This window comes from Ochotona princeps, chromosome X (genome assembly GCF_030435755.1).
Source record: "Ochotona princeps isolate mOchPri1 chromosome X, mOchPri1.hap1, whole genome shotgun sequence".
In the NCBI taxonomy this organism is placed as follows: Eukaryota; Metazoa; Chordata; class Mammalia; order Lagomorpha; family Ochotonidae; genus Ochotona; species Ochotona princeps.
In genome coordinates, this window is record NC_080865.1 from 13716522 (window position 1) to 14293237 (window position 576716).

A 576716-nucleotide genomic window follows, 5' to 3' on the forward strand; every position below is an offset into this window, starting at 1 on the left:
TCCTTGTCCCAACTGCTCCACTTCCCATCTAGCTCCCTCCTTGTGACCTGGGAAAGCAGTGGGATGGGATAACCCAAAGTCTCAGGACTCTGCACATGTGTGGGAAACCCGGAGGAGACTCCTGGCTCTTGGCTTCAAATTGGCTGAGCTCCAACTGTTGCAGCCATTTAGATGGAAGATCTTTCTCTCTATCTCTCCTTCTCACTGTAAATCTGACTTTCCAATAAAAAACAAATCTTAAAGAAAAAGAAGTGAAAGTTCTATTGACTATCTTATCTAAGAAGCCAGTGTTGCATATTTTGAGAAGCAGAATGAGTACTTTGGTCACTCTCAGTAACTCCTTAACCTCTGAAAGTGATAAAGAATATCTTGGTGAGGAATTACTTTGTGGCTTTAGGATGTACAAAGATATGGGCAGCATTCATTTATGCTTTGAGGATCTATGAGGCAAGAACTTCTCAGAGTTCCTTACTCCAAAGAGGGCAACCTTGGACAAGGAGTTGCTGTTGCTGCCATTAGCCAAGCAAAGAGATAAATTATTGCCAATGACAATAGTTTATAATGATACACTATTATTGTATAATAATACACTATTAGTATATAAAGATGTATAATACACTATTAGTGTGCAAACATTAGTGTATTGTAATACACTGTTAGTGTATAAACATGCAAATGTGGATAATTGCTGGCCAGGGCATTCATTATTAAGTTTAACCAGCTGTGCTGAGATAACATCCTTGGTCAGTTACCATCAAGCTAAGAGATGAAAAGCAGCAGTTTCCTTTATTTGCAATAATGCAAATACCAGGCATAATGTGTATCCAAGCCCATTATTATTATTTATTCAAACAATCCCAAGGGGCTTCCCAGGTAACCAATTGGGTCTTGAAGATGGATGACTTCCTGTAGCATCATGGCATCTGGTAATCAATGCAGACAGATGAAGTGACTATCTCCTGCAGATGGAACATACCAGAAAACTCAGATTTGGTTCCACCTAGTAGCAAAGAGGCTTCAGTTTTCATGCCAAGCTTTCAGGAAACAGCACCTGAAAGCCTGGCATGAAAACCAAAGCCTCTTTGCTACTCCATGACCCAAGGCATAATAGGGACATGGGTATGGAAAGTCAAAGGCTCAGGGCATGACAGTCTCCATCCTCAGGAGGCCACTTGCAGTGCAAGCTGCACTTTTCCTTCCAATAGCATATGTCATAATGTCACCAGAGTCATCAACAGTTTGTGACCATCGTGAGTGGTACAAAGACTCCAGGACTCTAGGAGGCCTAACAAGGAGTTGCCAAAACCTCTCCAGTGAAGGAATGGGAGAAAGGCAAAAGTAGGAGTTCCTAATGCATTACAAATTAGACAGATTCTGCATCTTTGGGGTAAGATGATCCAATTCAAGGTGAGCCAATCTGTGAAGCAGCCATACACATAGGCTTAGGGAAAATGTGTAAACCAGGAATGTTTTGCCTGTAGAACCCAAAAAGGCCTAAAATTGTTGGGCTTGTTTTACATTTGCAGGTGCTGATGGAGTCATTGGTCCAGACAACATCAGGCATTTACCTGAGCTGGTAGAACCTAGGACTTTGTGTGAAACAATGGCCTATGTCCTTTTTGTAAAGTCCTCTGTGTTTATATGTCCTCAATAAATGCCTTGACTGCTTCTTCCTAGAGCAAGATGTTATTAGTTTGATGTCATGTCCATGATTGTAGACAAAGTTAGGTGTGGTTCAAGTCTTGCCTGTGAGGTTATATGTGACAACAGAGCTGTTGACATGATCCCATGAGTAGCCTGGTAAAAGTAATTTGTGTCCCCTTAGAGGTGAAGGTAAACTGTGGCTGACAGGCTAGCTGAACTAGGCATTGACCAAGACATAAGGAGCAAAATCTATGACTTCAAAGTATTTATCAATTGCTAATTGGATGGAATAAGTCAAACCTCTTTCTCTCTCTCTCTCTCTCTCTCTCTCTCTCTCTCTCTCTCTCTCTCCACCTACTCCTTTCTTTCACTTCTTTTCTCCATTCCTCCCTCTCATTCTCTTCTTTCCTCCCCCCCTCCTTCTCTCCCTCCCACTGCTTCTCTTCCATTGAAATAAATAAGCCTTTTGAAAGAGACTACCTTCAGGCATTGTGTGTACGGTATCTATGAAACACAAAAGAATTTCACATTTCAACTTTGAGCCTATTGCCAAGATACCTTGCTATGTATATGCCAATATTCCAAAATCTGGGGGAAAAAGTCCAAATCTGAAACATGCCTGGTTCCAAACATTTTTATATAAGGGATATTTGACCTGATTTAGCTATGGGGACCTCAGTGGATGTGCTGCAACAATCCAGTCTGAGGTGCCATGCATTCCTTCCAGGTTTAAGAACAAGCTAAATCAAATCGCTAAATGGAGAAGTAGTGGAGATAATGAGCCCTTTTCCAAAACACAACAAATTTCAATCCTTGAAATTCTTCAATACTGGAAAGCCATGCTTCAGTTAACATTAAACGCCCAGACCAAGTTCACCTTTATCTTTACATTTTGTTTTGTTTACTGTTGTTATTTTGCCCAGCTTCAAAAATAGAAACTAAGCAAAGTCCTATTTATTTCCACATCTGTCTGTTTGTATCCTTACTTCACCCTTGGAAACATTCTGAAACCTGGACTGCAACAGGATGGCCTCTGAATCCATCCATCAGCTGTGTGACCACTTGTTTTCTGTTTCATGATGTCTTTGTGTTTGGTGGTACTTCTAATTCCATGAGAAACTCACCATCTAAGTTATTTGTTGCTTCTGAGTTTGCAGTGGCCTTGGAAACTCAACTGAGCAGGATTTATACGAAGGTGAGGAGAAAGGGAGGGGGGATTTTCCTTACTGGCATGACTAGTGTAACTTTCCTACGGAGGAGCCAGGGAGCTAATGACTTGCTTTCTGTGCTTCTTTCCTGTTACAGAATTTATTTATTGCCATATGGTTGCAAGGTATTGCCACTAATGAAGCCTTGGGCCCTGAGTAATGCCAGCCTAAACTTTTCAGCCTGTTGGGGCTTCCAACTCTTGCAGCTGGGATCCACAGCAACTTGCACATGAAGAAAACCATGGACACAAGAAAGAAGGAAAAACACTGTAAAAGGCAGCCACGAAGACTCAGATTGTGTAAAGGTATTGCTGACAAGAGTTTGGTACATTTCTGCTTAATGTTTTCCTCTCATAGTGCTAGTTTGCATAATTCAGAATATGGCAGTTAATTTTGAATAATGCTGGCTGCTTATCATTTTGTTTAAAAAATCAGATTAAATACTGTCCCTGGACCCATACAATTAGGATGTATTTCTGGATGCATCTACCATGTTATTTAGTGTTCAAACCATTTGGGTCACATGATCACTCAATCTGCGTGTTTTGACATTGGCTCTGGTTGCCAAGCTCCATTTCTCAGAAAAGTCATTTCCATATTCCATATTTGCTGCTACAAAATATGAGCTCTGTGAAGTTTGATTGCAGAAGCACCTATTACTTGCTAAGCAGCAAAATTCATGCAGAATCAATTTCTTCAAGGTGCATCGCATTAGTTAGGAGACGCCCCTCTTTCATGTGAGAATGCACAGCAACGGAGAACACTGAGATTGGATCCTGCCTCCACCACCTCCCAGTTTAGCAGCTGTTTGACCTTCGGCAACAGAGCTCTGAGTCTCAATGTTTCTGCTGTAGAAAGCAAGGATGCTGACAGTCCCCACCTCAAAAGGTTGCATTGAAGAGCCAGGGAGGAAATGGGTGGGTGTTCTTTGTTTCCAAGAGGTTTCTTCACCCTTCTCCCCATTCAAGGTCAGAGTAAGCTTTAAGTTTCTGGCATGGAGCAGGGGTAGAGAGAGGGGTTGGGCTGAGAGCTGAAACCAGTCTAAGTTTGCTGGCTTCACTTTACAGAAGCCTAATCCCCCAGGAGCTAGAAGGACAGAGAACTGAGGACAAAAACTAAAATTCCATTTGGCATTCTGGAATGCAGAACAAAGGTTTGGAGCGAGGATAGCAAAGATGTCAGGACCCAGACAAGAGTAAGCTACTTCTGGGCAGAGGTGAGAGAAGGGGGAAGAGCAAGGACAGCAGACAGTCTGGAAGTATGGACTCCAAATCCTGCTTGCCAGCAGGAAAAGCCACTAGCAATGGTCCAGGATCTCGCCTGTAGAATTAAGGGTTTACCATTCGGAGAAATCACATGACTTGTCCTAAACTATCCTGCCAAAACCACGATGCATTGCTGTCTGCTTAAACAAGAGAATGATTTTATTCCAGATTGATTTAATCATCATGAGAATTTATTAGCATTGTGCTCATTCAGTACTGAGCAACTCTAGCCAGAGATGTCTTCTAGTTCTTTCAAAATCGGTAGGGCCATTTATCTCCTTGTTCCAGTGTGGTGGCACTTCAGACTAATCTTCCTTCTGCAGTGCTTGCATCCACATATGAGCACCAGTTCATGTCCCAGCTGCTCCACTTCTGATCCATCTCCCTGATTATTGCCTAGGACAATAGTGGGGGATGGCTTAAGTCCTTGGGTCCTCGCACCCCCATGAGAGACCCAGAAAGAAACTACAAGCTTCTGGCTTTATATGGGCTCAACTCCTGTCATTGCAGCCATTTGTGAAGTGAGTCAGCAGATGGAAGACCTTTCTCTATGTGCCTCTCCTTCTCTCTATAAATTTCTCTTGCAAATATAACTAAATAAATCTTTACATATAAAAATATTTATTTATTTGAAAGGCAGAGTGTGTGCGTGTGTGTGTGTGTGTGTGTGAGAGAGAGAGAGAGAGAGAGAGATCCATTCACTTGTTCATCCCCCAGATGGCCATTAAGAGTCAGAAGGCTGATACTCGGCTCTGGGTCTCCCACGTGAGTGGCAGAGGCTCAAATACTCAGACATCCTCTATCCTCCCAGGTGTATTAGGAAGCAGCTGGATCAAAAAAGAAGCTGCTGAGACTGAAATTCTCATTCTGATACAGAATGCCAGCATCTTTAGAAGTGGCTCAATCCACTGCACCCCAACATAGGTCCTAATTTTTTTTCAGGGCTGTTTACAAAGAACAATATTGATGGGAGCAGGTAGGAGAAGAAAAAAAAAGTTACAGGGTTCTTATGTAGCAGGCAGAGCCCAAAATATTTATTGTCTGACTCTTTATGACTTTGGGGTGCCCACTAGGAAGTGGTTGAATAATGGTATTTATGTGAAATCACAAACTAGGGCTGAATGTTCAAGACTCCATGCACATTCATTCCTCTTATAGCAGAAATACTGGATAATCAATCATCACAGAAACAAAGAATTTGTGGAGAAGTGAAAATATTTGGGAAAAGTGTTTGCGGTTAATCACCGATCTATCCCCTCCATTGCAGAAACATAAGTCAATGGTTCTACATGAGGGTAAGGAAGGGGTGTTGGGTAGAGAGACACAAAGAGTAATGATCCAAAGAGATCAATGGGTTGCAAATGTTGGCAAATCAAAGAAGATTCAAGAGAAGCACTTTTGTAGAGGGCCTTGCTAACAGGCACACATGTTGACTAAACAGATCCTAGTTGTTAAAGCCTACCATTTTAATTTGACTGAAAAAAATCCAAAAGTGAAAGACATTTGCATTTTTCTTGGAGGGCTATTATGATAGTGAGACTCTGTCTTTCCATCAAGGGCAAACACAATGAAGAATTTTACTTGTATTACACAGGTAGTGGCTGGCACTGTGATGCAGCAAGTTTATGCTGCCATTTTTAATACTAGCATCTCATATCAGAGTGCCATTTTGAGTCCCAGGTTTTCTGCCTCTGACTCAGCTCCCTGCTAATGCAGCTGTGAACACAGTGAAAGATGACCCAAGGAGTCAGGCTCCTGCTACTCATGTGAGAGAATAAGACGGAGTTTCTGACTCCTGATACCTGGTCTCAGCCTCTGTCTCCCTCTGTCACTCTGCTTTTCAAATGAATAAATAAAATAAATCTTTAAAGATACATTGCAGGTGCTGAACTGAGAGAAGGAAGTTATTAAAAAATAATGAATGCAGACAGACAGTAAAGAACAGAAGTCTCCATTGAGGCAGGTAGATTCAGTGTTGCTTAGGTTCAAGATTGAATGTATCAAATGAGTAAAGTACATAAGGAGGTAATTATCATTGGAAAACACATGTGAAAATCCTATCCTTCCCAAAGTGCACAAATACAATTTAAAGTAATCTCAAGGTATCATTCTATGCTTCTATGAAATTGCAAGATTTCTTTTTTTTACATTATTATGATTATTAATATTATTATTATCATTTTATGTTACAGTTCCATAGGCTCCTGGCATTTCCCTTATCCCCTCCCCAATTCCCTCCCCCCAACCTAGTTCCTCCATATCATTACTAAAATATAGTTCTTCATATACAGTCATATGTCCATCATTGTGGGCATGGACAATGGCAGAGAGTCCAGCATCCTATTGTCAAGATATAGTGATATAGAGGAACTAGGTGCAGGGGGGAGGGAATTGGGGAGGGGATAAGGGAAATACCAGGAGCCTATGGAACTGTATCATAAAATGATAATAATAATAAAAAATGTTAAAAAAAAGAAATGCATACTGAAGTAGTGTTTCTCATCAGATAGGATGGAGATTAGAATCAGATTGGACTTGATTTTAGAAAAGTTAAGAATACAAATTCATATATGTTGTCTGCAGTTTGTGAACTGAAAGTTAAATGGACAGAGCTGGGAAGGGAGGAGGAGAAGTTAATTACTAAAATTTAGTTTGATAGTTCAGTTCTATAGTGTTTTTTTGCCGCTGGGATAAATTGATACAGAGATTGAGAAGCTGACCTGAATACAGTTGTTCTTCTTTTGTGAAGAGAGTTATTGCTGCTAAGTGACAGAGACTCAACCTGTGTGGGGGCATTCGTGTGTCCTGGCAGCTTGTTCTATATGACAAGTACAGCAATTACCCATGAAACAGCCCCTTGAAAATCGAACTCTTGATGGCTGTGTTACAAACTCTGAAGTGAACAGGGCTTAGTCCTCAGCTCTTAAAAGCAGTCTTCCTACTCAGCCACTGGCAAATGCACAGAGCAAGCGCCAAGCAAGTCTAGTTGTCTTCACAGAAGACAACATATGACCACGGAGTTTATGCTGAACTTTGGCAGAGACAGGAAAGTTACAACTATAAATGAAAATTGTCCGGAGTCACGAAATGTGCTTAACAACGCAATTTCATCTTTTGTTTCTGATCTCTCAAACACTTATAGATAGTCCTAATCAATATATGAGTTCTTTGATTTAGCCTCTTTCTCTAAGTGCTGATTAGACGACAACGTTGAGGTAGAGGACTATGGAGATTGAAACAGCCAGAAACTGTTTATGGAGAACGTAATACTTCAGTTCAAGAATGAAAGAAATGGAGGAGTGCAACTTCTGACATGATGATTGAAGGAATTTCACGGGCCCATTCCTCAGTCTAACTGAGGACAATTATTTTTAGAACAATCATTTAATGTCTCTGACATGGCCCTATGGGCACACAGCAAGTGAAATATTTAATCAAGAAAATCTACCGAAACTCAGTAAGGGCCATAAGAGTCCATGCTATATGAACCAAAGCTGTGCTGTCTCTCCCATCCTACAATCAAGAGAGATGGAAACTGCAGCCTAGGCTGGCACAGTAAAAAATACAGGACCCCTTCTTTTTGTACTCTCTGAGCTACAATTCCAGCAGGAGCACAACAGCAATGCACATGTTACTCCTATCTAGCCACTGTTGAACTTGAATTCCAGGTGACTGAGGAAGTGATACACATTCTACTTTCTCCTTTCCAACACCCAATAACAGAATAGAGGCTTCACCTTGGACTCAATGCTACAGAGAATATTAGAAACACAACTGTCCTTGCCATAGCTCCTGCGAAGAGGTTTCCACACCAAAACAGACAGGTCTAGGGAACTGAGACTTCTTCCTCAACTCTATCCACTAAGCAATCAGCTCCTAAAGCAGAGTTCTCACTAAGAGAATTCATCTGAGGAGAGATGCGGGTCATAGAAAAGAGTTCCAATTCCCATACTAAAGGAACTGACTTTGGTCCATACAGAGAATGGATAAATTCAGGCCTAGGGGCACTCTCAAACAGTAGAAGTTATACTGAAAGCTGATTGGAAAGGGACTGCCAGATTCTTTGAAGATACAGGCTAAATTGTAGGCCAAATAGCTTGCTAGAGAAAAGCATAAAAACAGTTGAGCAGAGCTCTCCCTGGGTCAGAACAACTCTAAGACACTGACCTCATTAACTACCCCATTAGAGGAATCTAAATTTGATTGGATTAGTCAGGACATCATTGAAAACAATAGAACATTTAGCTGGTAATTAGAGAAGCCTAAGAGTTGAGTATGGTCAGGGAAAAAGAGGAAAAAAAAAGCCTTTCCAAAGCCATTGCCATTCAGGAACGACACATGGGGCTGTGGATGATTTGGAATAGGCAGGCAGCTAGCATGGGATCTGCTGAGCTGGAGCCACCACTCCCTGCCTCCTGCTCCATGTAACTGCTTGTCAACCAAACTCTCCTTTCCCAGGATGCTTTTGCATCCTAAGGAGGGAAGATGCCAGAATGTTCAGTTTCACATGCAATTTCATGGAGCTACATTAAACTCCAAGGTGGTTTTATTCCTGTAAAAGTCTCTCTCTCTCTCTCTCTCTCTCTCTCTCTCTCTCTCTCTCTCTCTCTCTCTCTCTCTCTCGGAGACCACAACTGGAGGAGGTCCTGGGGTGCTCTCTGTGTCTCTCTCCTTTTGGCTTTTGGGTCCACTTCCCACTCATGAATGATGGATGTCTCTCTGGATGTTACAACTCATGCTCACATGCATCTGTGTGTTTGCTTTTTGTTTTTTGCTTTTTGTTTTTTGTTTTTTGCTGCTTGTTTTTTACCTGATATATGTCAGTACCTAAAATCTCAAATTTGAACCTGGATAAAAATTAAACCCCACTCCCCCCACTTCCTGGACATTCACAAGACAGAGCCCACTGAAAGGTGGGAGTGGGGAGGCAAATGGATTTTACTGAAATATCTGATTGATCATTACACAAACAACCAGATAACAATATTAAGCTTTGGAGTAAGCGAAGAGAGAAATGATATCCATGTTATTACAATACATTGCCTAAAATGTCTAGTATGCCAAAAAGCAACCACAACAAAGCTAGAGTGGCTCTACTAATACTTGACGAACAAAGATTTTAACACAAAAGATGTTACTAGAGAGGATGAGAGCATTCTATAATGATAACAATGTCAAACCGGCAGGAATATCCAAGAAGTGTAAACATATATGCACTTAACAACACAATACCAAAATACATGAAGCAACAATGAACAGAAATGAAAAGAGACAAGAAGTATGTTACTATAATGGAAAGAACAACTACTCAGAAGATCAATGCAAGTAGAAGACTTGATCAACACTATAAATCAATCAGAATCTAAAAGATAGCTATTGAAACAAAATTATTTACACTTTGAAAAGGGATATCTATTAAACACTCCACCCAACAAGAACAGAACACACAGTGAAATGCATACAGAACATTCTCAAGTAAAGATCACTTGTTAGGCAATAAAACAGAAATCCAAAAATCAACAAGCACAGAAAGAAAGCATATCCTTCAAACACAATGGAACAAAATTATAAATAAATAATAGAACATTTTGAAAATTCACAAATGCATGACAGTTAAACTTCATGCTCCTAAAATAATCAACGAAGCAAATAAATCAAAAGATAAAATTAAATTATTTCGTAATAAATATAAGTGAAGATGGAATAGATATGCAGCTAAAGCAGCACTGATACAGAATTTTTAACAGTTTTATTATTATTATCATCTTATGATACAGTTCGATAGTCCCTGGAATTTCCCTTACTTATATCTCCCTTCTCTATATTATTACTATAGTATAGTTCTTCCTAAACAGTCATATGTCCATCACTGTGGGCATGGACAATGGCAGAGAGTCCAGCATCCTATTGTCAAGATATATTTAACAGTTTCATTGGGAGCCCATCAATGATCTGGAAGTACAGATGAATATTGCCTTGTATCCTCACATCTGGATACAATAGTTTCAATTACACAATTACTATACATCCCCTTAAATGAAAGGCCACAAAACAAAATAAACAGCAGGAAGAAAAAAATAGATTAAAAACACCATGAAGTTAAATAACATGCTATTGAATGACTAATGTGTCACTGAAGAAATGAAAAAGAAAATCAAGAACCTTCTTGAAGATTTATGCTACTGTATGATCTATGAGTCAGTGAAGAATTTAATGAGAAAAAGTGTTTTGAAGAGACGAAATTAAATTTAAAAAATCAAAATCCATGAGATATAATTTCTGCTTATCTTTGTTGGTGAGATATGCCTTCTGTAGGCAAAAAAAAAATATATTGGTTTTGTGTTTTTAATCCAGTCTACTAATCTATGATGTTTGACTGATGAGTTTAAGCCATTTACATTCAGGATTGATATGAATGAATGGTAATTTTGTCCTGTCATTTTAGGAATGGGTTGGTCATTGGTTTAGTCTTCTGTTGTCATTTTACTGGGATGTTCTTCACACTTGCCTTTGATTTTGGTGGGTGTTATTGTTCTTCTCTGTCAAGAGAACATCTTGAAGTATCATTTGTAGTGCAGGTTTGGAAGAGGCATATTCTTTTAACTTTTCTTTACTGTGGAAGAGTTTTATTTCATTTTCAAACACAAAGGAAAGCTTTGCTGGATATGTTATCCTGGGCCGGCGATTTCTTTTCTTTTAGAATCTGGAATATGTCACTCCATTCTATTCTGGCCTGTAGAGTTTCCTGTGAGAGGTCTCCTGTGAGTCTGATTGCCGTTCCTCTATATGTCAATTGATTTTTTTTTCATGTGCACATTTAAGGATCTTTTCCTTATGTTCAATTGAAGAAACCTTGATTACCATTGTGCCATGGTGAAGATCACTTTTGGTCAAGCGTGTTGGGAGTTCTGTGCCCCTCCTGGATCTTGTTTCCCAATTCTTTCTCTAGATTAGGGAAATTTTCCTTTATTATTTCATTAAATACATTTGGAAACTCAGTTTCTCTTTCTGCACCTTCTGGGACTCCCATAACTCTTATGTTTGGCCTTTTAATAGTGTCTTTCAATTATTGAATACTTTTTTTAACTTGACCCAGCTCTGCCTCCAGCTTTTTGTTTGTTTCTTCCTGGTGACAGAAAATATCTTTCTTTTCTTTTTTTTTAATTTTTTTTATTATTTATTATTTTTAATTCTTAATTACATTGTATTATGTGACACAGTTTCATAGGTACTTGGGTTCTCCCCACCCCTCCCCAAACCCTCCCACCATGGTGGATTCCTCCACCTTGTTGCATAACCACAGCTCAAGTTCAGTTGAGATTCCCCCATTGCAAGCGTATACCAAACATAGAGTCCAGCATCTTATTGTCCAGTCAAGTTCAACGGCTTCTTAGGTATACCCTCTGGTCTGAAGACAGAGCCAGCAGAGTATCATCCCAGTCAATTGAAAGCTCCAACATAACAGGAAATATCTTTCAATTCTGATATTCTTTCTTCTGCTTGCTTCATTCTATTTTGGAGACTCTTCAATGATACTTTTAATTTGCTCCACTGCATTCTTCACTTCTGATTTATCAACTTTCATTTGATTTATTTCCTGTGTGACATGTTCCTTAAACTCCTTGAACTCCTGTTTTACGTGTTTCACGTTGCTGATAAGAAGCTTTATAATAAGTGTTTTGAATTCTGTATCCCCAATTTCTCGATGTCTTCCTCAGTTAACTCTGAGGTTGGCAAAGGGTTTTGCTCCTTTGCAAGGGAGTGTTCAGTAATATTCATTGTGCCTTTGTCTCTTCTTTTGCTCTTGGTCATTGTACTTCTGGTTATCAGATTCTTCTCCTTGGGGCAGGTTTCTAAGCTGTGTCACCCACAGGTCTACAATTCAATCTTGCTTATTTTGGTTGCTATATGGCTCTTTGTTTGTAGTCACTTGTGCCACTCTCTCTGGCAAGTTTCAGGTGCGGGTTCTTATGTTAGACTTGCACCATAGTCTCCGCAGCCCCAGCTCCTGGCTCACCACTGTCCACCTGCTGTGATATCATACTGAGGCTGCACCATTTTCTGTGCAAGCTTTCTCCCACTTTCGGTTGGAGCAAATCTCAGTATTAGGGAGACATCTGGTGTCCTATATAGCTAGGTTGTTGGTGGTGCTAATCTTGCCAGAACCTGTTGACTTTTAGGTCTGAGGGCCGTATGTACCTATTTTGACCTGTATGATGCTATAGTCAGTATTATTTTCAATGTGGGACCAGGGCAATGCATTGAGTTTAGTGAGTTCTCACCGAGGTCAGCACAGCTCAATATTGTCCCTGCAGTCTTAAAGTTTTTCCACACTGTAAGAAATGGCACCTGATGTGCCACTACTAGAGTTCTTGATCTGCTGGCCATCAGATCTGACCTATCTTGGATGGAATCTATAGGATGCCACATTGATGCTGTTCACTGAGCCAGAAATGAGTTCACTCCCAGATCAGTGCATGCACAGTACTGTCCATAGCCCTTGTCTCCTTAAACAAAATGGCACCTAATTTGGCTCTAGAGGGTGGACTGGGCTGTGAAATCCACCTTGTTCCTGTACCACTCGTCTGGGACCTGCTATTCTGTCTCTGCTCCTGGTCAAATCAAACAGACCAGCAGGATGGGCAATTCTTTGTCTGGGTTCACCTCCCAAGCTCCCTGTGAAAATACCTTCCCACCTTGTTGCTGCTGGAGCTCCGGCTACCAGTGCAGTTTAGATCATAGCTTGCTGAATGCTGCTGGGGTATCAGTCACTGCAACACCACAAAGTTGTGTCCTCTGCTTTCCTGTGTCTGTCAGTCCTCAGGTGCCCCCTCTGCTGTCGTTCTGTCCTCTCCTATTTCCCGGAATGTGCCTTCTCTGCTTCACACTGGCTAATGTTTCTCCATCTATTTCAGGAATTTTTAAAATATAAATGTTACATCACAGAAAATTTTTACAGAAACAGAAAGATATTGTTAAAAATCAAAATCCTAAGGGACCCAAATAGTCAAAATAATATTGTGGACTTACTGAAACACTATAATAATAAAAAAAATCACTGCCCTAACACAATAATAAAAATATAGACCAATTGAATAGAACAGAGTCTTAAATAATCCTCATATGTGTGGTCAATGAATTTTTAATAAAGGTGTCAAGACCATTTGATGAGAAAACAACACCATTCCCCCCAAATGATGTTCAAGAAAACTGTGTATCCACATGCCAACAGATTCTGACCCTTAATTTAAGAAATATAGAAAAATTGATCCAAGATGGATCAAGTCCTACATACATACAGCTATGATTATAAAACTGAAAATAGTTCATTGTACCTGGAACAAAGGGTGTGCCTGTAACAGGGAACTGAAAGGAGGTAAGAAGGAGCCAAATCTAAATAATTTGACCTTGACTTTACTAATTTGAGGAAATTTAAAAATTTCAGATGAATTGGAGTGATAAATCATTTGAACTTCAAAATTCATGAAGAATTTATAAAAGCAATGAAGAGGGTGAACTAGATGGAACCAAAAAAAAAAAAAAAAAAACACAGGAAGGTGCTGGGTATCATTGAGATGAGTATGGCAAGCCTGGTCAATCGCAGTGGTAAACGAAGTAGTGGAGAGAGATAATGAGTAAACATGAAGGAGAGCTTCCAACACTTGTAGCCCAATGGATATTTGACATAAAGAAAAGAGAATGATCAAGAACTCATTCACCCATGCCAAACATATTGTTTCAAAATGATTCCCAGGCTTAAGGTGGATTTCCCAGGAGCAGTTGAGGATTCATGTGTTAATGATTTCATAAGAATTTGCTCTCCAGCAAAGCTGGGAAAGGGAGTGAGGGGAGCAAGCCAGGGCTGGGAGGAAGCCAAGGAAGGGGATAATGTCAGGCAAAGCCCCCTAGAGAGTAGCTGCCCTCAGATCCCACAGACGAACTCTGGCACATGAGTGAAACCACAGAGTTTCCCAGACCTAAGATGACAGGACTGGGCTTTGCTGCTCCTAGGTGGAATTCCCACAGGAGAAGCTTTCTAAATGTGTCTTAACTCACTGCCTATTTGCCTTCCTGTTTTCAATTTATTGAAAGACACTCCCACCTTGTTATATGATTTCCTCTCACCTCCATTCCAAACATCTCCTTGATAGTACTCATTATTACTCTTTAAAGTTTTTCTGCCCTGTCCCTCTAGTCAGCTCAGGTATATACACTCACGCTTCTAACAGACATTGATGGAGAGCTTGCAATGTGCCAGTCACTAAATTAGGAGCTAGGTGTGTAAAAGAAAGCAGAGACAAATAAGGCTCAACCCTTACCTGGCTCTAGCCACTAATGATACCATGTTAAAAGAAACAAATAATCTTACTTAAACAGATAAACTGAGGCCCTTATTTGCTGAAACTCTTAGACCAATTCTCATAACCTCTCTAAACTTCAATTTTCTTAGGTGGTAAAACTGGCAATACTAATGCTTCCCAGTAATACCCATCTTCAAAGGTTTCTATAGAGATGAAAAATAATGTGTGTAAAATAACCAGCACAGTGTCTGGTTCATTAAAAGTACCCAGAAAAAAGTTTTGCTCAGTGTAAGAATTATGGAAAAGGGGGCCCAGTGCAATGGTTCAATGACTCACCTTGCAAAGTGCTGGGATCCCACATGGGCACTGGTTTCTGTCCTGGCTGCTTTACTTCCCATCCAGCTTTCTACTTAATGGCTTGGGAAAGCAGTAGAGGATGCCCCAAAGCATTGGGAGACCTAGAAGAAGTTCATGGCTCCTAGCTTTGGATCATCTCAGCTTTGGCTGATGTGGCCATTTTGGGAGTGAACCAGTGGATGGAAGATTCTCTCTCTCTCTCTCTCTGTATCTCTGTATCTCTCCTTATCTCTGTAAATCTGATCTACCTTTCCACTGAAAATGAATAAATCTTTTAAAAAGAATTCTGGAAAAGAGAGGGAAATGAATTCTCTGTTTTCTTTCAAATAGAATAAAGCAGCTATAGTATAATGGACAGAAAAATCAAAATTAGAAGACCAGGGTTTGTGTTCAACTCCTGTGCTGATCAGTGTCCTTGAACTTATAAACCCACTCTCCTCAATTAAGTATATTTTTCTTGGACAGTTTAGATATTTCCCAACAATCCATTCCTTTTCTAGTGGGAAAAGCAGTCCTACTGTATGAGCCTTAGAGGAAACAACCACAAAGCCGCAAAACCCAATCCTGGCAAGTGGAACACTGGCACATGACTCAGGTTCAGCCAATCAGAAGTTTCCATTGAGCCAGAGATTTGAGGACTCTAGTACAATAGTGGAGAGAGTGGTTCCAGAAGAGATAGTCTAAGATGCATTAGCTCAGAACTTCTAGGATTCTCTATTCTGAAGTTGAAGAAATGTGTGTTTCACAAGGTTTGGGAAGAAATTAAATGTGAAAAAAAATATCATAGGGCCTACAGCATAATAGATGCTTAATAAATGCTTCCTGTGTCTATTTAGAAAGCTTTCCAAAGTTTCTCCAGAAAGCTGAGAATTTCTCCGCTGGCTCACACCTAAACACAGGATTGGCAAGGACTGTTTTGCCAGCTCCCAATGCAATTGTATACTTCTAATCCCACTTACGCATTCTTCCTTACTTACAACTCCAAGTTCAAAGTACACTTCGTTCTGATATGCAGAATTCTGCTCATTATCTCTAATACTCATATTTGTACACTCTCTTGCTTGCTAGTTAAAAAGTAACTACTTTATCTGGTGCCTTCTGAGAGGCAACATCAGAAGTTTCAGAAAGTAGTTTCTGACACTCACATTTACGGTCTGGGTGAAAGAGAGAAAACTCACAGCTGGTTCATCTCAACAGCTACAATAAAACCGATGGCTATGTGCCAGGTATGATTTATATAAGAAAATCTTAACTTAAAATGGAAAATTATGTCACAAAATTTGCTTCATATGAACATTTACTAGGATGTATTTGCCAGCCCTCCTCATTGGCATTACAGCGTTTCTTTTTGAGAAATTTCTTTCACTCTTGGTAGTCCCTAACAGCACCACCACATTGGTGGCCCTCCAAGGATGCAATGCCATATTTTCGTGCCCTTCAGTCTGATTCTTTTATACCTCTTCTTCACTACCTAAAACACAGCGTTCCTATCTCCAACGTGTCCCTGTTCCCATCCCAAAACCATTCTTCTCTGATTTTCTTCTTTTCATTCAAGAAGCCCTCAGTCTACCCAGTCGACAGTATTATTTGTATCCCTTTTTCCTTCTTCTAAAATGCGTTCTTTGCCTGGACGTTCATATTCATCCCCTTGCCCTTTTCCATTCCCATCATGGGTGGGACTCAAATGTTGCTTTATAAATTTTTCAACTACAACAATAGCTTTCTAGCTGGGCTTTATCTTCTCTCCCTTCTTCCCTGGTTATATACTACCCTCCTTACTAATCTTACTTGACTGGACTTGGCCTATGTAAGCCCACAAACATTAATTGCAAACTTAATTGTGCATACCACTATTCTACATGTTCTCAGAGATCCAATAATTAAATAATATTGTCCTTGTTTAGAGGGAGAAATTGTTTTGAAAATTATTTTTATATTTAACAACTACTTTGAGAGATGAACACAACACATAGCATACCAAATACTATCCAAATTCACATAGACACATACATGGATTTGGTGCAAATTTAAGGCCCCATCCTTTGCAACAAATCCTTGGTAGTGATGGGAATTGTGACAAAGGGAGCTAATTAAAGGGCATGAAGAGAATAAGAATCATCTTAGGAAAGATCTTGCAGTGGGACATGTAAGGGAGAATTTCAAAGATCTGGGGAATGACAAGTTAGGATGATTAAATAAGAGCAAGAGAAGACTGAAAGATATGCCAGGAAGAATAGGTAGGAACCACAATGCAATGGGTTTTGAAAGCCAAACTGAGAAATTTGTAGTTCACTGCCCCTATATCATCAAAGAGGTTTCAAATACTGTACTTCATTTTAAGGATGTTGAAGATATTTAATCAGGGAAGTGAGAGAGTCACTATTGTTAATCTGGCAATGATCAAGGATAAAAGCAAAGCAAAGCAACTAGAAAAATACCCAAGAGTTTGGAAAAAGAGCATAGAATAAATGTTGAGTATAGCTGGCATTGTAGCACAGAGGGTTAAGCCTCTGTCTGCATTGCCAGAATCCCATATCAGAGTGCAAGATCGTGTTCCAGCTGCTCTACTTCTGATCCAGCTCTCTGTTAATGCACTTAGGAAGGCAGTAAAAGATGGTCCTTGTGCTTCACTCCCTAACATCCACAAGAGGGACCCAGAGAGAGCTCTTGGCTTCTGGCAGATTAACCTATTTGTAGTCATTCAAGGAGTGAACCAGCAGATGGAAGATCTCCCCAGGCCACATCTCTTTCTCTGTAACTCTGCCTTTCAAATAAATTAAGTAAATCTTTAAAGAAGAATAAAAAAGAAACTTCCAGTTTCTTTTAGCAAAGGACTTGAGTGGGAACATCAAGTCGAGTGGTTAGACAGAGTGAACATACACTATGCAAACAGGAACCAACGCACGGATGGGTAGTTGACAGAATCGATGTGGAGGGTCACTGTCCAAACATTTTCCCAGCACAGAATTTACTTTGGAGAGGTTAGATATCAGTTCTGTTACTTTGTGCCTTGAAGACAAAAAAAATAAAACTTTGTCAAATATTACTTTTTAATACATGCATTTCTAGAATTCCTTTCAACCTAACAACTGAATATTAAGCAAGAGAACTTACCTATTATGAAAATAGTAGGTTCTGTGAGACTGCCAAGTCAAAATGGATTCAGGATGAAGTCAAGTGAGTGTTGAAAAGGCAGCTTACAGAAGTAATATCCACATTATCAGGAGAAATACTCCGACACTCCAAGAGGAGTGCAGAGGTCATTCTGGCAGAATGAAATGATGCCTACAAAAAGATTGGCTGCATAGACTGAAGAATTTGGCTACATGCCTAGAAAGCAATGCTACCGAATATTTAAAACTAGAAAGCCTAGAAATATCTAGTGAATTGACTTGCTAGAGGTAAAAGCAACCAAGTGTCAGCAGCTAGACAAGCTCTCTGGCATTAGGAGCCCTACACTGATAAGGTTAGAAAGATCTTTTCAGATGTCCTCATATAATTGTTTGCTTCTTTCCTGCACTGTTCTCCTCATTGTCTTTTACATTCTGTATATGACCTCTTGCCTCAACTTTGTTTATTTTAACCCTGATGGGTCTTTGTATTTATCAGGAAATGCCCTCAATTTTGCTTTTTACAGAGTGTAATTCTGCCTTCTAGCTGGTAGGCACTAAACACTAGGAAATGACTTCATAGCAACACTCTCAACTACTAGTTACCGTGGAATGTGCGTAAGCTGCTGCCTCCATGGGTGCTAATTGTAACATGTCAATGAAAGGACCCGGTTCCTTGGGCTGGCAGGCTGTGCCTCCTGCTGCTGCCAAGTGCTGTAATGCTCAATAGGGACATAATTTTTGACATTGACAGTTTAGCATTTAGTCATTTTCCTCACTAGAGGACTCAGGAAGTTATAAAATAAGGAAAATATGCAGAATGTATTTAAGATGTATACTTCCCATAAGAGGCAAAATGGTGAGGTAGGTAGTACACCAGATGGGAACACAGGATGAATCAAAAAGCCTGTGTTTGAAGAACAGTAAGTAGTCTATTTTGGATGAAACTCTTGAAAAAGGTAGGAAAATATGGGAGGACGAGGCCCAAAATTCAGAGAGGAATGCATCCTTTGTTGCATTTTGAGGGTTTGAATATCAGGGAGAGGATTTGGCAGACAATTGAGACTCAGAAATTTTGAGCAATTAACTGATATAATTAGAGCTGCTTAATTCATTATTAATATGTAAGCTAGATTTAATTAAGAAGATGGAGAAGGCCAGCAAACAAGCTAGAAGAATTTCATAAAGACAACTAACTGAGCGTTAAAACTACCCCCTTCCGTGGTGTAGAATTATTTCAAGACGAGTGGACGTAGGAAGGTCCAAGTTCATGGACTCCTGTCTTCACCTCATGGCCATTGGCAGAGTGAACCAGCAGACAGATTATTTTCTTTGCATTATGCCCTCTCTCTCTCAGTTAATCCTGCCTTTCAAACAAATAAAACAAATCATGTTTTCAGTCTTTCTTCTCACTTTTCTTTTCTTTTCAAGGATTTATTTGTTTTTATTGTAAAGGCAGATCAGATTTACAGAGAGAAGGAGAGACAGAAAATTCTTCAATCTGCTGGTTCATTCCCCAATTGGCCACAAAGACCAGAGCTGAACTGATCCGAAGCCAGGAGCCAGGAGCTTCTTCCAGGTCTCCCATGTGGGTCCAGGGTCCCAAGGTTTTGGCCATCCTCAACTGATTTTGCAGGCCACAAGCAGGGAACTAGACGGGAAGTGGAGCACCTGGGACATGAACAGGTGTCCATATGGGATCCTGACACATGCAAAGCAAGGACCCAGCCACTGAGCCATCTCACTGGGCCCCTCACCTTTCATCTTACCACCTTGTCCCATAGAGAATCCAGTGAAATACTATGCCTCAGTCATTAAAACTCTTACAGAATACTGATTTTTAGCCCATTTATGGTGAGATAGGGAATCAATTGGATGGTTCAATGGCATAAGGACACGTCTCACACCAAGCATCTTCTTCATATACTTCAACTGCAAACATCTAGCGATTCAATGACTTATACACACACACACATTTTCATTGGCTAAACATCAGTGTACCCACATTAACTTCTGGAGAAACTACACGCCTTATGGCTCCACAGATGAGAAGTTCCAAACTGACCACGTACTACGTTATTGGTAGGATGATTTGGATAAGACCAGGTAGGAAGACTTGATGGGTCATGCCCTCAAGATTCTCAAACTTCAAACCAAATTCTGCTCTCCCAAAGGTTCCTGGGATACCTGACAGAGTCATGGGAAGCAGGGGCTAAAAGATGGGTAAACAAAATCAGGGCCAAGTTAGGTGAAATCTTTGTGAGAAGCAAAGCGATGCACAAAAACTAACAGAACTAAGGGAGGAAGGGGTATTCTTAGAACCACGTTAATTGCTGATGTCTGTTCATCTTCTGGGTCCACTATGCAGTATCCAAGCAATAAATTCTCCTTTTCCTTGACATGACTTGTGGGAATGAGCTTGAAAGACAAAATGGCGCAACACTTGAGCAAGCTGGTAGAAAAAGTTCCCATACTTTTAAGTCTTCAATACCGACGTTGTTTTACATTTTCTCCTGATATTTATCACTACACTTTCAACCTTAGTTGGCCTATGTATATTTCATGTTCATTGTTCTTTTTTTTTAGCTTAACACTATTTGTGCACATATTTTCAAGTAGCTACATACTCACATCACTTTTTTCCATTTCTGTTTAACACTCATGAGTTCACATATCTAATTTGACATATTTGGGTAGTTTTCCATGGTTCACTGTTACAAGTAAGCAGTGCTATAAACAACATTACATAAATTGCTTGTTGTTGCTGTTGTTTGATATAATTTAGCCAGGATTTCTTCGGAATGCAGGATATCCAGGTTAGAAGATACGGTGTTTTCATTCTTGCATCCTAGTGCCAAATTATTCTTTTTTAAAGATTTATTTATTTTTATTACAAAATTAGATATACAGAGAGGAGGAGAGACAGAGAGGAAGATCTTCTGACCGATGATTCACTCCCCAAGTGACCACCACGGCCGGTGCTGCACCAATCCGAAGCCGGGAACCAGGAACCTCTTCCGGGTCTCCCATGCGGGTGCAGGGTCCCAAAGCTTTGGGCCATCCTCGACTGCCTTCCCAGGCCACAAGCAGAGAGCTGGATGGAAAGCAGGGTCTCCGGGATTAGAACCGGCGACCATATGGGATCCCGGCGCATACAAGGCGAGGACTTTAGCCGCTAGGCCACGCCGCCGGGCCCGCCAAATTATTCTTTATGAAGACTCACAGCTTGCTGAAAATATAAATAGCCAAGCAAATTAAATTTTTGCACTTAATGTGAATGGAGACACCTGTAAATTTATCCTAAACAAAGCTGCAGTACACACAATTACTTACATAAAAAATGGTCACCTTATTACTGTTTATACCACTGAACACATAAAAATAAACATATTGAGATCCTGGAGCATATCTAAGCAACCTGTGATATATCTATAAATATAGTATATATGTGGACATGTTGTTCCCGTGAAAACATTTTCAAGTATTACTGAGGGATGTTAGAAATGTTTGTAATACAAAGGCAAGTGAAAAACACATTACCAAACTCTGTTTGCAATATAATTCCAATTGTGCAAGCAGAAAAAAATGTTTCTATGCAAATATCTAAATACAAGGATACTTTATGTAAATATACTACCTTTTTATTTAAAAGACAGATATACAGAGAAAGAGAGAGTCATTCATGGGTTCACTCCCCAGATGCCCCCAACAGGATCCTGAAACTCAGTCCTCACAAGCAAGACCCACATACTTAAGCCAATACCCACTACTTCTCAGGGCAAGCATTAGCCAGAAGCTGGAGTGAAAAATAGAGTTAGGACCTAAATCGAAGCCCTCCAATATGTAATACAGTCATCCAAAGCATCAGATTAACTGCTGTGTGGCGTGCCATAATGTTACCAACAACTATCTCTCATTGTAACGCACTTGTTAACATGTGGGCATTTTATAATCAGAAAAAGAAAAACAACAAAAGCTATTTCAACAAGTAAAGAATTCTGGGCACAAGATGATACAAAGCAGGAGTGAACTTCAAATAGTTAAGTAGGCTGATGATCAGTCACAAACCAATGTAAACATCCCTGTTAACGTGAGTTTGAAGAGGAAAGCCCCAGTCCAAACTCCTTCACCAATAAAGTGAAACAACACATTTTTATAGTTAAAAGGTTGACCTTGTCATTTGCCCTGAGATGGGATGAAGCATACATCTGGTCTTTGTTCCCTGTTCCTGGCACAAAACTTCAAAAACCCTTGGAAATCTCTGATAGAGCTTTCTTTCGTTATTAATAATAAGCCCCTTTCATTCATACTTTCAGTTCATGATACTGACATGATTTATGGTGAGACCCTTAAATAGTCTCAAGGTGGAGGTAGAAGGGGGCTTATGGTTAGAATGACAGTGCACATGGTGAGGATTGGAACTTTCAGCTCCAGTACTTGACCTTGAGAGAAGGAACAAGTTGGAGACAAGGTTCACTCATATGGTCCATGATTTAGTTAGTTTTCCTGTGTAATGAAGCCACACTGAAAATGAACTGAGGTTCAGGTTCAAATGGTCTGGTGACTACTACAATGTTTTTTGGCAGGTGGCCTTCGCAGGCCAAGCAATGTAGCTCTGTGGCTAAATCCTCGCCTTGTACACACCAGGAACACATATGGGTGCTGATTCATGTCCTGGCTGTTCCACTTCCCATCCAGCTCCCTGCTTGTGGCCTGGGAAAGCAGTAGAGGATGGCCCAAAGTCTTGGGACCCTGCACCTGCATTGGAAAACCTGGAAGAAGCTCCTGGCTCCTGACTTCGGATTGGCTCAGCTCCAGCTGGTGTGGCCATTTGGAGGGTGAACCAGCAGATGGAAGATCTTTCTCTGTCTCTCCTTCTCTCTGTAAATTTGATCTGCCTTTCCAATAAAAATAAATAAATCTTTTTTAAAAAGAAAAAAGAAAGGTGGCCTTCTATCTTGAGATGGGCCATCCTCTCCTGGGTCTCAGAATCTTCTATACTTATCCAACAAAGAGGGAAGGAATGTGGGACACTATACGTGAGAAGTAGTTGTGATATACTTACTTCTACTCACATGCCATTGCCTAGAATTTAGAGCATTTCTTACTAGAGAGAATCTTAGGAAAGGCACTCTAACTGGGTTTAAGGAGTAAGCCAGCAGTCTCTATCACATAGATGTAAAATAATTTTCTTATTCCTGAAAATATTAATCACAGAATCCAGATTTTAAGCTGATTAATTGCACTAGTCAGGAAAGACAATTATGATGAGTTAAGTTTCTCATAGCCATATATCTTTTGCTAACTTAGAATGGGGCAGAATCACATAAAAAAAAAGCAAAGATGGACTAGACTCAGTCTTGTGCTGGGGAACCCTAAAGTCCCATGGAGAACCTTACAAAGTAGTGGAATTTTACATTTAGCTTTCTTACTTTGAAACTCCATATAATCACTATAAGCAAAAAGCCCTTTGCAAGTAGGGGTACAGTTTCAAAGTGGAGATGCTAGGGCTGGCAGTGTGCTGCAATGTGGTAAGCAGCCACCTGCAAAGCCATCATCCCATGTGGGCACTGGCTGAAGTCCTGGCTGCTCCACTTCTGATCTAGCTCCTTGCTAATGGCCTAAAAAAGTAGTGAAACATGGCCCAACTGTTAGGGCCCCTGCTATTAATGTGGGAGATCCTGAAGATGTCTACCACAACTTCAGTTGTTGCAATGGATGAAAGTCTGTGTGTGTGTGTGTGTGTGTGTGTGCGTGTCCTCTCTTTGCAACTCTGACTTTCAAATAAATGAAGTTTCTTTGTTTAAAGTGGAAATGCTTTAATACTGTGTAAATAGTGCGTTAACATGAGCATATTATGCAAAGAAGCTGTTGGACAATATTGTTGCATGAAAAGACAAATGTTCCGGCATAATTTGAGAGAAATCTATTTTAATTAATGTAGAGAAACCCACGAAATAAGAATCAGAAAAGTATGGCCAACCTAAGGAAGGAAGGAAGGGGGAAAAGTCACTTTTTTAAGCCAACTAATTTTGTAGCATTCAGAACAGGCAGTTCTCATCTCAGGCGCTGGTTGTGTTTTAAAAATCATGTTGGAAGTCAATTATTTGGAACTCTGAGTGCATTTTCCTTTAGAAGAAATGTCACAGAAAGGTTGTTTAGATTTCCAAGTAAAACCAGAACAGTCTGTTTAACCCGTAATGTACCTGAAACATTGTACGAAGGGCACCATTTTACACACACACACAGATTTCCAACTCTGAAGACTGCTTCCAGCATCCTAACAAAGATCACAGCAAGTGAGGTGGGGGAGATGTTGTCAGATGATGGCGGCCAAAGCAGCAATGCATGCCTTGCCCTATCAGCATAGAGCCTGGGAGTTTTCACGACAGGGGGAGGTCGTGAGGGATAAATGATTCTGAACTTCAGCAGCTAATTAACACCCAGAGAGCTTCAAGTCTTACTGAAAACTTACAAGACTGGAATTCACATTCTCATACAGCCCATATCAGCTCTGCATTCACGCGGTCCCCAAACTCCTTGTTCTTTCCCCCTGGTTTTCTGTGCTTATCGAAGTTACCTGCACAGCATCCTCAGTAGTAAGACATACTGTAAGCAGTATGACATAGTAAGTAAGTAGTAAGACATACTGGAGCGCCAGTGAAAGAAGACCTGGAAAACCTTAGACTTACACAGGTGGAGTGTGCAGATGAAGAACTTAATACCTACCTGGATCCATTTGCTCAGTGAAAATGTAGGTGCATTTCAGCTGTTGAAAGCAAAGGGAAAGAGAAGGCGAGGTGGATTGATGATCAGCTCAAAGCAGAGGCTGTTAGTACCTATTACCTATGATGGTGTCCCCAAGGTTGTAGCATTTCTTTTTCAGCAATGGTTAGCGGATTGTGTGCCCAAGTGAAAAATCCTGGAATATTTCAAAAGATGTCTATAACTAAAGGTACTTCTTGGAAAATCATTTCCCAGAATGTCCAAACTAAAGAGAAAAGGGTGGTTATAGACCAGAAAGGGGAAGAAAGATGACGTGCGTAGAAAGGTTTTCCCTCACAAGTGAAACCTTTTTGATTGGAAGCTTTTTAAATCTTACAGCAGTCCCAGCTGACTGGCATTTCTTGAGGGAAAACTATTAAGCAAATATGATCAAAGGTTTCCTTGGGAACATTTTTCTCGGAAAACAGGAATGTAACACAAGAATTATAATGAGGAAATAATGGATTATTCAAGAACTCTAGATACAAATTGCAATCAGAAGACTCACGTGTGAAAAATACAATTGTGAATCATTAACTGTCAATGTCGTATTTTTCTTTCAATTTTATATGGTCTTTTATCCACATGAAAGAGTAAATAAAATGCTTAATTTATAAAGCATAGGGCTATGATATACATCAATGAAATCATTGCATCTACTTAAGTACCCTATCCTTCCACTTCCCTAATAGATGCACTTATTGTCGCACATATTGTCCTGAGTTTCTGTTCATCATTCTTTTCATTTTTAAAAAGGTTTAGTTGTTTGTTTGTTTGAAAGTCAGAGGGAGCAAGAAAGAGAGGGAGAGAGAGAGAGATTGTCCATCTGCTGGTTCACTCCCGAAATGACCACAACAGCCAGAGCTAGCCCAGGTTGAAGGCAGGAGCCAAGAACTTCATCCATGTCTTCCATGTGGGTGCAGCGGCCCAAGCACTTGGCTGTCTTCCACTACTTTCCCAGGCACTTTAGCAGAGAGCTGGATTGGAAGCAGAGCAGCTGGGACTCAAACTGGTACCCCTATGATGTCACCAATGTCACAAGCAGCAGCTTGACCAACCACACCACAGCACTGGCCTCATTGTTCTTTTTTGAGAGTTTTATCGAGTATGTATATGCACCTGAGCCTTATGTTACTGAAACCCATTGTTCTCAGTACTAAAAATATATATATAATTTTTATACCCTTGTCTATACCTACAATGATATGACACACTTAAAACAGCAGAATGTTAAACTTACAACTGTTACTAAACGACTATACTAGTGTAATAATATGGAGGGAGGAATGATGGGAGGGGAAGTGAGGAGGAAGGAGAAGGGGGGGAATCCGTACACCTACTGTATTATGAAAAATAACAGTGAAAAAATATGTATTATTTCAAATCAACTTTTGGAAGTTGCTTTTTCATTAATACTTCATTTATATTTCCAAGAGTAATCCATATCATTGCTTAGACATATAGTTCATTTATTTCCATGGTTGCATAGTATTCCATTATATATATGCATTTTATACACACACACAGCACGTTAGCCTCTCTTCTGTGAATGAACATTTTATGGTTTTGCACTTTGATTGTCAGTTGGTTCATGCGTATATATCACCAACAGCACATAAACAAAGATGTTATTTTGGATATTTACATAAACATACTGCTACCCTATTGGGCAAACAAAATGTCTGATATTATAATACAAATGGCAACCTTTCTGGAGAATGTACAAAATGTGTGTTCCCATTAATCCTGTCCTCTCCAGTTCTTGGTATTATCACATTGCAACATTATTGCAAAAAATAGTGGGTCTAAAACTTTAGGTCATATTAAAATAGAACAACAAAAGTGATTTCAGAAACATTGTGCTAAGTAAAATAAATCAAATGCAAAAGGCTAAGTTGTATTTGATTCCATCAACATGAAACTCCAGAACTGTCAAAAACATAGTGATAGGAGAGAGATCTGTGATCGCCTGGGGCCAGGAGGGGAGCAACTGCGCAAAGGCATGTGGGTATTTTTTTTTTTAAAGATTTATTCATTTTATTACAGCCAGATATACACAGAGGAGGAGAGACAGAGAGGAGGATCTTCCATTCGATGATTCACTCCCCAAGTGAGCCGCAACGGCCGGTGCGCCGATCCGATGCCGGGAACCTGGAACCTCCTCCAGGTCTCCCACGCGGGTGCAGTGTCCCAATGCATTGGGCCGTCCTCAACTGCTTTCCCAGGCCACAAGCAGGGAGCTGGATGGGAAGTGGAGCTGCTGGGATTAGAACCGGCGGCCATATGGGATCCCGGGGCTTTCAAGGCAAGGACTTTAGCCGCTAGGCCAAGCTGCCGGGCCCGGCATGTGGGTATTTTTGAGGATGCTGGAACTCCTCTGTATCTTGATTTTGGTAGATGCCACATGAATGTCTGCAATTATCAAAATCCTTCACACTGTTCACTTAGAATGAGTGAATTCTATTTATGCAAATTATACCTCAGTAAGCTTTAAAAACAGAAGTTTAAAAATCATCTCATTTGGTCCCAGTTTGTTTCCTGGTACTAATAAGAGTGATCACCGCGGATCTGACTGGGCCTGGAGCAGGTCCTTTTCATCCAGTGATTTTGTTTGTTTGTTTGTTTGTTTGTTTGTTTTCCTCTCGATGCTGCTACATCAACTGCTAATGCCTCACAGCTTCACTCTCCTCTGAAGAAAGGCTTTTGGCCATTGGAAGGCACTGCACCCAGAAAAGCCCCGGGGGGCAGCAGACAGCCAGTGACTGGCTAACACAAAGGCCAACCCCTACTCTTCAAGGAGAACAAATCTGTGATGCCATCTCACTGGAGCGAATGAAAGCATCTCTCTGTTGAGCTTCCTCTTTCCTCGATCCCGCTTCTCGCAGGTCCTTACAGTCTTCTTTAGAGCCCTCTCCTCTATCTCAGGCTTATACAAAACTCATATGAAGACAGTTACTGTCCAGTGTGTGTGTGTGTGTGTGTGTGTGTGTGTATATATATATATATATATATATATATATATATATATATATATATACACACACTAATTAGGGACAGCATTGTGGCACAGCAGATTAACACACTGCCTATGGGCCCAGCGCAGTGGACTAGTGGCTAAAGTCCTCGCCTTGCACCTGCTGGGATCCCATATAGACACTGGTTTGTATCCCAGCTGCTCTACTCCCCATCCAGCTCCCTGTTTGTGGCCTGGGAAAGCAGTCAAAGATGGCCCAAAGCCTTGGGACCCTGCACCCATGTGGGAGACCTGCAGGAAGCTCCTGGCTCCTGGCTTCGGATTGGCACAGCACCAGCCGTTGCGGTCACTTGGGGAGTGAATCATTGGATGGAAGATCTTCCTCTCTGTCTCTCCTCCTCTCTGTATATCTGACTTTGCAATAAAAATGAATAAATCTTAAAAAAAAAAAAAGATACTGCCTGCGATATCAGCATGCCATATAAGCACTGATGTGAGTCCTGGCTGCTTCACTTCTGATGCACTCCCTATTAATGGCCTGGGAAAGCAATGGAGAATGGCTCACATTTCTTAGCACGTGCACCCACATGGGAGACCTGAAAGAAGCTCCTGAATCCTGGCTTCGGAGTAACCCAGCTCCAGCCGTTGCAACCATTTGGGTAGTGAATCAGTGGTTGCAAGAGTCTCAGAGTCTCTCTCTCTCTCTATCTCTCTCTCTATCTCTCTTTCTCTCTGTCACTCTATGTTTTAAAGAAATAAATGGGTGGGGTGTTTTCTACTGTTAACTACCGTCTTTGCCCATTTCCCTAATAAGTGGCTATCTTATTGGCTTTAGGAGTCCTTCATATATTTTAGATGATAAATTTTTGTCAGTTTTAGGTTACAAATATTTTCCCCAATCCATAGTTTTTCATTTGCTTTTTTTTAAGATATACATAGAGAGGAGGATATATATATATATATATATAGAGAGAGAGAGAGAGAGAAGAGAGAGGAGTAGGAGAGACAGAGAGAAGTATCTTCCGTCTGATGATTCACTCTCCAAGTGACCACGACGGCTATTGCTGTGCCGGTCTGAGGCCAGGAGTCAGATCTCTTCCGGGTCTCCCACGCGGGTGCAGGGTCCCAAGGCATTGGGCCGTCCTCGACTGCTTTCCCAGGCCACAGGCAGGGAGCTGGATGCGAAGTGGAGCTGCCGGGATTAGAACCGGTGCCCATATGGGATCCTGGTGTGTTCAAGGCGAGGACTTTAGCTGCTACTCCACAGCATCAGGCCCTCTTTTGCTTTTAAGCTGTCATTGGATACACAAAAATGCATAATTTTAAGACAGTTGTATCAATTATGTTCCTGTATTTGGAACTTTTTGTCGTGTTTAAGAGATCCTTCTATGCCATTAGATCTGAAGTGTATTCTTTAGCATCTCTTGTCAAAAAAAATGTGTTTTGATTTTTGTATTTCCCTAATTTACGTATCTGTAACTGAATTCTGTGTATGTCGTGAGGTAGGGCTGCAATTTCACTTTTTTTTTTCTTTCTGAGGATTTTTGCTTTGTTTTTTGAGAGCTTTTATTCAACTTCAGTTTTTCATGTATTCGTATATATATATATGTCTAAGGCTTTCTGCAAACATTCAGTTATGAGATTGGTCTCTAATTCTTTATTGTTGTAATATCCTTGTCCAATTTTAAACGTATAGAATAACTTGGAGTATTTATATTCATTTTCTTAAGACCTCATCAGTCTTTGTATGAAATAAAGAAGGGAGCATTTAGTCTTGCGGCCAAGGTGCCCATGTCTCATGCAGGAATACCTGGATTTGATTTCTAACTCTGCCTCCTGACTCCAGGTTCCTTCTAGTTCAGAGGCAACACTGATAGGTCCAGTGCCTGGGTCTCTGCATGGCCTGAGACACTGACTGCATTCACGGTCCCTGCTGCCAGCCCTGGGACAGCTCCTGGCATTGCAAACATTTGAGGGAGTGAACTATTATATGGAGCTTCTTTTGTCTCTTCCTGTGTCTTAAATACATTGCTTTTTAAAATTATATTTATTTTTGTTTGAAAAGCAGAGTTACACAGAGAAAGAAAGAAAAACAGAGATATTCAATCTGTGGTTCACTCCCCAAGTGGCTACAACAGAGTTGGGCCTACCCAAAGTCAATCAGGAGCTTCCTCATTCCCGAATGCAGGTGCAGGGGCCCAAGCACTTGAGCCATCTCCCACTACTTTCTCAGGTGCATTAGCAGGGAGCTGGATGGGTGCAGGAATTGCTAGGATATGAATCCAAATAGGATGCCAACACTGCAGGGGACAGTTTAGCTTACTATGCCCCAGAAAAATTACATTCTTAAAAAACTTTGTAAGGCATTGCAACGATTTTGTTAGTTTTTTTTTTAAAGAAAATAAAACCTCAGCTGTAAAATCATGTAGACACTTTTTATGGAAAAAATGTTTAACCAATTTCTTGAGTAATTATGCAACAATTAAGAGTTTCTTTTTGAAATACTTTAGACGAGTTATGTTTTTCTGGCAATTTTTCCACTTTGCATTTTTAAACTGATTGGAAACAGTGTTTATAAAATCCTTATAATATTTTATTAATGCTTTTGTCTCTACTGTACCCACAGTTGTATATACTTTTTCATTTTGAAGACTTATGCCGAGTCCAACCCCTAGCTTACCTTCTCTTCTAGTATTTTCTGCGAACTAAGATTGTCTTCAGTAATTACCTACTGTACTTTTAATCTACTTTTTCATTTATAATATTGTCATTTTTCTAGCTGCTCAGTTGGTTATTTTGCTCATTGATTTAAAACCCTTCTCTTTCCTAAAATAAATATTTCAAGGCTATAGTACTTCCTCTAAATACTCATTTTACTCGCTTTTCTATATCCTCAAATGATATATTATTATTGACTTGAAGTATTTTTTTATTTCCATTAAGGATTCTACTTTGGTTCATTTGGAAGAGTTTTTGGTAAATTCTAAATATATTAGAATTTTTTAAATTTACAATATTGACTTTTAGGTCAATGCCATTACAGTAAGCAAATGCGGTCTATGTGGTATCAATTTGATATGTGTTAAAACTTGCTTTATAGGCCAACTTCTATGGATATTTCACATGACATAGGGAAATATTGAGTGTGGAATTCTCTAAGTGCCTAATAGATAAAGATTATTAACAATTTGTTCAAAACTGTCTTATATTTATTTGTTTATGTACATGGAGACATGTATATTGAAATCTTTCACTCTGATGGTAATTTTTTTCCTGTTATCCTACCAATTATTCACATTATACTCACATATTTTGAAATTACGTGCATACAAGCTCAGGATTTTTATATCTTCCTTAACAATTTTGTTATCAGTTGTTTAGGTCATTCATTCATATAAATGAACATTTTTCTGTATATTCCTCACATCTATATTTCTATGTGATTTATATTCACTTCACTTCTTTTTTCTCTTTTAATGCTTTTCAGATTGATTGAGTCTGTTCCATTGAATTTTTATTCCATTTTAACTTTCCACTGGTGTGGAATTTATGCACCTTATATTTTATTCTTCTAGTACTTGCCCTTGAATTTTTAGAATTACCATTTAACATGCAAAGTGTAATGATACATACTTCTTGAACACTTTAATGTTGATTATCCCCTTTCTGGATTAGGTACTGTTCTGCACTTTATTCTTTCTATTGTTTATGATCATGTTTGTTCACTATACCTCTTTATTTTCATACTGCCCTTATGGTGTGTGTGTGTGTGTGTGTGTATATATATATATATATATATATATATATATATATATATATATTTCTAATGTATGAAAAACATAATTTAGAATTTCTTTCAATGCAAGTACCTTAAAGGTGGACTTTCTTTGATTTTCTTTATTGAAAATGACTTTACTCTTGGTTTTGAAAGGTAAGCTTCTGGCAACACATGTATAAGTTGACAAAATATTTTTCTTTAATAGTTTGAAGATATTATTCTGCTACTTTTGATTTCCAATGTTGCTGTTGGAAGTCCACTGTAATTTTAATAGCATTCAATTTACCTTGTTCAGAGTGTGTCATACTACCTGTGTTTGTGAATACATATTTTTAATCAGGTCTGGAAAAGTCATGTGTGTCAGCCCTTCAGTGTTTTTTTTTCCTTCTTCTTTCCTGTTCTCTACTTTTATTACTCAAAAATAGATGCTTACAAGACTGCTTGCTCAATTTATTTTTTTGTTTTCTTTGTATTTGCCATCTCCTTTTCTTTCTATATCTCAGTCACAAAAGCTCTCTTAAGTTTTCTAACATGCACTTTAATCTATCACTAAGATTTTTATTTCAACAATCATTTCTAATTGGTATAATTCATTCCTCATTTTTTTTCTGGTCACTCTTGATAGTATCTTCTTGAATGCTCAGATTTATTATTGTGTACTTCATTCCTTTACATATTTCATATTCATTTATTCTGTGTTCAATGCCTGATCATTCTAATATTTGCATCCTTCAAAGTTTCAAATACGGTGTTGTTTATGCTGACTTTGGCTCACTCTGAATTTCCTCAACCTAGGTTTCCTAATCTTTGATTGTAAGCTCATTGCTTCAGCTTACTCAATGGGGATTTTGAGAGCAAAATTTGAGATTTTCTCTAGCTAGCATTTGTGTCTGTTGCTTTCAGGAGCCAAGTGATTGCTTCAGTGTAGGGCAGTATCTCTAAGTAATCTTCCTTAAGTTTTCATTGCCCTAAAATGACACTAGTTACTATAAACAGCAAATATAAACTTAAATATTTATATAAAACATAAGTATGCAAATACAAATATAAAATATAACTGTTACAGCTGCAATGCCACCACTATAAACTATTATGGCATCTGTGACCCTCACAATGATGCCCAGGACTTGCCACTCTAAGCTCTGTTTCATGGTATATTAGTAGTGATCCCCAAAATACCCCCTTACCCTCAGTAATGCCAACAATGTCTCAAAACAATGGTGTTCTATGAAGAATAGTTACTCTGAAGCAACAGGACACATCAAAGCTATTATTTAGCCACAATGTCAGAAATGGAAATCAGTCAAGGAATCTTTTTTGAAATACTTTTATTTCCTGCACATCAACAAATTTAATCCATCTAATCTTTATTTATTGCATACTGCATGCAAAGCAATGAACTATACACCAGAGACAGAAAAACTAGATTATTTATGGGTAAACTACTCTATTAATACCCCTCACTAAAAAGAATTTTCCATTGATTTTACATATTTTAAAGTTATTAACCTATTTGAAAACTTATTAACAGTGAAACTCATGTCTAGAATCAAAAACTTTGTCTTTACTGAATTTATTCCTTCTCCATTTTTCCAGTTTCTGCTCATGCTTTTTGTTTCTTTACAAAGAAAGAAACTCTCAAAAGAGAATGGACTCCTTCTCCTTGCATTCACACATCAAATTAGCCTCTTTAAATTTCTCATTAATTCTCTTCTATCAGCATTTCTTCCACATAACATTTTTTTCTCTACTAATATGATTTTAGCACTACAGTGAAAATAACCTAAAATGAGTTCCTTTTTAAAACGGAACAAGGCTTGTTTCTATTTTCAGTTTTAGAAGCACACAGTCCAGTTCCTTTGGCCCTAATGGCTTAGGTATCTTGTAAGGATTGTTAAGGAACCACGTGGTGATCCAGGAAGCCAAGAGGGAGGCAAGGCCCAACTCTGTGCAACCTTCTCCTGAGAACTACTTTCCAACAATACACCCCTAATAAGAACCTCCTGCTAGACCCACCCAGAGGCCACCATAATTGAAGCATCCATCAACCATTAGCATTAATTCACTATTAATGTAAGATTTGAGGGTTAAACATCTGCATAGTTGAGGATCTAATTCCTGTTCAAACCATAGTACTTTCCATTCTCCTAAACTCTTTATGAAACACAACTGAATTCTTTTTTAAAAAATGGATTTATTTATTTTTATTGGAAAGGCAGATCAGATTTACAAAGAAAAGGAGAGACAGAGAGGAATATCTTCCATCCTCTGGTTGACTCCACAATTGGCCACAACAGCCAGAGCTGCACCAATCCAAAAGCAGGAGCTTCTTCTGGGACTCCCACATGGGTACAGGGTCCCAAGTCCCTGGGTTGTACTCTACTGCTTTCCCAGACCATAAGTAGGGACATGGATGGAAGTGGAGCAGGCGGGAAACAAACAGGTGCCCATATGGGAGGATTTAGCCATTGAGTCATCGCGCCAGGCCCAACAACTGAATTTTTGAATCAAATTCTTCCGCTTCTCCCCTTCTTTCTTTTTCTAGTAAACACTCTGGTTGCTTCCAGATCAGTTTTTAGGCACAGTTCCAACCAGGTCATTCATATCCATAAAATTCCTTGATGTATTCTAATTGCCTGGCTCATTATTTTTCAATCTTTAGTCATGTATGGATATCTTTTTAAATGAGGAAAAAAGCTAAATGTTATCAGTGTTTTAGTTAATTACAAACACAGGAATAGCATAACTTCTTACATTTATGTTACATGGTGTGGGCGGCAAACAGGGGCTCCACTCAAGGGAACATGGAGGATGCAGAGTAAGTTGGCCAGGGCAGGGCCAACAGATTTCTGGGGCCAGAAGATGACAAGTAGTAGACTTGAGGCTTTGTGCCAGGTACAGCCTAGCACATACACAGTAATTACTGCCATTTGGGGAGTGAATTAGCTAAATGTAAGATCTCTCTGTACCTCTCTATAACCTTTCAAATAAATAAATACACCACCTTTCAAATAAATAAATACATCTTCAAAAAAAAAAGAAAAAATGGACAGAAACATCCTAGTTCAAAGAAAGGCGTGTATCTCTGAAGTGTGAGGAATCAGGAAATGAAAACCAACCTGTTGTGGTGCAGCTCCTTATGGTTCCTGTAGTGGGTTATTTGAGGTCATCTGTGCATGCTTAACTCAAAAGAAAAGTGGAGTTGCCATGGTGGCTCAAAAGGCTAAACCTCCATCTGCAATGCCAGGATCCCATATGGGTGCCAGCTCTAGTCCTAGCCGCTCCACCTCTGATCCAGCTCCCTGATTATAGACTGGGAAAGCAGTAGATAATACCTAAACTGCTTGTGCCCCTGCCACCCATATGGGAGACCTGGAGGAAGATCCTGGCTCCTGGTGTCAGATTGACTTAGCTCTGGCCGTTGCTGCCATTTGGGGAGAAAACCAACAGATCAGGGATCTTTCCCTATGTCTCTTCTTCTCTGTGTAAATCCACCTTTCAAATAAAAATAAATAAATCTGTAGAAAGAAAGAAGAAAGAGAGAGAATGGAAGGGAAAGGAAAGGAAGGAAAGAGATGGGAGGGGAGTGGAGTGGAGGGGAGAGAAGGAGAGAAGGGAAGGACATTTTATGCCTCCTGCAATACTGTAGCCCCACTTGACTATTCTGGAGTTCCCAGCTGATCCAGAAAATTTCATCCAAATTCATATGGAAAAAAAATTTTCAGAGATCATTGGTGCAACTATGGAAACTCCGAAAATGAAATGAGAATCATTTCATGTCAGTGGTCCAGAACAGATTTAGGCATAGATGTCTAATCTCATCTCAAACCTTATTCCAGTCTCCTTGTGCATACTGTATTTTAAATTCTTCCTAGGATGAACAAACTGAAATATATGAAGACATACCTCCTCGGTTGCTCTTTTAGGAACTCATGATGTATTTGGCATCACTTGCTGGTACATCAAGAGAAAGAGATAAATTCGAAAGTCAAACTCAAAATCAAGTTTTAATTAATCTGTACTCCAATCAAATTATCAGAGGAAATTCCATAAACAATGCTGGAAACTGTTATCTAATTTAGAACACTCCACTCATACCTGTATTTGTAAAAATAAATAAATTCAGCTTTAAAAAGTAAATAAAAATGTGTTATACAACCATAAACTAACTTTACATATCAAATAAAACAAAAATTACCAAACCAATAAAAGTTAAATTAACAATACTAATTTCATGTTATAAGCAATAATTAGCTTAAACTTAATTGCCATCATAAACTTAAGCATGGGCCCGAATGCTGTGGCATAGGCTTCGCGTCAGCAGTGGTAGTCACTGTTGCTTTTGGCACACTTTTGCTAAAATGCACCTGTAATGACTAAATCATCCCACATCTTTACTCAAACGTCTGGAGCATCTTCGTTGTACACCAATGATGTCATTTGGCTTTCACTGGAGCAAAGAAATCAGGATCCCATCTTTTTCCAGTAGCCTCTAATTGCCTGGAGAGTGCTAATAAGATGGCCTTGTGGTGCTATTTGGTGTCATCTAATCACTGAGCCATCATGGATTCAGAAATGATAACTGTTTTGAGTTTAGAAATTAATGTTCAGATTATGCTGAACATATAATGGCCAATGAAATGCATAACTTCTGAATGAAAGTGTTAAAGCATACAGCATGGCTTTCCATGGTCTTTTTTTCTCCTGTCCTGCCAACCAGCAATGTTCCAGACAAATGCTGCTCTAAAAGATTGGGTTGAAAAGCAGAACGGACCTTGGCTGCACCCACCTTGGAAACCTGAAAGAGGCTCTTGGCTCCAGATCATCCCAGGTCTGGCCATTCTGGCCATTTGGGGAGTAAACCAGCAAATGGAAGATCTTTTTCATTTGTCTCTTATTCTCTCTGTATATCTGCTTTTCCAATAAAAATAAATAAATCTTAAAAAAAAAAACTAAGCAGAGTCTCAAATGACCCAGAAAGTGAATGATTATATGGAGTAGAAACAATTCTTTGTAGTCATCAAAAATTATCTCAGAGTAAAGACATAAATTCTGCAGATCACTCCTATAGACTGCATTTCAAGAAATACTGGGGAAAACAAAATCATCTCACACTTCAATGTCTTAAAATCCTTGTGGGCCCGGCGAGGTAGCCTAGCAGCTAAAGTCCTCACCTTGCACAGGCCAGGATCCCAAATGGGCTCCATTTCTAAACCTAGCAGCTCCACTTCCCATCCAGCTCCCTGCTTGTGGCCTGGGAAAGCAGTCGAGGATGGCCCAAAGCCTTGGGACCCTGCACCCGAGTGGGAGATCTGGAAGAAGTTCCTGGCTCCTGGCTTCAGATTGGCTCAGCTCTGGCCATTGTGGCCACTTGGGGAGTGAATCAACGGACAGAAGATCTTTCTCTCTGTATATCTGACTTTTCAATAAAAATAAATAAATCTTTTTTAAAAAATTGGGATGACTTACTGCAATCAACATTTCTCAGACTCTATCATCGCTCCCCTAAATAAACCCATAACTTTCTTACCATTGAACTTTTGCTCATGGATCTGCCTCTTCCTAGACAATCCTTCTCTCGCCCCTCATCTCACACCCCTCTGCGTACCTAAAGGATCACTCAGTGTAATAACTACTGAATTGTATATCTCTGTAATGATACAGATTACATTTTATTTTTTTCTATTTTAATTTTTTCTATGTATCTTATTCTCCCTCTCAGTTTGTCCCTAGGAGCTAGAGCGAGTCTTCTACATCCTTATACTCCTTGCAGTACTTACAACAATGTGTTGCTTACACTAAATGCTCAATAAACAGTTGTTTAATAAATGAGGTTATTCAATCTTTATTAATATGAGTTTGATAGCAACAACATTAAAGCTGGTGACATGACAAATCTAGGCCATGCGACTTTCTTTGTAAAGCAGCTGCAAACACTGCTGTCCTCTAATGACTGATTATGTTTTTGAACAGTTGTAAAACATTCGTTATGGAAAACACCACAGAGGCAGAACTAATTTATCTGGTACTATGTTAAAATTCTACACGGCATGAGGCAAAAGAGGAATTATTCTAGAAGCTCATGCTTATGAATGATTTAATTAGCCCTGTCTACCTATAGAACAAAATTCATTTAGAGATGAATGCTACTGGAAAAGTTTCTCAAATATAAACTTTCTTCAAACCGCAGACGCACTTATTAAATTTCACAACGAGATGCAAAAATAATGCAAAACACTCCTCTTAAGCATCGGGATAATTTTCCATTGGCCACCTTTGGGAGGCAGGAGTGGTACAGAGAAGCTAGCCAAGACAAAACCAGGAGACAGCCGAGACCTGAGAGGCCACAGCCTTTACCCCTTTGCCGTTCTTGTAATGCTCCAATGTTCCAGATTGCCTTAGAGTTCATATCTCTCTACACTCCAATTTCTGGCTGACTCGACCTTGGTTATTGGTCCACTTGTTTAATACCCTGCCTCCCATATACTTGCAAAGAGGGAATTTCAACTGAACTTGAACTATGGTTATGCAACAAGGTGGAGGAACCCACCATGGGGGGAGGGTGGGGGGAGAATCCCAGATTCTATGTAATTACAACACAATGTAATTAATGAATAAATTTATTTAAAAAAATAAAATAAAATATACAGAAAAATAAAATACCCTGCCTTGGGAAAAAACCTGGACTGGAGTTTCAGCCTTGCACCATGTCTCTTGAGACACCTGCCCCAGGCCAGTTGACACCGTGTTATTGCTCAGTGCTCACCCCCATGTTCACAGCAGTCTACTATGAGGCTTCCGCAGGTTGACAATTGAGGTAGAAAACTACTCTCTAGAGAAGAATGGGGCATAACATGAGGACATAGAAAGGGACATGTGACTAAGGGCAAACAGACATCATGAGTAAAAGTGGAGAAAATATTGTCACATTTAAGAAGCCATTGTACATTCAGATGAAGAGGGTATAGACAGAGGTTGAGGAGTGATTAAACACAAAGTTCCAGAATATCTTGATTGTATCGTAATGTCTTAACAAGGACATTATGATCCGAGGAGGGATCAAATGGCAGTTCGGGATGCAAATTGGGATGGGATTACAGCTATGTGAATGGGAAGCAATGAAGAGAATTGGAACAGCAACAGTGGAAATAGAGAAATGAACAGATCTGAGAAATTGATGAAGAGTTAATTGAAGATTTAATCACTGTGGAGTGGAAGTTTGGAGAAGATATCCGATTAAATACAAGTTGAACAGTCTGGTGGAGTAGAGTAAGAATGCTAAAAAGGCATGCATCTCCCACGTGGGTGCAGGATCCCAAGGCCTTGGGCTGTCCTCTACCACTTTCCTCAGCCACAAGCAGGGACCTGGATGGGAAGTGGAGCAGCCGGGACATGAACCAACGTCCATATGGAATCCTGGCACATACAAGGCAAGGACTTAAGCCACTAGGCTACCGCTCCAGGCCCAACATTAGCCCTTCTTATACTACAGTCTGAAGAACAGAAAATGTTAATCTGCCAAACTCAATCAAAGCCACTTCTGGAGCTTAGACGTAATCAGCTGTCCCCAACACACATGGCCTATAGAGAAAGGGTGCAGTTAGGAAGGAAAAATGGGTAACACACCTTATGTAAATGTTCTCCTACCTGACTATTCAAAGTCTACCTATTCTTTAGGATGTGACTCAAATGCTGCCACATTTTCCTAAAGATTTATTTTGTTTATGTGAAAGGCAGAGTGACAGAGAGGCAGGAAGAGACAGAGAGAGACAGATTTTCCATTTGTTGGTTCCCTCCCCAAAGGGCCACAACAGACAGGTCCAGGCTGGGCGAGGCCAAAGCCAGAAGCCAGGAACTCCATGCAGTTCTCCAGTGGGGGAGGTATGGGCCCAAAAACTTGGATCATCTTCCCCTACTTACCCCCAAGATTAGTGCAGCAGCCAGGACTGAAACGGGCATTCTGATATGAAATGCTGGCTTTGTAAACAGTGGCATAACACTTCCAGATACCAAATACTATCACTTTTAAGAAGTGCTCCAAGTGGGCCCGGCGGCGTAGCCTAGCGGCTAAAGTCCTCGCCTTGAACGCCCCGGGATCCCATATGGGCGCCGGTTCTAATCCCGGCAGCTCCACTTCCCATCCAGCTCCCTGCTTGTGGCCTGGGAAAAGCAGTCGAGGATGGCCCAATGCATTGGGACCCTGCACCCACGTGGGAGACCCGGAAGAGGTTCCTGGTCCAGGCTTGGGATCGGCGCGCACCGGCCGTTGCAGCTCACTTGGGGAGTGAAACATCGGATGGAAGATCTTCTTCTCTGTCTCTCCTCCTCTCTGTATATCCGGCTTTCCAATAATAATAATAAATCTTTAAAAGAAAAAAATAAAGAAGTGCTCCAAGTTTCCACACGCATTCTTCAACTGGCTCTTAGATGATCCACCAGGGACCTTCAAATACCTCATTGAATATGTGTATCATGAAAAAGAAAAATGCACAGATTTAAGAACACTTGCACCAAAATAAACCATTTCTAATTCCATTTTTTCCACAAACATTTTGATGTATAGTCATTTGACTACATATATTCTATCTCCTACTAGGTTATGAATCCCTTAAAACTGAAAGCTGTGCTTTCTTGATCTTTCATTTATTCATTCAACAAATATTTGACTGATTGAATAAACAAATGAATGAATCTCTCTCTGCTCCCCAGTGCCTGATATATAACATTATCCTTCCTCAGCAAATTTTCCCAGAGGTATTAAAAAGCTCTACTTTATCAGCCTTAAAGAAGAAGGAAATCCTGCCGTTTGTGCAACATGGGTGAACCTGGAGAATGTTATGCTAAGTGAAATAAGCCAGACACAGAAAGACAAATACTGCCTGATCTCACTTGCACTTGGAATTCTTCAAAGTCAAATGCATAGAAACAGAGAGTAGAAGGCTAGTCACCGGGGGCTAGAGCTAAATAGTGCTGTACTGCATACTCGAAATTTTCTCCGAGTAGATCTTAAGTACTCTTACCACACACACAAAATAGTTACTGTATGAATTGACACACACAATCTGTATTTGTCTATCACACTTCAATAAAACTGGAAAAAATGTAAAGGGGCTACTTTTCATGACTCTTACTATCACCTCTTCAGAAGGCTAAGAACAAAAAAATAAAAAGCCAAAATAAAGACTAGAATGAGTAACACAAGTTCAGAAGCAGCTTAGACTCAATTAGTCTTACTCGTTCACACTTTTTTTCCCCATTTTTCTTAATGTGGTTGCTTTGAGCTGCTGACAAAAATCTCAAGGGTTTCAAGATTTGTACAGCCCAATTTGAGGTAAACAGTTTTTCTTTACTCTGTCAAATCCCTTCTCTATAAATATGTTAAATATATTCACCTTATTTTCCTTCCCATCAACGTAAGTGTAAGTAAAATAATCTACAAAATAATGGTCTGCAATAGTTTGCCAAAATGTGGCACATATTTGAAACACTGTCAGAATGGAATGTTTAAGTAATTAAAATTATTTCACGACTAATTAACAACAGTTTAAAACCCCATAAAGCATTCCAACTTAAGCATTTCTATTCATACTCCATCTGCCAAATATTAAGTAGAACAGTACAAAAATAGTAGAAGGGAAGCCATTTCCAATTATGCTCTCATTTTTTACTTATTTAGGGCAATAACTTAACTCAAATTACTTCTCTTGATTAATAGCATTTAATATATAAAAATGACTATAAACACCCATTATGAATGCAGAAAAAAATACAGATTATTTTATTTTTTTAAAAAAAAAAATCACAAAATGGAGCCATCCTGACTTTTAGTTTGTCTAAACAAAGGCTGATACTGCTTAGAGAAAACATCTGTCTGAATTAAGTCAGAAAATTCCCAAGAACATACTTATCGACTTCTAAGCATGACTTCAGAACAGACCCACCCATACATGTGTCTTGCAGTACAGATGGAATGATGAAATTTCCCAGTCCCTCCTGGCACTCATTTCAATGTCTGGCTGTCCAGATACAATCTTGTTCCAACAAATGACTATTCCAAAAATAAAAAAAAAGAATATGCAATTCAAGCCATTCTCTTATTGGTAGAAGCAACAATTGAATTCTATTCTTCACACTTTAATTCATGCTGTGCTAACGCTGCTCTCTTCTAGAATTTGAAGACCTTCACTCACTCAAAAACATTCACTGGGCTCCTGTCCTGCACAGCCACCATGTTATGTGCTGCAGAGCTAAAAAGATGAGCAAGATGCATATATCTTTTCAGAGCTAAAGCATCTTGGCAGGAAAGATGCCCTGCACATACGAATAACTAAAAGCCATGGAAGGAAATCGCACAAGAAAAGAGCACTAATTTCTAACCAGTGGCATCATAGCACATTGAACAAACAGTGTCATCTATTTCTGCGAGACAGAGGCAGGATTTCTGGGGGGAGTTGTCTCTGACACAGAATTTTAAATCAGTCAGGATTCCAAGGAACACTGGCATGAGAGGCACTACTTAGACATCAGAACATGGTTTTCTATGCATCGATACCTTTTGACCTAGTTTTCTGGGAGTGTTTCCTAAATTCAGATATGAGAAGATGGATGGAGGGGATTCTGGAAAGACTTGTGGAAACATGTATCCCTACTGCCCTGTGTCTTACAACACCCAATCTTAATGCCTTTTAGCTCTCCTACACAGGCACAGTCACAGGCCCCAAGGGCAGGCAGGGTCTGAAAAGTATGAGGAAAGTCCCTGACCAAACACCTTGGAGCTGGAAGGAAGGAGCTGACACTCCAGCATTTTGCTTAGCCAGGAAAGTTTTGCGGCAAGAAATTCTGGGAGGGAGAACTAGAACGGTTTCCGGAGATAGGTTTGCGCAGTGAAAACCACAGCAAATTGTGCAGAAAGAAACTCTGGGAAAGCTGAGCTGAAGGTGAGGCCCCCCTGTAAACCTTCAGTCTGAAAAATAGGAAACAGTGTGCCTTTCGTCCTGGTACCTCTACAGGGCAGGCAATTGGCCAGAGAGGAACTGAAATATTGAAGCTAAATGACACGGGTAATGGCATGGGGAAACAGAATACTTAATGATGAGCAAAAAGTTTAAAAAAAAAAAAAAAACGGACCTTCTGGGATCAACAAACACGGCTTTTTTACGTTTTAAATTTTAAAAAAAATCAATGAGCATCATGTTGGGTAAAATAAGCCAGGTACAGAAAGATAAATACTGCATGCTTTCCATTGTATGTGGAAGTTAAAATTTAAGAAAAAAAAATCTCAATCTGAAACCAGAATGTTATCAGAGGCTGGGAGGGGTGGTAAGCATAAAAGGAGTGTAGATAAAATTAAATAGGGAAAGCTTGGCAGGTTTTGTTAAGTGTGAGAGTGTGAGACATATACTGGGATGTTGACAGAAGAAATGAGGTGAAGGGTATATGAGAATTCTTCATATTATACCTAACAACCTTTGTTTTATCCATTTAAAATTGTTCAGAAATAAAATGTTAATAAATACATTTTTAAAAGAAAGAGACCCATATTTCTGGCATGGAAAATGAAAAAAGAAAAATATTACAAAACACAAAGTAAGGGACATCAGCTTCTAGTCCTAAAAGTGTAACCTGTCTTGTGATAATCTTCCTGCCAAGATTCATTATAAGAGCTAGTTGAATACATAAAGTATCTGAAAGGATTGGTGACCAATAAGGCAAACAAGACTCTAAAGGTCAAATTTTGTGAGCAGAGAGGTGTACTGAGGTGAACACATTGGCCTGTGACTTTTCCTTTAGGGTATCTGCTAATTAACTGACCCTGAGAGTAGATGCCCAGCAGAAATCAGTGGCCAGAGGCTTATAGAAATCCCTCCAGGTTGCAGACCAGAGCGTGTGGTGTTGCCAAGAAGATCAGAACTCAAATGAGGAAGAGCAAAGTAAACCAAAAGTCTTGGAGCCATCTTACCTTGACACGTTTTCTGGTTCCTGAGCTGTGTACACACTCAAGGTGAGAGTCCCAGAAATCCTGAAGAAAACATCTGGGAGGAGGCAAAAGAGCTAATGAAATATTTCAACAGTTTAACAAAGCCAAAGAATTGGAGAACGAAGTTCAGGCTCAACAAAGCGGCATGTCCCTTAACATACATGACATTTTATAATAGCATTCCAGAAGAGGAAAACCCGTAAAAATAAGGATGATATAATATTAGTAAGAAAAAAAAATGAAAATAGACCAACCATGACAAAGACTAGACCTACCATCAACTGGAACAATATGATCTCCTAGTGCTGTGTTTACCTGCCAGGGGAAATTTGACAGCAGTTGAAGTATCCACAATTTTCATGTACAATGTCATGCCTTCAATTAAAATATCTTTCAATGCACTTTTTTCCAACACTGATATATTTGAAAGGCAGAATCACAGAGGGGAAGAAAGAGCAGTGCTGTGGGGGGTGGGAAAGGCAAGGAAAAGAGAGAGAGAAGTACAGAAGAATAACCTATCCGCTGGTTCACTATCCAAATGGCCGTAGTAACAGTCGGGAATGGACCAGACTGGAACCAAGAGCCAGGAACATCCAGGTCTCCCACGGGGGTGGCAGGAATTCAAGTCCTTCAGCCATCACCCACTGCTTTGCAGGCACGGTAGCAGGAGCTGGATCAGAAGCAGAGGAGCCAGCACCCCAAACTGGGATGTGGGTGTCTGCAGCAGTGGCATAAAGCACCATACCACAAGGCCATCCCTAAAAAAGAATTTCTTAACATTTCAAAAAAAAAAAAACCCACATGAATAAATGCCTGAAAATAAAGAGAAAAACTAGGTTAAAATGAGGATTCAAATAAATAAGCGATTCAATGTTAGTGTTATTGAAACCTAAAATTAACTCTGAGCTACACATTTAAGGAAGCAAGGACAAGGGGGGAGGGTATGGGGAGGGGTTGGGGGAATCCCAGAGCCTATGACACTGTGTCACAAAATGAAATGTAATTAATTTAAACAAATAAATTTAAAAATGTATAAAAAGAAAGAAAGCAAAGAACAAAGAATTTTTTCCAGCAAACTGAGATGAGATTAGAGACAGAGAAGGAAGGGGGAGAGAAAAGTCTAGAAACAGAAAAGTACATTCAATAAAACTAAGAATTCAGTAGATATTATGAAATCTTGTCATTTGTAGTAACATAAGTAGAGCTGGTGGACACGGTGTGAAGTGAAATAAGTCAAACACCGAAAGACAAATAGTACATTTTGTTGTTCATAAATGGAACCTAAAATTCTGATTTCATGGAATCATAGAGTAGAACAGTGATCACTAGAGGTGAACAGAAGGGCGAGGGGGGGGGCACAGAAGAGGGTTGGAAAATGGGTACCAAAACGCAACTACACAGGAGACATAGATTCGAATACTCCACAGGACAGTAGGGGAACTACATCTCACAGTAATCTGTTATATGTTGTGAATAGTTGGAAGACAAGAATTCAAAGATTGCCCAAAGAAGTTATCAACATTTTAAGCATATGGAACTTGATCTTAATCTAAAAGGCCAAGATGTGATAAAATGAAAGAATTTTAGATGTGTAATTGAGTCCCAGTAAGAGAGAGAAAATGAAAAGCATGACTGAGGAAATACTAGCCAAAGGTTCTCAATGTGGTACAGCAGGGTAAACCACTTCTTAAGGATGCCCACATCCTACATCAAAATGGCAGTTCAAGTCCCCACTACTCCATGCTTCTGATCCAGTTTCCTGCAAATACACCTGGGAAGGCAGTAGATGATGGCCCAAGGATTTGGGTCCCTGCCACCCATATGAAGTATCTAGATGAAGTTTCAGGATCTTGGCTGCAGCCTAGGGCAACCCTGTTTGCTGTGGACATTTGAGGAGTAACCAGCAAATGAAGACTCTGTCTCTCCCCCCTCTCTTCCTTTCTCCTCTCTCCCTCCCTCCATCTCTGCAACTGTGCCTTTGAATAAATTAATTAAAAAGGAAATACCAAGATTTTTGAATACATACGCAAAATATTATCAATTCAAGAATCTCTATGGACTCCTAGTAGAATAAATACAAAGGAATGTTATAATAAGACTCTCTCAACACAAAGAAAGGACATTAAAACCTTCCAGAAAAGGGGGTAAAGTCACAATACAACCAAAATAGCAATAACACCAATAACTGTCCTTTCAAAAGAAATCTTGGAAGCCAGCAGATAATGGAATGACATCTTTAAAGTGCTTACAAAAGAAGCAGCAACACAGAATTCTACACTCTGCAAAGCTATTTCGGAAAATAAGACAAAATAAAGGTTCTAGCAAATAAAAATGAGAAAGTTCAAGCAAAAGCCCACCAAAACAAATTCTAAAGGATCATTCCGATATCTTCAGATAGAAGAATGATTCCAGATGGAAGCAGAAAACTGCAAAAAGCAATGAAGAACATTTGGGAGAACAAATATGTGACCAACTATGACTGTGCTTCGTTTAACATTCAAACAATATTTTACTATTCTTTGCAAAGGCTTAATATGGATGAAGAACTAAATATTGACATCAGCAACATAAAAATACAGAAAAGAATAAAATGAGGTAATGAGTTATAAAATTCTTTTATTCATTATTTTATGATACAGTTCCATAGGCTCTGGGATTTCCCTATAAAATTCTTACACAGCTTTAAAATTCTTACACTGTTCAAGAAATAAAAGTGACAGGGACTGTGGAGCAGCAAGTTAAGCTGCCACTTTGAACACCAACATCCTGGGATCAAGTCCCGCCTCCACTTCCAATCCAACTTCTGCTAACGCACATGGGAAGCATCAGATGATGCATGTAGTACTCGGGTCCCTCTCACCCATGTGGAAGATTCAGAGTTCCTGCCCCCAGCGCCGGCCTGGCCCAGCCCCGGCTCTTAAGACATCTGGGGAGTAAAGGAGCAGACGAAAGATGTCACTCTGCCTTTTGAATAAATGAATATTTTACAAAAGAAAGGATAAAAGCATTTCTTTAAGGTTGGCTATAACATGTCAGTTATGCTTGTTCTAATCTATTCTGTGGACACTAAAATAGAATTGTGCAATAGTTTAATGGAAGATATGTAGTTCATATATGATTTTGTAATTTGATAGTTTCTAGTATACTTACAGGCATGGGCCACTCTCAGATTTAACTGAGCATTTTTTTTATGCCAAAAAGGGAACTGGGGGAGGGGAAATTCTTGAGCATATAGAACTGTATCATAAAATAAATAAATAAATTTTTTTAAAAAAAAGAAACTTGATCATCTTTAGCTGTCACTTCATCTCCCCATCCTGCCCAACTCCATCCTAATATTAATGTCATGTCTGTTTGATTTGCCTATCCTTGGTATACCATGTAACTGGAATTAGTTAATATGTGACAATCAGTGCTAGTTTATTTCACTTCGCATAGTAGTTTCAAGTTTCACTCAGTTGTAGAATTGTCAGTTCTCAATTCCTTATGACGAGCAAATAATATTCTATCTTATGGATATTTACTTGGTTTTTACATATTCTTCAGTTGATAGAAATCTGGGTGATTTCTACTTTTTGGCTATTATAGATAGTGCTGCTATAAACATGCATGAGAAAGCTTTCATTCTCTGTGAATATATGGCTAGGAGCATGAGTGCCAGATCATAGGTTAACTGTGCTTAGCTACGAAAGCATTTACAGTCTGTTTTCCAAAACTGGCTGTACCATATTTCATTCTCACAAGCAGTGTATAAGGATTTCAAATTCTTTATATCCTAACCAACATTTGTTCCTGCCTTACTTTTTGACTGCAGTCATCCTGGTGGGTATGCTTTGGCATCTCACTGTGGTTTGCTTTGATTTTCCCTGAAGAAGACAGTGATTTTGAATTTCTCTTCATCTGCCTGTTGGACATTTATGTATCTTCTCTAGAAAAATATCTATTCATATCTCTTACTTCTTTTAAATTATGTCATTTATCTTTTTGTTTTTATTGAGTTGCAGGAATTCTTTGTATATTCTAGAAGCAGATCACTTATCAAATCCAAAAGTTGTCGGTTTTCGCCATTCTGTGAAATATCTATTCCCTGTCTTGATTGTGACACTTGAAGCATACTCATAAAAGGTTTTAACCCAATAAAATCCAACTTACCTGTTTCTTTGGTTTCTGGTGCAGATTTTCCCTTTTAAGTTGTGGGTTTTTGTTAAGATTTACTTATTTGAAAAACAATGTTACAGACAGAGAAGAAGAGACAGAGAGAACGAGTTTCCATCCAACTGGTTCACTCTCCAAATGCCTGCAATGGCTAGGCTAGGCCACAGAAGCCAGGAGCCAGGAGCTTCATTCCCCGTTGATGCTGAAGCCAAGAGCTTTGAGCTCCATCTGAGTCTCCCACACAGGTTACAATACTTGGGCCATCTTCCTATATGGGCAGCGGTTCGTGTCCCAGCTGCTTCATCTCCCTTCCAGCTCCCTGTTTGTAGTCTGGGAAAGCAGTCGAGGAAGGCCCAAGGCCTTGGGACTCTGTACCTGCATGGGAGACCTGGAAGAAGCTCCCGGCTCCTGACTTCGAATCAGTTAGCTGCAACCGTTGCAGCTACTTGGGGAGTGAACCAGCAGACAGAGTATCTTTCTCTCTGTCTCTCCTCTCTGACTTTCCAATAAAAATAAATAAATCTTTAAAAAATCCTATTCCTTCCTTCACTGAAGTCTCTGATGTTCTTCCTCCAGGATGCAGGCTTGAATATGATCACAGTCACCCCTGGGATAACTGATCTCCCAGGGCTTTCTTTAGCAGTTGGCATTTCTGACCACACCGGGTTTTTAAGTTCCACTAATTGCAATTCCAGCTCCTTTGCAGGAACAATTTCTAAGGTCAGTGTTTGAGATCTATTCTAATCTCACAATGTCTGCCCAGTTGTCATTCTTATTTGACAAACAGAGAGGGTCATAGCATACCTTCTATCTCCAATGAATCTATCTTTTACTTTCTTCCATAGTTTTTAAAAATTATTTGAATGTTTGGCAAAGTAAAATAAAGCAACAAAACTATTTTTTGTGGTTAAAACAATAAACAAAAACAGGGAGTTGAAGAAAGGGGATTGATAAAGAAGCTAAAGCAGAATTAGAAACCAGGCAGTTCATTATGCTAGAGACATGGTGGGAAAATCTCTAGGTCTTTGATTGAAAACAGTTACCATGGTGTCAGTCAAGTACTCCCAGATAATCTCTAATTTATTGTTTCTTAAATTACCCTCACGTATATTTGAACCACCAGTGATTCAAAATCCACTTATCAATGAGTCGCACAGGTCCCTTTGAGAAATCAGGTGGAGAACTCGGCAACAGAGTTTATGAAAACTCCTTTGCTTTGTCAACTTTCCTGTAATTCTGCTTGGTGCAGACTAGTGTAACTGTTTCCTTAGATTTGTTTATTCAAGATGACATCATGGTTCATTATGCCCAGGTCCCATTATCCAATCCATCAGCTTCTTTCTACTCTTTGTGTCACTCAGAACAACTCTGCCTCAGCCACCACCCACCCAGGCTATAAAACAGGTTTCAGGTTTTCACAATGAATCATATCTTTGAGATGTTAACAAGAACCTCCTTTTCCCAGACTGACATGTCTTTCCTTGAAGGTGACACCTTTCATTTTCCACCCACACACCACCCATAAAAGTTCTTTTAAAATCTTTGGCAAACAGGAATGTGCTCTCACTTTTTTTGTTTGTTTTGCCCAATAACAGTACCTATTTTCTCTTTGCTAATGACTATTTCCAAGCTTCTTCTGAGTCACAAAAGTCATGTCACATTAATTGCTTCTGAGTTCTATCCACCTCTTTCATTATTATTTCACCAAGGCCAAAAACCTTGAAATCATACTTAAAGCCTCATTTTCACATCCCCAGCCCATTGCATAAGTATTTGTGGTTCTACTTTGCTCAACATAATTGGGAGCTAGGAAAATTCAAGTGAAGGTCACACTTTCTATCCACTAGAACAAGGCAGGGCCCAGAATGGTAGCCTAGTGGATAAAGTTTTCACCTTGCATCAGCCAAGATGCCATATGGGTGCCAGTTCGTATCCCGGCTGCTCCACTTCCTATCCAGCTCACTGCTTGTGGCCTGGGAAAAACAGCAGAGGATGGTCCAAAGCCTTGGGACCCTGCAACCACGTGGGAAACCCAAAAGAAGTTCCTGGCTCCTGGTTTCAGATCAGCTCAGCTCTGGATATTGCAGCCACTTAGCAAGTGAACCAGCAAATAGAAGATCTTTCTGTCTCTCATCTCCGTAGATCTGCCTTTCCAATAAAAATAGAAAATAGAAAAAAAAAGTAGAAAATAGAAAAAATTAAAATAGAAGAAAAGAATGGCCAAGGCAAAAAAATGATAAAATGAGATGCTGAAGATGTTACACAACAGCTGGAACACAAATCACACATCTACTGTGGAGAATGGCTTTGTGGCTTCTGATGAAGTCCAACATGGACTTGGCACTTAGCTCAGTCATATTTCCCGGTATCGACTGAACGGAAATGAAAACTTACATCCATACAAAACCTGAAAACAAATGTTTATAGCAGCTTTATTCATAATCACCAAAAACTGGACGTAATCCAAATGCTCTCCAGTTGGTGTATGGAGAAACAGACTGTGGTACATCCACACAATGGAATTCTAATCAGCAGTAAAAAGAAATGAATGACCTATTGATTCATGCATATCATGGATGAATGTCAAAGGCATTTTACTTAGTGAAAGAAGCCACACACAAAAAAGGGTGCAAGTGGGCTTGGCAGCGTGGCCTAGTGGCTAAGGTCCTCGCCTTGATCCCATATGGCTGCTGGTTCTAATCCCGGCAGCTCCACTTCCTCTCTGTCTCTCCTCCTCTCAGTATATCTGACTTTGTAATAAAAATGGAATAAATCTTTTTAAAAAAAGGCTACAAGTTCCCAGTTTTTATTTACATGAAATTATGGGAAAAAACATACTTTAGGGACAGAAAGCAGGTCGGTAGTTTACAGTGGTTGGTATTAGAGAGATGTCGTGACTGCCAAAAGACATCTAGAGGACATATTTAGAATAATAGAACTATTCTATGTAATGATTATAGTGATAGATATATAAATAGATGAATTTGTCGAAAGTCCCTCTATTCAAGCCTCCATCGGCTCCTCCCTGGACTCCTGGAGTGTTCTGCTTTCTCTCTGGCTTCCACTCTTGCTTGCTAAGTACAGTGCACTTAGTAGTCACTATGATACTTTCAGATCTGTCCTGTCATGTCCTACCCACACTGAACAGGCTTCAGGTAAAACCCAATGTTTTTATGGTCCATAGAGCTCTACGTGGTCTGGTCTCTGGCAATCTTTCTGACCTCATAACCTAGTACTCTGGTGCTATTCTCTCTCACTATATTCCAGTTGTACTGGTCTCCTTGCCTGTCGTCCTCTCACTGGAAAATTCTTCAGATACCTACCTTTCTTCCTTGGTTAAAGCTCATGATGGCTTTTCATAGTCTTTTGGATAAAATTTCAACTCCTTAACATGGCATAAGATCCTTCATGATACTCATCTTTTCATGTGTATCTACTTACTTCAAGTTTGGAAAGTCAGCCTTAAGCATCACCTGCAGGTGAAACAGATGATCCCCTCACCCTGACCACGTGCCATGCAAATGCGCTCCATCTGGGAAAATGCTTCAATCAAGCTTTCCAGGTTATTCTCAGGCATGTGGAAATTGGAGAAGCCCTGGCCCAGCATACATCACATGGATTCCACGTTATGAAGTGTGTCTCTCCTGACTGGATTGAAACACCCTCAAGATTTTCAATCTATCCCCACAACCTCATTCAATGTCTGTCAATAAGGTCTCAATAAATGTCACATGAAAGAACAATTTAAGTGGATGTGTCCTCATGCTTCCTTTCTCTCTACTTTCATGTTCCTGACAAAACAGAATCCTCGGTATTGACAACCAGAACCGTAACAGCACTGGAATGTAGTCGGGTCTATGACACACTCGTCCTATGTTGTTGAAACTAGACTGAACTGCAAGACTTAGCCCCTGAAATCTAATTTTTTAAAATTTTTTCTTATTTTTAAATTACATGAAAGGAGTAGATTCCACATTTTTCAACATACAGATTTAGAAACATAGAGGTTCCCTCCCCATCCTCCTTCCCTATATCCCCCCTGTAATTATTTTTAAATGTGAGTTTGAAGCCTGTATTCATTAAGCATGCAAACAGTGCATAGCACTACAGATTGCTATAGATTTTTCACCTCAAATTATTGAAAAAAGTCACTATCTTTATTTGAAGAAAGCTATCCCTTAAATGTGGAATATTTGTTATATTTTTTATTTTTTGGTTTTTGTTTTTTTAAAAATTGACTCATTTTTTTTTAATTTATTCATTCCATGACTCATGACTGCTGCTTGTGATTGAAGTTCACTATTTTAGGACACAGTAATTGAAGCAAAATCTTCACCAACATTAGTTTTCTACTGAATTTAATTGAAGCGAAGAATTTTAATCTGTGAAGTCCTTGATCTTCCCAGGTGTTTGCTATAAGCCAACCTATCAGTACTATCACAATTGTTCTTCCTGTTGGGGCTGAGGGACTGCTGAGCAAGGCCCTTGGCAATAGGGGTGGGGCACAAGATATTTGTTCGAAGTCATATCATCAATGCCAAAAACTGTCTTGAGATTTCATTTCCATCATCTAAAAACATGATCTCAGTGGTTTCAGCCACCAGCCCTAGCTCCAATATTCTCCAGCAGTTTTACTGGAACTAGAAGAAACGGAAGGCAACAGGCAGAGAAAGGAATAACAGGAAAGAAATGACTTTCTAACTGCAAGGAAGATGAGGAAACATATAGAGAAGGGAGAGGGTTGTCCAGACATTTTGCTTGGAGGAATGTGCTCATGCATACATCAGCCTGAATATTATGTGGGTGTGGCCCAAGGAAAACAAAAAGATATTTAACTGATGGTGACTCACTCCCACGAAGTGTAGACTAATCAAGCTCCCACCCACTTATTTCTTCTCTTAAGGCAAGATAGCTAGGGTCATCTGTACTGTGACTTGGAAGTTTCTTTCTGTAAAACCCAAACTAATGCAAAAACTTAAAAGAGTCTCTAATGGGCTCAGCGCGATAGCCTAGTGGCTAATGTCCTCACTTTGAACGTGCCAGAATCCCATATGGGCACTGGTTCTTATCCCAGCAGCCCTACTTCCTATCCAGCTCCCTGCCTGTGGCCTGGGAAAGCAGTCAAGGACGGTCCAAAGCATTGGGACCCCGTACCCACGTGGGAAACCCAGAAGAGGCTCCTGGCTCCTGGCTTCGGATTGGCTAAGCTCCAGCCATTACAGCAGCTTGGACAATGAACCATCAGAGGAAAGACTTTCCTCTGTCTCTCCTCCTCTCTGTATATCCGCCTTTCCAATAAAAATAAATAAGTCTTAAAAAAAAAAAAGAGTCTCTAACATCTCTAAAGCTGGTATATTATGTATTCATGGATCTTCCATTCCCCAGTGCACTCAATATAACTCCCCGGATAGATTATCTGAGTGAACATCAGGAATACGCAGTCACTGTGGCTCAGAAAAGGAACAAGTTAGTCGTATACCAATGCAATCTGATAGCTTCCATCTTGCATCCCCTTTACATGAGCTTGAGTAGGAGGGTGTGGAGCTTGACTAAAAACTGGCATTGTTTATTGTATTAAAATTTTTGTGTTTTAAATTTTCTGTTGATAAGATGTTGTGCCTAAGGGCTGTCACTTATCCCCTTAAACCCATTCTCCTTGACTTCCACAGTGTATAATGTACCCACAGTACATTGCCTGGCCTCCTTTGCAGCTAGATGTAATAAGAGATCTGGTTCTACACAATTTGTGAATGGAAGTACTATGCTCTATTTTCAACTTGTGCCCTTAGGGAACAGAAGTCTGCCCTCTCCTTGCACTTAATTTCATTCTTATTTACTAGAATGTTGATAGGACAATAGAAGCTGAAGCAAACATTTTGCACACAAATCAGAAGCAAAGAATGTAAAGGTAGAGGAGAACTAACAAGAGAGAAGGCACCAAATCCATGATGACTGTGGATCCAATGCCACAGTGGTCTGCAAAGATTTTTGTAATAAGAAGAAATTAATTTTCATCTTGTTTATGTCACTGTGAGCTTGTGTGTCTCTGTTAAAACAGTTGAACCAGTATCCTAACTGGTACAAATACTTGATATTCACAAGGTCACCAAAATCCACAGATACTCAAGTCCCTTTTATAAAGTAATATTATAGTTCTGTATAGTCCATACAAAACCTCCTATATGTTTTAACTAATCTCTAAATTCCTTATAATGTTAAATTCAATGCAATAGCTATGTAAATAGTAAGCAGACTGTATTGTTTAGGAAGTAATACAGAAAAAGTCCGCATATTCAATACAGAGAAAATCTTTAAAAAATAATTTTCATTCACAGTTGGGTGAATCCATGGATGGGTAACCCATGATTTGGAGCACTCTAGTTTCTCTTTGTTTTCTTTTTTTTTTTTTTTAAGATTTATTTATTTTTATTACAAAGTCAGATATACTGAGAGGAGGAGAGACAGAGAGGAAGTGGAGCTGCCGGGATTAGAACTAGCGGCCATATGGGATCAAGGCGAGGACCTTAGCCACTAGGCCACGCTGCCGAGCCCTCTCTTTGTTTTCTAAGTAAAATCAGCCTTGTGACATACTAAAGTAATAGAATTTGAGATTAGACCCAAGCATGCTCAGAATGAGAGCAAACATGAAAAACAAGCTACTGTGTTAGATGGATGGGCCAAACCCAGGTGTAGAGGCAGGACCAGATTACCCTGAAGAAAACAAAGTAGCTCCCAGCAGTCTATGTGAGCAGGTATATGGGAAGACTTCCTTAAAGAAGCTGAGAGAAGTGGGAGTCGAGCCTTCACTGACTTGACAGGAGCAAAAAGAACACTCCTAGGCTCTACAGCATGATGGGGTTGAAATATAGCATCAGGCTTTCAGTAGTTTATCTCTGTTCATCTCTTTCTTCTTTGAAGATTTGCTTATGTTTACTAGAAAAGCAGATCAGATTTATGGAGAGAAGGAGAAACAGTGAAAAAGATCTTCCATCCTGTTTCACTCCCAAAATGGCGTCAATGGGCAGAACTGAACCAATCTGCAGCCAGGAGCCAGGAGCTTCTTTTGGATCTCCCATTTAGGTTCGGGGTCCCAGGGCTTTGTGCCACCCTTCACTGCTTTCCCAGGCCATAAGCAGGGAGCTGGATGGGAAGTGGAGCAACCGTCATGAACCAGTGCCCATATGGGATCCTGGCAGATATAAGGTGAGGATTTAGCCACTGAGCCATCACGCTGGGTCCATCTGATCATTTCTTCTTTACTGTAGGACCAATTGTATTTCCTTGACTCCTACCTGTATTCTCTTTCAAACAAAAAAAAGGGCTAATTTTAACATTAAAGTGAATAATAATAATAATAAATGATAACACAGAACTTTTATCAAAAATAAAGGAAAGAAAAAAAAATATTTTCCTCTTTTTTTCCCCAGAAGAATGTTAGCTAGTAAATGCAGGGGGAAAAAAGGATAAAAATGAGAACACTATCATCTTACCACTACCATTGTAGTAACTGACTCAAGCCTTGGGGACAGGTTGTGGGAGAGCAGTATACACACGCAGCCTTGGCTTCTTCAGCACACATCACTTTATATGCGCAACAGAGCATAAGGTCTAAAGAAGAAATCTGCTGAACACTACCTTAGCCAACTTCAACTTAGTGCAATGAATGATGGGAAATCTGAGACACCATGCCTCTCAGTGTGACGTGCTGAGCATGACACACTAGCAACTCCATGCCAAAAAGTGTATGCACTGAATCTAAGCATAAACAAGCAATCAGATAAATGTAGATTGTAGGATATTTCACAAGACTTGTCTGACTCCTCAAGAATGTTGTTGTCGTAACCGCCCCACCCTTCGCTGCCATCCCCATTGGCCAGGCCTCAGAAAATAGTTAAAATGGTTGTTTTAGATTTAAAAAAATGCAACGTGTGATCTTTGAAAGCATACTATATTTTAAAAAGAGAAGAAAACAACTGTTAAAGGTCATTACTGGGGATATTTTCAATGTGGACTTCAAATTAGATCGTATTATCTTAAAGATATTAATTTCTTCAGTATAATCACAATATTGTAATTATGCATGCATGTTATGGTTCTCTTAGGAACCACACCCTGACGTATTTAGAAGTAAAGCATCATTGTATCTGTCTGCTATTTACTTCCAAATGGTTTAGGGGAAATTATATGTAAAAAGAGAAAAGGAGAAAGAGAGTCGATCATGTCTAATTGATGATACTAGAGAGACAATATATGGGTTCTGTTATAGTTTTCCAACTTTTAAAAGATATGAAAATTTTCCCAAAAGACAAGATGATGGATAATTTTCCCAATGATCCAGATGCATGTTAATTCCACATTTCTCTCCATAAACAAATTATTTAGGTAAAAACAACGTGCTTTTGAATAAATGTTCTCAATTTTTAACCATTCCCCAAAAGATATTGTTTTTACATGAAATCCAAATATTATCAAATATATATTGGATATACTATATATAGGGCATACAGCATTACATATATAGCATTATGTACCATATATATAATCAATATCTATCATTATATACCCTATATATAATCACTTATTTTATTTTGTATGTTATTTATCTTATATAACATGTATTCTTATCAAAGATTCCACTGCTATTTGATTTTTTTAAGTCAGATTTACAGAGAGAAGGAGAGACAGAGAGAAAGATCTTCCATCTGCTGGTTCACTCCCAAAGTGAATGCAACGGCCAGAGCTGACCTGACCTGAAGCCAGGAGCCAGGAGCTTCTTCCAGGTCTCCCATTCAGGTGCAGGGTCCCAAGGCTTTGGGCCATCCTCGACTGCTTTCCCAGGCCACAAGCAGGGAGCTGGAAGGGAAGTGGAGCTGCCGGGATATGAACCTGCACGCATATGGGATCTTGGTGGTTGCAAGGTTAGGACTTCAGCCACTAGGCTATGAACCGGGCCCCCACTGCTATTTAACAACAAAATAAAGGTATTAAATTTTTATTCTGATTCTAATTTAATCTGATAGATTCCAAAAATTTGAGCAAAAGCTTGGCTTAACTTTTAGGAGTGTAGGTATCATTTTGTCTCCAGCTTTTAAAACCTGGCAGTCAAAAGTATTCAAAAACCGTTTGGGGAAGAAATGATTTCTCAAAGGCCTGGCAATTTCACTTAATAGTCTCCCAAATGAACTGGCTTGGGAGTTCCAAATTTACTTTTTCCTTTCACTTTTTTTTAGTATATTAGAGGGTACATCTTGCCCTCCCAAGACTTAAGCTAATTGAAAAATGAGGTCACAGGAAACGGGTGGAAATAAATACTATGCCAGTACCGTTACTGTTAGAGCTGACTTAAGAAATTCTTTGAAACAAGAGCAACTTAATAGACCACCATGAAATCCCGAATGTTTTAAGGGTTGTTTAAATTATTGTCATTATTTTCTAGGTTTCTTGCATTGTGCTCAAGGGCATGGCATAATTCTCTCTTTTGAAATACATTTAAAGGTTCTGTGCAGCTTAGTAATACCAAGTTTTTTAAAATTATGGGGTTCCTAATTCAGAAGAGAATCTTTCCTGTAAGTTATGATGTTTGATATATTTTTATTAGTTATTTTATTATGTTATTTAAATTTCATACATCTTTGTGTTTTATCTGATATCAGTGATATCAAAGCTATTTATGTGAGTTTGTCAATAGTTTCTGACAATTTTTACTTTATATTTTTTAAAGTCCATGATTTATTTTTACTTGAAAGTCAAGATTACAGAAAGGGAGAGACAGATCTTCCATCCACTGGTTCACTCCCCAAATGGCCACAATGGCCAGAGGTAAGTCCAGAACCAGTGCCCATATAACATGCTGGCACCACAAGTGGAGGATTAGTCTGATGCACTACTGTGCCAGTCCCCAATTTCTGCTATATGGTATTGACACTAAATAAATCTGTATATAAAGGTCATAATTGTTAGATCTCTGCTCTTCATAACACTTTTGGCCTTGAACTCTTCCTTGTCTAAAATTAATAAAGCTGTCTGTTTTATTTGTACTTGTAAACAAAGATAACTTCTTTCCCATCTTTCTCATTTTTAAGATTTAATGTTTTTATGTATTTGAAGCAATATATAGGTGTATCTTATGCTATAATCTGATCACATATTATTTCTATATTAAGAAGTTTTAACAATTTATGTTATAGCTAATGTTTTATGGCTTTTAAGACATTTTCTCATTTTCTTGTTTTTCCTTTTTAGTCAAATATAATCTATGCATTGTTTGTGCTCATCTTATTTGGTCATTTAGAAAACATAAACATTTATATTAGGCAGAATATTTGAATTTGAAAGAATTATCTTTAAACTAGCACTCTAGTTTTCTAAGTAAAAATTATGTTTTGATATCTTGTCTCAAACTTCTCCCCACTTATCTTACCATTTCCCAATTCTTATTATATGTTGTTAATTACAGAATTTTAATAAGTTACATATATTGTGTGTATATATATACATATATATATATGATAAGCCTTCATAACCCAAATAGTGAATGTTTATACCAGTGGAATACATTTTTCAAGTCATTGCTTTTTAATAAGTACCATGGATAACATATTTTCCACGTCCTTTAACAAGAAAACTATCTGAACCCAATATTTTTATTTTCAAGCATTTCAGTCATTGCTCTGTACTTTCAGAATTTACTCTAGCTGAAAACTCCAGAGTTGGCTTGCTTTTTATCCTTCGTTTTTAAGTAAACTAATGAAATATCTAGATATTTATAATATAGGCTTAATTCCTTACAATTCACAATATATTTAACTAGATGTTTCTTTTTATTTTTTTTTTAACATCAAAGAATCGGGACTCTCAATCTACATAATCAGATCACTTGCCACTGATGAGCATTTTATCCATTTATGTCTGAGTATTGCTTGTGTGCTAATCATACTGGTGTGTTTTTCTACAGTTTTCTACAATTTTTAGGTTTTATAGTTGTTCCCTTTGTCACACGCTTTCACCTTTTTCTATGCATTCCCTATATTCTGGGAAAAATTATGCTCATTCTCTGCATTATTAATTTAAAATTTTAGTTTAAATCCTGATCTTTTCTGTCCCCAAAGGGGATTTTTCTTTTATTTTGCCATTGCGCTATTCTCTAAGTTGGTTTTTAAGCTTTTTTTCTTTCTTATGACAATCCTCCTTGTATTCTCCTACAGTTTCTTTCTACAACGAGTTTCGCTAAAGGATCTGCTCCTCTTTCATAGAAGTCACAGTTTGACAAAATAATTTTTTACCGATTTTAATATTATGTCATTTTCACAGGTGCATTCTTCTCTGGAGACTTCAGGGTGATGCTTTCTTGTCTTAAAGTACATTTTTTCACAGTTCTCTGTGTAACAGCTTTTCTGTCTGATCATCCTGACATTGAACACAAGTTCTTACCAAAGACAGCCTTTGATTGTTCTCCTTTTTCCCCTTCCTGTCGCTCAGTTCCCCTTTTCAAAGTTCAATTGCATTGATGTTCATTGTGCTCCATCCAGTTTTCAATGCCCATAAGATATTTTTACCCTGGATATCTCTGTTGTGTTAGGTTGAAACCTTCTTCTATCCCTGAACTGCTTGAAGTCCATAAAGAACATGGAAAACTATAATCAACTGCAATGAGATATTAAGCCCCTCAACTCCCCCAGTTTCCTTGCCAATAGTTTTCTGAAAGATTTTTGGTCTTTACTAAATAACAGAAGCATAACACTAACAGAAAAGGACCTAAGTGAGAAAGAACGCTCTGTCTCATAAAAGCTCCCCACTTGTCATGTTTTCTAGTAGGCCCATTCTGATTATGCACTGAAGACAGTGTGAAATGACCTCCGTTCTCACCTTGGCAGATTTTTTTTCTGTAATTGACAGAAAAGTACCAGTAGATCACAAATTCTATTTTTCAGACAAGAATATCACCCTTATGTTAAGCAAAATTAGGCAGAGTGGACAAATTACAAAATATTAGGTTTGATTTCCTTGACTGCAAGCCTTCATCTTTTGCTACGTTCATGCTCATTTTACTGACAAATTGAGAATTGTAACATCAGAGACCACCAGTCAGATACCACTTTAAGATAAGAAATCACACCTTGATTTTGATGTATCTCCTCCTAGAAACCACTTTCCAATCTGTCAAAAAAGTAGACTCAAACCTGACCAGGTAATCATGTGACATACTTTCACTGTGTTTAGCTTGAGATGACACTGTAACTTGTTTCCAAAAAAGTTACTTCACCCTTCAAAAAATGAATGACAGCACAAATAGACTGGAAAGCTCAGATCACAAACTCACAAAGAGAAAGTTCCAAAGGTTTTTTGAGTCACAACTGTATTGATAAAAATTAGTTTAAAAAAATCCCCTTGAAACTACTTTGAAGAGAACAGTTCTCATTTGTATGCTGAGGTCTTGTTACGTTGTTAAAATTCAATCATATCACTTTATAGCCATACCTCTAGCATAAGGTGTTTCTCACTCAGATACTGTCTCATTAACTACCATTAATCAAGCACACATGTTGATATTGTTAGTCCTAATCTCTACTTGCCTTTGAATAGAAATCTTTTCTGAATTGGGTCATTGTCTACGGTTGGTGTGGCAGTTATGAAACTCTCCACTTTCAACCCCAAAGCCAAACTTTCTCACACTTCACTTGGTGATACTGGAAATCTACAAACCACAGTTCTGCTTTCTAGCTCTTCCCTGTTAGGCTCTATCCATAGGGAAAGCCTGAGGCAATGAGAAACTAGGGGAAGCCTGGGACAGATCCCCCCTTATGGGCCACAGAAAAGAACAAACCTTGGTTTCAGATGTCCGGCCTCCAGCGCTGCACACAGCACCTTTCTCCTGCTGAGCCACTCAACACTCTAGTATTAGATCTGTGATACTTTATTACAGCCACTCTAGGAAAATGAATACAAATACCTAGTTAGCAATTTTATGCCTAGTTAACAATTTTTGTATTAAATTCTCCGTTAAAATATCCGACAGGATTTTATTCTCTTAACAGGACTCCAACTGATGAGCTTGGGTTCTCCATAGGAGCAAAACTTGAAAAAAAGCACAGGAATGCAACTCGTTTATTTGGGAGTATTTTAATTTGGTGCTGATCACAAGAACCTGTAGGAGAGACAAGGAAGCAGAGGAAGGCAATGCAGAATGAATTAATGAAGCTACTTGTCTTAACAATTAGGGTTTAACCCTTACTGGGGACTACTGGATGACCCTTTAGGATACAGTTGTCCCAATCAAGGGTTATGCAGCTGAAGCATGTATCCACTAACTCCTGTCCTTCATTTCTTGAAGGATAGTGTTGGAAACAATAACGCCTCAGCACTTCCAGTCTCACTTGTGCAAAGACTAAGCAAGCACCTGTGGCTGGCGAAAATCCCAAGGCAGAGTATTGTTCGTGTATGGCAAGAAGCTGTGGGCATGCATAAGAACGGTGAGAGCAAGAATATGTGTGGGCAGCAACAACGAAGCACTAAGTATCAAGTCTCCAATGTCCAGTTATTCAAAACCCAAAGATGCCTTAAGAAGCACAGGTGATTATGAAATACAGGCACTGTTTATTTTGCTGAGGAATTATAGCAGAGCAGAAGTGCTATTACCCTTGCAAACCAAGAGTATCAGAAGAGCTGAACAATATAAGACAATAAAGTGCCCTTGCACTTGCTTCTGAATTTGTCTAATGCGTGAAGGATATTATGAAGATATATTTAAACTATTTTGTTTACAGTCCTCATCCTGCAGCCTCTTTTCAATGACTTGAAGGAACCACAGAATGTAAGGACTAAAGGAGATCTCAAAGATCTGCCAGCTTGCGAATTAAAAAAAAAAGAAAAGAAAAGAAATGAAGACTCAGAAACCTTTGTACCAGCAAAATCTTCCAATGTGAAAAGAGCTTATGAAACTGTGTCACATAATAAAATGTAATTAATGAATTAAAAATAATAAATAAATTTAAGGAAAAAAAAAGAAAAGAGCTGCTTGTGGGATGACGCTGACAGACACTAGTGAGGAACAGGAGTTGGGAGAATCTTTTGTTGGGTGCCACCTCCCTCACCCCACTGGCACTCTAGAGGGGAGGTCCTAGAACGCCTCATCTTCATATAATCCAATCTAACAAACAGCAGCCTATCCCAATTTTCTCAGCCTCATGTGAAAAAATTTCCATTTTCCTCCTCCACAGTCTGCAACATACTATTCAGATTATCTGACATTGACTTTGCCTTTCTTTTCAAACTTTTCATAATTGAAATCATACTAATTCAAAATAGCTTATCAGGCACTTACTTGAATGTTACCACTGGCAACAAAAGTCACAAACCAAATTAATTAGATTAAAATTAAAAGGGTTGATGCTCATTCACACTTAAAACTCTTTCAAAGCACTCTACATAATGGATTAGCTCTCCTCTCTCTCCTCCCCTCTCTTTAGCTGGCAAAAACAGCTAAGTGAAGAGGTGAACTGAAGAGTGTTTAGTTAAAGGAACTGGGAAGTGCAGACATAAAGATGAGTAAGTCATTGTCGAAGAAGGAATGTTTACATTGTATTGTGGATATTGTATGTATGGTGTGAATACTAATCAATGTACTGTATCAGAATGTAAGAGAAAAAGGATTTTAAAAGGCCAAATTGTTTAATCTGGCAGAAATGAGCAGTAAAGAATAAAAGTTGATGTATCGCTGCTTTCACCAAAAAGTCTTTTCCAAATAGTGCTCTTAAAGGATATGCTTCCTGCTGCACATTCCAGAGGATTCTAAAAAATATAAGTAAAACTGCCTGGTGTGATAACCACTAATTAAAAAAGAAAAAAGGGGCCCAGTGCAGTAGCCTAGCAGCTAAAATCCTCGCCTTGAACACACTGGGATCCCATGTGGGCACCGATTCTAATCCCCGTGGCCCTGCTTCCCATCCAGCTTCCTGCCTGTGGCCTGGGAAAGCAGACCAGGATGGCCCAAAGCCTTGGGACCCTGCACCGGTGTGGGAGACCTGGAAGAAGTTCCTGGTTTCAGCTCTGGTCATTGGAACCATTTAGTGAGTGAATCAGCAAACGGTAGATCTTCCTTTCTGTCTCTCCTCTTCTGTGTATATCTGACTTCCCAATTAAAAATAAATCTTAAAAAAAAAAAAAGAAAAAGAAAAAAGAAAGGAGAGAGAGTGGGCCTTTGGTTTAGTTGTTTAGAATATGTCCACTGTCAGAATGCCGGTGTTTAAATCGCAGCTCTGGCTCTTGACTTCAGGTTCAAACAGTTGTTTTCCTGCATCCATGTGGGAGAAGACCTGGATACAGTTTCCAACACAGAAATTCAACTTTGACCCCAGTGCAGACATATAGGGAGTTAATCATTGAGTGGAAGCTTGCTCTCCCCACCCCACCCGTGTGTGTGTGCGCGCGCCTCTCCAACTGAAAAAAAAAAAAAGGAGGAAGAAATCTTGCCTATTGTGATGTTCTTTTTGAGAAATCTTTTGTTAAACCTCAGGTTCTCCTGGTTTAACCTGCATCTAAGCTGATTGTTTCGTATTGAAGTTGCGTTTGAGGAATACTAAGGCTCGTGGCTATGAGAGCATTTTTGCTGGCTGTTCTCAGAATGGATTGGTTCTGGACACAATTCTTCAGTCTCATAATTTTTCCAGTTTTGTATTTCTTGAATAGTCATAATTTAGCTTATTTGTATAGGCTTGCAACAAGGCATCAGTAGTCATTTTCATTATTTAACAGGTTTTCATCAGAATTCAACATGTTGGTACATATTTTTCTTTGGCACTTCCATATGCAGGACTGTACTTGAGCCAAGTCACAATTTTTGCGGACTGGTCAACTCTTCTTGGGGCCATCTTTGCTGCAGTAAACTGAAACTTTAATACTTTCGAGAATTATAGGGCTGCTTCTCATAGTGCTGAGCGTGTTGCTAGGCAGTCCGCTCCCAAGCTCTCCGTCTCAAACGGGAGGGTTCTGTCCTAACGACTCCGCTCCACTGAGAGAGGATCGCGCTTCTCTCCTGCTCTGATGCTCCCATGCACGTGTCGTGACTCACGAGGATGGCCATTTCCCTCAAGCAAGAGACTCTGGAATGATCTTTGCCTAGTCACTTCCCTGACTCCCTCTGGCTGTTGTTAAATTCTATTTCTTCTCCTCTCTCTCTTTTTTTTAAACATGTGTTCAAGTTACCTATTTGTAACAAAACATCTTGTGATGGTTCATTTTGTGTGTCAGCTTGACTGGACCACAGGGCTCTGATGTAGTTGCTCAGCCATTATCCCTAGGTGTGCCTGCGAGGGAAGAGATTTTCATCTGGACCAGTGGCCTGAGAAGAGCAGCTGCTCCTTCCTCAGGCAGGTGGCCGCCCCAGGCCAGCGAGGGCCTGGAGCAGGCACAGAGGTCCAGGAAGGTGGGATGGGCGCTCCACCTGTCAGCCTGCCAGAGGGTACATGGGTCTTCTGCCACCCTCGCCGCTCTAGGCTGTCAGAGTGTTGGGCCCTGGCTGGCATCTGCACCTTCAGCTTTCTGCTCTCGGGACCCTGGACTGCCTCACCCTACTCCTGAGTCTCCAGGAGCACAGGGCATCTTGAGGGAATGCTTCAGCCTCCATAACAATGTGTGCCCAAACTCTGTAATAACTCTATTGAACCTTCTCTTGTTGGCTCTACTTTTCTCGAGAACCTAACATGTAATGCTCACAGATTCTGTGATTTAGCAATGAATGTGGCTAGGGGCCAGCAATGACATGTTTATGTGCTGCAACTGGGAGTGAGGGACACAGATTCAGATTAAGCTGGAGATGACTCAAAGCACTTGAGGCTGGAATTATTTGGAGGTGTCTCCATTCATTTTGCACCTGCTTTGGGATGATCCCAGGGCTGGCCTTGGTTGAGATCCCCGACTAGAGCACCAGCTCTTAGCAAAGAGGCCCAGAGAATTTAAGTTCTCTCTGCAGAGTCACACAGCTGTGAAGTACCAGAGCTAGAATTTGAATCTGAATCTCTGGCTCCAACACTTAAACACTCTGTACTGAATCGAACATTTTCTGCCGTGACAGTAACTCACATTTTCTCACACATACTAAAACTGTCACATTTTATGAATGTGTTATAACCCTGATGAATGGCAACACCTGCATTATTAGGATACATGTAATTTGGAGATGAATTAGAAAATTTTGTAACATGTTTGGAAAATATTTTAGCTTTTCTGCTTTTCTAAGAATAGCAATGATGCTATTCTCAGAATATCAACAATGCTTAGACAATTCAGTATTTTCTTCTAGGAGGAGCTTAAGGTATTTTTCCTAAAATTATACAGAAAAAGAGAATAAATTGGGTTAAAAACTACTGACACTGGGACATATACTGGAAGGTAATTTTTGCAATTTTTTTATATAATTGGTATAAACCTATTTTTGTCTTTTTTGCTGTTGTTGTTCTTTTTCCCAAAGGGGGTTGTACTAAAGGAAATTTGTTCAAATGCAATGTAACACTTTGAGATAGAAGACACTATCATATTTTTCGCTTTCTATAAGTAAGCTTGTACAATTTGGGTCTTTCCTCTCTCCATAACATAAAAAAGATTAAAATAGGAGCAATATTGTTAATATAGTGCTTTTGTGTTTATCAATGCAACATTTCTATGTTACCTAATTGATGATAATAGCAACCTCAGTATTTCACCTGTAACAGATGTTTCAAATTGGGTTCATGGACATACCTGAGTAGTGAAAACATCATCCTAGCCCTGTCTTCCAAACCAAGTCCTATGGTCTTTCAGAGAAAGCAAAATCGCCAATGTCCCCTGACAGTCTGACAGTCAAAAATTCTTAGAGCCAAGCTAATTAACTTCTGATTAATCTAAGGTTTTTATTATTCCATGTGTATTTTCTCATCTTGGCTAATATTGCTCCTATGTCCCTTGGTAAGAACAATATAATTACATCAAAACTTGTTGGAATTTGGAGCCCTAGAAATCAATAACTTTTACATTTTCTTCATTTAGAAAATAGCTTAAGTATGAAAGTTGACATTGGTTGAGTGCTTACCATCGGCAAGGCACTATTCCAAAGGTATTTATATGTATTGGCTCATGTAAGTTTCCAACTCATATGAGAATCCTCTGAACCACATAACATTATAATGCCCATTTTCACAGAAGATGAAAACTGAGTCACAAAGAGGTTTGTTATCTCCCCTATGGTCTCATATGATAGATTGCATTATTTGCTTTCCATTTTTCCATATTTCTGCATCTCACTCTAGATGAGATGTATATTCCCCTGCTACATTGACATATGTTTTGGTCAAAGGAATACTAGTTGGCGTAACACAAGTAGAAGTGTTTCAATGTGCCTGTATCATTTGGCTCACTTTCTTGACATCTGCCACTTGCTAAGAACATACCCTGAGCAACTTCTCCAGAATGAGACGAGAAAAGAACAGACCTGAATCCAACCTGAGCTGAACCCAACAGACTAGCCTGGGAGCAAGAAAAAAAGGAAGACTTGACAGTTACTTGTTATACAGCACCATTTCAGCAAAATTAAGACTAATAAACACAGCTGAGATGAGACACAACCAGAATTCAAAATGCAGAGTCCATACCTGATTGGAACTACTTCAAATCAATTTGAGCCACTGCTCTGAAAATATTCAGCTCACAACTCTTTGACCTGGAATGCTGCCTACACTCTAAGTACTGCACCTTGAGAGCATGTCTAGTACATATAGGGGCTGATAGGACTACACACAGAAACAGCAACCTAAAGCAAACAGCCTTGTACTTTATTTAGACTTGCTCTAACTCCACTAAAAATAATTCATAGGTTTTGTTCTTGAGGGCCACATAACCCAATTCACTATGTTCTGTAAACTAACTTGGACAAAACAATGTATAGCCAATATCTTTCCTTGGATTTACTAATGGCTTTATTTTCCTTTTGTAATGGAATCATAAACTTGGGTGAACCATTCCATTTTTATGGTGCTACACCAAGGGCATGGGATGTTTTGTAAGGAGTCTTTCAAAAAAATTTTTTTCCTCCACTAATACCTGCAACAATGCTATTAGTTGTATTTGACTCCACTTGGCAACTATGAAGTTCCATCCCTGTCTCTGCCCACGAGTCTCTGACTTGGTTTGTCTGTTAATGACCAAGTTTGATGATGCCTTTATTCCCAGATAGTGTCCCTGCCACACCTGAATGCCTGGCTCAAGTTTCTCTGAGATGATCAGGAACACAAATCTATTCATTCTTTCAGTAAATATTTATTGAATACTTACAGGATGAGGTAGTGTGCTAGACAGGCACTGAAATGTTCATTCCTGTGTCTTCTACAGCATCAAGCAGGTGACAAAGAGGATTCAGAATTGACATGTGGGTACAGTGGCCTAGTACATTTTCCTTCATCTTCCCTTCACATCTTTTCTTATGAATCTTAGTATTGCATTCCCTCCACGTATTCTTCAGTCTTTCAGCTTTATAAGGCCTCTAGTCACCCACGCCCTTTTCTCTTCAGTTCCACACACTTGAGTCTCTTCCAAACACAGGTCTTCCCCTCTCTTCAAAAAGTGATAACATTTGCTCATTTTACACACTAAACAAACTTACCTTAACTCCAGTTCAGGAACTGAGCATTCAGAGGCAGGTAGTACATCTGATGCCTGTAGATAAGATATCATGGTTGGTGGGAATTAGATTGCTGTTGAGTGTTTCAGAACATACATGGTGGTGTTTTTGGCAGACGCAGGCTTCAATAGCCCCTTTGAGCTGCAATTCTCTCATTTGAAAAACAAATATGAGCATGTACATATGTGAATATACACACAGCAAAAACAGCGTGAATACCCTACAGCAAAAGACTGATTCAAGAAACCAAGGCATATACAAACTTCAGAATTCTACAGTCATTCGTACAATTAGACACATTTATATGAATTCATATGAAAAGACCGTTGTAGGGTGTGACTGATAGCAATAATGCGAACTGGTTCATGCCTGACTTTGGTAATAAGAGAAAACACACACGTGTGCCCGGCGTGGTAGCCTAATGGAAAAATCCTCACCTTGTTATGCACCAGGATCTCATATGCACAATGGTTCTAATCCCACAGCCTCGCTTCCCATCCAGCTCCCTGCTTGTAACCTGGGAAAGCAGTCGAGGACGACCCAAAGCCTTGAGACCCTGCACCTGTATGGGAAGCCCAGAAGAGCCTCTGGGCTCTTGGCTTCAGATATGTGCAGCTCTGGCTATTGCAACCACTTGGGGAGTGAATCAACTCTGTCCTCCTCTCTGTATATCTAAATTTCAAATAAAAAAATAAATCTTAAAAAATAATACATTACTATTACTTATTTTAGTCAGGCCCTTGCTAAATGCTCTTTGTGTATTGTCGTATTAATCTTCATTATAACTATACAAGTTAGGCACTATTATTTCTCTCCACATCATAGGTGAAGAAACAAGATGTACAAAGTCACTTCTAAGACCAAGAAGTGTTAGCAAATTTATTTGGACTCTAGGAAGCCCTCCCCAACTTTCCATGGGATATAATTTTCCCGTAGAGAAAATGCAATTAGAAAAATAACAAAGCGAGATAAAAGCTATAGAGAATCAAGATGGCTGACTCGGGTAAGGACACGTTTGAACAGATGGAGAAATATTAGCCAGAGTGAACCAGCGAGGGCACATTCCAGGAAATAAGAGAGGACAGAACAACAGCAGAGGGGTACCTGGAGACTGACAGACACAGGAAAGCAGCGAAAACAATAGCGTGGTGTTGCAGTGACTGATACTACAACAGCATTCAGCAAATGGTAATCTGAACTCCACAGGCAGCCGGAGCTCCACCAGCAACCAGGTGGGAAGGGACATTTACCAGGAGCTCCAGGGGTAAACCTAGATAAAGAACTGCTTGTCCTGCTGGTCTGTTTGATTTGACCAGGAGAAGAAACAGAGCAGCAGGACCCAGACAGGCAGTGCAGGAACAGGGTGGAGTTCACATCCCAGTGGTCTTCTAGAGCCAAATTAGGTGCCATTTTGTTTAAGGAGGCAAGGGCTATGGGGCAGGACTGTACACACACTGAGCTGGGAGTGAACTCATTTCTGGCTCATTGAACTGCAACAACATAGCATCCGACAGGTTCCACCCAAGACATGTCTGGGTAGCCCTCAGATCTGAAGGACAGCAGATCAAGAACTCTAGTAGTGGCACATCAGGTGCCATTTCTTACAGTGTGGAAAAAAATTTAAGACAGCAGAGGACAAAACTGTGAGTGAGCTGTGTATGTGCTGAGCTTGGCGAGAACTCACAGAGCTCAGTGCATCGCACTGGTCCCACAGGAAAATAATACCAACTATTGCATCATACGGGTCAAAATAAGTCCATGTAGCCTTCAGACCTAATGGACAACAGCTTCTGGCAAGATCAGCACCACCAACAACCCAGCTATTCAGGATACCTGGTGTCTCTCTAATCCTGGAACCTACTCCAACCAGAAGTGGGAGAAAGGTTGTACAGAGAACAGTGCAGCCTTAGCGTGGTATCATAGGAGGTAGAGACTGGTGAGCCAGGAGCTGGGGCTATGGAGACAATGGTGGAAATCTAATATAAGAACCAAGACCTGGAACTTACTGGTGGGAGCGGCACAAGTGACTGCAAACAAAGAGCTGTGTACCAACTTCAATAAGTAAAATTGAATCGTAGACCTGTGGGTGGCACAGCTTAAAAAACCTGCCCCAAGGAGAAGAATCTGATAACCAGAAGTACAATGACCAAGAGCAAAAGAAGAGACAGAGGCACAACAAATATTACTGAAGACACCCTTGTAAAGGAGCAAAACCCTTTGCCAATCTCAGAGTTAACTGAGGAAGACATTGAGAAAATGGGGGATACAGAATTCAAAACACTTCTTATAAAACTTCTTGTCAACAATGAGAAGCACATAAAGCAGGCATTCAAGGAATTTAAGGAACATGTCACACAGGAAATAAATCAAATGAAAGTTGATAAATCAGAAGTGAAGAATGCAGTGGAGCAAATTAAAAGTATCATTGAAGAGTCTCCAAAATAGACTGAAGCAAGCAAAAGAAAGAATATCAGAATTGAAAGATATTTCCTGTCACCAGGAAGAAACAAACAAAAAGCTGGAGGCAGAGCTGGGTCAAGCTGAAAAAAAAAAAGTATTCAAGAATTGAAAGACACTATTAAAAGGCCAAATATAAGAGTTATGGGAGTCTCAGAAGGTGCAGAAAGAGAAACTGGGTTTCCAAATGTATTTAATGAAATAATAAAGGAAAATTTCCCTAATCTAGAGAAAGAATTGGGAAATAAGATCCAGGAGGGGCACAGAACTCCCAACACGCTTGACCAAAAGCGATCTTCACCATGGCACAATGGTAATCAAGGTTTCTTCAATTGAACATAAGGAAAAGATCCTTAAATGTGCACATGAAAAAAAAATCAATTGACATATAGAGGAACGGCAATCAGACTCACAGGAGACCTCTCACAGGAAACTCTACAGGCCAGAATAGAATGGAGTGACATATTCCAGATTCTAAAAGAAAAGAAATTGCCAGCCCAGGATAACATATCCAGCAAAGCTTTCCTTTGTGTTTGAAAATGAAATAAAATTCTTCCACAGTAAAGAAAAGTTAAAAGAATTTGCCTCTTCCAAACCTGCACTACAAATGATACTTCAAGATGTTCTCTTGACAAAGAAAAGGAATAGCGCTCACCAAAACCAAAGGCAAGTGTGAAGAACAACCCAGTAAAATAACAACAGAAGCCTGAATCAATGAACAACCTGTTGCTGAAATAACAGAACCAAATTATCACCTATTTATATTAACCCTGAATGTAAATGGCTTAAACTCATCAATCAAACATCATAGATTAGTAGACTAGATTAAAAAACAAAACCCATCTATTTGTTGCCTACAGGAGGCACATTTCACCAACAACGATCAGCGGAAATTGTATCTAGTGGATTTTGATTTTTTTTTTTTGTTAGTTTCATCTCTTCAAAACACTTTCTTCTGATTAAATCATTCAATGACTCATAGATCATGCAGTGGCATAATTTTCTTCAAGAAGATTCTTGATTTTCTTTTTCATTTCTCAGCAACACATTAGTCATTCAGTAGCATGTCATTTAACTTCATGGTGTTGTTAATTTTTTTTTTCTTCCTGCTGTTTATTTTGTTTTGCGGCTTTTCATTTAAGGGAGTGTATAGTAACTGCGTAATGGAGACTATCATATCTAGCAGCATGTTATTTAACTTCATGGCATTGTAAATTTGTATTTTTCTTCCTGTTGCTGATTTTGTATTGTGGCTTTTCATTTAAGGGGATGTACAGTAACTGTGTAATGGAGACTGTCATATCCAGATGTGAGGATACAATGCAGTATGCATCTCTACTTCCAAACAAAGATGGACTTACAATGAAACTGTTTACTACATCTTGACAATAGGATGCTGGACTCTCTGCCATTGTCCATGCCCACAATGATGGACATATGACTGTGTATGAAGAACTACGCTATAGTTATAAGGGAACTCAGTGAGGGAGGGAGGGAATTGGGTAGGGAATAAGGGAAATTTCAGGGCTGATGCAACTGTATCATAAAATGATAATAATAAAAAATTAGTAAAAATGGAAAAATAACAAAGCACCATTCCTGTTTTTTCCCTGCTTCTAGGCTTTTAGTTCCTTTAGAACTGTGGTTTTCTCTTGTGTAAAACTTGTACTGCTGGGCCCAGCATGATAGCGTAGTGGTTAAAGTCCTTGCTTTGCAGGCGCCAGGATCCCATATAGGCACTGGTTCTAATCCCGGCAGCCCTGCTTCCCATCCAGCTCCCTGCCTGTGGCCTGGGGGAGCAGTCGAGGATGGCCCAAAGCTTTTGGACCCTGCACCCGTGTGGGAGACATGAAAGAAGCTCCTGGATTTGGATTGGCTCAGCTCCAGCCTTTGTAGCCACTTCGGGAGTGAGCCATCGGATGGAAGATCTCTGTCTCTCCTCCTCTCTGTATATCCACCTTTCCAATAAAAATAAATAAATCTTTAAAAAAAAATCTTGTACTGCTGGTGGTAAGAAAGTTAATTCCAGGGATGGCTTTTGGCAGCCCTCACACCTACCATTAAGTAACATTAACTCACACTTTGAGTGCGTTATTCCCTGTTCAATTCTTTTTAATCCTCTGATTATATCATCACTAAAGTTTCAACTAAGTGTGCTAGTCCTTAATATTCTCTAACACTTGAGAGTACTTACAAAAACCCACATAAATCCAACCTCAGGCTCTGAGGAGCAAGTACTTCCAGTTAGAATCCAACAATATTATGCTGTTTCCATTGGTTTTGTCTCTATGATAACCTAAAGCAAGAAGAAACATAGGGTATTCATTTATTGTGGTGACAAAATGTTTCCTCTTTTAAGAAACTGTGAGTATGTTTAAGTAACAGGGCATATGACGTGGATATAACAAAAGTCAAAACTTTCCTGATTAAAATAAGAAAGACGGGTTGTGACAAACAATAACACAAATGCCCCACAAATAACCATGGAACTGGAGATATCTGTCTACACACACACTTTGTCAGCCAGTTGATGCCAATAAGATAACATGAATAATATTTACCTTGTATAAATTAGAACAGTAAAATGTAAATAATTGTTACTGCTACTAAGAGATAGCTAAGATCATAAAACCTGGGGTTTATTTAGCACTTAATATGAGAAAGGCACTAGCATACATGTTTTACTAGTCATCCAGTACAGTCTGTATCAGCAACCCTAAATAAATAAATGGTTACATGTTTCATATTTTACATATATTGACTGATGGCAACATTAAAAGTATCATTACCTCTCATTTTACATAAGAGGAAGCTGAATTACGGAGATAGGTACAAACACGTAGATTATAGTAAGTCTCACTCCAGACTCCATACTGTTAAGACACTATGCTTACACTACCTTTTGATAGCACAGTTATTTGCACATTAATGCAAATTCTTATTCTTCTAATTGCTTTCTGGGACTCAAGAAACTGAATCCCAACTTTGAGTTGACACGACAATTATTATCTCACCACCCAGATTCTCTCTTTAGAAAACTTGGGTTATTTTCCATCATAAAAGTGACAAGCTTACTATGTCCAGTGTTACATCATTGTCATCCTCTGTCCCAGCTGATTGGATCAGGAGTTTACTCCTAACCCGATTTGAGCCAGTCAGGTAGTTTCTCTTGGTAAATGAAATACTATGAAGTCCAACTCAGAAATCAGGACACTGAGAAACTGAATATTTGATAGAAAATCAACTCAAGACAAGGAAGGAGACAAAGCCACACATGAACTGAAATTCTGGAAGTGTGAAAAAACCATGCCAGGCAGTATCAAACAACCTTGCTAAGAAAAGAAATTGTGCAGTGGTTCATGAGAGTTGGTAAGACCTCTTTTGTGTCTGACAATCCCAGTCTCCATGCCTGTCTGGTTCTTATCCTTGAATACCCATTCATTTAATTGTACCATTTAATGTGCCAATAAATCTTGCTTTACTTCAAGGTAGTTTGAACAAAATTTAATCTCTTGTTATCATGCTTAAATAGGAGTGAAGCTGCATACAGTAGCTCCTATGAAATTATTGGAATCTGACCATGATGATTAGATCAGTCATTAAAAATGCCTCCAATCCTAGCCTGGGAAAATGGTAGCCAATGTATTAAGGGCAAAGCAACTGCTTAAGCCATAATCAGCAGTCACATGGGTTTCTGGATGAATGCCTTTGAGGAGGAGTTGGTAGCCAAATGTAATGATATCTGAGTGAGTAAGTTACATTTGGTAGCTTACATAAAGAGCATTAAGAAGGAGACAAATTCCTCCCCAACATGACCCATTTAGAGGAAGATAAGGAACAGCAAGGCACAGGCAGTTTTCATGAGCTCTTCCTCTGTTTGCGACAGTCATCCCAAGGCAATACTAAAATTTCCCTGAGGTCTGAAATGTCTGCAACGAGAACTTAATATCACTTTCCTGAGAAATGCTTTGGAAAGTTGTTAGCAGGCCTGACAGTCATAAATAAATCATCCTGCAGAAATTATTTAAATTACACATCATTGGTAATGATTATTCAGGTGTAATGAGTTTAATTGATTATAAGAGAATTTTTTAAAAGATGATGTAATAACTGCTGGTCGGTTGTTTGAAGTGTGCATTGGTGGGGATGATTTAAAATTGTAAAACCTTTGACTTGCATTTGTTGTAAGAGATATTTTAAAATGTATCAACAAGGGTGATGCTCTCCCTGAGCGTTGGATCTCCCTACCTGTCACTTAAAAGACAAGGCTTTGGTTAATGCACAAAAGCTCCTATTGGTGACACAGTTATCTCAAGCAAATTTATAAAGCCCAGTTAGGTTTGTCTCCTCAACCAAAAAGGGTAATTAAAAAGAGAAAAGAAAATCTTCCTATCAACCACTTCATCAACTGAAGTCAGGCCTACAAACTCCATTACACAAGTTTTGTTACTTCCTTATGACAGACCAACTTGGAGATCAAACGGTAGACAAAACAACCTTTAAGTGAATAAATGTGGCAGTTGTAGAGGTATGCTGTTCAGATCATCCTCCCAGAAAGAATTGGCTCTTCAGCTGCAAGGAGTTCAGTCAGCTGACAGCACCCAGCTGCAGGGCTATCAGTATCCATCTCAGCTTTGGAGTTGGTGCCAAGATCTTCTAAGGCAGCTCCAGCCCATGACTCATCATGACAGACAGACTAGTGACTGGTCAACTGTGCACAAAGAGGGATTCTAATGGCAATTTTTGCTCCAGAGCTCATGATTGAGTTGATCTTTTTCTAGATCTGCAAAGCACCTGGCTTTGCCCAGGACCTCACTGGGATAATGTGATTTCACCGCTGGCTTCTGCCATCCTCAAACCAAGACCAGTACTGTTTTCATGAGGGCTTACCGGGTTGGAAAAGAATGCATAGCAAAGGCTCACAAAACCTTCTGCTACTGATTTTAAGCTAAAACTGACCCAGTGTAGTAGAGACTCTAATCCACTGGGATCCAGAGGAGGAGAGAGTCATGAGTCAAGCTGGATACAGCTGATTAAACAGCACTGACTTCTATGCTATGCTCTGATCCTTTTGTTACAATTAAGGCTCTAATTGGAAAAGAGTCAAATCTTACTCGTTGAGATGGTAATGTCATAGAAGAGCCAAAAGAATTTGAATCTTTGAATCCTGAGACTCTTCCAAAACCCTGATCCTCCCAGCTGGACAAAGGTGATAATTCTTCCAAATCTACGTCCAATGCTGAGATGCAGCCAGACTGGTTGTAAGAACTGGTGAAACTCCTTCTAGGTGTTAAGGACCAAGCTGGGCCCTGTAGACATGATAAAGGAGAAAAAAAATCCTGCCCTCGAGGAGCATTTAATCTAATGGCAAAAGGGAGAAGGAAATAGATAATAAGTAGGTCTAATATGTAATTATTCAAATTTTATTAATGCTATAGGAAAAAATCAAGCACAGAAAGAGGGTAAAGATAACTTTGGGAATGAGGCTGCTATTTTAAATAGAGTGTCAGGGAAGGCCTCACTGATATGGTATCCTTTGAGTAGCAGGTAAGGAAATTAGCCATGCACATGTAGAGAGGAAAGCATTCTAGACACAGAGAGTAGACTTTGCAAAGACCTGAAGATTGGAACGTGATCATGTGTTTGAGAAACATAGTGAGGCCAAATGTGGATGGAGAGTTGTGTATAATAGAGAGAATGGTAGAACATGGCATCAGAGAGGTAGCTACAGTCATGTAGGACCTTGCAGGTTAGTCTGAGGATTCTGACTTTGATAAGAGTGGAGAATCTCACTGGGTTTTGATCAGAGGAATAAATTGATCAGGTTTATTTTGCTGTGTTAGCTTGGACTGTTTTGAGGATGATGGGCTCTTGAGGAGCTTGAGTAGAAGAAGAAAGGCCTGGAAGAGGATACTGGAATAGTTCAGCAAAGAAATGCTACAATGATAATGTTTTAGAACAAATGGGTATTAGTGGAGATGAAAAGTCATTGAATTCTGGATACATTTTGAAGGTAGAAACCATAGGATGTGCTGGTTAGTTGCATGTGAGTGGTATGTAGGAAAGGAATTAAGGGTGTTTCCAGGCTTTTGGCCAGAGTACTTCGAAAAAACAGTTATTTAGTGAAACGACGGACATTAGAGGAGGAGCAGCTTTAGTAGGAAGATCAGAAACTCTATTAGGGACCTGCTAACTGTGAGATATTGGATACCTAAGAGGACATATCAAGGAAGCAAATGCTTTGTAGAAAATTATCAGGATATGAATCAACCCAGCAAGCAGTCTAGCCAAGTAATTGCTAAGCTTCAGTTTCAAGGATGTTAAACCTCAACAGAAAAATACTGTTTTAATGATGCATCCTTCTACAGAAAACCTTCCCCAGCTCTGTTCCTCCAAACCCGGACTTCCTCCAGTGTTCCATATCTCAATCAGTGGCAATACCATCAGAAGTCACTGTCTTCTCCCTAAATGCCCACACCTCCTAACTGTGCCACACAGCATGTGAATAACTAGCAAATTCCATTTATTCTTCCTCCTGTATATTTTTTAATGCACCTACTTTTACATAATCACTGTTATCTGTCTCATCCCAGTACTGCCATATTCACCTGGGCTCTGTACCAGCCTAGCGTATGGCCTTATATGTCCTCCTACCTCCATTCCATCATTTCTGATTGTATCGAGTGAAGAAAAGTCAACATACAAGTTTACACAGGAGGTCCTAGACTCCCACTCCATGTTGGGCTTAAAATCTGGGCAAAGGAGAAAGCTAGAAACTCAGATAATTGTGTGGAAATCCAAGAACATCAGGAGTGGTTTTGGATATTGACAAATAATGATAATTGACATAGTTTCATATTGGATAGTGACAAATTACAGTCCTGAAATTGGCAGAAAGATTTAATAAACAGGATAAAGCATACAGGAGAGAGATGGTATACATTCTGTACTTCAGTTAGATCATTTTCTTGATTTAAATATGAGTTTGATTCCCCTCTCTCTGCAGCAATGTTGTATTTCTTCACACACCTGTGCCATGGTGTGAAATGTCTGCTAGCCTCAATAAGCCATAACCCTTCCATTACCCTTTTCTCTGCCTGGATACCCTCCCTTACCCCAAGTGGGCTATTATTTGTCCTTCAGAGCTCAGCATCAATGGTCCTGCCTCAAAGAACTCTTCACTGATCCAAGATTCAGTGAGCTCTCTTGTAATCATTTCTAACAATCCTTTATGGCACTTTTACCAAAACTGTAATTATAGAATCCATGATTTAAGTTACCCTTTAATGTCTCTCTTGTCAAGAATGTAAGCAACTCCGCAGGGACTACATCTGTCTTGTTCAATTGCTGTATCCCAAGGGTTATGGCATAGTACCCAATATACAAGGAAACTTCAAAGAGTTCATGGAAACTTTTGAATTAAAATATATTTATTTTGGTGTAAAAGATCTGAAACCATCAGATTACTAGAGGAAAACACTGTAAAATCAATCAGTCTAGGCAAAAAAAAAAATTATTGTATAATACCCCAGAAACATGAGCAATAAAAGTAAAAATAGACAAATGAGATTATATCATGCTAATAAACTTGTGCACAGCAGAAAGCAATTAACAAAGAAACAACCAACAGAATGGGAAAAACATTTGAAAACTATGCATCTGATATAGAATTAATATCCAGAATAAAGGAGGAGCTAAAAAATACTCAACAGCAATAAAACATACAATCCAGTTAAGAAACAGGCAAAGGATATGAACAGACATTTTTCAAAGAATGAAATACAAGTGGCCACAGACAGAGAAAAATGTTCACCAGTCATCAGGGAAATGCAAATAAAAACTGCAATGAAGTATCTCCTCACTCCAGGTACAATGGCTATCGTTCAAAAACCCAAAATTAATACATGCTGCAGATGTTGTAGAGAAAAAAAGTGCCCTAATACACTGTTTATGGGAATGAAAATTGATTCTAACCATTATGAAAAACAGCCTGGAGATTCCTCAGAAAACAAAATCTATCATATTATCCAGCTATTCCACTCGTGAGAATATATCTAAAGGAAATGAAATAAGAATATAAAAGAGATACTTATACTCCCACGCTTACAGCAGCTCAATTCACAAAAGCAAAGATATGGAATCAAGCTAGAGGTTCATGAACTGATGATTGAATAAAGAAAACGTGGCATATGTACATGATGGAACACTATTCAGCTATTTTGTTGCAAATGGATGAAGCTAGAGATCAATATGCTGCGGGAAATAAGCCAGACCCAGAAAAACAAATAGCACACTTTCTCTTATTTATAGAAAATAATATAGAGCATAAAAATTGTGTGACTGTCATAAAATTTGGTATTTAGCTATAAACTCTTACACTGAATCACACCATATAATGGCAAGGTACTCTTCTTTCCCTGTGTTATTGTCACTATTGTAAATCTCTCATCTTGTGATATTAATATGTATGATTTTAAGAAAAAATGGTGTATATGTGCACAAGTATGTTTGCATTTGAAATTAATGTGGCAAAATCCTTAAAAATTATAAAAGAGGGGCCGGCACAGTGGCCTAGAGCCTAAAGTCCTCACTTGAAAGCATTGGGATCCCATATAGGTGCCAGTTCATATTCTGGCTAGTCCATTTCCCATTCCCTGCCTGTGGCCTGGGAAAGCAGTTGAAGACGGCCCAAAGCATTGGCACCCTGCACCCATGTGGGAAGAAGCTCCTGGCTCCTGGCTTTGGATTGGCTCAGCTCCCACCGTTGCAAGCCACCTGGGGAGTGAGCCAGTGGACAGAAGATCTTTCTCTCTGCCTCTCCTCTGTGTATATTTGTCTTTCCAGTAAAAATAAATCAATCTTTAAAGAAAACTTATAAAATAATGGAAAGTTATACTTTGCCAAAATTTAAAAAAATTAATTTATCATAGCTTTTTAAAAGATTTATTTACATGACTGAACAGCAGAGTTACAGAGAAAGAGAGATCTTTCATCTGTTGTTTCACTCCCTAAATGGCTACAATGGCTAACGGCAGGGCCAGGCTGAAGCCAGTAGCCTAAAACTCCATCCAAGTCTCCACAGAGGTATTAAGGGCCCGTTTGGATCACCTGCTGCTGCTTTCTCAGGGAACTGGATTGGCAGCAAAGCAGCTGGAATTCAAAATGGATATGCTAACATCACAGGTGGCAGTTTAACTTGATGCACAACAATGTTGGCCCCAAGAATAGCCTTTTTTCCAAACATATATATTCCATGACATTTTTGAGAGCTTCTGCTGTAGTAGCTGCTCCATAGCCATAAATTAAGTGAATAAATGACTAGGGATATTTTGCAGAACTAATCTGAAATTTTCCCTTTGTCTTCTAGTTCCACCTTCAATCAGATAACCAGCTCTGTGCCTCAGAGGAAGTAAGCAGCAAGACAGAAAATTTAAAAAAAAAAAAAGTCTGCAAATCTTCCTGGTTTTCATTTTCCAAAAACCTAAGTCTTAAGCAAAAAATTGGTAGATCTGTATAGAGTTTCTTAAAGAAACATGTAGGAAAAAGGAGAGGGATTAGAAGAGAGCTGGGCCACAACGCCCATGGAGAGGGAGAAACAGCAAGAAGGGGCATGGGAGTCACTTGTCAGGGTCAAACCTCAGTCTCCGTGTGGATCAGTCACAGGGGACCAGATGGCTGTTGCCACACATGCAATACCTTGACTGGGTAAGCCGCCAGCCATAGGGAACAGACTTTAGGGAAGGGATAGCCAAAAGTGACTGAAGTGACATTTCAGAAAAATTCCAAGATCATTTCTTATACCCACTGGTTTGTGCACTGTAACTCACTATTGCTACATGCTTGCTTTATTAAGGATGTATTTACATACAGTTTAGCTTTCACGAAACATGTATATTTTTCTCACCTAAGTACAAAGTTGGCCAAACCTTATACTATATAATCACTCCTGTTATCTGTGATAAGCTTGTGATATAGAAAAAAAAAATCCGTATTGCATTCTGCACTGTCCCTTTTCAGAGGAAAACATTAATTCAGAGAGGTCAAACGAATGGACAGAGGTCATTGTTCAGATTCATGATCACATATCTTCATGTGGTACCATGATGCTTCTGTTAATCAAAATGTTAATTTATAAAGCTGTCCAATTCCTGGTCACAACAGACAATGATGAGTTTTCCATATTCTGGATCGATTTTGTATTTTTCTAAGTCCAATAACAATTTTCAAATATTCTTTACAAAACTGATGCCACATTATTTGTTACATTTTTTTCATGTGTTGGTACAATTGAACATTCTTTTTCTCTCACAGCTGAGACCCTGAGATACACTCTGTTGAAGTTACCTGCTGTTGTTTGTGATTCTGGAGATGAGGCTGCCAGCTGGAGAGAGGGGTGGCAGTTTGAGTGAAATTCTCCTATTTGCTATCTCCAAAGTGAGGCCTGCAATTACTTCTCTCCATTTGAAATTTTGTACCAGTGGGGCTACTCAAATTGTACATCATGGTCCTAAGGCAATTTGATGGATCCCCAAATTCTAAGACTTGTTTGACAATAATAACTACATAAAACCTCCCAGCATCTTAGCAGTCTTATTAACCCTGTTATAAAAGGGAGCTCACTTCATGTCATTCTCAGGGCCTAAAACCCATTTTCGTTGTTACCCTGTTCTGTTTAATGCTACTGGGAGGATAACTGCATGCGGCCCTTCACCTTTAAATTGTAGATTGCTAAAAACTGTGTATATTGTGATTGCAACAGCATTCCAGAGGTATTTGTCAAAAGTAAAAACATTAGCACCCACTTCATTCTCAAAAACATCTTCGCATAGACAAAAGGAGACACACTAAATAGGAATGGTTTTACAGATGAAAGCTTTGCTCAGCAACTATGTGAACAGTACAGTAAAAATAGTATGATCAAGGATCTGCTTTGTCTGTTTTTCCATTTTTGTCCCCCAAAGCGGGCATGTGGTTTATAATGAAAACCAGTTTCCCTGAGAGTATCACTGTGAAGGCGAAAGCATGACGGTGGGAAGCAGGGAACCCTGGGTCAGGAGAACAGCCATGAGGGCTGGCGTCCCGGTTTTGTTGCTGGCTTCTCAGCAAATCGTTAACCTCTGTATGTATAAGAGTCTTACTCGTGAAATGAAGACACCACCACCTGTTCTTAATCAAGTGTAAATGCATGTTCAGAGGATTAACTGCACAATCCCCTAAACTCCAATGGGGAAAGTGAGGTATGTAGGCAACAGGCAAAATCTGTTGCCTAGATGCTAATAGACCATTATAGGAGCATATCGAATTGACACTTTCATCCTTGCGTTTAGCAAACTTAAATCAGCAAACACAATTTTTAAAATAGTTAATAGCCTTGGGATACAAAAAATAATACACACAGAAGTCACTGCCATATTTGATGCCTTTACACACAAGTATAAAGTTAGACTCCTAATCCGTCAAGGAATCCAGGAGTAGAAGTGGCTTCCAGAAATTGGCTCTTCCCATTTCTTGAACCGTGTGTAAGAGTACCTCAAAATGCTCATGGAAAAACGAAATAAAGAGGTAAGTTTTTGATGGAAAAAGAATTAAAAGGATTTTGAAATCCATGTATAAAGTGGACCTGCAAACAATTTATTAGAAATGAATATTATGGAAAAACATACATGTGTTTGAAAATTCACAACAAAGATAAACCTATCTTTGAATTCCATTTCCTACAAGCTTTTTGAAGTATCTTCATATGAGAGATAGCTATTACCCAAGGAAAAACCCTTTTCAAGCTATTCAGATGACTTGGTACTGGAGTCGACATTGTGATACAGTGGGTTAAACCACTGCCGATGATGCCAGCATCTCATGTGAGTGATGCTTTGAGCCGTGCCTGCTCCACTTTCAATCCAGCTCCCTGCCAATGTACTTGGTAAGGCAGTGGGCCCTGCCACTCAAGTGGGAGACCTGGAAGAAGCTCCTGGCTCCAGGCTTCAGATTGGCCCAGCTCCAGCTCTCTCTCTCTGTAAAACTGTTTTCAAATAGATACCTTCCAATGTCTCAGAGCATAAGAATGCATGCTATCATGTGGAACTAGGACACAAAGTTGTAAATGCATCAAGCAAATAGTGCATGCTAAAAATCACAGTTTTTAAAAGTAAGCAAATGTGTTTTATTATATTCTTTTCATTAAATATATTTTACAAAGATTTATATATTTACTTGAAAGGCATAGTGAGGAAAAGAGAGAATCTTTGTTCCTCTGGTTCACTTCCCAAATGGGAGTTGAGGGTTGGGCCAGGTCACAGCCAGAAGCCTGGAATTCCATCCAGGTCTCCCACATGGATGGCAACACATGGATCATAGCTTAACTTGCTATAACACAATCCCATTTCCTCAAGTATATTTCTAATAAATAATCATTGATTAAGACTTTTTAAGAAAACAGATTAAAGCAGTAGTTTCATCAGTTAAGAGTCTAAGGCAGCACATTTAACGCACTTGACTCTCAGATAATTATTACTATATAATGGCTGGTCTTATATCCCTCATAAACTTTCAAATTAAGCTTCTATATGCTCTCTTGATTCATAATTTTTTCTTACGGATACTACTGACACCAAATTAAAGTCTAGTTAACTAATGGGTTTTTTTAAAAAGATTTATTTATTTTTATTGGAAAGTCAGATATACACAGAGGAGGAGAGACAGAGAGGAAGATCTTCGTCCAATGATCCAATGGCCGGAGCTGCACCAATCCGAGGCCAGGAGCCAGGAAATTTTTCCAGGTCTCCCACATGGGTGCAGGGTTCCAAGGCTTTGGGGCCATCCTAGACTGCTTTCCCAGGCCACAAGCAGGGAGCTGGATGGAAGATGGGACTGCCAGGGTTAGAACCGATGCCCATATGGGATCCTGGCACATTCAAGGCAAGGACTTTAGCTGTTAGGCTACCACGACGGGCCCTAAACATAATTATTTTTAAGAAAAGAAAATATATTTCCTTAGCAGCAAGTTTTGGGCATTTAGTGAATGCAAGGCTCTAAATGTATAAAAGGAGTGAATGTTAAGGTTGTTTGTACATTCTTCTGCTTTAAAAAATTAGTTCCTAGAAGGAAGATAACACAAATTAAATTATGCTAGCTTTGTGTTAAAAACACAGCAAATACTATCACATAGACAGAATTTATGCACTTTATTAGTTTTCTAGCATTATGTCATGAATTACTGCAAACTCAATGGCTTAAAATGACATATATTCAGTAACTTGCAATGTGGCAAATTAATCTGGGCACAGCATGCCTGGACTCCTCTGCTCAGTGTCACCTCACCAGGATAATAGTGTAGTGTCACCTGGGGCTACATGTCTCACCTGGAGCTCAGGGTGATGACACACTAGTTGTTGACAGGGCAAGTTGTTGGCCTTGCACTTGTAGGACACAGATCTCCTTTTTCCTGCTACGCATTGTCTGGAGACATCCCATAGACTTCACAGAAAGCAGCTTCATGGACGGTTTACATGGAGTCAGTCCAAGTCTCACTCTGTTCCTCCCCTCTTTGACCAGCCAGAGAGAATCCTTAGCTTCTACAGGGTTTCCTGGTTTAGGTCAACTCCACTGAGGGAGACTCGCTCTTTCTTTAAGCTAACTGTAACATACAATATAAATTACTTAGAGGTTCAATAGCCCATCATGGAAAATATATATCATAAAAATCTAGTCATGGAGTTCGATTTTTTGCACCAAAATAAAATTATTTTTTTAATTCCATGAATTTTTGAAGTACGTTTATTCAGCCAAGATTTTAGCCAAATCTTTTGATTCCAATATCCTTTGCTTCTTTTGTTAAATTATTACTCAGAATGAGAACAAGGAGGGAAGTATTGCAGTGCAACAGGTTAAGCTGCCTTCTGTGATATCAACATTCCATACAGGAGAGCCAGCTTGAGTCACACTCTACTTCCAATCTAGCTCCTGACTTGGAACTCAGCGTGAGGTGGCTCAAATAGGTAGATCCTTGCCACTCACAAGACGTGGATGGAGTTCCTGGCTCCCGGCTGCAGTCTAACCTAGCTTTGTTGCCATTTGGCAGAATGTGTCAACAGACAGACTATCTCTTTCTTTCTATCACTCTGCTTTTCAAATAAATAAAATGAATCTTAAGAAACAAGAGTAAGAACAAAATACCCTGTGTGCTGCATGGCAAAAAGGGTAGAGTTATTCATTAACACACCTAGACGTGCAGATAAGCAGAAAGCAGGCAAAAGCACACTCCTTGGTTCAAACATGGTGGTGTCTGGAAGAGAATACAGCACCAACAGATGGTGAGAACTCTAGGGAGTACAATTGGACTATATTTATCAGAAGCATATGACCTTTAACCAAGGAATTCTACTTGTTAGAATGTATCCCACAGATACAAGGAGACTTCCAAAAGTTTGTAGAAAAGGAAATAAGAATCTGAATTTGTTTTAGTGTAATTTTTCAAAATCCATGAGTAGCTTTGGCATAATGTGCATTTTCCACATATTGTGGGGAAAAAATGATTTGCACCAAAATAAGCTCATCCTTGTAATTCCATTTTCTGTGACCTTTTTCAACTACCTTTATATGTTTGTTCCTAGAAAAATGAAACGCATAGAGTTATACTGTTCAGCAGGATTTGTAAAGTGAAAGAATGGACATGTTCTAATTTTATTCATCAGTGAAGGGTTGTTTAAATAAATCATGATAAAGCATTGCAATAGAATGCTATAAATTCCTTTAAAATGAGGGGCTCTTTAGTACATCAAAATAGATTTCAAATGTCAAGTGGGAAAAAGAAGATGCAGATTGCCATATATGTAAAACTAAGGGAAAGAAACTTGCAGGTGAATATACTTGTGTGTATATGTATACACATATATTTATTTATTTATTCATACTCACATGGTTCAAAAGGCTTACATGAATACAAATAGTGAAAAGTTTTTGTTTTTTCTTATCATCAGCCACCCAGTTCACCAGTCTCTGCTGTGTTTCCAAAGATATTCTATGCACATGAAATTTAACAAATACATTCATGTATTGTATATACATTTACATAATCATGGTTCCCAAAAATTCATAAAGAATATTCATTCTCTTTTCTCCCCATCTTTGCCTGAACTTTTGGGTACCTTATGTCTTTATGCTTTTAACTAGAACTTAAAGAAAGTAACCATCCTGGGGTTTTCTCAAGTGACTATTAAACCTCGGAAGGTGAATGTGGTATAGAGGTTGTCTCTGACTTGATGGCAGAACACGCGACAGAAAAGGAATTTAGGTATAAGTCATCATGCCCCACATAGTGTCTATCTAGTGACAAGAAAACTAAATTTTTCCTAAAACTTTCAGCACAAAGGTTTTCAGAGCTCAGGGCTGGCAGACTGCATCCGCATTAAAGGCTTCCAGGATTTACACACAGACAGTTCTGTGGATCTCGGTCTCTTTGATCCCTTCTTCTCCAAGGCAGCCTGGTGGTATTTAACGCTACAGGGGGAGGGCCAGGTGAGGACGGAAACTGCAAGCATAAATAAAGTAGCAGGCCCCGCAGGTCAGATAAGATGCTCCTCATTCCTCCTGTTTGCTCTGTTCTTAAAGGTATCTTGCTTCCTTTCTGAACCAAGGAACAGATTTAACTGTGTTTGGATTATGCCCTCTGTGCCTAGGCTGAAACCAGAAAGTACCTACTATGGAAAACCCCTCAGTTGAGAATGCCATGCTGTCTTCACAGCACTGCCTTTCTATTTTTGCTCATTAACTCAACCATTTAGTAAAGCCTGATGGGTAGTTTTAGCTCTTATTAGGTGAGTGATCTGTTCTAAAACACCCTCCCCCAACACTACTGTGAGAAGTTCTTTATTTTAGCCTATTTTTCAGGTGGAAATTAAAAATTTCCCTGTAGGTGCTATGACAACAGTGGTTCAGGTCTGTGTTTGCCCCTAAGAGTGCATACATCTTTTCCGCCCACACTGTTTAGAAGAACTCAATTTCTGAAATTTGCCCTCTCTTTTTGGCCCTTCCTCTACCTTACAACCCCAGAAGAGAGTAAATTTAAGTAATTAAAATTGGAAAAGAAAATTTCTAATTTGCATTCTCTCTTTCAAATGAAATTATTTTACCATAGAACATGCCACTGCACTGTATCTAAAGGTCATGACATATAAAGGAACCTAGAAAGTTTTGTTGGAACAAATTAACTCAATGTATTGTAGCCTTACAGTTCACAGGAGTATAGTAGCTTTATGGAATTCCATGTTTAATCAATCCACTGCAGACAAAGAACCTTTTCAGTTTGGTCACTGACTGTTTACTTGATGGGTTTAAGCTTGGGGAATTCAAATGAACCCGAAATATTTGCACTCACATTGCTTGAGCAGAATAGGTGGAGAGAGTGGAAAGGAGGAAGAGAGGAAGGGAGAAAAAAAGAGAGAAAGCAGTCAGGTAGAGATACAAGACTGTAAAGATTTAAAAGTGGAGGCCATGTGTACTAACTGTTGTATATTTTAAAGTTGCGGAGGACAAAGGGCAAATGCATCTGTCACATCCAGAAGACCAGAGGGAGAAAGCGCAACATTCAAATGAGAGCGACAATCTCTACACTTAAGAGAAAGATTATTGTTGAGCTCTGGAAGAATAAATAGCCTTGTGAATATTTCGAGAAGCGTCCTTTAATCATTTGAGATTAAAATTTCCATTGCTGATTACAAAACTTTCTGAATTCAGGAGATTCTCTAAAAGTAGGCTCTTCGGAGTTCACTCTTTTTCAATTGTTTCCTGGATTATAAATTGCAGAGACTATGAAAATTCCATATAAGGGTAAACATTAATTACAGGACACTACATCAAAGTGTAGCTTCGGCATAGGTCTTACGTTTGAATTCGGAAACAGATCCTGAGCAAAAGACTGGAAGTTGAGTATTTCTTATCTGAGATGCTTAGGATTAGAAATACTCTGAAACAGATTTCGGCATTTTATTATTATTATTATTTTGGAATACTTGCAAGGGGGATGATATCCAAGTCTAAACATGAAATACATTTATGTTTCATATACACATTTCACACATAGCCTGGAGGCAATTTTATGCAATATTTTAAAGTAATTTTTGTGCATGAAAAAAAGTTTCAAGATACAGAATTTTCCACTAGTGTCATCTATGCTCAAAATTTCAATATTTTGGAGCATTTCAGATTTGGAGTTTGGGGGTTCGCGCTGCTAAAATTAGGGATTTGAAAGGTAAGTGAAACACCCATTGGTACAAGTGGTGAATTGAGACAAGAAAGGGCCAACAAAACTGCCTGTCATCACTCCGGGCAATTAGAATTCTGGGCAAACTTCACTGGGGAATCGTAGGAGCCAATGGAGCACATACATTTAGTATTCCACACAAGAGGCTAGGAAGCTGGGTTATTTGCACACCAACTCTTCTCATTTATTGCCTGTTTGATACTTCAGGGGAACATAAATTTCCCTGTATTTCCAGTCTACTTGGATGGATTGCTACAAGGTGGTAAAGATGACCATATTTAGGCAGGTCACCAATAATAAGCTGCCATCCTTTCTCATTGTACACTACTGCTTTCCACTGAAGTGTCATGAGTTGACTCTATGATGATACTTTAAAAAGCTCGTAGAAATGGAACATTTTAATGTTACCTTATTTGAGGCAGATAAATAAAAATATAAGCTATTTTGAGTTAGAAAATTGAAATCTATGCCAAAGAAGAATATTTTAAAAGTCCATGGAATGTCTACATTACGAAAAAACTGTACATTGGTTTCCAAAATGTTTTGTTTGGTAAAATCAACTTATTCATACACTCAATTTTCTATGAACTTTTTGAAGTAATCTTCTACTTTCAAATCCCCAAGAATGCAATTATTGGTCTCTAATTCTCAGCCCATGGTCAACGTTGCCACAGAGAGCTCCTAAAACAATGCTTTTAGAGTGGTTGACCAAATCAATAAGTAGTTTATGCCATCTATGATCACTATGGTTTCAATTGAAAAGAAGCAAGAGCTCATCGCACGATTTTGAAATGCTTCCAAATGTACTCTCCTCTCAAAATAGCATCTAAAGTGCTGAGCAGTATGGCCAAGGGTGTGAAGAAATAGCAATGTACACATTCTTAGTACGAGTGCAAACAGAAGCAAATCTCCTGAGGCCAATTTGTCAATATTTATCAAAATTGAAAATGTACGTGTTTTTGGACACAATGAGTGCAATAGTAGGAATTTATCTTGCGGACATACTTACATGAGGATACAGCAGTATAAATATAAGATCTCCATTACAGTATTCTGTTATAGTGAAAAACTGGACTATAATTATCCATCAACAGCACAAGGGATAACCAAATCATAGTAAATCCACACAATAAAATAGATGTGCATGCCTTGCAAGTGTTCAGAAGAATGAAAAAAAGTCATTTGCACTAATGGATTAAAAAAAACTCAAGATATGTATATATAAATGTATCTTGATAATAGATGTTGATCTATATATGTATCTTGAGTTTTTTAATCTATTATTGCATATATATATATGCAATATATATATATATATCTCAAATGCAAAACAATGTGTTCAGTAGGATCCCATTTATGTATACAAAGGGAAGGTCAAATATACCCGATATAAGGTGTGCTTATATTTGAAGATAAAGTGCCTACAGATCAAACCATTGAGTTTCCAAATCTATGAGACAACATACAGTCTTTTTATTCAATCTAACTCTTATCCACCAATCAAACTGACGTTTTGACAATTTTGTGTTATGTACAGAAATACTTCAAAAAACATCATGAGAAAATGGAATTAAAGGATAAGTTAATTTTTTGTGCAAAAATGTTTGAAAATCATGTATAGTTTTTTCATCGTAAGTATTGTATATGAACTTTTTGAAGATACCTCATATTTCTCACCCTTACCAAAATTCCATAGACTTAGTGGTCACACTTTATGTGATAGTGGTTGTCAGTTCCCTATTCATATCCTATGCCCATTCCATAGTTTATCTCTAAGAATTCCAATACAGGTCTTGTATCCTTCATTTTTTCCTTGAGGATATCCTCTGGGTGTAAGAACACTTTTGAACTATATGAAATATAAGCTGGAAAAGCCCGGGAATGCTCTTCTTCCAATGGGTGACAGGGATTGATGGATAAATTGACACCTCCCTTGGTTCTCAAGATTGCTTTTAAGGCATGTTCTACATAGTCCCTCAGAATGTACATGATGCACCCCAGTTACCCACAGCAGTAACCTGTTCCTCATCACACCTTTCATTGCTCTCTTTCCCTTCTCTCACTTTCCCAACCTCCTTTATGCACTTCCTGCAAAATGCTTCCCCAGTAAATACTTGCATCTAAATTCTTGCCTTACAGCCTGTCACTAATGAAATGTTTATTTCATTATGTACTTAATCCACAGAAGCATGATTTAATAGGTTAAGAACATGGGACTTTTAAGGCTATTTATCTATTTGAAAAGCAGAGAAAGAAGGGGAGAGAGAGAGAGAGACCCAAATGGTTGCAACATCCAGGGCTAGGCCAGGCTGAAGCCAGGACCAAAGAGCTTTATCAGGAATATCACATAGTAACAGCGGCCCAAGCACTTGAGCCATCTTCTACTGCTATCCCAGGCGCATTAGCAAGGAGGTATATAGGAAAAATTTCAGGGACTTGACCAGGCATTCATCTGGGATGTCAGCATCACAGGTAGTGGCTTAATCTACTATACCACAATGACAGCCCACAAACAGAAACCCTAAATAACTAGGTTAACAATATGTTACCACATTACATAGTTATAAGGTTAAAGTAAAAGAAATTTCTATAAGCTAAAAAGGGTCAAACATCAGCAATTTCACAAGGTTGAACTTAATATTAAACATTAGAGATGGAATTTGAATCCAGATTAGAACATAGTTTCAGGGTTCAAAAATGAGTACAAGATATGTAGTTCAGGTTTGAATCAAATGTGCTTCAATGGGTAACAAAGGTCTGTTGTATGCATTTTTCACATTAGTTGTAAGATGGGGTTTGTCTTGACTCAGACCTGGGGTCAAATCCTGCCTCTGATTAGTGTGCATGTTCCCTAATCTCTCAAGAGCCCAATTTTGTCACAGATACCATATTGCTCTCTGGGGAATTTCCTATGAAAATCATATGAGATACTATATACCAAAGTGTCTAGCACATAGTGCCCAATAGCTGGTTAGCTGTCACAGACAACCTCTATTCCAAGAAGCTTAAGAAAAGGACTCAGGCCTGGCATGGTAGACTACTGGCTCAAGTCCTCGCCCTGCATGCACCAGGATCCCATATGGGAGCCGGTTCGAGTCCCAGTGGCCCCGCTACCCATCCAGCTCCCTGCTTGTGGCCTGGGAAAGCAGTAGAGGACGGCCCAAAGCCTTGGGACCCTGCATCCGCGTGGGAGACCCAGAAGAAGCTTCTGACTTCAAATTGGCTCAGCTCTGGTCTTTGTGGTCATTTGGGGAATGAACCAGTGGAGGGAAGATCTTCCTCTCTGTCTCTCCTCTCTATGTATCTGACCTTCCAATAAAATAAATAACTTCTTTTTAAAAAAAAAAAAAAGAAGAAGAAAGGGACTCATATTGGACCAAGAAGACTAACCAATGAGCATAGGTAAGCTAAACTTGGGTGACTGGAAGCTGGAACTGTGGATATCCTCATTCACATCACTCTCGCTCCTGTCTGTTTTAGTCTTCAAATGTTCATGGATAGACAGTGTAAGACAGTCCAAATGGTTGGATCCCCGCTGTCCATGTAGTAGACAAGGATGGAATTCCTGGCTCTGGCTTCAATTTGACACAGATCTGATGGTTGTGGCCATTTGGGGAATGAACTATCTGAAAGAAGATTTCTCCCTCTTTCTCTCCCTGCATTTCACATAAATTAAAAAAAAAAAAAGAAATTCCCTCTCAGTCTCAATTTTTAAAATCCCTGGGAAAGTGTTTGACTCAAACTGAACGCATGCCTGTGACCAAAGAAAAGTTGACAGGCCTGCTCATTCATCCTCTAACTGGGATGGGAAGAGAAACATCAAAGAAAGAATTGTTGGGCCCGGCAAGGTGGACTAGCAGCTAAAGTCCTCTCCTTGAATGTGCCAGGATCCCATATGGGCGACGGTTCTAATCCCAGCACCCCCACTTCCCATCCAGCTCCCTGCTTAAGATTTACTCATGGTGTTGTACAATTCTGTAGGCTTTGCTGCGTGCATAATGTCATATATCCACCAGGACATAATCATACAGAACAGTTTTCCTGCTTTCAACACGACCTGTGCCTCCAGCTATACATGCTTCCCTTCCCTCCCTCCAGCCTCAAAAACACTGTCTTTTTACTGCTTCTATCCCTTTAATTGAAACATAGCTTTGAGTAAACACTTGCAAAAGATTTGAAAATGGTAACATTTAGTTTTGTCAAAATTTACATCCTTTGAAAGGAAAACATGGATATTATTTTTGCAAACCGATAAAGTTGCTTTTTGGAACAGACAAGTTCTACCTCAGATCCTTTTTTTATTCTTACAGATTTAATCTTACCCCAATTTGTCTCTTCTCACCCTTCTGCACTCAAACATCCTTCTCCCCTGGGTTCTGGCTTCTTTTGAGCTGCAACATTCATTGAGTTTCGATTAATTTACTGCCAATAATTAATGGTCAAAGTCATTGTACTTAGCATGATGTTAGATTATCAGCTCCTTTTTGTGTGGCTTTAGTGAAACACATATCCAGAAAGGGTGGCTGGGGGAATGCTGCTTGACACTTGCTTCGTTTTATTGTGATTTTTCTTTCAATTTTCTTCCTGATCCTAATTGCAGCAGGAGTGGATTTAGCAACTAAAATGTCATTCACAGCCTCTTGACATTGCTAACAACTTGTTGACTTTTTCTCTTCTTGCTTCTTGTTTCTCTCTTCTCCTCACTGCTTCATTCAATCTTCCCCAATCTGATTTCTCCTCTAACGTATCTTGTTTAAAGGCAAACAAACACAAATGTATTATAAGGAAAACCCATAACTCAGAACCCAAGCTACATTCTTCACATTAAAGAGCCCTTTGAGGATTGCCTCCATTTCTACTAACAATAAACATTTTCCCAAGGCTTAAACAAAGATACTGTTGTAACAGTAGATAAAGAAACTGGAAAAGTCCAATACCATATTAAAGTGCTGATGTTATCATGTTAAAAAATTACACAGATAACACATAAAGATTATATTGGCTGAATAATTTCTTTAAACATATTTCAGTACTACTTTATTACATTTTTCTTTATTGGTTGTGTGTTTAACAACATCAACAAGCTTTACAATGATTTTCATCATATGATTCCCTGTGACAGAGAGAAAATATGCTGTACCTTTTTAAGTCCAGAGTAAACTACTCTGTTCAATCAGCATTTATTGGGTGTGTACAGAGGCTAGTGATATACTGAAAGTTACAAACACAGAGGCAATATGACAAGGAACTCAGAGTTGTTATAGGCTGGATTCTCTAAAAGGGAATGAAGAAATGGAATTTAGCACATGGAGGTATTAGGGATTGATATTTGTGAAAGGAATATGGCAAGAGTGAGAATGAGCCCAAAGAGAAGTTGAACTGCAACCCAAGTCTGATAGTTTCCCCAACCCAGCAGGGAGCTCTGGAGCAAGAATTGTCCCACACCTGGTTAAACTGGTTGGGACTGGACTCCACTAAGCTTGGACATTCCTTGTTTGTGGGCTGCCAGGGAAAAAGAAGGCGGGTCTCTGCAGAATATGGCCTGGGATAAAGTACATCTCTCCAGGTTGGAGAGAAAAGTCTTTCTTTGTAGGAGGATCTAAGCAGTTCATCTCTGTGTCTACAACAGCCTGGTGAAGAGAACATACCCAGATACGATTCTATCATAATGTGGGAAAATCTATGATAGATGTATGTTCAGGTAACTATGGAAACATAGAGCAGTGACTGGAGCAGGGAGGGAACCAAAGAAGGAATTCGAAAAGAGGTGAACCCTCAACTGAAGAGAAGCTGAGGGTAAAGAACTGGGGGGAGATTTGCATCCTCAGAGCCTCAGGCCTTTTTTGTATGAGGCTCTCCAAGTGTTGGCTTTGTTTGGTACCATTTTGGATTGAGATTTTAAAGAATTAAAGTATTTGCCTTTCACAGCAGGATTAAATAAGCTACCCAAAGTCATTCAAACACAGCAAGAAGCTTCAGTAGTCTTGGGAGCTCATATTTGCCACTAATTCAAGGGACAGAAATTCTCTAAGAGTTCATTAAAATATTTCTATTGGCTGTTGGTAGCCTGAGTAGGTCAAGTGATTGTAGAAACAACAGAGATTGAGTCTAGTCATTTATGTCTGTATTAGCTTCCAGAACTAAAGGGAGCTGGAAAGGATACAGAGAAGATCCATAAGCATGCTGAAAATTTTTTTAATAATGTAAGAAATAATTAGAACAATGAAAACTTGAAAATGAGCTGGATGTTCTCCATGCATCCCCAAGAAGCTTGTAAAACTTGAGCGCTCAATTCACCTCCTTGGAGCTTAGTAGGGAGGTCACAGAGGGAATGGACATATTAGGGTCAAGGTTACCATTACCTCTCCCAATCCAGCACTCAGAAAACATTTGTTCAAATGCTAGTAAACAGAACACACACACACACACACACACACACACACAGATATTTTTTTAAAAGACTTATGGAAACAGAAGACAGGAAAACTAAGAAGAAGAAAAAAGGAATGCTAAAGTGCAACCCGTATACATCACTATCCTATAACTATTTGGTCACTCCTGTTATTGGTATTTCGCACCTTTGTAAAGTCAGAATTCCTGTGACGATTAATGCTCTAGTTAAACCTTGAACAGTAAGACAAAGATTCTAAAATGTACATGAGGGAAATGCCAAAATATCTTCAGAACATGAACATTATTCATGTAACCTCATAGCCTATGACATCTTTTTGGTTGATAATAAAAATACAGCTGCTATGACTGTAATACTTTGTATCGAAAGTAACAATTTCCCTGATCATCCATCCTAATTTAACTTCTTAACTTGATTTTTCTACCTGTTCATTTCTCTTCATAGATAACTACCACCTACCTCAGTGAAGGTACCAAAAGGAAATACATGATAAACACAAGTAGGGAGAATTATGGGGGGGGGGGGAGTGGAATTGTATACAAAGGGGTAAAGGCAGAGATACTCCAACCAAATAGAAAATACAGAAACTCTTAGCAATAAGAGCATAGCGGTCACCACCCCTGGGCCTGGAGGGTTTGAAGTAGAAGCTGCAGGAACCTAGAAAGAGTCATAGATAGAAGGTAGAAGTAAAGGAACTTGGAAAATAAATACACTAACCTCATTCTCCCCCAAATATCTAGTTTCCTACATGGTCCCCACATGGCCAAAGTCAACCAAAAGCCAGAGGGCATGGAATCCTGTTTCTGTTTCTGTAGTTCATAAACTTCAGCTTCTCAGGGCCCTGAAAAGAAATGAAGACCATCTAACACACTACCACCACACAATTCATCATCAGCTTTTATTACTTGCAAACTTTAATGATTTCTCACCATCCATTTTTGATCCCCTTGGATATATTCTCTATTCCAGCAGAAGTGATCTCTTTAACATGCCAATCTGATCATGACAATTCCCTCTTTAAAACTCATCAGTGGCTTCCCAGAAAGATCACAATCCTTACTGTGTCCCTAAGCTTACCTTGGGTCATTCTCCTCATGCACCTTTGCTTCTGCCACCATAGGCCTTCCTTCAGTTCCTACAATACATCTTGTGTCTTCATGGTGATGAAAGATACCATTCTGAATATCAGAATCTCAAATGTTGAAATCCCCAAACATCAAAATCCCCAAAGTCTAAAACGTCAAAAATCACAATCCCAAGAGACTAAATTCTCAAATGATGAAGTCTTGACAGCCAAAATCCTAAAAAAAAAAAATCTGAATTCCCATTAAAAAAGATTATATAGGTGAATAAAAAGCTGAAATCTGGGGAAAAGATTGGCCACACAATGTGGTGATGGTGAACACATTGATTTAAAATGCAGCGTTTGTCTATATTGGCATTCCTTCCAGCTAATGAAATTCCAGGAGCTTTTAATTAATTAAAGCCACATTTGCTTGAAGAAGCCAGTGAAGTTACTGTCTGGTTTGAAATAATTATGTAACACAGTAGAATTAGAAGACACTTAAGAAAAGCAGTGTTGCTATTACATCATCAATATTGCTTCTGCCAAATTTGAGGCCTATGTATGAATATATGCAGAACAGGATTCCTGCATGCCCGAAACAGCACAGAAGCATGGCACAGAACATGGGGAAATTTAATAGACAATGTTCATATTAATGTAAATGGGATTATAGAATAATTTCCAAAACAGCAAAGCCATGCAGAAAATGAATGCAAACATGTTCTCCCAGGAGAGCCATGCCCTGGTCATTGCTATGCCAGGTCTCAGAATGAAATAATGTTTGGAAAACTTGACCATCTTGCATGGACTACATATGTGCCCATAACCTATCCCTGGCAATACTGAATTTTATTTTTAGTTGTCTGTTTACTTTTTCATTTTTTCCCAATATTTTAAATTATCAGCATTTTTTTTACAATTTATTATGTATTTCATCTTTGTGTCCTTGTAATACTGGAGGCCTATATTGGGGAAAGACATGTAGACAGTTCTAATTCATTTTACGCATTTTTAAAGCCAATTTGATTTCATTGAATCCCAGTATTAAAATTTTTGATTTTGTATGTAAACAGTGAATAAGTAAAAATGCTCAAAGTTCCTCCATAAATGAAGAGCTAGCCATTGTGTAGGTCAGCTTTTGGGAAAGATAAAATTTTGTGTGTGACTTTGAATGACTGTATGTACAGCAGTGACACGTTGCAGTTTTTGATCAAAATCATAGCTTGAAAAAAGGACAGTTTATTCCCCCAAACAGTGCCAGAAAACTGGATGCTCACATGTAGAAAATTGGAACTTGGTCCTTCCCTTGACAACCTTGTGCCCCTGACAAGACTCAACTGGAGGAATAGGCATTTTGTTTAACCAGACAACTGAAACATAAACATCCCACATTGAAGTGTTTGGAGTTCATGTTGGCTCTAGCTTCTGCTTCCAGCTGCCTACTAATGGGCACCCCCTGGGGGAGCAGCTCAAGTATCTGGAGTCTTACTGCCCGTATAGAAGACATGGATTGCATTCTTGGTTCCTGGCTTCAACCCAGACCCATTCTTACAATTGTGGCATTTTTAGAAGAGAAACCAACAGATGAGCATCATCTGTCTGCCTATCTCACTCTCGGTCTCTGCTTCCCACATAAACAACATTTTTTAAATGTTCAAATACCAACTGAAAATGGGTTGAAGGTTTAAATGTGAGCCATGACGTTGAAACTAGTAGAAGAAAACACAGGAAATACTTCAAGACATTGGCAGTGATTTGGGGGACAAGATGTCAAAACTCAGGCACCAAAAGCAAAAATAGGCAAATAGGATTAGATCAAACTGAGATGGTTCTAACACAGAACAGGAAACAATTAACAAAGTGAAAAGACAGTGAATTGAATGGGATAAACATGTGAAAACCATTCATCTGACAGAGTTAATATCAAGAATTGTAAGGAGCAAAAAAAAAAAAATACTCAGCAACAAAAAAAACAAAGAAGTCAGTCATGAAATAGACAAAAGATCTGAATAGACATTTCTTGTCCAAAAAACCTATGTAGTTCAATGCTGAGTTTCAGATGATCACAGTTATAAAGCTGAATATACATAGCTACCAACCAGCGAGAAGTGTTTATGTGCTTTGCTTTCTGACTTATTTCCTTATGAATGTGGTTTGTCTGCTTCTGTTAAGCCTGCCTAACTGTTGTAAGCATACCCAAATTCTGATGCTTACAGAAAAATTTACTAGTATTGCCTATTTCATTGTGTAGAGTGACCTAAGAAGTATTCTGGCAGATTTTAGTTGTTTCTCATATAAATATCCTTCTTTAAAATCTAAATAAATGTCTTTCAAATAATTTTAAGATTATTTTTCCGGAATTATACTTTTTGTAGTTCTTATCTTTTAGACTGCAGGAATCTTTTCTTGCCTATCGGGATTTCAACATTTGAGGACTTTATCTTTCAACCCCTGGAGCCTTTGTGCATACTTGTTTTGCTGCCTGAACATTCCAGCCCCAACTCAACCCTTGACCTAGTCCGTGCCTCCTTTGGGGCAGCCTTACCTGATCTCCTGCTCTCACAATCCCAGTCTACATAACCTAATTCAAGTTCCCATTTTACACACAATCGTTTCTTCCCTTCTAGCACATGTCTTAATGTATAAATCTGAATCCATTTCATGGGATCTTTGGATGAAGTTTTCTTCCTGTGTCTTTCTTCCCAATGTGTCTCTTCTGTGCTAATCATTGTGTCAGGCACTTAGTAGGCCCTAAAAGAAAGAATGAAAGGCTAATATTAGCAAATCGCATCGACATTAAGTTCAACTCTTTGAACCCAAGGAAATGTTTAGGTAGATAAGGAAAGCAAAATTAGCTTTCAAACCCGGTTACACAGGAATCTGCTAAAGAAAGCAATTTTGTCCTTGCCAAAATGTGTTCTGTCTCTTCATTCCTGAGAGTGATGCTGCCCTCCATCATTCTCCTGCAACCATGTTCTCTAGCACAGCCTCAGCGCCTGGCCTCCCAGAGGAGGCAGGACCTCCCACAAGTGTCTGCTAAGTTACTGTAAAACTGCCTCCCCATTCTAGTCATAAAGGATGACTTAACTGGGAGTCTTTCACCTCCCTCCTCAGTATTTGTCCTGCTTCTGGGTCACAAAGAATAAGAATTCATGACTTGGGCCCAGCAGCATGGCCTAGCAGGTAAAGTCCTTGCCTTGAACACGCAAGGATCCCATATGGGTGCCAGTTCTAATCCTGGCAGCTCCACTTCCCATCCAGCTCCCTGCTTGTGGCCTGGGAAAGCAGTCGAGGATGGCCCAATGCTTTGGAACCCTGCACGCATGTGGGACACCTGGAGGACGTTCCTGGCTCCTGGATCCGGATCGGCACAGCACCGGCTGTTGCACTCACTTGGAGGGTGAATCATTGGACGGCAGATCTTCCTCTCTATATATCCTCCTCTCTGTATATCTGACTTTCCAATAAAAATAAATAACTCTTCAAAAAAAAAAGAATTCATGAGTTAAAAGTTCAGCTTCTAAGCCAGCTGCAATGTGAAATTCTCTTAGTCAAAAGTCTGACCTAAGCGAGACCAAAATCCTAGGTAGTGTGTTTTTGTGTATGATGATATGTAGTGACTTTTAATGGTGGGTTTTATGAATTTCAATAACACAGGGGTTGAAAAAAATCACCCTTCATGTCTTAGAAGGCTAAATGCTGAGCACTCTAGCCGACTGTTCTACAAGCCTACTACTAATTCACTTAATTGAAGTACTCACAAAGCAATGAGAATCTTTCTATTTGTCTCGAGAGCCACAAGTTACTATTTCAAGTGGTCTATGTGGCCTTTTATGTGATAAATCTACCCAAATTACATTCCTTGTCTTCTTAAAACATTCATTCCAGATCATTGTGGAGTCTGGCATTCTTTTTAATGTTTGGTACATTGCTTTCAGAACAAGTAATTGTAAGAAAAATAGCTCACAGGGTAAGAGTAGTTTGTTTTTCTTCTGCCTGAAAAGCATCACATTAGATTGAAAAACTGCATTTTCAAAATACTCATAATCGTTTCCCATCCTTTTTATATTCTCAAGCCATGGCCCTAAAGAATTTCTAGAGATTTGGGCTTTCTGGGAATGACACTATAATCTGCTTGTGAAATCAAATGTGAGCTGTAGCTACCATTTCCATTTTACTCTGGTACTTTTAAGCTTATGATGGGATGGTGGGGCCATGTTCCATCACTGAAACAAAGTTCAGCTCCTGTTTGTCTCACTTAAGCCTGTAACACTTTTGCCCATCCCAACTCCATTCTTGTGACACACTGCACCATCCCTGGATACCTGAGTGTGCTTCTTTAACCCAGAGTTCAGTCCTCACAATAGCATCAGATTTGATCTGCTCAACAATTCCATGTGAGTGGCTTTACTGAACAATGTGGTGGCTTTGCTCAGAAGTACCAAAGCACCTCTGATGGATCGTAACCCCATCCAGCCTCCATGATCATCCAGCCAGCACATCTGTTACTATTTATCTCCTTTCCCTAGACAAAATGTTCCCTAGCTCACCTCCACCAGCTCCTTTATTTAAGCAAATTTAACTGGAACCCAGGGATATAACGAAAGGCTCTGTCTTACGAGTCTTCCCCTAGATTGTCATTCTGCCCTGCCAACTAGCTATTAAGGCAGATTGTACTAAAACATTCTTGGCTCCACCTCCATGTGGGTTTAAGGTGTTGTCTTTGGTGCAGAATGAAAGCCTTTGGAATAAAAACGGAGGAAACCAAACTGCTATCCTGATTCCACACTTAGATGCACTTCTCATTGGCAGGGGTGAGGAGAGGGACTGACATACTTACATGTGACAGGCCCATTTTCAGCAACCTTGACACCCACTAGTACCCACACTCCACTCTAAATTTGGTGTTCTATGGTTTCATCAGCTGCAGAGATCAAACCTAAGAGGTAGTTTTGCTCATTAGTTTGAAGACCTAGTAATTTGAGTAACAGTTTTTGACATGAATTTTAGGCTTAGGAAATGTGTTCATAGTCAGTTTCCTTCCATTATTAACTGTGTCACCTTGGGAAGCAAGTGGTTTGGCCTCCCTAAAACTCTATGAAAGGACCACAAAAAAAGCTCTCATAGAGGTAGTTAGAAGATTAAAGGAGGCAAATGTTTTCATCATACACTTAAAATTATTTTATACTGGGCCTGGCATGATAGCGTAGTGGTTAAAGTCCTCGCCTTGCATGCGCCGGGATCCCATATGGGCGCCGATTCTAATCCTGGCAGCCCCGCTTCCCATCCAGCTCCCTGCTTGTGTCCTGGGAAAGCAGTTGAGAACTGCCCAAAGCCTTGGGACCCTGCACCTGCGTGGGAGACCCAGAAGAGCTCGTGGCTCCTGGCTTCGGATTGGCTCAGCTCCAGCCGTTGCAGCCAGTTGTGGAGTGAACCATCGGACAGAAGATCTTCCTCTCTGTCTCTCCTCCTCTGTATATCCACCTTTCCAATAAAAATAAATAAATCTTTAAAAAATATTTTATACTTTAATTATAATAATTCCATAATGATGTAAATTTTTGCTGATGGTATGATGGAGCTTTCAATTGACTGGGATAATACTCTGCTAGCTCTGTCTTCAGACCAGAGAGGGTATACCTAAGAAGACGTTGAACTTGACTGGACAATAAGATGCTGGACTCTATGTTTGGTGTATGCTTGCAATGGGGGAATCTCAACTGAACTTGAGCTGTGGTTATGCAACAAGGTGGAGGAATCCACCATGGTGGGAGGGTTTGGGGAGGGGTGGGGAGAACCCAAGTATCTATGTAACTGTGTCACATAACACAATGTAATTAATGAAGTTAAACAATAAAAAAAATAATAATAATACATATAGAACATAAATATTACCATCTTAACCATTCTTAAGGGTATAGTTTAGTGGTATGATGTAGTCACATTGTTGTACAACCGATCACAGAACTTTTCATCTTGCAAAACTCTACACCCATGAAATAACTTTCCTTCTCCATGCACCTGTCAACTACAACTTTAGTTTCTACGAATATGACTATTCTAAATCATTCATGAAAGTTGAATTATACACCAAAATATACCTTTTATGACTGACTTATTCCACTTAACATAATATACTCAAGATCCATTCATGTTACAGTAAATATTAAAGAACCCCTTAGTAATATTCCATATGTGGGCATAACACATTCTGCCAATTACTAATTTCCCAAAGGACAATTGAGTGGTTTACACTTTTTAGCTACAACAATGTTGCTATGATAAGGGCTTACACATATTTCTTTTGTTTGTTTATCATTATTTTCCATGATACAGTTTTATAAATATAGGGATTCCCCTTCCACTTCCCCTCCTCCGTTTCCATTCTCCACCTTCAACTGTTTCCCCCATAACAACTATCTCTTTTGGATCCTGTTTTCAATTACTTGTCTGTTTCAGTGGCAGGAAAGGGACGGAAGCAAGATCTCTATCCATTCATTCACTCTCTAAATTTCGACAATGACTGGGCTAGGGTTGGAACCAGGAGCCAGGGACCCAAAGTCTCCCACACGAATTACAGGACTCAATACTGCCTCCCAGAATCTAAATTAGGAAGTTGGAGTCAGGAGTTGGAGCTGAGTATCAAACCCTACTAAGCTACGTGCCCATCCCCCCACTTCTTTTAGATATATACTCACATGGTATTGTTCAATCATTGGTAATGCCATCTGTAATTTTTTTTCAGGAATGCACAATACTGTCTTAACAGAAGATGCAAGTCTACATTCTCATCAGCAGTACTCAAGGGTTCCAATTTTCTGCATTTTTACAAACTTTCTTCCCTCCATTCCTTTCTTTTCTTCCTCCCTAAATCTCTCACTCTTTCCTTCCTTTCTTCCTTCCATCCATTGTTGTTTTCTTCTTCCCTCTCTCCTTCTCTCTATCCACCCCTTTCATTCTTCCATCTGTTTTATTCTTTCTTGCAAGAGCCACATAAATGGTTTCTCATCATGGTTTTTATTTGCATTTCCCAAATGATAAGTGATATTGAGCCTCTTTTGCAATATTTTTGTTCATTTGGGCCTGGCGGTGTGGCCTAGCGGCTAAAGTCCTCGCCTTGAAAGCCCCGGGATCCCATATGGCCGCTGGTTCTAATCCCGGCAGCTCCACTTCCCATCCAGCTCCCTGCTTGTGGCCTGGGAAAGCAGTTGAGGACGGCCCAATGCTTTGGGACCCTGCACCTGTGTGGGAGACCCGGAAGAGGTTCCAGGTTCCCGGCTTCGGATCGGCGCGCACCGGCCCGTTGCGGCTCACTTGGGGAGTGAATCATCGGACGGAAGATCTTCCTCTCTGTCTCTCCTCCTCTGTGTATATCTGGCTGTAATAAAATGAATAAATCTTTAAAAAATATTTTTGTTCATTTGTACCTATTCTATTTTTTGAAAGATTTATTTATTTATATTGGAAAGTCAGATTTACAGAGAGGAGAGATGGAGAGAAAGATCCTCCACCTGCTGGTTCACTTCCCAAGTGGCTCTAATGGCCAGAGCTGAACCAATCCAAAGCCACGAGCCAGGAGCCAGGAGCTTCTTCCAGTCTCCCACTCAGATGCAGGGTCCCAAGGCCTTGGACTATCCTCTGCTGCATTCCCGGGCCACAAGCAGAGAGCTGGAAGGGAAGTAGAGTAGCCGGGACATGAACCAGTGCCCATTATGAGATCCTGGCACATGCAAGGCAAGGATTTAGCCATTAGGCTTTCACACGGGTCCTGTACATATTCTTTGAAGAACACATTTGTTCAAGTCCATTGTATAATTTTAATTGTGTTATTTCAGTTTTGTTGTTGTTGAGTTGTGAGAGTTATTTGCATATTCTGCCTATTAATCACCTAGATGTGTGTTTTTCCAATATTTTCTCCCATTCCATAGATTGTGTTTTCACTCCACTGATAATGAGTTTTGATACATAGAAGCTTTAAATGTTGGTGCACACAAATAACCTATCTTTGCTTTCTTTCTGTGCTTTAAGCATACCCAAGCAATGTCTGACAAAGTCAATATCATGAAATCTTTCCATGTTTTCTTCTAAAATTTGTATGGCTTATGTCTGATATTTAGATCTTAGATCCGTTTGAGTTAATTTTTGAATATGATAAAAGGTAAAGATCCAGTTATAATCTTTTGCATGCGAAGATACAGTTGTCTAAATGCCATTTTGTTGAAATGACTACTCTTTTCCTAGTTGAATGACATTAGGAGTCGTGTCAAAATAATTATGTTTATTTCTATGATTGTTTGATTTATGGCTTCCTCACTCACAAACTTGAAGCTTCAGGAGGATAAGAATCATATTTTCACTCAATGCCTAGTACACATTAAAGGCTCAATAAAGCTACATTAAATGAGCAAATGAATGCTTGACAAGCACTTAGCACAGCACTTAGCACTAAATAAAACTTCAATAAGCAGAAATTTTTATGGTTATTGCTGTTGTTATTCAACTCTTTGTACTCTTTGCCTAGGGCATAGTTTCTTAATCTGAAAGAAAAAGTGAAAATAAGATGTACTGTCTTAGAGAAACACAAGAAAACTAATGACAGAGTGCATGGTGATTCAGTCTGAGATGTGGCAGACTTGGTTAAATCACTTGGCCTAATTTTAAATGTGTGTGACCCTTGATTTGTTATTCAACCTCTCTCCCCAAGTCTGTTTCCTCATTTGTAAAATGAGGGTGCTAATATCAACTTCATAAAGTTGCACTACGGATTAAATGAGATATGTGGGACGTCTCTGCAGAATGTGTGTCGGTTATTATAAGCTCTTCCATTATATTTTAATACAACATTACAATCTTTATTTTTCCCTGAGTTTGGTTTTGTTGTCGTCATTTAAAAGGTTGCTTTCTTGGTTATTGTCTCCACTTACAAGACAATTTAGAAGCAATAACAAGGGTAAATACGCTTGAATGGGAAATATTTGATTAGGACACTTAAGGCGAAGTATCACTGAAGAGTTCCTATCAGACCTGAAAATTGCTACCGTTGTTTTTTGTTTTGTTTTGTTTTTTCATGCCAAAATGAAAAACATCATATTAGTGAAGATCTGGACATTATAGAACATCTTTGCAAGTAAAGAATTTTCTTTTTTAAAATTCGTTTATTTTTTATTGGAAAAGCAGATCTATAGAGAGAACACAGAGAGATCATCCGTCCATTGATTCACTCCCCAAGCAGCCACAACGGCTGGAGCTTTGATGATCCAAAGCCAGGAGCCTGGAGTCTCGTCTGGTCTCCCATGTGGGTGCAGGTCCCAGAGCTTTGGGCCGTCCTCTGCTGCTTTCCCAGGCCACCAGCAGTAAACTGGATGGGAAGTGGAGCAGCCAGGACATGAACTAGCATCCACATGGGCTCTCAGTTCTTTCAAGGTAAGGATTTAGCCACCCAGTCATCACCCCGGGCCCCAATAAAGATTTTTTTTTTTCAGTGAGAGACTCCACTTTTTAAAAGAAAATCTAGCGTGATAGCATGGTAAATGCTTTTTAGGGAGTTTCATAGATTTGTGTCACCAGAATCGTCACTTCCCCTCCCAGAAAGGATCTGCTTTCTGCAAGCCCCAGGAGGACAATGACAAACCTTCCTGTGTATTTTGTGCTGGTGACTTATTAGTGACTTAATCTTTTCCACAGAGCACTTAGCATAGTAAATTGCACTCCTTTATATTGGGGCTTTGGTGACATATATGACCCCTAACAATTTTGTCAAACTCAAGCTCTATACATGTCACCAATTATACATATTGTAGATGAGGGCACATTTTTACTATGATAGTTTAATGGAATCCCGGAAAGACTGCATCAGGAAACACAGGCAAAAGAAATTAAGGTGGAGATTTAATTTCCTATGTTTACTTTTAAAATTTCTCATAGTTAAGACAGAAGGAAAAATTCCACTGCTGTGTGAGATTTTAATTTGCTTTTCCACACAAAAAATAGTTTAACAATTTTCAATTAGAAGAAATACATCCAATGCCTTACTTTTTTAACTTTTAAAAATTAATTTTTATTGAATTTGAAAGAGAAAGAGGGAGGGGGAAGGAGGTGGGAGAGAGAGAAAGAGAGAAGGGGCGAAACAGAAATACAGGCAGAGTTCTTCCATCCACCAGTTTACTCCCCAAATGTCCACAACTGAGGTGGTGCCATGTCAAAGCCAGGAGTTCAGGGATCAATACAGATCTCCCATGTGGACAGCAAAGACCCAAGTACATAAGTCATCACCTGCTGTAGGAAGCTGGATCCTAGATCAGAAACAGAGGGGACAGTGAAACCCATGCACTGCCATATGAGATGTGGCCATTCCTAACCAGTGCACCAAATACAAGCCCCTGTTCTCAATGCCTTCTTTTTTTTTTTTTAATCTGTCCATGCACCCTGGCTTCTTTTCATCTCTGATGTTGCTGAATCTCTCCTCCTCTCTGAAAATCTTGCTCTTTCTGAGTGTAGCATTTGCCTCCATGAATTCATCACTTAGCTATTTCTGTTAGCTCTCTGTTCTCTGTATAGTAGTGATTCTTTAAACAAATACATGAAGCATTTATAGATGTTTCTGGATCACTCTCCCAGTGATCCCATCATAAATCTAAAATGTCAGTGGAAAATGGATGGGATACCTCCAACCCATTGCACATCCCATGTAGGACACAGGCATCTTAACTGGTGGGTTACGCCTAGGCCAAACACTCACCCTAACAAATGCCTTTAGAATTGTAAGGAGGGACTCTGAACCTTGGACTCAGCGCCACCTGAAATGTCTGCTAACCCAGTGCTGCCTTAAATCCCGTAGGTCTTGATCCTCTTGAATACTTGGTCACTAAGCACTACCATAAACTTCCTAGATCTCAACCCCCTTAAGGACCACTTGCCTAATTAAGCTTAGAGACCTTCAGGTGTAAACTGTGTGCTCCACCAATCACCTGAGGCATTTATCCCTGGTGTCTACTAGCTGCATTTGCCAATCCTTGACCTGGCATTCCCCACACCCACCTCCAGGCTATAAATTTGCCTTTTCCCTTTGTTCTCTCTCTCTTTCTTCCTGCGTCCTCAGCTCCTCTCTGCTCTTTCTCTCTCTGCTCTCAACTTCTCCTGCTCCATGCTAACTCCCTCTCTTAAAAAATGGCCTCTCATGTGGCTTGCTTGCTGTGTCCTGCATCTTGGGCTTGCAGAAAAAAGCTAACATGAATACCTATTTCACTTTAGGCATTGTCCTAGATGCCGAGAATTCTCTTTCTTGGATGTATGTTGGGGTTCCCCATGATGAGCAGGACAGAACAAGCCGTTGGATGCAAGAACTCGATGTGAAAAAGTGGAGCAGTGGGTTGCTATAGTATCTGAAGGAGAGAAAAAAATATTTATTATGCTAAGTACACTACAGAAAAGGGTAAGTGATTAATAAGTCACCAGCATAAAATACAAGCCTAATAGCAGGGGAAGGTTTGTCATTATCTCCCTTGAGGTTTGCATGAGGCAGCTCTATGAAGAAATGAAAGCTGAAACAGTGGTATCTGTTTTGGGCACAGCGCAGTAGCCTAGCGGCTAAATCCTTGCTTTGCATGTGCCAGGATCCAATATGGGCACAAGTTTGTGTCCTGGTTGTTCCACTCCCCTTCCAGCTCCCTGCTTGTAGCCTAGAAAAGTAGTAGAGGATAGCCCAAACCTTGGGATTCTGCACCTGTGTAGGGGACCTGAAAGAAGCTCCTGGTTCCTGGTACACATCAGCTCAGCTCCAGCTGTTGCGGCCACTTGGGGATTGAACCAGCAGACAGAAGATCTTTCTCTGTCTTTCCTTCTCTCAGTACATCTGCCTTTCCAATAAAAATTTTAAAAAAAAGAATTTTCAGCAGCAGCATCTGTTTTGCTACCTAAGAGGACACCTAGAGGTGGGGGCTACCTTGTGGCACCTAAGTATAAAGCCAGTATCACAGAATGCAGAGACTGGGACTGCGTGGGTCTTCGTGACATCATCCAAGTGCTGGCTCAAGCCTCATCTGAAGCTAGCGCACATCTCAATTTTGTCATCTTGCAAGCCAATAGTTTATCCACATCGTTTTTAGTTTGAGTTTTCTGTAACTTGGCATGAAAAGAATTCAGAGTGATGCAGTCCCAATGGCATACAGTAGAATGTTGCAATCTCAGGCGATGTTTTGTGAAGGGCAACTTAATCCTGTCCCACAGGGGAGCTCCGGAGAGCAAGTGACCTCTCTGAGTTGTCTTTTCTTCTCCAGGCAAGGGAGCTGGGCTTTCACATTCCTGCACGACCTGTAGCTGGCTGATGACTAACAGTCAGGTGGGAGCAGACCTAAAGTCTCAGTATGGAGAAAATGATTCCAACAGCTTCTGGGAAAGTCCTCTGAAGTCACAGACATGAGCTTTTGAAGTGAAATGGTACTGAACCTGGCTTGGGGCACACAGAGGGGGAAAAGGGGAGGATTGGAATGGAACACTCTAGTTTAAAGAATTTCACGTTTATGACAGGAGTGGCTGCATTTTAAAAAGTAATTAAGGGAGAGGACAGTATGCAGCAAGCACAAAAGAATGACCCAAGAACAGAATTCCCTTCATGTGTGGGGTTTGGGTGGCGGATGTCCCTCAGTACACATGTTAGGACTTTAATAACGATGAAACCTGCCGTCCTTTAGCGGCTGGGCTCTTTGATGCATGTGCTCCTGCCTATTTTTCCAGCTCCCTCTGGTGTCTTTTTCTTCTGTTCTGTGATCCAAGCTAACCTGTGTCTCCAGAAGAGTGTATTCTTGCTCACGTCTAAGACATCACACTTTTCCATCTACTTACAGCTAAATAGCCTCTCGCTGGGTTAATTTAATTTTATTTTTTAAAAAGATTTATTCATTTTATTATAGTCAGATATACACAGAGGAGGAGAGACAGAGAGGAAGCTCTTCCATCCGATGATTCACTCCCCAAGTGAGCCGCAACGGGCCGGTGCGCGCCGATCGAAGCTGGGAACCAGGAACCTCTTCCGGGTCTCCCACGCGGGTGCAGGGTCCCAATGCATTGGGCCGTCCTCAACTGCTTTCCCAGGCCACAAGCAGGGAGCTGGATGGGAAGTGGAGCTGCCAGGATTAGAACCGGCGCCCATATGGGATCCAGGGGCTTTCAAGGCGAGGACTTCAGCCGCTAGGCCCCGCCGCCAGGCCCTGGGTTAATTTTAGTGCTTTCTTCAGCTTTGTCTCAACATTTCCTCAGTTGGGCCTTTCCTGACCCATAGATCCCCACGACATTTGCGCTCCAGGCTTCCCAAATGCTAATCACCATCACTCTGGGTAATTACTTGCCTGACCCTTGTTTTCTTTTAGAAGGAACCACAGAGAGGTCAGGAACAGTACCTTATTTGTACTTACAGACCTGGCTAACACAGACATTCACTGAATAAAAATAAAATAAATAATTTGGAACATGATATTAGGATATAAGTTCAATAATACCAGGATACTTCAAGAATTTCACAGGAAAATGGAATTCAAAGATACCTTTATTTAGGTGCAAACATTATTTTGAAATCCATGCATAGTTTTTCCATAATTTATTTCTCATGAAATTTTTATGAAAAATATTTTTGCATCCAAATAAACATATCTCTGAATTTTCTATTTCCATGAACTCTGTATTTCATGAACTTCCGAAATACCCTTGTATACATAGCTTTTTCTGGAGAGACAATGATGTCTTTTATTTGAGCTTAGAACATCCTGTTTATACCATGAGACAGTAACTTTATTTATGCCAGTGGAGAGCAGTGTCATTCTTAATTTTATTCATTAATTCAGTAATCATTTACATACTAAAAGAATCAGGCTACAGAGTGAGGCTGAACTCAAATTGCCTAAATTAGCCCTGTGCCACACTGACCTCTGAGTGACTTTCCTGCTAATATTTCTCTGCAGAGTGTATTTTTCCCTTCTCTGTGTCTGTCAATGCTGCAACTGTGTGGAAGTCCTACAACTTCAGAGTGTCCAATGTGATTTTGAGGAAGCCCAACACCTCAAAGTCATCGAGGATTTGTACTGACAATTGGGAATCAAATTTGTGTGCCCCCAGCTGCGTCTCCATGGGCTTTTTTTTTTTTTAGATGTTTCGAAATTTCGTAAAAGCTTTTCATGTGTTTCCTAGAGTTAAACCTACATCATGACGAAGCTCGAGAGTTAACTGCTTTGACAGTAGATTTTTGTTAGTGTAATTAACTTGTTTGAGAGAAGCCACTTAGAAGGGAAGAAGGCTTATTTCAGATTACAGATTGAAGGTTCACAGTCCAACACCGGGGTACCTCCGTTGATGCAGGAATCTCTTTAGGACAGGAATGGTAGGGAGAGTGATCGCATGGTGAGCCAAGAAGCAGAGAGGCAGCACACTCCTCCATCTCACAGTGTCTCTTAACAAGGCATCATGATTTGATCATGCCCCTCCACCCTAGCAACCTGGTCCAATCCAGCCACTCCCCAAAAGATGGCTTCCTTTACTATCACAGGATCTAGCCTCCACCTTTCATTGATCAACCACACACAGACACTAACAAAACACTTTGGGGCTTCAATGTCTACATGAGTTTGGGGAGCCAGGTCCTGTTCAAACCATGATACTGCTGCTTGACCGCTGAAGCCCATTCCCTAGCTTCTTCTGCCTTGCCCACCTTAGCAGAGGAAGTAGGAAAAATTAAACACCATTGTCCCCAGCTCCCCTTGCAGGCTATGGTTGCTATGTGACTCCACACAGGTTAGTGAGATAGGAAAACCACATTTGCTCTCTGCATTGTTTCGATTAAGGTATGGGAAAAGGGAAAAAGTTCTCAACCTGTCCTGCTGCCCTCCTGCTTCCTGCCTTTGATGTTTGAGATCTTAGCAGCCCCCTTGTGATGATAAGGCAACAAGTGTGAAGCTGAGATGTTTACATGTGAAGGACTGTAGAATGAAAAGAATGAACCTAGATTATATTCACAACTCTTTGAATAGCTGATCTAATGCTAGCAACACCCAATCTCCACACTCGTTCCATGAAAGATCTTGTGTCATTTGTTTATACTCTTGAATATTCAGTTTTCAATATCTGAACAAAATCTGACCATGTCATGCTTAATATTTCCTTTGTGAAAACTACAATAACAACATCATTGACAACTGACCATTTATAGTGGCATTCATTTGCTGGAAAAGTATTGGATTTTTGGGAAAAAACCCAGAGAGGAATTATCTTCTTTTAAAATGATTAGTTATTATTAGGCCGTGTGGGGTGGGGGAGAAAGAGAGAGAGCCCTCCCCCATATGCTGATTCATACCTCAAATATTTTCAATGGCCAGGGCTGAATGAAGCTGAGAGTGGGGAATCCATCCAGGCCTCCCAAGTGGGAGAAGGGAACCTATGTATTTGAGACAGCTTTTTCCAGATCTGCATTAGGAGGCAGCTTGACTCAAGAACCAGAGCTAGGTATCGAGTTCAGGTACTACAATATGGGACACAGGTATCTTAACCACTAGGCCAAATGCTTGCTCTAAGTTTGATTATTTTAGGCCTGGAAGCAGTGAGGTGACTCCAGCAGCCAGCAAACAAGGTCCAAGGTCGGAGAAATGTGCATTGCAGAAAATTTCTGTATTACTCCATCCTGTAAGTAGGGAGGCTCAAGCTCAAATTAGAGGAGGAAAGTCACAAGTTCCATGCGGATTCAAAGACCCTGAAGCATTCCAGACATGTGATCTGGGAATGCCAAGAGCTGATTAAATTACTGCAACCACCGTGGCAAGAGGGGGCTACATTTATTGATGTAATGAATTAGGGCTCACCTCTCCAGTTGAAGTGATTCTAATCACATCTCAAATCCAGAGCTATGAGCCAATAATGGAGGGGTGGGCGTATGGTTATTAGCAGAACCTCTACCACATCCCGCACATCTGGAAATGAAGGAGTTAGGCTAGCTGACCTCTAAGGCTCTTTCCAGAAACCAGCTGTGATTTAATGATCAGAGATCATTCCTATGTTTACAGATGCTGTCTCCCTCTACACCTGCTCTTTCACTTTGTAACCATGTTTTTCTAGCTCTGAGCATGGGTCCTTATGAAAGGTAGCAAATGCTGGATTGAAGTCTCCAAATGTTGGCATAACTCAGACTTGAGCCGGGAGCAAGTGAAGCTGACAAGCTGACTTCTGAGGGTAGCTGTGCACTCCTGGGCAGAATGGAGTGACACCTGATTCAGTAGGTGAAAGGTGAACAGGTTGCCTGGAGTCCGGGGAATGACTGGGAACTGCTTTACTCTCAGAGCAGTGGGGTGTTCACCCGCTTGGAAGCTCCTTTCTTGGGAGAAGGCACAAGCTCTTTCGGAAAGAAGGAAAACCTCGTGCGATTTTATCTTTCTTCTGATCTGCACGTATCAAAACAGATTTAGTACCCCAAATCTTTAGCAGACAAACATCTCAGACTCTTGAGGCAGTGGTCAAGGCTTAGCACGGAATATCTCTGAGCAGAAAATAGGCTGCGAGTTTCCACTCCATCCGCTGCACCCTGCCAAATACTTTCTAATTACCGTACGGAGGATTTTACCAGATGATTTCTGGAAGCGAACTTATGAACTAATTGGACACTTCTGCTGTGCGGAGGAACAAAGACTTTTTTTTTTATTGGTCTTCAACTAAGGCATATACCTGTCTGATGGCGTTGACTCATTCCGCACATGCTCAGTTGAACAGTAATTTTCATATTGAATGCAATCTAGCACAGCGGCAACACCCAGAACCTCACTCCCTGGCTGATCCTGTAGTTGCATTTTCATCCCGAGAAGTCTAACATTTCTAGGGAGTATGGACAGCAGAATAGGTGCCGGGAACTTCGGCTTCCCATAACATCAAGGGGCTGAAAAGTCTTGACGTGTCCCTGCTTTCGGTGACCTCTCTGTACCTTGTCTCTGGCGGCGGTAGGTGCTGGATAGTTTGCAGGAGAACGCGGGAGAGGCTGTCTCTGTACACGACCGTTTGTCTTTGCACACCTTCCTAGACAGTTTTTGGTGGGATCCTATGCTTGGACGACCCCCACCGCTGCCGCCCCCAAGCCTTATCTTCGTTAAAGAATGACAAGGGTGGACCTACAAGCTTCCCGCTGCCAAACAGGGTCTGGAGTGACACCCTCTCTCCACCTTGTCTTCCCATTCATTAGCACCCTTTCCCTGCCTTTTTCTCCCCCAAGCTAAAACTGGGAAAGGCTTCCAGGGATTACAAAAGAAGGAGGCGGGGCGGGGGTAGTGTGGAGAGCAGCGGTCGGAGTTCTCCGTATCTCGTCGGAGAACGTGCGTGCCACTGTGCACCTTTTGTCCCTGGTCCCGCTCGCGGCTTGCTCACGGCCGGGCGCGGAGATAACGACCCAGAGCAGCCCCGCCTGGGTAGCCGCAACCCGCGCACCTCGCTCGCCAGCCCCCCCAACCCCCCGCCACCCCGCGCCCTCTAGCTTCGGAGCGGCCGACCGTTCCCCGTGACGTGGCCGCCGCCGCCGCCGCGCGCATGCGCGCTGCCGTCCGCTGCGCTCCCTCGGCCGCCGCCTCCCTCCGGGGTGGAGTGGGCGGGGCCTGAGGCTGGGGCGGCCGCGCGGGCCGGGAGCGGGGAGGAGGGCGTGTCTGCGCGAGGCGGGTGCGCGGAGCTCGCGAGCCGGTCGGCTGGCCAGGCAGAAGGGGAGGAGCCGAAGGCGGCGGCCGAGGCTCCCCGTCCGCCCAGAGCGCTCGGCCCGCGAGGCCCCCACCCACTCTCGGGCGGGCGGGCGGCGGCGGCGGGAGGAGGAGAAGGAGGAGGGAGCGTCTCTGCCGCCGCCTCCTGGTCCCCAGCGCCGATCCGCCGCCGCCACCTCCCTCCGCGGCAATTCTCCCCTCCATGGTCCTGCTGCGGCCCCCCCTGTAGTCCGAGCTGCCCCGCGCCGCGCCGGAGCCGCTCTCGGGCAGAGGGAGCGGTCGCGGCCTCGCGGCCCGCGCGGGGCTGACGAGTGGAGAGCGCGGCAGCGCGCGTTCCCCCGAGGATCCGGACGCCGGGCACCGCGGCCCGAGCAGCTCGAGGAGCAGCGGGCGGGCGGGCGGCGCCGGGCCCGGGCCGCCCTCGTTCCCGCGCCCCGGCCCCGCCGCCCGCGCCGGGGCGGTCGCCCGCAGAGGAAGGCGCTGCAGTCTCTTCTGGCCTCGCCGCCCCGTTCGAGCTTCCTCAGCACCGAGGAGCTCGCGGGTCCTGAGGGGGAGGAGGACAAGCCCGGGCTGGGCACTGAGCTCTTAGGCGCTCCCCACTCCCCGTTTTCGGAGCCCTCCACGCTGCGGCCGCTGCCCCCCTCCGGACCATGGCCGACGACGACGTGCTGTTCGAGGACGTGTACGAGCTGTGCGAGGTGATCGGCAAGTGAGTCTCCACGCGAGGGAGCGGGAGTGTGGAAAAATGCATTTCAATGATGCCCGGGTCCTCCCGCACCCGCTCCCGGCCTGCCCCCCTGCCCTGCCTCCCTTCTGCCTTCTGCCTCCCTCGTCCTCCTCACCCTAGAGTATTTATAGACCTGTACCTGGATCGCCTGCCAAGCGGTGGTCTAGGGGGTTCTCGGCGAGCCGAGCCGAGGCCGGCCACCCCGTAAGGCGTAGGGCCGGCTGCCTGCATTTTATCTGACGGTTGCACAGGGACGTGGCAGAAATGATTTTATAGTTGCTTCCTGGAGACAGTTGGGGTTATTGTTACCTTGCTAGTACCGTAGACCATTTGCGAAAAGAGCAGTTTGCATTTCCTTTGCTCGCGTGCAGGGAGAAAGCGAGAGCGTCCAGGATTTTTAATTGTGGGGTGTGTGTCTATTGTGCAGGATATTAGATGCCTTTGTGTTCACCCTATGCCCGGATTGGAGGGGGTCATTTCAGACGGGGTGCATTCCGTTTCAGCAAAATCTTCACCGGGTGTAGACGACCGTGGAAAGAGTTGGGGGACACTCGAATTTTAATGCCTCGTTATGCAATAACTGTTCAATCAGTGCTCGAGGCTCCCCTCGACTGTTGTTGGGCTGGTGGTTAGCGTGGTCGAGCCGTCTGCTTTGAGTCACCGGGCTGGTCTAGAATATAGAACTGACAGTCCAAATGCTCATCCTTTCATCTGTGTCGTATAATTACACTAGGGAGAAGCGGGGAATCAGATTAATCACAGTGCTGATTGAGAATTAAATCTGCAGTTCCTCATCTAATTGTCCATTCCCTAAATCTGTTTTGAATAGTTTCCTTTTCATTCTTGTCAAACAATATTCCAAGTGCACAATCCTGCTAATTTGCTTGTGAAGGAAATGCTGGCGAGCTGAAGTTGATTTTCTAGCTCAGAAGCTATTCTGTGGCTTTCGAAGTTGAGGGGATAAGATTTAAGAGCAGTTTTCGTTCATTTAATAAGCGTTGCCTGATAGCGAACACTGGAACATTTCCCCCCTTTATTTTATTTATTTATTTTTTTTGCAAGCGGTGCTTTGTTGTCTATTTTAAGGTCTGCAGTTGGGAAATGAAACCGAGACCTTAGAGCAGTTGGTTCTGTCTCTTTTAAGTTGTCTGCAGTACTCAATTTCAATTTGTTTGAGTGCTGATAACTCTTTCTTCCCCCCTCCTTCCATCTTGAAGTGTTATGATGTTGCTTCACAGGGTGAAATTGTGCCTAGAGCTTGCTACACACTTTACTCAGGCCCAGTTGATAGGAGACATGTTACTCCTTGCCCCTATTGTTATACCACCAGCCTGTCTGTCAGCAGGAGGATTTCCAAACGTGTCTGGTAAAGTGATTGTGGAAGTGCTCTTAAGAGCAGCGCTGTCCAAAAAATACACAATGAGAGCCACATATGCAATTAAAAATTTTTCTAGTAGCCACTTTAAACAAATTTAAAAACAAATGTGTGATTCATTTTGATCAATTATTTTCTTTAACCCAGTAGATATCAAACTGTTAAAATTTCAGCATGTAATCAATATAAAGACCTTCCATGAGGTATTTTACATCCTTTATTTTTACACGGAATCTTTGAAGCCTAATGTGCATTTTACACTAACAGCATGTCTCAGTTCTCCTGTGGAGCTAAATTTTCATCAGGATTACTTGATCTGTATTTAGGTTTAATGAAATTTGCATGTGTGAAAGTGGATTCACAAACCCAGGTTCTTGCAAACATAGGTGAAAGTTTTCCAGTAACTGAATCCTGTCTCTCTTTGTAAATTTAAATTTATGATTAATGAAAATTGAATACAATTCAGAATTCACTTACTTAGATCGGCCACAGTGCAAGTGCTCAGTAGCCACATGTAAATAGCACAATTCTGGAGAGAAAATATATATCAAGAATTCCCTTAGTTTCTTCATTCTGAGGAGCACTCACTCAGCAAAGGTAAATTAGGTGTTTCCCAGAAACCCCCAAATGAGACTGTGTGTGGGTGAGTGATGTATTTTGTGTGTTAGTTTGTAGCTGATGTAAATGAACCAGCAAAGTCATAATTAGAAAATGTGAAATTAAAATGTTAATTATATTGTGTTGATGGAAAATAGTCATCGCTGAATCAGTTTTGGTAACTGGTTCTGATTCCTTATGGTTTGGGAAGGTGACAGTGTGATCTCTGAATATTGGTCAGAAGTGATGAGCAGCACATTAACAGTGTTCTGCTGACTTACAATTGATCAAGCATTTTCAGGCAGAATTGACTCCATCTCTTCTGATGTTTAAGAATGGCCTTAGCAGTTGGAGCAGGCTCATTTGGAGGTAACAGGTACTATTAGGCTACTTTTACTGTGAACTGAGAAATCTCATTCCTATCCTACAAAATCTGACTTGGTCAGTGCCGTTTATAAAATGCCATTTCATGAAATAATGAGTCCAAGACAGCTTTGGTGTTAAAGAATGTAATGATATTGTTCCTCACCCTGTGTAAAGGTTGAAGGCTTCTCTGGTAAATGGTCTCAGTATATATTGATCTGGAAATTGAAATTCGCTTGAGATTTTCTTGCAGGGACCTTGACAGCACACATTTTAACTTGGAATTTGTTCAGTCTGGATCGCAACAGAAAAGCCTTGAAGATGTGTATTTGTGTTCTGAAGAGAAACCAGAGTATTGAAGATGTGTACTTGCAATGAAAACCTTTTTGTTGATTTTTAGCTAAGCTCAATGCTATTTTATTATTATTTTTTATTAGATTAGTATCGCAAGTCATTTTTCAGCACTGGGTCTTAACAGGTTTAAATTTTCGCTAAGCTATTTTAAAATAGATTTCGCTTTTCAAGACTAATTGATTACCCACTCATCTGCTCCACACTAGGCCTTACTTGGTGGCATATGTGGAAGTTCTCATTGAATCTAGACTCATTATTGTGAATTTTTTCTTGGGTTGAAAAGGACGTCATAAAGAATTGATGAGTGTTTAAAGTATTAGATCATTATTGGGTATACGTTTTCTTCCCAAGGGCTGTGGCCTTTACTCCTGTGCAGACCAGCTTTGTGGGACTCTTGTAGTTGATTTGTAAATTGGGAGGATGCCATTTCCTTCAGGTTTTTCTGTTTCTTATTTTTCAGTTTCTCACACACACACACACACACACACACACACACACACAATTTAAAATCCATTGAATGCCATTGTTTCCATAACATTTTTTCATGTAGAATCTTTCAGAGGACTGAAACCAATCTCCCTTAATGATGCTTTATACTCTTCAAACTTTGTTTAGCAAGTGTAACAATTACTGCAAAGGAAAGGTATTATGCAAATACAGGGTAAGGACTCGTTTTTTTTGGTCAGGATTATTTATAATATCTTTTGCAGATTTATACTTTTATAGGTAAGTGTACAATCAAAAGTAATACAGTAAGGAAATTTTAAGACAGTTCATCTAAATTAAAACCTAGAAAAATGCTTGTTTCCTTGTACTGCAGTTTGTGTGAGTGGCAAAATGCACACTGTTTTCACCTGGAGTAGGTCAATGTTTGCCCTGGTTGTTAGGGTATTTAGTAACTTGGAACTTCTGACTTTCCTGCTCTGGTAGACCCTCTACTACAATGGGAATGCTGCAGCTTGACCCTTGCTCACCAGGATGACAAGCACGTTGGTGAGGCATGCTGTGTTTGCTTACGCCTCCTGAGTACTCACAGTGTTTAATTCCAGTTACTTATTTATGGGTCTCTGTACCCAGCTAATAGGGAGCTTCTTGAGGGCAGGGAATGGGTCTCATCTTTCTCCACCACGTACCCTGCTACCTGCAATGTGGGAGTCACTTAATTGGCTGTGGAATGAATTGAGTCATTTTAATAAGATCTCATTAAAAGGCAACGAGTGTGTTTATCGGCCTCAGAGCATTTGTCACCATAGGCTACGTGAGTTTAATGTAGTGGTTCTCCACCTGGCTACATGTTAAAATCCCCAAGGGAGCTTTGAAGAAAGATCAGTACAGGTGCTCTATGTCAGAGCAGTGAAAGCAGAAACTCTGGGAGTGGGTTAGTGTTGCTGAACATATATATGTTTTAAAGCTAAGTGACTCTTATGTGCATCTATGATTGAGAGTTAATGGGCTTAAAATTTAGATTATGTATTTGGGGGTTAGCTTTTTTGGGAGGCTTATGTGTTTTTTTGTTTGTTTTTTTTTACAAAGTAGGATAAGCTTTTTCTTTGGTGGGGGGAAGGTAATGGACTAAAGCTAATGAAGCTAATGGACTAAAACCAGGATTTTACCTTCTGTGCACTTTAGCCCTGTGGAAGATTTTAGTTTTAGCCTGTATTTGGCTTTGATTTCTTGGGCTTTTAAGATTCACATTGATTTACGACATTCATCTCATGCTAACATGATGATTGTCTGATGTTTGGAACAATACAGAACAAGCATTGCCTCAATAGAAGTTGATGGCTTTCCGCTGTAGTGATTTAATTTAATATTAAGCTATCACCCCTGGGCCTGGTGCGATGGCTCAGTGGCTGAATCCACACCTTGCCAGTGTCAGGATCTGATATGGGTGTTGGTTTTTGTCCCTGAAGCTCCACTTCCCTTCCAGCTCCCTGCTTGTGGCCTGGGAAAGCAATTGAGGATGGCCCAAAGCCTTGGGACCCTGCACGCATGTGGGAGACCTGGAAAAAGCTCCTGGCTCCTGGCTTTAGATTAGATCCTCATCTCTGGTCGTTGCGGCCACTTGATGAGTGAACCTGTATCTCTCTCCTTTTTTCTGTAAATCTGCCTTTCGAATAAAAATAAACCTTAAAAAAATCAGTATGTATGGATTGTGCTTGTACATATACTCTATTAAAGAAGAATTGTTAAGTTGCTTGTAGGCCTTATATTAAGTTCTTGTAATTCCAAGAATGCCATTTCCCAGAAAATTGAGTCTGATGCACCCTTTATGTTAAATATTAGATTAATAATATGTAAATATATGTAATTTGACAGAGAAAAAGCTGCACTCACCTGTATTAATTACTGTGGCTTTCACTTGTATTCATTGAGTCAGTTATTTGGGTTTCTATTGCCATACTGGGAATGTTACATGATGTTGGAAAGTCTTACCTGGAAATTAGAGCTGTACATTTTAGATAAACTGGTTTTTAGTGTTAGGAAAGGACTGAAAGAGCCGAGATTTTTCCAGAGCTGAATAGATGCATCATGAAAAGGATCGCAGTGACAGCCATTTCACAAGGTAAAGGAATGCACTTTGCTGGTAGCCTGGGAAGAATCCAGGTGGTGGGGACTAGGCTGCATTTCCACAGAGGAAAACACCTTTTCACCAGAACAATGTGGATTCCTACAGATGGCAGACATCGTTGGGCGTAGGGAAGCAATGCTGATTCCTGATGATGGAGTTCCATTGTGGGACCACTTGATAGGGATATGAGTTAACTCCATTGCTGTTCAGTACATGTACCACCTTCTCCAAGTCTTTGTGTCTGCTTGTAATCCATTGCCTTAGGACATGTCATTTACAGGTTGTTCTTGTAAATACTTTCTGTGGACTCCCTTAACATCCATGACTATAAGATACTTCTATACACCCTCTCTCCATTTTTTTTTTCTTGTATGCACGATAATTTCACCTGATGAGCTGTTTCACCAATATCCCTTAAATTATGTTCCTGCATATTTCCTTTAAGTTGAAATTTTTTCCCTTTCCAATTTTAGCTCCTGTTGATAAATAAACAAGTATACCTTACTTTTTGAAATTGTTCTTCAATTACTGCATTTTTGTAAATGTTTTTACATTTTAAATGTGGTAAGGGCACTTTTTAGAGCAACTTTGAACATTTCAATGTTTGAAAAAACTTTCATAACTTAATACCTTCTTCATAAAGAGAATTGACATTTATCTTTCTAATGTTAGACATTTTACATGCTTTATTTCATCTTTTGTACCCACCTTACAGAGAATGCTGTGATCCAGAGGGGGTGGTGAGTAATTTGCCTAAAATCACATACAAGTCTAACTGGTTCTAGAGTCTGTTCATTTCAGGTTACATTCTGCTTTGATTCAAATTGTAAAAAAGCTGCATTGGATTCCCTTAAAAATAAGACATGTCTTAATTTTCAGAGTTTGTTTACTGTAAATTTTAGTTGTTTGACTTTCTAATTAAACTTACTGCTGCTTAAGTAAAAGTTATATATACAATTCATTCTTTCAGAGATAAAATTTTTGGGTCTTTAGTGAAGGAAGTCTCAATGCTTGTGACCAAACTAATTGATAAAGCTTTGTATTTTTAAAAATATTCATTTATCTTTACTTGAAAGGCAGATTTACAGAGAGAGGGTAAAACAGAAAGATCTTCCATCTGCTGATTCACTCCCCCAATGGCTGCAACAGCTGGAGCTGAACTCATCCAAAGCCAGGAGCCAGGAGTGTCTTCTAGGTCTCTCACATAGGTGCAGAATCCCAAGGCCTTGGGCTGTCATTTATTGCTTTCTTAGGCCACAAGCAGGGAGCTGGATCAGAAGAGCAGCAGCAAAGATATGAACGGGCATTCATATAGGATGCTGGTGCTTAAAGGTAGAGGATTAGCCTGTTGAGCCATGGAGCCAGCCATAATCTTTGTATGCTTTAGCAATGGAAATATGGAAATCTTGGACATTTACTCAAAATATAATTTGTTGTTTAACTTTCGCTACCTCTTTGGCTCTCCTTCTAATTCTCCTGACCCAGTAGACAGAATAGTTGGTTAATTTTCCACACATGCCAAACCAGAAGTAATGAGTTTGCAGAGATAGGTATTTGTAGGTGGTGGATTTGGTATGGTTTCCATGGATTAATTATTCCTACATCTTGTAATAAGAATACCAGAATTATCTCTAAAAACTACTCCCACAGCTGCTGAGTCTTGTCATCTTGGTTGCCCTTTAGCACTGCACACCTAAATAATTCCAAGACTGAATTACTGTTGCAGACAGAGCAGGTACTTGACTCCAGCCAACAAGCCAATGGAATGTATTGTTTCCACATTTTTAAAATTTTTGTAGTGGTAACTGATAGGACAGACTCTAGAATCACCATTCATGGCTCTGGGTTTATGCTACAGGGTTCAAGAAGATGTAGAACCTGTTCTCCTTTCTATTCTGGGACCACTGTGCTATTACTGGTTGTAGATCTCAAGCAAGTATAATGAGAGTCTCTCTTTGATTTACCATGGGGAAGATTTTAATTTGGAAAGTGGCTTGACTTGAAGTCAATGTGTATTTTCGATTTTGAGATGTAAGAATTTTCTTTATATTAACTTTATAAAGTGAAGTATAAAAGTAATGATGTGTATAGTAAATTGAAAAATCTGTGAATATACTTGAACATACTTTTAAAAAGTATTTAGAAAAATGGAATTAAAAGCTAATTATATTTTTGTCCTAGTTTTTACAATCTATGCATATAAATGTTTTTTAAAAGTCTCATAGAAAAAATGAATGCTAAAATAGTGCATGGATTTCAAAATTTTTTGTACCAAAAATAAGCTTGTTTGCTAATTCCATGTTTTCTGAAACTTTTGCAGTTCCTTCATAGATAGTACAAAGGCAAATGGTAACTCTCCAGTCTCCTAACATTTATGCCCCATCTTCCAAAGGTACCTTTTTCAGTTTTTTAAACGTATTTCTGGAACTTTTTTGCTTAAAAAATTAAATGGGAGAATGCTTAGAATATTGGAGTATTCATTCTCTGTGAAAAATCACGAATCTATTGATACTTCCATATCAATCAGCGTGTCTGTCTCTGCTTTTTAACTGCTGTCTAGTATTCACGATTTGCAGCAACACTTTTGAGTGCAAGCCATTTCCAGTTGCGTATTGTTGGAAATACCAGGGTAGAACTGGAATAAAAAGTATGGAATGACTGAAGGTTTGGGAGTCATCAGTGTGGAAGTGAAACTGTTATTCAATGAGTTCTTAGGGGTTAACTGAGTTGGATAACTGAAATATAATTCATGGAAGAATTAGGATGAATGGATAACATGGAAGTTTCAAAATAGGGAAGACCAATAATTATGAAATGCCAATACACTGAGTGAGGACTAAGAAAAGGTGTGATGATGACAGGTGGTAATTGAAGGCATCTATCACAGTGAATATAATGCTTAGTATTCAGTTCATGATGTAACTGAAAAGCGAGGTACTGGCTTCATTTTGGCAGATGTCGGTCATTTTATAAATCTGTCTCAGAATGAACGTGTTTAGGATTGCAAAGTAGATTTCTTCTCCATTACAGTTACATTTTGCAGATCCTGAAGGATAATTTTCAGTTGAAATAATTTGGTTTCCTAAGATCAGATACTTTTCATTCCCTACCTTGTGGTTGAGTGTCAATTACATGGGAGCTTTACTTGATGTGACAAAGTGAATTTTAGATACTTTAAATTTACTTTAATTTTTTTAATGTTTGCCAAACCATTGTTTCGGTAAATCCCTCTCCATTGGGGAAGTTAATTTCTTCTTGTTTTTCTGCAGAATGGATGGGTGTATTATCCCCTTTTCTAGTCCTACTGCCTCTACACTCTATAACTAAGTCGGTTGATTGCCTTTTTTGAGTCATCCACATCTGTTGATAATAAAACACTTTTACTTTATAGCACTTAAGCTACTTTTTTTTTTGGATGTCAATACACATTTCTCAGCTTGTGTTCTTTTATTGGCATGTTGTTTACTCTGGTTTCCTGAAAGTTTTTGTTTTCTTTTAATATATTTTTTTCCTTTTTTGGGGGGGGCTTTGTAACGGTTGGTTTGAATGTTTGGATTCTCAACAGGAATGACCATTGTAATTGTTTTTTCTCTCTCTCTCTCTCTTTCTCTCTCTCTCTCTCTCTCTCTCTCTCTCTCTCTTTTTGGTGTTCCTTAAAAGATATCCAAAATATGTGTTCAGTATGTATATCAGGCTTTTGACCCTGAGTATAAAGTGTCTAGCTATAGTTAAATGTGGAATGGAAATATTATTATTTAACCAGATGCAGATTTTATTATTAAATGAGAGGTCTCCAGTCCCACTGTGGTAATGGTGTATGGATTACTATTTTATTCCTGCCACCTTACAGACTAAAAATTGTTTTTTTAGAAAACATTGTAGGGCCCAGTATGGTAGCCTAGTGGCTAAAGTCCTCGCCTTGCATGTGCCAGGATTCGATATGAGCACCTGTTCTAATCCCAGCTGTTCTGCTTCTCTTCCAGCGCCTTGCTTGTGTCTTGGGACGACAGTAGAGGATAGCCAAAGCCTTGAGACCCTGAACCTGTGTGGGAGATCTTGAAGAAGCTCCTGGCCTGTGGCTTTGGATCAGCTCAGCTCTGGCCATTGTGGCCATTTGGGGAGTGAACCAGTGGAAGGAAGATCTTTCTGTCTCTCCTTCTCTCTGTAGATCTGACTTTCCAATAAAAATAGATGTATTTTTAAAAATTGTAGATTTTTTTTTACCTTTCTACATATATGATCCTAAACATACGAATCGCCATTGCTTTGTGACTCATCAGGCAAACCTCTAAGACCTTATCTGATAACCTTTGGGAACAGTGTAGCCATTGTCTCCTTATTTATACAAGAAATGTTAGGTGCCTCACAAGCTAATCCTGTGGGTGGGTGAGTGATTACAAAGTGCAGCATACTATTGTATTTTTATTTCTAGACTATCTCCAAGATAACTCAAACTAGTTTGAGTTACATATGTAAGTTCCAGCAATTTCCAAATGTACACTTTCCCAGTGCTAAACACAGCCTCAGTTCCATCAGTAGCATATAATAAAAATTTTTAAAAAAAGATTTATTTATTTTTATTGGAAAGTCAGGTATAAAGAAAGGAGGAGAGACAGAGAGGAAGATCTTCTGTCTGTTGATTCACTCCACAAGCGGCCACAATGGTTGGGACTGAGCCAATCTGAAGGTAAGAGCCAAGAGCCTCTTCTGGGTCTCCCATGTGGGTGCAGGACCCCAAGGCATTGGGCTGTCCTCGACTATTTTCCCAGGCCACAAGCAGGGAGCTGGATGGGAAGCGGGGCCGCCGGGATTAGAACCGGTACCCATTTGGGATCCCAGCGAATGCAAGGTGAGGACTTTAGTCACTAGGCTACTGTGCTGGGCCCTAGGCTTAATATCTTAACCTAGTTTTTGTTACAGCAGTATAATGTCATATTAAATTTGAGATTATCTTTTTAAGAAATCATTTTTATCTCTAATTTAGTTACTTGTGATATAATTAGATGACTTGTAAAGTGAAAAACACAAAACACTATTTTCAGTGAGGATTTTCTTATATTCATTTTATATAAACTTAAAAATTTTTACTGGCCTATTCAGATCACAGGTTAGAGTGAGAATAGTATCGTTATTGCACATTATGGTCAATGTGTATAGTATTTTGGTGTCTGCACCCAACATATCATGGGTTATGCTTTTCTATTTATTTTTGAAACATTTGCCTCTTGTGGTTGTGAAAGTGGTTTGTGTAAATACCTATTCAAATGCAAACACTTTCATTGTCATTACAGAAAGAGCCTGGAAATCTGGAGAGCTCTCATCCTAGGCTTGCTGCTCTACTTTTTGGATTATCTAAGTTAATATTTTGCTCTTTGATGAGTGTTTCTGTTATATTGCTGCGTCACCACACTTCCATAATCTGTCACCTGCTTGCACTAATGGTTGAGTGGGCTTTAAATTGCCCTTTGATTCAAGTTCAGAAATCTTGGTTAGACTTGCCTGGATGGTTTCAGCATTAGACCTACAAATATGAATATGGACAGATAGATCTTACTAGAATAGTTTTCCCAAGGAAGACACAATTGTAGACAGTCCTAAAGAGATTGGTTTCATTTGGATTTGAAAAATGCAAATTAAGACTTGATAGGCAAAGTTAGTGCTTGAAGAAAAAAATCTGAAGTAATCTAAATGTCATCACCATTTAGTTTATTTCCTTCAGTTTCTTCATCTTGTAAAGGAAGAATGGTAATAGCTATGTTATCTGCCTTATGGGATTCTTGTGGACATAAAATGGCAACTCTGAAAAAAATTCTTACATTGCCTTATATACGTATATGTGTTTCAGCTTTTTTGAAATGAAGCTTTTCGAATTAGAGATTGATTTTGCAAGCATCATTTACCTTTGTCTTTAAACCTAATTTTCAATCTGATTGTATTTTTGGGGTTGGTTTATTGACTGTACTAGCCAAGCTTTTTGTTACCGTACTGAACTATCTGACACAGGCTGCTAAGAAAAGAAAGGAGGGTTTTTAGTTCATGATTGGGTGGTGCCTTGATTTGGCCTTGATGAGGGCAGTGGATAGCAATGGTGGAATGTACATGAAGGATCACCTGGTGCACTAGGGTGTAGGGAGAGCTGCTGGGCCCCTGATTCAGATTTTTATAACCAACCTTCTGAGGACAATATCTTTTAAGCACACAACCCCAGTGACCTCAGTACTTGCCCACTATGGCCACCTCCCAAGCATCATAAGTTTCTACCCTCTTAGTACTATTAACGTAGGACTTGAAAATCGTGCATTAGTTCAGGAGCCAAATCCTATTCAACCCTTGGCATAGATGTTAATACTTCTCGAATCTATTTGACTTAAGAGCATGTTGGGTTAAATGTTGAAGAAAGAGATTGAGGGGAAATTGTGTTTATTTTCCTGATGAGGCAATGCTAAAATATACACTGAAGTCAGAATGATGAACGAAATTCCAAGCATTTGTGTTTTCCCCTGCTTCTCTTTAAATTATTTGATTTTGATTGAGTTTTCAAGTTTGGAACTTGACTATGAGTGACAAAGGCTTTAGCCAATGGGAGGCAAACTTTGACAGTTACTTAAAACGTTGAGCATCCTCTTGAGTCATAAGCAACAGCTGGGAAGTTGATAAAGATGCCGATCCCTGGGCTCTGGCGCAGCTGCACAGCATCAGAAGCTCTGGTGATAGGCTCCGCTATCTCTGTTTTCACAGGCCCTGGAATGGATTTCTGAAGCTCACTGAGGTTTGAGAAGTGCCAACTTGGAACTCTAGATCCAGGATCAGTACATTTTAGCCATAGGCCAAATTGGCCAGCTGCCTGTTTTTCTGCAGAGTTTTTTTTTTTCAGAATACAGCCATGCTCGTTTCTTCCAGGATGGCTAAGGCTGCTTTCCTTCTGCAGAGCAGAGCTCAATAGTTGCGACTGAGATGGTAGAGCCCACAAAGCCTCACTATTTATGATCTGACTTTTTACACAAAAGCCTGCTGATCCCTGCTTGACATCAGCCTTGGTGCTTTTTTTTTCTTGCCCCTAATTCTCCACTGTGAGCAGCTGAAATCATCATGTGAACACTTCTGTTTGCTTTTACACCAAGCCATCCTATTTCTACAAGCCCATTTCTCTCTCTGATTCCAAAGTATTAATTCAGTGACGAGAGCCTTGTGAGTGAAAATAATATACTATGGTGCCCTTTACTTTTCTGTTTGGTAATGGTAGAAGCCTGTTTAACAATCCTGTGACCTTTCCGCACTGATGCTGAGCCAGGATGTCCTCGATCTTCCTGTACTTTAGTGTAATCTAATGTAATCACCTATTATAATCTTCATTTTTTCTTCACAAGTCTCACTGCCTTTTTTTTTTCTATTCATTAATTACAGTGTATTACATGACACAATTTCATAGGTACTGGGATTCTCCCCCCTTCACCCCAAACCCCGCTCCCATGGTGAGTCCCCCCACCTTGATGCATAACCACAGCCCAAGTTCTGCCGAGATCTCACTGCCTTTTTACTCCCTCAAAAGAAAGTCCAACTTGTGACTGAAGTTGAGGAATGGATGTGAGCTGTAAGTTGTCTAATTGTTGTCTTCATCTTGAAATACAATAGTCATTTGTATTTTATTTTACTAGGATACTTGCGTGTATGAGACTACTTCTGCAAGTGTGTAGAGGAATAGAATTAAAAGATAAGCTAATCTGGTCTAAAAACATTTGAAATCCATGTGTAGTTTTTTTTTCACAGTATACATTTTACATGAACCTTTTGAAGTAACCTTACAGATACTACCAGTGTTGTGGGCAACTTTAGAATATTTCTTAGGAGTTTTCTTTAGCTTTCCCATCTCCAGCCAAGGATTGCTGTTTTTATCTGTCATTGTAATGTCATGTTGCACTATTGGTTTTTCCTTTGTCCTTTTCTTTTGTTAAAGTAATTGGTAGTTGGCTTCATATAAAATACAGCAACTAAATTTTGCCATTGTTCTTATTAATACAGTCTTTCTACTCATATCACTGAAGCAAATGTAGTAGCTTTTGAAAAAAAGGCTTTCTGATAGTCTCCACTGGCTGTAGTAACAAGATCAGGTAAAAATGTTGATCCTATAGTTACATTTTTCTATAAATATTTTCTTAGCTAAACGATACTCAGATGTATTACTGGTTTTTTGTTTTGTTTTGCTCCATGATTTCTTTCAGTTAATCTGAGTTGAATGTTTGGGTTAATATTAGGTAAAACACGGAAGATAGTCTGTGAGTTTGAGACTGGACATGATTTTTTTCCTTTCATTCAAGCTTTCCTATTAATTCATACCTTTTTCCCAGCATGCTCATTCCAGAGATGAGGTACAAAGAGAGAATTGAGCAGAGACCAGTTCCTTTCTATAGAATCTGAGCTTTATTGTTTTCTGCAATATGGTGTGACATGAAATATTTTAAAAAATTGCTATTTCTAGCAGTGGACAACACATGAACTCTTTTTTTTAAAAAAAAAAAAGATTTTTATTATTATTGGAAAGCCAGATATACAGAGAGGAGGAGAGACAGAGAGGAAGATCTTCCATCCGATGTTTCACTCCCCAAGTGAGCCACAACGGGCCGGTGCGTGCCGATCGAAGCCGGGAACCAGGAACCTCCTCCGGGTCTCCCACGTGGGTGCAGGGTCCCAAAGCCTTGGGCTGTCCTCGACTGCTTTCCCAGGCCACAAGCAGGGAGCTGGATGGGAAGTGGAGCTGCCGGGATCAGAACCGGCGCCCATATGGGATCCCGGGGCTTTCAAGGCGAGGACTTTAGCCCCTAGGCCATGCGGCCAGGCCCCACACATGAACTCTCTTAAAGAAAGTGATGTCATTGTCCTATCCATCACAATAACCACCTGCAGAAATGACATGAACAACCTCATCATTTCTTTTACCCTCATGAAACAGGGATTGGGGTAGGTGATGGTGAAAGCCCGGTAAGCCATACTGCGTTCAAGGCAAGAGACACAGTCTAATGATTCTTGTGCTGTTCTTCCCCCAAACTCCTTGTATATGAGTCTGGGACAACCCTACAGAGTTGGAGACACATTTTAATAATTCCCTTGGTTCGTTGGCCATGCTTGGTAACTAGGTGCTACTTCTGAAGTAGCAACTGCTGTAGACAAGTTTTGCCAAATGTGTGATTTTTGAGCCATTTTAAAGACTGTAATATTCATACTCAAAATTCTCTAGGCAGAGAGTATCATTTAAGGGTGCTTATGTTTCAGTATCAGGTCAGGTTCATTATGAAATAGACCCTGCACTATTGCCACTGTGTGGTATAAAACTATTGGATCGTCTGTTCTTTTAAAATCATATTACTTCTTTTATGTGTATTTTAAACTTAATTAGGTGAAGATTTTGACTGTTATAGTCATTGTAATACCTCTGCCATCTAGGGTAGTATTTAGTACATAGTTGATTTTCAATATATAATTATTTAATCAATTCAAAAAAGAGGAAGAAGTAGGCAAACACATTGCAAAAGAAAGTTCTGGCTCATAAGGCGCACAGTCAGGAGTTCATATTTTCCTTTAGTGCTAATACATGTTGCTGCTTGGAAATCATCTAATTCTTACATTAACTCTTTGAGAGAGGTTAGGAGACAGTAGAATTATATAGTATCTGCTGAGCATACTGATGAATCCTAAATAATACTTAGATTCCATAATTGAAATCTTTGGGGTCATTGTTACAATTAAATCAGATGCAGTATGTAAAGTCGAAATGGAATTTTTATACTGAGTAAATTAATAATCACAGACTTACTGTATCAGTCTAAGACTTCATTCATTTGTGAAATGGAGATAGTGAGATCTGTCGGATAGGATTGTTGCGAAGAAGAAATGGGACTGTGAATTTGGAACATAGTACATGGAATCTTGCAAATGCTGGACATGTTTGAGTCGTCTTCAACATCAATAGTAATGTTTGAAAGTTTCCTGAGTTTCTTTGGGCTAAGCTCCTCTTCCTTCCAAGTGTTGCAGTGATTGCCTTTTCCTGCCTCCTTGCTGACTTACTCACGGTTCCATTTGAGGCATGTCAACAGTGAGTTACGGAGCTGGACTTGATCTTCAGTCACCTAGCCAGTTCTAGTCAGTTTTGAGCAAAAAGAGGGGCCAGATTTTAGCAGCTGGCTAATATGTTAACCACCTGCCAGATGTGGCTATTTCAAGTTAATTAAAATTAATTAAAATTTAAAATTCTTTGGATAGGCATTTCTTCAAAGATTTACAAATAGCCAAAACACGGGAAAAGGTATTCATCATCAAGTCACTATGGAATTGTAAATTGAAACCACAATTATGTACCATTTAGGATGGCTAGAATGATTATTTATTTAAAATTTAGAGTCAGGGAGATTGATCTTCCATCTGCTGGTTTACTCCACAAATGGCTGCAAAAGTCGTGGTTGGACCTGGCCAAAGCTATGAGCCAGGAGCTTCTTTCAGGTCTATCACATGAATACAAGGACCCAAGCATTTGGGCCGTCTTCAGCTGCTTCCGGGTGCATTAGCACAAAGCTGGGTCAGAAGTGGAACAGGGACTTGAACTGGTGCCCATGTGGTATGCTGGCCTAGCAGATGGCAGCTTTACTTGCTATGCCACAACAGTGGCTCCAGCTAGAATAACAAAGAATAAAAAAGATGGAAAAATAGTAAGTGTTGCCTAAGATGTAGGGGAATTGGTTCTCTCATACATTGCTGGTTATAAAGTAAAATGCTGCAGTTACTGTGGAAAACATGCTGGCAATTCCTTAGACATTTAAATATAAACTTTCTTTTTAAAGGAGATTTATTTATTTTCATTGCATAGTCAGATATATAGAGAGGAGGAGAGAGAGAGAGGAAGATCTTCTATCTGCTGATTCATTCCCCAAGTGACTGCAATGACTGGAGCTGAGCCGACCTGAAGCCAGTAGCCAGGAGCTTCTTCCGGGTCTCCTACACGGATGTAGGATCCCAAGGTTTTGGGCCATCCTCGACTGCTTTCCCAGGTCACAAGCAGGGAGCTGGAAGGGAAGTTGGGCTGCCAGGATGAGAATCGGCTCCCATACAGGATTCCAGTGTGTGCAAAGCGAGGACTTTAGCTGCTAGGCTACCATGCCGGGCCCTAAATATAAGCTTTCTGTGTGATTTTATAGCAGTTTCATTCCTAGATTTATACTCAGTGATGGAGAACATACATTTGCACAAAAATTTACGCATGGATATTCATGGCAGCCATTATCCATAAAAGCTAAGATGTGGAAACAGCACAAATGTCTGTCAGTAGATGAATGGATAAGTACATGTGATAGTTGTACACAGAGGAATATTACTCAGGCATCAAATGGATGAACTACAGATGCATACTGCAGTATGGATTAACTTTGAGAACATCATGTTAAGTGAAAGAAGATGCAAAAGAAGACCTATTGTGTCATTTTAAAAATGGGTCAATGTATAGTGACAGAAACTAGATTGGTGGTTATCAGGGACAGGGGAAGTGGAGTAGATTGGGAGTGACTACTTAAGGATTTGCGTTTTTTTTTTTTTTTTTTGAAGTTACAAAAAAATTTTCTGGAGTTAGAGTTTGCTGAATGAGCCATCACTTTGTGAATATGTTAAAAGCTACTGGATTGGATTCTTTAAAGAAGAGTGAAGTTTATGGAATGTGAATTATATCTGAATAAATGATTTTCTTAAAACTTCAGTGCCTTAGTCACATTATAGCCTGTTAGTAACTGTATGTGGATAGTGCACCATGATAGAAAATGGAGATTTAGAACTTTTCCATATTTATATCATCACAGGAAGTTCTGTTATGCAATAGCAATCTACAGGTACTGGGGTTCTGTCTGGGACCAACACACACACACTCTCTCTCACTCATTCACTCACAGACACGGACCACAGTCAAAAAACTCCAGAGAGGATGAAAGACAGATTATGCTCTGGTGGAAATGTTACTTTTGTATAGTTTTATTCTTTTTTGCATTCTGATTGGTATACTAGGAGATCCAAAACTATTTTCACTTCAGTCTCAAAACAAATGCAATGCATGTGGTAGGTCCCATTAATACTTAATGTTTTGGGCCCTGCATGATAGCCTAGCAGCTAAAGTCCTCACCTTGAACATGCCAGGATCCCAAATGGGCGCTGGTTCTAATCCCAGCAGCCCTATTTCCCATCCAGCTCCTTGCTTGTGGCCTGGAAAAGCAGTCAAGGACGGCCCAAAGCATTGGGGTACTGAACCCATGTGGGAGACCTGGAAGAAGTTCCTGGATCCTGGCTTTGGATCGGCACAACACCGGCTGTTGCGCTCACTTGGGGAGTGAATTATCGGACGAAAGAGCTTCTTCTCTGTCTCTCCTCCTCTCTGTCTGACTTTCCAATAAAAATAAATAAATCTTTAAAAATTACTTAATGTTTTATAAGTAAATTTAGGATTTATTGAGTTTTAAGAGATCTGCATAGCCAGTGAGGGCAGAGCCAAGTGTTTAACCTCGCTATGTTATGGAAAAAGCACTTCGCCTTTATGTTATATAGTATCTCCCTGGATTTGGCATTTGGTTTTCTTGTCATGTATCCTTGACTCCTGCTTTGTTGCTGGTCCAGTGGAGCTGGTTAAAGCACCATAAATGCAGAATTCTTTTTGTGCTTTTTCAGCCTTCTTCCAGTATTAGGGTGTAAATGTTCATATACTTACCTGACCAGATTAACTGAAAGCATAGTGGAAGCATATTTTTGTAAATTTGGTTTATAGTCTTAATAGGCTTTTTTTAAAACCTCTTTTTCTGTAGTTAATTTCTAAATATTCCTAAGGTTAAATGATATTTACCCACTAAGGAGATGATTATGTTATATCCGGTTTGCAGGCTGTTGTCTCAAGTTGACTTTGTTCCAGGCCCATTCCAGCAGATCCAGGTTTCAGACTGACTCTTGAGCACTGAAACCCAAATTTCAGGTTGACCCCGTGGACCCAAGATTCACATTGATTCCGGTGAACACATACTGCACTCCTGATCCTATCAGCTCAGCCAACAGGTCCATCTTAGTGGACTGCAGTTCCAGGATGGCTTCCGTGATCTCACTCCAGCCTTGTAGTGCATTAACCCCAGACCTGCCCCAGTAGATCCAGGCTCTGGACCAGCCTGTCTGAAAACTACAGCAGGAATCCAACTGAAAATTTCTGGATGAGTTCATTGGTGCATGGCACTCCCTGCTGAAGCCAGTCTGTAAAATTTGCAGGAGGATACTGCTTCTTCAAATGTGCATATAGCGATACAAGGCAACAATGATGGAACAGCAGGGGAGCATGACACCACAAAGAAGCAGAATGAAGCACAGTAACCAGTTTTAAAAGTTAGGTATCTATGAAGAATTCAAAATAATTGTCTTATAGTTCAATGAGCTACAGGAGAACATAGACAGCTGAACAAAATTAGAGGTTTAATGAATATATGTAACATTCTTTCCTCCCCCAAAAAAGAAATAAGCTTTTTTGATCTGAAGAACAGAGTGAGTATACTGAAAAATCTCTGTACAGAAAAATCTCAATGGAAGATTCAATGAAGTAGAACCAGTAAGCTTAATCACAGATCATTTGAAATTACCCAGTTATAGGATCAAACAATAAAAAGGGGGGCAGAGATTTGACCTAGAAACTATGATACCACTCATGTCTGCATCTCATGTTGGAGTACCTGGATTTCAGGCTGCAATGATTTCCTAATTCTTGCCAATGTGCAGTCTGGGAGGCAGCAGGTGAGGGCCCATGTCGTTGGGTTTCTCTCACCCACATGGGAAAAGATGTTGAGTTTCTGACTCTTGACTTCAGCCTGATACTGCCCCAGCATTTGGGGAATTAGCCAGCAAATGGGAACGCTCTGTCTCAGCAGCTCATAATAAATAAGTAAATAATTAAGTTAATTAATCAAATTAAAAAGAGTGAATGTAGCTTGCAATAATTATGGGGCATTATCAAGCAGAATAATGTGTGCATTATGAGATTTTTAGAAGAAACAAAAAGGAAGAAAATACTGACTGGAAGGAATGCTATGAAACATACCAAGTCTGAAGAGATAAATGAATGTTCAGATCTCTGTAGTCCAAAGAACCCTGGAAAAGAGATCTTTATTGATACAATTTAATCAAATTATTGAGGATAATTTTGACAGAACTGAGAGAGCAGCAACTTGTTACCTGCAAGAGAAACCCCATAGCATAGGGCTGTAAAGATAGTACAGTCACAGAAGATTTCTTAGCAGAAACCTCACACACCAGGAGAGAAGAGGATGCCACTTTAAAGGGCCAAAGAAGAAAAAATCAGAAGCTAAAATTCTTGATGAAAATAGATGTAAAAATCCTCGGCATTCTACTATCAATCAAAGTGAAACCAACAGCTTATTAAAGGGATCATACATGCTTGTGTCAACCTCAAAAGAGGCTAGATCTCCAAAACTTATTCAGGAATGACAGGAGATTGCAACCTAGGATATGACCTGTGTAGTGAAGCATGGATGTAATCAAGGATGCGAAAGATACAAATGGGGAAGGTTATATTCATTGTTGAAATAATTTACCCTTGGCCTTAAGAATCAGTAACAAGGATAGTGTGAGTTCAAGACTGAATAGTTTTTTAGTAAGTTCTCATTGAAGTTGTTTGGTGTAAGATTATGATTTTGCTAGAATCTCTAATGCTATTTCTCATCGTTTGATGCAATATGCATAAAAACCGATCCCCTCACTCCACCTTCATGGCCCTCAGTTTTGCCATTTGACATAAGTAACCCTAGTTTGATTCTGAATAATCTCATACTTGGTACAACAGATGTGATGTCTGAAGGGACTCTTTGTGGTTGGTTTTTTCCTGATTGTGAAGCATGTTAGTTAGTACATGGAAAGCTCAAAATGTTACTCTGACCTGGACAAAGTACATTCACCTCTCTGGTCTTTAGTTTTATTGGAACAACAAATGGATTAATTCCTGACTTTTTTAAATTATGGAGATTAAAAGTTAGTAATCCCACCATATGCTACCTATATTTTGCTGTATTATCTTACAGATTTTCTGTTCTTTAGATTGTATAACCTATATAGATCTAATATGAGGTTTGCTGATTTCTTACATAAATTTAAACTTGTTTTTTTTACTTTTCCTATTTTTAATTTTTTTCCTTTTTTTAAAAAATGCATTGTTCACATAGTTGAGAGGGATGCACACCCATGTGGGTTTCCAGTTAGGCTGGGGAGGGTTGAGGCAAGGAAGAAGGTGGATAAGACAGATGTCAATTTTTTTTTTTGCTGTGCTTGCAAGAAGCAAAGGGAAGAAGGCCACTCCTTGCTGAAAAATTATATCAATATCCAGGAATGGGGGACAGTCATTTGATGATGCCTTAGAGACCAAGAGTGTTCCAGGGTTGTTACTTGAGTGATTTTGTTAGTTTGGAAACATTGTCAGCTTTGTTGCCATTGTCAGCTTTGTTGCACCAGGGTTGAGAAAATCTTTCAAATATCTATTGGTTGACCAAATCCACCTCAGTGCATCCCCAGGCCCAGGAACATGTTGCAAAGCTTGGCCAGGAGAATGATCCAACCTATTCCACTTTCCATCCTCTGACGAGGCAGTCGACATTCTCTGCTGGCCTAGATGAGTTGGCTGTCATGTCCCTGTGTGCATCTGCACAGGCATCAGCAACTGAAGAGGCCAAGTTCTGAAACATGCACTCCAAGATTGAACCATATATCTTGTGATTTTTCCCTGTGGCCAGGGTTTGAGTCCAGCAGTCTAGTTGAGGTGTCTCCCAAGAAATATTGGCTGGGTTGGTCTCAGCCTAGACTCTTTGTGTGCGCCAGCTGGGGGAGGCCAGGATCAGATTCAGTCCATAACCTGCAGCAGCCAGTGCACATACTGGTGGATGCAGCTGCTTGGTCAGTTCTGCCCCCAATCCCATCTCTCATGTGAACTGATGGGTGCTACAGCCTAACCCAGCACAGCCTGCCATAGGCGTGGTCTTAACACGACATCAGGTGCCATGGCCTTGTTGGAGAAATCCCAATAACCCCCAAAAGGCCTGACCCAACCCTAGTTTTGTGTGTGCCAGTGAGTGCTGCGGGCCAGTATGAGATGGCCTGCCCCCAGTCTCAGCATTTGCCAGCAGGTGCTGCTGCCTAACTCAATCTGTTCCTACCCCAGTCCTAGGTCATGCCAGTGGGTGTAACATTCTAGCCCAGTCCGGCTCATCCCTAGACCTAGCTCTCATATAAACTTGTGGGTATTGTAATCCAGCCTGGCTTGTTGCCAGACCCAGCTCACACCTAGGTTGATGGGGGCTACAGCCAAACCTAGCTTGATCTGTCCTACTCCCAGTGCTGGCTCTTGTGCTCACCAGTGGGAACTCGTGCTCACCAGTGGGAACTCAAGCTCCCCAAGTTCCGCTACCAGGTCCACTCACAGCCCTGGGTCTTGCATGTGCTGGCAGGTGATGTGGTCTTGCCTGACAAGATTAGCCCCCCAGTCCTGGTGCTCACCAGCAAGTACCACAGCCTAGTCTGACTGGCTGTACCCATTCTGGCTCTCACTGGTGTGTTATATCCTAGCCCAGCCTGGCTTACCCTCTGAACTAGCTCTCACATGAACTGGTAGGTGTTGTGGCCTAGCTCAGGCTGAACCATACCCATTCTGGCTCTTGCAAGTACTGGTGAGTGCTGGAGCCTAGCCCAGTCTGACCTGTCCCAAACCACATGCACACTGAAGGGTGCTGCAGCTTTGCCTATCCCAGTGCACCCACAGTCCCACTACTTGCTCACCATTAGAGTTCACCTTGCAGGCCCATTTATATAGTCCCCAATCCTGCACTTGCTGCTGAGTGCTTCTACCTGCCTAACATGGCCCACCTGCATTCTCAGCTCTTGCTGGTGGGGGTTGCAGCCTAGCACAGCCAGGCATTTCCCACACTCTGTCCTGGCTGTCATGTATGCCAGTGGGTAATGTGGCCTGGCTCAGCCTGACCTGCTCCCCAACCTGGCCTATCCAAATGCTGAGGAGTGCTGCAGCCTTGCCTGACCTGGCCCTCCCTCAAGCTTGACTCTTGTGCTTCCCAGTGTCAGCTGCAGGGTAGCAAGGTAGTTCCACAAATTCCAGTTCCCCTACCAAGGTCCGCATCTGCTTACTTTAGAAAAAAAAGTAGAATAGGCACCTGTTTTGGCACACTGAAATAGTTAACCCAGATTTGACATTAATCAGGTCCAGAATACCTGCCTGCTATTCTCTGCTTTTCACCCAACAGTGTAACACTTGCCTAGGTACAAACCAACTGAGGTTGTTTCCTGCAGCTGGGGAATTTAAACTTGTTGAATCCTTTTAGTGAACTTTTCATTTCAGTTATTGTACTTTTAAGTTCAGTTTCTATTTGGTTCTTTTTTAAATATATAATTTTCTTTATTGCTGTTCTCTATCTGATGAGTCAATGTTACCACACTTTCCACTGATTATTTACAACTGTTTCTTTCAAGTGCTTTGAACATATCTAGAAAGTTAAAGTGTTTGTCTTCCAAGACCAACATCTGGGCACTGATAGGGACAGTTTATTTTAGCTGCTTCTTATGTTTAGGTCATCTTTTCTTATTTCTTTGCACATCTCATGTTTTTTGTTATTCACATGAAAGCTGAGTGTATTAATTTTGGATCCTGATCCCCCTTTCAAGAGCTGGTTGTTTAATTGTTTTTTCTTTTGTTTTTATGTTGTTTGGTTAATGACTTACTTGGACTAATTTTTTTAAAATTAATTAATTAATTATTATTATTTTTTTACAATCTTGACATAATTAGGGTAAAAAGGTTCAAGCACTTCAGGAAGATGGGCAAAACAATTAGTTCCGTATTGTTTCCTTAATATATCTGATGTAAAAGGGGATTTTAAGGGAGATGCCTCACCCAGTCTCCCACCCACCCCAGGTCCGAGATGTGGGGCATGCTCCGAGGGTCTTGCTCAAGTGGTTTTGATAGTTCAGCAGTTCTGAATTGCTGCGCTGGACTAATTTTGCAGTCTGTATTTCCTGTAGTGTGTGGCTGCTGAAGTCTGCTAAGGTATTTATTTATTTATTTATTTATTTATTCTTTAATTCTTGATTTTGTTTTAAAGTATGGCTTGCTAGACGTTTCCCCTGGGTTAGTAATGCTTGATGGTTGGTGGCAATGGACTAGTTTTCCTTAAGTAATTTGAGCTAGTAAGAGTTCAGTCATTTCTTGTAGGGAGTCTCTGTGTGGAAATTGGTATACATTTGAAGTTTGGACAACTGCTTTGTCTTTCACTTTGCACTTGTGTAAGACCTTAGTCAGCTAGGAGTAGTAGGGTAATGGGACCCTTTTCAGTTTGTCTTGAGCACACTCTGAGTCATGCACATATATACAACTTTGTAGAACCCCCCAGAATGTATCAGAGCTTGAAGCTTTCTGTGACTGTCTCGTTTCTCAGATTTAACTTTTACTTTTTTGCTTACTGTCTTGGTTATCTTAACCAGTATTACAGGCTCAAGCAGATTTGATGTTGAATTGTTTACTAATAATTGTATTGTTTCCAACATTGCTCCTGGCCATGGAGCTTTCTCTTGAACTCCAAATTAATTCCGCTCCCTTGATTGGCAGCTTCCACATTGGCTTCTGCAAAGCTGTAGAATTGTGGTTGGAGGGGATAGAAGCAGCCCTGAGTTAAAATGTTGTGGAACTTGGGCATGGCGTGGTAGCCTAATGGCTGAAGTCCTTGCTTTGCATGTGCCAGAATCCCATATTTGTGCTGTTTCGTGTCCTAGTGGCCCCACTTCTCATCCAGCTCCCAGCTTGTGGCCTGGGAAAGCAGCAGCCTAAAAGGCCTAAAGCCTTGGGACCCTGCACCCAGATGGGAGACCTGGAGACTCCTGGCTCCTGGCTTCTGATTGGCACAGCTCTGGCCATTGTGGCCACTTGGGGAGTGAATCAGCAAACAGAAGATCTTCCTCTCAGTCTCTTCTCTCTGTATATCTGACTTTCCAATAAAAATAAATATTTTTTTTTGTAATTGTGGAACTTGCTGCTCTCACCTAGCTAGTATCAGTAACTGAGGTCATTACTCTACCATTGCATGAATATTGTCCTCCTCCTTAGGTTCTCAGTGTATTTCTATAGCCATTTATAACTTTATAGATTTTTAATTATAGCCATTTATAGTTTGATAGATTTTTAATTAAGTGTAAGTATTCCTTCATGTCTTTGATAATCCTTTTTAAATAACTTCAGCTTGCTGTATATCATCTTATCATTTGGATGTCTCCTAATTTATTTGGTAATTCCCCTATTGTTGGAGTTAAGATAATTATTTGTATAATTTGTATGCTTTTCCCAACAGGCTGTATACTCGGTGAAGTTTAGGATTGTTTTGTTTACTACTTTGTCCTTAGTGCCTGACATAATAATTTTTGCTAAATAAAGTTTTTCCCCAGTTTCTAACATATTGTAAATAATACTTCAAGATATATCTTACTGGCAAAGCTTTATTCAGATTTCAGATTATTTCCTCATAAAGAAATTTTAAAATGGGATTACTTGGTCAAGTAGTGTAAACATTTTTATTTTTTTTATTTTTTTAAAGCGTATATTTTTATTGCATTTCCTTTTTTAAAAAAAATTAATTACATTGCATTATGTGATACATTTTTTTATGCACTGGGATTCCCCCCGCCCCTCCCCAAACCCTCCCCCCACGGAGGATTGCTCCACCTTGTTGCATTTCCATAGTTCAAATTCAGTTGAGTGTCAACATTTTTAAACCTCTTGATACAGATTGCCATTTTGATTTCTAGAGAAGTCCTACTAAAATATTTTATTTCCATAGCAGACAATGTTCCTATCTGGTGCATTGTGCGTTTTACAATATAGCGTAAGTTTTCTTACCTTGTAGGCAAAAAAAAGTTACCTCTTTGAACTATTTTGTTCTTTTTTTATTAACCAGGGAAAGTACTTATTTTCTTCACACTTCTCTTTTGTGTACCTTTTATAAATAGGCAATTTGCTTTTTCCTCCATTTTTCTCTTACTTGCTTAGTGTTGCTCTTGCTAACTTACCTAAAGTATATATGAAGGATATTAATCTCTTACTATCATTAGTATATTTTCTAATTTTCTCATCTTATTCCTGAGAAGTTTGGATTTGTGAAAACTCGCAACAATGCAAAAGAATCCTCTTGGGTATGATGTGATCTCATAGCTAAAAATGGATGGGTTTCCAAAACTCTTGAACAATTAAACTCTGTGTGTTATTTAAGCATTGTATTCAACATTTTCACTTGATGCTTTAAACTATATACACATTTAATGGCCCATCCTTTGATATTAAGCCATCGTTTACTTTGAATAAATTTGATGAGACATCTGCTACATAGTCTCTAATATATAATCCGAAGTGCATAGTCAATAATTTCCAGTTTTGATGTCTTTAAAGTGGAGCTATAACTTACTGTAAGCTGATTGCAGAACTCTTTCAGTTATTTTATAGATCCCATCTTCCTCCACCAATTCGTATTCAGTTTGATCACTCACATTTATTTAAGCCTCACTTCTGATCATTATGATAATATTTTTCATGCGAGTGTTTCTTTAGAAGATATCTATTGCTTTTGGTGTAACATTGCTTTTTCCTGGGCCATAGCATTAGATCAGTTAGTGAAATATTGTGTATTATACTGCTGAATACTATGAACAACCTTTAAGAATTGTATGAAACATGGGATTAATATTTAATAGAAGTTACTATGAAGCAAATGTTGCTGGTGGAAAACTTTATTCAGTGGTGTTTATGTTAGTTTTTTTGTCTTAAAATGTTCTTATCCTTAAATGGACAATTGTATAAATTTTACTTTCAAAATATTGTTTGGTATTCATAGATTCTATTTCATCTTCTCAAGATTTATTTGTATTATAAGTCACTTCAGAGTGATGCCAGGTTTGCACCATGACAAAGAATAACGTGGGAGGTGATTCTGTTTTTGTTTTTATTTTAGCTCAAGGGCTTTCTTTTAAAATTTTCTTCTCTTGCACAGAAAAGTACTAATTCCAAGTCCCCTTTTCATTCTCCTGATTTTAGATTATTGGGTGGATTTTGTTAGAGAGCATGAGTGAATGACATGAAGCCAGCATCCCCAAATTTATGAGACAATTTGAAGATACCTGTGGCTGCTGTGAAGTCTGAAACTTCAGATAATTTATCTTTAGAAGACGTCAGGATCTTCTTTTCTCTTATTTTCTTCATCCCCTAACAGAAGGACAAATGAAATGGAGAAAGAAGATATCAGAGATTGTAAAATCTGTGAATTAGAGAAATATTTACATTTTGCAGAATATGTTCTGCTTTGCATGGTTTTTTTTTTTTTTTTGTTAGAATGAGATCTCTTTACCTGGAATCAGTTGAGGAAAAATAGTGTCTTTTTTGATGATATCATAAAATATGATTGTGTTATTGGTGACTCAAAGTCGTTAGAAAACGAACACCACTTTGTATGGGTCTGTAAAAGAGTGTTGTTTAAACTTTTGTTTCAATGTTTGCTGAGCCTGCTATGCCTGGTACATTGAAATAAATTCAAATATTTTAATGAAAAGAATAAAAAGGCCTAACTTCTTTCCAAGCATGCTATATTGCTTACTGCATCTTTTGAATCCAAGCTGATTCTTGAACTTTATAAATTAGCATTTCACTATATGCCTGAACGTATCTAGAATATATACATGTTTTTATCTTAGAAATGTAGAGCTGTATCATATTCAGTTTTATTTGCTTAGGTGTTAAACAGTTAAATATTTGAGTGTTTGGTTTGGAATCTGGCATTTGTACAAATAGACAGAAAGACACTGACTGAGCTGGAAGAAAATAAATGCCTCCTGGTTAGAAACCTGAGTTGGAGGGAGCCAGAAAAACTTATGAGAACTTGGTTTGGATTACACCTGTGACGAAGAACTTGTCTTCTGATTTCTCTTCTGTGTAACTCATCTCGAAACTCATGCAGTATTTCTTTGTTAAGTTTTGCTACAGCTTTCAATATTTGACCACTTTTCTCAGTAGTGTTTTCTTTTAGTTTGGTGAAATCTAATACAATTTATTAGAGAGTTGTATATACATAAGTCTGAATAGGACAATATATGATATATTTTAAACCTGTTTGTGCTTGTGTGATGCTGAATCAGCTCAGATTGTGGCCCTTGTGGATAGTCATTGAAGGGGAGAAATGTGTAACAGAGCTACTAGCATGTCTCTCAATGGTGGGTTTATGAGCATCATGTCAAAGGTTTCTTACAGCATATCTATTATGTAGAGTGGCTTTTAGAAAGTTACTAAGACTTTTCTGTCCAGGTAAGCCAAGAAGGAAGATGGATTAGACAACATGTTATATCTAGTGATTTTCTGTCTGGCAGGTAGCTACTTTTCTGAAGGAAGCTCTTTTCACATAGCCAGGTTTTTTTTTTATTATTATTCAAGATTTTTTTTTTATTGCAAAGTCAGATATACAGAAAGGAGAAGAGACAGGAAGATCTTCCATCCAATGATTCACTCCCCAAGTGGCCACAATGGCTGGTGCTGCGCCAATCCAAAGCCAGGAGCCAGGAACTTGTTCCAGGTCTCCCTCGCGGGTGCAGGGTCCCAAAGCATTGGGCCGTCTTCAACTGCTTTTCCAGGTCACAAGCAAGGAGCTGGATGGGAAGTGGAGTTGTCGGGATTAGAACCGGCGCTCATATGTGATCCTGGTGCGTTCAAGGCGAGGACTTTAGCTGCTAGGCAACTGTGCTGGGTCCTCACATAGCCAGGTTTTAACTTGAAATTTCCTAACTCTGCTTGCTTATGTGTATTTATTTATTTTTACTTTGTGATCCTTTAGCATTTAGATTTATCTGTTGTGCTACCTGTATATATGCCTTTTACTTTCTGCAGTTGGGATTTTTGCTGCATTTATTTATTTAGTGTGGAAAGTGTCCCAAAAGTGATCTGTTTAGGCTTGACCTTAAAAGTATTTTTGTGAGTTGTTCTACATTGTCACAGTTCTTCTTAAAAAAGTCTTTTTCAACTTGTATTTCTAGACTTTCCAAGCCATTCTATAGTATTGAACAATAAATCAAAGTAAGTTTTGATGAATATAGTAGACTTCAGCTGGAAACATGTATGATAGAACTCTTGTTTTAATGACCACCAATAAGGACATGTTAATTGAATGTTTTTTTTCTAGTACCAAAACCTCTTGAAGCCCTGAAACTTCAAATAAAACTTCTTGGATCACTTTATTTCTTGCCTTTAGGTCAGAAGTTCTCTGCTATTCCCCATTGTAATAGCGACAGATCATTATGTTTAGTAGGCAATCTATGTGGTAGGTTATTTTTACATTGTTGTAACTCCAGAGTGTAGAGCTAGAGAGATGGCTCCTGTTTTCTTAAGGAAACATTCGTATGTGTGATAAACTAAGAAGACTACTGTTTCTTGTTTCTATTTGAAACATTATTCCAGTTGGCTAAAAGCTGAATTCTTATGTGAATTCAGGTGTTATTTCTGCTTGGTAAAAAGCAGTGGAGATAACTGGAAGACACCCATGATAATTTTGTGCTCCCTCCACTCCAATTCATTTTTTCTTTGGCATAAAATCATAAAAATGAACTATCAGTAGAGTTCTCTATACCTCCTCAAATGATGATAAAACCTTGTTTTTAAAATGAATTTTAGGTGTTGAGTATTCCTACTAATGGATAACAAATTATTAATGCTAGTTTTAAATAATAGAATGTATATTATATATTTACTAGTGATTTGTGTTCATGGAAATTTAAAGTTCAGCTTTTTTTGCTCATTTTCTTTATGGTCTTCACATCAACTGTATGAGGTAAGTAGGTTTTCCTATCTTTTCCAAATGAAGAAACAGATTTTGATAAAATTTGAATGGGCAAAGTTGTAGAATTGGAGCATATATTTGAATTACTTAATATGAATAGAAACCTAGTTATTTCCTTTCCCTCTTTCCAACCACTCATAATTTTTATATATTCAGGTTACAAAGTAGCTTCTGAGACTCTAGTCATCCAATTTGTGTTTAAGGCATTTTGGAAGACTGGGATGAGCAAAATGGGCCCTGCCAGCTGAGTAAGACCTCTTTAAATAACTTTGTCATAAAACCACACCCTATGAGCTCGGCAGCATGGCCTAGTGGCTAAGGTCCTCGCCTTGATCCCATATGGCTGCTGGTTCTAATCCCGGCAGCTCCACTTCCTCTCTGTCTCTCCTCCTCTCAGTATATCTGACTTTGTAATAAAAATAAAATAAATCTTTTAAAAAAAAAAACCACACCCTATGAAGTTGACTTTTATATCATTGGCTAAGGTATGTCATACTACTGCTTCATCTAACAAAGCTAGGAAATTTTGCTTGGACATACCAGGACCATACAACATTTGGATTCTGATCACAAGGAGAAAAGATATAATGAATATTGCATAGATAATTAACAATTGCCACAGTACACCACTTTAATAAGCAATCCTTATTCATTCATTGTCCCTTGCAAAGAACATGCCCACCCTTCCTATTTGAAAAAAAAAGATCTGTTTATTTTTACTGGAAAGGCAGAATTACAGAAAGAAGGAGAGATAGATCTTCCATTGCTTGTTTAGTCTCCAATGGGCACAGTGGCAGGAGCTGAGTGGATCTGAAGCCAGGAGTCAGGAGCTTCCTCCTGGTCTCCCATGCAGGTGCTGGGTCCCAAGGTTTTGGGCCATCCTCAACTGCTTTCCCAGGCCACAAGCAGGGAGCTGGATGGGAAGTGGTGCCGCTGGGATTAGAACTGGTGCCCATATGGGATCCTGGCCTGTTCAAGGCGAGGACTTCAGCTGCTAGGCCACTGTGCTGGGCCCAACTCCTTTCTTAATAAAAATGTTTCAAATGTATTATCTAGTTACTGTATCCAGTTTTTGAGGCCTCAGTTTCTTGGTGATATATATAGTCCTCTTCATTAGGTCTAGGCATGACTTTTTTGATTTATTATCCTACAAATATCTCCCTCCATTGTTTACAAGACATAAAAATAACCATAATAAAGGTTCTCCTTCCCAAAAGGAGAGAATAGAAGTATAGTAGTTACCAAATCCTACTGTGCAGGAAAAGTAGACTCCCTGCCCTGGCGTCATGGGTGGCCTATCTGACAGCCCTTAGTTAGGTTCTTCAGGGGACTTCACTGTCCCTGGGAAATAAATTGTTGAGGAGGACCCAGCATTCTTGGAGACGCCTGTGATTAATCAGAAATGACAGTGGAGGGGGTGCAGCATGACAGCTATGGGCTCTGAATCATGGCCCAGATGCCCCACTTCCCATCCAGCTCCCTGCTTATGACCTGGGAAAGCAATGGAGAATGACCTAAAGCCTTAGGACCCTGCAAACATGTGGAAGAAGCTCCCGGCCCTGACTTTGGATCTAATCAGATCTGGCCATTGGGGCAATGTGGGGAGTGAACCAGTGGATGGAGGATCTTTTTGTTTCTCCTTCTATCACTAAATCTGCTTTAAAAAAAAAAAAGAAATGATAATGGGAACTGTTTTGCCATTGATTGGGAAACCAAAATAAAATGACGGTAATTCCCTGTGTCACGTCATTGCCAAAGGCAGGGTCGCTGTGGTTACTCTGGATTCAGCAGAAATCAGATGGTGTGACTAATGTAAGGGAATTTCCTTTGTCCAAGAATAGATTTAAGACTGTTCTCTGGTGCTTCTTTGTTGTCCATCCTTCATTCATGGTTCCATCTGGCCTCTCATTGGAGAGCATGGTTTTCTTGAAAAATCCATTTTTTTTTTACAGCTAATATACTGTGAAAGTGTGGGGCTTTGAATTCTTTTAGAGATGTAATATTTGCTGACTGCTGTGGGATAGTTTTGGGTTTCCATGACCATAGTGTTTCCAAAAGAACCATACAAACTTTTAATCTTGTTTTTAGGAAGCTCCAAAGGGGAGAAGCCACCGTCTAGACATAGTTTCTTAGCCTGAAGATTCTTCTGTTTACTGTCCTCTCCTCTCTGCCCTTTTCTTTTAGGTTTTAGATTAATAGGCAGCTGCCTTGAGGTAGGCAGTCCTCTTTATCTGATTTTTGCTGGCTGATTTTCTTCCTTGTCCTGAAGAGAAGTCTTAAAACAGCTTGAGGCTGTGGACTACTCTGCTAAAACAGTTACCTCTCTGAGTTACTGCTTACAATTATCCAAGTTTGAGGGTAAAGAGGCTGTTGATATTTGCAGCCCTCACAAGCTTTGTAATTATGACTCTCAGTTTAGGCTGACTGCAGGCATAAAATAGTTTGCTCTATTTGGTCTTTCATAGTAATGAACTCAAAAGCTGTAAGAGGAAACCAGTGGATATCCATATCCTCAAATTTTCCTGTGTTTCCAAAACTACAGCCTCATTTGGCATATATTACCATTGCTTTTATGATCAGCTAACAAGATTAACTAATTTGAAAAGTCATACATTGATTAGAGACTGAAGTGTTCATTCTTTTTTTATTATTATTATTAATTACCTTGCATTATGTGACACAGTTTCATAGGCTCTGGGATTCCCCCAACCCCTCCCAAGCCCTCCCCCCCATGGTGGATTCCTCCACCTTGTTGCATAACCACAGTTCAAGTTCAGTTGAGCTTCTTTCATTGCAAGCATATACCAAGCATAGAGTCCAGCATCTTATTGTCCAGATAAATTCAACAATTTCTTGGGGAGACCTTCTCTGGTCTGAAAGCAGAGCTGGCAGAATATTGTCTCGATCAATTAGAAGCCCCAGCACAACATCAACAACAATTTACAACATTATGGAATTAATTGACATGGTATTGAGTAATCAACATGTTAAAACAATGCAAGTTCTTAACCACATCCTGTGACAACTTCATTGACCCTTCAATTTTTGTTTGTACACAGAACCGGCTTCTATACACTTTAAAGTGGCTATAGGGTACTATTCAGCTGTCTCGTGTCTGTTTTCATTTTAGTATTTAGCAGTTTATTGTGTTGACGCATAATTTTGCTGAACTTGGTAGATTTTAGGATAGTCTAAACTGACTTATAAATCTAACAAGGCCTTTGTCAACAGTTGAGGTGCAGAACAGTTTTAGGAGGAATGTGCAGAGAAATCTTCAATACCCTAGTGAGGAGTAACTAATCTTTGTGTCCTATCTAGTAAGGTATATGTGGATCCACGCTGATCATTTCCTGTTTGGTTCTAAGCTTTCCCTGTGTTCGTTCTTAAAACTAATTTTCCTGAAAACTTTTGCTTTTCCATTTTTTTTCAACTGCTTAAGCTTGAATGTAGTTTAACCATGTCTACGAAGGATTCAAATGTTGTAAACTTGGTCCTTAGGGTAGTGATGCTGGAAGGTGACAGACTGTTAAGAGATAGAACCTAATGGAGATCTTTTGGTCACCAGAGGCACTGCTCTGGAAGGGATTAAGGTGATTCTCATGGGTCTCTTGAACTGCTGTTTGCTAGAGTTAGTTGTTATGAAAGCCAGGGCCTGGGCCTGAGTTGCTGTTTGGTTTTCTGTCTGGCTATGTGATCCTAAATACTCACATGCACTCCCTTCATTTTGATGCCACCCACAATGAGGTGGTGCAGTTTAGGGTCCTTCACCAGAGCTGGTGCTGTGCTATTTGGACCTTCAGCTTCCAAATCAGTGCACTAAATAGACCTGTGCTTCTTTTTAAGTACCCAGCCTCATGCATTTTTTACAGTAATGAAAAACAGACTAATACACCAAGAGTTGATGGGCAGCTTGGGGTGCATTCACTGTTTAGACTCATAAATTGGGAGAAATTAGGACTTGGGGAGTAATTTTGGGAAGTACAGGAACATTTGGAAAAGGCAAGGAAAACTATGAGAGAAGAAATACATGTGCATAATTGTCAAAAAGGGAATTAATCAGTAATGGATGAATGAATGGTCTAGGAAAAAAATGGTCAGTGCAGTTCCTATGTGGTCCTATTAAAATAGAACAAATGATGATGCCAGCCACTTTCTGATTTCTGCCAGCAGGTGATGTACTTTGCCTGTGGTCATGATTTGCATCTGCAGTGAGGTGAACCTACAATGAGTAGTTTATATTCTCCAGTGATAGGATTTGTTGGATGATATGTACCTTTTTTTCTCGTGTAAATGAAAAATAAATACTTTTACAGCTATCCATATATTATTAAATTTACCTTTATGCAGTTTTAATCAATATCACTCAAGTTTAGTAAGATGTAGACTTCATAAATTCTGTCTGTGGCAATATCCTAGCATGAAAATTGACCTCAAAAGGCAAATTTCAGTAGGGATTCTTATGTGCTGTGCAGTAATATAACTTCTATCTTACTAGCTTTCTGTAATTAAGTTTCTACAAAGTTTTCACTTTGCGTTTTTTTTTAATTTTGAAAAATGAATGTGTCAGAGAGATCAGTACCTGCCCGTAATTTGGAGCATTTGCTATAATTTTAAGTTTTTTCAATCAATATGAGATGCAAAGGAAATAAATAATTGAATACCAATTGTCAGCAGTTATATCTGACATGAAGGACTTAAAAATAGCTAACAATAATTCTTAAATAGAGAGTTACTTATTTGAAAGGCAGAGTAACAGAGAGAGATCCAGAAGAGGTCTTCTATCTACTGGTTCATTCCCTAAATGATTGTGAAGTTTAGGGCTGGGCCGGGCCAAAGCCAGGAGCCAGGAACTCTAACCTTGTCTCTGACATTTGGGACAGAGTCCAAGCAGTTGGGCCATCTTCTGCTGCTTTCCCCTGGCACATCAGCAGGAAACAAGATCAGAATTGGAGCAACTGGAATTTGAACTTTTGCACAATATGGGATGCTGGCAATATAAGCCTTGGCTTAACTCAGTGTACCACAGTGCTGTCTCTTGAATAATACTTTTTTTGAAGTTGAGTGCTTATTAAATAACAGATACAATGTAAACATTTTACACTTGATTCATGGTATGCTCACAACAATTTGAAGGAAGGTAGTGTTATCCTTTATAGATAGATATAAGCTGAGGCTCAGATGTATAAACCACTTGCCAGGATTATCAGTATCTATAGAAGTAAAGCTGAGAGTCTAAGGAAGTTTGACTCTATAATGTATGAACCATTGCATAGTCTCTTCATTGGGAGCTCAACTTAATAGGCAAGGTAAACATGAAAATAATAAATGGAATTATTTCATATTAGCTTGGTCATTCATTATGTATATGAAAAATTAAATTGCCTATTTGGTTTTTTTTAAGATTTATTTATTTTTATTACAAAATCAGATATATAGAGAGGAGGAGAGCCAGAGAGGAAGATCTTCCGTCCGATGATTCACTCCCCAAGTGACCACCACGGCTGGTGCTGTGCCAATCCGATGCCGGGAACCAGGAACTTCTTCCGGGTCTCCCACATGGGTGCAGAGTCCCAAAGCTTTGGGCCATCCTCGACTGCTTTCGCAGGCCACAAGCAGGGAGCTGGATGGGAAGTGAAGCTGCCAGGATTAGAACCGGTGCCCATATGGGATCCTATTGCATTCAAGGCAAGGACTTTAGCCACTAGGCCAGTGTGCCAGGCCCAAATTGCATATTTGAAGCATGGTAAGTCAGAAGACTAATTTTCAAGTAGCCATCCTAGATGGCTTGTCAAGTAACTCAAAAATCATGTGGTACTGTGGGGAACATTCATTCCAGACAATTTATTGAGCTGTTGCTATGTTCCAGATTCTTTTGGCCTTGGGGATAAAGCTGTGAATAAATGACTCTGCCCTTTCTGTCATAGAACTGGCAATCTCTAGAGGGAGACAGATGTTAAATAATTCTACAAACATCTTCTTTAAAATTCAGTGGTACTGAATGCTGTGAAGCAGAGCTAGAGAGGTGCTATGACAGATTGTAAAGAGAGATCTGAACCTACTTCAAGAGCGAGAATTACAGGATAGCTACCTGCTGAGTAGGGATAGTTTTCAAACACCACAACAGACTTTAATGTTTTATCAGTGAGTTTTGTGATTCTTGATCATTGTTCTTTCTGCTAACATGCTGTGGTCCTGTGCTTTGTGTACACCAAGAGGAGAGAGAGAGCTTCAATTGGTCTGAGGGGAATTAAAAACAATTTTTATGTACTTAAATGTTACAGAATTAGTAAAATAGAATTGGACAAGGGGAGGCATGTTCCAGCAGAGGAAACAGTTTGTACGGTGGCAATGAGAGCCTAATATTTTGAGGGAGAGAGAGAACTCTCCTGTTTGCTGATTCCCTCTCCAAATGGCCACAGTGGCTGGGGGTGGGCCAAGCTAAACCAGGAGTCAGGAATACAGCCCAAGTCTCTCCCAAGGATGACAGCTAACCACTTGAGCCATCACCATTGGCTTCCAGAGTCTGTGCTGACACAAAGCTGGAGTCAAACCCAGGACTTCTTGTGTTGGACATAGACTTTTTTTTAAAAGTTTTTTTTTTTTTGAAAGGTAGATTTTTACAGAGAAGAGGAGAGACAGAGAGGCATCTTCCATCTGCTGGTTCACTGCCTAAATAGAGGCAATAGCCAGGGCTGAGCCGATTCAAAGCCAGGAGCCAGGAGCCAGGAGCCTCTACCTGGTCTCCCACATGGGTGCAGGTTCCCAAGGAGTTGGGCCATCCTCTACTGCTGACCCAGGAAATAAGCAAAGGGCTGAATGGGAAGTGGAGTATCTGGGAAACAAACTGGCATAACATGGGATCCTGGTGCTTGTAAGGTGAGAATTTAACCATTGAGAGCCATTGCGCTGAGCCCAGTACATAGACATCTTAAGTGCTGGAACAAGTGCCTACACTTGGAAAAGAATTTTTAAAAACATGCCCTGCTATCTAGTGCATGACTGACCAAAAGTTTGGGAGTAATTACAGCTAATGCACTACAGTTTGCCATTTTAGGTTACTACAAATAGAAGGAACACTTCAAATTATGTCAGATATATGTAATTATATTTTATATCAAATTCCACAAATTCAGTACTTGACAGAAGTTAACAAAAGTTAACAAAATGGTGTTTTGATTGTTTAGTGTAGGCTCAGACAACCTTGCTGCCATAGGTTAGCAGGAAACCTATACAATCACTTCAGGTTGCCACAAAAATCTATATAATCACTTCGACAGAAAGACTGTTCCCCTGGCTCCTGGCTTCAGATTGGCTCAGTTCCGGCTGTTAACAGCTGTTTTGGGAGTGAATCATCGGACGGAAGATTTTCTTCTGTCTCTCCTCCTGTCTGTATATCTGACTTTCCAACAAAAATAAATAAATTTTTAAAAATGAAGAACAGCATGGAGTGAAAAACAATTGCTTTGAGGTCTAGAGTGCCTGTGTGTCTGTGTCTGTTCTCTCTCTCTCTCTCTCTCTCTCTCTCTCTCTCTCTCTGTGCTGGGGGGGGGGCGGTTAATTCTCTCCTTTGTGTGTGATTTTTTTTTTTTTTTTAGGATTTATTTATTTCTATTTGAAAGGCAGATTTAGAGAGAGTAGGAGATACAGAGAGAAAGACCTTCATCTGCTTGTTCATTCCCCAGATATCTACACAGCCAGAACTGAGCCAATCTGGAACCAGGAGCCTCTTTTAGGTCTCCAAAATGGGTACAACGTCTCAAGGTTTTGGACCATCCGCTGCTTTTGCAGGCCACATGCAGGGGGTTGGATGGAAAGTGCAACAGCTGGGACATAAGCTAGCACCCATATGGGATGCTGGTGCTAGGAGATGGAGGATTAGCCGGTTGAAATATGTGTGGCACCAGGCCCTATCTCCTGTTTTTCATGTACCTGAAATTTTCAATTGCAAAATGAAAGATTAGATCAGGTAACATCTGGTGTCATCTATACATCTGACACTTAATATATTGTTAACTGTGGCTTACTTTAGGAAAACCATGTCATGTAGAAAAGCCAGAATTTATAAATATTTTTAGTTATTAAAAAAATTAGTTCGCTTTACAAAAAACATCCTTCATTATGGAGAAATCACTGTGGGGTCTTTTTCTGCATAAATTCTGTTATAATTCACAATGTTTAAAAAAATAATATGGGGACTGTGTGATGGCTCAGTTGGCTAATCTTCTACCTTCAAGTGTGGGCACCTCCAATATGGGCACTGGTTTTTGTCCAGGCTATTCTACTTCCAATCAAGCTCTGCACGTAGCCTGGGAAAGCAGTCAAAGACGGTCCAAAGCTTTGGGACCCTGCATGCACGTGGAAGTTCAGGAAGAGCCTCCTGACTCCCGACTCTTAACTTCAGATTGGTTAATCTCTGGCCATTGCAGCCATTTGAGAAATCAGCCAGCAGATAAAAGATCTTTCTCCATCTCTCCTCCTCTTTGTAATTCTGGCTTTCCAATAAAAATAAATCTAAAAAATTCATTAAAAATTCATGTAAATGTAACTATTTTCAGAAACCTAGCATGATTCTAAGGAGGTTTTATGCTATTTGATAATAATTAGTTCTAATAGTGAAAAAGTTGGTCCTTTATGATTCAAGAATCATACTTATTTCACTTAAAACAAGTGGTAGTTAATTTTGAAAGTATTATTTTTTTTAAAAGAGATTTACAGGTTCGGGCCTTGGGTTTGGGGGCAAGTGCCGCTCCTCACAGTGTGGCGGCTGTGGGGGGTGCCCCTGCCGGGTCGGACCCAATGCTGGGGGCTCATACCAAAGACACTGCCGCAAGGCAGTGAACAAGTCCTCGGCCTCACCCAGGACCCAAGAGAGCTCTTTCCTCAGGGTAAGTGTGCCATGAAGGAACTTGGGAACTGGGTTAAAATTCCTAGCTCCACCCAGCTGCTAATATCTTGCTGCTAGGTGAGTTTGGGAGGGGTTCGGGCCTTGGGTTTGGGGGCAAGTGACGCTCCTCACAGTGTGGCGGCTGTGGGGGGTGCCCCTGCTGGGTCGAACCCAATGCTGGGGGCTCACACCAAAGACACTGCCGCAAGGCAGTGAACGAGTCCTCGGCCTCGCCAGTGCACCATGTGGTGCCAGGCTTTGCCTGCTGGCCGCCTGGCGGCCTACTCTGGGGTTTTTAAAGATATGTTTGCTGGCTGGGGACACCCATGACTAAGTCCAATTTTAGTGTAGGTAAGTAGTGAATCTTGGGTGATTCCCAGTGACAGAGTCATGGAAGTTTTAGGCATGCGTGGGGACTGAGACCTGGTGGTTTGGAGGGAAGTACCTAGGAGACAATTACGGTTAGTCAGATACACCAACCCAATTCGGAATACAGAAATGGCCTGTTTGCCTAGAACATCACTGATCGTCACACACCAGCCCACACCAAGACTATGGATGGGGGCCTCTTTGGCAGTGATGGGTACCATTACCCAACTATTTGGTGGAGTGGTCACATTTGGCAGGGTCAAGACTGTATCCAGCATGCGAGAGAACTTGGTCTGGGGGTAGACTCTATGGGGTTGTGTGGGCCCAACCCTGTGGAAATACAAGTTCCCCTAGTTGGACACCCTAACAGGGTTGAGGTTCCCACCAAGGGGCGTGTGTGCTGGAATGGGGGTTGCGTTCTATCTAGGAAACAGTTGCAGTCACCCGAGGCACTAGTGTGGGCTGGGATTGGATGCACCAGGCCAGTTGAGACCCCAACACCATCTGGTGTCATGGAGAACCAGGGTAGATGTGGGACTGACTAGGCTGGGTCTCAACCCCCTACTGAGCCATGTGTGAGCTCTATGTGGGTATGGACGAGCCATGGCTGGGCTGAAACATCCAACAACAAGAACCAGAATGGGGTGAAAGCCAGCCAGGAAAAGCCACTGTTCCTGCTAGGACAGGAGGTGAACTGAGCAGGGTTGGCTCAAGGACCCCGTGGTATGCACAAAATCTGGCATTGGGAGGGGTTCTGATGGAGGAGCCTGGCAACTCCTCTGGCAGGACACAGTCCCTGCAGGTAAGCGCAAGAAGCATGATAGGAAACAGCCCAGAATAGGCCATGGGAAGTTTCCCACTGGCACACATTTGGCATGGGTCAGGGGCAGACCAGGCTGAATCAGTTCATGTCATCCACTGGCAAATCCGAACACCAGAACAGAGTGTGGGTTCAGCCAGGTTTGGTTGCGACAAAACAAGTACACATTATGGAATGCCAGGGTGAGGTTGCCTGTACTGGATTTGACTGCAGCACCCAACCAGCACACGTGAGATCCAGGAAGGGAGGGACAGAGCTGGCAGGGGGATTAAGGGGCTGGTCCCCTCGCCGGACAGCTACTCCCACTGGAGAGCGTGGGCTGGGATGAGGACAGACCAGACTAAGCAAGGCTGCAACACCTGTGCGGTGCATGTGGACTAGATCAGGGAAAAGCCAGGCTGGGCTGATTATTCTTGTGGGTGCAAGCATAAATTAGAGCGGGTGAGGGATGTTTGGGCTTGGCCACAGCATCAGCTGGCAGAAGCTGGCACTGGGGACTAATTCTGTCGAGTCAAATCACAGAACTCCTAAAGAATGCATAAACCGGGACTGAGAGAGACCTGGGAGGGAAAAAGTGGGTTCCCCCTTCCTGGGTCACTAGTCCCACGGGAGGGCATGGAAACTAGGACGGGGGCTGGGGTGGCTAGACAGAGAGGCACTCAACAATATCCGTGAGGGCTGGATGGTTGAGTTGGTAAGATGGAACTAAGCTTTAATACCCATTGACAAGTATGAGAGCCAAATGGGATGGGGGCAGACTGGTCTACTGCTACACATACTGGCAAACCAGGGTAGGGGGTGGGCCTGGTGGGGGTTATTGTGGGTTGCCCCGACTAGGCTGCAGCTCCCATTGGTTGATATAAGGGCCGAGTATGTGCTGGGCAGAAACAGACTGGACTGCAACACCCATTGGTTCCAGTGGAAATCAGTACTGAAAACAACCAACCCAGCAATTGCAACCACCAGCTGATCGGGGTGATGGACTGTGCCGGGCCCTGTGCTTGCTAGAACATACAAGAATCTGGTCTGGGAATACCTCAAGGTTTCTTTGGAGATCTCCCCAATCGAACTGCTGGACTCAGAACTCTAACCAGGAAAGGACAGAAGACAGAACAGGTCAATCATTCATCTCAGCTATATGTTGGCAGCGAAATATGGGGCAAACGGAGACTTTATGATGGACCATATCAATCAGTGGACGACCTCATCGAGCGCAACTGGCAGGGATTCATAACTGGAGAACTATTAAAACCACTTGAGCAAATATCTCAGAGCATGCCCCACATCCGGGACTTGGGGTGGGTGGGAAACCGGGTGGGGCTTTTCCCTCAATATCCCCCTTTACCTCAGATACATGATGGAAACAATATGGACATAATAGTATTACCCACTTCCCTATACCCCCTGAACCTTTTTTTTTTTTTAACCGCAATTAACTATGTAAAGATTGTCAACAACAATACAATAAAATAAATTAAAAAAAAAAAGATTTACAGAAAGAAGTAGAGACAGAGAGTAAGATCTTCCATCTGCTGGTCTGCTCCCCAAATGGCTGCAGTGGCCGGAGCTGAGCTTATCCAAAGCCAGGAGCCAGGAGCTTCTCCCATGTGGGTGCAGGGTCCCAAGGCTTTGGACCATCCTCTTTCTGCTTTTCCAGGTCATAACCAGGGAGTTAGATGCGAAGTGGAGCAGCTGGGACATGAGTTGGCATCCATATACATGCTGGTGCTTACTGATGAAGGATTAGCCTATTGAGCCATTGCCTTGGCCCCTCCCTAAAAACATATTTAATGTCTCATGAAAATAAAATGCATTCTGCTATATGTTTTTGTTCCTTCCCCATTAAACTTCTTATTTTATTAATAGTTATAGTTGAGAGGCATGCATGCTTGTGTGGGTATCCGTTTAGGTGGGGAGGGTCAAAATACATACCAAGGTGGGTGGGGCAAACATTTCTATTTTTTTTTCTTCCTGTGTCCACAGAGGAGGAAGGGGAGGGGCCCACTCTTGCTGTGAAACTGCATCAGGACCTGGGGATGGGGGTTAGTCATTTGATGACACCTGAGAAACTTTGATTTGAAGAGTGCTATGAGGATGTTACTGGAGTGTTTTTGATAGTTCAGAGATATCATTCTCTTCATTGCTGCTGCCTTTACCAACCTACATTACCCACAGCCCTGGCTCTCATGCTTTACAATGGGAGCTGCAGCCTAGCAGAGTAGTGCCCACAGTTTCCCTACTAGGCCCACTCCCAGCTCCAGATTCCACACCCGCCCCAGGGTACTGTATTCCAACTGGCACTTACTGGCAGGTGCTGTGGCCTAGCCCCACTGACCAGCTTCCAGATTGGTTTGTCCAAATCTTAGCTGTCAGGCCTACCAGTGGGAGCACCAGCCCAACAAGGGAGTCACTTAAGTTCCCCTACGAGGCCTGCTTCCACTTCTGGGTCCTGCTCGTGCCAGTGTCCTCTGCAGCCCAGTGTGAGATGGCCTTTCCCCGATCTTGGCATGCACCGGTAGGTGCTGCTGCCTGGCTCAGCCCGGCCTGCCCCTAGTCACAGCTTTGCCTCTGGGCGTAGGAGCATAGGTATGAGACAACCTGGACAGATGCCTACAGCTGGGTTGTGCTAAGCTTTTCAAAATTTAGAGTGAATTATTTGTAACATGAAATTTGCCATATTCACCATTTTTATGTGTGCGATTAAGCAGCTGTAATTCACAGTATTGTAAAATAATCTTCGCTGTGAACTGTTGTGCTCTATTACCTACCTTGGTATTATGGGAGAAGGGAAAAACTGATGGTGTAGAGTGGTTATATAATTTCTTCAGATTATTCTAGCAGTTTGGATCTGTATTAAACAAATCCATTGTAGTTATACCTAATTTAGCAGTATTCAGTTCAGCATGTATGTTATTGAATAGCTGCTTTTGTTCTGCACAGATGGTCCAGTATCACGGGTCCTTGAGGTAATGAGTTATTTAAAGCAAAACAGAGGTGTAAATATATCTAATATTTACTGTCACACTTTCTTCCTCAGAGCTTTGATCTATCTAGTGGTCTCAAGTTTTTTTCCATAGGTTTCTCTCTTACTTTTAGTATCTGTTGGGAAACTGGGGATGGAATCTGATCATGTTTTCTCCACTTCTGAAAATGCTGTCGTCTCATGAGAATTCTCTTTGGCTCTTGATTATTAATCTTAAATCTTGGGTAAATGAAGTTACTCTCCCCTACAAAAATAGATTGGAGGTCAGTCTAATTTCCCTATTTGAGGAAAGCCTTAGAGAGTTGGAACTAATAGTAATAAATTTAGAACTGAAACACATAAATTCTGATCTCTGCTCAGAGAAAGTGATTGTCCTATTGTGGAATAGACAGGCTCAGAAGAAAAACCCATGAATACCTCTAGTGCCTCATGGTATTTCTGGAAGTTAGAATTTGATTATGCGTCAGAATTTAAAACTACATCAGAATGGATGTATTTGTCCAGTTCTAACGCTCTCCATTAAAAAATGAGGTAATTTTGCATAGTGACTAGCTGAAATGTATACATAACCAGCCATTTGCAAAATTAGTGTTGGACACCCTTATCTTGAATTTCCCCAATACCACATATATGAGAATGTACTTCTGTGTGTACTTCTAGTGGTTTACTTGCCTAAAAGATACTTGGTAGAGTTTTCACAGCTACTTTGTTATTTTGTCCAAGTTTTTCCCACACATGCTGGAGAGACCTGGATTGAGTTCCTGGCTCTTGCTTTTGGCTATGGCCGTTGCAGGTATTTGGGGATTGAACTGGCAGATTAGGGAGCATGTGATCTGTCTCTGTCTCTGTTTCAGTTCCTTTGTGTGTGTGTATGTGTACATCTGTGCACATACATGTACCTCTTAAATAAGTATAGGAAATAAATAAAGAAATTTAAGGATTTTCTTCCGCTGATTCACTCCCAAATGCTTTCAAGAGCCAGGGCAGGGTCAAATTGAATCCAGGAGCCAGAAGCTCCATGTATGTTTCTTATGTTCGTGGCAGGAGTTCAAGTACTTGAGCCTTACCACTGCTCCTCAGTTGTATCAGCAGGGAGCTCTACTGGAAGCAGAGCAACTGATATTTCCACACGGGATGGTAGTGTCACAAAGAATGCCTTACATGCTCTTCCACAAAGCCTGGCCCTAAACAAAATTTTTTAAAAGCTGAAAATAGACATAGAAATGCTACCTGCAATTGGTAGGCAGTACCAGTTATATAACAAACAATTGGCACTTAGTGAGCACTCACTATCTGTATTGTCTTAGTCTGTCTTACGCTACTATATCAGAGTATTATAGCCTTAGTACTTTATAATAAGCAAATATATGACTCATGGTTCTAGAGACTGGCTAGTCATTGAGGTGATTCATCTGGAAAGGACTTCTTACTGTATCATAACGTGAAAGAAGGCATCAGTGGCAAGAGAAGATACACGTGAGAAAAGCAGATTGTGCTATAGCAAGTCCCTGTAACCTACTTCCACGACAATGGCATCATCCATTTCTGCAGGCAGAGCCCTCATGATCAAATCACTTCTTACAAGCCTTCCCTCTCAACACTTTTGTGTTGGGAATTAAGTTTCCAAACCACAACACCTAATAATATACTACTATATACTACTAATACAGTACTAGTTACTGATAATGTTATCCTTCTTAATGTGATGTTGTTGGAAGACTGAGGTAAAGGAAACGTGTCAATGGGTAGTCCTGTTACACCTCTGAGAAGTCTAACACTTTAGACTTATGGAAGTTTTTGACTACTTGGATGTAAATACCAGTATTTTTTTTTTTTGAGAGAGAGCATTTCCCAGCCCTGATGGTTCTTAAGTATAAAATTTTATTAATTATGGATTCCACCATTGTGCGTTTTCTTTTGTAGTGAAATTTCAGTATATTAATTTCCTTTTTCTTAAGATTTATTTATTTTTATTGCAGAAGCAGATTTACAGAGAGAAGGAGGGACACAGAGAAAGATCTTCTATCTGCTGGTTCACTCCACAAATTGTCACAACAGCTGGAGCTGAACTGATCCAAAGCTGGGAACCAGGAGCTTCTTCCAGATCTCCCATGCAGGTGGCAAATCCCAAGGCTTTGGGCTTTAAACAAAGCCTAGAGACCTGTGTTGTGGAGCAGTAGAGTAAGCCACCATCTGTGATTCCAGCATTCCATATAGACCAGTTCAAGTCCCAGCTGCCCCACTTCCAGTTCAGCTCCCTGCTAATGCACGTGGAAAAGCAGTGGAAGATGACCCAAGTGCTTGGGCCCCTACCACCCATGTGGAAAACCCAGATGGAGTTCCCTAGCTCCTGGCTTTAGTGTGGCCTTAAGCTGGCCTTTGCAGCCATTTGAGGAGATCCAGTAGATGAAAGGTCTTATTTATAACTGTCTTTTAAATAAATCAATAAATCTTTTTGAAAAGACTTAATTACACCTTCATAATTATTACATCTCATTTAAAATGTGTCTGTGTTTCCCTTCTGTTCTCTTGACCAAGATCCCCTTACTTGGATAGTATGATTAACACAATTTCTTCGAAACATCCTAGTAATTTGCAGTCAGAGAGCAGAAGCGGCGGCACACTGATGTAATTGAGGACTGGGATGATGACATGACGTAGAGTAAATGAAGATGTTCTGAATGCGTAAAGTTCTCCAGAAACTTAGTCATGAAGAGAAAATCTGACTAAAAAAATTCATGAAAGCTTACATAAGAACTAGAAAGTATTAGTCTGGTAGTTTTCAGATATTGATCGTCTCTGATTAGTTCCCTTTGGGTAAAGATATAAATACAGAATTTTGCTTTTTGAAGAATACACTGTTGAAACCATTATCTTAATGAGCAGTGACTTTTTGGTTTAGTGTAGAAATCTCTTCAGGATTTTAGATAAAGCAGTAAACACTTATTTGCTGTAATGACTTTAACATTTTGTACTGTGGTTGATAGTTTAATTTACTTAATGGTTTGTTAAGATTGTGAAGCATTAAACATTGTACACTTGCGCCAGGTACTAATCTTGATAAGTATCTGTTGCCAGTCATGCTTGTCTCTGTTCTGCAAAAAGAAATATGTCAAGGCTAGAGAATCTTGAACAGTGGTTGAAATAATAACCCTTTTGCTAATTCGACACAGCCTTACAATTGTCTTTTTTATTTTTCATTTTATTTGAAAGAGAGACAGAAATGTCTTCCATCTGGTGATTCACTAGAAATGCCCATAGTAGCTGGGACTGGGCCAGGCCAAAGCTCTGAGAGCCAGGAACTACTTCCCAGCATGTACAGTAGTAGAAAGCTGGGTTCTGGGCTCCTGGCTTCAGCCTGGCCCACACCTGGCTGCTGCAGCCATCTCGAAAATAAATCTACTGATGGAAGATCTCTTTTTCTCTCGGTCACTCTGCCTTTCAAAGAAATGAAATACATCTTAAAATAAAATCATAGAAATCTGGAATCAGAAGTGGATTTGAGAATCAAACCAGCCATTCTAAAATGGACTTAAGGCAACACAAGTAATGTCTTAACCATGACCCTGAATGCCTGCTCCATATTTTCCAAAAACTCCAATACACATTATCTACCACAGTGAAAGTTAAAGCTAAGTGGTAATTTCAAAAAAGAATGATTAGTCAATAATGTGTTACCTATGAGTGAATTTTTTTAGCATAATGTGATTTCCTTAACTGGTATTGAATTTACTTAATCTGTCTAAGCAATGAAAGCAGCAGATAAATAGTACTTAGATTATTTGTATTACTGATCAGCTCAGTATTTGTAGGGAATCAGTATAAAATAAGTTTAGAAAAAAGTCTACTCTGTTACGTGAAAGTAATAAGCTACAATATCAATACGGATTGCAACTTGGTAGTTGAACACTATGTAAGTACCAGGATTTTTCTACAACTGGAATGCTAATGGCTTTTATGATCTGTTACTAGAAAGAATTGTGATCTATAGTCTTTTTAGCTGAAAAACTCTGTTACTTCCTACTTTCAGTGTTATTTACTAATATTAATCCCACCTAAATAAAATAGGGTTGCGCAGCAGAACACATTTTTTCTCCTCTGTTGTAACCAGCTCTGTAAAAAAGATGTTTGAGAAAAATCTAATTGCTTACAGTCCTGGAATAAATTGCACAACAGATACACTACTTTAAAGTCTTGGTTCCTGGCATGCATTTTTCTGAAGTATTACTTAAGTATTAGCTTTTTGTTTGGAGCACTTAATGTTAAGTAGTATAAATGTATCTTTCTAGGCAGCATAATTGGATTCTCATTTTTTTTTTTTTTTTTTTGAGGAAGAAAGCAAGATCAGCAGTAACTGCATTTTCTTTTCAGGCTGTTCTTGAGTAGAGTCAGAGTTAGGTCAAGGTCAAACTGCTCATTTCATCTTTCTTCCTACTAAATGTGAGGGTAATTGTAAAACGGCTAAATATTTGGGATAAAAAGCTTTCAAAAACTGTTACATTTTAGATGTTATCCACATGGCATCAGTTTAGCCCTGTTATTTATTACTTCTGGCAAAACGACTTTTCTGTAGCTTTTTATTTATTTTATTCTTTAGCCATGAAGTGACTGATCGTATCAGGACATATAAAGAATATGTAGACAGTTCCTGGCATCAGCTGTTGTGTCAGACATATTATGTAAAACTAGTTCTAGGTTAGTCCCATGTGATGATCTGAACTGTCAAGGTCATCCAAATTAAGGTATGTCTGAGGAATGAGGAAATATGACAAGTAACTATAATGTGATATCCTGGATAGAATCCTGGAATAGTAAAAGGACAATTAGGTAAAAAACCAGGAAATAGGGCCCAGCGTGCTGGCCTAGTAGCTAAAGTCCTTGCCTTGTATGTGCCAGGATCCCATATGGATGCTGGTTCTAATCCATCAGTCCTACTTTCCATCTAGCTCCCTGCTTATAGCCTGGGAAGGCAGTCGAGGACATCCCAGAGCCTTGGGACCCTGCACGCATGTGGGAGACCTGGAGGAAGTTCTTGGATCCTGGCTTTGGATCGGCACAGCACCAGCCGTTGCAGTCACTTGGGGAGTGAATCATTGGATGGAAGATCTTCCTCTCTGTCTCTCCTCCTATCTGTATATCTGACATTCCAATAAAAATGAAATAAATCTTAAAAAACAAAACAGGAAATCTGAACAAGGGATGGACTTTACTTAATACTGATTTATCAGTAGTCTTTTTTTTATGACTGTGTGCTTAAGTAAGAATATCTCTCAAGTTCACAATATTTTGGAAGGCAACAATGCTCCTGTAGACTTTTGTGGTGCCATTATTTGAGTCTGTTCTATTTATTTTCTTCTTAAAGATTTATTTATCTTTATTTGAAAGGTAGACTTAGAAGAGAGACAGAGATCTTCCAACCAAATGGCTACAATGGCAGGAGCTGAGCTGATCTGAAACCAGAAGCAAGGAGCCTAGAGCCTGGATCCTTCTCCAGGTCTCCCACGTGGGTGCAGGGTCTGAAGGACCTGAGCCATTCTCCATTGCTTGCCCAGGCTAAAAGCAGGGATCTGGATCGGAAGTGGAACATCTGGGACTCAAACCAGCACCCATATGGATTGCTGGTGCCATGGCATCAGCCTCTGTTTTGATTTTGAGATTACCTTCCATGTCTGGCAATGATGCTGTTTCCCAATAGTAGCTGCTGTGTTAACTTAAAAATTTAAACTTGTTTAAGACAGTCAGCTAAATGGAGATTTCTTGATGGAAGTGATCCAGATGGTGAGAGGAATTTGATGTCAGAGTCTCCATTGCTGACTTGAAAAGGAAGGGGCTGCATGGCAAGGATTGTAGGTGTGCTCTAGGAGCCGTGAGGGACTCTTGGTAATCGCCAGCAAGAGAATGGATTATTAGTCCCACGGTTGCCACCCACCTGAATGAAGTTAGAAACCATCTTCTGCTGAGTTTTTGTGCCCAGTTCTGCTACCACCATGCTTTCTGCCTAGTGAGACACTAAACAAGAAACATAGCTGAGCTGTCTAAACTCCCCACCCACGGAAATGTGAGGTGATAAATACCTTCTTTTCAAGCCGCTAAATTTGATGCAATTTGTTAGTTCAATGTTAGAAAACTTAACTTCATTCTTACTAACCTTTCCTCACACTACGGGAGACTACTGTGTCCTCTGTCCCTGACATCACTACTATCTGCAAGGAGAACGAGTGTGTTTTGGGAGAACCAAGTAGTTTTGTTACAGCCTGATTGTAGGTCTTGAAGATGTTCCTGATTTAGTACATTATACCTTGCCAGAATAAGCTATCACCTATGAGTCTCATGACTCCACTGTGCCTGGAGAATTTGGTTCAGCTTTCCTTTATAGTAGCCTTGAAATGTTCATTATGTGGGGAACATCTCTCCAAAAACAGACATGCAGCCGAAGAGAAAGGGAGTGACACCGAACAGCACATTATTGCCTACAGATTAAGAGAAAGTAACATTCCTTAGATGTGCTAGGATGATAAAACAAATAACCATTACAAACTAAAGCGAAGGCCAAGGAAGACCAAAAGATGCCAGGTGTAGCTGTTGAAAGCTTTCTACTCTGTGGGCTGCCAACCTTGCAGTACTCTGTGTATCTCTTTTTGTTCGGTTTTGGTAGTTAATCCTTGATCACAAAATGTCCTCTGTGAATCCTCAGCCAGCCAAATGCTTGTTGAGTGTCTGTAATATGTCTAAGAGCATCTACTGACCATTTATGTAACCTTTATCTCTTTAACTTCATTTTTCTTTATCCTTGGCAACAGTGGCTGGCACAAGACAGAGTATTGATAGTGGAAAGCTCACAGAGCTGAAGGGCAGACGGATTTCATGTTAAAATTCTAGCTCTGCAGTGAGCACCAGGAATAATAGTGTGTTTCTTCTAGGGCTGTGAACAAAATTGTATGAGACTTTTTGCAGAGCACTTAGTGCAGAGGTTGGCATTCCAGTGAATGGTAGCTCTGCTGGTGTTGTCACCATTAGGGCAAGTCGTGGGTGAGAGAATGCTTTTGGAGGCTCTCAAGGAAATGGAGGGGTGAGAAATGTAGGAAGCATTCAATATATTGAAAATAACAAGCAGCACCAAGGCAAGCAGCAGAGCTGTGGTTGGGACCATGTGCCTTCCAGTCAACCACAGAGTGTGAAGTCCTTGAGCAAAGGCTACCTTCTTAGTGAGGTTTCTCACACACTTCAATGTTTACTATGAAAATCTTTCCCAAACCTATTTTAGTATTTCTAATTCTTCTACTTTATTCCATTTTCCTTTAAAGTTATCCTGTTCATATACTTTATTGTGTTTATTGTGCGTATGTCGTTATGCTGCTGGCACACAGTAGTGTAATATATTTGGATTTTAAACTTCCCATCTTAGTATGCACTTTGCTTTCCTGCCTGTTCTGTCTCACTTTTTAGTTTCTCCATTCTCAGTGATTGTGTTCTCATCATTGCATTCCTTCTCCCACTTAGTTTGGAATTTAGGTAGTGTGTTTCAATTTTTTGAGGAGTTACCCTTCAGAAAACAGTGTGTGTTATGCACTTATCAAAAGTGTAATGTTAATAAATCTCATCACTTAGTTTTCTCAGCCTGTACAGTGAGGGCATTTTAACTTTATCCTTTTCTGACTTAGATATTAATTTTTTACTATATATTTCAGTTCTTACTGTCTATTTTTGTTTACTTGAGAGGTAGAGAGAGAGAGAGAGGAATGAGTGAGTTGAAGGAGGAGGGAGAAAGAGATCAGTCCCATCCAGTGATAAATTCCGCAAATGTCTACAACAGGCAAAGTTAAGCTGGCACCTAATCCAGGAGCCAGGACTCACTGCAAGTTTGTCACATGGGTGGCAGGAACCCAGTGACTTGAGCCATCACTGTTGTGTTCCAGGCTCTGCATTAACAAGAAGCTGGAGTCAGGAACTGGAGATTGAACCTAGGCACTCTGATGTGGGACATGTGTTATCCTAACTGCTAGGCTAAAATGCCTATGCTTTGATTCTTTGTGTGTTCAAAACATTATTATAATCACTTTATGCAGTTGATGTTTAGATTTATGCACATGTTTTTATCATATTGTACTCTTCATTGTTTGCTGCTTTTCTGACCTTCTGTCTCACTGAACTATCCTTTGAGATTTGTTTGGGGGTAGGTATGCTGTGACAAATTCTTTGAGTATGTCTTTGTTTCCATAATTTAAGAATATTTTCTCTGGGTATAGAATTGTTTGAATGGCACTTTATGTCAGTTAAGTATATCATTCAGTTGTCTTCTGAAATCTGTCACTTGTCAAATTGTCTCTGCTTTCAAAATAGTCTGTTCTTTTTTAGCTCTGGTTATTTTAAGGATCTTTGTCTTTATTTTGTATGATGTGTCTAGGTGTGAATTTCTTTTTATTAATAACTTGTAAGATAGTTGATTCTTCCAGAAAGCACGTGAGCTGTGTGTATGTGCACGTGCATGCTGGGTGCACATCAGATTCTCTTGTTCTGTGGTGGGAAGGTTGGTCTAGGTGTCCTGTTTGCCTGTGATTTGAAGAAGAGTTATCTGTGCTTCTGCTTGGTAGGTAGTGAGGTGAGACATTTCTGGTTTGAGAGAGATGATATTTTTTAGAGAACTAGTAAAGAAGTACTTGTCTGCTACCAGATCACCCCCCTCTGTTGTGCATATGTGTCAGGTACAGCTCCTTAGGCCTTCTGTTTTCTGTATGCCACGTAACTCTAAAGCAGCTGTCTCCACTTCATAGTTCAAGTAAGGTACACCCTGAGAGATTGAAGAAGGGCTGTCATGCTGTAGCAAATAGTGGGCATCTCCAGTGTTCAGTCCCAGGTCTTGTGAATTCTCAAACCCTTCCTGTACTAATTTTGTGACAGCTTTGATTCAGAGGACAATGTTAGTCTATTGAGGGTTAAGTTGCCTTTAGATTGCATTTTCTCAAGAGGACTTTTTCATAATTAAGAGATGTTTGCATCTGGAGTATTCGTATTTCAAAGTTGCTTGGCCATACCAAAGTGCACTGTGAAATACTAATGTGCAGGGATTCTTGGCTAGTAGAATAAATCTTTTTTTTCTATTGTCACTCAATGGAGGTGCCTAAAAGTTACGTTAAAACAATTTTTGTTTTTATATGATACCAACCTGTGTGTTTTGTATCTATGCTAGATATTCTCCATGCTCCATTTCGGAATTTTTTAAACTACTGATTAAACAAAGCATTCCGTTAAAGGGTAAGACATAGTACATGTGTGTTGGTTTTTAATGAATTAATGAGTAGTCATTACCTAAAATGTTTCCAGTTTTATGATTTCATCTAATGTCTATGTACTATATACTATCTAATGTCTATGATTTAAGCTTATGCACAGTGTTGAATTCAACATTAATTAAGAACCATGAAATTTTTCCTAAATTGAGTTTGTCTTCCTATAATTTCACAAGAAAATGATCATGTAGATAATATAAGTAATTTATTCTCAGTTATGTCTTCTAGTGATAGACTGTTCTAGCGATCAGGACTCACAGTTAGTCTTGCCCAATAACACAAAGTCAATAGTTTTTAGCTAACTATTGAAACATACAAATGAAACATTTGAATTAATTCTGAGCTAGTCATTTTCACAAGCCTTTAGATTGAAATTTGTCCTGAATTTTAGGAGCTATGTTTGGTTCTCTGCCATTATAAAATACTGCTTTGCAAAATGCTTCAAGTTTAGAAGACCTGATTTAAATCATTGAAGTTTTGAAAAACAGATGTTGGTATATGTTAAAAGTAAAAGTATCTACCTTTTGAATCTTAATTGTGGTAACACTATAAGGATTTTTATTTGGCAGTCAACATCCCTAAAGAGTATAATTTATTTTTAAAGAAGTATTTAAAAGTTAACATGATTTTGCAACTTTTGTTTAGCTTTTGGTAGTTGGCATCAATCAATTAACCTTTTTTATTTCTCATAAATGAACATCTCTCCTAAAAGAGCTGTACTTTTAGATCGACAGAAATCACTGCAAAATTGTTAAGTGTACATCCTGAAATCTACCTATTTGTCCATCCAAAAGTGTTTATTAACTTTCCAATATAATATCAGGCACAGTTTTACACATTAGATGAGTAGCAGAAAATTTCTTCCCAGAACTAGTTTAATTAATCAGTACATCTTCATTAGCAGTTGATCTTGGTTTATGTTATATATGACCTTATTTATGAAGAATATCATAGCCCCCAACTTTCTTCACTCTTGGTGTAATATATAAAACAGTATTGTAAGCTTGTTATTAAACAGTCTGCCATGACTAAAACGTGGTGAGTAGCCTAGTGGGCTGTAGCGTCTTAGACTCAGGAAACCTGGGAGGGAGAGTGGAAGCGTACGTGTATGCGCGTATATCCCCACGCGCTGCTGGAGATGGCAGAAGAAACAGTCCAGCATGCTTTGGTTCCTTTGGTATTCCCTATGCCCCAAAAGATTGACAAATATTGATTACCTATTTGGGACCCTAAAATTCTTTGTGTAAAGAAACACAATTATTTATTTGAGAGGCAGAGTGATAGAAAAGATGGGGAGATTTTATGTCTGCTGGTTCATTCCCAAGATGACCGCAGTAGCCAGAGCTGAGTTAGACTGAAGCAAGGAAATTCACCTGGGTCTCCCATGTGAATTACAGGAGTCCAAATACTTGGGTCATCATTCTCTGTTTTTCCAAGAGCATACGCGTGAAGCTCAGTCAGAAGTGGAGTACCCAGGGCTTGCTTGAATTCACACTCTGATTTCGGATGTGGATGACCCAAATGGAGGCTTAACCCACTGTGCCATAATATTTGTCTGAAGGCCCTTTTAGGGGAGTGATGGAGCCAGGAGTAACGGAAAACTACATGATGGATCTGATGGGTTAATGACTCCTGGTTTTCACTGGATATGTCACTCATAGAAGAACTATAGCTTGCCCCCTAAATTTAAATATAATATACTCCTAATGTTAGCTTCAAATGGACTTCCTTTTAAAGAATGTCACAATCCTTCATGTTCCCTCCCCTGTAGAAGCAGCTAAGCTGCCTTGGGAGTTATCCAACAGTAGTAGAAGGAATCTGGAAATTGGAAAGAAGAAAGCAGAGCCTCTAGGAACCTCCGCAGTTGAGTGATGACAATGATAGTGAATTGGCTGGATTTTCTTTTAATCGCTGATTGTTCCTGGACGGAATGCCAAAAAGGCCTGCCATCCAGAATTACCATTAGGCACAGGAAAAAAAAAAAGACCTGCTTTCTCTGGCAGAAGGATCAGAAAGGAGAAGCCTAACAGAGACCTTCTCAGAGCATTCATTCTCCAAGGCTCAGCATTGGCTCAGTCTGATCTGCCTACAGCAGGAGCAGCAGAGCTCGGCCGTCCCAGAAATTGCTGTACAAACCCGTCCCCAGCAGGAGGTTTGATCTGCCACCAACAGCCAATTTCTGACCATTTCAGTCCAGGTGGCATAACTCAAGCCCCATAGTAGTGGCCAAAGTGAAGAATAAGCTCTGCCCTCCTCTGTCCCTCACTGGCCTAAGTAGGCAGCAGAGGGTTTGGGTAGCAGTTGGTCATCAAAGCCATGTGTCTCCCTGCTCTCTACCCGATGACAAAGGGACACCAGGGCATAGTGGCTTCTGATGCTTCTCCTTCAGAGTTGCCCAGTGATAGCATGTGGCCCTGAGAAATACCTCCCCACCCCACCCCTTCACCCCCGCAGCAAGGATTGATTGAGAATCCCAACAGCCCCAGAAGGAAGAACATCCAGATAGCATTATGAGGACATAGAAAACTAAACTGCCCCTGAAACTAAGACCAACAAAAGTAGCCTAGAACCTCTATGTTAAAACTAAGTAAGATAACTACCTGCTAAACTAGAAGATTGTCTGGGTCTTTAAACCAAACAGAAAAATATAAGTAGTAGAAGAAGAAAAAGAAAAGAAAGAAGAACTTTAAAGGCAAAGCATGCAAAGGAAACAACCATTTACACCCAATTACTTCAGTGCAGGGGGCCTCGAGGTTAACATGCCTGCCCATATCCCAGTGGGTTTAATTCCTGATCCCAGCTTTGACTCCAGCTTCCTGATAATGCAGACTCATAGAGGCAGTGATGGATGGCTCAATTGGGTCCCTGCCACTTCTGTTAAAGACCCGCTGTCTTTTGACTTCAGTCCAGCCCACATACACACACATCACGCCCTCATCTCTTTTTCTCCCCTTTCCCTCAATCCTTTCCTCTCCCTCCCTCCCTTCCTCTGCACCCCTTTGTCTCTCAAATAAATAAGTAAAAGTTATGAAAAATATAATGGAAGGATCCCGTGATCAAGAGTCTTCTGGCAAGAGCCAAAATACCCAGGGTACAATTGAAAGCCACAATTTGAATAAGAAAAGACTTTCAACTGATGCCTAAATTGAGTTGAATTAGATACAGGAATTATCTGATGAGGATTTTAATTTAGCTGTCATGAAATTGTTCCAACAATCAGTTGCAAATTTTCTTGAAACAAGCTAAAAGATGGACAACCTTGACATTTCCTAATAATTTAGAATTGGAATATAAAAGAAAGAAAAGGGTCATGAACGGCACCATAATTTTTGGGTATATATTGGAATGAATACAAAGTTCCTTCAGTTGCGATAGACAAAGAGGAGATAAGTAAACTCAGGAGTTCACTCCCAGATGTTTTCAAACATGTGATGGCCCTGGCCCTCTCATCCTCTTTGCTTCATTATGCACCTCATTGGTGAGAAGCAAATCATTATATGAGTGTTGAAAAGTTAGTCCATGTTTAGCAAACTGGTTACTGACTAACATTACTAACCAGTGTACTCTGTGACATGCACAGGCTTTCTTGCCCATCTGAGGATTCCCCAAGGGCTTTAATATTTTATTTGAATATCTTGCCTAACAGTTATTTCCACTTAACTTTTTATTTTCAGATTTTTCTTCCTAAAGCTGTTATCTTCCAGATCACCTATTTTTTTAGACCTAAAACTGATGACTGAAATTCTGATAGAAATGTATGTTGTACTGCCCTGCACTGAAGTAAATAATTGCGTGTAAATGGTTGTTTCCTTTGCATGCTTTGCCTTTAAGTTCTTCTTTCTTTTCTTTTTCTTCTTCTACTACTAATATTTTTCTGTTTGGTTTAAAGACCAAGACAAGCTGAATATACTGCTTGTACTAGCAATTATACAAAAATAAGTTGCTTTTGGGAGTATTAATGAATAAGCATTTTAATTGCATGGTTAAATCTTTTCTGTTCTTTACTAAGCAAACAATCGGATTACTCCCTCATAAGAATTTAATCAACAATTTATGTGCCATGTTTGGGTGGGAGAATATTTGTTACAGAAAAAAGTTATTTAGGATCTGATTCTTCTGACTTCATAATCTGCATTATATGTTATTATGACTATTACAATTCGTATCATCATGTCCAAAGTGATTGCAAAGGAACACTGCTGATTAATAAGTGCTCCCTTGGCAGGAAGTATAGGGCAGGTGCTTGTTTCTTAAACACAAAGCCACATTGCTAACATGTTTATGCATATAGGGTAAGAGGAAGGTAAGTATTTTATTAAGGTGTTCCTCAGAGTGATGTGACTAAAACTTTGATTTTTTTTAAGATTTATTTCTTTTTATTGGAAAGGCATATGTTACAGAGAGTGAAGGAGAGAGAGCAGTCTTCATCCACTGGCTTATTCCCCAAACATACACAACAGCCGAAGCTGAGCTGATGTGAAACTAGGAGCCAGAAGCTTCTTTTGGGCCTTCCACATAGGTGCAGAGGCCCAAGGTCCCTGGCCTTCCCTGCTGCTTTCCTAGGCCAAAAGCAGAAAATTGGATAGGAAATGAAGCAATCTGGACACAACCCAGTGCTGGCACTGCAAGTAGAAGATTAGCTTGCTATGCCACTGTGCCAGCCCATGAAAGCTTTCATGTTTTTAAGAACTCCACAAGAAGCCAATTTGGGAAAGCTGGTTTTAAAGTGTTAACTAATCACATTTTCGTTTCCTTCAATCTTTTACATTTTCCCAACACAACTAAAGTTAACAGAGGGAGGGGTATTGACTGGCTTTTAGATTTTGTTCCCTGACATACTGAATTTTATGTACATAATTTAATCTTATTTGATTAAAAAGTGGGTTTAGCTGGTCACAGAAATATTTAAAATATGGTTTTGAATAGGAAGAGATCAGCACTATTCCATAGAAGTATCATTGTAGGCGGGGGTGGAGGGAGGCTGTTAATGAAGAGAGCGGTTTCTGAGCCAAATATTAACCTATCCTAACCTTAGATGAAGAGTTGTGATTAATGGCTTGCAACTATAATATTATAAGATAAAGTAGCATTTGGAAAATAGTCTGTGTTGTGGCATTATTAATAGAACATATCCCTTTAAAATATGATTTGCAGTATAATTTCATACTTCCAGACTTTCATAATTATAGTTTTGGTTCATGAAGACTGGATTATGCACAGAGAATTTGACAGTTGCAATAAGGGTAATACTAAGTAATTAAGTTCATGTACACTAGAAGAAAAGGAGAAGAAGGGCCAGATGCAATGGCTCAGCAGCTAAATCTTTGCCTTGCATGCACCAGGATCCCACATGGGGGCCAGTTTTTGTCCCACAGGCTCCACTTCTCATCCAGCTCCCTGCTTGTGGCCTGGGAAAACAGTAGAGGACAGCCCCAAAGCCTTGGGACCCTGCACCCACATGGGAGATCCAGAAGAAGCTCCTGGCTTCAGATCAGCTCAGCTCTGGCCATTTTGTCAGCTACTTGGGGAGTGAAACAGTGGATGAAAAGTCTTTCTGTATCTTCTCTGTAAGTCTGGCTCTCCAATAGAAATAAATAAATTGTTTTGAAAAAAGAAGAGAAAGTTAGGAGCACGTTTCAAACAAGATTTTTCTGTACTCAGTAGTTTCTTTGATCTGAGTTTTGAACTATAGGCCCACATTTAGAAAATAATAACAGTGAGGATGGGAGGGAATGAACAGGATGGAAGGAGAAATTCCTGAGCCTATAGAACTGTATCATGAAAAATAAAAATTAAAAAAAAAATAATAGCAAAATGTGAATGTATAGCTCTTAATTTAGAAATCAAAATGATGCTTTTCTTGAACCAGCTTTAAAGCTAGTAGGGGAAAACCCTGTGTATGTATGTAGGGCAGGCCCTGATAGCATTTGGTGTTTGTGTTTATATTTCTGCAAGATTTTGTGCACCATAAATTTGCCTTATTCATTTGTTCTTTATTTCTTTCTGTGCTTCTTAGAGTTTTTCTGTAGATGTGTTCCCAGCAATCCATTGAGGGAGGGATTGGAGATTATGTAGATTTTACGGAGCTCTATCTTCTGTACCCTTAAGTGCTTTCATTCACAGCAATTGGTTTTTTTTAAGATTTATTTATTTTTATTGCAAAGTCAGATATACAGAGAGGAGAAGAGACAGAGAGGAAGATCTTCCATAGCTGATTCACGCCCCAGGTGATTGCAGTGGCCAGTGCTGCACCGATCCAAGGCTAGGAGCCAGGATCCTGGAACCTCCTCCGGGACTCCCACATGACTGCAGGGTCCCAAGGCTTTGGGCCATCCTCCACTGCTTTCCCAGGCCAGAAGCAGGAAGCTAGATGGGAAGTGGGGCCTCTTGGATTAGAACCAGTGCCCTTATGGGATCCTGGCACATGTAAGGTGAGGACTCCAGGCCCAACAAAAATCGTTTTTAAATGAACTAAAAAGAATTCAAAAGGTAACTTTTTATCATATGAGAGTGGGAATAAGAAGGCCGAGCATCCTCTTGGAATTCATCTGGTAACGTGTTACAGGTGAACTTTTTTTTCTACTTAATGCATGTCTCTAAATAACTGCCAAAGCACCAGAGATTTAATTTTAAGGTTGCAAATAAATTTTTCCAAGTAGGTAAATTCACAAATATGGAATCTGCAGTGCCAGTCAAATGTGTATCAGCTGAGTCTGTTGATGGTGTGTAAGAATGGGTTCTTGGTCTTTGCTTCCTTACCCTTTTTGAAATGGTTTGTTCTTACTCTGTTTTCCTACAAATCTCATGATGCATTTATACAGTTCATTATAAATGTAATTAGAACTTCAAGGCCTGTGATATTGACACCCCAAATGGCTACAACAGTTGGCTGGTCCACACTGAAGCCAGGTGCCAGGAATCCCATCTCATCTCCGACAGGGGTAGTAGGGGCCCAAGCTTTTGGCCAAATGGACTCGAGTCCTCTGCTTCCCAGGGAGCTTCTTAAGGAGCTGGGAGCTGGACTGAAAGCAGAGTAGCTTGGAGTGGAGCTCAGACTGGCATTCAGATGGGATGCCAGAATCATCACCAGTGGCAGCTTACTTGCTGGGCCACAGTACCAGCCCTTCCCCCCGTTTATTAATGGTTTCCTAAGAAATGATCTGTTTTTGCTTGTAAAACTCTTAGGGGTTAGAATTTTGTTTTAAAGATGTCATCCCAAAGATTGAATGTAACAACTTAAAATATTATAACTTTATTTCAAGTAGAGAAAATATTACAGCTAATGATTTGAACTTTATTATGTTTGCGGTACAAACTTTATAAAAGTCAAAAAGTACAGAAATGAAAGCATTTTGATACTGTGAGTAGCAAAATATTAGCACCTTCCTTCAGCCATTAGAAACACGTTAAAAAATCTAGGAAATTTATGTGTGGGGGGTGTGTAAGATTATGTGTGTGTATCTTTAAAGAATGGCAACAATAAAAGGAAAACCCATGAACCTGTCATGAAGAGAGAAATACAAGTATACTATGAGGGAAATTTAAGAAGTGTGTGGAGGGCCCGGTGAAGTAGCCTAGTGGCTAAAGTCTTCAGTTTGCACACACTGGGATTCAATGTGAGCACTGGTTCTAATCCCAGTAACCCTGCTTCCCATCCAGCTCCCTGCTTGTGGCCTGGAAAAGCAGTGGAGGACAGCTCAAAGCCTTGGGACCCTGCAGCCATGTGGGAGACCTGGAGGAGGCTCCAGGATCCTGGCTTCAGATTGGTACAGCTCTGGCTATTGTGGCCACTTGGGGAGTGAGTCAGTGGATGGAAGATCTTCCTCTCTGTCTCTCCTCCTCTCTCTATATACATCTGACTTAAGAAAAAGTGTGTGGAATATTGGAATTAAAATATAAAGTGGAGGTGCTGGTGCTGTGGCGTAGCATGTTAATTCTCTTCCTGGGACACTGGCTCCCCTATGGGCATAAGTGTGAGTCCCAGCTGCCCCACTTCCAATCCAGCTCAAGTCCTGGGGTCCCTGCACGCATGTGGGAAATGTAGAAGAAGCTCCTACCTTTGGAAAAGTCCAACTCTGCCCATTGGAGCCTTTTGAGGAGTGATCCAATGGATGGATCTCTCTCTCTCTCCTTTTCTCTGTAATTCTGCTTTTTAAATGAAAATAAATATATCTTAAAATGAAGTTGGGGCAGGCATTTGGCGCAGTGGTTAATATGTCGCTTTTGGTGCCTGCATCCTATATCACAGTCCCTGGTTTGAGTCCCAGCTACTCTGCTCCTAGTCCAGGTTCCTGCCAAGCTCCATCCTGAGAGGCAGCAATGATGGCGGAAGTACATGAGTGCCTGCAGAAGATCCGGCTTATTCCCAGCTGCTGGCTTCAGCCGGCCCAGTCCTGGCCGCTGCGGACATTTCGCAGATGAAGATCTCTCAAGCCCTCTCTGCCTTTCAAAAGTACATAATGCAAGCTGTTCATGAACTTTTTGAAGTCCCATAGGTATTTCTAGTGCCTTCAAAAGTCCTTCCCCAAATTACAAACCTCATCTTTCTCAGACTGCTATTCTAGTTTTAATGTTACTCTTTCTGTCAGGTCTTACTTTTATAGCATTCTCTCATATGTGTGTATCCCTAAATATTGTAATATTTAACCTTTAAAAACTGAATGGCAAACATGACTTAGCTGTTAAAAGAAATGGTAGTATTGCTGCTTATAAACCTTTCAGAAGAGAAGCCAAAGAGGATCTTGGTTGCAGGTTTGCATCAGGCACTGACAATGTTTAAGAGGCCTGTTTTGGGAACTCTGTTGGCAAGGTCATGGTAAATCCAGGACTTAGGCCTTTTCCCAGGCAGGCCATCAGAGCATCACTGCAAGGTAGGGCTGGCTACTGAGCATCCAGCAGGAGTGTGGTGAGGGACATGGGTTGCCCTGCATGTCTGGCTCTTCAGCTCTCAGGAATTGGAAAAGCAGAAGCTTCTATGAATGAAATAAGAGTCCTCTGCAGCTCCAGCAGTACAGAAGAGTAGGACTCTGATCAGCTCATGGCTAGGAAAAGCAAGCCAGGAGAATATGGATCCAATTTTGCTAGCCTTTGGTGGTGTTTTTTTTCTTCCGGGTTGCAAATGCTATCAATGGCCGTGGGAATCTACAGGTCTGGATCTGAATTGATGGTTTTCTGGCTGTTGGCCTATGCTTAGCCCTCCTTACACTTCTGGGGACTTTCTTTTTTTTAAGATTTATTTTGTTTTTATTGCCAAGGCAAATTTACAGAGGGAAGAAGAGAAAAGAATCTTTCATCTGCTGTTTCACTCCCCAAATGGCCATAGTGGCTGGAACTGAGCCAATCTGAAGCTTAGAGCCAGGAGCTTCTTGCTAGTCTCCCACATGGGTGCAGGGTCCCACAGCCTTGGACCATCCTGCTCTGCTTTCCCAGGCCACAAACAGAGAGAGGGATGGAAAGCGGAGCAGCTGGAACACAAACTGGCATCCATATGGGATCCCGGTGCCTAGAAGGGGAAGATTACCCAATTGAACCATCACTCTGGGCCCCTGGGGATTTTATTCACTTGTCTTTGCATTGAATATTGGTCTGCTCTTTTGTTTTAACAACACATCCTACAATTATTTCCTTAAAAATTGTACATGCTGGATGATTGTTGTTTTTCTATGTCTGTTGTCTTTATGATCAATTGGCTGGTTGGATATAGAATTCAAGGTTATAAATTGTTGTGCTTCGTGATTATGAAGGTGTTGCAATATTCTTGCTTGTGGTGTTGCTGTCAAGAGATCTCAGTGCATTCTTCTGCAGATGCCTGTGTATTTATTTTTTAAAAAACTTTCATTTTCTGAAAGTTTTTTAGTTTCACAGTTGTAATATCTGAGGTTACTAATGATCATTTGAAGTGTTCTTGTGTATTGTGTCACCTTTAGCTTGCTCTGTTTTTTTTTTCCTTTTTTTCTTTTTTTGCTCTGTCTTAACATGGCAGGCTTTTTTCCAGATGTCTTAGGAGCCTTGAGTGTTTGAGTGTTTGCAATGAGCAGTGGTTCTTAACAAGGGGCAATTATGTCCTTAGGGATAATTTTGGTAAAGTCTGGTGTCAAAGCTTGGGTTCGTGGTGCTGCTGGCATCTTAGTTGGTGCATCCTGTAGTGCACAGGACACTCCTGTACAGCCCGTTATCCTACTGGAAATGATAATAGTGCTGAGATTGGAAACCATGTGGTAGAGGGACTGAGAGCTGATTGAGAGAGCTGTGATCTGAAAGTGCCAGTGGAACTTGTTGACTTGGTTTTGCTGGAGGAGGATGTACTTGAGTGATTTGGAGACCCTGTTTGTGATTATCTTTAGATCTTCTGGACTAGTCCGATATTCATTATATAAAAAAAAAAAAAAAAAAAAAAAACAGAAAGGAAGGAAGGAAGGAAAGAAAGAAAAAACCCGGAATTTTCATCTCCTGCCTTTAGGGTCAAGGCCTGTTTTCCAACACGCCTCCTGTTAGGAGAAAAGAGATTAGGGCTGTCTGCATCCTGTGTGCATGTGACCACATCGTCCTGTTGTTTTCTGTGTAATCCCCAGTTTAGGGGCCTTGTTTGTATAGCACTGAGAGCCCAATTTTACCACATCCAGAGAATGCCTATATTTGGATGAGGGAGGTGCCCTCACCTGTGCTGTGTAGCTGCTCTAACCCATTTCATACAAACCTTGTTGTTCCAACCCCATGTCCTTTTACTTCTTGTTCCACAGCTACCCTGGTGCCACCAGTTGATGAGCTTTTGTGGATTCTGTAGTTACTTTCTAATTGTATCTCAATTTCCCTGAAGTCTACTGTATCAATTAATATCACTCCCTCTGATTTCTTGCCTCTCACTGTTGTTCTTACTGAAGCCACTTCACTTGTTTCCCTGTGTTTATTTTTATTTAAACCTTGTGTATCTTTCTAGTGGGGATCTGGGTGGGAAATAAGTTAGATGCATAGTGATCAATCTATCCTATATCCTGCAAGCCAATAATTTATGATTAAATTTGATTTAATCTGCATTTGGAATCTGACTTGCTTATTTCCAAGACTTAACCTTTCTTCACATAAATGAAACCTAGAAATTATTCTTTGTCTGCCATAGGGACGGAGTTGTATTCGTTTTAGAACCTTTCGAGATGTGATGATTTTTATTCACTTGCAGCATATTCTGGTTTAATTGACCTTTTGCTTAAAAACATAGACTTCTGTAAGCAGCCATCTGCCCCAAGTAAAACCTTATGTTACAATCCCAATCAATATTTAGTGTTTATAAAAAGTTGGTAAAGAACATACATTTAACCAAATCTAAAATCCTGTCAGTTAATATTACTTTTTATTTAGTGTTCTGGCCTTAGCAGAGATATGAGAAAGATATTTATGATGATAGCATAGAAGTGTATCAATATTTCCTCCCATATAAATACTCAAGGATTCACTTAACATAGATTTTGAAAGATCTATTTATTTTTAGAATTGTATTTATTTTTCATTTTATTTGAAAGGCAAAGAGCCAAGAAATCTTCCATCTGCTGGTTAATTCTCCAAATGCCAGCAATAGCTAGGGTGGGCCAAGCTGAAGCCCAGAACTAGGAACTCATTTTGGGTCTTCCATGTGAGTGACAGGCACCTAAGTACCTGAGTCATTACCTGCTATGTACCAGGATGTGGGTTAACAGGAAACTGAATGGGACCTAATGGCTAGTATTTGAGCCAGCCATTCTGATGTGGGTTGTGGGTGTCCCAAAAATAAAAAGGGTATGGGCCAGAATGAAACCTAGGCTTCCTGAAATTTACTGTTCCCTAAATTCTCATTCAAGTATAATTAGTAAGTATGATATGTTAGGTGTGTTTACACATACCTTCTCGCTTCTTTCCTTTTATAAGATGTGAAATGAATCCAGATTTTCTACCAAGTTTCTAGTTGATGAATTAAATCACAAAGAAAACCTTAAAATTTGACTTGATATCTTTATAGGATATTGAATTTAGATCATCTTTATTAATTGTATGGATATTGTTAATGGACCCTCCTTAAAAATGGTTTGTCTGTGACCTGTCTTCAAGTCCCCAAGAGGTGATAGATTTCCTTTGCCACATATCATAAAATTTCCTTAAAGCACTGAGAATTTTGGTTTTACTTTTATTCACAGATCCTAAAAGTGTTTCTGTGATTTTGGCTTGGTGTTCCATTTTCCCTTCTTTCTCCCTAATTCACTTCATTTTGCTGTTACTAAAAGGATGGGAGGGAGAGCTATGCTTTCTTCCTCACCTTTGTGCAAGCAGGAAAAAAGCAAAGAATTGATTCAATTGACCCTGAACAATTCCATGTACAATTTTCAGAAAGTTTTCAAAGAAGTAGTAGTGAATTAAAGCACATCACAAAATGCATACGTAAAAAGAGTCCCAAGGGTTTATATGTGTGGACAAAAACCAATTACCTTAAGCATTTCCTGAAACACTAGCTATTGCCAGATAGATAATCACATGCAACACATCCAGGTTGAGAGTCCTACTTTACTTTTTATGTTGTCTTCTTACAAAGGAATTTCTTTGAACAGTTTTGAGTAATTACTGAAAGGTCTTCTTTCTTTTGAATTCCGAAAGGCACACTACTCTGCTTTCTTTTTCTTCCATGTTAGCTTTGTTAGGTTTCTTGAAGAGAGATTTGAAGCTGCAGTATAATTGATATCCTCATGAAGGCATTCACATGGTCTTGGAGAAATGTTTGAGTTGGGGTTGGAGTAAATTCGTGTGTTGTCTAATTGAAAGTAGGCAGGCTTTACTTTAAGGCGGACAGTATTGCAATCATTCTACTGTAAGTGAAGAACTTCACTCTGTGCTGATTGAGTGATTCTATCCAGGTGTATTTCACCACCCGAAGAGTGTGGCTTTTTTTTCCCTCAAGAAAGGGAGAAATGTACACATGTATACATACATGAGTGTGTGTATTCAATAACTGAAACCATCTTAGCTGGGAAGAAGGGGATGGAGAAAATGGTAAAGGGAGATTAGTTCATTGATGCCAGAGCATCCTTAGATGTAACATGTTCTAGTTTTCCGCAACAAAGAAGGGTGACCGTAGTTCAGTAGGAACTTCATGTATCATATGAAGAATTAAAAGAGCTCAAAGGCTCCAAGTGCAGATCACCATGATTTGATCAGTATGTGCTATATAAATATTATGGATTAATTTTTTAAATGTATGAAGCCAACCCTTGTAGAATGTGATAAAAAAAACTATTTCAGAATGCATTCTAGCCTTCAAATAAATTACAATAACATATTGTTATGGCATTTTACATTAGTAGTTGATTCAAATACAAAAATCTGTCTTTGGACTATCTTAATTGAGATAAATTATTTGACAAGTATTAAATCACATGGACCATGTGTGTGTATTGCCTGGGCCCAGACATTCCCATCTAGTCATCTCAGCTTATCCAACTGCAGGACTGGTAATGATAGTCACCAGTTTGGATTGGCTTGAGGATTAGGTTAGCAAATAGTTGGACCAGTAACTTCGCTGGTAGAAATAGTTTCCTTTCCTGTAGCAATTGAAAAAATTCCAACTGGACATTTTAGGAGGGTCAAGGATTTCCCTTTGATTTCACATGAGATTGGAGACCAGATTATGAAAAACTTTCTCTGTGAAGTGCCTGTGCAAGTCTTTTGCCCGTGTTTCATCGCAATAAGTTTTTTTCTTATTTTTATTTGTAAAATATTTATGTAGTTTGATTCTAAATAGATACATATTATTCAAATTCTTTGTTTTAAACAAGGACATAGTATGAAATTTTCGTTTTCAGAACATTGCTGTAAGAATTAATCCAGCAATCCTGGTAGTGGTATGGAAAGTAGACAACTTCAAGAAATATTTGAGATAACTTCCTTAGGACTTACTAGTGAAGATTAGATAAGTGGTGGTCAAGACAAGAGGAAGATATCCAGAGTGACTTCAGTTTTTGGTTCAAAAGAATGAAGTTCTATCCACTGCCATGTCTATAGTCTTTACTTATTTTGTATAGTATGTTTACAATATGTATCCACTTTTATAATGATTTCTTGGTTTGGATGTAAGAATTCTATTCAGAGTTTCAAAAAATGATTTTGAATTGCTAAGTTAATTGCTTGGCTTCTGTGTTTCTGATTTAATGATATTTTAAAATATTTACCTCATGAATTATAGAAAAGTATAGTAAAAATTACATTATTTAAACTTTATTTTGAAAGCTGTATTCCATCAGGAATCTAAGATAGAATGGCTATAATAGATAAAGAAACACAATATGATCTTGATGGGAAATAGGAACTTAAGAAAAATGAATGAATTAAAATTGACTTTTCATTTTTTTAGGGGTCCCTTCAGTGTTGTACGACGATGTATCAACAGAGAAACTGGGCAACAATTTGCTGTAAAAATTGTTGATGTAGCCAAGTTCACATCAAGTCCAGGGTTAAGTACAGAAGGTAAGAGATGGATTTCAAGTAAGTTATTTGATGTCTGGCTTTATTTCACCTCCCAAATCCATTTATCAACCTAACCTTCATCTGGGGGTGGGAAAGTGGAGGGGGTGATGTAGAGGGAAGAGGGTGGAGACAGTATGAACTCTTACAGTTAGTCAGAGTTCTAGAACCTAGTATTTCAAAAAGTAAATCCTAGAGTTGTAATGTCAATTAGGTTTTTCTTTGACTAGGCAAAAGCTGAAATATGGACCTAGTAGTTTTTGGGGTTTGGTTTTGAGTTCTATGGTGAATGGGACATGGAATGGGAAGGGAAGAGGGAAATAATGGCAAGGTGAGAGTTTCAGATTGATTCAGAAGGATTTAAGATCCCATCAAGTGAATAACTTACTATGTTTAGAATTATAATCTGCTGTAACTAAGTCATATAGGATGTATGTGTGAAATTTTAAAAGATCTGTACTGTTACAACATTTAAGAGTTTGTGACTATTTTAAAATTTATGTGAGTGAAGTATATTTTTTCTTTTGATTATTGCTTATAACTCTAGCCTATTTTCTTTCTAGACTTTGGTCTTTTTACTATTTATCTGTTGAAATCTTTATTTATTTTAGTACCACCTTTAAATCCTTGAGTGTAGTCTAAATTACAAATTGGTATCTCAAAAATAAATAGAATATCAAGTTTTAACAATTTTTGTTTCAAGATGTTAATATGAAGAATATAGACTTTAATTTTAGACCTCTCCACAGTCCAAGAAAAAACAAATAGTCCTTTCCGTTTTAATCCCAGGAACAATGCAGTTGATGGTTTAGATTGAAATACGTAAGACTTTACTTTTATTCTCTCTGGTTCTCTTATTTTACTGAAGAGTCCCATATATTTTGAGCTCCAGATTAATCTGACCCTGCGGATATTTTTGCACAATTGTTAGTTTTTTAAAAAAAACCTTATTTATTTATTTATTTATCGATCTATTTATTTAATTTTTTTGATTTATTTATTTTTCCCCAGAGGTTTTAACATTCTGTTAGGTAGGCAGTGATATCAACAAATGACAAGTAGAAAATAGTAGTAATCACAAAGAACAACAACAGCAAAACCCCAGAAAACAAAAAAATCAGAAAAACCTACTGTTCCTCAGGAGCATAAACGAAGGCTATACACAGTAGTCATGTTTCAGAATTTCACTCTCACTCCGATAGATTACACTTTTTGTACTGTGTATATCATGGATTAGTGAAAACATTGTGATCCTTTGGCATATTATTATCCATGTAATGATAGTGGAAGATTCTTAGAAGTTGCTACTTCTAAGACTCATTAACTGATTTGTTTTTAGCGCTTGAATTGTTAAATCTTTTTAAAATATATATAGTTTTTTCCTTTGATACAGATTTACTTGCATAGAGGATCATCTCCCCCCAATTCTGCCCCCCTTCCTCCCTTCCTAGCCTTCTTATTATATGTCCCCAATTTGCTACAATGGCATTGTCATTAATTTCACTGATACAGACTTAATTTTCTAATGTTTATAAATGTGTTTTGAAACCACAAATGTAGGGAAAGGGTAAAGTGTAATTAATAACAGTTGTGAGAATTCTATTATTTGAGAGTAAGCATACATGTTAAATACATCTCTTATTTCCCAGTATGATTATCTCCCTAGTGGAGTTTTTAGTTTTGTGTCTCTGTGTGTGTACCCTGAGTGTTGTCACATATCAGAAAACATGACATTTGTCTTTTTGGGACTGGCTTGTTTCACTAAGCACAGTGGTTTTCAGCTGAATCAGGTCCATTTTGTTGCAAACAGTAAGATTTCGTTTTTTATGGTGGATTAGTATTCTTCAAAGTAACTATATTTTTTATCCATTTGTCTGTTGATGGGTATCTGGGTTGTTTCCATGTCTTTGCCATTATGAATTGTGCTGCTATAAATATAAGGTTGCAGGTACCTCTCTGTTACACAGATTTCATTTCATCTGGATATATTCCCAGTAGTGTGATGACTTGGTCATGTGGTAGATTTATTCTCAGATGTTTGAGGAATCTGTGCTGACTTCCATAGTGATTGTACCAGCTTACATTCCCACCCACCATGGATTAGGATGCTTTTCCCCCCAAATCACTGGCAATTGTTGTTTGTCGATTTCTGTATGTAGGCCATTCTCACCACAGTTAGGTAGAATCTCATTGTAGTTTTTAATTTGAATTTCTTTAATTGCTAGAGAACCTGTGCATTTTTTCATGTATGTGTTAGCCCTTTGAACTTCATCATTTGAAATATATCAATTAAATCTCGTAACGGTATTAGAGATTTTATATTTTATGATTTAATATTCTGAAATGAACTATAATTGCTTTTGAATATAAATTATTTTTAAAACTTAGCAACATTCACAACTTCCTTTTAAGTAGACTTTACAGCTAAATTAAGTTTCCTTAAACTTTTAACTGCCTTTAATTTTGTTTTGTATTTGAATTTTCCTGTACGTAAGTTATCTAATAAACAAAAATCTTCCTGTGGAGATAATTTTACATAAACCTTTCATTAAACATCGAAATGTGTTGAGCCTTTATTGGCGCTAAATGTTCCAATACTGCTTATAAACTTAGTAAGACTCCAATTTACAATTACAAGCCCTAATTAGTTACTCAATTAACTATGTTAAATTGGAGTAATATAGACCAAATTCCCTTGAGAATTGTTACAAATAATTTTTGAAAATCCAAACAATAAGATATTCGTATCTTATTTCTTGACTGTAAATGATTATTACCAGGTGTTTGATTTATGTTATGTTATCTAATTCTAAGTCTCTGCAAGCTAAACATATTTTGGGGAAAGATAATTACCTGCTGATTTGCCTGTAGTTATTGACAGGTTTTTTTTCTCAGGAAGATCTCAGGAGCTGTAGACCCAGAATATGAAGCCAAACCCTCTGTTCATTGTCACCTAGTCAGGGAATCAAACTCCAGAGTTAAGAAAGTGAGAGCTTGTCATACAGTTGGTATCCCTGTTTGAAGTCTTATCTTTACTTAATGTATGGGAGCCTTTCACTGAAGTTGTAACTTTGACTATATAAATCCCTTTAAGTCCTGTTCTGCAAAAAAGGCCTGTCTGTTCCGTTGAGCCTTCATACTCGTAAATCTTTTTGAATCTGATAAATTCCCATATTCTTTTTATATGCATCCAGTATGGTGCAGCCATGGCCTATAGACATTAAATTGCATCTAGTTGAACTTTGAATACTACTCATGATTTCATGTGATTCTGACCAAAGTTCAGTGTTATTCGAGTAAAAATATGCGATTGACTCTTAAAATTTATAGCACATAGTTTTCTCCTCTCAGCAAAATGACTCATTAAGGTTAACCAGAAACAGAATAAAAAATTCATCTCCATCACCTCCACCATTTTCTTGTTTGGTAGTGAAGTTTGCATACTTTGTATTTCTCATATGCACACTTCTGTATTCTGTTTTTAAAATATTTGTTTTTATTTGAAAGGCAGATTTTACAGAGAGAGGAGAAACAAAGGCAGAGAAAGAGAAACATCCATCCACTGGTTCACTTCCCAAATGACCACAATGGCTAGAGCTGAGACAATCTGAAGGCAGAAGCCAGGAGCTTCTTCCAGGTCTCCCATGTGGGTGCAGGGTCCCGAGGATGTGGACCGGCCCCCACTGCTTTCCCAGGCTCTAAGCAGGGAGCTGGATTGGAAATTGAGCAGCCGGTACTAGAACAGGTACCCAGATGGGATGGTGATGCCGCAGGTGGAGGATTAGCCTGTATACCACAGCACTGGCCCCTCACTCATACTGCTTTATGTTGGCTAGGACAGATTTTATTACAAGATGTGTAGCATTTGTAAATAGTAAATAGTTTTTAACTTTCAGGGTAAGAGCATCCAGTAATCTCTTGAAACTATAAGCAAGATTACTTAAAAATTTTTATGGAAATTTGAGTTAAGAGATACGTTTATATTGGTGCAGAAAGTTTTTTTAATCCATAGATAGTTTTTTTCATAGTACACATTTTCTAGACACTTTGAAGACTTTTTGCATATGTTCATTTTCCTGGAGATTCCACAGCTTTTATAAGATTCCTGAAATGACTCAGCATCTCTTCTTCTACACGTATGAAAAAGTGAAATTGATGCTTTTGGATACGAAATTTTTTAAATTAAAGCTGAATAAATTTGTATTAGGATACTATTTTTGATTGGAGGATATTTTTTCATACTTATATACGAGTAGCTTCCATTAATGAAATTCCTAGATTTTTATCTTGAGACCTTTTAATTAATACATGTTGTGTTTCTTACTCTACTGAGCCACTAATTAAAATAGACATTGTGCTTTAAAAATAGGTATCAAAATTAATTCAAATTATTATCAGGAAATTAAAAGAAAGTAAGATGAATAGAACTAGAAAACCGAATTGTCAGAGTTCTGAATTATTTCTTTTGTCTAACTTTTTTTTTTTTTAAAAAATTCATTTATCTGAGAGGTAGGGAAATTGAGGGCACTCTGATATGTTGGGTCACTACCTCAAACGCCCACAATTGCTGGAGCTGGGTCAGATTGAAGCCAGGAGCTGGGAATTCAATCTAGATATCCACGTGGATGGCGAAAGTCCAGTTATTTCAGTCTTCCCACTGCCTACCTTGAGCTGCTTTAGTAGGCAACTGGAATTGGGGACTAAAAGCAGAGCTCAACCCCAGGCATTCAAATGGGATGCAGGCATCTGAACAAGCAACTGCTAAAGCAAATGCCTTTCCCCCGAGTTTTTGATAGAACTCATTTCTTTATCACTTCATTGTAAATGTCTACAAATGACAGTTTTTATTTTAGAATATGATTAGTTTTATTCTAGAAACAATATGGATTAGATTCCAGTTTGCTAAAGCTCCAAAAATATCTTCCTCTGAAAGTGCCAGAATAGCATGTAATACCAGCAAAATTAGAAGATGAAGGATTTTTTTTTTCAGTATTCTTAACTCTATAAAAAGGAGAAATCCAGGGAAAATTCCACAATCAACCTTTTCAGAACTCTGGAAACTGTTAATTCCTACAGCCATCCAGGAAGAAAGTGGCTGATTCTTGGTAAGAAGAGTGAGCTTCAGATTTGGCCCATACCTTTCCCCTGTGTGGCTCCCTCAGGAACCTTGAAAACAGACAGTTCACAATCCTGCTGAAAACCAGCATCTTAGCAGCCATGAGAGGAGGCAAAACAGGGAGGGACTTCTTCAAAACCTTCTTCTCAGCGTATTGTTATTTTTTGGAATTTGTCTGGTAGTTCTCTGGAAGAGTTCCCTGTAGTTTCCTTGCAAGGCTGTTGTTACTTGGTCAGTGTAAAAACAAACAAAGCACACAACAACAACAACAACATCTTTGACTGCAGCAGCATATCTTGAAAATTTTAGATTGAAAAGTTTAGAATTTTAGAAGTTCACTGCTGCCTGAGGTGTAAGGTAATAGTTTGGGCAAACCCAAAACTAAGCAAAAGCTTAAAATAAAACTGATGAGTGAAATGTCTATGGAAAAATCTAAAACATCTTTCTAGGCATCAGGAAAATCAGGATTGTGTGACATGCTCTGGAGAGATTTAAGAAGGCCTTCAAGATTCAGCTGTGGCTCACAGCCTGTGTGAGAAAAGCAGACATGTCAACTCCCTGACTGAGCGTGAAAGGTGTGCCTCATACTTAGGCAAAGCCCTTGAGCAAAGACTTAAAACCAAGCAGTGGCCATACACAACAAATGCAGACTGCAGAATTTGTTCCCCCCATACAAAAGCCACTGCACAAAGAACAATAATAAATAGCAACAACACACCCTGGAGAAAGATGTTCTGATTTTTAGAATACATATTAATATATTATTTAAAACATACAGTTTTCTATAAATTTTTATAAGGAATGCAAATAAATAAGAAAATATAGCTCATGCACAAAGGAAGAAGGCAATAAATAGAAACTATCCCTGATAAAACCTGTATGGTCGACTTCCTGAAACAGTTAAGCTAGTATTTTAAATATGCTTGAAGAAACAAAGGAAGCTTTATATGAAAAACTGAAAAGTGTGATAACAATCTTACCAAATAGAAAACATCAATAATGACATTGAAAATAAAAATGATGGAACAACGTATGAATTCTGTAAATGAATCATACACTAATAAAATTTAAAAAGCCATAGATGAACCCCCAATGCAACTGTTAAATACATCTTGGCAATAGGATGCTTGACTCTGCCATTGCCCTGACACTGGTACCTACAGTGTCAGGATATGCTTAAGGCAGAATGATGGCCTTATGACTGTTCTTGAAGGATGCTGATGGCACAAGGTAGAGGATTAGCTTGCTACACCACCGTGCTGGTCCATTCAGTACTCAACTTTTAATATACTTTCAGGTACTATGAGAGAACAATTGGAAATCACAGTTCAAAACACAATCCTACTTGTAATTGCCTTAAAAAAAGGAAAAGCTTAAATATGAATCCTGCAGAAACATTATATCACTCTTGCATGGTAAAACCCACAAACTCTGATTACAGAAATTAGAATTCTAAAGAAAGGATAAATATACTCTGTGTATGGATTAGGAGACTCAACATAGTAAAGATATCATTTCTCCTTAAATTTATCTCTAGGATTGACCCAGTTTCAGTTAAAATTCTAGGAAGATTTTCTTGTAGATATAGAAAGCTTACCCTAAAATATTTCTGGAAAGGAAAAAGAACAAGAATAGCTCAAGTGATTTTGAAATCTATAATAATGTGGGAAGAGATTAATACAGCATGATAGTGGCCAAGGGATAGACACATATAGATAAGATTGTTCATACAGGTTCATCTGGTTGATTTTTGACAAAGGTTGAAGCTCATTTCACTGAAAAAAGGATAATGTTTTCCAGCAAGTGGTAGTTGAGCTATTGGGCATCCTTAGACCCAAACTGAACTTCAACCTAAACCCCATGTCCTGTACTATAATTTATTCAAAATAGATTATAGATTTAAATATATAGCATAAAACCACATAATGTTTGAAAGAAAATCATTGGGTTCTAGAGGAAAATGAAGAATTTTTAGACATGACACCAAATGCACAGTTCGTAGATGACAAAAGAGAGTTACTCAACAGTGAAAAAGCAAAGTATCCAGTTGGACAGTGGGTAAAAAGTGTAAACATCGCTCCTCCCCATGAAGGAGAATGCAAATTAAGCAAGTACATGAGAATGGATTCAACATCATTATTCATTAAGAAAATTAAAACCGCAATGGTAATATTGTGTACGGAAGAGTTACCATACACAGTGATGAATACCATATTCTGGAATGATACAGAGATGTTTCATTCATTGCTGGTGGAAATATGAAGTGTGTGGTTACCCTGGAAAATAATTTGATAGTTTCTTTAAAATGCTAAACATAAACCTGTCATAAAACCCAGTAATTGTGATTTCAGAGAAATGAGACGTTATGTTCACATCAAGACCTCTAATCAAATTTTTACAAATTTTCATAATAGTTCGAATTTGGAAGCCTTATCTTTTCATGAGCCTTATCTTTTCATGTTTTCTATGAGCTCATTTATTTAACTTTCAAAGTCATAAAATAACAAAACTAGAGAAAAAAATCTGATTGTCAGGTGTGTGGCACTTCAGAGTTTGAGTGAGCATAGCAAGATGAATTGAATGTGACTATAAAGGGTTTAGTGTATGGGTCTTCGTGGGGAAATTTGGGGGCACAAACAGTCCTGTATCTAATTTGGTGATAACTGCATGAATTTCTACATGGTAATGAAACGGAAAAGCACAACACACACTTAAACATACACGCCTTTAATACTGGTGGAAGCAAAGTAAGGCCTTTGCTTGAACCGATGTCAGTTTCCTGGCTTTGATTTTGTACTGCAGTTACATGAAGTATTGCCATTAGGGGAAAATTGGGTTAAGGGTACACAAAGCTTCTTTGTACTGTTTTTAAAACGTTCTGCTCATTTACAGTTATTTTAAAATTAAATTATTTTAGGAAATTTTCTTGAGATTTGTGTGCTCCTCCATTAAAAAAATAGACCATAAATATCTTGAAGTATATGTAAAACAAACCAAAAATAGAAAAAAGAAAAGAAAAAGAAAGCCCCTAAAAAAACGAAAATGCTTCAACTACAGGTTTCAGTTTCCAAATAATCCAAATTGTTCTGCATAGGCAAACCCTGATTGATGTAACTGATACCATCATCAAACACTGGCAGTTGCTTTCCTCAGGAAACATGAATATTTAATAGATTTAATTTACATGGGGAATTTATGTTCTCTTTGTGGAATAATTGCTGGTCTAGCTAATAAATCTCTGTCTCTTCCTTTTGCATACAGAAAACATTTGCCAGAAATTTTTATTTGCAGTTGTGTTTTCATCCTCTATGCCCTGTAATTGACATGGTTAGAAGTCATCTAGTAAATTTCAAGCTCTTAAGGCTTATCTTTTTAATTTTGCAATAGATATACCATAGAATGTGGCTGCTGAAAAATGTAATCATCTATTTTAAGTTATGATGACAGATTTAGTATCTTAAATTATGATTTATAAGTTCCATATTTGAAGTGAAAAGACCTATTTTTTCAAACATTAATAAATTGCCCTTTATGCACCATGTCATATCCATTTGAAATCAATTCCATTTTATTTTTGGGTTATCAGGATAATTTTTGAGCATTGGTGTTTATCATAATTTTTTGAGATTTATTAATTTATTTGAAAGATAGAGTAAGAGAGAGAGAAGGGGGGAGAGAGAGAGATATCTTTTCACTCTGCAAATGACCAGAACCACAAGGTCTCATATGATTGGCAGGGGCTCAATCACTTACGTCATCATCCACTGCTTTCTCAAGCACATTAGTAGGGAGCTGGATTGGAAGCAGAGCAGCCAAGACTGGAACTGACAGTCCACTCTGATGTGAAACCCCATATCTTAAGCAGTGGCTTAACTCCCTGTAACACTGCAGCAACACCCATTTACCATAATTCTTAACAATGATGCAATCCCTAAACTAGACTAATATTTTTAAACTATTTTCCTTAGTAGTGATTCTGTACAAAAATTAAAACATCGGAAGTTTGAGCAAAACTGTTGGAGACTAGCCTCCAGCTAGTGGAATAACTCTCAATGAAACACCTCCTTTTCACAGTTTCTGATTGTAGTACTCAATTACTTTAGGACTTGCTAATAATAGATTTTGAAGCAGATTTTTCCCATTATGGTTTTTTGGTTTTATTTTTAGGCAAACATTCTGTGTGTAGAAAGTTGTGTATTTCTGTAGATTATAGACACATTTTCGGTGCTGTTCTAGCAAACAGTCTTGATGGTGCATCTTTCACTGTTTTGCTAATGATGGGATGAAGTAAAATATTGAATCTTTTCAGTGGAAAGAACCAACTTTAAATCAAATACAACTGTCTTGATGATTAAATTTTTTTATAAGCATGGCACACATTTCTGCATAACTAAAATTGTGCACAAAGTTTGCCAACCTGAAGTTTATCACCTTGTTGATTACATCCTGCCACCCTGGGAGAAACTGCTGAGGAATCTCTAGAGCTGATGCAATTTATAATGACATCCTTGAGATCCATTAGATGCATAAAGAACACCCAGATTTATTTCATTTTTATCTATTTTCTTTTTTTGCCTTTCAGAACAAATAGAGTATGGTTAGTGCAGATACCTGCTTCTAAAAGCCTGTGACTGCTAAAGTGACTCAATCTTATTATGGATATAAACATGCTTGGTATTACATTTAATATATTGTCCATATCTGTAATGCAACATTTTATTCATAAATGCCTCTTAATCTGGCTTTTTCATCTCTTCTAACTTAGGTATCTTTAAATGAAGAGGCTGTCATGTTTATATATTTGAACTCTCAAAGTTTTTGGCTTCTATAGTCAGTTTCATCTTAATATCATCTTAATGTCACATTCAGGAAATGCAACAGTATAAAAAATATGAGAATGAGAGAGTCTGCTCATTTTTTATCCTCAGGTAAAGCAGGTTAGCATTTTCCACTGTATGTGGGAATTGTGTTTGTTTTTCAAGCTGCTTTTTTGTTTTCTTATATAAATAGTTACCTCTCTTTCATATTTGTATTTTGTTAGGCTTTACGTTATAGGATTTAGAGAATTCCTCTAGAATCCATAAAAATAGATAATAGTGGACATTTGTGTGTTTTGATAGATACATAACCCTTCATTATATAGGTGACAGTATACCATACAAAATTTTATATGGTAGGTATGAGAAGAATTTGCTAGTATAGTTGAACAAGCAGATGAGGTTCAGTTTTGGGGCACATTGAATTGTTGTTGCCATTTTCCTATGTATGGAAATGGGTTTTATTATTATGGTGGTTTTTCTGTAAGAAATCTGTGTTACACAATTAATGCGTGTCATAAAAAAACAGCTTCTAACTTAGTAAGGGGGAAATTTATTCAAAATATTTTTCCTTTCTATAGTTAACTACAAAGAGAGAAAGGGACTATTGCAATAAGGAGTAGGGGTCTACTTTAATAGAAAAAACTAAGATATATGAGCATTTGAAAGGTTAGGCCAAAAATGATTTTTTCTTGTATGGGGAAGAATAAACAAGAACCGAAAGAAAAGAGGAAAAGAGAGAAATGTAAGCAAGGTTTGGTTAGTGAGCATTTTGTTTTGATTTATCAGTGGAGACAAGGCAGTTTGATGATTCATGAGGCAAAGAATAGGAATTTGGAGGGTCTGTGACTGGCCTTATCATAAGTATTGGAGGAGCCATGGTGAGTCTTAACTAGCTCGTGTGTGGAAGGTCTGTCTTTGCAGTGAGCTGTTTTCCAGAGCACACAGAATGGAAGGATCTTTTAACACTTTTCCAGGCTCAGAGGATTGAGGTAAAATTCAACATCTATTTATGAGAACTTTGAAGTACTTTGTATGTTCACTGTTATTTCATTCCTGGTTTACACATGAATATTACTATGCCTATGTCTCTTCTGAAAAGAGTAGCTTTTTAATGTTAGTAAATTTTTAGGTAGACGGATGGCCCTCTGTATTCATGGATTCCACATCCCTGGAGTCAGTTAGCTACAGATCAATTTTTTAAATTGTGTCTGTACTAAATATGTGCATTCTTTTCCCCCCTTGCCATTATTCTCTAAATGATACCGTTTAATAGCTCTTCATGTAGCAAATACGTTCTGTTAGGTATTATCAGTAACCTAGAGATGATTCAAAGTACTGAATACCTTTAAATTCTGTGGTTAGTGCTCTGAAGGGAACACAAAGAAATCCAGGAGGCAGTCCACGGCTTGAAATTTAAAACATATTTGAGATAGTATGAGAGTTGTAGATTTCAAGTGGTAAGCTGTGTTATCTGCCAAGAAATAGAAGCTGGATTTATGTTGCTGGTGAAAAGAAAGGGGAAGGGAAGAGAACTAACATTTGAGTTTTCATTTTGTAACAAGTGCTCTCCAGACTGGGTACAAGTGCTCCTGAGTGCTCACGACGACTTCTGCACAATACTCTGCACGGATGCGTTTCCAGAACCAATTTCCAAATTCTTAACTTCTATTTTTCCTTTCTATAGTTGGTTTAAAAAAAAGCCTTAAGAAAATGCTTGTAATGGATACACAACTTCTCTTTTCTCATAGCCCCTTTGATAGTTTGTTCTTTCACTTTTCAATAGAGCTTCTTCCTACTCATCCAGAATCTTATTGTGGTATAAAGTATGTTACAATATGTGCAGAAACCTCCAGGATGCCAAACAAAGGGAAAGTTTGAAAACTGGTGTCACTGTTTTAAAAAGTAACTCTCAAACACTAACTAACACATATTGAATTTTTCAAGTTTAATTGATGCTTTGCTTTGCTTTCCACAAAGTTAATGGAACACTATATCAAATTGTTAGCTGATCACTAAAAGTAATTTTTCCATTAAATCGTCATACAGTTCATAGCATATAATTCAAAAAGAGATGACCCTAACAAGACGTTCAGGGTTTATTGTAAATATAAGTTTATTGAGCTATAATATGCATGCCATAAAATTTATCCCTTTAAATTATACAATTTTAGTGGCTTTCAGAATTCGTTATTCAGAGTTGTCCATCTGTCATCACTGTCTAGTTCTAGAAGATTTTTTCCCCCAAAAGAAACTTTATTCCTTTTCACATGTACCCATTACTTACACCCTCCCCAACTTCTGGCAACCACTGACCTACTTTCTGACTCTGGGTTTGCCTATTTTGGACATCTCATCTTAATGAAATTACATAATATGTGATCTTTGTGTCTGATGTCTTTAACTTAACATGTATTCTCCTTGTCTCTGAATATGACATTAAATGTGGATACATCCGATTTTGTATATGCATTTAGTTGATAAACGTTTGTGTTTTATCAATTTTTAGCTGATATACATAATGTTACAATGAACATTAATGCATAGTTGATCCTCATTATTCACAAATTCTATCTACAAATTTACTCACAAATTTTTTTTGTGACCTCTGAAGTAATACTCATGGTATTTTGTGGTCACTCACACACATGAGTAATGTGACAAAAAAAAATCATTCAACATGCACTTTCAAAAGAAAGGGGCATTTTCCCTTTTGGTTTTGGCTATCATAATGTAAATGAGTACCCTTCTTAAGGTCTATTTAGTGCTGCATTTTTGTGCTTTTGACAGTTTAAAATGGCCCCAAAGCGCAGTGCTGGATTCAGCAGTGCTGTCTAGTGTTCCTGAGTCTAAGAAGGCCATGATGCACCTTGCAAGGAAAATATTTGTTAGATAAGCTTTATTCAGGCATGAATTGGGGGCTTGTTGGCATCAGCTCAATATTATTCTGTCAACAGTATGTGACATAAAGTATCCCTGAACAAACATACATAGAATATGGCAATGTATCGATCAGTTGACAAAAATGTTGTGACTGGTAATTCACAGGGACATAATTATTTTTCCCTAAGGGGCAAGTGGTTCAGGACTTATTCGTTCAGTATCCTTGTTGTATTTATAAAACATAATTGCAGCAAATAGTGGAAATGAATTATGTATGCTTTTGTGTGACCATGTATTTTCATTTCTCCTGGTTACACACCTGTTAGAATTGCTAAGTCATAGAGTAACAACTGCCTGTTTTTGTGAACAATGTTCCTCTGTGTTTACATCTGTAGCAATAAAAATTGGGATAGAATTTGTGCTGAACTCTTATTTATTGTACTAGGTGCAAGGAAATGAGAGGCTTGCTGCAGAAATGCAGGAATTGCCCTGGCTTCAATGCCTATAGCACATGGGAAGTATTATCTTTTGTGACACCTTTATAAACATAGCTTCCAAGGAACTCTGAAGAGATATGTCCAAGTATAAAAAATCAGCACATTCAAGAAAACCCAAAGCTGTTCATTTATAATTTTTCTAGAGTGGATTCCTTTCTTTGTTCATTATACTAGCTTTCCATGATCTGCCTCACTTTCTTATTGCCTAGTTCCTTTGTGGTCAGTTTATCAGGTTTACTCAAGAGGGTTTAAGCCTTACATGGAAAGTTGATGAGCCTGCAAGTGGGTTAAAGCCAAGTGTTTTTTTTTAAGCTGATATTTTTATACATGAACTGTTGATTTGTAATATGTCAGTGGTAGCATGAATAATTGACTATAAAGGATTTTAGCAGTGCACAAAAAAGAGAGCAGTAACTATAGGGAAAAGTGAATTTGTATTTTTTACTTGTTTAAAAAAAGATTTAGGGCCCGGCGGCATGGCCTAGCGGCTAAAGTCCTCACCTTGAAAGCCCCGGGATCCCATGTGGGCGCCGGTTCTAATCCCGGCAGCTCCACTTCCCATCCAGCTCCCTGCTTGTGGCCTGGGAAAGCAGTCGAGGACGGCCCAATGCATTGGGACCCTGCAGCCATGTGGGAGACCCGGAAGAGGTTCCTGGTTCCTGGCATCGGATTGGCGCGCACCGGCCCGTTGCGGCTCACTTGGGGAGTGAATCATTGGATGGAAGTTCTTCCTCTCTGTCTCTCCTCCTCTGTGTATATCTGGCTGTAATAAAATGAATAAATCTTTTAAAAAAAGATTTATTTATTTTTATTTGCAAGAAACATTTACAGAGAGAAGGAGACAGAGCGATAGAGATAGAGAAAGATATTGACATTTTCCATTCACTGATTCACTCCCCCAAATATCTGCAATGGCTGGAGCTGAGGCAGTCTGAAGTTGAGAGCCAGGAGCTTCTTCCAGGCCTCTCATATGGTTGCAGGGTCCCAGTTGCTTGAGTTATTTTCCACTGCTTTCTCAGGCCATAAGCCAGGAGCTGGATCAGAAGTGGAGCAGCTGAGACATGAACTGGTACCTACTTGGGCGAAATGAGTAAGCATGTTCTCAAGTGCTGCCATGTACTGATAATATACTATTTAAACTCCAGACTTAATGTTAGCTATTGTTTATTTCCTTATATATTATGAGAAATTCTACAAAAATTCAATATCTACATTTTGCAGTTGAGCATATTGAGTATTAAAACTTTTTGAAAACTTAATGAATCATGCACAGTAATAGTACTAGGTGAATCTGAGTTGGTCTGTCCTTTGAATTCCAAAATCCATTTTACCCCCCAAATTTGAGCTGCTGGTCTGCATGCATTTTATCCCAGTGCTCAACTACTGTTTTTTTGTTTGTTTTGGTTTTTTTAAGATTCATATTCATTTGAAAGGCTGAGTGACATTGGTGAGGGAAAGTGGTAGGGGAGCAAGGTGGGAGATGGAGAAACAGGTCTCCATGTGGTGGTTCACTGTTCAAATGGCCATGATGGCCAAGGATGGGCCAGACTGAAACCAAGAACCATGAGCTTCATCAGGACTCCTATGTGAATGGCAGGGACCAAATACTCAAAGCAGTATCTTCTGCCTTCTCAGGCACATTAGCAGGGAGCTGACCAGCACTCAGATGTGAGATGTCCATGTTGTAGGCTTGATTCACTGTTTCATAATTCTAGCCCCTTAGCTAGTCTGGACATTATATACCCCCATACTTTCAATCAGAAAAGTGGTGCATGTGTATGAAGTGAAGCAAGAATTTTGTTTTTCTGGCTGTTTGTTTTTAACAGCTTCGACCATTTGTGCCTGGCATAAAATAGGTAAAGAACTATGTATACATTTTGTGCATTTATGCGAGATTCCAGGAAGGTTGCAGTTAAGAATAAAGGAAAGTTTCTGTCTTTTCGCAAAGACTATATCTATACTAGGTAAATAAGTGATGTTAAACTTTCCTGGCAAGGACTCCGAAGTTGAACTATAAAAACACGTGGTTTTCGTATTAGATTTGTATACCCCTTCTTATCTGACTAACACACTAGTTCGTCCAACCACTTCGTTGTGCAAACTTGTTCTGCAACTTGCTCTACTGAGGTCACATAATTTGCTATAGTAGTAGGCCATGTTTCTCAAACTATGAGAAAGAAGTCAAGTTTAGGTATCTTTAAAGCAAATTCTGGAGAAATCCCACAAACAAGATCAGGAAGTCTCAGGAAGGGGCAACAGATTGGAGAGAGATTTCAGGAAAAGTACCCAAATGATGAGCAAATGCTACACAGTTTTAGTCATCAGAGAGGTACAAAATAAAGGCACAATTTGCTATCACTATATTTCTAAGAAAATGGCTAGAGGATGAGAATGACAGACAGTTGCAAGTGTCAGTGAAAATCTAGAGCTGTTTGGCCACATTCTACATTGAGAATATCCACCAGAGCTTACCTAGTATTTCCATCCGTAGGCATACCCAACTGAAGTGCCTTAACATATTTCCATCAAAAAATTGTATTCAAGACTGCTTGTAGCAGAATTCCTAGCAGAATTTAGTAGTCCTAAATTAGAAATAATTGAAATATCCAGTGGCAATAGAGTATCATAAATTATTGGGGATGGTGCCATGGTATAGCAAATTAAGCCTCTGCCTGCAACACCCACACTCCCACATGGGTGCCTATTCCACTTCCAATCAGCTACATACTTATGGCCTGGGAAACCTGAAAGAAGTTCTGCTTTTGGCTTCCTACTAGCCCAGCTCCAGTTGTTGTGACCATTTGGAGTGTAAACTAATGAATGTAAGATCTCTCTTCTTCCTGTCTCCTTCCCTCTCTGTAACTCTGACTTTTTAATAAAAATAAAAAACAAATAAATAAATTGTCATATATTCTTACAATAGAACACTACAAAGAATGAGACTGGGTGAACTTTTGTTACACATAAAATAGGGATGATTTTTCTGAGTGTAATGATAATTAAAAGAAGCCAAGCATAAAAAAAAATTCTATTTTCTCTAAAACACAAAAACAATAGGACTAAACCATGATGTTTGCAGTGAAGATGATGGTTACTATGGGGGAACAAGGTGGCAGTGGGTAGGAAGGGGTACAGCAGAGGCTACTGAGTTCCTGCTCCTTGGCGTTGGTTGTATAAGTGAATTCATTGAAGCATCATTCGTCTGGACACTTACAGTTCTGCCAGCGAACACTTGTAGGCATTACTGTCCAAAGGGAGAGAGCATGGAGCAGTTTCATTTTGTCAGGCCACGAGACCTTGGGTAAAGACATGTCTAGACTATTTAGATACTTGGATTTTGTATATTGGGTATTTGATTTGTCAGTTCACAAAAGCATTCCTTCTTGAGAAGAGGGGCATCTCATTAAATGCCAGTTCTGGGATGCTAAGTACTGAGATGGGTAAAAATAGGAAAGAAACAGTGGTATTATATAAAACTAGTAACATTTAAGACACAAAATACTCATCCCCAATAGTAAAAATTAAGGAACAAGAATGACACAAGACACAGGTGAATCTGTTTTGTTATCCTTATTAATAATGTAGAAAATTAATGACAGAAGGCATTTGGTTCAAAATGAGGCAATATGTATCTTTTTACAAAAGATATATTTACTTATTTGAAAGGTAGAGAGAGGGGGAGCAATCCTCCATCCGCTGACCTATTTCCCAGACGGTCACAGTAGTTGAAGTTGGACCAGTCTGAAGTCAGGAACTAGGAACTTCTGGGTTTCCCATATGTGTGCAGAGGCCCAAGCACTTGGGTCATCTGCTGCTGCCTTCCCAGGCGCATTAGTATGGAGCTGGATCACAAGTGAAACAGCTGGGATTTGAGGAGGCAGCTTTAACCACTGTACCACAGCACTGGCAATGTGAATCTTAAGATAAAACATAGGAGTGCTACTTCTGAAATATTTGGTAAAAATTTTTACTAGTCTGTTTGATTGTCTGGCCTCATCGGTGGTATTTGCTTTGGCACTCTCAAATTTCCTCCCTATCAGAGTGGTAGATTTTACCTGTTTTGTTTACTCCTTAGAAATAACTGCCAGGGGATTTTAAGACTACTACTTGAGGAATGATTGCCAAATGACTCATGTTTTAGTGCATAAAGTCAGTAAGCAGCACTGGTTTTCTGAGACTTTGCCAATTTGTCTCCACTACATGTATGTATTTGTTTTTACCTTTAATACATGAATGAAAATATTACAAAGTTTCTCCCATATTCCCTCCTTAATTATTAATTCATTCACTGGTTTTCCACTGACCTTTGGAAACGAACCTTTTTATGTTTTTAATAGGGTCATCTTGTTTAAGTCATTGGACAGTACCTGTCTCTTGCATGAGACTAAGTGAAGAACATTGCTATCCTGTTGAGTTCTCACTAAGTCCAAAGAAAGCTTGAGATTGTCAAGTATTAAGGGAATAAGTCAAAGGCTTAGCGAATTTTCTTACACATCCATCAATGTAGGGGAAGCATGGTAAGAGTTGAAGACACATACCATATATTCCATATCTCCCCTCCATTGTGTGACCTTCATTCCATAAACCCCTGCTTTTCTAGCCATCAAATGAGAAGGGGTAAGCCTCCACTCAGAGAGCTGGGGTAAAGATGCTCGTGTCTGGCAGGCACCTCTGCTTAGCGCTTGGTACGCTGTAGGTGGCCAGTAATTTCCCTCTGCTGTGACTCATTCTTTGGTAATTCTGGAGCTATGTTCATCTTGCCTACCTCAATCCCTTCTCAGCAATTTCCTGGAGTTTATTTTAATTATTTCGTCTTCCTCTTACTCTTCCTCCCTGCCACCAAAATGAAGCTGCTGGAAGGTAGTTTTTCTAGGCTATATTAAGACATGACTGTTTATCTTCCAACACTGTTACAGAAAACAAACTTCAAACAATTTTTAAATAGAAAGTTAAACAGGCTCATGGGAGTTACTGTATTTTTTCAAGTTCTAACACCAAGCTGGCTAATAAAATTCTTAAGATTATTGGGCCTGGCATGATAGCCTAGCGGCTAAAGTCCTCACCTTGAAAGCGCCAGGATCCCATATGGGCGCCGGTTCTAATCCCGACAGCTCCACTTCCCATCCAGCTCCCTGCTTGTGGCCTGGGAAAGCAGTCGAGGACGGCCCAAAGCCTTGGGACCCTGCGTCCGCGTGGAAGACCCGGGAGAGGTTCCAGGCTCCTGGCTTCAGATTGGCTCAACACTGGCAGTTGTGGTCACTTGGCGAGTGAATTAGCAGACAGAAGATCTTCCTCTCTGTCTCTCCTTCTCTCTGTATATCTGCCTTTCCAATAAAAATAAATAAATCTTAAAAAAAAGATTATTAACTGAGGTATCCAACTAAATGTCCTTCAATTTACATTTTGCATGGTAGCTACTTTCTTTTGGGGTTTTCTGTTAATGAGAGTACATTCATGACATAATATTTTCAAAAACTTATTTGCCTAAATATACTACTAACATTTCAGTGAGAAAGAATTAATAATAGTTTTACCAATGTAAATTTAAAATGATAGAAATTATTCATGAGGTCGTATTATATAATAATAATTGCTAAAGGTAAGCCAAGAATAATTAAATGCAATTTGATAATTACTAAGCTGCATTCTATTGGTTAGAGAAGTCACAGAGCACCCTCTCTATTGAAGGTGAAGAGAAGTAGCTGTCACCTCTGGATGAGAGAGATGACAAAAAAATCTCTAGCCATCTGCTACACGAAGTAATTTTTTTAAAAAAAGATTTATTTATTTTTATTGAAAATGCAGATATACGGAGAGGAGGAGAGACAGAGAGAAAGATCTTCCGTCCGATGATTCACTCCCCAAGCGGCTGCAACAGCCGGAGCTGAGCCAATCCAAAGCCAGAAGCCAGGAACCTCTTCCGGGTCTTCCATGCAGGTGCAGGGTCCCAAGGCCTTGGGTTGTCTTTGACTGCTTTCCCAGGCCACAAGCAGGGAGCTGGATGGGAAGTGTTGCTGCCGGAATTAGAAGCAGCACTCATATGGGATCCTGGCGCTTTCAAGATGAGGACTTTAGCTGCTAGGCTACGCACTGGGCTCTACACCAAGTAATTTTAAAACTTCAATTTTATTTCCTTACTGTTTGAATAAGGTTTATTAGTTGGTGCTGTGGAATTCCAAAACAGTACTGAAATTCTACCACAGGATCAAATGCCCTTATTAAGTAGCAATTCAGGATTCATACTACAGCAATGCGTAATTAGTTGGTGTGAATAGAAGACTCAAATAAGGACATGTGTTCTACAGTTAGAAAAAGACGATTTAAAATCCTGTCTGGCACTGTTTATTAAAACTGAATTTTAATCTTTTTTGTAATCAAAAGATAGGGAAATTATTTTGGGTGAGCAGTTTTTAATAATATGGCCTTAGCATTCGTCTCATAAGAGTAATATTGTAGGGAAATGCTCAGCGCTTACCTTGTGGGTGTAAAGTGCTTTTCATTTCAGTAGGAGGTGTAGGTGTATAGAGCATTCTGGAAGAAGAGAGCAGTTAGCCAGTGTCCACGTAAAGGCTCAGGAGGCCTGGGCTGCAACATAAAATTCTCATGTAAGAAAAAAAAATCCTTGGAGCTAAGCATAGAACTATTTAATTCCATCACAATAGGCAGATATAGATGGGCAAAGTGAAAAATTAAAGAAATAAGGCCTGCTTACTAGTGCTGCTTTCATAACGCATTTTAAAATGTCGCCTTCTACAGAGAACAACAAGGAAAGCTTAGAATCAGACAGGAAACGGCCAGCGGGGATGCACTTATAACTCACTGGGTGAGACACAAAGATTAGTCACTCCTCACTGGGGTATTCAAGATTTCTCTGCACACCCCTCCTAAAACTTCACCTAAACTGTTGACATATATCCTGTTAGAATGATAGAGTTAGACTACCCGAAAAACAGCCAGGTTCAGCAAAATCATGCTTCAATGCTATAAACTGCCAAATACTAAAATTAAAATAGACATGAGACAGCTGAATAGTAATCTATAGCCATTTTAAGGTGTATAGGACCCGTTGTATATAAACTAATAATTGAAATGTCAATGTAGAAGTCACAGGATGTGGTTCAGAACTTACATTCTTTTTTTTTTTTTCTTTTTCTCTTTTAACATATTGGTTACTCAATACCATGTCAATTAATTCCATGGCGTTATAAATTGTTACTGATGTAATGTCGGGGCTTTTAATTGATCGGGATGATACTCTGCTGGCTCTGCCTTCAGACCAGAGATGGTCTCCCCAAGAAACCTTTGAACTTATCTGGACAATAAGATGCTGGACTTTATGCTTGGTAGATGCTTGCAATGAAAGAATCTCAACTGAACTTGAACTGTGGTAATGCAACAAGATGGTGGAATCCACCATGGGGGAGGGGGTTGGGGAGGAAGGGGGAGAATCCCAGAGCCTATGAAACTGTGTCACATAATACAATGTAATTAATAAAAATAAAAATTTAAAGTAAAAAAAAATGTCGCCTTCTGTGCCCTAGTGGTAACCTAGTGGCTGAAGTACTCACCTTGCATGCACTGGGATCCCATATGAGCACCAGTTCATGTCCCGGCAGCCCTGATTCCCATCCAGATCCTTGCTTGTGGCCTGGGAAAGCAGTCAAGGATGGCTCAAAGCCTTGGGACCCTGCACCCACGTGGGAGACCCGGAAGAGCTCCTGGCTCCTGGCAGCTGTTGCAGCGGATGGAAGATCTTTCTCTCCTTCTTTCTGTAAATCTGCCTTTCTAATAAAAATAAATAAATCTTAAAAAGATTCCTCTTTGATTTTAGATGTGACTAGTTTAATTTCTATAGTTCAGGGCAGTCAAAGAATTTACTGGATATCTATAGAGAATATTTTTTGAAGATTTATTACTTTTTATTGGAAAATCAGAAATTACCCAGAAAAGGAAAGACAGAAAGATCTTCCCATTTTCTTGTTTATTCCCCAGATGGCCACAATGGCCAGCGCTGAGCTGATGAAGGGCCAGGAGCTTCTTCTGGGTCTCCCACGTGGGTGCAGGGTCCCAAGGCTTTGGGTCGTCCGTGACTGCTTTCCCAGGAGTGGAGCTGCCGGGACATGAATCTTGCCCATAAGAGATCCCAGTGCTTGCAAGGGAAGGGTTAGCCAATTGAGCCATCACATTTGGCCCCAAGAGAGAGTATTATAACTTTAAACTAGTCTCATCAAAGTCCTTTTACAACCCAAGAATAGCAGTTTGGGTTGCAATTTTTTCTAGATAGCAATAGTTTTATCAGTGGGTCCACTGAGGTTATAGAAATGAAACAATTTAATTTGAACAGGCAACATTTAATTTCATATTACTTCAAGGAACTTGTAATGAAGGACTGGCTAAAAAGAACTAGAGAAATCTGACAGCTACAGGAACAGCCACTACCCCAAGGACTAGAATCAAAGAAGAAATTTGACTTCCCACCTTGTAGGGCTGAGGTGGGCACCTTGTTGGAGAGAGTATGGCCTTGGCTCATGGGATGAGAGAGATTTTGTGCGGCACCATGCTGGTAGGATGTGTTGGAGATCTGTCCTCTGGAGTCTGAGAGAAGCAGTGCTGACAGACAGGCCTGACCTCCACAGACACTGCACACTGACCAGGGGATTCTGCCACCAGAGGGTTTTCTGAAAGAAGCCGCCTGTGAAAAGGTGTCGCTTGTTGCTGGGCACTGTGAATCGACTGTGTGAACTACACGAGCCTGATGAGGAAAGCTCTGTGACCAGGAGGGCAAACCCCCCCTTCTCCAGTGCCACTCTAGTGCCATCTTACAAAGCTTATTATTGTATTAGCTGGAAAATGTTTGCAGTGCAGTCCAGCTCCAATAGTGCAGAGTAGCTGGTAAAGGGTGGATTTGCAGCTGAGAGACAATAAATTGATTTCTGGCATGTATATATGATCAGGAGTATAATTTTAGATTTTATTTTTTTATTGGAAAATTAGCTCTACAGAGAGGAGAGACAGAGACAGATAATCTCTTTCTGCTGGTTCACTCCCCCAAGTGGCTGCAATGGCTGCAACTGAGCCAGTCTGAAGCGAGGGGCCAGGAGCTTCTTCCAGGTCTCCCACACGGGTGCAGGGTCCCAAGGCTTTGAGCCATCCTCCACTGCTTTCCCAGGCCACAAGAAGGGAGCTGGAAGGGAAGTAGAGCAGCTGGGATACGAACCGGTGCCCATATGGGATCCCGGCGAATGCAAGGCGAGGACTTTTTGCCACTAGGCTACTGTGCTGGGCCCAGGAGTATAGTTTTGAAGACATACTGTAATATTGTATGAAGTAGCCCCATCCATAAAACTTTGCATTGTTTTTGTTTTATTTTGTTTTCTTTTTCCTCCATTTGTTATTTCCCTTAAATGATTAGTAAGTAAATAACATAGCTTATCAAAAATGATTCTTCGAATTTATCTTTATGTTAAGCAAAATTAAGTGTTTTTTTTTGTTAAAGATTTTAATTGAAAGGCAGAGTTACAGAGCAAGGAGGAAAGACAGAGAATCTTCCATTTGCTGTTTCATTCTCCAAATGGCTGCAGTGGGCAGGGCTGGGCCAGCGTGAAGCCAGAAGTTTCTTCCAGGTCTCCCACATGGGTGCAGGGACCCAGGTACTGGTGCTTTCTCAGGCTATGGGCAGGGAGCTCGATTGGAAGTGGAGCATCTAGGACAGAAATGGCACCCATATGGGATGCCGGTATTGCAGGTAGATGCTTAGCCTACACAATGCCAGCCCCCCAAGTTAAGTTTTTATAATCAAATTATACCTGAAAAATGATCTCCTACAATAAAGTAAGGATTTTATTTGGAGTATTGGATTAGTCCACCTTACATATTAGGGATCATCAAAAAGTTCATGGGACTGTATATAACAAAAAGTTATGCTTATATTTCAAGATTTTTTGTACCAAAATAGATTTAATTTATTTCTTTCATGAATTTTTGGAAGTACTTTTATATTTTTCTTATGGTGCTAGGATTTTACATATTACTTAAATTGAGTGTATAAAATAATGTTGAATGTCTGAATGAATTTTGGTAAAATAAAACAGAGTAACAATATGTTAAAATAATGGCTAATATAGTGATTCTCTGAAAATAAAGTAAATTTTAGGGCCAACGTTGTAGCACAGCAGGTAAAGCCACTACCTGGGACACTGGGATCCCATATCAGTGCTGGTCCCTGTCCCATCTATTCCACTTAGATCCAGCTCCCTGCTAGTGGCCTGAGAAATGCAGCAGAGGATGGACCAGGTACTTGGACCCCTGGCTCCTGACTTCATCCTGGACCAGCTCTGGCCATTCCAGCCTTTGTTGGAAGCAAGCCAGCAGATGGAAGATTGACCTACCTATCTCTCTCTCTCTATCAATCTCTCTCTCCTTTCTCTTCTCCTTTCTCTTCTCCTTTCTCTTCTCCTTCTCCTCTCCTCTCCTCTCCTCTCTTCTAATCACCTTCCCTCCTCTTCTCTTCTACTTCTTCCTCCCTCGATGTTTCTTAACTCTCACTTTCAAATTAAGAGTTTTAGAAAAGAAAATGAATTTTAAAAGAATAGTGTGAGTAAAGGATGTGATCAGATGGATCTTCTTAGTAGTGTGCATTATATAAATGCTAGCCAACACATTGTAATGTTACCCTGCAGTTACAAGAACTAATTTTATGATTTGACATTTTTAATACTATCAGTCGCATCTTTCTTTCTCTTTCCATTTTCAGTGATCAAAGCCTCAGTCAGGCCCTCATCTTCTCATTATAAAACTACTGAAAACTCTTCTTATGGGATGATCTCCAGTCCCACCCCACCTCTGATTTATTCTGCTAACTACTGCCATTTTTTTTATCTTTGTTAATTACTGCTTTCATCATTTTTTCCGATCTTAGTGACATATAATTAACAGTGGCTCTCCCTGTTGCCTTAGGATTGAATTGAAATTTAGACATTTGATTTTCCAGTGGTTGTTATTTAGACCCATGGTGCAAGGCCAGTCCTTTTACTTCCCAGTACGAGACATTTGCTGGATTTTACAGACCTTTATTAACTTCCTACTGTATGTCAAATATGCAGAAGACAAAAAATGAAGCTACCCTCAAGAAGTTCACAGTGTAGTTATGGAAGGAATGCTATTGCTGTCATTATGTTATGGCTACAGTGTGTGGAGGGCTGAATGATGCTCCTCTGTCCCCAGAATCTTGTCCTAACCCTAGAATCTATGAAAATGTTAAGTTATATGGCAGTAGGACCATGTGATTAAATCAAAGGTCTGCTGCTATGAGGTAACAAGTAGTTGTGATTAGATTAAGGGTTTTGGGATGGGGAGCATATCCTGGATTATCCTGGTAAATTGCAAGGGTCTTTACAAAAGGGAAGTAGAGGGATTTTTGCATGCAGGGGAACACAATATGATAAAAGAAGCAGAGACTGAGATGATATGGCCACAAACCACTGAGTATCAGCAGGCTCTGGTATCTAGAACAGTCAAGGGACAAATTTTGCCCTGGAGTCTCCAGAAATAACAGTCCTGCCACCACGTTGATTTTTAGCCCTTTGAGACTCATTGCAGACTTTGGACTTTTTTTTTTATTAATTACGTTGCATTATGTGACACAGATTCATAGGCTCTGGGATTTCCCCATCCCTTCCCCGTGACCTCAAATTAAGTCAAAATTCTTTCATTGCAATCATATACCAAGCATTGAATCCAGCATCTTATTGTCCAGATAAATTCAGCAGTTTCCTAGGGAGACGACCTCTGCAGAGTTTGGACTTTTACAAACTTTGAGAAAATAGTTTTCTATTGTTTGAAGCCACAAGGTCTAAGGTAGTTTGTTAGAGCAACAATCAGGTCACACATAGTAAAATAAATATAGAAATGTAAGCATTTCCACTATAGTACAAAGAAGTGACAAGTTCTGTTGTAATGAGACAAGGAATTCACAAATGGACTCCGTGAGGGTAGGGCAAGACAGTGTGTGCAGAGGCAGGGAGCAGCGAATGATTAGCATGATGTTTTAGGAAAGTGCGGGTAGTTTGGATTTATTCAAGCTGAACATCTGAGGAGACTGAAAGAGTCCATCAGTAAGGTTATGAATGCCTTGTGTGCAAGGCTGCAAAGTTTGAACTTCGTTCTCCAGACACTGAGGAGCTGTTAGTGGCTTTCAAGCAAAAGAATCACACAAATTTGTATTTTAGGTAGTCCAATCAGGAAGTATTGTGCAGGAGGCTGCATAAAAAGGGAGAACCAGCTGGGAAATTGCAGTGGTCCGCACAAGAAATTGGTACCTGAATGAAAGCTTTGGCAGCATCTCTGAGTGATGAGAGGGACTAAAAGATGACATTAACGAGAGTCCATCCCTAGGACTTGGTGAAATAGGACTTAAGAAAAAATTTTAGGAAATGCTCACATTTCTTGTTGATGTAACTACTTAATGATACTGTCGATTTTATTCAAATAGGCACTATCAAAGGGTATGGATGGGTAAGGGATAATATATGAGTTTTAAACATGTCACACATGAAGAGCTGTTGAAGTGAATACATGTTGCCCAGATATTTTAGTCTTAAACTTAGGACCAAGGTTTGAGCAAAAGATAGCAAGATTTGGAAAATCTTTACCCTGTGGGTTAAGCGGAGGAAACCCTGGGAATACACAAGATTGCTTAAAGGAAAAACCTAAAGGGGTCACAATGAAAAGGCAGATGGTGAAGGTCAGGATCAAGAGGAATGCAGAAAGAATGAACAGACAGGAACAAGAAGAGGAAGGGAGAAGTGGGAGAATTATCAGAGGATGCTGTTGGAGAAGCTAGGACAGAAAAGATGTTCTGTGGTGTCAGTTGCTATGAAGGAGGGCATCATTGTCTGAGGAATTGGGCACAATGGGAACCTTGTTCAGAGCAGTTTCCATGTTGCAGTGAGGACAGATCCAGACTGTAGTATACTAAAGAAGGGCTGGAGAGTGATGGAGAGGGGACAGGAAGTGTGGACTAGTTCTCAAGAGGCTGGAATGGAAAGAGGGAGGAGAGAGGAATAGTCCCAGGTGGAGGGCATGTGGAAGAAGAGTGCAGTTTTAAATCGGGTAGGAGTTAGTATCTTTCTAGATGCTGCAGAGAAAGAGCTGGTAGGAAGGAGAATGATATACTGAATAAATGAGATGTTTGAGAGGCAGTGGGTAGGGGATGGGCTCTTCTTCCACTGAGATCAAAGGAAAGATGGTATAGATTAGAGTGGGCCTGCAGGCTGAAGAATGAACGAGAGGAAGTCCCTCAGGTGGTGGCCTGATTTTCTCTGGTAAAGTGGGAAGCAGAGCCACCCACTGAGAGTAGGTAGTAAGGAGATAAGTGAGCTTGTAATAGCACCTTAGAGGAATGGAAGGGAGTGAGGAGGAGAAATTGCTAGGCTGCCTCAAGGGCCTAACTGAGGCCAGATGGGAGGAGTTTGTAGCAGCACTCATCAACATGCGGCTATGATTTCCCACAGCAGCATTAATTAGCCTACAGCTTAGGAGAGGAAAATTGCATGGGTGAATTGTACCAGAGTGGGAGGCATGACATATAGCAGACATGATGGAAAAAGGAATTGAGAGAAAAGCAATAGCAAGAACAAGAGACTCATGGGACTGGCTAGACAAGGAAGATCTGAAAGGTGTGGTAAAATATTCGAGTTGGTCAGTCTAGTCAACAGTCCCAGTAGCTGTTGTGACATTGCTGAAAGAGGAGCTACAGTGCTGTAAGAACAAGGGAGTTGATTTCAGCAAGACTAGTTCATATAATGGTTCTGCCATTAATTTGGTTTGATCTTGAAAGAGTTACTTCTAAGTGAGCTTGAATTTTTATACATAGTAAATGTTCAACAAGCATTTAAAATAAAGTAATATTTCAAGAAATTGAAAGATGCAGAATTATATTAGAATGTCATACTGGCATAAAGAAAAAATTAAGGTCATCTGTAATTTTCACATAGGACTGTAATAGCTAGTTTTCATCGTAACTTTCACTGCTTCCCAGTGTTGATTTTCCAGGGACTATGGCTTCATAACAAATTACTCCAGAACTTAATGACATAAAACAGCTATTTAATGTGTTGACAAGTTTGAGGCTCAACAGTTTCAATAGGACTCAACAGCAATAGATATTTCTCTTTCCGTGGTATCTGGGGCATGAACTGGGAAGATAAAAGTACTAGGGACTTAAACCATCTGAAAGCTCGATAACTTCCATCCAGGAACCGATACTGGCTGTTGATAAGAGATCTTATTTGAGACCCTTAGCCATACTTATATGGTCTCTCCATTCAAAGTCTTTCTCATAGCATCGAGTAGCTGAGTTCTAAAAGTGAATATTGTGAAAGACGTTTTTTTCTCAGCCTAATGGTTTTAAGATTCATCCCCATATCTGGTTGTATATGAATACTTGGTTCATTTATTGGAGAATAATGTTCTTTTTGTTGTATAAAGCAACCATTTTCATGTTGAAAATATGAGCTATTTCCAGTTTGAGGTTATGAGTAAAGTTGCTTTGGATGCTTACATACAAATCTTTTAAATTGATAGATATTTTCATTTCTCTTATATAAATATAAAGAGTGCTGTTACTAGGTTATTAAATAATTGCCAAACTTTTCTCTCTAGTGCTTGTACTATTTTGTTACTACCCCTAATGTTTGAGTTACAATTAGAGCTTTTCTATATCCTTTTGTATGATACCATCATCTGCTGAGTATGTCACAGTAATTCTTATAGGTTTAATTTGAAATGCTTTGATGACTATAAAGATGTTGTGCTTATTGGCCATTTATATAACATTATTGAAGGACCTATTCAGACCTTACATATTTGAGGTGTGTATTCTTTGTCAAGCTATAGGAATTATTTAAATGTTCTAAATATATTTTCTTTATCAAATACACATGCTGCAAGTATTTTCTCCCAGCCTCACATTTTCCGTTGAAAATGCTTAATGGAAGTATTGGATTTTGAAGTCCAGTTTATCTTCGTATTCCTTTCACATAGCTCATGGTTCCAGTGTCTTAAAAAACTTCGCTTATACCAAATTTGTGAAGATGTTCTTCATGATTTTCTTTTGAAATTATCACTTTCATAATTTCCATGAAGTTTGTGATCCACTTTGTCTTAAGAGTTGTTTATATTGAGTGAGGTAAGGGTTCAAACTCATGGACACCTTTATGAAAATAATGTGTTGGTTTATGCCTTCACTTTCTATCCTGAATCCATATATATGTCTAGATTATTAAGTCTTAACATCAGCACAACATCTTCCGTTCCATTCTGAATTCCTCTTGTCTGGTTTTCTTGACTTATTGCACCGGCTTAAACACTACTCCAGTTTAGTGGTGAGTAGAGGTCATTAGAGCAAATGTTGCGTTGTTATTCCTTAATCTTAGAAGAAATAACATTTGACCATTTTCCATTAAATTTTTAGTTTGGCTGTGAGTTGTCTGTGAGTTGAAGAAATTTCTTTCTGTTCCTACTTTGCTTAGAGTTTTTTTCTTTTTAATCATAAATGGATGTTGGATTTTTGTCATTTTACACTTACTGAGATAATCATAGATTTTTCCTCTTTGCTTTATTAACATGAGCCATATTGACTGATTTTGTAGTTTCTTCATGTATTCCTGGAAAGTACATATTGGTCTACAGATTTTTTTCTGTTTTTAAACGTTATTTTAAAGATAGAGTTATACAAAAAGAGGGAGAACCAGAGAGTGAGAGATTTGCCATCTGATGGTTCACCCCCATTCCCCCCCACGAGTCGACCACAGTGGCTGGCAAATAGGCCAAGCTGAAGCCAGGCACCAGGAACTCTGCCGAGGTATCCTACATTGGTGCAGGGACCCAAGGCTAGGGTCATCTGCTGCTGCTTTTCCAGTTACATTATCAGGGGGCTGGATTGGAAGTGGAACAGCTGGAACTCAAACCATTCCCTTACAGGATTCTAGCATTGCATGAGGCAGCTAAACTCATTGTACCTCAACACCAGCCCTGGTTTCGTAACAAGATAGTACTGGCCACATAGAGTGAGCTGAAAGGTTTTCCTTCCTTTTCAATTTTTTTGGAAAGATTTCTGTATCATTGGTGTTATTTCTAAAATATGTCTTTGGTAGAATTCATTAGTAAAGGCATTTGAGTTTTAGAATTTTTCTTTGAGGGATGGTTTTTAACTAAAAATTCTATGTTTTGCAATATAGGTTTACTCACTTTACTCCTTCTTAAAGTGATTGGCATTTTGTTTTTCATGAAATTTGTCCTTTAAGTAAGTAAATTTATTGGCATGAAGTTGTCTGTAACAGTATCTTTGTTATACTGTAAAACTTTTAGTGATGTCGTATCTCTTTGTCCTTAATATTATTAGTTAATATCTTTTTTTTCTAATTAGTCTGGCTGGACGTTTATTAGTCTCACTGATCTATTTCAAGAACCAATCTTGTTTCACTCATTTTTGTTGTTTTAGTTTTTCTGTCTTATTTATTTCCACTTTGATCTTTAGATTGTCCTGTCATGAACTATTTTGGTTTAATCTTCTCATGTTTTTCTAGTTTTGAAAGGTTGAATTGTAGATTTATTCTTTTTTCTGTCATGGGTATTTAGTGCCATAAATTTTTTGCCAAGTTCTGATTTAATAAAATTCTAGTTTTTACTCAGTTAAGAATACTTTATAGTTTCCTTTCAGATTTCTACTTTGACCCATGAGTTGCTTAGTATGCAGTATTTGATTTCGTTTTCAAATATTTAAGCACAAATATTGTACTCTGAATTAATTTCATTGCTGTAAGTGAATATCCTTTGTATGGCTTGAGTTCTTTTAAATTTATTGAGGCTTTCGGCAAATTTTTTTATTTGAAATGCAGAGAGACAGAGCTCCCATTTGTTGGTGCCTTCCCCAAATGCCCAAAATAGTTGGGACTGGCTGGGCCAGGCTCAGGCAGAAGCCTGGAACTCAATCCAGATATATCATGTGCCCAAGTGCTTGAACACTTATCAGTGCTTCCCAGGGAACTGGGACTTGCACACAGGCTCTCCAGTATGGGATACAGGCATCCCAAGCAATGTCTGAGCCACTAGACGGAAAGCCTGCCCCCAGACATTTTAAAAGGTCCAGAGTCTGAACTATATTGGTAAATGTTCTATGTAAAATTGAATAGAATATTTTAAAAATTGATTAGAACATATAATCTGCCCTTATGTGTAGTATCATATAAATATCAGTTATTTCAAGTTAGTTCATAACATCATTCTACTATTCTGTATCTTGATTTTTTGATTGCTGATTTGATCAATTGTAAGTGTGGATTTTCTTCTGCATACACTTCTGTTACTTTTTGAGCTTTTTATGTGTTTTGAAGCTCTTGTTTTAGGTGAATATAAATTTACTGATGATATGCCCTCTGGATGAATTGACTATCATCAATAATTAGGTGACCTTTTTTATCTTAGTTTTTACCTTTATGCGGTATATCCCTTTTTATTTACTAGTTTTAAGCATTTTATTGATACTGTGACTTCATGCTTTTTTTCCTGTTTTAATCTGCTTGAGATCCTTCTGGTTTCTTGGGTTTATAGTTTATATTATATTTGAGAAATACTTAGGCATTATCTTAAAAAATAATAATACTTTATTTTTCATGATACAGTTGCTTAGGTTCAGGGAACTCCCCTTCCACCCTCTCACTCCCTCTTCCCCCCACTGTTTTCCCCTATATTGTAGCAACAGTTTAGTCCCTCAGCAATAGTTACAAGTCCATCATTCTGTTGTTTAAGTGTATCCTGACATTGTAGGTATAGAGAATGATTTAAAGTCCATCATTCTATTGTCAGGATATGTTAACAGTTTCATTGGGAGTCCATCATTTATTCAGAAGTAGAGACACACATACTGCAAGTTCTTTCTGGTATGTCTGGTTACACCTCTATCAGATATCTCCTTGCTGTCTTTCCTAAGCCTTATATATAGCATTTCAGGGTATACATGCAGAAATTATTATTAATTGATTAGATCTCTGTGCAGATCTTTGAGCTTTTCCTGTGCCTAGATCTCTTCTCTCTGGCCTGAACATTGCATCTCTCTCATGCTGTCTGAACTGTGATCTCTGTCTTGTCAACTCAGTGATGCTGCCATGCTCTGCCTTGTCTGCTCCCCGTGTGCTGGAGACTGCAAATGGCTTCCAGGAAGAAGCCAGGCTATCATTAGACTCTCACTCTGTTTATTTCCCTTCCCATAGGAATCACAGTGCTTTACTGCCTATTGCCTCAATGTCTGACAATGTTTGTTGCATACATTTTGTTCAGTTTTCTAATTCAATAACATTCTATTCCAATTAAATTTTCATCATTAGAAGTGGAAGTCCTTATTATGATTTTTTTTATTATTTTTAATTCATTAATTACATTGTATTATGTGACACAGTTACATAGGTACTTGGGTTCTCCCACCCCTCCCCAAACCCTCCCACCATGGTGGATTCCTCCACCTTGTTGCATAACCACAGCTCGAGTTCAGTTGAGATTCCCCCATTGCAAGCATATACCAAACATAGAGTCCAGCATCTTATTGTCCAGTCAAGTTCAACGGCTTCTTAGGTATACCCTCTCTAGTCTGAAGACAGAGCCAGCAGAGTATCATCCCAGTCAATTAAAAGCTCGAACGTACCATCAGCAAGGTGATTTCATTGAGCCTCATTTCTAATGACTTCACTATCAAATAGAGCCAAACTATGACAGAATTTGGTCAAATATAATGACAGTGCTTAATTTATTTACATCGATGTTCTGGTTGACAGATTTTTGCTGTATTTCCAGTGTGGTTAGGTACATAAATTTGTGAGGTTGAAATAGAGGTTTTCAGTGGTGCAGTTTAATAATACAAAAAATATGCTAACAATAGCTGATATTTATTTAGCCTTTTAGTGGTGTGAGATGGTTTGACATCTCTTCAGTTCTCATCACAGTCCTATTATGACAGGGCCATGGTGTGCCTATTCTTGTGGTGAAGGAACTGAAGCTTAAAGGAGGTGGAGTGAGTTGTTCAAGCTCACAATACAAATTGTAGAATTCAGATTCAAATTTGTGTTGTTGAACTCCTACAACTTCTTGTTCATCAGCATCATACCGTGCTGCCTTTGACATGGATGTGCAGCTGTCTCAACTGAGGGACTGGATTCAGAACTGGGTGTCTGGGCTGCAGTACGGTTGTGGCTCATTTCCAGGTTTTATAGAGCAGTCTTTCTTGAGTCACAGTTTCACTGCTTTTCTTTCGCCCAAATGGTCAAATCAGGTATATTTTAAAGCAATATTTGTTGGAAAGCTCTGATAGCATCTGCTTTTTATCTGCACTTGATTGGAAATCTCAAAAGGCTCAGTTGGGAGCCTTCTCATTGGTCATCATGTTTATTGTGTCTCTGCATTTAGACAGTTTTTTTTTTAGGAGTGTTAAAGTACTATGAGCACAGAATTACATTACTGGCAAAGTGGTAGCTAGATTTACAAAAGCAAAAATCTCAGTGATTTTCTAAACCTGAAATTACTTCAGAATGGAAAAGGGTTTTAAAATAAAAATTTACTTAAACTTTTCTACTTGAGATCTAGCTGTCAACTTGCTAAATATTATGACTATTTGTTTTACTTTGCTTTCTATTTTTAGGGTTTTAAAGTCTTTGTTTTAATCTTTTATAATTTGGTAAAAAATGCATGTTTTCAAAGGCAAATTATAAAGCAGGGTAGTGCCAGAGCTGTGTATTCTCTATCCTTGTTCTTTCCTCATTGTTTTTTCTTTAAAATTCTAAGTGCTACGTAACACACACTCATGTATACACACATTTCCCTGTTTGGGGGACAAAAGATGGCACATTCCACATACTGTTCTGTATCTTGCTTTCTCACTAAGTGATACTTATTCTTTTTTTTTTTTTAAAGATTTTATTATTATTGGAAAGCCGGATATACAGAGAGGAGGAGAGACAGAGAGGAAGATCTTCCATCCGATGTTTCACTCCCCAAGTGAGCCGCAACGGGCCGGTGCGCGCCAATCCAAAGCCGGGAACCAGGAACCTCTTCCGGGTCTCCCACGCGGCTGCAGGATCCCAAAGCTTTGGGCCGTCCTCGATTGCTTTCCCAGGCCACAAGCAGGGAGCTGGATGGGAAGTGGAGCTGCCGGGATTAGAACCAGCACCCATATGGGATTTATGGGATTCCGGGGCTTTCAAGGCGAGGACTTTAGCCGCTAGGCCACGCTGCCGGGCCCGTTACTTATTCTTAAGTTCACTCCATAGCATATTTAGATGATGTTTTTCCTTTCTTTTTCCTTTGAAAGACAGAAAAACATACATACAGAGAGAGCTCCCTCTGCTGGTTTTCTTCCCAATTGCCTGGGAGCCAGGAACCCAATCTAGGTCATCCACTTGGGTGGCAAGGGACCCAAGTACTTGAACCATTGCCTGCAGACTTCAAAGGTGTGCATAATATCAGAAAGCTAAAATCAGAAACAGGACTGGAACTTGAACCCAGGTACTCCAATGTGGGCCGCATGGGTCCCAAGCACCATATTAGTTGCTTTAACAAATGCCCACCACCAGTTTCCTTTTCTTTCTTTCTTTCTTCTTAAGGTGTACTTGTGGTACTCCAACCATTTTCTTTTCACCAGTTTCCCCCTATACCTCACTTCTCTGCACTCCAATATTCTTCATCATCTTTGTTTAACAGCCTCTCTTCTTAAGGTGCCAAATTTGCCCTTGAAGGTTTCTGTGGTGGGCCTGTAATGTTACCAGCCCAAATTTTTGAAAGCAGCCCAATTTGTAATACTTTGTCACAAGCTGGTTATATCTGTGTTAGGTAGGCATCATCCTTCCTGTCTTGGTTCTTAGGGGAACAGCCTTGGTCTTCAGTATGTCTCAGTGTCCTGGGTCTGGCTTAGTATCTGTGACTAGACCTTGGGTTTTCCTTTTTTTTTGTTGTTGTTGTTGTTGTTTTATAGAAAGGAGAGACAGAGAGGAAGATCTTCTGTCCGATGATTCACTCCCCAAGTGAGCCGCAACGGGCCGGTGCGCGCCGATCCAAAGCCGGGAACCAGGAACCTCTTCCGGGTCTCCCACGCGGCTGCAGGATCCCAAATCTTTGGGCCGACCTCGACTGCTTTCCCAGGCCACAAGCAGGGAGCTGGATGGGAAGTGGAGCTGCCGGGATTAGAACCGGCGCCCATATGGGATCCTGGTGCATTCAAGGCGAGGACGTTAGCCACTAGGCCACGCTGCCGGGCCCTGGGTTTTCCTTTCCTTTGTTTATCCTCTTGAGAGTGACCCTGAAACCTATCCATGATAGTATCGCTACTTCTGTCTTGGACCTGTTAAAGCAGTTGCTCTTGACCACTGCATATGATAGCCTCTCTTCCTCTTTCTCCCCTTCTCGCATGTGCCCTCTGTGTCTCCTAATCTCTTTTTACTCATTTTATATTGGTTCATTCAAGAGTAACCTTTGTCCTTAAATCTAAGTAATGTTGTTTTGTCTAGTCTGCCCAGGAAAGGGAGCTTCTTAAGGACTTTTTGTGCTTTCTTGTGCATTATATGTTGCACAGAGGTTAAAAGGCTGAAAGAAGAGAGGGGAACTGGGTTCAAGAATTTTCATTTCATTTGGTAATCTAGCACCAACCACACTGCTTTAAAGCATTTCCTACTGTGAAGGCTTCTCAGAAAATAAATACTGTAAGAGAACTAATCTCACAAAACCCTTTTCTTAATTCACAAAAATGTTCCCATGGTCATGCAGTCAGCATTTTCTCTCAGCAGGCATCACAACTAATGACACTAATGAGACTCAGGCTGTATTAAAAAAAAGAGAGAGAGAATACAAAAATGGGCAAAACTGAAGATTTTAAAAGGAAGTTATTTCCAGTGGTCTGTTTGAACATTATAATTAACCAAGAAATGAAACAAGAAAAAGACCATTTTAGTGGTGGTTTTTAGTACTCTATTAACAGTTATCAAATTCTGTATGAATTGGGACAGTAAAAAGAGGTGCTTATGTTAAAGTGGAAGAGCCAGCACTGAGCTGTTGCCATGGCTTCTATTTACTGCTAAGTGTCCCAGACCTGGGTGAGTATTGCCACCATTTAGATAATGCATTTAAGATGTCTTGTTGTTTGAACAAAATTTTTTTAATATCATAGAAGAGAGCAAACACTAAATTGACTAATAAATGAAGTTAAGCAATAAATAAAAGAGCTAGAAATTACTTACTTTTACTGTTGGTAATATACTTTTGCAGCTATCAACTTTATTACCACTGACAAGGACCTTTATAGTTTGTAAAATGTAAAATAACGATTCCAAGAAAAGGTGAAGGCTGTGACAGTGCTGAACTACTTACAAAAAAATTTACCAGACCTCCCTGGTGTCCCCTTCGTAGATTTCATAAGGAAGATGGACTGTGTCAGGACATAGGTCACAACTCTGCCTCTTTTCATTTGTTTTCATATTTATTTTTTGTGTATCTGTGTGTGTGTGTTTTCTCTTATTTCAAATCTGTGTCGCTGTATGTGCATGAATATGTAGATAAATATTTAGCAATTGGAAGCAGCTATGGAAAGATATGGTCGAACCCAGTCCCAACAATCCCAGTGCTCATAAGTATGTTACACAAAATGAATGAGAGAAAAGAGACCAATCGCATATTATGTCATCTTTCTCTTCAGTCTTCATAAATGTGTAACTTTTAATGTATTGAATAGAAAGTAATTTTTGTTTCTTTCCATAGTTGAGTATTACATTTATCCAAGTATTATAAGTAATATCATAGTACTTACAGTAACAATAAAAAATCAGTTACTACCCTAATTCATTCCAGCATTACAAGTAAGTAATGTGAGAGGACCATTTTCAGCACTTTTTACCCCTCCTTTTGTAACCAATATCTGTTTCTGTTACTATTTCTTGATTTTAGAGTTTTAATCAATTATTGTCTTACTATTATGAAAGATAGAGATTTCTTGTTCCCATCGCTTCCTGGTTCCTCATTTTCTCGCCCCCAATTTTTTAATAATATTATGCATGTTTGGGTCATTAATATAATGTGATTATTGATTTCTTGTTTACCATTTGGTTGTGCTTGGAGTAAATAGTCCACTTATATTCTTTGATTGCTTAGTTGCTTATGTACTTTTGCTAACTCATCACCAGACCGTCACACTGAGCCCTATGACTTCTCTCAGTACATTCATTCGCACGGGATAGTTTGCCACATCTAATGACACCCTCCCTGTGAACATGTCATCTGTTTCATTCTAAATTTGTTGCTGTCTTGAACTGTTGGGCTCTCTCTCATGGGAATTCTCTTTGCCTTTTTTCTCTGCTGGGGTCTCTGTTTTCCTAGGTTTATTGTGAGCTTTTGTTTTTGTTTTCATTTTGGGAGAATATGCCTTCCAGGAAAAAAAGGTATACTATTTAAGATAACTGAAAAAATGTTTCTGTTGTTGTCTACAATTTAATTTATAGTTTGGCTGGGTGTGGAATCCTAAATCCTAAGTCACTTTCTCTCAGCCTATTTTTACAGTGTGGTGTACAGATAACAGCTTGAACAGTGTAACTGGTCTACTCGGTTACCAGCTGAGAAACATGAGCGTATTGTATGACCTTTCTGTGCCAAAGTTCCCTCATCTAATAATCACATATAATAGCTCATCTACCTCTAAAGTGATTAGCATACTTAATTGAATAACACATTAAAGGTATAATGGTGCTTCACCCTTTTTCTCTTTTTCTAAATGCTTTCATGATACTTTTACCTCTGCACTCTGAAATTTTACAATGATGTGCTTTACTGTGGACCCTTGAGAGAGAGAAATAGCGTCCTTTGACTGGTTCTCTCTCCAAATGGCTACAACACTTAGCAAATTGCCATGAGTCAGAAACTCCATCTGGGCTTCCCACATGGGTGGCAGGAGCCCAAATCTTGAGCCACCATCCTCTGCCTTTCTAAATGCATTAATAGGAAGCTGTATCGAAAGTAGAACAACTGATAGTCAAATTGGCCCTCATATGTGGAATTCCAGCTTTGCAAGTGATGGCTTAATGTACTGTGCCAACGTTCTGGTCCCATAGTATTGTTTATAAAGATTTATTTATATGTAATTAAAGGCAGATTCTACAGAGAGAAAAGGAGAGACAGAGAGAAGGTCTTCCATCTACTGCTTCACTCCACGAATGGCTGAAACAGCCACAACTGAAGGGATCTGAAGCTAGGAATCACGAGTCCTCTCCAGTTCTCCCACGTGGCTGGATGCTCCCAAGGCCTTGGGCCATCCTCCACTGCTTCCCCAGGCCATAAGCAGAAAACTAGACTGGAAATGGAGCAGTTGAGATACAAACCTGTGCCCATATGGGATGCCAGCACTGCGGGGTGGAGAATTAGCATGCTACACCACTGCTCTGGCCCTAGAAATCTGGAAATCTTTTTAAAATGAAAATTCATTGGTTTTCAGTTCAGAGATTTTTTTTTTTTTTTTTTTGGTGGGAAGGGTGGTATTTCTTAGATAATGTCCTTTAAGGTTTCTTCTTTCAGGAGTTGGCACTATTCATATGATGTCAGGACTTACAGAATTGATCTTCATTTCTTTCCCTTAAAAAAGATTTATTTATTTTTATTGGAAAGTCAGATATACAGAGAGGAGGAGAGACAAAGAGGAAGATCTTCCATCTGTTGATTTACTCCCAAAGTGGTCACAATGGCTGGAGCTGAGCCAATACAAAGCCAGGAGCCAGGAGCCTCTTCCGAGTCTCCCATGTGGGTACAGGGTCCCAAGGGTTTGGGCCATCTCGACTGCTTTCCCAGGCCATAAACAGGGAGTTGGATGGGAAAATGAGGCTTCCAGGATTAGAACCAACATCTATATGGGATCCCAGCGTTTGCAAGGCGAGGACTTTAGCCACTAGGCTACTGCTCTAGGCCCTCTTTCCTTTTTTTATTTCTTTATTTTTCTGTTCTATTTTGAGATATTTCCTAAAATAGATTGTCTAACCCTTCTACTAAGTCTTGTTTTGACTCTCATTTTTTTTCAAGGCTTTTCTTTTTTAACCTGATGGTTCTTTTTTAAATTATTGCTGTTATATAGTTCCATACTCTTGGTTTGTGGGTTTTATACCATTGATTTTTAAAGATATTTCTTTATTTGAGAAAGCAGAGTTACAGAGAGATAAGGGAAGATAGATCTTTCATCCACAGGTTCATTCCCCAGATGTCTCAATAGCCAGTGCTGGGCCAGGCCAAAGTCAGGAACCAGGAGCCAGGAACTCCGTCTGGGCCTCCCATTTGAGTGATAGAAACCCTAGTAGTTGAGCCATCATCTCTTTTGCTTTCCCAGACACCTGAACGGAGATCTGAATTGGAAGTAAAGCAGCTGGGATAAGAATCAGTGCTCATATAGGATGTTGATATTGCAAGCATCTGCTTAACCCACAGCACCAGCTCACCACCCCCATTCTAGCTATCTCAAAATACTGTACATTAAACGATTTTTTTCTTTGCCTTGCTTACACAGGAAATATTTCTCTCACAGAACAGGTTGTTTTCCCCTATTTATCTTAGGCTTTTTGTTTTTAGAGGCCTTCCTCAAGTATCTGATGATTCTTAGCTGTTCTTTTATTTTTAAGAGTGAAGTGTTAGTTACCTGTGTACTCTGTTAATACAAGTAAAGTAATTATAGATGATCATACAAGGACAGGGACATTTTTAAAGAGACTAACGCAAGTCCATATCTGTAGGTCTCTTGTCCTGTAGCAGATCAGTATGATATAGACAAATTTTCTAATAGTCTACCTTGGATAGGGGGTGGATGTATTGATAGGGGTGAGTCAACAGGGAATATCTAAAACTGTAGTGATTCCAGGAGCCATTGAGGGGAAGGAGATTGCAGGGCTTATTGTTCTTGCTTGTTCATTAGATTTGTTTGATGTTAGCAGAGAAAGAGAGAGAGACAGTGCTCTTCCATCTGCCATTTCATTTCCCAGTTGACTGCGATGGCCAAGGCTGAGACAAGCCAAAGCCAGGAAGGCAAGAGGTTCACCAACGTCTCCCACGTGGGTGGCAGGGTTCCAAGCATTTGAACCACCTTTCACTACTGTTTCCCAGGTCATTAGCAAGGAATTGGATCAAAAGTGGAGCGGGCAGGACAGAAACTTGCACCATTTGGGATGCTGGCTTTACCTGCTACATGCATTGGCAGTCCCTTTCTACAATAGTCTTTGACACTGACCTGATGGTATAAACTGTTCCATTTTCAGATCTGATTAAGGTCATGCTTCTCTTAAAGATTTTGCTAGTCAGTGAGCATTGCTGTACCCTCTCCTCAACAGCATCTCTGCAGCATGGAGTAGGAGCTACGGAAACTGCAGAACTCACTCCTCACTGCCTCTTCAACTCAGATCTTTCCTGTGAAGCTGTAGTTTGGGTTTTCTCTTCTTGCTCTGCTGCCATTGAGGCAGCATGGCATCTGCCAGTGTTCACTCAGTGATAAATAGTTCTGCCCTAAGGAGTTGAAGGAGATAGGAGCAACTGCTTGGCTGACAAGTCTATCTCTGTTAGTCCTCTTGCGACACAGCACTGTGTGGGTAAGGGAAGCTGCACTGTTCACCTGCCCTCTTACCAGAATGTTCCGCAGTTAGGTGGACTTGCGTGTAGAGGAATGGATGCGGCCATTCACTTCTTCAGCCACTCAGTGTAGACCTTCTACAGTATGAAGCTGTGGAAAACAGAATCTGTCAGTGTTCAACAGTTGCCCAACCTACCCCAAGGTTCTACTGTTCCTCCTCAAGGAGCTCCTGTGCCATACAACTGCTGAGCCCCCAAAGAATAGATCCATCCCTCTGCCCTCCATATCTTGAATGTCATTGCCTTTCATTATTCTTGGCGAGTTACTGTAGAAGATCACAAATACTTGAAAAAATTTGCACCTATACTGAACTTGTACAGCTGTTTTTCCTTGTCATTATCCCCTAAACAATACAGTTTTACATTGTATTAGATATTAACTACTCTACAAGTGATTTAAAGTGCACGGGAAGATGTGTGTGAATGTGTGAATGGCATCAGTAGATTTCAGTATCTGAGGGTATGTGTCTAGGATCTAAATGCCCTTTCAATATCAAGGGGCAATTGTGTATGCTTTTCTAGGGAGACATTCCCCCATGCTGCATAGCCATTCTAGAAGCCTCACCTAGTCACTATATTTTTTTAAAAAAAATAAGAAGGTTAATTTTTATTGGAAAGCCAGGTTTACAGAGAGAAGGAGAGACAGAGAAAGATATTCCATCCACTGGTTCACTCTCCAAGTCCCCGCAGTGACTGAAACTGAGCTGATCCAAAGCCAGGAGCCAGGAACTTCTTTCGGGTCTCCCACATGGACGCAGGATCCCACGACTTTGGGCCTTCTGCTGCTGCTTTCCCAGGCCATAAGCAGGGAGCTGAATGGGAAGTGGAGCAGCTGTGACATGGACCAGCACCTGTATGGAATCCAGGAGTGTGCAAGGCAAGGTTTTAGCCATTGAACCATAGCACCAGGACCTAGTCATTGTACTTTTAATGATTTTGTGTCTTAATAGAAAACTGGTTTTTCAAAAATATAATTAATTCACTTCAAGTGAAATATCTAAACTATTTTTTTAAGTTATTACAATTTCATGACTGAAATTTGCTGTGATTGAGCTTTGCTTTAATCAAGACTTTTGCCTAGTGGCTAAAGTCCTCACCGTGCATGTGCCGGGATCCCATTTGGGCACAAGTTCATGTACTAGCTGCTCCACTTCCCTTCCAGCTCCCTGCATGTGGCCTGGGAAATCAGCAGAGGATGGTCCAAATTTGGGACTCTGTACCCACGTGGGAGACCAGGAGGAAGCTCCTGGCTGCTGACTTTGAATCACCTCCAGGCAGCTGTTGCGGCCACTTGGGAGTAAACCAGTAGATGGAAGATCCTTTCTGTCTCTCCTTCTCTGTGCAGACCTGCCTTTCCAACAAAAATGAATTTAGGAATCTTATGACTGTGTATGAAGAACTATACTTTAGTAATGATATAGAGGAACAAGGTGGGGGGAAGTTGGGGAGGGAATAAGGGAAATCCCAGGAGCCTATAGAACTGTATCATAAAATGATGATAATAATAATAATAATCACTAATTAAAACAATAAAGAAATAGAAACCAAAAAATGGATTTAGAAATCTTTAAAAAAAGACTTTATGATTCCATTTTTACAGTATGCATAGCGAAATAGCTTTCCTGTAACAATCATCTTCTAAATTGAGTACTTATAAACCTCAGAAGCATGCTGGCAGGTGCATAGGTACTGGTGCCAAAACCACCTGCGTATTCTTAGTCCACAGTGTTTTAATTCTGTTTTTAAGTTAAACTGCTTTCTTTCTTAACTTCCTCATTTATCTATGAGTTGTAAGGGTTAAATTGTCAGCACATCTAAAACAGAACCTGATTCATAATTGGTACTCAATAAATTAGATGATGGTTACTATTAAATGTATTAGAAAGAAATAATCATTTTGTCTCTGTGTTAGGAATTAATAGCATCAAGACAAAAATACATTAGTGTCTATAGCCAGAGATCTTAGTGATGTTCTAGTTACTGAACTAGCTATAATATGATCTTTTGTTCCCTCTAGTGGAAGAAATTATATGTGCATTTTTCGTGAAAAGAATTGTGATCACTTAACCTAAGGAAATTTTTCCTGATTCATTAACCAAAGACAAGATCCATATAAATACATATATATATATATATATATATATATATATATATATATATATATGGATAGATAGATAGATTGATTGATTGACGAGATTATGTTAAAGTTTAAATTAAATTTTGAATCTTGATTATTCTTTCAAAGAAAAACTTTGGGGACATGTAATTGATAATAGTAACATAAGGGAGAATGCTTAGTCAACATGTACAAAATTACAGCTAGAAAGAATAAATTTGGTATAGTTAATAATATATTATATATTCAGAATAGCTGGAAGAAATGACTCTTTGTCATTTATTTGAAACATTTTATTTTTGGAATATTTTTACACTTACAAAAATGTTAGAAATAGCACAGTGGTACAAAGAATTCTTGAATATGTTCTCCCAGATTCCTTCATGTGAGTGTTGTTAGCATTGTACATTGTTCCAGATTTGCTTTCTGTGTTCTTACCCCTCTCTACAGAAAGGTACCTTAAAATGTTCATAGAAAATGGAATCAAAGGATAGATCTGTTTTGGTGCAAAAGCATTTTTAATAACCATGCAGGGGGCAGCACTGTGGTGTAGTAGGTTAAGCCTCCACCTGTGGTGCAAGCATCTGATATGGGTGCCAGTTTGAGTCCTGACTATTGCACTCCCAATCCAGTTTCATGCTAATGCTCTTAGAAAAGCAGTGGAAGATGAACCAAGTCCTTTGGACCCTGTACTCATGTGGAAGACCAGAAGACGCTTCCAGCCTCCTGGCTTCAGATCAGTGCAGCCCTGACCATTTGGGGAGTGAGCCAATGCCTCTGAGTAGAACATGTTCATACATTGTAGTGGGCCTGGCACCATAGCCTAGTGGCTAAATCCTTGCCTTACATCCGCCAGGATCCCATATGGGTACCAGTTTGTATCCCAGCTGCTCCACTTCCCATTCAGCTAAATGAGGTATAAATTGATACTTCAGTAATTTTCCTTTAAAAAGTAAGGAGTGTTTTGTTTCTTTTGTTTGCCAGTTAGCCGCAAGTACTACAGTTCAAGAAATATATATTGTTCAATAAAGTTCGAGGAATATGTATTGTGAGACTCTATATGAAGATTTCCATTTTTTTCAAACCAAAATACTCTTTTAATTTCCTTTTTTCTACATGAACTTTTTGGAGTATCCTGATAGGTGACATTTTTGGGGTCATTGACTGAAAAGTCTTTTATCAGTGTGAATATGCCACCTGCAGTAGATTGCCTCAAAATGTGGACATTTTCAGCATGCTCTTGCATGTGGACAGTGCAATGATGAAGGAGGGCCAGGTTGGAGATCAGAAATCTGCGTTCTTCTTGGAGTCAAGCTTTGCCTAGCCACATGGCTTAGGACATCTCTTGCCTTTGACCCCATTTTCCTTCCGAGTCAAATATGAGGCTATTGAAAAACATGTGATGATGGCTGTCTTAACTGTCACCTGCTTCTGAAGGTCTTAGATTCAGTGAGACACAGGTTTTGAGATGAAGTGGAGGATGTATAATAGACACGAATAGAATAGTTGTGTGTGTTTGGTGCTGCCTTCCAACACTTACAATCTGCTGATCTCGGTAACTAAAAGAATAAATGGAAACAGTGCTCCAAGGGTAAGACAGTATATTAATTTTTTTCTTAAAATTTTGTTAAAACAAGGGAAAATCTGACCATTTCAGAATGCCCTGTGTTTTCCTTACTCTAGAATTTCAATTCAAACAAAAAATATCCTCTCTGCCACTTTTCAACCATTCTGAGTGATTCTACTTTGGAACAAAAAGTTTCTGCTACTAATCTTTAATGCCTCTCAATCAGTTATTTTAAGCTGTGCATACCTGTTAGCCACTGTTCTACTGTTTATCAGTAGAACAAGAAAATATAATATGGAAAGTAATTTAGTGATTGGGCCATTAGTGTGCAGAGTTATTCATATCCCTTAAGATATTTTTAAATCTTTTATCAAGACCGCTTATAGATTTTCTTGGTCCTTTTCAAAATGTGTCTCACAGTGATGCTTAGCTCTTTTTCTTTTACACAAACTTTTAAAAAATATTTTTATCCAGTTCGTTGATGGGAGGCTTCTACAGCTGATTGGAGAAACTTTTGTCTATTAAAAACAGAAACAAGAAAAATAAAAGAAAAAGAAAAAGCCTTGGGGCCGGTATTATGGGGTGGCCGATAAAACTACTATCTGTGGTCCCAGCATCCCATATAGGCACTGGTTTGCATCTCAGCTGCTATGCTTCTGATTCAGCTGCCTATAAATGTGACTGGAAAAACAGTGAAAGATGGTCCAAGTCCTTGGGCCCCTGCCACCCTCATAGTAAACCCAGATGGAGTTCCAGGCTCCCAGCTTCAGCTGTGATGGCCCTGACTTTTGCAGCCATTTGGGGAGTAAACAAGCAGTTGGAACACCTCTCTGTCTCTCTTGCTCTCTCACTCACTCTAACTCTACCTCTTCTGAAGTAAATGAATCTTTTTAAGAAACCCTTTATAGGGACCTGCATATTGGCTTTACTGGCTAATCCTCCACCTCCAAGCACTGGTATACCATATGGCTGCTGATTCATGTCCCAGCTGCTCCAATTCTGATCCAGCTCCCTGCTTATGGCCCGGCAAAGCAGTGGAAGAAGGCCCAAAGCCGTGGGACCCTGCACCCGCATGGGAGACTCCTGGCCATTGCAGCTACCTGGGGAGTGAACCAACAGATGGTTCAACAGATCTTTCTCTTTTTCTCTCCTTCTCTCTGTAAATCTGCCTTTCCAATAAAACAGTTTAAAAAAGAAACCCTGTATAATTATTACCAGTGTGCCTTAGGGAATCATGGCTTCTGTCATTCATTTATTCATATATTACAACAGACCATAGTTTGTACTCTGGGGAGAGTTTCACTCTGCTGCCATTGTTTTCTGTGTTTACCTTGTGCTGGAGAAAGGTTTATGGGAGAAGTGAGTAGTAAGGTTGTCTTTACTGAGCTCCTCAGCTATCGGAACATAAATTAAATTACAAATTAAATATAAGTGACACAAAAACACAGGCATGAGAATAATACTGTTTGACAGGTTGCATTATCTTTTTGTGCTTTATAAATTTTATTAAATAATGTAAGCACAATTAACTGAACCTGTCTTTGTGTACAGTTTAATGAATTTTTACATCTGTGCATTCTAGCATCACAGAAAGTCTGCTCGTATCTTAACGTGTGATTTTTAGCATTTTAGTACTGGAATTAAATGAGGTATAAACTGATATCTCAGTAATTTTCCTTTGAAAAGCAGGGAGTATTTTGTTGAAATAGTTGTCTAGTTTTTATAATAGTAATGTTTTCTGATTTTATAATAATTGTAAGTTTTTTAAACCAGGCCTTTTCTTTCAGGACCGTTTAATACCTCAGAAGATAAATACTAGTAAGGATTATTAAATTGTCACTTGGAATCTTTATTAATATCTAATTAGTAAGCGTAATGATTTATAATATGTTAACATTGATTAGGAATGACCTATAATTTTAAAAATTATATCTCCAGGAAATAAAAGGCACTTCAGATAATTATTTGCCAACCCATCCTAATGAAAGATGAGAGGGAAAACAAGTAGTTCTCCCATAATTGGCCTGATTATCTTTTACAAGTGACATCTATTTATACATGGTGTTCTGGAGAGTTTAAATTTGGCATTAAAGAGGGCATGCTTCTTTGCTATTCATTACATTTGGAACTTAAAACTCATTGAGTAACATCACCAAACTTCATTAATTTGCAAATGATTAACCTAATTAAGAGAATTGATTTGATCAAACATCGTATTTGCAGCAAAACTGATGCAGACATTTTCCCCCCTGTTTTAAAGTGTATTTTTCCAATTTTAGCTCTCACATGTAAGGGAAAACATGAAATACTGTCTGTGTCTTGCTTATTATCACATTTAATGTGTTATCCTCCAGTTAGAACCATTTGGAATCAGATGACGAATTTCAGTTTTTAAAAGCTCAGCAATGTGTGTGTTGCGTGTGTATGCACAACCCACTTTTTCTTTAGCCATTCATCTAATGGTGGACACCTTGCTTGGCTCCATATTTTGACTATTGTGTACAGTACAGTGCTGCTATGAACATGGTAGTGCAGGTACCTCTCTGATACAGTGTGTTCATGTCTTTAGGTTTTATAACCAGTAGTGAAATTGTTGGCTCAGATGGCAAGTGTATTCCTAGTTGCTTAAGACCTCTCCATATGGTTTTTCAGTGGTGGCTGCGTTTCCAACATTTCCATCAACGGCATAAAAAAATGTCCTTTTCTCGTGTCCTCAACATTTATTACTTTCTGTCTTTGGGATAATAACCATTCTGACAGGGATGAGATGATCATCTTGTGTTTTTAGTTGTTATTAATAAAAGGAGAACAGATTTCATGTGTTTAATAGGTCCAGTTCTAAGAAGATAAATGTATTTCATTTTTCCCTCCTTCAGTCCTTCTGCTTCCTTCCTTTTGTTTTTTCTTTAATTTTTGTAAATATGTAATTTAAATCCACTGTCAAATCACAGGCTTAATGCACCACTAACTACAATTTCTACCACGTGAAAAGCAGAAAAAAACTGCAGTTCCACAGAGTATAAAGAAGGGTTAGAAACAACAATCAAATGAAATCCTTTTTCCAACAAAGTAGATGCAACTGGAGAAATAGGCCAACTGAGTGCAACTGAGTGAAATAAGCCAGTCCCAAAGACAAATGTCATGTTTTTTTTTCTGATGATGCGATTTATTATTATAGAAAAATATATATACAAATGAAACACCTTTTATTGTGGTTTTTGACTTGCATTTCTCCGATGACTAGACTAGTAATGTTTAGCAATTTTTTTCATAGATTTGTTGACCAAATGTATTTGTTCTTTCCAGAACTGTTGAAGTCCTTTGCCCATTTCTTACTTGGATTAGTTTTATTTTTTGTTGAGTTTTTTGAATTGCTGATATATTTTGGGTGTTAGTGTTTGTCAGGTAGTTTAAGAATATTTTTGGGCATTGTGTTTGGCATCTTGTCCCTTTATTGATTTGTTCCCTTTGAAGTGTAGAAGCTTCTGAGTTTGGTGTGATCCCACTCGTCTAGTGTCACTTTCATTGCCTGTGCTTTTGGAGTTTTATCCAAGAATCCATCTCTTTCACCAGTGTCTTGAAATGTTTCACCTACAGTTTCTTCCAGCAGCATCACAGTCTGAGGTTTTAAATTTACGTCTTTGATCCATCTTGAGGTTTGCATATGGTGAGAGGTAGAGGGTCTAATTTCATTCTTGTATATATATATATATATGAGAGTGTGTGTGTGTGTGTGTATGTATGTATATACATACATGCAATTTTGCCAGCACCACTTGTTGAAGAGATTATGCTTTCTCCAGTGTATGGTCTGGACACCTTTGTCAAAAATCATTTGGCTGCACATGTACATGGATTAATATCTGAGCTCTGTTCTGTTCCATCCATCTTTGTGTCAGTTTTTATGCTATTACTATACAGTTTTAATTACTAGAATTTCGTATTATGATTTGAAGTCAGGTATTGTGATGGCTTGCAGCTTGATTTTCTTTTTTATCCAGATAGTTTTGACTATCCTGGGTCTTTGTGATTCTGTAGGAATTTTAGGGTTGGTTTCTTCTAATTTTGTAAAGAATGTCATTGGTATTTTGAGAGAGAGAGAGAGTGTGTGTGTGTGTGTGTGTAGAGAGAGAGAGAGCTTTTTAAGAAAGAATTTAAAAAACGATCAAGCATTCTCAATGATAGGGTCCTTCCTTTTGTCTGACAGATAAAGTTTTAGGCCATAAAATTTTAAAAATGGGCAAGAATTCAAAGAATCAGAAGCTTTGTATTTCCCTTTGTATTTGCAAAAGAAAAAAAAGATAAAATGTGTAGCAATGGTAGGAAAATATGTAAAAGATCAAAGAAATAACAAGCTTACAGTTAACCCAGATTCTTGCCTAGACTTATCTGGGCGTCTGATGATCAATAGTTGAGAAGATCATCTTTCCTGATTCATAGGAAGATGCACTCATTAAAGCCAACCTGACTTGTAGTAGTACCAAAGATAGCAGGGATCTTTAGTCTTCAAATTAATTATTAGATGAAGGTAGAACTCAGCAGCAGAAACTGACTTTCCTACTATAATTCTTCTAGGGTTCTGCATGGACCCTTTCCTAAAATATCACATGGAATTTTATATTTTTATAATTTTATAAAATTATGAAATTTTACAATAATTTCAGTAGACCAAAGAAAAGGTTTTGAATCAATCATTAGTGACTTTCCTTATTTTGCTATTAATATTTATTCAAATGAACACAGTAATGCTCTCACAATCTGTGAATGATTGGAGTGTTCCTTATTTGAATTTGGAGACTAGTTCCTTCTGAATTTTATTTAAATGTGAATTTCTGAAATTGGAAGTTGCTTAGGAATCAACATAGATACATATTTGTCTGTAAAAAAATCGCTGTGTTGTTTTCTGACCATCACTGTTGACAGTGCAGCTGGAATAAGCTGGATCTGTCACCACCTTGATAGCCTGTTGCTCAATTGCCCTGATAGCCTGTTACTGCATTAGCACTGTCAGGGGAATGGTGTTAGTGAGATAAAAACTGTGCAGCTCCTGGGGCCACTGGGGTGTGATCCAAGTGCTGGGATTGTGGTTAATAGTTCAGCTCTCTCTACTTTACTGGTGGTGTGATTTTCAGCAACCTTCTTTATAAATATCTTTGAACACCCAGCTTTGTTTTCTTCCTCTAAAATGGTGATAAAGATACAGATAGGTAGATTGATCATAGGTGGTTTTTTTTCCCATTAAATGAGAGCTTAACAGGGGCACTTTGAAATCTCAAATAATGCATAGTAGACTCTCAAATGTTGCTTGCCTAGACTAATAATAAAATCTATAGATTTTGGAGTATACAGAGGGCTAGCTAATGCTGTTCTACGGTGGATGATAACTATTGAGTAATAAATTAGTCAAAGAAGTTCATTTAGAACTACAGAAAAAAGTGAAGGGTTTGGTTAAACAAGCATGTCCAAGTTCTACATTTAGTTATTACATGATAGAATTTTTTTTTAGAAAAAAAATGGAGATCTCGTCTATAGAGATTAAAAAAAAAACACTTTCTTGAGTTTACATACTGTTTTGAATCACAGTGTATCTTTATGACAGTTACAGAAGAACCTACAATTGGGAAAGCATATAGATTCAAGCAAATCAAAAGAAGAAGTAAAATAAAATAGAGGCAAGCATTGTGACACAATGTGTTAAGCCACCACTTACAGTGCATCCTGTGTTAGAGTGCCCGTTAGAGTCCCGGCTGCTGCATTTCTCATCCAGCTCCGTTCTAAGGAGTGAACCACTTGATATGTAAATGCAAAAATACCCCCCCACTCCCTCTCTCCCCTAAATCTAATTGAGATGTGTTGTTGAGTATAAAATACAAACTGGATCTCAAACATATCAAAATATGCAGTGCCATATAACTATAGCATAGTTCACTAATTTTAAAATGGATATGCTGAGGTAATAGTTCATATGTATTAGATTAGATGAGTATGTTATTGAAATCACTTTTACCTGTTTTTCTATTTACCTTGATAACATGGCTACTGGAAAATTTAAAATTTTTTAAGTGGCTTCACATTGTATTTTGCAAATACTCAAATTTTTAAACTTGCTGCAGAAATGTAATACTCGGAAGGTAGCATCCAACTACTACTTTTTAAAGACAGTATAAAGAATTTTTTGTAATAAGAAATAGTAGTAAAATAGATAGTAAGAATACTTTCCAGGAAAGTTATTCTGAAAATAGACCACCTGGAATGACCCCCCTAACTATCCGTTATTTCTGGGGCAGTTTGATTGACAGACTGTGGGAGGCTTACTCACTTTAGTATTGCTGGACCATCCAGATTTCTTGGGAGATTAGTCCAGCCTGAGTATCACTAATGCACACATCCAAACTCTGAAGTCCTGAAAACATTTCAGATTTTGGAACATTTCAGACTTATCCGCATAAGTGTGCTTCCAATCTGGGTCAGGAAATCAAATATTACTTTCAGTATTACTAGTGCCCCTTTTAAAGACAATTAAATTGATTAAATAATTATAGGGACATAAATTTAGAACACTTGACATAGAACTAGATGATTACTAAAACTTTTAGGGGTGGATATTTGGCACTGCAGTTAGTATACTGTAGTACTAGGATGCCCACCTCCCATGCCTTAGTACCTGCTTCAAGTCCTGGCTACTCTGCTTCTGATTTTAGCTTCCTACCAGTGTACACTCTAGGTGGAAACAGGTGTGGCTATGAGACTTCGGTCCCTGCCGTACACATGACAGATCCAGATGGAGTTTCTGGCTCGTGACTTGGGTCTGGCTTCAGGCTTGACATTTGGAGAGTGAACCAGCAACAGATTGGAGATCTCTCTGTTTCTGTCTTCTGCCAATCTACATTTCAAATAAGAAGAAAAATTTTTTAAAGATTTATTTATTTTTATTGCAAAGTCAGATATACAGAGAGGAGAGACAGAGAAGAAGATCTTCCGTCCGATGATTCACTCCCCAAGTGACCACAACAGCTGGTGCTGTGCCGATCCGAAGCCAGGAGACAGGAGCTCTTCTGGGTCTCCCACATGGGTGCAGGGTCCCAAAGCTTTGGGTCATCCTCGACTGCTTTCCCAGGCCACAAGCAGGGAGCTGGATGGGAAGTGGAGCAGCCAGGATATGAACCAGTGCCCATATGGGATCCTGGTGTACAAGGCAAGGACTTTAGCCACTACGCTATTGCGCTGGGCCCAGAAGAAATATTTTTTAAAAAAATCTTTTAAAGATCCCTTGAGAGATCATAAAATATGTACCAGAGATAATAGAGAGAGAATTAACAGTTATTGGAAACAGATTTAGCACTTCCAAATAGGGCTGGTGAGGTGACTCTGGGCCATGTCACTCGCAGACATGTTCTGTGCTAGTATCAGTAAGTAGTCAAATAATGAAATTAAATCATATTGTTAATGCCCATTTTTCTCTTTGCCTCATGAGTTTATTTTCTAGCAAATAGTACTTTAGGTACCTGTGTTAGTGTGGGTTTAATAGCACTCTGTAGCGATGCTTGTAATTCACATTCATGTTTTGAAATAAACCCCTTGAATTTAATAATCTTGGAATTTATAGTTTGAATGTTTAAATAATGTATTTCATATTTTTAGTTTTGAATTGCTGTTTGGGCTATTTTATGCTTGCTTGCATTCTGGAAAATAGTACCATAGTTACCTCAGATGCGAGCTGTCTTTTGCCTCCTTGTCTCTTAATATTCCAAGTACCTTTCTATGCTGTTACTCCAGTCCAATCTCCGTTCTAATTGTAGTTCCAGAAATGTCAGATATAGTGACATTTAAATCACTTTTGTCTTTGAAGGCAGGACTCTCAGCAATTTCTGCCTTTCTTGTGAGGGTGAATATGTGATAAGAGACTAGACCAAGAACTTGCTCAGCTGTTTACTGAGCAGAAATGTATGGCTTCAATGCATGAGTCTTTTGAACATCCATTTGTTTCTGCTTTCAAGCTTTGATTATAACAGATATATCATGTGTTAAATAGTAAATGTGGGAATTGAAACACTGTAGTTAACATGAAAGGGGAAAAATAGAAAATAAAGTGAAAAGAGGAAAAAAGCTCAGCTTTCCTTGTGGGAAATACTAAATCTGTGTACTTGGTGACTTCATTGTTAGAGCATTGAGTTAAAAACTGGGCTTTTGATCATAATAGAGAAGAATGAAATAATAAATTAAGGTGGAAACAGAAAGATGAAAGGGCAGCTTCTAATAAGTTGAGAAGCTTGAGGTAAACAGGAAAAAGGAGAGATAAAACTTGTAAGCTTTTCATAGAATCAGGAGGCAGAACATTCTTGTAGGGAGAGAAACAATTGCAGGCATTTTGATTGATGCTGTCTTGCTCATCCTGGTCTTCCAGGACACTTATTAACAGCCTTCCTCGTGGCTGTGACTTCCCAGCACAGACCCTGCGGCTGTATCCCACTTCACTCTTCTGCAGGGCCTTCCCAGTTGTTTTTGAACGTAGAGGCATCTTTCTTATCCCTCTCATCTCCTTCTTTGCAGCTAACATTGAACCCTGTTAGCCTACAGCATCGCGTGCTGTGCACCGCATAGTCGTCTCAATCCAGCCTCTCACGTGAATCTTACTGCTGCCTTTGGAGTTGATTAGTAGACCCTGCTGGTATTGCATCACCTGTTACTGTTCCCACTCATTGGCTGTAAGGAAGCCATTTGTAAAAGTTAACATTCAGCCATCAAGTTGCAGAGACAGGTAGGACTGGCACCAAGTTTTCTGGCATTCTGGCAGTATTGCTGACTTCAAATCAGGGAGGCTAGAGTTCAAAGCCTACCCCATGATAGCTATGTTATCTTTAACATTTGTCTAAACTTTGGTTTCTTCAGTTATAAAAGACTTACCTGTTAGGGTGGTTGGAATATTAAAATGCAATGACCATTAAGTACTTAGCCCAGTGAGGGGTGTGCTAAATTTCATTTTTTAATTTTTATTAATTAGAGCAGATTTCATAGAACACAATTATAAGAAGATAACCATATTTCTCTCCCTTCCTCTCTCTGTCCCTCAATACTTGTCCTTCCTTCCAATTTAAATGATTATTATATAATCATCTCCTTCATATTAGCTTTGACCTTGAGCTCATAGAACTTGGTCTTACCCAGAATGCTCACATTCTGTTACAGTTGAATCTTGCTGACCTTTCTCAGCTTTCAGTCATCTTTGATCACTTATCTGCTAATTCCCCATATTCCCTTAACTTTCATAATATTGTCTTAATTCTTTTTGTGGCAGTTTTTCTCTTTTGTCTAATTTACTGACTTTTTTTCTTCATTCTACTCTTCAAAAGGTTCCATCTATAGCTATTGTTCTTGTTAACAAGACTTAGTTGGATTGGTGAATCAGAAAAGAGATATCGATTTTGCTTGTAAGGTACATCTTTAGCTTTGATTCTTCCTTACTCTCTCCCTTTTGCTTTGATACATAATTATTTTGTTGGATTTTATTCTCAGCAACCAGGTAAAACCTCACACTGTTAGTTCTAGAAAGCTTTGATTATCTTGCTCTACATAGGCACAGTGAATGATGCACATGAGCAGATGCTTGGTATTATGGTATTTACACAACTGTCTTGCCAACATTATCTGAATTTGTTCCTTAGAATTATACTTTGAATTAGATAGAGTCCTGAATTATCTAACACATTTTATGGATGATGTTAAAAAAAAAACAGTCTAGCTTTGACTTTAGGCAGAGTGCCTTATCTTTCTCAACCATACTATTTTTTGCTTTTGATTCCATATGAGTATCCTGCTGTGTCTATGAATGCTGTATTTTGGGCTAAAGAACAGATAATACATTCCTAGATGATTTAGAGAAGCTAAGAAAAATGATTAAATATACTGAGTTAATTTTTAGCATATCATGGAAGAGTTAAAAATTTGGAGGCTGAAACTTGACTACAAAGTTTGGGGAAAGTGTTTATTTGTGCATTAATATATTTTAATTTGGAGGGAAATATTTGTACTAAAGAGTATAAACATTTCTTGTAAGAGCTGTTTCTATAATGTATATGAGATTAAACTATCCAAAATATTAAAAGTTATATTAAATAGTTTTAAGGAGTTAAAAGTTAGGTTCAGTTAAATGGGGGATTTCATCTCTTTAGTTAGAGAAGTTTTCATGTTCCCATAGATCATATCCATTCATTCATCATTCACTCTATTTGTCTTTTGTTCCTACCTAATGAAGCATGTTATATGTTTGTTTTGCAGATCTAAAGCGAGAAGCCAGTATCTGTCATATGCTGAAACATCCACACATTGTAGAGTTATTGGAGACATATAGCTCAGATGGAATGCTTTACATGGTTTTTGAATTGTGAGTGTACATTTAATTTCCTAAGGGTAAAGTATTTAACAGCATTGGATTTGGGTAATGCTAACACTTTTCTCTTAAAGCTTCAAGCCAGTGGTGAACTCATCTGTCTAGAAAGACCTCAAGTCACAAGAAAAAAATGATTTCATGTCAAGGACCACCATGGCAAAGAAGCTAACGTAGGAAATGTCCAGTTGCCCTCACACTTCCAGCACTCTTGAGAGAAGACGCTGCAAAAGGAAATCAAGTTCAGAGGGATAAGAGGCCCCAGTGAACTCTAAGCATGGGAGTCTTAATGGAGAGAAGTAGGATTAGATGAGGAAGGAAGCTTCCGTGTAGCAGTCCTCTCTGGTAGCTACAAATCAAGTAGTAAGTGACTTCATTGCCTCTTTCGATAGACTCACCATTTTGCCAAGTGAGTGAGGGAGATTCTGTGCACAAGCCCCTTGACACATTTCTGAATTTTTATTAGTAAAACAGAGGAATGTGAGCTGAGGGTAGTACTACTGGGTTGAACGATTGTGCAAAGAGATTGGGTAAAATTTGTGGGAGTACATCCACCAGGGTTTTTTGTCTTTGAACTTTTTGTTCAGACTTATAATCCATGGTCTTCATTAAGAGAAAATTAGATTCCAGAGCTGGAGAGTATTATCATCATCCATACAACTTACACCAAAACTTAGTGGCTTAAAACAATATACGTTCATCCCAGTCTATGTACATCAAGATGTGAATCTAACTTAGCCCCATCGTCTGACCCTGAGTCTCTCCTGGGCAGTAAAATCAAGGTGTTAGCCAGGGCTAAAATTTTTTTAAGGTTTATTTATTTTTATTTGAAAGACAGGTTTTACAGAGAGAGAGACAGAGAGACAGAGAGAGAAGTCTTTCACATGCTTATTCACACCCCAAATGATTACATGACTGCAGTGGCCAGAGATGAGCCAAGGCAAAACAGGAGCTTCCTCCAGGTGTTCCACGTGAGTGCAGGGACCCAAGGACTTGAGTCTTCTTCCTCTGCTTTCCCACACCACAAGCAGGGAGCTGGATTGGAAGTGGAGCAGCCGGGATGTGAACTGGTGCCCATTGGAGGATTAACATGCTGTGCCACTGCATTGGCCCCTGGTTGAAGTCTTTGCAAGGCTCCTCTTAGGAGAAAGGATGTGTGTGGTTCTGCTTCCAAGCTTACTCAGGTAGTTGCTGACAGTCTTGGGTTGTTCCTGGGCTGTTGGACTGAGAGCTCAGTTCCTTATGAGCTTGTTGGCCTAGGCTTCCCTTGGTTTCTTATCCATAGAACAGCCTGTATCATGGCAGCTAACTTCATCAGAGCAGGCAAGTCACCCACCGTGTCGAGAAACAGAGTGTGAACATAGGGCTTACCTTACAGTCTAATCTCTGAATATCACTTTCAGCAGATTCTGTTAGAAATAAGTCAGTAGATCCAGCCCACCCCCAAAGCGGGGGGATTTACCCTTCACCAGACCTGAATATAGGAGTCATTTTATAAGCTACCCCTGAGAGAGGTATCACCTATGTACATCACAGTTCATAAATATGCAGGTTTGAAGCAAAGAAGCTGAAACTAAGATGACCCTTAAGACAGACTAACACCAACACCTTCCATGAGGTCTAGATTACTGTGCCTTTAGTTGTGACCATTTAGGTAAAGAAGATATGAATGTTCCAGTTAGTTGTTTGCCACAGTCTACAAAGCCCTGAGCATTCATTAGGAGTCAGCAGTGTTCCGAGCAAGGCCACAGGGCCTTGGTATGATACTCTTTCTCCCATGAGTTCTCGCAGTGAGAAGCAGGACACTGCAGCACTTGCAGAGGAATAAGAGCCTGGAAACTGAGTTGCAGAGTGACACCTGCACCGGTAACCCTGCTAAAAGACTTGCGAAAACTGTACCCACCTCAACAGTAGCTGCTACAGAAAAATGTTGACAGAACATTTTAAGTTGCTACAGAAACGTTTCTACTGTGAGAATACCATTTTCAGGGTCTTGCGTATTGTTTTAAATGTGCTTCTGTCACAACTGTGGAGCTGCATGCTTATCTCATTCCCTTTGGAAAATGTCTGCTGTGCAACCTCCACAGTAAAGCTAGTCTCATTGTCCAGTCACTGAGAACAGACTCCTTGTTAGTCAGAAGAACATAGGACTTCACTTTCCAAATATCAGTAAAATGGAAAGAGACATCCCTAAGACACTCATCTTAGCATCGATTGCCAATTCTCAAATGGATCAGACTTTGCCGTGAGGATATTGCCCGGTTGGAGTAAGGTGGCACCTGTCTTTCCCACACTCTTTCATTTTCTAGAGTGCCCCATTCTCTGAAGAGCTGTGCAGTCCCCAGCCATGGGTGGCACAGGCTTCACAAGGAGGCTTCACCTGTGTCTTTTGACACAAATTGTAGACAAGATAGTACAAAAGCAAATAGGCAGACCACAGGCATTTTTCATACAAGCCAAATGATGGCAAACAAAGATAGGGAAATTGGTTGCCTTAAAATTAGCTTTGTACCATAGTTCCTGCAAGGTCCTTTGGACACTACCAGAAATACCCAATTCCCAAGTTAAAGAACATAAGCATGAGTGATTTCCTTCCTTCCTCCGTCCCCTCCCCTCCCCTTCACTCCCTTTCCCTTCCCTCCCCTTCTCTCCTCTCTCTTTCCCTCCCCTTCTCTCCTCTCTCTTTCCCTCCCCTTCCCTCCCCTCCTCTCCTCTCCCCTCCTATCCCTCCTTCTCTCTCTCCTCCCTTCCTTCCTTCATTTTTTGAACTTCTTTAATTTTCTTTAGTTGCTATTTTTAATTTTTTATAATGTGGTTCCATAGGCACAGGGTTTCCCCTTCCACCCTCCCCATCACCCCTCCTCCTACACACACACACACACACACACACACACACACACACACACACACACACCACTGTTATTTGAAAGGCAGGCTGAGGGCCCAGTGCAATGACTAAATGGCTGGATTTCCATCTGGTGAGTGCTGGGATCCCATATGGGCACTAGTTCATATCCCAGCTGCTCTGCTTCCCATCTAGCTTCTTATTTGTGGTCTGAGAAAGCACTAGAGGATGGCCCAAAGCCTTGGGGTTCTGCACTCACGTGGGAGACTTGAAAGAAGCTCCTGGCTCCTGGCTTCAGACTGACTCAGCTCCAGCTATTGAGGCCATTTGGAGAATGAACCCGTAGATGAAGGATCTTTCTGTGTCTCCTTCTCTGTGAATCTGATCTGCCTTTCCAATAAAAACAATGAATATATATCTGAAACGGCAGACTTAGTGCAACAAACAGAAAGAGAAAGGGAGAGAGATTAATTTTCAACTCTCTGGCTTACTCCCCAAATGGATGCAAAAGGCAGAACTGGGCTGGACTGAAACTAGGAACCTGGAACTCCATCTGGGTCTCCCACATGGATGGCAGGGGTTCAGACATTTGAGCCATCCTCCACTGCCTTTCTGGGTGCATAAACAGGAAGCTGGATCAGAAGTAGAGCAGAGAGGTCTTAATGAGGTGATCATATGGAATGCTGGCCTCAGAAATTTATTGAAAAACTTGGCGGGGGCTACTGTGACATAGCATGTTAAATCAGTACCTGCAGCACTAGAATCCCATATTGGCACCAGTTTGAGTCCCAGCTGCTCTATTTCCCATCCAGCCCCCTGCTACTGTGCCTGGAAAAGCAGTGAAAGATAATCCAACTGTTTGGGCCCCTGAACCCATGTGGGAACCTGGAAGAAGCTCTAGGTTTCTGGCTTTGGCTTGGCACAGCCCCACTGTCGTTGCCGTTCATGGAGTGACCCAGGGGATGAAAGATCTCAATCTCCCTCTCTGCCTCCTCTTCCCTCCCTGCCCCTCCTTCTTTTATCCTCTTTCTTCCACTCCTGCATTTCTCTCTCTCTCTCTCTCTCTCTCTCTCTCTCTTTCTCTGTCTGTCTCTCTCTCTGTCATTGCCTTTCAAATAAATAAATAGTTTTTTTTTTTAAAGAAACAACTAGAGTCTTTCATCCCACTGTGGATGTATTGGTTTTCTTATTCTCCTACAAATCCTCATAGCAGAAACCTACAGGTAGGGCATAATCGATGCTATTTGAAAGATCACCTGATATAAGAAGTGTATATGCTGTTCAGTGTAGTGTCAGAGATCAAGAATCAGCAAGTGGTACATTTCACCTGTAAGTCAAGAAAGCTTTCACAATTGTGCTTAGTTTGTGAATGAATAGATGGTTTCACAAGTCATCTCCAGATTATGTAGTTCCTCCCTGGGAATGGAGAAGCTAAAAAAATGTGGTCTTTCCATAGAGACAAAAAATAAGGTTTTAATTTTGGGCTAGAGAGGACCTCTGGTGCCCCTTCCTATTTTAAAATACTATAATTCTTAAAGATTTATTTATTAGAAAGGCAGATTTACAGAGAGAAAGAGAGACAAAGAGCTTCCGTCCTGTGGTTAACTCCTGAAATGGCCACGATGGCTGGAGCTCAGCCAATCCGAAGCCAGGAGCCAGGAATCTCCTCCTGGTTTCCCACGTGGGTGGTGGGTCCTAAGGCTTTGGCCATCCTCTACTACTTTCCCAGGCCACAGGCAGGGAGCTGGATGAAAATGGAGCTGCTGGGACATGAATTGGCACCCATATGGGATCCTGGCATGTGCAAGGCTAGTATTTAGCCATTGAGCCACTGTGCCTGCCCCAAGATGCTATAATTGTTTTATTTTTTTTTTCTAATTTGAAAAAGAGATTCCTCCCATCTGCTGGATAACTCCCCAAATGCTTGCAACATTTGGGAGAAGCGTGGGGTGGATAGCAAGCCTGAAAGCTAGGGATTCAATCCAGGTCTTCCGTATGGGCAGCAGATACCCAGTTACTTGAACCATCACCTCTTCCTCCCAAAATCCACAGAAGCCGAAGCTTCCGTCGGAAGCTAGAGCTAGATGTCAAGCCCAGCCACTCCCATGTGCAATGTGCACATCCTAATCAGTGACTTAACCAGTAGTCAAAACACCCGTCCTTTGTAATTCTTTTGAAGTCACTACTCTGGTTTACAATTTTCATTATTCAAGAGATTTGTTTCTAGTATTCGCCACAAAAATTAAATAACAGGTTTTATTATTACTGTAAAGCAGGTGTAGGGAAATTTTTTTTCTGCCAAGAGCCATTTGGGTACTTATAACATCACTTAGAGGCCATACATAATTATTAACTGAGAAATTAACCTGCTGTATAGATTTATTGGATTTTAAGTCCCACCTGCGGTAGCCTTGGCAGGAACAAACTGAATAATTTTACAGGTTCTTATATGGCCTGTGGATTAGATGTTTCTCCACCTGTTCTCTAAAACAATAAACATTTTTGATTCACCTGAAAGTCACCATCTGTGCTATTATGTCAAAGGAGCCTGTGTGAAAGTGTAGTAGAGTCTCCAGTGTTGTAAAAGCTGTGTCAATACCCCAATTCTGTTACTTTTTCTAATTGTGTTGCTCTAAGTCTTGAACTTCTCTGAGCCTCAGTTTTCTTGACTTTACAAAAAAAAAAATTATTTGAAAGGCAGAGTGACAGAGAGACAAAAAGAACTCTTCCAGTCACTGGTTCACTCCCCCAAATGACAACCATGGCTGTGCCTATGCCAAGCTCAAGGCAGGAGTCAGGAATTCTCCCTGGCTCTTGTATGTGTGTAGCAGGAATGCAAGCACTTGGGCCATCTTTCTTCTACTTTCTTTCCAGGCAAATTAGCAATATGCTGGACTGGAAATAGAGTAGGTAAAACTTGAATCAGTGCACCAAGTGGTGGCTTAGCTTGCTGCACAACAATGCTGACTTCAGTTGTCTTCATTTTTCATGATACAGTTCCAGGTTACAGTCCCCATTTCCGCTTCTCACTATTTTCCACTAGTATAGTGTCATTCCTAACAATATCAGTAAATTTCATAATATCTTACATACATTTACTTTTCCATTTTCCCTTGTTGACTTTGATTTTTTAAATTACATTTCTAAACTTCGAATTATTTTATTATCCTTGGGAATTTTGAGGTAGATTACACATTCATAACTACAGTAGCTTAGTTCTTCAAAGAACCAGAAATAAAGTAGAAATCCATAACTGTTCTGTTCTTTCATTTTTCTATAACTTTTCATCAACAATTGTGCTTTCCCCTTTTTTTTCACATCTTCCTTTTGATCTCTGAGTTTCAAGCAAAACAAAAAACATCAATTATGTGATGTCATGTGCATCAAAGAGCAAAGCAAGTACACTTGTGTGTGCCTCCCCCTACTGGCTAGGTGAGAGATTATTTCTGTAGCTAGGATGTAGGCTAAACAACTTTAGACTTAGTTTCACCTTTGTGGCAACAACTGCCATTACTCCTGGTATTCAGGGGATCATCGCTCAGGTTTTGAGTTCTCTGGATGCTTTCATAGTTTTCTCACATCACACTGACACAGAATAGACAAGGAAGGAGAAATGATCAGTTAATTTTGCTGTTTATTGACTGCTTAGGGAAACCCCTATCTTTTACATAAAGTCTAGACAAAACAACATATTTGGATTATCAGCAAGATTCCTAATGTGACGTCAATATCCATGCCACAGACTGTGTATAACCAGCATTCCTGTTTTCTTCCTGGGGATATAATGTATGTCCCGATCATGTTACTTTACTTAGCATGTTGCAAAATCCTTACAACTAACTGATACCCATTCAATTACAAATGATTTGTAAGTTTAAACCATGCTGATATAGAGACTCACAGTACCAGAATCTTTGAGCTTGAAAATATTAGAGCAGTGTATTTCAAAATATAGATGAGAAAGTCCCTTGTACAGCTTGCTTGACAAGCTAAGCTGGCTACAGCCTTACTCAGGGTCAGCAGATGTGGTGCACTTAGCAGATGTGGTCAGATCAAGAGATGATTGACCTATGAAGTGGTATGAATACTACTGGGAGCTGACTTTGTCATTCACCCAACACATGCAGTAGTTTGTTAGACATATGCACGTGTTTGAGCTACATCCCATGGCTTTGGGATTACACTTGAATTTCAGTTTGTTGGCAGCAATTTGCTGCAACACATTTTAAAAGGCAGATTCAGCTTCAAAGATAGATACTCCATCCCCTCTCTCCCCCCAAATTAAAGGCTCTTTTTGTTTGTTTGTTTTGAAGTAACACATTCAGGCTTATTTTTAGTAATGTCTAGTGCTTGAGTTAAACTGTAGATCCTAAATTAGCATTCCAAGGGGTTTAATTATCTTATTATAGAATAATTAGGTATACTATGTGGGGACGTTTGCAGCAATTAATTACAGATGAAAAACACATCTGATGTGAAAACAATAGCTGATATTTTTAAAAATAATATTAACATTTTATGTTCTTGAAACTTAGGAGTTAATAAACTGAAAGCTCTTTTATTTTACAATTATTTTTGATCTGGCGCTTGGAGAAGGGAGTATTTTTGAAATTCACTTATACTGACAGAAAAAAACTGACTACTTTTCACCAGAAACTTGCCACTTAAGGAAAAATATGTTTGTCTCAAATCACCATAAATGTCTGGGCTGAAACATTTTAATTCATTTGAAAGCATGTTCATATTTTTATAGCTAGCTAGTCTTGTTTGATCTATTTTGATTTTTTTTTTTTTGCTTTTGTAAGTGATGGCATAAGCCACTCTTAAGTCATTCAACACATTAAAAATTGTCTTGACTCACTGTATCAAAAAGTTCAGTTAATTTTAGTTAAAATTAAAAGAACTATTTTTCAGGAATCCCCAAGACCACCGCCAGGCTTAATGACTCATTAAGAGGATTCAAAGGACTCAGTATAAAATCATATTATAGCTGGGGTTTAAAGTGAAGTCAGCTGCAGGAAAAGGTGTATTGGAAGAAGTCCAGGAGAAACCAGGCACAGGATCACCGAGATCCTCTGTCAGCTGTGGGTTGTGATGATGTAGGTGACATGTTGTGGACGCAGGAAGCTCGTTAAGAGACTCAGGACACACACTTTACTTTGGAGGGTAGTCATAATGGCACTTGCTAGCTGATACGTGTCAAATTTCCAGAGTCCTAGAAAAAAAGCAAATGTTCATCATAAATTATGTTTTCATAGTTTAGACATGGGGAGCTATTCTTTTCTGTTAGGAAGGTCGGAACCTGAATTCCCAAATGGCCATCCAGGGCCAGCCCTAGAAACAGGTCTTGCATGAGAAAGCAGTTTAGGCATGCTCTATTAACTCTTCTCCACAAACTAAATAGAAAAAGGGTTTTGAGTTGATAAATTCCTGTATCTGCAAACAAAATATAATAGCCTATAAAGAACTCTAGGGTTTGGATTTTTATTGTTCTTTAAAAAACCTGAATTATCTTACAGTATAATTTGGATGTGTATTGGAAGAGCAAATTTTAGGTAGCCATATCTTTTTGTGAACGAATCCTGGATTGAGAGGTTACAGCATAGAATAGATTTTTAAAATGTGGATGCTGCATTAAAAATAAATTATATTCCTAGAAATACATTTTGAACTTGTCACTCCAATACTTTTATCTGTAAAACCTGCTCTTTAAGGAAGTAAAGTATAAAATAATCTTGTTTTTTATTTTGGTTGTTGTTTAAAGCATGGCTGGTATTGGGTTGTTTCTGATTTTTTTAATTATTTGTACATTTATGCATTTAATTTTTATTCTCTATTTGAAAGTTAAGCAGAAAGAGAGAGATCTTTCATCTGCTGGTTCACTCACCAAATGTCCTCAAACAGCTATGGCTGGACCAGGTAGACGCCAGGAGCCAGCAATTCAATCGCAGTCTCCCATGTGGGTGACGGTGACACAACTGCTTGAAGCATCACCTGCTATCTTGCAGGATGCACGCTGTCAGGATGCTGGTGTTATGAGCAGATCCAGTGTTTGAACTTGAGCTCTCTGATACGGGATACAGGCTCCCAAGTCGCATCTGCTGCACCAAATACCTTCCCTAAATCAGCTTTGAATAAACAGATACCTACGTAAAATATGACATTTCAGTTAATTGTCTAATATCTAGAAAATATTTGTTCATTTAGAAATAAAAATTACAGGCAGTTTTTAGTGTAAACAGCCTTGACTGTATACATATCTTATATACTTTTAGAAATAATATAAAATTATGATGACACCAGTACCATTCACAAAAGTTCACTAGAGAGCATTTTGGAAAGCTTGCTTCTGTGCTGAGGTATTTAGAAAGTTCATGAGAAATGTGTATTTTGAAAAAAAAAATATTTCAGGTTTTTTTGCCATTTAAAATAGTAGCACTTCTTAATTCTATTTTTCATGAACTTTGAAATGCTCTAATTTCTGCTCATTATTACAGTTAACTTGGGGTCATTTTATATATGACTTTTTGTTTCTTGATTCTTTCAACTTAATTTTAACCATTTTGCTATACCATTAATATTTTGAACATGGTATCTTAAGGACTGTATTAACATGTCTAAACTTATGTATTGCTATATTTAATTATCTTATATTTGAACATTTACATTGATTTTTTTTTTGTTTTTAGAAATGTTGCGATGAATAGCCTAAAATATAATTACTTCTTAACCCCTGACTGCTCTATTTTCTCAAAACATGTTTCTAGGGGTGGGATTACTGAGTAAAAGAATATATAAATATGCACACATGGATCACACATAGATCTAAGTTTTTAAAAAGATTTATTTAGTTTTATTTGAAAAACAGAGTTCAAGAGGAGAGACAGGAAGAGAGAGGTCTTCCTTCTGCTGGTTCACTCAGTCACAATGGCCAGAGCTGAGCTCTTCTGAAGCTGGGAGCCAAGAGCTTTTTCTGGGTTTCTCATATGGATACAAGATCCCAAGGACTTGGGCCATCCTCCACTGCTTTTCTCCAGCTGTGACAGGGAGTTGGATTGGAAGTGGAGCAGTAGGACAGAAACTGGTACCCATTTGGGATGCTGGCGCTTACAGGCAAAGGATTAACAAATTGAGCCATCACAGCCCATGGAGTTAACTTTTTAAAAATATAGCACATGTTGAAAAATGCATGCATGTGCATATGCAGCGCAGGGAAGTATTGTGAAGTGAACAACCATGTGACTGTAACCTAAAAAATCCTACAGCTTACCAACCCCTGATTTTCCTCATCTGATCACAGCCCGCTTCTCTGATGACATCTTAGTGTAGGCTTTACACTATTAAATCTTCCAATTCTTGAGTATATTTTGTATCTTCCCATTTATTTAGTTCTTTCATTTCTTTTGATGAAGTTCTATACTTTTCTCTTAGAGCTTATGTACATGTATGTTACATTTTTTTCTTGACCTGATGTCTTTGTTAGATAACAGCAGCATTTATGCTGGATTTTTTCTTAGATATTTGGTTTCATTAAAGTTTCTGTTTATTAAACCCACACACAGAGATAATTAACACATGTACATGCACAAACTAATAAGCTCCAGTCTGCTGGTTCACTCCCCAGATGGCTCACAATGGCCAGGGGTCAAAGCCAAAAACTGAGAATTCAAACCAGGTTACCCACGTGGGAAGCAGGAACAGTTATTTGGGTCATTACTACTATTTCTCAGAGTTTGCATTAGCAGGAAGCTGGAATCAGGATCAGAGCTGGCACCAAATCCAGGCACTGTACTAGGGGCGCATGAGCATCTAAGTCACTAGGCCAAATGGCTGCCCCAGGCATTTACTTTTAAGAGAAAATCCATCCATCTAGCCCTGTGTCCTCCCTCTTTCTCTCCTCCTTTGTGCTACTATTGCATTCCTTTCTATTGACCAGAGTTGATTAATAATTCTAATAATCTGTAGAATCATTGGGTTTTCTGCATAGGTGATCATATCATATATGTTGAGAATTTGGTTTTTCTTTTCAATCCTTTTGTATTTTATTTTGCCTTTACTCCCACTGATAAAACATACAATTTGATGTTGATAGCATTTACCTTTGTTTATTTCTGATCTTAGCATTTTCTCAGCATAAATGGATGGCCAGTTTTCTCAAAATTTTTTCTTGTATATATTGAAATGATCTTGATATCATCTTTTAATGTGTTGATGCAATGAATTGTCTTAATTCTTAGGTCAACAAGTTTGCTCATAGTATATGATCTCCATTATCCTTTTTCTATATTGCTAGATTTGTCTGACCCTTATGTTTATGTTTATGAGAAGATTAGACTCTATTTTTTATATTGTCTGTATCAGTTTTTAATACCTGGATTCCACTGACCTCATCAAATTGAGATTTGCTCTCTGATTTTTCGTGCTTTTTGACGATTGGTAGAGCACAACTCCATAGTTGGGCAAGAATTTCTTGTGAGAATAATTTTACTTCCTTTCCTGTTCAATTCTGCATATCTTTATAGATTTATTCAGGTATTACAGTCATTACTATGTCACTTTTACTAAATTGCATTTTCCTAGTAATGAATACATTTTATCTAAATTCTCAAAACAGTTTTGACATAAAGTTCTGGATAACATCTCTATAAGATCTGCAGTCATGTCTTTTTCGATCTTTATACTGGTAATTTGTGTCTTTTTTCTTTCTCAGCCTTGCTAGATATTATTTTCCTTTTTAATGACAGCTTGTGGCTTTGTAAATCCTTTTCATTGTGGGTTTTTGTTTTTGTTTTTGTTTCTTTTAGTGTTTGTTTCCATTTCAGCAATTTCTACACATTATTGTTTCTATCCTTCTAGTTTAGATTAATTCTCTGGGAGCTTTTTTCTTCCTCATAGGTTTACTTTTGACTTTTTTGTATCATCATATCTTAAGTATATCTCTTATTAAAGGCATATAGCTAGGCTTTTTTTTTTATTACTGCCACTCAATCTTTGTCCTCTTCTGTTTATATTTTGATTTACATCTGTAATCTTAGGTGCTTTCAGTTTATATAGTCCATTGCACATTTCTTTGTCTCTCTTTGATTTGTATTTATCAACTAGACATTTTTATTGCCTTTTCCTTCTGAATTTTGAAGTTTAAGTGTTCATCCCTGTTACGTCATTGCACAGCCATCATTCATTTTGTTCTGATATTAATTTAATTAATGGTCTCCTGAACATTATGAGCACTGTAGAACACACAATTCCATATAATGCTTTCTTTAATAGGCTATTATTTTCATATATTTAAATTATATTTGTATATAGGAAAACATGAATTTCTTTAATTACTCATATTCATTTAGATTAACACACAAAATTACCTCCCATTTGTTCTTTATTTATTCAGTATCTACTTTTTTATCAATTTTTTATCCTTGTATAAATCTGCTGGATACAAACTTTTGATTTTTGGGGGTAGATCTGAGTTTCCTTATGCTTCCTTCAATCATGAGTAACATTCACTATATAGAAAATTTGAGAGTGGCGTAGTATCTCCATAAGGTGTTATTCCACTATCTTCTGGCCGACATTGATTTTGCAAATTGAGCTACCAATCTGTCCTTTTCCTTCATCTTTTGTTTTCTATAGGTTTTTTTTTTTCTGTTTGGGGTGTGTATGCACTTGTACTTTAATCTTGCTTTTGATTATTTTAGTTTCTTGAATTAGTGTTTTGGTATAATCCATGACTATAGAGAATTCAATCATTATCTCTTCAGTTACCTCTGCTTCTTTCCTTGTCATCACTTTTGTGACCCTGTTTAATACAGATAGAAGTATATCTTGTAGTATTCTGTGTTTCTCTTTTCTATGCATTGTACATGTCTTTTCTTCATGCTTCGACCTTTGTTTCTTTTGTCTTCTCTTCCAGGTCTCTAATTTTCTCTTCAGCACTGTCTAATTTGCTGTTCATTTAGCCTTTAAATTTTTAAGATTCACTTATTTTATATTTCAGCTTTATACTTTCTGTTCCCTCTTTTAAGATTTATTTTTTTAAAGATTTATTTATTTTTATTGGAAAGGCAGATATACAGAGAAGAGGAGAGACAGAGAGGAAGGTCTTCCATCCATGGTTCACTCCCCAAGTGGCCACAACAGCCAGAGCTGCACCAATCCGAAGCCAGGAGACAGGAGCTCTTCCGGGTCTCCCACGTGGGTTCAGGGTCCCAAAGCTTTGGGCTGTCCTTGACTGCTTTCCCAGGCCACAAGCAGGGAGCTGGATGGGAAGCGGGCTGCTGGGATTAGAACCAGCACCCATATGGGATCCTGGAGCATTCAGAACAAGGACTTAAGCTGCTACGCCACTGTGCCAGGCCCTATTTATTTTTTATTGGAAAGTCAGATCTACAGAGAGGAGGAGAGACAGAAAGTTCTTCCATCCACAGGGTCATTCCCGAAGTGGCCACAATAGTCTGAGCTGAGCCAATGGGAAGCCAGGAGCTAGAAGCCAGGAGCTTCTTCCAGGTCTCCCACACGGATTCTGGATCCCAAGATCTTGGGCCATCCTCTACTGCTTTCTCAGGCCACAAGCAGGGAGCTGGAAAGGAAATGGGGCAGCTCGGACATGGATCAGCACCGTGTGGGATACCTGCGTAGGCTCGGCAAGGACTTCAGCCACTGGGCTACTGCACTGAGCCCTCTGTTCTCTTTTTTGTTTTTGTATGTGTTTTTGTTGTTGTTGTATCTATTTTCTTGCAAGAAAAATTTAAGTTCAGGTTTTTTTTATGTTCTGGGATGTAGTATGTTTTATTGCTTCATCATCTGTTTGGATAAACTCAGTACACAAAATCCCCATGAGTTTATTTACCTTTACTGTCTGTTAGTTTTGCCAGTTCTTGGTCATGATCTCTTAGCCATTTTTGTACTTGATTCATTTTGACTGCATGCAGAAAATTTTGTTTGAAAGTTTTAATCTATATAGGAGTAGCTAACCTTTTTCTGCTAAGGGCTATTTGCATATTTGCAATATGATTCACAAGCATAGAAAATTATCAATTTAAAAATTAGCCTCCTTCAGATTTCGTGTCCTGTCTGTTTTTCTGAGCAAAGCCAGAACAAATAATTTTGCAGGGCTTATACAGCCCGTGAGCTGGCGGTTCCCCACTGCTGGCCTAGTATGATGCATTTTTGTCTAGAGAGGACTTTGCTTTGCTGGTATTAAGGATCTTCAGGCACTAGAGGTTTAGCACTATCTTTATCAAGGTTCAAGACTAAGAGTTTCAGGTCACCTATATGTAAAGCCAGGTTGCAACTCTATGAAGAGATTGGTTGCTTTCAGTTCTGTCCCACTCTTTGAGACCCCAGTTTTGTGTTGGTTAGTAGAGCTGATCTAATTCCTCTGAATTCAGACTTGTTTTCCTTAAAGATGTCTCCTGTAAGCACAGATGTCCTTAGGGCAAACAGGGCGGTGATTCTTAGCCTTTAAGCTCCTAAATCTTACGTTCTTGACAATTTGATTAAAGTTTTGAAGCCTTCAAGAATGGGTTTTTCAACTTTAGTTTCTTCAGTGGGAGATTTACCCAGTCTACCATTATTAGAAGCATAAGTCTGACAGTATATTTAAACTCTTTATTACTCTCCATAAAGATTTACCAGTTTTGCTCACATCAGTGGTAAATGAGAGTATCTGTGTTTTCATTTTTCTGAATTTTCATTTATTTTGCTATTAATGTGGTCAAATATTTTAAAAGTGTATTTATTTCATCTCCATTCATGTTCTTTAGTTTGCCATTTTAAGTATTGTTTAGCACTCATATTTATGATATTGTATTTTTGTGTGTTGATCTTTTAAAAATATATGGAGATTAAAATTCTTTATGAGAAGTTACAAATAGGCAAGAGGGAAGGCTAGAATGAATTTTGGTCTGAATTAGAGTCAGAAGCTATAATATACTCACATTCAGCTTATTATGTTTCAACACAGAGGTATGTATTCACACTGGTAAGATACATAGCAAATGATTATCGATACCTGTGCATATAGAAGATAGTGCACATATGTTTATTTGCTGTCTATGTCCTTTTAGAGATGCTAAAGCAGTGACACGCCACTGGTAGTAAAGATACTCATGTCCAATCTTCACTCAAATCTCCTGCTCTAAGATGTATGTACTTGAAAAAGCTTGCAGAAAACAGAATTTAAGGATGTTTGTTTTGTTGCAAAAACATTTTGTAATTCAATCATGTGAATTTTTAAGATCCTTAGTATGTATGAATTTTACAGTTTGAGTGCACCAAAATAAAGTTGTCTTAATTTTGCTTCCTGCGAACTCTTTCAAGTACCCTCATAGAAGAAGCTAGATGTCCTTCAAGAAATGATTATTAGTAGGGTTAGGCTGAGAAAATATGAGACGCCGAAAGCATCTTAGAGGATTTAAATGTAAAAAGATATTCAAAAAGATGGAAGTATGTCAGAGAGACACAGCAATCAATAGCCAAAACTAGAGCAACTTGAGTGGCAAAATAAGTAACATAGTATTGAGTTATATCTCACAGTATAAAATAAATATATATGAGTTCATAGTGATTAAAAAAAAGTGGTTAGACAGTTAAGTACATAAGTGGGGGAGCATTTCAGACAAATTCTACTGTATGGCAATAATTTCCTTCTACCCTAGAATGTGAGCTGCACTGAGTGACTCACTTTCAATTAATAATGTATAGAAAGGGAAAAATAGTCACTTTGCCATGAAGAGACCTGGCAGATGCTGCCTTCACCAAGTGATCAACTTAACATCATCAGTGATAACATGTGGAAATCATTTTTTTAACTTTTTTCATTATTATCATTTTATGAATCAGTTCCATAGGCCCTGGAATTTCCCTTCCTCCCTCCTCAAGTCCCATTCCCCCGCCCCCATTGAGTTCCCCTATATTATTACTATAGTATAGTTCTTCATACGCAGTCATATGTACATCATTGTGAGCATGGACAGTGGCAGAGAGTCCAGCATCCTGTTGTCAAGATATGATTAACAGTTTCATTGTAAGTCCATCTTTGATCTGGAAGTAGAGATGCATACTGCATTGCATCCTCACATCTGGATATGATAGTCAGCATTACACAGTTACTGTACATCCCCTTAAATGAAAAGTCACAAAACCAAACCAACAACAACAACAGGAAGAAAAAACTAATTAAAAACGCCATGAAATTAAATAACATGCTACTGAATGACTAATGTGTCACTGAAGAAATGAAAAAGAAAATCAAGGACTTTCTTGAAGAAAATTATGCTACTGTATGATCTATGAGTCAGTGAAGAATTTAATGAGAAACAATTTTGAAGAAATGAAACTAAAAAAAAATCAAATTTTATGAGATATAGTTTCCACTGATCTTTGTTGGTGAGATATATCTCCTGCAGGCAACAAATACATGGGTTTTGTGTTTTTAATTTAGTCTACTAATCTATGACATTTGATTGATGAGTTTAAGCCATTTATGTTCAGAGTTAATATGAATGGGTGGTAATTTGGTCCTGTCATTTTAGCAATAGATTGTCATTGATTTAGTTTTCTGTTGTTATTTTACTGGGATGTTCTTCACATTTACCTCTGGTTTTGGTGGGTGCTATTCTCTGTGGAGAACATCTTGAAGTATCATTTGTAGGGCAGGTTTGGAAGAGGCATACTCTTTTAACTTTTCTTTATTATGGGAGAATTTTCATTTTGCTTTTAGAATGTAGAGTATGTCACTCCATTCTCTTCTAGCCTGCAGAGTTTCCTATGAGTTTAATTGCCATTCTTCTATATGTCAGTTGATTTTTTCATGTGCACATTTAAGGGTCTTTTCGTTATGTTTGATTGAAAAGAGCTTAATTATCATGTGTCATGGTGAAGATTGCTTTTGGTTCCCCTTGTTGGGAGTTCTGTGCCCCGCCTGGATGTTATTCCCCTATTCTTTCTCCAGATTAGGAAAATTTTCTTTTATTATTTCATTAAATACATTTTTAAACCCAGCTTCTCTTTCTACACCTTCTGCAACTTCCATAACTCTTATATTTGGGCCTTTTAATGGTGTCTTTCAGTTTTTGAATACTTTTTTTTAGCTTGACCCAGTTCTGCTTCCAGCTTTTTGTTTGTTTCCTCCTGGTGACAGGAAATATCTTCTAATTTTCAGATTCTTTCTTCTGTCTCCTCCATTCTATTTTGGAGACTTTTCACTGTAGTTTTAATTTGCTCCACTGTATTCTTCATTTCTGATATATCAGCTTTCAATTGATTTATTTCCTGTATGACATATTCCTTAAACTCCTTGAACTCCTGCATTACGTGTTTCTCATTGTTGATAAGAAGCTTTGTAACAAGTATTTTGAATTGTGTAGCCCTCATTTTCTTGATGTCTTCCTCAGTTAGCTCTCAGGTTGGCAAAGCTTTTTGCTTCTTTGCAGGGGAGTCTTCAGTAATACTCATTGTGCCTTTGTCTATTCCTTTGCTTTTGGTCATTGTACCTGTGGTTATCAGATTCTTCTCCTTGGGGCAGGTTTCTAAGCTCTGTCACCCAGAAGTCTACAGTTCGATTTTACTTATTGTGGTTGGCACAGAGCTGTTTGTGGTCACCTGTGCCACTCCCTCCAGCAAGTTCCAGGCCTGGATTCTTATGTTAGACTTGCACCATAGTCTCCATAGTCCCAGCTCCTGGCTCACCACTCTCCACTTCCTGTGATACCATGCTAAAGCTGCACTGTTGTCAGTAAAACCTTTCTCCCACTTCCGGTTGGAGCAGGTCCCAGGATTAGGGAGACATCCGGTATCCTATATATCTAGGTTGTTGTTGGTGCCGATCTTGCCAGAACCTTTTGACTATTAGGTCTGAGGGCCATATGGACCTATTTTGACCCGTACGATGCTGAAGTCAGTATTGTTTTCAATGTGGGACCAGGACAATGCACTGAGCTCATTGAGTTCTCACCAATCTCAGCACATGGCTCACTGTTGCCCTTGTGGTCTTAAAGTTTTTCTACACGGTAAATTTATTATATATTCTCATATATTCTCTTCTAAACCTTTATTTTCTTTGTAAGTTAACAATATGAAAACACTATTGATCCTTTCAAGTAACATACACATACCTTCTTCATTCCTACTGATACTTGCGATTCAGAGTGTTGTTAATGTCAGATTCCTTCCATAAATATTGTACTACTGTGCATTGCCATCAACTTTGAGTGTTGTAGGCTTCCATTTTAAATTATGGTGTAAAGGATTGAACTACTCAGTTATATTAATTAGCATTCATCTGTATTGTACTTTAAAATTACTCATCTGTAAGAAGTCTAGACAAAGAAAGTCATAGATAAATTCTGATTCATTTTATGGTCCTCATCCATATCTGTGTGCTTGAACAAAATGCTGTTAAATAGAGACTATTTATACTCATAAAATAGTCACTGAGTCCAAGAGAATTTGTAATACTTAAAAGTAGAAAAAGATTTCCGCTTTTTTTTTTAAAAAAAAAGATAGTAGGCACTGTCATTGATTTTTAATAGGAGAGGGAGAAAATATACTTAGTTTTTTTTTTGCTGGCCTTTGAAAAGATATGCTTCATGTTTCTTTTGCACACCATTGAGGGACCAAGTTGTTCATACGAAGTAGGGGCAAGATCTTTATGGGCTTTTTAAAACATGGCAAGAACTTTAGATTTATCTTAAAGATATGAATGCTAGCACAAGGTTATGATCAGATTAGATATTAAAGGATTATTTGAGCTACATTATGGTAATAGGATTGGAAAGAATATATTTGGGTGTGGGGAGAATTGGGAACCATCACAGTGGCTCAATATTGGACATTAATGGCTGGGATAATTCTGTGTCAGCAGAGAGCAGAGCAAGTAAACTGGGTCTACCAATATTTAGGAATAAGAATGGGTAGGGTTTAATGGTTGGATAAAGGAGTTAAAGGAGGAGGAATCAGCATCGAGTGTCCCTGCCTGATTTTGGTGCCGGTGCTGGTGCCATTGAGTACATTGGACAACTTTGGGAGTAAGTGGTAGAATACATTTTGGACATATTGAGCCTAAAGTCTGTGAGACATCTCATGAACTTGTTCAATGGAAAGTAGGATGTATGGATTAGGAACACAAAAAGAGTTCTTGGATTGATGAGGATCTGAAAGCAGCTGTGACTTAGATAATTTAGAATAATCTACAGAGGAAGATGAAAAGAGGAATTGAGGACTGGCTTCAAATTTTAAAGGTTGTCCAACAGGAGAAATCGCTAGGAAATGAGATAGAGAAGGAATAGCTGAAGAGATGGAAGGAAAACCACAGCAGTATGGGGTCACTGAAGCCGAGTAGAGTCAGTCATGAACAATTTCATGGGGAGCCGAAGGGTTTAGTACTTCCTCCCGCCACCTTTCAGTGTATTCCTTTACTCCTCACACGGTGCCCAGTGCGCATGCAGTGCACAACTCCCATTCTGACTCCTTGCTGAGATGTGCTCCCTCTTTGCTCGGTGCCATTTAGTGTTTTGATACCTTGTTTCCTTAGTGAGTCTCACATTGATCAAAAGAACATTAAAGGAAAAACAGAAATCTGTACTGTTGTCCTGTTATCTATGAGATGTGGCTCGAAGCTTGGGACAGAAATGGCTAGACATGACAATGATTACAATTCAGGGAGGAAGGGAGGAAAAGAAGAGAGCCATTTTAGAGGAGGTGAGACAGACTTGAAGGGTATCCAGGAGTTTGCCAGGTGATATGGCATGGATCTAACTAAATAAAGAAGTACAGATGTAAACATGCAGAAATCTCTTGGACTGGCATTGAGGCGCAGTGTGTTAACCTTCTGTCTGCAATGCTGACATTCTGTATGAGTGCCAGTTTGAGTCTAGGCTGTTCTACTTCCAATCCAGATACCTGGGTTCCTGCCACCCATGAGGGAGACTTGGATGGATTTCCAGGCTCCTAGCTTCAACAGGGCCCAGTCACAGCTGTGATTGTTTGAAGAGTAAGCCAGTGTATAGGGGACATATCTTTCTCTCTCTGCCCATTTCCCTCTCCTCTTCTTTCTTCGCCTTCCTCCCCTCTCTATGTACCTGTAAGTCAGAGCTTATAGAAGCTAAGGGAAAAAAAATAAGACCTGAGGAACTGAAGTTACTACTTGCTTCTTTTCTTGGGGTTTCACCTGTTCTTTACTCTGTAGAGACTAATTTTGCCTCTTTATTTCAGGGTTTGCACAGGGCCTTAAAGCAGACTCCTCAGTTCCAAAACTTGTATGACCTTTGTGCCTATGTAGACAGGTCTTTTATCTGCGGGTTTACTCCTCACATGCCTGACTTAACCAGGAGCCCTTAATTCAGTTCAAATCTCTCATGTGACTACCAGCAAACCAAATACTTGAATCATCACCTGCTTCCTCTAGAGTTCATCTTAGCAGGAACCTGAATCACAAGCAGAGTTATCAGGGCTTGAACCAGGCCCTTTGGTATGGACTGCAGTTGTCCCAGGTAGTACATTAACTGCCATGCCAAATACCAACTTCTCTTCATTTTTAGAACTGAGTATTCAAAATTATTGATCTGACCCTCTATAGATAAACTTCTGTTAAATTCAGGGGTCTGTCCCATGTCCAGCCAGAGGCAAATAAAAGCCCACTGCTGTTTCCTTGCTTGTCCTAAATTCTAACTGGGAGAATTAATATAGTATGGAAAGCAAATAGATGGCAGAGAGCATGTGGAATAGCCAGAAATCCACGTCAGCTTGTGTAGTTTGGGGTACTTCTAACTATGGTAGGTTATTGCTTTGGACAGGATAGAAGATAAGAGAATGAATTTGGATTTGTAATAATAAAATCATTGGTAACATGGACAGCTACATGCTACACTGTATTCTTTTTTATTATCTCTTAATTGCATCAGCAACCAGGTAAACTTAAGTGGCATACCAATTTTACTGGTGAGAAAACTGAAGTTTCTGTGTCTAGAGTTTTTGACACCATGTTAAGGATTTTAATCCATCCAACAAATATTTATTGAACACCTATGGTGTGCCAAGTACTATTCTAGGTATTCAGGATTAAGCAGTGATTAACTCAATGTAATAAAAAGGAGAGGCCTTACTCCAAGAGACAAAAAGCAAGAACCTTTCCCCCTGAGGATTCAGACAGGGCAAAGAAAATCAGTTTGTAGTGGTTATAGGCCACCTACCTAGATGTCCAGTATGAGCTGCCTATGTGAGTCTGTTCCTGGAAGAAGAATCTGAACTAGAGGTAGAATTTAGAAGTCACTGCTATTAGCAAAGCACTCACTTTACTGCCTGGTACCTCACTTTCAACCCTACCAACTTGTGAGAATGATATGAAAATGAAAGTACTCTGAGAATTACATTTGATTGTCCTACTGTCATCTTCATTGTCATTAACAAATTTTGCTTACTATAGAGTTTCAGGATTAGAGGTTAAGAGTCCAAGATCTTAGAGCCAGATTGCCTAGGTTCAAATCCTGGTTCTGACCTTGAACAACTTATGTAACAGTTGCCTTAATTTCTTCAACTACAAAATAGCACATCTTCTAGTGGTTTTATGAGGATTAAACAAATTATTACTTATAAAACAAAATGGTGGGTGCTTGGCAAAGAGTTCAATGTAGTAAATCTTTGCTGTTAGCTATTAGTGTACCTGCACTTAACCGGAAATTTCAATATCTTAATCTCAGAGGAATGAATAATGCAAAAGTCATACTCTGTGAGGATAATAAATCTCAATGTCTGTGTCTTCTGTAATCTCATAAGGATCGGTTTGGTTAACTGCTGGTTTTCATTTTTCCATGTAAAGAGTTTGTTGCTGTTTGCAGATTGGCCATGATGTTATTTGAATACTCAAGGAGTCCTAATTTTTTTCCCATTATAACGTCTGCAGTGTGGAAGTCATCATAAACATATGCGATGTTCTTGTGGGGAAACAGCAATTTTTTTTTTCTTGCTAAACTGAAACAATTCAATCCTGGGCAGATACCTATGTTTACACTTCTGCTTTTGTTTGTGTGTGTGTGTATATATATATAAACTTTTACAGTTGTATAAATGCCAACATTAACATTTTCAGTTTAGCTCAGAACTTACCTAGAATAAAGAGTAGCACCAGCTAGTTTGATTTCAGAGTGCAAATGGCAATAGAATGGAAACTGAAAACCAGTCATTAATTCCATGATTACTTTGTAATTCCCAAGGTGTTTGCTTAAGATGAGATCGTTCTCCACATTAACATTATCTTCCGCACATGCCAAGCCACACTGGGGCTGGCATGTTCATTTACAGTTCTTTAGGTGTTCTGTGAGACAGACAAACAGAAAACATTATAAGTGAAACTGTTACAAAATGATCCTAAAACTTGGACTCCACTAGCAGCTGGAAGGCATCTGTTATCATTTTCACATCTACTTCATTTGAAATGAAGGGTGCTCCCTCTTTTAGAGGCCAGGAGCTTTACTGAACATTGCTATGGGCAGGGACAGATGTACCTGTCTTGAAAGGAAGCAAGAGGGAGGACTTATTTCTAGTGAGAGAAATGTAAAGACAAACTTAAGAGGTACTAAGAAAAACATAAATACACACACCAGAGTAATAAGAACTTAGGAATAGAAAGACTGATTCGGTTTGTGGTTTCCATATCAGCTCCAACATATGCAAAAGTAAGCAAGGATCAGTGTTATAGTTCAGCAAGTTCATCCTCTTAATCCTCTAATAACTATGCATTCTATGTCATGATTCTGGTTCAAATCCAGGCTGCTTCTCTTTGGCTCCCTAAGGAGGCCTATGACGGCCAAGTACTTTGGCCCCTGCTACCCTTGGGGGGAACCTGGATGGAGTTTCTTCCTCCTTGCTAACTTCTCTCCCATTCTCCCTGTCTTGCTCTTACCTCTCTTTCCCTCAGTCATCATGCTTTTTAAATTAATAAATATTTAAAAATAAGACTAATCAAAGATCTAAGAAACTTTTAAAAATATTTAAGCCAGCTGAATTAATATATCTTATAGATAGAAAATTATATGTAAGACATTTGCACCACAGGTATTTATTATAAGCAATGATATTAAAAGGTTGAGTGGAGATGGCTCTGTAGAAAAGAGTGCGTGTAGAGCTGCCTCCTTGGTGCAGTAGGCAGCGTGTCAGTCTCATAATCTGAAGAAAAGAGTGAGTTCAAGAATCTGGGCCCTTAGACTGCCCTATGCAAATGTAACTGGGGCCATTTACTAAGCAGTGTCTCCATTCAATTCCATTGGCTTAATTTAATAATGGTAACTTAGAAACTCAGTTTCCACCAAGCACCATGGTAGCCTATGTGCCTGTTGGTCACTTGGGAAAGAAGTTGTGATGACTTGTAGTAATATTTTAAAAATCCCTCTAAGGAAGTAGAATATCACCATCCTCTCAACATCCCCGTAAGTACTGTTTGGGCAAGGGAAAATTATTCTTTCAAACCAGTAAAGAGGGGGCCCGCCGTGGTAGTTTAGTCCTTGCCTTGGATGCCCCGGGATCCCATATGGGTGCCAGTTCTAATCCCTGCTGCTCCACTTCCCATCCAGCTTCCTGCTTGTAGCCTGGGAAAGCAGTAGAGGACAGCCCAAAGCCTTGGGAACCTGCACCTGTGTGGGAGATTCAGAAGAGGCTCCAGGCTCCTGGCTTTAGACTGGCTCAGCTCCAGCCACTGCAATCTCTTGGGGAATGAACCAGTGGATGGAAGATCTCCCTCTTTATCTCTCCTCTCTGTATATCTGACTTTCCAATAAATAAATATATATATATATATATATATATATATATATATATATATATATATGTGTGTGTGTATATATATATATATATATATATATAAATCTTTTTTAAAAGGTGAAGAGGAAGCATAGAGCTGTATAGTGGTCTGAAAATCAAGAGACTGAGATGCTAGCCCCCTTACCAACCTCAGGCAAGCCTTCCCTTTCCCTCCCCTCCGCTCCCCTCCCTTCTCCTCCACTGCTCTGCCCTGCCTTGCCCTCCCTTCCCCTTCCCACCCCTCCCATTTTCCCTTTTCTTTTTTCTTTTCTTTCTAAGAGAAAAGAAGACCTTCCATGTGCAGATTCACTGCCAAACACCCACCACAGCCAGAGTTGGACCATGCTGGGACCTAGAACCCGCAGCTCCACCTGGGTCTCCCATATAGGTAGCAGGAGTTCGACTATTTGAACCGTCATCTACTACCTCCCACAATACACAGTAACGGAACTCTGGGTCAGAAGCAGAGTAGCCAAGACTCAGACCAGGCACCCTGATGCAGGATGCAGGTGTCCTGAATCATGACTTAACTGCACTAAATGTCTGCCCCTTAGTGCAAGTTCTTTTAGTTAAAGTTCTGTTTTCCAAGATTCTATAATGTGACTCATGATTTATTTCTGGAGGACTCACCTTCATGTTAGAGTCTGAATATTTAGCAGCAAGGATTAGTGAGAACACTGAGGACTAACACTAAAATTTTTACCATGGTAGAATAGAACAGGGCAGCTGTTGTCATGTCTACCTTTGGGAAGTGGTTTCATAAAACTATACAGAGGCATGTTATAAGCAACAAAACCAGTCATCTACTACCCTGCTCTTAGAATCATTTGCAATCCCTTGTAGCTGAAATTTCCTCACCCACTAGGAGGCACCATTGTCAAACTACATGGATTAGAATAATTTAGATCCTTGAAACAATTAGATAAAAAACAATGTTCAGAAAAGAGCAGTAAACATAAGATCTTAGAAAGTGTGACAGATCCATCTTGGATATCTAGACAAATATAGGGCCACTCTTTAGTTGTAAAACTTGATAGTATCTTAGATCACAATTTGATTTTTAACAGATTTATTTATTTGAAAGAGTGCCACAGGAGGAGGGAAAGGATATGAAGACAGATGGTGGAGTGCTGGAGCTAAGAGATTGATCAATGGGGGAGAGATTGATTGAAATTTCTTTTATCTGCTGGTTCATTCTCCAAATTGTTGCAACAGCTGGGTCAGAGCAAGGCTGGAGCTAGATACTAGAGACCCCATCCTGGTCTCCCACAATGGATGGCAGAGGCCCAAGAACTTGGGCCATCCTTCACTGCCTTTCCAGGTACATTAGTGGGAAGCTGAATCAAAAGCAGAGCAGCAGGACTCAAATTGACACTCTGATAGGAGCTGCTAATATCAAAAGCAGCAGCTAAATTCACTAAGCCACAATGCCAGCCTCTATTGCAATTTTAGGATGAGAAAATTCTTTTTAAAGACTGTTTTTCCAGGCCCGGCGTGGTAGCCTAGTGGCTAAAGTCCTCGCCTTGCATGTGCTTGGATCCCATATGGGTGTTGGTTCTAATTCCCATGGCCCTGCTTGCCATCCAGCTCCCTGCTTGTAGCCTGTAAAGCAGTCAAGGACAGCCCAAAGCCTTGGGACCCTGCACCTGCGTGGGAGACTTGGAAGAAGTTCCTGGCTCCTGGCTTCAGATCAGCTCAGCTCTGTCTGAGGCAGCCATTTGGGGAGTGAACCAGCAGATGGAAGATCTTTCTGTCTCTGCTTCTCTCTGTATATGACTTTCCAATAAAAGATAAATTTAAAAATCTTAAAGATGACTGTGTTTTCCATAAACACAAAATTCTGTGGGATATGAAAAGATCTTAAAGATCACTAAGCCAAATCCTAGATTTTTATGGAGAAGTCATTGTCCACCCCAAAAGGTTTAGTATCATGTTCGAGGTTCATTAGGCAGTAAAGTGTAGATTAGGGTTTAGAACCAGTATGGAGGTGCCATTTCTCATTGTTTTTGCCCGTTCTGACATCTGAATCCTCTTTCAATACCCAAAGTATCAATTCTGCTAAATGTCTTGATGGGTGAAGAAGCCTGCCTTCCTTCCACTGCAGAAGCCAAAAATGCAAGGTGTTCGCTTACCTTAGCAGTTAGCATATGGGCATGTGACACGGGTTTCATGAGTCAATCCTGTCAACCCATGATGTAATAACCAATGAGAAAAATAGGACCCTATGGAATGCTTGGGTGGAAGGGATGATTAGTAGGTGAGTAATACTCGTGGTTCTCAGAGTATTATCTAACAAATAACATTATTAGCAGGGACAGTGGTGTGAGCACCAGCAATTGTGTAGGACAGCAATGACGTCCCTATGAAATGAGTTTAGTGTTTGGTTTTTCTAAGTATAACACCAGTTTTGGTTTTAGAGGCCTCCCTACCATTCTGTCAACAATTCAGTGTCCTATTAATGAAATCCTTTTTTGCTTAAATCAGCCAGAGTTGATTTTATGTCCCCTGTAATAAGTAACCTGAAGTGGCCCAAAGTTCAATACTGGCAATGAATAGAAGAAGGATAGAGGAAGACTCTATTCTTATGTGTGGAGAAGTAGCCTTGTAAAATAACTGTGAAGTATGTTATTGGACTGGCTTCTCTTACACCTTAAGATAGCAGTCATGGCCTAGGAAATCTCACTCGAAGATTAGGGATGTAGCTGGCACTGGGGAAAAAAAGTGAGGTAGGCTAAGAGCCCGATATCCCAGATGCTATGTTCTGATGAGCAGAACTCTGAAGAGCCCAAAAGTTCTTCATAGAACCTCACCTTCCAGGTTCTCAAGATCTTACCTTGTTGTCAAAGTGAAAGGCTAGGGCATATTTAACAGTTTGTAAGATTGTTATATGGGTTGATCACTTCTAAAAATCCAGGATCCAACCATTTTTGAACTCCAAAATGGTATCACAAGTGGCAAATGACATAGCTGACCTCAGGTGATGGGTCATGATGAAATTGCAGATGTACTAAGAATATTAAGTTACATTCAGAATATTAAGTTACATTCATGTATTTAATACATTAAATATTAAGTTACATTTACATAATGTAAATGTACTTGGAATATATGTATTTGAAATATAAATGGATCTTATGTTTAGACTTGGGCTCTATTCCCAAAATATATCACTGTGTGCAAAGGTTGTTCAAAAAGTTTGTGGAAATGAAATTAAAAGGTAATTTTTTCTGGTATAAAAGATAAATCCATGATACATCACTAATCTGAAGCACCCACTAACACTCAGACCCATAAAACTAACATTGATCATACTTGATGTGAGATTCCTTTAGAGGGTTACAAACAGGAGACAGACACTACTTGCAAGGTTCACATCCCATAGCTAAGAGCTGATTCTGAGTCTTGGCTATTCCACTTCGAATCCAGTGTCTTGCTAATACACTTGGAAATGCAGCAGATGATGGCCCAAGTACTTGGGTCCTTGTGACCCACAGGCCAGATTGAAGTTCTAGGCTCCTGGCTTTGGCCTGGTCCAGACCCAGCTGTTGCGGCCATTTGGGGAATGAACCAATGCAGGGAAGGTCTATCTTCCTGTCTCTCCCTTTCAAGTAAATAAATGAATAAGTGAAAAATTTAAATGCAGTGCAGGTACAGGAAAAACACTGTCAAGCCAGGCAACAGCAGACTTTCCTTTTTAATTGGAATCCTTCCAGCCGTACATATGACAAAGTTCAGTAAATAGAAGAAAAAAGTTGGCATTGTGGTGCTAACAGGTTTTGCTGGCACCTGCAAAGCCAGCATTCCACATGGGAGCCAGTTGTCATACCAACTGCTCCGCTTCTGATCCACTGCTTCCTCTGCGGATGTGCCTGGAAGACACTGGAGGATGGCTTAAGTACTTGGACCTTTACACCCATGTGGGAGACTGAAAAGAAGTTCCTGGCTCCTGGCTTTGGCCTGGCCAAGCCCTGGTCATTATGGCCACTTGAACAATGAGCTAACAGAAGACTCTCTCTTTCTCTCCTTCTCTTTCTCTCTCTCTCAGTATGTATGTGTGTGTAACTGTGCCCTTCCAATAAATAAAATAAACCCTTAAAATATTTATGGATGTATGTATAAAATGGGGAAAACGGGACTCTTGAAATAACGTTAGGAAAACTACTTAGCTATTCAGAAGTCAATTTACATTCACCCAACACACACACACACACACACACACACACACACACCAAAAAAAACTACAAACAGAATAGTTTCTGTAAGATAATCAAATCATAGGAAAGCTTGCAAAAAATGAAATTATTTAACAGATCTTTGGAGAGCTTTTAAAACTTCAAAAGCCTAAGATTCACAAAGGGAAACATCAATAGCTTTAACAAAAATTAGGAACACTATAAAATTAATTTGTTTCAATAATCACATAAAAGGGTTACGTTCTCTTGAGCGTTGATTAAAAAGAGTTCACTCAGATGAAGCGGGAGATAATAAGCCTCATACACAAATGGGCAAGGGTGGGAATTATGAGTTCCCCTGGAAAGAAATCAAATTGGTAAATATGCATTTGGGGATATGCTCAGTTATATCTTTAACAATCTATCAGAATTGCTTTATTAAGCAATTAAGTTCCAATTACAGTGACTACCCCTTTCCTCCATTGAAAAGTTGAATGTTCCTATCTGCTTGCCTGTTATAGTTACCAATCCTAAATATTTCTGTGATGCCTGCAAGATTAATAGTGGAAGAATACGATTGTATCCCAGTCATGGTGTATGGATGGAAAGGAGAGCTTAATTCACCTTAGAGTTTTCCCCCCAATCCAGTTTCTCCCTTCATAGGCAAAAAATGGATTCATTATTTAGAATTTTACCCACTTAATTATTCTCTCTTGTCTTTCATGAAGTAGCTGAAAGCCTTGAGCAGGAGTTAGAGAGCATCCTTCTTTGTAACCATTTTGGGAATGGGTGATGATGATTATTTTCATGTCTGATTGTCTGAGTTGGAATCCTGATTCTAGCACTGTTCTTTCTTGGGCAAGTTGCTTCTGCTGTTTCTCAGGTTTTTCATAAGCAAGATAGGGATGGTTGTAATATCTACCTCCTAGATTTCTTATAGCCATTCACTGAGTTAATGCATGTAAAGAACTTAGAAAATACCTGTCACAGTAAGCACTCAAGAAATGCTAGTTTTAATTATTTATGATTGCAAGATGGTATTATTTCTATCTTTCCTAGACTGCTCAGTTTTCTTTTAGCTGCATTCTGATGACATTTTTGCTTTGTTTTTCAAATTTACATCCATTCTTTAAAGCTATTTTTTTTAAAAAAAAAATCTAGTTTATAGTTGTTGCTTTTATCATTTTCAGAGAAATCCAGGTTTGGTCTGTCCTTTACAACCGTGTTTAAAAAAGAATAGTTCGTATGAATGCCAGTCTACCATCTGTTACTGGTCCGTGATGACATAGGTACAGAAATTGAGAGTAAATAGTTAGAAGTTGCTATAGCAATTTGACATTGCTGTGAAATCATAGGGCATGAGTTTCTGCCTTTAGCTTAAAATAATACTTCTTCTAAGACAGCATATTTTGGGGTGGCGTATTCTGATCTCCTTTAGTGTACAGCAGATATACATGCCTTGTGCATCTAGACCTATAGTCTGTTTGATTTATTTGGTTTTGGGATATTTAAATAGACTTAACGTGTTTTTTTAATTACTTGTTTTTATTTAGAAGGCAGATATAGAGCAAGAGGAGAGACAGAAAGAGAGATCTTCCATCCACTGGTTCACTTCCCAGAGCTCGTCTAAACCAAACCCAGGAGCCAGGAGCTTCTTCCAGGTCTTTCACGTGGGAAAAAATGCTTGTTTATTATAAAGACTTTATCAAATCAAATAGACAAAATAATAGGGGAGTCAGCTCATTTATATCCCATTTTTGACAAATCTGAGTAAACTTGCCTTGGTTTTTTCATGTGAGCAGCGTTGAAGCCCTCCCTGTAAGCTTACATAAACGGATTTTTTTCCTCTGATTTTACTTCTTCTAACTAAAGTGGGGTAATTCAGAACAAGTTGTCTGAAAGTTCTTGACAACACTTGAAACACCCAAAGATGGAAAGAGAAAGAGGAAGGCAATAAAAGAACCTTGTCATTGTTTTTAATTGTATTATCAAGTAAATTGAGTCATCAATTTTGTTCAGAATGCCATTATTAGGATTGTGTGTGTGTGTGTGTGTGTTATGAATGTGTGTGTGCTGTGTGTGTGTTTTTTAAATTTCTGTGAGGAATAGAATTCATATAAATAACAGTATTTTAGTGTTTTTTTAAGATTTATTTATTTTTATTGGAAAGTCATATATACGGAGAGGAGGAGAGACAGGAAAATATTCCATCCATTGTTTCACTCTCCCCAAGCAGCTACAATGGCCACAACTGAGCCGATCCGAAGCCAGAAGCCAGGAGCTTCTTCTGGGTCTCCCACATGGGTACAGGGTACAAAGGCCTTGGGCCATCCTCAACTGCTTTCCCAGGCCATATGCAGGAAACTGGATGGGAAGTCAGGCAGCTAATACATGAACTGGTGCCCACATGGCATTTGGACAATTGGAGGTGAAAAATTAACCAGACAAACCAATACACTGGTTCTAGCATTTATTTTTGTATCATAAAATTTAAAATTAATTGGTCACTTCTTTTACTAGCAATTAATGTTATAATAACTAATCAGATAGCTGTAGTAAGAGAAAGTACTTTCACAGTGATGACTTTCCAGTAGAATAACCCTTCAATGAAGAATATCCCTGCTTATGAACTGGATTCTAAATATTCAAAAAATGTTCGAAAAATATTTTAGGACTAGGTTTGTTTCCCAATTGTTGTCTTCCGATCCATCTCCCTACTAATTACCTGAGAGAAGTACAAGAAGAGAGCCCCTGCCACCCACATGGGAGACCCAAGTGGAGCTCCTACCTGCAGTGGTCATTGGGACCACTTTGGGAGTGTGCCAGAGGATGGAAGATTGCTCTTTCTCTGTCTCCCTCTTTCTCTGTAACTTTCACTTTGAATAAATAAATCCTTTTTTTAAGACCCCATTTATAATAACAAGTCTATAAAGAAAACCTGAAAATGCAGAGACATGAAAGGAAATAAGAAGGCATAGCATGTTCATGGGTGAGAATATTAGAAAAGATACAAACATCTAGAAGCTAATATAGAAATATAATGCCATCAGAGTAAAAAAAAATCTTTAGTTTTGCAAGTTGAAAGTTCCTTTGGGAGAAAAATTCATAACAGAATGTTGACAAAGAATAATAAGATGAGATTTGTTTTGCCAGATATGAAAATATATAATTCTACAGATTTTTAAATGGTATGATATTAGATCTAAGAATAAATAGGTCAGTCGGAGAGAGTAGAAACCAAACTAGCATGTGTGTGCATGCGTATTTGTCGAAACTGTCATCTGACTGACTGCTGTCTCAGACATGACTGAACAAATTGGCTTGATCCGTGGTGGTCAGTGTAGCACAGAACAGCAAATAATTCCGTTAGTTCTCACAGACTGCACTGGTTCTCTGCGTTTTGCTTTACCCTTCCACCATTGCTGTTACTTGCCCTGCATCTTCTTTACCTCTTACCTTCCAGATCCCTCCACAAATCTCTGGCTCTCAAAATAACTCCCACATTCTTACTGCTTTATTAAACAGTTTCTCACTGTGCTTTGCCTATCTCCTCTCTTATTTAATTTGAATAGTACTTCAACTCACATTTCACAATTAAAAAGGAAAGCACCTAAACAGAACTAATTTCTTTACTATGAGATGATTGTTAGCCCTTTATAAATCAGCTAACCAGCTGAAAATGCAGCCAGTTTTACAAATAACATATGTTTTTCTCCCCATAGTACAAAGAAACGAGAAACATACAGCCTCTCTAGTAACAAGGAAATGCAAATTAAAGCAGTCATGACTGAATGATTTTTCCCCTCCTATGTTATTGGCAGAGATGAAAAAGAATAGTTATCCTAGCTGGGGCAAGGGAGAGGCAAAGATAAATCTGCTTGGTAGTGAGAATATGAATTGTTAAAAAAATTTACCAGCTGCATGCATATCCAAAACTCATCTGGTAGGGATTTTACCGTAGTGTGGGTGATCAGAGCTCACATGATCACATTTTCCAGGATTTCTTTCTGGTGGTAGAAAATGATGGCTCACACACTTCAGACTGAACTTATCATAAGCCTTATTTTGAAGAAGACTCCTACTCATCATTGGAACATGTTCATTAGCTATGAAATGGAAACTACGTAAACATTTAAAACATTGTGTAAATGAGAAGGTACTTCCATTGACATCACAGTAAGACCCAAATAACACACTCAGCTGTTCATTAACTATCAATTGTGTACTCAGTGTTCTGTTGGCTATTGAGGGAGGAATATTAGTATTCTTGTGATTTGGTTTATTGTTGAATTACTGTAGGCCTTGAGTCTGCAATTTGTTCCTTGCACACTCCATTAGTATAGCTGCAGTCAATGGCAAGAATAGTGGAAATGACTAGATAGGAATTTGAATCCTTTCCCTGTTACATACTTTTTGACTCACTTAGACAAATGATCTCAGAGGATGATGCTGGCTTGTGGGAAGGGAAATAAAGCAGGAAGTGTTTCCCAAGAGACATGTTAGACAGTTCTTTTATTACCCCTTGTAGAACTTTCTGTTTCCTCAGTACAGTTCTTAGAACAGTTACACTAGAGTTTGAGCTACTGAATAAATGAAAGAATAAGATAGTGGATGTTAAAACATTTTATAAGCCTTAAAGCATAAAAATATAAGTTATTAACATATGTTTCTATGTGTATGAAAATGCGAACTGTTGTGATGTGGACTGTATAGAATTATTAAAGTAAAGCAAAGGCATTAATTTGGCTTCATTGAGAAGGCTTCCAGGTTGGTTTTAAATATAAGAAGCATGTGGGAAAATAAATAAGCAAAATGACATATTCAGGGAGTAATAATAGGACTGTTTGCCTACAGAATATGACTTTCTTAAAACATTAGGCGAGGTAGGTAAAAGAGTAGTAGAGGTATGGCAAGACCAGGAGCCTCACCTGTCCGACAAGATGGAACACTGTTTTAAGTTTTAGAGCAAGATAGTGACACTGTCACCAACATATGAATGTGTTGGAATGTGTAACTGTTAACTTTGGTAATGAAAGTATAAGCAAAAATTAGTTTAGATTGGTTCATTTTTAAGTCTACAGTATATAGATGAAATTTCCCATTTAATCAAGGTAACTAAAGCAGAATATTTTTTAGTGTTACTTTATGTGACTAGACATAGATAATTTGGGAATTTGCCTTTAAAATATGCCCACAACCTTCTTTCTTAGACTTTTTATTACGGTAGCCTAAAGAGATTCACAGTCAATTTTCTGTACCTCATATTTTACTGGATTCAAACAAATGTTATTTGTTCTTCCTCTTTCCCTGCAAACTTTTTATGTTAACATGATTATAATGACTTTATAATTTTGGTCTATTTTTCATTGAAAGAAAAGAAATTTGAGTACTTCCTATCATTAATCAGTCAACTATTAATTTTAGTTACCGTGTATATCCCTTTCCATGTTATCCCAGAATTCCTCTGTTCTTACTTGTTTTTCATATTTCTCTGCAGTATGGATGGAGCAGATCTGTGTTTTGAAATTGTGAAGCGAGCTGATGCTGGTTTTGTGTACAGCGAAGCTGTAGCCAGGTATGTAGTCTGTATCTAATCCCCATGGGTAAAGGCGGACAGAAGAGAAGGAAACGACAAAGCCATCACATGACGAGACCTTTCTGCAAAGTGATGGTGAGCATACCGCTGCTCTTTGCTGTGAGGAATGCGCATATCTATTTTAGTATGTATTAGTGGAACCGAACAGTTCCTAGAAATGCAACATGCTGCACAGGGAATTTATTTCTTTTAGCATACATTTACATTTTCACATCAGTATGCCCATCTTTTTCATTTCTGAGGACTTTTGTACAAATAAAGATCTGACAGCTCAGGAACCATGTAGAATTCAAGTTGGGGGTTTTGTTTGATTTTTACTTTTTGGAAGATGTGCCTCATTAGTTCATCATTTTGCCTTTTAATGTTAGCAAAATTTTATGTGATCAGTTAATCTGAGAGAAAGCACAGTGCAGTCCAAGCAACTGAAATTAAAGTGCTGTTTTCTGCTGAATAAATTTGCTTCAGGCCAGTGTGTTCTCCCAATCAAATGATGGCCAGTTTCAAAGTAGAATAGTTGCTATAAAGTCCTGATGGTTCCAGATAAGAAGTAAATATGAAAAATCTCAGGAGCCAAGCATATGCTGAGCCACTAGCTTATATGGTTAGAGGAATACAGTTGTCTGCTTTGATTACATTCCCTCATATCATAAATACCTACTCCGGTGGGTTGCCTTGTAAATACATGAAATACATCATCCCTCCTCACTCACCAACCGCACTGAAGGGTTTGAACCCAGAAACACATTAGGACTTACTAAACTTTTAGCATTTGAGAAATGTGTATGTTAAAGGATAATAACTTTGCCCCTCCTCTAACTTTTTTCATTATAACATTATAGGTATAGCTGGAAACAACTTCAAAATTGCCTTAATACAACTTTGAACCTGACGTGGCTTGACTATTTGCAAATTCATTGCCACACAGCCTCCTGGCTGAGGAACAAGGGGTCCAGTCTTAAGGCTGGAGCCACCATATCTGTAGCACAGAATGAAGAATACGCTCAATGTGTGGTAGCTACTTTTTTATACTGCTAAGGCCAAAAAGAAGCAAATGAAAGTTTGTATATAAAAGTGTATTTGTATATGTGTGTATGCTAACTATAACTAGTTTAGAATCCTGGAGTATACGTGATAGAACAAGGTTAAAATATCCTCTTTTCTATCGTACCATCTTCAAAGTACATCCTAATTTTGACGTTCTTAACCCAATTTGAAGTTTGTATTCTTATGGAATTCACCTTTTGTACTTTCTCATATTGATTGCTAACTTTCAGGAGCAGCATAAAATAAGGAACAGCCAGAGACCCAGAATTTTAGAATATAGTGAAGTTCAGTAAAAGCAGATTTTTTTTTTCTTTCAAACCACAGTAATACTGGGGTTCCTGGCATATACACTGGTCAAGTTGCTAGTAAGCCAGTACCACTTTTATTCTGTTCGTCAGTCATCTTTTTTGCTTCTCCTTGATTTTAAGCCTGGCTTTGCCACTGAACAAAGAGGTAAAATGATGCTTGCATAAAGGTGATGTCCCAACAATGAAATTGCTTATTGTCTCTCCTAACCTTGAGTTTTATGACAAAAAAAAATGATTTTGCAAAGGGAATTTCTCACAATGGACCACCAAAAACTAACATTGCAGTAAGAGATGTTTGGATAATTCATTCTAGAATTTTCTTCCTAATAATAATAAAATGGTGTGTGGAGGGATGGGAGGCTTGGAAAACATTGTTAAGGATGTCTTCTATTGCCGAGAACCTTTGACCATGCAGCAAGGGCAGGTAGATTTTTCCCTTGGTGTATATAGCATTTGGTCAGATGACGTCTAACCTCCTTCCTGTTCTATAACTCTAATTCATTGTTAGGAAATTTAGGTTACATCAGTATTCTAGTGATATGAAGTATAGGAAGACTCTGAAATAGAAAGTAATCAAATCAGTGGGGTTTTTTCTCCAACTGGCTGAGCATCAAGAGGAGCAGCAAAGCATGGCATAAAATAACACAGTGTTCCGTCCTTAGGATAGCCCAATTAGTGATTACCTTTGTCCTTTCATGGGTGATGAGTCGTGGAGTGAGCTAACACACAGGATCAGATTATCAGATCAACCTGGCAAATCAGAGACCTCTTAGATCATACCAAGTTCAACTAAGTAATTCAAGGATATAGGAAACAAAAGCTCAGCTAAAACAAAAAGAGATCTGAGCCATCAAGAACAGCTCTTGCATGTCATTATTTCTCCCATCAAAAATTTTACTTCTGGTGGCCAGCCTCATAGTATAAGTGGGTAAAGCTGCTGCCTTTGGCATCAGCATCCCCTTATAGGCACTGATTCAAGTCCTGGCTGCTCTACTTCTGATCCAGCTCCCTGCTGAGGGCCTGGGAAAAACAAAGGAAGAGGGTCCAAGTGCTTGGGCGCTTGCCACCCATTGGGTGAGCTCCTAGCTTCAACCTGGCCTAGCTTCAGTTATTGTAGCCATCTAGAGAGTGAACCAACACATGAAAAATCTCTTCGTATCTCTCTGTAACTCTGGCCTAAAATGAATAAGCCTTTTTAAAAGAAAGAATGAAATCCATTTCTGGCACAGAGAAGAAAGCCTCTCCCTGAACACAGGACAACATCTCAGTTATTGAACGTCTCCATTTTATACCTCCAGAAGGTGGACAGCTTGTGTGGCATTCTCTAGGAAAGCATCCATGTCTCAAAGATCCTAGCCTGGGTTTCACAGCAATTAGCCAGACAGATTCTGTTAAGGGCAATGCAGGGGTAAGGTATTGTCTGCCGAGCAAGTAACATTAGTTTTTTTACCCACAGTTAGCAAGGGGAAGTAGACCTTCTTTTTCTGCCACTCACCCCCATAATAGCTCCGTCTGAGAAAGGTCAATGTGTTGCTGGCTGGCCAGCTGTTTTCTTCCAGAATTATCTTTTCTGACCCTCAGGGAAGTGTGAATCACTATGGTGTTTCAAAAAACATAACTTTTAGATGCCAAGTTTAGTTGGCAACTCTCCAGAATATGTATTTAGATTTTAGTTCTCATTTGATTCTGCTTATGTACTATATACATACAGTGTCACCAAAAAATCATGGAGTAGAAGCCTAGAGCACAATTAGTTTAGATATATATCTAAAGTAGTCCAGTCTGGGCTTGAAAGGCTGAGAGAGAGAGAGAAAGCGAGAGAGAGAGAGAGAGAGAGAGAGAGAGAGAGAGAGAGAGAGAGATCTTCCATCCACTGACTGGTTCACTCCGCAAATGGCTGCAACAGCTGAGGCTGGGCAAGACCCAAAGCAGAAGCCCAGAATTCCATCTAGGCCTCCCATATGCATGGCAGAGACCCAAGCAGAGAAACAGCCAGAACTCAAACTGGTGTTCCTATGAGATGCCAGTATCACAGACAGTGGCTTAACCCACTGGGCAACAGGAGTGGCCCTAAAGTATCTTTCAATTATAAAACAGAAGTAGAGAATTTTATTTTTTGCTTGAATCATAAACATGCATATAAAGTGATTTGTGAGTACTGTTAACTTGCCTCGTTTTTTTCCCCAAAAGTTTTCACATATTTATTACTAACCCAACCTACTAATACAGAGCATAGAAATAGAGAGAAAAATTATGTTCCCAATAAAACATGGGCAACTGTTGAGACATTTTCAGCTTGATATGATAACATGACAGTGGCCTTGATACAGCATTAGTAGGTGTACCATCTTATGTGCAATTCCTTGTAGACCCAACTTGGTTCTTTTCTAATGTCTTCTGTTAGAGTTGCAACTGATTTTATTTCCAGTTTCCATCTGAATAGTTTGGGAAATGAGGTGTTTTTGCTTTCTTTCTTTGCCAGAGATCTCTTGATTCTGAAAGTCTTGTGAGAAGTCTTATAAGGAGGAACAGAGTCAAACACACACACCACAGTGGTAGAGAAAAGTCGAGGTGGTTTATATTTTAAAGCAGAAATACAAGATCTGGAAGCCAAAAAAAAAATCAGTGACTATAATAAATGGTGCTGAGTCTCTTGCATTTCTCTGTCATGGCTGGCTGGGAAGAAAAAGAAAAAAATGAGAAAGGAATTGGGATAATAGAAATAAAAGAGAAAAACAGATGCAAAATGAATGAAATGGATAAGAAAAGATGGAGCACTGAGTAGAGAAATAGAGAAACTTTAGTAGAGAAAGAAAATTCTAAAGTGATAATGAATATATTAAGACACTTCGTATGTTGCCATAGTTCTTTACTTCTTTTTTTACTTTATGTTAGTTCAGAATCAGTGCAAATTCAGTAAAAACCATATTTCAATTTTTGAATTATCTTTTCCCAAACTGGTAATGTGAGGTACAGTGTTTTCTCTCAGTGTCAGACCGTAAGTTGATCTAAGTTTTCTGACAACATTTTGAATAGGTTAGGCTGACTTTCCATGTGCAGTTGGTTGGCTGTGTTAAATACATTTTCAACCTGTGCAATTGGCTTGTTGGGATGTTATTAAACCCATTGTAAGACAAGGAACATTTGTATTGTCACACTCCCTTGATAATGTATCCTATTACTACTTTTTAATGACTTTAAAAAACAGTTTAGTCCCTGCTTTTTCCTTCACCTGTTCCCCATAAAGGAGCCTCAGCAGGGCCCAACTGGCTCTGTGGGGAGCCACACCTACTAGGACATGAACCTCCAACTGTGCTTTGTTCAAAGATGCCTCCAACTGAAACTTGATTATGTTACATAAAGAAATTGTACACAGGGGAGTGTTCTACCATTGTGTGGCCTCCGAGATAAATGTAAATAAGGTAGAAAGCCAAATTTGCTGGCAAATATACCTTTATTCAGCATCCTTGGGGTAGCTCCAAGCACTGTTTCCTTAATAGGAATCTAGTGAATGTATATTAGAAAAATGTGGATTTTTGCTGTCTTAAGTTTAAATTTTCAGTTTACGGAAGATGGGAGATCACTGTATATAAACCTAAAGATAAAAAATGTTTACAGTTTTAGATTTCTTTTGTTACAGCCATTACATGAGACAGATCCTGGAAGCTCTGCGCTACTGTCATGATAACAACATCATTCACCGGGATGTGAAAGTAAGTCCCTTTTATCTCTTACTTCACCATCTGTGAAGGAAAGCTGCACTAGAGCTCTTTAAGGGGGCATCTTTAGTTTACTTACAAATAGCATTTTCTGAACTGCTTTATATATGACCTCCTGTATTGATTCTTAATAGGAACATTTTTTATGATTTCCGTGTCTTTGTGTTTATTAAAACATTCAAGCAGTCTAAAATTTTATTATTTTTTTGCCATTGTGTGTGAGAGAGATAAAAATGAGAAAACTAAATAATATCATGTACTATATTAATTGGAAGGGAAATTAGCATGTTGTCTTAAATAGAATTTAACTGTTGCTTATATTTTTATATTATCATGTAGAATAGTTGGCATTGTATTTGCAGATAATTTTTAAACATGTTTTGAAAACATTAATATCAGTATTATCATTATTCAGCCTTTCTGTCTATTTAATGTCATTGTCAAATTGATTGAGAACTTTGTATCCCCAGCTATAACAGTGTCAAGCAGAAAATAAAGACAGGCAGGCAGACCAGGGGCCTTTCTGCTGAGCCCCAATCCCTTCCAAAGCCTAGAATGGCTAGGAAACACTTGAGGCTTCTCTGGCCATGGGCTAACTTTGACAATGGCCTCTCTCCAAGCGAGATGCTTGTTCTCTTATGATAGATTATTAAAGGCCTCGTTTCTGCAATGCATTTTAAATTTTTTTTAGAAACTTAAGTAGAGTTTAGTTTAAGTTTCCATAAATATTTGAGAAATTTCTGAAGAAGTAATACTACTGTTATGAAAACCCAATGAATGCATAGCTCTTTTACTTAAAAAGTGCTCTTCAGTAATCCAAAGAGAGTAAGTACAGAAAGGTAGAAGGAGGAAATTGTCAACTTTAGTGGCATGCTATGGAATTCTTTTGTATATAATTACTGTAGGAAAGTACAAATACAAAGAGACTTCAAAAAGTTTGTGGAAAGTGGAATTAAGAGTTTAGTGATAGGCCTTTGACCTAGCGGTTAAGACACTAATATCCCATTTTGGAGCAGCTGGGGTAAAGGTGTCAGCTCCACTCCGCTTCCGCTTCCTGCTGTGCTAATGGAGCCCCGGATGCAGCTGGTGTTCCTGCCGTGTAGGTGACCCAGATGGAGTTATGGCTCTGGGCTTTGGCCGGACTCAGCCCAGGGCTGTTGGCACTTGGAAACAGCAATTAGGCTTGTTTTTTTTCCTCTCTCTCTTTTCCTCTGCCTCTGAAAATAAGTACATTTTTACAGAGTACGAGTTTGTATTGATGTAAAAAAATTTAAATACTTGCATAGATTTTTTTTTCATAGTATACATTTTTCATATATTGTGAAAATAACTTTAGCACCAAAGTAAATCCATACTTTTAATTCCATTTTCCATTAGCTTTATGAGGTACTCAGGTATAGAAATATATCTCCTTGTATGCATTATAAGGTATATAAGCTGTAGGCTTAAAATGTATCAGAAATTATCAATTTGTATAATAACACTGTTTGAAATTATTTTGCTCAAAGCAGTTTTATTTTGAATGAATCATATTCTCGAAATATCAATGTATCGATATCATATGGTAATTATTGATAGCAAACTGATCCTTCTACTGGTAAATAAGGTCAACTTTTGATGAGTATTTGAAATAATGATAACCACAAAGCAAATAAAATCCAAATAGTTTACTTCACCTCTGAATTTACTTTCTGACTTATTTATTCAACAAAATATCTGAGTTCTTACTTGATGCAGACCACTGTTCTTGGAGCCATGAAGTATTATGGGGTAGTAGGGCGATAAAACAATTGTATATGCTCCCCCCTATAGCAGACACACATGCCAGAACTTAGTAACTTCAGGCAACAGCTGCCATTCATTTGCTGGCATTTCTGCAGTTGCGGCAAAACTTCAAGGGGACTGCTAACTTCTGTGTCATACGCTGCTGGCTGAAGCCATGTGGTTGGTTTCCACAAAGGCTTTACTTCCTTTTTCTGCTCTCAGCTGAGGTGGCTAGAACAGCTGGGAGCGATCTCATTTAAGGCTTCCCCCTCTTCACAGGTAACCCTGTCTCCAATAAGATAGTTTCTCAGAGTTCGTTTAAGAATAAACTTCTTATGACTTCTGGCCTTTTGGCTAAGATCAAGTGAAGAACAAACTTATTGCAGCCCAGGCCCTGAGATATTATCATGTCGAATTCTCTTGCATTTTGTTAGTCATATCTGCCCAAAAACATGACAAGGTTGGCCTGGGTTCAAACACAGGAAAGTAGATCCATGTTTTGATGGAAGAGGTGCCAGATGTCTAGAGGGATGGGAGAACTTGTTAGCCATCTTTTATAAACAAAGAAAGAAATGATCAGTGTGTGAGGCTGGGTGTTGTGTCATTAAAAAACAGAATCAGAGAAATTTTATGAACGAGATCATGTTTGAATCTGGTCTTGGTAGTTCTTTGGAGACAAGAAGACATTTCACAGAAAACTTGTGTTCAAGGGTCCCAAGGCAGTTGCCACTGAATTTGATTGCATTAGATTATTTCTAAACATACACTAAGCCATTTTGAGGAAGCACCCAGAAACATTCTGAGGAAGGGAAGTATAAATTAATTAAGGAAAAGCATTAGAAGTACCCCTGTTCAGTTAGCATGGAGAGTCAACATAGATGTTGAACATTAATGTTGATATTCTTTATATTTCAGTATCAGACATTTATGTTTTACATGAGTAAACGAAATGCTCACATTTTGTTAATCTGCAATCTTGATTTTTGCTGTTTTTTTCCTTTTCGAATTATTTGAAAGAGATACTGAGAGAGGAGAGACAGAGACAAAAAGAGATCTTCCATCCATTGGTTCACTCCGCAGATGGCTGCAATGGCAAGGGCTGGGCCAGGCCAAAGCAGGAGCAGGAGCTTCATCCTAGTCTTCCACATGGGTGACGGGACCCAAGGACTTGGGTCATCTTCCGCTGCTTTTCCCAGGCCATTTGCAGGGAGCTGAAGCAGAAGTGGAGCACCCAGGACACTAACTGGTACCCATTTAGGATGCCAACATCATAGGCAGCTGCTTAGTTAACCATGCCACAACACTGGCTGGCCCTGGTGTATTTTTCTTATGACTTCCATCCTTGTATAGACAGCGTCTTAGGAATTGGAGATACATCGGTGAACCAAACTCAGTGCTCTCATGGAACCGACATTGTTGTTTAGGGAAATAAGGAAACTATACTAGTATAGTGGGTTAGCAGATGAAAATACTACAGAAAAATAAATTAGAGTGGTCAGAGGATAAGGAATGCTAGGGAGGAGCTGCAGTTTAAAATAGGGTGGGCAAAGCAGGCCATGTTGAGGTGACATAAAGCAAAGACTTGTCTGAAGGAAGAGAGCTCTGAGTAAAAGGAAGAGTGGCTGCTGGGGCACTAAGACACGAACTTAGGCAGCCTGTTGGAGGGACACCAGAGAGATGAGTGTCGCTAAGGAAAAATGAGTAAAATCAGAGAGGAAACAAGAAGGGCTCAAGGCGTCCCCAGGAGAAAAAAATGAGGAGTCGCCACAGTTTGGAGTGATGACAGACTATGATCTGACTTTCTGTTATAATGGCACTCCTTGGCTTTTTGGTAATACACTGTGCAGGGGCTCACGAGTAGGGGAGACAGCAGGTGCACCTGCCTGGCTCAGACCAGAGCAGGATCAATGCAGGCGGTTAAAAAAAAAAGAGAGACAGATTCCAGATGGATTTTGAAGGTTATTTCAGCAGAATTCTCTAATATAACTTTTTCTGAAGAGTAGAACTTACTCAGGACTTTTTAATAAGGGTATTCAAACATAGTGATCTTTGTGAAAATTTAAATACATCTCACATGGCTAATAATTTAAATTTTTTTCAGTTAATTTGTTTTATTAGTGTCTTTGCCAGTAAATCAGTCTATGAGGTTTTGCCTACATTCAGCTACATTTTCTGTGATTTGTATATACGTATAGATTGAGTTTGTATATAGATTTTGGTGCCTGTAGATAATGGTTGTTGTTCAGATTCTCTTTCCTTGTATTTAGTAAAGAAAATAGAATAGTACTACACCACTTCAGTTTTCTGTCAAAATAAAGTTTAGATTGTTTCATCTAGAAAAGAATATTCTCATTTTTTTCCCACGTTAGTTCCAATTTCCGCTTTCCCTCTCCTTTCTTCCTCCTCCTCCTCCTCTCTTTTGCTCCCTCCCACCTTGTCTCCTGATTGATTGTTAACCATGATTCCAAAGTGTTAGAGTTCCCAAAGGTCTTACCATTTGTGGTAATTTTTTTTCTTTACTCGATAGGCATTGCTCTCTTTTTAAGCCATCTGAAGAGTTTATAAGGGGGTTTGACTTAGGTGACGGTGGCAGCTGAGAAGCCCTAATACAGATCCTTTGCGGGCGGGAGAGCCTGGGATGCCGAGTGACACAGTCCAAGTCCAGCGGCCTTGGTGTCAGACAAAACAAGATTGTGAGTCAGTTTGAGACTAAAAAGTAATTTCTAGCACGGGGGTAACTGGAGTTCAGAGGTCACCAACTGACGTCCGAGACAGGAATTGAGTGATTCCCAGCATGTGAGCATGCACGTATTCTTTTTCTCTACAAAAGCCCCAAGTCACTTTCCCATTTAGTCTGTGCAGACCCCAAGGTCTTTCCATCCAATACACTCAGACCCACATGCTAATTTTGTTTGCAAACACCCTCTCAGACACACCAAAAACAAGATTTCTCCAGATACTAACTTCATTAAGTCAAGTCAGTACCATAGAAGTAATCACAACTCTACCCACTGTCAACTTATTCCCAATGTGCATCTCCATATACTGCACTTAATTCTACATAAAGACAACACAAAGTAATAATTGGCCTAGCAAAATGCAGCTATTCTGTATATAGCCAAAAATATGCAATCCCTTACCCTAAAGAGGAAGTGAAATTCTTGGGTGGCGTTTCTTTTTAAATCATCCTCATTGCTTCTGAAAAGGATTGTTTGGTTAGATTTGAGTGAATAATACCACATGACCTGTAATGGAACCTTTGGAGAAGCACTTTCTCTTGTAATTGCATAAAAGGCAGTTGGATTATCCTTTGAGATTTGGGGAGATGTGTCTTCATAATACAGAGTCAGCTACCAGCCACAGTGGCAACATTTGGGCCAGATAGTTGGGGGAGACTCCTGGATACTGTAGGATGCTTCATAGGATCCTGCCCCCCCCCCCCCCAGAAGCCAAGAGTATCTCCACTCCAGTTGTTGCAATGAAAAATGTCCTCAGACATTGTCAAATATCCGCTGGGGCACAAAAGTTGCCCCTCGTTAAAACCTGCTGTCATAGTGTTATAATTCGCATGCTTTGCCGCACGACAAACATTAAGACATACATGCAACTTTCTATTTTTTAAAGATTTGTTTATTTTTATTGGAAAGTGAGATATACAGAAAAGAGGAGAGACAGGAAGGAAGATCTTTTGTCCGATGATTCTCGCAAGTGGAGGCAATGACCAGTGCTGCGCCGATCTGAAGCCAGGAACCAGGAACCTCCTCCAGGTCTTCCACACAGGTGCAGGGTCCCAAAGCTTTGGGTCATTCTCCACTGCTTTCCCAGGCCACAGGCAAGCAGCTGGAAGGGAAGCAGGGCCACTGGGACACAAATCCGCCCCCATATGGGATCCTGGCCTGTGCAAGGTAAGGACTTTAGCCATAAGGCTACTGCACTAACTTTCTAATTTTTCAGTCATCTTCCCCTTAATTCTTCTAAAACAGTGTCAGAGCTTTCATTCTGTTTCAGTGATTTGTCTGTTTTAAAGAAGTAGCAGGTATTGGGTGCGGCGCGGTAGCCTAACAGCTGAATGCCCTTGCCTTGCAGGCTCCGGGATCTGATATGGGTGCTGGTTCATATCCCGGCAGCTCCACTTCCCATCCAGCTCCCTGTCTGTGGCCTGGGAAAGCAGTCGAGGACGGCCCAATGCATTGGGACCCTGCACCCATGTGGGAGACCCGGAAAAGCTCCTGGCCCCTGGCTTAGGATTGGCACAGCTCCAGCTGTTGCGGCCACTTGGGGAGTGAACTAGCAAATGGAAGATCTTTCTTTCTGTCTTTCCTCTTCTCTGTATGTTTGCCTTTCCAATAAAAATAAATCTTAAAAAAAGAATGCTTTTTACAAAAAAGAAAGAACTAGCAAGTATCAAGGTGAATGTAGCCCCTGGTTCCTTATGTGCCTTCATTGGCTCTGCTGAGAGTTTGTAGGATTTTTTTTATCTCCCCTAGCTGCTGCAGAGGGCCTCTCCCGAGTGTGAAGAGACTAGGGATCCCTTAGACCCTCTGTCTCCTCGACCCACTCTTACACACTTTTTTTAAACATTTGTTTTATTTTTATCAGAAAGACAAATTTACAGAGAGAAAGATCTTCCATACGTTGGTTCACTCCCCAGGTGGCTGCAGCGGCTGGAGGTGAGCCAGTCCGAAGCCAGGTCTTCTCTTCCAGGTCTCTCACTCGGATGCAGGGTCCCAAGACCTTGGGCCATCCCCTGCTGCCTTCCCAGGCCACAAGCAGGGAGCTGGATGTGAAATGGAGCAGCAGGGAGAGAACCAGTGCCCATGTGGAATCCTAGCGCATGCAAAGCGAGAACTAGCCACTAGGCTATTGCACCAGGCCCTGTAGTACACTTTCCATAACTGAAGTTGAAGTGAAGCAGCTCTTGAGGCTCCAGCATGCTGCCCACACACTGATTTTCCATTCTGAGTGGATCTGTACCCAGAACCTTTGGGTGCTCAATTCTTAGTTCTCAGAACTGTGCAAACCCCAGTTGCACATACATGCAGCTAGAAGAGGCCTTTCACCCTTCCCTAAAGGGCTTCCTTTAAATGATTCTCCTCGTAACCCTTGTGAGCATGCCTGACTGCTCCTCAGGCCCCTCCTGGTCTCGCTTCTCGTTTCCCCCAAATAGGCCCTCACTTTATTCAGTGCATGCTCATCATGTAACGCTGGTTGCCATGGCATTGTGGATTTCTCAAAGTATCCCTTCCTCTATTGCTCTGGGTCACTGATGTTTCTTCTACATCTGATACCATCAACTCCCCGAAGTCCCTGATGATGCACAGAGCAAGTTGAATTCTTGTTAAACCAATGACTTGCATCTATTACTCGCTAGTTCAAGGAACACACTGGTGAGTCACCGGCACAGCTTTTTAAGGTTGTTGGATGTACATGCGATGTGAGTGTGAGATTTTTATAGTCATGCTTGGAAAAAATTTCAGGAGTTACAAAACAAAATCATCACAAACATCACAAACTTTACATTTCTGACTACTGTGATTCCCTTGTCCCTAACTATGCCTCCTTCAAAAAATCAACTCCTTGATCTCTGTGTGTGTGTGTGTGTGTGTGTGTGTGAGAGAGAGAGAGAGAGAGAGAGAGAGAGAGAGAAGTGAATCCTCTCACTGTTCTGTTTTCTGAGCCAAGAGTAGCATATCTGATATAGCCAGAGATATTTTTTCCGCAGTAGTGTAAAACATCACTGGCTATATGTCTTCCCAGTGGTGTCAATTCAATTGGAAGGCCTGTTGCATTGGGCTGCACCATTGAAATGCTTGGCAAATTGCCAGTGTCTCCTCTGTACTTCCTTCTGTGGTTTGCTAGCAAGGTTTCTCTCAGCTAGTCCTCCCACACTCACCAGTAATATCTCCCACCCCAGCAACCGCAGGTCAGGGAGAGGCTCAGTGTATTCCCCGAATCAGATGAACCATCTGCCTCCTCTGTCCGAGCAGTAGACGCTGACCTCTAGCTTGAGTAGTTTATCCTGAATTTTGCTTGTCAAGTCTTAATCATTGGTTTGTGTTCTTGATCAGTGGCTTGAAAGTTGCCTTAATGGCTGTGTGTATATAGATAGAATAAAGAAGAACATAAATATTTTGCCTCTTTTTCTACAGTTAGGATACAATCTTGTTAGCTGATATGTCAGAATTTGAGTTTTTATTTTTAATTTCAAAATTGTTTTTAACTATAACTCATACATGAAAAACACCCTGAAATCCCAACATTTAGCATTGGGGTAAATTTAACAAGTGGTATTTTCTGTGAAATACTATGACATTAACTAGCTTGTTCTTCCATTACACAAGAGAAGTTACTCACAATTAGCTGTTTAAGAAGGTCCCTGGAATGTATAAATGAACACGATGATAATGAGTCAGTACTGGGCAATGGGAGTTTTCTATCAGAAAAAATAAAGAGAAATTGCATACCTCTTTGCTTTCCCCCTTTGACATTTAGGAAATGCTGCTTTGCTAGTACCTTTTTCTATTTTGTTTTAAGTAGGAGATAGAACTCTAAGGTGAATTTTTTTCAATAATAAGTTTTAGAAGTTTTCCATGTAATTCTTTAACTCTTATGTGTGATGAGATTTAATAGAGTATAGCTTCAATTAATTGAAAATTCTTAGTGTCTTTTAAGACTGATGAGTTTTGCTTTTACAGCTTGGATAAAAATTAAACTAGTTTTATAACTGTGGCGAAATCTGAGCATTTCAGGTGAACCTTGAGTTATTTGTGAGTCACACATCTAAGAAGTCACAAGGTTGGACACTTGGGTTTATAGCCAGGCAAGTCACTTGGAGTTCCCAGTTGTCCAGTGTCTCTGAAAATTAATGAGCCACAAATCCAGCCACTACTACAAAAGAATATACGTTGTAAGTTCTTCGAGCCAGAATGTGCTCAGATCTTTCTCAACATTTTCATATCTGAGTGAACCATGGAAGTAAAAATGGTTTCTTTCTCCCTATTGATTTTTAGTGAAAATTTCCCAAATGTGCCAGAATAACCCCTAGTGATTTAGCTCTTGAGAAAGCTGTTCAGAGAATTGCTTCTACAGTTCTAATTCTAGAACAAAACATGCTTTGAGATTATTAAAGTCTTGAAAGTACCGGTTGAACGCTCTGAAATTGGAAATGTTTTGAGCATTGACATGATGTTCAAAGAGTTACATATTTTGAAGCATTTTCAGTTTTCTGATTAGGTCACTGGGGAAAAATCTTTGCAGCTATCCCCAAACCCAGAATACTCTGTAAACTGAAATACTTCTGATCCCAGGTATTTTGGATAAGATTATTCAGCGTGTAGTATGCAAACTTAATTTGTTGTTGTTGAGGGTAAAAGGAATTAATTTTCTGCAAAAAAAAAAAAAGTTGAGCGTTCAAGCAGGGTTCACTTAATGGTTGATTTTATTCAGCTGTTCTTGTTTATTTCCAGTCTGAGGTGAGAATGCAGGTATCACACAGAGTTGGTATAGCTCCAGAGTCTCTGGGGTGATAGAGCACACATTTATTGTTTACATTTTTTATTATAATATGTATAATACAGAATATATTCACCTTCAGTTGTCTTACTGACAAGATAACATAGAAGAAAGAAACATAAAGAAAAGTCTTACTCTTTAAATATTTACTTAAGAATTGGGGAACATTTGGGCAACATTGCTAACTAAAATTGGCATCCTTTAGGGTTGTGAGGGTTACAGTAATAGAGCATGTAAGCGGAGTGCCTGGCACAAGTGTTCACTAAGTGATAGCTCCTCAAAGTAGTAGCATCATCTGATTTAAGAATGGTACCTATGAGTGAAGCAGAATTTTCTGTTCTACAAGTGAAGAAGTCCGCACTTAAAAAGGGGAAACAATTTGCCTACAGGTAAGAGGCGGAGCCAGGACTGATCCCCAGGAGTCTGAGTTCAAAGACCAGCATCTTAACTACAGTACTGTTACATTGCTTTATCATTTGTTCATTCACGGCACAAAAATTAACATATCTACATGCCAAGTACCATTAGCCATTAATAACAGCATTATTAACATTGAATACAGAGGAAAATATACAAAATATGATAAAGATGGGCATACAATGACATTAACTTTTAATTTTGACAATGGCTAATCTAAATATTTTAAAAATATGTATGTTACATCTGCTTAATAGATATTAGAGTCAATGACTATTACTTCTCCCAGTAGCATGAACCAGATAATATCAAATAAATAAGGCTTATAAAAGCTTGGATTTTTACATTGAATTTACTATTTGTGCATTTAGAATAGGACTTAAGTCAGGACAAGTTGTGTACAAAGGTTTGTAAAGTTCACAAGAAAGCAAACACTAGCCGTGGACAGACCCATGTATTTTAACTACTGGGAAGCAGAGAAGTCCTAAACCATTTGCTTCTCTATCCTGCAGTTGTGACATACTGTGCACTGTCAGAAGCATCCACAGTTGAGGAAATGGTCTGTTGGCTGCACATGCAGTTGCCTCCTTTCCATAAGCTTGATCTTAGTCTCTGCCATCTCTACTTCCAAGTATAAGAGAAACTGTAAAGTGGGCTTTTTACAAACCAAAAACATTTTCTTGGTGTTTGTTGTCAGCCAAGCTACAACCTGCTTGTTGATCCTACAGTTATAGTCTCCCCAATAGAGTCACATGAACACCTTTGTAACGTGTGGTGTTTTCCATTTAGAAGTTAGCTATATGACTGTGTAGGTGGTGAGTTCGATTTTGTAAAGAGATCATATAGTGTCTTCTTGAATGTTTTATCTAGTAAGAGAAATATAAAGGGATCTGTGCTACTTCTGGCGGAAGCAAGACAAGTGAGAATGTTTTTTGTTTCTATTAAGTAATTCAGTTGCTGACAGCCCTCCCTTTTGTGTATCACATAAAAAATGGGTTTAAAAATGGTATATGGAAGGAAGCAAACTATTAGTAGAATCTGGATGACCAAAAGATGTCTTTTCACAGAACTGTAAGTCACATCTTTCTCCGTTATGGATGTACAAGTCCTAATTTTTCTCAGATGGCTGACAAAAGAGTAGTATGATGTTACCACTACTAAAAATGAAAATGCAATAAATGTGCTTCCAATAAGGCCTGCAGTCTGAGAGGTCATGGCTCCTACTTCCATCCGCTGATTATAGCACAGTGTTTCTTCTCCTTCCGTTGCCTCTACGACTGAGTAGTATATAGTAACTGGAATAATTATGCCCAGTACAAGTGCCCATATGTAAACACATAGTTTTCTAGCAAAGGTGGGCTGGCGAAATTTTTTCAGTAAATGGCCATAAAATATTTTCTCATAGCACGAAGTGGTCTCCTGCATGGAATCCTTTTTCATTAAGGTAGCATAGCGACTTATAGCAATCCAACTTAAAATTAAGAGGCTGACAAACATACTTACATGCATAGACAAAGTTCCCAGAAAATTGACCACTCTGCATTGTGCAGATTGATATTCCCATTGGAAACCTTTCAGGAAATAGATACCCATGAATGGCATGGCACTGCACACAAGTAAGTTTGCAGTCACAAGATGTGCCAGGTAGATATGTGTTGAGGTTTTCTTACCTATTTTTGTTAAAAACACCCATTGAGAGAGTGAGTTTCCAGAGAGACCAACAATACAAAGGAAGGTGTAAATGATTGGTAAAGCCACAGAGGAGATCGTGGATGGTTGAATACATGTTGAATTGTGACTCATTTATGTCAGATCTTCTTGAATTATGTCACGGGAGCTAGAACAAGATTGCAGACGTTTACTAAAATTATGATTGGCACTTAAAGTGAAAAAAATAGACCAGAAACATCAGATGAGGGAAGAATTCATTGAAAAAAATGCGTTGGGTGAAAAGGGAAAGTTACAGATGTCTTCTTACCTTTGCTGGTCACGATTGATTGAAGTAAAAGGAAATGGTTGCTTATTGACACTGATAATGCATTTGTCTAAAAAATAAAATTTGGTGCAAATAGTTAAGTACTTGAAATTTATCATTTTATCTTAGAGGAATTTATAGTTCTTAGCTTGTATAACAATGTGTAAATGATGATGATTTTTTCCTAAAAAAAAAAAAAGCCTTATTTGCATAGACCTAAAAATAAACCCAGGGAAAATATTACAAAAATATTCTGTAGCCGCAATAATAGAGAGAACTCTAGTTTTTAATAAACACATTAATTAAACATAAGTACTTTTAGGATGATGTCACTTCATGACAAGGTGGGAACACCTCTCAATAATCTAATATTAAAAAGGGTCTCTCTCCATATTTCAGAATATTCCATTCCACGTGAATGAAAACTCAAGCAGGGTCCTGAATTGAACATAAAGAAAGTACAGCAACCGAAGATAGACCCAGAGTCATTGCCAAAGTGCATCAGTTATTTCTGTTTTAGAATATTTAATTCTAAGCCATCGTATTTTGATTGAAAGGTAACTTTAAAATGCATATCAAAGCTAGTCACTGTACTTGTTGGTTAGGGCGCCCTCTTGTGTCCTCATGTGCAACTTCGCATCTAGATTTTTTTTAGCAGATAAGATCTTTTAATCTCAACCTAATTGTAGATGTGGTTTTTACCATTTAAATCATATTTTTAAATCTTTATTCCTTCAAAGAATGCACATGAAGTGAAGAGGTACATGTAAACTCCTTTTGATTCTGATTTTCCTCCTTATTTCAACTGAGAATAACAAAGAAAAATAAGGAGATTCTGTATAAATAATAATCATAAGCTCTTTTCAGAATGTTCTGCATTTCTCTGAATTCCTTCACCATAGCCTGTGGGCACTACATCTCCACCTTTTTCATCTTTTCTGTTTAAATCATCTTCTCTCTTTTGATAAACTTGTTACCATATACCACCTCCTGAGATTCACATATGCTCACAGCTGTTACAATCTCCACCCCTCTTTAGAATCAAAGTTTTATTTATTTTCTGCATCTTGGATTATGGGAATAGGGATTTTCCCCCAAAAAATATAGTATATTACAATTTTGAAATAGTTTTTAAACAGAATAATTCATGTCCAAAGATCTGAAATCTTGAAGGCTGCACAGGGTCTTGACTTCAGATACTGAGGCCCTTGGCTCATACCTGATCAGTGTCTGTTAGTTTAGTTTATGTCTCAGTTTTCACTTAGACAGTGGTCTACGTTTCACAGTGAGCTTGCCTCAGAATCCAGTGTGCCCTGATGAGCTAGAATCCTGGTGCAGCTACTCTGGACCCAATCATAAATATGCAGGGCTTGATCTGTAACTTTACTGATTTAAAAATTCATCAAGGAGAAAGTGAAGGGAGCCAATGTATTTCTTAGGAAACAGTTATCATATGTTAAATTTGATTTTACATAGTGAATGTTACATTTTGATCTTTGATGTAATAAATGCAACTTCCTTTGTAATTATATTAAAAGAAAGTCTTGATATTAGAACCACAAGATAATTTGTTTCTCAACCTTAGAAAATAATACTGTACTTACAAAATCAAATAAAAAGTACATGTTACAGATGCAGAATTGCTTTCCAGAAAATGGCTCCAAGTCCACATTCCCTTCAGTAAAAGTCTGCCTCAAATCATCTCTGCACACATTATATCTCTACTGATTGGACAAAAGGGCGGTGTTCTACCACTTTAACAGTTACTAATGATTGCCTACATAATCGATATACTCAGTATTTTTTCTTGGTCAGTTTTCAAAAAAAATCTAAATTTTAATCCTATTAAGAATTTTCACAGTTAATGTTTAAGCTGAAAATGAAGAGATAACCAGTCTTACCTGAATGTGTAGTTTATGCCAGCTAAGGTGATATTGTTCAAAGTGGTGATGCCAAATTTCAGATAATTTTCTGGTCTTCTTCACTCTTCAATATCACTAATCAGTGTAAATAGATTCTTGTATGACAGCAACTATAGTCAGTAAAAAAAAGGAAATTAAACAGGGTGTTGAGGAAATTCAATAGTTATGGTAAATGTAGCAACGACCTCTGCAAAAAGCCCTCATTTCTCTATTTCTGTAGAGGGAGGAAGTTAGTGGACAATATACATACTGTACTTCCTTATGATTATTTCATGAACTAGTTACATCTCAGCTCTATTTTTAGCATGATTGGCTGAAGTTACATTGAAAGGTTTAACTCCTCACAGCTAATGATAGAGCTACAACTCTCCTGTTGGCGCAAACAGTAAAACCACTGGTGAATGAGGCTTGTTTGTGATCTATCTTCATCGAGAAGAGAGGGAAACGACATTCAAAAGTTTCCTCACTCAGCAGCTTTCCTATTGAACAGCGTAGAGCTGGAATGGAATGTTATAACCACTTATGGGTTGAGACCCCTTATTTTATTGTTATTTTTAAAGGTGTATTTCTTTTTATTTGACCCCTCATTTGAAAGTTGAAGAAGCTCAGGCCCACAGAGGCTCACTGGAAGCACAGACTGAGCTGACCTGACCTTTACCTCTCGTTTGCCTCTACATGTTCACACATTGTTTGGAGCACTTTCTAACGGATGTAGGGAATCCTGAGAAGTGCCTAATAAGCCTCTGACTAAATGAATAGTTACACTGACATAAAGAATTAAAGAGCCCATTTTATGTATGGGATTGTCTGATCTGTCTGGGAAGGACAGAGGAACCAGACATACATGAAGTGCTACGCTTCCTTGCATAGCTAAAACAGTGGGAGCCCGAAACATTAATAAAAATCTAATTTAATCAAGCCTGATCACTTTAACCAGAAAATCATTATCTAAAATTAATCAAAACGTTTTGCCGTTTCATAATCCCCAGTGTGTACCTGTTTTCATATTGGTTGCCTAATTTCTCCCTAAGGCTTGCTGATATTTTGAAAACAAAAGTGAAACTACCGGAAGTGTCTGGATTTTACTCTGCTGTTCATTTTGGGATGCTTGCTATCATTTAGTTAAGGAGAGTGATTCATCCAGGAGACTACTGATTGCAGCGTAATTTAGCTTCTAGAATGCCTATCAAATTTACTTTGATAATGTGTCATGTTCCAGGAAGGAATTACTTAGAAGAAACAAAAGCAGTTTGTAGAATTTAGAGAATGAAAATGAGATGTGGCTTATATTAGCTTTTCACGACTACTATTAAAATACCTAACAGAAACCACTTCTTAAGGGAAGTTAATTTGAGCTCAATTTTGGATGTTCACAGTTGGGCCATCCTGTTAATGTGATATCTGATGAGGGCAGTGGATGGTGGAGTGCCCATGAAAGGAGGATCATGTTGTAAGTCAAGAAGCAGAAAGGCAAAGAGAACACTCATTGTCTACCCTCTGTGGTCTCTTCTTAAAAAGCCACCTGGACTCCAACGTGGCGACCCCGGTCTACACATCCTGATCCAATCTAGTCACTTTCCAGTGCCCAACCTTCAGCCAGCAGAAATTCATTAAATTCCATCCTCAATCTATTAACATGAAACTCTGGCTTAAGGCCTTTATCGCATGGACTGTTGGAAGACACTCAAACTATTGTTCAAAGCATAACACTGTGAAAGTGACTGAAAGTTCATTTCAGTATCACCTGATTCAGGCATGGTGATTGGCTTCCCTCAGAACAAGCTCTTCAGAACAAGTCTGTAGCTACAGTACCTTTTCTTGATGTAACCTCTGAAGTCACCACTGTCACTCCTGCAGTTTGTTGACCTCCTAGAGTCAATTCTGATTCAGTGTGGGAGGGACAGGAGGTGGTGACCAAAAGAGCCATCCTAAAAACTAGCTACCACAGATACTAACCACTGAAGCAAAGGATGAATCAGAAATACAGCTTAAAAATCACCATCAACCCACTGATTATTTATTGGGAAGGAATACCTAGAAAAGTGTTAGGTCTACCCAATTCATATACTATTTTGGTTATTAATGCTATGTATTTTTCTTACACAGGTTAATTCATCCAATAAATATTTACTGGCATTTCTGCTATGTTTTTGAATGGTTTCTGTTGGTCACAGAAGCAGTTCATTAGCCACAAGCTCTTTTGGAGTCCCTCAGAAATTTGAGAGAGTCCATAAAAAGAGCATGTGTGGCCAGCAACAATTTGGTGCCAAGTATTAGAAGCCAACACAGATGTTAGAGTCCCATTTTGAGGAACATGTGAGGAAACTGAAGCTGAGGGAAGTTAATTAGCATGCCAGTAGTGATATAACTAGCAAATTAAAACAATGGCATTCGATGCATTAGAAAGCAATGATTATTGGTTTTCTTGCCAATAAATAAAGGGTACTTTATGATAAGTAAAACTGTGGTCAAGTTTTTAACTTCATTCAAGTGGAGTTTCCCTTCCAGACTTGGAGGTAATGGAAACTATGAAAATTCTGGATTTTATTCAGATGATGTCTGTCAATTTCTTCTGACAATATCATTATAAATTATTTGTGATTTACATATTTAGTCTAACTGTATCAATATAAAGACTTTATTATTTTAATCATTTCAAGTTTCCAAATCAAAATAGAAAATATTTCCCAGGAAACTAAGAAATATCCTTGCATTTGTTGGGGAAGAATAAATTTCTGGAAATACTAGATTAGCAAACACATGACTTATCAGGGAAAAATATCCAGAATCATAAAGCCATGTAGATTCTCCAGGAGCCTAGCTTCCCTCAGAGTAGTTCCAAAGAACAAACCCGTAATCACAGTGCCCTTCTTGATCTAGACTCTGAAATCAGCTCTGTCACTTCTGCAGTTTTCAGTTGGTCACCCAACCCTCTTTAGAGTTTCCTTATTCAGGTCACCAGTAGTTTTCTATGGTTCTCATCTTTCCCGTCACTCTTCAAAGTTCTGCTTCTGTTTGTTGTCCAACTCCAAGTGTTTTTACCCAGAAGTTCTAAAGACTTCCTGTATCATCTGCCGAGCACTCATCACCCAAGTGTTCTGCTCTGACCCTCAAGATCTGCCCCCTTGAGATGTTAGACTAGTTTTCCACCATTCAAGTCCTTGTACTAGGTTTCTGCTTTTGAGATAGATTTGTATGACTAGCAATTACATTTTTTAATCTGGTCCCAGATTTTACTTGGAAGAGTTCAAAGAGTAATCATGTGGTCATCCATTTTGACAATCCATGAAGGGCTGTGTACAACAAAGGTGCATGAAAGCTTTCCCGATTCACATGATTAGAATTCAGGTTACTTACTCATTTGCCACAGAGCCAGAACTCAGAAGACACCTGACAGCTTTGTCATAACTGAATCTTTGTGCTTCAACCAGAAAGGTATTTTAGGTTATCCAAGCTAGTATCCAAACATGCTGCAGTTGGCCCTTTGAGAAGCCTATCTGACCAATCAGAAGCCCAGAGCATTGGGAGCCTAGTATGCAAGAAGACATACCTGCCATAGTCAACCTTAAAACATTACATTCCGAAGTGAGCCAATAGTAAGCCTTATCCAGTTCAATGCACACCCAAGCCAGGGTTCACTTTGAGAGGCAGTGGGGCACAGCTCTGTCTGTCACTCAGAGCTGTGGTTTGTTAAAGGCCCGCTGAGTCCCCTCTTCTCTCAGGATGTGGTGTCTGGCCACAGCCCTGTTTCCAGTTGCACTGCTTGTGGCCCTTACCACCTGCTACAAGCAGCTCTAACCATGGACGTCCCACCCTTAATTAGGGTGTGAAGAAGAACCTCTACTTGTTCCACAGACCTGTTTCTCAGCCAGCGATGGAGACTGTTGCTCTCAAAACAAATATAAAAACAGCACAGGATGCAGCCCGAAGGTTGGAAATGTGTCATAACATGGACTAGTAATTAGCCTTTTAAGAAAGTGCTAATGACACAACCTAAAGGGACCCAGTAGTCCAAATTTGGCTCGCCTTCAGCTTCAGCCTTTTGTTATCTAGGCTGGAACGCACTGGTGGAGTCGTTGTCTTGAGGAATGCACTGCGCAGAGATGCAGGGGCAGCCTCACTGGAGTCTCAGGAGTTGCATCGCCTCAGAGGCGGCAGGTGGAGAACACAAGGAAATGGGCAGATTTAGGGAAGGGAGAAACTTCTGTATTGGATTAGATAAGCCACAAATCCCTTTGAAGACTGTCGAATTTTGAAACTTGAAATCTTGGAATCAGTCAGACTTGGCTCACATCATGTTTCAGAACCAACCATTCTTTTCTATGCATCTTTTTTTTTTGAATGATAAATCGTTGATTTCACTAAATACTATATTAATTCAGGCTAAAATTCCCAATTAAAATCCAAATATATTCATACTATTATTAAAAACATAACACAATTATACACCATTTACAAGTAACACAGTCAAAATGTAGAAAAGTACATTGGACAAAATCATGTACAGATATAAATTTTTTAAAAGAAAATCAGGCAGTTCTAAAGCAAAACGAAGACAGAATATTTAAGAGTTTATCAGAATACAGAATGAAAAGGGAAAGTGACAGTACACACACAGGCACAGACTGAGAGAGAGCATTTCCAGAATATAAATGGTTTAGACTCACGGATGCCTGTAGAATAGAGTCAAGCACTATGACATATGAGGTTAACAACAAGTTATGTGCTTTTCTCAATCTTCCTTTGATCAGTGGGACTCAGCTCTGTATCTGAGATGTGAGCCATACTAGCTTAAATATTAACCTACAAACTCAAAGCATATTGTAAATGTACCTATAATATCAGAAATTGAAAATGGAACAAAAATGATTCTGAAATGCTCCACATCATATTATAATATTTTAAGGACTATAAATTCAAGAAGTTCAGTTTTGATACACCACATTAGCACAAGGTGAAGTATTAACTAATTCACATTCTGATGTACCCTTGGCAAAATAAATTAGCCAAATTTCAAAACAGAAAAAAAAATCCTAAATAAAGAATCCTGAAGAGTTTTCAAAAGGCAGAGATTTCCACTAAAGTAAATTCAACCGTGTCAAAAGCATTATAGATTTCGGGCCATGCACGAAAACCTAGTGGCTAAAACCTCGCCTTGTGTCCACGGGGATCCCATATGGATGCCGGTAGCTGCTACACTTTCCATCCAGCTCCTTGCTTGTGGCCTGAGAAAGCAGTGGAGGGTGGCTCAGATCCTTGGAACTCTGCACCTGCATGGGAGACCCAAAAGAAGCTCCTGGCTCCTGACTTCGGATCAGCACAGCTCTGGCCAATGTGGCCACCTAAGGAATGAGACAGTGGATAGAAGACCTTTCTATCTCCTTTCTGTAGTTCTGCCTTTTCAGTAAAAAAAAATAGTTAATTTTTTAAAAGTATTACAGATTTTAAAATGAATGTTAATTACTATAGACATGGTTACAGGAATTTGAGAAACAAATGAAATATGCTCATTGCATAGGTATTAGTTAAGTTCCTCATTTTTAAGAAAAGAGAAATGACAGTGTTTCGAAAGATAACAAAAATATTGTGTACAATAAGGTGTAAAATTATTCTCTTATTAATGTAATTACAATTCCAATTTATAAATGTTCTGGCAAAAAATCAAACCAAAAACTTAGCAAATGCTTAGAAGATTTACTTTCTCTTTTGAGAGTCATTGTCGCCAAATTCTAAACATGATGAGTAACTCAGAATGGTTACTTTTCCCAGTACCTCTTATTTTCTAGATACTGTATACATTTTGAAGTTCATTTAATCCATTTAGGACAAATTGATTAATGTGTTGAAAAGCCACAGGTAGACAAAGAGTTGTGAATGTGAAGCCTTTGATGTGGTCTGTTACATTTTTGCAGGACACACACATACCCCACCCCCTCCAACTTGGATTGCAATGACACTTAGGGAATTAAAAAGACATCATACGCCAGCTCAGAAGTCTCACCACTCCAACTGTCTTTCTAGAACTGAAGTTTCCTGGCCCTTCTATTACCAACCACTTCTTTTAAATTTTGAGATCAAATTGTCTGAAAGTTAAGCCCCTCTCCTCCATGTCATTTCCTGTCCTAGTCATGTGGGAAAAGATAAGGTCTCATTAAGTCTTCCAGGTATTGAAATCATAAGTTTTCCTGAGAATCACTTTTAGAAATTTAGCAATAATAAATGATAGCTACTGAACTGCATAGGTAATTTCAATATATCTTGGATATAGGTACTATTATTACTGTCATTTTCTAGGTGATAGGTTTAGCTTATAGAGGATAACTCGTAATATAGTAGGCAATAATACGTGGTACTGCAGCTGGTGTATTGAAAAGCCTAGAATTAAACTCAGCCTGCATTCTTAGATGCTGCTTTATACTGATAATGATCATATCTGAGAATACTTATCCAAATCTAGTTTCTTTTTATAAAGCTAAGTATCACTAAGAACCAAAAATAGTTGTCACTAATGCACCTGTTTTCATTTTTTTTCACTCTGATGCTTAACTTTTATCAGCTCTCTGTTGTAAATATACTCTTATCCATTTATAATCACTAAGTACTCAAAGATTACATTTTCATACTCTGTGAATCTATTGTTTCCATTTCACCCACTGGATTTTTATCGTTTGTTGATGATCTTTCCTTAAATCAGCTGTTTCATCAATGGTCATACGTTGGTAGTTTTTTGTGGGTGGAGATACTTTAGATTTTAAGATTTAAGTTATCACTATGAACAAGTCTTGTTATTTTTAAGTGTTTCTCGCATGGTTCCATATCTGACATAGTTTGTAATACTTTCACATTACTTCTTCTCCCCTTCACTCCACTGAAGATCAGCGTCAAGTGTGGGTTTTAGTAAACATGCAGAGTGAAGTGTTGAAGCAGGGCGACAGATATTTCACCTAGCAGTTAAAATGCAGGTTTAGGATGCCTGCCTCCCACATCACGGCCCCTGAACCCAGCTCCTGACTGCTGACGTGGACCATGGCAGGCAGCAGGGGGCAGCTGGGTTGTCTGGGTTCCTGGCTGTAACATGGGAGACCTGGATGGGGTTCCCAGATCCTGCTGTGGACTTTTCGGAGGGTGAACAAGCAAATGGGAGTTAGTATGCCCCCCCCCAATCATAAATTAACTTTAAAAAAAGTACTGAAGCTGGGAAATAATAGCAGATCTATAGTTTTTGTCTCCAGAAATATCTGGGAGGGTGGGAAGCATTCTGAAAGAAGAAACCTGTGTTAACATTGAACGTGGGAAAAAAACAAATCTTGAAGAGACTCACTTCTGTAGTGGTGCTTTAGCCAGCAGAGGGCAATGCAAGACTAGCCCAAATTAAACCTGCTGTCAGAAGCTGAAGCATAAAGCTTGATTTTCCAACTGAAGAGCAATAGAAAAGTTTGGTTAGGTTCTTTTTAAGTTCCAATAAAATGATAAAACTGGTAGCTTAAAAACACTTTGATTTAAATGAATAATACAGTAGATTCTCAGAATCACAGCAAATACGTGATAATTGCTATGACAAAATCTTCATCAATTCTCATATTGTTACATTAATATGAAGAATAGGTTCAACACAGTTCCTATATAAAAATCTAAGAATGTAACGGTACTCCTCATTGTCCCTTTTTGTCTGTCCTCCCTCAATTTCTTCAATCTGTCCTTCATTTTTGAGGTGATGTGTTTTTAATTTATATTATAATCAAAGGCTTGGTACGCCAGTAAATAGTTCAGTAATTTAAAAAGCAAAAAGACTGTGATTCAGGAAGCATATAAGCGAGGCCTGTAAACACTAATCAGTTGAAAAGATTTCCATTTTACTTATATACAGTACATTTTTAAAATATCACAGATCCTCAAAACTATCTCTCCTAACCATTGTCAAAACCACTTTAAATGTGGTAGAATAAAAGTAGTTGTATAGATCATGGATTAAAGGCTTGCTTACTTATTTACTTACTTATTTGAAAAGGCAAAGTAAGAGGGGAGTAAGACAGATCTCTTTCACCCACAGGTTGTTCACCTTCCAAATGACCATAACAGTCAGGCCTGGGCAAGACTGAAGCCCAGAGACTTGAGCCATCTGCTGCTTCCCAGGCACATTAGCAGAGGTGATGGAGCAGAGAAACAACAGGACTCAAACTGGCCCTCTGAAATGGGGTGCAGGCATCCCAAGTGGTAGCTTAAGCTGCTATGCCACAGTACTGGTCCCATGCTTTTTATAATACACTTTTTTTTTCATGCAATTTTTGTCTCCTCTTGTGTACTTGGGGGAAATAACACCTCTCCACTCAGTGTTAGTACAGTAAGTGGCACCACAGAAGTGTCTCAGAGAAAAGTGACAAATGAAAAAAAAAAAGAAAGAAAGGTGACAAATGATTCTCCCCTCCCTGGGCCTGAGCTTCCTCTGTTATCCTGCTATTTTGTAATCAAGAACAAAATTAAAAGTCGAATTCATTCCTCCTCCAGTTAAATCTTAAAAGACTTTTAACAGAAAGGCAGAGATAGAGATAGTCCTGATCTGCCAGTTCACTGCCCAAATGCCCCTAACAGCTGGGGCTTGGATCAGGCAGAGGCTAACAGCCAGAAATCTCTCCCAGGTGCAGGGGCCAAGCATTGGGGCGTCTTCCGTTGCCTTCCCAGGGGAGCAAGGTTAGAAGAAGAGCAGCTGGTACTAAGATTTGGGATGCTGGTGTCACAAACGGTTACTTAATCCATGTGCCTTGACACCAGCCCCAGGTTTGGGGCCGTAAGGTGAAAACTCAGTGCCAGTTGTCTGCCTTTAGTATAAGATGTATCCTTTGTGGGTTGTTTCACTTTATTTGGTTTCCTACTAGCAATTATCACAAGAGTCACCTTTGCAGAATATTGACAACAATGGTTATGTTAATGATAAAAGGAAAAACTGACATTTAGTATGTGAAAATTCTCATTGCTTTTTGGTTTTCCCTTAATTTCTTTTTAACTAATAGCAATTGATGGATATTATTTAGAATTCAAATAATGAGAACCTGTTCTGTCTACTAATGAATGTAATTTAAATTATATTTCATGTTTTGAGAAAAGTATGGGAGAAATCCCCTCTATGGTCCACTGCCCTCACTTCTTCCTGGCAGGATAAAACTGCTCCTTTGCAGAGCTGGTCGCCTTCCTTATTCAGCTCTCTCCAGCTGGGGAGTGTGTGCTTTCATTTCTGAAATCCTTTGGTTGATTAGTCAATCTTCAGTAACATCCCTGCTTCCCGCCACACAATGGTTCAGGAAGCACATCACACATGCATGTTCACACATTCTCAGAATAAAGTAGGTGATGGCATTGTCCTTTAAAATCTATATTTATTACTTGAGACAGCAGAGGTAACGCTCATCGACTGCTTCATTCCACAGGTGCCCCCAGTATTGGGGCTAGACCAGGTGAAAACTGGGTGCCAGGAACCCAGTCCAGGTCTCATAAGTGGGTGACAGGGACCCAACTAATTGAACCTTCACTGCTGCCTCCCAGGATGTGCATTAGCAGAAAGCTGGAATTGGGAGCAGAGCCGGGATCTGAACCTGGATACTGTACTTTGCCATATGGGTGTCTTAACTACTAGGCTACACCACCTGCCCCAGCATGATCCTTTTTGCTATTAAAGAAATTAGCTATATTCATTGTTGCCTTTTTAGACATTAATGCAGCACAGATTCCACATCAATAGTTTATATGCATTATTTATTTACTTCTCTGTACTACTCCATATCCAGAATTTGTGACGTAACACAAAAATCATTTATTTGCTCTCAATTTTGCAATTTGCTCCGAGTTCAGGCAGGCAATTCTTGTGTCAGTCTCACTTGGGTATCCATTCACTGTGGTCGCTTTGGCCTCTGACAGCTCAGCTGAGGCTGGGTGGTCCAGACATTCATATGTCTGGAAACCTGGTGCCCTTGAACAGTCCCGACTTCTCTCCACATAGTCTTTATTTTCATTGGAAAGGCAGATTTTACAGAAGGAAGGAAAGACAAAAAAGAAGAATCTTCATCTGCTGGCTCACTCCCCAAGTGGCTGCAACAGCTGGAGCTGAGCTGATAAAAAGCTGGGAGCCACGAGCTTCCTCCAGGTTTGCCACGCAGGTGCAGGGTCCCAAGGACCTGGCTGCTTTCCCAGGCCACAAGCATGGAGCTAAGTGAGAAGTGGATATGAACCAACCAGGATATGAACCAGCGCCCATATTGGATGTGATGCTGGGAGGTAGAGGATTGGCCAGTTGAGCCATTGTGCCAGCCCCTCCATGTAGTCTTCACCCTGGGCTTATTTACATTGTGACAGTCACAGGATTCGGAGAAGGTGTAATGAATTTGGAAGGCCTCGCTAAGGTGTCATGTAATATCTACTCATTTTATTTGTCTAAGTATATCTAAATACCTGCTCTTCTAAGGCCTGGGTAATAGACCCCAGCTCAGGAAGTGAGGAACCAGGGGGAATCAGACTATTTCTAGTCTACCACATTCCTTTTAATGACTTACAATTTTAATATTCTACCCAGACTTTAATATTTTTTCCTTGAAGTACAGAAAATTAGCTGTTTCCTTGGGGACTAATATAGTATGTATGTCTCAGAGCCCTTTATTTCCAGGGTAATGCTGCTAAAAGAAAAGGAAATTTTCCTTCGTAGCAGCATGGCAGCTGTGTCTATGAACTGTCGTGTTGTTTTGATTATTCCTTTGATTAAATGTGTGCATGAACCCACGCTATTTCCTTTGTACTTTCTCTGCTCTGTAAACAGCCTCTCCTTTTCTACCTATGGGCTTTTTAGTCTAGAATTTTGGAGTCTTGAATGTCAAAACTGTTGACCATAAGACTCATTTTTACTTAAACTACCTTCTCTCCCTACTTGCCACATATATTTGGAACTCTGTAATCTGTCCCCACGAGACGGGTACTGACCTGGTGTGTTCCTGTGTTTTTCTAGTCTCACTAGCCACAAAGGGGAACTGAATGTGAACATGCATGCAAACCTCATCAGTTCCCTTTGCAGCCAGCTGCAAATAATAGAGAAGAAGCACTGTTGTTCTTGAGTGTGAATCAAATTTCCACAGATCTGAAGCATTTTTTGCTTCTGGCAGATTGGAGGACACAAAAGAAGAGAGCACTAAATTGCGAGAAAGGCAATGCTAACAAAGTTGAAAAGCAAAGACAAAACTGAATTGGCGAAGAGAAAGAGGTCCTCCTGAGTACCTGAAAAGAAAACAGTTGAAGGAGGTATGGAAGGTGCTAGAAAGGCTCAGTAAGTAATAGGACACAGGAAGAAGCAGGCAATGTAGAAAAGAACTGTCTAGAAGGGCCTCAGCCAGCAGTGTTAGTGGAAGGCAGCAGTGTTAATGGAAGGCGTTTAAGATTCTTTCGTTCTGAAACGTGTTGTTTGGGCAAACTTTGAAACTAACACATTTTAGTGGTTGCCATTTCCCACCTAAGTGCTGGCTATTGTGGCAGGTTCATAGTGAAGGTGGCTTGACCGTGTCTCATAATGCCTAGTGGTTATCAGCTTGACCACCCTGACTATGCAGGAGAAAGTCAAGGATCAGATATGTGATTCATCTAACATTCCTGTCAGACGCCCTCATGCTCTTTTACTTGCTCGAGTTTTCAGAGTGTGGGTCTGACTAGCATAAAACAGAATTGATCCGCTGCCTCCCTTGTTGTAAGACCCAGCTGTTAATAATGAAAATGAAGTTTAAATTGCCCTTCTGGAGTTGTTGCCTCTACCTCATTTGATCCAAATCAGCTTCTCCTGTAGTTCAGATGTTTACCCTCAGCCTCTGGCCGTTGCACTGTATGCATTTTCCTGACCTTTCTTTTGGCATTTGGGTGTCTGGATAACATTTAGTGAATGCTTTGTGCTTGTCAGGTGCATTTATTAAGTCATTTAGTCGTCCACAGACTCCATGAGTTGGGTGGTGTTATTTCTGTTTTCTCAATAAAAGAACCAGATCTTTTCCATAATTACACAGTTAAGTTATGGAGCCAGGAATTAGTCTCAGGCAGTCTGATTCACTCTTTTAACCTGTTTGACTGCCTCTCTGATCACTGTTTAGTAGTGTTGAATGTTACTGAGCTAAAAAACAAACAACAACAACAAAAAAGCACCTTTTTGGTTCAGCCTTACCATAGTTCTCGCCATGGCCTTACCAATGGGATCATAGTATTGAGCCTGGGTTATATTAAAGGTACCCTAACCCCATTTCACAATACCATATTCATTGGCTAAGATTCATCCTTTAGACTCTGCTCGATAGACAATGCCAACATTTTGGGGGGACTCTTTTCAATTTTCCCTCATCTCCCTAGCTAATGACCAGGTCTTTAGTTCATGTTAAAACATTTAATCAGATCATCTCCAATCAAAGAGACTGTTTATCTCTTTAAAATTCTTATACATGTCTATACTCAAGTATTATCATTTTACAGGTTAACTCAGAAAACATTTCTATTTTCATACTTTTCAAAGAACAATTTGGAGTGCTGTACCATCCGAAAGCAAAATGTCAAATTGTGTAGCTATAATTTTGTTTGCAAATTTTTTAGGCTGATCCTTGAGGGATGTGTCTGGAAGGATCCATGTTTTTAGATTTATTGATTAGATTTTTTGTTTGTTTTTGTTTTTTACTTTGCTTGAGGTGCCCAGGGAAAGAAGCAATAGCAAAGTAAAAGACAGCAACATACTAGTAGAGATGACCTGTATTTGCAACCCATAACAATTGATTCCTACCCAGGATGTGTAAAGAACTGCTTAAAACATTTGAAAAAAGAAGTAGGAAAGGTGGGGCGGGGGAGAAAGCAGTCTGTTGTCACAGAGGTATGGGTATGAGACACTATTCACTCAAGAAGGAACTTAAAGAAGTAAATGATACGATGCTCCATTTCACTGGTAACCAGGGGAGTACAAATCAAAATCACAGTGAGATGCCATTTCACAGCTGCCAGATTGGCAAAAATTAGCAAAGCCAAGTGTTACTGAGGATGTGGGTAAGCAGGAAGTCATTTTTGGCTTGTGGTGGGATAGATGTATAAACTAGTAAAATCACCTTGGAAAGTCCTCTCTCAACATTGAGATAGACTGAAGATGTTCATATCCTCACAGCCATGCATTTTGGCTTCTAGATACAAACCATAGAGAAACTCCACACATGGGCATAAAATGTACAGAAGTCTTCAATTAAGCAGGTCCATAATAGTGGAAAAACTAGAAACCACCTAAGTGGTTTCCCCATTGCTAGGGGAAAAGGCAAAATGAACTCTTGTGTATTCATTCAGTAAAGCGCTGCGTCAGTGAATATGAGTAACATGCATATCACACAGTTACACATAATTTAAATGGAAAATACAAGCGACTGTATTACACGGCAGTTGTGTAAATTTCTAAAACAAAAAGGGTACATATTGTTGTGCATACATACATTATAAAAGTGTGAGACTGCACACCAGGGTAATAAAGGCTGACCTCAGGAAAGGAACTTCCAGGAGGGAGGATATGAGATGAGCCTTAATAGATCCAACTTTTTGGTTTGTTCTGAGTCGTTGTCCACATTTCAGATAGAGCTTTCTCATGGTGGTCATTAGAAAACCAGCCCTCAGGACTTTTTGGTCATTTTTTTAACACCATACCATTTTCATGAATGATAACAGAATCTTTTGCTCCAAAATTCTAATAAAGGCAAGTTATGTTTTTTAAAACAAAAGGCATCCCAGTGATCACTATTGTGCTTGGGTAGAATGAAACTGACATGAAAGCCATTGCCTTAGCAGAGACAGCATTTGTAGAATGGAAGTCCATCAATTTCCATTCAAATGCAGTTCCAGCTTGTATCACAATACAATGAAGACGAAGTTGTTAATGCCTGCAAAACTCTTTGCCTAAGGAAGGACACACAAATTTTACCTTATTTCTGTCCCCTTGTGTGGGAAGTTGAAGGAGGGAAATGAGAGGTAAAAGTTCAATTATTGGACGAGCCTCTTACCTTCTTTCTAATCCTATACTCATCGTTATCATTCCTTAACCAACTAACCAAATCTTCATCAGAAAACTAATCAGAAGACTACAGCAGTCACTTAACTGAGCCATGCTCTGCCAAAAGAGCGCCCCTTCATCCAATCAGTGCATGCTGTAGTTCCCTTCTCATCTGTGTGGACATAATCCAGGTTATATTCCAAGTTTTCAATACGTCCTTCCAATTAAAAAAAAAAACTACCACAGGCATGTTGATAAGTTTATGGTGTTCATCACTGCTTTTCCAGTAAATGTCATATCTGCTGTGTTTTTCTTGCTTTGTACGTTGCTTAAGGCCAAGAACATCAATGTTTAAGGCCGATTTAGGAATTTTTGCTTGTAGTTACTCATGTTTTTTTTTAATAGAAAGTTCTTTATATCCTTAAATGAGACAGTCACTTATGTATTTTTTAAACTTTTAATTGTCTCATTATTTACATTTAAGTCTTTAATCAATTTATTTATAAATGTTTTAGTGGTTACAAGGTAAGGATGGAAATTGGCTTTGTTTGAAATAGGTACAGCACTGTTTATTAATCCCTTCCTTCCTTCCCAGGTGTTTTTGTGATGGAACCTTTATTAGCAGACATTCTTTTTCCTGAGGGAGGAGAATGTATTGAAGTTACCTGAGAAACTTTTCTTTTTTTTTTTTAAATCATAAATGTTTTATTTTGTTCAATTTTGAGTCTCTTGAGATACTGGAATAATAAAATTTTCATTTTATGAATATAGCAAGTTAGATTAACAGACTTCTTAGTGTTCAACTGCTCTCATATTCCAGGGATAAACTCAACTTATTTGCACATACATAATTTTTACTCAAATTGCGGCATCTTTTTCAATAGAATTCTCTAAATTCTGTATCTAAGTATTTCTTTTTTTTTATTCATTTATTCATTAATTACAGTGTATTACATGACACAATTTCATAGGTACTGGGATTCTCCCCCCTTCACCCCAAACCCCTCCCCCATGGTGAGTCCCCCCACCTTGATGCATAACGACAGCCCAAGTTCCACCGAGACTCCCTAATTAAAAGCTCACACCATACAGAGTCCAGCATCCCACTTGTCCAGTCAAGTTCAACGGCCTCTTAGGGAGGCCCTCTCAGGTTTGAGGGCAGAGCCAGCAGAGCGTCACCTCGATCAATTAGATCAGCAACAATCCAGGTACGATGAGACTGGTGCAGAGTCCACTGATTGACATAGTCCATCTTAGAGTTTCCCCTTGTCCAGATTTTCGCTGCAAACATATAGCTGAGGTGGTTGATTGATCTACTCCATCTTCTATCTTTTCTTGGTTAATGTTTTGATTCCTCCATTTTGTTCAGGGGAATCCCCAAAGAAACTTTGAAGTGTTCCCAGTCCAGGCCACAGTCCATCACTCCAATCAGCTGGTGGTTGTAATCCCTGGGTTGGTTCTATTCTGAGCCCCGACCTCCATTGGAACCAATGAGTATTGCAGCTCTTCCCGGCTCTGCCCATCACACACTCATCCCTCACCTAAATCAGTGGGAGGTGTGCTGGTTGGGAGCTGCATTCCCTATTGGCACAGGCCACTTCACCTTGGCATTTGGTGTTTTGTACTGTTGTTATCGCAACCAAACCTGGCCAGGCCCCCTCACAGTTCCAGCACTCGGATTTGCCAGTGGATGACGTGAACCGACTCAGCCTGGTCTGCCCCAACCTGAGCCAAATGTATGCCAGTGGGTCACTTTCCAAAGCCTCTTCTGGGTTGTTTACCTCCATACTTCCTGCGTTTATTTCTAGGGTCAGTGTCCTGTCAGAGGAACTGTTCAGATTCCTCCATCATACCCCTTCCTGGTGTCAGGTTTCACGCATACCAGCAGGTCCTTTGGCCAGCACCGCTCTTCAACCCATTCTGGTTCCTGCTGTTGAGAGTTTCAGCCCAGCCACGGCTTGTCCATACCCATATATAGCTCATATATGGCTCAGTTGGGGTTGAAACCTAGCCGAGTCCGTCCCACATCTACCCTGGTCCTCCAGAGCACCAAACTGTGTTGCGGTCTAACCCAGCATGGTGCGTCAAGTCCGAATACATGTTTGTGCCAAGGGAGTACAACTGTGACCCGACCAGAACTCAGCCCCCTTCCAGTTCCTGCGCCCCTTACTGGTAACCTCCACCCAGCCAAGGCCTCCCCCAAGCTCCCCAACCAGGCCTGTTCCCAGCCAGTGTTAAGTATGCCAGAGGTTGCTCTGGGTCAGCCCAGCGCGCCCCATAGACTGTCATGCCTCCTGCATAGACTCCTCCGGCCCTTCTAAACCATCCAGTGGGGTCAGAGTTTGCACAGGGATTGGTCCACCCATACCTGACACATTCTAGCCCCGAGTATGGTTCTCAAATGCCAGACAATGTCATAGTCTTGCCTTCTGTAACCACTCTGCTGATCCCTCCTCCTATCAGGTAATGGGGTATCCTGCTGGACAAGCCCAGAATTTTGCTTTTGAAGGGACTGGTGTTGGTAATCTGCACTATAAAGTGACTACAGGTTCTTCAGAGGAAGATTTACTGCCATTGAGACTCTTAAGGACTAATACACGTTCTCAGAGAACTGTGGGTTCAGCATGGAGTGACTCCTGTAGCATATCAAAGGAATCAAATTCCAGAATTTCCTGGCCGGGCAGCCAGGAGGCGCAGCCTGGTGCCAAATGGCGCACTGGCCACCCGCGAGCACCTGAGAAACTTTTCAAAACTACACTTAATTCCACCTTTGCAGGATTCTAGCACACTGTGGCCAACAGTGCTAGCTTTCCTTCCAACTTCTTCATGCTTCTACCCTTTTGAGAACCATTAATATGTAATATACTCTTCTCAAACATATATAATCTAGGCTTGCTTAGAGATGTATAATTCTATTCCATCAATAAGTTTGTCCTTTTGCCTGTACCCCATATTTTGTTTATTGAAGGATAAGAATATATTTTAATATCTACTAGTATAACTACTAGTATAACTTCCCAATATATAAGTTGAATATCCCTTAAACAAAATACCTAGAACCAAAAGTGTTTCATGTTTCCGAGTTTTTCAAATTCAGGAATATTTCTACCACTTGAGCATCCCTAATCAATAAATCAAAAATCTGAAATACTCCAAAATCTAAAACTTTTTGAGTACTCATACCCATATTTCAGAAGCCTAAAAATGGATTCACTAATTAACATGTGTCTTGAGAAAATCCTATTTCATGTGCTTCTCTCTTGTGCATGACTATTTAAGCTTAGTCATGATTATATTAGTGCTACTTTTATATCAGCATGACTACTCTAGGCTAACAGTTTTTAAAGCTGGAGATAGGCAGACATTTACTGTAGCAGTTAAAACAACAGTTAACATTCCTGCGTCTCACATCAGAGTATCTGCATTTGATACTGGGCTCTGCCTCCTGACTCAAGCTTCCTGCTAATGCAGACCTTGGGATATAGTGGTGATGGTCCAAGTAATGGGGACCCTGCTGCCCCTGTGTGAAACCAGCCCTTCAGCTCTGGCAGGGCACCAGCAGATGGGAATCATCAATCTCAATCTCAGTCTCTCTCTCTCGCACACGCGCGTTTGTGTTTCTCTATCTCTTTTCCCCATATCTGCCATTTCTGTCCCCTTCTGTTTCTCAAATGGATGCTTTTTAAAAACTTCAGATGTTTAAAACCAAAACCTTATGTACCAGAAAAGAATTATCTTTTTCTACTGATGTGATCTTAGAAATTCAAGCAGCATCAAACCTGGCTGCACACAGAATACTTTGCCAAAACTAACAATGGCCAATGTTGATGTCTCACTCTGCTGCCACTTCATTTTGCCCTTGTTTGGTTTTGCATATTTGAGGTGTTATTTAGAAACTTGTTTTAAAGGTATTTTGCAAGGCGAAAATATGTATTTACTTGTGTATTTCCTTTTTCTGTATGTTTCGAGAACTAAACCTTAGGTTGGGGAAGGTTAGGAAACAGTATTTCCTGCTTGCATACACTAATGCTCAATAAAAAATAAAAGGTTTTCTTGACAAATACACTTAAATGTGATGAAATTTAGCATGTTTTTTAGCTATCTCAAAACATTTTCAAGACTCCCATTACTCTGAGGCATGTTATCAATGAACTATCCATTATGAAAATGACAGATGTTCTTCGAAATACATTTTATTACAAGTGATGTTATACCAAAAATTAATTTGAGGTACTTATTCTTTAAGAATTGTGGAAAGCATCTCTTTTAATTAAAAATGAGAATTTCTCAAACTTGGAATATGTGTATTTTAATGTTCCTTGAAACTAATAGTTAATAACAATTCAAACGGTATGCTTACAATAAAGACATGTGGGATTATTAAATGTTTAATTCTATAAAATATTTTTAATTTTGAAGATGAAAGAAAAGAAAGTTTTTTACAATTTAAAACCATATATATGTCCATATCCTGTAATAGTGGAATGAATGACTACCATTGTAATAACTTATGGACAAATAAGAGATGATATGGGGAAGGATGATTTCCTATGTATGTGAATCTGTATCAAAGAAAAAAAAATACACAACTGTATTTTAAAAAACATAGAGTGGGCATTTGGCACAGTCATTAAGATGCCACTTGGGAATCCCAAATCTCATATCAGAGTGCCTCGGTTAGCATCCCAGCTCTGCTTCTATTTCCAACTTCCTACTAACGTACATCTGGAATGCAGAGTGGATAGCAGGAGTACTCAGGTCCCTGGCAGCCACGAGGGAGACATTAACTGAAGTTTCAGGCCTCATGCAACCCTTTTGAGCAGTGAACCAGCTGATGGAAAACCTGTTTCTGTGACTCTGTCTTTATACCTTTCAAATAAAACAAATAAATATATAATTTTGCATCATATAAGCAGGGATATTGAATTGCATTTAGAGAAATAGGGAATTTCAATTAAAAAAAAGATCCTTTTTTCTCTTAGAGCTTATTGTCCAAATGTTAAATGATATTAGCTAACATTTTCATGGCAAAATAACTTGTATTATTGCCTTCTTCTAATTTTTCTACAAATTTTAATTCTTACACTCTCTTTTTAAAATAGATATATTTCAAAAAGTATACAGAGAATGAAATTAAAAGATATTCTGTTTGTGCAAAAAAATGTTTGAAATCCATGCAGAATTTTTTCATAATATGAATTTTTCCATAAACCTTTTGAAAACCCTCACTTTTGTTTTGACCAGTTCTTTATTCAAACAATTGTGTGTACTTGTTGGGATATAATTAAAAGAGCAGTAACTGTAAACCAAATCTCATTCAAATAAATGTAGCCCTAACAAAAATCTTAATGGTTTTTAACACTGATTCCCCAACGAATGGCCTCCTTTCCATTTAAAAGCAGTTTGACTAGAAAAACTATATTCTGAAAACTTATGGATGGCTCATTAGTTTGTCATTACAGGCTTTTACATAGTTAGTCAATGGCATTCTGGTTGTATGTGTGACCAAAGAAGTGGACAGATGCTTGTGAAACTGGAGAATGCCTGCTTAATGAGAATACCACCTCCCCTTCCATTTGCAGTTTGATGGTGTTTTACACAGTCATGTCCAGGTTTATTAGAGAAACTAGGTATGCCCCATTGCTTTTTTTTTTAAATGAGCACCCATTTCTTCATTTCCTGTTTCCTTCATCCATTTATCTTTTAATTTATTCAGCTAATTATTCAACAAATGTGTATCACTTTCCTATGTACCAGACAATGCACTAAGAAAGCTTCAAGAAGACTGTTGTAAACCAAACAAAAGATACATTTCTCTTAGAGTTTACCATCTAGTTTTATTTTTGATCATACATAAACACATCAGTTTGCTGCTTTTAATTCTGATCTATAGGTTTTCTTTATTGTGAAATCTTGTGGACACTTAGAAACTTACCAAAGGTGGTATTAAAAGCAAAAACTTATATACCTACCACTCAGATTGAGACATTTAATAGACATTTTGCTGTGTTTGCTTCAAATCTCCTCAGCTGTAAAAATACTAATTCTATGTTGGTGTGTGTTGTGTGATAATACATATTTTATTTATATTGCATATGAAATCTGTAAAGAATATGAGATTTTTGTCTATATTTTGTATTTTATGTGATTTCATGTGATACCACTTTTGCAATTTGTGTGTGTGTGTATGTGTTTTTTTCTCTCAACATTCTTTTTGAGATTTTTCCCTTGTTAGTATATATGGATGTGGTTCATTTCATTGAAATGTGCAGTATGCTAACTCTGCTTTGTGAATAAATTAGTTTACTTCTCTGTTTTCAGTGATACATACTTAGTTGTTCAGGAATAGAAGCAGTAATTCACTGATCATTATTACATATACTTTCTTATGCACATATTTGACTAATTCTGTAATATTATATACCTTGTAGTGGACTTGCTGGGCCATAGAATATATACATCTTCAATTTTATTCTACAAAAGCCTGGCTGAGGTGGCTGAATTGCTTAAACTTTTTAATTTAAGTAAGGTACAATTGCCACTAGACTAATGGATTTTTAGCTTATCTGTTTTAGTTTTATTGTATATTATTTAAATTCCATTTCCTTCTAAGCAATGCTAGAGAATGGCTGATACCACATTTTACTAGAATTGTGTTACCATTTCATCTGTTAGAGATTTAGGCATAAGTGAATGCAACAGCAAATTATACAAGCTTTTAAAAAGGCAAATGAATGTATGATTTTCTGACAGTTTAAGTCAGTCCCAAATCTCTTCACTTACTTTTAAACACACTGCAAATTAATATTTAAGTGCTTGATTTTAATAACTATTTCAGAGATTTGAGAGACTGTCACTATAACAATTTAATTTAACTTAACTTTAATGAATTTAATTTAACTTTACAGCCTATATTAGAATGTTAGCTTAACAGTGTGTTCTGGAAAAGATTTTAAGTAGTTTTAAAATTGAATGATGAATTTAAGCTTTTTTTTTTTTTTTTGCCATGAACTGTTTTACAGGTAAGCAAACAAAATACCACAAAATGTGAGCAGTGGTTGGAGAGCTTAGTTTTGTAAATGCTAGAGTTTTGTTTCATAATTTTTTCAGTTCTTCGAGGAATTAAGCGGTGATCTCATTCATTTCAGTACGGTTACTTCAAGTGCTTTTAGAACTGTACTGTATTTTAGCTGCCACAGACGTATCATGCAGGGAGTATCCTGGCTTGAATTCCGAAGTACTTTCACTTCGGCTGGCTTCACCTTGAAATCGTCTAAAAAGCAGTTGGCACATGATTTTACGGATATTACTGGACATGAGGAAGTACATGACTGGATCTAAGCAGCTGTTGAAAGATGACAGGACCAGCATGATCTCATTGCTTTTGTGAACGATTTCCTTCCAGTAGCAAGACGACACGTTTAGCTGGGAAAAAATATAGATGAATCTAAAGGCATGGTAGGGAACAAAACATATAGTAAAAATGATAAGTACAATAAATGAATTCCGGGCTGTGGTGGCATATTTTGCAGAATTAGGAAATTTTGACCTTCGTTTAGAAATCCTCAGTAGATTCTTGCCGATCTTAATGTATGAAAGAATTATTAGTAGGAAAATTAGCCAGAACATTATCACAAGAATTAAGTTAAAAATCGCCTCTCCTTTTGCATTATGCTTCTGTCTGTAATGGAAGCACATTGCGGAATTATGCCCTCCTTTCTTAAGTGTTAAAATAATCATAGTTAAAAATGCAGCAAGAGCTATTATCCACACTATACAGCAAACATATATACTTTGTTTGGTTGTTATTGCCTTCCGTTGTTGTATAGACCTATTAATTTTTATGTAACGATCCAAACTAATGAATCCAAGCAAAATAATGCTTATGTACATGTTCATATAAAATAGCATTCCCACAACCTTACAGAGAACCACACCTAGTGTCCACTTGTTTTGATTAATGTGATACATTATTCGGAAAGGGAGACAGAAAATGAGTAGCAGGTCTGCAATGGCAACATTAAGTAGGTAAATTTGAATGGAATTTCTTTTGCGGTGGATACCCAGAAAGACATACAGGGCAATTATGTTCCCAATTAATCCCACAATGAAAATAACAGAGTAGAATGTTGTTAACACAGTAGATAGTAAGTTTTCATCCATGGGACAGGTGGTAGCATTTGAGGCTCCTGAGAAGTTTTGTGGTGATTGGTTGCTGTGATTGGTTAGAAAGTGCATCTTCTGTGAGGAACAAGACCAGGTGTTGACCAAAGTAGTTGCCATTGTTATAGTGTGACTTCAGTGTCTTCTAGCAATCAGACAGTAAGGTCATGAGATAGCATATTTCTTGTTCTTAGGTCTCTTCAGACTTTTCCTGCAACAAAACAGCAAATGTTGAGTCCTTGGCTATTTTAATGATAGTCACTTTGATTCAAAGAATAAAACAGTAACTGCTTTGTTTTCTGGCTTTGTGTACTGCTGTGAACCATTTGGATATTTACAACTGTATGTATAGTGGCATGAATGTGTCGCCAAGACAGGCTGCACATATAGGAGGATCTCATGATATGTCATGCTGTGTCTAGCCTTCTCTGTTACTGCGACATATATTCCAGACTTATTTCAGTTATCACATTGAAAGCAATAACTAAACCAAGAGATCATCTTTTCTCAAGTAGATTGTTTAGGGCAATAAAGATGGAGTTGAAAAGAAATGACAGCTCATGTTTTTTCATAGATGAGCATTAATTTCTGGCTCTCCCCAGCTAAAGGACCATCTTCTGCCTGAACCTTCTCTCATATTAGTATTCATTCATTCATTTCAACACATCGCATGTAACAGATAAACTAGTGATCTCTCCTTCCATGTGGGACTTTTTAGATTTCTTGCTTTTCAGCCTAAAAGGATATAGAAAGCATTTGTCAACATGAATGTGCAGTTAACAATAGACTAGGAGAGCCAGCACCTGTTTCCTTTCACAGACTCTTAACACTCCTGCACAGAATAAATTTGCCAAACAAAAACAAATCAGTTGGATGCAGCCAATTAGCTACCACTGAACTAGAAGCATAGAGTGACAGGGTAGATGGGAAACAGGATGTGTGTTCCAGGATTTTAAGAATAACTCACTGAAGCGTAAATATGTATCCTGAGGATATTGAAGACAATTGCTAGAATCTGCTAAGAGATGGAGTGTGAATTCTGTTTTGTGGCAGCAAAGAATGTTCTCATGACCCCTTACTGGTAGCCATTTCCTGGGCATTTAACTTCTGTGAAGACTTGAGTCTGCAAAAGAGGGTTCAGAAGGTGTCCACTTCCTTAGAGCAACTGCTCTATTTCTATACAGCAGCCTCTTAGCAGGCATAACATGAAGATGGTCAGATCAAGGTTTTCTAAGTCAACCCTAACTCTGTGACCAATGGCAGGCAAGTAACTTATTCTTTTCTAAGTCTGTTTTCTCCTTTGTAAAAATGAAAAAATGCGTATGAAAAGTGTAATCTTGGTACGTAACAGGTACTCACAGGAATTAGCTTTTAAAAATGCTGTTGGCTCAGTCTCTTTGCTGCAAATATTTCCCCCTTGGCCAAATATTAGTTTGAAGGCAAAATGAATAGGACAGAGACCTTACTCTCAGCCCACATTTTTAGAGGCATGCGCATTCAGCATAAAGGTAACTTGGATCTGAAGTACAGTCATTTCCTGATTTGGCATATACAATGAAAATTCTTTTGAAGAATATAGCCTTTCTTCAAACTCCACCTTCAGTTTGTTCAGTAAGAAATCATTTTTGCTAGGCAGTAACAGTCAAGTTTGAAGTTTTGTGAAGGGACACTGGAAAGAGAGTTGGGTCCAAGGAAGTGGAACTGGCTAATGAAGAGGAAGTTACACTAGCCTTGGTAAGAGCTTATCTGCAGAGTTCTCAGAAGTGGAGAAGAGAGGGAAAAGAAATGGCTCTAGTCTATTCAGGGTCTGAACTGCAGGAAGACACATTTCACACAGTTTGTAGAAACTAACAGGCATGTTTCCTGTGGTCTGAGATTGTAAAAGCAAAGGGCAGTGTAGGAAGGAGGCAGGCTGCCAGACCTGATATAACACGATCTGCATGACCAGGAAAAGGAAAGGGGTTTTCTGTATATAGATCTGTGATGTGTGGCTACATAAGGAGGGCTCAGAGACTCAAGTAGCTACAGGTCATAGCTACTGGTGAAAGGAACTTGACACACAAGAAGTGGTATCATTTTGAAAAGAGCCCAGGGAGCTGAAATGAAACTTAGTTAAAAGAAATTGAAGGAGTTTCCCCCACCCTCCTTTCCCATGTTAGATTTTAAACCCCATTAGGGATAAGAACTAAGTCAATTAGCACAATAAATATTGCTGAATTAAAAAGGGCATTTAGTAGAAACATACATGTAAACTCTCCATGAGAATAATAGAAATCAGTGATATACAATCCAAAAGCTTGGGGTGGGCAGGGCAGTGCACAAAGTTAAGCCACTGCCCGGGATACCTGCGGCCACACAGGAGTGCCTGGCTCAATTCTAACCTACTGCACTGTGTCTGTTCTGATCTAGTGCCCTGCTAAAATGCTCAGGGGACAATTGACAAAGGCTTGGCTCCCTGCCACCCATGTGGGAGACCTGTTACAGGCATTGTTCTCTCCCTCTGTCACTCTGCCAAGTCAATAAATTTTAGGTGTGTTAATAGATTAACAGAAGCAGTTGATATATCAGCAATATGATGCAGCTATGACAAAATTAACCCCATCTTTATTTTTTCAATAAATTATCTATCTTAAGTTTAGTTACTGATTTCTGTAGTTTGCATTTCCGAACTCCTGAATGTGTCATGTCACTAGGTAAAGGTTGTCACTGCTAAATCATTATGTCCCCAAAATGATAGGTTCATACCTGATATGTGGTGATTCATGTTTAGCACACTTAGTAAAGGTCATCATCCGAATAGAGAAGAGGAACTCAGATCATGCTGTAAAAGCAAGGTGGGCCGGCACTACAGCATAGTAGATTAAGCTGCTGCCTGCAGTGCTAGCATCCTACATGGGTACCTGTTTTAGTCCTGTATGCTCTACTTCCATCCAGCTCCCTGCTTGTGGCCTGAGAAAGCAGCAGAGGATGGCCCAAGTCCTTGGGACCTTCTACCCACATGGGAGACCTAGAAGAGTGTCTAGGCACCTGGCTTTAGACAGGCTCAGCTCTGGCCTTTATGGCATTTGGGGAATAAACCAGAAGATGGAAAATCTCTCTTTCTCTGTCTTTCTCCCTCTCTATGTTTAAGTCTGCCTTTCAAATAAAAATAAAATTTTTTAACTTCCAATAAGAAAATGCAGAGTAAGGACCAGTGATATAAATTGAAGGGGCAGATACTGTCTCCCTTGAAAAAGATGGCATTTGTGTAAAGAAACTGTGTTGGGAGGCAGTAAGGATCTAGACTGCCACCAGTTAAGCAATTTGTAGGAGGGATTCTTAGAGGTTCTCATTCCTGGCTGCATATTAGAACCCCCGTGTTGCTTTTTAAAGATAGCACTTTCTGACTCCTTCCCCAGACACTCCGGTTTAATTGGAATGGAATCGGCTTCAGCACTCATTACCTTTTAAAGCTTTTCAAGGAGGTCCCAGTGTACAGTCAGAATTGAACTGTAACAGCCAAACCACTAACTAACATTTTGTATACCTGATCTTGTATCAAGCACATTTTTTTGGTATTTTTTCTTTTACATAATTATTGCAGTAGCTGTGAAAGGTAGGTCTATGAAAGAGGTAATGAAAGAACAATAGGTTATGATCTTTACCCACAGCCACATAACTCTTAAATGGTAGTGTCCAGGTTGAGGCTCAGCTCTGACTTTCAGAACCAGTTATTCTCATTCCTTCCTAATGTGTACAATTTGCATTTTCTTCATCTAGTGTGTTCCATCATCAGTATTTTGGCACAGTTCTTTTTAAAGTGTCTACATTATCCTTTGGGAGACTACCACTTGGCTTACTTCTTTGGAAACGATGGTGATCTTTTTATTTGCCATGTCCATTATAGTAAGTAAACAAATCTGGAGTTTATGGAATCACAGACCACTCATCAAAAGGTTCAACATATTTCCCAGTGTCTTCTCAAACTTACTTTTAAACACATATTCTGAAACCATTTGCCTGCCCTCAAACTTCAGGTAAAATAAGTGTTTAATAGTGAAAAAGGTTGCCAGAAAACCTTTCTCACTTTGCTTTAGTTTTAAGCTTAGAGAGAGTAAAACAAAAGCAGCACACGTGCTTTAATAGTAGTATTGGCTATCATTTAGGGCCATGAATTAGATAGCTAGTATTTGGTTATTTATTAACACATTATCAGATTAGCTTGTATCTTAAATTTAATGACTGATTTTTGTCTCCTTTAAAGTAGACTGGCACATCGTATTGTTTTTCACTCACTATTCTTAACACTACATATCGATATTTTAACACTTGCTTGATGTATTAGGAATTAGCCAGCAAATTCCATATTTTCCTTGCTGTGAACAGGGCTGCAATAATAATGTGGAGGAGCAAGTAGCTAGTTTAATACAATAATTTCATTTCTTTTAGATACTTACCTAATAGTGAGATTGCTTTATCTGTATCAACAGATGATGGATTTAAATTGTAATATGTGAAAAAAGTGATATGTGTGTGCATAGTGAAAAAAATATTCAGGCATAAAAATAATAAAATCTTATCGTTTTTCAGCAAATTTGATGTAACTAGAGGTCATTATGTTGGTGAAATAATAATTCAGACACAGGAAACAAATACTCCATATTCTCCTTCATTGTACAAGATAAAGAAATCTCCAAAGAAATCTCCACCTGTATATAGAAGAGCAATTACTAGAGACAAAGACAGAAAATGGAGGGTTAGAGGGAATTTGGAAAGCAGGGGCCACATCAGAGTTAGAATTTTGTGTGTTGCGTAGCACTACAGTTCACAATACTCGTTTCTGTATTTCCTGAGCAAATGGAAGCGCTTCAAGGCTCCAGTCAGAGTGATAACAAAGTAGAGGAAATGTTAGTTACCCTGGTTGGGGCAGTACAGATTGCATACATGTGTTGAACTGTCACACAATATGTACAATTATTGATAGTAAATAAAAGTTTTCAAAAATTGCCAAAGAAGCCAGGAAACAAACCACAGTGTCAGTGGAGTAGACTAATTTCTCTGTGGACAGTACTTGTGGCCTGTGTGCTATATTAAAGTGGTTGCAGTATTTTGAAAGTGTTTTTTAACATTGTTACTTGCCAAATTATTTTCATAAGTTGGTGACCTCATTTTAACATGTTACAACCACCCCCACCACCATCCTACCCACCAGTTTCATTGCTCTGCTGCAGGGCCAGACCAGCGGGTTCCATTGTGGCCCTAGATGAACAGAAGATTTTTAAATGCCATGTGTGTTATTATGTTTACATTAAACATCATGTTCAGTTAAAATACATACCTATGAGGAAACTGCATCAACTTTTCACTGCTTTTTCTTTGACTTGGTAATGACAGAATCTATTCAGACCAAGCTTCAAACATTGCATTAAATGCTGCATGCAGAATGAAAATTGAAAAGCAGCATTAGTTTGGAAATAAGAGTATGATCATTAGTTTTTGCTATAAACTTAACTGTATCTGATTTTTTTAATTAGTTATTTGAATTAACTGACATGTATTTCACTTTCTCTTTTCTCTCATAGTCACTTTATTTACTTCTGGGATACCATACTTAACAATTTCATTAGTCTGGTAATTGCCATTAATTATATGATGACGATAATACTGTGTTTTAAATATTGAGACAGTACAACTTAGTAACTTAGTTAATTTGTAACACATTAGAAAAATACTACATCTGAAAATAATCAGTTTAAGCAGACTTGCAAATCATTATAGCAACATCCACATGCAAGGACATCACATGCAATGATCACATTAACAGTAGGCGCGTAAATAGCTTGAATACCCTGAAGTACTTAAACTAGCTGCAAAGACAGCCCCATTTCAGCTGGAAGCCGAAGGTGTCATTCAGGAGCTTGCCCCATGTTCCGAAAGCAAAAAAATTGCTTGTATTAGAACAGCCTTAGCCCCACAAATAAGGTTTCACTTTGAATACTGAGATAACCGTATGCTAACTAAATAAAGACTCATCATCTATGTAGTTGAAAGCAAGAAGTACTCACAAGGACTCAGGCGATCGTGCAGTACAAGGAACTGAGCCCCAAGCTGGCCTAGACACTCAGCTCACTTGAGTCAGCTGGCTCTTCCATCCGGTCGTGGTGCAATTGGTTGGGGCTCTCTTCTTTATATCCGCAAGTGGTGATAGTGCTGCTTTTTCCCCTTTTTTTTTTTTCAAAATGATAACTCTGAAGATACTGCAAAGCTCCACTGTCATGCAACAGCTTGAAGCTCAGTCAACACTTAAATTTAAGCAATCTTTTGATATCTTGTTGATGAATACCTTTTAAGTTGACAGTTACGGCAAGATCCCCTCACCACCCCCCAAATGAAAAAGTTTTAGAAATTATAAGCTGAAATAAACAGTTTATATCTTTCCTAAGAACTGACACATGATATGCTCAAAGGACTTTTAAAGCACAAGCATTGAATTTCTGTTTCTTTCTGGATTTGTTTTAGAAATTGTTATTCACATAAAATGACATTCCGGTATTACATTATTTTGTCCTTCAATTGTATTTGTTTCATTTTAGTTTGATTTTATTTATTTCTTTGTGACCTTGCTTATTTTCCTAAACAGTCTTATAATTTTTAAAGACTAGGTGAGATTTGTGATGATATTCGCCCCTTTTTGCCGCAATAAGCTTTCCCAACAAAAGTAAAACAATCTCTTTGTATATTTTAATAAAGTAATGAAGGGGTTCTGCCATTTGTTTTCTCCTAGTCCCATATTTAACCATTATCTATTCAGCTGTGTAACTGCTGTTCCTGCAGTTTAATGTCGTTTCTCTTTTTGTATTGTCATTTGAAATGAAGAAGGGTGTTTATTCTCATAATTGATATCCTGCAGTTTTGTTTATGCTAAGCAGTATTTAACTCATTGGGCTTTATCTAACACCCTAAGTATTTGGAAAGGTTTCCAGTGGTTTTATTTTGTTAGACGTGTGATACCTGGGACAAGATTTTGGAAAGTACCACAATAGAAATATTCTATAGCTTTTACTTCCCCTCCAGGAAGGAAGGTGATTTACTGTGGTGTTCTGGCAGGTTTTTATTTTCACTTTTTAATATTTTTATTGATATAAGAAAAACAGATTTCATTGGTATAGTTCTGAGAACATAACCATAATTCCCTCCTTCACGCAAGGTTTATTATTATTATTATTATTATTATTATTATCAAGAACACATGATATTAAATTTACCATCTTAACCACTTTCAGGCTCACAGCTCAGTAGTGTTGTGTGTATTCACCTTGTTGTGTGACAGATCTCCAGAAATTTTGCGTTTTGCAAATCCGAAACTCCATATATTCAACACTAATTCTTATCCCCTACACCACTCTTGGCAACCATAGATCTCCTTTTGGTTTCCATGGTTTTTGACTGCTTCACATGTTTCATTGAGAAGATATCATAATAATAGTGCATGTATGTAATGATTTATCTCTCTTTGTGTAATACGCTCCAGGAACGTCCATGTTGTAGCATTGTCATGGTACTTGCTTTTTAAGGCTACATAATATTTCATGTATGTATCACATTTTATTATCCATTCATCAGTCAAGAATGTTTGGGTTGCTTCTGCCTCTTCACTATTGTGAAGCAAACCCCTGGTGCTGCCAGAAATTGTGACGTTTCCTTAGTCCGGTAATTTTCAAAACATGGTTACTAGAGCAGTGGCATTAGCATCAAGCCTGATAGAAATGCATGTTCCTGACCTTATCCCAGACCTATGGATCCAGAAATACTGGGGAAGAGACTCAGCAGTCTGTGTGATTCCCTTGTTAGAGTTTGAGAACCACTGTCTTTGTCAGTTCATTATGCGATTTTTGAAAAGACTTTTTTCACACCTTCACTCTTCTCAGACTGCTACCAACACTCTCCTTTCCCGCTTCCACCTGATGATCGCGTTTTATTTCACTGAGCATATAGGAACACTAGGGAGAGAATTCCTCTTTCTCCATCCTCATTTGCTTACGTCTGTAGGGATCCTAGCGTCTGTCTTCCCTGCTGTCCCTAGAGACACCCCCCCTTCTTTGGCTGTTTCATTCCATTTCCTGTCTTCCCTCCAATCATTGCCCTCTCCGTAGTCCATTCCCATCAGTCCACAAATTACTGTTTTTAAAACATAAAAACAAGGGACCTGCACAGTAGCCCAGCAGCTAAAGTCCTCACCTTGTGTGTGCCAAGATCCCATATGGGCTCCGGTTAACCCCTGCAGCCCCACTTCCCATCAGGTTCCCTGCTTGTGGCCGGGGAAGACAGTCCAAGGACGCCCCAAAGTCTTGGGCCCAAAGGATGGCCCAAAGCCTTGGGACCCTGCATGCGTGTGGGCAACCCAGAAGAAGCTCCTGGCTCCTGGCTTTGGATCAGCTCAGCACTGCTTGGGGAGGGAATCATCGGACAAAAGATCTTCCTCTCTGTCTCTCCTCCTCTCTGTATATCTGACTTTCCAATAAAAAATCTTTTAAAAATAAATCTTTAAAAAAACATAAAAACAAAACTTCCATCAAGGTTTCTATGGAGTTATCTATTGATACCCGAAGCATTTAAATATTTATATGTACCTTAATTAAAAATAAATTTTACACAAATGGCTTCTTAATGAAAGATAAAACAGAAATTAAATTAAAAAAAAAACTAGTTACCAATGGAGAAAGAGAGATCAGGATGGAAAGAAAGAAAAGCCAGATCTTTCTAATTTATATCTATTTTATAGTTTTTTACTTTAGTCTTATACACATTTTATTTAATTAAAACAATGAAGTCAAGGTCTAATTAAAACAGATTGAAACAGATATTTGGTTTAAAGGTTAAGATGCTCGTTAGAACATCCATGTTCCACAATGGAGTACCTGCATCCAATTGCCAGTTCTGGCTCCTGATTCAGTTTCTTACTAGTGCACACCTGGGAGGCCATGATGATGGTTCAAATAATTGAGTCTCTGCCACCCACATGGGATCCTGGGATTGAGTTTCTTGAGTCTGCCTGGTTTGTTACAGGCATTTGGGCAATGATTCCACTGATGGGAAACATTCTTGTTGTGTCTCTCAAATTAAAAATAATACTAATAACCCCCTTGCTATATGACAAAGTGAAAGCATAACCACAGGAAGAATTATTTTAGGTGACTTTAAAATAGGATGGGACTTTTTTAACATAATTTTATGTACAAAAAAGTTACAATCGTGTTATAAAGAACTCCAACTTCCTTTCACTCAGATTCCCCCATGGGTGAACATATGTCTACATTTATTTATCCTTGCTTATTCTTCATATAGTTATCAATTTATTTCTATATTTCCCCAAAACAAGTTCATTGCTCATCTTATCAGATGTGATAATGATATTATGGATATTTCTAAGCCTTCTGTTAGAATTACTAAACTGTCAACAAGGAAAATAATAAGATGTAAAAAAAACTTCAGCAAAGAAAAATGATAAATAGGGATAAGTGAAGAAAGAATAACAGAATGACTGTAACTTGTCAGGTGATAGGTAGATGGGGGTTTATTAATCTAGCTCATCCTCTTTTCAGTGTTAAAAAAAATTTAAAAAGAAATTAAGCTTCACATTGTCTTCTATCTACGTTGAATTTCTGCATTGCTAATGCAATTAAGCTGTGAAATGTATCTGTATTGACTATCTCCACATCATGTTTCCATTTTCCGCTGTACCTGGTTCCATGTAGGGTTTCTCTCCATCATGCTACCAAAACCACTGTTACCCACCAGTGACCTCCAAGTTGTCAAAACTAGTGACCCATTCTCAGTTCTCATCCTTAGTGACCTTAGTAACACTGATCGCTATTAATTGTCACTTCTTGAAAATGTTTCTTCACTTGGCTTCAAGACATCAAATTCTGGTTTTCCTTTCCTCCAGTGTTTAGACATTCTGGTTTTTTTCCTTCACTAGATTGCTCTCATCATTATGCTCAAATACTGGTATGTACCAGGCCTTAATCATTCCGTAAACAAATTTGTTCATTACATCATCTACAGATATCAACTATATGCTGTTGATTTCTAGATTTATGTGTTTAATCCCAGCCTCACTTCTACCCATCTTGTAAGATTTCACACTCAATATATATGAGATCAAATTCTTGATCCTCCTTACCAACTCCTCCCTCAGCAGCCCCCATTTTGGTAAATGGCATCTTCATTTTCACACAGTCACTTAGAATAGAAACCTGTTGTAATACTTGACTGGACTCTTTCTCCCACACCCATGTTCAGAACATAAATGGAATTTGGCCACTTCTTGTCACCTCTGATTGTCTCACTCCAGTCCAACTCACCACCCTCTCCAGACAACTGCAGTGGCCTCCTAACTGGTCTGCTTGCCTCCACTCTTTTGCTCCCACAGTCTTCATGGAGGAACCACATTGATCTTTTCAAAAACACAAGTTTACTATAGTGGTCCCTACTCCAAACTTTCTAGTGGTTTCTCATCTCACACCGCAAAGCACAGTTTTGGCCATGGTGTTCAGCCTTTGTTCAGCTCTCCGGTCACATTTCCCACCAGTCTGTCCCTTGCTCATTCTGTTCCAGACAGAGTAACTTCCTTCCTACTCTGCAGACATACCAGCCCTCTTTGTGCTTCTGGGTGTTTGCATCAACTGTCCTGCCAACCTGGGATTTTACTTCCTGCTGTTTCACTTCATTCTTATTTCTGTTCAGGTATTTCCCCATTTTCTAACTTCCCCACCAACTAAAATCGCAGCTCTCTAGCTCCAGCCCTCCAGGACTCATCTGCTTACCACCGTAGTTTTATCTAACACTTAACACTACACAGATTTACATTCTATTTATTTGTATTTATAGATTTCTTGCTTATTTAATAGCTTAAATTCCGATTTTGACTTGTCTCACATGAGTTTTTGGGAATAGTCAACTCCACACTTTGATGAAAATTGCATAGGTTTCAGTATAGCATTAACTTTAGCATGCATATAGTCCACAAACTATAAAGAGTGTACTTTGGGGTGCCTGTTAAAGCTTCCACTTCTCTTTGCTAAGAAGATAATAACAACATGTCCATAGGAACCAGGCATTTGATCTAGCAGTTAAAGTGTTTGTGTCCTGCTGGGCGGACATCCCACACTGGAGTGCTGATTAGAGTCCTGACTGCTCTGTTTCCAGTCCAGCTCTTTGCTAATGTACCTAGAAAATCAGAAGATGCCCCAAGTATTTGGGACCCTGCTACACATGAGGAAGACCCCATTGCAGGACCCTGCTACACATGAGGGAGACCACCCCATTGCAGTTCCAGACTCCTAGCTTTAGCCTGGTCCAGTCCCAGCTGTTATGGCCCCTTTGGGAGTGTACCAGGAGATGAAGATCTCTGTTTATCTGCCTCTTCCTCACTCTTTGGGTTACTTAGTGTTTCAGATTCATTCATTGATTTTTTTTTTTTTTTTTGCAAAGATGTCTCTGTCTGGTATCTAACTACCTGGGTTTGATACCCACCTCTGGCTCCCGACTCAAACTTCTGCAAATGCAGACCCTGGGAAGTAGTGATGATGGCTGAGGTGATTGATTGCATTCCTTCCACCAACATGGGAGACCTAAATTGAGTTTCTAGTTCCTGGCTTTGACCTCCAACCCAGCCGAAGCCCTTTTAGCCATTTGGGGAATGAACCACAGATGGAGAACAAACTACCTCACTCTCATCTTGCCACACCCCTCTGCCCATCCCACCTCCACAAAAACTTCCACAGACATTTCCAGGAAACCCTGGCTGGGTCTTATTTATATGTCCTTCTTCTAAACATGCCCATCTTCTCCTTGGCTCACCCTTTTGCTGTGTCCCACATTAGAATAACACTAGGGATGCTGCTTTCTTACTCAGTTTGTTCAAACACATTTATATTTGAGGGTCCACCTTTATTTGTACCAGACTGTTGTAAAGCTCTTCAAATCTGTTTGGCAGAAAGAATCCTAATGTTCTCATCAGTCAGAGTAAAGATCTCTCCCACTTCCATACATCACCAATCACCTCTCTGGGTGATTTAGCCTGCTTTTATTGCACAGATTCCTTCCATGCCCACTATCCTAGCCAATCCATTCTCATTCTAGCTCTGTCTTTCAAGTTGATGAACATAAAGAAACATTTAAAAGCTGTGAGTCATTAAATCTGAGCCATCCTTTTAGTAATCCTCTCACGTTTGGAATGAATAAAGAAAAGGAAGGGGACAAGGAAGGGTGAACCAACAAAAAGTTCTTTAGCTTCCTCTACAGACTAAGTTACAGCAGCTTTGTACATGAAGACAGAAATTTCAAGAAACATTTTGGCAGGGTGTGTAAAACTTATGTTTCCTTAAACAAATCGAGGCTGTTATTCAAAGGAAGGAAAATACTACATTTAAAGTCAGAAAATAGGGGTGATCGTTTGACACATTCAAAAGAAAGTGTGTCTGTGTTTCTTGAACGTCCATGCTGAGCAACTGTATTAGCACCATATTCTAATCTTGAAAGCAAATGATTCTTGAAAATTTTTAAATATAACTGGTAAGTCTTTAGGTAAATAATCCAAAATAGGAAATGGAGCAGGCATCCAAAATAATTTAGAAGTTTTTAAAAATGATACTATATATTGTCATGTTGTTCCATTTTCTGTAAATAGAATTGTTCACCTTCAATTAATTTTTTGATTTGTCTTTGTTCACCTGTTCTTCTTTTCAGCCCCACTGTGTTCTTCTTGCCTCAAAAGAAAACTCAGCACCTGTTAAACTCGGGGGCTTTGGGGTGGCTATTCAATTAGGAGAGTCTGGACTTGTAGCTGGAGGTAAGACCATTTTTAGAATACTGCTTTAAACCTGATCACTTGCAGCCTGATATAAAGCTTTCAAAGTAAATACTGGCCTAATCTCAGTGCTTCATACCACCACGCTGTGCCCAAAGAAGCACCAGCAGATAGTTTTGAATTTACTAACTCTGTAGTCATAGTGAGAATTCTAGTCCCTGGAGAATACACTGACATTTTACTCTTTGCATTCCCAGCACTTAACAAAGAAGAGGCCCTACCTAAAGAGATTAAAACTGTGCTTCAAGGTAGTGTTTAGGGCACAGAAGCTTCTGATGTCGAAGTGGCCGAACGAAATAAAATCTAAAGCACTTTGAAATTTATATCTATGGCTAATTTTTAATTAGGTGCCATTTTCTCTTTGTTTTTTTTTTCCATTTATTAAATAATTCTGCTAAAGCCATCAATTGCCAAGAGCCAGCACATACGAATGCCAACTGATTTTACTATTAGCTGAGCTGAGACAAGATATAATTTGAAAATTCCCGATCCAGAAGAGACATAGAAACTTTCTTCACCAATGAAGAGAGGTGAATGCTAAGGACAGATTCAAATGCTTGGATTTTAATTGATTATTCTCAGTAGAGTCCAGCCCACAATGCTGTCCTGTGTTTCATTTTGTTTCTTTAGTTGAGCAGATTCTTAGTTCTCCATTCTACAAACTGTCAGTCCTCTAGTCAGTACTTTCTCTTCCATCTCAAAGTACTGCCAGCCTTCACAAAGGAAGTATATGAAAAGTATCAATACAACCTTTTAAAACCTGTCTTGCCTCAAGAATGCTCAAGTTAAATTCAATAGCTGACAGAGGACAAATACCAAAATAATAACCTGTTACACAGGATGACTCATTTCATCTCATTCTTTGTAGGTAGAACATCAGGCAGCAATAACAGATAATCTTAAACATGTTCCAGAGGTCATGGTTACATTATTCATATCATCTATTCACCACATTGCTCTCAAATTAAATTATATTTAAATTTCCTTCTAGTTTCACATTCTCCAGCTAGTAATTTCCAATAATGTACAAAACTGCAAGTTCAGTGTAGTTTCACAGAATGTTTATTTTATCCCCTAATTCAAAACTTTTGTTTCATAATTGAAAGATTGAGCATATAGTCAGTCATATAGCAAAGCATACTTTAATCATAGAATTATTCAGTTTGATGATTACAAGGTATCATAACTTCTCTGCTCTTGAACTATGATTGAATTCTTGCATAGTGCTCCCAGCAAAAGGTTGAGCTCTGATTTCACTCTTTAGCTAGCAAAGAATTCACTATGTACCAGGACAGTTCATTTCATTTTTTAATATTCCCTAAGAATTGAAAAGTCAGTCCTTATTTTAACCAAAAATCTTTCTGTAACTTCTACCTAGTAGTCTTACTTTTGAAGTCACTGTGAAGAATTTTCATCCTGCTATATGACAGCCATATCAAATGCTTGAATACAACAAGTATGTCCCCTGAAGTTTTATCCAAGTTAACTTCCCTAGGTTAATTCAGCCATTCTTCATATAAACTGATTCAGAATCTGAAGCACAGAACCAGACAGCACCATAAATACAGGAAAGAACTAGTCTGATGCACAATAGCATGACGTTATTATATTACTTCTTTAGGTCTGATTCTCACTTTTCCATCAGGCTTCTCAGATGGCCTGAGCTATTCAGATAACTTTATCAGAGTGTTGGCTCATATTCATCTTGTAGTCAACTAACAATTCTCAGTTTTTAAAAGGTGTTGAACAAATTCTTTCAACTCCAGTGTTAGTACAGATCATCCACTATTTTTTTAGAGATTTATTTATTTATTTTTTTATTACAATGTCAGATATACAGAGAGGAGGAGAGATAGAGAGGAAGATCTTCCGTCCGATGATTCACTCCCAAGTGAGCATAACAACCGGTGCTGTGCCGATCTGGAGCCAGGAGCCCAGAACCTCCTGGAGGTCTCCCACATGGGTGCAGGATCCCAAAGCATTGGGCCGTCCTCAACTGTTTTCCCAGGCCACAAGCAGGGAGCTGGATGGGAAGTGGAACTGCCAGGATTAGAACCGGCGCCCATATGGGATCCTGGTGCATTCAAGGCGAGGACCTTAGCCACTAGGCCACGCCACCAGGCCCAATCATCCACTATGTTAAGATTACCCAATGATGATGAGTAATTTTTGATGGTTATATTTTCAGTTAATTAGATACAGTGGAATGGAATGGAGCAGCCATGCAGAACAATTTTGTTTGTGTTTCTGTGAATCAGTATCTTATTTGTATTTAGAATGTCGTAGACTTCTGTTATATTTTGCCTCTTGATTTACACACAGCAAAAACAGATTCAAGGGATTTACCAGGGCATTTTCTTCATGTTAATGCATAAACTTTCCCTCTAAATTGTAAGCAAGTTTTGAATGCCCAGTCGTTCAGTTATTGAAAATTGACTGTTCTCTTTATTTCTAGAACTAAAATACTTTCTGATGGTCACAATAGTATCATTTCATAACATACATACTTTTTGTTATATTCTTGAAATAATTAAACATTGTGATGTTTTTTTAAAAATATATAGATAGACAAGGAATAAGTGATTTGTTAGAAAAAGCTCTGCTTTTTTATAATGTGCTTTTGAAATTTTGCTGGTATTTATCAGCTTTAGGATAGAAAGCCTGTCATTTGGAAACTTCAATCCCTCAGTCCTCTAAATAGAAATTCTCTATATATGGTAAGAACTATTTAAGTACATTTGTTTCCCCTACCTAAGCTTGGCTATTTGGGTAACTCTCTTATCCGGACTGCAACCAGAAACCTAGAAAGCGATTAAAAGAACAGCAGAAGTGTTCCTGCACTTAAAACCTGTTCATTATCCTCTCAATTAGATCTCTGAAGACACTGCATGACATTGACCTGCTGTTATTTGTGTAGAGTTGTGCAGGTGCATATTCCTTCATACCTTGCCCCTAATGTTCCCTCTGGTTAGAATGCCTTTTGTCATTTGTCCGGTTAATTCCTACTATTGTACAAGGATAAGCCGATGATGTTCCCTTCTTCAAAGCAGGCTGATCTACATCATCCCTAGTTGAGTAGCTCTCTTCCTTCTCTGTTACCATGTGGCAATATGCCGGGTATATGTTTCCATGTAGCATTTGATACAGGAACTTAAAATCATATCAAAACTGAGATTTACAGAGAAAGGCAAGGGTGACCACAGATTATCCTTCTGTATGCCCCCAGCATGCATTCGAGTGTCTGGGGACTTGCAAGCATTTACAAAATTGTTATTAATAAATGATCCTGGTTGCTAGTCAGTTTCCAGTTAATAGCAGGTTATAAACAACAAGTTACACAATGCCAGAACTGGAGTAAGTTTCATGAAAGGTAAAAATGAAAGCTTGACAGGAAAAAAAGTGAGCAGAAACCAAAATTTGAAAAGCATAAACTTTTAATACCAGAAAAAAAAAATCAAGCTTGCTGAAGTTCCTAGGGATATTTTGTGTTATATAGCTCTTAATTGAGATCCACAGTGACAACTCAAGTCATCATGAAGAAAATTAAATTACATACAGCATTCTGTGTAACAGAAGCCAACACATTGCAGAAAGGTTTCCATATAAAATTATCAAGTAAAAAAGGACTATGCATTAAGACTCAAATCCTGAATTACTGAAAATGTAGCTATTCAGAACAACTCCCTCCCTGGGGTGCTATAAAAGTTTTATTAACAAAATATGACATACAATTTATTTTATACGTATCTCAGATATCTCAAAAAGAGTGACACTTAATTTGGTTTGGTCATTGGTTTCCTGTTCTTAGAATTTTGTGGTCAATGTCAAATGGTCACAAAGAAGGAAAACTTACTACAGCAAAAGCAAGTAGTTTGGTGTAGATTTAAGGTTGACTCTGGTCCTTTTCACATTCCACTAAAAGAATCTTTCCCCATATCACCTAGGAACAAATTCTTTTACCTTAGGACATGCCTCTTTCCCCCAAGAAAAATCACTAGTTCTGTAGAATTGGTTGGCCTTCAGACCACATAAGTGGAGAGATCCTCATCACGATGGCTGGGACTGAACATGGTGGCTGCGGTTATTCCCAAGGGAAGGCCCCCATTTTGAGCCATGCAACACTTTCTTGTGGAGGAAATGGTAGCAGCCAAGTTAAGTTTCAAAGCCACATCGAATGCATTTGCTGACTCCTGTCAGCTCCTATTCAAAGGAATAAGGATCATTCTCCAGGACCTGTTCCTGTTCAGGCTGCTAATAAACGGAGCTTAGCTTCCATCATTGCAGCTTCTTTGCATTGTTTGAGGAACCAAACTGAGGCAGTACAGAAGTCTTTTTAAAACTGTATGGCCTTCTAACTGGTACCCTTTTCACTGATCTATACATTTTAAATTAAAATATTTTCACCATTAGAACCTTGAACATAATCTTTTCTGAGATTGTGGAGCAGGAAAATAAACTAATGACATGCTGTAAAGGCCTGAAATGCAGGCTAAGCACTACTAGTTCCTTCTCCAGTGCTCAGTTGCATAATCAGTAAGAAGACTTCGTGATAGAGTCTCTCTACCAGAACCAGAAGGCCTGTGAGATCTTTTTAAGCTCCAAACCACAGTTCTGAACTCTAGATAAAGTATTGGGCAATCTTCAAAATAAAAAGTATCTTGGACTCAGTGTAATGGGGAGAGGACAGAGGAGGAAGTGAGGGGGCCTTGCATGCGTCTAGAAGAGCTGCCAAGTCTATTTAGTACCCTGTCACACAACAGTTACCTATGGGTTACTTTAGCTGCTAGATCACCATGGCAGGCCCAACCTATGGGTTACTACTTGCTAGTTTCCTTGTGGAGGAGAAAACTGTTGTGATCTTGAGTTGAAGATGTGCAAACAACTAATTAACAGATTCCTTCCAGAAAGTTAGTTTTTCTGAGTGAGGGAGTAAAGGCTCTTTTAAAAAGATGAGGATCAGAGAAGATTCAATAGCAATGAGATTGGTAGTTCACCTTTGGGTGACGTGATGCATTGTCCCCATTCTAGGTGGAAGGTAAACATTCCTGTTATAGCCCATTGTTGATGGCTATAGTCAGCTCATAAAATCAGTTGAGCAGGATTTCAAGTTCAAATTCCTATTCCAGATAAAAATTCTCAGCATTAGTTTTCACTGGGGAATTTCCATTTGGCAATCGGGAGTTATCTTTTTTTCCAGTTTTTTTTTTCCTCGCTTCTGCCTCCTCCCCTGTTTGCCTCTGCCTCTGCCCAGGGCAGGCCTCCCAGCTCCTTTCTGGGCAGCAGTCTGCCTGCTGCCTCTTCCACCTGCCTCGGCTCCAACTGAGAAAACATTACCTTTATGAAGCAAGAAATACATAAATAATGCTATAGGGTACACCAGTATCCTGTGCTGGGCTCAATATCTCAAAGAGGTAATTAGATAAATGTTATCCCATCTATGAGCTTCATTTTATGGGGAGGGGAGAAATGAGAGGGTATTTATATTGATAAACTTCTCATTTTGATTGTTATTCTGTTTGCGGTTTTCAAGCAGAGAGCCCTGTATTAGGTAAACATTTTTCCTTAATCTTGTTGTTGTTGTCATCTTCAATGCAGGACGCGTTGGAACACCTCATTTTATGGCCCCTGAAGTGGTTAAAAGAGAGCCTTATGGAAAGCCTGTGGATGTCTGGGGCTGCGGTGTGATCCTCTTCATCCTGCTCAGTGGTTGCTTGCCCTTCTATGGAACCAAGGAAAGATTGTTTGAAGGCATCATCAAGGGAAAATACAAGGTAGTATGTTCGGAATGCTTTCTTTTTCCATTGTAGTTAAATTGTCCTGAAAAATGTTTCTGTGGTTACTGTCTTTGCTCACTGACTGACTGCTCCTAACTTACTCAAAAGAAGAGAGGTGCTTAATTGCATCATTGATTCGGTAGCCTTGTGAGGCAACTCAGTCCTTGGATAAACTTCTGATTCCCCATTAGCTCTACCAGCATCCAGAAGAAAAAAACTTCTAAGAGCTTTCTGTGTATAATTTCAGAGAAGAGCTTCATTTTTAAAGTTCTTTGCTTAATTTGTTAAGTTAAAATGGAAATTCTGTCCAAATTTGACTTGTGTACCAAGGACCACTGCCATGGTGCAGCAAGTTAAGCTTGCTGCACCACCATCCCACATGAGAGTGCTGCTGGTTCAAGTTCTGGCTCCTCCTCTTCCAATCCAGCTTCCTGCTAATACACCCGAGAAGGCAGTGTGTAATTGTGCAAGTACTTGGGCTGCTGTGAGAGACCCAGATGGAGTTACTGGCTTCCAGCTTCTTTTTGGCCCATAGCTAGGGAATGATCAGCAGATGAAAAAAATCTTTCTCTGTCACTTAGCCTTTCAAATACATAAATAAGTAAATCTTGTTGAAAAATATATGCCAAAACCCTTGCCATAGAATAAATTGAAAATGCCAGTATTGAAACTACATTTCATAATCCAGTTTCAAAGCATTTGGATGTGACTTAAACATTTGTGTTCTTTGGCTGCTGTGTATTACATGCCGCATGTATTATCGCAGACTTGATATTAGTAAATCAGTTTACAAAGTTGTAAGTCATTACTGATATTGTGAATGGTTGTGTCAGAAAATCCTTATTTCTTGGAAATAAATAATCCAAAGGTTGGCTTCACTGCCCCAGCTCTTCAAAGTTCTGCCCTTTGCCATCACATCCTGCGGGATGCAGGAAGGAGGAAGCATGGAGAAGTGTGTGACTGCATATCAGATGGAGGCAGTTTATGTTGGGGAAATTCCCTCTCCTCGAGTAATTACTGAAAGTGATATTTTGTATCTAGCAGAATCACTATTTCATTTTCAGCCATGCCTGAACACACAGAACCAGACATTCATTTTCCCAACACTATGGACTCCAAAACTGGAAGGCCCCTAGAGTTTTGTTTTCCATATTAGATTCTTAATACATGGAACTTGGCAGGGTGAGGAAAGGTATAGTTTCACAGTTGCAGCCTGTTCCTTTTAAGCTGTTAACACAAGCTTGTTCCTTTGTTTGCCTTATACACCATCATCCCTTAAGTGCATATAGATTTGTCTGCATATTGATTTAAGATAAATGCCAGCTGTGGGTGTTTGGCCTAGCACTTAAGCCATTGATTAGGACACCTGCTTCTAGCTTCCTGCTAATGGAACCCTTGGGAGGCAATAATGTTGTTGGGCCAGGTAATTAAGATGCTGCTGCCCACATGAGAGGCCTAAATAGAGTTCCCAGTTCCCACTCCCAACTTGGGCCACTATGTCCCCTGCCGTTGTAGGCATCTGGGAAGTGAACCAATGGGTAAGATCACTCTCTCCCATTCTCTTCTCCATCTCTCCCTCCTTCCCTTTCCTTTTGTCCCTCTTTGCCTCTCCAATAACTTAAAAACTGGAATAAAATAAGAAAACGCATATGCCAAGACTCTGTTTTCAGAGTCATTTTGAATGTAGGCTGTTCTGGTTGCCTTAGAGTGAGTTGGCGACTGGGGATAAAATGAATACTTAAAAGGTAATTAAATCTTCCAGGAAATATTTGCAAGTAGTCATACCCCATCAATCCCTGGAAATTGTGAATAACTATGAGAAATGCATAATCATGGCTTTCCTGTTGGATTGTGTCAGGTGAAATCAGATATGAAGTACTTGAAAAAAGTACCTGGAAGGTGGAATTAAAAGATAAGCTTATTTAATTATATTAATTTATTTAATCCTAACAGCAATTTCTGATGAAGGTGCCATATAAGAAAATCTCCCACCTCCTTTTTGTCTTATAAGCATTTGATAATAATAGAATTCTTCTTTTGTGTTTGTTGAGTTGCTAACTTCCTGGTTTCCAAGGCAATGTGCTTCATTCCAACAGAGTCTGGTGTTTTATTTTGTCTATTTTTAAAACATTGGATCATTGTCTTTGTATCTCTGTAAGAAACAGACTACTCGCACATGTCCAAAAATCGATTTATTTTAAATTCTCTCCATTCTATACTACACTGTTACAGTAAGTCAGATTCAAAGTGACAGCTGTGGGAAAACTGTATTTTCTTAAACATATTATTGATACTCCTCTGTTTTACAATCAAATCAAACCATTATGTTTTGTTTACATTTCTCTTTTCAGACTCATCACTCATGCTATCAGAAAATTTTAGCAAATTGTACTTGTTGGGAGCTTGTGTGGTCTCAGGATTGTCTTTATGTTGACACACACAAATGCAATCCAGAAATGGCTAGTATAATCTTTCCAAAATCATCAACAAAAGTAAATAGGAGAAAATACAAGTATCTGCCCCATGGTGTCCTAAAAATGTAGTATATGCTACTTTACAGCTCGTTTGAATCAGTGAATTAAACTGCTTAAAAATGTATAGCTATGCTTTATAGGTTCAATATTTTTATGAATGCCACTTTGTTGCACTAATGAATTTTTTCTTATAATTGAAGTAATTCATTTCAAATGTAAGTCAGGGAAATGGTAATGAAAGAAAGTACACAAACATGTCTTCTCTATGTCTTTGTCTCCTTGAACAAGGAATACTGATTTTCAGTCTGAAAGGCCTCTGTGTTTCTACTTGATATAAATGGAAGCTTGTGTTGCATTGCAACTTTTCGTCTTCTTATATGTAAAACAATAAATTTATAAATAAATATAGTTTAAACTTGAAAAAAAACAAAGTGACAGCTGTATCAGAATTTATGTACCTGGGTTCTGAACTCTTTAATAATTTATTTGCTCTTGTACTGGGCTAAATTCATCTCTTACTTGTCTTAATGGCTTTCCTTACAAAAACCTGGGTTCTCAGCAGCTTCGTTTCAAGTTTAGATTCATCTCTACTGCTATGATGAACCTAAAGGGCCTTGTTTATTTCTTCTTTAATATACAGTGATATGATTGTATCAGCATTTATTCTTACTTTTTTATCATGGAAAATTTCAAACCATAATAGTAGAAATAATAACATAATGAGCCCCAAACTTTAATAGTTAGAAGTTAACCAACCTTGCTTTATCTGTTCTCAATATACTACTTCATTGTTTTATTTATGTGTGCATGTATGTATTTGAGAAAGTGGGAGAGAAAGGGATAAGATAGAGACCTCCCATCCGCTTCTGCATTCCTCAGTGCTTACAATGCTTACAATGCTCCCTGGCTCAGGCTACAACTGGGATCCAGGAACACATCCCAAGTTTCCCACATAGATGACAGGAACCCAGTTACTTGAGCCATCATCTGTTGCCTCCCAGGATCTTCCCTAGCAGGAAATAAGTCAAGGGCCAAAGCTGGATATGGAACCTAGGTACTCTGACTTGGGAAACAGGAGTCAGGAACTCAGTCCGTGTCTCTCATGTGGGTGGCAGGACGCCAATTAATACGAGCCATCATCTGTTGCCTCCCAGGGTCTGCATTAGCAAGAAACTGGAGTCAGGAACCAAACCCATGTGTAGGGTCCCAAGGCTTTGGGCCATCCTCAACTGCTTTCCCAGGCCACAAGCAGGGAGCTGGATGGGAAGTGGGGCAGCTGATACACGAACTGATTGCCATGGGATCCCAGTGCTTCCAAGGCGAGGACTTTAGCCACTGAGCTATTATGCCAGGTCCACTATAGTATTTCAAAAATAAAATTACTCAAAGTCTAAAAGTTTACATAATTAGAGTTTATAGGCTATGGCTAGTCTTATGTGATTTTAGTTGAACTGTTTGTTCCCATTTGATACCTTACTTGATAGTATTCTCTGTACTATTTCACAGGGATGTCTGCTAACATTTGACCTGAAGTAACTTTTTAAATAAAGGACAAAACCATACTTTCCAACTGTGTGTAAAAGATGCAACATCATCTTATGTCATTGTTAACAGGTAGCCAGTTATCTGCACAGAGAATTCTAGGCTGCTATGACTTCAAAAAAGTGAGATTGTTTTGTAGCCTTGTTTTGTTTCCACACCTCCCAAACTAACTTTAACTAAGCTGCTCACCTGAAGAACACTATTGGGGTCCTTCTTAAAAAGACCTAGGGAATTCCCTGCTCATCCTCTGTTCAGTTGAGACTATTCAGGCTTCAAGAAGCACATCAGCTCCAGTAGAGAAAACAGAGCACAGCCATACCCTGTTCATCACTCACCTTTTCATTTCAAACTGGTGAATGAAACGCAATTTCAGGAGGATGCCAATATTTAACCAGTGTCATGGCATTCATCTTAATGCAGTTTGACAAGCAAAAGAGACTGCCATTTGGAATTCTGCCTGTTAGAAAAAGGAAATGGAACACATTCCAGTTTTAAGGACTGTCTCCAACATGGAGATACTTTTCATTCCCCCTCTACAAGTACAAAGCTCACATCAGCCAGAGTTGTGTGTAACGCTTGACTAAATTGTGAGACTTATTTGTACAGTGATTTCATTTGGCTTTAAATTGTTGTGGAGTTATTCTCCACATTTCTCCCACAGAATTGACATAAGTCAATTCTGGTTAAAACCGCGATATTGCTTGAAGTTCCGGACACCAGGCAGCCCACGTAAGCTCACAGAGTAAGTAAGCTTCCTGATGTTGGACAGGGAGTCAGACCCTACCCCATCTCTGTCTCCTGTCCTTATTTACCTTCCCAATCCCAAGCTTAAACACTCTCTTCAATTTTTTTTTTTTTAATTTCTGGTCTCAGATGTAGTCCGTTTTCCCAGGAGCCATCTAACACTTTCCTCACAGGGCCACCATGTTTCTCACAAGTCCTGTGCCTTTTGACCAAGTCATAATTCATTTTGTTATTTTTAAGATACCATGTGTCTTAGTTGCCTTATTCCTGATAGAGAGGCAAAAAATTTTTCATTGAGTAGACAAATTACTTATTCCATGGGGTCCTTGTGGCATAGCTAATCAAGCTGCCACCTGTAACACTAGCGTCCTGTATGGACACCAGTTTGAGTCATAGCTGTTCTACTTCTGATCCTGCTCCCTGTTAATGGCCTATAAAATCAGCAGAAGATGATGGCGTAAGTGTTTGGGTCCCTGCCACCCACGTGGGAGACCCATATGAAAGCTCTGGGCTTTTGACTTCCACCCAACCCAGCCACAGAAGTGTAGCCATTTAGGGAGTGAAGTGTCTCTCTCTCTGTGACTCTTTCTTTCTTTTTTTCTTTCTTTATTTTTTCTTTCTCTCTCTCTCTCTCTCTCTAACTTTACCTTTCAAATGAATAAATACATCTTTGGGATAATACATTCTTTATGTCCTGTTGATACCTTTTCATAGCTTCACAGCTACTGCTGATCACAATTTCTAAAAACATTTGTAAATATTACCTGAAGTTTTTCTTTTATTTTTTAAGATTTATTTATTTATTTGGAAGGCAGAGTGATAGCAGAGACTAGAGTTGTAATTATTTCACTCCTTCCTGAATAAAAATATTCTAGTCTCTTTAGCTGAAGATCTAAAAGATAGACACTAGAATCATGAATATTCTGTGCTTCAATTATTAAAGTTTAATTTATAAAACTTTACGAACACATGTACAAGATGTTTACTCATGCAAATTTTCCTATAGTGGATTAGAGCAGCTGAAATGCAGTTGTCCCTTTCTTCCATAGAAAACAGACCTTAGGGAAGAGCTTACTGTTCCTTGAGGATCTGAGTCACATTGAAGCTCTACAGGGACTGCTGCATAGTAGCGAGTGTTGCCAGGTCACTGGTGATAATGAAATGATTTTCTTTTCCTTCCCATCAGATGAATCCAAGGCAGTGGAGCCATATCTCTGAAAGTGCCAAAGATCTTGTACGTCGTATGCTGATGCTGGACCCAGCTGAAAGGATCACTGTTTATGAAGCGCTGAATCACCCCTGGCTGAAGGTACGTGGGCTCATAGGATCACCATGCATGCTTGTCTGAACACTCCCAGTGGCTGTAGTAGGGTGCTCTGTAGTAGGGTGGCCCTTTGCTTCTTCCTGAGCACTTTTCATTCCTTTCGTTCATCTTGTTTGTCATTGCTGCACAACATCTGCCAGCATATTCATCTGTATCTCAGGTGTGATTGTCAGCTTTGCAATATTTGGTTGTTTTCAAATGGATACTAGATACCACCCCAAAAATAAAAGCTTCATAAGGGTACAGTTTTCTTTCTCTTGGTTCATGTCAATCTACTACCTTGAAAGTCTCTGGCACATGATAGGTCCTCAGTGAATATGAGTGATTTCGTATTGTACCATGCTACTTGCCCAGAGATTACATAAAACATAAGATTTATAAAAATGTAAATTAGTAATGTGTCTTAATGGCAGTAATATTAATGAAATAATATTTATAAAAGAATTTTGAAATTCTAGTACATTTTTTTCATTTTATGACACAGTTTCATAGGCTCTGGGATTCCTCCAACCCCTCCAAAAAGCCCTCCCCCCATATTGAATTCCTCCATATTGTTGCAATATCCGATTCATATGTTGTTCATATCCAGTCATGATTCCTTCATTGTGGGCATAGACCATGGAGAAAGTCCAGCATCTTATTGTCCAGTTTCATTGGGAGACCATCCCTGGTCTGAAGGTAGAGCTGGCAGAATATCATCCCCTCCAATGAAAAACCACTACACAATTTCAACAACAGTTTACAACATCATGGAGTTAATTGACATGATATTGAATGACCAGTATGTTAGAAAATGCAAGTTCTTAGCCACATCCTTTGACTACTTCATTGACATTTCAATTTTAGTTTATACACAACCGGCTGCTGTACACCTTAAAATGGTTGTAGGGTACTATTCAGCTGTCTTGTGTCTATTTTCATTTTTATATTTAGCAGGTTATAGTATTCAAGCGTGATTTCTATTGAACTTCACAAATTTTAGGCTAGTCCAAAAAGGCTTATAACTCAAACAAAACATATATTAACAGTTGAGGAACAGAACAGTTTTAGGAGGGATGTGCAGAGAAATCTTTAATACCTTAGTGAGGAGTAGCTAATCTTTATGTCCTACCTAGTAATGTATGTGGGAATCCAAGCTGTTTCCTGTCTGTTCTAAGCTTTCCTTATTGGTTTCTTTCTATCTAATCTAAATTTTTTTTTGGGGGGGGGGGTGCTCCGGAGCAACCCTGATGGTCATTGCAAGAGAGGGTGGGGAGCCGAAGTTGGAACTAAGTAAGGACCGGAGAAAGCTCCTCTCCCGAGTCCTGAAAGAAGTTTAGTGTTCTTCTGTTGCTAAGGACCGCTCAGGGCTCCTGGCTGTTGTTCCGATGACGTTAGAGCCTATGAGGAAGGATCTGGGCATCTTCCATCCCGTGTTTGAGATCCGATAGGGAATGGATGACCTCAAAGTTCTCGGCCTACAAGGGCATTCCACTTCCCTGTGGTCTCCTTGGTGAGGATCTGGGAGTCTCCAGGGTTGGGATACAAGCTTCCTCCTGTCCTGTCCTCCTGCTCCACTCTAGGGTCCCCCTTCTGCTCTGTGCAAATGACCTCCTGTTAAGAGGCTGTCAGGATCGCTCTTGGATCCCACTGTATGTCTTTATAGGGCCTGGTGACATGGCATAGCAGGTTAAACTGCTGCCTACAATACTAGCACCACATTTGGGTGCCAGTTTAAGTCCATTTTGCTCCACTTTTGATCCATCTCCCTGCTAATGCAACTGCGAAGGCAGCAGAAAATGGCTCAACTTGTTGGGTCCCTACCACTGACCTGGGGAACCCAGATAAAGATCCAGGATCCCAGCTTCAACCTGGCCCAGCCCAGCTGTTCTGACCAATTTGTGATTGTATCAACAAATAAAAGATCTCTTTCTGTGTCTCCCCCTCTCTGTCACACTTTCAAATAAATAATTTTTTTTAAAAAAAAAGAAGGTTATTTCTTAAATGGGCTTTCAACCCTCTGATATTCTGTCCAATCGAACTATCCCAATTTTTTCTCCAGAATAGAACAGATGAGCAGTTCTTCAATACCTATTGTTTTTTTCCTAGGTGTAAAATGAACTGGGCTTTTGGGAGGCATGGGTTCCTGTTTTTCTTCCACTTTGCTTTTCCCCATGTTTCCATAATGGGAATATTTTCTTCACTAGAAACTAGTCCAAATGTGAAATAACAATGAAAATGGCAGTCATTATACTCACTTTGAAATCCTGTGGAAAAAAGTACATGTCACTCTATCGCTTTCATTATCAGAGCTTCTCTTGGGTATAACATGTTTATCTTTGGAAACTCTTGTCCCAACCACTGATTATAGTTCCTGTACTAAGTAATCTAAGCTTAACATGTAACAGATTCTGGCACCAGAAAAGACAAGACAAAATATTAGTAACTTCAATGAGAAAATACTGGAAGATTATTAGCACCCAGTGTTATAGTGATATCTGTACTATAGTTTCACGTCACTGCTTGTGACACCTGAAGATGGAAAAATTTCCTAAAATTACTGTCTAATTGGTGAGAGCAGAGTTGTGTTGTACTTCAACACTAGGTCATGTACATTTGTGAGTCATTAACTGTGGTTGTAAGTGGTATTCATCTGTCTTTGGTAGAATCACAAGAAATAAAGTCCTATTCAACAACTATTTTATATCAAAGAAAAAATTGAGTTTTAGACCAAGGAATATGTGAATGTCTTGTGAATACATTATACCTCTTTGACAACTTCATTTGAATAATAGTTTCAAGAGGAAAAAAGTCATAATTGAAGAATAATTCCATTTAAAAAAACATACTTTTCCATTATATCTTTCTCTCTACTTCACTTTAGTGAATGGAAAGCAAAAAAAAAAAAAAGAGAGAGAGAGTGTGTGTACTAAAAATAGAGTTCATCATCAGATATTAAGTAAACTTTCCAATTTGTTAGAGAAAGACATGTCCAGGCTATGAAATAGATTTTGATATGCTACCAATATAACACAGACACAGAACATTCTCTTATTCTCAGTCCTTTGGCTAAATGGAATGGACTTTTCTTGGAGCTCATTTTGTCTATGTCTCATGTCCTTGAAGTTGGCAAGCTTTAGGCTACTCACACACAGTCCAGGATATGTTAGGAGGGGAGAGAAATTCCAGCAATGCCACAGGATTACTCCTCAAGTCGTGGGACCCCTACCCAGTTTACCTCCTTTGCTCCAGCTTTGAGAGTTAGTTGCTTTTGTATGTAGCATATAAGATTCTCAGTTTTCACTAGTGTTGGCATAAGGTGAAATCTGTTCATTCTGTTACATGACTGGGTAGTCATTTTAACACTGTTTTTTTGAAACATCAAGTTCCCTGGTATCAATAACTGACTAAAACGGGAAATTTGGAGGGAAAGGTATCTATTTTGTTAAATAGGGACTATTTTAACAATCAGCTGCAACGCCATTGGCTGCTCTGGAATCCACTCATGATGTGCATCCAATGAAATCCATGAAACGTGTTTTATATATTAATAAGTATAAAAATGTTGAAAAAAATACCAAGTTGGAGTTGGCCAGGATGTAGAGCAACTGGAACTCACCCACTACTTATGGCAGTACAAAATGTTACAATCACCTCGAAAAAGCGGTTTGGGAGTTTCTTAAAAAGTTAATACACTTCTGCCATATGACCCCTCATTGTACTCCTTAATATCTAATAAACAGAAGTGAGATATTTTCATTCAAATACTTGTACATGGATGATTCTATCAGCTTTTTATATGTAGCAAAACAAAAATGAAAACAGCCCAGGAATACCACTTAGCAGCAAAAGGAAGTGAGCAATTGACTTACACAGCCAAAGGATTCAATGTAAAATCATTAGAATGAGTGCAAGAAGCTGGACAGTTACAAGCACATATTGAATGGTTTTTCTTGTATAAAATTCTGTTGGCAAAAAAATAGATCCACCACTGCTCGAGGACAGGGAGGAAGGACTGCAAAGCAGGTCAGTGGACATGAGCACCATCTTTGGGGATGGTTTATATTTGTAGACATAATGTCATAACTTGCTTGACTGTACTTTTTTTTTTTTTGAAAGATTTATTTATTTTTATTGGAAAGTCAGATTTACAGAGAAGAGCAGAGACAGAGAGAAACATCTTCCATCTCCCGGTTCAGTCCCCAAATGGCCGCAATGGCCAGAGCTGAGCAGATCCGGAGCCAGGAGCCAGGAGCTTTCTCTGGGTTTCCCATGCAAGTGCAGGATCCCAAGGCTTTGGGCCGTCCTCAACTGCTTTCTCAGGCCACAAGCAGGGAGCTGGATGGGAAGTGGGGCAGCCAAGACACGAACTGGCACCCATATGGGATCCAGGCACATGCAAGGCAAGAACTTGTAGCCACTAGGCTACCAAATCAGGCCCTTAAGTGCACATTGTAAATATGAAGTTTATTGAGTTCTTTTTACCCCAGTAAAGCTTTTAGGGGAAAACATATGTTTTCACTCTCTATGGTTTCTTTCACCCATTTTATTTTCTCCATGTACCACCATCGTTCTCCTAGATGACTATTAGTCTCCTGACTAATCTCTTTCTCTCTCTCTCTTTTTTTAATATTTTTCATTTGAAAGGTAGAGTTACAGAGATGGGGTGTTGGGAAGGAAGGAGTGAGAAAGATTTTCCATCTGCTGGTTTACTCCCCTAACTGGCTACAAGGCTGCAGCTATGCCAAGCCAAAGCCAAGAGTCTGGAGTTTCTTCCAGGTCTGCCATGTGGGTGCAGGGCCCCAAGCACTTGGGTCATACGGCACTGTTTTCCAGGCTATTAGCAGATCAGAATTGGAGCAAGTGAAGCTCAAACTGGCACCCATATAGGATGCCTGGCAGCACAGATGCAGCTTAATGTGCAAGACTATTTTAGCCATGTAACCATAGATGAAAAAAATTATATAGCCTATTAATTCAGTTCTTTATTGTTGCTGAAAATAAAATGTTATTTTACTATCAGTTTCACTATTTCTCTCTTATTTCAGATTATTCACCAATATCATGGGATAAAAATTTTAATCTTCTAGATTCAGTATAAACTTTACATTTGCAAATTTGAACTTTACTGTTAGTTCCAGATGAAACTGCTTTGCTTTTTCTAAATGATTATGTACATCCATGATCTCTGCTTTTCCAGGAACGGGATCGTTATGCCTACAAGATTCATCTGCCAGAAACAGTAGAGCAACTGAGGAAATTCAATGCAAGGAGGAAACTGAAGGTAAACTTTAACAAATCAACAAAACATCAGAAAAATACAGTTGATGACAGTGTTTTTATTCTTATTTAGCACACATAAATATATTCTAGTTTTGGCCATTGTTTTTCATTACAGTTAAGTTCTCATTTCCAACATTACCACCATTTCAGTGAGATTTTGCATGTTTAAAATTGGCTATCCCAATGTATCAGTATGAATCACAAAAGTAAATGATGCGTGTGCAATAAATCATGTTTTAAATTTCTCTTTAAAATTCATAGCAGAAATATAGTTACATTATTGTCAAATATGAATCAAGCTATGTTTTGTCAAACTTAAATATTTTTACAGAAAATATTAGTTAAGTTCAATGATGTAGCACTGAGTTAGAACTGGGAGTAGGATTGAATAACTATTCATCACAAAACAGTAAATAAAATCCCCGACTATCTTGAGCTGCAAAGAAATATTTTTTTGGATCAGTTTTCTCACCTTGCTTTGTTAAGTCTTCTTATGTGTTTTTCTCCCCACTTACCACTTCTCCACCTCACTAAAAAAGTAAAAAGCAGAATGATCATCATCACAGATATAAGGAGCCCAATTGACTTTTTATTTTTTTATTTTTATGGCTTTTTAAAAGTTTATTGTGGCACTTTTTTTTAAAGATTTGCTTTTATTGGAAAATCAGATTTTACAGAGAGAAGGAGAGACAGAAAGAAAGATCTTCCATCTGCTGCTTCACTCCCCAAGTGACTGCAATGACTAGAGCTGTACTCCTATCCGAAGCCAGGAATCAGGAGCTTCTTCCGGGTCTCCCGTGTGGGGGCAAGGTCCCAAGGCTTTGGGCCGTCCTCGACTGCTTTCCCAGGCCACAAGCAGGGAGCTGGATGGGAAGTGGAGTTGCCGGGATACCAACTAGTGTCCATACAGTATTCTGGGGTGTGCAAGGCTAAGACTTTAACCACTAGGCTACCATATCGGGCCCAGCCCAATTGACTTTGAAAGGTTCTGAGAAAGACCAAATGTAAAATAGTGGAGTGTTTCCAGGTGTGGGAGAAAATGCTGGAGGCTATTAGGTATTTTCAGACATGTCTGTCATTACTAATATGTCATTATTCAACTCATGAATTTAATAAAGTTAATTACTGTATACTATAAATTTGTAAGAACATTTATGTGAATTTGTTGGAAACTATTAGGGCAAAATTTTGTTCTATAGAGCTGAACTGTCCAACATTGTATCCACTAGCCACATTCAGCTTTTTTAAATTAAATGAATCAAAATAAAAGTTCTCTCTCTCTCTCTCTCTCCCCCTCTCCTCTCCCTCTCCCTCTAACTCTTCCAAATAATGAAATAAATCCTTTAAAGAAAATGAAAATCCAAGAAGAGTAACAACAAGTCAGTTCTCTAGTCACAGTAACACATTTCAAGTGCTTAACCACTACGTTAGCTGCTGGCTACCCTTTTGGACAGCACCGGTATACAATATTTCCATCACCACAGGAAATTCTGTGGATGAAATACCATTTTTAAGATGGGACCCAAAGAAGTTTCCAAAGATTTTGAGTTCTCTCCCCTAATATTCACCTGAACCGACTGGTATAGCCAGCAAAAGCAGTCTTATCATCCAAAATGAAATTGGATCAGCTCTTTTTGAAGTTGGTTTATCCCCAAAGGAATCATTAGACTTCTTTCTCAATTCGTGCCAGAGTCTTTTTAACTCTAATGCTGCTTTTGGCCTTATGTGAAACAGTTCTGTGGGGCTGAACCTTTCACTGCCCAAGTTCAGACATTACACCCAAGCACTCAGACTTGAACTATCCCAAAAAGCACATACTGTACCTCTCTGAGTGCCACAAAATCAGACTTGGACTTAAAATAGCTGAAGTAGTGACTAAGATTCACTTGGCCAGGGCCAAGCAGAGAGGGGTCATGTGGATTCACCACATCCCTTTGCACAGCTATTTAAAGCCTTGAGACCCACCAAACAACTAGAATTAGGAACATCAGCAGGATCATAGTTGAATTTCTTTCAGCTTCTAGTAAGGCTGTATTCCTATGAGTGGTTTAGTGTTACAGTGTTAGACTTGCTGTCCTCAAGGAGCTAATTCTCATTCTGCCACCCTTGAGAGCTTCTAGAGTGGAACTGGCATCTGCCCTGGTTTCCAGAGCTCCTTTTCACAAATGAACAGCCACCCATGCAGCACCTGCTCCTCAGGTGGCAGACAGCAGCTTGTAAGTGATTAAAAGGGAAGTTCACTTATGTCAAATGAAAATTATTTTCATTATTTTGCCTAAAAAAACAAATGTTTGGTATCAATGGCAAGAAGAAATAGGAAGAGTACAGCATTTGTTTTTTAAAGTACACTCAGTCACTTCATTGTCCTGGATGGATTCTGGTCTGATCCTAGCTGTGTAACTTTGAACAAATTATTTCCATTTTCTGCTTCATTTTGCCATATAGAAAATAAAGTCTCTTTTTTGTACGTGAGTGCTAGCACCATTTGTGGAGAAGGCTGTTATATCTTTGTTGAGTGGCGTCAACACTTCTGAAAAAAATCAATTGACAAAAAAATATAAGGGTTTATTCCTGAACTCTAAATTCTGTTTCAGTTAACTACGTATGTATCCCTGTACTAGCACCACAGTGCCCTGCTACCTGTAACTCCCTAGGAGATACGAAAATTGAAAGTTTAGTACTCCATCTTTGTTCCTTATTTCAAGATTATTTTGGATACTTTGGAAGATTTATACTGTCATGTAAATTTCACGATCAGTTTGTCATTTGCTGCTAAAGCTTTGACAGGGATTATATTGGATCTGTAGACCAATTTGGAGAGAATTGTCATTTTTACAATATTGAGTCTTCCAACCCACGAGCATTAGTTATCTCTTTCTCTAGATTTTAATTTCCCTCAGGGATGTTAGTTAGAGATTTTTTTAAATTTATTCCTAAGTATTTTGGTTTTTTATGCTGTTGCAAACGGAATTGTTGCTTAATTCATTCCAAGATTGTTATGGTCAGTTAATTCTGACCAAAATGCTGAGCTAAGCCAATGGAGAGAGTAGTCTTTTCAACTAAATACCACTGAATTATGCACCATAAGATTATTTGATTACACATCTAAAATAATAAATTTCATTTCATGGATATTTCACAAAATCCACCTTTTTCTACCTTATGACAGAATATTCTTAAATACAGGCTTCCACTGCAGCCGACTCGCCAAGATTTGACGCATTGCCATCAGTAGCAGTTGATAACTGTACCACACAATCAGGGGATCCCATCTGCTTCAACCCTAGGTGTACATGTAAAGTTGTATAGTTTCACAAAACTCCGTGGGTGATTCTGATGCATCCACCTTATGGAGATTTTTTTAAGAGTCATTATTGTCAAGTACAAATTTAATGGTTATATGATATCTCAATGTATGTTCAAATCATAATTTATCAACTGATTCAGGTGGCAGCTGAGTCTAGATTTCCCCTAGCAGAAGTACATTCTGTGTGTTCTTAGACAGTGGCTGTTTTACTAGCATAGGTGAACCTTTTCCTCAATTTGAAAGATTATGTTTTTTTTTTACTAACAGAATATAAAACATTATTCATTTGACTCACCTAACTGCCTCTGCTGAAATGTCAATAATTACTCATTATTGGTTATAATAGTACCAGTGCTCCACAGTCAGCAGTTACTACTGTTTGTATTCATTCATTTCTTTTTGTTATTTAACCACCTCAACAGGCTCCAGAAAGCAACAAACTCCTAAAATTATTTGGATAATCAGAAAACATTAAGATCATTTTCAGATTACCTTCAAAACCATAGAGCTTAAAGAACCCCACATGTGATGTGAATTATTATTGCGCACTTCTTTTGATTCTCCTTTTGTTTTTTATCTTATCTCTGAGAATGATAAATGGAAATTTTCTTTTCCTTTTTGGTTGCCAGACATTTCCAACGTTGAAGGTTTTCCTCGTATTTCATACTAAGCTCTGACATTCTAATTTCTTAAGTAACATGGAAATTATCCAGAAACAATACTTCCTTCCCAAAAAATTCCTATGGTCCTGAATATGGAACTAGATAGAGGTATGTTGTTTAGGACAGACTGTGATGTAGGCAGTATGGGAAATCCGTGGGTCCCCACGGGAGAATGTCCACGCTCTGACTCTGAGTGTCACCTCCTGAAGGAAGTTATTGATCAAAAGGGAGTCTGAGGGTCCAAGGTTGTGTATCAGGAGGAAATCATTCCCACAAATCTTCTGTTCTTGCTTTGTGAATTATTTCTACCCTAGAAAGCATGTCTCCCTGCTGTGAAGAATGTCAAAAGAAATTCTCTATAAATGGTTGCAATATTCTGTCTTTAGGTAGCATGATTATAACCAGTCTAGAAAATGGTGAATTGAAACCATGCAGTTGAATTTAGAGTATAAAGCCCATTTATATTTTCTGCATATGTAAAAAAAGCAAGGGAAATTTCTGGTAATTTTCTACAATTTTCCTTTATTGATTTTGAAAATTGTAAAATTATAGCTGCATGCTTCTCTGAATTACTATTAGTCTCTTGTGTTCCTGAACTGTGCGTAACCAGAGAAAGTTTGTTTAGGAATGCTGTTTTCCAATACTTTAATAATAAGAAATTACAACTTCAGTTTTATTTTTTTTAACAAATTGTAAATAGTCTTCTTAACTTTGTTTTCACTTTTAAATATATTGAAGTATACCTTCAAGTAGAAAACTTCTTTGTCAGGACTTTAATAAACCACAAAAATTGAAGAACTGCTTATATACAATGTGATTGTATGTCATCGTAATTCTCACAGGCTGTGCAATTGTGAGAATGTAAGACAGAGATTGGAAAGCGGTAACCAGAGGCAAATCCAACTTCTGCTCCTTTTTTGTGTGTATAAATATTTATTGGAACACAGCATTGTACATTCATTTACATATCATCTATGACTAAAATGGCAGAGTTGAATAATTACAGAAGAAATCACATCATAACCTTCCAAGCCTAAAATACTCACTGTCTAAACCTTTACAGAAGAAAAACTGTGCAGATGTGGCACCACATTCATCTTTCACTTAGGACATGCATCATATATCAGGGTCCTGCCAATATTTGCAGTCCAGCTCACCTAGAAAGCAGCAGGTGATTGGCCCAATTGCTTGGGTTCTTGCCACCTTTGTGGGAGACCCAGAAAAATTTCCCCGCACCTGTCATCAGGCTGGCCTGCCTCTCTCTCTCTCTCTCTCTCTCTCTCTCTCTCTCTCTCTCTCATACCCTGATTTTCAATAAAGAAATGTTTCTTGAAAACATTGGTGTCCCAGACCTGGCATAATGGTTTATCAAACTAATGCTCCGCCTACAACATCGGCATCCCATATGGGCACTGGTTGGTTTTCCAGATGCTCCACTTCTGATCCAGCTCCCTGCTTATAATCTGAGAAGGCTGTGAAGGATGGCTCAGGTCCTTGGACCCCTGCATCCATGTGGGAGAACCAGAGGAAACTCCAGGCTCCTGGATTCGGATTCACTAGCTCTGGCTGTTGCCTCTGTTTTGAGAATTGAACCAATTGATGGAAGACCTCTCTCCCTTCCTCCCTCCCCCCTTTCTCTTTAAATCAGCCTTCCAAATAAATAAACTGCACTAAACTAAAATAAGACCGAGTGCAATAGCTCAATTGGCTAATTCTCTACCTTTGAGCTCCAGGATCCCATATGGGTGCTAGTTCGTGTCCCGGCTGCTCCACTTCCCATCCAGCTCCCTGCTTGTGGCCTGGGAAAGCAGCCAAGGATGGACCAAGGCCTTGGGACCCTGCACCTGCGTGGGAGACCTGTAGGAAGCTCCTGGCTCCTGGTTTTGGATGGCCTCAACTCTGTCTGTTGGCACCACTTGAGGAGTAAACCAGCGGATGAAAGATTTTTCTCTCTGTCCCTCCTCTCTATCAATCTGCCTTTCTAATAAAAATAAATAAATCCCTAATAAAAAGATAAAGTGAAATAAAATTAAAATTTTACTTTAAAAATTTTAAAAATTGTTGTCCTCTGATATAGCGGACTTTTTTTTTTTAATCCTGGGAGTGGCCAGTGGACCTCAGTTCTGTCTGCTCTTGCTGAGGTCTAAGGTGACAGCTCAAAATGCTGTGCCTCTCAGCCTCAGTTCCTCACCTTCACATGGAGTCTCACACTTTGAGTCATCTCTAAGTTGATTCTCAAATTCTGATAAAATTCTGTGGATCCATGAACTATTTCAGAATCATTTTAGCTGTTTTACGTAGTAGTTCTGCATTGGATATTTGAGCCACGTGTGGTTGCTGAGCTTATTTAGAGAACTAAACAAACAAAACTAGTACCCTTAAATCACATGAATTAGGAAGTTAGTACCATTGTTTCCAAAAACTTGCCTCTCAGCGGATTATTAAATAGTATTTTCTTAATGGAATAAATATTTGTGGATCTTTGTAATTTTGGTGAGAACAGACTTTGAAATACTAAGCATATTAAGCTCAGTTGACATTCATTTGGAGTTTAAAACATCCTTAAAACTCTGGTTTCAGTGCGTGGGAAAAATTATGATAAATAAAAATTCCATTTCAACCCAATATTTAGGGAACATGTATAATGCATGAAGTGAAAACAAGCTTCTCTAGAAAGAAGAACTCAACACACTACTGTTTCTTTGGTGTGGTAGCTATAATTCTGTATAAGAACTTGTGTGTTAACCCTGGCAGTCTATCCAGTTGCCTGGGATTGTAGCGTTAGGATCACTTCTATGTTTTGTTTTGTTTCTGTGCTTCTCTTTGGACATTCTGTTTTTTGGTTTATAGAAAGAAACTATGACATGATGTCCCAAAGAGTGAGCTTTGTGGAAATGTGTTTTTATTTATAGATACTTACTAACAAATATTTCAACATAAAAGAGTTCTCTTTCCTTTCAGAAAAATTTTAAGAGCTTAATATCTAAAATGAATGTTTAAGTGACTTTGTGTTTAAATAGTAAAAGAGCATTTCTACATAGACCAGCAAAAGACTTTGCTCCTGTTCTAGCTGTTAGTAGTGTTGGTAATGATGTCCATTTACAAAACCCTTTGTCATTTGAAAGCATACCCAAATACATTAGGACTTTTGACATTCCTGTGAGGAAGATATACATTGGATTTTTGTTGTATTTAATTTCTGTATGTCAATTTTGACATCTTTACAACTTTAAAAAATACCTAAAGAAAAAGAAGTGTAAAGGTATTAAATTATTCACTCAGTATCACATAACTGGAAAGTGACAAACCTGGACAGCCAAACCAGCACTTTCATTGTTCTTCCTGCTCCTGAAAGAGCAACTCCCAACCTTTCCCACTCAACAGCCCTAATAAGAGCAGGCAGGCACTCAATATGGCCATGGCTCGCAACTAAGAATCAGGAGGCTGTGTAGGTGACTTAGAAGAGTCACATGTAGTTGATTCTGATATGTAGCCTTATTGAGAATTATCTTGTAAAAGACAGACATAGTCATTGTTACAAAAGAAAAAAGGGTGAAAAAATTGAAACAAAAGTGTTTATAATTATGCCACCCAGAATAGATGAATAGTATAAACATTGTGATGGGTGTTCATTGTTTTATAACATCTCTGTTACCAGGGCTGTTGTTGTTGTCGTCCCAAAAAAATGAGATCATGCTATATATTGCTTTAAAACGTTTTTCATGCAATTTATCACAAACATCTTTCTCTTTCATTAAATAGCCTTCTGAAGTAGCATTGTATAATTACTGCAGAATATTCCATTGTGTGATACGTGCTTGAGTTCAAGGTCTGAGTGCTTTCATACACTTTGGCAACTCCCAGTAGTATTATTTGATATATGCATGTGTATTTTAAGGGAATTGAACATTATTTTAAAAGCCACCTCTCTTCTAGCCATCATCTCCAGTGTGTATTTGTCTTTCTGAATACTCCTTAAGTGTCTGTTAATCAATCTTTTAATGTTTGTGCTTTAATAATGTGCTTTTCATCTCTTGGCTTTAGGGTGCCGTACTAGCCGCTGTTTCAAGTCACAAATTCAACTCATTCTATGGGGATCCCCCTGAAGAGTTGCCAGATTTCTCTGAAGACCCTACCTCCTCAGGTAATGAGATCATGTATTCATTCACCTCTTTCTGTGAATCATTTTGACATCCACATCCTTTCTGTTACCCTTCTGAATAAACTTCTGTAAATTCAGGCAAATCCTCTTAGGTATTCTAAGGAAGTTTGTCAGCAACCAAATTCTGTTTACATGTGTCTTGTTCCTGTTCATCTTAATACCAAAGTTGCTTTTCCCTATACAGCAAAACCAACATTCACTTTTTTCTTTTTACCTCAGTAATGTTTCTTCCCCTTTCCACATTCCAGACCCAACACTTCACTTCCTCTAATGCAACATTGTAGTTGGGCTTTTTGGATCTTTCTGATTATCTTCCTCAACAAAAACTTCAGCTGTAAGGTTTTTTCCCCCATGTCGACTGTATTACATCAAACTTCAAGACAGCACTACTTGATGCATGTGTGTGTGTTTGAGTTTTTACATTTTATTTATATATTTAGTTACTAAACTCCTGAATTACGTGTCTTCTGGCCTCAACTCAGTTGTGTGGTTGACTTTTGTGCTTCTGATACGATTTTATTATTCTTGATCAGACTTCTTCAGCACTCACGTATTCACACTGGACTCCAGGCCAAGGACTGTTCCTGAAGCCTGAGTTAGGTGTCCATCCCACAGTTAGCAACAGCAGGAGAAAGAATGTGCTGGTGCCTAGACGCCTTGCCCTTGCTGGGCCCATGAACATCTGTCAGTGTTTATGCTTCTTCCTTCCTGTTTATCCACGTACATACACAGTCACTTATGTACACATTTAGAAACTCAAAATTTCTTACCAATCAGTATGTGCTTATTCCTTGTGCAAAATGAGACAACCAAATTTCCCACTCCTGCAGGTGTCTAGTTCCTCCTTTTGACTTTTACCAACCAGGATGTGGCTCTTCCTCTTTTGAATGGAGGTGATTTCCAAAAACCTTCGCTTAGAGAAGGCTTTTTAGAGAAGAGGCTCTTGGAGGAGAAAGCTTTGGTGTTTGCTCTTGTGTTCATTTGGCAAATAGCCAGAGTCCCTACCGTGTGATGGGCAAGGACACAGTTATGTTGACAGTTGTTGTATCCAGCGCTCCTGATTATTTCGTATTCGTCTTTTTTCTTCCCGTTTATTTTATTTCCTGCATTTGTAATAAATTGTTCGGTTAGCCAGAACTGTTCTGTTCTCTCCTCAGACTCAAATTATAGTTCAATCTATTTCAAGAGCATAGATTCAGTAATGGTTTATATGTCATATTGCAACTAAATGATACAGTTGCATACTTCGAATATATTTAGGATACATCTCTCCAAGATTTTAACTACCATTTTCAGCTTCAGAAATGAGCCTAAAGTGCAATATGGTCCTTGCAGATGACTTCAAAGGCAGATATTATTGTCCCTTAATGTTTTTCCTCAGCCTAGCATGAAACTAATAAGCCCCTTCTTAACCATTGCTTTCTGAGAAGAGTCAGATGTATCCTATAGGCCTGTAGGGGTGAGGAACAATTTTTCTGCCAAGGATCATTTGGATAATTATATTATCCTTTGTAAGCCATACAAAATTATCAACTTAAAAATTATCCTGCTGCGGATTTACTGAATATCAGGTCCTATCTGCAATTACCTTAGTAGGGCCAGACTAAATGATTTCTTGAGCCTGACATTCCCCACTCCTGCTTTGGAGAAAGGGATTATCTAGAGGGATAGATGTGTGTGTCTGCCAGTCAATACACCTTTACTCCTCACTTCTCTTCTGTTTTTCAAAACAATCTTTAAAGGGTGTGGTCAAAATAGTTCCTGATTATAATAGTTTATTATTTATTTATTTATTTTTATTCTGTTGGTAAGGCAGATTTACGGAGAGAAGGAGAAACAGAGAGAAAGATCTTCTATGCACTGGTTCACTCCCCAAATGGCCACAATAACCAGAGCTGATCTGATCTGAAGACAGGAGCCAGTTGCTTCTTCCATGTGTCTCCCACATGGGTGCAGGGTCCCAAGGCTTTGGGCCGTCTTCCACTGCTTTTCCAGGGCATAAGCAGGGAATTGGATGCAAAGTGGAGCAGCTGGGACAGAAAAAGGTGTCCATATGGGATGCCAGTGCTTAAAGCAGAGGAGTAATCAATTGAGTCATCGTGCCAGCCCCCTCCTCCCCCAGTAGTTTATCATTAAACAACAAATTTCTTATACCATCTTCCTGGTAGCCTGTAAGCATTAAAATTAGTAGTTTATAATTTGATATTCCTTCTTGCCTTTCCTTTTTTGCATTGAATCCCATTTCTTTTTAAATTCCTGGATCTTCTAATAGTTCCTATCTTCATTTGACATGCTAAGTGTCTGTCATAAGCATCTTTAGATGATATTAAGGTATACCACAAACTAAAAAATAAGATAGTATGTACATACCAAATACTAATTACCTACACTAAATGAAAAGTAATACTTTGAGGAGATTCCTTATATTATCCTAATTTCACATAGCCATCAGGAATAATTATTCATGTATTCCTAAAAGTAATTTCTATTGCCAAAACCACTTAAAAGGAAGCATCCTACTACTATGGTTAGTCCTAATTATCAAAAGCTTTTGCCAGCAATTATTGGTTTTCCTCAACCAAAAATTATGCTTGTATGATTTGTTGCAGAAAACTGGTAGTATGTTTTATCTGGACTCGTATAAAGCTTTATGCTTTCATAAATTAAAGCATGTATGTTTTCATTTCATTTTCATGTTTTCATGATTTTCAACCCTAAATTCTTCTCTGTTTTGTACCAGTGCTAAAGTTCTGTGTCATTTATATTTGCAAAGTTACTCCTTCCAGTCTTTCTGTTTAAATTTGTGTGAGTTTGTTTCACAACACAGAACACCAAGCACTTTTCATCATTGCCTGAAAGGTTGTTCAAGCCAGTGACAAAAAGACCAAAATAATAGAACATGTGCTTGTTTACAGGGTGGACTTCGGGGGAATGGGGAAGGAAAGGAGAAGAGGGGATGAGCACGCAGCATGAGGTCAACCAGCTGCCCTTAATTTGGAATGTTTTCCTTCTTTGCCTAATACCTTTTCTTTTCTTCACGTGAAATGATAATGATAGGAAGATTGAATTTTTTAATGCCTTTAATTGGCAAAAATTAAATTTGGCAGTCCTGATTTGGCTCCAAACAAAAATCTTAGCATTCTGTTGATTTCTGAAATCCCCGAGTCTGAAAAAAAGTGATAAAGTTGCCTGCTCATAAAATGCAGACTATTATTTCTATAAATTAAGCCTTATCTTATTTAATCAAAGGGATTTAATTAGGAAGTAATATCATGTACATCTAGAAAATTTCAGTATTTACAATGATAAGTTAAAAACTCATCAGCTTCCTAATTTGTCATCAAAGCAAAGGAAAGCATGTTTATGTTCATTATTTACAGTGAGACAATTTTTCTTCCAAGGCTACTTTGGGTTTAGTTATTGGAATTCAATCTGTCATGCATGTACAGATTCATTGAATTTAATCTCAGGATCAACAGTATATTGTTGCTTTGTTAGTTAATATTACAGTATGAAAATTTTCTGTTGCCTTTTTTCAATTCAAAACAATCGGAATCAGAACCCAGTGTTTGTTGTCAGATCATGAGCGGTCCCAGTGCTTGTACTCGTGGAACACGAAGTCTCTTTGGGGCCAGCTGGGGGCTCAAGCTTCCTGTGGGTCCAAGCATTGCTTGATAACCTGCTTGCTCTAAATTCATACTGTTTGTTGTTTGTCCATATGCTGCCTTCCTCCTAGGACTTCTAGCAGCAGAAAGTAGGTATCCCTTTGTTTTCCTCTCAGGTTTATCTTTTATGCAAAAGTGTTTGGCTTTGCATGGTTCATAATTAGCTTGACTTCTTCCTTCGCTGTTTGTGTTTAGATATGAAGTATGAATTTTAACACTGCCTGATCGTAAAATAAAAAGTTGGATATATTGATTTCCTTAAGCACAGTTACACAAATAGTATTAACTTCTTACTTTCATTAGAGGAAAAAGAGGCAGTGTTAAAATTTTAACTATATTTAATATTGATTATCTCACAAATGAATTTCAAGCACGAATATTTTAATTCTTGGAAAAGGGTAACATTTTGTTTTATAGTTTCCTTTCAAGAAAACTGTCAGGGTAAGTGAATTTTCCTTTGACAATTACGTAGACTTAATTGATTTTTATTATCCTCTGTTACTGAGTCCATTTTCAGTTTATTAATCTGGAGCTCTGAAGTGATGTGTCTTAACAACTTTGCCATCAGAAAGGTTTAAAAAGGAATAACATAATGGCAAGATTTTAGTTACAGAGGAGTGTCACTTGAATATGTGGAAACATTAAAATGTAAAAAGTACGTAACACACACAACAAAATACATGTAAAACCAAGGCAGTCAGAAGGAGATGGGTGAACTGTATAAGCATTCTGGCTATAATTCAGTATATTACAGGTCTGTGAAGCATTCCCAATGGAGAACCTGAGTAAAACACACTGTACAAGGGATCCCTCTATATTATTTTTAACAAATGCATGTGAATCTATAATTATCTCCATAAAAATCTCAATAATCAGAAAAACTTTTTAGGTTCATGCCGTATTTACTGGAAGGAAAGTATACTAGAAGATTCAGAGATAAATGAGAAAATCTGAATGCTAATGATTGAATTCATTGTCATATTTTTAGCATTAGTTGTTTATATCTAAAACTGCAGATAACTTAATACCAGAATCTTGCAGGATACTGGTTACTGTTGCTTTGTGATAAGTTGCCATCAGCAGTGTTTGTCAAACCACAGTATCTATGGGTCAGAAGGAGAGTTATAGCTCATCTGGGTGCCCGACCCAGGATCTCTGCAGGGCAATCCTCCTGCCAGCTCACTCACATGGTTTGCAGGGCTCTCCAGAGAGCTCTTCCCAACACGGCAGCCTGCGTGCCCAGCAGAAATGACCAAAAAGGGCAAAAGTGGGATACTGGCCAACAAAGACTCAGTCCCCTGTGCCCTCTTCTGCGAATCAGAAATGAGTCATTAGGTTCGGTTCACATTCTATGGGGAAGCAATTGATTATACAAGGATGCAAAAACTAGGGGACAGGAAACATGGGGAGGGTTCATCTTAGAGGCTGCCCACCATTGTACGGAACTATTCAAATTTTTGAAGCTCTTTTCATCTATATTTTAACTCTTTCTCGCTCTTATTTTCTCTCTCACTCTCTCTCACCCTCCCTCCCTCCCTCTCTCCCTCCCCACCCCCTTTCTCAAATCAGCAGACCTGTCGTATCATTTGCGAATGATCACATTAGAAGTATTACTAGTGCTTGCCTTGGTTATAAAAGTGGGCACCTAATAACCAGCAGAACATTATGCTCGGAACATTTATGCTGTTTGGAGACAGACTATTTCTTTTTCTTCTTTAAGATTCATTTGCTTATTTAAAGGTAGATGGAGAAAGAAAAATCTTTAATAATGACTCTTCACTCCCCATATACCCATAACAGCTAGAACTGGACCAGGCCTAATGCAGCAAACAAAAACTCCATCCAGTTTTCCCATTTGAGTGGCAAGAACTCAAATGCTTTGGTCATCATCTGCTGCCTCCCAGGTGCATTAGCAGGAAGCTGGATTGGAAATAAGGAGTAGCCAGGGCTCAAACCAGCTTCATCAAAATGGGCTATGGTATCCCATGTACCAGCCTAACGTGTTGCACCACAACACCTATCCCTGGAGACAGACTGTATTAATAAAAATAATGGCAGAATCATAGAATCTATAATTCTACAGAGTTTGCTTCCTTTAACCTGTAAGATTTGAGAGGTCTGTACCATAATTCTGTACATGAAGAATGTAGAATATTCATCCCCGTATATAAGTTTTTACGTAAGTTTTGAATTGGATATAGCACAAATGCTTGAGTCCAAAATACAGTTTGCATTACAGAATCCGTTATTACTTACAAGTTAATTGATAACCAGAATTTTCTTTGTTCAGTGGGAATAAAAACTGTTGAACAGGAGATAGGGAAGCTGGGAAGAGATTGTCAGCAGAGGGGGAAGAGAATTTTTTTGGGGGGGTGTGATGGAAAAATGCAGTGAAATTTGTGAATTGTAACGTAAAAGCAAATTATTTTTTAAGCATCCTGCTTTCAAGAACAGGCTTTGATTGAGTAGATAATAACAATACATATATAGGAATGTAGTACTGGGTTGATGCATCATTAATACGATATAAAAGAGAGGTTGTTGATTGTTTTCCAGGAGAAGTTAAACTAGATTCAGATGCTGGATTTGCTCAGTAATAAGGGTTTTCATTGCTCGCCATGTAAGTTAAGAAACACATACAGATGAATCTTTTTTGAAATTACTGCAGTAAAGATATGGTTGTATCAAAATTATCCAGTAATACATATAAGATTTTTGTCTTTCTTCAAAAATTTTACCCCAGAAGGAGAAAGAAACTATTAAAATCCTTTCTAAAGTGTGCAGGGGTGAAATGTGCTGATGTTAGCTGCTCTGTCATTAACTGGGAATGAATGAAAACCCCGCTAAGTTGATGAATGAAAGGACAGACAGATAAATGTATGATAATACAACTACAGCAAACTGATTGTGACAGTAGATTTGTAATTTGTTTCAAACTTTCTAAGTTTTTGAAAATTTTCAAAGTAAAATCTAGAGGCAAAAATTTAAGAGATTCGGTGTCCTTTAACACTGAGAACTTTTTAGCTTAAACATTTTACTGTTTATTTTTTTCTGTCCTCCTATTGGGATATTTTTACTAAGTCAACTTTTTTTTTTTTTTTTTTTTTTTGCACTCTTCAATTTTTTTTTTTTAATTTTATTTTAAATTCATTAATTACATTGTATTATGTGACACAGTTTCATAGGTACTGGGATTCTCCCCACCCCTCCCCAAACCCTCCCACCATGGTGGATTCCTCCACCTTGTTGCATAACCACAGTTCAAGTTCAGTTGAGATTCCCCCATTGCAAGCATATACCAAACATAGAGTCCAGCATCTTATTGTCTAGTCAAGTTCAACGGCTTCTTAGTGGTTACTCATTACTATGTCAATGAATTCCATAATGATGTAAATTTTTGCTGATGGTATGTTGGAGCTTTTAATTGATCGGGATGATACTCTGCTGGCTCTGTCTTCAGACCAGAGAGGGTATACCTAAGTCAACTTTTTTATGAGACTTTTTCCGTTCTTGTAATGAAATTGTTCTAGACCCAAAGCTTTTCTTGGCCTTTAAAGCATATTTCTCTTTAAGGAAGTAAACTTAGAAAACACTTTAAAGCAGTTGACATTTATGCTTGTTTGACTCATTTCATAACAAAAAAAACTGCTTATATCAGTGATATTCTATGAAAAAGTAGAAGTATTCAAAGTGAAAAGGTATGATTATCAGCCTGATTTTTAGATGCCACCTTGATTACCACACGAGTCAGACCATGAGTGCTTTTAGTACAGTGTGCAAGTTACAGCCAAGAGCTAGAATTCACCTTTTAGGTAGACGAGACTGAAATGAAAGAGAAAATAGAAATTGGCCATCAGCTCATTACCAATTGCAAATTATTGCAGGGCTTTACTGAGGGTAAAACATGTTTAAAGGAATCCCATATGTGGTAGGAGCTCTGGACTAGAAGTCAGAGACCCAAGGCCCAAGATTCACACTCCTGCTCATTGCCTGTGTCTCTTGGACAGATCAGTTTAACCATACTGGTTTTCCAGTTTGTCAGATATAAAAATATTTGCCTGCTGGACAGGATTATTGTAGGGTTATATAAGGTAGCGAAAATAAAAATATTATGGAGATTATAAACTGTTACACAAGTATAAGCATGAAATTGATTCTCAGTAGGACTTTAAGGAAATCTTATGCTATAAAATGAAAGCAATTATTTTCTGGCTAAGTTTTTCAATCTGATCATTCTGCAGAACCTCTCAGGAAAAAAAATCAAACAAGTATCTTTTTCAACATAATACTCTGCAAAGTGCTGCCCAAAATATTGAAACGAATAGAATGCCTACAGTCCAGCCATTGTGTGGCATAACTTCTGAGGTGACCTCATGGCCTGTTTGTTGATTGACTTCTTTCGGGGTAGTTAAAAGTTTATCCAGAGGGAGGTTTTGGTGGGTTTTTTTCTTTTTTTAAGATAGATTTATTTTCATTGGAAAGGCAAATTGATGGAGAGGAGGAGGGACGGAGAAAAAGATGTTCCATCCACTGATTCACTCCCCAAGTAGTCGGAACAGTCATGGTTGAGCCTGTTGAGACTGTGAGTGTTGCTTCCTGAAAGTACTGGCGGGAGATGCCTTTGTGCCTGCACGCCATTTATCCACTCGAACTAGCAGCACAGGTTCCTAACTATTTGGGGGTGGTGAATTCTTGTCTGCCCAGCCCCTCTGCAGCCACCCAGCTCCTCTCTTGGCAGCCCATTTACGTGTCACTACTCTTCCCTATTATTTACTTCAGGGTGTGGTATGCCTGCTAGACAACACCAGCCTGAGAGCCCCTTGCTTGAAGCCGGGAATTCCCATCTGTTTTCTCCCCAGCACCTGGCCAAGAAAACAGGGAAATTTGATAAATATTTTAGTTATTGTTTGACCCAAGAGGGTCAAAGTGCACAAGTGTTTTCCTCATCTTCAAATTCATGCAGAAAGCACACTTAACTCTTTTTGAAGGCTGCTTCAAGTACTTAGGAATTCAGTGTACACTTTTTTCATATTTTAAGTATAAACTTGCCTTAAGGACTTTACAGCTTTAACAAAAAGCATACACAGTAAGTAACCCAGGAAGTGTCTGGTGATACACCTTAGGGAGTTCACAGGCCAACTGATGGGGGGAGGATGAGAAGGAAATGCATGGCTACAAAAGGGGCAATGGCACATGCATGGGGAATCCTTGTGGTAATGGAATATTCTGTGGCTCAACTGTGTCAACATCAGTATCCTGTTTGGAATATTGTACTACAATTTGGCAAGATGTTACTGTTGAAGGAAACTGGATAAAAGGTACATGAAATCGTTGTGGGTTTTTTTTTTTATAACTGCATGTAAATCTGCAATTGTTTCAAAATAAGTAAATCATGGTTTTTTTAAAAGATTTATTTAGTTTTTGTTGGAAAGGCAGGTTTACAGAGAGAAGGTGAGACAGAGAGAAAGTATCCCAAGGCTTTGGGCCATCCTCCACTGCTTTCCCATTCCACAGGCAGGGAGCTGGAAGTAGAGCAGGCAGGACACCAGCCAAGCACCCATATGAAATGCAAGCACTGCAGGCTGAGAATTAGCCATTTGAGTCATTGTGCTGGTTCCAAAGGAACTTTTTAAAGTAATCACAGCAATTTCTACATGGATAGCTATATGACTTGTAGCTCAAGCTCCAAATCTTTAACATAATTAAATAGAGCTGAAAAAGTTGGTAGCTTGTATAACTTTTCTTTTCTTTACCCTTATGGGGGGGGGGGGAACTATTGTAACAAAAAACTGGGAACATATAGACAAAAGCAGAATGAAGTGCAAATTGGAAAATAATAACTACTGTTTCCTTTTTAGTGTATCTTAGACTGTTTTTCTTGAGTTTGTGTATATGTAGCATGAAGAATAAAAGTTGATATTGTTTTGCATTCTGTGTTCCCTATGTTTTTAAAATTCTTCAAAAACAATTGCACATTTGGTTATTTACTCTTACATAGATATCTTACAATTTTTGAAGTCTTAATTACTGGATTTGTTTTCCATTTTTATGATAAGTAATCTCATTTGAATCTTCTTCCCCTATTTTTCCTTCAGGTTGATTTTATACATAGAGTTCCTTAATGGATCATTTTTTACAAGGATGCAATCCTGGGCATTGTAGGATGCTCAGCAACATCCTTATTCTCCACTCACTGGATGCCAATAGTCACCCTCCTGCTACTGTTGTGACACACAAAAATATCTGGAGACATTAAGAAATGTTCCTTTGGGGAGCAGAATTGCCCCTGGTTGAGATTCACTGATCCAAAAATTTACATGTTCAGTGGGACCCTTCACTCTCAGTTTCTCTGGTGGATGCATGTATGTCCCATAGCCCAGCATCTTGTGGCTCTTTTTGTGGAGTGCATATAAGTGCCTTTTCTTTGGGCTAAATTAGACTGATTATATCTTGAAAGCTATATGGAATGATTCTGTTGCTGCTCTCCATGTATCTTTCCCTGCTGGTAACTACTAGGGTTCCTAGTTACAGGAAAAAAAATCAAGCAAAAAGACAGCACTTTCATATGTGATATACTGCAAAAATGACTAGCCTTTAAATTTAGCATGGAATTTGGAAGTATTATTCAGCATGCCTACTCTATTTGCCTTTGTCTTCCAAATAAGATGGGCCCTATAGAATGAGAATAACTTGTATTCTCTTATATGTAAAGAAATAGGAATGGACCGAAATTTCTGTTAACTAAAGGTTGAGCCTTCAAAATCCTAAACCATTTTCTCAAGAAGCAGGAGCTCCCAATTGAAGGTTTGCCCCAGTTCTACAGTTGGCTGTCCAGTGCTTGGTAGAATGCAATTCGATTTTTAAAAAGCCATTATGTTGTTTCTGTAATGTTTCAAATCCATCTTGGGGTTCTGAGTGCCATATTCTCTTCCTGCTGTGTAATTTGCAGCACCCAGATCGTCTAGGAGCTCAGTTTCTTCATTCAAACAATCCAAACTTCAGTGTTTTTTTTTTTAATGAACAACACACAAATGTACTGTTACAAACCTAAATTCTCTGAAAATGTTCTGTCCCTACATGATACGAAACTCAGTGAAGTTTACCCTCCATTGAAGAGATTATTAGCCTTTGAAATGCTGATGGCGGTTCATTGCTCTTAAGTGTTAATATTTTAGTCACAAAGGTTAGTTTCACGCTGACTTTGTGCACTGGCTGTTTTCTGTTTGCCCCCCACTTAGGAGCAGTCTCACAGGTGCTGGACAGCCTGGAAGAGATTCACGCACTCACAGACTGCAGTGAAAAGGACCTAGATTTTCTACACAGTGTTTTCCAGGACCAGCATCTTCACACACTACTAGATGTAAGTCTGTCTTTTCTGCCTTCTTTTTTTATATGTATAAATAGAATATATTTTGCCTTTTTACTTTAACTGAATTCACAGATGTCTATCATAACTCTTTTTACAGTTGCTTTAGCCTTGTGAGATATATGGGAGATGAGCCATTTGTAGATTTGTGATTCAAGTACTTGTGGAGTTCTTTGTTTAGAGGACTACGGATCCTGTGATTACAAAGTAAACTGAGAATATGATATCACCAAGAAAATAATTGAAAAGAATAAAAAGGGAAGAGAGGAAGGAGGAAGGAAAGTATCATATTCTTGGCATCAGATCTATGGAACTCATAAAATCTGCTCTTTACATTGGTAAACTTAAAAAGCATATTTGAAAAAGATCCTTAAAGGTACAAGCTACAGGGCTCGGCAGCGTGGCCTAGTGGCTAAGGTCCTCGCCTTGATCCCATATGGCCGCTGGTTCTAACCCCGGCAGCTCCACTTCCTCTCTGTCTCTCCTCCTCTCAGTATATCTGACTTTGTAATAAAAATAAAATAAATCTTTAAAAAAAAAGGTACAAGCTACAAAAAAAGAAAGTTTATGTATAGTACAAACACAATATAACCTAACCAACCATGGGGCAGGGAGAGTATATATATATATGTGTGTGTATATATATATATATACACACAAGTAGTGTACACACAATATATATATGTGTGTAGATATATATACACACAAGTAGTGAGTTTTTAGAAAGAGTAGAGTACAACCCTAATTTATTGAAGTATCTTTATTTCTGTTAGATGAATCCATTGATCTTCATAGTGATTAGAGCCATGCATGCCTGCTGGAGATGATTCCAGTGCCCCTAGAATCCGTGGGTACTCAAGTCCCTTTTAGCAAATGGCATAGTATTTGCATTGAACCTAGGCATGTCCTTTCCTGTGTTTTTAACGCATCCCTAGATCACTTAAATCCCTAAGACAGTGTAATTGCTATGTAAATAGTTGTGCTGTATTATTTAGGGAATAATGACAAGAAAAACATCTGTACGTGTTCCATATAAACAAAAATTTTTTCAAGTATTTTCAATCCACAGGTGGTTGAATCTACAAATAGCAACAGGTCCCATAGATAGCAACAGTCGATTTTTATTGCTTTAAATGTTATCTTAAAGTATTATGCCTGGAGTGTGAGTTAAAGAAGAGAGAAATGAGATGTTAGGCCATATACTACATTTACATGCATTTCATACTTGACATTACCGAGTTTTCATGGATTCGATCTCTCCCCTAAAACTACCCCCAAACAAACGATGACAACAAAAAATCTCAGTGAATGGAACCAATGGACATTGGGAGGGTGACATCATCCTTGGATCGGTGAAATTGGCAGCATTTCAGAACTATCCAAACCATGTGGACAGAACCCTCAGAATATGTACACATTGAGACTCTGGGTTGATGTGAGGTGGCAGTTCCTCATCCCTGGGTACTGGAACATGTGGGAAATCATGAGTGGTTTCCCCCTTTGTCTCTTCTCTTCCCCCAGAAACAATAAGAAGAAATAGCAAATTTGAAAGCAATAAGTTCACCCAATTTTCCCAAACCTCAATCCCTCCCACCATGATCCACTATATAATCATTATTAAAAAATAAAATTAATTTTAAAAAAGAAAAAAGTATATTCCACCATTGAATACAACAGGCTGTGTTGCTTGCAAATTGGAATACAAAGACAGAACAGAAATTTCTCATTTATGTTTGCCTTCATTTAAGCCATATTTTAAGTAAAATAATGTTCATTTTTAATTTTTATTTTTTATGATACAGTTCCAGAGGCTTAAGAATTTCCCCTTCCACCCTCCCCAATCCCCCATCTCCTACTGCTTTTATTATTAAAATAGTATAAGTTTTTCAGCAGCAACCACCAGCCCATCATTCTGTTATTTACATGTATCATGACATTGTATAGACAATGGTAGAAAGTCCAGCATCCTGGACTGTTCTTACAGAACTGGGTACACTTCAGCAATGAAAACTTGCTGCGCGGTTCTGATGCTATTAATACATGTTGGCCTTTTTCAAAAATAGATAGCTAAATAAACCTTCCCTTAATAACAAAATTGTTTGCTTTGGGGTGCATAAAATTGTTTAGTGCTAATGAATGAATCCACCTTATGTTACAAGTTACACTAAAGCAAAATTTCCCAGAACATACCCTGTTGGAACCTTGCTCTAGTATATTGAAATGTATGTAGGTATGAGAAGGATGCTGTGGTAGATTTTAAATTTATTGGCTATTTATTGACTAAGTTTAGGAAATACTGTGTTCTTCGGACCTTTTATACAGGTTCACAATGTACATTAAAATATTGACAACTCTGGGATATCCTAAACTGAAGAAACCTGTTTATTGTTCGACAGAATCTCCCAAACTGAATCCATTGCTTCTTTTCATAACATTGGTCAAACCAAAGTAGTTACTCGGTGTTTATAGTTTGACTTTTTTTTAAAAAGGAAGTTGTGTTGTTTTTTTTTTTTAATTGAAAGAGTTATGGTGGAGGGGAGGCGGTCAGAGGAAAAACAGAGAGATCTTCCCTCCACTGGCTCACTCCACATATGGCCACTTGACCAGAACTGGGCTGCTCCAAAGCTAGGAGCCTGGAGATTCTTCAAGGTCTCCCATGTGGGTACAGGGGCGCAAGGATTTGGGCCATCCTCTACTGTTTCCCATGCCATTAGTAGGTAGCTGGATAGAAAGTGGAGCAGCCTGGACTCAAAGGGGCTCCCATGTGGGATGCTGGCACCACAGGTGGAGGCTCAGCCTGCTATGCTATGATACTGGTCTCCACAATTAGACCTTTTTTATTTACTGGGGAGGGAGAGAGGGAGGGAGAGAGGGAGGGAGGGAGGGAGAGAGGGGGAGAGAGAGAGAGAGAGAGAGAGAGAGAGAGATGCTAATTGCCTTAATGTATGATCCTAAAGTTTGAGTGGCTTAGCAGAACAAAAGCTAACTTCCTTCTCATGTCATGGTCCAGCAGATAGGTAACAGAGATCTATTCGCCCAGAGACCTGGGTCCCTTCCATTGTGTGTCTCAGCTATCTCTCAGTGTCATGAAATCTTGCACTGCATCCTTTCCACTGAGCCAGCAGGTAAAAGAGAACATGGAAAGTCTTGTGGGGTCAGGGTTGGAAATGAGCTCTACAACTTTAGCCCAGTCTCCATTGGCAAGTACTAGTTAGATACCTACCTAGATGCAAGATAGCAGGAAAGATAGAGTGAAGAAATATATTCAGGAAGATAATGAACTGGCTCATTACATAATTTAAAATACAAGTTGAGGACATTTCAGAATACATTTTTTAATTTCTATTTTTGAAATTTATCATACAAGTCTGTATAGTCTAGGATTCCCCTCCCCACATTTCAGATTACGTTTATTTTAAATAATTAATATTTTTCTTGGGTACGAAAAAGACCCTGAAATTCATTCTACTTTGTGGATAGGTTGCAACACCCCTTTATCCTGATCTTATGATCATTGTTATATATTATTTGAATTGGAATTTGACTTCTGTTCATTGATATTTATCTATTGTTCATTCTCATTGAGTCACAGGATGCAGAAACTTCCTAATTATGAATTCCCCACAGAAGTCAGACTGTTTAGTAGAGCTGGTTAAGGAGGAATTTGGAAGACACCACAGCAGTATGTGGCAATTTTATTTATTTCAGTGCAGTCAGTGGTTAAGTCATTGGTGAGGAGATTTGCTGACCTTAGGAAAACCCAAATTGGTTTCAGAGTTGGGGTTTTCTTAAGACAACAAGGTGTCTGAACACAAGGCACTTGAGACTGCGGAGAAGATACAAGGGCATTGCTGGCTTGTACAGGGAGAACTGGACATTGAGGCACAAACTGGAGTTGCAGACTGAATTGGACTGCTGGTTAGCTTCTCCCCAAGCAGAATTCTTAGAGCTAACTGAAAGCATTGGTTTTGAAAAGCTACTACACTCTTGGATAGACATTGTCACAATTTCAGAAGAGGTTCATCGATCTTAGGGAGAACATTGTTAAATTCTGTTTGAATTCTTGTATGATTAGCATGTGCCCCATCAGTCCTGCTCAATTTGAAAACAAACTGTGTTACTCTGAAAATAACCTATGTCCATTAAAAGGACAGAGTGTCTTCCAGCCTTAGTGGCATGCTGCACATGAGCCCTAGAAATCTCCTGATATGGCTGATCATAAACCTGGGCATCGTTTGGATGCAGGTGATTCTGAATTTCCAAACTAAGCCATCATTAAATGAAAGCTTAATTATGAATGGCATAAGCTATCGTTAGAGTATGCCTTCATACTCTACATCCCATAACAGGGCTTGCTAACCCTTCATGTCATACCCAACAAGGTACATGCTGATAATATGACATCATCAGTTAACTGTGCTTGTGACTGCCACATAGAGAAATGTAAGCATTAGAAAAAAATTAATAAGTATGTTTGATATGTATGTGTAAAAAATATAGTGTGACTAACTCTTGAGAAACTTCAGACTGACCATTCATTTTTCTTCCTTCTGATGCCCTGTCATCTGTGCTTGGTTTTGCATTATTTTGCAGAATCAAAACTGATTCCTTTTAGGAACCATGAATTTATTAGGTTTATGTAATCCTACTGAGCCATTTTGTGTATTTTAGTGTATTAATGTTATTCCTGTTAATCCAGTAACTCTCTAAGAAGCCAAATTTGAAGCCGTAATGTTTTGAACTGTTAAAGACAATGAGTATTACTTTAAAGCTACTAAGGAAGATTATCAGTCATCTAGGTCATCATTTTTCCTAGACTTGCCTTTAAAGTCATAGCAAGTTCAAATTAAAAAAAAAAAAAAACCTAAGTAACTTTATTTCTAGGAAACACAGCTTCTGCTCTTTTGGAACAGTTTTCATCAAAGGGAAAAATAGTAAATTCCACTGAGAGGAAAATGTTTCTGGATTTGAATGCTGGTGGAAGCACAGAATTGTAGTTGAATCTGTAGTTAGAAATAAGTCTGGAGTTCTCCAAACATTTGGTACCCAGTCAGTTCCATCCTGCTAAACATACACTGCCCCTTGCTTTATGCAGAAATACAGAGGCATGAGAGGGAACTGCTTAGCCTAGTATGTCTGTATTTAAAAGTTAGAGATGGGTTGGAGACACAATCTATAGGTGATTTTTAGTAAAATACAATTTGGCACCTCTGTTCATTTGCAAGGGTTGCCATAACAAAGTACCAAAACTACTGCACCAAGGTGGAGGAATCCACCATTAGGGGAGGGTTTGGGGAGGGGTTAGGGAAATCCCAGAGCCTATGAAACTGTGTCACCTAATGCAATGTAATTAATAAAAAAATGATGCATCTGATAAATTGAAGAAATGATTCAATATTGTTCACCCAAAAAAAACGAAGTACCAAAACTATATCATTTAAAAGAGCAGAAATTGGTTCTCTCACAGATGTGTAAGCCAGAAGGTCCTAAGCCAAGGTGTCAGAAGGGACATGCCCCCTCCGGAGGGTCAAGGGAGGAATTGCCCTCAACGTGCCCCTTGCAGCTTCTGGTGGTTGCCTGTAGTACCTGGCATTCTGTGACTTATAAACCCATCACTCCTGTCTCTGCCTAAGTCACCATACATCATTTTCTGTGCATAAATCTGTCTCTTGCTTCATATGGCCTTCTTCTAAGGACAGCTGTCATTGGATTGTAAGCTCACCCTAATACAATATGGACCTCCCGTTAATGACATTTGTGAATAAGGTCAAAATCTGAGATTCTGATGGACATGACTTTTGAGAGGGCACTATTCAAACCAGTAGAGCATGGGAAAAACTGGTCTCATGCCGAGTTTGCTCTTCAGATGTAAGTGCAAATTACACAAATCTGATATAAAAAGGTTACCCACTCAGTCATTGATTGGGCTTTCTTGAGAATTGATGTCAAAGTGCAGTTTGTGTCTTTCAATGATATCTTGAATCAGAGAGGTAGAATTTGTATATATGATACATTGGACAGTCAATTGATGAGTTTTTGATGCATTGAAAACATGAACATTTTTTTCATAATCAGGTTTTTGCAAGTATTATCTAGTGGTAGTACTCAGTCCTAATTTCTTAAAGAAATTTTCCTGTTACAGAATAAATGTTTACTTGTTAGGTCAACAGTGTTACAAAATATTGTTAAATGACACATTTCTCTCCCTTTCTGCCAAACTTTAGCAACTCAGTTTTAGGCATTCGCCCACCGTATGTCATACTTCTGAACAGCTGCTCACATTTTGTTATGCACTGCTGTTTTCAGAATAAAAGTGATGCCTCTACTTGGATTTTCTACCATTGCCTATACCGGCAGTGTCATGACACATGTGAACAACAGAAGGTTGGAACTGTGACTACGGCTGTAGGACTATACTATGATAAAATAGAGGGGGAAATGCAAGGAGAGCTAGGAAAGGAGAGAAAGGGAAACATAGGGGAAGCCCTACACCTACAAAACTGAATAACGGAAAACAAACAAAAAGAAATTTGAAGAAAAAAAAAAAACACTGCCAGAATAGTAAGAGTAATAATAATAATTAGATTGTTTTTAAGGGAAATTTTTACTAGAAAGTCCAGCCAATGATTATATTAATAAACAAAAAGCTGCCTGCAAGTAGCAACTTAGTTTAGAAGTCTTTAGGATATTAAGTTATAAATGGACTTTTATAATAGGCTGATATTATAAAATATTATATTAGAAATAAGTTGCTACTTGTAATTCTTCCTCTCTTTTATGACTGACGTTTTATCTTTTTACTGTTTAAAGAAAGATAAATAAAATTTCTTCAGTTGGTCTACAGTTAGGAGTGGAAAACTACAACTCTTAATTTACTATTTTACTTTTTTGAGATGACATCAAGTTAGGAGCCGTATTTCAAAAAGCATATTTTTAGAACTCAACAGCTTCCTAAAGGGAAAAAAATGGAAATTCTACCACAATCTGCTAAAATGTTTTTGAGCAATTTGAGAACTGAGAAATAAGTTAATATAAAGTTAAGTTTGGCTTTTTACAGAGATTACCTACCAGTCAGGAAATTCCAAAACTAAATTTCCTATGAATTTTTAGTCCTATCAATTTGTGCTTAAATGTCTGGAATAAATCCTGTCTAGGGACCTTCAGAGACTAAGACACTGATAGCTTTTCTGGGTCCCACCTCATTTGGAGTCAACTTTGGCAAATGCTGGTGTGAAACCAGCAGGGTAGTGGACCCCTGTCCAGTGGCGGTGGTGGTCTTTTCACTACTTGCTTCCTGGGACTGTTGGTTGAAGGACATTGCTGCTTACTTTGGGTTTGGTGTCTTTCATCCAAGTGTAGAAAATCCCGTATCTGTTTCCATGAATGTGTTGAGGTATTAGTGTCAGTGAAAAAATACTGTGTGACACAAAATTCCTGAAAGCCAGAAATTTATGTCACAAGTATTTCAAAAGTAGCTTTTCTTCTTTCTTCATATAGGCACCAGTAGCTTAAGGGGGAAGACACTAAACATGTGATTATTTTTTAAACAGTAGTAGAAAACTTGCATCACCTGAACAAAACAAGGACTATCCACCCATACCCAACATTTTGCTGGCAGTCTTGACTAGTACAGTAAGACGAGAGAAGAAATTCGAAGCATGAAGGTTGAAAAGGAAGAAATGCAAGCATGCTCTGATAATATGATTTCAAATGTATAACAATCCTAAGGAATCTACGAAAAATACACTGCAATGAATAGGTAAATGCAGCAAGGCCACAGAATAGAAGACATATAGATATAAAATATCTACATGTTGACATTGAGCAACAAATAATTTGAAATTAAAAGTGAAGAAATATATCACAAATAATACGACGGGAATAAATGAAATAAAGGAAGTGGAATTTGCACACTGAATACTATCATATATTGCTGGAAGAAAGTAAAGATCTGGGCTGGAGGGCTCATGGTGTTATGATGGCAAATTTTTTTCATATTGATCTATAGATTCGTTGCAGCCCTTAGCAATATCCCAGGAGGACTTGTTTATAGAAGTTGATAAAGTGATCCTAAAATTTGCTATAGAAATACTCAATTTTGAAAACAGAAGAATGAAGTCAGACAACTGCTATCAAAGCTTACTGTGAAACTATAGTGATCAAAATTGTAGAAGGTGTAAGAATAGACATATAGATCAGTGGACCAAACAGGAATCACATTTTAGTCAGTTGTTTTTCAACAGAAGTACTAAAGCAACAACATGGGGAAAAACAACATGGCGTTTAAAAAAAAAATGGTGTTGAACCAATTGATTATTCATATGCAAAGATATGAACTTAAGACCTTTGTCCCGTAACATAGCCAAAAATGACCTCAAAATAAATCATATAGCCCTTTGTAAGAGTTGAAAATTATAAGACTTTTAAGAAAAAACAACGGGGTAGATCTTCATTATGTTGGGTTAAGTGAAGAGTTGTTAGATATGACACAAGGGAATTTCGAAAGATTAAATAAATGTTCTAAAACTTGATTGAAAAGATGGCTTTTACAACTGTATAAATTTATTAAACATCAAACTCTGTACTTACAACAGATGAAGTCTATGGTTCATGAATGATATCTCAACAAGGCTTTTTAAAGCACAAAAGAAGAGAGGAAATAGTATGTTCCCTCTTTTTAAAAGTAACCCATTTCATCCTTTTTGTGCTATTCTAAGTTGAAAACTCCTTTTGTGTGTTGTGGATTTGGGGCTACTGTGGGTCACATAATGTCATTTGTAATGCATGGCTTCCACTGTGACAGCAGTTGAAGTTCCTCTTGGCATTTTCCATGTGGCCCAACATCAATACAACAAATCCAAATTGTCTTCCCTAGAGACTGCCAAAAGCCACATCACAAGGCCATTACACTCAATTAACATTTAACTTTGTGCCCAAGAACTTACTATTAACTCTACTAACTTAGAAACATTGATTTTTTTCTTGCTAATTGTTTTATTAACTAATGAAAGACCTCTTATGAAAGAAATCTGTGTTATCTTTTTATATTTGAAAGCATTATACATTACCAAATTGGGGTGATCTGGCTTAAAATTTCCCTTGGTATAATGTCTTCATAGTTTGTCCATGTTGTAACATATGTCAAAATTTCCTTCCTGCTATGTGACTTAATAATCCGTTGTATATGCATATCACATTTTGTTTGTCCACCCAGTATCAGTGTTTGTTAAAAAGTTATAAGATGGGAAAAATCAAATTTTCAGAATAAGACTGTCCAGTAGCAGGGAATACTGCCTTAGTTCTGCCTCCATGCAATTGTTCTTCCTGCATCCCAAGTTAGCAATGACGTTCTACAGCTTTGTGAAGGGAATGTGTGATTTTCATGAAAGTATTATTGGTTATCAGAGTCTCTCTAGTTGCCATATTGTTTCCATGAATTGCTTCGGAAATCAGTGTTAGAAATTTACTCTAGAAAATCAAAAATAGTCAATTAATTTGTGCATAGCTACCCACCAAGTGCCATTCTCTTTGTATGGAACCATAGGTGACTTTACCAGAAGGCAAAGGAATTTTCAACATGCCTTCCAAGTGCAGCAAGCACTGGTTCTTTATTCTATCCTCAAGGAAAGGAGGGATTTCCCCCTACAAGTAAGGTAGTTTGCTCGAAGAATACTTGTTAGGATGGCCTGCCACATTCATAGTCCAAGAACGTAGCTACTGTGTTCTCTTTGTGTCCCTGCAAACATTAGCCCATAAAACCACTTCTGCCAGACATTGTGGTGTCCTCTTACTTTCCGCAACAGAGATTGAGTCTTTTTAGACTGAACTAAATGGCCAAATGAGTTTTAGTTTCTCAGATTGAAAAATAAATCCCTATAAGTACAATGTTTGAAATAAGATTAAAGCAAAAGACACCTTGTACACACTCAAATAAAAACCTAGATCAAAACAAGGACCTCCTAGGAGAACTTTGCTGTCAAGATTCAAAATGTTTTGCAACTCTCTCAGAAAATTTTGAATTGGCGCTCATGTACTGACTTTGTACCTTGTTTACTGTCTAAGCTGGGAATCTAAAGCTTTCTCGGGACATATAACTCTAGAAATGATATTCTAGAAATGTTCTTTCTTCAGTAAAAAAAAAAAACTCATTTATTTTTAAAAGAAAAAAAAAGGAAATAGAAAACAAGTAAGACATGAAGAAACTTCTCCACCTCAAAGTTCATTACGTTCTTATTGCTACCAAAGACTTAACAGCGTGATTTTCCTTCATAATTAGATAACTAATAATCTAGAAACTTTCTTGCTAACATTCACCACAATACTAGAAATTAGTCTTATGATTTTTTCTATTTTCATTTTAATTTTTAATCAGGTTTTAGCATTCTGTGTGATTTGCAGATGCAATCCTAAGAACATCACGATATTCCTTTCCCTCTCTCTTCTTACCCTCCTTCCCGCTCCCTTCTTTTTTAGGTTTTGAGATAACATGTTTTACATTCACACCACAGTAAAATTCTTAATACTTCACTGAACAAGAAATTTAACAAGTAAAAAAGCAAAAAGACCTAAGTTATAGAATTACACACAGCTATAAACAATAATTGGATGAAAAAATGACCATTTCACCCATATACAGTAAATTTTGATGTAACACAAATCATTAAACCATGATACCATAAAATTCTTAACCACTGGCTTGACAAACATATTAACCATATTTAGGAGCCACCACAGTGGTGTAGCAGGCTAGTTCACCTGCAGCACCAACATCCTGTGTGTACACCCGTTTTAGTTGTGGTTGCTCCACTTCTGATCCGGCTCCCTGCTAATGGCCTAGGAAAACAGCAGAGGATAATCCAAGTCCTTGGACCTCTGCACACATGTGGGAAACCTCGAAGAAGCTCCTGTCTCATGGCTTTGGGTTGGCTCAGATCCGGCCATTGTGGTCATTTGGGGAGTGAAGCAGCAGACAGAAGAGCTCTGTGTGTGTATGTGTGTTTGTGTGTGTGTGTGTGTGTGTGTGTGTGTGTGTATACCTCTTTCAATTAAAATCAGTGAACCTTTAAAAATAAAGTTTAACAGAACCATATTTTCAACAATACTGATACACACAGGCATTTCTTTTTTGTTTGTTTTTCAAATTTTAGCTCCCACATATATGATTTTTTTAATGATATGATTCCACAGGTTCAGAGATTTCGCATCCCCATTCTTCCTCCCCCGTTTTTTTTAAATTTTTATTAGATACAGCTTATTTCAGTTGAGTTCATTTTTTTTAAAGATTTATTTATTTTTTATTAAAAAGTCAGATATACAGAGAGGAGGAGAGACAGAGAGGAAGATCTTCCGTCAGATGTTTCACTCCCCAAGTGAGCCGCAATGGGACGGTGCGCGCCGATCCGAAGCCAGGAACCAGGAACCTCTTCCAGGTCTCCCACATGGGTGCAGTGTCCCAATGCATTGGGCTGTCCTCGACTGCTTTCCCAGGCCACAAGCAGGGAGCTGGATGGGAAGTGGAGCTGCCGGGATTAGAACCGGCGCCCATATGGGATCCCAGGGTGTTCAAGGGAGGACTTTAGCCGCTAGGCCACGCCGCCAGGCCCAGTTGAGTTCATTTTTGCTGTAAATGATAGAATTTCATTCTTTTTGTAGCTGAATAATACTCCATCTGTATATATGCTTCAATTTCTTTGTCCACTCATCTCTTGAAAGACATTTTGATTGATTGCAAATTTTGGCTATTGTGAACTGAGTTGCTGTAAACATGTTAGCACAGGTATCTCTTTGATTCATTGTGTTCAAGTCTTTTGGCTACATGCTACCCAGTAGTAGCATTACTGGATCATGTAACAAGCCTGTTTCTAATTTTTTAAAGAAATATCCATACTGTTTCCACAATGCCAACTCATATATCTCTGTTTTTAACTTGAGTTCTGCAGTATATACTGGGCCATAATGATGAGCCACCCTAAACCCTTACCCATGAGAAAACCTAAATTCTAGGGTGGGACTTCTCCTGCTTTTAGTCCCTAGATTCGTGGATTTGATATTTTTCTAGATAAGAAACAAGTTCAGATTAAGATTTGTAAAATTTGGCTAGTTATATGTTTTCAGAACTTTTAACAGGAAAGCTAGTACATAGTACAAATTGTACTGATAATGATTCAAGAAAATGAAAGTACATCCTTAAATGAACAATACACACATCATCTCCATGCTGATGGAGTCTCCCGGGTGATTAAGATATGTGTATCTTTCTTGCCTATTTAAACAAATTAAAGTGATGCTTAACAATTTGATTTAATATAAACTTTTAAGAAAATCTAAGATACATTTTTTTACCACATAAAAGAAAGATGGCGTGCATGATCTTGATTTCTTCATGCAACTTGTAAGATCCCAGTGATGCATAATCATTCTCAGATTTGTACTGTAGGCAGGATATAAATTCTTCCCAAAGTTTAATTATAGCTGTTCAAACTTTTTTTTTGAATTTATTCATAAATCAGATTTATAGAGAGAAGGGGAGACAGAAAGATTTTCTGTCCACTGGTTCACTCTCCAAATGGCTACAACGACCAGAGCTGAGCCAGTCCAAAGCCAGGAGCTTCTTCCAGGTCTCCCACTTGAGTGGCAGGGCCCAAGTACTTGGGCTGTCCTCGACTGCTTTCCCAGGCCACAAGCAGGGAGCTGGATGGGAAGTGGAGCAGCGGGAACACGAACCAGGGCCTGTGTAGGATCCCAGCACGTGCAAGGTGAGGATTTAGCCTCTAGGCTGTCGTGCCAGGCCCACTGCTGAAGCTTTTGAAAAGGCTGTTTTAAATTCTTTAGTGTTTCTTTTATACCTGCATTTCCATAGCACAATCTTTACATTGCTATTAGATATACTATTGTTCTTGACATTTGAACTGTCAGGTTTAATGATCCAGGCACTTCTTTTATTTTATTTTATTTTATTGTATTGTTGTTGACAATCTTTATATAGTTAATTGCGGTTTAAAAAAAAGGTTCAGGGGGTATAGGGAAGTGGGTAATACTATTATGTCCATATTGTTTCCATCATGTATCTGAGGTAAAGGGGGATATTGAGGGAGAAGCCCCACCCGGTTTCCCGCCCACCCCAAGTCCCGGATGTGGGGCATACTCTGAGATATTTGCTCAAGTGGTTTTAATAGTTCTCCAGTTATGAATCGCTGCCAGTTTCGCTCGATGAGGTCGTCCACTGATTGATATGGTCCATCATAAAGTCTCCGTTTGCCACATATTTCACTGCCAACATATAGCTGAAATGAATGATTGACCTGTTCTGTCTTCTGTCCTTTCCTGGTTGGAGTTCTGAGTCCAGCAGTTCGATTGGGGAGATCTCAACAACATCCGTGAGGGCTGGATGGTTGAGTTGGTTAGATGGAACTAAGCTTTAATACCCACTGACAAGTACAAGAGCCAAATGGGATGGGGGACAGACTGGTCTACTGCTACACATACTGGCAAACCAGGGTAGGGGGTGGGCCTGATGGGGGTTATTGTGGGTCACCCCAACTAGGCTGCAGCTCCCATTGGTTGATGTAAGGGCCGAGTATGTGCTGGGCAGAACCAGACTGGACTGCAACACCCACTGGTTACAGTGCAACTCGGGACTGAAAACAGAACCAACCCAGCAATTGCAACCACCAGCTGATCGGAGTGATGGACTGTGCCGGGCCCTGTGCTTGCTAGAACATACAAGAATCTGGTCTGGGAATACCTCAAGGTTTCTTTGGAGATCTCCCCAGTCGAACTGCAGGCAGATCTTTAAAAGGGAATGTTCATATTCTTTTATCTAAAAATGAGTTTTTATAGAAATTAAGCAGGAGAAATCCTTTTTCAAACTCTAAAACACTTGTTCCCATCTCTAACTTCAGAAAATATGCTTTCATACAGTAGTAGAATGTCAGTTCCCTAGATAGTAGTAATTCACCTTTCCTTAATATTTTGGTGGATATCAGATGTACATACTGTTGCATATAGGTAATTATTTTGCTCAGGAACTCTGGCCCTTTTCAGCCACCTTCTTCACAGGCAATTCACGGAAACTGAAACGAGTTTCTGATAAGAGCAAGTCATCACGGTTCTTATTGTTGGTGTCCTGTACATATGGTTATTACAAATTTGGGGAGGATCACGAACACATTTCACTGCATACTTTGTAGCTAAATATTTGACTTTCTCAAACTTTAATTTACTCTAGCAGGAAGCTTCTTCAGAGTCTGTGAAGTGATAAAATAGTAGTTGCTAATGAACTTCAATGTTCTGTGTAACCTCTAGGCCCATTCATTATTTGGCCCTGGGCCTAAACTCTAGTACCAAAAGTTATAGTTTTGTCTGAACTGATAAATTCTGGTCCTTAGATTTGGGTTTCTCTATGCGTAAGTTAGTGAGACGCATGGCCCATGTCTTGCCATCTATTCCAATTTAAGCGTTGATCTTGATAAACATTGCACAAGAAACTGTTAGCAAGACAAAGGCTTCTGTTTGGGTACTAAGAACTCATTAGTGAGTGAGATATAATGATCTGATAAAAAGTGACAGTTCATGCTTTGAATGCATGCATATACAAAGTGGCAGATTAGCTGATTTTTCTCACATTTATGCTGGAAAGTATAATCTCAGAAGATTTGAATGCAATATTTCCACCAGCAGCTTTATTCTGCTTTCTTTAACACAACCTATTTTAAAAAATAGAATGTGACCTCCAAATGAAACTGTGCTGACATCCTTGAGGCAGAATGATAGAGCACATCCGTGCCGCTGTGTGTGGTTATATTTGAACTGAGGCCAAAGACTAGCAGAGGGCAGGCCTGTCTGTGGGCGATGCCATGTGAGACAGTCTGTTCCCCCAATAGCTGGTCACATTTCCTTGTTATGCCTTGGCACTGGGGAGGAGGGGGAACTAATAAAAAGTGCTAAGCTGGGATAACTAGTTCCATTAGAAAAAGAAAACAAACAGTAGTAGATTCATTTCTGGGTTTCCTCTAGGGAAAATTTATTAACATTCTTCCGTCCCTGCAGCATACCACAACTTTACAAATCCAAGGACATTTCAAAGAATTCATGGGAAGTGAAATTTTAAAATAAGTTTATTTTCATGCCAAAAAAAGTTTAAATCCATGCACAATGCAAAGTCTTTAAAATTTTCATGAGAAAATGCATATTATGAAAGAAGGACACTTGGGTTTCAAATATTTTGGCAACAAAATAATTATAAATATCTTTTATTTCTAATTTGTATGAACTTTTTGAAGCTGCCTTGTATGCTTGATTATCTTCAAATTTCAGGAAAACAAATACCAAAAGGAAATATATTTTGTCATTCCATTCCACCTCAAATTTAAGCTTCTAGAGCAAGGGTTGGCGAGCTACAGCCCTCAGGCCAAAAGCAGCCAGCAATCCTATGCTTGTAAATAAGGTTTCATCAGAACACGGCCATGCCCATTCTTTGATGGATTGTTAATGTCTGCCTCTGCACAGCACAGCAGTTGAGTGATTGTGACAAAGATGGAATGGACCACAAGCCTAAAATATTTCCTGTCTGGCCAGGATAGGATTGGTATCCTAACGTCCTTTAATATGCTAAGGCTTGCAATTGACGGGTTGATACTATACAAATCATGTTCATTGTATTTTTTCCTTGCTGCATTGTCTACAGTTTTTTTCTCCCAAATATTTACCAAAGGTATATCGCTGACATGAAGTTTTGTGTGATAGTAAATTGTGGTTCAAGCAGAGATCTGGTGCTCAAGAAAAGCACAGTGTGTTAGCATGTCACCTTCTAGACTTCGCTGCAAAGAAAATAATCTGTGGGGGGGTGGGGACATTTAATCCAGAAGTTAAGATATCCATGTCCCCCATCAGAGTAGCTGGATTAACTCCCAGCTCTAGCTCCTGCCTTCAGCTTCCCCCTAGAGCAGACCCTGGGAGGCAGGAGTGATAGCTCAAGTACTCGAGTTCCTGTCACCATGTGAAAAACCTGAATTATGTTCCCAGAGTGAGCCAGTTGGTAGGAGCGCGCTGTCTGTAATAAAATTTTTAAAACAAACTTTCAAAGACCTATATATAATCAAAATGTATTTCTTAATTTTGAGATAAAGTTTTTTTCTTCCATAAGCAGAATCAAGGGAAAATGATATTTGGTTTCTAAAGAAACAAGCTAAAGAAGTAGTCTTGTTATGTTTATTTTTATGTTACTCTGGCTGTTTTATAACTGTCCCTTCATAATCTACATACTAGTTCAAATAGTTTTAAATAAATGTTTTATTTAGGAATAATTTTGCAATTACAGAGTAATAATTGTGAAGTACTACGAGGATTTTCCATGTACCCCACACCCAATTCCCCCATTAGTATATCAGTATGATATAGTTGTTGCCTGATAAACTATACCAGCTTTCCCTATTGTTAATGTCTCTAGAAGAAACACTAAAAATCTGTGTAATCAGCCCCATGCTAGGTGTTTACACCTAATGTCAAAGAACTCAACAGTCTAGTCATGTAAAAGAGAAGCACTTAATCAACATGTTCTTTTTTTATATATAAATTTTATTTTTTATAATGATTATATGGTGGATCATGGTGGGAAGGATCGAGGTTTGGGAAAATTGAGTGTACTCATTGCTTCCAAATTTGCTCTTTCTTCTTGTTTCTGGGGGAAGAGAAGGGACAAAGGGGGAAACCATTCATGACTTTCCACACGTCCCAGTACCCAGGAATGAGGAACTGCCACCTCATATCAACCCAGAGTCTCAATGTGTACATATTCTGAGGGTTCTGTCCACATGGTTTGGATAGTTCTGAAATGCTGCCAATTTCACCGATCCAAGGATGATGTCACTCTCCCAATGTCCATTGGCTCCATTCACCGAGATTTTTTGTTGTCATCGTTTGTTTAGGGTAGTTGTCCAGTTAGTTCTTCTGCTGTAGCACCAAATGAGCTGCCATATTCTGCTTTTACAACAGGGCCTGTGTCCACTGCAAGTAGGACATGTTCTTGCAGGCGAGTCCAAGGACCCAGGCCAGGTATTCCATCCACACCTAGGTCCTCCACACCTGGGGCTTACGAACCCAACACCCACCTAATAGGCAGACCCCAGGACCTGGGCCATGAGACCCAAGCCCTGCTGGATCCCCCGCCCCTAGGGTTCACGAACCCAACACCCACTTCACAGGCAGGCCCCAGGACCCGGGCTTGACAAGCCAAGTCCTGCCAGATCCCCCACCCTTGGAGCTCACGAACCTGGCACCCACCTAAAAGGCAGGCCCCAGGATCTGGGCCAGGTGACCCAAGCCCCACCAGTTCCCCCATCCCCAAGGCTCAGAAACCCAGCCTCCACCATGCAGTTGGACCCCAGGACCTGAGCCAAGCTACCCGAGCCCTGTCAGATCCCCCATCCTTGGGACTCACGATCCCATCCCCACGGGGTCCAGGCTGGCATGACTTGCTTCATCTCAGCGTCTGCAATCTAATTGTGCAGCCTGGCCTACTCTAGTCTGCACCCTGTTCCAACTCCTAGTAGTGGGTGCTGCAACTTATCCCAGCCCAGCCTGATTGCTGTCCCAGACTTAATGTGAATTGGCTGTTGTTGCGGCCTGATCTGGCTTCTCCTGCCCCCTGCCCTGGTTCTCAGATCTGCCGGTGGATGTTATGTGCTGGCCCAGACTGGTCTGTCCCCAGCCCTGACCCACATGTATGCCATCAGGTACTGTAACCTGGCATGGTCTGGGCTGCTCCTTGCCTTGATTCTTGCACTCACCTGCAGGTGCTGCATCCCAATGGAGGCGTTTCCCAAGCTCCCAAATCTGCTCCCAATGGCAGTTCTCACACACACCAGTGAATCATTGACCCAGGCTGACTTTGTCCACCTCCTGCCCTGGCAAGAACAGTGGCCTTGCTCAACCAGCCACACCCATTCTGGTTCTTGTTGTTGGTTGTTGCAGCCCAGCGCTACCTGGTCTACACCCAGACACAGTTTTCACGTAGTTCAGCGGAAGTCAAGACTAACCTGGCCTGTTCTACACTCAACCTCGCTCTCACGATTACCAGTAGGGGCTGGAATCTATCCCAGTCTGACACTCCACAGTCCCAGTGCATACCCACGCCAGTGCAGTCTATCCATATACAGCCACGCCGCTGCCCCCAATGCTACATGTTCTATAACTGTGCATCTCAGATATATACTTCCTTTTAGGCTATTGATGCCCTTGGTATGACAGGCATCCCACTGTTACAATCTTGAGTAGCAAATATGTGAGTTTGACAACAACAACATACTTTGCTGCTCACCTCCCTAGTGCCCTCTTGGCTTCTGCCCCGCCCCCCCAGAGGTCACCCTGTAGTGCCTGCATGCTGGGTCCTCTTGGCTCTGTGCAGGTGGCCTTCTCGGGCAGAACTCCATCAAGATGATTCCAGCCAGATTACCGTCTGAAACATCTGGACTCTCGGGCAGCACATGTTCGTATCTACTGTGGGCTGCCCCACCCCACCCCCAGTGTCTCTAGGCAAAGGCAGGCACTTTCTCTTCTCACATAGGACCCCACACACTGCTCATCAAGATGCTTCCAAGGACGGTCACCTAGAAATCCTTGCTAGCTCACCCTTCACTTTGCATGAAGGAAGGGCATGATTCACTTTCCTTTCCTCCCCAAAGAGAAGAAGGGAAAAATCAATTACTTGCCCTCTTCATTCCTGTGACTCCTGCAAATTCCAGGCTTCTGCTTCTAGGCAGAGTGGAGTCCTGTGGTGAAAATAAGTGGCAGTACCATTTTGACTAGCTTGCAGCGAGCGCCAAAGGGTGGCCTTGACATTTCCTAGCAGACTTGGTGCCAGTGCTGTTGCCCTTAATTTTGGCTTTAACTGAAAAGCTAAGATAATAAGTAAGGTCCCAAGTAGTAGTATTATATGTACATATTCTTTTGTATGTAATACAATGGGAGAGGAAGCAAGAATAATAGAGACAAGTTACAGTCTCCCATTGTTCTCTGAACCCAACCACCTCTCATTTGCTCCAAGACACAGATAAAAGTCTGAACTTCTAATCCCGCATTTCTGTTTATAGACAACATGCAAGTAAAAAGCCTGTGAGACTGATGAAATCCAAAAGCACCATGTTTCTGCTCACTGTTTCAAAATATTTTAATGTTCCATTTTGTTTGACCATTTCCTTTGGTCTCCATTGATGATTTTTTTTAATTTACCTGTTTTCCTGTTTTATCACATTTCCCAAACATATTTTTAACAATAATTCCTGAAATATTTTTAATCTGAAAGGCAAAAATACAGAAATTGAAGGAGGAAATGAAAATTGGCCTGTAATGCATTCACATGCAGATAGCCTCCAAGTTAGGGTTGCCCGCTGAGATCATTTCTAGTTGATACTGTTTGAGACAAAGTAACCAAGTTTCTGAGCCTTTGGTTCTACGTGCATTTGAAATGTATTAGCTATCTGAGGGCAGCAACTCTCATCTTTTTCATGTCTGTGACATCGGTAAGTAGAACCCCACTGCCTAGAATATAGCGGAACCTCCATAAACACTGGATGGATGAATGGGTACACAGAGGGAAGGGAGGGTGTGGATGAGTCAACAAGAGGTTGTGTCTTCCTGGTGGCAAAAGGAGACCCTCCTCCTGCCATCCTCCTGCCGCAGTTCCTGCTTGCCCCTTTGGCGATTTGAGACTTACCGTGTATTTACTCTCAGCCATATCACCTCTCCATCCAGCACCTCCCTGGAGAGTTCAAGTTCTGCTCTCCCAGACACTGAGAAGGCAGAGCCCCGAACCCACCCACACTCCTTTAACCACAAGGCCGCTGCTTTTAATGCCTTCCTGCTGCATCTACCTTTTGTATGAAGCATCCCACTTCCCTCTCGCCCTGCCACAAGTGCCATTGAACTTTATATGCATGAATCAGGCAAGATCAAAGAAGCAGAAGAAAATGCAGCCTGAGCCCCTTCTTTGGAACAAGGCCTTGAAAGTGTTGGTACTCCAACTCCCTATGCCACCAATGAAGTCATAAAGCGTCTCTCTTTGTCACTATGTCTGTTTCCTCATTTTTAAAATGAAACTATTAGGGATATGCCCTCATAGGATTGTTTGAAGTTAAATGATATATGTTAAGAACTTAGACTAGTAACTAGCATCTAGTAAATGCTCAATTAGAATGCTTATTGTTATTAATAGTAAAACTATTATTATTCTCAAAAGTTAACATGGAGCATATGACTATAAATACCTAAAGAGTTTATTAAAGCACCGAATCCTGGACCTTCTCCAAGTCCGGTACAGGAAGTCTAGAATAGGCCCAAGGACCTTATTTTTCACTAAGCACCTCAGCTGATCTGGCGACAGTGCTCAAGAAACCACACTAATAGAGCTTATAAAAGCTTTTTTAAAAACAGGTTTGAAATTTTTTAATCTTTTTATTATTCATGTGTTTTTTTAAATGTTGCTTCATCACTCATATTGACATGAGGCAATAACTCATTTTAAAATTGAACAATTGAGAGATTATTAACAAAGGGATTCCGCTGAACTCATCAGCTTTTCTTTTGGAGCTAAAATATTAGTTAGTGAAATAGTGAATATATGAAGCTTTGCAGTTTAGCAAAGAATTGTAAGAGTGTTGATTGGATTTTCTTCTTTGCTTTCTAGCTGTATGACAAGATTAACACAAAGTCATCGCCACAGATCAGAAATCCTCCCAGTGATGCAGTACAGAGAGCCAAAGAGGTAAGTGATATCTTTTGTGAAAGTATTTGGTATCATTGATTTGCTACCTTCATTAAAGACAATACTCATGTCACATAATCAAATTAAAGAAACCAATTCATCCTGGTAGTAGGGGAGAGGTTTGGAAGAACCTTTTTTATTTTAAAACCATTATTTTTACTTATGCAACTAATTACTGAAGAACATTGAATGGAAGGAGACAGGACCATTTCTTAAGCCAGTTGGCTTGGATTCCCTGGCTTTTAATACCAAGAGCCATTGGCAGAGACCTGGTTTATCTGGGTAGGGAGATGAGAATAGAGAATGAATCCTGCCAGGCTCCAAAGAAAAGTGTTCCCAGTTGTTCTCATAAGTGACTATTCTAGCTAATACTCGTCTTTAAATTATTATTATTCAAGCCTTTGTCATCCTTCTCAAAGGAATTTACAATACTTGTTAAAATGTAAGGAAGCTGTTACTAATGTCTAGTACAGATTGATTTTGATGACGAGCTTAGAAGAGAATTTGTGGCACTATTCTCATTCAATTAATTAAGTTACTTGAACCTGTAATAAATATGTGTCATAGGCTTGTCACTTTTGTATCTTTCTATAAACTTTTGATTTATAGTTGAATAATATAAAACTATTATGGGAATTGAATTCGTTTCCCTTAACATCAATATCGTTTTCATATATAAAATTTTAACAAAATAATTTTTCAAAATAGTTGTTTTGCCTTCCATAGAAATCTATTCATAAGTTTTAATTTATAAGAATTTCACATTTTGTAAATATTGTGTTACACTTGCACTATTATATATCTTGCTTATGTTTTAGGTATTGGAAGAAATTTCATGTTACCCTGAGAATAATGACGCAAAGGAGCTAAAGCGTATTTTAACACAACCTCATTTCATGGTAAGTAACAAGATTCCATGGAACTAAAATTCCACTTTCAGAAAGTTTTTAGTAATCCTTATAAAGTATAGCCAGTTTTATCAAATACATGTTTATCCATACACAGTCATGCGTTGCTTTAACAATGGAGATACATTCTGACAAATGTGTCCTTTGACCATTTCATAACTGAGCGTTATAGAGCGTACTTACACAAGACTAGGTGATATAGAGTATGTAATTTATATTATATTGTATTGTATTATATTATGCTATTTTATTTTTTATTATATATGTATATATATATTGATTTTTATTTAAAAAAATTTAAATGTGTACATGGCCTTTTCATAATACACATTTTTCATACACTTTTTTGAAAATCATGCTTCAATACTAATACTATCAGCTGCTAAATAAAAAAATGAAAATAGACACGAGACAACTGAATAGTACCCTATAACCATTTTAAGATGTACAGCAGCCAGCTGTGTCTAAGCTAAAATTGAAATGTCAATGAAGTAGTCACAGGATGTGGTTACTCAATACCATGGCAGTTAACTTCTGATGTTGTAAATTGTTGTTGATATTATGTTGTGGCTTTTCATTGGAGGGCATGATATTCTGCCAACTCGATTTTCAGACCAAGGATGGTCTCCCAATGAAACTGTTGAATTTATCTGGACAATAAAATGCTGGACTCTATGCATGGTCCATGCCCGCAATGAAGGAATCATGACTGGATATGAACTGTACTACTGCAACAATGTGGAGGAATCCAACATGGGGGGAGGGCTTTTTTGGAGGGTTTGGTGGAATCCCAGAGCCTATGAAACTGTGTCATAAAACAAAATTTAACAGAAAAAGATTTCATATACACGAATTTTGAAAGTAAACTTATCTTTTAATTCTTTTTCCATACCTTTTGGAAGTATTCTCGTGTTGCTCAGAGCCTATTCTCTGCTGGTGATAAATCAGCATCATTTGTTTTCTCCCATTATCACTTTGATAGCCCATTTTTGCCTAGTATGGATGCCTTTACATAGCCAGGTTGTAACTTTGATAAGCTTTTTGATTAAATGAGTTAATTTCATACACAAAGATTTATAGTGTCAAAGCAATTCTAATTGCATTTCACCATCTACAGGTAATTACCACACAGATCACAGAATAAAATAGAACTGAATTTAGTTAGCATGTAAGAGAATCTAATCTGTATAAATCTCTAAACATACTGATTCTCAGCTGCAAATTTTCTTTAAAACAGAAGTGTTCAAATATTTATGCTTATTTTTAAAAAATTTTATGATGGTATTAAAGTGCCATGAGTGGAAAGATATACCTTTTTAGAGAAACAAGGAACATTTATTAGCCAAGTTCACCAAGATGAATATGTACATATCAATACAAAGAAATCACTTTTCTTTTGTTAATGGGCTTTGCATGAAGAATCCATAATAATCATTGTCAACTTATTTTTCATTTAGGCAAGGTCTCAAAAAAAAAAAAAAAACCAGACAGTAACAAAAACATTAAGTACATTTAGATTTTGAATTCTATATCACACATGATCATTTGGAAGATTATATTTTCCAGGCACATTTAAGTGTGCTTAATTTCTTTCACTAAATCCTGTATTATAAATTATCTTCATCCAAAAGTGTTATTGTTAATACTGTTGATAAAAGGTATTTGCTCAACATACCAGGTTTTTTTTTTTAAGATGTACTCATTTATTTACCTAAAGGGCAGAGTTTCAGAGAAAGAGATTTTCCATCTGCTGGTTCACTCCCACAGTGGCTGCAATAGCCAGAGCAGGGCAAAGTCAGGAACCAGGAACTACATCCTCGTCTCGCACATATATGACGGGAACCAAGCACTTAGACCATCATCTACCACTTTCCCAGGCACACTAGCAGAAAGTTGAATTAGAAGTTGAGCAACCAGGTCTCAACCTAGGCACTCTAGTATGAGATGAAAGCATCCGAAGTAGTGGCTTAAATTACTGCTCCAAAATGCTGGCCCCAATACACCAGTTATTGCACTATTTCTGTTTTTTTAGACTTATTTTTTTACTGGAAAGACAAATACACAGACAGAAGATAGAAAAATCTTCAGCCCACTGGTTCATTCCCCAAGTGGCCGCAACACTCTGAGCTAAGTCAATCCAAAAGTCATGAGCCAGGAGTTTCATCCAGATATCACACGTGGGTGCAGGGTCCCAAGGCTTTGGGCCGTCCTCAACTGCTTTCCCAGGCCAGAAGCAGGGAGCTGGATGGGAAGCGGGGCTGCTGGGTTTATAACCTCTGCTCATATGGGATCCCAGTGGTTGCAAGGCAAGCACTTGAGCCACTAGGCTACTGTTTCCAGTGCAAACTTGCCAGTTCTATTCTTCAATGATTCTTTCTGCTAAATTATTTGAAACTATTCTATGTCAGTTTAAACAGGTGTACTTTCATAGTATCAGACAGCACCTTTACCTCAGGCAATCAACAAAAACATCCGTTCATTGAGTCATTCTGACTCATTCATTGATTTCATTCAGTATCCTTCTGTCAATGACTGTTATAAGGTAATTGGTTCCTAGTTGTATGTAGATGTGAAATGAGCTTTGAATTCTCCTTATATGACAGATATCTTTGAGAGGTGAAGAATAACCTTCAATGTGTTTGCATAATAGATTTCTATTGGAATATCAATGTCATTGTTTCCTTCCTTCCTAAAATTCCAGGCCTTACTTCAGACTCATGATGTAGTAGCCCATGAAGTTTACAGTGATGAAGCATTGAGGGTCACTCCTCCTCCCACTTCGCCCTATTTAAATGGCGACTCTCCAGAAAGCGCTAATGGAGACATGGACATGGAGAATGTGACCAGAGTCAGGCTGGTGCAGTTCCAAAAGAATACGGATGAACCCATGGTAAGCAGGAAAAAAAGTTTTCTCTACTCTTGTGGCATCCCAGCATGGGTTGGATCAGCTGACTTCACCCTATGCTTCTTGCTCAAACCTGTTCTTCCAGGAGGTGAGAAGCAAAGGAGCACACAGAAGTTCTAAAGAAATCAGTTTCCAGATCTTCATTCCTCACTCCACTCCAAACTCCCTCACAGTGTGTGCCTGTCCTAGGCTTGTTCTACCTAACACCATGCCTTGGGATGCAGCTTTTGCTCACCCCACCTTTCACAGTTGCCCCTCAGCTTTAAAAGAGAGAATGAGAGAGAGAGAAGTGTTAGATTACTCCAAAGTACAATAAGCCTCTGGGGGTAGCAAACAAAGGGACAGTTTCAAGTGTTGATATTGGTATTCAAATGAATTGCTATGACAGTGTAAAAAATCATTTTATAAATGTGTTTCTTTTCATACCTTTTGCCTTCAACAAAATTAGAAGACTAATTCAGAAAAGATCTAGAGGATTAACATTGCTATGATAAAACTCCCATAATTCACATCTGCCTACTTAATATGAAATAATTTGCTCAGTGACTAGGAGTAGAGTTGGAATCGAATTGATGTGAAAGATTACTGCATGCTCACAGAGGTCTCCTAGGTCAGGGAAAGACTCCTTAATGTTAAGTGAATAGAGCAGGAACAAGGGGACACCATTCAGGCAGACCAAATAGCATGGGAGGAAAAACATGGTAGGAAAAAGGTGCTTAGCACAGTTTCAAAATGAGAAGGCGGCACTGTGGCTGGTCCACAGGCAACCAAATGAGTGGGAACAGCAGAAGCACAAAGACACAGAAACAATTCTGGTCATCTTAAAAGCAGTGAGAGACTATGAGAAGGGTTTTAACAGAGAGATAAGATCAGATTTTTATTTGAGAAATACCACTCTGGAGACTGTATTTGAGGGGACCTGAGTGAGTATGTGTAGGGAAATTACTAGCAAATAGGCTGTTGGTATTGCAGCAGTATAAGCACAAGATAATGAAACTTTGCGCAAGGGCCAAGATGGGAAGAAGTAGGCAGATTTAAGAAATAGCAAATAAGTACAATCAGCAAGTTGTACTTATTTAGTAAAGGATTAATAGAAATTAATAATATGACAAACCGTGTTTATAAATAATATAGTTAATAAAAATAAGTTAAATCTCTAATGAAGGATTGACACTGGGGGTGAGCAGCTCTGTGGCTTAAAAGCATGGGTGGCAGCGGCCATGGCAAATCACTTCACATTCGGTGGACATCAGTGTGCTCATCTGCAAAAGCAGAGGAAATGGTCCCCAAGATTCCTCCTAGCTCTGAAAGTCTAACCTTCCATTTATCCATTTCATAGATTGCATCATCTGTCCAACACTTGCTTGGTAAGCCCATACTATGTGCAGATCACTGTGTTACATGCCAGTGCAGCAGTGGCACCTGAGAGGTTCACTTTCTGCACGCTGGCTCCATTAAGCAGACAGACTTGTAACTTAGCTCTGCCTGGGTATGGCAGAGCTAGCAAGGGGAAGACCGTGTCAGAGAAGCAGGTGCAAGAAGTGATGTGCAGCCAAGCAAAGTAGAATGTAAGATGGAGGGGACCCAAAAAAGGAGGCCCCCGAGTGTCTATCATCATCTTGTTCTGAAGTAGCCTGTTAGCTATTGGATCTGTGTTATGAGAGCTGACCACCTAGAAACAGACCAGGTGGAAGAAGAAAGCTAAGATGACCGCCAAAGGGAAAAGGGTTTCTCAAAGAAGACTCAAGGCTGTTTTTGCTTTCTACAAAAGTAATTATTATATTTAATCTGACTCTATTTGCTTGCTTAGTTGCCCTACTTGACTAAGTACTCACTACAAGGTAGCCCTATAGGATATCATTTGGTTTTTGGACCCCTACACTGTGCCCATTCTCCTCTCCCATTATATCCTATGTTTTCCCATTTGCAACATTATACTCAGTTATTTTTCTATTGATTTGGACTGTCATAATTATAAGTGACCTGAAAAAAAAACCTTGAGTATATCAGGATTATACCCTCCACTACTACCACCATCCACAAGCTGGTAGATTCAGGAGTAGGCACCTAACTCAAGCTGAGCTCATTTTTTCTCTGGAATTTGCAAACTTAGAGAGAACTTAAGTCAGTTCATCTCTGCAGAGAAATGTTTAGGGCAGACAAAATAATAGATGTTAACTTCAGTTTGTTTGAGGTGAATGAACTATATAACTAATCATGAAAGATCACATCCGCCTCATTCATTCACAGCTGTCCCTAACAGAATGTCTGCCTCATAATAAGTTAACAGTAATGTTGATGGGATGCATAATTCTATCAGTTTCACAAGTAGGACATCCTTTGTACCATCATTTCCCTTATAAAATTAGATTTGACTTACACATTCATGTACAGTATGTTTCTAGGCACACTTCTCTTAGAAACCATTGTGTTAATTGTACAAATTGGAATCAAAACCTAAGTATTACAACTGAATGTTAGAACTAGAAATATTTTTGATGAATCCATTTTTCACATTGCACACCTACCAGTTCCAAGAACTGCAAAACAGGAACCATGCAAAAAATCATCTTTTGTGGAATGAGCCAAATAAGTCAAAGTCTCAGATATTTTCATGTAACTCTCTGACAGCTTTTTCTTCGATGAAAAAGACAAAATAGTCTCTACCCTCAATAGTCTCAAATTCAAGATCACTGTCCACTGAAGGAGCTTGTTCAAAAGTATGGCTTTCCAGGCTCCAGTCAGGCCCTGAATGTAAATGTAAAATTAATTTAAAAGCAATATTGCTTAAATGTTCCCTCTGTGATTCTTAGGATCAACCAGGTCTAGTACCAAAAAAAAAAAATATGTTTAATTCTAATAGCTTTCAATAGGAACTGGAAAACAATGCATGATCTATTTACTCTCTAGTTTTATGGCATTAAGTATGACTATAGAATTTCCATTTCTGACCATGATGGAAGAACAGCGACCAGGTATAATTTTACCCTCTCTTGTGAAACAACCAAAAACATACACAAAATTACAGGGGGAAACAAAAATCAAGAGCAACACTTTGAACATCTATCCTCAAAGGATAGCTAGCTCTCTCTATGAGACAGAAGGCACGCCAAGTGATCCCTATGACTGCTTTACCTAACTGCCTTGAGTTTCCAGGCCACATCATAGGGAAGGAAATGGAGGCAAAGCAAGCTGATTCCTGCATTGAAGAAAACAGTCGAGAGTCTAGACAGATAAAGGGAACTGATGCTCACAGGCCAGAGTGTGGAAGTGAAAGGAAAGAAAGGAGACCTCAAAGACCCTTGTAAGATCCCACAGGTATTCCACAGAGTGTTGGCCAGCAATGTAATCCACGTGTGTCAGGAAGGAACCATGCAGAAGGATTAGAGGAAGCACTGCTTGATACTCACCACCTGTCCACGCCAGACAGGAAAGCCTCCTGTTTCATGGGGTGTTGTAGAGTGCCAAGGAGGGTCTTGCCTCAGACCAAGAATCGTTCCAAACCCTCCTGAACAACTCCTGAAAGAAAGGATCAAAGTCATTCCAAGAAGCTCATGTATGTCTCAGAACAAAGGTTAAGATGTTCATGGGAGTGCAGATATATTCAACGTTTAACAAAATAAAACGCACAATATCTGCATCTGATAAAGAAGCTACATGCCTCATTATCTTTGATTTTTTTTTAAAAAGGCCAGAAAATGTGAAGATAATGTGGAAAATCATCCATCAAAAATGACATAGATCTGCCACAGATGTTCAAATTAGCTGAAAAATGTACTATGGGATTAATGGCAGATGAGATATTTCAGAATAGTGAACTCAAAGTGATAGCAGCATTTCATTTCAAAGTGAAACAGAGAAAAGTAATTTTCAAAAATGAGAAGGACATTACTGGGCTGTGGGATACCTCAAGCAGCCTAATATATATAGTCGGTCGGAGTCTATAGGGGAGGAGAGAGAAAGGAAGAAAAAGAATTATAATAGATGACAATATCCTAAACTGGATGAAAACCATAAACACAGACCTAAGAACCACAGTAAACCCATGCACACTAAAAACATAAAGAAAACAATACCAAGATATATCATAATTAAACTCCTGAGAACCCATGATAAAATCTTAAAAACAGAGCCAATGAAAAGGAAATATTATATAAAGAGTAAAGATAAGATTAATATCTGTCTCTTTAAAAAACATTTATTATTTATTTATTTAAAATTCAGAGTTACAGAGAAGGGTTCTAGGGAGAGATGGGTCTTCCATCTGCTGGTTCATTCCCCAGTTGGTTACAGTGGCTGGGACTGGGCCAGGTCACAGCCAGGAGCTAGCAGTTTCATCTGGATCTCTCATGTCAGTAGCAGGGGCCCAAGTACTAGGGCCATCTTCTACCAGGGAGCTATATTCCTGGATCTCCTAACAGGAGTTGGATTGGAACTGAAACAACAGAGACTTGAATTGTCCACCATAGGGGATGTAGCAGGTTGCTTTTTAACTAGCTATGCCACAACACCAGCCTCTGATATCAGTTACTTACCAGAAACATTACAAACAAGAAGTGTGTCCTTTTTTGTTATAAAATTTTTTAAAAGAATGATTTTTTTAATTGGAAATACAGATTTGCAGAAAGAAGAGACAGAGAGAGATCTTCCATCTGCTGGTTCACTTACTCCCCAAATGGCCACAATGGCTGGAGCTGAGCCAATCCAAAGTCAGGAGTTTCCTCTGGATGTCCCAATTGGGTGCAGGGTCCCAAGGCTTTGCATCATCCCATGGTGCTTTCCCAGGCCATAAGCAGGGAGCTGGATGGGAAGTGGAGCAGCAGGGACTAGAACCACTGCCTATGTGGGATCCTAGTGTCATGGATGTTAGCTTGTTCAGCCTCTACACTGGACCCAAGAGTGATATGTTTAAAAAAAACTCTCAATTTAGAATTCTAAACCCAATAAAGATATCTTTCAAAAACAAAGGCAAAAACATTTTTAGATGTACCAAAACTGAAAGAATCCAGCAGACTACACTGTAAGAAAGAGAAACCCTTGATCCTTCCCACCCTGATCAATTATGTAAACATCATCAAAAATAATTTTTAAAAAAAAAAAAAGAGCACACACTCTTATGGTTCCATTTCTAGAAAATGCAAATTCATCTTCGTGGTCACTTGGGTATATGGAAAGGAGGGAGTGGATGGGGATAATTGGATGCCTGCATGTGGAGATGGTATATTCACTGTCGTAATTGTGGTGAGTTTCACATAGGTATACGTAGGTCAAGTTTATCAATTGTGCATTTTAAATACACATTCAGCTACACAAAAACTGATTTTAAAGAACAGGGAATTTAGCATAGCAGTTAAGATACCTGCATTACATATTAGAATAACAGAGTTCATTTAGCAGCACCAGCTCCCAACTCCAGCTTCCTGCAAAGGGGAGATCTGTCTATTTCTTTCTCTCTCCATCTCAAATTAAAAAGAAAACCTGTAAATTTTAGAAAACAATCAGAAAAATGGAAAGCAATCATTGTTATTAAAAAGTAGGATGTGAAATGTATATGTATTATAGCAATTAAAGTTTCCAAACAGTGTTTTTGTCTAAGGCAATTTTTTGTCTGTGAAATAATGGTCAGCTCCATCTTTCATATTTTTGTTAGAAAATGTATATTATTTTATAGTAACTAAAAATTGATTAATAAAAAAGCAAATACAATCATAAATGGCAGTATTTATACATCACTCTGTGGAACTATAACAAAACATATGCTGAACTGTAAGTCAACAGTATAGTCATTGGGGCCAGTGTGACGATGTAGTAGGCTAACCCTGCACTTATGATGTGCGTATCCCATATGGACAACTGCCCATGTTTTAGCTACTCCATTTCTGACACGGCTCCCTGCTTATGGCCAGAGAAAGCAGCAAAAAAATATCTCAAATCCGCAGACTGGCACTCTTGTGGAAAATCTGCAGAAAGTTACTAGCTCCTGGCTGAAGAGCAGCTCAGCTCTGGCAGTTACTGCCATTTGAGAAGTGAAGCAGCAGATGGAAGATCTCTTGTCTCTCCTTTCTCTTTGAAATCTACCTTACAGATTAAAAAAAAAAAAACTAAAGAAGAAAAATCATGAGGCTGGCATGGTGGCATGGTGAGTAAAGCCACTGGCAGCACCACCACCATTCCATGTGAGCACTGGCTCATGTTCAGTTGCTCCACTTTGATCCTGGTTCCTGCCAGGGTCCTAGGAACAGCAACCAAAGATGTCCCAGGTATTTGGGCCCCTGCTACCTACATAGCACATATTTTCTTTAATGTTTTCCCATTGTCTTTAATTAAAAGTATCGAAAGCAAAATAAGAAATTCAAGAAGCAGCACTTTCTCATAATAATTCTGTTTTTCCTGTTTCACAGGGAATCACTTTAAAAATGAATGAACTGAATCATTGTATTGTCGCAAGAATTATGCATGGGGGCATGATTCACAGGCAAGGTAAGTTTTATTTATAGTTCATTCTTAGTGTTCGTTTTCTTTTTTCCTGTAGCCTACCAAAGAAAATATTTTTTGATCCATATAAAAGATCTATTTGAATTATTTTTGGTTTTAATTACTGCTGGCCTCCACTTATTCTGCTTCATCTGAACATGTTCCAATGTATAGATAATGATGAGAGTGGATAACAGAGTTCTTCTGTTTGGAGCATTGTGGATCCCTCTGTGTTAACTATGATTTATTAGAGATCACGGGGGATACAGTATCATATCAGGAATGTAGGGGAGACATATGTTCTGGAATGATAGTTGGATGGATAGATATAAAATTAAATAACAGCTTGACAGTTGCCCTCATTCAGGAATGAGATTTGCTATTGATACATTAGGACATCATAGAGTTGGGTAAATATATTAAAAAATTAAATAAAAAATATCAAATCAGTGATTAAATTCCTAGTGCTTGCTGCAGTAACTTGTAATCATTCTGAGGCAGGAGATCACTAAGAATTGAAATGGATGAAGAATGCTTTCGAGAAAGAACTTCAGACAATGCTCAAGAATGGCTGAGATTTAAGACATGTAAATCTAGGCTTCTCTTTGAAAGCACTGAAGTTAAATGCACTTAGAATACAGGGGATCTTCCAAAAATGGCTCTCCTGGCAGGCTACTTACTTTGAGATGGTTATTTTTGTACTTAAAAACCTCTTTTCTTATCCCCAGAGAGCAGGAAGTAAGACATTTGAGTGCAGCCTTCTCTTTGGAGGAAACCACTGTGAATACAAAGCGCTGCCTTGCAGGGTTGCTCCTTTCAGGGGAATCTATAGGCTTAGAGGTGATCAGCACTCACTTAGAAGGATATTTGGAATTAGATTCCAGTATATATATATATATTTTTTTTCTGTGTTAATTTTGGTAATTGACTACATACTCAGTAAAGACACATCATTTCTTTAAACTGTTGTTTCATTCCTTCACTGGCTAGAATCTGTAGACTTTAGCAAGTGGTATGATAGACATCCTTATCCTAGTCCTGCTTTTAAAAGGAATCGGGCCAATGTTTTCCTATTAAAAATAGTGTGTACTGTAGGTTTTTAGTACACATCTCATTTTAGGACTAAGGAAGTTTCTTACATATTCTTAGTTGCTAAGCATTTTAATTATGAGTAGCTTTTGAAATTTATCAGATGAATTTTCTGTGTCCTTTGAAACGATCTGTTGTCTTTTCCTGTTACCTATTAATGTGATCCATAACTTTAAAGATGTCCAACCCACCCTTTTATGTTTCTCAGGTAAACCCAGGTTAATTATCATGCTTTCTCTTCATTGTTGACTTCTCAGTTCTGTGTGGTAACATTTTGTTTAGGACTTTGATATTTGCCTTTATGAGTTAGTCTGGCATGTAGTTAATTTTGCTTTCTCGTGTTTCTCTAATTTTAGTTTCATAGTCACAGCAGCCTCCAGAAACAACATGGACAGTGTCTTCTCACTGGTTCTCTGAAAGACTATATAATATGGGAACGATTTGTACTTTGAAAATTTCATGCAATTTGCCTATGAAAGTATCAGGACCTGTTGTTTTGGTCTTGTTTCTCCTTTTTTTTAGAGGGGGGAGAAATTTTATTTTTGTTTTTGCATCTGTTTGTTTCCTTAAAAAATTCTAAGCTTTTAAATACCATTGCAAAAAGTGTCTTCACCCTTTCCTCTGTTCTATCATTATATCCTTCGTTTTTTATGTGGCCCTTCCTTTTTCCTCTTGATCATCCTTGTGAAAGGTTTATTCAGAAACCTATTTGGGATTTTTCTTTTTCATTTTATCCCTTGTATGTTTATTTTCTTTCAATTTTTTTATGATCTAATTCTTAGAATCTCCTTTTTACCTCTGTTGGTTTGGGGCTGACTTTTAAAGTTACATGGAGTTCATTTATTTCCATTCTTTCTTTTTATTTAAAAGATTTTTTTTTTACTTGAAAGTTTGAGTTACAGAGATAGAGTGAGAGAGAGAGAGAGAATCTTCTATCCACTGGTTTACTCCCCAAATAGCTGCAATGGCCTGACTAAGACTGGTCCAAAGAGTGCAGAAGCTTTGTCTGAGTCTACCACACAGGTATAACGGATCAAGAACTTGAGCCATCCTCCTCTGCTTTCCCAGGTCATAAGCAGGGAGCTGGATTAGAAGTAAAGATGGGGCCAGCATGATGGCTCAACTGGCTAATTCTCTGCCTTGTAGCACTGGCATCCCATATGCACACTGGTTTGTATAGTGGCTGCTCCACTTCCGATACAGCTCCTGGCATATGGCCTGGAAAGGTAGTGGAGGATAGCCCATAGTCTTGGGACCCTGCACACACATGGGAGTCCCAAAAGTTCCTGGCTCCTGGCTTCAGATCAGCTCAGCTCCAGCCATTGCAGCCATTTGGGGAGTAAACCATCAGATGAAGATGTTTCCCTCTTTGTTACTCATTCTCTCTGTAAATTACTTTTCCAATGAAAATAAATAAATAAATTTTAAAAAAAACAAGGAGGATCTGGGACACAAAACTAGTTGCCTGTCTAGGATGCCAGCACCACACCTGGAAGATAAGCCTGCTATGACACCATGCCAGCCCCTCTTTCTTTTTCAAATATAAGGCATTTAAAGTCACCAATTTTATTATAATTCAGTTATAAATATATTTGTGTTTCTAATATTTTTGATTGACGCTATTTGGAAGTATTTCTTATAGTCTTTATTCAAGGTGATTTCCTCTATCTCTTTTTTTGTAATTTTCTTTTAACCCAATTGCAATGTGGTCTATATGACATCATTTCAAGGAGTTGTTCAGAAACTTGCTTAGGCACAGTGTTTTAATCATTTTTGTAAACGGTCCATGTGTACTTAAGAATGTTTCTTTTTTGATAATTGAACACAGCATTCCCTACAGAATAATTGGTTTAGGGGTTGGTGGTTATTTTTTGGATTCATACCGTGGCTACTTTTTTTTTTATTTGTTTGACCTATCAATAATCATTGAAATGGCCTATCATTGTATAGAGTTTTTTTGTTTTCTACTTACAGAATACTCACTTTTGGCTTATGTTTTTGAAGTTGTTTCATTAGATGCATACAAAAAGCTTAGTGACCAGTTCTGTCCTTACTAGTACTTTCTATGTGAAACTTATTCTAACATATCTTATTCCATCCTTTTATTTCCAGTCATTTTATGTGTATGTTTTAGTGTATCTCTTTCAAATGTTCATCGGCAAACAGGGATAATTTTAATTCTGTTTTCAATTTGAATTCTTTCAATTTCTTTTTCTTGCCTAATAGCTCTAGTGAGAAATTCCAATACCATGTTGAATAGTAGTTGTGATAGCAGGCATTCTTGTCTAGTTCCAAATCTTAGGGGGAAAGCATCCAGTCTTTAATTATGATACTAGCATTAGGTTTTTCGTATATTGCTTTGTGTTGTAAAATGTTCCTTCTATGCCTACCTTGCTTAGGATTTTTAGTATGGAGTGATGTTGGATTTAATTAAGTCCCATTTCTACATCTATTGAGATGATCATATGGTTTTTATTCTTCATTTTGTTAACATGGTGTATCACATTTATTGATTTGTGTATGTTAAACCATCCCTGCATGCCAGGGATAAATCCCACCTGACCGGGTGAATGATCTGTCTGATGTAGTGTTGGATTCTGTTAGCTAGTATTTTATTGAGGATTTTTGCATCTATTTTTATCAGGAATATTGGCCTGTAGTTCTCTTTCTCTGTTGTGTCTCTATCTGGCTTTGGTATTAAGGTGATGTTGGCTTCAAAGAAGGAGTTTGGATGGATTACCTCCTCTCTGTTGTTTGGAATAGCTTGTGGAGTTTGGGGTAAGTTCTTGGAATGTTTGGTAGAGTTCAGCAGTGAGGCTGTCTGGTCCTGGGCTGCTGTTATTGTTGTTGCTGCTGCCACTGCCACTGTTGCTGTTGATGTTGTTGTTGTTGTTGTTGTTGTTGTTGTTGTTGTTGTTGTTGATTTAATTACTACATCCCCATCCTGGTTATAGGGCTATTTAGATTTTTAATTACCTTATTATTCAATTTTGGTAGATTGTATGTGTCCAGAAATCTGTCCATTTCTGCCTGGTCTTCCAATTTGCTGGCTTGTGGTTGCTTGTAGTAATTCCTGATTATTCTATGTCTGTTCAAGTTATCCATTGTTACATTTCCTTTGTTTTCTCTGATTCTATTGTTTCATATCTTCTTTTTTGATTAGTTGGGTGAGTAGGGAATTAATTTTGTTGATTTTCTCAAAAAGCCAGCTTTTTGATTCGTTGATCTTTTGGTCTCTGGTTTATTTCCTCCCTTATTTTGATTATTTCTTCTTTTCTATTAATCTTGGGATTATTTTGCTATTGTTCTTCTAGCTCCTTTAAATATATGGCTAGCCCATTTATCTGGTACCTTTCTGTTCTCTTGACATAGGCACTAATTGCAATGAACTTTCTTTCTAATACTACCTAGATTGTGTCCCACATGTTTTGACATAGTGTATTGATGCCTTCATTCATTTCAAGCAATTTTTAAATCTCCTCTTTGATTTTTTTCCCATAATCCTTTGTTCATGTAGCAGCATGTTGTTCAGTTTCCACGTGTTTGCATATCTTCTGGGGTATTTTGACTTGTTGGTCTCCAATTTCATTCCATTACGGTCTGAGAAGATGCATAGTATGATTTAATTTTTTTTAATTTGCTGAGGCTTGTTTTGTAGACTATAATATGGTCAGTCCTGGACTTTTCTATGTACTGATGAGAAAAAGTGTATTCTGTGTCTATAGAACAAAAGACTCTATAGATATCAAGTACATTTGTTCTATTGTCTTTGTGTTTCTGTTGTTTCCTTGCTAAGTTTTGGTTCCATTGTTGTGTCCGTTGAAGTTAGTGGGGTGTTGTGGTTCCCCACTATTACTGTATTGGAGTCTTTTCTCCATTTAAGTCCGTTAATATCCATTAATATTTGTTTCACGTATCTAGGTACCCTGGCATTTGGTGCATATGCATTTATTATCATGATTTCTTCTTGCTGAATGGAGCCCTTAATCGTTGTGTGGTGTCCTCCATCTCTTTTAATGGTTTTCACATTGAAATCTATATTAATCTGATATTAGAATGGCTACACCAGCTTGTTTTTACTTTCCTTAGCCTGGAATATCCTTTTCCATCCTTTCCCTTATCTTTGTTGATGAGATATGTCTTCTATAGGCAACAGATAGATGGGTCCTGTTTTTTGACCCAGTCTGCTAGCCTATGTCTTTTGATTGAGTTTAAGCCATTTACATTCAAAGTTAGCTTCAACAGATAGTGATTTGGTCTTATCATTTTGGCATTGGGTTTTCTCATTGTTTTTGAGTTCATGTTCAATTCATTTAGTCCTCAAAGCAATCCTAAGGCATGGGTACTGTTTTCGTCTCCATTTATAAATGTGAAAAGTGAGTCATGTCTTCCTGTAAATTCTCCAAGAACTTAAAGCTAGTGAAGCAAAAAAACTCAGATCTGAACCCAGTCTGGAACCCAAAGTCATACTTGCTCAGTAGCTGTCTCAGAAAAGTAACCAGATTCCATGGCCATGAATACTGCTGTGCCTTCCCGCAAGTAGGTATATCTCCTTGGGCGAGTTGGCTACATGAGTTAGATAGCCCTACTGTAGCCAAACCTACCTCTTTCCGGAATATTGAACTTCAGTAGTTCACTTAATTTCTCAAATTACATCACTGCCTTGCATTTAATAAATCTGTCTAATTTCCTAGGCACACTTCATGTTGGTGATGAAATTCGAGAAATCAATGGCATCAGTGTGGCTAACCAAACAGTGGAACAGCTGCAAAAAATGCTTGTAAGTAAATGAAAGGGTTTTTTTCCCTTTCTACATTTAACTTCAGTTCTTGAGCTTATTTTTCCACATACAAATGATAAGCATTTCTTTGTCATCAGAGTATTTCTGCTACCACCACTTGGGAGGACTTGAACTTATAGAGTAGTCCTAAAAACTAACAACTAGTAAAATGCTTCCATGCAGTAGTTTGCAAGCCTTTGGCCTACCGTTGGCAATGTGGGCTTTAACACCCTCCTTTCATTCCTTACTTTCTATTTCATATCTAGCAGATGTGTACAGAAAACCTGTGCAGAGTGTGTGAGTAGATGTGCAAACTGGCTCCTCGGTGACCTCAACTTTCCTGACATCAGCAATGTCAGAAACCACTTTCCTGTTGCTGAGTCACAGCCTGCTGCAGTACGTTTGTCGTAGCAGACCAGGCCGGTTTGGGCCATACATAACCAACATCTGTGTTCAAATGCAGCTTTGGACCTTTTTTTAAAAAAAACTGAATGGCAGGCCCTTAAGGGAGATGTTTCAGACCCCTTGTGCTTCCTCCCATTGCAGCATAGCAGCAATGCCTATCTAATGTGAGATAAGCACCAAGACTCACCGCAGTAATACAGCTGAAATGAACAAGTCAGAAGCAAATTTGATGGAGTATGCCATCATAATATAGCATCCAAAATGTAATGTGGTTACTTATTCTGTTGTCTAGTTTAATTTAAAAACATTTACTTTTTGAAAGGCATGTCACTTGGACTGTTTTGCATCCCTGTCTAAAAAAAAAAATGTAGCCATGGAAGATTTGTGAGGCTGTTGCCATCTGAACAAGGCAGTCAGCCTTCACTTTGCTGGGCTTCTCGCAGGGAACTGCCTCTGTTGTTAACATCAGCAGCCTCCGCTCTCTAAGGAGGTTTGGGTTTAGGACCCTGTGTTCTCAGCGGACTCCAACAGATTTCCTTCACATGTTGTGAGTACTTTCTCATGTGTTTTGATTGTGAAAGTTTTGTTTATAAGCGAGCTCTCCTTTTTCTTTCTCCAGAGGGAAATGCGGGGGAGTATCACCTTCAAGATCGTGCCAAGTTACCGCACTCAGTCTTCATCCTGTGAGGTAATAACTCTTAACAAAGCACCCCCATCTCTCCTGAGTTCTTAACTAACTGTCTGCTGATGGCTGAATGTTTTTGCTTTCTGGGAAATTGTTTCTGCCTGTGCTGTTAGATCACTGCACACCAATTTTACAACAAAGATAACGGAACAGAGTAGGTCCCATCCACCTACTCAGCCCTGCTTCCTTCAGTCTCCCCAGCACTTGAACTTTTTGCAGGCTGAAATCTAAGCGAAATACAGAGAAGCTACGAATAATAGCCTAAGACTCACTCTAGAAAAAAATGGAATCTCTTAGGGGAAAAAAAAAAAACAAAGAACATAATTGCAATGTTTCCAGGAAGTAGATTCACTTCCCTTGCTAGGAAATCACATAGAGAGTTCTTCTTTCCAAGAACCTGAGAAGTAGTCTATTTGCATTGAGATAGAGCTGCTCAAATAAATTTGACAGCTCTGTAGATGGGAAGATCTGTGATAACTTGATAACTCACTTGACTAGAGGGCAGCAGGCTTTTGTAACCTTCTGTAAAATTGTTTACATTTGGAATATGACTCGTAAGCAAGTTTTTTTCCCCTTAAAATAGGTTTATTGCATAGAATCTGTAGTTCTTCTAACCTGTATTACTCAGTTTGGTATTAGTTATTAAGTTAGGTTCAAAAATCTATTTTTTTATCTTAGAAATATAAACTGGCATGATCAGTATTACTGTTTGGTTTATGCACATCGAGCCTGAGTGTTACTTACTGGAGCTTGGTCTTCCATGTGCATATCCATTGCTGTGCACATTTTCTGAAGTTAATTTTAAGACTAATGGGAAATTACTAGATTTATTCTTTGCAGAATTTGAAGCAAACATTCTATTTCTTGCAGCCTCTAGTGAAGCTGTAAATTTCACCCTCAAAGTGCCAGGCTTTATATATTTTTCTTAACCTGTTGAGGATATGTATAAGAATTTGCCATTTTGTCATATGTATTTTTAGTGAGGCATGACAAATTGGGGTGTCCATTATATTGGGGCTTGAGCTCCTCTTGGTGGCTTCCTACGGAACTTCAATTAATAGTGTGTTTCAACACAAAATGCAGAACTCCTTCTGCTCCAGAATTTGAACTCTTGAAATGTGTGGCCTAGGACACAGACCTTACTAGGAAAAAAAGAGGATGTCATGCACACATTTTATGTAAATAATTTTAATATTCTAAAGTCACAGATGTTGCTCATATCACCTCTCATCTGTGGAAGAAATCTGATAAATACAAGTGGGTTTTGTCCCTGGCTAACTAACAAGAAAGTGTTGTTAGTTATTAACACCAATTTCTCTTGTCTTGGAAGTGATTCAGCTAGTTTGGGGCTAGGACCAGTATTATCCATGTAAAGTTTATGCTCTCTTGAGTAAGAAACCCCTCTTCCCTTCTTCACCTTTGAAGAGAAAATATTGCTGCTGCTAGCCACACCCTCAACTCTGTGACCCTCCTGCTTCCAAACTAGGGCACTACCTCTCTAAGAAAGGCTCTGTGGCTTATTTCTGTACCCAGGCCGTTGGCCAAAGAGTAAACCCCTGCTTCTCACCTTGGCCCTGCTGACTTGATGCTCTGAGGGGCCACCTGGAGGTAGATCCGCTCAGTGGTGTGAGAGCCCTCCTCTAAGGAATCCCATTACCTTTCATTTGAACAAATTGCAGACAGTCTCTTTAAATCTTCTGGCAAACATGTACATCTCAAGAGCTTAAAAGAACCCTACCAAACCAGAAATGAAAATGTACTGTGCAAATTTTCTTCTCCTTTTTCTTATCCTGGAGGTTGATTTAGACACTAAGAGAATGAAGCCAGGAAAGGATTTTTTAGTGTCTTGAATAGAGAGAGCATGGTCTAGGAGCATGGATGTAGGGAGAGAGGCTGTGGCTTCTCAGATCTTTACTGGCAGTGTAAAATTGTTTAAGGCTCAAGATGGTTATTTTAATCAGTTTGTGAAAATGAGCTAAAACAAAACAAAAGAGTTGTTCCCTGGTGTGAATCCATCTTTCACCCTTTACCAGTATTATCTGTTCTAGAATCTAAGGTGATTACAATGTAGAGAAGTCTTTCTTTTAGGTTTGTTTCTCTTCAGATTGAGCCTTTTGTTAATTATTGCCACCAAGGTATCTAAAAATTGCCAAAAAAAAAAGAGTTCCAAATCTAATCTTGAGTAATAATTAAGCAGTTGGCACTTCAGCACAATAATTCCATGCTAATATTTACCATCTTATGATATAGGGCTTTAATATCAAGTCACTCTTTTGGGTCTCATTAAAAGAAAGCAGAGGCCATGTAATACAGCAGACAGGAAAGAAATGATAACTGAATGGCATATTCATGACTTAAAATATGTGAATCTTCAAAATGCAAAATTTTTTTCTTTACTTCAGTGAAATCATGCAAGTAAGTCAGTGTGACACCTTTACTGCTCAAACCTCAAAGGAAATGGTTGTCAGACTGATTGTAACTGTTGATGTAAATTTCTGTTTCTGTGCCGGTGTTCTGTGTTAATGAACCTTGTGTCTTATTTCAGAGAGATTCCCCCTCCACTTCCAGACAGTCCCCAGCTAATGGTCATAGCAGCACTAACAATTCTGTTTCGGTAAGAACTCTAGCTCCACACAGCCAAGTGTGACAATTTTGTTGGTGCTCACCTGCCATAAGTGTTCTAGTTACATGTGTTCAGTGGAAAGATTGTCTTCTGCAGATCCACAAGGCTACTACAGCGACAATGCAGTTCACTCCTGGAAAATCTGCAACATTTTCTTCTCACTTATAAAAAAAAAAACTTCTAGTAGTTAAATCTGAAGAAACATACTTGAAGACCACTCTGGTCACTCCCAAAGTATTTCTGTGCCATCCTAATATAATGCAAGACTTTTCTCAAAGCTATGCAAAGGAAACAAATGGAAAATTTTTTTTAATTTCAGAATATATTCTTTTTCCTATGGGAAAGACAAAGGAATGTGAGGGTTTTGCAGAGTAGATGTCTGGGTATTCTCGGGCTGTATGGTTTTCTATTCGAAGTGATATCAGCAACGTGTTTTAGTTTCCGCTATCTAAGTGTACGAATTGGTGTGCCCTCTGTTATTGTGGTACGTGCACATATTTTTGTGAATTATAAGCCTTGCCTGGATATGAAAAGCAAAAGGAACTGGCTTCACACTGCACTTAAGCCACGCTGTTATCACATCTTTAACACAAAGTACTTTATATTGAACTTGAACATGGAATGTAACATTTTTCAGAACTATCTGTTTTGCAATAGAGAAGGAATTGTCTTTAATTATTTTAAACAAATGGAAGCACTTGTAGGTTTGCAATATCTGGGGGTAAGCAAATCTCTAAGTTGCTGCTACTGCTGTTTATGACCCAGCTGAAATTATTACAGTTCTAATGATGCAGCAGTATTGCCGTTTTTCTGACTTTTCATTTGCCCTTTAAATATATATGCCAAGATTTATATCAGGTAAAATTATAGAGATCATCTCAAACGGAATAGTATTGATTCTGTCAGTAAAAGAAATTATGGAAGAAATTTGTAGCATCATTCTTATCTTTAAAATAGGCTACCAAAGGAATTCATTGATAAGTTAATATTTCATACTTTTGAGATGGTGAGAATCCATACAGCAATGGAATTTCTGAAAATCTAAGTGGTTGCAGTGACAGAGTTGAAAAGGGCAATAGCTCCTTTTAGTTGGGAACTTTTTTTTAATAGGCTGTTTAACTTGCAGTGGCTTTTGTGTTGAAGATGCTGAATTATTTCTTAAGAACACATTTTCTCTCTGCTTAAACTTACCTGCTTTCTTCAGCTTGCTGCTCAATGGCCTGGGGTTTGACTTTTTGATAACTCAACATTTCTGAGAAATGGAATAATGCATATTATGTCTCTACAACTTAAATCTAGCTCATTTTTTAACCATATTGTAACAGAACACACAAATTACTTTGTGCTCTTGACAAGTAAATGAAAATTTTTCTCCTGGGTTGGCTTTATTCTGCAGGACTTGCCATCAACTGCCCAACCAAAAGGACGACAGGTGAATAGATATCCTCTCTAGAAACTTCTCTAAACTGAGCTGCTAATAGCCAATCCCTTATTAACCCTTTCCATCCCATAATGTCTGCATTTTGGACCATAACATTTGAGCATTGAAAGCTTGTACCATTTCATTTTAACACATTACACATGACTAATTCTCTATACAGAATTTTTTGCCTCACATCTTTGTAGCTGTGGTGGTTATTGTAATTTCAACCTGATAATTTTGTGTTGATCATTGAGAATTCAGTCATTGGAGGTCTTATAGGCCTGCCTCTGGGCATGGAAAAGAGTTTTGAAGGTTACAAAATTCTCAGAATTTTTAAAGTAGCTAAAACAAAGTACATGCTGGGAAGCTTTTCTAAGCATTACTTCCCTGAATTTGAAAACTTTGTCATCAGTTTGTATGTGCATGTGTATAAGAACCACTTACAATGAAAAATAAGAAGGGCATAAATACCTTGGCCTTACAACATGATATGCCTGTTAGTTGAAACAAGAAGTTAAGTGCTGCCTAATACTAGCAAGTAACTTTCAAATTGCCAGCACTTTTAAAGTATGGATTTCATGTGCAAATGGAGAGCTCTGTTCATTTTATAGGCTGGATTTTATTTTTGCAGAAAATAAAAAGAAAAATCACACGCTTCCAAAACCTTCAGGTTGGTTTTACAGTGACTTAAACATAAATATTCAAATTTAATTCAAAATATTAGGTTTTTATGGAAGTTTTTCTTGAAATGTGGCATTAAAAAGTAATCAGATTTGAAGTTAAGACTTACATAAATTAGCACCTCATAGAAATCACTCACTTTAGTGTTAAGACTGCATAATTGACCAACATTGGATATGTAATGCCTTATTTTAAAGCATTTAGAAATCCAGTAATTCACAAAACACTACCATATGCTAACTCCTTATATGCTAATCTGTTTGCAAGTAAATTTATGTGACAGAAAACTCAGAACTTTGAGCTATATATGTTTTGGAGCTCTGTGATTTCAGTTTTCCAATTGGTAGAGATTTAAATTCATTTTTATTGTCTCTGAAGAGTAAAATACAAACATAAACTCTAAATCATCTTTTAAAAAATAAACCATTTTGTAAATTTTTAAAGAATCATGAAAAAAAAAGAATCATGAATTACATTTAAGTTTATCTGCAGTGTTTAGACACACTACTAATTGTCATGTAGGCATTTTGTAGGGTGCTTCCAGAATTCTTGCTGGTTTTTTATCCTGTGCTATTTTAGAGCCAAAGCTTACTCTGATTGCTGGTATATTTAGCTTAAAGCTGCCACATGTGTGTGGTCATTACAGCTTAACAATAGCATCAGAGTAACCTAGACAGGTTTGAAAACGGTAATCATTTACAGGCCTATTCCGTTGTAGTATAACTGAAAATTAAGTCACTGTTTCTACTGAACAAGTATTTTAAGTGTCCCTTCCAAATCAAAATAGCAAAGTTTTGAAACTGCACGCATCTAAAGGTATTACATTGTTTCTGGTAGTAGATGTGGTGGGGTGTTTTTTTTCCGTTGTATTTCCATGCATCATTTTTGTTTTTACCATCTGAGGTCCTGTTTGTATTGTAAATGGTGACATGTGGTTAGTAGATTAGAGCTAACTGTTTTATTTCACAGCACCATGGCATCCTTTCTTACAAACTCCTGTTTTATAGATCTATGTAAGAGCACAATTTGAATATGATCCAGCCAAGGATGACCTCATCCCCTGCAAAGAAGCTGGCATTCGATTCAGAGTTGGTGACATCATCCAGATTATTAGTAAGGATGATCACAATTGGTGGCAGGGTAAACTGGAAAACTCCAAAAATGGAACTGCAGGTCTCATTCCTTCCCCTGAACTCCAGGAATGGTATGTTTGTTGTTGTTCTGTTTGTTTTATAATATGCTTTGTGGTGTGAAATGGCATTTGATCTATTCCTTGCTTTGCTAGGCCATCAAACTTGTAAAGTAATCATCCAAGAGTTCTAAGTCCACAGTGTCCCATGAGAAACCAGGCGTAGAATCAGGTCTTGGTTTTACACATAAAGGAAGAAGGTCTGGAGAGAGTCAAGTGACTTAGCCTTGGACCACAGCAGTCTTACCACACAGCCACTCCTGTGTACTGCTGCAGTTCCTTCTAGACTGGTGTTTTTATTTAGATGTACCTTCTCTTTGCCTCTCTGCCGACTTTCATTCCGTGACTCTGTCACTCAGGTTGGGTTTTTGTTTTTGTTTTTTAATCTTATTTGGAAAGCAGAAAGACAAAGAGAGATCCTCTGTCCACTGATATACTCCCCAAATGGCTGCAAGAGCTTAGGCTAAGCCCGGCCAAATCCACACGGCCAGAACTCAATCCAGGTCTCCAGACAGGTGTCACAAATGCAAATACTCGAGCTATGACCTGCTGCCTCTTAGGGTTCACATCAGGCAGCTGGATCAAAAGCAGACTATCCAGGATTCAACATCAGCATCCCAAGAGGTCAGTAAAGCCAGTGCAGCTGATGCCCACTCCTTAGGCAGTATTTGAAAGAAAAATACATTTCATCATTAGGAGAAAAGAGAAGTCAAAAGCTGCTTTCTTTGCTTTGCCAATTCTCTTTCAAAAATGGCTTTAAACTCTGAAAGCAAGCTGACGTTACACAGGGATTTTAAACCCTACTCTTTTTTTTTTTTTTTTTTTAAGTAAAGGAAAAGTGACAAATGGGGGCAGGGTAAGGCAGGAGTAGAGATCTTCCATCTGCTGCTTTACTCTCCAAATACCCACAACACCACCAGGAGCCCAGCTCTAAGCCAGAAACCAGGAACTCTGTGTCTCCTCTATGGGTGGCAGGGTCCCAAGTGCTTGCTGTCTGTCACCTCCCAGGTGCGTTAACAGGAAGCTGGATCAGAAAGGAAATAAGGCACTCTGATACGAGATGTGGGCCTCCCAGGCCGTGGTTATGCCACTACAGCACGGTACCTTCCCCTGAACCCTGTTTTCAGCTAAGAGGAGTCACAAATCACTAAATGAGGTGACTCCAGAAAGTTCACAGAAAAAAAATGGAGTTAAAGGATAAATTTAGTTTGGTTAAAAAAAAATGAAATCTGTGTATACATTTTTTCATAATACACATCTCTCATGTTTTGAAGACCCATCACAAACATGGGCTTGAAAGTGTTTTGTACCAAAGCAAACTCACCTTTTAATTCCATTTTTCCCCAAACTTTTTGAAATACCTTCCTGTATTTTAGTAAAATATATTTGTACTATTGTTACAGTTTGGTTAGTTAAACTGTTACTTGAAAAATGCTGATGACCTGACCTTTCTTGGTCCTTGGACAATATATCAAAGATCACTTAATGTTTGAGTTTTGTTTCATGTAACCCAAAATATCCAGGAATTGAGTATTCTGCTAGTTCCTGCTCCCTGTTGAATACTCGAACCTAGCTAAAGAAGACCAAAGACATTGACTCCACAAGCATTTCTAATTGCTTTTTCCCGCTAACAAAGAGATGTTTTTCCGTTAATCTCATATTTGATCGCCTCTTTCAGCTATCCTGCGTTTCCCAAATATATTCTTAAATATAGAGCTCTGGCAGCTTAGGCTTTCTTCTTACACTTGAGAAATGTGGATCCAAATATCGAGGCAGTATCCTCCCATCTGGCATTGTCTTTCACACTGATGTTTCAGAAACAGATTTAAGGTGCAGTAGGAGGGAAGTGATATCTGGGTTGTTTTGATAAGGAGGCCATTATGCTCATAAATGTCTTCTTGAATATTGCCATACATCATGGGCATTCATTTTAAATAGGAGGCTTTTAGACCTCTTTTCCCAAGCCAGATCTTCTATGTAAGTCATATTTCTCCCATAATTTGTAACTGAGGAGCAGTGGGGAAAGTGGATTTACTTCCTATTCCCAGTTATGGTGGACTAGGCTGTTTGGATCAGTCCTCCTGCCATAACAAAGGAGGAAGTACCGCAGGAAATACGGTTTTCTAATGACCTTGAAAGCATTGAATAGCTGGAAAGGTACTAGGGGAACTCTGACTGGTTTTTAGATGAAAACCTTTCATCAAAATGATTTTTTTCTTAAATGCCCATTTTGTCAAGAGAACATTTGCTGTTGCTGAATATTTCTGTGCAAGAGAACCAAGTTTATGACCCAAGGCCTGTAGTGGGTGGGTGGGTGGTATGGTAATTAAGACACGTCTTGGGATACCCATGTCCCATGTTGAAGTGCCTGGCTTTGAGTCCCAGCTCTGCTTCTGACCCCGCTTCCTGTTAATGCACATCATGGGAAGCAGAGGACCCAAAAACTTGGGACCCTGCCACCAACGTGGGCAACCCAAATGGAGCTCTTGACTTCTGCCTTTAGCCTGGCCCAGCATTTGTAGAGTGGAAAGTATCTGTCTCCCTCCTTCCTTCTCTCCCTCTGTTTCAATATGAAAATAGATAAGATTTTTAATGTCAACTTTTATTTTACAAAGAAAAGTAGCTAGTGCCTATACTAGCTGGGAAATCTGCTAGTGTACCCACATATTACTAGGACTTTGAAAAGATGACACTGCCAAATTAGAAGCAAACAGTAAGCATGTCCATCCTCCCCTTCAAAACCAGGGGAACCATAAAGAAGCATGTACCAAGCAAAGCAGAAGATGAGAATAAAAAGGGAACATACTTCCCCTAAAAAAAATACTCTGGCCACTGGTACGCCTTCAATGGATTTGCACCCAGATACACAGTCTAGAGCAGCCAGGGAAACTCAAGCCATGCATTTGATTTGGAATTTCCCCTTTGTTTACTACAAATTTCAAATAGATGGTATAAACAAGGAGAAAATTGCACCCTAACCTCATCCTCACCCTCTGGTATGCCATATGGGCCACACCACAAATTTTTACTGGTAACTTTTTGTTATTAAATTTTCAACTGAAAAACACTTGAGTGTTTGACGTATGTTATAATATAGCCTTGCAAGGTAAGGTCAGGATTTTGTCTTTTTAACCTGGCTAAAAATTCCTCAGTTCTGTGTGTTTTTCCAAAGATTGTATGCCTCAGAGAAGCTATAGTTCTGACTGACAGCACATATTGGCTTATACCAGAAGAATCCTCAAAGCAAAGCCTGCATCAACCTCTTCTGTATTCCATGTTGGTAACATATGGAGATTGACTTCATTGCTGCCACTGACCGTTCATGTTATTGTTTGGCACATGTCTTTTCCTGCAACCAAAAATGATAAATATATTGATGAACAAGAAAGAGTAAGAGACATGGAGGATAATCCCTGTAAGAAAAGAAAAAAGAACATTTCTCAACTTAGGTTATGGTGCCAGCGTTACCCTGATACCAAAATTAAAGTCAACTCTAGAAGAGAAAAGTACATACGGTCATTATCACAGATGCAAAAATCCTCAGCATCTGAACAAATTAAATCCAGCAATAAATTAAAAGGGTGGTATAGCAGGACCCCTTAGAGTTTCTATTGATAATGCATAGTAAATTCACATGGTATATTCACATGGATATAGAAAAGGAATTTGATAAAATTTGATATCCAAGAAGAAAAGGAAATAGAGAAAGTTAAGACAACAGGTGTCGGAATATGGATAACTAGGAGGAATTAGTGCTAGTGTTGTATGACACAATAGAGTTACTGGAAGAACTGATTATACATTTCAGAGTAACTGATGGAGTCTGAAGGTTCCCAACACATAGAAGCAATGCATGTATGATTATCCTGATTTTGTCATTACTCACTTTGTACCTATATCAGGTTATAATACTGTGCCCATAGATTGGTATAAGTATTGGGTCAGTTTTTAAAGTCTCCCCCACCGACCCAGTTACGATTACAGCTTTTGCAAAGTATGAATTTAAGGAAACTTTGTTAATAGAACATCTGAAGTAAACATTACCATTAACTAATTGTTAAAGGGAATGTTACAGATAAAATTATTTCGTGTAGAAATTCAAAGGAGTCTGCAGATACATAGAATTACTGTGATAGTTTAGCAAGATGTCAATAGAAAGTAAATATCCAAAATCCCTACCTCTATTTGCTAGCCACAACCAAAATAAAATTTTCAAAAGACACCATATATATCTTGCCCATATCTTAAGCAATACAACAGTACTACAAAGTATCCTTGCAAAATGGAACTGGATCAAATTAGCCCTATAGATTAATTACCTGTTTGCATGAAATGCAAAGAACAGAAGGGCATGCTAAAAATATCTCAGGGACATCCAGACTCTACCAAAGCTAAAGGAAAATTTCTACAACAACTAAATTGCAAGGAAACAGAGAGGGGAGCTATCAATTCAGAAGGGATTTAAGACTAAGGAGGAAATGAAGCACTTGGATTTATTCCAAAATAATTACAATAGAATACAAGTAAAACCAAATAAGCCATGTTTTTAAGTAACAACCAAGGAGTAGATCTAATAAATTTTAAAACATTTGCAGAATAAATTATCAAATGTATTGAAATTAAATAAGATATAAATAAATACACCATGTTTATGAACTGGAAGGTGCTATATTTTAGATATGTCTGTTCCGCCCAAATTGGGTGCATAAATTCAGTGCAATTCAAACTGTTTTGAAATTGACAAGCTAATTTTAAAGCTTACATAAGAAAATACAGTGTAAGTTTAGAGATGTTCAATTAGACTAACTAAATAGAGCAGAAGACCCAAAACACTACTGTAAAAGTAAGTGGACGCTTGGGATAGAACAAAAATAGCCCTACAAACATTAAGAAACGGGTAGACTTTGCAATAAGTCATGCTATGACAATTAGATATCCTTTAGTGGGAAGAAAAGGAAATTGGTCTCCTTCACATAAAAAGCAAAAATGAGTTCTGGTACATTAAAAACTAAAATGTTAAAATCCAAACTGTAAAATGTCAAGCCACACAATGGAAGAAGATACTTGGAACAGAGAGAACTAACAAGGCAAGACATCTAGGCCATATAAAGAATTTCTCTAGATCATTGAGAAGAAGACAACTGAATAGAATGAGCATACGATTTGAACAGAACTTTTCAAAAAAGGAAAATCCAATGGCCATTGAATATATGAAAAGACATTCAATCTCATTACTAATCAATGCAATGTTAACTAAAAATTACAGCAATGTTTCATTATTTACCTGCCTTGATTACTAAAATTGAAAATGGATAAATAAAGTATTGGCAAAAAGTGAAACAATAGGAACTCTTGTATGCTGCTGGCAGGGGATATATATCAATAAAGCCTCACTGGAAGATAACTTGACCTTTATAACAGCACTATGTGGTAACTTGATAGTGATTTTGGACCCTTAAATGTGCATGACTTCTGGGCTCCTGGATGGCTCACTAGTAAAACCATTATGACAGCAAGCATTTGCTTAACATAACCCAAAGAGAGCAACATTTTAACAATAACTCTGCTTATGTTCCCGATAATGGATGTTATACTCAAGTAGAGCAAAATATAGCAGTGCCATTTATTATGTGCCCCCTCTGTACCTAGCACTGTACTGGAAAATTATTTAATTTGTGTTTTTTTCTTGTTCTGATCCTGCACAACAGACCCTGAGAGGCTCTAGACCTTACTAATGGAATGTTCTGGGTAAAATGACAGGCCCTGGGGCCAGACGTTCCCCACTCTCAACATTACCTACGTGATTTGGACCTCACTGTCCTTCATTCTGTTCATCTATAAAATGGTGATGTAATTCTGTGTATCAGTAGGAAAATTACTTAATCCACGTCAGCTTCCTAGAAAAATGGCTGACACTCAATACCAGCTAGTGACTGACAAAGCTGGGGTTCAGACCATAATCTAGCTTTACTCAAAATCCCATAATCATTCCACTGTACCTCATTATGGGCTGCTCTAATCCATGTTATCAGTTAGTATACACTTGAGGAATACAATGTCATATTTTTTAAGCATTTCTAGGAAATTGTCATATAAAGCAAAGAGCAGCCTTCATGTGAGTGATTTAAAAGGTTCCAATGCTATTTTATATAAACTCTTCAAATCGGTGGTTGTTTTCACTTTCATCTGTAAAAGCTATTAATTTTGATGTTTCTTTCTTTGTGTACTAGGCGAGTAGCTTGCATTGCCATGGAGAAGACCAAACAGGAACAGCAGGCCAGCTGTACTTGGTTTGGAAAGAAAAAGAAGCAGTACAAGGATAAATATTTGGCAAAGCACAATGCAGGTAGGGGAGAGCACAGCTGCTACTCAGGCTTAGTTAACCATCTCCAAGGCACAAATTTATGCAACATTTCAATTCAGTCTTCAGAGTTTTCAGTCCAGAAGATTCCAGCTTGTGAGACCTGCAAAACCTTTAACACCCCCTACCTCCAATTAAAGTTTTAGCTGTTTGCTAGATATTTTTTGCAAAGCTATACTTTCCAAGGACAAAAATACTGTTTTGAAATAGTGCCCTCTGGAACTAAATGAACCCACCACATGCAGTCTTCCTCCCAAGAAATTTACTCTTAGGAGGCCACTGAGTCACTGGAGCTCTCACCTCCGGGGCTGGCACTTGCCTTAATCAGATACCTCCCTCTGGGTCTTTGGCTGTTGGACGTGGCCCCATGACAGCTAGCTGAAGGCGAAAGTACAGTCTTACAGAAAGCTATACTAAAAATGCTTCAGTGATTGATGCGAAAGAGCATAAATGACATGGCTACTAACTTAGTTGAATCAGTTTCTCTAATCAGTGTTTTTCTCATGGTATTTCCAAGCTCCTAAAAGACCAAGGACATTGTCTTGGCCTTCCCTTCATGCTATGTTTGTCAATATGGAAGCTTGCATTCAACTTGTAAGGTGTTTAATTGTTTTGTTAAGAACTGAAGTAAATAACAAAGAAAGAAAACTATAGTTTGTCTTAGAAGACTCATAGGCTCTAACTTAAGAAAAATACATGGTGATATACTTATTTTCAGTAACTTATTTTCTGTAACTCCTTAATATGCCTCCTTCTGTAAGGAACTTTTTCTGAGGAATTGAAAGCCCTGACATTGGCATTGGAGTAGTTCCCAAGGTTTCAGAAATAACTCCAAAAATAAAACATGCAGCCAAAAAAAGCAAGTGAATCCAACCATGCCTTCCCAGTTCAACCCTGTAATTTTTCTGACAAATTGGAAATGCATTTCTCTTTGTATCATAACATGCAGTAGCATTCACTAGGAAAAAACTGGAAACTCTGAACTGTTCATTTCTCAGAGATAAAAAGTAAACATTTTGAAATGCTGCAGACTGTGGAATGAATGTGAGTGGCCATATGGGTTAAAGTGAAATGATTCTTTTTAAATGAGTCTTTACATTACTTATACCGCACCAGGTTCTCATTTCCAGTGTAATGTATCATTTCTAATTTTGTACTATTATAGAGCGATAGTCTCATAATGGCTTGCTTTTGTTGTTTTACGAAGAATAGAAATATTTAAAGTGAACTAGTTCAACATAATGTAGCACCTTTTTAAGTATAGATGCTCAAGTATTAGTATTGGAAGAAATGCCCTTACAGTATCAGAATGTTGCTGTCAGCTTCTCAGTCTAACAATCCAACAGGCTCACACGGAGATATGTATGTATTATGTATAACATAATGTGGTATTATGTATATATACACATCATACACTTGTTATAAATTATTTCACTTTATAATTTTTACAACAATGTTAAATGATACATAGATATACATGGCACTGGAATTTGTTTAGACTTAGAAAGGTGAAGAAATGACTGGTTAAGGCTGTCAATTCATCATTACTTTTATGCTCTATTAATGAAGGACATGTAAACCTGAGTGTTCAATTTTGCAACATTCTTTAAATCAATATGAGGAAAAATAAAAAGCAGATGAATGGAAAAGACTGGACCTGTCCAAATGCTGTCAAAGAAATCAGTTGAATCAGTCCTTTAAAAATCCTTCCAGGGCAGAAATATTTACCCTAATGCTTGAGACACCTGCATCCGAGTGCCTAGGTTCGGTTCCTGGCTCCAGCTCCTGACTCCAACTTCCGGCTAGTGCAGCAGGAAGGCAGCAGTGATGGCTCAAACAATAGACTTCCTGCCACCCACGTGGGTGAGCTACATTTCATTCCTGCTGCCTTCTCTAGCCCCAGCCCAGTCATGGTCATTGCAGGCATTTGGGGAGTGAACCAGCACAAAAGAGCTCTCGCTCACTCACTCTCTCTTCCTCTTTTCTCTCTGTTTCTTCCTCTCTTTCGCTTTCTTTTTTCTTTCTCTCACAGATTTTTTTTTTTTTTTATAAAAAGAACCTTGCCGGAGACTCACTAACCAATCTGGCAGCGATTGGCTTTTCACGGTCACTTTTTCCAGTCTTTAATGAGCAGAATCATCATCATCACTGATCGTCTTTCATTATGCCCAGTCTCTGATACCTCATGCGTCACACTCAGTGGTCCTGCAAATGCACCTGTAAACTTAAGAGGCTAATAGCCTGGGTAGGCGCAGGAGTTAGTGCACCTGAGTAACCATGCAGCTTCCATGAGCCACTTAGCACCTGTGGTCCTCAGAATGAGGGAGTTAGTTTAGCCAATCAAGCGAATCTTTTCGAGCTAAGGTTCTTTCCTCACTGGGCCTGACCAATGGCTATCATGTAATGAAGCACAGAACCCAGGCACTGGCCCTTATTTCAGACTTTAGCACTCTGGTAGACATTATCTATTAAGATTAAAAGGGGTGGCCCTTGATATAGAAGTGCAACAGAGATAGAACAAAATCACTTTTTTTCCTCTCATTTGCCATTTTACCTCCTATCCAAAACCATTGGCCTATGCGAGCTCTGGTAACCTTTTGAGACAAAGAAGGGCTACAGAGGGGAGCAGTGGAGCTACCACCATCACTTTTTGGTCACCTTCTGCATTTTTCTGACCAGTGGTCTTTAGGCCATCAGAGCCTTCCTCATCATGCATAAGGGGCTGTTCTACGTTATCACCATTTGTCACCTCTCCTTAAAAACTCGTTGCATAGCCACTTCAAGTTTCTTTCTTGAACATTGTGGTGAGGCTTATTTGTGATTCTTCAGATGGTATCACTTTGTGAAGGCTCCCTCCCTCACAAAATAAGCCCTGGAGAGCTCTGCTTTTAGTATCTGTGGTCAGGAGCAGATGGCCAGCACATTTCCCCTGGACTGCCTGGAGTAATGCTCCCTGATCAAGCCTGGCATGCCTTGCTATCACTGTCTCCTCCTGTTTCTTCATCATCCAACCCTTCCCATGTGCTTGGTTAAGGCTGCTTTTGCAACAGATCCGGTTGTCGAGAAGGAAAGGCAGATATTTTATCAGCTCTTCTGCTCTTAGCTGTGATGAAATTTCATCCCAACATGTGGAATTGCCCACATAAAGAAGTTCTCTACTTTTGACCTTTGTTGGTAAGGCAGATACTAAGACCTCTGGGAATATCATGGTCTTTCGCTCCAAGAGCTAACTATATGATCACGTATTTCTTAAAGGTTTGCTTGGCTTTTTCAGAAGTTGGTTGTAAAATATGGTTTCTTTCGGACCCGGCGGCGTGGCCTAGCGGCTAACGTCCTCGCCTTGAAAGCCCTGGGATCCCATATGGGCGCCGGTTCTAATCCCGGCAGCTCCACTTCCCATCCAGCTCCCTGCTTGTGGCCTGAGAAAGCAGTCGAGGACGGCCCAAAGCTTTGGGACCCTGCACCCGTGTGGGAGACCCGGAAGAGGTTCCTGGTTCCCGGCTTCGGATCGGCGCGTACCGGCCCGTTGCGGCTCACTTGGGGAGTGAAACATCGGATGGAGGATCTTCCTGTCTGTCTCTCCTCCTCTCTGTATATCCGGCTTTCCAATAACAATAAAATCTTTAAAAAAAAAAAAATATGGTTTCTTTCTTATCCCCATTGTAACCAGTAAATTAAAGTTCATGTGTTTTTGTTTCCTGCTTCAAATCTTTGGGAGTGCATTATATTTCTGGCAAGACTCCAATATTATCATCACATTCTAAACTTATTTATGCTTGTGATAAAAAAGGAAGGCTGGAAATTCTGTGGATATCTGCAACAGGAACAGTCATACTAGAATTATTTACATTCCCGTCACCAAACCATTCCACCTACACAGATAAAGCAGACTTCTGTTTGAGCAGTGTTGCCTGCATGTAGCATTATAAAGTCAGCCCAGAAACTGAATTTTACCAATACATAAATTTTGTTATCACATTTGAAAGTCGGATTATTTAGCACACAACTTTGACTTTCACACTTCCCTTGGAGGAGCAGGGAATGTGACAATACCACATCCACTTACTGTCTTAGCAACTCTAAGCTGTTTATGTCCCTCTTGGGGTGGACGGTAATCCTTCATCATCCACCATCCTCACCACTCTGTTTTTGTTCCTGACCCATTTCATTCAACCCCGGGTGGCTGCTTTGACCACTGCAGGGACTCTGCTGCACTTGTGGGCTCAACGCTGCCAGTATGCTGTGCCCTTTGCAATTGGAGGTTTTTACAGTATTTGAAGATATTGGTAGTTTTCTAAACTGAAGCAAGATTCAGTGCTTTTGTGAAAAAGATTCAACTAGAATAGTAGTTACCTGAATCTTTAAAAGCAATATCTGAAATACTGAGTAGCTTACCAGGAAATCAAGGTAATATATGAATGAACTCTTTGAGGTAGTGTTTTTGAATCCTTGGGAAATCAATATGATTATGGGCCATAGTGCATTTAGGGCACATTAATGTTTTATGCAATGCATGAAAGACTTTTAGCCACATACATTTAGTGTGAAAGGCCTTGTCATGCTGCTAGGAGAAACTGTCCCCTTGACAGGTTGACATTGCTTGGCACCAAGATTTCCAAGAATCAGTTTTAAACTAATCAATTTAACCTATGTAAACTTTTGTTTGCTTGTCTGCCTGTTTTTTTAAAGGAGCGGTGGGACCTTCATTCAAGTTGTTTTTTTACTGTTACAGCCCTGAAATGCACTATTTCTCTGCGCACATAGGTAGATTCGTAGTATTGATCTTAGTGAGCTGTTCCTTTTTCTTGAATACAGCACACTCTTTGGACAACAAAAAATGACCCATAACTTCCCTACCCTGTTGGCCTTTAAAAATAATGAACAGAAGTCATAGGTACACTTGATTAGAAATCGCAAGTATTGCAGGAAGCTACATAGTAAAAACCTGAAGACTTTCTCATCTACACTCTCTGAAGAGAGTTCCTTGTAACTATTCCCAAATAAAATTGTATGCATATGCTACCATATAAATCCCGCTGCCTTTTGTGTTAAGGATATTATGGAACTTTTATTAAAATTAGTTTCTTTCTTAATGTGATTTATTTGCCTTGTGTTTAAAAAATTGCATGATATAGTTTATTTTGTGCATATTATATTTTTATTTTACTAATATATGAAAAACCATATTTCAATGACCCCTGTACATTTTTCATGCTGTCTCACTCCCAATGGCCTCTGTGCATGTAAGTAACCTGTTGAATGACTATGCCTCTGTGTGTTTTTGACAGTTTTCTTTTATTAAATCCTTTTTATTTTATCAGCAAGCAACATAATACCTTTAAAAATTCAGTCCTTAAGTGCTCTAATATTCCTTTTATCTCTTATTTTGAAGTACCCTTTGCATTGCCTCTCATCCTGTGTCCATGTGAAGGTTTCATTTAGACCAGAGTAACCTCATCATGGTACTTGTTCATGGTTCAGATGTTGATGTTAAACTTATCTGTTCATTTGTTTGTGGCATTCAGTGTTAACATCTAACTCATTCTTGTGTGTTTTTAAAAAAAATGACAGGTCTTAACTCAGTAGGATTAGTTAGGGATCTGTAGAGGGAGAGCAATGTATATACAACTCAGAAAGTTTGTGTCCTCATCATTTTGCTCTTTTGTGAGATGCTTGATTATTTTTATATATTAAGACACATCAGCTTGTTGCTGAACATCAGCTTCTTTGATGAACATACATTTTCTTGAAGGAACTCTCAGTACAAAAAGCAAATGCCAAAGGCACTCCTGCTTTTGTTTTTACAACTCTCATCCTCCATTACCACTGCAGTACAGTTAGCTAGCTCTACTACAGAGAGCCCCATATTCATTTTAATTTCATGAAACTGCCATTCTAAACATAGGCAACATTTCTTGGTTTTTAGCTGTGCTAGAGAATGTGCCTCAAAAACTTTCAGTCAACTTTAATGAAATCAAGTTATCAAAAGAAAAGCAATGCCCAAATACCCGTTAATATCACTAACCTTTATTTCAATATATTGTATCTTTTATATGTGTTTTATGATGCTTTTTGTTTGTTTCTGATCTACTCCATTCCAGAGTATCTTACTTTGCATTTTAAGGTTCTTTGCTACTGGGAAGATCACAAATGTTAAGGACTGAGCTAATAGTCACAATCATTTGGCCATAGTGTTTCAGGCAGTAGAAGCTTCTCTTAATGATTTCCTGAAGCATCCCAGATTCCTCTATTACACTATGAAATCAATTTCATTGAATTTATTGCAAACCCTCTGAAAGCCAGGGCTTATTCTTTAAAGAAAAAGAAAGAAACTTCGACATGTCCCTGACAACATTTGGGTATGACAATGCACAAAGTATTACAGGAAACATAAATGTATGATGTTAGCTGCCTTGTGGGAATTTTCAAATGTGTGTGAGAATGGAAACATATTGAGTTTCAACAGGAGTGGCTATCCACTCAAGAAAGTTGCAGACATTGCTTGCAATTGTTCTGGTAACAGTGTTAAGAAAGTTGCAAACATTGCTTGCAATTGTTCTGGTAACAGTGTTGTTAAGAGGTAGGCTTCCAAAAACCATTACTGTTAAAGTACTTTTCTCAGTCTGCAATGATTCGAGAACTCCCATTTTGCAAAGGTCTCCAAGCTCAAACTCCGCTTCATGATTCTTTCCATCCTGCTTGACCACCTTTGTCACAGCAAACAAGGTTCCAGGCCCAAGGAATCCTGGTACTCATATTCTGCTACTCATATACCCATGACTTTCCATCCAGTGGATATCTGGGTTACGATAAAACTCGTGAGATGCTCATTTAAAATCTCATGAAGTCATTACAGAACTTGACTTTAAAAGAATCAAGCATGCCACCTTCATTCAATTCTGTCAAAAGGAAGAATCATGAAGTTAAAGACCAGCTGGCCATGCATTCTTACTCATCTCTAGAAATTACCTAGCTGGCCCCTCTCTTGATTGACTTTACATTCATGCTCTATTCATGTCAGTCACTGTCTCCAGAGTTTTTTCTTCTTAGTGTTGCTGATTCCTTAGAATCGTAGAAATATGAACAGCATGTGCTTTTGAGTGAATTCATATGATTTGTTAGATACTGCATGAAAAAAAATGCAGTATCTTTTGGAATTAGACTTTTATGCATGTAACGTATCTTTGAATGCACTTGATTCTAAAATGCACTTTCATGGGCTTAAAAATGAAATGTTCTTCTCAAGGCTGTATGACTTAATCACATATAAGCCTTATATCAGAAGCTGAATTCATATCTTTGAGACATGATTTTACTCTAAATTAGTGTTGCCAGTAAAGTTTTAGGTAACATATGGGAAATATTCATTCCATAAATTTACCTGTCTTCTAAATCTTTATATTTTAGTGTTTGATCAATTAGATCTTGTCACATATGAAGAAGTAGTAAAACTGCCAGCATTCAAAAGGAAAACACTTGTCTTACTAGGTAAGCTTGTGTAAGTGGCTTGCTTATTTTCCCCTTCAAATCATTTTGTGAACATTATTAACAGTTGTCAATTTTAACATTCTTTTTTAAAAAATGACACAGGTGCACATGGTGTTGGGAGAAGACACATAAAAAACACCCTCATCACGAAGCACCCAGACCGGTTTGCGTACCCTATTCCACGTAAGAAATGTCTCAATCTCTTTATACTTTTCCTGTCATTTTTCTAACGTTGAAATTGTACATTTTTTCTGGTTACTTAGGTAATAGTTGTTCATTATAGGAAATTTGTAAAACCCACAAAAGAACACCAAAAGAAGTTAGTGAACAATAATCCTAGCCCTTCCCTCCTGATAATAATTGCTTTCTACATATCTTACTGTGTACCCCTCCAGAATTAGTGCAAACATATGTGGTATATATGTGTGCACATGCATTCTGTTTGTATTTCTGTAATGCCATGAGGCTCATCCATTCAGTTTATGACCTAATTTTTCCAACAACATATCTTAAACATTACTTGCATCAATTATTCTTCAAAAAGTTTTTAACGATTGTATAGTTCTCTGATATGACAGTCTTTCCCGTAATTCATGTCTAAGCTGCTGAGTTCTTCTAACTTTTAAAACCCAGTTTGCTTTTAGTTGTTTCCTCTGAAGAATCACGAATCTCAAATTTTCCATTCCTCTTATTTTCTGTCTCCTCCCCTCTTTCCCTCAACTGTGAAGTGAACTTATACAGAGATTGCAACGAGGATCTGGGGTCATGATATGAAGCACTTCGCAGATTGTGGATAAGGAGGAGCTATCATAGCATTGTCATTATTATCAGTGTGATTTTCAAGTCTAACATTTCTATTCCAAAAGTTTTCTAGCAGATGGAGTCTTGTTTAGGGTGGGAAGAGCTAAATGAAACAATTTTAAAGAGCAGTAGGAGAAAACGTAGATTGACTCCATCCTGTAGGGCTTGCAAATGCCTTCATAAAACCACCCTTATCCCAGAACCCTGTGTGATTTACACAGATGCTTATCACATCATTTCCATTAATGCTATTTGGGATTTTCAAATAAGATGCCTTGAAATGGCCTTTGAAGGTCCCTTACGTCTAGATCATGACTATAGGAAGCATGGCTAACATTCGTCTTATTCTTCTTGATCACAAACAATGACCTTCGGTGTTATTAAGTGGCCAGTTAACTAGCTTGGTTTGAAAGCCTACTTTTGATAATGTTACTCATTTAGTCCCAGATATCTATGTAACACAAACTCGTGAGATGATTACTGATTCTGCCATTTCTTGAGCTTTTGATGTGCCCAGAGAAAGGCGGTTCCTCTTTAAAATAGCCACATTTTGATAGCTGTGAGCACATAGGTGTTTCTAATGACCTAGCGGGAAAGAAGTTTCCCACTGGTTTGGGCTCATGTGCACGACAAGAAGTTACATAAATTTGTCCTTCAAAAAAAAAAAAAGAAAGAAAGAAACAGGGCCCGGTGGCATGGCCTAGCAGCCAAAGTCCTAGCCTTGAATGCGCCGGGATCCCATATGGGCGCCGGTTCTAATACGGGCTGCTCCACTTCCCATCCAGCTTCCTGCTTGTGGCCTGGGAAAGCAGTCGAGGATGGCCCAAGGCTTTGGGACCCTGCACCCGTGTGGGAGACCCGGAGGAGGTTCCTGGTTCCCGGCTTCGGATCGGCGCAGTACCGGCCGTTGCACTCACTTGGGGAGATCTTTCTCTCTGTCTTTCCTCCTCTCTGTATATCTGACTTTGTAATAAAAATAAATAAATCTTAAAAAAAAGAAATGAAGAAAGAAGAAAGTAATAAGAATAGAGGGAGGAATTGGGAAGAAAGGAGAAGATTTAAAAAAGACATCAAGAAAAATGAAGTGGGGGTGGAGCAGAGGAGGGAAGGGAGAGAAAAAAAGAAATTGAAACTAATGTTCCTGGTTCATCTGGAAAAACTTTTCCTCAACTAGGTTTCTGGGCTATAGCAGTCCTGTTAGTGTCCCACAGAGTGAGGGCTTACTGGCATATACTGTAATATACACTTCTGTAAGTCAGAGGTGAGCAATCTTTTTCTAAAAATGACCAGATAGTAAACATTCGAGGCTTTGCAGCTCTGTGACAGGCTTTGAGGCTCTATCCCAACTCCTCAGTCTGCCCTTGTAGCATGAAGGCAGCCATAGGTGCTATGTAAACAAATGTGTCTGGCTGTATCCCAATAAAACTTTATTAACAGAGTTTGTTAACTTTTATTAACAAAGGCAGTTTGCTCCCTCGTGGTTTGGGTTTTCCATAATAAATGTGTGGCCACATCCAAGTAAGGTCCATTGGGTTTTCATTATCATTTGCCTTTTGCTATATTCTAGCATTTAATTATTTTTTTGCAAGATACTGGTAAGACCAGCACTTTCCAGTAGAATTTGCAGTGACAGTGACAGCTTTTGGTATCTGCACTGTCCAGTACAGTAGCCATTAGCTAGCTGTATGTCATTATTGAACCGTTACAATGTGACTAATGAAACTGAAGGCTAGATTTAACTTTATTTAATGACAGCTTATTTAAGTTTAAATAGCCACATGTTGTTTTCCAATTTTTTTTTCAGTCTTGTTTTTGTTATGCTCAATACCCTACTGTATTAAGGCATACAGTGAGTTATGTTGCCATCAGCTCAGCCTTTTAAACCTCTGATGACATGTAACTTTGCAGATACAACCAGACCTCCAAAGAAAGATGAAGAAAATGGAAAGAATTATTACTTTGTGTCCCATGACCAAATGATGCAAGACATCTCTAATAATGAGTACCTGGAATATGGCAGCCATGAGGATGCGATGTATGGGACAAAACTGGAGACCATCCGAAAAATCCATGAGCAGGGGCTGATTGCAATACTGGACGTGGAGCCTCAGGTAATCCCTTGTCACCCTGATCGCCTGCCATCCAGTGTGCATGCTGTAAGCTCAGATTCTGAGCTCAGAAATGCCATCAGACAGTTATGGGTTGCCTAATGATTTCATAAACAACAGGAAAGCATCAGTAATCAAGGCATTGTGGGTTAAGTCTAGAATGCAGAGTACCTAACCATGAACTCAGTACACATACCATATATTGAAGAGGCAGAGATTATTCTGTTAGGAAGTTCACTATCCTCAGAAGCTCAGTAACATTCCTGAATGGGTCTGTGCTCACCAGAAATCTTGCAGTCATCTGATCTCAGGGTGAGATGTGGCCCTTTATTACCCTAATAGCTACCTTTCCTCTCTTGGCAAAGCTCGTGCTAGCTCATCCAGAGCCTCTTCCAGCATCTTATGTTAATCAGCAATAAGAAACTGACCCAGGGGCCAGCACTGGCTTTATGAAGGCAAGCATGAGTGTGAGCTCAGGTGCCACATGGAGCAAGGGTGGAGAGCCGTGGTGGTTCTCAGGCTCTTCCATCTCCTGATCATGAGCTAAAACTAGGGGGGAAATGGAAGACTTTTGGGAGGGGATTCAAAAAGCAGAGCCAGATGCAGACGAGCAAGAGATTTGTAGATGAGTCTCATGCTAGAAGCAATTGGAATTTATTATACGTAAAAAAGAGAAAGCTTAAGACTTCACATCAAAGATACTGACGATCAGTCTCTAATTTTTTTTTTTATCTCTGAGCATAAACCTAATAAAAGTTGGATTTAAAGCACATTTGGAAGGGTCTGGGAAGGGTAGGTGTCAGGAGAAGTTAGAGGAGAGGCTGTGGGTGGCACTGGTGACTGCCAGTCTGCCGTTTCTAAGACTGATCTGTACCAAAAGACCCTTGTCCTGTAGAGTCAGTCCATCCACACTCACCAAGATGGTAGACCTACTCACTTCCAGCAGGCTCCCATTTCATCATGAGACTTACCTGGCCTGGGCAGGGCACATCTTTGTTCAAGGGCCACCGTATGAGGCTTGGGCCCCTCACTCTCCCCACCGTGAGGTCAGAACCTGCATGGCCAGAATCTGTGTGACCTAAGATCGGTATGACCTGGAACCTCAGTTGCTGGGCCTCAAGATCCTAGCTGGCCAAGTAGGTTCACCTGTTTCCATCTAACAGCATTCGCTGGGCTTCTTGAACTTGAAATTTTGGGAAACTACAAAGACTATGCTGGGGGTCCTAGGGAAGAGAGCAGTAGTAGGGTGGACATTATAGTTAATGCACATGGACCTATATAGAACTAAATATATGTTGTATAACACGGATTGATTTTTGTTTAACTACTAATCCCTCCTTACTAGGGATTGGAAAAATCTTCTGGCCAGGGGTGGCTAGAGGCAAAGTCTCAATCCTGGTCCTGGTCTTCGACATCCTCTCCTTGGGTTCCACACTGGTCTTCACCTGAACGTCGTTTTCTGCTGGTAGTAATGTCTCTAGCAGTATGCTGGCTGCAGGGCTCCTCAGACTCCCCCTGCATTCCCTAAACCCACTTTCGAGGGCTTTCTGCCTTTGCTGCCGATACTGCTGCTGCTGCTGCCGCCACCACCACTGCTGCCACCACCACCACTGCTGCTGCCGCTCTCCTCATGGTGCCCAGCTGCCCCCATCTCCTTGTCCTTGCACAGCCTTGCACTGCTCTGCACTGCTGAGCGAGACATCCTTCTCTCGACCTCATCAGGACAGCACAGAAGTGACTTCTCCTTTGCACTTGGGCCCTGAGCACCCCCGTGCCCTGTTGGGCCCACTCTCCCTGCTCCCCTGATTGCTGGATGAGCTCCCCTGCACTTCTCCCTCCTGCTTCTCTGTCTCCCCTACATCTCAGAATAGTGATCTCTCAGGTCCTCCCACACGTGGGTGCAGGCCCTAGGCTTCCTAGTCTCTGAGCCTCTTAGGGCCTGCAGGGGGTAGGGCTGGTCAAGACCTGCTCCTCTTGTCTGGTTGCTCAACCACCCTGATCCCAGGCACCCCCCCAACCCCCCGCCCAGTCTGGCCTAATGTCCTGGCGTGGTCTTACACAGCTGCGTGCAGCCAAACCATTGGGCTAGCCTACAGTGTGCACTGACTGGACTTCCACTTGGGTTTCTCTGCCTTCCGCCCGCGCTCTCCGGCCAGCCAAGGCCCTTGTCCTGGTGGCACGATGCCTGTGGCTGGGAACAGGGAATGACTTGCTTTCAAGCAGAGAGCCGCATTGCTGTAGGAAGACTTTGTCTTTAAGATCTTTTCCTCCATGCCTTTTCCTGCCCCAGCTTGTTAGACGAACCCCTCTACTGTATCTTACAGACAACTTGATTTGACAGCCTTTTATTAAGCAGTGATTACATGCCCAGCCCTGTGTCAGGAGCTCAGAATACAGTTAAGAAGATGAGCCGGTGAGGACAAAATTCCTGCCTTAACATACATCCAAAGCTGCACGTAACACAATACCTTGTGACTTTTTTTTTTCTTGAATTCTCTCACTTGTAGCTCTGCCAATGCCACTTTCACTACATGGAACTCATAGAGTCCACCCAACTCTGTAGGTTAGCTTGCTTAGTGTAGACCTAACACTGTGCCATCTTAAGCTATCGTGACAGTTAAGACCAAATTGGCCACCTCTAATAATACTATAAACTAAGGTGTTGTGGTCCAACTTTAAATCTGGGAAAGCATGGTAAAGACATTAGAACATTTTAATAACCTGCTTCATTTGAATCATAGATTATATTCTTACAGTGCTTTGTATTTTACCAAACATTACTACCCCTTGCCTGATCTTTCCGACCCTTTAGGAGTAGAGATCATTATATACATTTGTCCAAGAAGAAGTTAAGACTTAATGTAATCGTGGCTTGATCAAGGTTTTATAGCCAACTGAAAGTGAGGTCTGTTTGTGTTGCTTTCTTTGTTTTACTATTTTATGATAAACCCCAACCTCTTTAAGCTGTACCGTCCTAGCAGAGATAACCCTTGGGATCATCAAGATGTCTACCTTCTGTGTAGAAGCACAATTTAAATCCTATTTTGTAACACAGAGAAAATTAAGAAGGCACTCAAACTGAGAAAAATTGCAGAACTTATTTCTCAGTGAGACAGAGCTGTGACTCTGAAATAACTCACATCTCTAAGCTGAAGCTGTCGTAGCTGTAGTGTGTCATCGCAGCTTAATGCAAGCATTTTTGATTTTAAGTTTAGTCTGATTTATCCATTTTCAGCATTTAAAATGATCAGTTGCAGAATATTTGTGGTTTCTCTCTTGGCCAGAGTAGGAAAAGTCATCATGCAGAGAGAGATCCCAGTCTTGCTCAGAATCAGTCTATACACAAGCCAGGGTCTAAACCAGGCGCAGTTGTGAGAAATAGCTTGACTGTCTCAAGATTGATTCTGGAATCCCTGAGCTTTTCTCCATTAAACCTTGAGATCTTTGTACAGAATGTCCCAGATGCTTATCTTTGTGTTCTCTTTTGCAATTTCCAGACCAAGTTAATGTTGTGGATTTCTGCACCTTAGATCCCTGGTCAAGTAAATTTTTATTCCTGAGATGAATTCTTGACCATGGGTGAGGTGAGCCACAAAATCCATGTCTCTCCAGAAGAGAAAACTAAAGATTTAATTTGAGATGTTAAATTAATGTGGCTTTGGCTCTTTGAATCCAGAATGTTTCTCGTGACCTTTCTAAACTGTGTGTGTGTGTGTGTGTGTGTGTGTGTGTGAGAGAGAGAGAGAGAGAGAGAGAGAGAGAGAGAGAAACTGGGGTTTGAAAATTTTGCCTGTTGATTTAGCAAATTTGTGTCTCACTTGAAGTCAGAGAGGAAGAACATTTAGAGTTCATGTGTAAGTCCCTGGAGGGATGGACAGTTCCATTTCCTGTCCCCCAAAATGACTGTGAGTCTCAGCCATGCTGAAACTGCAGCAAAAGGAAAGATGCCCACTTGAAACTCATAAGCAGAGCAAAGTCTGAGAGGGTAAGCGAGGAAATGTGTGGTGTGATGTGGTGACTCTACTGAAGAAATGAAATCTGCTAGACAAAAAAAAAGAAAAAAATCACAGCCAGAATTTGAAGTGCCATAAAATTTGAGGAAATACAATCATACAGGCAAGAAATAGAAAAGGCAAAGCCATGAAAGAAAGGTAGAAAGCTGGTATGCTCACCATGGGGCTACCAGTGTGACTGTGATAAGCATTCAATTGAGCTCCAAACTTTCAAGTACCCAGAGCAAAGAAGGGGGGCTCGAGCGCTAGAACCCAACTTCTAGACCTAAGAGGCATTTGGCAAAGTGATGAGCATGGCCGTTGTTGATGGTTTTTTGTGGTAAATGCAGAGCAACCCTCATATTTACGTATATAGACTGAGGGCATAAACGCAGTGTGGAGGTGGACAAGCACAGGGAACTAAAGTAATATTTACCAAGGAGTTTGCTTCTCAGTTATCACATAACCGGCTGTATCAGAAAGCATTTGAAGGACTGGGTAGCTAGCAGGCTGGGTCACTGAGCAGAGGAAAACACCTATTATACCTGGGCTGTCATTCTCAACTTCATCCGTGGGTTTTGTTCAGCATGCAGGCTGTGTGAACTTCCATCTTGCACTTGGGTGAAAGCTTAAGGGACAGAAGCAAGCAGGATTTTTCTCCTGTCTCAATTTCCCACAGGCTGGCTGTGGGTGGATAGGTGTGCATAGGGGGTGATGAGAAAAACCTTATGTCTTATGCTTCATTCAACTGATTTATGAGCACAGGCAGAAAGGAAAAAAGGCTCAAGATGCTATTGACAAAAAGGACATTTCTGAGTGAAAATCGCTTTTCAGCTCGGTTGAGCTGCACATGGGCTTTGGCATTTTGTCTGTTGCCTGCCAAAGTCTTTGATCACAAAAGGATTGGCAGAGAAATTATGGTTTATACCTCTTCCAAACAAGCCTGAAGAGCTTGCTTACAAGGGACTGTGAACCATGTGACTTTAACGATTCTGGAACTTTGATGGATAAAACAATGTGCCACACCGCAGGTTCCCTTAACTCACCGGAAGAGAGCCATGTGACTGCAGTTCAGAAATAGAGCCCTAGTGAAGGCGAGCCTTGCACTAGACAAGACAGGCAGAACCTTCAATAGCAAATTTACTTCTTACATGCATATGTGCCCCCAAGAGGCCACAGGGTTTGTCTGAGCCAAGACAGCAGCGTGCCTTGGTTGCACCAGCCTCAAAAGGCAGCATCAGCGTTGTGCACATGAGATGTATGGTTTTGACATCAGAAGCTGATCAGGAAGGTAGCGGAGTGCCAAGGGCCATCCGGGCATAAGGGAGACAGCTGAGTGAGACACAGCTGCTTGCCCCTGGGGGCATGTGCTTCCAGGGTGATAGGTGTGCTCAATGGCACTCAGGACTGAGCCAAGCCAAAGGGAAAGGGAAGAAGGGGGAAGACTACAGGAGGGCCAGACAAGGGGAACAAGAAGAGCAAAGGTCAGGCAGCCCCTTTCTGCCGCTGAAAGTGGTTCAGTAAGAGCTCCCCCCATACCTGCCCCCCGAGGAGAAGGGGCTGGGAGAGGTAGCGAGGTTAAGCCTGGGCCAGCTTGTGAGGAAAGAACATGACTTTCATGCTAAGGAAGTATGTTTTATCCCTGGTCTTAGAGAGAGCCATGCAAGACTTTTCAGCAGGGGATTGATAGCACTGGCATTCCAGAAAAGATCATGCCTGTAGAAGGGTGGAGGTTGGATGAGAAAGCAGCAAAATCCAAGACAAGAAACCTGTCTAATCACTATTCCCGTCAAGCAAGCAGAAGGTGAAGTAACGAGCGCAGAGCAAAGCCACATGGAAAGGCCCTTCAGGAAACAAACCGAAGGGTAGCAGAATAGACTTCCGAGATTCTTGTGTGAGGGACAGCCAGAAATGTATTCTCAGCACATACATGTCAGTTCCATGGCAATCATTTTGCAGTGGGTACCTGTGTGTGCTGAATTTTCTCCTGTGGAGGGGAGTTTGTACCACCATCACTCCACTCCCCTCCACCCCCTGCCCAGAGTGTCCCGTCCTGCCGTGGATGCAGCTGAAGCAGGAATCCCTCAGCAAAATTGGCTCCCCAGCTTTCTGGTCATGGTGCTGCAGGGCATCACTGCACGATGCCTTGGGAGGGGACTGGACAGGCCTGCCTGGAGTGCAGTGTTTTCTCGTGGGCTCACCACGAGAGCCCCAGCACACAGCAGCTGTAGTGGCAGGATTAAGACAAAAAGCCCAGGGTTCCAGCTCTCTATGTGAGCAGGGTGCCCTCCCCTGTGAATGCCATAGGACACCTCTGAAGGTCTGATCGAATTATGAATGCAGCACACATGGCTACGGTGGCCGCACTTTGCGTTCCTTGGTTAGTGACTTGAAATTTGAAATGTGACAAAATGGACTCCAGATCATTGTGATGCCAACCTGCAGGTCCATATCTCTGCCCAGTGCGCTTCAATTCAGGCTCTAAATCATAACCTTGCTAATTAAATGAACAGTAACCAAAGTAGTGTCGACTTTTACAAAGAAAAAGAAATCCGATTGCTTCATGAGAAAAAATGTCCAGTTTGTCATCTTTTATTTTCTGATAGCTGTCGTCCATCCTTTGAAAGAAAACAAGTAAAAGAAGTTTTATATATATATATATAAAGTTGGGAAATCTAAGAATACCAAAGTTTTGAATCAAGGGCTTGAAATTGTTGTGTCCATTTTTGCATAGACTCGTATGAAACTTGCATTTGGCCATTTCTTCTTTTAAGCCTCAATTGGGGGGTCAACTTTGTCTTTCCGCACAGGCACTGAAGGTCCTGAGAACCGCAGAGTTTGCTCCTTTTGTTGTTTTTATTGCCGCACCTACTATCACTCCAGGTTTAAATGAGGTAAGAATAAACCATGTTGCCCCAAATCCGCATGCCCCTTTTTAAGGATCCCTGTGTGTTTTGTATTCAGAGCCAAAGTTCCCATCTGTAAGACATCTACACAAGGCTGTTTTGTTATTGAGTGCCAGAGCTTGAAGTCCCCCTTCCATTTAGGAATTAGCCAATGTTAACACTGGAGTTCTTCTGAGATCTCAGTCAGCAAATTCCAGTCTTACTAAGATCCCTGCACAGCCTGGAGCATATCCATCTGCATTTGTAGCCAAAGTCTGCTGAGGTCAAAAAGCATAGCCTGTGACCTTACCGATAGGGTCCACCCTCTCCCACCCCCCCCCCCAGCACACGGCTCCTCAGGCATCTCATGCCTTCCCCGGGCTACCAATCCACACCCTTCCCGGATGGGGATTGTGCTAAAGCAGCTCTCACAGCCAGCTCTAAGTCAAGCAGTGCTTTGCCTGAAGATAGCTATAATGAAGGCCTTGGCTGGTTTACCTGGGTAGCCCTTGGGGTGAAACCCATATAGCCTTTCTACCCAGGCCCCTGGAGATGGCCAAATACAGAAATGAAGTCTGTCCAAAATCAACTCAAGTCAGCCACTGCCAACAAGAAGTTCCCTCCGAGAGTTGGCTGAGCTCCCCCGTGCCGAGCCCACTTAGAAGGCTTTCTGTCACTGAACAGTTGAGAAAGGTGGTTGGCATGGGTCTGGTAAGTGGAGCAGTGCTCACCTGCTGTAAGTTTGTCAGTCATACAGAGTTCAGAGGAGACTCCTGTGCAAAGTGCAACTTTTAGAAATCAACAGAGAATTAGTGACTGTTCCATGAACACCTGCCAAAACTCCCCCAAGCTTATAGTACAGCTAAATGGAGACCTTTTTATTTATGTGCCTTTTAAAAAGATGAAAGATTTACTTTTGCCTATGCTACTGGTATGTCCAGTCATTCTTGTTTTGGTCATTTCATTGGCAAAAGGTAAATTTCTGTGTACAAGTCTCTTTTCCCCTCTTACTGAATACGCAAGCATGTTTGAAACCCAGCTGTGTGGTTAAATTTTATTCTTTTGTTGCCATATGTTTTTCTTGAATTATCATCTTTGCTTTGTTTTTTGCTTTGCCTGTTTTCCTGCCCTTTTACTAATTTTCCATAGCTGCCAAAATGGTGCAGAAAATTGCCTGTAAGTACCAGCTAGGAGGTGATGATGCCTTTTTTCCTTAATAGATTTAGAATGTAGATACTTTGTTCCCCCAATCCCTGCTTTCGCTGTTCCCGTAAAGGCATTTTGTTGTCACTGAGCTAAGCCCTGCTCACATGTGCGTCAAGCATGCAGACAAACTGTTGTCAAGGAAGAAACTGACAAATATAGCTTCATCTTTAAAAGATCCTTAAGAGGGAGTCTTAATTTTTTTAAGAGAACTACATTAAAATTTTGATGTATTTTTCAGCCACGCATTTTTCCTGTTTTCCTCCGTCCAGCTTTTGGAGCAAGTTCTAACCTCTGCCAGTGATATTGGCAGTGCAGGACTGGATATGAGCATAGAATCCCCCAGAGCAAACAGTGACACCGCAGGATCTGCCCCTCCCCCCTTAGTACTGGCAGGAAACACCAGTGGTTCAGGTCTTTGGGTGAATGCACTCCTCCTAGAATGAGGTTTTGCACTGTGTATATTGCCAAGTCAAGGCACAGGGAAAACACTAGGCATTATGTAAGTGCAAACAGAACATGTTGATCTGACCTGAGAAGAAGACTGTTAACTGAGGCCTTTTATGCAGCAATTAATGCTTGGTCCTGCTTGGAATTCCTGCAGAGGACAGCACTGTAAGAAGGACATTCACATTTCAGAGCATCCTCGACTCTGCTGTCTGCCCATCCCCTAGGCAGCACCGGGCTCAAGCCCTCCCTCTCTCTCTGTCTCACTTCTGATCCCCTTCATAGAGAGCTGCACTCACGGCACCCAGCTTCATCAAGAGAAATCTTTTGCAAAGAACAGGGGGACCTCAAAGGAGAGGAGTCTTAAGGAACACTGTGCATACCAGCTTCCAGCACCCTGCAAGCTGTGGCTGTACTTCCTGCTACATTTGCGCAGTGACTTGACTAGGAATGTAACACTCACAAAACCCAGTAATGCCCAGTCTCAATCAGCCAAGTGCTCATTCTTTCTATAGCATTTCTTATGCACTTACTGGGAGCAAAGCAGCACCTAGTGCTGGGGCAAGCAGTTTCAGGGCACACAGACATCCCTAGTTGGGGAGAGAGACAGTAAATAACCAGGTATTGAAGTATATCTGCGCAGGTGCAAGACTCAGGCCAATAGCTTACCTGTTGGTGACTGGCAGATGAGGGGATGGTAAATTCGACTGATGGCGTTTCCTGGTTTCCAATTTGAGCTCGTCCTTGGGGCAGTCAGCATCACTGACTTGAAATGGGAAGGTCCGGGAAGCAGGTTTCTATCTGGCCGGGGTCCTTAAGAGAGCCCTGTCTGGGCAGAGCAGCCCTCTTTGCTGTGAAAGTTCTGGGTCCCTCCCCTAGTCCCACCTGCTGAGAGCTCTCCTGGGAGCTGTAGCCAAGGGAGCATCCTTCATGGTACTGAGCCTCTCTTCCTTTAGCGATTTTTTGTTTCTTTTTGTTTTTGTTTCTGTGCAACATGTAAGTCTTTGTGAGCAGACTTTGGTCCACTTGCAGTGCAGCTCAGTTGAGAGGGGAAGGGGTCAGCAGGTGCCTCTGGCTATGGTATTTGGGAAATGGCTTTTTTGCCTCCATTATTGGTGATTTTCAAAAAGCTTTGGCCCCAGCATCCATTCCTCTCACGTGAAGGCCATTCAGTGTAATGGAATTCCTGGAACATGCTGTACATCTAAAGAGAAAAGGAAAAAGGAACTCCATTTGTGGTCAAAAGGCAGGGGTGTGGCAAACACTGCTGGGCCGCAGAGTGTGAAGGCTAAAAAACCTCAAGCCTTGTCCCCTGGCAAGGGGGAGGATGACTCCCTGCAAAGCCTTTGTTAGCAAAAGGAGGCAAGAACAGCTTAGCCGAGGGTAGCTCTTGGTGAGCCGTGCTCCTGTGGGCCTTCCTGCAAGTGATTCAGAACAGGCTGCCATGTTTGCAGAAGAGTGTCTAACCGACTGGTTCTGGTGGTTTACGTGTGGCCCATAGCAGGGTCACAGCTGCCCACAGAAGCTCTGTCACCCTGCCATCACAGGGTCCCCCTTCTGCTCAGTCAGGGAGCAGCCCTGGCCTTGTCCCCAGGGGTGGCCCGTCGGGGTTTTTCTTGATGTCTCACGAGAGTGGGCTGAAGCAGCCTGTGCAGAGAAAGCATCCCACTGACCACTCTCCTCTCCTTGCTCTTGCCCTCCCCTGCCCGCCCCATGCCCACCCCCATCGCTGTGCAGGATGAATCTCTTCAGCGTCTGCAGAAGGAGTCTGACATCTTGCAGAGAACATATGCACACTACTTCGATCTTACCATTATCAACAATGAAATCGATGAGACAATCAGACATCTGGAGGAAGCCGTGGAGCTCGTGTGCACAGCCCCGCAGTGGGTCCCTGTCTCCTGGGTCTATTAGGCCTCTCCCCAGATAGCTGAGCGTAACTGGGAGCCACCTCATACATGGAAAAGCCTCTTTGTTATCGGCCTCATGTCAGCAGGTCGTGGTCCCTAGAGACTACCTAGTTGTAGTGTGACCTACATTTATAATTATTGTCATGTCCGAATAGGTAGGAGGAGGAAAAAAAAACAATTACACACTAATTTAAAGAGACAGTATCTTTTTTAATCAGTTCTCCTAAACTTTAATAAAATGTATCTTTAAATGTATGTATTATTCAATCCTTTGGAATGTTATATTTTTGGAAATCATAGCTTTTTATTTCCAAGGCCCCTAAAAACTGCACAAAAAAAATAGATGCTGCTTTCTATAATCTATTTTAATAATAATAAACAATGATTCTGTTACCTTGACTGGGGGTGGAACACTACATTCTTTTTAGAGTCTGATTTTATGAATTGGATATCTTTCTTTCCTTTATTTATTTGAAATAATTAGTGATTACAAAACTGTCATCAATTTTTAAAGGCCTTTTTTTCTTCTCTCTCTCTCTCTCACTCTCTCTTCCTCTCTCTCTTTTTTTTTAGAATAGTATTTTTTTTAAGTCCTTTATGTAGCATCCAGATAATGTGATACTGTCTCTTTGAAGCACCCTGTAAACCTTTTAGAGATTTGAAGTTGGGTCTTGACTCTTAATGCATGTGGACAGTCGCGAGCGTCTATGCTGTCGGTGTGTCTGTGCTGGACAAAGCAATCTGTAATCTACAGCAAAGTACATTCCGTTCACGGGGCACACCAGGGGAATAAGAATAAACTGCTATTATGACTAAGTTGTAAACCTATGCACATCCCTTGCATTTCGGGCAACTTTATAAAAAAAAAAGAAACTGATTTTTATTAATAATAATCATGTAGTGAAATGTGTTTGTAATTTTGTCTCAATTTAATTTGTTGTAAGGTGGGAGGGGGAATTGCTGGTTTCACCATTTCAGATCTGTGTTGTCTAAGAGTATTAACGTTTTAATTAAGCAAAGAAATGAGGATTTTTAATCTGTATGTAATTGTTTTAAAGCACCCATTTTAAGAGAAAATACATACTGTGCAATGAAGAAAACAGTTTAGGCATTTGCTATAAACTGAATTATTCCAAAAGGATAATCCATAACAGCCCTGTAAATTCCTTTAAAATGATAACTAACGGGACAGTCTGACCAATTTTTTTAAAAATATACTTCCTTTTATGTGTTCAATAATTCAATGCCTTTGGGTCCTTCATTTCGCTAAGTGATTTGTTCCAGTTTCCAAGCTGATCATCTTTTCAATTTTATAATTTGCTAGATGCTCATGGAACCATCGAAGGCCCACGAATGACTATCGGTTGGCAGGGCGACCAAGCAGCCTGCCAGGGCACAGCTCAGACCACGTCTGTCTGACTCGCAGAGAGCCATGCGCCCACAGGCCACTGTGGTCTCTCCTTCCTCTTGCTGTATCCCTTGGCACAGGGGACCCATCCGTCCTTGCGGCTCTAGAGACAGTCACCATCTCATCACCCTTCCATGCAGTCATATGCTTTCAGCACAGGAGGTCGAGGCTGGGGGTTCGCAGACTCTTCGCCAGAGGCTGGTAGGATGTCTTTTGTGAGCATGTGAGGGTGCCAGGTGCTTACAGTAACCCATGATCCTTGAACACATCCCATCGTTTTTGGCTTCTTGTAGGTTAGATGGCCTCCGTCACTTTGTGCCTTGGCAGGACGTACAGGGTGTGGCCTGAGCTGAGCGGCTCCTCTCGAAGGACCAAGCAGAGAAGGCATTTGTATGCTTCTTTTATGTTGTCGACACCCCAGCCCCCACCTATGATTTATTAAACCATACTGGCATTCCCCCTCTCCCCCCAATGCTCTTTGTCAGTCAGAGAGGTGACCAAATCACCAGACCAGAAACAGGCTCAACAATGGTCTCACCTGACATAGAGAGGCACCTTCAAAGAGTTGTACAGGGCTGATTTCAATCTAACCAGTGCCAAGGCAGATGGTCCTTCCTATAAGGAGGCAGACCACAATCTGGGCATTTCTCAGTGTGAAGCGCCCCCTCTACCTCTTAGCAGTGAAGCACAAAGAATACAACTGCATATGGAAAACCGAGCTTGATTCCCTCTGGGAGAAATCCCATGCACCCACTGGCCCCTTTGAGACCTAACTTCCCAGGACGCTGATGATGCCCTTCTGAGAAAGCCAGTCACCAAGCTTGGAAGGGTGCATTCAGCAGAGAAAGGCAAGGCTACTCAAGAGATGTCGCCCCAAAACCCAGAGGCCCTGACGGCCTGTCTTCTCTTCTCCATCCCTTGATGGTGGGATGCTCTTGTGCAGATGGCAAAATGTCAGCACCCAGAACTCATCCACTTCTCCCCTCAAGCAGTGTCTTTATGAGCTAGCAAAAAAAGTACTTACATTTTCCAATTCAGAGTAATTTCAGTCCACCACTGCTGCTGCCGCTGTATTACAATTGTGCACTAAGCAATCAGAGAAAATTGCTAAAAAAAAAAAAAAAAACTTCTTTACTGCTCGCATTCCATCAGCAAAACCATTCTTTTTTTCCTTCTAAAAACCAGAGCCACTGATTTGGTTCCTAAATCAGGGGAGTGGTCAGTTGAAACGTCGGCAATCCTGAACCCCACTCCCCAAGCAAGAGGAATGTGTTGTTAGATTCTTTGCTAAAATGATTAAATGTCCTGATTTTCTCATCATAAGACATCAGTTCATTTGCACATACAGCATATTTAGTTTTCACACTAAAAAGGGAAAAGGTTGCTCAGTTAAATTCATCTGGAAGTTTCCCAGTGTCAAGACAACACAGGAGGCTTTCCAAATGCGATTCTGTGTCTCCTGTCGGGTGAAACAGTTGGAAATATTTGCTCAGAGAGGAAAGAAATACCTGACCTACTTCTGACTATTTGCATGCAGAAGACATGGTCTCAGGCCATCCTATTGGTGGCAGAATATCAGAAGATGGGCAGAGTTCCCTGGCGCACAACGCAACACGCAAAGCGTTTCCCGAATCCAATTCCTTCTCTGGCTGCTGGGGCCAACCAGGCCTGCACTGGGTGCTACTTGTATCTTTTTAAAACATTTAATCTCCTCACCATGGAGGACTTCTGTTTGTCTTTACATCACTTACAGTTACCTCTCCATCAAGCCTTCAATAGCTTATTTCTTGCAAAAGTTTAGTCAATTGAGCCACCATCCAGGAAGCAGGACAGCAGAAAGACCCGAAGCAGAGAGTAACCCTTCAGAGACAAAGCAGCCCAGAGCTTTTTTGTTTGTTTTTCTTGCCACTGATAAAATGATCCTTTTTTCCTTTCAGACTCATTTCTTTATTTGGGGCAAAGAGAACTTGCTGCCATGGCTATGGAGAAGGCTGCCCGATTCGTACATTCTTGACCGCAGTGGCACCTTGCAATCAGCATTCCAAAAGCAAGTCCCTTGTGCTCCTTCCCCCTCCTCGTTCATTCTGGCTTGGGTGTGGCTGTGTGTGCATGCACATGTGTGGAGGGAGGATGTGTGTCTTATTTTTCACAACTGAACGCAGCCTCCTAATTCCATCCTCTTTTCAAGGGCTTACAATCCCACCTGTGACCGGTCCCTGCACCTTTCTCTCATTTCACACCTCTAGTGGATTCTTCTCTTAGATCCTTCCCTTTTCCCAGCAGCTTACAGAAGGGCCCCCTTACCTTCCCCATGGCTCACTTCATTTGCTGGAGCACACCCTTTTCTTACCACTTTAGAAATAAGGTCTCCTCCTCGGTCCACTGTCCCCTTCACCGTGCTGTACCAGTGAAGGCTTAGTGTGTGATGGGCCTTGCTCCTCAGTTTGCCTTAAACCTGGAAATATAGAAAGCATCAGGTTGTCCAGCTTAGGGAGTGAGGCTTACTGCCACATCCTTCTGGGAAGTGCTTGCCACCTCTTTCCATCCGGCCTTTTACCTGGCCATTTTTGGGCTTGGGTAGATGGGCAGACATGTCCCAAGGCCCAAGGCCCAGCCACAAGAAGAGGGCAGCCCCATCTCTAGCACAGGGACCCCCATGTCTTAGCTCTTCTGGGTGGGGGTGGGGAGAGGGACTCCTGAATTCCCATCACCTTTCACCCAACCCTCCATCAACTCCCTTGAACCTGTGCAAATGGACGGAGCAAAAGAAAATGGAAAGAGAGATTTTTGTCACCACATGGAGACCTCATTTCTAGCCCCAAGCACAATGCTATCTCAGAAACTTGGAGGTCTGCTCACACTCGGGGGCCACCTGCACTCTGGCTGGCGTGTGACTGAAGCAACATTGTCAGGGTTCTAACCTTCCTCCTGGAGGCCTGGGCTGACCATCCATGCACCCAGAAGATACACAACCTCCGGGCACACACTTGTGTTTGGGAGTAGAAATTCCTCCACAGTGAATGGCCCCACCTACTTTTTTTTCTCTCTCTCATTTGGAGGAGACAAAGACTAAAAGAAAGACTAAGGGGGAATTGATTTCCAGTCTCAGCTGTCAGCTGAGTCCCGGAAGGTCATGTGTACAGGTGGGCGGCCAGCTGCCTGGCGCAGCAGGAAGCGTGACTTGAGACCAAGGCCACGCACGCCACGACCCTCCCAGGCTGAGAAGCCAAGCCCATGGCGTTTCATTGCAGAGTAGACGCGTCGCCTTTGAAACCCAGTTCTGGGGTGGTTTTGCATCAACTTTCGCCAACGTGTTCTTTTTTCTGTATGTATTATTGCCTTTTTATAAAAGGTTTCGAAGTATTGTCTCAGTGATAAAACGAGAGAGATGTGAATGGTTGTTGTATATTTCACCACTTCCCATTGTAAGTATTTGCAGGGTACAGCAAAGCCTTAGCTTGCAAGAGCATCTGTGAAGGTGTCCTTCAACAGCCAGGAGCTGAAGGGTTCGGAAAGGTTCGGATTCTCTGTAAATGTCCTGCTTTTCTTTCTCTCTGTGTGTATCTATTTACATGCCTTAGCACATGCCCTCCCGTCCTGATCCCTGCACCCTGTCGCCCGGAGCACTGGAAGGCTGGTGCGCTGCCAGCATCACCCAAGTCGCTGAAACCCCAGTCAGTTCTCTTGTGTGACAGGGGAAGAAGAAAAAACACTCCATAGTATTCTTTGTAGAATATACATACTTGTAGGATGCTGTGTAATGGGAAACCATAGAATTGGGCTTTTGTCATTTCAAAGTTGGAGAAATGTATGAATAAAATGTATAAAACATGAAAAGTCAGTCGTCTCCTCAGATTGTAGGCCAAACAACATGGGAACAAGCAACAATATAGAGGTTTGAGGAAAAAAGATGGCCTGGTTGCTATAGGCCCCTCACAGGCCTTCCCCTCACTGGGGGCCGGGGTCATAGGGACCGCTCCTGTCCCCTCCTCCCAGGGGAGCATGTGCCAGGCTCCTGGGGTGCATCTTGGAAGCATCCGTCTGTGCCCATGGCTTTCAGACTGCATCCTGAGAGAAGTTCAAGCTCAGTTGCTCGCAGTGGGATGCAGATTCAAACAGCATTGGTATAAAAGAAAAGGGAAAAATTCCCAAGTTGTGACGTCTCCCACAAATAGGAGTCCACATTGATTGTAGTGGTGTAGGCGCCTGTTTGACATGTCTTTCCAAAGCTGTAGGAGGAAGCCTGCCCCAGGACTGTCCCTCTGCCTGGTCCCTTTGCTGCTTGGTGCTTGGACATATTTGCTGGCTGGAGTCTGGGCTGGGTACCCTGGCATGTCACACTCACCTGGTGCACGCACTGTCTTCGTCCTGCCGTTTCCCAAGCAAAGAACCATACTGACTTGTGAGTCCCACACTGGCATGTGTCACATACACCCCCAGAAAAAGCCTGGGCTGAAGGGGGCTTATCTAGTTCATTTAAAGAAAAAAGGAAGAAAGAAAAGACCCATATTAAGGAAACCTAAACTATGAGTGATATCTACTCGAGCAGATTTCATGTACCAAAAGAGATCACCAAGAATCTAGGCCACATTCAGACATGAGAAACTGAGCCCCTAGCCCATTTGAGAAATCCCAGCACCTTGCCTCAGATGTCTCAGCCTACAGACACGGAGGACTGAAAGCCTATTCCTATCATGGAGCGGTTTTGAACTTCATGGTTTGGGGAGGGGTGGGGAGAATCCCAGTACCTATGAAACTGTGTCACATAATACAATGTAATTAATGAATTTAAAATAAAAAAAAAAAAAAAAAAGAAAACACATCCACCATGTCAGTGTGCAGCTGGTAGAAATGAATATGAGTGTGTGTGCCCAAGCTTTTTCCCAGTTAATAAGCTAACTGGATAACACCAGGTGGCCTCCTGGGAACTACTGTCGCGGCCACTCACAGCCTGCAGAAAGACTAGGCTAGCAGCCAGTGAGCTTGAGTTCAAGGTCACTGATGGCAGCAAATCTCCCATAAAGGCAATATTGTAGTGCAAGCTTGCAACCCAGCCAGAGAGAAGAAGTGCTCTATCAGAGAATATTCCAGAAGATGATATGTGACATTGTGACTGAGCACACAAGACATGGAACCTACAGACCAACTGCTATGTTTACAGCAGTAGTGCCCAAACTGCACCACCCCCACCTCTGCCCCAACTCATCCCTTCCTATCATATGCTGGAGGGAATTGGCTGAAGGGACATTCTATAGGGACCACACAGATGACTTCAGGCCACAAGGTGTTAAACTTGAGGCTGAGGTGGGGAAACAGAGACTGCACCAGCAGGTGGGAGGCTCAGCCATGTGAATAAACAGCAGCTCACTACAAAATTTTCCCTAGAACTTTCCATGGCGGTAGAAGCATCCTATTTCTTCCTTGGGGTGGCAGAGACATGGGTGGCTACAATGGTCAAAGCACATCACACGAACACCTATTAGCAAAAAGGCACAAGAAAATCTGTGAGCCTCTACTGAAACTCTTAACACTCAGTTCCAACTGGAAAACAAACAAATCAAACACTAAGAAAATATAACATGGAAAATATCCTCAAGAGAGGCAGGTGTCTGGCACAGCAGGTGAAGTCACCACATTCCATATGGGAGTGCCTGGTTTGAATCCTAGCTACTCCACTTGCCATTCAACATCCTGCTGATGAGCACCTAGGCCAGCAGCAAATGAAGACGCAAATACTTGGGTCTTCCCACCCATATGGGAAACCCAGATGGCGGGTTGGACTCCTGACTTCAGCCCAAACTAGCCCTGGCTGTTGTTAGAAATGAACTAGCATATGGGAAAGATTGTGTGTGTGTGTGTGTGTGTGTGTGTGTGTGTGTGTGTGTGTGTGTATGTATTTCAAATGAAATAAATTAATACATAAAATACCCTGAAACAATTGCTTTAACCCACAGTCAGTGTAATTCACCTTAAAAGTGATACAATAAAAGCATTAACATTGTCATTTCTTAATTACCTACATAACACATGATTTTCAGTAGATGCTTTTAGCATACGAATAAACACAAAGAAAAGATTCAACCAAATTCTGCTTCTATGAGGCAACTGCTACAAACGCTTGTGGGTGCACCTCTCAGGCTAGAAGCCCAGCATGAATTTACAGGGTGCTACATGAAACTCTAGAAAAGTGGAATGCAACAATGTTTGCTTTGCTTCAAAAATGTTGAAATCCGTGCACTGGAAAGCTCTTCCAAAAGTTTATGAAAATGCATTTTATGAAAGAAAAAGTGTACCATAATAAATGTAACTCTTCCATTTGTTTCACAAAATTTTTTTAGTTCTCTCTGTGTGTGTGTGTATGTGTTAAAAGGCAGGTTGGGGCCATACTAAACACATTGTTCGGTTAGCTACTAGTCTCCTGCCTCCTCCTTATTTCTTAGTGCTTTTAAAACCTTACTCAACGGGCCCAGCTTGGTAGCCTAGTGGCTAAAGTCCTTGCCTTACATGCACCAGGATCCCATGTGGGCGCCGGTTCTAGTCCTGGCAGCCCCGCTTCTCATCCAGCTCCCTGCTTGTGGCCTGGGAAAGCAGTCGAGGATGGCCCAAGGCCTTGGGACCCTGTACCTGTGTGGGAGACCTGGAAGAGGCCCCTGACTTCTGGCTTTGGATCAGCTCAGTCCCGACCATTGCAGCCACTTGGGGAGTGAATCATCAGATGGAAGATCTTCCTCTCTGTTTCTCCTCCTCTCTGTATATCTGACTTTTCAATAAAAATAAGTAAATCTTAAAAAAAAAAAAAAAAAACCTTGCTCAAGAAGAGAAGAATAAATATGGAAAAAGACATCACCAAATTGTCCCTATTCACTAACAGTATATCATGGTATGCCTTGCAACACCAGCAAGGACAACTGGACAGCCACTGGAATCACTGAAGGACACGTTAAGAAACAGGCATTAATAGCATTCTTGTCTGTTAATGATAAAGTAAGAAAACGTAAACAACAAAAGGATGCTTGTGATTGTGTGTGTGTGTGTTTAAAGGTAGGTCGGGGCCATACTAAACACATTGTTTATTATGATTAATTTATTTCATCAATTACAGCAACTTAAAAAAAATAACAAAATCTACAGGTTCTATATTTTTGAAAAGATAAAGCTGCGTTGAAAATTTGAGACTGGAATCAACAGAAGCATGTGCTTGGAGGAAAGCACTAAATATTTTAATAGCATCAGTACTTTCCAAATTACTGCACAACACCAAGTCAAAATCTAAGGGATACATCTTTGGACCTGTCTAAAAAGGCTGCTCACCTAGGAAATTAAGCAGCGAGAAAACAAAAGGAAATCCTACGAGGAAAAAAGTAAATGAGGAGTAGCTCATCTAGATATCAACCTGTTCTGAAAGAAACAAGATACCATACATCGAAACCAGTTTCAGCCAAGTTAAGGAGTGAAACATTAGAGTGATAGAAAATTGAAACAGTTAATAGTCAGTCAAGCTCTGAGGAGCAGGCATTTCACCTAGGAGTCAGAATGCCCCGGCTGGATTCCTGGCTCCAGCAGCCTGCCAACGCCGACCCTGGGAGGCAACAGTGCTGCCTCAAGTCGTTGGGTTCCTGCCACCCACATAGGAGCTCCCAGCTCCCAGGTTCAATCGCAGCCATTACAAGTGAATTTAGCAGTAAACACACTTAAGGATGTTTCTTTGCCTCTCTCCCTCTTCCCAATGTATGAACAAAAGACATGAATACTTCACAGACCATAGCTAGAATTGATATTAAAGAATAATCACATGGAAAGATGTCTCAGGCCTCGAAACAGCAAGTCAAATGTTTGGAAACCCTTGAGTGACCTCTTCATTTAAAAAGACAACACCCAAAGCTAGTGTCTAGGCACATTCAGTAAGCTTGTATTTTCAGACACTGCTCCAATCCTACATTGATATATATATAACAGTAGTATGTTGACTCAAGAACCATCAACATAAAGGTTTTTGTATTGTTATGTAGTAAGTGTGCTTCTCTGCACCAACCAAAGAATCTAAAATTAGTAGAAAGTGTTGGGCCCACTATTGAGTAGCTCAGTTGCAGGTGTCCTCAGCCGACGGACCACCGAACTATTTGTTATAATACCCCAAATTCACACAGTTGTGGATCAATGATTATCCAAATCATCAATAAAATTGCTTTTTCTTTTATCATTCTGTTGTCTTTCAAATATTCCTTTTAAAAAGATTTATTGATTTCAAACGCAGAGCTTCAGAGAGAGAAGGGGAGAGACAAGGGGTGGGGAGAGAGAGAGATCTTCCACCCACAGGTTCGCTCCCTAAATGGTCAAAACGTCTGAGGTTGGGCCAGGCCAAAGTCAGGAATCAGGAACTCCGTTCTGGTCTCCCACATGGGTTTCCAGGGGCCATCTGTTGCTTTCCCAGGCAAGAAGAGGAATCCAAAATGGAGCAGGCAGAACTCAAACCAGCACTCATAGGGGAGCCCAGCATCACAGGCGGTGGCTCAGTATGCTGTGTCACAGTGCTGGCCCCTAAAGACATTTTGTAAAAATCATGGATGTATTTATTTGAGAGACAGTGCCCCCAGCCACTGGTTCACTTCCCCCTAGATACACCTGCAATGATCAGGGCTGCACTGGGCTGAAGAAATCAGTAACATTTTTAAATATTAACAAGGAAGTTAGAAACGTTAATGGGAAGATTACACTCATTTAATGCTTGAAAGTTAAGTTCCTGGGAGGCAGGAACCTAACTGCTCAAACCATCACCTGTTGTATCTCCTGGTCCACATCAGCAGGAAGCTGGAATCAGGAGCGGAGCCAAGAGTGGATCCAGGCACTCCCGTATAGGATGCAAACACCCCAAACAGCATCTTAATGGCCACTCCCAAACATGCTCCCCTAAGCTTCATGTTTAATTCCATTCTGCAGGAACTTTTTAAAAAGTCCCCTCGTGTACTTGTAAGCACCTAAGGGATTTGTATATGCCTCACTCATCAGGCAGAAACTATTTTTTTTTTAAGATTTTTTTTTTCTTTGGAATGTCAGATATACACAGAGGAGGAGAGAGGGAGAGGAAGATCTTCCATCCGCTGGCTCACTATCCAAGGGGCCACAACAGCCAGAATTGAGTTGATCCAAAGCCAGGAGTCAGGAGTCTCCTCTGGGTCTCCCACAGAGGTGCAGGGTCCCAATGCATTGGGCCGTCCTCTACTGCTTTCCCAGGCCACAAGCAGGGAGCTGGATGGGAAGTGGAACAGACGGAATACAAACCGGCACCCATATGGTATCCCGGTGTGTACAAGGCGAGGATTTAGCTACTAGACTACCAAGCTGGGCCCAGGCAGGAACTTTTAAAAAAAAGTGCCCTTGTGTACTTGTAAACACCAAAGGGACTTGTATAAGCTTCATTCATCAGGCAGCCAGTTGAAATCCATCTGATGGACAATTTTCACAAACCAACAAGAAGTGAGGAATGTATGGGACTGGATCTGGGAGAATAACCAGTATCCAAGGAAGGGAGAGGGCATGGAGGGTCACGGGGACATTTGTGTATTCCAGGCAAGGTGACAAGAAGCCAAGCAGCACCTGTGACGGCTTCTCAGGGAGAGGAGGCATGGACTGCGGCCAGGGCTGGGGTGAGCTCAGTGCAGGCCCTGGGAGTTTGCTTCCTGGGAGTTAGGCACCGGCGGTAACTGCTCACTTGCTGACTCTGTCAAGCCCTGATGTCCAATAGAGGGATTTCGGCTTGCTGGTACCCTTGGGGCCTGGCAGCAGGAAACAGCGTTCATCTCTGGAGGAAGTTAGCAACATTCCGAACCTTGAATGATTTCTTTAAGGATTGGTCTATCTCAAAGGCAGAGTTGCAGAGAGAGAGAAATTTTCCAACGGTCAGGGCTGAACCAAGTTGAAAGCAGGAACCACGAGCTCCATTCGAATCACCCACGTGGTATTAGGGATGGAGGAGTGCAGGTGCAGACACCCTACTGCAGAACCCCACAGGATGGTTCAAGTCTTCTTGTTTTTTTCCTTCGCTAATACCTGAGCCATCTCAGAATGTCTTGGTCCATCTCAGAATGCCAGTGGATTTTAAGTAATTTAGAACTTTCCCAAAAGGCTGCAAATTGAGTTGTAGTGAATTCCTGCTATTTTATGTGGCCCCGGCATCCATTTTCAACATAGCTGTAAACTGGGATGCCATATCCCAGAGGCAGGGCACCATCGCCCTGAGTCATGTCCAGGTCCCCACTGCCTTCCAGGGCCTTGGGTGACTGACCCCTGCATTTGCTTTATGCAGCTGCCTCTTGGTGACTGTCTCTCTCTGGGGCAGTGAGGGAGATGGCCTGCCACTGTCCCCACCGATCCCCTTAGCCTTTGTGGGCCGTGTACATGGGTCCCTGACTACCACACGTGTGTGTGTGTGTGTGTGTGTGTGTGTGTGTGTGTGTGTGCGTGAGACAGAGAGAGAGAGAGAGAGACAGAGAGAGAGAGAGAGAGAGAAGCATGCTGTGTGCCCCCCAGGTCCTATGAACATTTTTTAAATATTTAATTTAATTTAATTTGAAAGGCAGATGTACAGAGAGAAGGAAAGACAAAGATCTTCTATCCACTGTTTCACTCCCCAAATAGCCACAATGCAACAGATAGAGCTGTGTTGATTGGAAGCCAGGAGCATTTTCTGGGTCTTCCACATGAGTGCAGGGTCCCAAGGACTTGAACCATGTTCCACTGCTTTCCCAATCCATAGCAAGTTGCTGCATTGAAAGTGGAGCAGCCAGGACAAGAACTGATGCCCATATGGGATGCTGACACTGTAGGCACAGGATTAGCTTGCTAAGCTATGCACCGACCCCCTGGAAAAAAACAGCTCTTAGCCCCTTCTTGTGTCTCTCCTAATCATCTGGACAATGCTTTCCATCTTAGTGATCCTAGATACCAAAGAATACACCCATAAAGAATTCCCATCTATTCAGACTACCTAAATATCAATGTTTAATAACAGCAGTACAATCATCACAGTCAAGAAAGTTGATGGGTAAAGCCGCTGATTGCAATGTCAGTGTTCCATATCAGAGTGGCAGTTCGAGTCCCAGCTGCTCCCAGCTGCTCCACTTCTGATCCAGCTCCCTGCAACAGACAATAACCCAAGTCCTTGGGACCCTGCTCCCACATGGGAGACCTGGAAGAAGCTCCTGGCTCCTGGCTTCAGCCTGGCAGTCCTGGCTATTGTTGACACTTGGAGAGTGAACCAATGAATGAAAAACTCTCTCGCTCTCTCTCTCTCTTCCCAGCACCACTATCTCCCTCTTCCTCTTTCTGTCCTCTCTTCCTCTGTCACTGTGCCCTTCCAATAAGTAAGCAGTTTTGGTTGTTTTAAAATTTATTTATTTTTATTGGGACGTCAGATATACAGATAGGAGGAGACAGAGAGGAAGATCTTCCGTCCGATGATTCACTCCCCAAGTGAGCCGCAACGGGCCGGTGCGCGCCGATCTGATGCAGGGAACCAGGAACCTCCTCTGAGTCTCCCACCCGGGTGCAGTGTCCCAGTGCATTGGGCCGTCCTCGACTGCTTTCCCAGGCCACAAGCAGGGAGCTGGATGGGAGCGGGGCCACCGGGATTAGAACCGGCGCCCATATGGGATCCCGGGGCATGCAAGACGAGGACTTTAGCTACTAGGCTACCACATCAGACCCATAAATAGTTTTTAAAAATCGAGAAAGTAACACTGACACATTAGTGTGATCTAATTCCAAACACTTACCTTTGACCACTTGCCCCACTGGGTGCTCTTTGTGCTGGATCAACTTCAAACATCATCTTTAGTTGCCCTGTCCCTAGGAGTCTGGCCAATTCCCGAGTCTGTCTTTGAAGCGGACCAGCTCCCAAACTTCCTTCTCTTGGGGTGTCCCTAATGTCTGTTCATGATTGAACTCAGGAGATGGCAGCTCTGTGATTCTTCCCACTGAGTGATGTCGTGGAACGTGACTTGTCCCTTTGCTCCGTGGGAGATGGTGTTGGTGTTAATCACGTCATTAAGGCAGTGTGTGCCAAACTTTGAGCTATTATTTTCCCCTTTGTAATTAATAACTACCTTGTAGAAAGCCAGGAGCCTTGAGTCCATCCTTCAGCACTTTAAGCTAGAATATTCAAGGATGCTGACTCATCTTCTATTCCTGGTTTGCCAAGAATGTTTCTCAGGAAGGTGTCTTGAATATTATCAGGTAATTGCTTTGGCCATTACTGAGATAATCATGCGGATCTTCTGCAATTTAGGTAGTGTGTTCTGGGAAAACCCCTGATAGTCCTGGGAGATCATTATACCTGGATCACCTGTACCAGGAAAAGATCAATAAAAGTTAATCCACTTAAAACAAATAGCAAGTGTGTCCTAAGGAATAAGGAGAAAAGATCTGATGGAAACACTGTCCTGGGAATGGAACTTGGAAATTACACAAGTAAGCACATTTGAGCCTATGCCCATCAAAAATACGGCTTGATTGTAACCTGCTGTATTACTAACAAAAATGATGAATTAAATACTTTTAGCTATACATATGTGTGTGTGTATAGATAGATTATAAAATTGTAGTATGGCGTGATATTACACCTTTTACTTTATGGATGACGTTTGCAATAGAAAGATGGCATGGGGTGGGGATGTTTGGCACATTGATTAAGATGCTGCTGGAGGGGGTCCAGCATTGTGGTATAGTAGATTAAGCTTCTGCCTGTGGTACCACATCCTATATGGGTGCTGGTTTGATTCCCATCAGCTCCAATGCTCCTGAGAAGGCAGTAGAAGATGGCCCAAGTGCTTGGTCCACTGCACTCAGAGAGAAACTTGGAAGAAGCTGCAAGCTCCTTATATCAGCTTGGCCCAGCCCTGGCCATTTTGGCAATTTGCATGAAAGATATTCTCTCTCTCTTTCTCTCTCAACCCTGCCTTTCAAATAAATATTTCAAGAAAAAAAAGATATCTTTTTGGATACCTTCATCCCATAATCAGTTGCCCGAATTTGAGTCCCTAGTGCACTCCACACTGCAGCTTCTTGCTGATGGGCACATTTGGGAAGCAGCCGCAATGGTTCAAATGCTTGGGTCCCTCATACGCACACTGCACGCCAGCACAACGTGCCTGTGGCCTGTCCCAAGTCTGTGCATTTGAGGCGTTTGGGGAGTGAACCAGTGGATGGAATTCCTATCTTTGTCTTTATTCTATCTCTCTGCTGAGAGGGGGGTGGAGTGGGAGGAAAAGTGAAAGGGAGGAAAAGGGAGACGAGAGGAGAGGAGAGGAGAGGGGACGTTATTACACATAATTTTTAGTTGACTTCTGAAGTCACTGCAGAGCAAAGGGTCTAGGGCTTTATCAATTTTCCCAAGAGTCTCTCTTGATATTTGGTTTATCACACTCTTGATGGTCCTACATCAACATTCATCCCTCAGTTACTACTTAGAACCACTATCAGACGTTCATCTGGCAAGGATTTTGCAATGTAACTCAGCATCATACTCACTGATACCATAAAATCATCTTTTCGCGAGATTTATAATTTCCCTTCGCAATCAATGTGCACAGTGTACTAAGGCAAAGGGCAATGAGGGCTTCTTGGTAGAACGGTTCCAAGAGGAGATTAATTTTATAAATGATCAGTTTATTCATGAATAGTTACAGATCATGATGACTTTCCCAAACAAAGCTCATAAATGTTAGAAACCATGATACTGTCTACTTGGAAATGAGCAATGCTTAATTTTTCAATGTTTCTTTCCTGTTCTCAATGTTGGTTGCTCTGCTTGGACCCAGAGCCCATTCTTGGGAGATCATTTGCATCACTTGTTGAATTGTCTCGGTTGATTGCCTCCTCTGAGTCTCCCACACCGGTGCAGGGTCTCAAGGTTTAGGGCCGTCTTCGACTGCTTTCCCAGGCCACAAGCAGGGAGCTGGATGGGAGCGGGGCCACTGGGATATGAACCACCGCCCATATGGAATCCCGGCACGTTCAAGGTGAGGACTTAAGCCACTAGGCTGTGGTGCTGTGCCCCAGTTCTACTCTTAACAAACTCCAAGTACATGGACAGCGTTGCTAACCAGAGTCTCATGCTGGACATTAGGTCTCCAGAATGTATTCATCCTGTGGGCTTGAAATGGCATATCCTTTGACCAACCAGCATCTCCCCATCCCACCACTTCTCACAACCACCATCTATTCTGCACTCTACTTAGGTAGCTGTGTTCCTTTTAGATTCCACACATTAGTGAGAGCCCATGGTATTTGTCTTTCTGCAACTGGCTCACTTCACTTAGTGTAATGTCTTCCAAGTTCATCCACCCTGTCTTATCCCTGTAATTCATGGTGCAAGACAAATAAGCTTCTACCTTGTTTAAACCACTGGTATTTGGGGATTTATGTTACTCACAGCTCAGCCCAATCCTGCTAGAGCCTCGAGGAGTGTTGACTCATGCTTCCTTGGCTCACAGCTTCCTTGCTATTTCTACTTGCATTCCCCACAATAGCTCTTGGAGGCAAAAGGAATTTTCCTAATGAGAAAGGGGGGAACCCAAGCACTCAACAACGAGGTGAGACAAATGGTGCTGGGTTTGTCTTTCCAGAACACTGCTCCTGCAGCTGCTGTGTTAATCACACATAAGTCCTGTTAATGTCAGCCATGTGCTAGGGAAATCAGAGAGCTCAAGTCACCCCAAATAATTCATAACCTGAAATTATGGAAGTGCCATGGTGGGTTAACTCATCTGGAGACCAACTCCTAACCAGGGGATGCCAAAACAAAAACAGAAACAAAACACAATGCCAGTTTGTTTAGCCAGCCACCGATTAAAGGGCATTTAGCTGGTTCCCAATGTTTAGCTATTATGAATAAAGCTGTTATATATAGGCGTAGGTTTTGGTGTGAATGTAAGTCTTCATTTCTCTGGGATGAATGACACAGAAGGGTAATTGCTAGATCATATGGCAGCTGCATGTTTAACTTTGTAAGAAACTGCTAGACTTGTTCCAGGGTGGCTGTACCCTGGTGCATTCTCACCGGCTGTCTATGAGCGGTCCAGTCTCTCCCTGCCCATGCCAGCATTTTGTGTTGTCACTAATTTTCATTTTTACTGTTATGATAAGTGTGTAGTGTTAGCTTACTGTGGTTTTAATGGGCACTTTACTCTTATGATGACTGATGTTGAACAGCTTTCTGTGGGCCGATTTGCTGACTGTAGATCATCTTCAGTGAAATTTCTGCATGAACTTTTCAAAGATTTATTCATTTTTATTGGCAAGGCAGATTTACAGAAAGAAGGAAACAGGGAGAAAAATCTTCCATTCACGGTTCACTCTCCAAGTGGCGGCAACGCCTTGAGCTGAACTGATCCAAAGCCAGGAGCCAGGAGCTACTTCCAGGTCTCCCACGTGGATGCAGGGTCCCAAGGTTTTGGGCTGTCCTCCACTGCTTTCCCAGGCCAGAAGCAGGGAGCTGGATGGGAAGAGGGGTAGCTGGGACATGACCATTGCCCATATTGGATGTCAGTGCTTCCAGGCTGGGAATTAGCCAACTGAGTCATCACATTGGCCCCTAAGCTTTTTGAAATACCTTTATATAACAAGACTTGGTATCACATAGAGTGATTCCTCTCACTATGTCATTTGTCAAGATTGTTGTAGCTGTCCCTTTCTGTACACATTTTAGAGTAAGCTTGTTGATGTCAACGAATATCCTTGCTGGGCTTATGATAGGAATGTTATTAGTCTTCTAGAAAGGGTCAGGGAGAAGTGGCAGCTAGTTTGCTTTACCAAGTCCACTCCTCCAGTCCATGAACCTACTAGGTCTCCGCACTTACTTAGGCTTTGTTTGATTTCTTTCATCAGCATTTTGCACAGATCCTGGTGATACTTTATTAAGTGAATACCTAAGTTTTCATTTTCCTTAGAATGATTGTTAATGATATTATGTTTTGTTTTGTTTTTCATGCATGCATTTGTTAGTATATAGAAATATAATGGGGCCTCAAAATTTTATTTTATTCATTTTAAAGGCAAACTGGCAGAGAAAGAGAGAGAGAGAGAGACAGAAAGAGATTTTTCCATTTTCTGGTCCACTCTCCAAATGGCCCCAATGGCCGGAACTAAGCCAAACCAAAGCCAGGAGCTTCTTCTGGGTCTCTCATGCAGGTGGAGGGGCCCAAAGCTTTGGACCGTCTTCTGCTGCTTTCCCAGGCCACAAGCAGGGACTTGAAGTGGAGCTGTTGGGACAGGAACTGGCACCAATATAAGATGCTGGCCTTCGCAAGTGGAGGATTAGCCTGTTGAGCCACCGTGTTGACCCCAAATCACTCCATTTTCTAAACCTTGATTTTCACACCTGTACCATGCCTGCATCCCGGAACTGTTATAAAAATGAGATGAAAGGCATTGTTATAAAAATAAGATGAAAGGTGTGGACTGCCCACCTAGCACAGTAACGATTTGATTTACAGAACAAAGACATATTTTGAAGTAGAATTAACGACATTTGGGAAGGGCAGTTATATCAGATAACATCAGGAACAGGGCACGATAATGACTGAAGGTCTGTCCTGTGTAATCATTTACCCTGGGGTTGTTGGGTTTGGGTGGGCTGTTTTTTGTTTTGTTTTTGTTTTATGTTATTGAGCACTTTAATAATAGGTATTACAGCAAGACACCAAAAGAGTCATCCAAGGACATTCTCATTAATGGTTAATTAATTCATGAAAAGAAACAGAATCTCACTGTGGGAGTGCAGCCCTCATTAGTGGCCTGGTCTGGATGGAACAACTCACTCTGCCTTTTCGGGCCAAACACACCACAAGTATAACTCCGAGTTGCGCAAGTGACCTTCAAAACTCCCAGTCTGATGTCTTTGGCCTTCACCATGCCTTGAAACAGAGTGTAAGTAAGGCCAGTCCTCTTTTTAGTGGGAGTACGAGCGAATCAACTAGCTGGAAAGAGAATAAGCAACCAATGCAAAAACAGTTCTGACACTATACTTTCAGCTCCAAGCTTTTTGAAAACGACAAATCAAATTGGGTTATGGCCATGGCCTTTTAGGCGTGCTCACAATCCACAGGGAAAGATGGAGTTTTCACACACACACACACACACACACACACACACACCTGAAGCAAAAGTCAAATAAAATAATACTTTCCTTATTCTCTGTCACGCGTGCTAAAAAGTCCTCATCTATTTTGTTACCATTATTCTCCCACGCTGCTTATAATTGCTGATGCCATGCCATGACTTGCTCCTGGATTGAGAGGGAGCCCTGTGTAAGCCACAGCCACAAGGCAGCTAACATCACACCCGGGACGTTCCTGCGGGGACCCCCGGGCCTCCCTGTGAGCTGTTCTCATCGGGATGCAGGCCACCTGTGAACAAAACTTCTTTTGCTCCTCTCAGGATCTCGGTTGTAGATGTCAGCCAATTTTCAAGGGAAACTCAAATGTTTGTCTAACTGCTTCGAAACCTTCTCTGCCTGGAACCCAAACAGAAGGGACACAAGTCCCATTCAAGGTGGAGCCGTAGTCGGCCAGGAAAGGCTGTGTCTCGCTCCTGCCCTTCTCCCCAAAAGAAGGTTCCTTGATGCCAAAGACCCGTTTGTGCTTCGGTCAGGAAGGAGAGAATTAGACAGAAGACTCCTTCTCCAATCGGCCCAGCCCAAGTGTGCGTGTGTGTGTGTGTGTGTGTGTGTGTGTAAGTGAAGACAGTGAGGAGCTAGTGATCCAGCCGTTACTGCTGCTTGAAACACAGACCACACGGGGCCAGTGCTGTGGCAGAGTAGCTTAAGCCTCCACCTACAACAACCTATGGTCATCCAGCTGCTCCACTTCTGATTCAGCTCCCTGTTAACGCACCTTAGAAAGCAGCAGCAGATGACCCGTGTGCCTGGGACCCTGCCCCCAGATGGGAGACTTGGAAGAAGCTCCTGGTTCCCAGCATTAGATCAACCCAGCTCTGGCTGTTGCAGCCATTTGGGGAGTGAATCAGCGGTGGGAAGATCTCAGTCACTCGCGGTCTCTCTCGTGTGTGTGTGTGTGCCCCCCCCCCAACACACACACACACACTCCACCCCAACAGGCCACCTCCTGGAGCGTGGCTCCTGCCCCTCCCCCCCGTCTTCGTGATGCTGAGGGCAGGGCAGAGCTGGCCTTCACACACATAGTCCACAGACATTCCCGAACGCAGCTGGTGAACAGAGCAAACACACAGATCTCAGAGGGCTGCAACCTGGGGAGCTCGTGTGACGGCGCAAGCAGCTTCCGCCTTCCTGGGGCGGAGACGTGGGAAGATGGACTTTGGCTCCGAGAAGCCGTCAGGGCAAAGAGAAGGGCGGAGGCCACACTGCTCGCTAGGCAACCCAAGCAGAGGCCCTGAGCGGCAGGGCCCTGAGCACGCTTTGGAATATGGGAACTTTGGTCACAAACACAATACTTTACAAAGAGGAGCTTTGCTGTAGCTTGTAGAGCCGCGTCTTCCTGCCTCCCCAAATGCTGGGGGCCTTTGAAGGACAGACATGTCACTTGATTCTGCCTCTCTCCAGACTCACTTGTGTCCCCTGAATTAGTGTCTGCTATTTCAGAGTCCGGAGAGGCTCCCAAGGAGAACACGTGGCTGAGACAGAACTGAGGCTAGCAGCAGGAAGGCGGAAGAGCTGAACATCACTGTGTCCTGGGTCCTGATGGCCCACACGGAGCAGAGCGCGGCAGGCCAGGCCGGCCCCCACACTCTGTGGGGCCGAGGAGATGGGCCTAACACTGGGACACCAGACCGAAGTCCACCTTGAGAGTTTGGTAATGAACATTATGATGCACCACGTTATACTACCACCTGCAACTCTGGCATCCCACATGGGCTTACATTCAAGTTCTGGATGCTCTACCTCCTATCCGGTTCCCTGCTAATGTGGAGGATGGCTGAAGTGGTTGCGGTCTGGCATCCACGTGGAAGACCCAGATGAAGCTCCTGGCTGCTGCTTCCTGGCTCCTGGCTTCAGCCTGGACCAGCCTCTGCCATTTGAGGAGTGAATCAGTAGATGGAAAATCTCTCTCTCTCCTTCTGTCTCTGTAACTCTTTCAAATCAAGTCAAACAAATCTTCACTTGATCTTAGCCAAAAGGCCGAGAAGCGATAAATCAAACTAATTTTAGCAACACAGCAAGGCTGCAGCATTCCCAGGTCACGCAGGTGGGGAAGAATGTTAGGCCAGGGGGTTGCAGGAGCCCCTACAGGGCCTGGGCCTTCGGGTTCTGCCAACAGCCACATGCAGCAGCCAGCAGATGGCCTTTGTATTAATGTTCCCTCCTAACCCTCCCCTCAGAAACATCTCTGATGTTCTCTCTTTTTTTTTTTTTAAGATTTTATTATTATTGGAAAGCCGGATATACAGAGAGGAGAAGAGACAGAGAGGAAGATCCTCCATCCGATGTTTCACTCCCCAAGTGAGCTGCAACGGGCCAGTGCGCGCCGATCCGAAGCCGGGAACCAGGAACCTCTTCCGGGTCTCCCACACGGGTGCAGGGTCCCAAAGCTTTGGGCCGTCCTCGACTGCTTTCCCAGGCCACAAGCAGGGAGCTGGATGGGAAGTGGAGCTGCCGGGATTAGAACCGGCGCCCATATGGGATCCCGGGGCGTTCAAGGCGAGGACTTTAGCCGCTAGGCCACGCCGCCGGGCCCTCTGATGTTCTCTTTGGGACTATGAACAATGAAAGAGGAAGACCTAAGCCATCTTGAAGACTGAGAATTAAAGAGTAGGGCCCAGCACAGGAGCCCTCATCTTGCAAGAACCACAATCGGCAGCAGTTCATGTCCCAGCTGCCCCACTTCCCATCCAGCTCCCTGCTTGTGGCCTGGGAAAGCAATCGAGGACAGCCCAAAGCCTTGGGACCCTGCACCCATGTGAGAGACCTGGAAGCAGCTCCTGGCTCCTGGCTTTGGATCGGCACAGCTCAGCTCCGGTTGATGTAGCCACTTGGGGAGTGAACCAGCTGATGGAAGATCTTTCTCTCTATATCTTCTTTCTGTGTATCTGCCTTTCAATAAAAATAAATAAATCTTTTTAAAAATAAATAAAGAGGAGAGGCCCCTCCCTTGAGAAAGGGGTAAGGATGGCGAAGAGGACCAGCAGCCAGCATCCTCTAGAAGGCAGCATTCATGACCAAGAAAACGGTGGGTGGGAGAGCTATTGGCCCTCTTAGGGAGCTCACAGCACGGAACCTTCCAGAAACCCACAAAGAACCTTTTAAGAAGACACATGTGCACCAAAGCTTTCAATCCAGGAATTGAGTAAGTTGAGTATTTGTACGGATTTATTTGTTTGTTTCGTTTATCCATGAGGCAGAGAAGCAAAGAGTCAGACAGGCATATACACAGAGCTTCCATCTGCTGGTTTACTTGCAAATGTCTGCCATGGCTGCGCCGGATCAAAGCTGGAAGCCGGGAGCTCAGTCCAGGTGTCCCGGATGTGTGCCACAGGCCCAAGTCCTCGAGTCTGCATTAGCAGAGAGCTGGGGTCAGCAGATGAAGCTGGAAGTCAAACCTACACACTCCAGTGGGGGAGGTAAGTGTCCCCGGTGGTGTCCAGGAGACTGGCTGTCCACTGCTTGCAGACTTTATTTTTTTTTTGGAAAATCAGAAACATTTGGCCTTTAAATTTCCTGAATCAGTACAAGAAAGCCCTAGTCTTCTCATTGGCTAAATATTGCATTCAGCAACATAGCGGGGGACTGGTGGCCCCTCACCTGATTTCCCCCTCTAGCTCTATTTCTTCTGGAAGTTCCAAGAAGCACAGACTTGGTTCTGCCAGGTGAGCCGCTAGTTTGGAGCCATTCGTGTGTTGGAGCATTACTAGTGTTCACAAACATTCCCAGGTCTCCTCCCTCTCACAATGAAGTTAAGTGTCACCAGGTGACTTTGTGGCCAATGACATGTGAATAGCAATGTGCTTCTCAGCCGGGTGGAAATATCTAAGAGTGATACACGATGCCAAGCCTTCCTCCTCTCTCGTGCCAAGCCCCTAGAGACTCATGCTTGGGTAACGGTGTCCTGAGACAGCAGATCCTTCATGAGCCTGGGTTTCTGAGTGACTGCAATGAGCAGAAGCTGCCCCCGCACTCTCCAAAGTGAATCTGCCTCAGCCATAAAGCACGAGGAAAAACAAACTTCATTAAGCAACTGACGTTTGTTGTTTGTTACCACAGTGTGATGTGGTCCCTGTGAACTAATACATAACTTGGCTTCGCAGAATTCTTGGTCCCTAACATTGCCCAAGGTGCTAACTGGCCAGTGACCCAGTAAGAGACTTAATGAGCTCAAATGGGAACTCTTTTCGCCCTTTCCTCTCCAGAGAGCTCAAGAATAGACGCACATTCACTGGAAATGCATCCCAGGCCACTCTGGATCTGTTTGGCAGTAAGCAGCTCCCACGTTCCCAGAATTTGACAAGGCTGGGTAACTCTATAAAAATCTGTCTCCCCAGAGGCTGTTCAGCGTTGATACTTGTTCAAAACCAGCCAGCCTTGCAAGCGCCGATTATGAACTTGGCCATCTCACCACTCAGGCAGAACTGGAGCAGTGCTTAGGGGCTGATCCGCAGGAACCTGTTCCCAAATGAAATAAAGGACAGTTCTCTCCCAGGAGCAACTCGGTCCTCAGTCGGCCAGGCTGCATGTCTGCAATTCATGTCCATGGTTACCCAAATGCAGACATCTGGTCTCCTGGAGTCTTCAGCACCTTGCTCCGTTACCATGGCCACAACAGATGGTTTAAGCAAACAACATTTCTGACCTCAACTGATTATTGCATTTGAAAAGTAACACATCTGTGAAGAACCAATTCATGTTGGGCCCGGCGGCGTGGCCTGGGCCCGGCGGCGTGGCCTAGCAGCTAAAGTCCTCGCCTTGAACTCCCCGGGATCCCATATGGGCGCTGGTTCTAATCCCGGCAGCTCCACTTCCCATCCAGCTCCCTGCTTGTGGCCTGGGAAAGCAGTGGAGGACAGCCCAATGCATTGGGACACTGCACCCGCGTGGGGAGACCCGGAAGAGGTTCCTGGTTCCCGGCTTCGGATCGGCGCACACCGGCCCGTTGCGGCTCACTTGGGGAGTGAATCGTCGGACGGAAGATCTTTCTCTCTGTCTCTCCTCCCCTCTGTATATCTGACTTTGTAATAAAAATAAATCTTTAAGAAAAAAAAAAGAACCAATTCATGTTGCAACGTGACTAAAAGCAAAGGATTTAAAACTCCGAGTATTGTGTCCAAAAAGCCCATGATCTTGTAACCTCACTTTCCACCCATATGGAAAAGAATGGTTGCTTTCAACATCATTTTGACAACTGCTGACATTTCAATATAGAGTATTTTAAATAACGGTGTTGTATGGAGGATAAAATTCTTGATTTTGATCCTGGCACTGTGAATGAGAGAATATGTTTTTACAAGCTGCACCCTGAGGCATCTAGCAGTAAAGGGTCATGATTTCTGCAATTAACCCAAACTGGCAGTAAGAAACAAGAACATGGGAAGTGAAAGCAAATATGGCAAAATGTTAACAATTGGGAAATCTAGGTGAGTGGCCCACTATTCTTGTAACTTTTCTATAGGTTTATAAATTTCAAAATAAAAAGTTTAAAAAAAAATCATAAACGGGCCCGGCACAGTAGCCTAGTGGCTAAAGTCCTGGCCTTGCCCCTGCTGGGATCCCATATGGACACCAGTTTGTATCCCAGCTGCTCTACTCCCCATCCAGCTCCCTGCTTGTGGCCTGGGAAAGCAGTGGAGGATGGCCCAAAGCTTTGGGACCCTGCACCCGTGTGGGAGACCTGGAAGCAGCTCCTGGCTCCTGGTTTCAGATCAGCTCAGCTCAGCTCCGGTTGATGTAGCCACTTGGGGAGTGAACCAGCTGGTGGAAGATCTTTCTGTCTGTCTCTCCTTCTCTCTGTATGTCTGCCTTTCCGTTAAAAATAAATAAATCTTTTTTAAAAACATACACTATAGAGATCAATTCCTTTCAAATTTGCCTTATCACAACTCACAATAAAATCTAAATGGTACACAGCAACCCAGTAGACACACTCGTCTGTAGTTGGAACAAATGCACACAAACTAAATAGATTTCACAAGACCATGCTTAATCTTATAACACTACATGCTTCTTTTGTGCCTTTTCCATTCTATTGTTTTTGTTTTTTCTTCTTAATGCTGGTCTTGACCCAGGCAACTGAACACTTCTGCCCTGCCCCATGGCTAATATTTACTAATATGTAAAGACACAGAATACAGTCACCAGGAAGAACTGGCAGATTGGTGCGCCCCGAATCCTTGAGGCTTTGAAAATCCACCTTTTCAAATATACAGAGAAGAACTCAGGACATTAAGAAGATGATGGATTTCCAGAATATTGACAAATGGAGCCATCCCTGCAAACAAAGGTGCCCCAGTCTACCAGGAGCGTTTGCCTGTTATGAGCAGTTCAGGACGGATCAGCTGCCGGTGACAGAGACGGGTGTGGAAAGACAGCAGAGGTAGCGTTCAACTCTGCAACTCCACCTTTCCAAAAAAGCAAGTAAATAAAAGCCTGCAGAGCCTACCCTTGCTGCCCTGGGCTGAAAGAGCTGCTAATGCTGCAGCTGAGGACACAGCCTCTGTCCCAAGAAAAGTCGGCTCGGCAGGACCCCTGGGATGGCATGCAGGGCTAGCTTGTGCCCAGCCCCGGCACACTCAGGCCGTGCACCCTTTGGTTTATGCAGCTGACCAACTCCCATCCTGAGAAATCTCTGAATTCACCTTCCCTGCTACTTACTGGCTGCCGCCATGCCTCTTAGCTGTTAGTCCCAAAGTGTGCAGCCCATAATAATGCCCCAATGCCTAATGGGATCAGTGCAGGGGCTGGCGACTCCCTGTCCCAAAATGTGACATCTCTGTGTCTTCTGAATGCCAAGAAAGGGGGATTTTGTAGCTTCTGGAGAGGTTTCCCACAGTGCATGTTACCTTATGAAAGACTCTGGAAAGCCGTGCAGTAGAGAAATCCGCTGAGCTTTCTTTTTCCCCTTCTAATTTGAGCATTTCACAAACACACCCCACTGCCTCTCTTTTCCCTATCGTGACTCCTTTTCTGGCTCAGCCTGCAGACTGCCCCTTGAATAACTGGAGTCAATGAAATGGATCTTGGTGTTAAACACCCCCTTCCTAATCCAGGAATCACCACCAACCTCTTGGTCCTCTCACCTGTCCTCCTTCACATCCTCTCCATCTTTGCTGAATCGTACTGTCTCCCAAGCCCTGGGGGAAGGGCACGAACGGGGGAGGGGAGCTGATTGTGGTAGACAACAAAAAGTCTGGGGTTAATAGACAGCCCCACCTGAAGAATTGTTACAGTTCTCAGGACTTGGCCAATGACTTGACTGTCTAATTCAGACGGTGCAGACACTGTTGCCTGGAAGATGGGGGAAGGATGGGGACCATCAACTATCAGTTCCTGCTCTTCCCACTGGAGGGCCTCCTTCCCAATAAGCGACCATGTGACAAAAGTGGAAATTCATGACCTCCCCTTCCATGCTGTGGTATTTCCCAGGGTTCTCCCCTGCCTAGGGCCATCTCTGGAAGGAAATTGTCCTGCAGCAGAAAGGACTCTGTACTCGAACTATCACCACGGGCCTCCAACCTATGTCCCCTCCTCCTCTCAGCACAAATACGCCCAAGCCCAGCTAACCAAACTTTCCCCCTTTGGCTAAGACAGTTTGGGACATCCCAAGGTAGCAGGTTCAGTCAGTCCCTCTGCAAGCCAAACACCACGTGCGAGGTCAGGAGACAGGAGGTGAGGAAAAAGGCCGGTCTTTGGCCTGAGCCTCCCTCCCCACGGGAGGGAAAGCTGTCAACCACGGAAGCATTAGTCAGGCCCCCTGTGGTGTTGGCGACCTCCTCCAGGGTAACCTTGGGGACCAGCAGTTTGGAGAGGAGGCTGCTGAACCTGTTTAGGGTCACGGCTGCTGGCTCTGGGGATGGGCTGGGGCTGGACATGGTGAGGTTTAACTCCTCGGGATCTATGCAGAAGCCATCAGAGGAGCGGCCAAAGGCCACCTGACTGAGGTCTACACCGGCCACAGAGCCTGGGGAAGCGCACGGCACATCAGTTACGCGCCCAGAGCCCTCCATCCAGTCCCGCAGCCACTCCAGCTGGCAGTCGCAGCGCCACGGGTTGCGGAAGAGGAAGAGGCGGCCCAGGAAGAAGCTAGGTTGGAAGGCGGCCCAGGCGAGTGCGGTGAGGTGGTTGCCATTGAGGTGCAAGGCGAGTAGGCCCGAGAGGTTCTGGAAGGCGCCTTCCTCCACAAAGGCGATGCTGTTGCGATCCAGGTAGAGCAATTCCAGCTCGACCAGGTCTGTGAACCAGGCCCGCGCCACCAGGTCCAGTGCGTTGCCACCCAGGTTGAGTGTGCGCAGGTGGCGCAGGCCGCGAAAAGCATCGGCTGGCAGCGCGGCCAGGAGGTTGTCGTTCAGCAGCAGGTGTTCCAAGGCAACGCAGTCCTCGAAGGCGCCGCTGTGCACGACACGGACGCGGTTGCCCTGCAGGCTGAGCGAGCGCAGGTGCCGCAGGCCTAGCAGCGAGCTGGAAGCCACTGCCTCGATGCGGCCGCGTTCCAGATACGCATGCGTCAGGTTGGCCAGGCCGCGCAGCGCGCCCGGCACGCGGCGGAACAAGTTGTCGAAGGCGGCGAGCTCACGCAGGGCTGGCAGCTCGGCCAGGAGGCGCTCGGGCACGCTGAAGAGGCGGCAGGCGGCCAGATCCAGGCGGCGCAGGCGGCCAAGCGCGGCGAAGGTACGGGCGTGCAGGTAGCGCAGGTCGCCATTGTGCGCCAGGCGCAGCTCGGCCAGGTGCGGCAGACCCTTGAAGGCGCCGGGAGTGATGAAGGACAGGTTGTTGTGGCGCAGCGACAGGCGGTGCAGTGACGGCAGCGTGCCAAAGGCACGCTCTCCCAGGATGCGCAGGCCGTTCCGGTCCAGATCGATGGAGGCCGCCTCGCACGGGAATTCTGCTGGCACCCGCAGGAGGCCCGCGCGATCACAGCGCACTAAGCATCCGCGCTCCAAGCTGCTGCAGGAGCAGGCAGAGGGGCAGGTCCGAGTGCAGGACCCCTCAGCCAGGGCGCCAGGCAGGCAGAAGGACACCACTGGTGGGGAAGAGAGGGTGTGGGACCGGTGGCCGGGAAGCAGAAGGAAAAATTAAAAAAAAAAAAAAGCAACAGTTAATCAGAAGTCACCCGCGTTAAGAATCACATAAAATCCTACCTATCCAGGTTGCAGCAGGCTGCCCACCAACTTCTGCGGCCTGCAAATGGCATCTTCCCCCTCCTAGGCTCCACACCTTCCCCATCCCTGATGCTTCCCATTTGCTTTCCAGTTCCAGCTAATCCCCGCGTCAGTGCAGGTCCTAAACTTACTCCTGCCTGCCCTGGCATCGCTTGTGTGCTCCTAAATTGTGGCGCCCATTTGTGATCTGCATGCCCAGTGAGGAGTCTTCCAAGGGCATCACGGTGGCCTCCTGCCACGCCTGTGTTAGGCTCAAGACAGAGCTACTAGCCACCGCAGGCTGTTGGGCATTTGCAATGTGGCTAGCCTGAACGGCGATGTGCTGTGAAGTTCAAAGATGCAGTAGGTGTCAAAATGTTATTACACAAAGTCTTCATTTATTTCGCCGTTTTTGTTTGTAAGGTGAGATAGAAAGCTTCCATCCCCTGGTTCACTCCCCCAAATGACCCTTAACAGCCAGGGCTGGGCACGGCCAAAGCTGGGAGCCAGGAATTCAATCTGCAGCTCCCACAGAGGTTCAAGGTACCCCAAAACTGGAGCCAGAACTTGCTGCTTTTCGGGATGTGTGTTAGCAGGGAGCTAGGTCCGAAGCAGAGGCTGCACTCACGCCAGGCGCCTCAATATGGACACTGTGTGTCCCAAGCAGTTTGTGTCTGTCATTTTTATATTGTTTGCATGTGGAAATGACATTTTAGATAGATTGGGTTAAGTCAAATATCAAAATAAATGTCAACTGTTCTGACATTCTTACTGTACCTTTTTAGAAAACGTGGACAAGCGTGGCATGTGTTCTGTTTCTATTAGTATTGTCACAGTCCCTCTCCCTGTCAAAATTCAATTCCTGAAAATCCCCATTGAGTCCATTAAGCCCCATGGAGAAGGAAGAATTAAGGAGTAGGCAGTTAGGAATGAAAGAAAAGACTATTAACTTGTTTTAATACTCAAAAAGTAAGCTGTCAGGCTAGCATACTAAAACATCAGTGACCCTTCTTGCACATCTCATCACAGTTGACTCTGGACATCATGCAGTTGGATTCCATTCTTTAGCCTTTGCTCTCTAGAAATGCATTTACATCATCCCAGGAAAGAAAGGTGCTTATAAATGACTTTTGCTCTGAGCATTTGAATAGTGGTCTCATAACAACTTCAAAAACCCTGCTCCCGGGCCAGGTGTGATGGCTCAATTGGCTAATTCTCCACCTCCGAGCAACAGGATCCTACATGGGCACCAGTTCCTATTCCCACTGCTCCACTTTCCATCCAACTCCTTGCTTGTGGCCTGGGAAAAATAGTTGAGGATGGCCCAAAGCCTTTGAACCCTGCACCCATGTGGGAGATCTGGAAGAAGTTCCTGGCTTTGGATCTGCTTAGCTCTAGCCATGGTAGCCATGTGTGGAGTGAATTAGTGGATGGAAGAGCCCTTTCTCCTTCTCTCTGGAAAATCTGCCTTTCCAATAAAAACAAACAAATTTTTAGTAAAAGCCCTACTCCTTGCCCCAAGTAGGCTTACTGCAGGCAGCAAAGCATAAAGGCATGGCCTGGAAGCCAGAGGTCCCCCAAGGCCACACCCGAGTGTTAGTAGGAAAGACACTACTTCCAGTAGCAGCCCGGAAGTGCGGCCATCAAAAGGGTTACGTGGACTCCACTGGCTGCTGCTTCTGCAGGTCTGTTGAGCACTAGTGTCTCTTCAGGCTGTCTGCTGCAGATACTCTGTGTTCTCAGCTGCTTGGAAGGAGACTGGGCCCCTTGCAGACTCAGCTGGGCCACTCTCAGACCTCTGAGTGTTCCGTTGAAAGCTGAATCTACTCCACTGTTAGAATGTTCAGGCGCCGTGGCCTAGCGGCTAAAGTCCTCGCCTTGAACGCGCCGGGATCCCATATGGACGCCGGTTCTATTCCCGGCAGCTCCACTTCCCATCCAGCTCCCTGCTTATTGCATGGGAAAGCAGTGGAGGAAGGCCCAGAGCACTGGGACCCTACACCCATGTGGGAGACCTGGAGAAGAGGTTCCAGGTTCCTGGCTTCGGATCGGCACAGCACCGGTCGTTGTGCTCACTTGGGGAGTGAACCATCAGACGGAAGATCTTCCTCTCTGTCTCTCCTCTCTGTGTATCACTTTGTAATAAAAATAAATAAATCTAAAAAAAAAAAAAAGTGTTCAGGAAGTCTCAGACTTAACTGTTCCCTCTACCAAGTATCCAACAAGGTTTCTTGAAGCCTATACTGAACTTGGCTGTGAACAGGGTCACTTCTAAGCTAGGGAGATGCCCCTTTAGGGAGCCAAGGCCAAGAATAAAACCTGAACTCCAGACCCCAAGTGGACAGAGGCCCGACATTTTTTTTATTTAACTCCTCCAACTGGTGAAGCTGAAGGCATCAGACTTCCCTAACCAGTAGTCCTTGACTATTTTCTAATTAGGAAGAGTACGGTCTCAACTGTAAGACTCCCATTTTTACTGACAACGGTTAGCACAGCTGCAGATACATCATATTAGGGGTCAGTAACTGCAGAGTCCAGTAAAATCAATGCCTTCCCCTATGAGGGCTACCGCCAGAGGATGTCATTTATTCAAAAACCTCTACCAAGGAACTCCTGTGCTTATAGCTGGCAGGATGCAAGCAGTTCGTGTGTTTCAGATCAGCAAAGCAGCTGCCACTGCTTAAAAAAATACATGCAAGAGGGATGAGAAGAAACTTAATTACTATTACTTTATTTTATGTAGGTTTATCCTTTTCACCTTTGAAATTTTGGACCAGGTGAATGTGTTGCTTATTTTTCAGCCTCTTTTTTTTTTTTAAAGATTTATTTATTCTTATTACAAACTCAGATTTTTACAGAAAGGAGGAGAGACAGAGAGGAAAATATCTTCCATCCGATGATGATTCACTCCCCAAGTGACCACAACGGCCGGTGCTGTGCCAATCCAAAGCCAGGAGCCAGGAACTTCCTCCAGGTCTCCCACACGGGTGCAGGGTCCCAAGGCGCTGGGCTGTCCTCAACTGGTTTCCCAGGCAACAAGCAGGGAGCTGGATGGGAAGCGGGGCTGCCGGGAATAGAACCGGTGCGCATATGGGATTCTGGCACATTCAAGGTGAGGACTTTAGCTGCTAGGCCACGCCGCCAGGCCCGAAAGATTTTTTTTTTTTTAATTGGAAAGGCAAACTTACAGAGAGAAGGAGAGACAGAGAGAAAGATCGTGATTCTTCCATTCACTGGTTCACTCCCCAAATGGCTGCAACAACCAGAGCTGAGCCGATCTGATGCCCAGGAGCCAGGAGCCTCCTCCAGGTCTCCCAGGCGGGTGCAGGGTCCCAAGGCTTTGGGCCATCCTTGACTGCTTTCCCAGGCCACAGATAGAGAGCTGGATAGGAAGTGGAGCAGCCAAGACATAAACCGATACGCATATTGGACCCTGGAGCTTGCAAGGATTGTAAGCATTTAGCCATTAAGCCATCGTGCCAAACCCCATTTTTTTTTCTTAACAAAAACATCCATGCATGTGATTTAAAAGAAAGAAAATTCTGGTTTCCTAGAGGACGATATTTGGGCTGTGCTGATTCTTATTCGGAATGCATGTTTATAGTATCCATGCAGGAAGTATTTTTGTTTCCATGTGTATTTCTATAATGTCATGCTTTGATAGTCCCATGGTACCTAACCCTCCCTCCTTCCCCAAGACATGTGCGGTGTTCTGTCTCAGTGCACGCAGTGGCCTATGAGTTCACTGCATGGGTTTGAAGCTAAAGGATGAATGAAGTATTCAGGAACTTACTATTTGTAAAAGGATACTCTGTATTTTACATTGTACTTCAGGAGCTTGGTATTTATAAACTCGATCATGCCACTTGCTGCATGTCCTCAAGTACATGTTAAACAATAAGGACTGGAGAGTTTTTCTAAAAGCTACCTAGAGCACTCATGATGGAAGTGCTAAAGTAAATGTCTACACCTGGACAGACTTTATACATTTGTCATTTGCAGATTCCTTCGCATGAAACCATAGATCCTTGTAGGCTCTGAAGATCACACAGGCCAGAACAAAGTCAAGTTCAGTTTGCGTCACTTGTCATCGTCAAATATAGTTGGGATGCTTTAATTATGTTTGATAATGGATGTTCAATCTCTACTTGTCAAACTTCAGGTTGAACTTTCTCATGCTTAATCTCAAACCAACTGTATATGATATTTCTAAAATTTCATTTATTCATTTTAAGTCTGATAAATAAATAAATATTGCAACCCATTAAATGCCCTGGGGATCAACCAGAGTGGGTGGAACTTTTGTAAGAAAAGAAACCAACTAGGTGAAATCTACATTTAACTGACTTTTCCCTCTCAGGGCATTTTCAACTCCTACAGGTAATAGACAGTAGAACTTAAGCAGAAAGCAAGCTGACAGGGTCGAGGTCAGCATTTGTATCTGCACAGTGACTTGAGGTTAAGGAAGGAAAACAGCAAAAAGAGGGTGCCACAGAATGAGACTCCTCTGTTATAACCCTGGTAGAATCCCGAAGCAAGTACTAAAGGTCAGTACCAACACAGACTGAAGCAATTGCCCAGGCATGGGGAAAAAATTAAGAGTTCAAGGTTCACCAGTTTATTAGTAGAGCTTGTAAAATGCCTCAGGCCTTCAACTGAAACCCCAAAGAACCACACCTTAAAAGTAAAGAACATTTTCTCAAGCCCAAGGACAAAACAGAAATAGGCTCACCCCAACAAAGCCTAAAACCAAGCCTTTCAAGTGCCAAGAATATCTGCTAGTAATTTAACTGGATGCCAGAAGGAAATCCCGCTCTTCAAAGGAAATCAAGAGAACACAGAATTTCTGCAACTACCATTCACAGTATCCAGCATACAATTCAGTAGTACTAGACATGTGAAGATGCCGCAAAACATGACAGTTATCAAGATAAAACAGTGAATAGAAGCAGGCCTACAGAGAACCCACATGCTGGAATTGCCAAACAAGGATTTATTTTAACTATGTTAAAGATTTTACAGGAAAGATAGGTGTAGTAGGGAGGTGATTAGGAAATCTGCACTTTAGAAGCGTTCTGAAAACTCTAAAAATGAGCCTACTGGAAATCTCAATGATGAAATCATATGCTATCTAAAACTTTTAGAAATAATTTAATAAGATAAACAGCTGATTAGATACTGCAGAAGAAAAGATTGATGAACTTGAAGAGAAATCAATAGAAATTACCCAAAATGAAACACACATAGAAAGCGAAAAGGAAGATTGAGTGGGGGAGCTAACAGCCAGACTGGCTTATGGGATATCAAGCAGACTAAGGTTCATTATTTAGAGTCACAGAGGAGAGAAGACAAAGAATGTGGCAAGAAAATGACTGAAGAAAATTTCCAAATTTTGGTTAAAAAGACACTCAGTAATTCCCAAAGTAGCATAATGTGTGCATACATACATGCACACACACACAAATGCACCAACACCTAAGCACATTATAGTCAACTGATAAAAACAAGAGAAAGGAAATTGTTAAAATCACTTAACAGCAACAACAACATTACGTAAATAATAGCGACTGTTCTGGTCTAAAAGTTTCTATCCTCTTCAAAAGTCCTATGTTGAAATCTTAACCCTCAAGATTAAGTATTAGAAGATAGGGACCTTGAGAGATGATTCAGAAGCTCTCAGAACTTGGACTAGTGTCCTTATAAAAGAGACCCAAGAGAGAATAGAGTTGGGCACCAGGCAGCACACCCTCACCAGGCACTGAATCTGCCACAGCCTTGATCTTGGACTTTCCAACCTCCAGAACTCTGAGAAATGCTTGTCATTTATAAGTCACCCAGTTTATGATGATTTTTGTCCTAGCCCAGTCCACAAGACAATAAAATTATAAATTTAGATGCTGAAAAAAAAACTGTAAAAATCTAGCACCCTAGATTTCTATATCCAGTGAAAATGCTTTTAGAAATGAAGGAAAATAGAGACATTTTGAGCTGAACACCATCTGAGAAAATTTATCTCCAGCAGATCTTCTGCTCAACAAAAAATTGAAGACATTCTTCAGCTGGAAGAAATGTATTCTGGATGGAAATCAGATCTACAAGAGAAAATGAAGTGCAAGGGAAATGGTAAACAGGTCACAAAATAGAACCGACTTCTCTTTGCTCACCTTCATTGCTTAACAGAGAAGTGACTGTTCAAAGCAAAAGTGACAAGGTAATATGGAATTTATAACATATGTAAATGAAAAGTATGACAACCACAGCATAAAGGATGAGAAAGGGCGTCAATTGAAGAGTACTCTTAAAGGATCTGACATACATGAAGCAATATAAGGTGTAAGATTCAACACAGACCACGATAAACGAAAGTTGCATATTGTAATCCCCAGAAAGTGAAAAAGAAACCCAATCCTCTCCCTGTGCCATACACAATGGACTCAATTCCAACTAACAATGAATATCTATGGACATGGTTAGGAACCATGGTGAAATATATTATCTGGGGGAAATGAGCATGTGTAACACTACCCAAATTTAACTTTCTAAATTTCCCTTGCTCCATAACAAACAGATCTCAATAAGCATTTGCTCAGAGCTAAGTTTTCTACATACATTATTTTACTGGAAGCAACAGCACTGCAACAGAAGGGAAGGACTCAGAGTTGCCAACCCTGGCTTGTCTGTCCACCCACGACAGTGTGCTGTCTTCCACTCTACACGTCTAGCCTTCTTTTTGTTTTGTTCAAGATATTTTTTATTTTTATTGGAAGGTCAGATTTACAGAGAGGAGAAACAGGGAAAGAAAGATCTTCCATCTGCTGGTTCACTCCCCAAATGGCCGCAATGACCAGAACTGAGCTGATCCAAAGCCAGGAGCCAGGAGCTTCTTCCAGGTCTCCAATGTGGGTGCACGGTTCCAAGGACTTCGACCATCCTCCACTGTTTTGCTGTAAACAGGGAGCTGAGTGGGGAGGAGAGCAGTCAGTACATGAACCAGCACCCATACAGGATGCCAGTGCTTGCTTGTGAAAGATTAGCAAACTGAGCCATTGCAGTAGCCCCATGCCTAGCTTTCTAAGCTTTTGTTTCTTCAACTGTGAATGGAAAGAATTACATTTCCTGGTCTTTGAGGGTTGCACTGCAACTGTTCCAGCTACTTCTGTAACAGCAAACATAGTTTCTTTTTTTTTTTTTTTTTTCAGCAGCATTGTTTTTCTTTATTCAGCATTTAAATTTTTTTTATTAATTATTTTGCATTATGTGACAGTTTCATAGGCTCTGGGAATCCCCCCACCCCTCCCCACGCCCCTCCCCCCTGGTGGATTCCTCCATCTTGATGCAGTATTACAGTTCAAATTCAATCAAGATTCTTTCCTTGCAAACGTATACCAAGCATAGAGTCCAGCTACTTATTGTCCAGATGGGTTGAACAGTTTCTTGGGGAGACCATTTCTGGTCCGAAGTTAGAGCTGGTAGAATATCATCCCAGTCAATTAAGAGTCCCAATATAACATCAACAGCAATTTGCAACATTATGGAATTGACATGGTTTTGAGTAACCAGTATGTTAAAAAAAAAAAAAAAAAAAAAAAAAGCAAGTTCTTAACCACAACCTATGATTAGCTCATTGACATTTCAATTTTAGTTTGTATACAGGACCGGCTGCTATATACCTTAAAATGGCTATAAGGTACCATTCAGCTGTCTCGTGTCTATTTCATTTTAGTATTTAGCCATTTGTTGTGTTGAAGTATAATTTTGCTGATCTTGGCAGGTTTTAGGATAATCTAGACTGGCTTGTAACTCTAACAAGATATTTGTCGACATTTAATGTGCAGAACATTTTTTTGGGGGGGGGGGATGTGCAGGAAAATCCTCAACACCATGGTGAGGAGTGACTAATCTTTGTGTCCCACCCAGCGAGGCATGAGCCAATCCACGCCAGCTCTTTCCTGTCAGATTTCAAGCTCTACTTTCTGTTGTTTGTCTATTTATTTTAGGTTTTTTTTAGTTTGTATGATTGTTTGTTTGCTGTAAGGGGTTTTCGAAGCGATCCCGATGGTCACTGCGAGGGAGGGCGGGGGTCCAGAACAAACGTAGTTTCTTACAACCGCATGTGTCTCTGCTGCCGCCTCCAAACTACGGCTGTCAGCCCCTTGGGTGAGCACTCCTGACCCAAGCAAAACTAATCAGACTCATTCCTTCTCCCTGAAGATGGAATAGGCCTGAGCTACAGGTCCGTGAGGGCCCACGAGCACAAATCCGTGCAGTGTTGAAGCTGGGCTTTGCACCCAAGCCAAGTGTAGACCAATGTCATGGAGCGACAGGAGCCAAGGGACAGACAGGGAATCTGGGATGTGCAACCTTGGTCCATGCAAGGGACCACGTGAGCAGGGACTGGTGGCTTGTAAGCAATACACGCACGTTGCTTACAGCTCTGGAGGGTGGGAAGTTGTGCTTCTCAGTTCAGAGACAGTGTCCTCTCTCAGCATCCTCATGTGGTAGCAAAGGCAAGGGATCTCCCTGGACCCTAATCCCATTCCTGAGGGCAGCTTGCCTGTGACCTCACTCCTAAAGGCATACTTCCTACTACCCTTTTACCTGGAAGCAGGTTTCCACATATGAATTTGAGGGGGAGTTGGACACCAACACGTAGCCGGTAGCCCAGGCTGAGAGGATGAGATCTGACATGAGCATTTCAGACATGGAGTTCAGGAAGCCCATAGGACGGGAAGCGGCTGGCCAGCTTTCTGCTTCCCAGAAGGCCCTGCTGGAGTTGTTGCTGCAACACTTCCATTTCCATTTCAGAATCCACCCAAACCACCTGCAGGGACAAGTGAGTTTTGGTTTCTAGCAATCAAGCCATCTCTGCTTATGGTGCACGCTGGGCACCTGTTCTGATAACTCAGCCATGTTTTTTTTTTTGAAGATTTTTTTTTTTCAAAAGGCAGATTTACAGAAAGAAGCAGAAGCAGAGAGACAGATTTTTCCATCTGCTTGTTCACTTCCCAAGTGGTCACAACAGCTGGAGCTGACCTGAACTGAAGCCAGGAGCCAGGAGCCTCCTCCAGGTCTGCCATGTGAGTGCCAAGTCCCAAGGCCTTGGGCCTTCCACTACTGCTTTCCCAGGCCAAAAGCAGGGAGCTGGATGAGAAGTGCAGCAGCTGGGACACAAACCAGCACCCATATGGGATTCCGATGGATGAAAAGCAAGGATTTAGCCACTAGACAGGCTGTCATGCTGGGCTCAACTCAGACATTTTTAAACATTTATTTATTTTTGTTGGAAGGTCAAATATACAGAGAGGAGAGACAGAGAGGAAGATCACCCGTCCGATGATTCACTCCCCAAATGACCACAATGGCCAATGCTGCGCCGATCCAAAACCAGGAGCCAGGAACTTCCTCCAGGTCTCCCACACGGGTGCAGGGTTCCAAGGCTTTGGGCCGTCCTCGACTGCTTTCCCAGGCAACAAGCAGGGAGCTGGATGGGAAACAGGGCCGCCAGGATTAGAACCGGTGCCCATATGGGATCCTGGCGCATGCAAGACGAGGACTTTAACCACTATGCTGTCATGCTGGGTCCAGCCATTTTTAAACACTCTACATTTAGGCACATTTCCTACACTGTAAGCCCTGCATCTTCAAGACAGAGGTCTAAGCTCCCTTCCCAACTTTTCTTGCAGTTAAGGCCCCAGCACGTGACTTGGCTTTCTCAGTCACACACCCAATGACACCTGAATTCAGAAGTAGGCACCAGGGGTAGACATTTGATCTGGTAATTAATATACTGATTGGGGTGCCCAGTGCCATTGCAATCCCATATCAGAGTGCCTGTATATTTTTAAATTTTATTTTTTACTGAAAAGGGAGATTTACAGAGACAAGGAGAGGCAGAGAGAAAAATCCTGCATCTGTTGGTTCACTTCCCAATGGCTGCAACAACTGGAGCTGAGTTTATCTGGAGCCAGGAGCTTCTTGCAGGGTCCCAAGGACTTGAGCCAATCTCTGCTGCTTTCCCAGGCCACAAGCAGGTAACTGGATGGGTAGTGGAACATCTGGGACAAGAACTAGTTCCCTTCTGGGACCCCAGTGTGTGCAGGTAGAAAGTTAGCGTGCTAAGCCACTACACTGATTTCAGAGTGCCTAGATTTGATACTGGTGCTGGCCCCTGACTCCAGCTGCCTGCCAGTGCAGAGCACGGAAGGCAATGGTGTTGGCTCAAGTACTGATCTGAGTCACTCCCACCCATGTGGGATAACTGGCCTGAGTCTTGCCTCCTGGCCAGCTCCAGCTGTTCCAGGCATGTAGGGAACGAACCAGCAGCTGGAGGGGGGCTTGCTCTATTTCTCTGCCTCTTCGCCTTCCAAATAAATAAAATCAATAAAACAATTTTTTTAAGTAAGTAGGTACCAGGCAGAAATCATTTTTTTTTTCTGGCTAGAATAATAGCAGCGCAGCCGAAGCACCTGGCTTTCCAGTTTCTGTGGTGCCATTTCTGGCACCCAGTGCTGGACATGATTCCTATGAGCTGCCAAGTGTGCCCATCAGGGCAATGCCAGAGGGCCTCTGCTGGAGATGCCCACTCAGGAAGGCACTGGTGTTGGCTCAAGTACTAATCTGAGTACAGGATTGCTCTGAGCAGTACGGCTCCCAATCAGCAAGCCTGGGAACACCTAACATGTCTAAACAAACTCCTCAACTTCAACCACCTAGCAAGGATTCGGTGCTTTGCAACATAATTCTTGAACAAGGGCCCAGCATAATAGCCTCGTGGCTAAATCCTCACCTTGCATGTGCCAGGATCAGCACTGGTTTGTGTCCTCGCTGCTGTACTTCCTATCCAATTCCCTGCTTGTGGCCTGAGGAAACAGTCAAGGACGACCCAAAGCCTTGGGGCCCTGCACCTCATGGGAGAGCTGGAAGAGGTGCCTGGATCCTGCCTTCGGATCAGCTTAGTTCCAGCCGTTGTAGCCAAGGATGGAAGATCTTTCTTTCTGTATCTCCTTTCTTGTAGATCTGTCTTTCCAATAAAAATAAATAAATCTTAAAAAAAAATAGATTATTAAATAAGAGCCAGAATAAGACAGGCTCCCTTCTCCATGGGTCCCTACCACCCACATGGGAAACCTGGATGGGGTTTCAGGTCCCCAACTTAGCCTGGCCCAACCCTGGCTACAATAGCCATTTGACAAGTGATGAGAGATCTCTTTCTCTCCCTGCCCCCTTCAAATAAATAATTAAAAGGAAAGAAAATCCTTGACATTCATTGACAGGAGACATATAACATTGAATCACATTTTAGGACAGCCCTGATTTTTCCAATTTCAAGTGAAACGCAACCTCTCCCAGAATTAGTGCTGTTCATTCCACAAGCAAATCTTGGCTATGCAAAGCTGAGTTCTGTAGGAATACCTTGGCCAGAGAACATTTACAAAATTAACACAGAAACTACAGCTTGTGAGAAGGCTAAACTCATTTGGCAGTTAGTCATCTCTTCTCATGCCACTATCTTGGGGAAGGACCCATCTGGAACTTCGAAGTCACTGCTGTGTTTTTGTTCTCACTCTGAGGAATTAGACGGGGAAGGCAGAAATGGAGCTCCAGGCGCCTGGGCTCAGCCCTGGCCCCTGTTCAGCCTCCATCAGAGTTCCAGGATTCAATTGTGGGGATTTCCAGAATATTCCATCTTTTTTTTTTAAAGATTTATTTTATTTTTATTACAAAGTCAGATATACTGAGAGGAGGAGAGATAGAGAGGAAGTGGAGCTGCCGGGATTAGAACCAGCGGCCACATGGGATCAAGGCGAGGACCTTAGCCACTAGGCCACGCTGCCAAGCCCCAGAATATTCCATCTTAACACACTCACTCTGAGGGTGTGTCCTGCTGTCCTCATTCTGTCAGAAACACTAAGGACACTCCCTCCCTCCCTTCTTGTTGTCTTCTCATGCAGCGTTTGGTTTATAATCTCAACATGTTTCTCATTTCCTCATCTTCAGTGACAAGGAAGAGATGTGTTACAAGTGCTTGAGACAGCTGCAGAAGCGCCAGGCCGAGGCCGCATGCGCCACCTTTGGTCCAGGATCAAACCTCATTGAGGGATAATGTCTTAGAGCACCGTATGGAAAGTTTTCCCTGGGAGTGGAAAATGAAACATCAGCAGTCAGAATATTGACATTTGACAGCAGTAGACTGCAAAAAAAAAGTGCAGGACAGTTCACTGCCAAGGCTGTGGGTCAGAATCACCTGAAGCGGGGGAAGGGGGAGCTCTGGCTGAATTGGCTAATCCTCTACCTGCAAGCGCCAGCATCCCAGAAGAGTGTGGCTTGTGTTCCAACAGCCCCGCTTCCCATCCAGCTCCCTGCCTGTGGCCTGGGAAAGCAGTCGAGGACGGCTCAAAGCTTTGGGACCCTGCACACACTTGGGAAACCTGGAAGAGGCTCCTGGCTCCTGACTTTGGATCAGCTCAGCTCTGGCCTTTGCGGCCACTTGGGGAGTGCACCAGCAGATGGAAGATCTTCCTCTCTGTCTCTCCTCTCTGTATATCTGACTTTCCAGTAAAAATAATATGATGCGGGGCCTGGCGCGATAGCGTAATGGTTAAGGTCCTCACCTTGAATGCGCCAGGATCCCATATGGGCGCCGGTTCTAATCCCGGCAGCTCCACTTCCCATCCAGCTCCCTGCTTGTGGCCTGGGAAAGCAGTCAAGGATGGCTTTGCACCCACGTGGAAGACCCGGAAAGAAGTTCCTGGCTCCTGGCTTCGGATCGGCACAGCACAGCCCATTGCGGCTCACTTGGGGAGTGAATCATTGGACGGAAGACCTTCCTCCCTGTCTCTCCTCCTCTCTGTACACCTGCCTTTCTAATAAAATAAATAAATCTTTAAAAAAAAAATAATATGATGTGGCGAATGAAGCCACTGCTTGTGACACGAGCATCCTGTATCGAAGTGCTGGATTCGGTGTTGGCTGTTCCCCTTCCAACCCCAGCTCCCTTGCTAGTAAGCCCAAGGAATTACTGAAAGATGGCCCGAGTGCACGGGCTGCTGCCACCCATGTGGGAGACCCAGAAAGAGTCCCAGGCTCCTGGCTTCAGCCTGACGCAGCTCCTGCCGTTATGGCCATTTGGTAAATAAGCCAACAGAAGGAGGAACACACACTTTTTTTCTCACCTTCTCTGTAGCATCATGGTTTTCAATTGATCTTAGCCAAAAGGCCGAGAAGCAATCATCCTGCCTTTCAAATAAATAATATGTTTTTAAAGAATCATTTCAGCAGTTTTTTAAAAGTATTTCTTTTCATTTTTATTTGAAAGAAAGATCTTCCAGGTGCTGGCTCACCTCCACCCCTGCCCTTCCCACCAAGTGCCTGCAACAGCCAGCATGCGCCGAAGCCAGGAACCAGGAACTCACACCAGTCTCCAATGTGGGTACCAGGGAGCCAAGTACTTGAGCCGTCACCACTGCCGTCCAGGGTGTGCATCAGCAGGAAGGTGGATCACCAGCAGAGCCAGGCGCTCCAATACAGGATGTAGGTGCCAAACACCTGCCCCATGAGGAGCTTTTTTCTAAAACATGTATTATTTTACTTGCAAGTCAGAGTTCAGAGAGAGGGGAAGGAAGAGGGAGAGAATCTTCCATCTGCTGGTTCATTCCCCGAATGATTGCAACAGCCAAAGCGAAGCTGATCTGAAACCAGGAGCTTCTTCTGAGTCTCCTGTGTGCGTACAGGAGCCCAAGGACTTGAGCCATCCTCCGCTGCTTTCTCAGGCCACAGACAGAGAGCTGGATGGGAAGTGGAGCAGCCAGGACTCGAATGATGGTCCATTTGGTATACCAGTGTTGCGGGCAGAGACAGGAGATTAATTTGCTATGCCACTGCTCCACCCTCCCCCATTTCCCTCGCCCCTATTCATAAAGAGCTTTAAAACCCATTGTATCCAGGCCATGCACCAAACTAATCACATGAGAATCTTCAGGGACGAGGTCCAGCAGCAGTGGTTTTAAAGCTCTTCAGGTGATTCCAACACGCAGCCAGTCAAAATCCAGAAGTCAAAGTGTGCCACATGTGTATATAACGATGGCATTCATCTGTGTGGTGTAAAATGTCACAAGGTGTCACACGGATTTACAATGTGACCTAGCAATTCCACGCCTCCGTATATACCCAAGGAAGTGCAAGGTAGATGTTCTAACAAGTGCTTGTACCTGAAACAACAGCATTACTTCCAATAGCCAAGAAGGGTGGGAACAACACATTTCCATTAGCCAGTGAGTGAAAAAACAGACAAGGGTTGTATGTAGTGGAACAGTATTATGCCTTTAAAAGCCATAAGGGGCTGGCATATGGTACAACAAGGACGAACCTCAAAAGCATCGTGCTGAGCGACATAAGCCACTCACAGAAGACCACAAATTGTGGTATGATTGCACTTATAGGAAATGTTCAGAACAGGCAAGTCCTTACGCGACAGAAACCATTCGTGGTTGCCAGGGGCTGGGCAGAGCAGAATGGGGAGTAACTTTATCAGACCTGGGGTTGCCTTTTGGGGAAATGAAAATGTCTTTAGACTAGGAGTGAAGGTTTCACAACATGGTCAAGGTACTGAATGCCACTGAGTCATTTCCTTTAAAATGGGAAATGTTATCTCTTGTGAGTTTTACCTTATTTTTAACAAATATTACAAGATGTCCCTGAATCTGAACAAACATGAGAAGCAGGGCCATGCTTTTGTGTCAACTGGTCAACCCTCGGCACTGCGTGATCATAGGCAGTGCCGGCAGGATTCGGGTGCCCATATAACAATGTCCTCTAACACAGAGCGACCGAGAGAGAGAGAGAGAGCGAGAGCGGCTTCTCTAGTCATCCCTCAGCCTCTGCAAATATGTATTTTTCACCCCGGAGCTTTTGCTTGGAGAATGGTTGCTCATGGAGTTTCCAACCACAGGCTGACTGGAATGTTTCTCTGTTCTCATTGTTTTCAAAGAGCTGTTGCCTTGTGAAACCAAAATAGCATGGGAAAATATGGTCACTTTCCTGGTCTCAGCAAAATCTTTTCAGCCACTTTGGCTTTTGAGATCGTTCCCCTCCCACTCCTGGCAAATGTTCCCCCGACTGGTTTTTCATGCCAAGACCCCGTGCTGGATTGTTCAAAGCAAAACTGGCTGAGGGAAACAGAAATGCCCGTGGGGAGGCTGTGTCAGAGCCTGTGGCCTCACATGACCCCAGAACTTGCTTCTCACATCATGCAACTGGCTCTGGTAACACAAAAAGAAAACTTCAGGGACTCCAGCTGTAGCTTAGCTGGCTAAAGGGAGGCATGAGGCATAGAAACATCTGGAACCTGAGGGTAGAGACTTGCTCTGTCTGAAGCGTAGAAGACAATTTCCCAGAAAGGCTCTGGGAACTAGAGGGTGATCATCACTCCCCTAATTGATGCATGCTCCCTGCATTCATGTTCATGTTCATGTGCTGGAAGCTCAGTCACCAGTGTGATGATGTTGAAAGATGTGGAATTTTTTTTTCTTCTTCCCCCCACCCCAAGTTGAGGAATCTTTAAGAAGTGGGGCCTCATGGGAGGTCATTAGGTCATGGAGGAGGGAAGTAGTATTTGGTAGGGATTAATGCACCTCTCGCTTTTTTTAATTGATTAATTTATTTTTATTGGAAAGGCAGATTTAGAAACAGGAGACACAGAAAGATCTTCCGTCCACTGGTTCACTCCCCAAGTGGCCACAAAGGCCAGAGCTGAGCCGTTCTGCCACCAGGAGCTAGGAGCGTCTTCTGGGTCTCCCATATGGGTGCAGGGCCCCAAGGCTTTGGGCCGTCCTCCACTGCTTTCCCAGACCACAGGCAGGGAGCTGGATGGGAAGTGGAACAGCCAGGACACAAACTGGCGCCTATATGAGATCCCAGCATGTGCAAGGCGAGGATTTAGCCACTGAGCCGTCATGCCGGGCCCTCTCACTCTCTCTTAAAGTTCCACAAGAACAGGTTGTTGCAAGCAAATCCAGCATGCCCCCCAAAGCTGGATTGCTTCCTGCCTCACTATGGCAAGCTCTCCCTCTTGCACAGGCAGGATCTCACTGTGAGTGCCCTTACCAGAGCCAGGCAGATGGCAGCGCCGTGCTCTTGAACCTGTGGAAGTGCGAGCTAAACAAACCTCTTTTCTCTACCAAGTAGCCTGCTGCACTTGTTTTGCCACAGCCTACAATACACAAAAACACATGGCAACCTTGGATCAATACCCAGTAACAGGAACACGTCTAAGCAAAGCACTGCATTCCTACGGAGGAGTACTATTGTTCAAAGCAGGGAACTACTGATCCATGCGGTGACACGCATGAACTTGACACAAACGTACTGCCAGACACACCACGTGCCACCTTAGCATCAGTCCATCCCCCAAACCCCTCCCACCTCCAGACAACTACTGATCTGCTTTCCAACCCATAGATTGGTTCTACTTGTTCTAGAACTTCATAAATGGCCTGCCTCAAATGTTCATTTTTTTTTTCTCACTGAATGCGATGTGTTTGTGAGATTCACCTAAGTTGTCCCTGAGTGTGAGCGGCTGGCTACTTTTCCTGCTGAGCAGTATTCTCTGACACGGGAGCCCTTTGATTTATTATTCAGTCATCTGTTGATGGACATTCCCATTGGTAGCATCATGTGACAAAAGCTGATATAAAGACATGCATGCAAAGCTTTTTTTTAAGATTTATTTTTATTTTTATTGGAAAGCCAGATATACAGAGAGGAGGAGAGACAGAGAGGAAGATCTTCTGTCCGAAGATTCACTCCCCAAGTGAGCGCAATGGCCAGCGCTACACCGATCCGAAGCCAGGAGCCAGGAACTTCCTCTGGGTCTTCCACATGAGTGCAGGGTCCCAAGGCTTTGGGCCGTCCTCAATTGCTTTCCCAGGCCACAAGCAGGGAGCTGGATGGGAAGTGGAGCTGCTGGGATTAGAACCGGTGTCCATATGGGATCCCTGCACGTTCAAGGGAGGACTTTAGCTGCTAGGCCATGGTGCCGGGCCCCATGCAAAGCTTTCTATGGACATGTGTTTTCATGTGTCATTTCTCTAGGAGTGGGATTGCCAGGTCTTATGACAAGAATATGTTTAACTTTCGAAGAAACTGCCAAACACTTCCCCCACGTGTTGGCACCATTGTACATCCCCACCAGCAGTGCGTGGGAGCTACGATTGCGCCACATCCTCATGAGCACTTGGTGTTTGACAGTCTTCAATTTTAGCTTTTCTAGGGGCAGGCATTTAGGTAGCAGTGATGATGTAAACTGGAATGCTTGCATCCCATATCAAAGTACATGGGTTCAAGTCCTGGCTCAGCTCCCAAACCTAACTTCCTGATAACACATACCCTGGGAGGCACAGGTGATGGCTCAAACAGTTGGTCTGCTGCCACTCTTGTGAGAGACCCAGATGGACTTCCCCAGCTCCTGGCTTTGGTCTATACAGTCCAGCTGTTGCATTTGGGCAATGAATCCCAAAAGATAAGATTTCGCTTTCTCTCTCTCCCTGCCTCTCTCTTTCTCTCTGTTGCTCTTTGAAATAAAAAGACAAACAAATTTTTTACGCTCAAGATTTAGCCATTCTAGTGAATGTGTGAATGGCGTCTCACTGTGATTTTACTTTCCTGTCAACTGCTTTTTAAATACAAAACTTACCCTTATAAGCAAGCTCTCACTGAAACACCAATACTTCCTACGAATGGGTGTTGTCAGGTTGAATAGCAATTCTACCTACTCTTAGTGGCTTCATCCACTTAACTATTATGGTGACACTTGAAAAAGTTTGTGGAAAACAGAAATGAGTTGGGCAGGGCCAAGATAACAGCTGCATAGGGGGTTGCAGCGATGCCCTCCCTGCAGACATACCAACATGAATAGTTTGACACACATCACATCACCTGCACAATGGCTAGAGAAGCCAGGTGAGCAAGTCCAGTGCCTCATTCGAAGAAAGCTCACACTAAAGAAAGGAAGAAGGCAACGGTTGCCTGTGTCAGCCCCCTTCCAGCTCCAAGGAGTGTGGAGTGGGTAGAAAGGAGAGTGGACTGCCCCTCAGCATCAGGCCCGTAAAATTCAGTCCTGCTGAGCCTCACTGCCACTACCCATTGCCTGTATGGTGCCATCCCATGCAAGAGCACTGGTCTGAGTCCCATCTGCTCAGCTTCTATGCCAGCTCCCTGCTAATGTTCCTGGGAGGCAGCAGAGGATGGCCTAAGTGCTAGGGCCCCTGCCATGTCTGTGGGAGATTCGGATGAAGCTCCAGGCTCCTGGCTTCAGCCTGGCCCAGCCCCAGCCATTGTGGCCATTTAGGGTGTGAACCAGCAGATGGAAGATCTCTGTCTCCTTCTCACTCTGCCTTTCAAATAATGTTCTTAATATTTATTTTTATTAGAAAGGCAGATTTACACAGAGAAGGAGAGACATAAAGAGCTTCCATCCACTGGTTCACTCCCAAAGTGGCTGTAACGGCAAGAGCTGAGCTGATCTGAAGCCAGGATCCAGGAGCTTCCTTTGGGTCTCCCACATGGGTGCAGGGTTCCAAGGCTCTGGGCCATCCTTGAATGTTTTCCCGGGCCACAAGCAGGGAGCTGGATGGGAAGTGCAGTAACTGGGACAGGAACCAGCACCCCTATGGGACAGGAACCAGCACCCAGATGGGATGCTGGTGCATGTAAGGCAGAGGATAAGCCAACTGAGCCATTGTGCTGAACCCATAAATATAAATTTGAAATAAAACTTTAAGGGAAAAAGGACCTCTGATCAGATATATCACCGCAAATCTGTCCCCAAGATGTGTATAATCAAGAGCTCCAAGTTCAAGGGAAGGGGATTCTCCAAGGCTGAAGTTCACCTGACCACACACTTCTGGATAGATACCTTACAGTTCAGGGAGGGATAAAATGAGACTTTTATGGTAGTAGAATAAAAATAATGCCATCCAAGAATACTGAATTCACAAAGGTATCCTTCAGATATGATGGAGGGAAAGAGACATTCCCAAACAAAAGCAGAAAGAAATTTTAACCACCATGCCTGTGTTACAAGAAATAGCAAAGGGAATTCATCAAATGGAAAGAAAGAGATGTTAGGGACCCAACACAGTGGCATAGCAAGCTCATCCTCTGACTGTGGCATTGGCATTCCATATATGTGTTGGTTTGTGTCCTGGCTGCTCCACTTTCCATCCAGCTTGTGGCCTAGGCAAGCAATGCAAAATGGCTCAAGACCTTGGGACCCTGAATCCACATGGGAGAGCCAGAGGAGGCTCCTGCCTCCTGTCTTAACATTGGCTCTCCCTATCCCCCTGAACCTTTTTTTTCTTTTCTTTTTTTTTTCTTTTCTTTTTCTTTCTTTAACTGTAATTAACTATGTAAAGATTGTCAACAACACAATAAAATAGATTATAAAAAAAAAAATTGGCTCAGCTCTGGCTATTAGCAGTCTTTTGGAGAGTGAACCAGATTCTAATCCCGGCAGCCCCGCTTCCCATCCAGCTCCCAGCTTGTGACCTGGGAAAGCAGCTGAGGATGGCCTAATGCTTTGGGATCCCGCACCCATGTGGGAGACCTGGAGGAAGTTCCTGGTTCCTGGCTCTGCATCAGCACAGCACCGGCCGTTGCGGCTCACTTGGGGAGTGAATCATCGGACGGAAGATCTTCCTCTCTGTCTCTCCTCCTCTCTGTAATATCTGACTTTGTAATAAAAATAAATAAATCTTTAAAAAAAAAGCATGGTATTTGGCACAAAACGTATACATAGATCAATGACAGACCAATGGAACAGAATAGAGACCTTAGGAATAAATCCATGCATCTATAGCAAATTGTTGACACAGGAGTCTTTTTAAATAAATGGTGTTGGAAAAGTTGAATATACCATACATGCCAAAGAGGGAAACTAGCTCACCATTTACACACAAAATAGATTACACATGTAGATGTGAGACCTGAACTTGGGAGTTGCAGAGGAAAATGTAGGAATTCCTTGGGGTGGGCAAGGATTTTCCAGATTAGATGCAAAAAGTACAGGAAATAAAAGCAAAAACAGACCAATGAGATTTCAACAAGCTAAAGAGCTTTTGCACAGCAAAGAAAATAATTAACAGAGCAAAAAGACAATCTGAAGAATAGGAGACAATATTTGAAGTTAAACATCTGACAACTAGTTAACATCTAGAATATATAAAGAACTGAGGGCCAGTGCTGTGGTGTAGTAGGCTAAGCCTCCGCCTGTGGCCCTAGCATCCTATATAGGCACTGGTTCATATCCTGGCTGCTCCACTTCGGAGCCAGCTCTTTGTTAACGTGCCTGGGAAAGCAGTGGAGCATAGTTCAAGTCCTTCGGACCCTGCACCCACATGGGGGACCCATAAGAAGCCGCTGGCTTTGGATGGGCTCAGCTCCAACTATTGCTGCCATTTCAGGAAAGAACCAGAGGATGAAAGTTCTTTTCCTCTGTCTCTCCTTCTGTCTCTGTTAAATCTGCCTCTCCAATAAAAATAAAATAAATCTCTTTTTTAAAAATAACTCAATAGCAAAAAAAAAAGTGTGTGTGGGGGGGGGGGAACAGCTCAATTAAAAAAGGTACAACAGATCTAAAGGGCCATTTGTCAAAGAAAGACATCCAAATGGCCAACAGATAGGTGAAGATAGGTGCTCCACCTCACTCCTCCTCAGAGGAAGGCAAATTGAAATCCACAAGGCATTATCTCACTCCAGTAAGACGAACTATTCGCGAGGAGACCAAAACAACTGTTGGCAAGGAGCGCGACAAAGGGATGCCTTACACAGCGTCAGTGGCGATGTAAATAGTGCAGCCATCATGGACCACAGCACGGATGTTCACTGAGAAGCTAAAATAGAACTACCACATGATGCAGCAGTCCCACTCCCGGCTGTATGGCCAAGGGAAATGAAATCCATCTGCCAACGAGACATCTGCTCCCCCTTGTTTGTTGCAGCACTATTCGTAACAGCCGAGAAGTGGAAACCTACGTGTCGATCCACCAATGAATTAATTTTTTTAAATGTGGTATATTACTCAATGACTCAGCCAGGGAAAAAGGATGAAGTTTTGTTACTTGCAACTACATGGATGGAACTGGAGGTCGTGATGTTAAGGAAGTCAAACACAGAAATACAAGTATCACATAATCTCACTCACATATGGAAATCAAACCAAAAAAAAGAGGTGATTTCAATTATATATAAAAATGCAACTGGGGGGGCACCACAATGACTCAATTGCCTAACAACCCCCTTCTTGCTCTGGCATCCTATATGGGAGCCAGCTTGTGTCCCAGCTACTCCACTGCCCAGCCAGCTCCCTGCTTATGGCTTAGAAAAGCAGTGAAGGATGGCCCCAAACCATCCTCATGGGAGACCTGGAAGAGGCTCCTGCTTCAGATCAGCTCAGTTCCGGCCATTGCAGCCACATGGGGAGTGAACCAGCAGATAAACGATCTTTCTATCTCTCCTTCTCTCTGTAAATCTGCCTTTCCAATAAAAATAAATAAATCTTGTTTAAAATACAATGTGGCTATCAGAGGCCAAGGAGGGAGACGTAAGGAGAAGTTTCATTGACACATACTAGGTGTCAACAGGATTTAGAAGTTCTGGGGTCTCATTGCACAGTAGGGTGAAAACAGATAATATTAACCTATTTATACTTCTCTATTAAAGAACTAGAAGATGGGATATGGGTATGTTCCCACTATAAAGAAATGTCAGATACTTGAAAAGTCAAATCAATGTGTTTGTTCTGATTGGACATTGGACACAACTGTATGTAATGAAGCATCATATAGGACCACATATATATGTAATGATTTTATATGTCTTAAATGTGCAATAAAAAATTTTTTAGACTAAGATAACTATTTTGGTGCAAAAATATAGAAATCTATGAATAGAGGGCTGTTCGAAAACTTAATGGGATTGTGTTTCATGGAAAAGTTACACACAGATTTTGGGCCTTAAACGCTAAGACAGGAAGGTGAAGAAACACAATATTAGTCTGTCTCTAATGACCCACAGTGTAGAGACAGGCATTTGGCACAGGAGTTAAAATGCTACTTAAGATGCTGATATCTCCTTTTGGAGTGCCTAATTCAAGTCCTGGCTGTTCCACTTTGAATCCAGCTCCCTGCTAATACACCAGCTCCCTGCCAAAGCAGACAACTGCTTGAGCCCCTCTAGCCGCATGATCCAGCCCTGGCTGTTGCAGACAATTGGGGGAATGAATCAGCATATAGAAAATATCTCTCTCTCCTTTTTAAATCAAATAAAAATAAATACACCTTTTTTGGAAGACTCACAGTGTAGAGTAAGCCAGATGTAAGGGTCTTGAAAGCAAAGTAAGGGTTTAAGGTGGAGGGAGGCGCTGGAGAAATTTCTTCTTTTCGGTGAGCTGAGTGACATGTCCAGGGGACCAGCCTGGCTGGGTCAGGAGAACTGCTGTTTTGCTCTTGCTGTCAGGATATCCCCCTGCTGTGTCGCTTCTGATCCCCTCCCTCCAAGGAGTTGTCTGAGACTCACTAAGTTAAGGGGGCAGGGCACCAATCATTCCTGCAGCCGAGCACCAAGTTGTCTGCCTGCAACTCCGAGAATTAGCCTCTGCATGGCTCCAGTGTGTTTGAAATTAAAGCATTCGGGGATGTGGAGACATTCATTCATTTTAAGTGCATCTATTGTTAGCCAATGATGTCACCGCCGAGCTCTGGGGTTGGTCACAAGAAGCCTGGCTGTAGTTCAGGTTTCTTGTAGCGGGGACAGTTCCGGTTCTGCAGCTTGCAGGCTCTGAGCATCGCCTCCGTTCTGTGCAGACTCGGAGGGCTGAGTTCCTGGTGCACATTTCAGAGAAATGAGTCTTAGAAGCAAGCATTCTGTCCCAATGAGTCAGTGATGCTTCCCATCATCTCTAGGTAGAGACGATGGCAAGAAGTTGGCTGCTGGTAATTATGAAAATGCCAACCCCGGTCCTTTGGCAGTCCCTGGAGCTAGGAAGTCATGTCCTACTTATCGCAGTGTTCCTTATGCCTTGTTCCAATTTTTTCCTCATCTATTTATTACACCACCTATAAAAGCATGCAAGTTTCTCAAGGACAAAGACCATATGCTTATAGTCCTCCTTTAGGAAAAGATGGAATGAAGAGAATAAGAAAATCTGATGTGTACCATTTTAGGATGAGCTGGGAAAATGTCTCTACCAGCAACCCATACAGCGGTCAGTGCCATAGACCACTACAACCTCAAATAATTAAATTCAACCTCAAGGGGCAGGAAAAAAATAATAATGTTCTTTCTGTAGAACTGTTTGCTGAAAATAAAAAGAACAAGAGCTTATTCCTTCTGGTATCTCAGATGTGAGCAGCCCAGGACCAGGGAGAATGTTGTCTGATGGGTCTGCTTAGTATATCAAATTTGCTTATAGCAACAGGGCAAAGAAGAACTTTGAGAAGAAGGGTAAGCATCCCTAATTCCACGATCTCAACTTATATTTCACCTTTTCTTTTTCCTTTAGAATTATAATTCCTTTAAGGGATTTTTTGTAACCAAATGAGCTTAAAATAGCATGTTTAAAAAACATTGTCATTTGGGGTTACTGCAACCTATCGATTCATATTTGAAATTTAAGTAAGAAAATTGCCAAGAAACCACCCATCCCATCATGTGCTCAGTAGTTTTGTTTGTTTGTTTGTTTTTCCAACAAAGAAATCTGTCTACCCACTGCTTTCTCTGATTCTTCCCTCCTTGAACAGTCACAGAGGCAGCAGTGTCCAGACCCAGGTGCCATGGAAGCCACGAGAAGACTGGGCTTTGTGGAGAAGCCCTGGGGCTTCCAGGCATCTCCCAAGAACTCACCACCCAGAAGCAGAAGCAGAAGCAGCGACCTTCGGCCTTTCATGCCCCCTGGCTGTGGGATCCTCCCTACCTGAGAGAACAAAGCACAGGTGACCTGGGGGCGCTGACAACCCCTCCCTCCCCCCCCACAGCATCCTTTCCCTTCTCCACAACCTTTCCTCCCCCACCCCACCTCATGACCCTGGCTGAGGGAGGGAGAGGCTGGAGGGGTCAGAGGAATCAATAGCAACAGCCAATCAGAAGCTCCTGCCCTTTCCCCCCACCCCCAAACCAACAGCCTACCCATGTGTGTAAATCTTGACAGTAATTCATATGACATCACTTCCAGCCAGCAAGAAAATGCTGGGCGGCCAGAACCTTCCTGAATACCCCACCCCCACCTCGCCGCACTGCCACCCTGGAACATTGCTTACCATCTTGGAAAACCACCTGTTCCTGCTCCTCGGAAGCGCTCCTCCGCTATCCCAGCCCATCCATGTCCCGAATCAGGCAAGCCACAGAGGCTCCTAATGATTCAACAGAAAAGATGAAGGTGGGTTTAGGGGGATCCAGGGAGTAAGAGGGGTAGCTGCCTGTGCAGGTTTGAGTGTTTGTTTATTTTTTCTTTCTCCTGATTTAATGGTAGGAAAATCCTCTATATCAGATGAGGATTAACAGAGATGAAAGAATGTGTCTGCCTTTCGAATCACCAAAGCCAGGGACAGATTTTGCTGACAACACCAATCGGCTTTAGCCCCAGGCCTTGGCCACCCCAGCCCTCCTGCCCACTCCATCTGCCTGGCCCATTCCCGCCTAAAGCCCTGTCCAGTCCCAGTTCCCTGACCCCAACTCCAGCCACAGCAATACGGAGCCATCAGTTGGCTTCCTGACGCCCAAATAGCGTTATCAGCATTCTCAACAAGGACGCAGTTATGTAACTGTGAGAGCTGGAGAAGGGTCAGGGCAGCTTTAAGTGCCTGATGCTCTCCCGAAATGGAGGCTGCAGACTGACTTCCTTGCTGCTCGCTGGCTGGTGGTAGATGATCTCAAAGCAGATCTTGAGGGGGCTTTCCATGCCAATACACTAGACACCTGGTCTGAGTCCACCCACCACCACCACCACCACCACCACCACCACCACCAGGACCCTGTTCTCAAGTGGCCTGAGCTTTCTCAGCTCCACCAGGACTGAGCTGAGACCCTCGCTACTGTGACTGTGGCTGGAATCTCTAGGGTCAGTACCCTGTACCCCTGCACCCAGTAAGTGCATTTTAACAAGAGGGAGCTCTAGGGGAAATCCGAAGCCTTTAACATCCCACAAGCACTGCTTTATGGAATAGTATCCAGGCTGGCAAGGCGGAAGGAGGGGTTCCTCTGGTACCCCTCACCCATTCTTCTGGCCCCAGCAGATCCACCAGGCCTGGGGGTCGGGGTGGGACCAGAGCTTCCAGGTACCCATGCGAAACTGCTAAGTTCTGACTGCCCTGGAGTTGGCTTCCTGCAACCTCTACTGGCCAAGAAACAATACAGGGGCTGGGCTAGGGAAGGCTAGGCTAGAGGGCGTTCTGAAAGGGAGGATTGGAATGGGAAGTGCAACTGACTGACACGGGGCCCCAAGAAGACACTGCCAGGAGGACCCTGCTGGCAAAGATCAGAGAAAGGGCTTTCCTTCCGGAGCCAGCCCCGGCTGCTGCGGTAGTCTTGCGCCCCACACTGGCACTTGGTGCTGACACACTTGCCCTTCTCCCTGCCCGCCCCCTGAAGAGGCAGGAAGAGAGAGGAGGCGCATGCTGAGCCAGCATGGGAAATCCAGGTGGCCCACAAAGCCTCACTTGGCCTTTACAGGTCACCTCCTGGAAAAGCAGCATTAACATTTCACACACACATATGCACATCCCATGGAAACAGAGCCATTGCACAGGTGAGGAAGGTTTCAGCCTAAACACTGGATGTTTATCCAAGGAGAGGCCCAGGAAGCCAACTCCCCCCCAGAGACCTGGAAGGAACTTCTGCAATCACTCCCCTCCACACGTTTCCTTGCACCCCATGCCTTTATATGCCTTACATTTCCATGCCTTTATTTAAAGCAAAAGGAAACCTGGGCCCAGAAACTACAACAGCAAAAACCCTTATCCTCAGTTTGGACCCCCTACCCCGGAAACAGATCCTGGGAAAGCAAATGGAAACAAAAGGGAGCTGTCAATCAATCCACTGCTGTGGCCAACTGGAATGTCATCCTGCGGAGAACCCGGCTCAGCTGCAGAGCCGAGCCGGGTATTTCCCCACCAATTCCCATGCTTGGCACACTGCTCAAGATGAGCAGCTGACAGTCTCACAGCAACCTCTGGCTGCCAGGCAGTACGATGTGGATGTGCCAATTCTCAAAGGAAACTTTTGGGCTGGACTTGTGGCACAGCAAGTAAAGCCATCCATGGCTGTGTCGCCATCCCATATCAGCGCGCTAGCTGGAGCTCTAGTTGCTCCACTTCCAATCCAGCTCCCTGCAGTTGTGTCTGGGAAAGCAGCAGAGAGAGGCTGGTCCAAGTGCTTGTCTGCCCACACCCATGGTGAGACTCGGATGGAGCTCCATGGTCCTGCCTTGAAAACCGGCTGAAATCTGGCTATTGCAGCCATCTGGGAGAGCGAACCAGCTGACAAATTCTCTCTCTCTCTCTCTCTGTCATTCAAATAAACAAATGAAGAAGGAAGAAAGAGGAGGAAGAAGGATAGAAGCAGCAGAGAATTTCTCTCTATGGCATCTCTTACAGCACACCCTGAAGGGAGACAAAATCCCTTGTGAAAGCCATGAGAAGCTAAGCTTTCCACCTTGCTGTTGGTAAGGAGGTGCTGGGTTCAGTGGTGACATGGGACAGGGAGGGCATGGGAACTGATTGCTACAGAGCTGCCTTGGGTGGCCTTCGGTGTCTCAAACTTCTCCGACAAGTAAGGCTGGCCCTCAGGGTTACTGCCACTGGTGGCCACCCAAAACTTTGGCCACCTGGAAGACATAGATTGGCCCTCTGGCCTTCCTGCCCTGGGGATCCTTTCAGACATCCTGCCCCCAAATGAACAGTCATTGGGACTTTGTTCTTTTTCTGTCCCGTAACTGCACCTGCCGAACTCTCAGGTTTCCTGCTAGGCTTAGCACAAGCGCTACTGCTGCCGGGAAAGTGGCCCATTCCCAGTGCTCTGTCTGCTCACGGCTAGCCACCTGCCCTGCAGCTCCTAGTGTTTAGATGGCCAGCCTCTTTGAAGATGGTCGCATTTGAACCAAGTCCACTCTCCACACCCTCATCCCCCTTCACCCCCTCCCTTCAATGCATGCCCAGCACTGCCCTCAAGCTAGATAGCAATAAGAAAGACCTGGGGGCAAGAAGTCACTGGAGCTAAGGGTCTGGATAGAGAAGGAAGACAGACCATGACCTTGAGCGTGCAGCACAGAACACTGAGAAATATACGAATTCCAGGTTTGGGCTTGGTCTCTCAGAGCGCAATCAGGCAGATCTGCCAAGACAGGAAGCTAGAACATATTCTAGGGAATGACTAGCCTGAGCGATAACTTTTAATATTGGGATATGAGCGTGTATTCCTGTCCCAGGTGCCACCACAGGGGTTGCTGAAGGCAATCCAAGTCCAAGGAGAACTGGGGGGAGAGTGACAACGTGGCCCCTGGCCCTACCCCTGGCTCTGACCTTTTAGGTGCTGTCACTGAGCGATGGTGGCAGGAGCCCTCAGTTCTTACGCCTCTTAGGGGACAGAAAACAGCTCCATTATTTGGTCCACACCCCCTCAGTTTTCATGTGAAGAGAGGTTCGCCGCTAGGGGAGCCCGGATCGGTCCTCGTGCTTCCAAGCCCTGGATTTTTCTGGGACTCCAGCCAGAGACAGCTATGGCCACCTCACAGACGCCCCCCACCCCCACCGCCTGCTTGAGATGCACAGAATAAGACCTTACTCCTCTTGGACCTTGGGTTAGACCCATTGTGTGGCTAAAGTCCCCAACTCTACTGGCACATCCTATTGCTTCCTTTGTTGTCTCTCTAGCAACCTTGCAACATCAAGCCCAGTTGCCAGGTACACGCTTAGCGCTGCAACCTCCTTTCTGCAGCCGAAAGAGGAAAAGGGGCGGAGGCAACCGACACAATCCTCTGACTCCAGGCCCAGTGACGTCGCCCGCAGGGCAAGCCGGGACGCGCTCCGGGTGCGAGCTCAGCCTCCATTTTGGGGCGCAGTGGCGCGGCAGCGCTGGAGGGCCAGCGAGAGCCACAGGTCTGGACGTCTCGGCACCAGTGCCTCTCACCCACGCCCCTTCCGGCCTTCCGAAGACTAGTTCAACTCGCTAGCCCCGACTGGCAACCACAACGAGGGGAATCTTCCCCTTTAAGGTCACGTCCTTGCGAAACCTCTGCCACCGTGTCCTAGCCTCACCCCCGGAAGCCGAGGGGGCGGGGGCTCCCGGGCGCCATGCCCGGAGCGGCCGCCAGAGGGCGCCGTGGCTGTAGAACAAGGGTGGGGCGGTCCCGGGGTCCTGCCGGCTCCCTAGCCGGCGCTGGTGCTGCACCCACACACGAAAAGTCCCAGGGTGCTCCCGAGCCGGAAATGTTAGTCATACACCTGGTGCCGCAGTAGGGCTGGCTGAAAGAGGGCTGCCAGGGCGGGCCTGACTTGCCAAAGGTCACACACCCTGGGGATGATCTCCCAGGGCCCTGCCCTCCTGACCCAGCAGGTAGCTCCAATGCCAGAATGATGCCCTGTTTGTCAGCTGGCATCCTCCTCAAGGGCCGCTGCTCGCTACCCCCCTCCCAACCCCCAAGGCACCTCCTTGGAACCTCATCTGAAAACACGACTCTTTCCTTATCATCCAAAGTAGGTGTCTCATCATTCCCCAGTTAAAGGGACCATAACTTCTTGCAGAAAAGATGGCTTGGGCACTTAGGGAGCAGGCCAACTGCAACACGACCCTGGAATCTAGGCGTGTTATTTCAAAGGATGGGACATCGGAGACACCCACAGGATCACAGGATCGATGGAAGGTTGCCCAAATTCGCCAAAGGTGTAACAGTCATGTGTAAGAAGAGTGACTGCGATGAATTAAAAAAACCCAAGGAAAATTAATACCCATTCTACATCCATGAGGTTATAACAATACTTAAACAGGAAAACCCTGATATGGCGACATTGCCACTTCCTGGGTGTCCTTCTGAAAACTGCTAACTAAAAGGAAAGCATCCCGGATCTCTTCTGCCTTTGCTTCATGGATGGTGTTTCAGGGAAAGCAACTACAGCAGTCTGTGATTATCAAACAGTCACAGCTAACTAACAGACGAGTGCTGGCATGATATTTTCGCTGTGCTGCATAAAGGTCGTGGATCTTTTTTTTTTTTTTAGATTATTTATTTTTATCACAAAGTAAGATATACAGAGAGGAGGAGAGGCAGAGAGGAAGATGTTCCCTCCAGTGATTCACTCCCCAAGTGACCACAACGGTCCAGTGCTACGCCGACCCAAAGCCAGGAGCCAGGAACTTCTTCTGGGTCTCCCACACGGGTGCAGGGTCCCAAGGCTTTGGGCTGTCCTCGACTGCGTTCCCAGGCCACAAGCAGGGAGCTGGATGGGAAGTGGAGCTGCCGGGATTAGAAGCGGCGACCATATGGGATCCTGGTGCATTCAAGGTGAGGACCTTAACCGCTACGCTATCGCACTGGACCCACAACCCATCACGGGCCTCCTGATGTGATGTGCTGCAGTAGGTGCGGGGGTACCTCTGAGGTATTCGTGCCCCAAACAAAGGCAAAACACAAGGAACCCTGAGCTAATCAAACCTCCAGCTCTAACCACCACTGCAAGAAGTAGGAGAGATGGTGAAACACATTAAAAGACATGAAAGATACTATCAGTTAAGTATAGACTAGAAAGTTCCTCAGGCAGCTCTACTTTGTTTTCCCAACAAGTGAATGGAATGGGGAAAGGAGGAGGAAAGGATATACCTTGTTTCATCAAAAAAAAAAAAAAAAAAAAAAAAAAAGACGTAAGAAACAATTCCATTTTTAATCAGTTTCACACTAATCAAAAGAAAATATCAGATAATATTGACGAACTGTTGTGTAGAGTGCGATAATGGTGTTTGTTTTATAGAGTGCAATAAAGTTTTGAAAGTTTTGCTCACTAGCACAAAACACAAAGGTGTCTGTGGTGAGCTGAGATGGTGTTTGTGACTCACTCTGAAATGCGCCAGCTGCAGGCAGCGGGGGAGAATGGAAACCAACAGCAACAGAAAGTTGTTCAGCTGTGGGAGCTTGGTGGTGAGCAAATGGGGTCTTGCTGCTTTTGTGTCCCGTGAAATGTTTTTGTAGTAACTTTTCAGAAGTGTACTCTGTGAGGTGGAAATTATGACATAGCCAGGTAAGCTCGCTGCTTGGCATGCTAGCAACCCGTATCGGGAGTGCATGGGTTCGAGTCCCACTCGTGCCTCCAATTCAGCTTCTTGCTGATGCATATCCTGGGAGGCAGTAGAGTCACTGCCAAGCACAGGAGAGACCCAAATGGAGTTCCAAGTGTCTTACTTTGGCCTGGCAGGCACATGGGGAGTGAACCAAGAGAAATAAGATACATACTCTCTCTTCATTCCAAATAAATAAAAATGAATAAACATTTTAAAGTGTGCTCTCCTCATTTGGCACCTTTCAGATATGTAGCTAAATCTATTTGATATAAAGAAACTTTTCTAATTTATTACTATTATTATTATTTGAGAAGATACAGACAGCTGGAGAGCTCCCGTCCATTGATTCACTCCCCAACTGCTGGCAGTTGTCCTGGTGGAGCCAAAGTCTGGAGCTGGGCACTGAAGCCAGGCCTTGCACACGGGCCACAAGAACGCAATCACTTTGAGCCATCTCTTGCTACCCCCCCCCCCCAGGGCCCACACTTCACTCCCGAAGCTGGAATCAGCAACAGACACTGTGATCCAATCCATAGGCAAATGTCTGCCCCCAAAACGTTTCTATGTTCTCTATATCTCCTTCCATACAGTCCTATGAACTCTCCCATATTTCTTTCATCCAACAGTGAAAATGATCCATTAAAAAAAAAAAAAAAAAGAAGTGGTCCAATGAGCAACTCTCCCTTCCATTGTTTAATCAGCAAACGAGCTCATCCATAACCCAGAAAGCAGAATGGTTCAATTGAAGGGGCACCTGAGAATCAGAATGTCTAAATGCATTACATTCCTTGTGGGTTTATTGGTTTTGTTCTCCTTCATTTTTGTTTAACTACATAATCTTAAGAGATCGGGCGTAAGAAGCAATGATTTCTCACGGACCCTAACATATGCTGTCTTGATGCTAAAGCCAGTGAATGGCAGTTACTGATCAAAGAGAAGAAGGTTTCGGCCCATTGTTGGGCCCAAATCCTCCCAACCAGACCCTTCTCACAGTTTATCCTCCTCTTGTAAAATGGAGCTGTTTTACTTCGCCCTAATTAAAGCCTGTAGAAGCACTTTTAAAGAGGACCCTGAAGAGGAACCATGCTAGAGAAGTGAAAACTATCATTAATTACCTTAATCATCACCTTAAATACCTACGTCGACACGCCTGCCTGTTTCTGCGGCCAGGCAGATTTCTGCAAAGGCGTAATTAAAAGTAATGACGTCATAACCACAGATCGCTGCTCTTCATCCAAAAAGTTGGAGAGTTTCCAAAGACTTGTGAACTCCTGATCAGACTTTTAAAACGTATGAAGTACATTAAGTCCCAGTTCCCCAGATGGGAGCAAATGTATGCAGGAAAAAAGCCTTTTTTTTTTTTTTTCCTTTTTCTCTTTGTAAGGTCAGCGAGTGGGCATTAAACATTGCCCAGCCTCCAGAAAGCAGCTGTGATCAAGTGAAACGCTGAGCTAGGGTGTTTGCGAAAGCAACGTGACTGCCTGCAGGCCCACCACCCCTCCCCCCAGACATTTGTACCCAGTGTCTTAAGTCCTCCCCGGAAACCAGATGGTGAGCACAATATCGCCGTCTCCTGGAACGTGGCAAGGAACGAGACAGCGTCTCCCTGAGCATCCAGCACCCAGCCGCCCGCCCCAGTGCACCAGGCATGCGTGCTCTTTGGAACTGGGATTCCAAGAGCCCAAAGATCCTGGCAGTGGGAGCCCCTGGGATGTTTTGTCCCATCTTCAGGGATTGTCCCCGAAAGGCGGGCATGGTGCAAGGCATGTTTGTGTGTGACTCAGCACTTTCTGGTTATCCAGTCTGCTCCAGAGTTCACTGTACTTCGTGTTTTATGCTTCTCGGCCCCCACGCATTCTGAAGTTCACTGTCCGTAGTTTCTTCACACTACGACTCCACCTCCCGCCCCAGGTGTGGCCGCTGCAGATGGATTCACCAACGCCAACAATGAGGCCGTGGCCCAGGAGTCCGAAGCAAGCTAGCCCCCATTGCCTAAGTACGGAGAAGCGGTTCCCAGTGTTGGACTATAAGGCTGCCGCTTTGCAGTGCAAACATCTAGAGTGCCCGAACCAGGTAGTGCCGTCCGGTCGCTCCTTGTGGCCTCTGGAGGCAGGTGCACACGAGACCCACCGGTGTAGCACACACACGGATTCTTTTCACAACAAAAATTTGCCCTAAGTCCAAGAGTACATAGGCTAACGTAAACATGAAAAGTGTAGGAAAGCAGCAACGTAAACCATTCACGTCTTTAGCACAACAGAACGGTACTTCCTGCACGGAAACGACTCCACACCATGCTTTATAAAAATGCCCAGCATGGCAGGTGTTCACACCAGCATCACCGCACATGTGTTGTTCATGCGTGGGGCTGTGATGTCAGTGACAGCTGTGATGTCACTAAGGCTCAGGAAGGTTTTGGCTGTGTAGCCATCTTCCGGAAGCACTGTCCTAGATGCTGTCCCTTGCGAACCCAAGTCTCTTGTGATGCAACGCATGATGGCAGCAGCCACCAGCCATCAGCCCTCCCCTCTCCGGCATCCTCTGCCCTCCCGAGCAGGCACCCTTCATTGAGCATCTCTTCTGCTCGGCCTACCTCCAGCCGTGGCTAAGGACATCCCTGCCTCCTTCAGTCCTGTGGTTTCTTGCCCCAACCGGCCCAACGTGGTCTTTTCTCACGCTCCGCACTCTTGCTCCATGTTTGCCTCAGTTCAGTTCTTATCCAGACCTGCTGGCTTTCCACCACCTCAATGGCCCATGGGCTGCTTTTCCAACAAAGGCGGAACTCTATTCCATATCATCCAAGAATGCTTTGATCATAAGGTGGATGTTCAGCAGAGCAGTGATGATGCTGGTTGCCATGCCTGCATCCGGCATCACAGTACCTGGCTTCAGCTCCCACCTCTGATCCCGGGTGCTGGTACTGGGCTCCCTGGGAAGCAGCAGGTGGTGGCCCAAGTAGTTGAGTTCCTGCCACCCACATGGGAGACCTGGAACGAGTTCCAAGGTCCCAGCTTCATCCTGGCCCAGCTCCAGCTGTTTCAGACATTTGGAGAGTGAACCACTGAATGAGAGATAATCTCTTTTTCTCCTCTCCCCCTCTCCCTCTTCTTCCCTCTCTTCTAAACAAAGAAGTTTTTAAAGCATTCATTTTTATTTTTTATTGGAAAGACAGATTTACAGAGAGGAGAGACAGAGTGAAAGATCTTCCATTCATTGATTCACTTCCCAAGTGGCTGAAATTGCTGGAGCTGAGCTGATCCGAAGCCAGGAGCCAGAAGCCGCCCCCTCCAGGTCTCCCATGCAGGTGCAGGGTTCCAATGCTTTGGGCCATCCTCTACTGCTTTCCCAGGCCACAAGTAGGGAACTGGATGGGAAGTGGAGTGGCTGGGACAGAAACCGACATCCATATGGGATCCCGAAGCTTGAAGGGAAGGATTAACCGGTTGAACCATTGTTCACGGCCCTAAATCAATTTTTAGAGAGTGCTTTGGGCAGTAATTAACAAGAAACTTCATCTGATGACTTGTAGCAGAAGCTTTCAAACTTTTTTGCTCTCAGGTCTCCTGCACATAGTTAACAGTTATTAAGGCACTGGATTACGGCTCAAGTACATGAGTTCATGCCAGGCACCAGGGAGATCTGGATGGACTGCCTCGGGCTCTACCAGGCCCAGCCCCAGCCTGCGGAATGAAACTATGAGTAAAAAGTCACTCTCTTTCCTCTCTGCTCCTTCCTTCTGCTTCTCTCCTCCTTCCCCCTCCTCCTCTCCTCCTCCTTCTCCTTCTTCTTTTCCTTTTCTCTCTTTTTTTTAAGATTTATTTTAATTTTTATTTTTTTTTTTTTTTGGAAAGTCAGATATACAGAGAGGAGAAGAGACAGAGAGGAAGGTCTTCCATCCGATGATTCACTCCCCAAGTGAGCGCAACGGCTGGTGCTGCGCCGATCCGAAACCAGGATCCTGGCGTGTTTAGCCACTAGGCCACGCCGCTGGGCCCTCTCCTTCCCTTTCTTTGTTCTTCTTCTTCTCCTCTCTGCCTTTTTCAGAATAAAATAAAATCTCAGGGTGCGCACTGTGACACAGTCCTTCAAGCCACTGCCTATGACGTTGGCAACCCATATTCGAGTGCTTGCCGTAGTCCTGGCTGCTTTGCTCTGGATCGAACTCCCTTCTAATATGCTTGGGAAAGCAGGAAGCTGGCCCAAGTGCTTGGACGGCTGGCACTCATGCGGGAGATCCAGATGGAGTTGCCATCTCCCAGTTTCAGTCTGGTTGTGATAGGTGTTTGGGGAGTAAGACAACAGATAAGAGATCTGTCTCTTTCTGTCATTCTGCTTTTCAAATAAATAAATCTCTTTCAAGATAAAATATTAAATTATAAAATTGATCATCATAATACCTAGTAACCGTAGATGGGGCAGGGAGAAGCAGAGAGCTGGGCTTTTAACATCTCCACGGAGCGGAGTCCAGGTAAGTCTCAGCAGCAGCATGGCACGCTGAGCATGCTGAGCAACTGCATCGGGCACAAGCCAGACTGGGTGGACTGTGCCTGCTGGTGCATGCGTAACCCAGAGAGAGTGAGAGTTGGTCAGGCTTTGCCGCAGCACCAGCTAGCAGATACTGGCACAGAGGGAAAACTTCCTTGAGCTAAACTGCAGTACCACCTGGAGTGGGAGAGGGCCCAGTAGGGAAACAGTGGTTACTTCCCTCTGGGTCGCCACTCCAGCTGGTGAGCATGAGAATCAGGACTGGGACAGGCATGGTTAGAGAGATGTCTCTGCTCCCCTCCAAATACAGGAAGGGAAAAAGAGAAAGTTGAAGCAATGGTCACACCCACTTTCCTAAAGCCCTTGACCCTTTGCACCTTAGCCAAATACGTAAAAAAGTATCAAAAATAAAATTTAAGCAATTAAAAAAAATCTCCACACAAGAATTCCAAGTATCCTGAGTGAATAGCTAAGTCAATGTTAGAACAAAACAGTTCCGTACAATTGAAAATGCTAGAAAAACAGGTTAGTTAAGGTAGTCCTCTGATGGAAAAGGAAACCAAAAGTTTAAAGTACCCTACAGAAATACCATAAATGGAAAGGAAGAGAACAAATAAAAACTCAAGTAAACTTACAAGGAACTGAGGCATGGTGAAACGTCATCACTTAAAGGATTTGAATATAAACAGGCTGAAGTTTCCTGTAAAACAAGAGCAGTTTGCTGACTCTTGGACAACAAAATCCGATACTGTGCTGCCTGCAAGAGTCATGCAAACCCAAAACATTATCAAGAGAGGAACAGGATAAGGGGGTATTCCTATGTGAACAGAAGAAAAGCTGGGATTACTCTTTTGGGAGCAGACCAAGCAAATGTCATAGCAAAAAGGCAGTACAATCAATAAATAAGGTTGTTACATAATGATCAGATGTATATCAAATTATGAGACTCAAAAAAAAAAAAAACCAAACACTGAATGTTCATGTTACAAAAACCATTGCAACAATTTCCATAAAAGATAATGGCCAAAAGGCAAAGAAAAAAAAAAAAGATGAATGTTCTTTTCATAGGAATCTTCAACATTCCACTTCTGGAAACAACGGGCAAAAAAAAAAAAAATTGGAAAATACTATGTGATTGATAGTTTATTCAATAAATAATTGTACATGACTCACTAGCTCCTAGAGCCTCACTAGCTGCTAGAACCTGTGTTACAGGCTAGAAAACAATTCCATAAACGATGGCGTTTAACAGAGAAAGAATAAACATGAAACAAGTTAATATAATCTTTTCAAGAGCACACACATCACACCATTCGCAAACAAGCGTATTAAAAAAAACTGTAATCCTATGCTAGACAATAAAGACTCATTGTTTCCTTAGTTTTGTGGGATTTTACAGTGTTTATTCACCAACTTAGGTTGTTTGGATTCACAGAAAAGCAAAAGCACCATCTACCAAATGGTCAAAACACGTGGCAATAAAATCTTAAAAAAATGAAACGGGCAGTAAATCACACCGGTTTGTTTTGCAACATTTAACCTCTGCCTTTGATAGCACTTGGATTATAAGAAATCCGGTGGGCACCTGTTTGTTTTGCTCCAGTCCCCATATCACCCTTCTCTGCAGATAACATCGCCTTAGGGGATGTATGGTTGAAGAGAAATTTCTGTCCTCTGAAGATTTGCTAGAAAAAAAAAAAAAAAGATTTGTCAACAAGAGCTCAATACAAACAAAGCCATACAAATTTATTAAGATGGTAAAGAGGGGGGAAAAATCACAGCCATGCGATAATCTAACAGCTCAAACTTATCTGGAAACTTCGAGAAGGGGACTCCAAAAAAGTCTGTTCAGAACTGGGATTTGTGCTCGCTTCGGCAGCACATATACAAAAATCGGAACGATACAGAGAAGATCAACATGGCCCTTGCGCAAGGATGATACGCAAATTTGTGAAGCGTTCCATATAAAAAAAAATAAGAAGTGGAATTTAAAATATAAGTTTGTTTGAGTGCAAAAACAAATATTGCAAAGCACGCACAAGTTTTGAAAATCCATTCCCATATGCTTCCTTGTTTATAGGGGAGGCAGAGGCCAGGGACTATCATGGGAGCCGTAATGATGTTTAGGGCAGCTCAGGGGACTTGGAGAATGTATAACAGCCTGGGGTCTAGTTTGTTTGGCTTGCAGAGTAGACAATGGGTTGTAAATGATAGTCTATGAGATCAAAATAGAGAACAATGGTGGCAGCAAAATTCTTTCCAGGTGTGTTGACAGATTGAAGTCGTTCTTCCTGTGACAATGGAAACTCCAAGAAGGGACCAGAGGTCACTGTGTTCTTCCTTGGTTGTTCAGCCTTCAGGCAGACAAGGAGAGGCTCAGAAGAAAGACATCTGTTGCAGGGCTCTTATAATTTAAAACCATCCGCATTCCAGGGTGCCGGATTTTGAAGACAGTCCCTGCACTCTTACAGGAACTTGCCCTCCCCTCCTCAACCCTGTGCGGCTGTGATAAAGAGCTGACCAGCTGGCCAGACTAGCTTGTGTCCCTAAAGACAGTTAACTGTTCCTGGAATGGGGTTGGGAGAGAGTGATGTGGAACCCTGGGGATCAGAGCGTCTGTTGCCAAGATTCTGAAAGTTAAGGAGGGCAGAATGTTAGATACTGACGGCTATTTCAACTCTCCTGGGAAGAGGCTGCTGAGCTTGAAGCCCACAAGAAAAAAAGAACCAAGATGTGGAGGCAGAACGGCCAGAGGTTTTTTTTTTTAATAATAGATAAATTTTATTTCTGATGATATTTGCATAGTTGAGAGGGATGCATGCCCGTGTAGAACACCAATGAGGGGCGAAAGTCGAGGCATAAGGGAAAGTGGATGAGACAAATGCCTCCAATCTCCTTTTTTCCTCTGATATCTGGGGAAAGTGGGGAGAGAAGGGGAGAGGGCTGCTCCCAGCAGCCCAACTGCATCAGTACCCCGGAATGGGGAATGGCCACCCAATGTCATCTGAGGGTCCCCGATGTGGAGCGTGTTCCAAGGATGCTGCTTAAGTGGTTTTGATCGTTCTGAGATGCTGCTAACTTCATTGCTCAAAGGTTGAGGAAATTCTTCCAAGATCTGTTTGCTGACCTAGTCCACCTTAGAATCTCTTTTTCTGTTGTAGTTTTTTTATTGTTGTTGTTGTTGTAGTTTTTGTTTTTGTTTTTCACCTTAGAATCTGAGTTTGCCCAGATCCTTGTCCGGGAGAAACGTCCAATTTGTTCTGCCCTCCGTGGTACTAGATGTCCTCTGCAGGCCTCAGTGAACTGGCTGTCACGTCCCCCATGAGCATCTGGGCATGCCATCCACTGCACAGGCCTCAGCAGCTGTGTGGAGACACAGTTCTGACGCGAGTACTCCACAGTCAGACCACAGATTCTGTGATGTTCCCTGTGGTTGCAGTTCTGAGTCCAGTGATCCAGTTGGGAGGAATTCCCAAAGAAACCTCACCAGAGGTAAACCCAACTTGTCACCTGCATGTGCCAGCCAGTACAGGGTCCGGCTCAGTCCATTACCTACATCAGCCTACACACTGGTGGTTGCAATCACCTAGTCAGTTCTGTCCCCAGCCCCATCTCACATGCAAACCAATGGATGCTGCAACACGGCCTAATCCTGCCTACCACACACTCTGCCCTCATGTACACCAACAAGAACTGCAGCCTAGTTGGAGCGACCCCCAAAAACCCTCAGTAGGCCCACCCCCAGTCCTAGTTCCTGTGCATGCTAGTATGTGCAGCAGATGGTCCAGTGTGTGCCACATCCCATTCAGCTCTCATACATATTTCACGGACACTGGAGCCTAGCTCAACCCAATCAACCCCACTATCCAGCCTACACTCATAGTAGTGGGTGGCACTGCCTTTCCAGCCAGGCCCGCCCCCAGCTCTGGTTCTCATGCTCACCAGTGGGAGTCGCAGCCCATCAGAGGTGCCCACAGACTCCCTACTGGGCCTACTCCCAGCCCTGGATCTTGCACTTACCATTTAATTCTACAGTCTACAGATCAGATTTTTAATGGTGAGGCTAGGAGCGCTGGATCCAGTTGCTGGAGTCAAGAAATTCTACCTCCCTTTTTGTAAATGTGGTAAGAAATCCACAGAATAAAACTGACCACTTAAATCCTTTGCTAAAAAAAAAAAAAAAAAGAGAGAAAAGAAATATTTATTTAAAGGCAGTGTTAACCAGGAGAGACAAAGAGGGAGAGAGAGATCTTCCATCCTCTGGTTCATTCCCCATGTGGCCCCAAGAGCCAGGGCTGGGTCAGGTCAAAGCCAGAAGCCTGGAACTCCTTCTGGGTGATCTCCCATGTCCATCTCTCCTTCTGGGAGATCACATAGGCACTAGCACTCGAACCTTCCTCTACTGCTTTCATGGGTGCACTAGCAAGGAGCTGGCTAGAAAACAGAGCAGCCACAACTCAAATTTGCATTCTGCTATGGGATGCTGATGTCAGAAGTAGCAGTTTAATCTGATGCAGCAGAATTCCAACCCCAAGAAAATACTTTTTAGACACTGAAAACACAATGCAGCATATGCAATGATTATAAATAGCGAGAACTATAGAAGTATCCAGACTCCTTAACCGAGTAGTTTTATTCTGGGAAATAGAGCTTGGAGAACCCTCCCAAACACCTACCCACACAAAACAACTATATTAAACAAAAATAGTCATAGCAGGCTATTGGGAATGAACTACAAAGCCAACACAACACACCACAATACCAATGTCTCTCAAAAAAGTACATCTTTAAAAAAAATTTAAAAGGGAGTCCAATATTGTAGTGGAGCACGTAAAGTTCCAGACTGCATCCCATATCACAACCACCCAGCTCCCTGCTAGTGCACCTGGGAAGGCAACAGAAGATGGTTCAAGTGCTTGGGTCCCTGCACCAACATGGTTGATCACAATAGTGCTCCGGGCTGTGGACTTCACCCTGGCCCAGCTCCAGTATTACAGCCATTTGGTGAGTGAATCAGTGGATGGAAGATCTGTGTGTATGTGTCCCACTCTTGTCACTCTGCCTTTCAGATATCTACATACTTAAATAAATCATACATTCATTAAAAGAAAAGATTGTGTAGACTATCTCTGCTTCTTTTCAACCCTTGTTGTAAGCCCTGTTGTTTCCCACGAATCTTTCCAGAAATGTCTTACGCATACAAACACACATGCATGCACTTGAAATGATATTCCTTTTTTTGCACTGCAATGTTTTGCATTTAATAATTACCTTGGAGACTGTATTAGTCAGGTCAGGCCAGAACATGCCGAGGTAACAAAAAAAAAAAAAAAAAAAAGCATTCAGAATATCAAACTACAAATGGCTCAGCGTGTTAAGGCTGCTGCCTGCGATGCTTGCATCCCACGTCAGAGTGCCGCTTTGCATGCTGGTTGTCCTTCCCTCCCAGCTGATGCTCTTGGAAGGCAGCAGGTGATGGCCAAACACTTGTCCCTGCCATCCACATGGGGGCCCAGGTGGAGCTCCAGGCTCAACCCTGGCAATTGCAGCTGTTTCAGGAGTGAACCAGGAGAAGGAAGATCTCCGGCTCGCTTTTGTCACTCAATCTTTCAAATAAATAAATTTTTCAAAAAAAAATGCAAATGTTGATCTCTCACGCGTGGTGTATGTCCAATGGCGGACTGATGGGACAGCATCTATATTCAACAGAGTCCTTCAAAAACTCTATACCATCTTAACACACGTCCGCACACTCGCTGGTCGGGGAAAACAACGTCACACGTCAGCACGTGAGGTGTTCACCTAGGAAAGGACACTTTGCTCAGATATCACTGGCTGCAAGTGTGTGACCACACCTATCTTCAAAGGGTGGCAGCAAGTGCAGCCCCACCTTGAGCAGGGAAGGAGAAGTGAGGCAGAACATTAGAGAAAAGCTTCAACAGTGATCACAACTAAAATTTTTCCACATCACTGTCCTTAGAGCTACCACATGCTACCACAGTACATACACATGTGCTGTAATTAACCAAGCCCTGTCATTCAAACAGTACAAGCTGTACTTCCACAAACATTTCTCCACAACTATCTTCACCCATTTTCTTGAATGAAAAAAAAAATCACCAAATTTTTTGAAATCGAATTTTTGGGTCAAAGAGGTGGTGTATTTTTAAATTTTGAATTATTTTGTTTCTTTGAAAGGCAGGGACAGAGAGACAGATCTCCCACCCGCTGATTCATTCCCCAAAATGTACACAGAGCCAAGCCAGGAGCTCAGAATTCAGGCTGGGTCTCTCCTATGGATGGGTGGGTGGGCAGGGACCCAAGTGCTTGAGCCACCCACCGCCTGTATGTCCCAGAGCACACAGGAATCAGCAGGGTGCTTTTCAAAAATTCTGTTAAATATTGCTGAATTGCTACATATTGGCAAACTGCCTCTTGAAGGAGTTGCAAGTTTGCATGCACACCAAAAAGATTTAAGAATATCCTCTTCTGCCATGTCCTGCTTCTAACTACTGTGTGATTTTTGCCCATTAGCTGCATTAAGACATTTTTCACTTATATGTATTTAAGTATAAATTATATTTAGTATCTTACCAGACTTTAAAAACCATTTATATTCCTTTTTCTTTTTAAAAAAAATTGCATTTGTTTTTATTTTATTTATTTTATTATTTTATCTTAGATGATGCTTACATTAGTTGACCAGGGTGGGAAGGACTGAGGGTCAGGGAAAAGTGGGTGTGATCATTGTTTCCAAGTTTTCCATTGCTTTTTCCTGTGTCTGGGAGGAAGAGGGAGACAAGGAGGAAAAGCCATAACCAGCCTCCCAATCACCCTAGCGCCCAGGGATGGGGAACGGCCAACCAGTATCGACCCAGGGTCCTGATGTGGCATATGCTCTGAGAGTTCTGCCCAGGTGGTTTCAATAGTTTGGAAATGTTGTTGATCTCGCTGATCCAATGATGAGGGAACACGTTCAATGTCCATTGGCCGACATAGTCCACCCTAGAGTCTCCATTCACCCAATATTTGCTGTCATCGTTGGACTGGAGTGGTTGTCCAGTCTTCTGTTCTCCTTCCTCTGCTACAGTAACAGATGTCTTCTGAAGGCCCCAGTGGGCTGCCATATCCTCCACGTGCAACAGGGTCTGCTGTCCACTGCACCAACTTTTCCAGTGAGCAGGACCAGTTCTCACAGGCAGGCCCAGGAACCCAGGCTAGGTGACCTAGACCTCGTCGGACCTCTCCACTCCCGGGGCTCACGGAACCAGGCACCCACTGACAGGCGAACTCAAAAACCCGGGCCAGGAGACCTGGACCTCGATGATTCCCCTGTCCCCAGGGTTCATGGTCCCGGCACCCTCACCCCCAGACTGACATGGCTCGCTTCACCTCAGCATGGATCAGCAGGTGCTGCAGCCTGGCTCAGTCCAGTTTGCCCCCAGCTCCTGCTAGTGGTTGCTACAGCCTATCCCGGCCCTGCCAGCCCTCTGTCCAGGCCCCAGCATAAACTGATCGGTTGTGGCCCAACCCAGCTCCTCCTGCACCCCGTCCTGGTTCTCAGATCTGCCAGTGGATGTTGTAAACTGGCCCAGCCCAGTGGCAGCCTGGCCCGTCCCCTTGATCTGATCCACTTGTATGCTGGGGGGGTGGGTACTGTAGCCTGGCTTGGTCTAGGCTGTTCTTTGTCTTTGTTCTTGTGTTCACCTGCAGGGACTGCATCCTAGCAAAGGAATTCCCTAAACTGCTCTGTCAGATCACCTTCCCATGGCAGATTTTGCACACACTGGTGGATCCTTGGCTCAGGTTGACTTTGTCCACCTCTTGTTCTGGTGGGAACAGTGGCCTTGCACAACCAACCCAAACCACAACCAGCCAATTCCACATCCACCCTGGCTGTCATGAGTACCAGTGGGTACTGGAGTCTAGCCGAGTCCGGCACTCCCCAGACCCAGTCCACACCTATGCCGGAGGAGACTACAGCCATGTCCAACCCAGACAACATCCCCATTTCAACTCTTGCACTTGTCCGTGGGAACCCAACCCAGCTGGGACATCCCCTTAGCTCCCCATCCAGGTGTGTTCCCAGCCACAGATCTTGAATGTGCCAATGGAGATTGCTGTTCCACATGGGAGAACCCATGTACTCCCTCACAGATTCTGCCCCAACACCTACCTTATTTATTTATTTATTAGGATTTATTTACTTTTTTTGGAATTTTACATTTGCAGAGAGAAGGAAAGACAGAAAGAAAGATTTGCCATATGCTGGTTCACTCCCCAAGTGGCCACAACAACCAGAGCTGAGCGGCTCCAAAGCCGGGAGCCGGGAGTTTCTTCTGGGTCTCCCACGTGGGTGCAAGGTCCTATGACCTTAGGCCATTCTTGGCTGCTTTCCCAGGCCACAAGCAGATTGCTGAAAGGGAAGTGGAACAGCCGGAATATAAACCAGCACCAAATATGGGATCCTGGTATGTGCAAGGCGAGCCACTAAGCTGCTGCACCGAGCCCATTCCTTTTCCTTTTTAAATTCCTATACCTAACCACTGCCCGTTTGTTGTTGACTTACTAGTTCTTTTTCTCATTGATTAGTCAGAGCTTTTTGCATATTCAAGAAATTAGCCTGTGGTCTAACATGTATTTCAAAGATTTGAGAGGGAGAGTCTTCATTTATCTCTTTAGCTATGGGACTTTTATTCACACAGATATTTTCATTTTTTTAAATTTTTTTTTATTGGAAAGGCAGATTTGCACAGAGAAGGAGAGACAGAGAAGAAGATCTTCCATCTGCTGATTCACTCCCCAAGTGGCCGCATTGGCCGGAGCTGAGCCGATTCAAAGCCAGGAGCCAGGAGCTTCTTCTCGGCCTCCCATGTGAGTGCAGGCACCCAAGGCTTTGGCTCAATCTCTACTGCCTTCCCAGGCCACAAGAAGAGAGCTGTATGGAAAGTGAAGCAGGCAGGACATGAGCTGGAATCCAAACGGGATGCTGGCATTTGCAACAGATGATTGGCAAATTGAGTATCACGCCAGCCCTGATATTTTTTATTTTATATAATCAAGACTATCAGGGCTTGTGCTCTGCAGACACCAGTTTCGAAGATTCTCTCTTATTAAAAGTGTTTTCCCAAACAATAGCTTTTTACATATTTCTTTCAAAAGCTTTTCTGTTCTTTAAGAGGAACCAAGCATGAAGAACAGACTTGGTGTTACTAAAAATAGGTTTCCTGCAGGCAAGGGTGGAAAAGTACTGACCCAGTCTTAAGTTATCTTGAATCTCAAGAAACAGACACACTGGGGCTGTAAAACCCTTTTCCTAAATTTACTTCATTCTTTCTCCAGGAAAAATGTCATTAAGGGCCTAATTATAGATATTTCACTTGGGAAAAAAAAACTGATGTGGGTCAGCAAGAACTGTTTCCACCTCCTCTTCCAGCCTTGCTTCCTGGAGATGCAGGCACCATGATTGCAGGTGGATCCAACTGAGCGGATGGAAGTAAGCCAGCAGATGCCGCAAGGCAAGCCAAAGAAAAGGCAGATCAAGAACATGGAGGATGGCTACTTTGTACTCCCTTTTCTTCAGACTGGAAACTTCAGACAAGCTGAAATTAAAACCATATGATATCAGGTGCAGCATGATGGCTCAGTGGCTAAATCTTCATGTTGCACACACACCAGGAACCCATAGGGGCGCCAGTTCGTGTCCTGGCTTAAAGTTCTGTTCAACTCCCTGCTTGTGGCCTAGGAAAGCAGTGGAGGACGACCCAATGCTTTGGAACCCTGCACCCATGTGGGAGGCCCTGAGGGGGCTCCAGGCTTCTGGCTCCTGGCTTCGGGTCGCTTCAGCTCCAGCCATTGTGGCCATTTGGGGAGTGAACCAGCTGACACAAGATCTCTGTCTCTCCTTCTCTCTGTGTATCTGCTTTTTCAATAAAAAAAATAAATAAACCTTGAAAAGAGAAAATTTGCACACAAGGCTATTTTTTTTCCCCTAAACGTGCGACACTGATCAAAGCTAAACCACACTGTTTTAGAACTTGTGCATAGATGATTCCAACATAAAGAAAAGCAAGGAGGGACCAGCATGGTGGCATAGCAAGCTAATCTGTTGCCTATGGCACCAGCATCCCATATGGGCACCAGTTCATGTCCCTCCTGCTCCACTTCCCATCCAGCTCTCTGCTTATGACCTGGGAAAGCAGCAAATGACCCTGCACCCGTATGGGAGACCTGAAAGAAGCTCCTGGCTTCTTATTGGCTTGACTCTGGCTGTTGCGGCCATTTGGGAAATAAATTGGTGGATGAAATATTTTCTTTTTCTATCTCTTCTCTCTTAAATCAGTCTCTCTAATAAAAATAAATATTTTAAAAAGTAAGAAAGCAGGTCCGGCGCAATAGCATAGCGGTTAAAGTCCTTGCCTTAAACACACCAGGATCCCATATGGTCGCCGGTTCTAATCCCGGCAGCCCCATTTCCCATCCAGCTCCCTGCTTGTGGCCTGGGAAAGCAGTCGAGGACGGCCGAAAGCCTTGGGACCCTGCACCTGTGTGGGAGACCCGGAAGAGGATCCTGGCTCTTGGCTCCTGGCTCCTGACTTCGGATTGGCTCAGCTCCAGCCATTGAGGTCACTTAGGGTGTGAACCATCAGACGGAAGATCTTCCTCTGTCCTCCTCTCTGTATCTGCCTTTCCAATAAAAATAAATAAAATCTTTTTAAAAAAAGCAATAAATATTTATTTTTTAAAAAAAAAGGAAAAGCAAGGAAATGATTACTCCAAAGTAAGTTTTTCTAGAAGACAGGTGGGGCCTGTGGTCAGAAGAGACCCCTGAGGGCCTTCCAGTATGTGGGTGCCGTCCTGGATGGTGTTGACATGCATGTTCACTTGAGAAACGTTTGCTAAACCACACCCAGAAGCGTTAGGTATTTTTTTCTGTTTTCAACTCACAGTGAAAAGGCTTCCAAAATGAAACCTCTAAGAGATTACATAAAGTTGAGTTACAGTAAGAATGCTTAGAGGATTAGGCTGGACCGGGGCAAGGCTGTTGTGTGTCACATTGCAAGACAAAGTCGAGGACATTCAGTACATTTCAGTTTCAGATAAACAATGAATACTTCTTGTTTAGTATGTATCAAACATTGCATGGGACAAGCATACACTAAAAAAAAGTTATTCCTTACTGATTTGAAATTCAAATGTAGCTGGACATTTGCATTTTTATTTGGTAATTCTGGCAACTGTCCACGACATGAATTTAAAAAGAGGATCCTGCAGGATGATATTCTGCCAGCTCTGTTTTCATACCAGAGATGGTCTCCCCAAGAAACTGTTGAATTTATCTAGACAATAAGATGCTGGACTCTATGCATGGTACATGCTTGCAATGAAAGAATCTTGACTGGGGCCTGGCGCCGTGGCCTCACAGCTAAAGTCCTCGCCTTGAACGCCCCGGGATCCCATATGGGCGCCGTTTCTAATCCCGGCAGCTCCACTTCCCATCCAGCTCCCTGCTTGTGGCCTGGGAAAGCAGTCGAGGACGGCCCAAAGCCTTGGGACCCTGCATCCACATGGGAGACCTGGAAAGAAGTTCCTGGCTCTTGGCTCCTGGCTCCGCATCGGCACAGCACCGGCCGTTGCGCTCACTTAGAGAGTGAACCATCAGACAGAAGATCTTTCTCTCTGTCTCTCTTCCTCTCTGTATATCTGACTGTCCAATAAAAATAAAATAAATCTTAAAAAAAAAAAAAAGACTCTTGACTGGATTTGAACTGTAATACTGCAATGACGTAGAGGAATCCACTATGGAGGGAGCGCACAGGGAGGGGTTGGGGGAATCCCAGTATCTATGCAACTGTGTCATAAAATGAAATGTAATTAATTTTAAAAAAGGAAAAAAATAAGTTCATAGTTTAAACAATCCATTTTCAGAAACAAAAAAATCATGTGATTTCTAAAAAAACATTTAAAAATACTGCATATATTTCTAACTATATTTTTTTCCTTTGATATTATATATTTTCTTTTATATATTATGCCTGATGCATTGATAAAGCTCAGCTTCAGCTTCAAATAAAATATGCTTATATCACTGAAAAAAAAGGACCCTGTACTCTGTGTTGGAAGTCTTTAAACCATACACCAGTCTAGCAAACTAAAGTAAAACATGTTCTCTTCTATCTTGACAAGTGTACATCCACAGAGATAAAACTAATCAATATATATGTAAAGTTGTGACTTTTATATGGCTGCAAGTCTGTAAAATATCATCGACTATGAGAATGAGTTATGACTGTGTATCTGTGTGTCCTGTGAGCCTGTGTAAGTAATAAAATAAAGACATGCATAATTCACAGGCTAGCATACACATGTCATAAAATTCATGTCATTATCTTTTTATAAAATTACAAAATACACTACCATAATTAAAAATTTCATGTAATTTATGTCCTACTCATAATTATCTAAAGGATTTGAAAGTAAAATATAATGGCATTATAATCATATGCACCTTCAATATATTTACATCAAATATTTTATATAAAGTAGGCAGCAAAATTAAAATACTTCAATATTTTCCTATATTTCAGAAAGATTTCTCTTTGAAACTGTCCACAATGGGGGCACACTGTAGCTCATCTGGTAGAGTCAGTGCTGGTGACCCCAGCGTCCCATATCGGAGTGCTGGTTTGAGTCCTGGCTGCTCAGCTTCTAATGCAGTTCCCTGTTGGTGCTGCTTGCAAGACAGAGCAGCATGGCTCAAGCGCTTGGGCCCCTGACCCCCACGTGGCAGAGCTGGATGCAGTTCTCAGCTTCTGACTTTGGCCCTGGCCATGGGGGGAGTGGACCAGCAAATGCAAGCTCTGCAGCTGTCTGTCACCCTTCTCTCTGTATCACTTGGCCTTTTAAATAAATAAGTCATTATTTGCTTGTTTGTTGGTTTGTTTATATTGGAAAGGCAGATTTGCAGAGAGAAAGATCTTCCATTTCGCTGTTTCACTCCCCAAATAACCGCAATGGTCAGAACTGAGATCATCCAAAGCCAGGAACGAACCAGGAGCTTCTTTCAGGTCTCCCACGTAGGTGCAGAATCCCAAGGACTTGGGCCATCCTCTGCTGCTTTCCCAGGCCACAAGCAGGGAGCTGGAAGAGAAATAGGGCAGCTGGGACATGAACTGGTACCTATATGGGATGCTGATACTGCAAGGTAAAGGATTAGCCAATTGAGCCATCGGGTCGGCCCCATAAGCTGCCTTTTGAAAGAGAAAGGAGAGAGAGAAATGGTTCACTATTATGTAATAAAATTAAACGGCAGTGGTTGTCAGGCCTGTTAATGTTTAAAGGGGACAGGCTGACTTGTGCCCAATGACAGGCTTCTGAAGCTGGAAGGGAGTGCTGGCTGACCTAACAGAGTGAAAGTACTTAATGCCACTGAACTGTATGCCAAACATGGTCAAGATAGGGACATGTGGGCCTAGCTGCTAAAGTCCTCACCTTGCACATGCCATGATCCCATATGGGCACTGGTTCCAATACTGGCAGCCCCGCTTCCCATTCAGCTCCCTGCCTGTGGCCTGGGAAAGTAATTCTAGGATGGCCCAAAGCCTTGGGACCCTGCACTTGAGTGGGAGACCCGGTAGAGGCTTTTGGCTCCTGGCTTTGTATCAGTGCAGCTCTGGCTGTTGCACCTGCTTGAAGAGTGAATCATCAGATAGAAGATCTTCCTCTCTGCCTCTCCTCCACTCTGTATATCTGACTTTCCAATAAAAAAATAAATAAATCCAAAAAGTACATATAGGGCTTGCGCCATGGGATGACCTGTGTTGCTGATAATGCATATAGGTGCTGGTTCAAATCCTGGTAGTTCTACTTCCAAACCAGCTCCCTGCCAGTGTGTGTGGGAAAGCAGTGGAAAATGGTTCAAATGTTTGGGTGCCTACACCCATGTGGGAAACTCAGAAGCGACTCCTGGGTCCTGGCTCCTGGATCCTGGCTCTGGACTGGCTGTCACAGCTGTATGGGGAATGAACCAGTGGATGGAAGACCTCTCTGTTTCTCTGTCTCTCCCTGTCTCTCTCTGTAACTCTTCCTTTCAAGTAAATAAAAAAATCTTTTAAAAAATTAAGATGTTTTATTATGTGTATGTACCACAATAAAAATTTTTAATTAAGTGGCAAATATTACTTACAAATATCAAATTTTATGTAGATAAAGTTGACCTCTTTTAAAGAATTATTTTTATTTTGCTTGAAAGAGTTACAGAGAGAAGGGGGAGGGACAGAGACAGCAATTTTCCATCTGCTAATTCACTACTGAAATGGCCACAATGGCTGGTGCTGAACCAGTTCAAAGCCAAGAGCCAGTAGGGTCTTCCTGGTCTCCCACATGGGTACAGGGGCAAAAGGCCTTGGGCCGTCCTCTGGCAGTCCCACAAGCAGGAAGCTGTCATAGAAGCAGCCAAGACATGAACCAGCACCCATATGGGATGCCAGTACTGTTAGGCAGAGGATTAGCTTGCTATACCACCATGCCGGCCTTTAAATTAGAGCATTTGAAAATTTAATTAGCATTAAATAGTAAAATAATATTTTAAGAGGCTGATATATTTCACAAATTATGACCAGACCTACAGACATGCCAAAAGAACCATACAAATTGTTTAATGTTGCTGAATATTTCTGAAAGGCCACGAAAATTAAAATCACTCCACTCTGTGAGCACCTCCAGAAGCGTGAATTGAAACTCCAAGAGAAGCAAAAATATCTGCACGTCCTGGGTGGGAGGAGTGGATACAAGTTCCACGCTGCCTTCTCTCTCACCAAGCACTTCAGCCCTTCCAACTGCCCTCCTCAACCCTTGAAGTGTTGTCCACCTTGGGCGTCTTCACATTTGTGCTTGAAGAACCTAGCACTAGCCCGGGGAGAAGGCCGTCCCAGGATCTGAGCACGGTCGGTCATCACAGCAGCCGTTCATGGTCATGGATCAGCCATTACCAATGCTGACCGGCTGATGGTAAGCCAATGTGTTTGTTGATCAATGGGTTTTTGTGGGTGTCAGTGATACATGTGGCCCTCTGAATTTTGGGGCCTGGCCTGCTGCTCGTGTCTCTCTCTCTCTCTCTCTGCACCTCATCCATGTACCCTTCTCGAGTTCCGAACTCAGCTGGAGCTGGACTCCAGCAGGATCCGGCTGTTCCACCTCTGAAACAGCTCCCTGTCAATGCACTTGGGAAAGCAATGGAGGGCGGCCCAAAGCCTGGGGCCCCTGCACCCACATGGGAGACTCAGAAGAAGCTCCTGACTCCTGGCTTCAGATCAGCTCAGCTCCACCATTTTGGCCATTTTGGGAGTGAACCAGGGAATCTTTCTCTCGGTCTCTCCTATCTGTAACTCAAAAAAAAAAAAAAAAAAAAAAAAAAAAAAAAAAAAAAAAAGAATAATAATAAAATATATCTTTTTACAATGGACTTTTTTTTTTAAAGATTTATTCATTTTATTACAGCCAGATATACACAGAGGAGGAGAGACAGAGAGGAAGATCTTCCATCCGATGATTCACTCCCCAAGTGAGCCGCAACGGGCCGATGCGCACCGATCCGAAGCCGGGAACCTGGAACCCCCTCAGGGTCTCCCACGCGGGTACAGGGTCCCAATGCATTGGGCCGTCCTCAACTGCTTTCCCAGGCCACAAGCAGGGAGCTGGATGAGAAGTGGAGCTGCCGGGATTAGAACTGGTGCCCATATGGGATCCCGGGGCTTTCAAGGCGAGGACTTTAGCCGGTAGGCCACAGCCGCCGGGCCCTACAATGGACTTTTAAAAACCTAAGTACTAGATCAGTATGTCAAAACACTCACCTCAAACACTCTGTCATCCTGACAGATGCTAATGAACCAGTGAAAATGTGGCTTGTTACTTAAGCCTGTGTGCAAAATATCAGAAGCGCTTCATAGCTAGAGTAAGACACAGGTATTTGATCCCAAGACAATTGAGGGTTAAGTCGGTCTTCTCCTGCAGCCTCTCCTCATTGGCAACCGTTGTCCATCTGGCTCCATCCTGCAGTTCTCTGTGGGCTTTTTTAGGAGAGAACTGTAAATATTTGGTTTCAGAAAGTCAAAGCTTGGCGCTACCCCTGACTTCCAGAACCCCGCCTGGCACCCAGTCGGCACTCAGTAAATAGCCACTGAATGACTGAATCCACTCTTTGAGAATTGCTGTGGTTTATAGGAATCCAACTCCTGACCCATAAGAGTTCTACCCTGCTCAACACCCGAAAGCTCTCCATGTTCTTTCTTTAGAATTCTTTTCCAGAACACAAAAGCCATTTGCAAAATCCGAAAATGTGGAGAGAAAAGTTGAAAATTTGGAAGCCACAGAAAAAACACCAGCAAGAAGAGAAATCCTATTATCTTACTACTTTAGGCTATCCTAAAAGAGAAGGCTTTCAACTTATCAAACAAGCTGTGTTCAATTCACTGAAACAGTAGAAATAGAAACAAAAAGCAAGACCACACGAAATGGTAGTGTCTTCGAAGGGGAATGGCCAGGCCAAGGTTTGAGCTTGAACACAAGCAGTTTGTAATTCACAACAACTGTTGAACTACTCGGAGCTCTATTACAGTTTGTCCCACAGGGTCAACCTCTGGGTCAGCCCCCCTCTTCCCCATTTCCAGGTTCTCACATCCATGCGTCACTATTTACAGTGTATGCACAAGAGTGGGCATTTGGCCTGGGGGCTTACAGCACCTGTTCAACGCTGCATCCGGCTGTTGATTTCAGCTTCCTTTGGTGCACACTCTGGGAGGCAGCAGTGGTAGCCCAAGTCATGCACTCCTGCCAGCAACATGGGAATTCCCATCCCGTGGTTTCAACCTAGCCCAGCCTCAGCAACTGTGGGCTTTCAAGGTGTGAACTGGTGGGTGGGAACTCTCTCTCTCTCTCTCCCTTTTTCTCTCTTTCAAATAATAATAAAAAAATAAAAAGGCACGTATTATTTCAAAATAAAAGGCACGTATTAGAACTTAAAGTCAAAATGACCCAATTCAAGCTGAAATGATGTCTAAATTTGAAGACTGAATTAAATCTTGTGAGATGTTTTTTCTAAACCTATGACTATTTGCATTCTTGGTGTTCAATCTCTGAGTAGGTTCCACTGTAAATAACTGGTCTCATAGTTCCTGTAGACTAGGAGCGTGTGTACGCATATAGAAGTAATGCAAGGGGCTGGCACAATGGCTCAATGGCTAATCCTCCACCTGCAAACACCAGCATCCCATATGGGCACCTGTTTTTGTCTCAGCTACTCCACTTTCTATCCAGCCCTCTGCTTGCGGCTTGGAAAAGTAGTGGAGGACAGCCCAAAACCTTGGGACCCTGCACCCACATGGGAGACCTGGAAGAAGCTCCTGACTCCTGGCTTCAGATCGGCTCAGTTCTGGCTATTGCAGCCGTTGGGAGTGAACCAGCAGATGGAAGATCTTTCTCTGTCTCTCCTTTTCTCTATAACTCTGCCTTTCCAATCAAAATAGGTTAATTGTTTTTTAAAAGAAAGGAAAGAAGAAAACATCCCTTTAATTATCCATAAAGTTGAGCTCTCAGTAGTCATATAGGCCCTCCTGGAGGACATGGATGCATGCCACACGTTACAACCAGAATGTTTTAGGAGGGACGGAGGGGCTGAGAGAACAGTGGAGAAACCATTCCAGCCCATTTTCCCTGAGCAACGCACATGTCCTTAGAATGCAGTGGTTGGCATCCAGGGCACCACAGATGGCACATGGATTCTTCCTGATATAGGAAGAGCCGGAGAGTGGACTTGATTAAGTGACAAGTTAGGCCAAGGATGGGCATCACGTCAATAGGCAAGTCTCCAGGTGAGAAGCAGAATTAGCAAACAGGCAAGGCCAAGAGGGGTAGGTGCACGTGCACAAATGGTGACTTGCTCTGCTGATCATCACTCTTGTGACGGGAAGGGGTAAGATGATCTGGTTTACAGCCAGCACCCAGGCCTCTGTATCCTCCCGGCCCCTGCCAGGGCAAGATGGGCAGAGAGAGGCAGAATCAGGAAAGGCCCTTAGCTTTCTGAGAAGGAGGGCAGTTTTCTTCAGGGTTCTCATGCCTGGCTGGCATTCTCAGGGTCTCACAGTCCATTTTAGAAAGGGCTGGCCAGGCTCTTGGTACCTACCAAGATCCTCCTACCTCCTGTCTCCTGTCTTGGGCCATTGCTGGAACCTGTAAATAAAATATCTTATGTGACAACAGAGATGTGATTAAGGAAAGGATCTGACAGTGGAAAGATGATCCTGGACTATGCAGCCGGGCCTTAGTGTAATCAGAGTCCTTGAGGGAGAGAAGCTGAAGGATGAGTGGCAGAGAAGGCAACCTGACCATGGAAGCAGAGGTCCCAGAAAGAGAGACAGAGGGGGGAAATTTAAGGATCCCAACTGCTGACTTGGAAGATGGAGAGAGAGACTCAAGTCAAAGAATGTGGGCAACCTGTCACTGGAGAAACCAGGGCCTTGGGGTCTACCCTAGAGTCTCCAGAATGAATGCAGCCACCACCTTGGGGATAGGCCTGCTAAGCTCTCTGGCTGAAAGACAGGAAATGGATGTGCTTTGCAGCCACTGATTCTGTGGTCACATGTTGCAGCAGCCACAGGAACCCCATAGGGGAGGAAGTGGGCCAAGCTGTTACACAAACCAGCTGAGGCAAGGATGGTAGGTGGTTTTTGGAGAACAGAGGACATTGACAGCTGATTAAACCATGACCTTGCATGTGCCAAAAATGAATTGCAGTCTTTCAACAAGGAGAATGGAAACATTTGGAAGGAAAGTGGGGAAAGGAGCCCTGGGCTCTCTCTTCTACCCACCCCCCAACTTGGAGCACAATCACTGCTGGTCCACGTTGTATGGCATCCCAGAGTCTTCCCTGCTATCTGACACAAGTCATGTCCTACTGGGACAAGGACAAGTCTTGCTGGATATTAACAGGCAGCTGGCATTAAGAGGGGGCTAGAGGACAACAGGGTGGACGCTCTAGTGACCAAGGAATGAAATGTTCTGGGCAGAAGGAGGTAAATTCAGAGGTGATCTATGACCTGGATAATGAGTTAGCATTAAGACAGATGAGTCATTCTGTCTGGCTGAGGGACATGAATCAAACAGCTCTCTGGTGACTGTTGCCCAACGATGGAAGTTCCAGAAAGTGCTGTGCCTTCCTCTGTGAAATGGGCTGAAGGGAAATCCCTCGCAAGCTTGTGACTGGGCTTCAGGAGATGATCTGTGCAAAATGCTTAGTGCAGTGCCCGGCACGGAGCGAGCGCTCCGTGAAGGCTGATGACGGAGAAGTGCAACCTCAGAGGGAAACACAGTGGAAGCGGCCTGTGGAGGTGGCAGGGCTCTCAGATAAACAGGCTGGGTGGAGTTGGGTCAGATAGCGCTGCAGCGGCAGATGCACTAGGCCCATGGGGAAGGCACCAGGCAACTCTTACAGATGCTCTGTGACCAAGGGCATGAGCCTTTTGTCCTCAGCCAGCGTACATGCATGCAGCAGGGTGATAGGGCAGGCCTCTCACAAGGCCAGGCTTTTGGGGTCTGAGAGCCTCCAGCCCGCTGACCCCACCACAAACAGAACAAGTCCCTTGCACTGCTACCCCTTGGGAACACATGGCCAGTTAGTCCAATACTGTAGGCTCCATCTTCAGGCCAGGCCCAAGCAGGACACCTACAAATCAGCTACAGTAGAGCCAGCCAGGGTCAAGGTCAACCCAGGGAAAATCTGAAACCCGAGCTGACATACCTAGCATCAAGGAAAAGATCAGGGGGAAATAACAGCAGGAGATGTGAGAGGCATGAGTGGGTGTCAGGAGCCACAACATGGAGGCTAAGATCAACAGCAGGCAGAGAGCAGTGACAATGCCCTACTGACCAAATGGGGGCGTCTCGGAGTTCGCGCCAGCGCCTCCACTGGCTGCCTGCCGTGTGGCAGGAGGGTGCTATCAGTCTACCTGGCTCATTTAGTCAAGAGTTGCCAGACTGCTAGAAGCACTGGGGAAAACATTCAGATATCATTTTTATTTTAGCGGTGAAAAAAAAAAAATGGCATCAGAAGAATAAATCATTCTTAGAAAGCTGACATTTTGTTTACTCAGTGAATAAACAGACTCCATGTTTTGCCCAGTAGGATATGAGGCTTCATGAATAAAACCAAAGAAGCATCAGTTCTCTGCCTGTTCTGGAGCCCCTGTAGACTGTGGAAAAAACTTTCATGAAATTCTTCAGTTAAAATGGAAGAGTATTTTTTTCAATCAGAAAAAAAGATACCTTTTCTTAAGAAGTTTTTTTTTTCTTTCAATGAATTTATTTGAGAGGCAGAGAGATGGAAAACTAGAAGGAAAGAGAAAGGATTTCCCTATGCTGGGTCACTCCCCAGATGCCCTCAACTGCCGAGCCTGTAGTGGGCTGGACTGAAGCTAGAAATCCCCAACTCAGTCCTAGTCTCTCGTGGGTGCCAAGGGCCCAGCTGCTTAAACCACCACCGTGGCCTCCCAGGGTCTACATTAGCAGGACGCTGGAGTCAGGAATCAGAGCCAGGTCCAAACAACAGGCATGCTAAGTGGTGTCTCAACCATCAAGACCAAACACTTACCCTATTTCCTTATATGCTAACGGTTTCAGGTCATGCAAACATCAATTTTCACATGGCTCAAACCCACAGTTCCATCAGCACAACAAGAAGTAGAGTAATTACAGAAAAGGTTTGTTTGAGAACCTCAGAATTAACCAGCAATATTGAGTAAAACTTGCTCTCTTTGACTTAGCAGAATTGAAACATTAAAAGTAATCTCTAACATTACAAAAAGATTTTATGAAAATGCTATAGTCAATATGAAAGCTCTTGAAATTGGTCTGCTACCGTAGAAGTTAACTGGTTGACTAAACAAATGTTTTCATTGTCTTGCTCCATAAAGGACACAAGAGTGCTAATGAGTTTGCTCAAAATGCTAATAATGATTTTGGAGAAACAAAACAAAGTTGTGACAGGATGCAGATGCTTAGCACGTTGTTAAGGTGTTGCTTGGGATGTCTACATCCCACATTAGAGCGCCTAGTTCAAGTTCTGGCTCCTCCACGTCCTACCCATCCACCTGCTAATGAGCACCTAGGAGACAGGAGATGATGACAAGCGCTTGCATCCCTGCCATGCATCCAGGAGAGCCAGACTGGGTTCTGGGCTCCTCGATTCGGCCTGGCCCAGCCCTGGTTGTTGAGAGTGACTAGGGAGTAAATCAGCGGATGAAAACTATTCATCTCAACTACTACTGCTGCTGTTGCTGCTGCTGCTGCGGTGGCGGCTGCTGCTGCCCTCCCCCCAGTCCTGCTATGCTGGGCGACAGCCCAGGCTAGCCTGAATAAACCGCCCTTAAGCGTTTGCATCGACTTCAGACTCCTGATGATGTCTGGCAATCTCAAAATCTGGATATGACATTATGTAAACATTATTCAAATAAAATTTTATTTTATCTAAAAAAGAAAAATGTTCTCTCTGCGTCTCTGCTTCTCAAATACAATGGGAAAAACACAGAGAGAGAGTTGGAGCAGTTTAGAAGAAAATCTGAAATTTTGTAGTTCTTACAAACAATTCGTAACGACAGTACAGAAAAATCTTGAGAGCATCTATTGGTTATTCTAATTTATTTATTTACTTATTTATTTGTTGTTTCTGTATGAAAGGCAGAGAGAGAAAAAGGAGACAGATAGATAGAATTCTCATGTACTGGTTTACGCTCCAAATACCTACATTCGCCAGTTGGGCAGGAGCTGAGGCTGGGAGCAGGGAACTTCATCCAGGTCGGCCACATGGGTAGCAGCAACCCCGCTGAGCCATCATTTGCTGCTTCCTACCGAGGGCATTAGCTGGAAGGTGGAACCAGAAATGGAGCCAGGACTCAAATCCATGTATTCCAACATGGGATGTGGCTTAACTGTTGTACCCATCACCCATTCTGACTGTTCTAATTTCTTGGTGTGTTTTTCTTTTTACATTTATTTATTTTCATTGGAAAGGCAGATCAGATTTACGGAGAAAAGGAGAGACAGAGAAAAAGATCTTCCATCTGCTAGTTCACTCCCCAAGTGGCCACAATGGTCAGAGCTGAAATGATCCAAAGCTGGGAACCAGGAGCATCTCTGTGTCTCCCAGCACTTGCAAGGTGAGGATATAGCTATTGAGCTATTTAGCCATTGTGCTGGACGCTGATTATTCCAATTTCAAAAGCAAACAAATAAAACTTTGACTCTTTTAAATATTTCTTCCTTCTTAACATACTGACACTATCCCTATGTTATTTGTCTTAACACTTGATCCTAGCCAAAGGCTGAGAAGCAATACATTATTTGTCTTAAAAAAAAATAAAAAAAAAAGATTTGTGGGCCCTGTGCAGTAGCCTAGTGGCTAAAGTCCTCACCTTGCATACGCCAGGATCCCATATGGGCGCCGGTTCTAGTCCTGGCAGCTCCGCTTCCCATCCAGCTGCCTGCTTGTGGTCTGGGAAACCAGTGGAGGACGGCCCACGTGGGAGACCCAGAAGAAGCTCCTTGCTCCTGGCTTCGGATCAGCTCAGCTCTGGCCTTTGCAGCCATCTGGGGAGTGAACGGGTGAAAGAAAGAGCTTTTTCTCAGGCTGATGCTTCTTCCAAAGGAAGACCCAAAGGACTGGAGCCATCTTTAGCTGCCTTCCCAGGCCATTACCAGTAAGCTGAATGGGAAGTGGAAAAACCAGAACACAAACCAGCTGCACAGGTGAGCCGCCCCCCAGCAGCTCCCAGCGGCACAGGTGAGCCCCCAGCAGCATAGAGTCCAGGTAACAGGCAGGACAGAAAGCAGCTATCACAAGTGGTGGCTTAACCAACTGTACCACAACACCTGCCCTTATATTATTTTTCGGTGGAAAAAGTAATAAAGAGGCACATTGCAACAGCGTAGTAGGCTGAGCTCCCACCTGTCGCACCTACATTCTATGTGGGCACAGTTGCTCCACTTCCCATCCAGCTCCCTACTAATGGCCTACATAGTGTGCCCCAAGTATTGGGGTTCCTGAACCCACATGGGACACTAAGGAGAAGCTCCTGGTTTCCAACTTCAGATCCACTCAGCTGCAGCTGTTACCGGTCATTTGAGGAGTGAAGCAGTTGATGGAAGAGCTCTCTCTCTCCACCCCTTCTCTCTCCATCTCTGTGTGTGTGTCTCTCTCCTCTCTGTAACACTGCCTTTCAAATAAAAAATTAAATAAATCTTTTTTTTTTAGATCTATTTATTTTTATTGGAAAGTCAGATATACAGAGAGGAGGAGAGACAGAGAGAAAGATCTTCCGTCCGGTGGTTCACTCCCGAAGTGACCGCAACGGCCGATCTGAAGCCAGGAGCCAGGAGGAGCCTCTTCCAGGTCTCCCATGCAGGTGCAGGGTCCCAAGGCTTTGGGCCGTCCTCGACTGCTTTCCCAGGCCACAAGCAGGGAGCTGGATGGGAAGTGGAGCTTCCGGGATTAGAACCGGCGCCCATATGGGATCCCAGGGCTTTCAAGGCGAGGACTTTCGCCGCTAGGCCACCACGCCAGGCCCCCAAACTAAATCTTTTTTAAAAAGAAAAGTAATAAACAGGAACACATGACATTATCCTCAAATCAGGAATGGTTGCATGTATGTAATGATACTCATCACAGAGAGGGTGTTGAGCTCAGCAGTTCAGACAGCAGACAAGATGACCACATCCCTCATCAGGGTGCTTGTGTTCAACTCCCAGTTCCTACTCCTGACTCCAGCTTCCTGCTCATGTGCACCCTGGGAGGCAGTGATGATGGCTCAGGTGATTAAGTCCTACCACCCATGTGAGTGAGAAACCTGGATTTAGTTCCCAGAGCGCTGCTTCAGCTGCTACGCAGTCTTCACTGTTGGGGCCGATTGGAGACTGAACCAGTGGATAGGAGTTCACTCTCATACTTTCTCTCTCTCTCTCTCTCTCTCTTTCTTTCTCTTTCTCTCTTTACCTCTCAAAACAGAAGGAGGAGGACAAAGAGGTCAGAAAAATATTGGAGGGCCCAGCACAATAGCCTAGTGGCTAAATCTTCACCTTTCATGCGTCAGGATCCCATATGGGCACCGGTTCATGTCCCGGCTGCTCCAATTCCCGTGAAGCTTCCTGCTTGTGGCCTGAGAAAGCAGTCAAGGACGGCCCAAAGCCTTAGGACCCTGCACCGGCATGGGAGACGAAGAAGAAGCTCCTGGCTCTTGGCTTCAGATTGGCTCAGCTCCAGCCATTGCAGCCCCTTGGGGAATGAACTAGCAAATGGAAGCTCTTCCTCTCTGTCTCTCTTTCTTTCTGTATATCTGCCTTTCCATTAAAAATAAATAAATCTTTTTGTAAAAAATCAGTGGATCATAAAAACTACTGTAAAAAACTCCCCTGGGCCCAGCGCGGTGGCCTAGCAGCTGAAGTCCTCTCCTTGAACGCGCCAGGATCTCATATGGGCGCCGGTTCTAATCCCGGCAGCTCCACTTCCTCTCCAGTTCCCTACTTGTGGCCTGGGAAAGCAGTCAAGGATGGCCCAAAGCTTTGAGACCCTGCACCCGCGTGGGAGACCTGGAGGAAGCTCCTGGCTCCTGGCTTCAGATTGGCGCAGCACCGGCAGTTGCACTCACTTGGGGAGTGAATCTTCAGATGGAAGATTTTCCTCTCTGTCTCTCCTCCTCTCTGTATATCTGACTTTGTAATAAAATAAATAAATCTTAAAAAAAAAAAAACTCCCCGAAGAATTCAAATTAATTACTGAGAAAGGGATGAAACACCCCTTTGAACTTGTGAGGAAGAATAAGTAATTGTCAAGCTAGCTGAGTTCACCCAACACATCTGTGTGGACCCATATGAATTTTCTTTAGACCCATAATGACAAATAGTAGAAAAAACAAAAGACAACCCAAATAATGTACTTGGCAGCATGTGTTTTATCGCTGAGCTTTATAATCATTTTCATTCGTGTTTTTCACTTCAGTGTAGGTCATGTATTAAACATAGAACTAACCCTGTTATTTTATGTATACAACTTCTGAGCACAGAACCAAGGATTCTAGCACACTCTGAATGGCACTGATAAACTACGCGCTTTATTTCATTCAGTCCTGACGACCCTAGGAGATGAGTATTATTATCCTGATTGATTTTACAGACAAAGTAACTCAACCACAGACCAGGACATCATTTGCTTCCACAGCTGGCACTGGGAACAGACATATATTGGAAACCAAGCGTGTTCCACTTCAAATGTAAGAATGAGAGCTTTAAAAATCAAGCCAGCTCGCTACAGTCACAAATCAAGTGTGAAAACGCTTGTCTGGTTATGTGATCAGACTTCCAACTTGGGACTTAGAACACAGCCACTACGGATGTTACTAAGTACATATGGGGAAGCAAGGGGTGAGAGTAGGGCGAAGGACTTCTAGGAGGAGGAGTCAGATGACCCAATTTAAAGGAAACCAATCATTGAGACAGTCTTTGTTGGTGCTACGCAATCAAAAGTAAGGAATTCTGGTTTAAGTGATAACCACATGTATTCCCCTCCTCCACTTACCCAAACCTTCCTAAAATGGTTTTTGAAAAGACTTTTAAATAGAAGGAGCCCAAAGTTCAAAGAGAGTGGGTGGGTTAGTCAACTTTCCATTCTTTTAGCTGAAATCCCCGAAAGGAACAATTCCTGAAGGAAGAAGACTTATCTGAGCTTGTAGTTTTGGAGGTTCACAGTCCAAGCAGATTTATTCCACCAGGCATCTATCTGGTGAGCTCAGGGGGTGGTAGAAGGACAATCACATGGTGGGCCAGGGAGCACAGAGGGGAAGACAAGCCAGACTCAGCCTCAATAGCCACCCCTCTCATGAGAACCACCTTTCGAGGGCACAACCCCGATGACATAACAACCTGGCATTTGTCTCGTCAGATGCATGGATCAGATCATGTCTCTGCTGCTAATCCATCAAGCATTAGCATTGATTGAAACTGTTATCATAATGGGATTGACACGTCTACATGAGTTTGGAGGACTAAGTCCTGTTCAAAACATAATAATAAGCAAGATTATAACAGCAGAAGAAAGGTCATGATATGAGCAAAATGGAAAGGACATGATAGAACAATTGACCCAAAGGATACGGCTATAACAGAGGCTGGTACTGTGGTGTAGTGCGTAAAACATCCATTTGTGGCTACTCAAGTCCTGGCTGCTCCACTCCCTGCTAATGCCCTGGGGAAAGCAGCAGAAGATGGCCACCCATGTGAGAGACCCAGAAAAACCTCTTGGCTCTTGACCTTGGCCTGGCCCAACCCTGTGGCCATTGCAGCCATTTAGGGAGTGAACCAGTAGATGGAAGAACTCTCTGTCTCGCCTTCTCTCTAGAACTCTGTCAGAAAGAAAAAGAAAGAAAGAAGAAAATATCAATGCACAATATTATGTACACACATATGCACATACTATGCACGCACACACACACACAGAGCAAAGGACTGAAATCATCGTCTTTGGCAGAGAAGAGACGGGAAGCAGGGAAGGCCAGGCCAGGGAAGCTTCCTGCTTAATTACAGCCCTTTTCAATCTACTTGACTCTTTAAATGAACACATATTCTCCGATACAATCTTAAATGAGGGGCAGGCATTTGGTGTGATGGTGAAGATGTGGCTTGGGACACTGCATTGCCTATCGAGTCCCACCTCTGTTCCCAATTCCTGATTCCTCCTGATACACACCTGACGGCAGCTAATGCTTCAGGTGCTTGGGTCTGCCACCATATGGGGCAACGGGATTGAGTTTCAGCCTCCCGACTCCGGCCTGGCCCAGCCCCAGCTATTATTGTAGGCACTGGAGAGCAGAAAGACAGAAGAATGATCGCTCGGCTTCCCTGTCGCTGAGGGCCTCTCTGTCTTTCTAATAAACATATGAACTGTGTTTCCTTTTTAAAATCTGATATTAATCATAAGCCAAATCAAATGATGTTACACACATTTGGAGACAAATTTCACAATGAACCTTTGCCAAAGAGAAAAAAAAACTAACAAATCTATAAGTGATCATATGGCAGACACCTAATTAACATGTTTTGATTTCACTTAGTAATTATAAAAATTGGTGGAAATTCAAAGACAAGGATGTCAGAGGTGTGTGTTGACATGGGAAATGTGGTGAGAAGGTGGAATTTTAGCTTCCTGTTCCAGGCATAGACTTCTCCATTTGCAGATGCTAGCTTGGTGCAGATTAAGCACGCCTAATCCGACAATCCTAAATTCTATCCGTATAAACAAGCAGAAAATGCCATACCACATAACTTTGTTTCATACAAAAAGTACTTTTTAAAAGATTTACTTATTTTTATTGAAAAGGCAGATTTACAGAGAGGAGGAAAAACAGAAAATCTTCCATCTGCTGGGTCACTCGCCAAATGGCTGGGATGGCCAGAGCTCTGCCGATCTGAAGTCAAGAGCCAGGAGTTTCTTCTGGGTCTCCCACGCGGGCGCAGGGTCCCAAGACTTTGGGCCATCCTACATTGCTTACCCAAGCCACAAGCATGGAACTGGATCATAACTGAAGAAACTGAGACACAAACCAACACTGATATGGAATTCCGGCACTTGCAAGGGGAGGATTAGCCAACTAAGCCATCATGCCAGGCCCCCCCATACAAAAAATTATTTAAAACATGTCATAAAATTACCTTCAGCCTATGTGTATAAAAGTGTTTGTGAAATATCAGTGGGGTCTGAGCTTCGAACTGGGTCCTAATGTAGCTCACTATATAAAATATTTACAGATTCAGAAACATCCAATCAGGTCCCAAGAATTTTTGGATAAAGGATACTCAATCTGTACTTGCATCTCACTGGATCTTTGCAATAAGGAAGCTTACCAGCTCAGCTCAGGAGCCAAGAATAAGTACCAAACCCTAAAGCCCAGAATAACACAAGAAAGCAGTCAAGTGGAGTTAATGAGTGCACTTGATAAAGTCCCTTGTGTAGTACAAGTTTGACCTGCGTTGTAAAGAATGAATGTTTCAGGAGGCAACTCAATAGAACTATGAGAAGGAAACATTTGATTCCTTTTCAGTGTAAGGTATTTAGCTGTGAGTAGACAACCATCTGGCATAACAGCTAAGTTACATGCACTTGAAAGTTCTTGGGCAAACAGGAGGGTAGTGTTGAAAACAGTTGAAGCCAATGCAGGAAGATTGCAATCTTACAGTACTCAGCCAATGAGGAACAAGGGGCGGGGCTATGTGGGTGAAAATAAATAGCTTGCTTGTAAATCACCCGAGCTGCGCTGGCCCATCAGGTATCCAACTTCACAGGCTCATTAATACATGTAGCTTTCACTGCACTTTCTGAATCTGAGCGTATCCTTCGGGTGGCCAGGTGAAGCTGTTTCTCACAGTCATCTAGTGGGAAAAGGAACAAAGAAAATATATAAATGTAATTGCCCAAAAAAATCACATGTGCAAATGGATCTTACACATGTGAAGACTTTCAGGCATAATAGAAATAACGGATGAATTTCGTTTGTGGCTCTCATATTGGGAAAGACCCAAAATGTATGAGAACAGTGTGTGCAGTAGGTAAAATTCCAAGCTGGGCCCACAGCAGCCTACCACCTGCTGCTATCAATGCACTTTTCCCCACTTACCTGCTCAAACACTAACCTGTGTGGTGCTGAGAAGGGACTTTGCAGTTGTGATTCAGTTTCCAAATCAGGCAACTGTAAGATTCTCCAGGCAGGCCTGACGTAATCACACAGATCTTTAACACTGAGCTTACAAGTCGGAGTAGGGAAGTCAGACAACCAAAACCTGAGGATTCTTTTTTTCTTTTTTTAAGATTTATTTTTTTTATTACAAAGTCAGATATACAGAGAGGAGGAGAGACAGAGAGGAAGATCTTCCGTCCAATGATTCACTCCCCAAGTGACCGCAACGGGCCGGTGTGCGCCTATCCGATGCCAGGAACCTGGAACCTCTTCTCCTGGTCTCCCCCTTGGGTGCAGGGTCCCAATGCATTGGGCCGTCCTCGACTGCTTTCCCAGGCCACAAGCAGGGAGCTGGATGGGAAGTGGAGCTGCCAGGATTAGAACCGGCGCCCATATGGGATCCCGGTGCGTTCCAGGCGAGGACTTTAGCCACTAGGCCATGCCGCCGGGCCCAACCTGAGGATTCTTGAGGATGGAGGCCACATGGCAAGGAATACAGGAAGCTTCTGGGGACTGTGAACCACCAGCCCCTGGTTGACAGCCAGCCAACAAGGAGAGGCAGAACTCACACTTGCAACCAGAGCAAACGGAATCCCACCAACACAAACTAGCTTGGAAGAAGTATTTCCGCAGAGCTTCCAGACAAAACCTTAGTCAGGACAATACCTTGATTTTAACCTTCTGATACCCTAACAAGAGGACCCAGCCATGCTAGGCAGACTTCTGTCTGACCTACAAAACTGTGAGCTAGGGCCCAGTGTGGTGGCCTAGCAGCTAAATCCTTGCCTTGAACACACCAGTATCCCATATGGGTGCCGGTTCTAATCCCTGCTGCTCCACTTCTCATCCAGTTCCCTGCTTGTGGCCTGGGAAAGCAGTCGAGGATGGCCCAAAGCCTTGGGTTCCTGCACCCGCGTGGGAGACCTAGAAGAAGCTCCTGGCTCCTGGCTTCAGATTAGCGCAGCACCAACCGTTGAGGTCACTTGGGGAGTGCATCACTGGACGAAGATCTTCCTCTCTGTCTCTCCTCCTCTCTGTATATCTGGCTTTGTAATGAAAATAAAATAAATCTTTAAAATAAATAAATCTTTAAAAAAAAAGATTTATTAAAACTGTGAGCTAATAAAAGGGTGCTGTGTTAAGCCACTGAGTTTTTGGTCATTCGTTACACAGCAACAGAGATCTGATATACTGTGTTTAGAGGGGTGTGGGAAAGCTGACACATTCATTTACAGCTGGTTTGCACATAAATGAGCATGACCTCCACGGAGAGCAAGTTAACAAGATGAATGAAAATCACTTTGTCCATCATTTCTGCTTGCTTACTCCACCTTTAAATATTCATCCTTAAAAAAAAAAAAGATGTATTTATGTTCATTGGAAAGTCAGATATACAGAGAAGGGAGAAACAAAGAGAAAGATATTCCTTCCACTGATTCGCCCCTCAAGTGACCACAATGGCCAGAGCTGATCCAATCCAAAGCCAGGAGCCAGGAGCCTCTTCTGGGTCTCCCAAACAGGTACAGGGTTCCAGAACTTGAGTCATCCTCTACTGCTTTCCCAAGCCACAAGCAGGGAGCTGCCTGGGAATGAACTGGTGCTCCTGTGGAATGCCGGCACACGTAGGCATGTGTGGGACAATCTAGAAACAGACACATATGTTGCAACTTGGTTTCTAATAAAGTCTGTATGCAAGCAAAATAGCCATCAGAGGCTAGCCCCCAACACCATGGTATGATGGTGTAATGAAGCCACTCCAGCGAGACTGAGGCAGAAAGATATGTAAGGTTTAGGAAAGTGTATGGAAGGCTAACATTTATAGAGAATAAAGAAGAAAGGTGTAATTAGATATGTTGGTAAATGCATAGCAAATCTCTGAAAGATAAAGAAGAAACTAGGCTCACGAGTTATCTTTGGGAAGGAGCTGGCAAAGGAGGGAAACTGCTTTCTCCTTTGAAAAGGAGATGTATGTGTTGCCTGCTCCGAAATACCAGCACAAGGATAAAGAAGGTGATTAGCTCTGCCCTTGCGGGCACTGAAGAGAATAAAGTTCCTTTTTTCCTGATCGAGAGAGTAGGACAAGAATTACTGCTGCCTCCCTCTCTTCCGCTGAATATAGTCACGTGTTGCTTAATGATAGGGACACATTCTGAAGTCTGTGTTGCTAGGCAATTCCATCACTGTGGGAACATCACAGGGAGTGTTCTTCAGCTGAGATGGCTGTGACATCACTCAGCAATCTATCTTATGGTCCATTGTTGGCAGAGGCGCTGCTCTGTGGTGCCCAACGGTACTTCTACGTGGTATCAATGCTGTGGCTCCTTAGGCAAATGTCCAACTGCAACAACCACTTCCTGCCACCTCCTGGTGCCAACCCTGCATGCGCAGTAGGTGCCCCATAAAGATTTGCCACACAATTAATCAGAGCTTAATCATGCCCCTCCTACCTCCACCTTGTCCATTAACACAGAAATGTGATTTTGTTTTTAGGTTTGTCAAACCATGTCTTAAAAGTTGACGTTTCCGGGCCCGGTGGCGTGGCCTAGCGGCTAAAGTCCTCACCTTGAAAGCCCCGGGATCCCATATGGGCGCTGGTTCTAATCCCGGCAGCTCCACTTCCCATCCAGCTCCCTGCTTGTGGCCTGGAAAAGCAGTCGAGGATGGCCCAAAGCTTTGGGACCCTACACCCGCATGGGAGACCCAGAAGAAGTTCCTGGTTCCCAGCTTCGGATCAGTGCAGCACCAGCTGTGGCGGCTCACTTGGGGAGTGAATCATCGGATGGAAGATCTTCCTTTCTGTCTCTCCTCCTCTGTATATCTGACTTTGTAATAAAAAATAAAATAAATCTTTAAAAAAAAAAAAAAAAAAAAAAAGTTGACGTTTCCATATTAGGTGTTATCTGTTTTCTAGCAGGTGGCAGCAGAAGAAGAACTCTGGGTAGGATGCTGGCACACTGAGGACTGCTTTTGAAATTGAGAAGCGACTTGGCTAAGCGTGGACCCCACACTGGGCTGCACAGAGGATGCAGCTCCACCCCACCCCACCCCTGCCACCTCTCACAGCATGTGCCTATCCTGTGATCTGGCCATTGCAAAGTACAGATGGTCCCTGACTGAGGATCATTTGAGTTAGGATTTTTGGACTTTGCAATGGTGCAAGGGTGCACCCATACAGCTATTTTGGTTGTTAGTATTTGGCAAATTACATGAGCCATTCAACACTTCATTATACAATAGGCTGGGGTTTAGATGATATCATCCAATAGTAGGCTACCATGTTCTGAATTTATCGACTGTAGTCAGGCTAAGCTGCGATGTGTAGTAAGTTAGGCCTATTAGACCAATTTGCAGTTTACAATGTTTATGACTTGTGGAGGGTTCGTCTGCATGGGACTCCGTTATAAGTTGTATTTGCAGCCTTCCAGTCTCTCTCTCTCTCTCTCTCACACACACACACACACACACACACACACACATACTTCTCCTGTTGTTGATACCTCCACCTGGAATCCAATCCAATCACATCTCCTTCTGCGCCTGACCAGATCAGGCTCAGCCCCTGAATTGGCTCCGGTCCCTTTGTGGAGTGAACTTTGCAACGATCCAGCTACTGTGTCTGGGACTGCTCCTGTGCACCCAAGTGCATGCTTACTCTCTATTGTCTTAGTTCACAATCCCCCCAAAAGCCAATACTAACACACTCGGGGCACAGGTGTTGGGATGCCACCCCAGAAAGCACAGGTGAGAGCAGGGAATCAAACACACGGCAGGGAAGCAGGTTATGAGCTGCTTTCTGCTGTGGGCAACTGGGCCGAAATGCCCTACAGGGAGCCAGTCAGAAGCAGAGCAGCCAGGACCCACGCTGCACTCTGAAATGGGATGCTGGCCTCACAAGCTGGGACTTAATCCACTGCACTACAATACTAGCCCCTCGTTACTGCGAATGTTTTTAAAAAGATTTATTTTTTATTGTAAAGTCAGATAAACAGAGAGGAGGAGAGACAGAGAGGAAGATCTTCAACCGTTGATTCACTCTCCAAGCAGCCACAATGGCTGGAGCTGCGCCAATCCAAAGCCAGGAGCCAGAAGCTTCTTCCAGGTGTCCCACACGGGTACAGGCTGGTCGGGTTTTGCCGTGGCATCAGCTGGAAAGTGCTGGGACTGGGGCAAATCCTGTCAGACTAGACCACATAACCACCTGGAAAGTTCAAGATCTGGGACTGTTGAGTGGGCCACATATCGGCATATGCAGGAACCAGGGCTGGGGGCAAACCTGACGGGGATTATTGGGAGTCACTGACCAGGTTGAGGTTCCTGCTGGTGTATGTGAGGGCTGAGTGTGTGGTGGGCAGGGTTTGCCTGCATCATAACACCCACTGGTTTGCATAAGAGATGGGGCTGGGGACAGAACTGACCCAACAATTGCCAATTATCAGTGTGTGTGTGTGTGTGTGTGTGTGTGTGTGTGTGTGTGTAGGCTGATGTGGGTGATGGACTGAGCTAGACCCTGTACTGGCAAGCACACATGAGTCAGGTCTGGGATCACCTCAGATGAGAATTTGTTTCAGGATTCCTCCCAACTGAACCACTGGACTCAGAACTCCAACCATGAGGAAAATTGCAGCGTCTGTGGTCTGACCGTCGGATGCATGTATCAGAACCTACCTCCTCAGTAGCTGATGCCTGTGCAGTGGACGGCATGTCCAGATGCACATGGCGGACACGACAGCTCTTTGAGGCCTGCAGAGAACATCTAGTATCATGGCAGATAATGGAGGGTAGAATAAATTGAGCAACTCTCCTGGCCAAGCTTTGACAGCAAGTATCTGGATGAATGGAGACTCTAAGGTGGACCGCGTCCGCCAATGAACCTTGGAGGAAGTTCCTCATCCTTGGAGCAACAAGACCAACAGCATCTCAGAACCTTCAAAACCACTGAGCAATACCCTCGGAACCTCAGGGACCATGGGATGACAGTGAGTGGCCATCCCCCATCCGCACGTACTGATGTGGTTGGGCTACTGGGAGTAACCTTAGCACCTTCTTCACCCTTCCTCCAGATACAGGAAAAAAAAAAAGTGGCAAGCAGTTGTCTCATCCACTTTCCCGTACGCCTCGACCCTCCCCACACTAACCAGTGGTCCACATGGGCATACATCCTTCTCAACTATGTAAATATCATCAAAAATAAAATAAATTAATTTTTAAAATGTCCTCCTCCCTACTCCATAGACTGTATTTTTCATCCCTGTATCTCCAGTTCACTTAGTTCTCACAAACCTTTTGCTGGCTACAGGCATTTGATCAAGATGCTGCCCGGGCACTCACATCACATCTCCGAGTGCCTGGCTTCAAGTCCCGGATCAATACCACTTTGTAGCTTCCTGCCAATGCATACTCAAAAACAGGGTTTTTTCCTCGGGACTTTTGCTTCATTGGAACCCCCTGCTGCCACAATGGCAGGAACCCATTTTTTTCCATTTTCCTAAATAATTCCTGCTTTGCAAACTAGAAAAAAAAAAACAGTAGGTGGTGGCCCTGGTACATGGGTCCCTGCCACCCACATGGGCATCCTGGATGGAATTCCACGTTCCTGGCTTCGCTTGACCAAGCCCCAGTTGTTGCAAATATTTGGGAACTACACCAATGGATGGACCATCTCTCACTGTGTCTGTCTGTCTCTTGCTGTCTCTCTACCTTTCAAAAAGAATTAGAGATTTATTTATTTTACTTCAAATAATTACAGAAAGAGAAGGGGAAACAGAGAATCTGCCCTCTGTTGGCTCATGCCCCAAACGGCTGAAATGGTCACAGCTGAGCCAATCTAAATCCAGGAGCAAGGAGCTGCTTTCGAGTCTCCCACATGGGTACAAGGTCCCAAGGCTTTGGGCCATCCTCTATTGCTTTCCCAGGTCATAAACAGGGAGCTGGATGGAAAGTGCAGCAGCTGGGATGTGAACAGTCACCCATATAGGATGCCGGCACTGCAGGCAGAAGATTAGCCTGATAGGGCCCGGCGGCATGGCCTAGCGGCTAAAGTCCTCACCTTGAACGCCCCAGGATCCCTTATGGGCGCCGGTTCTAATCCCGGCAGCTCCACTTCCCATCCAGCTCCCTGCTTGTGGCCTGGGAAAGCAGTCGAGGACGGCCCAATGCTTTGGGACACTGCACCCGCGTGGGAGACCCGGAAGAGGTTCCTGGTTCCCAGCTTCGGATTGGTGCAGCACCTGCCGTTGCGGTCACTTGGGGAATGAATCATCGGACAGAAGGTCTTCCTCTCTATCTCTCCTCCTCTCTGTATATCTGACTTTGTAATAAAAATAAATAAATCTTAAAAAAAAAAAAAAAAAGATTAGCCTGATATATCACCATGCTGGCCTCTGTATTCAACTATTTTTAAAAATGTTTTAAACTGCAGAATGGGGGGCTGGCATGGTAACCTAGTGGTTAAAATCCTTGCCTTGCATGTTCTGGGATCCCATATGGGCTCTGGTTCTAATCTCGGCTGCCCCGCTTCCCATCCAGCTACCTGCTTGTGGCCTGGAAAAGCAGTCAAGGATGGCCCAAAGACTTGGGCCCCTACACCCATGTGGAAGACCTAAAAGAAGTTCCTGGCTCCTGGCTTCAGATTGGCGCCACTCAGGCCGTTGTGGTCACTTGGGGAGTGAATGATCGGACGGAAGATCTTCCTCTCTGTCTCTCTTTCTCTGTATATCTGACTTTCCAATAAAAATAAATAAGTCTATTAAAAAAAATACCTGCTGACTGGAACTGGTGTTGAGGCACAGTGGATTAAGCCAGTGCCTGTAACATTGGCATCCCATATCAGAGCACTGGCTCAAGTTCTGGCTTTCAGTTCAGCTCCAGGCTAACGCTCCTGGGAAAGCAGCCAATGACGGCCCAAGTGTTTGGACCCCTGTTACCCATTTAGGAGATCTGGATGAAATTCCAGACTCCTGTCTTTGACCTGACCTCATTTTATCGGCTATGACCATTTAGGGAGTGAATCAGAGGATGGAAGATTCTCTCTCTCTCTCCCTCCCCCTCTCTCTCTCACTGTCACTTTGTACTTCTTTTTGTATTTTTATTTTTGTTAGAAAGTCAGATTTACAGAGATAAGGAGAGACAGAAAAATCTTCCATCCACTGATTCACTCCCCAAGCTGTCGCAATGACCGGAGCCAATCTGAAGCCAGGAGCTTCTTCCAGACTGTGTAGTGGACAGGCAACAAGCAGAAAGCTGGATGGAAAGTGAAGCAGTGGGGTACAAACCAGAACCCATATGGGATCCTGAAAGTTGCAAAGCAAGACTTTAGCCAATAGGCTGCTGCGCTAGGCCAATTGTTTTTATTTTCCATGATACAGTTCCATAGGTTCAGGGATTTCCCCTTCCACCCTTCCCATCCCCCCTTTCCTTTTACTGTTTTCCCCTGTATTACAGCAATATAGTCCTTCAACAGTCACAAGTCCATCATTCTGCCATTGAAGTGTATCATGACATTGTAGATATAGACAATGGTAGAAAGTCCAGCATCCTAGCACCACGATGTAGTTAAGTCTCATGTAGGGGTACACCTTTTATTCAGAAGTACATATGCGTGACTGCACTGTATCTTCCTTCTTGGTATGACAGTCTTCCTTATACAGCTCCTCTAGATGAATATACATATATACATAATCGCCTGTCGCTCTGTATTTCAAATTTAATTTTTTTTTAAATGGCTGAATAAACTGAGCTTGGAGATTATGTTACCGGGCACTGAAGGGGAAGGTGGGTTGGGTACTAGGAGCAGATGGCAGCAGCTTTGGATGGTGTCAGAAACTGTTAGCGGTTTGACAAAACAACGTTCACGCACAGAATTTGGCAGAAGACACAGGAGTTTCACATCACGAAACTCCAAACAACTTGGAAACCAAGGCTGGCTCTCCCACCTCCACACTGCGTCAGGGGGTGAGCACGCCACGCAGAAAGCAGGTGGCATTTCTGTAACACTGTCTGCACCTGGGAGCATCAGGAAGTGACTCCCTCAACGTCCCCTTCCCACTCAGGGGCTGTTGTCACTCCATCCCCCAAAACCTCCTTTCAGGCCAAATGCATGAGCTGTTTCTCTTTCGTTTCTTTTGTAAGCTGAACTGCCAGGGCAAAACGAAAATCAGCACCGCACACAGGAAGAACAAGTGGCAGTAAGTCATGTGGGAATGGGGTGTTGTGCGTGCAGCCACTGCCTGCCATCCTTGCTTAATTGTCCCACCCACGCTCCTGGCCCAGTTACGGATCTGGACTAGGTAGGCCTGACAGTGCAGGTGACCTGCCCACTGCCCTTGGGTCGGTAGGTGTGGCCGTTTGGGCACACCCATGGCCTCTGCCACACTGGGACCGGAATCGGGCCACTCCACCCTGGTTGCCATGACAATGGCTGCGACTGGAGGTGTTTTGATGCCCTGTAGTCAGGAGCCAATATCTGCTGACTGTGTTAGCCCTGACCATACCAGTGAGAGCCTGGAAGAGACAAACAAAGAAGAGCTGCTTTCCTGGCAGCCTGGGATCTAACTGCACTGTTCTGGGTACCTGCACAAAACAGACTGTTTAAGTGCTTGGCAGGACGTGGGGAACGGGGAGTGTGGGAGTGTCCGCTTACACCCACCCCCACCAGCCAACAGCAGACCTCAGCGCCCAGAGGCGTACCTCTGAACACAGCCTTTTCCCCTAGGGATCAGCCTAACTCTCCCCAGATGGGATGTCTGAAGCTCTTGCCACCCCAGCCTTCAACACAGCACTTTGGCCAGTTTCCTGCTGGATTTCCTGTCTCGGCCACACCTTCTCCGTCTTGCAGCCTCTCCTCTGCCAGGGATGCTCCCGGGCTTCTGCCCTAGCCGTCCTTAATTATGGGGCTCCCCACCCTGCTCATCAGTGAGCTCACCAGGTTTGGCTTCAAGGAGTTTCCCAGAATTCCTTTTTTTTTTTTTAACCCCCACCGTCTATTTCCCAGGGCAGAACTTTCTAGAAGCTCAACAGATGTTGATTCCTCAATGTCAGTCTGTAGCCAGGGCATTCAGCACCGCGGGGGTGGGGGCAGCCCTGGACAGTAACACCCCTGCCTTCCTGTAGATCACCACACTGTACCTCCAAGCCACTCCAGCTGGCGGCTGGGGGGAGGTGATGTGATGTGGGACAGTCTCCTCTTAGGGTCCCTAACATGAATCTGACCTTTGCTTCTGGTTTTCCCGTCAGCTTATGCAAGTTTCCACCCTTTCTTTGGCCATAAGCCCAGGAAAGTGACCTTGGGACTCATGGCCATGCTCCTTCCAGCCCAGCCGCCATGATTTTGTCCACAATTCCTGGGACCCAGAAAGGGTGACCGTTGGACTTTGGCTTTCTACAGATCAGATTCTCCTCCCATGCAAACAAGCCATGTGACCTGACTGGTGGAATAGGAGGCGCTACCTTCTCTCTATCATCGCAGTGGAACTAGGATGTGAGTTTTCCAGTAGTGATTTCGAATTTGCCCGAGAAATTTGGAAAACACTCCTTGCTCTCAAATGCACGATTTCAGGCTGCCCGGAGAAGCTCATCATTTGTGGAGAATGCCAGAGAGACCAGATGGTCTCAGTGGCTCCTCAATACAGCCTAGCAGGCAGCTCCTATAATTGAGCTTTATAATTGGGAAAAAGGAAAATCTAGAGGGCTCATGGGACTTGCTTCAAGTCCCACAGCTGTGGTGACAAAAGTGGGATTTTTTTTTTAAAGATATATTTATCTTTGTTGAAAAGGTAGATGTACAGAGACAGAGAGGAAGATCTTCCATCCACTGGTTCACTCCCCAAGTGGCTGCAACAGCAGGAGCTGATCTGATCTGAAGCCAGAAGCGTCTTCCAGGTCTCCCACGCTGGTGCAGGATCCCAAGGCTTTGGGCCAGCCTCTACTGCTTTCCCAGACCGCAAACAGGGAGCTGGATGGGAAATAAAGCAGCTGGACATGAACTGATACCTATATGGGATGCTGACACTTGAAGGGGGAGGATTAGCCAATTGAGTCATTGTGCCAGGCCTGAGAAGGAAAATTCAAACTAGGTCTTGGCCTTGCCCTGGAAGCAGGCATCATTTTTTTTTTTTCTTTCACACCCGTGACCATGCATGTGGGCTGCTGCTTCTTCCCTTTGCTACCTGATTTGCCAATCTGGTGACAATTTCCCATCCTCATTGTAAGTTGGATCTTTTTGCTCCAGTCCCCCACCAAGTACCTCGACCTAAGCCCTCCTCATGTCACTTCTTGCTTTCCAACCTGTTTCTCAACTGGCCGCCTATTGCCAGTCCTTGCCCATGATGCAATTTTACACAAGTCTTAGGCTAGTCCTGACCTGCCTGTAATCTCTGATTTCTTTATGTCACTTGCAGCGGCCTTTGACGCCACAGCCCCTGCTGTAATGCATCCTGGCTTTTGGAAATGACCTCATCCCATCCCTCCAAACCTACCTCCTCCAATTTCAGCTTCCAGGTCAGTACAAGCAGTGCCCAAACAGTCCCCAGCACACACCATAGCCTCTCCGGCATAGCAAGCACATTCCCCAGGCTTGGTATGTGGTCGTCCTGTGTGTGTGCAGTCCATACCCCCGGCTCTGATGGACTCACCCAGCCCTTGCGGGGCACACCCTAGCCCTCTGCTGGCCTTCTGTGTGCTGACCTCCACAACCTCACTAAGAAATCCTTGGGTTTCCTGTTGCAACTGTGCACTCTTCGGGGACCTAGGGGATGTCACTTGCTTCCTTAGGAACTACCTTCTCCCCAGTACTGAAGAGATACAGTGAAAATGCAGTTTCCTGGCTCCCATCGCAAATATGCTGAATCAGAATTATGAAGGTGGGTCAAAGCACAGATACCTTTTGGTCACAGTTTACCAAGTGTATAGATGAAATTCATCTTATTAGAATATACAATTTAGGAGGGCAAGCATTTGAAACAGCAGTTAAGACACCACTTGGGAGACACAGTGCGATGGCTCAGTGGCTAAAATCCTCACCTTGCACACTGAGATCCCATATGGGCGCCTGTTCATGTTCTGGCTGCTCCACTTCCCATGCAGCTCCCTGCTTGTGGCCTGGGAAAGGAGTGGAGGACGGCCCAAAGCCTTGGAACCCTGCACCTGTGTGGGAGACCCAGAAGAAGCTCCTGGCGCCTGCCTTCAGATCTGCTTAGCTCTGGCCATTGTGGCCACTTGGGGAGTGAACCAGTGGATAGATATTTCTATTTTTCCTTCTCTCTGTAAATCTGCCTTTACAACAACAACAAAAAAATAAACCTCCAAAAAGAAAGAAAGAAAGAGAGAGAGGAAGGAAAAAAGGATGGAAGGAAGGAGAGAAGGAAGGAAGGAAGGAAGATACTACATTCCTTATCGGAGTGTGTTTGAGTTCCACCTCTGCTCCCCATTCCAGCTTCCAGCTGATGCCAACCCCGGGAGGGGAGCCATTCCTGATGGCTGAAGTAGTTGTTGAGTCCCTGCCACCCAGCAGGGAGAGACCTGCATTGTCTGTCCAGCTCTCAGCTTTGACCTGGCCCAGTCTCAGCCTCTGTGTGCAGGTGGAGAGCAAACCAACAGAGGGGCATGCCACCACCGCCTCACCGCTCTCTCAATAATACCACTTTTTTAAATAACAAAATACATGCCAATGGCTTTTAGTATACTCACACAATTTTGTGCCATGGCCGCAAATCTAATCTGAGAGCCATTTTTATCTCCACCAAAGGAAAGCCAATACCCACTGGCAAACACTTCCCACCCCACCCCCAGCTCCAGTCCCTGGCCAGTGACCGGCTTTGTCAGTTGGGATTCACCTGTCCTGGACATTTTATATCAACGGAGTCACACTAACGGGTGGCCATTTATGCCTGAAAGCCGAGCGCTACGTCCTAGTTTCACCATGTGCACCCCTTGCTTTTTCATCACAGAGTACTACGTCATTGGGTGGCTGCAGCACGTTTTGTTAATCCATTCATCCGTTGAAAGGCATTTGGGTGGCTGTGACACTGGGCTTCTGGCGAGGAATGCTTTTGCAGCTGCTGCTGCGTAGATCTGTGTATGGTCCTAATGTTCTCATTTCTCTCGGGGAGGTATCAACGAGTGGAATTGCTTGGGCATATGGAAAGTCTCAGGTTAACCTTATGCAAAAATGCCAAATCGCTTTTGCAAAACAGCCGCCATGAGCTCAAAGCAGTAGCCTAGTGGCTAAATCTTCATCTTGCACGTGCTGGGATCCTATAAAGGGGGGCGTATCCCAGTTGCTCTACTTCTCTTCCAGCTCCCTGCTTGTGGCCTGGGAAAGCAATAGAGGCTGACCCAAGGCCTTAGGACCCTGCACCCGCGTGGGAGACCCAGAAGAAGCTCCTTGTTCCTGGCTTTGGGTCAGCTCAGCTCCGGCCATTGAGAGATCTTTCTCTCTTTCCTTCTCTCTGTACATCTGCCTTTCCAATAAAAATAAACCTTTTTAAAAAGAAAGAAATTAAGAAAAAAAAAAGCAGCCACCACATTTCCCAAGCCCTGAGTGATGCCTTTTAGTATCCCTGCGTCCTAGGTGGATGGATTTTTCACCCTGTGCCACAGGTGTGACTAAGGTAGAGCACGCCTGCATTGACAATGACCTGGGACTGTCTGACATGCTGGAAGGCCATGCAAGAGGATCACCTACCCCCAGAGAGCCCCAGTATGGAGATGGCAGAAATGGCACATGTGTGAGTGTGAGGATTGCCAAGGAATTAGTCATGGCAGCAACAGTGCTGGAGGTTCAGGAGGCAGAGTGATTAGAGACATTTAGGAGGAAGTAGCTGGGGGCGGGGGAGGACCCGAGAATCAGCCAGGTCCTGACTCAGCTGGTGAGTCCCTATTTGACTGTGACTGCATCATTTAGACTCTCAGCACTGCTCTGATGGGTAAAAGAAAACCAAAAACACTAGGGGCCAGTGTGGTGGTTCAACAGGCTAATCCACCACATGAGGCGCCAGCATCCCATATGGGTACCAGTGAATGTCCCAGCTGCTCCACTTCCTGTCCAGTTCCTTGCTTATAGCCTAGGAAAGCAGCAAAAGATGATTCAAGTCCCTGGGACCCTGAACCAGCGTGGGAGACCTGGAAGAAGCTCCTGGTTCCTGGCTTTGTACCAACCCAACTCTGGTCACTGCGGTCATTCGGAGAGTGAAACAGCTGGTGGAAGATTCTCTCCGTAAATATGCCTTTCAAGTAAAATATGTTTAAAAATACAAAATAAAAAATAACAAGCTTGCCTCTGCCCCCGATCTCACAGGACGCTGTGAGGTGTGAATGAGCCCCCTCTCGGTATCTGGGCGACTCCCACATACCATCATTTTGCTGGAGATTTTACCTCCGCCTTGTCCTCCGGTGGGAGGAGAGGGCGCGGCAGATGCAGTAGGTCACACCGCAATTTGCTGTTGGCCCGATCCCACCGTTTTGATTCTGAGAACAACAGCAGACAGCTTCTCTCTGCGCTCCGGGCCCCGCCCCAGCCCCGGCCCCGCCCTCCAGGCTGTAAGGAACGAAAATAAACAGGAAGCTTCCATTTGACCTGAGCAGCTGGGACTTTTGCTCTTGGGTTCCTTGCCTCTCTGGAGGGAACTTTCAGACCACGGTGGGACTGCATTAGTATTCGCAGGCTAAGCTGCATCTTTTTTCTATGTTTTGCCAAAATAACTTCCTATCTGAAAGTGGTTATACTTCCCCACCCCCACCAAGGACAGGTGTTGAAATCAAAAGGCTAGAATTCATATCAACACCCAGCATTCCAGGACCTGGTCGCAAACTGAGACTGAGCTGTTAGTGTGTGGCACACGCCGACAGTGTGTGACTCAAATTCTCAATTCCAGGGGACCATGAGGGATAGGGTAGGGTTGTTTTGTTTTGTTTTGTTTTTAACGGAGAGAAACTACAGTGCCTTGAGCTTCCTTGTGCCAGCATTCAGTACAGCAAGTTGAGGCACTGCTTGGGATATGTCCTCATCCTATAGCATAGTGGCTGAGTTCAAGTCCCAGCCCCACTCTCTTGGTTCCAACTTCCTGCTAACGCACACCCTGGGAGACAACAGGTGACAGCTCAAGTAGTTGGTCGCGGCCACCTACCTGAGAGATGCAGAGGGAATTCAGAGATCATGACATCGACCTGGTCCAGTCCTGGCTATGGCAAGCACTTGAAGAGTTAACCAGCAAATGAGATTTCCCTACCCCTTTGTGTGTGTGTGCACCTTTAAATATATTACTTAAAAAAAGTTTATTTTATTTTTATTGGAAAGTCAGATATACATAGAAGAGGAGAAACAGAGTGAAAGATCTTCCATCCATTAGTACACTTCCCAAGTGGCTGAAACAGCTGGAGCTGAGCTGATCCAAAGCCAGGAGCCAGGAACTTCTTCCAGGTCTCCCACGCGGGTGCAGGGTCCCAAGGCTTTGGGCTATCCTTTCTCAGGCCACAAGCAGGGAGCGGGATGGGAAGTGGAGCTGCCAGAATTAGAAGCGGCGCCTATATGGGATCCTAGAGCGTGCAAAGCAAGGACTTTAGCCACTAGGCTGCTACACAAAGCCATAAATATATTACTTTTTAAAAAGATTTATTATGTTTTTAAAGATTTATTTTATTTTTATTGGAAAGTCAGATATACAGAGAGGAGGAGAGACAGAGAGGAAGATCTTCCGTCCGATGATTCACTCCCCAAGTGAGCCCCAACGGCCGGTGCTGTGCCAGTCCAAAGCAAAGATCCAGAAGCTTCTTTCAGGCTCTCATGGGAGTGCAGGGTCCCAAAGCTTTGGGCCATCCTCCACTGCTTTCCCAGGCCACAAGCAGGGAGCTGGATGGGAAATGGGGCTGCCGGGATTAGAACCGGCGCCCATATGGGATCCTGGTGCATTCAAGGCGAGGACTTTAGCTGCTAGGTCACCACGCAGGGCCCAAAAGATTTATTTTTTTATTTTTGTTAGAAAGGCAGATATACAGAGAGAAGGAAAGACAGAAATATCTTCTATCCATTTGTTCACTCCCCAAACGGCCACAACGGCCAGAGCTGAACCAATCCAAAGCCAGGAGCCAGGAGATCCTTCTAGTCTCCCACATGCTCACATGAGTGCAATGTTCCAAGACTTTGGGCCATTCTCCATTGCTTTCCCAAGTCATAAGCAGAGAGCTGGATGAGAAGTAGAGCAGCCGGGACATGAACCAACACCCACGTGGGATTCTGGTGTTGGCAAGGCAAGGATTTAGCCACTGAGCCATCGCGCCAGACCCACATTACTTTTTCAGTTTCTTTCTTTCTTTTTTTAAATTACAAGGCCTGCGTCTTCATTCTGTTCAGCATGAACTCTCTGTGGAGTAGGTCAGAGATCCAGCTTTTGTTTGACCCTGAGCTTGACACTAAGGCCTGGGGAGGACTGAGCCAGGACATAACGCATGGCCTGATGTCAGCCAAAAACCAAAAGTAGGGTTAGAGAAATTTGAGTTATGTTCCTTTTGACCACATAAACAGCAGCCAATCCCGGAATTGGTTTGAGTCCCCGAAAGTAAAGTAATGTGCGCCCTACAACACACACACACACACACACACACACACACACACACGTTTCTCAGCCCAGCAGCCTTCTACTTCCTGGAGCTGTGCCCCTCCCCCCACAGGGCTGGGCAGCAAGCAGATGGCGTCTGTTCATTGGTGGCTTTCAAATGAATGCTTTCTCTAGTCACTTCCTCTTGGGCTGTTTCCCGAGCTTTTTGCCACATTCTGCTCAGCCCTCTTTGCACTGCCTGCGACTTCTGCTTGGGAGCCCAGCCGGAAGTAAGGCCGTGTGAACCTTTGATCTTGTCCTTTCCTGGAACAGTGTTGAGTCACCCAGGCCCAAAAGCAGTGAGAGTGAGGCAAGAGGGGACTGTGGCCCCAGTGCACGCCAGGCACGGGCCTCTCCGGGCCTCTGGGGACACTCTGCTCCACTTCCCAGGAGGGGCAGGTGACTTGATCCAAGACTGGGGGTGCCAAGAAGACTTTAGGGCCCAGTGCGGTAGCCCAGCAGCTAAAGTCCTCTCCTTGAATGTGCCAGGATCCCATATGAGCACTGGTTCTTTTTTTTTTTTACCTTTTTTTTTTAAGATTTATTTATTTTTATTACAAAGTCAAATATACAGAGAGGAGGAGGGATAGAGAGGAAGATCTTCCGTCCAATGATTCACTCCCCAAGTAAGTGCAATGTCCAGTGCTGTGCCGATCCAGAGCCAGGAGCCAGGAGCCTCTTCCAGGTCTCCCACGCGGGTGCAGGGTCCCAAAGCATTGGGCCGTCCTCCACTGCTTTCCCAGGCCACAAGCAGGGAGCTGGATGGGAAGTGGAGCTGCCAGGATTAGAACCAGTGCCCATATGGGATCCTGGTGCGTTCAAGGCGAGGACTTTAGCAGCTAGGCCATTGCGCCGGGCCCGAGCACTGGCTCTAATCCCAATAGCCCTGCTTCCCATCCAGCTCCCTGCCTGTGGCCTGGGAAAGCAGTCAAGGACAGCCCAATGCCTTGGGACCCTGGAGCCATGTGGGAGACCTGGAAGAGGCTCCTGGCTCCTGGTTTTGGATCAGCACAGCTCTGGCTGTCGTGGTCACTTGGGGAGTGAATCAACAGATGGAACATCTTCCTCTCTGTCTCTCTTCTTCTCTGTATATCTGGCTTTGCAATAAAAATAAATAAATCTTTTAAAAATAAATAAATAGAGAACATCTTAAAAAAAGAGGACTTCAAAGAAAGTTTAGAAGCTTCCCAGAGCCATTAGCAAGGGGAAGCAATGCCTTGTCTCCCCCAGAGAAACCCACGAGCCGAGCGCCAGCCTCTCTCCACCCCACCACTCAGAGGCAGCCAGGAGCTGTGTGGCCTGAGAACTGACCCTGAGTGCACCCCCACTCACTTCCTGGGGGCTACTGCTTGGGATGTTCCTGTCCTCCCAGCTGGCCTGGGCGCCCAGTTTGACTCGTTGATGGCCACTCCCTCCCCGAGGGCAGCTTCCAGCTGCTGCCAGCAGTTATCACCTGGCGCCTGCAACCCTCAGACTCCAGGACATCTTCTGGGATGGTCACAGTTGAGAGATAGTTCTGGGGAAAAAATGGAGTTAAAAGGAAGAGGAGGGTGGGAAGAATCTGGCATGGTGGCATTGCATTCTAATCCTCTGCTTGCAGCACCAGCATCCCAAATGAGTGTTGGCTTCTGTCCCAGCTGCTCTGCTTTCTATCCAGCTTCCTGCTCATGGTCTGTGGAAGCAGCACAGGTTGGTCCAATGCTTTGAACCTCTGCTACCCAGGGGAGCAGAGGAAGTGGAGGTTCCTGGCCCCCAATTTAAATCAGCTCAGCTCCATCTGATGCAATGATCTGAGGAGTGAACCAGTAGATAGAAAATACCTCTCTCTCTCTCTCTCTCTCTCTGTCTCTCCTTCTCTCTGTAAATCTGTCTTTGTAACAGAAATAAATACATCTTTTTTATTGTTAAAAGTCAACCAACCAAAAAAAAAAAAGTAACTGACTGGTGTACCCAACACATACACACGTTCACGCACGTGCACACACCTTCCTAGCAATCAGCTCGACTACACGGGCCAGGGGACAAACCGTCGGGGCTAACAATGTAGGCTCAAGCACTTGGCAGGGTTCTGAGAAGGCTGGTAAGGGTTTCTCAGCGATGCCTCAGGGGGCCACCTGCACCGTAGCAGGTTGGCCTATTGGACCGATGTCACTCAGGGGGCATGCAGGACTGTTGAGAAGACAGAAGACAATGTGTGCGAGCCAACACCATGGCATGACAGGCTGAGCCACCAACTTATATTGAGGGTGTCCATCCTTATCGGAGCACCAGTTCAAGTCCCAGCTGCTCTGCCTCTGATCCAGCTTCCTGCTAACACACCTGAGAAAACAGCCAATGATGGCCCAAGTGCCTGGGGCCCTGCCGCCCACATGGGACACCTGCGCTGACTCCCTGACTCCCTGACTCCCGGTTTCAGCCTTGCCCAACCCCAGCCGTTGCGGCCTTTGGGAGAGTAAACCAAACGATGGAAGAGCGTCTCACCCAGCTCTCCCTCCTTTCTCTCTGTGACGCTCTGGCTCTCAAATAAATAAATCTTAAAAAGAGAAAGAGAAAAGGAAGAGGACAAAGGAAACTTGTGAGTGCTGGAATATTCTGTGGCTTGATCTAAATGTAGCTTACCTGGACGTATACACATGATTAAAATCCCAGGGCAGGTATTGGCACAGTGCAGTACTTTAAGATACTCGCTGCCTGGGATGGCCACAGCCCATACCAGAGGACCTGGGTTCAAGTCTCACCGGCACTTCTGATCCAGGCCCTGCTGATGTGCCTGGGGAACAGCAGGTGACGGCCCAAGTCCTTGGGCCTGTATTGCCCACATGGGAGGCCTGGATAGAGTTCTTGGATCTTGGATCAAGTTGCAGGCACTTGGCGACTGAACCAGCACATGGACTATCTCTCTCTCTGCCTCTGTTTCCATCGCTCTCCTTTCAAATTAGAAAAAAAAAAAAAAAGACTTTTTAAAAAGATTTATTTATTTTCATTGCAAAGTCAGATATACACTCCCCAAGTGACTGCAACAGCCGGAGCTGTGCTGATCTGAAACCAGGAGCCAGGAGCTTCTTCTGAGTCTCCAACACAGGGACAGGGTCCCAAGGCTTTAGGCCATCCTCCACTGCTTTCCCAGGCTACAAACAGGGAAGTGGGACTACCGAGATTAGAACCGGCGCCCATATGGGATCCCACATGTTCAATGCAAGGACTTTAGCTCCTAGGCTACTGCGCTAGGCCCAAAAATGACATTTTAAATAAAGTTCATTAAGTTGGACTCTTAAGATGTACGCACTTAACTATATGTAAATAATATCCTCAAATCAAGTACCATGGCCATGAAAAAGAGTAAATTCTGAGCGAACAGTTGCATAAAGGTATTTCATATTATATCACATACAGCATTTGTTAAAAACTCATAATGTAATGAGTTTTTACATTTTAGTGTATTATAATTAATTATTACCTGACTTGTAATATCACAAATTCATTCTGCTTATCTTTGAGCTTTATATCAATGGACTCATGCAGTACGCATTCCCTCGTTCACTTTAAACTCCACACCATGTAGGAGCTTCTTTCATGTGGCATTAGTGGTCTATTCCCTCCAGTACAGCATCATGGAAATGCACCGTGGGCTCCCCCGGTCACTGTGGATGGGTGCTGTGAATAGCGTCAACCATCTATGAGTTTACACATCCTTGCACTTCTGTCGAGTACCTACCTAAGAGTGGACTTGCTGAACCAGGAGAGACATCTGTTCCATTCGTGTACTCGCATGTTAATTTCTCAAGGGTAATCCCACAGGAATTTCCACACCCAAATCACTAAACACAAAGTACTAAAGGAGCTAATTGTCCAGAGTCCAGCACGATGGCTCAGTGGCTAAATCTTTACCTTATAAGCATGAGGATCCCGTATGGGTTCCGGTTCTAATCCCGGCAGCTCCACTTCCCAACCAGCTCCCTGCTTGTGGCCTGGGAAAGCAGTGGAGGATGGCCCAAAGCTTTGGGATGCTATACCCACTTAAAAAAAACCCAGAGGAAGCTCCTGGCTCCTGGCTTTGGATCAGCTCAGCTCTGGCCATTGTGGCCATTTGGGGAGTGAACCAGAGAATGGAAGATCCCTCTGTCTCTTTCTCTCCATAAAAACTGATCTGCCTTTCCAATAAAAAATAAACAAATCTCGGGGGGGGGGGGGAAGAGGGGGAGCTCATTGTTGGGTTGCCCACAGAAAATTTTCGCACGCCGTACTCACAACCTGCTGGGCCACGGCTTCCTTATGCGGCCTCTGCCGCTCCTGCTGCAGCTGAGGGACACCCAGACTCCGCACCGCTAAGACCTCTGTGTCTGAATCCCCTGAAGCCCAGGACCATAAGCTGGACCTCTAGACCTGGGACAGGATGTGGAGCAGTCGTCACACCTCAAGGAATTGTCTTGGTCTACACAGGCTGCCACAGTGAACCGCCATGCACTGGGTGGCTTACAGCTCACAGTGTGTTCTCAACGGGAGAAGTCGGCCATGAGGGTACCAATAGAGTCAGACCTCTTCCCGTCCTGTGCATGGCCACATTCCTGCTGGCTTCTCCTATGGCGCTTCCTTGGTAAGTGCGGGTGCAGAGAGACAGCGCCTGTGAGCTCTCCGGCATCTCTGTAGACCTTGCCACCTCATTTCAACCTGACCACCCCCCCTGGGGCCCCACCCCCTGACAGCATTCCATTGGGGGTGCCAACTGAGCACAAGTCAGCCCACAGGAAGGCATGAGCAAAAGCCTTGAGCATGTGTGTGCTGTGTCAGATCCCTGGTAGCAATGGATGGGCAGACCCCCCGGAGCCTGGCCTGGACGTGGGGCAGCTGGCAGAATCAGTGAAAGGAGAGCCTACCCTCTGCTTGCTTCCATCCCACACTGCCCGCATCATGGCTGTGCACTGTATCAGCGAGCAAAGGGTCTGCCACGCAGTGTGTGCTCCGAAAATACTATTTTTTTAAAAGATATATTTATTTTTACTGGAAAGGCAGGGTTACAGAGAGATAAGTAAAAATACAGAGAGAACTTCCGTTCACTTTGGGTTGTCTGGATTCCACGCAGGAGTTTTTGGATTTTAGTCCTTCTCCCGCTCTTAATTTCAGCTTCTTGCAAATATGCACCCTTGGAGACAGTGGGCAGTGGCTTAAGCACTTACTTGGCTCCCTGCCACCCATGAGGGAGCCTCAGATGGAGACCTTTGCTCCTGACTTTGACCTAGCGTAGCCCCCGGCTGTTATAGGTATTTAGAATGAATCAGCAGATGGGAGATATTGTTTCTCCCTTTGCCTCCCCTTGCCATCCTCTCTTCATCTATGTCACACTGCCTTTCAAATAAATATATATGTATCTTTAAAAAGGGAGGCAGCATGAAGCCTCAGTGGCTAAATCCTCACCTTGAACAGACAGGATCCCATATGGGCGCTGATTCGTGTCCCAGGTGCTCCATTTCCCTTCCAGCTCCCTGCTTGTGGCCTGGGAAAGCAGTCGAGGACGGCCCAAAGCCTTGGGACCCTGCACCTGCACCTGGAAGAAGCTCCTGGCTCCTGGCTTTGGATCAGCTGAGCTCCAGCCATTGAGGCCTCTTGGGAAGTGAACCAGTGGACAGAGGATCTTCGTCTCTCCTTCTCTCTGGAAATCTGCCTCTCCAATGAAAATATATATATATATAAATAAATCTTTTTTTAAAAAATGGTCCTTTCCGGGCCCGGCAGCATGGCTTAGTGGCTAAAGTCCTCGCCTTGAACACCCCAGGATCCCATATGGTCACCTGTTCTAATCCCGGCAGCTCCACTTCCCATCCAGCTCCCAGCTTGTGGCCTGGGAAAGCAGTTAAGGACGGCCCAAAGACTTGGGACCCTGCACCCACGTGGGAGACCCGGAAGAAATTCCTGGTTCCTGGCTTCGGATCAGCACAGCACCAGCCATTGCACTCACTTGGGGAGTGAATCATCGGATGGAAGATCTTCCTCTCTGTCTCTCCTCCTGTCTGTATATCTGACTTTGTAATAAAAATAAATAAATCTTTTAAAAAAAAAATGGTCCTTTCCGGGCCCGGCAGCATGGCTTAGCGGCTAAAGTTCTCGCCTTGAATGTGCTGGGATCCCATATGGTCACCGGTTCTAATCCCGGCAGCTCCACTTCCCATCCAGCTCCCTGCTTGTGGCCTGGGAAAACAATTGAGGATGGTCCAAAACCTTGGGACTCTGCACCCGTGTGGGAGAACGGGAAGAGGTTCCTGGCTCCTGGCTTTGGATCAGCATAGCACTGGCCATATGCTCACTTGGGGAGTGAATCATTGGACGGAAGATCTTTCTCTCTGTCTCTCCTCCTCTCTGTATATCTGACTTTCCAATAAAAATAAAATAAATCTTTTTTTTAAAAAAAATGCTCCTTTCCCATGGTGGAGTGTCTGAATTTCTACCTGGCTCCAGCATCCAGCTCACATGGACCCTTAGGAGGCAGCAGTGCCAGCTGAAGCACTTGGGTTCATGCCACTTTTGTGGGAGATCTGGATTGAACTCCTGGCTCCCAGTTTTGGCTTGGCCCCGACTCCACCACTGCACATTGAGGAGGGAACCAGTCATGGGTGCTCTCGCCATCTGTCCCTCTGTGTCTCAGTCTCTCTCTCAGTGGGAGGAAGTGCTCAGCATAGCAGTTAAAGGGGCCACATCCTACTCCAGGGGACCTGAGCCTCAGTGGTTCCTGGCTCCAGCATCCTGTCCTTACAGGCCCTGGGGAGGTGAGGGCCAACAATGGTGATGGCTCCAGTGACTGAGTTCTTGCCACCCCTGTGGGAGACTGAGCTAGAGTTCTTGGCTCTCAGTTTCCATTCTGTTCCAGCACCAATCATGGTGAGCATTGGGAAATCGAACTGACAAGAGTCCTTTGTGTCTATTTCTCTGTCTCTCTCTCTCTCAAATTTTGTAATGTCAACAAACGAACGGACGAGCGAAGAACTGTCAGATTGGCAGAGACCATGGAGACCGAACTAAATGCAACGTGGAACCCTGGATAGGATACTGAAACAAGGAAAAGAAAAGAAAAGGACACTAGTGAAAATTGGAATTAGAAGCGTAACTTCATTATTGATATTATATGGACATTATCTTCTTGGCTGTGATTCATGGTACTAAGGTAGTTTTTTTTTTTGTTTTTTTGTTTTTTTAAGATTTTTACTGGAAAATCAGACATACAGAAAGGAGGAGAGACAGAGAGAAATATCTTCCATCCGATGGTTCACTCCCCAAGTGGCCACAATGGCTGGAGCTGAGCCCATCCAAAGCCAGGAGCCTCTTCCTGGTCTCCCACGCGGGTGCAGGGTCCCAAAGCTTTGGGCTGTCCTCGACTACTTTCCCAGGCCACAAGCAGGGAGCTGGATGGGAAGTGGAGCAGCCGGGATTAGAACCAGTGTTCATATGGGATCCCGGGGCGTTCAAGGCGAGGACATTAACCACTAGGCTATCATGCTACACTACTATGCTGGGCCCGGTACTAAGGTTCCTATGTAGAAGGTTGAACTAAGGGATGTGAAAGGATTTACAGGAGGGCTCTGCTTTTTGCAAACTTCTTGTCCATCTGAATGCCACATAAAAAGCTGGGCCATGAATCTCCCTTAGTGTAGTCTCCCATCATAGGCAATGAAGACTCTTCTGAGGCCTGCCGAAAGGATGCGATGGCAGGCTAACCCACAATGACACAAACTGAAACAGATGCCCTAGCCAGGTGGGGCGGGGTGGGCCAGGGGAGTGGAGGAGAGCATTCCTAAGGATGTTTTACCTCCCAGGTCTCCTGGCCTGGAATCAAATCCCAGAATTAGGCAGCAGATGGAGGCCGAGAGAGCTCCCGGTTGAGCATCCTGTTTGTGACCCAGGAACTGGAAGGAAGCCTGCAGGAAACAGAGCTAATAGAGAAGTAGCCTTTATCTCCAACCCTAGCCACTAAGCAACCCCTAGTCTACAGCTGCAGTTCCCCCAGCAGAGGAGAAGGTGCCAAAGGACCCCTCACCCCTCCCCGCGCCCTGAGAAGCTGAAGACAAACAGCATAGTGGATGCAGGGGTCCCTTGGGACTCCACACCACATATTGGAGTGCCTGGTTTGAATCCTGGCTATTCCTTGATACCAATCCAGCTTTCTGATAAAGCATTTGGGAGGTGGAATACTTGGCCCCCTGATATCCTATGGGAGACCTGGATGGAGTCCCAGGCTCCTGTCTTTGGCCTAGTCCAACCCTGATCATGGCAGCCATTTGGGGAGTGAACCAAGATCTCGTTCTCTCTCTTTCATAAATAGAAAAATCTCAAAATAAAGAAAGAGCGAAAGAAAGAAAAAAGAAAAAAAAAAAAAAAAACCCACAGGCCAGCACAGTGGCTCAACAGGTTAATCTCTGCCTGCAAGCACTGGCATCCCAAATGGGTGCCGGTTTGAGTCCCGGCTGCTGCACTTCCCTTCCAGATGGCTGCGTATAGTTTGGGAAGCCAGAAGAGGGTGGCCCCATAGCCTTCGGACCCTGCACCCATGTAGGAGACCTGGGTGCAGCTCCAGCTGTTGTGGTCATTTGGGGCAGGGAACCAGCAGACAGATCTCTGACTCACTCTCTGTAACTCAGACTTTCAAATTAAAATGAATACATCTTTAAAACAAAGAAAGAAAAGGAAAGAACATGACAAAATTCCTAGGTGATTTTTTTTTTCTTCTGCAGTGTGACCTGGGAAGCAGATTCAGTTCCAGGAATTTCTCATGTGGCGGCACAGGGAGCCTAAGATCCAGAGGGTTTCTTGCCACTGGCTGGATCAGGACTGGGGTAGCTGTGAGCAGTCATTGAACATTCCATCTTGGACCTGGCACCGCTTCCTGCTTCCCCTTTCTCACAGCTCGCGCAATTTGCTTATCCACCAATGAGCTGTAATCTGGTGTCTTACCTGAGAACCCCACCCCCCATCTCTCAAAGTCCCTTCCCCTAGTCCCCATCCACCTACCTGTGACTCAGACAATCTCAGCCCCCTGTCCATGGGGCCCTCTCACAGCTCCTCCCTTCTCCTCCCCACTCTCTGTTCCCCTCCCTTCTTACCTGGCTCTCCTCTGTCCTCCATCTCGTCCCCTTCCCCTGCCCTGGCAGCCCCATCCTGCCACCATGGCAGGAGATATGTCCTTTTTAGTTTTCTCCCCATCCACCCCCGCTCCCGTTCCTACCCTGTTGGAATAAAAGAACCTTCTAAAGTACATCGTTGCATCTGGTGTTTTCGGTTTAAGGTAAAAGAGGACTCAGCTGAGGGAATCAGCTGCATATAAGAAGTTTAAACGCATGTCAAACCTAACAAGTACCCTTGAAGGTAGGAGGGTGGAGCGATTGCAAAGAGAAGGGACCTGGAGCAAGGGGTCGTGATAAACATCAAGTTCATACTGAGCCCAACAGTAAATGGATCACCGTGGGTCTCAAGAGCACACCAGTGTTTCTGAACCTGACCTAGGTTAGACCACTGCCTAGATTCCAGACAGGCCTCAGGGCAGCAAGCACATAGAACAGATTGGAATAGCTTCCTTAAGGTAACTGAGGACCTGGCAGGATGGGTCAGTTGGCTAACCTTCTCCCTTGCAGGCACCGGAATCCCCAGTGATCACTGCTTTCTGTGCTTGTGGCCTGGAGAAGCAGTGGAGGGTGGCCCACAGCCTTGGAACCCTGCACCCACATGGGAGACCTGGAGGAGGCTCCTGGATGCTGGCTTCAGATCGGCTCAGCTCCGGCTGTTGGCGGTCATTTGGGGAGTGAACCAGCGTAATGGAAGATATTTCTCTCTGACTTTCCAATAAAAATAAATAAATCTTTAAAAAAAGTAAGGTATATACTATAATAAAGAATATATAAAAAAAATAATATAAAAAAATAATAATAAATAAAAAAATTTAAAAAACAAAAAATATAATAAAAAATAAAAATAAAAAAATGAAAAAACAAAAAAAACAAAAAATAAAACAAAATTAAAATATAAATATCAAAAAAAGATAAAAAACAAAAAGAAATAAAAAATAAATAAATGAATAAATAAAAGAATAATAAAAAAGTAATAATAGTGAAAAATAAAAAAATAGTATAAAAAAAAATAAAAAATATACAACAATTTAAAAAAAACTAAAAAACAAACAAACAAAAAAAAAGTAAGGTATTTGAAAACTAAACTGATATTAGAACCATAACACCTAGCTCAAGGGCTGGCAGTGTAACATAGCAAGTTTCATGGCTTAGCAAATCTCTAAGAAAGTCTTGTGGCACAGCACGTAAAGCTACCACTTGAGATGCTGGTGTAAGGCCCCCCAACAGAGAAAAACCTTACCAAGAGTGAGTGAGTTTCCCCAATGACCACCGAAGACGAGACTTGATGCAAAAGCAAGAGGCTTTATTCGATCACCAGCGCACTGGGGCCGAGGCCAGTTCCTCACGCAGGAGGCTAGGCATCGACCCCGAATCGTTAGACAGAGGGGTTTTTAAAAGGCTAAGCTAAGGCTAAAATCATAAAACCATAACCATGAACAGGAAGGGGGAACCATTAACATAAGCAGGGAGGGGAAATCATTAACATAATCAGGGAGGGGGGATCATTAACATAAGCAGGGAGGGGGCCATGCCATTAGGGGCGGAGGCTAGTTGCAGGTGCCCCTTATCTCTCAGGCCCCCAGGCTCTATCATGAAATGTTTCACTGCCCTTCACTGTCCTTCCAATCCCAAATGTTCCCTTTCACTGGAATCTTACATAGGTGCCAGTTTAAGTCCTAGCTGCTACATGTATGATCCAGCCCCCTGCTAATGCCCTGGGAAAAGCATCAGAAGATGGGCCAAGTACTTAGACCCCTGCATGCCAAATGGGAGACCCCCAGATGAAGCTCCTAGCCCCTGGCCTCTGCCCAAGCCAGGCTCCAGCCATTGCAGCCAGCCAGAGAGTCAGCAGATGGAAGCTCTCTCTGTCTCCCTCCTCTCTCTGTAATCTTGAGTCCAAATTAATCAATCAATCTTTAAAAAATAAATAAATATACTTCAGAGGACAATGGCAACAGTGTTATGTTCATGTCATTGAAATCCAAGAAAGGGAGAAAAGGCATGGTACAGAAAAACACTTTTTGAAGAAATAGTGCATGAAAACTTCTTCAGTTTCCTGAAGGACATGAACTTACAGATCCGTAAAGGTTAGAGAAGCAAAAAGTAGTGTGAACCCAAAGACCTCCACATCCAGATACCCCATAATCAAACTTCCGGAAAGCCAAGGAAAAAAAAATTGAAGCAAAGAAAAGTAAAGCGTCACATACAGTGAAACAACGACTCAAATGGGCCAAGATTTCTCGTTAAAAACCCTGAGGCCAGAAGGCTTTAAGATGACATTTGTAAAGTGCTGAAAGAGAAAAACTGTTGACCCGCATTGCTCTCTCTGGTGGAAATTTATTTCAGGGATGTTGAGCAGAATAAGGCCGTCCTCAGGCAAAGGGAAGCGCCTGTAGGCCTGCTGCAAAACAAAAGATTCTCAGACAAGCAGGAAATGACACCAGGGGAACTTAAGGAAGGAAGGAAAAGCTATAGAAATGGTAAACAACTGATTAGGCACAGCGGGCTGTTTTTCTCCATTCGGCAGGCAGCGCAGTGCAGGAAAGCGGCACCGGGGAGTTTGGAACGCATAGGAATTTAATACGGAGGCCATCTGCGGCATAAAGCGGAAGATGGGAAAGCCGGTGGGAAGCTTTCACCATTCCACTGAAGTGGGAAAATATTAGTTCTAAGTAGACTGCGAAAGAGAATGAATGTGTGTGTGTGTGTGTGTGTGTGTCAATCCCTAGATGTAAAAATAAAATAAAAAACTATACAGGGAGATACAGTCAAAATCCAGTAAATAAATTCAATGGAACTGGTTGACGATAATCAAATAATCCAAAGGGAAGCATAAAACGAGACACAGAAGGACAAAAACCCAGCGAGAACAAACAAAAATAACAAGGCAGACCTAGATCTTAATTACATTAAATGCACATAGTTTCAATATACTGGTTAAAAGCAAAAAGTTGCAAGGCTGGATTTATTTATTTATTTATTTTGGAAAGGCAGATTTACAGACAGGAGAAATAGAGAGAAAGATCTTCCACTCACTGGTTTGCTCTCCAAGGGGCCGCAATGGCTGGAGCTGAGCTGATCTGATCACAGGAGCCAGAAACTTCCTTCGAGTCTCCCGCATGCGTGCAGAGGCCCAAGGACTGGGCTATCCTCCAATGCCCTCCCAGACCACAAGCAAGGGAGCTGGATCAAAAGCAGTGCAATTGGGACACAAACTGGTACCTATATGGGATGTCGCTGCTTGAAAGTAGAGGATTAGCTTGTTGAGCCACGGTGCTGACCCCATAGGCTGGAATAAAAAAAGAGAGGGAAAAAAAGAAAAAAGAATAAAGAATAAAGTCTATCCTATCTGTAAAGAACCTATTTTCTTTTTTTGTTGTTAAAGATTTATTTTATTTTTATTGCAAAGTCAGATATACAGAGAGGAGAGACAGAGAGGAAGATCTTCCCTCTAGTGATTCACTCCCCAAGTGACCACAATGGCTGGAGCTGTGCTGATCCAAAGCCAGGAGCCAGGAATTTCCTCCAGGTCTCCACATGGGTGCAGGGTCCCAAAGCTTTGGGCCATCCTCGACTGCTTTCCCAGGCCACAAGCAGGGAGCTGGATGGGAAGTGGAGCTGCCAGGATTAGAACCGGCACCCATATGGAATCCTGGTGCATTCAAGGTGAGGAATTTAGCTGCTAGGCCACGCCGCCGGGCCCAAGAATCTATTTTCTATATGTTGGTATAAGCAAAAGTTTCAAAAAAGACTACAATTATTGATCAGATGAAAGCTAGAGCAACTCTATTTATATCAACAAAGCAAACTTAGAAAGATAACCAGAGGGGCCGGTGTTGTGGTACAGCAGCCACGCACCTGTGGCATCATATCGGAGTTCCAGCTGCCCCGCTCTGGACCCAGCTCCCTGCTAATGCACCTGGGAAAGCAATGGAAAATGGCCCAAGTGTAGGGGCCTCTGTGCCCACACGGAAGATCTGCATGAAACTCCTGGCTCCTGGCTCCTGGCTCGGCCCAGCCCTTTACTCAAACCAAAGGATGGAAGGTCTCTGTCTCTCTCTCTCTCTGCTTCCCATCTTTTCAAAATGATGTATTTATTTATTTGAAAGTCAGAATTACAAAGGGAGAAAGAGGGAGGTATTCTACGCACTAGTTAACTCCCTAAATGGCTGCCACAACTAGAGCTGAGCTGATCCAAAACCAGGGGCCAGGAGCTTCTTCTGGGTCTCCCGCGCGGGTGCAGGGTCCCAAGGCTTTGGGGCGTCCTCGGCTGCTTCTGCGGGCCACAAGCAAGGGTGTATATCACTGCGTGTGTGTCCCTCTCTGATTCTATAACTGATTGTGTAACTCTGCCTTTCAAGTAAAGAAATCTTTAAACACACACACACTGACCGTCTAAGTGCTGCTGATGGGTGTTTAGAATGGTCCAGCCACTCTAGAAACTACTGTCCATTTCTTAGAACGTTCAACAAGCATTTATAACATGATCCAAGTAGTGTCACTTCTCAGCATTTCACCCTAGAGAAGTAAAAATTATTTTCACAGAGAAGCTTGTTCACACACATTTAGAACATCCATGTACACAAGCACACACACCTGGACACCACTCAAATGGCCTCCCTTGTATCTGTAGACAAGCCTAACTGTGGGACACCACACGAGGAAATATTTACCCAGCGCTACAAAGGAAGCCTTGTGAAGCACTTAGCAACACAGTGGAAGAACTAAGGCATACCGAGGGAGAGAGGGCCCTGCACGAGGATCCAGACGGTCGATTCTGTCGGCAGGCTGCTCCAGAAAAGGCAAAAGCACAGGGCTGGAAAAGCTGAAGGGAGAAGGGGCTGCGGCTCCCACAGGGCTAATGAAAACATCCTCTGTGTTGAAGGTGGTACGGGTGGTGAAGCACAGGATGGGAAGGTGAGCTTTGGACTGGGTGGGTAAGATGCCCATGGTGCAATGGCTCAATTGGCTAATCCTTCACCTTCAAGTGTCTGAATCCCACATGGGCACCAGTTCATGTCCCAGCTGCTCCACTTCCCATCCAGCTCCCTGCTTGTGGCCTGAGAAAGCAGTCAAGGATGGCCCAAAGCCATGGGACCCTGTACCCGTGTGGGAGACCCAGAAGAAGCTCCTGGGTACAGATTGGTTCAGCTCCAGGCATTGTGGCCACTTGGGGAGTGCACCAGCAGACAGAAGATCTTCCTCTGTGTCTTTCCTTCTCTTTGTAAAATTGACTTTACAATAAAAAAATAAGTAAATCTTAAAAAAAAAAAAAATGACCGCATTTACTAGCAACACACTGGTGAAAACGTGCCCTAATGAAGCTATTGGCTCCTGTGTTTCGTCTTGTCCCAACCTGGCTAGTGTGGCCATTTGGGGACTGAATCAGCAGATTGAGGAAGATCTCTCTCTTTCTCTCTCTCTCTCTCTCTCTCTGCCTTTCACAGATTAATTGATTTAAAAAGTCTTTCCAAGGGCCAGCGTGGTGGCATAATAAGCTAATCCTTCGTCGTGTGGTACAGGCATCCCCTGTGGGTGCCAGTTCGTACTTGGGCTGCTCCACTTCTGATCCAGCTGCTTGCTTTTGGCCTGCAAAGACAGCAGAAGATAGTCCAAAGCCTTGGGTCCCTGCATCCATATGGGAAGCACAAAGGCAGCTCCTGGCTCCCTCTTTGGATTGGCTCAGTTCTGGCCATTGCCAGCATTTGAGAAGTGACCTAGTAGATGGAAAAAATCGCTCTCTCTTTTCCTTCTTTCTCTCTCTGCAAAATATGACTTTCAGATTTTATTTGTGTTTATAAATCTTAAAAAAAAAAAAAAAAAAAAAGCTTGCAGAACATGCTTCTGTTTCCTCTCAGGTTCCTGACTGATCCAATCGCTCAAGAGGTCTGAAGACTGAGATCAACCAAGGAAGGGGAAGGCAAAGCGTGTTTTATAGCGATGAACAGGTTGTGCAAAAGCCGATCAGCAAGACCCCACCAGATGAGAAAACAGTGTGGCAGAGTGGCTGGAGTGACCGTGTAACGGGGCTGGGGGTGAGGAGTGATCAAAGCTCGGGTGGAGGACTAAACTTCATGTTCCCACCCACATGCCAAGCTTCTCACGCACTGTCTGCCGGGACTGAGCTGCCAGCTGTACCTCCAGCGAGGACACCCACACACAGAGCTGCTGTCCCACGTCTCCTGCTAAATACATTACAGTCAGGGCAGGCGTTTGGCACTGTGGTTCAGCTGCTGCCTCGGATGCCTTGCCCCCATATAGGGGTGCCTGGGTTTGAGTACCTGCTCTGCTTCCCACTTCCAGCTTGAAGCCGATACGCAGCCTGGGAGACAGCAATTCCTGGCTCAAGGACTTGGTTCTTGACCACCCACATGGGAGGCCCAAATTAAGTTCCCAGCTCGCTGGTCTTCGCCTGGCCCATCCCTGCCTACTGTAGACATTTGGGGCATGAATCAGCAGATGGAAGATCTCTATCTCCTTCCTTTCAAATACCCCCTGGGAGGAGGGTGTGTGCTCTTTAGCAGGAAAATATTGTTTTAAAACATGAAACTTTGTAATATTTGCAAAAGGGATCATGCAAGGCGTTTTTCATACGATGGAAAATAAATGTGAGAATATTTTTGTGTCTCGCAAGATGACTGCATTTGCCTCTCCCTCTAGCTTATAGGTTTCCCCCACACCCTAATGCTTGAGAGAAAAAACATGAACCATTCTCTGAAGTTGCAAGAATAGACAGCCCAGAAAGTATAGCCAAGATGCACAGGGGTTTAGTTTTCAGGCATTGTAAGAGATGCAGAGGAAACAGCTGGGTGGGGTGGCGACGTAACCACCATTTGTGCAGAGGGGAGGGGAGGCCCAGCCACGTGTGCAACCCACGTGTCCCAGTTATGGCCACAGACAGGTTCCAGCAGGAAGCAGAAATGGGCATGGGTCACAGCAGAGGCAGAAGGGGAGCGGGGAAGGTAGCTGTTTCCGAGGTCTCTGCTACAGAAGGAACATGGGCAATGTTAGGGCAGTCTCAGACAAGCAGCAGTCGCAAGAAGTAGTGACATGCGAGTTTCAGGGTGGAGCAGAGCTTCCTTCTGACAAAGGAGTAAAGGAAGGGCTGTGGGGGCGGCCTCTAATTTATTGCAACAGTCTACTATTACATGTTTTTAGGGGCCGTGGACCTGTAACATGGCTCCGCACATAGATCATCCCTTAATTGTACAGGGCAAGTGCACGGGGCGGACACTGAAGCAAGCAGCCTTGGGACTTCTCAGTAAGGCACTACGGCCCAGAAGTCAAGGCCTTTGCTGCAGTCTGCCCGTCAGGTGGCGTTTGTTGGTTAGAAAAAGTAAAAGTTTGGCCCCATGTTCTAGAGCCTTTCATAGCACAAAGACACTGGGAGGCCCAGGAAGCACACCTGCCTGGTCTGCACCTGATGACCAGGAGACAGTGGGAGCGTCACTCACCACCAAGACCTGTCTGATGTAAGCTGAGATGGCCCAAGACTCAGCAGCCTCAGCAGCTCTTGCCTCACCTCCCACAGGCAGGAGGCTGGCCCGGGGCCCAAACAGATCAACGAAGAGAAGGATGGACAGAGAGAAAGATCTTCCATCCACTGGATCACTCCCTGAAAGGCCCAAATGACCAGAACTGAGCTGATCCAAAGCTAGGAGCTTCTTTCACGGATCTTCAGGAATGTTTTGAAACTTTTTAAAAAACATTCATTCATTTATTTGAAAGGCAGAGCTACAGAGAGAGCAAGAGAGACAGAGAGATCTCCCACCCAAATGGAAGCAATGGTTGCAGCTTGGCTAGGCAGAAACCAGGAGCCAGGAGCTTCTTCTGAGTATTCCACGTGGGTTCAGGGGCGCAAGGCTTTGGACTGTGCTCTACTGCTTTCCCAGGCTACAAGCAGGGAGCTGGATGGGAAGTGAAGCATCCAGGACACAAATGAGCACCCATATGGGATGTCAGCATTACAAAGAGTCAGTTTTATCATGTATGCCACACTGCTGGCCCTTTGTGTGAAGTTAGTTCACAAGTATTTTATTCAGTTCTATTATGAATGAGGCATCTTGGGGCCAACACATTGGTCTAGCAGGCAGATTTTCCACCTGTGGCAACGGCATCCCATATAGGTGTCGTTTCATATCCTGGCTACTGCCAATCCCCATCCAGCTCCCTGCTTGTGGCCTGGGAATGCAGTGGAGAATGGCCCAAGTCCTTGGGACCCTGCACCCATGTGGGAGACCCAGAAGAAGCTCCTGGCTCCTGGCTCCTGGCTTCGGATTGGCTCAGCTCCAACTGTTGCAGGCATTTGCGGAGTGAATCAGTGAGTGGAAGATATCTGTTTCTCACTTTATCTCTCTGTCTCTTTCTGTGCTCTAACTTTCAAATAAATGAATACGTCTTTTTTTAAAAGTTTTAAAACATCACTGAAGACTTGAAAAAAACAGGGCCCAGCATGATGGTTCAGTGGCTAAATCCTTACCTTGCAAGTGCCAGTATTCCATAAAGGCATCCCTTCATGTCCCAGCTGCTCCACTTCCCATCCAGCTCCCTGCCCGTGCCCTGGGAAAGCAGTCGAGGACGGCCAAAAGCCTTGGGACCCTGCACTCACGTGGGAGACCCAGAAAAAGCTCCTGGCTTCTGGCTTCAGATCGGCTCAGCTCTGGCCATTATAACCACTTAGGTCTTTCTCTTTGTCTCTGTGAATCTACCTTTCCAATAAAAAATAAAATTAATCTTAAAAAAAAAAAAAAAGATCAGAAAAGGACAACTTGAATAACTCATTGTGTATGTCTGTTACCCTTAAGTTAATCTGTAAATTAACATCATCCCGAAAAGCTCTAACAGCTTTAGAACAAACGGACACTAAGTAGGTTTTGAAAAATAAGCAAGAGGAGGAAAAAAATAAAAGTAGATGAAAGAGTGCTGAGGTCGGAAGACTAGATGGTGAAGATGCCAAAACCTGCTCCAAGGCCTCAATCATGAAAATTATGTGGTTCCAGCACGTGACACCAGAGGCCAGCACTAGCAGAATGGAAATTCCAGGAAAGCCGCTTCTATCACAACAGGGGGTTTGTATCTGATAAAGGTGGTGTCCTTAATTGCTGGTTACTTCGGAGATGGTTGGCTAACCCCAAAGACATTCTCCTCTTTGTAGTATTGCAATGCACTCAGCTAGATTACACTTCCCAGCTTCCTTTGCGGTCATGGAATGTGGTCATGCAGCCCAATATTTGCTATGGTGGCGAAAGCGATGCGTGCAGTCCTGACACGTGGGGGCAGCTGGCGAGCCCCCTGCAGGCTTCTGTGCTTTGTTGTCTAGTGGTGGGGATAACCTGCCCTAAAGCAGTGGTTCGCAAACAAACAGGAGCCACCAACAGAATCCCCTACCAATGCCTGGCCGTTGCTAACAAGTTCCCTGGAGGTAGTGCTGTGTGTCCTGGTAGAGAGAGCAGGGGTTTTTTTGTTTGTTTGTTTTTAAGATTTATTTATTTGTATTACAGAGTCAGATATACAGAGAGAAGGAAAGACAGAAAGGAAAATCTTCCGTCCGATGAATCACTCCCCAAGTGAGCGCAACGGCCGGAGCCAGGAGCCAGGAACTTCTCCCAGGTCTCCCACGCGGGTACAGGGTCCCAAAGCTTTGGGCCGTCCTCGACTGCTTTCCCAGGCCACAAGCAGGGAGCTGGATGGGAAGTGGAACTGCCAGGATTAGAACCAGCACCCGTATGGGATCCCAGTGGTTCAAGGTGAGGACTTCAGCTGCTAGGCCATGCCGCTGGGCCCAGAGAGAGCAGTTTTTTTGAGAACCACTGCCCTAAAGGCAAGGAATAAAATCCAAGGATCCTAAAGTTATTCTCAAATGGCAGAAAAATCATTTCTGTCTTATTTATGCCATTATAATCCAGAGCCTCTTTGTAACAATAGCTTAGCCTTAACCTAACTAATATGGTGAAGGAAAGATGGATTTTTTTTTAAAAAAAGATGTATTTATTTTCATTGAAAAGGCAGATCAGACTTATGGAGAGAAGGAAAGACAGAGAAAAAGATCTTCCATCTGCTGGTTCACTCCCGAAATGGTGGCAATGGCCAGAGCAGAGCTGACAACCAAGCCAGGAGCCAGGAGCTTCTTCTGGGACTCCCATGTGGCTGTAGGGTCCCAAGGCTTTGAGCCATCCTCCACTCCTTTCCGAAGCCGTGAACAGGGAGCTGGATGGGAAGTGGAACAGCCAGGACATGAACTGTTGCCCATATAGGATCCTGGCACTTGCAAGGTGAGGATTTACACATTGAACCGTTGTGCCAGGCCTGATGTGTGTATGTGTTTAAAGATTTATTTATTTATTTGTATTTTAAGAGTAACTTTGAGGTGCTACTTGAGCATAATTTCTCAACACACATCACCTTAATTACCATAATATCCAAGAATTTTAATGACACTTGAAATGTTTTTATGTCAAGTTCCTTCAGGAATCCTGGTACTTGCATGAACTATTGTAACTTCCTATAGACATTGTGAAATGGGACACACTTGGGTCTTCCCTCATTTGGGATGCAGAAGCAACTGCCATTGCAAATCACAATCCTCTTTCTTCTCTAGGGACCTTAAAGAAATCTAGTGTTATGAGTATTGCTTGTGAGAGAACTGGAGAGAACAGTTCCTCGTAGGTATCCATGGCTCAGGTAGGCTTGGCTTCTAAGAAACAGGATTTCGTCCTAAACATCAGGAAAACTCCACCTGATTCTACTTTGGCCCATTCCCAGGAGTGAAGTCTTTAGGTATTTATGACCCTTAATCTATTCCTTTCCTCCCTGCTACTCCCACCCAGGTGTTTTCCTTTTCTCCTAGGGACATTCATCTGAAAGTTGCCTCTAAATGTGGGCAGTGAGATAAGGTATTCATACACATGCACACCAAAGACAACTGTTAGCACTCTTAAAAAGTGTGCTGTTTTAGTTTCATGCCCAACAAGGGGGGGCGTCGAGACAAGGGCGTGGCTGAGACCCACAGCGGAAGCTGGTCAGCACCGTGCAGAGGCCTCCTGCGTGCCTTGTGCTTCAGAGCTCTCCCCTGCACCTCCTTCGATAAGGAAGTGTAGATGTCTCCTGACAGAGCTGAAACACCTTCCCATATCTTCAATATGCATTTTTAAAGCCTTTCTCTGTGAATATTTATAAGCATCCCCTGCCAATTTTTTTGGTTTTCATTACTGCTCTGTTTCTTGTTTTGTTTGTAGACACTCTATCTTGGGAGGAGACACTCTTTGAGACTTGAGCAGCCCGATCCTTTTTGTTTGTTTACATTGATGTTTTGCTCATGGTGGTTTGTCGGGGTGGGGCATGTTTGGGGGTACTAGCCACAGAAGTTTCCTTCTGCCTTCAAGTGAACTTTATTTCATCCATCTTTTCTATTAGTCTATTGAGTGCTAGTTTTGCTTCATTTTCTATTCCAACATGTCACAAAAGATTCCTTTTTCATGTCTTACAATTACCGTTTTTGGTTATATTTTCACGTTAATTTTATTAAAAAGTCCATTTAGAGTTTCTCCTGGTATCAGGTGATGATGGTATAAAGCCAACACTTTCTACGCATTTGGCCAAACACCATCTTTTTTTTTTTATTTATTATTTTTACTTCATTAATTACATTGTATTATGTGACACAGTTTCATAGGTACTTGGGTTCTCCCCACCCCTCCCCAAACCCTCCCACCATGGTGGATTCCTCCACCTTGTTGCATAACCACAGCTCAAGTTCAGTTGAGATTCCCCCATTGCAAGCGTATACCAAACATAGAGTCCAGCATCTTATTGTCCCGTCAAGTTCAACGGCTTCTTAGGTATACCCTCTCTGGTCTGAAGACAGAGCCAGCAGAGTATCATCCCAGTCAATTGAAAGCTCCAACATACCATCAGCAAAAATTTGCATCATTATGGAATTAATTGACATAGTAATGAGTAACCAATATGTTAAAAGTAAATGTGACACACACCATCTATTAAAACATCCGCCTGGGGCTGCCATAGCGGCACATCAGGTTAGTCCTCCACCCTGTGGTGCCAGCATCCCATATAGGCTCTGATTCATGTCCAACCTGGTCCACTTCCAATCCAACTCCCTGTTTATGGCCGGGGAAAACAGCAGGGAATTGCTTAAGGTCTTGGATCCCTGCATCCACATGGGATACCCAGAAGAAGCTCCTGGCTCCTGGCTTCAGATGAGCTCAGCACCAGCCATTGCAGCCATTTGGGGAGTGAACCAGTGGATAGAAGCGCACGCTCTCTCTTCTCTCCTTCTTTCTCCATAAATCTGCATAAAGAAATAAATAGAAAAGGTATGAAGTTTCTTCCACGTTTGAGCTGAACTGGTACTGGGATTTCTGCCCAGACAAGTAGCAGCTTCCACAAGATGCTTAGGGTCTCAGAATGGAAACACTTGCCTGAGTTTTCATAGTCACGTTCACTCGGGGGAGGAGGGCTAGCCTGAAGTGCCTAAGACTGCCATGATTAAATTGGACTTGTGAAGATTCCTGCAGGAACTTTCTTCACAAAATGTGGTGTTTCCTGGAGTCACCTGCTCCACAACATGTATCCAAAACAGGAACATGACTCAGATGAATAGGCCAGACTGTTGCTTGTGAGATACACAACTTAAAACTAAGGGTTAGGGCCCGGCGGCCTGGCCTAGCGGCTAAAGTCCTCGCCTTGAACGCCCCGGGATCACATGTGGGCGCCGGTTCTAATCCCAGCAGCTCCACTTCCCATCCAGCTCCCTGCTTGTGGCCTGGGAAAGCAGTTGAGGACGGCCCAATGCTTTGGGACACTGCACCCTCGTGGGAGACCTGGAAGAGGTTCCTGGTTCCCGGCATCGGATCGGCACAGCACCGGTCGTTGTGGCTCACTTGGGGAGTGAATCGTCGGACGGAAGATCTTCCTCTCTGTCTCCTCCTCTCTGTATATCTGACTTTGTAATAAAAATAAATCTTAAAAAAAAAATACTAAGGGTTAGACTCAGCAACACAAGAACATCACTTCTCCCCAACATTGACCTATAGGTCTAGCACATTTGCCATCAACATCCCAGCACAGGTTTTATGGATACAGAAAGCTTATTCACAGATCTATACGAAGAGCAAAAGACACTGGAAGGGCTAAATGAACGTTGCAAAACTGTAATTTAGTTGGAAGAATCACTCTACTCAACTTTAAGATTTTACTATAGGGCCCGGCATAGTAGCCTAGTGGCCAAAATCTTGCCTTGCATGCACTGGGATCCCATATGGGCGCTGGTTCTAATCCCGGCTGTCCCGCTTCCCATCCAGCTCCCTGTCCGTGGCCTGGGAAAGCAGTGGAGGACGGCCCAAAGCCTTGGGACCCTGCACCTGCGTGGGAGACCCAGAAGAAGCTCCTGGCTCCTGGCTTCAGATCGGTTCAGCTCTGGCCATTGCAGCCACTTGAGGAGTGAATCATCGGATGGAAGATGTTCCTTTTTTTCTCTCCTCCTCTCTGTATATCTGACTTTGCAATAAAAATATGTAAATCTTTAGGAAAAAAAAGATTTACTAACAGATCAAAAATAGTAGAAACTATGATACTGGTGGAGGGATAGACATATTGCTTAATCAAACAGAATAGAGAACCAAAAAAATAGGCCCTTATATAAGGATGGTTGAATGATTTTCCATAAAGGTACAAAAATTACTCAACAGAGGAAGGATTATTTCTTTTTTCCTATAAATGCTGCTGCAAAAATTGAACATCCATAGGTTAAAACAGATCCTAATGCCCATAAACCTAAACCTTATATCTTTAAAGTTGAATCAAAATGGGTCATAAATTTAAATATAAAAGCTACAAAATTATTGGGAAAAAAATGAAAACCTTAATGAAAACCTTTAGGACCAAGGGCTAGGGGAGGAGTTCTTAGACATGACACCAAAAGCATGATGTACCAAAGGAAACACGGGCAAATCGAACTATCTCGAAATTTAAGATTAGTTTTTAAAAGTGTATGCTCGACAGAATCCTTTTAAGATGAAAAGACATCTACAGACACAATGTATCTACAAAGCACCCATCAGACAAAAGCCTTGCACCTAAAGGAGTCTCAAAACCCACGAGGAAAAAAAAAGCAACTTCAAAAACACATGAATATGGGGGGGAGGATTTGGGGAGGGGTTGGGGGAATCCCAGAGGCCTGTGAAACTGTGTCATAAAATGAATAAACCCCTCATAGCAAACAAACAATCATACAAACTAAAAAAAACCTAAAATAAATAGACAAACAACAAAAAGTAGAGCTTGGAATCTGACAGGAAAGAGCTGGCGTGGATTGGCTCATGCCTCGCTGGGTGGGACACGAAGATTAGTCACTCTTCACCGTGGTGTTGAGGATTTTCCTGCACAACCCCCCCCCCAAAAAAAAAATGTTCTGCACCTTAATTGTTGACAAATGTCTTGTTAGAGTTACAAGCCAGTCTAGATTATCCTAAAATCTGCCAAGATCAGTAAAATTATACTTCAACACAACAAATGGCTAAATACTAAAATGAAATAGACACGAGACAGCTGAATGGTACCTTATAGCCATTTTAAGGTATATAGCAGCCGGCCCTGTATACAAACTAAAATTGAAATGTCAATGAGCTAATCATAGGTTGTGGTTAAGAACTTGTTTTTTGTTTTTTTTTAACATACTGGTTATGCAAAACCATGTCAATTCCATAATGTTACAAATTGCTGTTAATGTTATATTGGGACTCTTAATTGACTGGGATGATATTCTACCAGCTCTAACTTCGGACCAGAAATGGTCTCCCCAAGAAACTGTTCAACCCATCTGGACAATAAGTAGCTGGACTCTATGCTTGGTATACGTTTGCAAGGAAAGAATCTTGATTGAATTTGAACTGTAATACTGCAACAAGGTGGAGGAATCCACCAGGGGGGAGGGGAGGGGGAGGGGTGGGGAGATTCCCAGAGCCTATGAAACTGTCACATAATGCATAATAATTAATAAAAAAAAGTAAAAAAAATGAAATAATAAAATAAAAAAAACATGAATATGTATTTTAAAGCGAATCTAAGGACAGCAAATAAGCACCTGGGCAGATGTTCAACATCACAAGCCACCCAGTTGGAGATTACCGTGAGAACATTTCAGAACAACCAAAAAAAGAAAAGGAGGGTGGGGGGATTCCCAGAGCCTATGAAACTGTCACATAATGCATAATAATTAATAAAAAAAATAATAAATGGATTAAACAAGAAAAAAAAAAAAAAGAAAAGGAAAAAGACAATAGCAAATGCTGGTGAGGACGCAGCTGAGCAGATCCCACACAGGCACATCCCTGGGCCTCACGGCAGAGAAATGAAGTTACAGCCACGCCTGTATATAAGTTCACATGCAGCTTGATGTGTAGTAGTCAAACAGTGGGAACAAGCCACATGCCCTCCAATGGCTGAAGGCGTGAATAAACTTCAGAATGTGTACTATTTGCCTACTTGGATTGGTCAAAAACATTCCACTGGGTGCAAAGCAGCCAATCTCCAAGAGTCCAAGGTCAGACACTTCACATTTCCATGTGTGTAGCTATTTTGAAATGAAACCTTAAAACAGATGAGTTGAGGACACAGTGGGGAGGCAGGCAAGAATGGGAGAAGCTTGTGGTGTTAGATGGAATAATACAAATCTAACATGTTAAAACTGCACAGAACTACACACACACACACATGCATAGAACGGAGACACAAATTAGTTGTAACCGAAAATGGGGAATCTGAGTAAGCTCTGTGGAGAAACTGGTAGCACACCAGACTTCCTTTCCTGTCGTCACAACTCCTACGAATCCATTCCAAAAATTATTTTAACTCGATTAGAAAATACACTCAATGTATAAAATCTGTTCAGTACACAGTGCAATGGCTCAGTTGGCTAATCCTCCAACTTCAAGGTTCATATCCTGGCTGCTCTAACTCCCCATCCAGCTCCCTGCCTGTGGCCTGGGAAAGCAGTGGAGGACGGCCCAAAGCCTGGGGACCCTGCACCCGCGTGGGAGACCTGGAAGAGGTTCCTGGCTTCTGGCTTCGGATTGGCTCAGCTCTGGCCGTTGCGGCCACTTGTGAAATGAACCAGAGGACAGAAGATCTTTCCCTCCGTATCTCCTTCTCTCTGTATATCTGCCTTTCCAATTAAAAGATAAAAATTTTGGTGCAAAAAACTTGAAATCCATGCAATTTTACACAATATACTTTTCCCATGATTTTTTAAAAAGACTTATTTATTTTTTTAATATATATTTTTATTAATTATTTTGCATTATGTGACAGTTTCATAGGCTCTAGGAATCCCCCCACCCCTCCCCTCCCCCCTGATGGATTCAAGCTTTATTTATTTTTATTGGAAAGGCAGATATACAGAGAGAAGGAGAAACAGAGAGGAAGATCTTCCGTCCGATGGTTCACTCCCCAAGCGGCCGCAACAACTTGAACTGAGCCAATCTGAAGCCAGGAGCCAGGAGCCAGGAGCTTCTTCCAGGTCTCCCACTCAAGTGTAGGGTCCCCAGGCTTTGGGTCATCCTCGACTGCTTTCCCAGGCCACGGACAGGGAGTTGGGAGGGAAGCGGGGCTGCTGGGATTAGAACCGGTGCCCATATGGGATCCCGGCACATTCAAGGCGAGGACTTAACTGCTATGCTATCATGCCGGGCCCTACCTTACCATGATTTTTTCAAAGACCCTATGTATGCATGCATATCTGGTTATGAATACAGTATTTGCATGCAAACACATATGATAGATTTTTCTCCTGGAAGAATTTTCCCAAAAATGGAATTGTTGAGTATCACATAGTAGTCTATGTTTAACTCTTTTGAGATGTTTCCTCCCATAATAGACATCTTTTTCACAGTGTAATTTTGCTGTCACAAAGTCCTGGTTCAGGGTACCAAATCGTGTAGCTGTTATACAGCAAACTAGGGAAATTATCTAATATACAGGGTCTGTATATAGAAGCAGTACCCAGCACTAAACATGCTGAAGAACAAATCATAAACTAAGAACAAGATATGAAGCAAAGCAAGCTGAAACATATTTAGAATCGTGTCTGATTAGAACAGAACAGGAACAAAAAAAAAAAAATAAAACTCAAAGATAGTCTTAAGCTTTGCAAGTGCTGTTGCCGCCAAAAGTGAAACTTTTGCATTTTGACAGGGAGTGTCAACAACAAAAATATACTAAGTCACGGGACTTCACAGGGCAAGCTTGCGGCTGGTGACTGAAGCAGGCACTCGGAGCACAGTGGCAAGGAAAAGGCACAAGGCTGAGGCTTAAGCATTTGAACTATTAGACATTTTCAAATGTGCATGAACACAGCTCTGATGTAAAACCATTTAAATGAAAGCTTGAGGGAGCCGAGTTCAGGTGCAGTGGGCTAAGCGGCCTCTTGCAATATCAGAGTACTGGTTAAAAATCTCAGCTGCTCCAATTCCAACCCAGCCCCCTGCTAATGCACCTGACAGCATATGATGGCTCAAGTGCTTGCATCCTTCTAAGCTTCTGGCTTCTCATTTGGGGAGCAAACCAATGGCGGAAATACCTGTCAGACTCCTTTTCAAATACATAAATCTTTATTAAATAAAGGGGGTTTACAATATGGTGGTATATCAGCCTAATCTTCCACCTGTAGGGCTGACATCCCATGTGGGCACTGGTTTGAGTCCCAACTGCTCTATTTCCAATCCAGCTCCCTATTAATGGCCTGGAAAGCAGCAGAGGGCTAAAGCCTTGGGCCCCGTGCCCACGTGGGTGACCTGGAAGAAGCTCCTGTTGCCTGGCTTTGGACTGGCCCAGCTCTGGCCATTGTAGCCATCTGGGGAGTAAACTGGCAATCTATCCCTCTTTCAAGTAGTGGTGGGATATAGTGCGCAAAGCCCCCAGCTTACATCGCAAGCATGCATCTTGGCACTGCTTCATGTTCCAGCTGAGTGACTGAAAATCCAGCTCCTTGGGTCTGGTATGGTAACCTTGTGGCTAAAGTCCTCTCTGCATGCGCCAGGTTCCCATATGGGCCCCGCTTCCCATCCAGCTCCCTGCTTCCGGCCTGGGAAAAGCAGTCAAGGATGGCCCAAAGCCTTGGGACCCTGTACTCGTGTGGGAGACCCAGAATCTTCTGGCTTCAGCTCAGCTCAGTTCTGGACGTTACAGCCACTTGGACAAATCTTCCTCTCCAACTAGCCAATAAATCTTTAGTAACAAAAAGAATACAGCTCCCTGCCAATGGCCTAGGCAGCAGGTAAGATGGCCCAAGTGTTGGAGCCCTAGCTCCTGCATGGAAGAGCACATGAAGCTCCTGGATTGCACCATCTAGCAAATGGTTCCCAATGTGGCCATCCAAAAACCAGCAGATAAATCTGCCCATCCAAACATTTTTCCAAATATCCCAATTTAAAATGAAAAACCTGAACTTTCCAGCCAACATGAAAACACGTTGAAAAGAACCATGATAGGTTTCAGTATGTACTGACATAATATCCCCCATAAATTTGGGTTAAGACAAGTCTAGTGCTTACATTAGACCAAACATCGCCATCTCAACTAGAGCTTCACCCCTTAAACTAGCCTTAAGAATGCAATTTCATTGAGCCACCTCCCACTAGATTTTCAATCCGGCAATCCTAACACTTCTTTCCACCAAGACCCTACCTTCCTTTCATGCCCAATATCAATTATTTCAAACTTCTGTCCTAAAACCTTGTCTTGGGCCTGGCGGCGTGGCCTAAAGGCTAAAGTCCTCGCCTTGAACACGCCGGGATCCCATATGGGTGCCGGTTCTAATCCCGGCAGCTCCACTTCCCATCCAGCTCCCTGCTTATGGCCTGGGAAAGCAGTCGAGGACGGCCCAAAGCTTTGGGATCCTGCACCCACGTGGGAGACCTGGGAGAAGTTCCTGGCTCCTGATGGGGACAGCCCTGGCCGTTGGGCTCACTTGGGGAGTGAATCATCACACAGATCTTCCTCTCTGTATATCCAACTTTGTAACAAAAATACATCTTAAAAAATCTTGTCTTAAACCATGACTGTCCAATGCTGCCATTCCTGATTACTTGTGTTCAAAATCACCAATATTTGACCCCCAAAACACTTCGTATAGTTCAGTCTGACCTGTAATTTCAGAAACATCTATGCAGTTACTGCTCAAGCAGACCATCTGTTTAACTGGTAGGGGTTATACCAAGGGATGTATCCACTTTAATTCTTGATCCCTGAGCAGATACTCAGCATCCTTGTTGAAACACTGATATAAAAACCACATGTATTCAATCCACTCCTCCAGTGTTTCACTACCTTTCATATCAAATTCACCCAAGAAGTCTCACCAAGTAGATTAAAGTATAGGCCAGTCTGCAATGTTCGCAGATCAGTAGGGCCTTTAAGACTTCTGTCGCAGAAATCCTGCTTCACTTCATCTTCCATTACACTTCAGTACTAGAATCATTGTCCGAAGCATCTCAATAGCACCATCAGAAAGAACTACATTTTACACATTTTCAGGCAAAAGCACAACTTTATTTCCACCTCTAAAATTAAACAATTGACAACAAAGGAGACTGTGCAGTTCAACTTTTTATTTTAATAAAATCAGAATATGCACAGCACATGCAGTGCTAGCATCTAAACTAATACAATAAGCAATTACTAAAGCTACAGTGACTTGAGGTTCAATCTTTACATTCAGCAAGTTTAAATCCATTCTTACATTTTTTTGAAACCTTATTAACTGAAAAATATTGCTTGCTGATAAACTTGCTCAAATGCTATCGCTGAATGTACAAGTCACTGATTATGCCAATACAACAAATATAACCACATGTTTGAGGATTGCAATGTGCCAGACATTCACTGAAAAAAAAATACACACAACTAAACAAAACTCACACAACAAACATCTGAGAATCTGGACACTTCATTTCAGTGTTCTGAAGTGTTTCATTAATATCTTAAGACAAGTGTATCAAAACCTTGGCATGATTTAATTTCAAGTCGCCAATTTTGTTTTTACTAACATCAGAAAGTTATGGCTACACTGCCAATGCCGGGTCTGCTTAATTTGACTTAAGAGTTTAATATGACTTAACATTAAAAGCTCACACTACCCCGAAATATATAATTTCACGCATACGGTGACATTCAACATTCAAGTGCCAGTGTTTTTGTACTGTCTTTTGGTCAAGTTTCTTTAAACTTTCAAAGAATCACTTTTAGGCTTACAAAAATAAATATTTGTCAAAATGTTCAATAAATATTACATAAAACTAGCAGCAAAAAGTATCTAGAAATCTGTCGTGTGCAAATAGTTTTCTTCCCAACTATCATTCCCATGGTCCCAAATAAATTTTAGAATCTAGTCCCATCCCCTTCCTAGACAAGCTGCGTTCAACAATCTCCAAGAGACAAAATAAGATTGGAAGTTTAAGGACACGCACACAAGACATATATATAAAATTCTCTGAATGTGCAATAAAAGAAGTACTTTGTAAAAAGTTATGGGCAAAATGTACAAGGGCCTAAACCTAGACTAATTGAAATAGCACCATAACAAATGACCTCAATACTGTCAAGTGCACCTACTTAATAAAAGTTTTAGAACAAGGCACAATACACTTGAAAATCTATTGCACTTTAGGAAATTTTTGCCGTCTTCCTATGCCACTGTAAAAAGATCGAGCGTTCCGATCGCCGCATTCTGGCCACAAAATTAGCCCAGAATTCAAAGTGGCAGAGGCATTTTAGTGGTGGACAATGCTCATCTTTGGCCAGATTTAGCATAAACAGACTATAAATACAATGGAAACCTATGCAACTAAAACTGACTGAACTGCACTGTAGAGCAGAATTGACACCTTGTGCAGTTATGTACATATTTCCAACCTGTGTGATCTCAAAGATTTCAGTTTGTTACTCTTCTGGAGCCATTTTTACAAAGTCTATAGTAAGCCAGTTTAACATCTCAACGCAGCTTGAACAGAGTAATGTGAATCGGCATTTAAAATAAAGCCTGCTGCATAATTCTTCCTGTTCATACCCTCTTGACCAAAAAACATTAACACTAGCATGCGTTATTAGACCAAAAATCATCCAGGGCCCTAAGTGAGGGCTGGTCATTGCTGTGGTCAGCCATTCTACCATTTCAGTTTCATTTATGGCAGGCATTTAAAAAGTCTAAGTAGATGAATTCTCCTAAAAACCTATTTCAAGTTATCAGACCTTTAAACTTTCCCTGTAATAGTATGCCCACATTTGGCTAGCTCATAATTAATGATCTGCCTAAACATTGAAAGAGGAATTGCTGTATTTACTTGCGTTAACTTTGAAAACAGTGCTTTGAATGTATGCATGTATTACTCATACATCACCTCATCATGACTGGAATGGCTTGTTTAAAGACTGTCAGGTTCTAAATACCTATCCAGGATAGAGTGAGCAAATCAGAACTTTAACTTAATACAGTTCGCCACATTAGAAACTAATTCCATTAATATGCTTCAAGACGTTTGTTGTCTGTTTCCCCCCAATCTGCAAGTATCAAAAAGCCCTAATGCAGGCTACCGCATAAGTTTTTTCCTTATATTATTTATGGATGAATCGATGATTCCTGTTAAGTTGTATCACACCTGTGTGCCAAGGTTTGATTTTAGCCCAAGTTCAGTAAATTTATTTTGTCAAAACAATTGATATCTTGAGCATTACTGAGCCAACAGGACATCAAAATAAAAAGTTGTCTAAAGTTAAAGGCACAGTACATTAACAAACAAATGATCCTCAGTCACAAAATTATAAATGCAGTTTGGGATGGGGTAGGCGGGAGGGGAGTTAATTCAAACGACAGCAATGAAGTCTTCAAACCATCTTCCGAACAGGGCTGCTGATTGTTCCTTTCATCTTTTTTTTGTGACCTTGAGCTCCCTTAAAAAAAAATTTCAGTGGAGAATCACAGCTGGTAATGTACTGCGAGTTCTTGAAGCTACACAAGGTATAGTCTGGCTAAGTTACATGTGGTTTCCATATTAGCTTGTTTGGCAGGGTGACCTACGGCAAGGCAGGCTCAGTTACCCCACCAGTCAACCCCCTGGGAGTTATAATTTCCTCCATATCCATCACTGTTGTAATAGCCTCCATAGCCACCTGGTGAGAGATATGAAATAGAAAGAAATTAGACATCCGGTAATACAACTCTCTCCTGAAGTACTCAGGTGTAAAGTGCAAAAGGTAATCCGCAGCGTTGAACTCCCTTCCCCCATGATGACCCAAAGTAAGAGCGCTTCCCAAAGACAAAGAGATTGAAAATCAACACTACCTCCGCCAAACCCTCTGCTGCCCCCGTGGCCGCCTCCACCGCTGCGGCTGCTGCTCACGCGGCTGCTACTGAAGCTCGAACTGCTCGCGCCACTGCTTTGTCGATAGTCTCTGGCACCAAATCCTCCACTGAATCTGCTACTGTAAGGAAATATTCATGTTGGTTCCTGTTAAAATGCCTATAACCCACTGCCCCTCTCTCCACCCCGCTTTCCAACAATTCCCCATTTAGCCCAAAGATCTGAACAGGGAAGAGCTGCACCCCTTACTCAACTCCAGACAGTTTATGAAAGGTTGCACAATGCTGACGTTCACTGGAGGTACAGCCGGAGCCGGGCAATTCAAGTGGCCACGCCACCCCCTCCTACTTCACACCACCTGCGCCTCACCTCTTGGAACGTCCACGGCTGCTGCCCTTGTAGTGATGCTCATAAGCCAAGTTTTCTAACCAAGATGGCACTTCTTGCTTGGCTTCAACAAGAAGATCCAACAAATCCTTGGTAATATTTATGTTCCTCTCATTAAAGAATGAGGTGGCAAGGCCTAAAAACAAAAAAAGAATTCCACAAAGTACAGTGAACAATGGTTTTCAATACTGACTTTCCTATGACAACATTATCTCCTATTCAATCAACTTAGAATGCTTTGAAGAAAACCCGAACGCATGATATATAAAAGTTGTTTTAATGGCATTCCTTGCAAAATGGATTTGGATACTTGAGATCTGGAAAAATTCTGCGCTTCATGCATGACCAGGAAAAACAGACCACCAAGGAACTAAACACTCACCAAGGTTTCCTACACGCCCTGTACGGCCAATGCGATGCACGTATTCTTCAATATCACTTGGCAAGTCAAAGTTGATGACATGTTTCACATTTGAGATGTCCAATCCTCTTGCGGCTACCTGGAAAATAGCTCTTGTTACATACTTCCGGAAAAAAACCCAAACATTCCAACACAGCAAACTTCAGTGAAAATAAAGACTGCTGTTGATACATACTGCTGTAGCCACTAGAATTGGGCTTTTTCCTGAGCGGAACTGGTGGAGGGCTTCTTCTCTGTCTCTCTGGGAACGGTCTCCATGGATACTGGTGCAAGCATATCCTTCATGGTATAAGAAATTCTCCAGAGAATCCGCACCCTTTTTGGTCTCCACAAACACTAAGGTAAGTGATTCCTTCCCTGAATTTAAAAAACATCACAAGGTTTTTGTCACTAATAGTGGCTTAATTATTTTTGTATTTAGGAAGCATACAAAGTATATACACAGTGAAAATCTTTTCACAATGTTTCGAATGAGGAAGAAAATAAAAAACTCAAACGGATCCTCATTACCTAAGCTACTAGAGTGATGCTAAAATTATTCATGATTTTACCTGTTGCATTTAGGAGGTCAAGCAGAAACGATCGTTTGTCTGATTCTTCCACCCACACTACTTTCTGTGTGATGTTCTCAGAAGTAGAGCCAACTCTTCCCACAGCCAGAAAGATGTATTCATCCAAGAAATCACGAGCAAGCATCTGAAAGAAAAAAAAAACTTATCATCTGTTGATACAAACAAATTCATTAATAAATAAGATTTGCATCATGTATTACCTGTATTTCCTTAGGGAAAGTAGCACTAAACATCATAGTGTGGCGGACACCTTTTGGAGGCATAGTATCTTGTTCAACTATTCTGCGGATCTGAGGTTCAAAACCCATATCCAACATCCGATCAGCTTCATCTAACACCAGGTATCTGTCATGAATCAAAACTTAGTTTAGAATGGGGGATAATAGAAAGAGGGCACTTAGGAGTGATCACAAATTATATACTCACTAAAGTAGCTAAATGATTCACATCACATGCCCTGACACATATACAAAAAGCACCTAAGTTACAAAGTCCCCTAAGATAGCACAGCAACAGTCTCAGCAATTCTTCAGTCTTAACTGTTTCTTTCTCATACTAAAAGTATGAACAAACTTTGTAGAAGTTAATGGCTAAAATAAGTCAATCTTGAAATTTTGATAATGCTAATAACTCCACAAACTTCATGGCCATCATTTAAAAATGAACATACGGGCTCGGCAGCGTGGCCTAGTGGCTAGGGTCCTCGCCTTGATCCCATATGGCCGCTGGTTCTGATCCCGGCGGCTCCACTTCCTCTCTGTCTCTCCTCCTCTCAGTATATCTGACTTTGTAATGAAAATGGAATAAATCTTTAAAAAAAAAAAAAAAAAAAAATGAACATACTTTGAAAAAAAATGAACCTACTTGCAGAAATCTAATCCAATTTTTCCTCTTTCCATCATATCCACTAAACGGCCTGGAGTGGCTACTAGCAAGTGGCATCCACGTTCCAAGTCTCGAATCTGTTGCCCAATATCAGCACCACCATACACCACACATGGGCGAACTCTGGATCGGTAAGAAAACTATAAGCAAAGAAACATTATCAACTTCAACAATTTTTATGTGGTCATAAAACATCTCATTAGAACCAATGAGGAAGGTAATAATCATTGGAGTCTTACTTTTCTGGCTTCCTCATAGATCTGTACTGCCAATTCTCTTGTTGGTGCCAGTACCAAGGAGATTGGATATTGCTTACGACGCCCATACCTTCCGTTTTCCTAAGAAACAAGCATCTATAGGTTAAAACTCACCATTTTTTCAACAGTGTATAACATAACTCATTTTTATAACTCAGATTATACTTGAAAACCAGTTAGATAGGTTAGAATTAAGTCTTAGCATCACTTACAAACTTCTCAATAACCACTTACAAGCTCTATAATTCTCATTTCATGAAGATTTACCTTCATGGCTCTCAAAGCCTCGCCTGGACCATCCGAGTAAATTTGACTCAAAATAGGCAAGAGAAATGCTGCAGTTTTTCCAGACCCTGATAAGAAAAAGCATATCCAATTTAACCATCCTTATGTGTGGAGGAGGGGACAAGGAGGGAAGCACAAATGTCTATTTTCAATAGACATTTATAGCCAAATTTTCCAAAAACTAACAGCATCAAGCGACTTTTTTTTGGTCCATCTACCATAGGAGTCACACAAAGGTCCAACCTACTGTAAATAAAGCTATTGTGAAATACAACCAAGCCCAATAATGTATGTGTATGTATATATATATTTATGGCTCCTCCCACACCATAATATAACAGAGCTAATTGTTGCAACATAGACCCCAGGGCCCACAAAAGTCAGAAATGCCATTTTTATTCTACAGAGGGACAATGTTTTAGTTTTGATAAAAGAACTTGCCTGTTTGGGCACAAGCCATCAAGTCTCTTTTCTCTTTGATAATTGGAATTGCATGCTTTTGCACAGGAGTTGGGCGAGTGTAACGAGTAAGCTCAATGTTTCCCATAATGATTTCTCCCATCTCAACATCACTGAACTGTCAAGAAATTAAATGGAGTTTAACAGGTATGTCACCGGAACCATTCCGTTTTATATTACCAATACATTAACTCAAATCATGTTGCATTTTGAGAAAACTCAACCCCCAGAGTTACACATCAGAAAAGACGCTGGGCTCTTCAGAGCCATTAACCTATTTCAAATGAATGATTCATGATAGCAACATTGAAGTCAACCTCTCCCTTTGCTTTCAACAAACCAATGACATCTGGTATATACACCCATCTCAGCCTAATGAGTCATGAACCCTTTTACTCTTCCTTCTGCCATCTTGAAAAAGTCAAGTAAAAATACTTACACTTTCAATATGTGGAGGACAGTTGTTACCTGTTGCCTCAACTGGAATGTCATCATATTTCTCAAAGTTAATCCCAGTGTTGCCTCCAGAAAAGAGTTCCCTGGGATCAAACAATCGTTAAGTTTATTTGTTATACAGCTAATAAGGCTTAACTACATTGAACATATTTAAAAAACACTTACTGTTCCAAGCGTTCACTTGGTGGGAGTGGCTTTGACCAATCATCTTCATCTGATTTGTCACACCAGCGGCTGGTCCCACGTTCAAATTTGCCAAAGCCGCTTCTATCACCGCGGCTGCCGATGCCATCATAATCACCCCGTCCACGATCATCAAACCTGAACAGCACAATCAATCACTTGCAATCATACCACTTAACCATTCACAGATCCCTGCCACTACTGTAAAACTATCTGGAGGAATGTTCAATTATTCATTGTGGCTAACTACAAGGATACCCCAACATTCCCAACCTGGCCTTGTCCTATCTGCCCCACAAAATTTTTAAAATCAGAGCATAGGTATTATTTATGTAAGCTCATTCATAACCTTCACATTTCTACAATCACACAGCCTAAGCAGGCCTCAGAGGCCAAATTAAGAATCAAGCCTTATGTGTGTGGCATATAGCTCACACTTTCATTTAAGATGCTCATCCAAACATATTTAATGGCAGGGGAAAGAAAAAAACAGCACGCCAAGTAGCAACTATCCCAGTGTGTCATTTAACAGGTTACCTGTGACAGATTTTGAATAAATGGTAATAAACAGTCCTTACCTGAATTAAAGATGTTTTTAGAGTTTTAGGCCTGTCTGCAAAAAAGTCAGGACACAGGACTAACCAGCTATGATATTTGGATCATGAGGTCAGTTCACCACAGCTGCATAATTAAAAATGTGTTTAAAAATTAACAAAGACAACTCACTTACCTTCCCCTGGATCCACTGCCTCGATCGCTGAAGAAACTCGACTTTCCCCTTGAATCACTACGAGATCCAAAACTGCTGTATGCATCCTTGTCCTTACTAGAACTCCACCCTGAACTGTCTTTGTCATAAAAGCCTTCAATTAAAAAACAAAAAACAAAAGCCAATTTACTGTTATTAATCTAGAAATAAGAATCTTGTTAAAGTATCAGTCTTTCTGAATCGTGGGCTCTATCATGGCACCAGGTGAACACCACCTCCTGGAGCTCAACAGCCCTGCCCATAGCGCACGGTTATGTTACTACCACAAGACCACCATGCTTTCATCTGCATTTATTTTACACGTGTTTATGGGTTTGGGAAATAGCTACCATGGTTTCTATCTCCCTTAGAAATGGTATTCAATGTGCTCAATTACTTGACTCAATTTTAACAAGGACAAAACAGTACTCTATACACATAAAACATAATACTGTTAAGACACTAATTTAATGGTTCATCTACTCTGAACTTAATGAAGATCGGGAGTACCTGGAGAAAGGTATTCTCGGTATGGACAGGCATAAATGAGCCCAAGGACAGGCAGATGAGTTAACAAGCTTCAGCGAGACCTTATTCAACAGGCAGAGATGATTTCCAAGTGAAGTTACTTTCCTTCTGCCTCTACCACTACCAGCCAAGTGGTTAACAGCATTTGCTAGCAATGAAGAGGTGAATTCAATTTCTAGATCTTGTCAAGCTCCAAAACTCTCATCATACTACCCTGCCATACCTGCCACTGCAACAAAGGAGAAAGAGGAACTAAATACATGAGGGCCAACTTCGGGTGTGTACCTAGGGAAACTGACAACACCGTGATGATGAACTCTGCATGAACTTCACTGTTAAAGTGAACTTCTGGTACAAATACTACAGAGGCCATACCCATGCACTGCTGGGGCAGTCAACAGGGACTCGATCTGGAGGAGGAGCAACAAGCCTGTGTGCCCCTCCAGGGCCTCGCCACCCCTTCAGTGCTGACTGCTTTATCCAACATCTTCCTTCCTCTTGACCATCCCTTTTCCTCCAAATTGCAGACCATCTATAAACTTTCAAATGAAGCCGTTAAGGCAAGGAAATAAAACCACACAGCCACATTCCCAACTTACTAGAGCAGTTTCAATGCTACAGCCTGGCCACTATTATGCAATAAACCCATCTCTATCTTGGTATTCTTCATTTTCCCCAGGCTTTAACTGCTGCTGAGATCTATAAAGGTTTATGAGTTACCTTTAGTAGCTTCTCTGTTCCTTAAGTGAGGAGGAATATAGCGTCCTTCTAAAATAAATAGTAAAAAAAAAATCAATTAAATGCAAAAAAGAGAAACTCACACATCACACTAAAGCTTTTACTAAAACCTTCCATTAAAAAATGATCCTTGGAAACATTTTCTTTAAAAGTAATAATAATAAAAAATCTGTGGTGGACATTTTACATAGCAGATATACAGCAGGGGCTGCTTGCTTCAGGCTCAACTCTCAGATCCACTTCCATTAAGTTTGCTCCTGCTACACACCCTGGGAGGTAGCGGACACAGGCTCCAGTACCAGGCGCTGCCAACCAATGTGGGAGACTAAGAGCTGAGTTCCTGCGTCCCAACACGGTTGGTCTTATTGCCATCTGTTGCAGGCCACCTGGGCAATTAATGGATAAAAGATCTCTGTCCTCCTGCCTTGCAAATAAAACGAGAGTAAAAATTCTTAGTGTTTCTGCTTCCAGCCTACTTACTGAGGAACTGGGGGGCGGGGGGGGGGGGAGAGATCTTAAAGAGGTTATTGCATTCTAAGAAAAACTTCTAAAAAAAAAAAAAAAAAAAAACATGGCAGGGCAAGCAGCTGAGATGCCTGCCTCCCACTATCAGAGCACTCTGGTTCAGTTCCTGGCTCTGGCTTCTCATCCCAGCCACAGGGTTCCTCGGGTTCCTGACTCATGGGAAACCTGGAAGGAGCTGCACGCCCCAGCACAGTCACCAGGAGCACCTGCAGAGTGAACTAGCTAGTAGATGCTCCCTACCCAGCTGTCAAGTAAATTTTTGAAAAGATTTAGAACGAGTTTTCTAAGCAAAAATCCAACTTGCAACCTATTAGCTGAAACCCACAAGTTTGATACATGTAACTAGCCCCTAGCAATTATTTAACATTTCTCTTCTCCCAAACGGCCTGCTATAACTTAAGGAAACTATAATAAACATCAAGGCTTACAACCTCAGTATAAAAACCAACCAAAAAGAAAACATTGCAACATAGTAAATCAGAAATTGGCCACAAAATGCTTCTGTGTTTCTGCTCCAGCTGTTCCAAAACATACAATGTACATACACATGGGAAACTGCAAAAAGGCATGGATTTCAAGGAAGTGGGCATTTAACTCAAGGCTTGCCGAGTTTAAAGGAAATCAACTGTTGTCCTGTTTGCAGGCAGTAAAGCCTAGCAGCAGAACCAAGCACACACCCGAGCAGAAGTCAACCTGCTTTAGGACCAGCAAACTTAATGGTTCCACTTCCAAATGGGTCTACAGATTTAAACGATCTTACTAGGATGATCAGCTCCTGCAAGATCCTCAGCGTGGCAAAAGTAACCGTGTGCCCAGTGAGGCCCTTCTGGCCTGAAAATGCAGTGTGCACACATCGCCGTGACATTTTTCTAAGAGGTGGCAAGAGACCTGAGCTGAAGAATTCTGCTGACAACAAACTCCCAAGCTCCCCTACCTTAGCAGGGACCTGAAAACGCTGGTCTCCAGATAAATCCCCTTGGGGAAAGGGAAAAAAAGAGCCTGGGCACCTAACCTCTTGCCAAATAGAATCCTAACAGCCACCCCCCCAAAATTAAGTAGTCTTGTATTTCTTAGGTCTCATGTTCTGAAGAAAGGTGATCAAAGTGCTTGAGTTCCAGCCACATTTAGGAATGCACACATCCCTACCACTTGTAAACCAGGGTTAGAATTCAAAACGGACATCATCAAACCCTTCTAGAGAATGTGCATTGCAGGAGTCTCCTTATTGGCTAACTGCTACCACTAAGAGAACCAACCGGTCCCCTTTATTATAAATAAAGGCCACAGTATTCTACTCTTTATACAAGAAAAATTGGAAGGCCAACTTTTAATTCTAAACAGCCATTAAAAAGTTGAGATACTAAAGCCCCAGTGTTGAGCAAATCCCGCACCCACTTTGCTTTACTTACTGCTAGCCGTACTTCCTCCGCTCTGATTATCTGCAGAGTTCAGGTCTAGGCCAGCAAACTAGAAGAGAAAGGAGGTCGGTTATCAGCCCACACACGGAAACACTGTACTAAAACGTGACCTGCGTGTAGTATTTACCACCCTGTCTACCCCACGGTGCTTGCTATGAAAGCTTAGTAAACGGAGACCAAGATTGCCACAGCAGCAATGGGAGTGCAGAACACTCCCAGGGCATACATTACCGAAGACAGCACACTAACCACACAGAGGGCGCAGCTGAACCCCCACGACCACGTGACAAATGTTTCCAAAGCTACTTTCAACTTGGAATTATTCTAAATCTAAATCGCACACCTAAAAAGGCTTAGGACACATTCTGAATTGCCCATTCTTTAACCTCTTCATCCTCCAAGTATTAATTATGGCAGTACTGTTTAGGGAGAGAAAAATCAGCTATATGCCATCCACACTTATCTTACACTGGTAGCTCAACGCCTCAAATTCTAGAACAATTACCTGTTATCTTCATGACATTCTATAACTAATCAGGAATTATGGAAGAGGGGGTCTCAAACTACATTAAGTGGGGGGAAAAAAAATCAGATCTTACTTCTTTCAAATCAACCACAAAAGACCAAGCAGCACGGCTTTGTCGCCATGCGAATGCAGGAGACATCAAAACATGTCCATAAATCTTCTGTTAAAGTTTCAACACAACACTGCCAAATCGTAGGCACCATGGTGAAGGCACTGCAAACAGTAAGTGGATGATATGCCCCATAAATAAGAACAGTATAGAAAAAATCTGGGGACTTCATTTCCAGAATTGAACTCGGCCATGCTTTCTTCTGTAAGTGCACTAATGATAAAATCATAAAAATGGCACGAGCTATGAGAAAACGTTAAAGCGCAGTACGCTGTGGCCTGGATAGCAGGCTTTCCGTCAGTGTTCCATGTAGCACAGGGAAATGCCAGCAATGCGGAGGACGCAATTGGGTTGTTAATGGGAGAGAAAAATGCCCCCAAAGAACAGAGTTAATTCCGCAAAAACACGGATCAACTCATGGGTCACTCGGCTTTGTTGCAGGATTGTTGTGGAGTTCCGGAAAGCAACTCCCTGTCGCACTCAGTAGGCAGAACTTTAGCGGCGCACAGCGCAAGGCAGATCTGCCGGAAGACTGGGAAGTGCAGAGGGCTGCGGACTACCTAACCTAGCAGCAAAGCCCCCTCTAGTGTGCCCCATGCTTTACTGGAGGCGGTTTCCGGGTAGGAGAACCGGTTCGGGGCCTCCGTGACCTCTTGCAAAATTCTGCTCTGCTGGACAGCAACAAGTCTGCCTCAAAACTCTTTTTCTCCTCCCTAATTGATTTTTTTTTTTTTCAGGAATCTCTGCTCTGGCGTATGCCCGGTTGAAACACTGGCTAAGTAATACGCTATCCTGTAGGAACGCGCAGCCCGAGGCTAAGCGGCCACGGCGAGCAGCGGTATGCGGGGCCAATGAAGCCACCGCCACACCGGGTCCCTCCACTGCCCTGCTGTGCCCCCGCAGCCCGGCGCCACCGCGGAAGCAGCGGCCCATTCCTCCCTCCCCCCCCTCCTCCCCGCGCCGCCCGCCCAGTCCTCCCTCAATCTTCTGCGTCACAAAACTTTCCACTCCGGAAACGAGGCCGCAGCGGCGGGCCTGCGACGGCCCTGCGGAAACGGGACTGAAGCGCAAAGGGCCTGAGGAAGGAAAGCCGGGAGGAACGAGATGCCCCTTTTCCACCCTCCTTTCCGGGTGCCGGCCAGCCGCGGGGCCGGGCCTCTCCCGGCAATGGCCCATAGCACCGCCCAGCCCCAACACAAAGGAGGTCGCCGCCATTACCCGGAGCGGCCACCCCCACTCCCCGCCGCCCCCCTCGCACATTCCAGAGCCTCGTTATCTCCTCATCCGCGCGCAAACACCGGATGCCTGCTGCCTCTCCGGGACAGGGATCCCGGCCGCGCCAGCCGCCAGGGTCCGAGCCCCCACGGCCGCCGGGGTCCCCATTCCCGCCCCCCACCCCCCCGCCGGGTCACTAATCAGTCGCGTTTTGGCGCGTGCGCGTTCCCGGGAGAACGCGCGCACCCCTCCCCCCACCCCTACGCCCGCCCGCGCACGCTCATGCGCGCGCACTCACTCTCACACACATACACATATTCACACACATATATACACATACAAAAGCCGCCATTGTGCTCGGGCCGGGGGACAATACCGAGGGCCAAGCCGGAGCCCGGGTCCGCACGACAGCCGCAATCAGCCGCACTCCTGCCACCTCCTCGTCCCTCAACAGCCCCGAAAGGCTGCCGCTCCCCAACCTGAGGCGCTCAGGGAATGGAAACCCGGCGGCACTGCGCGTTGCGCCACGAGCTAGCTCGGGGCAGAGGAGCGGTTCAGCAGCCACCCTCAGAGAGCCCCGAGCCGCTCACCTGCTGGTCCAGCCCGAGCGCATTTTCCACCGCCACATGACTCATCCCTGAAGAGTGCTGAGACCTCGGGAGTCTTCTGCCGAGTGAGTGTGTTTGGTTCACCGCGAAAGCCCTCTCACGGGAGAACTGCGGCTCTGGAGCGCCCGGCGCGGCCGCAGATCTAATATACCTACGCCGAAGACTGCTACGTCAGCACGTAAGACGTGTGCCCTCCCTCTCGGACTTGCGCGCCCCCTGCCGCTACCACTGGTGCCCAGCTACTGCGCGTGCTCTTCGTCCTAACCTCGAGAGATTTCCTAAGCGGTCCCGTCGCCCCTTCTAGTTGGAGCTGGGACCTTAAAGGGCCAAATGCTCTCCTCTTAACCTTGCGCTTCCCTTCTTTCCTGGCATTCCGCCGTTACCCTGCTCTTTAGTCTTGCAAGTCTCGCGAGAACTCCTCGCAGCCTGTTTTCCGCCAGCTCCGAGGCTTTAAAGTTTAACCTAGGCCGGTACGCTCGCCTTTCCTCCCTAGTCTCCTCCACCCGCTTTCGTTCCTGCCTTCTAGCGCTTTTGCTCTCCCTTCCCTCAGTGCCCAGACCTGCAGATGTCGTGGGATTGCTCCGGTCTGAGCAGTTTTCGCTTTTTCTCAGTGCTGCCCTGAGATTCGAGTTGAGACAGAAAGGGGCCCGAATCCGAGAGCTCGGTTGCTCACGTGACCA

At 41.2% G+C, this 576716-nt stretch overlaps 5 protein-coding genes and 1 non-coding gene across 14 annotated transcripts; 2 read left to right on the plus strand and 4 right to left on the minus strand.

The window, feature by feature from the left end:
• The first annotated feature begins 112195 nt into the window (after positions 1 to 112195).
• CASK (calcium/calmodulin dependent serine protein kinase) lies at positions 112196 to 428199 on the plus strand. Of its 7 annotated transcripts, none has more exons than XM_058658921.1 (26): positions 112196 to 112785; positions 178697 to 178827; positions 232757 to 232862; positions 266173 to 266250; positions 271264 to 271336; positions 319848 to 319950; positions 325564 to 325739; positions 331689 to 331811; positions 337006 to 337089; positions 345102 to 345201; positions 356123 to 356244; positions 376931 to 377008; positions 377827 to 377907; positions 380618 to 380806; positions 387223 to 387301; positions 393079 to 393164; positions 394189 to 394257; positions 396800 to 396868; positions 398274 to 398309; positions 399989 to 400185; positions 406401 to 406516; positions 413939 to 414019; positions 414122 to 414202; positions 416729 to 416931; positions 423731 to 423814; positions 427193 to 428199. In XM_058658921.1, exons 1-26 carry the CDS (start codon positions 112727 to 112729, stop codon positions 427367 to 427369), a joined length of 2781 nt encoding a protein of 926 aa, XP_058514904.1. In that variant the 5' UTR covers positions 112196 to 112726; the 3' UTR covers positions 427370 to 428199. The 7 variants fall into 7 exon arrangements, with proteins under 7 accessions (XP_058514904.1, XP_058514906.1, XP_058514907.1 ...); XM_058658922.1 differs by having other exon boundaries at positions 112197 to 112785; positions 178697 to 178809; XM_058658923.1 differs by lacking the exon at positions 398274 to 398309.
• Positions 281711 to 285031, minus strand: GPR82 (G protein-coupled receptor 82). Its single transcript, XM_004587854.4, has 3 exons — positions 284912 to 285031; positions 283014 to 283080; positions 281711 to 282872 (listed from the first exon to the last, which is right to left on the minus strand). Exon 3 carries the CDS (start codon positions 282836 to 282838, stop codon positions 281828 to 281830), a length of 1011 nt encoding a protein of 336 aa, XP_004587911.2. The 5' UTR covers positions 282839 to 282872; positions 283014 to 283080; positions 284912 to 285031; the 3' UTR covers positions 281711 to 281827.
• Positions 305847 to 313254, minus strand: GPR34 (G protein-coupled receptor 34). Of its 2 annotated transcripts, XM_012927791.3 has the most exons (4): positions 313163 to 313254; positions 312436 to 312529; positions 312307 to 312356; positions 305847 to 307329 (listed from the first exon to the last, which is right to left on the minus strand). In XM_012927791.3, the coding sequence occupies exon 4, from the start codon at positions 307236 to 307238 to the stop codon at positions 306114 to 306116; it is 1125 nt and encodes a 374-aa protein (XP_012783245.2). In that variant the 5' UTR covers positions 307239 to 307329; positions 312307 to 312356; positions 312436 to 312529; positions 313163 to 313254; the 3' UTR covers positions 305847 to 306113. The 2 variants fall into 2 exon arrangements, with proteins under 2 accessions (XP_012783245.2, XP_012783246.2); XM_012927792.3 differs by lacking the exon at positions 312307 to 312356.
• Positions 428200 to 453536: 25337 nt separating the features above from the next.
• On the minus strand, positions 453537 to 455171 carry NYX (nyctalopin). Its single transcript, XM_058658753.1, has 2 exons — positions 455087 to 455171; positions 453537 to 454968 (listed from the first exon to the last, which is right to left on the minus strand). Exons 1-2 carry the CDS (start codon positions 455169 to 455171, stop codon positions 453569 to 453571), a joined length of 1485 nt encoding a protein of 494 aa, XP_058514736.1. The 3' UTR covers positions 453537 to 453568.
• Positions 455172 to 491749: 36578 nt separating this feature from the next.
• LOC118760445 (U6 spliceosomal RNA) lies at positions 491750 to 491856 on the plus strand. Its single transcript, XR_004996789.2, has one exon. It is a non-coding gene; the product is annotated as a U6 spliceosomal RNA (small nuclear RNA).
• A 71097-nt stretch (positions 491857 to 562953) lies between these two features.
• DDX3X (DEAD-box helicase 3 X-linked) lies at positions 562954 to 576366 on the minus strand. 2 transcript variants are annotated; one of them, XM_004587850.4, is made up of 17 exons: positions 576019 to 576366; positions 573570 to 573627; positions 571618 to 571665; positions 570352 to 570484; positions 569604 to 569759; positions 569422 to 569521; positions 568965 to 569100; positions 568506 to 568591; positions 568221 to 568319; positions 567961 to 568121; positions 567297 to 567441; positions 567076 to 567220; positions 566700 to 566881; positions 566486 to 566603; positions 566086 to 566239; positions 565698 to 565837; positions 562954 to 565525 (listed from the first exon to the last, which is right to left on the minus strand). In XM_004587850.4, the coding sequence occupies exons 1-17, from the start codon at positions 576061 to 576063 to the stop codon at positions 565446 to 565448; spliced, it is 1986 nt and encodes a 661-aa protein (XP_004587907.1). In that variant the 5' UTR covers positions 576064 to 576366; the 3' UTR covers positions 562954 to 565445. The 2 variants fall into 2 exon arrangements, with proteins under 2 accessions (XP_004587907.1, XP_004587908.1); XM_004587851.4 differs by having other exon boundaries at positions 565698 to 565834; positions 576019 to 576264.
• Between the last annotated feature and the right edge of the window lie 350 nt (positions 576367 to 576716).

What these genes read in the sequence shown, in the direction of transcription:
- CASK (XM_058658921.1), top strand. Translation starts at nt 112,727, where the DNA reads ATGGCCGACGACGACGTGCTGTTCGAGGACGTGTACGAGCTGTGCGAG. An exon ending in CTTTACATGGTTTTTGAATT is followed by an intron (nt 232,863 to 266,172) that starts GTGAGTGTACAT and finishes ATTTCTCTGCAG; the next exon opens with TATGGATGGAGCAGATCTGT. An exon ending in TGAATCACCCCTGGCTGAAG is followed by an intron (nt 331,812 to 337,005) that starts GTACGTGGGCTC and finishes CTGCTTTTCCAG; the next exon opens with GAACGGGATCGTTATGCCTA.
- GPR34 (XM_012927792.3), bottom strand. Translation starts at nt 307,238, where the DNA reads ATGGCAACTACTTTGGTCAACACCTGGTCTTGTTCCTCACAGAAGATG.
- GPR82 (XM_004587854.4), bottom strand. Translation starts at nt 282,838, where the DNA reads ATGAGTCACAATTCAACATGTATTCAACCATCCACGATCTCCTCTGTG.
- DDX3X (XM_004587850.4), bottom strand. Translation starts at nt 576,063, where the DNA reads ATGAGTCATGTGGCGGTGGAAAATGCGCTCGGGCTGGACCAGCAG. An exon ending in CCAAGTGAACGCTTGGAACA is followed by an intron (nt 569,522 to 569,603) that starts GTAAGTGTTTTT and finishes GTTTGATCCCAG; the next exon opens with GGAACTCTTTTCTGGAGGCA. An exon ending in CTTTCCCTAAGGAAATACAG is followed by an intron (nt 567,221 to 567,296) that starts GTAATACATGAT and finishes TTTTTCTTTCAG; the next exon opens with ATGCTTGCTCGTGATTTCTT.
- NYX (XM_058658753.1), bottom strand. Translation starts at nt 455,171, where the DNA reads ATGGGGAAGGTGTGGAGCCTAGGAGGGGGAAGATGCCATTTGCAGGCC. An exon ending in GCCTGCTGCAACCTGGATAG is followed by an intron (nt 454,969 to 455,086) that starts GTAGGATTTTAT and finishes CTTCCCCACCAG; the next exon opens with TGGTGTCCTTCTGCCTGCCT.